The 553,719-nt window shown below is 40.5% G+C and overlaps 3 protein-coding genes and 1 pseudogene across 4 annotated transcripts; 3 read left to right on the forward strand and 1 right to left on the reverse strand.

Annotated features, from left to right (window-relative positions):
- Positions 1-9,234: 9,234 nt before the first annotated feature.
- Positions 9,235-411,326, forward strand: SDK1 (sidekick cell adhesion molecule 1). Its single transcript, XM_086622010.1, has 45 exons — positions 9,235-9,706; positions 126,337-126,496; positions 132,234-132,340; positions 136,160-136,307; positions 201,105-201,238; positions 258,207-258,318; positions 259,276-259,466; positions 268,200-268,283; positions 274,263-274,457; positions 275,661-275,777; positions 276,037-276,204; positions 278,249-278,351; positions 279,494-279,670; positions 288,316-288,452; positions 295,148-295,295; positions 296,146-296,286; positions 299,830-300,011; positions 308,149-308,264; positions 311,307-311,499; positions 314,700-314,798; positions 319,681-319,872; positions 321,695-321,816; positions 330,101-330,210; positions 332,645-332,795; positions 334,706-334,943; positions 340,848-340,963; positions 341,240-341,429; positions 343,330-343,428; positions 351,618-351,812; positions 355,903-356,104; positions 358,121-358,224; positions 359,962-360,032; positions 364,915-365,050; positions 366,995-367,054; positions 369,023-369,124; positions 384,205-384,320; positions 385,741-385,927; positions 386,703-386,840; positions 390,014-390,175; positions 391,364-391,489; positions 398,889-399,053; positions 401,659-401,796; positions 403,774-403,894; positions 404,127-404,256; positions 411,054-411,326. Exons 1-45 carry the CDS (start codon positions 9,235-9,237, stop codon positions 411,324-411,326), a joined length of 6,828 nt encoding a protein of 2,275 aa, XP_086478136.1.
- A 14,736-nt stretch (positions 411,327-426,062) lies between these two features.
- LOC104382771 (cytochrome P450 3A29-like) lies at positions 426,063-434,880 on the forward strand (annotated as a pseudogene).
- Positions 434,881-462,476: 27,596 nt separating this feature from the next.
- LOC104382772 (cytochrome P450 3A9) lies at positions 462,477-474,092 on the reverse strand. Its single transcript, XM_009990797.2, has 13 exons — positions 474,022-474,092; positions 471,316-471,409; positions 470,839-470,891; positions 469,681-469,780; positions 468,949-469,062; positions 468,578-468,666; positions 466,850-466,998; positions 465,743-465,870; positions 464,991-465,075; positions 464,430-464,590; positions 463,763-463,989; positions 462,763-462,925; positions 462,477-462,560 (listed from the first exon to the last, which is right to left on the reverse strand). The coding sequence occupies exons 1-13, from the start codon at positions 474,090-474,092 to the stop codon at positions 462,477-462,479; spliced, it is 1,518 nt and encodes a 505-aa protein (XP_009989099.1).
- Positions 474,093-500,711: 26,619 nt separating this feature from the next.
- Positions 500,712-548,208, forward strand: FOXK1 (forkhead box K1). 2 transcript variants are annotated; one of them, XM_086622006.1, is made up of 9 exons: positions 500,712-501,097; positions 526,627-526,824; positions 536,996-537,152; positions 538,433-538,579; positions 540,318-540,511; positions 541,669-541,835; positions 542,543-542,824; positions 544,716-544,943; positions 547,223-548,208. In XM_086622006.1, exons 1-9 carry the CDS (start codon positions 500,712-500,714, stop codon positions 547,441-547,443), a joined length of 1,980 nt encoding a protein of 659 aa, XP_086478132.1. In that variant the 3' UTR covers positions 547,444-548,208. The 2 variants fall into 2 exon arrangements, with proteins under 2 accessions (XP_086478132.1, XP_086478133.1); XM_086622007.1 differs by having other exon boundaries at positions 544,719-544,943.
- Positions 548,209-553,719: the final 5,511 nt, after the last annotated feature.

Consider the following 553,719-nt stretch of genomic DNA (forward strand, 5'->3'; position numbering starts at 1 on the left):
GTGTATTTACATTCATCCCATATAAGCACAGTGGTTTTTTTTCCGTTGCTGTGAATTATTTACATCAGAAGTGTTGATTCATGAAACATAGGTTTCATTAAACTTGACCTATGCGAAATGCATGCATCCGATGTCGTTCTCTGAACTATTGATTTTTCTGCGCCCATCTGTCTCGCACTCACTCTGTTCTGAGTACTCTCTGAAGAGTAATGCTGGCATCTGTTTTAAGCATAAACATTCCAAATTACTGCATAGATGCATTACAGAGTAGTTAAGAAAAATCAGTGGTTTCTATGTAAATAACCGCAAAGCTTTGCTACTTTCTTGAAAACACAAGTTTCTTTATTAAAGATTGGTTTATTTTATTTTTACTCCAATATTTTTCCTTTACTTCAGCTACTGCAGTCTAAGCTATCATAATATTCTGCTGCTGTTTAAACTTACCACTGGTGTGAATTCCTTTGTTATGAGTGTTTTTTTCAAGGAATACACATTTCATATTGTGTTTACTACTCAAAGTGGGATTTTGAATCTGAATCAAGTAAGAAGACCTTAGAACACATCTAAATACATTTTCACAGCTTTCCTAAAAATGGTGCAAGGGTGTCGTCCAAGCGGATCACTTACGAAATATTTCAGATTAGCCTTTTAAAATAACATTTAATTGCTATGGAAATTAAGATAAAATTTCTATAATTAGGATGCATTTTTCCCTTTTTGAGCAAAGAATAACAATAACCTTGACCTAAAGCTATGAGAATAGTAAAACGTACTGTCCATGTCCACAGCCTGGATTTCCACAAAATGAATTTCTGTTAGTAAAATCATGATAAGAGACTTGGGGAAAAGAAAGCTCTTCAGCGTTAATCTGGACTCTTGTCCTAACTTGAACAGGTTCAAAGATAATAATATAATTACTTTTGATCATCTTAAAAAAACAAAAAACAAAACAAAACAAAAAAACACAAACAACAAAAAAAATGCTTATACAGAAAGTAAGAATCACAGCACTGAGAAACACCAGTCTTGAAAAGCACTGAAGCACTGATTAGATGCCAGCTGAATTATAGACAGTCAGTCAAGGGAAGGGGTGAGTTGACACATACAAGGATGCAGCCAAGGAGAGCAGTGGTGACAAATAAATTATTTTAGCTGCTAAAGATAAGAACCTGCTGGTGGAGATCCTCTGCACCAAATAAGTGGGAAAAATGTTTTGAGACAACTTTAATATTATGCCAAAATAGCAGTACTTGTAAAAACCAATTGGCACACTGGCTTACTCACATTAATCCTCTTACTTCATCTCCCTAAACTGACACGGTCTGATCCATTTTTTTATTTTTGCAAACTGCAGTTATGAGCTCTAAGCCTGATGTCTCAACTTCAGTCATCAATAAATCTGGACAATTCTTGGATACACAAATGTGCAGGCCCAAAAGATTAATAAAGTCAAAATGTCACTAAAAGACGAGTAACACAGAAAACTTTCTGCTGAAGTCCCAATAGTGGCAGATTTGAGTCTAAAACAATTTAAAACACTACTAATCAATATCTTTTCATATCCTATAGAGAAAAATATAATTTATAACTACAGCGGCCAATGCTGCAATCACTGTAAATACCTTCTACATATTCTTTAAAGCTTATTTTCTCATTTTGTGACCCATTTATTTTATATGACAGGCAAATTGTAGACTATGACAGCAGTAATATGGCTGAGATGTTCAGTTATATACCCTTTAGTAAGTGTGATTGCTCAAGCCCTTGTAGTAATTGTTCTCATCCTCCTTCTTGTTATCTGTTTATCACGTTGCAATAAATGGGATTTTTCTTTTCAGGTTATTTCATTAGTATCATGTCGACCAATTCAGAAATTCAGAAAAATGCAGGATTGTAATAATGAACTAACTCATCACTTCTATTACTTTGCATTTCTTGATTAATTACAGTATCTCAAGAACATGTTATTTTTAGAATATGATATCCATGTATACATTTAACACTGTTCTTCACAGTAACAATGTAATCCCATCACAAAACGCTCAACAGATGTCTTTGCGTACTTAAGACAAGGTGTTTATACAGCATCTGAAAATAACCCATGCCCTTGATAAACACATGATCTTCTACAACATTGTTCAGAGACTGCAGGAATGCTGGTTTAAGTCTTCAAAATGCCTTTGTGAGTAAGCACATGGGAAACAATAATCAGTTCACTAACCTTTGAACTAGCATCCTCTCTGGGTGAAACCACGGTCGTGTTATAGCATCTTAGTACGTACCAAGACAACCAGGAAATTGAGAAAAGTGTAATCAACAGAAATCACACCAGATCTTGCATGGTATACCATAATTTCAGGTTTTTTGTTTTGTTTTATTTTTTTAAACATCAAAGTTACTCCTTTGGAAAACGGAAAACACCATGAAACCTAATCTTATTTCAAAGCGCTTAAGATTTTATGTTCTACCTGAAACACATCCTGCAGAAGCAGCACCTTTTAATGTCATGGATGGGTTTTGGTTCAGCTCAGGAGAAATAAAAAGGGTGGAAAGCAGAGAACACCACACTCCCTATAGTAGGATGGTATTCTCCGAAAGTCTTCTACCTAACGTGATCAAGCATAAGTTGATGCATTAATGCATTTCAGTAGTAATATTACCACAGGTTCTGTTGCAGTTTAGTAGATTTCTTTTGTACTTATGGTTTCAGGTTCTGCTTTACTTATTTTTTTTTTTCCTGATCAACTAGAAGGTTGAGAAAATTACCAGGATGGCACTCATAAGTATAAAGGTTAGGTACAATGAAAAGATTTATTCTTTGTCCAAAGTCCTCCCCAGTATTTATGGGCAATTTCAGACATTCCTCAAAGTGCTCGGGTCACCTATGCCTGGGGCATCATCTGAATCATGAAAGGGCAATCCCTGCAACCTATGGCTGGATAGCCAGACTGGCTGGTGTTTGAAGACACAGACTTCTGAAAATAAGATCTCTCTCTGCATTCTAGCCAAACTTGTCTGGAGTAGAATCATTACAGCCCCTGTAGTCTTCCTCTGGGAGGCTCTAAGAATGTTTTCAAACGTCTACATTTCAAAACGGCAGAACCTGTTGTCTTGATCCTTTATGTCACTTCGCTAACTCTCTACTCCATAAAACACAGCAGGGCAACGTGGCGAGGTCATTGTGAATTTCTTCTGATAGCTAAATAGGAAAGCTTATTGTGACCTTGGGATAACACAGAAGATGGGAAAATTCAGAAACTACACAAGCCTCTTCTCCTGACTGTACAGACATTGTCCATATCAGCTCAACTGGTTTTGAATATAAACACAGCTGTGCTTCAGCTCTATCAGGACAGCTCTTAGACTCATAAAAACCATGAAACACACGTTTCGATCTATTTGCTCTGCCCTCAACTTTTACCGCTGTGCCGTAGAACTGTGCCTTGTCCGTTCCTGGACTCCTAAGCACAACCATATTAAGCAGCAAGTGAAGGAATTTAACTCTGAATTTGCTAGCATTTCTGAATTTAATATAAATCTAATTCTAATTTTTTTTATGTAAATTCAAATCACATGGAGAAAACAAAAATCTGTCATTCTGTCTGTTTTGGGGCTTTATAATTGACACCATATTAAGTTCTTTAAGCCCAGTAAAATTTAATGGGAGTTATTCTTGTTCTTGCAACACTGTTCACTGCAGAAGATACTTCCAGAAGTATGGTGAAGTCATTGTTTAATGCCTCCCTTGAGACTTCCAGCTAGGTAACACGATATTTTCCCCCTTCTCTTCCAGTGTTTATTATTGATGTAGAAGCATATTTACAGCATAAAAGCAAAGCAGCTGGCTAGTGACCCTTGGGAATACATCCTTGTTAAGGAAGATTTTAGCCCCCTTCCAATAGTTTGCTGCATTCAGGTTGATTTAGTATGCTGAAAAGCCATCCCATTTGAAAGCAGGTTATTTTCTACTCACATACTCATTGTTTTCTAAAGCTTCGTCCCTCTTGGGAGAAAAGGAAAGGTGATATAAAAATCTTCTGGGACAACCATGAGTAGTCAATACGATTGCTTGCCCTGAGTATTGCACTTTAAGGTTTTGAGTGAAGGAAAATGGAAGCGTAGAACCAAGCAACAAAACCAGCATTTTCAGGGTTCCTATGTGATTGATACCTTCTATAGGAAACCCTTCTATCCAAGCAACTAGAAATATTAATTATTCTACATTACTTTTGATGATCTTACTAGAATATTAACTTTTAGGTTGCAACAGTATATTACAATTTTGCCTTTTACAGCGTTCATATCTCTCAGTTTAATTTTCAAAGTTTTCGGTAAGAGCTTTTACTTTACCAGTTAAATTTTTCAGGTAGAGTAAGTCATCATCCAAGGAAGTGCACTGGTGGAAAATACCACATAATACAAAATTAATCAGTAATTTTTTTTTTTTTTTTTGCTAGAGGAATGAACGCGAGAAAATTACTTGGCTTATAGGACCAAGATACACAAGCAGACCATAGCAGTACACCTGACTGAAAAAACTTCACATTTGGTATAATCTGCACCCCAGCTGGGCACGATCCATCAACGACTGCAAAAAACAGAGACTGCATCAGGAGCTACATTAGATTAAAACAACCTGCTGCATTTCTCAAAGAAGCATATAAAATGATTTGTACATGAGAGTGATCTCTTTGAAGGAGCTTAGCTAAACTCAAGTGCTAGAAAGAGTCAATAAGCTATACCCTAGAAGACAAAGTCTTGTAAAAGGAAACTAAGAAGTAAAGTTGTACAACATTGGCAAGATTTTACTCTGGAAGTAGTTCCATGATTCTGTTTTCTTGGCTAGAAAGCTGCCTTTCATTAAGTGGCCTGTCTTGAGTAGTAGACCCCTCTATTTCTTTCTCTTTTGCCTCAGTGTCTCACCACTAACATAAATAAAATGTCCCACCCTTCTGTACTAATTACACAAAAGTCTGCAGTCCTTAGAAGATCCATCGTGTTTACATCTCATTGCACAACACAACAGTCACTGGATAAAAACCTCTTCTACCTCGTTTTCTCCACCTTTAAATGAAACTAACTACATCGCTGCTTCTTTTCTTTTTCTTACTTTTAAAATTCCTGAAAACCCATACCCTCCTTTTTATTTTTTTTTTTATTTTTTCTTTTTCCTGTCTTTATGAGCATCAGATTTGTTGTTTCTGCTTTTTCAGGTGGGAGAGCTGTTCTCCTACTAGTCTTCCTGCTGTGTGCTTAATGGTTTAGTTCCTCACTTGTTACATGCATGCAAGAGGGTGAAGAAGCAGGTACAGAACAGAGGTAGTAAAATGGTGAAATGCTTTCACTAATCTACATAACAAGACTTCAGATAATTTTTTTTCTGGCTTGAACACTATGGAGTACAGCTATTGCAACCAAGGCAAACAGAAAAAAAAAACAAAGCACCACAAATGTTATCCTCTGTGACATGTCAAAGAAACGTGGTCATTGTTAAAAATAAGGAAATAATGAACTGAAAACATTTCGCCCGAAATGTCAAGTTGGCAACTATAAAAGATACTACTATATTTAAATAGTTTCTAAAAAGCAAGGCCTAAACAATGAAAATAGGTTAGCTTCCTGTTCTTAGTTTGCAGGTCGAACAGATTCGTAATGCTACAAGGAAAACGTATTAGTTCTAAGAGGAAACAAGCTTTCACTAAAATTAAACAAGGTAACAGAAAATAGTATTTCTCTTTTGTAGCATCTTGGTTTTAAAACTTAACAGTTTGAGGAGGACTCTTTCAGCAGACTGTAGACATTACTGACATAACGACCACAAATTGCCTGCCTAAAAACTGATAGGGAAGCACTGAGTACCTTCTTAGAGGTCAAACTAAATTTGAAATCCTAAAGTTTCCATCAGCAGCCCTATGCTCCTTTGTTAACAGTACTTCAAAAAATCAACCACCAAACACACAATTAAATATACTTTCCATTTCCAGTTGAGGTAAGTCAGTCCCACCCAAAATTACTAGTTAAATAAAAAGTTTCCTCATGCTGCAGTACATTAACTAGTGTTAATGGCACAGTGGGAGTTACCAACAGCTTGTTACTTCCTTGAGGTCAGTTCTCAACACAGCTGAAAACAATCCGGGTTCGCTTTGCATTGTTCTCAAAACGGACATATTGAAGGGAAAATCATAAGCACCAGGTCCTGATATCTGTAGATAATTAATCATGTGGTCTACACACACAAAAAAAGGAAAGTGTGACGCGAGAGATACAACAGAATTGCTATTTGTGCTCTGTTGGCCACAAGGAAGAGACGGCTGTTGAGTACAGCTCATATCTTTTAGTTCCCAGGAAAAGGTGACAGAACAGGAGAAGAATTTAAGCACAGCAACTTCTCGAGTGTAGGAGCAAACAGGGAAGAAGGGCGGGCAGAAAATGGATGTCACAAACCCTAATAACCTGTTAGATACTAGGAGCAGCAGGCAGCCGTGTAGGTGAGGGTCTGGCAGACAAGGTTTACCTGTGAGATACAAAGGGTCCAGAGGAACAACCGACCTACTAGTAGTTTGCGTGGATTCGAGGGCTTGGACAGGTGAAGGTGCAACTGAGGAGTACGTGCTACAGGCGCAAGGCGGACATTGCCGCGGAGCGAGTAAAAGCTGTTCACTTGTACTGGGGCGGGGTGGAAACAGTGGAGGCAGTTTACCTTTTTTTATGCTATAAAATAAAAAAGGCACGAGAAAAATAAAAAGTGCTTTCTTGAATAATGTACCTCTGTCAAAACCCCGTAACGCGAGCCGTTAATAACACAAAAAATGACCTTGGATTCGGTGTGGTAAGTTACTACGTTCGCCGGTCCGAAGGGCGAAGCGGAGCAGGCGCCGGCTGACGATCCGCAGCTCCAACATCCGCGGAACTCGTTCGGTAACACCAAGCGGAGCTCGGAAACTTTGCCGCGCCGCCAGCCCCGCCGGCGGAACGCGACAGGACGGGGGGTCGGCTCTCGCACCTCCCGGCGCCGCCACGCGCCGCCCATCGCCCCCGCTACGCTGACAAAAACGATCCCTGCGGGGGCGCACCGGCTGGACCGGCCGCGCACCGGCATTCCCGGGCGTGCCTGGCGTGCCCCCTGCCAGCGGCAGCCACCGCCGCCCGAACAGCAGCAGCGGCGGCGGCGCTTCCCAGGCCTAGGGGGCGCCGCGAGCGCGGGACAACGTCCCGCCGGGCGGGCGCGCGCGCGCGCGCGGCCGTTAGCGCGGGGACGCGGGAAGAACGTCCCGCCGGGCGCGCGGGCGGGCGCGCGGCCGTTCGCGGGGGCGCGGGAGGAGAGAGCGACGCCTCCCCTCGGGCTTGCACGCGCGCGACCGTTGGCGCGGGGACGCGGGACGATGTCCCTCCCGCCTTGCGCGAGCGCGGGTTTTACGCGCCCCCCCCCGCGCTCCGGCCCCGCGCTGCCGCCGCCCAATCAGCGGCCCGGCTGGAGGCGGTGCTACCGGAGGGGCGCGGGGGGGGGAAGCGCGTTGGAGGCGGCTGCGGGCAGGTCCCGCGCTACCGGCGGGGCAGCGCGCGGTTGTGTGCGCGGGGCGCGGGCTCCTCCTCCTCCGGCGGCGGAGAGCCGGCGGGCGAACCTGTACGGAAACGCCCCCCCCCTCCCTCCGCTCCGCTCCCCTCCGCCCGGTCCCGGCAGTGTCACGCACATACCCCCCCCCCCAGTAGCTCCCTCCTCAGCTCCGCGGAGGATGCGCACCCGCACAGACACAGCCCCGTCGAGGTGTAGGTCAGGGGAAGGTGGGGTGAGGCGCGGCGTGTGTTTGGGGCGGGCGGGAGCCGGGAAGGGAGCCGGGAGGTGAGCCAGCAGGCGCGGTGTCGAGGGAGGTGAGAGCGGGGCGGGGACGGCGAGGTAGGCGCCCGGGAGGGATGGCGGGCGGAGTGCGAGCCCGCGGCCAGGGGAGGGTTAAAACCGCGCTTGTGCTGAAGGAGGCGAGAAAAGTTCAGGCTGTCTTTCGGGGGCGGGGGGTGGGAGAGCTGGCAGGATTTTTGTTTGATCAACTTGGTGCTTAGGTGCTTTGTTTTTCACTTGCGTTTGTCCTGGGTGTACTTCTTTTGTAACTACTCCTGTGCTTTCCTTTTAATAAGGAGGAGGGAGGGAATCTTCCACTAAACTTTTCCCTTTACGGAAGGCGGGACTGAAACAATACCCGATGCATTGTTCAAATGTAAAACCTTAAGAGCTCTCTCTTTTTTTTTTTTTTTTTTTTTTTTTTTCCGGTACGGTTTTATTGCCGCCGCTGCTGCTGTTGTGATAGCGCTTTCCCTCTTGTGTTTACAGCTTCTGTAAGGGAGAGACGCTCCGAGGAAGAACCAGGATCCCTGAGCTGCACAAACAAGGAAAGCAGGAGTCCATCTGAGCAAAGCTGGAAGGATTTCACCTTGTTGCTGTTTGTTTCGGGAGATTTTCCCTCCCCCCGCCCCGGACACTATCCAGCTGAGGGTTTGTTTCGTTGCTGCCTCCATAGCCGGGCAGAAGAAACGCGCTTTACGTGTTAGAGGTGGTTTTTGTCGTGGTCTCCCTGCAAGACAGAGATCAGCACCAGTCTTCGAGGAGGAGGGAGATACCATCAACTGAGGTTTTCCTTACCTCCGGCTGAACGTGAGAGTTCCAGTGACACCGCCACTGGCCTGTGGCTGACTGACTGCACAGAGCTGGAATCACAGCCAGAGCTGCTCAGTTTACCTGCTCGAGGACCCTTCAAACCTTTCTATTGACGGTAGAGATTTGTATCCAAAGGAAAATCGGATTAATATAAACTATGCAGAGCTTTGCGGGGATATCTGGAGACTACCCTGTCTGCATGGCTAATCTTGAAATTGTCTGAAATCCTTGGTGCAAGGAATAGCGAGACACTTTCAATTAGTTGTTTTTTTTTTTTTTTTTTTGTTCCTTGACGCTTCCCCCCTCCCCTCTACAAGAATTTAACACTTCCCTTGCAAGGTTTTTACAGGAGAATGGGACGCATGCTGGAAAACTCACCACGCTTCATAAAAATCACAGGGGTAACAGTGTCCATCATCGTTGCGGTATGAAAGGTACTCTGGATTGTCTGCTGGTGGCTAAGATGGATCAGTCTTTCTCCGTTTCTGCTAGCGATGTGCTGAAGGATCCAGATTTACTGAAATACTGACGCCAATAAACTTACTCCCTCTCTGTGGAAGGCATTGGATCTGACAGTGCAGAGAAACATGTGTTTCACATTTCTGACTGGTTGTTTTGGTGCAATCAATACCTCCACAAGAAACACTGACTTCGGTGGCGATTCTCATACCGGGAGGCACGGGGAGTGCTGCTTTCGGGTTGCACACCAAGCGAGCACAAATCAAAGAGTCCGCCGTTCCTGTGAAGTGGGGGCTTCGGTTCCCCAACAACTCCAGGGCAAAGGCAGCGGGCGATGTTCCCAGCCCACCAAAGAGAGCCCGGCCTCGGGGTGCGGAATGAGCAATGACCGGAGCGCTGTCAGGAGTGGCAGGCAGTCGGATCGGATGGGGATCAGTGAGGCAGTAACGGTTGAAAGAAAGGTGGATCGTGAAATTATTGCCCGAAGGAATAGCAGGCGAGGCGGAATGATGATGAAGTTAAACTTCTGTTTCATCTTCTGTCGGGGATGGTGGGCGTTTCTCTTGCTTCAGCTCCACATGTTGCAAGCACTGGCACAAGGTAGGGCTAGAGACATTTTTGTTTATAGAAATGCTGCGTCTGCCTTCCAAGAGGAGGGGAATCTCGCTCGGGTACAGACCGACCCTTTTACTTTATCCTTGTCAGAGGTAAACTGCAGAATTCTCACCGAGCTGGTTTCATGTAGGAATGGTCGTTTCTTACACACAATCGTTTCTTTATGGAATGGGGATTTGCAAACCGTACCTACATGTTTCTTTCTCTTTCTCGTACTGTGCTTCCCCTGTCCCCGCCTCCCACACAGAATCAATAGCCATATCGGGACCGAATCTGCTTTCTCTGTTTACTTAAATACGTCCGTACGTTTCTGTTCTTTTAGGCAGCAAAAGAGTTAACTGCTGGTTGTGTGTATGTGTGTTTAAAAACACTGTGCACTGAGATAAGTTATTAGGAGAAGGGGACTCATAAATCCGCCAACTAGAACTAAATCAGGCATGGAAAAGGCATTCTTTAAACATATGAGTACTATTCTGTGTGAACCTGGGTTGGAGCATTGTTCATTTCTTTTGCATTGCCAAGTAACGTTTACCCGAGACAAAAACTGCGATTGATTCGTACCCGAGCGTTTCCACATCAGAGATCCGTGCAGGCGAACGAGTCGCTTGCGAACGAAGGGTCAGAGTCCACCAATAGACTTTAAATATCAAGTGTCAGTCACTTTGCATGTAGATTCCCTTCTCCAAAAATTGCCAAATGTAGCTTAATTCTTAATAATCCTTTGACAGAGTAAACAATGAGTGGCAGGCAGAAGCATTACAGTTGGCTGCGCCAAATAACATGCTGAACAAACGCAGCTTTCACTTTCTTTGCCGGGCTGAGTTTTATTGCTGTGTGCATTGTCTGGCTGAAGTGGGATGTGTTGGACAATGCAGAACTGTGTCGTGTGGGACGCGGAGTTAGTTATTGGAAGCGGAAGTTAATGCTCCATAAAGGGGAATGGTCTTTGTGTTTTAGTTCTTTGTTTTCAAGTGTTTCATAGGGAACAATGGGGCATTCAGTTTTAATAACTGGATGGGATTCTTTATTGAGGAAGAGGGGTTATAAGCCAAGTCTGCTGTAGTTTGTCCGCTCAGGGTTTATTACTGTGTCCTCGAAAAGTTTGGAGCCGCAGGATACAGAAGAGTTTTAATCCAGTGTTTAATAATGGACTCCACCCTCATAAACCTTTTTCAGGGCTTTGTTTATGCTGTCATTGCGATTCCCAAACTACTTATGCTGAGGCCTGCAAGCCCTAACAGGGTATTGTTATTCCCAAACAAGACCTATCTGAAATAATTCTCTCTGCAAATTAAAATTCACGCCACTTTTTTTTTCTTTTTTGGTAGTTGTTATTGACAGGCGCCAACAGGATGCTTCATTTTGGAAGACAAATGCTGATGATTCTCACTGTTTATATTGAAAATGCAAAAAATCTTCACATAAGGCAGTTTTAAGTGCCAGTGATTCAGGAATCAATTTAGATGCCATGTAAAACAGTTTTCTGTGGTTTAGTAGTTAACCAGCCATTTCACTGGATTAAAAAGTGAGTTGAAACTTGTTTAGCACACAGTGTAGAAAAATTTGTCGATAGCGTATTTCAGATTCTGAAGCATTTGCAGTAGTATCAGTTTTAGGAAACATATACTCAGGGAGTTATGTAGTGTTTACGAACTATCCCAAAGAAAACTCCTAACACCAAGTTAGTTTTACACATCAGTATTAAAGAGGGGGAGAGGAAGCAAACAAGATACCTTATTTCTGAGAAATGTTGGTGCAGATAAAGGTATGGAGTTTAGAACACATTAAGTAATGAAAGAAGAAACAATTATATAATGCAGAAACAAAATATGAGTTTTTTAATGTAATGCAGAAAATGCAAATTCGTTAGTCCTTTAAAAATTCCTTGATACATAAACCAGCATGGAGGTCTTCATGCACAGTGCTTCTATTAGGTTTTCACGAAATTTGTATTCATTTATAACTTTTGGTTCTTTTTGCACTCTGAATTCTAATGGAGTCTAACACGTTCATCATTTTTATGCAAAAATTTACGTTAGAGAGAAGATGACAATTTTTAGAAAAGTCTTTCATGTAAATGGAAATTCTGCTACAGCCACAGAAAGTTTTTAATGGAATGACGTGGTCGTATGCATGAGAACTACGTGACTCCAAGCTTTTTATGTGATTAAAAACCTGAACATTCTAAATATATGGGCCATGGCTATTTTGAATGGATCGTAATCCTATCCTATATGCAGTTAATGTTTCCATAATAACTATTTCAGCATTAAAGACGTAAGAAATATTTCAAGCATGCTGAAATGCACGTTCTCAGTTCAATAGGAAACAGGTGAGATGAAGTTGTTGAGATTAAGTATCTCATACTGTGAGGCGAACGGAAGAAAAGGTTTTCAGCTGCAACAGGTTGGTTGAGTATTCTCTAGACTTGAATGATCATCCAGGTAAAAGCAGATCTAGAGGCGAACTGTGGATAAAACCACTCGTAGATTCATTTTGTACTTAGCTCTTCAGCTTTTCTGTCTTCTGGTAGTTGCGTTACATAATTAGATGCAATAATTTATTTTATTTCTCTTTCCTTTTCAAAGTGAATTCAATTATTACAAAACATACAGTGGTTTATTGTACTGGACAATAAACCCTTCTCTTCGAACCTTAGTATTGTTACTGCAGACCTTCTCGTTGTGGGACTTACTTTCTGGGTGGAGGAAAGGTACAGTTGGCAAAGGTTGTGGTCTGCCCCATGAACGCAGCCCAGAGTGGTACTCCGGTTCTGCAAGGGCTGCAGATCTGCGTGGACCCTGTTCAGACCATGCATGTGTCTCACCTGGTTTACTACAGCTGCCCATCTGTGGATGGGAAGCTGGTCAGGAAAATTAACCTATAGGAGTCTGAAAGCTATTGCATGTTTCTTTGCTTACTCAGCTCTTCATGCCCGCTAGCCTCTTGTTAAATTTGAGTACGAGGTGCTAGTTAGCCTTAAGTCATTGTGTATCATCAGGCAGTGATGCTAATTGATAATCACTGTAATTATCAAATTAGAAGTTGCAGGGCGATGGTAGAAGTGAATCACTTCCACACAGTAGCTAACTACTGTACGTAGAACAACATTATCCTGCAGTGACCTCTAGCTCAGTGGTCTAGCATGCCTGGGCATAGTCCTGCTGAATACATAGAGCTCGTTGCAGGATTGGAATTTATTAGTTATGTATGAGATTAACAAACACTGATGCCTACTGAGGTACAAAATGTTTACTAAAATACTGGAATGTTTGTATGGAAATAGAAAAATTCTGCTGATGTAAATAGGTTGGAAGTTGCTAGAGGCTACTCTACATGCATCTTAATGAATTGAAGTACCTTCCCAATGTCTTTCTTTTGTTGAAGAGTGAAAGAATACTTAGAAAATATACTTCTTAGGATTGATGGCTGTTGTTTAGAATGATTTTGAAATAGCCAAAAGCAGTGGAAAGCTTTAAGCTTCTCCAGCAGGAGATGGATACCTTTAAATATTAAGAAAGATAAGCTTGTCTGATTTTTCTTAGTTCTACAGCAATGGAAGTATAATATTTTTATGCTACTCAATTAGATCTGTAATTCAGAATTCTACATGTACCCAAATGTGCATTTAAGGTGATACTGATATCTGTTACACTTTGACAGAAGCCGTGACGTGGAAGATAGAAGAAAATGTTTTTGGGATCCAACTATTTTAATTCAAATATTTGATCTGGAGTAGCTTATAAATATACTGTATATTGGAAATATATAAATAAACTTAGTATATTTATAAGTTTTCAAGCCAATCTCAAACTGTGTAAGATGGAGAGATGATAAGCAACTTGTGTAGAGTATTTAGTTGTTGGAAGGAGAGAGAGATGGTTAAATGTGACGACAATGCTTATTGGAGAATGAAGAGCATTCTGAAGTGGATGTAGGGTGATGCATTTCTAATTCTGAAAGATTCTGTTGCTGTTCACTGGAAACTCATTAATTCATATTGGATTTACCTCTTGTGTTCCCTTTCTTTAGATGAACATTTAAAGCATGTGCTAGTTTTTAAACAGGTTAATTCTTTGTGTATATAATTATAATAATTAAAAAATTGGTTTGGAGTGGTAGATGCAAGCCTAGACTAAATAGAAACGGGGTGGAGGCAGTTGGCTTTTTCTGTGGCCATATTGTGTGACTTCTAACTCTCTCTACTGTGGTGAATCTAGGTTTGGTTTATATGCTTACGTTTTGGTGAAAAATGACTGATTCTCAAGACTTCTCAAAGCAAGTTAAGAGATACGTGTACATATATATTAACATTTTAAGTGCAGTGTTTCAGATAGTACTATTACACTGTGCCCTAAAGAAACTGTTGGAGGTGAAGGAAGATCGTGTGTCATAGGTGTTTATCAACGTTGTTGTCATGCATTTCCAGAAGATGCTTAGACCAGGAGTGACCTAGGTATGGAGAGGGAGGTTGTGGCAGTTCAGTCTCTGAGTTATGCTGTGTGACTTCCACAGCACTTAAGAAGGTGGGAAGGGAATCTGTGTCCATGGCTCGTAGTCCTTGAAAGATTGTTCTGGAAAGTTCTGTCATCTCTGTGCTTGTATTTTGAATAACAAAGACAAATATTGGCTAATATTTTAAAGATTGTCCGATTGATTAAACAAACCATATAAATTTTAATAAGCAATCTTAAAGTAGATTATTAGGAAGCTGTTAAGTGAAGGGTTTGGGCTTTTATATGTCTCAGAGGGATTTTTTTGTTGTTGTTTTGTTGTTCTTACCAGCACATACATACAAGTACTGAACACAGTCTTGATTCACGTAAAAGATTTTCATGCATTTAGCAACTTTGTATACAGCTTTACCTGAACATCACATTCTGAATGGACTAGTTATTTGGCTCGCTTGGACTTTTTTGCTGTAATGAATCTCTGGGCAGACTAGTGGCAATTGGATTCCTCAAGGAGAAAAATCTTGTTCATGCTGAGTTCATTGCAGAAATAGATTTTCCTTCCTCCCTCTGCATACGTATGTACATAATATGTATTTAAATAGTTTTGAATGAACAAATTGATGATTTGTTGGTCTTTTCAAAATTGCGTTTTCTTGAAGTTATAACAGAAAAACTAAAATAATTTTCATAAGATTTGTGCAGAGATTAGAAAATGACAGAACTGAGGTAGCTTATACATCTTTAAACTGAATTCTTTAAGCATGTACACTATGATTAAGTTTAAATTGATATGTATTATTTTACTGTCTGCGTTAGAACTAAGACTGAATTCTGCTCACTGATCAGTTTTTCAGTGTTTTGTTTTCTTATCAGTGCTTGGCTCCATCTTTCATTTGCTTCAAATCTTTTAAATTCAGCACAAGAAGACTTTTGTGTGCACTAGAGGAAGAACTGTTAGCAGCTATGGTGTGGCATCGGGTTAGACTACTTACAGTTATTACAGCTGGAAAGCAGGTGTTTGGTGAGACTTGGTTTCTATTTCTGACTATCAAGTGAGTTTTTTCTAGTGAATAAAGACTCTTCTCTCCGTGTGCCTCAAAGATGACCCTTCACCACCCATATAGCTCATGCAGAACAAAAATATAACTCCATGAAAGGTCTGTTTCTGAAGAAGTTGGGGTTTCTGGAGTTATTTCTGCCTGTGCTGATGTTGGTCTTATTACAGACTATTTCAGACAATTTCATAATTTTAATTCTCTAGGACTCTTCTGATAAATGGCCTCACATGTAGCCCAGTTAAATTTATTAAATTGGAGACATGTAGTAGTTGGCGTGCTTTCTTATAGGAAGTGAATTGTTTTCTCAGTTTATTGTTATAAATAGATGTTAAATAGATGCGATGATTTTTTATTTTTTTTGCATCTAAGTGAAACCTTCCAATTCCTTTATGGACATGGTCTTTGAAATGTCACAGGCCTGGAACTTCCAATAGATTCTATAGGAATTAGTTCATGTAGCACTTGGGGGGTTACAAGGCTGAGAAGGGAAGAACCTTTTAGTTTAATGTGCACACTAATTTAATTACTTTTAGACATATATGACTGTTTTTGTAAGATCTATTCATTATACAAATTCTTGGCTTCTAGACGTACATGGTATTTCTATACTGTCTTGAGCATTGGTATTTTTGATTTACTAAGTTATTTTTCACTCCGCCTTTGCTATGGAAGATAATAAATCTATTAACTAGAGTATAGACTAGTCTGTTGCTAATCGTACACTTTATCTGTGAAATGCCCCTGAGGTGTAACACAAACAGCACCCTCACTAACATGAAAAATACAGACCTAGGCTTTTTAAGGGAAGTGTTTTTAAAGTTAATTTTCGGCTGTTTAGCTCCTTGAACTAGTTCCAGCCGGGGTTACAGAAGCATCAGGGACAATGCAAAGGAGGCGATGGGAATGCATGGCCAGGGGCATGACCCTGGCAGCCCTCGCTAAGATCAGTTTAAATTGTTAGAGAGATTCCAGACTCAGGCAAAACACCGGGGAAGGTACACTGCCTAACTGCTTACAGACGTGTGGAGGCTGCTGTTCCTGGGTAGAAAATAGAAAGGATAGTGCCTTTCAAGGGGTGCTTTAGAAAGCTTAACTTTAGATTTCTTCTCTGAAAGACCCTTTCAGTGAGTTTCTCCCTCTGTCAGATGGAGTATTCCTAAAGGAAGCCTTCCTAACCTAAGCTTGCAATGTAAGTGCTAAGTGCAGTAATATGAATATTCCTCCTGCTCCCCTTGTATCGAAGTTCTCAAGACTGTAATGGGAACAATAATGTTTTCTTAAAAAAAGAAACTTTTCCCTTAAAGTGCGAATTCCACAGGTATCACTTTTTAACATTTGTAGCTCATATGCAGATTCAGCAGGTAAAAATGGTGGTTTGAGCTCCAACATCTCTGACAAAAGGAAGTCTTTACCGCCACTTTATGCAAAATGTGAAAGTGGATTATATGATTTTATGTCCTACCATCCAGATAATTTTGGAAGTGTCATTCTTGATAAACAATAAAGCATTTGTAGTTTTAAGCAGATGACTTGAATCCTTAATCCCGTTTTTCACATTTCCATGCTCTATTGCTGCAGCCTGAAGAGAAAGTTGATTCTGGTAGATAAATCATTGTCCCTTAGGTGTCTTTAAACCACTTTACGCTCTTTCAAGCCACAAGCCATATATTTTTCTAATAAACTCCTAGGTCTAACAAGTTATCTAAAAAATAGTTTGTTTGATATAGCCTTCTTGGACCAGAAAGTAGAGAATAAAGATACATAGCTCCAGTACATGTTGCCAAAATGGTTCCACATTGATTCCAGGCTGAAATTGAAAAGTTTGTAATTCATTATTACACAGAGTCAGAAGATCTGGTAGACGCTACTTCCATCCTGAGATTCATGTTTATCTAACTTTGTATATTTATTAGCTGAGAACGTTGTGGCTGTGATAAATGTTTTTGGCATTGAGTTCATAGGAAATCTACTCAGTAGCATTGCTACCTTTTAAGGAAAGGTCCTAAAAAATAATGGAACTCTACTGCAAATATTTCAAATGTCTAGACATTCAAAACCAATGTATTTCGTTATACCGGTACTGTTTGCTCACCTAATGCTTGTGTTGAATACAGACTCAGTACAACACAGTCATTGCTGTCTTCCTCGTGGAATGTCCCTGGTTTCTTATTTCTTATCTGTCAAGAACTGCAAAGGACATTCATGACTGAAAACTTCTGAAATAACTTAAACGGTATGTGGTGACTGGGAAAAGAAATATATGGTGCTATGCCATACTGGCAATTCAAAGATAATACATTTATTGTAACACGGAACATATGGCAAGTGACACGCTGCTGTAGTGTTGAAGCGAGTAGGAGGAGGTAAGGGGAATTCTCTGTCAGTATTTCCAAATGTGTGTACGGATTAGTGTAGTTTTAAGTCCTCTTGAATCTGTGCATGTAGAGCTACAACTAACACTTCTTGCAGATTGTTGGGGACTGTTTTCTTGCCTTCCGTATCAAGAGGTTGAATAAACTCTGATTCTAACCTTTGCTAACACAACGTTTGCAAAATAGCACCCTTGCGCTTTCTTCCCTGCTGTCCCCTTCCCTTGCTTAGGAGAAACTCTTTGTCCATGAACAAATATGTCCTTTAAGGTCTTCAAGCATTCTTTTTTTTTTTCTATGATGCGTAAAAGAACTTTTACAGTAGATCAGCTGATAATGCACTGGAAATACTGTTGTCTTATGATGAAGACTGTCTCATTGTTCACAGGTATGCCCATCTGCGTGTCTCACTGTCGTCTTCTATTTGCTTTATCTTTTGTCCCAGGTTGATAGAGCCTCTAGCACCATGTGCTTCTGGTCTCCGATTATTGCTTCTACCTGCTATTGTAACACAAATAATGCCTACTGCTAGTAAAAGACTGAGGTGATAGTTTAAACCCCCTGATTCTACATGCAAAATGTGGATCAGATTCCTTAGTTATCCTCTAACTGGACACAGAATAGCTTTTCCAGCACACTGGTATTATCTGAAGCAGGGCTTCAGTTGTGCTGGGAGACCTTGTTCACAACAGATAATCAGAAAGATTGTTCCACAGGGGATTATCTCAGACATTGTCTTTAAAAAACGTTAGATAAGACTAAGAGGCTAGAGATCAAGAAGAGTAACTCCTGTGTTTCACCTTTTGCTATTTTTTATTGCCATGAAGAAGTTAGACTTGGTTTTGAAGAGAGAGTAACTGAAGTTACTTTTTAAAACCATTTTAGTACACTTCAAACACCAGATTTGAAGGTAAATCCTATCAATCACCCATTTCCCTTTAGAATTTTTTTATGTGGATTATTGTTAAATTTATTTACTGCATCAGCATGTGCGACCATCACTTTTAAATTATAATTTTTAAAAGAAACTAGTATTTGTTCTAGTTATCCTAAACTTTTTTTAAAAAAAATTCTGTGCTAATTCTGTCTTGGAACTAGTATGCAAAATTCTTAACTTTTAAGAACTACTGAGAGGGCTGTTTTTTTTTTTTTTTTCTCTTGAAAAGAATACATATTTTATGTAGTAACTTCTTGAAATGTATAGACTGAGAGATCATGTTTCCTATTCACAGAGCCTAATCATGCTATTGTTCGTTACCCATACAGCAAGGCTAAAATTTTATTTTAAAACATTTTTGTTCATGGAAATGGGAGAATAGGTTAATTGATGCTACCTTAATTCAATTAACAAAATAGGTTGGTGATTCTATTGTTTAATGAAGTCATTAGCAGAAAAATTTCAGGTGACTCTGAGGATAAATCTCCCATTTATCCACAGATTTGAAGTAGCAATGTACAACAGAGCAAGGTAGATTTTATACTTGTGCATTTTGAAAACTTACCTTGAAATCATTTATGTAGTACCTAACATCTTTTTTTCAAGTTCCTCTATACCAGTGTTGATAGCAATCTTCCTCAGATTTAATAATTTCCATTATATAGGATTTATTATTAGCATTTAATGGGTCAAATATTTATGCATATTCTTCTCAATCTTCAGTTGAGAATTCTGAGTTAATGAGAGTCGTGTCAAACTCAAAATTTTAAGTGCTGGTAATTCAACATTACGTTCACTATGTAAATGTATCATAATTAAAATGATGCCTTGTCAGTCCCATTCAGGTTTCTCTTGAGTATAATTTTTAGCTTTTGTATACTGGATGTAGCTATGTCTGCTGCTCCTCAGAACCTGAACAGACGTATGTACGGCATGCCAGTGTCAATAAAAATCTGCAATGTTAACTCTTGCGCCTGTTAAAATTTGAAGAGTGCAAATCTTATTAATTCTGTTACAGAAATCCAGGTGAGACCTGAAATCTAAATTTTTGACATTTTCAAATTGTTGAGCTCCACTATAAGAAAAAATTAGTCAAGCAGTCGGTGATAAAATTTAAGATGGCTCTGCAATTGGACCATCCTAATCTTATGGCAGGAGATGGATACTTCATCTGTAACAACGAAGAATAGGAGCTTGATGCCTGCAAAATAGCTTTCACCAACAACCATTTATGTCACTTTCATCCTAAATGTTCTTTGACTGAATAGAGATACAAATCGATTTATCTTATACATTTGACATTATGCCAAACACCTCTGTTTTAATATTTCCTTTCTATAGGCGATTTCCTCTATAAGTTGGCGGTCAGTGAGAAGAGGCAGGAAAACAACTAAAACACAGACAAATGTCACTGTAAAACTAAAAACTCAGCAGAGGAAGCTGTGGGCAGACAGAGCTGTTAAAATTACCTCAGAAACAGTGGTGGCTTCCCCGAAATGGGCTCAATGAAGGAAGGATATTCTTTGGTTTTACTCTCACTAAGTAGGATTGGGTTTTCATTGCCCTTTAAATTGTTAGTTTCATTGTGATAGTTAATAAATCAAGGGTTAAATCAAGGATTGGTAAGTAGGAGTTATTTTTATATACTTACAAATGGCAAAATACAAAAGCTTTCACCTGTTGGCAAGTACAGTAATAAAGGGAAGTGATTTATCAGTATGAATTGATGGCAGGTGAATTGGGAGACACTATTTTTAATCTTCTAATTTCAGTTTTTGGCTCAGTGACATCAGTGCCCATGTAAACTCTTCAGCTTGGGAAGAACCTCTCCATTAGGGTGTTTTCTGACCTCAGCTAAAGTTACATCCCCAGAAGTTCTCAATCATCACGTGCCAGTGGAGCTGGGTGGCCACAAAAAGCTCCTCGTGATCACGCTGCCAACTTGGCGAACAAAAGAAAAGAGTAACTGTCAGTTTGTGCTTGTGCAGTCTGGTCAAAAAGAGTTACTAGGTTAATAAATCATCAGTGGTATTATTTAATACCTTTCCTGATGGCTTAATAAAAATGAGGTCGAAGTTTTCATATTGTATGTGAAAGCATTAAGTATTTTTGCATTTCCACACTTACGTGCGAACAAATATTCTTACATACCAGAACAATTCTTAGAAGAATTCTTCGTGTTCTAAATATCTTTCTATGGAGCTGCTGGACATTGTAGCTACTGATAAGCCAGGTTTGTGCAAATGTTGGCTATAGTGGAGTTGTTAGCTGTCACTTTATTGGAATTAATGGCATAACTACTGGTGTTTACTTGAAATTCATTGCAGCATGAAGTGATTAGGCATTAGTGCTTTGGTAAATTATGGCATATTGCATGTTTTTTGTAACTAATTAGTGCGTGTTGGTGTTGGGCACGTGCAGTGCATCTAGTTGTCCCTCACACTTGAGTTGAATTTATTTGACATCCGTAGCTGTTTACTGGAGGAGCTCTGGTGGAACTATTGGCATGTGACAAAAACAGTGGATATTATCCAACTTGGGAAAGAAGGAAAGTGTTTACTATGGTTTGTTTTATTACAAGACCAGATATAGTGCTGTTCTAAGGGCATAACTGCCTTAACTGAAAGAGTTCCCAAAACCAGTTCTGGAGTTGCCAGGTACGGATTTCTCATAACTGGATCAAATCTTATATTCCACGTGAAAGGCGAATGTGGATTTCATACATACTTCAGCTCTCGGTCACTTTTCCAGACATCCAACAGTCTAAGCTGCCTTGAAATTCTGGAAAAGTGGCTACACGCTGAATAAACTGTGTGTATGTACGCTTGGTCAGATGCTGCATCAGGGCAAATAACACACGAGACAGCTGTTCAGAGCTCACGTAGGAAGCTGACAGATAGAATGTACTGAACACATGAAGGACCATTCAAAGTGATTGATATATTGGGGATTTTTGAAGCCTTCAGTGTGTTCAAGCCCTCTGAAGTCCTATTAGTGATGCTGGTCAGAAGTTCCTTTTCTGATTTTTGTAGACAAAGCATTACATCTACATAGAAAGATGTTTTAAATTAGCATATTATTATTAGGAATATTAGTACTTTGCATAATTATATTTTCCAAAATCGAATTTTAATGCCTCTGCCCTGTTTTTAATAATTATTTTTTAACAGGTTATTGTAACATACCTGAAAGAATGTTTTGTGTTGTTTGGCATTGATTTGAATAATTGCACCCTTATAGTGTTCAGAATTGTGACCCTCAGGGTGCAGTGTAAGAAGGAAAATGTTGTGCTAGTAATAATTTCCACCCTTAGTTCCTTCTTCTCTACTCAGTTGTGTTCAGCTGCTCCTCTAAATTCTGCTGGCAGAAGCAGTGGGGTGATAAAGCAAAGAAAAAAAACATGGAAGTAAGCTACAGAAATAGAGTGAATAGTGCCCATCCTTAACGAAGGCCATGTAGCAACATTCCAGTTTTTAAAACACTCGTTTTGGAGGCCGCCTCCTTCCTTTTGTGAGGTTTATGTGTTCCCATTTCACAGAAATTTATCAAAACTCCTTTTAGAATGCTTCTGATATTTAAGCCAACACTTTTAACTTTGTGCAGTATTTGGCTTTTAAACAATTCATTCTGCTATGTACAGTCAATACATATTTAATTATGTAGACCTCTCAAACTTTTTTCTGCTACAAAATTATCTGGTTCTTTATTTTCTTTATATCAGAGAAAAACTGGAATATATTTTAAGAATTTTAGCTTCACATTTAGATCATAGTTATTGCTGTTATTCACATAGTATTTATAATCTTTCTTAGTTGTCTAAATCTGTGAAAACAATGATATTGTTTAATAACAATAATTATCAAAAATGTTGATAATAATTATCTAAAATGTTGTGACCTTAATAAACATTAAGATGCTGTTCTTAAGCCAAATGACATACAACAGGGTGGACTCTTTTTTTTGGTTTCAGTTAGAGACATTAATGTCAGTACCTTGTGTTATGTGGGATGCTGTAACTTACTGGAGGGGGCTATACAATTAATTTTCGTGACTTAAATGCATGTATTGCTGAATTTCAGATTTCTAAACATAATTTGTGTTTATGACTGCATCTAAACGTAGTTTCATTTTGTACTTTATATATTGACTGAGAGAAACTGTAAAATTGCATGATCTTAAATGGAGATCTCAAATCTCATAAATCTGCATTGTGAAATTTAATAATGTTGGAAACACTTGTGGTTATTCAGTTACTTAGTCCTGCTATTTCATATTGCTGTGCAGGCAGCAGTTCTGTTGGAAACAGAGTTTGGATCTTTCAGATGAACCATCTTTGAAGAAACAGCTGAAGGCAACAGGTTTCAAGTTCTTTGAAACCTTGTTCTTTGAGTCCTGGGTAAAGGATGGTCTGTCATCGCTCTTGGTCACTTATTAAGTGCACTATTAAATTTGTGGGGTTTCTATTTTTCCTTATGTAGTGCATATCTCCTGTGTTTGAGAACTTGCAGAAGTTATTGGGCTAATTTCAATGAATCCTTTTGGCAGGAGGAAACTAATGACCATCTAAACTAGTATCACAAAAAGGAAGGTGAAATTTGTATGGCTTGGTTGAACATGGTAACTAATGTAATTTTACTAATATAATAATGTGATGTGTAAAAGTAGGTGATTTTAATTTTAGCCTGTATTTGGTAAAGCTTACATGTTTACATTCTCTGACATGGTGATTTTTACTTTAAAATATTTTGAAGGGTTACAAGTTTTAAACTTTGATATTGCTACTATAAAATTCTCAATAGTTTTTCTTTAGGCATTTACAAGCTTCAGTTGTGTTGGGACAGTCTTAAAACTCTTTTGGCAGAGGAATTAATGTATACAGTAGAGTTTATTAATAAGTATTACTGAAGTTACACAGATTAATTTCAATTAAGTTCTTTAATGTCAGTGTGTAGATTGCTATTCTCTTCTTACTGTCACTCTGATACAATTTTTTTGCATATAAGTAAATGTGGGGGATTTTGTGTGTGAAAAAGGATATGTTTCAGCAGATTTCAGGAACTGAAAAATTAGTCTATCCACTCACTCAGATTGGTAATGGGAGTAATAGCCTTTCCAGGTAAAAAGTCAGTTTAAATGTAAGGATTTTATAATGCAAATACTTGTCTTTTGAGATACGTAGTTTTCATAGCAGCTAATAACAAAGCCAAGGGGTCCTATTTTTTGTTTTTGATTTTGTGGTGGTTTTTTTTTTATGTTATTTTTTGGCTTTATATGAGAAGCTTAAGAAAATAAATAGAATCAGGTTGTTGAGAATCATAGAATGGTTTGGGTTGGAAGGGACCTCAAAGATCATCTAGTTTCAACCCCCCTGATGAGAAGATGAAAACCATGAAAGGTTTTTAGTCAAAAATTTTATTTGAAGCAGGAAAAAACAAGACATGAGGCTGTGTCTTCATGTGTATAGTAAGCAAAAAAATTTTAGTACATTCTGGTTAACATTGCTTAGCAAAGTGCACAGAGCGGTTTGATGGTTCCCCAAGTTAGTAAAAGATAGCCATAATCTTCAGTCTTCTACTGGAGCATGTGAGCTGTTTAATAGAATTAGATATTTTTTCCAAGTCTTATGTCTTAAGTGTAGTTTTTTATGAAGGTATTCTAGACAGAAACAGTAATACTGAATTGTGAGTTGTATTTTACTGTGCTTGGCTATTCCAGATGTGTAGATCCTCAATCATAAGAGGGCAGTATTTATTCCAAACTTTATCTTTTCCTTTCACTAGATCCAAAGGAAAGATATGTGTTCTCAGTAACTCAAATATTTAGATTTATCGTGCTTTTAGGTGTTTCACAGTACAAAAAAATGCAAGTAAGTTAAGCAAAAGAATTTCCTCTGATTGCCATGATTTTAAAAATCACTGATAGAATTCAAGATACCTTATTTCCTTGTGTATCTTCCTTCTTTCTGTAGAAACTGCTTCCTATAAAAACCAGCATCCCATATTCCCAGAGCTTTCCCTTACTCCTGCTCCTTTTTCCACCTGCCCTCGGTTGAGTTTTTGTTGTTGTTGGGTTTTTGTTTGTTTTTGTTTTTTCTTTTGTAGCTAGTGCAGGCCCTTTTATTAGCAGAAAGGATGTCCTGTGTGGGAGACAACAGAAATACTACATACATGGCTTTTTCCACACTGAAAGATGAAGGATCTTTCTTGAGTTCTTATCTATAAATTCCTGATACTGTCCTTCTGGGCAGAGCATAGAATACATATCTCACTAACTGTAAGTTGCAGGGGAACTGGGGGCTAGAGCTCTCCTGTAGTCCTGAAGCCTTCGCAGTTATGTCTTCCCCACCCTTCAGCATCTCAGGTTCCAGTTACTCTAACCTGTTCATCAAAATGAACATTGACTTTGGGTTTGCAAGTGAGCCACAAGTTTCGTACATCAAACAAGGATCACTGTTGTGTCACTTAAGCATGGCACATTCCATCACTTTTTTTACTTACCAGATACTGTGTCCCGGATCCGCTCTGATTTGTGTTGTTCGTAAGACTGGAGGTAGGTAGAAGAGTTTTATTGTATTACTGTGATTAGAGTGGCAGAGGAATCCTTCGTCATTTATCTTCTTTAGTGTCTTGATGGCTATTTGACCAGCTTGGATCCTGTTTTTCTTCATGCATCATCCACAGAATTGTTCATTAAGTTCTGAACAATTAACCTATGCAAACTCTTTGAAGGCAGAATAATCTGAGCAAGTGCTGGTGAAGCACTTGCACAATATCAATATTGCATTGATATTGCAAATACCATTCATTCATTTTTGTATTGATTTGACAATATAATCTAGGTGAAGAAAAATTAATTTTAATAAGCATATTTCTGTATTACTGAACAGCTATTTAAGGAAATTAGAGTACTTCCTTAGCTATGAATAGTAGGTTGAAAAAACTGTGCAACAAAAATAGTCTTGTCGCTGTACTGCTAACTTCCTGGAAGCTACTCTATTAATTTTATTACAGATTATTAGTAGTTCATCATAAAGTGTGTATGAAGATCAGATTACTCTCAACTTGACTGAATAAAATTATAAAGACAGAAGAACCAAACCTTTGAAGATTATTTGATCAGAGTTTACTAGACTTTGTAATGTTTACTAGCTCATATGGCAATGCTAACAACATAAAAATCTGCTACTCATAGCTTTGAACTCTTAAAATGAACGCCACAGTAATGGGAAAAATTGGCCTCATCGTCAAAAGGAGTCTATTTTGTTTTTTTTTTTAGTAGTTTTAATAATTAATCTAAAATTATTTTTAGTTAGTTTTCACATTTTGAAAACTTTTGTCAGAGAATTCTATTTTTTGTGAAAATTCTTGTACAGCAAATTACGTTCCTACTAGGCCAAATATATATTTAACTAGCATCCAGTTTGCTCTGACGAGCTATTTTGATATTGACGTGAAATTAGCTAAATTATCAAAGACAATATAACAAAATACATGTGGAATACATTGAAGTACATGTTAGTCCATCAACTTTGCAGAGAACCATGTCTCTGGGAGGTAGACAAATATTATTCTGACTTTATTGCTGCTTTGAGAGTTAATGACCATAATTAAGGTGAGTATAGCTTGCTAATTATCCATTAGTTTTGTTTTTAATAACATTTTAATTTGCATATTGGCCTTCTGCTGAAAACACAGGCTTTTAATTGTTCACCTTCAATTGGCATTACTTTTCAGGTTTTTACATGGTGCTTTGAAAAGTTTTAAAAGTACTAGTTTAAAAAGTTTGGCTAAATGAATTGAGATGCCCCATTAGAAACATGCAAAAGTAGGTTCAAAAATACTAGATTTTAGTTAGAAATTTAGTTATATATTCAGTTCTTGTCCTACATGGTTTTCAACCTGGAATGTTTTGGGCCATTATGACCGTTACCAAATTGACTGACTTGTCTGTCGTACCTTGGGTGAAATGGATTATTGTTTAGGCGCTCGCATTGCCGTGTGAAAGGATGGATTATTGATTGTTGGCATTTTGCACAATATCAGATGTTTCTCTAAGATTTTTCCTACAGGATAGAATTTAATTTCTTTGATCTTGTAGAGTAGAAAAGCATACTTTAAATTGATTTGGAAAAAAAATGCTTTTACAAACAAAAAGATTTTTTTTTCATATTTGCATTACTTAAAATGCATTTTTTTGTCTCATAAATATGCTAATCTTTATAGGCTTCTTCTGGTATGACATATGGTATATAATTTTGTTTCAGTTCTTTGGCATCAGCCTAGTTACTGTTACATAAAAATGCACAATTGGCAGGGAAAATTTGTATGTTCAGTGGCATGACACTTTTAAGACTTTTGAGAAGTATCTGGGGTATTCATCTGTAATATAAGTAGACATCTGTTTGAAGAGGACTTGTAGATTCTGTTAATTGTATGTTTGTTCCTTTTCAGACAGCACTTCTTTTGGGCCCGTTTGGTCTGATGGAAAAACTGCAGATGAATATTTGTGAATAAAAGCGCAATGCTCAGTTAAACATATGTTTATATTTTAAATAGTTTTATATTAAAAAGGATATTTAACTTAGAAGTAATTAAGATTATTTTCTTAGGAGGATGGAGCAATGTCCAGAAAGAAAAAAAAAAACCCCACAAGTTTAAAAGATCAATTGAAATTGCTCCTTAATCTCTCAATCAAGGTTTAGCCCCTTTTAAGCACCATACTGTCTTAGGAAATGAAGCAAAATTAAATGATAAATTCAAAATTTGTAGGTTTTGCCTAGAATAGAGCCAATTAATAAAAAACTTGAACTAAATGAACTAAAAAAACTCCAGGGAGAAAAGTAAATTTTGCTACTGTACTGCTGTTTGCATGGAAGGAGATTATTATCTTTTTTTTTTTTTTTTTTTTTTACATTTAGTATATTCTAACTGTCTGTTGATCTGCCTCTGTTCCCCATTTTACAGGGCTGTGCAGAGATAACTTATTTCTAAATTGAAAAGCTATCTCAGGTAACTTGGAATAATCTAGCAGTAATAGTGCAGAGCTTAATGCAGGTACATTGGTTAAAGTGGGAAGCCCCATGATCTTGTCGCTACCCTCAGGATCACATGTGCAATCTAAAACAGAGGAAAAAAAAAAAATATTAAGGGCAGGCGTAGGAAACCAAAGCTCCTCCCTCTCAAGAATTTCCTGCTCTCTATGCTAGCATCAGGATCCTTCTTATTTGTGCGTTTATGCTTTTGCCCTTTTCTTTTTGACCACTGACCCTTCTCTATTTATAAGTATGTACAAGGGACAGATTCAACTGGGTAATGGAAAATACTTCCAGCCTTGTCCTGTGGCCTCATGTTGTAGGCACTTTTCAGGGAATGGAACACAAGAATTTAAGATTAGAACTCATTGTGCTGAGGGACATGACTGAACCCATGTTTCATATCCTGCAGAGAAAGATGCTGGGTTTTTGGGAAAAACAGTGGGACTAGTTTTCTGTGCTGACAACTGCAGAATCTAGTAGCACATCTGTGCTGGTAAACAAAATGGACCAGACCTGTTCTCTGCACTGAAGACATTTGGCATGATAGAACCATATGTCGCATAGAACATGATACGATAATATATAATCCATTAGAATCTGTTAAATTCTTGTATCTATCCAAACAAGGTGGGTACATCCAATCTGTATGTTGGAAATAGCCCCTAGTAGACACACTAAACCGAAAGCGTGCCCAGGCACAGTTTGAGACACTAATAACTGGTATATCACCAAAACCACGCCAAGGACTGTGTTAACAGCGTGTCGGTATGGATGATGGCAGGACAGCGCCTGTGTGTTTTCAGGCATTTATGTATAAGCAAATGATTTGGCATTTTAGACAGGAATCTGAATACTGGACAAGTAGGATTTCTAACCTACCCTTTGTTAACCTTTAGCTCCAGCTAAGCTTATATCTAATGTTTTCTACTCCTTGTTGATAGTAGCTACTGAGAATCTCAAGTACCCAGCTCGTCTCAGCCAACACTGAAGCTGGATTTGTGAATTGAACTGCCCAAAGCTGATGTCAAAAGTTAGGTGTAGCATATATACCCATTTGTTACATCTGAAATGTTAGAATATGGTAAAAATAGTTGCTTTCATTGTTAAGTATCTTCTGTTCAAATTAGGTGCAATTAAGTAGTGTTACATGGATACTTCTGCCTTTTCTTACAAACGTTTTCTCCGTCTTAGCAACAAGAGAGATACTTGATAAGCCAGGGAAAGACAACTACAGCTGTTTGACTTGACTCTTGGTGTTAAAGGGTTCTTTGCTAGGAATTGGTTATGAAAAACATTTCCAAGAATTAATTCGTTATTCTTGGTTTTGGAAGGTTGGTTTCATTATGATTTTCATTTAGTTAAATTCTATCTCGAAATTGTTGAGCAATGATTCCATACAATTTTATTAAAACTAATGAAACGAATACTCTGTTTATAGGCCAAATTCAGTATGGTACTTCAGCAAAAGCTTAATTTCAAGTACACAAGAAGTGATATTATTGATAAGTCAAGCATGTTTTATCTTACTGAAGTTGGATCATCATTTGTAGAAAAAAACCCTCCTACATTTGAGGTCTTAATGAAAAGTTTCTGTGAATTACTTTTAGTAAATGGAAAATATTCTCTTAGTCTTGCTTGGTTTTGTTTGCTCTAGAATTTTTTTGGGGGATTTTGAGTACTGTGTAGAATCCCTTGTACTTTTGAGCCACTAGTTTAATGTTATTTGTACAAAACTGGCTGGAGTATTGCTGCAGTTTTGTCACGTTTTGGCTCCATAATCAGGGAGTCTTGTCTTTTTTGTTGTAACATCTCTAGTCTTGTTTTATGTTAACACAAAGTGATCTGCACTTAGTAAGATATAAGCTTCAGCTGATGAGAAATAGAAGCTATGTAGAGTACTATGCTGTTTAAGGTGTGGCTGGGGTTTGCCTGTCAACTTGACCTCTCTCCATGTACATGAAGATCAGGTGTGCTGTCAGGGCCTTCAGACGTTAGGTCTTAAATTCCTTGACCAGCCTCACCAGTGCCCTTCATCCCCACCCTCTGCCCCTGGCCCCAGGAGCTCTGTTGAAGCTCAGGGCTGGGTGTTCAGTCCTTGTGTGAGCTCTGTTTCAGGCATGCCTGCCTCCTGGATGGACCCCAGGCCTGTGCGGTGTGTGCTTGGCTCCTAGGTGAGCCCCTCAGGTGTGCTTTGTAAGTTGTGTCTAGTGCTGTCTGGGTCTCTGGTTCTTCGTGCTTCTGGCTGGTCTACCTGGGTATCACCATCTCGTGCCTTGTCTGGGGCTGCCAGTGGACTACATTGCCAGCACCTCCCTCTGCCTGCTGTGTTCACGTGCTGGGGGTCTGCACCCTGGGTGGGGAGGGAACCCCTGTGCTGAGGCCATGTTTGGCTCCTGGCTTACTCTCCCTTTGGGAAAAGCCAGCCCTTGCTGCTGCTTGGTGCTGCTGCACATCCAGTATCCTGTTCCAGGACGAGCCCGGTGCTAAAGAGACTTTCTTAGCGTTGGCAGCCAGTGCTCTTATTCTTGTCCTTTTGCATCAGCGTGTGAACAGCAAACACGGCTCTCTGGCTCAGATGTGGTTTCCTGGCACCAGTACACCTTTCCATCTCCTCCCAGCTGCTTCTGAGCCCCGTGCCTGTCAGCCCATCTCGCCTACCTTGCTGTGTTGATGTTACCCTTCAGTGTAACTTTTCCCCACCGTTGCCATAAGGCTGTGAGCTTTTTATGATAATTTGCTGCTTCACGACTGAATTAAATATGTTTAATTTCGAGTGTGTTTTTAAAAGATAAATTAACTAGAATACAATGATGCAGATGCTGCAATTCACTGACTCAGAAGAAAAAAGCAGGGAGGCTGGAAGGGGATTCAAAGGTTCAACAGTATATTCTGGGCTATGGCAGGATCAATCATAACAACACGATTCCTGACAGATATTTATTTAATCTGTTTTCTAAACACTTCAGTAAGGGAGATTCCAGAGATTCCATTGTCAATCTGTTCACTATTTAACTATCTGAGCTGTAAAGACAGAATTTTCTGGAGTTCAGAGTCTAATTGCTGTTGCTGCTACCAGTACTCCAGATTGCTAAAGTAGACGGTATTTCAGACACCTGCTAAACATAATCCTGTTCTGTTTCACGGTTTTGATGATCCTATGCTTCTTACATGGAAATTGGAAGAGAACTGAACTGAACTATCTTTTGTTAGTGAAGTAAACAAGTATCCAAACTGTGTCCTTGATAGATTACTTGGCCAAGTTTTAGGAAACCACTTTGAAAGTCGTAAGAGTGCTGGGGAAGAGTTAGCAATTAAGACCTTCATTAAAAAAAAGCAAAACAAAACCACCACCACCAGAACCCAACACAAACTCCCAACTTTGTGTAGGCACTTGCGCTTTTGCAGCCTCAGTCAGAGATGGTGGTGAAGTTTTATGCTCCTTTCAGACTTGATTCTTTTCAGCCTGATGTGTTCTCAGTACATTCTTGTGTTTCAGATACCTAATCAGAATCCTTTAGTTCTGAAGTTGTTTGGTAAATATAAGACACGTTCCAGCATCCCCCCCGGTATAGCTTAGGACTGTTCAGCTGGGGAGGATGCACCAGTAATTTATTCCTTAAGGTAAAATTGAGATGTAAAATTTCAGTTTTCTGAGTCTGAAATCTACCTTCGTTCTCCTTGCTTCGTAGTAGTTGCACTAAGCGTTGCCTGAATGCTTCCAGGCCAGCTATAAAGTGAATTTATTGAAGTGTGGAGAACATTGGAGGTTTTAGTGTTTAATGAAATATTACGTGTGGCTCAAGTAAAATTACATTGTTTTGTTACTTTGACTTGTAGGGCTTGTTTTTTTTTTTTTTTCCCAAAGAAATACTAAAGATACTGAATTTGGAAGAAGACTGTTTGGATGTGTTTATCTGCAGGGAGGAGGAACAATTTGTGTTGGAGGAGGAAAAAAGGTATTGGAGTGGCGTTTAAAAAAAAACGAAAGGGAGCAAAAGAGCAGAAGTGCAGTTTTTTAGAATGAGATGGGATTTTATTTTTTCTTGTTAAATAGGAGGCCGTACTTTTGCCAAAGCAAGCCGTTTGGAGTAGGACTGGAGTCTGTGTTTCAGGAGAAGCCAGAAGGTTAGAGGCCCAAGGTAAAAAGTTTGGAATCCTAAATTCTCGAGAACACAAAAGAGCAGGAGGAAAGTGCAGGGAAACTGACAAAGGGAAGATAATGATGTGCTTATATATTAAGTATATGGTGTGTGTATATATATATATATATGGTATCCCATATAGTCCTTATGGTATAAAGTCTTTATGGTATATATCTGTATATATATGGCATCCCACATAGTCTCTATATGGCATCCCACATAGTCTCTATATGGCATCCCACATAGTCTCCATAGGGCATCCCATATAGTCTTTTCAGAGTGACTTCTTTTAAACCGCCAAGTTATTTTGTGCTTCAATTGTCAACTCTTCTGGAGTCAGTGACCTCTATGTCAGAACGCCTGCAGGTCTGGCACCCTGGCAGAGAATTCCGTGCCACTCATGGAGGGGGATCTGCGCCCTCCGAGGGGCGATGGGCGCTACCAACGGCCGAGTCCCGCTACCGGCGTCAGAAAGTTGCCGAAACTGCCGGCGCTGGAGCTTGCCCAGCGGAAGGAAACCCGCCCAATGCCGCCGGTGGTGCCTGGCGGAGTGCCCGCGGGAAGCGGGCGGGAAGCGGGCGCTGCGGCACCGCCGGGATGGCCAGCAGAGGGCGCCAGAGGGCAAGGCGCGCGGGGACCGCGCGCCTTGCCCTCTGGCGCCCTCTGCTGGCCCGCGAGGCGGCGGGGGGCGCGCGCGGCCGCCGTCCCCTCCGACCGCCTCATCCGCCCCGTCCGTAGTTCCCGGGGAAATTCCCTGTTATTGGAAGAAGCTGCTTTGATCTAGGCCGTCCCCTCTGTTAGCGCAGGCGAGGGGAATGTACAGGAGAGGCTTCAAAGGCATCTCAGGACGGTTCGGGTTGGAAGGGACCTCAAGGATCATCCAGTTCCAACCCCGCTGCCGTGGGCAGGGACACCCTTCCCTACACCAGGTTGCCCAAAGCCTCATCCAACCTGGCTGTGAACACGTTGAACCTCCTAAGACAAATGTTTGAAAATTCTTTTTCCAGTCGTGAAATGGATTTTTCTTCTCCCTTCAGTCCAAGAGCGGTATAGACCGAGTCGACAAATAATGCAAGATTATCCTAATCCATTTGATTTTTGTCGTAAAAACATGTTTGATTTGTGAGGAGAGATGTTCAACCTGTTGAAAGAATTGAGCTCAGAATTACAGAAAGCTTTTTTGGGTAACTAATGACTTGTTGGCTATCCAGTTACATTCTGGAGAGAAAAGGATCCCAGAAAATGGTCTTTACACTTCAGGGAAGGCAATATTTCATGCAAGATCCTCTGCTACATTCAGAATACAGCTGAAGTCCTGGTAACTTTAATAGGGTCAGGGTTTTATTGGAACTTGTCTTTTGATTATCCTTCATAGATCTCTGACCGTCTGGAAGAAGCAGTGAAGGATACACAGCGCAGTTTGTTTACCTGCCTACTGGTGTCAGAATGAGCAGAGCTGCTGTTGTACTTGGAAGTTCAGTTCAACGAGTTTAGAAAAGGTTTTGCTATAGAGGGACATCAAAGCTCTAATATTAAGAGAATCAAACAATAAGAAAATATGCGTTTATCCAAAGGGTATCTGTTTTTCTAAATATCCTGCGTTTCTTAAATATTCACCAGTTATCCAATCTGATTACCTACCTCTTGTCTTGTACTAAAAGTTATAATTTTTTTTTTTATGTTAAATGAAATGGTTTACTAGAAATCTCAACTCTTGCCCTCTCCTTCTCCCTGCTATGGCATCCAATCATTATTACCCAGCTGGACTGAGTTGAATATAATGAACTAATTAACTCAAGGTACAGACCCTGCCTACAAGAGGCAGGCCATTTCCTCCTGGCTGTGGAAGATGCAACAGTGTCCTTGGTGCCGCAGCCCAGGCTGGTGAGCAACACCTGGTGACCCCGACGTGATACATCCGTGAGACCCTGAGAAGCCCCGACTCCCTCACCGGAGCCGGGAGCCCGAGCGAGAGTCCTTCGGAGAAGAAGGTAAAGCCGCAAGCCTCAACGTGGTATTCGCGGGAGGGAAGCGTGCTGGAGTTGGAATGAATGGACGGGGTCTCTGCTCACCTTAAAGCCTTCTTGAAAAAACCTTTGAAAACAAAAAATTGTAGAACAAAAAGGGGGAATTATGGCATCCAATCATTATTACCCAGCTGGACTGAGTTGAATATAATGAACTAATTAACTCAAGGTACAGACCCTGCCTACAAGAGGCAGGCCATTTCCTCCTGGCTGCAGAAGATGCAGTGGTGTCCTTGGTGCCGCAGCGCAGGCTGGTGAGCAACACCCCACCTTTTCTTTTTTCCTATGCCCATACAGATTGTGAGAGTTTTTCCTTTCTGGTAACTAGAATCTGAAGCGTTCAACTCTACCTAATTCTAGCAGGTGATAGACTGTAGTGTTGTGACTACTGGGGGATGAAACAATGTGTGTGGTTGGTTTGTTTTGTTAACAAAAGGAATAGGTTAGTCATACAGCTTCTGTGGATAAGATAACTGAGCAATTTAGCCTGCTAGGAGGACTCTGCTCTGCAAGACTTGTCCTGTTTTATATATAATAGACAGTTTAGTTTGCCTTTATCTTGGTAGGGGGAAATTTTCTTGAGGTCCTCAGTTTGGATTTTAAGGAATTTTCTCTTTTTTATGGTATTCTTCTAATTTTATTAGTATTTAATTAAAATAATGTTTCAATGTTTAGTAATTCCAGTTCCCTTCTTTTCAAAACACAGAGCTTTCACTTTGTTGAAATATTCTTTTACTCAAAAGAAAAAAAAAAAATTATGTAACTCTTGGTATATCTGCCTTTAATCAGGTATTTAATCAGGTATATTTAATCAGGCTGCTTCTCTTATGACCTTTGTAGGAATGTAGCTTCTTCCCTTTGGTGAGGAGCCTAAGGAAGTGTTGCCAGATATATAACTAATCCCCAGTCAACACATGTGCAAGTTCACACACACACTTAACTTACAGGGAGTCAATGACTTGCCAGGATAACCAGCCAGCATCAGATAGCTTTGCTTCTTTTGTACAGAAATGTTTTCATCAACACAATGACAACAGGTAGTCTTTATTTCATTTTTATGAAAATATTTAGAATTGTATGTTTCAAACAATAATATATGGGATGTTAAGTGAACTTTTCCCTGAGGAGAAAATTTAAATTTGGAAACCTCAAAAGCCTTCTGTAAAAGATAAGGTTTTTTCCTCAAATTTTTAAAGCAACAACAGCACAGTGCTTATGAAGGCTCTTGTTTTCAATGGGAGTTTTGTTGCTATCTAACCTGAGGGTTTTTTTCCTCTCTACCAAGAATGTTAAAAGAGGGAGAAAGCCTGATTTTGCAGTCAAGTTTTTAATAATGCTACTTTTTGTGTTATACTTCCTTGACATATCAGAGATAGATCTTCTATACTCTGCAGTAAATCAAAATGTCTTTGAAAAATAGTACCTTACCTAAACTGAAACTTTAATTAAACAACATGTAATTGTTTATTAGTTTAATGAGATTGCTGTGTTTTGCTAGTTTAACCTAATTGTTTCTCCAGTATACTTGTGCAGCAAAAGGCCGTTTTAGTCATGTATAGCAAAATTCATTCCAAACAGCTCTCTAACTGTCTTTGAGAAGTCAGGATGTAGTGTATAGCATAGTTTCTTTTTTGACTCTTGACTAGTCCCTCAATAAAAGAAAGTAGAAAAATCTTCTGTACAGGACAGTGATGTGTTAAGGCCACTCTTCCCATAGCTATATACAAAATGGTCAGGTGTATTTTCAGTGTGTCTGTCATTTAGCTCAAGTCAAGTGATTTATTTATTTATAGAGCTAGGACATGTATAAAGTACATCCAGCTGCAAATGTTATTAAAAGGACTGGTGATGTTAGAGCCATACCTATGGAGATTTTGCCTCCTTGGTAGACAAACTGCCCCTGCAGCGTGGGTATAAGCTGATTTTGGTCTGTGTTTCAGCTGGCAACTCAAAAAATTCTGCTCATGATATATAAACTTGGTGATAACCATCACAGTTCGCATGGTTTCTATTTGGGTTGGATTTTTCAAAGTTTAACTTGACTTGTCAGAGGTATCATGACTTTCATTGCTGCTTGTAAGAAGTCCAAAAAGTTATCTTAAGTCTACAGTTTCCGAGCCTCCATATTCTCGTCTTGTTTCTGAAGTAAAAGCGTGAACCGATTTTCTAGCCCTTTTCAGGAAAGCAACTTACGGCAGCAAGACTTTGATGTTTTGGAAATGTTACTGAATTCTTTTACTTTCCTGAATAAAGAGAGGATTACTAATAGATATCTGGTATTCATGATGCAAAGATGATTTATGTGTTGGCATTTTGAATTTTTATTTCATAATCCTGAAACTGACTGTCACACCTATGAAAGTTCTGGATAAGATTTTTATTGGCCTTGCTTATTCCCCTCTAAATATCTTGGCTTTGCTGACAGCGTTGCCTAGAATTCAGCATCTCAGATGCACATCATGATCTGCCTTTTTTATCACATCTTGTTTGAGTGTTATATTGGTATTGGTGTGAGACCACTGCATAATTTGTCATGAAACAACACAATAATTTTTTTTTCTGGAAATTTAAGAAAAAGTGTTATACCAATTAAGAGCCTATAAAATAGTACGCTTTCAAATTTGGAGCAAAGCATTATTTAGTGAAGAATTAAGATTTAGCAATTCAACATCACACACTTTTTTTTGTCTGAAAAGTATATATTTTATATCCAATATACTTTGTTTTCTTCGTTTTGTTATGTAATGGAGTTTTTGTGTGGGGTTGGGGGTTTTCTTCATTTTTTAAACTCATAAGCTTCCCATCTTTTATGTGATGGACATTGAGAGTGAAGCTGACAGTATTAATGAAGTGCAAAAGCTAATTTACTATATTTTGTCTGAATTTAGCCTGGTATCCACTCAAGTGAAGAATTAATCTTGGATATATGATGATATATAATAGTGTTGCACTTGGGAGCAGTGCAGTTACATTTCTCTTATTTAATTATCATGTCAAAGAGAGGAGAGCGGGCTCCCTTTTCATATGGTGTGTAAGGTTATATCTTGAATTTTTCATGCATACAAATCTGAGCATATTGCTGCTGTAGGATTGAGAAATCAGAGGACAGAGCACAGACAGTATTGGAGCAGGAAAATTAAATATTTCAGTACTAAAATTTCCACTTGCTGTTTGAAGACGGAGAGGAGCAGATGAAAGTGTGTTGCAACAGGAAGGATGCAGAGGTGAAAATGAGAAGAAATAGTCTGGAATAGCATAATACGTTGTAATTAAAAGAGTAGGGGAAGATGAGGAAAGAAGTTTGATTCATAATTCTGGGATATTTTTCATACTACATATTAAGTTTATGCTAACAGTAACACAGAAATGGTTATACATATGTTTATATGATATTAGTAGATCTCAATTATCTCATGAAGCTAATGGGTATATTGAAGACATGGTGGTTTGGCAGTGCTGGAATAGAAGCTGAGCCTTTCTCAGCTGTAAGCAGTAATCTCTTTCCTTAGCCCAGTTAGATGAGGAGCTTGGTGTGCCTGTGCTACCTGAACTGTGTGTATCTGGAAAGATTTCTTCCAATGGTGATTGCAGAAGTTCTTGACTCATTGTGGTTGTGTGTGTAAAAGAAAACGGAAATCGTGGGTACCAGAGGGAAATAGTCATAGAAGCAGTATGGCTATATCCCTGGAAGGAAGTTATTTGGAAAAAGAAGCTAATCTCCATTAAGGAGATAGAGATGCTATGTAAGGAAATCGCTCCTTCCGATTTCTTTCTGTTCTGCTCAAGGAAAAGGTATTTGGTATAAATACCTTTCTTACAAATAAAGAAAATTGCCTCACCAACATACTTGACTCATCCTGCCAGAAATAAACAGGCAGGGAGGGTTGCCCAACCTTACGGGCAAAGAGAGCTGCCCAGCCGTGGGGGCAAAGGGCGCAGCAATATACTCTCTTTGGTTTGAAACACCCACTTCCAAGGAAAATAAGTCTGTTGTGACTTAAGTATCTTAGTTCCCTCCGACTGACACTGCGTATGATGCCATAGCTTCTGAATGCAGAAATCGAGAACATGTCGTGTTCAATCCTGATAGAAAAATTTAAAAATCAGTAGGAAAAGACATGTCTAGCACCATTCACTTGAACAAGCCGGAAAGAAAAGAAAAAATCTTGCAATAACCTTTTAACGAGATTATCTACGGTTTTCTGAACTGGTATACAAACGTAATAGCCCATTTATGGGAGTTTTGATTTCTGATACTTAAACAGATTAAGTATTATTTCATTCTAAACTTGATTTACCTGAGAATACATGAGATCTCCTAAAGCACTAATACACAGCTGAAAACCCTTTTCTTAGTTTGATAACCTTTACAGTCGAAAGGTGTCATTTGGTCATCCAGCCTGAGTGAGGGAGCTATTAGTGCCCTGTTTAATGGGAATTGGAACAGTAGAAAACACTGCCTGCAGTACAGGCCTATGTGACAGGGTTAGTTTGAGAGCTGGTTATGTCTCTCTATTTTTTTTTTTTTTCCTAGGATCTAGAAGACACTGCTTGCTATTAAATTTTAAAAAGAAAGACCAAAAAGTAGGCTTAGTTCAGTCTTAAACTTGGTGAAGTGTAAAAGCTGAGAACAGCTAGGCTTTGTGCAACTGATGTTTGAGATCTTCAGAAGACAAGGGAGTTGATTGGGTCAGAGAATCTTAGAATCACAGAATAGTTTGGGTTAGAAGCGACCTTAAAGTTCATCTAGTTCCAGCCTCTCTTCCATGGGCAGGGACACCTTCTCCTAGATCAGATTGCTCAAAGCCTCATCCCACCTGGCCTTGAACACTTCCAGGGATGGGGCATCCACTATGTCCAAATATTCTCTGCTACATAAATAAATATTTTTTCCCATCTCCTCTCTTGAGAAAACCTAAAACCCAAGATGAAATATGAAGATTAAAAAATAATAAAAATAAAGCCATTTTTTTAAAGATGTTTAGGAACATGTAGATAATTTAGTATCCTCTACCCTCTCTTGAATTGGTCTGAACAGTAACTGTAATGTTTGGAAAAACCTAATGGCACCAATAGTTTTAAGTTATTTACCCAAGAATAGAGTTTTCTGATAATCGCTCCATAACATGTTATTATTACCACTTCATAAACTTTTTATTGAATTAATTTTTACGCACCAGAATTGTTATTAAAATATCATCTTTGTATCACTTGTTCCTTGGGAGCATTCGTAGTAGTACTAGTAGTAATCAAGCAAACTGGAACAACTGCATTGAGTCTTTTTCATTTAATTACTCTGTTTCATGAGTCAATTGCAAAACTTACAACTTCTAGAAAATAGTATGCCATACAAAAGGAAAGAAAAACATCAGAGCTTCAAACCAAAATTAAAGTTTCAGTGTTTTGTGTGGCTTCCAAAGGTGTTACTTGATAGCCTACTGATTAGCTGTAAGAAAAGTAAATCGGTTTCCTTAGTGCATGGGTTTTGTGAAATGTTTGTTTTTCAACATGGGAATTATCAGACAAGGCTGGATTCCAGACAGCTGGGCAGATGGTTCTTTCTTTTCAAATTGGGTTGTGCCAACAAAGAGAGACAGCTATACAAATGTTAACCCCTAAGGGATAGAGAAGTCTCTTGTCAGTCTTCCCCCCTGTCTCCCAACTGTCCACTTGAGGGGGAAAAAAAAAAAAAAGCAGCAAAACAGCACTTTAGATCTAATTACTGAAAAATATTCCGTTTTTTAAATGTAAGTTTTTAAACTTTGTCTTTTAAAAAGTACCTACGTTTAGGAATTTAGTGCAGTTGGTTAGCTGGTGTTTAACTTGTGGCTGTGTAGATAATGAAGCATGAAAAAACAAAATTTGCCTCAGGTCAAGTTCGTATCAATTACAGCATCGTGAAGATGCTAATATATATTTAAGAGAAGTGGTTAGTAACGTGCTGCAAAACTGATTTGTGCATGGGCTGTAAGTAGTTTTATCTTCTGATGTTTTAATTAATTTGTTTTATATACCTAACCAAGACTGAAAGTTTGAAGTCTGTTGTCTAAAAATAACTACTTTAGGAAATAGACCTAAAACCTCATGATCTTCGAAAAAGAATTTTAAGAATTTCACAAGTTACCTCTGAGTGTCAGGGTTTAGTTTTCTTTGTAAAGTAGTAATTTAAAAACAAAACTTTAATTCTTTGAAATTCTTTGACCTTTAAAATGAATTTCAGATACTATTCTGTGCCCATTCAAATGAATGTTATCGTTTTTTCTTGTTTTGAAAATAAGAAAGCAATTTTCTCATCTGAGTTTTTAGATGGGCTTGTATTTAGATAATAGAGGCTTGGCTAACAAGTGTAGATGGGAAATTTAATTTTTTCTTGAGGAAGGGGAAGTCTGAGATACTGCAGACATAATAAGCAGTTATTGTTTGTCTTTATTTGTGAAATAGAATAAGAGAAGAAAATTATTTACAAGAAGGTTGATGCAAAGAAATAGATACCACTCATTCCTATTTTATAACATGCGCTCATTTTGGTTGGAAATAAGCCAACTGCAGTGCACACAGCATCTTCTACGGAGTCCGAATTTCTCATCTTATGCAAGTAAAAGTATCCTTTGTACGTAGAATGATTTGCTTTAAAAATAACAATACTTTGTTTTTAAACTTTTTTGTTGTTTTTATTGCCTTTCAATATATGTTGAAAAGCTTAGAAGATTCTCTGAAGAATCTGAATAATTTTTTTTTTAGTTAAATTTGAAAAATTGTGGTTAAATTCCTACCCTACTAAAGTTCCTGTGTATTTTTTTTATTTCAGCAAGACAGATAATCTTTAACTCTCCCCACATATATGTGTACAGCACCTATATATTTATATGGGAAAATGTTAATGAGGTGTGTGGGCAGGGTAGTAGGAAAAAATTAGAAAGATATTGAGAACAGAGAGTGACTGTCTGGGATATTTCAGAGCACTTATAGATGCTGCAGTAGTAACTGATTTTTATGCAACTCTTTGTTTTTGAGATAATGGGATAACTTTACTGCATCACAAGTAGTAACTTCACTTCATACTTGTGGTTCTTCTCTATGCAGAAGTTAATTTTGTCTCTTTAACCACGTATCTAGTAATATTGGTCAATGAATAACAACTTGGAAAACACTAAGAATCTATTTTTTCCCCAGCGAGACTAAACTTCAGAAGTCAAAATAAAATGCGAGAGTGGTTAGAGTTGGATGGTGCAGTTGTGCCTCCTGGTTTTCAGTTCATTTGAGTCGGTGTCAGTCTTACTAAAAGACATCTAGCATAGTAATAAGAAATCCATACATTAGCCTGTTCAATTTTTGTTCTTTATATATCTCCTATAGCAATCACATATTAATTGAGATTTTTGAAAGATAGACTTCACAGGGTGGGTAAGTTATTTTTGTGTTCAGATACTCATGTCATGCCTTTTTAAAAAAATTATTTACCTTTTAAAATGTTTCTAATCTAAATTTAACCCCTGGACTTTTAAAACAGAAAATTGTGTTGATGAAGAAGAAAGTTGATACTTTATTTGCTTTCAGAGTTCAATTAATTGAAAGTGTAAATCTTTGACTTACACTGCTTAAGTCAGCATGGAAATTTTTTTTTGAGCCAAATAGCTAAGGAAAATTGTACCTGTTGTGAAGCTTAAAAAAACAGCTGCAGCCAGCATTTCAAGGTTATTTCACAGTAAAAAGCTAAATTTGAAATGCTAAAAAAAATTAACATGGTGTGGAAACATTGCAAAATAATCTTACATAAATGTTATTTACTGTTAGTATGAGGGTTTATTGTCTAATTAAATAATGATTTGGTTGCAAGCTGAAATTACATTATATATGTATGCAATAAAGTTTTCTTGAAGGACAAATTAAAAAAATCTAGTTATTAAAGCCTTACTTATAGAAAACGTGAGCAGGATAGAAGATAGAGAGGAATTTTCTGGTTTGAACATTATGTTTGTTAGTTTAAATGTCATTCTCACTAGTACCTAGGTTTGATGTTTCATTTAAGTTTTCTATCCTTTTGTTGTGGTGTCTTTTTGGTTTCTGGATTCTGCCAGCCTCACTAACAGGGCACGTAGAGTACCATCTAAGAATTAACAGTATATGAATTATAACGTGGTATTAATTGGAGATGGCAGAGGTAGAATGTGAAATCTAGCCAACTATTTAAATATTAAAACCATTCTATGTTGCTAAAGCTCTTCTGCAGTTCTTGTTTTTACACCTCTTCTTATGCTCTCTTGGCTTTTCTAGCAGAGGAGTTCATCTTGTAGCTTTTGGGTGGTTCGGATGTCCCAGCTGCACAGTGTTTGATATGCGGCCCTGGGATTGTGCAGCCAGCTCTTGGATAATCTGAATTCCTGATTTTTGAATAAAGTGAGTGAGCACAGACTCCTGAGGCTTGGGTTCACTTGGAACCTACCCACATTTCGTCTTTGTGTTTACACATCTTATAATTTTTTTTTTTTTTTCTTACCAGGGCACCTCTTACTCTGAATGGCACCAATCCCCACTAGAATTTTATAACCTTCAGTAAAATCTTTCTAAATTTTCCCTCCTTTGCTAAACACCAATGGTGCACCTGTGCAGTTATACCTGCAACAGCTGTATCCTTAATAACCTTATGCTTATTGCACCTTGATAAATTAGCTTTTTAAAAATTTACGTCTTTCATTTATTTTTTTTTTAAAGCAGAGGGTATTCTGGTCCAAAACAAACTAGATTTACTTAGCATCAGATTGGGTCACAGGATTGGGAGGAACCATGCATTGCTCAGAGACTATGCAAATGCTCTGTAGTCATTCTAGTTCTATCAATTCTTGCTGCAGAAAAGGACACCCAGGGAAGGTAGATCACAGTCTCAGATTCTTTTCTTTAATACAGTAAAAAAAAAAATGCCCCGGAAAATATGACGTGTATCTTATATTGAGGTAAATATAAGTGATTTTTTTTTTTAGACTGTAACCACAGCAGTTACTGTACCTTTTTAATTTGCATATTTTTAGTTTACTTTAGTAGAAAATGAATCCTAAGAGTTCCATCAGCTCATTTCCAATTTCAGTTGGTTATGTTAGTTATAACTGTGTATTTATATTTAATGTAAGACTCATTATAAATACTAATAGGTTTGTTCTGCTAGCAAATATTTCAAGTAAAAATGTTTGCATTTTATAGGAATAGCCATGCATTATCCCATTCAAAATACTGGAGAATCTTGTGAGTATGAATAAAATAGAATTTAGTGTAATATCAAACATTACGGAACATTATTTTCAGATAGCCTTATAGTCTTAAATGACTTCAACAATCAGTGAAGCTTTTGTTACTTTGGACAGTGCTACTTAACTGTTTTTATTTGTTTATGTAAGCAGCCAGCTTGACACTATTTTTGGCCTACCCACTCATTTTTATTGCACAAATTATTTTTGCAAACTGCTTGTCAGCATGTTATGATAACATACTCTGAATTTGGTTTAATTCATGGTAGTAGTAGCCAGCCTTCTCTATTCCTTTCTTGTTTTCAATCAGTTTTTCTCTTTATATCTAGTAGACCTGTTGGCTGTGAAATTGCCTTTTTAAGATCATATTGTGTCATCTCGTTTACTCTTGAGCTTTTCTCTCCTGGCTTTGGTCTATGGTAAAATAAAAAGTCAGATGGAATGACACTAGGTAGTATTCTTAATTTGTGTATGTTTTTTCATTTCAGACTTATACCGTGGTTTTTATGCTCCGATGCTGTAAATACAAGAATAATTTCATTGCTATTGGAGTAGAGTTTAGGCAAATTTTCTAGTGAAATAAGCTGGGACAGGGCGGTGTATAGAAATTTGCGTTGTTACAGCTTTCTGTGCCTGGAAGGATAATTTTGGCACCATTAGCAATTACTAAGCATGTTGTATTTGAAAGAAAGAGCAACCGTCTTCTTTCTAGGTTATCTTTGTAGGCTCTTTGCTCTCTAGACTTTCACTTGTTTTCAAGTGTTCCCTACAGTCGGCCATGGGTTTACTTTATTTTGCTGTATGATTGTTGCCAAGAGTTTGGTTTCTTTGATCTATCCTAAAATATTAAGAAGAAACACTTGTATGTTCTTAAATAGTGAAAGTGGAGAATTGGTCCTGAGTTTTGCTGTTTGGTTACCTGTGAAGCTTTGGTTGGAATTGGGAGGGAGGTGGTAGGGTGGGTTTTTTTTGTGTGTTTTTTTTTTTTTTCTTAAGATCAGGAAAAAGGAGAGTTGAGATTTCTCTTTCAGTGTTGTGAAAATTGCTCCCTGGTGTGGTGAATGACTGTATCTGGATGGGTGACTCTTCAGTAAGCACCTGTTTCTTAACCTTCTGAGACCCCATTCTCAGGGCTTTATCCAAAGAAATAGAATGCTCATCTCAAGTTACTTTGTTTTGATGCAGTTCCCAATCCAATTAGCAACCAATTAGAAATGAGAACACTTTTTCTTTCAGATCCTTAGTTAAAAATAATCAATAGGATATAGGTTAACATTTCAAATCCCATTATTTTGGTACATGCCTATGTCTGCTGTTTTTTATGAAGGTCAAGTATTGTGGCAGCAATTGGTGGTTGATTGTACTGTGAAATAGAATTTAAATCTATTTTTTTCACATCTGAACACAATATGAAATTAAGATTGTTGCTTAGAAAAGCTTTTAGTATACTTCTGAATGAGAGAAAATGTAGTTTACTCAATGTCTGTAACTGGCAAGTGAGTTAGCAGAAAAGCTAAGAAAACCATACCTTCTAGGTAGAAGATTTGACCTTCAGCCAAGCCAGTGTGATATCTTTCAGCTAACTCTGTAACTGGCAATGCACTATTGAAAGATTTTTCCAGTACCTTTATTTTTCTGTAACCAGGTTGTCTAATAGATGTTTTTCCTTTATTTGTACATATAATTTAATATTGTATTTCCTTTTTTTCTACTGCTTTGTTTAGCACTGTTGCAGCTTCTAGAGATGATAAACTAACTTCTTTGCTGGAAATAGACCAGTCTTGATCATGTAAAGGGAGTTCATTTTTTTTAATTTAAAAAATGGAACTGAAAGGTAAAAATACGCCACATTCTCACTGTGTACAAAAAGCAACCCCTAGGGCGAGGGAAAGGAGAGTTCTTGTCCTAGGGTGGTTTTCATTGGTTACATCTGAAAATAGGAGTCTTGAGAAAGAATAGTGTCAATGCAAAGCTCAACTACATTTTAAGAAAAATACTTGTTTTCTTTTGGTGCTAGCATAAGTTCATGGAAGTTGTAATCTGCAATGGGTGCACTGAAAATTCTTTGATCTATCTAATTGACCTGCTGTGGATTGCTTTTAAGATGAGATCCAAAAATTAAACATCAGATATGTTAAACTGCAGATAGACCAAATTTTTCGTGTAAAACCTGGTTCTTAAAAATAGGAATTCAAACTTCAAGAGTTTTGCTACTTGAGAATGTTGACTTTTCCAGCTTTGTCGTAAGTGTGATTTTTCTTTCTCTTCTCTCTCTTCCTGTTTAACTTTCAGTGAGGGATAAGAAAGTATGGAAATCCATAGTTTCCCAATTAATGAGGTTTCACTTTAGTAAGTGAGGTAAACCTTACTATTGTGTGCAAATGTCATCTTGTGCTAAATTGCTAGAGTTTTGACATGACACAGAGAGAAACGCTTTTGGGGAGAAAATCTTCCTACTTCAGCCTGTCTCCTGAAATGTTAATGGTAAAAGCAAGGCTGTTTCTGAGCAACAGTTGACCTCTTAAAAATACATCTGCTTGGAAAAAAAAATCCAATGAAAACGTTGTGTGGAGAAGCTAGGCACACCAGAAAATACCACTGAAGAAAGTGAAAATGTCAGTTCTAATAGCGCTTTGGTTTTCCTGGCTCCTGATCCCCATACTTGCTTCTCAAGTTTTATGTTAAATGCTGGAAGCACTGGTTGAGGAAGTGAATGTTGCTCTGAGGTATCCCTTGGATGAATAGCTTGTGGTAGTGTTCTTTGAGGACACAAATTTCTCTATTATCTATACAGTGTTCTGATTAGTCTCTAAATAATGAATCCGAATGCTGCATGTTGCCCTTCTTCGAGTTTCATCAGACTTTGCTTCTGCTTTAAAAAAATAAATATTGTTATTGAGTGTACAAGCAGTCTAGGGAAGAAGCTAAAATGAAATAAGGCAAATCAGAAGCCTAGGCAAGGTTTGCAATGTGTAAATAGAGCTTCCTCCCTCTTTGTTTCAACAGCCTTTTATTTATTTGAGTGCAGTATTGCAAAATTAGTTTTGAATGAGTAGTTTGTGGCAAAAAGTTGATTTTATTAGTTAATATTGAAAATATCACAAGTTTCAAAATGAAAACACTTGTATTATTCAAGTAACAAAATCAGATGTAACTTAAATCTTAGCAAAAGATACAATGATATTTGCAGAGAGAAAGATTTCCTCTGAAGAGCCCAATCTGGCAATTGGGAATCATGAGATTTTGGCAGCAATGTGTCCTAAAAAAGGGAGATCTTGAGGGCGCTTGATTTGCAGGCATCTATTCACCTAAGCTGAGTGCCTGGTTCTTGCAATCAGAGCAATCCTTAGAACATGTGAAGTAGAAAGGAGAAATTCTCCAAGTAGGGAACAATCTTGCTAGGCAAAGTCGTTTTCCTTTCTGAAGTGTTTGAGTGTACAATCAGAGAGAGAATAGTCCAAGAAATATTTTTTTGATCAACAGAAACACAGGAAAGCTGTCTGAAAATTCTGTACGTCTTTCTCCCACTTTTTGTTCCCTTCTCTAGTTCAACAGAAGACAGGGGTAAATTCTCAATTGCAGAATTTCATTAAATTTGTTTTTGCCAAGTAGAAGCTTAGAACCTCAGTAGAACACGTGGAAACATCATCAGTCAACAAGGAATTCCAGATCTAATGGAATATCCTGACTTTATAAATTGTAATATCTTGCCTGATTTAGGAGTTGTGAATTCTGCTGACCTGTGAATGTAACGAACCTGTGTAGCCAACAGGAATGGTATCCTGAAAATGTCTTGGGATTAGCAGGGGCGATTGTACTTGATTGGAGCCCTCTGATATTATATGAATCTGTGATTATTTGAAGGTGGTACTAAATGAAGGATAAACTTTTTTCTACATTTGAGTAAGCAATTTAGTTTTGTGTTGTTGTAAATTAAATGAAAATTCGTGTCCTGAAGATGCAAGAAAGGGGACCAATAGTTGAGTAAAGTACAATCACAGTAAACAAATTGTTAAAAGTGTTTGTTCTGGAGTGAAGTAGTTAAGGATTCATAGGAGTATGAAGTTGCTGATTACTACCTGCTGGCATTGTACTTTGTATTCTAAGATAATAATGAAATAGGCTTTCTGCCTTAGCGTTCTTTACATTTATGAATATATATAAATGAATAAATTTCATCAACTTCTACAAGGACAGTGAAGAGGCTATGATAGCAGTGATCCAGGGAGCTCAGAGGTTTACATAAACATTAGTTGGCAATATGTGATTAAAAAATGGATCTTAGGGCTAGAGTTGGGGGTGGAAGGAGAGAAGCATGTTTCAAAGATATAAGAGCTTTCTTTAAAATCTACAGTGAGTGTTTTTTCTGAACTTAGCACTCATTTTTCCTCACTCATAGTCCTAACTCAATAACAATGTGATGAAAAAATGTTAAACGTATCATTGAATTATTGCTGCTTATGATTTGCTGACACTCAAAACACCAGCTATCAGCCTTCAAAGGAAAACTCTAGTACTACTTTATAAGAATTTCTAGGTTTATATATTTTCACATATGAATATTTTTCATATTTTAAATTTTTTTTTTTCAATCTTAAGAGATGGAGAATGAAATTCTTTTTAACTCTTGTGCAAAGAGTCATCACTGCTCAGCAAGCATTCTATCTCATAGTATGCTGAAAACAGAAGTAAAAATGCTGGTATTGCAGATGTCAGTAATACATGAACATGCATTTAATTGTTAAGTGGACAAGGGCAAAAGGCAGAAGACACGGTGAGGGTCAGATCGGTTATATTTGTAGCACAAAGAAAATGGAGGTAATGAAATGAGCAGATGTAGGCAAACTAAAAGGTCATGGGATAAACTTAAGTTCAGAATATATTGCCTTTCAGCAAAACATTTCACAGTGTTTACTGGAAGAACATTTTCATTGTTCAGTTTGAAATATGGTAAAGTTAATATCTATTAAATGTATCGTGCTAATTTGTAACTCCTTACTTGTAAAGTGATTCTGTAAGTCAGCCCATTGGTTTGCACTACCTGCTTAAGGACTGATCCTTAGAGGTACATCAGGTCAGCGTGGATTTCAGTTACTTAAAAATGTGGAAGAAGTATGTCTTTTTAAATTTGAAAAAACCTGGGGCCAATATACCTATCGTATTTGGATTTTATAATCTTAACCTTTGAATCATCGATACAACCAACAAAACATGAGACGACAATCTTTGACCTTTCTGTGTTCTGTTAGTCTTATTTTGGGGCTTAAAAATCAACATGCAACTGTATGAAAATTAATTTTATTATATTGGTTTGTCTGATCAACTAAAAGCTGACAGCCAGAGAGCTGTAAAATGCAATTTAGTCCTTTTTAAATAATAAAAATACTACAAACAATGATCTTACATTCCATAGCATAAAATGCCTGCAGTAAATCATTGACTCATTATTTTCTCAGGCAAATGTCTATATAGTTGATGCTTGAATTTTAATTTTAGTAACACTTAAATATTTTTTTCTTACTGTTATTTTAGTAGTACCCTAATCTTTTTCTTATACCTGTGATGTAAAAAAAGGATGTTACAATCTATAATTTAAATTTCTGCTATGTTGTTAAAAAAACAAAGAAAAGACACTGTTCTTTCTTGAAATACTTTCCTAATGAGGTCTAATCAACTCTTGTTTCTCTCCCTAGTGAATTTAAGTTTTGTAGGCTCTTGAAAAAATGGCACTTTAAATATTCAAAGGCACGATCTCAATTGGTTTCTTTTCTTGTAGGATTTTTTCCAATTTTTATAGTATCAAATCTTCCCTTTCAAATCTTTAAAGCAAACCAGAAAAGTCTCCCTAACTCCTCACCACTTGAAGTAATGTCTTGAGCCTGTAATGTGGTGCTTTTTAAGGTGATGTGTCTGCTCTCCTGTTGCCCTTCAGCTGATGGGAAATATTTACACATTATTTCTGACCTTGAGTGTGGGAAATGGTTTTCAAGGGTTAGCAGTTAATACAGGTTGTATAAATAATTCCTTGTGTTTTGGACAAGTGTCTGTAGGCATCAGTGTGCACTCCTGAAAAGTTTACATCATGGTTTTGTATACTGTTTAACCCTTACTGAAAGACAGTGATCTCTTCCACCGAGTGTTTGCTGCACTGGATAATTCTGCCTGTTCAGGCCACGTGGATACGTGAAAGCTGAAGTAGCTCGTTGCGTGTTTCAGTAGTGACACACTCATCTACTCTGCAGTTTTGTTGACTGGGGAATTCAGCTTTTGTTCAGATGCAGCTCTGGACAGAGCTACTGCTCTCCTGTGTTCCAATACTTATTTCAGTTCAATGGCAGAATGTTATAAAAACATCTTGGAAAAATCTTGCCAGTGTTTTGAAACCTTTTTCCAAAATGTGCATGTTACATCAGGGATCGTTCAAGCAATGCTTATTCTGAGAACAAGCTTCTGGTTTAATTTTATAATTCTCCCAACAATTTAAATTTAGATTTCTATTATCTTTACTATTTCAGGGTGTTAGATACTACAGTGATGCTAGTGTATAGTACTAGCAGGATATGTGGGGTAATAAGGGAGGGAGGGAGGGAGACAGTCATCAGGAGGAGGGACTGTTTAGTAGAGTAGTTGCCACTGTTCCTCACCAAAGGAGTTGAGCTGGAAGCCACTGTTGTGGTTTTCATTCTGTTTATAGCAGTGAGCCTGGTACTCATGTCATGGAGAGGGAGTGGACACTACTACAGTGCCCTGACGCATGCCAGAGGACAGTCACCCTGGGTGAAGCTTTTCTGCCACACAGTAGTGAGTGTATTGATTTTATATACTCTTTCTTTTTTTTTCCTTTTTCTTTCCTGTTTCTAGACTACTCTACTTCTAACACAGAAGCCGTTTAATTTTCCAAAGAAAAATCTTTGTAGTTCCTGTTATTTTCATTGTCTTCAAGTCATTTAATGGAATCCAAGTAGCCCGTGCCACGATATTGCCACTGGCCCTTTTCCTTTGTTAGCTAGATTAAAACTAACGTTGTGTTCTTATGTGTTCCACAGTCATATGTTATTTTCCTTTGTAGTTATTCCTAATCCTTTTTGGGATGCATTATTTATGAAAAGAAGTAGCCACACATAATTTAATGTGCTTTAAGACTAGCTTTCTAAAAGTGTGATTTTAATGTTTCTGAGTGTTTGCAAAAGTATCCTTAAAAATATGAAGGGGTTGAGTTTCATCCAAGTTGATCTATGTCTATGACGGAAACTACACTTAGTGTGCTGTTCAAACATTGTGTTTGTTGATCTTTCTAACACCCATCACTTCTACCAGGGAGTCCCATTACATCTTCTCTATAATGCTCTTTGTACAATAGCAAATATTTATACTGAAATGTAGCATGAAGTTGCAATATGCATAAATAAATTAAGAAAAAAAGAGCGTAAATATAAGCTTAAATAGAAACTATTAGGAAGGAAAGCACAAAATTTCATACTTAGTTTTAGGGCCGTTTCCAGTCTTTCAATATAATCTCATTGATTTCTCTCGAATTAGTATCTTCTGCTATAGAACCAGATGTCATCTTCACATCATTATGTATGCAGCTTCTAAATTCTTTTCGGAAACAATGTTAAAAGCAAGATTTAGTTCTTTAGTTTTACTATATGATGTACTAAATCATAGAGATTTTAAATTTAGATGAACACTCTCCCTGGGTTCTTTACCCTTGTTTAGATGTACTGACTGCTCTAGGGCCTCGAAGGAACTTAATTGAGCTCTTGAGCAGGTGCTAATTCTCAGAAAACAAATTGGCAGGTAAGCATAAATTTAATTTACTTTAACTGCAGAGGGTAAAAGTCTTGCTGGTGTAGATATAATGCTGTGCATGATCAGGATTCTTCAGCTTGACCTTCTCTTTCTCTTCCCGGATTTCCTTTTTTTTCCCGGGGAGGATATCCATCCATATGTATGGAAAAGTGCACACACATGCACACGTGTTTATGTGTGTGTGTATTTATGTCTCTTGCATTTGCCCAGTATTTCCCAGCACAGCTACTGCTTGGTGGTCAGAGCTGGGCTGCTGCATACTAGACAGTCCCAGACATGTTAACTCTGCTTATTGGAAAAGCTAAATTTCCTTTTGGACACTGCTAGGCGTTTTATGCAGCTTCAGTATTTGCTATGTAGGAAGTCTAATATTTTAGAAAACTATTTTATGGACTTCTGTCTGTATTTGAGTCATGCATACTGAGCTAGGAAGCTTTGAAATTATTGCATGTGTTTTGTGCAGTGGATGCCTGAATCCCTCTGTCTGGAAGACTGTGTAGCTGAACTGAGGCAGCTGTGCTCTATTTTAAGTGTATGGCCCACATACTTGACAAAGGTTAGTCGAGGTGGAAGATTACGATAAGTCATGGAAGACTTCTGCAGAGGTACAATATAAATTCATTAACTATGAACCAGTATGGCTGTGGAAATGTTGGGTCCGAGCCTTCAACTAGAGAGATTAGTAAGCACATACTGCATCAACACTAAAGCCAAACATGGGGGGAAAAAACCCAACTTTTTATGGCTTGTTTCTTACGCTTCTGCAGTGACTCCTGATTTATTGCTCTTCTCTGAAGCCCATTTTTTTTTTAGTATTAATTTTTAATGGTCCTAATCAACTATAATCTAAAATTTTTGTATGGTACATATTTCAGCAGTCTTGGCAACATCTTGTTTTTCAAGTTCCAAGGATGAAGCACAGGGTGTTCTGTGTTATTGGAACTTTGCCTTTTGTTTTGAGCAGTTGTTTATAATTGTTCTATTAAGTAATTTTTGTTTAAAGGATAGTGTTTGCATTACTGACATTTAATAATTACAGAAGCCACAGTTAGAGCTGCACAGGGTTTTTATAATTAATGCATAGAAATAGACAGTAAAACCGTGATAAAATATGTAAACACCTTTGCAGAGTTTGGCACAGTTTTGGCTTTCTGGATGTTAAAATATTATGTTTCATGTTCCTGCTTTCATAGCAAATTCTAATCATATTCTGTAATTTTTTTTTATTACTTGAATATCAACATTCACTGAAAACGTCAATTCACTCTAGAAAGTAAAAGAGAGAAACTGATTTTGATCAAGGACAGAAACTTGGTGAAAGGTTTCCATACATCGTAATCAATTCTGTATGGTTTCAATAATTTCGGAGAAGTGGGAAGTGGTCTTAAGCTGTGTATGGCTATGGAAAGAAGAAGAATAAGAAATAAATATTAAATGATGAGATGTCTTTAAGAAATCTTCCCTTCTGGTACCCCTTTGTTGTTCGCACAATGCACACATATGGCTATTTCGTTTTAGAGCAATGAGAAGTTATTTTTTTAGTAGCAAGAATAAAAGGCAAAACTATTGATTTTTTCATTTTTTAAAAATGATAAATGTGAAAAAAATTATAAAAATATAATATACATATAATGTAAAGCAGGAATTATCAATAGTGAGATTAGCAACAGCTTTTTCACACTGTCATTCTGGTCAAATGGGAAAACTGTTAGTGTAGGGCAGTGTTTATCAAAAAAAAATTGGTTTTTGATTACAGCAGTGATTAAAAAACGATAGCTTAAACTAGTTTTCCTCGTGATTTTTATGGAATTTCACAGATTTATTTTCCATTTAAAAAATGGTTTGAACATTGTAAAAGCCCTTAAAACTATCAATCTCTGATAAGTTAATATACACAAGAGCAAAATCTTTTTTAATAATTAAATATCAGTTAGCTATAGCTTAAATGAGTTTGACATAACACAGTGGCTGTATCGTTAATACCTTTAAAATTAGAGTGTTTTCAGTACCTTACTCTGCCTATGCTTTTAACTGTCTAAAAGTCAAATCTAATATTTATTTGAGAGGGAGGACAGCCTAAATTAAATATTCACTAGAATTGCCATTTTTATATGAATTTTTGAAGTTTCCTATTACGTTTTTCCTGAAGTAAGGTTGAATGTTGTGTGGAAAGAAATTACCAGGAAGTTGTTACTGAGTTGTGAAAAAGAGATTGTGAAGGTCATACATAAAACTGTGATTGTATTTCCTCAAATGAAACAAGAATATGCTCTGTGAAGGCAGAGTAGTTGGAACTGTATTTTTATAGTATGGGAATAGTTCATGATGATGATTCTGATATCTAAAGGAATCAAATGGATTATTTTTATTCTCGTGCTGTTTCTTTCCCTTGTGGTCTGGTCTTTAAATATAGAAGTTTAAAGGCTCAAAACTTAGATCTACAATGATCTGTTCAGTGGATTAAGCTGGACATTGCAAGAAATGTGAAATAAATTTGACTGATACCCTGGAATCCTAATTTTCCCTTTATCAGCTTAAGAAAAGTGTGCTTCCCCCCTCCACCCCCCAAAAATGCCCAGAGGAGACTAAGAATGCATGTTCTGGCATGTTCTAAAAATACATTTTAGAAAAATGTATTTAAGGTACTAGTTATAATATAGCAGAATTTTGACTTGTAGTATTTGGTTATTATGTTTGCACAAATCATAGTGTAGAATAGCTTTGTGATTGTGTTCTTAGTTTGCTAAATTCTGATGGCCCAACTCAAGCAGAGTTATTACAGGTCGTACAGGTAGAGATGGATCAGGATTCCGTAGCTGAAGATTCCTCTTATATGTAAATAGTACTCACTAAAGATGCTTTTATAAGTAGGTAAGCTGTGATTACAGTTTAGGAATGGCAAATTGAATGGTGAAATCCAAAAATGGGACGGAAAAGTGGCTGTTCATAGGACGTTTGGGGTTTTTTATAGACTCAGAAGGACTATTGCCCAGTTCACAGTATTATTTAAATTTGTACTTAAGACCAGCTCTGGAATTATAGAGGAGCTAAAGGCACATAAACCTTCCAAATTAGTCCCTGCTTCCCTTTTCCTTGCCCTTCAGCACTGTTCCTACTGTAGCATTGTGGCTGCTTTCCAGCTTCACAACCCTACCTGGTTGAGGAAGCAAACTGCTGTACAAGAGCTTCTGCGGTGTGTATCGTACCCCAAATTAGAGCTCTGTGCTGAACATCTTTCCCTGTCGTGTGCCTCAGCGTGTACACAGCTGGACTCGCACCAGGACTTTGTCTGATGATGACTGTCCCAAGGAAATCAACAGGACTTAAACATTTTATGAAAAGCTTTGCTTAACGGATGGACTTAAAGTATATGCTTTAAGGATGCTTGCATCCTTAAAAATCTGTCTAAAAATAACTCCTTGGAATTTTTTAATGTGCTCTTTGCCTATTATCTTTTGCTCTGTTTTTACGTAGTGGGGCAAAGTCCCTTGTCTGTGATGGGGAATTGTATGTGCAATGGTAACATAAGTTAGAGAAATAATAAGGAAAATTGATCTCCTCGGGTATAGGAAGCAAATCCTGTTTGTATTTATATCTTATTCAGTGAGGAGTTGAATTACTTAAATATTGTTTTCATATATTTCTTTTGAATCATTAAAACTAACAATTATATTTAATGAATAAACTGGTGAATGGTTTTTATAAGTTCTCATAAGTAATTTTCATAGAATATTAATGAAACTGATTTGGTCACTGCTTAGTATAATTGAGGTAAATATTCAACTGTTCTTTGCTTGTTGGTCAAAGATGGAGAATTAATGTCTGATTCTGCTTTGCACCTATATGAAATAAGTGAAGAACAATACTAAATCAGATTGTAGGGGTTTTTTTAATGCTTGAACTTGCACGTACATCACATAACTGAAAATAGCTACCTAGTATGCAAGTCAGTGGAAAATTCACTCTGTTATCCCGGCGCAGTTTCAGTGCAAACTTCAGTACATCCTTAATTATGGAGTCACATAATATTTGCCATCAGATCCATTTGTCAACTCCATTTGCTGTCCGAAGTTACAAATGTCAGAAATTTGTACATGTCATCAATTCATTTGTCATAGTTGTTGTATGTTAACATTAAAATCAAGTTAGCTAACGTTGACATCTAAATTGCCATCTTTGGGTTTCAGAGTCAATAACAGATTTCAATTAATTTCATACTGATCTGAGATGTTGTGTCAGGGTGATGCAGGTATGAGGAAGTCAACACTGGTGTATACCTGCTTCTTTTGTTGGTTTTCTTCAGAAATAAATCATGATGAAAGTGTAAAACAAAAGTTTGCCAAATGTAATTTTCACAAGTGAAGGTTTATGTTGATGCTGGAAGGATAAGAAAGAGCTCTTCAAACTATAGCATGAGGTGGATCCTGATGTAAAAAAGAAAAAAAAAGAGAAAAGTGAGGAGGAAGAAAAGAAACAATTTTACCTATAACCTGTTATTGTAAACTTACCAAATTGTTACTCATTAGATAGTGAGCATGTAGTCATTTAGACAGATTACATAAACAAGAAAGCTAACAGCTACAATTACATGTTTCTTAATTTTAAAATGTAGGTTTAAGATTGTTAGCAGGTCATTACTTACATTCATGCCTGAGTACAAGATACTATTTTAACTGCAATTTAGAGTATTGTGAAAAACTATTTTGAATCGTGATGTTTTGAATGTGTTGTATTGCTCAAACAGAGGAAGAGCAAAACAAACTTAGTAACTTGTATCCATAAAATTCATAATGAGCTTTACTAAAACCTAACACAAAATCGTTGTGCGGTTTTTTTATTCTTTGTAACTGAAGTAAGATGTGTGCAACTGGAAAAAATGTACCAAAACGGTGGTAGAACCACCGAGAAGTGGTTTTGCAGCCTGCAAACCAGCTCATTCTTGTCAGTGTTATTACCTGACTGAGATCAATAACTGCAATATCAACAACTGTGAACCCAGCAAATGGTCTGAATTTGACCAATCACACCATTTCTGAGTCCTTTAAATGTTGAGATAATTTTTTTTTTTAATCAGAAGCAAATGTAAAAGCTCTGCTAGAATTTTGAAAGAAAAGGTTTAGGATGGCTAACTTGCTAGTCTTTCTTCCAAGTGTAAAAAATTGAGCTTTCAGCCTGACTATTTAAGAATGTACAGAGAAATCATTAGATTATTGTACTGTATCTTTGTCAGGAATAACGAGATCAGGAGTTTGCAGAACACCATGGTTTCTTTTTATGTTTGTGTTCTGAGTATAATTCTACCAAAGTAGTTATTTATATAAAGCTCTTCAGAATTCCTAAAAAGAAATGTCTTTGGGGGTGAGGTGGAAAGAACAGCCCAAAAGCCCCCAAAATGACTCTGATGCACAAGGAAACATGATATGCATATGGAAACTTGATGTTGTTTTAAATATTTTTATTTATACTTACAAATGTATACGTGCATTAGTGAAGTTACCTACGCTTTATGTTCCTCTGGAAGCCCAGGTGTTCTTTTTCCTGATCACTGAGCTCTTCATAGAGTTTGTAGAGCCCGTACTTGTTCTGTTATCCAGTGCTGGACAATTTCTATGGTAAAGAAAAGTGGGCACCAGTTTTATGTATCACCAGTAGAGTCCAGCTCACGAGGGTGGCTACTAACTAGCTCTGCTGTTTCTTGATCCCATTACGTTCTGGCTGTCGATGTAGCCATGCTGAGTTGGAATGGATGTAGAATCCATGTCGGTGTAATCCCACTTGTACCAAAGCTGATCTCATTATTGCTCCTCATTTATATATGACCTGTTTGTTAGTTGTTTTTGTTGGGTTTTTTAATGGCAAAAAAAAAAAGTTATCTAATAGTGTAGTCTGCAAAACATCTGCTAGCACGAGAGGAGAGCAGTTCAGTGCTCTCATTCCAATTCTTTTTTTCTGCTTCTTAATATGTTTACTTTCCTACCACACAAGAGGTTTCTGCTATTGATCCTGGGATATTATATAGTCAAAAACTGAATGGAGAATTGTCTGGGAGAGTTGTCAATAAGACATGGTGCTCATTTTAAAAATAAATAGAGTAATGAGTGATTTAGTATGAGGCTCTTAAGTGGGAATTAGATTCTATGTATCTGTCTCTGCTAGCAGCACAAATGAGTAGAGCAGACTGCTGAGGGAGGAAAAAACAATTTGAAAATTACAGTAACAATAAGCCAACATGTAACTTGGCTAGTTTTAGTCACACCAGTTCTTTCAAATATATCTACGTGCCACTGCAACTTCTACAAACGACTCTAAAGGGAGGACAATCTGTGGATAATCACAATTCCTGTGTCAAATGTGCCTTCTTGGTGTAGAACTCTGCTGAATACGTACAGCCAGCTCCAGGAGAGAGATTCCTCATACTCCCTGGGCTCTTGGTGTACCATGGTGGATCAATGGCAATTAGACATGCCTTTTTATGGAGCAAGTCAGCTTGGTTCTACTGCCACGATATTGCTCCTGCTGGTTTATAGTAAATCTATTGGTCCCTGTGGAAGCAAGCTAATTTGTTTGCACTTCTTTTGTATTCTGTGTTGCCTTTAGAATGGGCTGCCATTTCAGGAAAAAAAAAAAGTTCAATTCAGTTTTTTAGGTTGAATTTTGTAGAAAAATTTTAAACAGTTGATTTAAAAAAAAAAAACCCTCCAAAACCCTAAAAACCAAACCCAAGAAAGTGCACTGTTTTAGATGTCCAGGAGCCCATCAGGAAGCTTGTGGTTTTCCAAATTGCAGACTTGGAGAAATATTCTGCTCAGTAACGTGGAAAGAAAAAAAACGTATTTTTGTATAAATAACATGAGGAATTCCTATGTAATGAAAAATATATATGTTTTTACGTATTCAGTAGCAACTCTGTAAGGCTCAGACAATTTTATGGGGGAAGAAAAGGAAGGAGAACACAGAAGTAAGAGGTGCTGGTTGGATAAGATAGCCAAGTCCAAATAAATTGAGTGAATAACAAAGAACTATGGATGTTAGGATGGAGTTATCTAGGGAAGACAGTTACCAGCAGTTAAATTTTAGCTATTGTCAGCCAGCAGAGGGAATTGCCATGAATTCACTATGACTCAACTTGAATAAAAGAAGTGATATGTCAGAAAATCCTGTTAAATACTTCCCCTTCCAGTACAGTGAAAGAAATTAAATCCAGGACAGTATGTGTGGGAGGGCAGTACTGCTAATACACGTGTGCATTTCAGTTTTTCACTCTGTAAGAACACTAAAATACTGCATTGTACTTGACAGATCACATGGATTGATTGGAAAAATGTCCCAGGGCGGGTAAATCTTCGGTCAGAATTCAGATTCTTTTCAGCTTGCTAGAAGAGCCAGAAAGTGAAGCAACCACTAAAGACCTTCGAGTTGCACAGCCTTGAATTCTTTTGGAAAAGACAATACGTGGGCATAGATCCCAGGTCATGTGGTGTGCGCTCCCAGTTCTTACAGCTTACACACTGCGTAAGGCACGGAGCTGACACATTTTCCCCTTCCCACTGTCCTGCAATGAGACAGTGGGGAGAATAGGTGCTGTTCCACATGATACACTTTCTATTCTTTTTATTATTGAACTCTGGAATTCCAGCTGCACACAGAGGGTGAAAGATAGAAAAAAAAAAAAGACATTTTTCTCTAATTACTAAGGTATCTAGACATTTTACAAGGTTAGGATGCTGATAGACCGTGATAGGAAGGGTGAAAAAAGAAAAAGTTGCATTGCATGCCTTAATGTGTCTTTGTACTTGTGTTAGAATTAAGTTGGCTTATCTCTAATTAGAAGTTAACATTGCAATAATTTTGTAAGGCAAGCATGTGCGCGCGATGAGCTGATGTCACAGGAAGGAAATGACAAGTGCATGAGAGCAGAAATCAACCTCTAGCTGAAATCTCTTGATTTTCAACAGCACGTGAAGGCTCTAGAAAAACTTTAACCCTAAAGTAGTTCTTAGTTTTCAGATTTTCTACATAGATATTTGTATCTTTGGAAGTCATGAATTGGCTCAAAAGTAATTCAAGATCTTTACGTTTGTAAAAGGTAGAAACTTGGTGATATTAAATGCAGCTGATCTGCTTAAAGTAGAGGATTTGCACTTGACTGAAGTCAAGTGAGCAACAGCTCTGCACTGATTTAGTGAACAAAAGAGATCTTGCATGTTAATAGCAGAAAAAAGTATTAGTAATGTAAAAATGTTGCGTATTTTTATTAAATTTGGCATTTAGAATTATATTCTCCCTGAATATTTTAGTATTTATCTTATCAATTACTTCTGTATTAAGTCTATAATTTTTGAACTCTGAGGGAGTACATTGAATTGACTTTTTGAACTTAACGAATTTTAAACAAACAGAATAATATTTACTTTTTTGTTGGATGAATTGCCAGGACTGGGGTGCTAAAAGGCATCACAGTGCAGGTGGTTTCAGTACCTTTGTGTTCATTCTGTGTTTTTATTTGGAACTTGCTAGTTCCTGTTAAAGAAGTAATCATTTTTTGGATGCAGCTGAAGTTCTTAGTGAACCCCTTCTGTATTTTTTCTGCCCCTTTATTTTAGTGTATTTTAGTTTTATCGTAAGTCTTGACAATCTGATATTTACCTTGTGTTTGCTTAGGCTTCAAATTCTGTTTAAAATTATAAGTATTTCATTTGAGAGTATATTTTATCTTTCACACTACTTACTGTGTGGGATGAGAGTGTGGAAGGCTAGAGTATTTTTACAATTCATGTTATTGCAGTATCTTCATTTCATATGAAGAAGTTCATGCCATTTGTGTGGCTTAAAAGCAATTGCAATGAAAAAGGTGTCTCAGGAAGAGCTTGCCAAGATTAATTTTTCCAAGTACTTTTGTTTATACTCATACTGTTGTTTTATAATCCCTCTTGGAAAGAACAGACTGAACCCATGTGATATAAGTACTGCTTTTCTATGTGCTTTTCCACTCTGTTTTATATTCACTAACGAACTGTTCTAATAAATTGATAAGATCCTAAAGCCCGGAAGTCCTTTTATCCCCCCTTTTCTGTCTCTCTTCTTTTTTCATCTATGATAAATTAGTAAATACATTGTTCTGAGTCATTGAGTAGAATCTGTTTTTACAAAAATGAGGAAAAAATGCAGTTCTGGCTGGCTTTTTTTTTTTTTTTTCAACACAGCTTCATCTCATTTTTACCTGAAACTAGCAGAAGAGTCTCCATGCAGATTGTTTGGCACAGATTTAGGGCTGTGGCTGCCAAGATTACTGAGGAAGTAGATGGGGAGCTACTCTTTTGCCATCACTACACAGTGACCTGCGCCTTAATGTTAGGAGTAGTCTACTGCTGATGTTTCTAAGGACGTGGGTTGACTTTCAGACAAAAATGTTGTTATCCTTTTTAAGGAAGTTGAAAACAATCTGCCTGTGAAAATACCTTAGGAAAACTCTTCGTTTGAGAATCTTGATTGCTGTATGTTATAGCGAAGATTGATTGGTTGATTTGGATTTTTTTCCTCTTTTCCCACTGAATTTCATTATGGCTGCATGATTCTCTTGTTAAAGCATTGCATTAGACCCTAGATGGGAATAAATAGCAAGAACCTGAAACAGTTAATTTCTCTTTAAAATACAGGAAACTTCAAATACTGATTGAAGGCCTCTTATTGCATTGCTCTGGAGCTGTGAAGGGAGAAAAGACAGCCTAAAATTTCAGAACTGGTGTATAAACTTGCCGGTGTGAATAACACCTGCATCCTGGCAGGCAATATTGGGCAGTTAAGGAAGGTCATGAATACAGTGAGAGAGAATTTTGGAGTCTGTTGCCCTCCGTCTGACAGCTGGCTCAATGTCGTCTCTAAAACGTTCTAACTTGTGAATGAGACTACACGGTGGGCAGAAAACTAGAATTATTTGCCATGCCAACCATTCAGTTTGCTGTGCTCCCCTGCAACTGGAGAATCTGACCTGTTATGTTTAACATGCTTTGACATTTAAAAAATAATTTTAAAAACTGACAGTTACAGTTGTCCTTGTGGGAGAAGACTGATGTATTTTTCTTGGACTCTAATAATCTCATGAAAAAATGAAATTACCTCTGAAGATCTGCGCTGTGGTATGGATCAGGTGCTCCCCTTTTCCAAGAATATGAAGTAGCTTTCTGTAGCCTCCTCTGTAAGTTCAGTGCTTGGGGTATGTTAGCTCAGCAATAGACTGAGTAGAAAAACATAATTCTGAGGAAACTGTCAGTGCTGATACAAGATCTTTGATCCTTTCTCTCTCTAACCACTACAAGATGTTCTTATAAAGCATATGCTTCTCCTTTTGCAGAGCCAGGTGTTCTTCATTCCATCGCTACTTTATTTTTCTGCTCATATTCCACAGATAATGCTTCCCACTTCTAAAAAATAAAAAATACTGTAAAACATTAAAATGGGGTTTCTTTGTGTGTCTCTTGATTCTGTTTCATAGTAAGAGTTTTTTTTTCAAAACCTCTTTCATATTGTCATCTCTTCATATCCTTTTTGTTTCTGGAAAACAGGAGGCTTCAGGAGATTGGTATTTGAGGAAAAACATGGCAGTGGAGATGGCTGAAGTTAGATAAAAGGAATTCGTGCACATGGTTTAGCTGTGCCTCACTGTCACTTCGTTTTCCCCCCAAAATGCTTGTTTGAGAGTCTTTATGCTTAAAAGAATTAAAAAAAAAACACCCACAAAAAAATCCCCAGGAAGTAAGGAAGTTGTGTCTAATACCTGCCTGCTTTCCAGGCAGTGTGCAATGCCCCTTTCTTCTCTGATGGAAAAATTTATTCTCCCATCTCGTGTCTTGGTTTGCTTCTGCCACAAATGGTACTGGCAGTTTACAATCTTTGGCTCGTTACTAATTCCAGGCAATGTCCTTTAACACTTCAAATGTAAAGGATGGAGATATCGGACTTAAAACTTTTTTTTCTGTTTTGGTTCAGTTTACGTGGTGCTTCTGATTTCCCTTTTGTTTATGGAAATTGGTTTTACAACTGGTTACTTGTAAGTAGTAGTGAATTGTGGAGTATAAAGTGACTGAGGGAGGTAATAAGGCTAATTTACCCATTTAAGATTTTTATTTTCTTCTTCCTCTCAAAACAGTGTTCTCTTTACCAGTATTTTAAGAGATGCCATACTGAGATCAGGCATTTTAGATTTCCAGTAGGAAAAGAAATATCTGGATAGATAGAAAAGAATGGATTTGTCCTTTACTGTTTTGTTTTGATTTTTGTTTTGTTTTGTTTTTTTCCAAAGGAGAATAACAGGAAATCTCCAATGGCACCAAGAGATTACATGCATGATGCTAATAATGCAAAAATCTGTTCTTTGAGTGTTTTTTCAGTTTAAATTATATTTAGCATATTTCTGTGCATTCTCAGGAACTTATAATGAAAGTTCTCATAATAAAAAAAGGTGGTTCAATTGTCAAGAGATTTCAGCTCCAGTTTTGCAAGCAAATGAAAGGAAGGTTCAATTAAAAACTTTCTGTTTAATAAGTAAGTAATGTGGTATTAGCTTTCTAGTTTGTATTGGATTTAGATGAGAGAAAGAAATTATTATTACTGGCAAAAAAATATTTTTATCCTTGGTAGAACTTGTGTTTATTAAAAAAACCCATAACCTCAATGTTTTTTAATTTTAATACAGAAAGGAAGGCAGCTGTAAGTAGAGAGGTGGACTTCCTCAACTTTATTTAGTAATTTTTTTTACAGTTAATGTAACTATTTTTATTTTACATCAACTACATGTGTTTCAAGATTGTTTAATTTGTTATTGGTAAGACCTATGTCTATGTTTATATTTGAAGTAGTAATTACAATTTTTGTGCCTTGAGGCTATGACAAAGTTTTGGTGTCATTGAACCTGAGATGGTGTATGTCAGTGTACTTAGTGTTAAGAAATTCTTCAAGTATTTTTGCATTTGTTTTTAAGGCAAGATTTCTCACTTATTTAGTAAAAACCCTAGTGGAAGTATGCTATGGATTCTGTGCAAATTTGACGTCTTGGTCTATGGAGCAGTGTGATTTCATTTAGAAATTAATTTAGTTTTGTTTTTTTCTTTTAATGCAGGATTAGCAATATTGTGCTTTGTTGTCCTTCTCAGTTGCTTTCATAGAAGTATTCTTTGCAAATGTTGTAGAGGATGTGAAATTAAGAAAGTTATTAGGAACTCAGTCAAATGATATCTTGTGATATCATAACTTTAATTTGTCAACTAAGACTTTGATTGTGACATCTAAACTATAACTGAATTATGATGATAGCTCACGTGGAGAATGTGTAGCACTGGTATAGTGCACTCTGTATTCAGTTTGGTGTCATAACTTTCTTAAAATATTACAGTACCAGTGCTGTATCATTTCCATTAATACCCAACTGGGATATTTTAGAATTATACTTAAGATCACAGCTTACCAGCAAGGTTGTATTATTTAATGACTTTTTAATGTGGACAAAGGAGTTTGATAAGCTGCTTTCTTTCTGTTGTGGTGTGGGATTGCAGATGATTCTAGCTTTTCAGCACAAATTCACATACTAGCTTTTCATTTTTATCTTTGAATTTTTGAGTCCTGTTTATGACAGTGATATTCAAAGAGTGTCTTGGTGTTTGAAGATGTGGCTTCTATCTATAATCAAATAAAAATTGGCTCCAAAATTTCCATCAGTGAAGAAGCAGAGTAGAACTGACCTATTTATATTTAATCATCATAATCTAAAAGAAAACCTGAATAATATGACTTTAAATTACTCTTATGGTATGTATTGAGTGTTCTGAATACAAACAGGGTATATGAGGGGCGTTCAGAATACAGGATACTTTTAAACAAAACTTTTTGTATCTACAGCGTGCTGATCTGGAATGGGTGAGTCTCATTTCTCAGTGATATCTGTGAACAGCATCATTGTTGTTAGTTACTAAGTACTTTCTGGAGCCTTTGGTCATTTTTGGTAATGTCCTCAAATCATATCTTTCCTGCCATAAAAGTATTCTATGCAGTCAACTTCTGAGGGGAAAACAAACAAACAAAATCACTAGAGGGGAAAAAAAAAAAAGTGAATATATTGTTACTGCCATTAGTTTTCCTCTTTGGGCTTGGATAGAGAAATAGACCTCTGTGTGCTAAAGGAAACTTTTTAGCTTATTAATAAGCTTATGTTGCTTATTCTCAAAATTTAAGGCCTCTTGTTTTGAACACATCAAGAATGGTCATCAGACCTAATCCCTCTCTATCACTTTGCAGAAGTTTTTGAATATGTACTGTGTGTTCTATTAATCCGCTGGAAATGTATGGAAGTGGTAGAAAAGTATGTTTTCTGAAGAAGAAAGTTATCTCCTGCTGAGTTAAAGGGACAAAGTTAAAAATTTTGAAATCATATATTCTTTGTTGGTATTAGTGTACTTAATTCCTCAATAAATTCTCCATTTAAAAAAAAAATCTCTATTCAATCACTCTTTGTTTCTGTTTAAGATGCAGAGCATCTATTTTAGATATGTCACAGGTATAATGTTCCTGAAATTTGCTTATAGACTACTGAACAATAAATTACTGTAATTAATACAAAATTTCTTGGAATGCTCTTCACGGAAGAACATTATGTATGTAATCATGATAGTCAAGACTTACCCAGTTGTTCACGATACAGCAGAACAACACAATTAAACCATCAGGTGTAGGAACTGAGTGGGATACTTCAATCTGCTTCTCCTATCTGAAGCCACCTGCAGCTTTGTGCTTTTTTCCCTGTCACAGAATCCTTTGGTTTTTTTCAATCTAGAGCCAGGAATGCCGTGGTAAATAAGAATTCATTAGCCTTCACACAGGTTATAGCATAATATAAGTTGATAGCAATAGTCCAAATTTCAATGTGAATACATAATTTCATACAGAAAAATAATAGACTGCATATTCCTAGGTTTATTATTAATTGTATTCTACTTTTTCAACAGCAGCAGCCCTAATCTAATAATAGTACCTAATATATAGCAATTTAATATGTAACAAACTAACATTATTAATAAAATATTACGTAATTTAAACGTTCAAAAATGCATATTCTGATACTGTAGTCCTACCTCTGTGGGCAGATGATTATGACTATATCAAATCCAGGAGTTTAGATACAATTCCTTCTGATCTTCAATATCCAATTTTGGATGGAGAAACTCCGTAGTTATCAGGTAGATACAAAAACACAGTAGAGTGCAGAGCTATACTGTTTTGAACCAGATTTATTGTGAAGCAGTGTATCTTTTGAATCTTGTTCTAGGATTAATTGAAAAAGCAGAGGTGTTTATGGGCGTGTAGAAGTCAAAATCGACCTAATCATTCATGATGCAGCAATAAAAATGTACATAGGAAAGTAGATGAGAACAGGCACAGTCCTGAGGTTGGTTGACTTGTGTTACACGTTATTATGGTAGAAGAGAATGAAAATTGAAAAGGGAAAGACAAATGTACATTTTTTTACTCTTGCTAATATAGTGAAACAGCTTTAACCTAGTTTTTGGAGATTATTTTTGTGGTTACGTTAGAAAGATTTATTTTGAAATGAAAGCTTTAGAATCTGTAGAAAATACTTCATCTTTCAAAGTACAATTCTAGGGTCAAGTCACACATTTGCAGCATGAAAATACTTGCTAGCAGGTGTAGTTCTTACACAAGTAACCCTACTTTAATTCTGCTTTGACTTTATCACTGCCATTCATATTTGGAATTGATGTACATTTCTGCCCTGTCAAAAATAGATGAGAATAGTTTTGCAGTTTTTCTGGGAGTAGCTGATCTGTTTTTCTGAAAATAATGCTGATTGTTGTTAATCAACTTGTCAGAATGGAATAGTTTTCTTCTTTATCAAAGAAGAAAATTGGGACACTAAATAACAGTCTGAGCGGAACTAGGACACTCTGTTTGGAGACGTAGCTCCAGACACTGTAGAGGATTTTTTTGACAGATAAGCTGTGTGCTTAAAGAGATAAATGTTAATCTAATACATTGGAAAACAGGCAGATTACAGTGTACTGCGATGCCTTCAAATAACAAGACCAAATTCTGTGCACCAGCTGAGTCTGTTGCGTTAAACTCTACAAACTTGCTGTGAAGACCATGGCAGCAGCTGGTGAACTACATCTCATAGACTCTTGATACATGATCCAAACATTGGTAGAGTAAGCAACAGCTCAACTAAAATTTTAAATACAGAAAATTGAATTATGTTTTTTATCGGATTTTAGGGCATTGAAAGAAGATCAACATAGTGCCTCTGTTATCTTTGTTCTCAGTTAGGCTTCTCTGTCACTTTCTTCTTCTTTTTGAGTTTCCAGAATAAATATTGTCTATCTTTACTCTGTCCAGAATGCTGATGCTGGATATAGTTTTATACACTGATCGTTTGTGCCTATACAGCATGTTATTTCTTCAGTAAAAGGTTCACATTAGTGCAGACACTGAGTACAATACACGTGGCAAACTCAAATTTTTAAAATGGTAGTTTAATACTGTATTGCCTCAGGCATATATGGTAGGACATATCAAAGAATGATGGCAATTCAAAGAAGAGCTATAGGAGCCTCAAGGTGTGAGAGCTGTTCTTGTCGTAATAGGAGATGTTCTTTTATGGTTAAAGCCAAGATAAGGAACAGTGAAAATGAACTCATTAAATCAAGTTGTCGGGTTCTCTGGAATTTTCTTAAATGTTATTAACCGTATATAGTTTTGGAGATTACTTTTATTTAAGAGTTTTGTCATTTCTAATATGTAATAAAATGTGTTTTAACTTCTATATATGTATGCCCCTGACTACAAAAGAAGGTTTCATGTCGAACTAACAGGTGTAGGGGGGAAGAAAGTGACAGTCTCCATGAGCAAGGATACACAACACTACCGTAATGACCATCTTTTAAACTGTTGGAGAAAACCCAACTATTCTGTTTAATATTAGCTCTGTGATAATTGATATGTCTAAGAGAACACATGCAGGTTCTTATGCAGTCATTTGTCCTTATATTTTGGGTCCAGAGTCTGTGTAGAATGCGTTAGTATAATATGGAAGTGTTGTGTTAGTGTATCACTGTACCTGAGTTAGCAAGACCTACTAGAAGTCTGCACTGCCTTAATCTGCCTGTCTAGTTCCAAACTGGGACTGGTTTATGTTTGGCTCACAACACAGGTGGAATACCTGTCCATACAGAGATGTCCTCTGTAGTCATTTTAAAATTCCGTCTTGCTTACAGGATAAAGGTAAAATAAGGATCATTGTTAAAATGCATTGTCTAATAGAATGCTAGATGTACCTCAACAAGATCAGTCCAGACTATAAAAATAAAATGATAAATAAAAGTAATTGGTAAGGTCACTGTTTTTTTCCTGTTCTAAACTGGATCCATTGATCTGGAAAAATAGAGGTCTGTTGGAAGTGATAACCTCTGAACTTTGATCGAGATGTTTTTGTCTAATGCAAGAATGTATCATGACCTTGCAAAGATTCCTGCTAATTGCATAAGAACCAGTTAGAAAAGAGTCATTGAAGCCCCCAAAAGCAGTAATACCCGAGGCAGGAGTTTCTAGACTTTTCCAAAGGCTTTCAGACAAGAAGCAGCTGCGGTAGCAGTTGTCTGCTTGTGTTCCTCGCAAAGAGGATTTTCTGTTCTCTGTCTGAACCTGCTCACACCTTTATGGCTTGACACAAGCGTTAGCAAGGAAGCAATGAAGTAGCAAGCGCTGTTTCAAAACTGCACTGCTGTTGCAAAGGTGATACCAAACTGCTACCAGGAGAGCAGAAAGATTGCTTGGTATGTTTGGCTGTTATGTTGAAAGGGTGATTTTTAGATGCTAATCATCTCTTTTTATATCTCTTGGCCCAGCACCATAAAGGGTGTGGTGAAACAGCTTCACAGGTACTGAACTTTTCTTTTTCATACTGGTACTGCTGCTGTACCTGAGACCTCCTGTATGAAACAGCTGGTAAAATGAGTCTTATCTGCACTGCTGGTGCAGCAAAAGGGAGGCTGGTAGCCTGTGCGCGTCTCCCTTGCCGTGAGCTGATGCCTTCACAGGTTTTGTCATCCCAGGGTACCTGGCTCTGGACTTTCAGTAACTTCACATCGAGTGAGATTGCTTCTGTTTCTTTCTTATAAAACAAACCTAGCAGCTGTTCTGAAAATATGTATTAAAAGGTAAAAAAACCTACACTGGAAACTGAAAAGAAAAATAGACATGTTCTGCCTTTTGGCTTCTACTTGAAGATGTGGTAAGAGTCTGTATGTCTTTCGGGTTTGTTTTTAATTGCAGATTCAATAGAATACAGCTATCTCTTTTTTTCCTCTTTTTTTTTAATTAAAAAGTAGTCATTTTAAGAAAGGAGAACTTTGGTTGATCTAGCATCTTAGAGGAGTACTGTCTCTCATCTTTTCTGGAATAATTTATAAACACATGGAAACACAAGATACAGCAGTTCTTTGTATCAAATACAGGACTGTTGTAGCAGATACAACAGGAGTAGCACTTCTTAAATTTTGACTGTGCAGCATCTTAGAAGCAAACATCGCAGAGAAATTATGATATTCTTGTAATTATATGCCTAAATTTAACACTGAAATAAGGATACAGTTGCCTGAGTAAGTGACTGGATTTTGAAGATGCACACTGAGAATTCACCTTGACTGAAGTGCTGAGTGAAATCACAGACATCACCACTTTTGCATTTCCTCCTCTTACGTACATACTTCACTTCAAGATGATCGCTCTCAGATAATCAAAATATGGAAGTATATGGAGGAGTGGAAGTATATTTTGATATGGTTTCTTGAGCTTGGGTGCAAATGTTTGAAAATCCTGGCTGGATTCTTGTCAACAGTGAAATAACATAAGTACAGGTTGCAAATTCTGGTTTCTTTCTAGTTAATTGAGCATTTTACAAGTATCACTACAACGTTGGAGTACTATTGTACTATATTTTTTTCTGAACTTTGCTGTGTGATTTTAAAAAGTACTAAGTTCAAAAGGTTTGTTAAATGCAAGACTCCTAGTAATTTTTAAAATAATGTAATATATTAGAACTTACCAAGACCTTGGAAAGGTAGATGCTTCTCCAAGTAGCTTTTGATTCTGTTGGTAGCATAAAAATGGTGTTCAGATCGCCTCTTGAAGGACTCTCATTAGCATTTGTGAAATAAAATGGAGATGAATACTGGTGTGCCACTCTTCTACATAATATTTGGTGAGCATTTCTGATTTGTGGATTCATACTTTCCCATTTCTACTTGTAAATGCTTATTTGCAGAGAATATTGAATGGAACCCTTAGACCGGAAAGATTTTCTTGTACCACAGATAAAGATCTCTGTGTAGCCATCACCAGCATTTCATCTGAGTACATAAATCAGAGAAACAGTGTACTGAACAAATTTAAAAGATGAGAGAAACTTCATATGCCATTCTGATTTGATCTTATGATTTATATTATAAAATAAAACATACTGATATTACTTCATGCAACTACCGGTGGAAAAATGGTTTTGACTTAAAAATACTAGTTTCTGTCACAAATTGTATTTATTTTTCCTGCCAGTAGAACTCAGGGTGCCAACAGTGTTCTGGTAAAAGTTAAAACTACTCCTATGGTGACAGCAAGTTACAGACTTCATCATATTGGCTTTTTTAAAGATTTAAAGTTTCAATTTTAACAGTGTATAGAATAGACTTTTTAGGAGTGACAAAGCTCCAGTTCTTTACTTGATGTAATTTTCAGGTGAATGTTTGACTACAATGTGTGGTTTCAAAGATGCAGCTGGATTTTTCTCTAGTATAGTGGAACAGACCAGCATGGTGCGAATGCTCTCGTGGCTCTCTTTGCTTGCTTTATTTCTGCAGCATTACACTTCCCTGTTAAAGGAGTAAAGGGATTTAAGGAGGAGGGGAAGAAAATAAAAGTTCTAGCTTCTTAAAACAATGTATTTTTGGAGCAAATACGTCAGCGTTTTATGTTTTCGCAAGGCATTGTACATTAATTATATTATAGAAAAAATTTTAATGTTAAAGATAGATATTTTTTCTTGAGTGAAAATGCTTGTTGTACTTTATTGCCAAAAAGATTCATGGTAACTGACCTTGTCTGAACGCTGACAAATAGTATCTAAGAAATGATTATTTGGACCTGTGCATCCATCCTAGACTGGAAAAGCTTATCTTAGAATACATTATTTTAAACTTATTTTCAGTTTTGAATGAGAATTAATATACTGAGTATATTTTCATTTCATTGTCAGTATGCTAGATAAAAATAAAATATTATTTCTTGGCCTGACTACTGTTATATAGCCGTTCAGATTTGGTATTCTAATGGCCTGCTGACCCTCCTTGCTGAGAAACGGAGACTGAGAAATGTTCTCGCACTGTTTTTCATTAAGTGGCTGCAGATCTATTTAAATTGATTGAAAGTCATCTCTAATTACAGGTAATCATAAAGCAAATGACCATAAGGAAAAGATAAGATTTGTCTGAATTATCAATCATCCTTTTTTAGTGCATTCTAATTAGATTACCAACCGCTTTTTCAGAAAAAGTACTTTGTAATAGGAATTAATATCTATAAAATTACATGTTTGTTTACCTGTGTTTGTATCTGTACTTCTCTTTTTTTTATATACCTCGACCACTATACTGAGTGCAATACTATTTAAAGGCAATGTAATGTAGACTACTGGGAAATTAAAAAATACTAAATATTTAATATGTTAATCGTACCTTTTAATCTCAGAAGAATTTAGAAGTCTCTCATGTTGTTTTTGAGGCTGATTAGTTACTGAAAGCAGGTAGGAAGTTTGGAATATGTAATTGTGCTCTGCTGTGATGAGGAAAATGACTAGTGTTTTCGTAGTTTCTACAGTGTTTGGCAGCATTCATAGTTTCAGTTATTAAAGCAAAAAAAAAAAAATTATTCTTTTCAGGAATTAACACCTCCCCTTGCCAAAAAAACCCCAACAGCCAAACTGAAACCACAACAAAAAAAGCGCACACGAACAAAAAGACCCTACCAAACTTGTTCAAATATCCATGTTAATGTTTTGCTGCTCTAAGAGATCATGGGTGGTAATTGATTGTACTGTATGGCCTAAAGAACTTCACGGTAAATATTTTATTGAATAAAGCTTTATATTGCAAAGAGACTATTCTGGTTGTAATTATCAAGCTAAAATCAATATCGCTTTCCCAGACTGGTACTTTATATGTAAGGGTTTTCTTAAATACAATAGTATAATCAATAAACAACCGGACATCTTCCATTTTCAGTAATTAACTCTATACAGTAGTTTTTCAAGGGACCTTCTGCTTTCTGTGCTATTAATAAGAGGTCTACTTCTTCCCATCATACTTACTAAATGGAGCCAAAAAGGCTGGAGAAAATTATGTTTGGGTTTTGAACACATTTAGCCTTCTGCTGCTCCTCTTTGATTTCCTTTGGTAGCAAATACATCTGTCATTGCCGAAATGGAATTGTTAGTTTTTCTTTTAAAAAATACAAATATCAAATAAAATTTTGGACCGGAACTGGAGAACTTTCGCCTCCACTTTGAGAGAAAACCTTGTTGATTAATGATCCCACTGAAGATCAATTTTATTAACCTTTGTGGCCGCAGAAAGCACGCACGAAACGTTTGCATATGCGTTTGGTACGCATTAGGTAACATACACTGCTAAGCATTAGTGTAGCTGATCTTCTGCGAGTGACTGTTCAAAGGTTAAGGCATGGCTGCCTTATGATATTGAAGTCAACAATATATTCTCTTTTTAATTTCACTGTGTCAGCAGATCTGACTTTTTCAGGAATTTTGCAAGTGTTGCAGGCAGTGCTTCTAGCGCAGCCTAAGCTCTTTTATAAGGCAGTTGAGGAAAACAATCACATCCAGCTTCTTCAGACTGTACAACAAATCCAGCTTTCTCAGCCTCTTCCCATGCAGTGTTTTCTCCAATTTCCCACTGCCTCGCTGGTCCTGTATTTGCTTAGCTCAACTTTGTTGATGTCATTTGTGTATGCAAGAACGGGAAGCAGGATTTAGTGCTCCAGATGTGCCTCCCAGGTGCTGAGTAGAGAGCAATAATCACATCCCTGGACCTTCTGGCTATGCTCTAACTAGTAGTCTTACATTCTACTAGTTACTTCTCCCTAGAAGGAAAGAAAGGCAGGAAAAAGGACTGCAGCTATATGGAAGGATGAGACATTTTCTACTTTCCACTAGCGTAATCAAGACTAAACTTAACAGGTTTGAACTGTCTGTGTTGTAATAGCCTCGTATTCTTGACGAACAGGCACACAAGGATGTCTCTTCTGCCTTGATAAAGGATCCATCTGTTATCCTTATTGGTGTGATTGTTTAAGAACTAAATAAAAAACTTAATTTTAACTTTTAAGAAAAGGACGCATCAGTGCTGGAGATACTTTGTTTAAAGACAATATTTGTAATAATTATGATATAAGATAACTGAAAGTAATTTCTTGCTTTGAACTTTGTATCAGTGAATGTTGCCATTGTGCTGATTATTTTGTTTTAATCAGAACTTATGTTAGAGTGAACAAGTGTGAACTTACAGTTTTGAAAGATTAAAAATCTATAATACACATATTCAACAAAAAATTTATTTCCTATATAATAAGTTACAGATAATCCATATAATGTCTTTGAACTTGGAAGAAAATTGTTATTTCTCAGAATAAACTCATGTTACTTTTCAGGAATGAAAAATATGGCAAAATAAATAGCTAAAACAGAAAATAAAATTTCTTTAGACAGTAGTATATTAACAACTTCTAAAGACAAAGCCGTTAGAACCCATTAGAATTTAGGGTTTTTTCAACAGTTAGTGAAACTAATTTGAACGAAAACTCAAATTAAGCATATATATCCACAAGTGTTCATGTAGTTTGTAATAACCTACAGGAACAAATGTGAATTTCAGGAATTGCAATAATTATCTTTGTGACAAAAAACCCATCTTTTAGTTAAAGACCAAGCATCTAGTGTGGCAAAACTTTCCTGACAGATGCAGCTGCCCGTGCCCGGTTTCTGAAATCAATACCTAATATACGGTAAAAATCCTTTTACAGATTTTGTGTAAGGCAACGATGTTGCTGTGCTAAGAGAAGATACAGAACTTTATGTTAAGTAGCAGTGCTTTTCTCTTTCAGATGCACTTTTCTAATTTCAAAAGGGTGTTCTGTTACTTGGTGGAAGGGTTGAAATTATACAGTTCATAAAGATACAGTTTCAGACACTGAATGTATATACTGAAATTGTTCCTGAGATTTGAACTCAGAATATGAAACGTAACTACAGTACTTTATAAAGAATATATTTTTTGCTCTGATTAACTGCTAAATTAGTGTGCTGAAATGTTTTAGTATGTTTTGTTACTAATTTTTTACATATATAGTTTCCTGACAATGAAAACGTTTACTAATTTACCTTAATCATTCACTTCATTTCCTCATCAGTCTTTTCTAGTATATTTGTTCAGTCCCATTTAACCACAAACCAAATATATGATACTTCTGAGAGCTGATGAAAAGAATTATTGAGGCATTGTATACTGATAAAAGATATTCTTCCATAATGAGTGCATAAATGAAAAGAAAGAAACCATATGACCTGAACAGTACTTCCAATTTAAGACCTCTGATGAAATTTCTTTAAAAACGGTAAAAGTATCCTAAACTGGACGCCAGCGAAGTGTATTCATAAATGTTTTAACATGTACCAGTGACCATGTTTAAGGTAATAAAGTGCTTAATCATAAACCTCACCAGGCTTGTCAAACTAGCCAGCTTTTGACAAAAAGTGTTCTGTAAATGATTGGCTTTGTAGATTAAGGTACTTTGTTTGATGATTTCTATATACAAGTTAAAGCTAACTTTTGACTATAATTGTGGAAATAAGTTTGGTACAACTATTTTCAAAGTCTTTCCAAAAACACTGTATCTATGAAATTATATGAATGATATTGTTTTAAACAAGCAGAGAAGAATCATTAGCGTGATTTTTCTCCAGTATTAGTGAGAAATCACCAGTTGTGTTTCAAAGGAACTTTTATACAAGTCTACTTGAGAGGATTATGTTTTAAAACGTGCTTTTCTCAGAGCTAAGAGGGTGTTTTTGTTGTTGTTTTTGTTTGGTTGTTTTTTGGTTTATCTATTTGACTTTGTGCTTTGGTCAGTAGACACATGGAGTGTAGTTCAGTGACCTAAGCACTTCTGTCCTTGTTTCTGGAATTTCTGTAGCTAATGGTGATGTGCTATTTTCATTTATTTAATAATACATCCCTAAATTAAGTTTAATCTCTCATGTTTTAATATGCAAAAATATTTCTTTGTGTTCTTGTGCATATGGAGAAGAATTCCTGGCTCCAAGGCATTCAAGCTTCCCAAGAGCCAGATTCTCAACTGCTAGCCCACTTTGGATATAAAATTATAAATAAAAATGCTGTGGATCTTTGTTTTTTTTTTTGAAAGAACTGTGTTATGTTTGTTAGTAACGTAGAGGACATGAGGGTATGAAAGTACAGCTGGTGTTACGTGGATCTGTGTCTGTGTAACACCTGTTTGATGGTGGCCTCTGTGTCCTCACAGTGAGGTAGCTCCAGAATAAGGCCATTTAGACTGTGCAAGGAAATCCTAAAGGAATTCTTAAAAACTGGGTGCTTCCCAGTATTTCCTTTGCTTTTCAGAAAGCACTGATTTAGTCAGCCAACATGATTCCTGTTAAGAAGTGTATTTGAATTATTTTAATGCTGAATAAATCTTAATACAATTTACCTGTATGAAAGTAATTAAAAACTTAATGAAGTTTTAAACATCCTTATGAGTCGTTCCATTACCTGTACAGCCATCTTCGAAGGATGTGCTTAATTCAGTCTGTGTCAGATGGGATTTTAAACTTTCATAATATATGCAGAATAAGTGTAATAGGTTTTGCTTTGGAATATTATAACTGAGAGACATTTTAATTCCTCAAGATAACTCAGCGTATGTAATATTTCTGTCTCAAACTGATGATAGAATCTTCAGTTCATCTCTTTTCCCCCAACCAAGAAATAGATGAGAAGTGCAGAAAATGAGTATTTTACAGTGGATATTCCATTTACATATATTTCTTGCATATCGGAGCATAAAGTTTTGCAATATGTAGGGAGTCAGGATACGTGCAGAAATAAATACTGCAAATGCTTTTTAATGGCCTGATATAAATATGATATACTTGACTCAATAGTGTAGTGTCCACATTTCTTTTGCATGAATGTTAAATTTGTGGTTACTCTGGAGATGAGAGAGAATTTTATTGGTGTTCTTTGGGATACAGAAATAAGTTAGTATTTGTAAGCTACATTTCTAGGAAGAGTAAAATGGGAGGTATAAGAGAAAGTATTCCTAATGTTTTTAAAGTGTTTTTAGCCTTAGAGTGTTACTAAAATCAGAGAAGATTTTACTTAAAACTAAAAAATTTTCTTTTCAGATTTAAGAAAATCTCATAGAATTTGGCTATGACAAGTGGAATTCACAGTAAATACTGATATTTGTATAGTGAAGGCAGATGGAAAGAGGATTTTAACCAGATCTGTTCTTATCTTTGATATTACATATTAATAACTTGGGCCCCACCTTTTGGGTAGTGGGATGGAGTTAACTTTCTTCATAGTAGCCCATATGGTGCTGTGTTTTGAATTTGTGGCTAAAATGGTGTTGATAACCCACCAGTGTTTTCACTGTTGCTGAGCAGTGCTTGCCCAGTGTCAAGGCTTTCTCTTATCTGTAGGCTGGGGATGCAGCCAGGACAGCTGACCTGAATTGGCCATGAAATGTTATGGTCAGCACTAAACACCTCCCATCCCCAACCTAAAAAAGAGCAGTGTGGGGGATTTTGTCTTCCATGGTAATTGTTGCTTAGAGACGTGGGGTGGCATCAGTCTGCTGGTGGGAGGTGGTGAGTGGTTGTCTTTGCATCACTTGTTTGTTCCCTCTCCCCATTTCCTTCACTTATTAATTTGTCTTTATCTTCACCTTTGAGTTTTCTCCCTTTTGCTTCATTCTCTCCCTCATCCTGCTATGGGGGGAGCGAGCAAGTGGCTGTGTGGATGCTTAGCTGCCGTGTGGGGCAACCCACCACGGAGGGTCACTCCGTAACCTACAGTAAGAACAGAAAAACCAAGAAGTACTCTTTGATTTTTATAAACAAAATAAGTCAGCATCAGAGCCATCACATGCAGTATGTTTAGTCCACTCTCTAGTTCACTGGAATTGCCCCTCTGGAGATGCACAGCTCTTACAGCTGGCAGGATCTGGTTTCGTTCAAAATGGAAATGTGTGTCTTAGACTTTTTTTATAGGTTATAAGGTCTTGCTCTTTTCCTAGGAACTGGGATGTAAATATAGTAATTTCAGTTTACAAGAAGGGTGAAAAACTGACCCTAGATATTACTGATGTTAGATGTTATTAGTTTTATTGGTGTTGAAACAAATTGTGTGTAAGGCTTTTTTTCTGAGAAAACGTGTATTTCTGTGATGAGCAAGCTGACTTTGGGTGTTTCGTATTCTACTGTTGATCAGTGCTTTGTGTTGCTTCCCTTTGTTAATAAGTAGGTAAGTATCTCCAAATCGAAAACTTGATGCTGAGTTCATTGATCTTTGGGAAGCCTTTGATTCCTGATAAAGGAATCTTCATAGCTGCAAGATGTTTGGAGGAAAAATTCAAGTGAATTTGAAATGTGTGTCTCATCATACAGCTCAGACTGTATTAAATTCATTAAGAATTTAATTTAATTTTTTAACCAAAATGGTTATTGAGTAAATAAAGATGTTTTTTTTTTTCTAGTTCTGATCAATTAGAAAACCCACAATTAATACCCAATATTGGATGAATGAGAAATTCTAGGTTTAAGTGTTTTGTGCACTATGGTGCATATGGGTTACTCGCTGTTTCTCACTGAGAGTTATTGAATTTCAGACTATTGGTCTTGCATGCTGAATTAATTAGGCTATACATAAGAATGCATCATTAAACTCAAGTGGCTCTCACTTCTTTTGATCATAAGGTAATATAAAATAGGAATATAGGCTTGGCTGAGCCTGTATTTTATATATTGTCGTTATTGCAATTGATCTTGTGTAAGGTTTAGCAGTGATTCACGAGAATATTAGCCATCATATTAAAAAGAACAAAAACATCCTCACCTTTTATGAATATGCATTCTAGAAATACACAATTTGCTTAGCAGACTTATGACATTATTTAATATCTTTATGAGTTATGGGGAAGAAATGTGGTGACATTGGAGACAGTTGTGACTTGCACAGTTCTAGACTGTAGGTGACTAAAGTGAAAGAGAAATTGCTTCATCCTTTAGTCCTACTGTTATTCATCCTGCACGTGTAGCAGTGGTTGGTACAAAGAGTGAATAAGCTGTTCAAGATAAAATAGTGGTGCTGGTAACAGCAGCCAAGCACGCAGACATTTATGGACCTGTGAGCTGTGGTCCTTGCTTGCAAAAAGTGTCCCAGACAGACACGGTCTGAGAGCAGCCTGACCTTTGGTCTGAACTGCTATGGCAGTGGTGTGTTCTCCACACCTTTTGCTTTTTATAGATGTTAAAGTTAACAAATGTGAACTTTAAACGAGCTGGAGTGATCCAACTTGGTGCAAATGAATCATTTAACGATTTCATGGGGCTGCTCTGACCCCCTTAGACTTACAGCCTGTCATCAGACACTCATCAAAATGTATTTATGGAGCTTGATTTCATTGAACTGTCTTGCATTGTTTTTCTGTTTGTGTTTTTTTTCTCTGTTAAATATTTTTTTTTTCTCTGTTAAATATTAAGTTTTGATAGTTTCTTTTGTCTTAGTAAAGTGGCATGTATTAATGTTTGAGCATACTCATTGATAAGCACACAATGACAGACTAAAATGCGCAATTTGAAATTCTGCTTTTTAAACTTGGTATTTTCCTGAAATAAATACCTGACATGTTTACTAGAGCAGTGGCTCTTAGCTGTTCTTGTTGCTTTCAGAAATGACACGCGAGTTGCTGCTTAGCATGTGCTTTTCTCTTGCCTTTTTCTGGATGCTGCGAAGTATTCCCGACACACAGACTGACAAGTGCTGCATACTCTTCAGGGTTTCAGGAGTTGAGTGATATTTTAAGAATGTTGAGGGGTGAGAGTTTGCAGTTGCTTGTGGTTTTTTGTTTGTTTCTGTTCTTTTGTGTGGTGTTTTTTTTTTCCCCTGTAGTATTTCAGTATTTTGTGTGTTGGGGTTTTCTTTTCTTTTGTCTTGATTTACTTTCCTTAGACTCCCCAATGATTTGCCGTGTCCTCTTAGCCAGCGTGCTGCAGGAACGCTCACTGGAGATTGAGCAAAAGGCACCTAAGTTTCAAAAAGAGGTTTAATGAAAGGAAATGGCTGAGATGTGTATGATCCAAGGGTTGAATAATTTTTACTTATCTACATTTTGAAATGCGAATTGATGTGACAAGATGACATTACAGCTGAACTCTTAAAATATTGAGATGGTTTGATTAAAACTTAAAGTAACTGGAAGGTCAAACTACTATCAAATTTGTTATAGCATATACAAACAAACTTACCAATGTTGCTTCAAGTCTTCAAAAACATTGACTATCATATTTTACATTGTTGGAGAAATTTTAAAACAGAACATCATGGAAAAACTCCCGAGTTCCTTTATTTTGTAGCCTGTCTGAGATCATGGCAGAGGATTTTCCTAGGGGAGAACAGTAAATTCCACTCGCATGCTATTTTATGCTTCCTTTCTTTGATTTACTTCATGTATTCCTGTTTTATTTATTTGTGCTTATCTGAGAAGGACTGTGAGCTGACGACTGACTCAGCAGTAATGGGATTGCAATAATCAGAATAATTTAGCAAAATACATTTTTTGTTTTTCAACACCAATGAAACAATTTAATCTGAGGGGAATAAAAGTGCAAGTCATCAACTTGGAGTTCACTCACTAGCAGCCTGTCTTCCCACTTTGTCAAGAATATTTTTTGGTGCTTCTTCAAATAATTTTTTAGAACTCTTCCTTTCTCTGTTGTACTGGTGGTCAGGGCAACAGCTAATTTTTATTCAGTTGACAGTGGCCCAAGCACCTGCCGTAAGTGCAGAGTACTAGAAGCTAAATCAAGCTCTGTCCCCTGGAAGCTAGTAATTCAAGTCCTTGTATTATGCCAGAGATGATGAGAGATGGACTATGTTATCAGAAGGAAATATGGATTTGTATGTTGAACTAATGTAGTGAAAGCCCATAATGTCTCCTCCCCTTTCTCCCAGCCCAGGAAGGATTGCTGTCCTGTCTAAAGCCCGTGACTTCCTTTCCTTCATGACTTAGTTCAGTATTAGAATGCAGAAGGAAGACATCAAGCTGGAAGAGACAAAGAACTTCTGTGCTTTATCTTGCTGTCTTGATTGTTGTTTGCTTGTTTTGGGAATTCTTTAAGTGAGCTGTTGCTGATTTGGTTTTTTCCTTCCTCTCCTTTCTGTACTCATTTCTTGTCGTGGTTAAGATGATCTGAAACCTTAAAAAGATCAGCTGTCCTGTATCAGTTATTCAATGAAGTATTTGTATCCAGTTGTTTCCTAAGCTAGAAATTTTTTTTTTCCTGAGATTTCTCATGTGCTTTCATTTGCCCTTGCTCTTTCATGCTCATTCTCTCATGCTTGCTGTCCCTCTCTTGCAAGTTGAGTTCTTAGTTGAAATATGATGTAATGGGGTAAATGCTATCAATTTTTGGGGAGGAGTAGCTGTGTGACTGTGACTGGTTCATACTGGGCTATGAAAATGTTGTTCTGTGGATTAATGACTGGATTGTAGAGCACAGGAGGAGGACATGCAGGTAGTAGAAACCACTGTGACTTGGAAGGGGGATGGCCTACAGCAAACACAGTGAGAAACCAGCAGCCAGAGAAAGCAGAGGTGCCTGTGTCCTCGTATACGTGTCGTTATTTTAAACTGGCAGTCTCCACCAGATGAAAGGTAGAATCTCAAAGATTTTGTGCTCGGTGCCAGGTTAGTTTCTTCAAACTTCAGGATAATCCAAGGCAGCTTTCTTGCCTGTCACACCTCTGAAGCTCACAGCATCCAGTCTGTCAAAGAACAAGTGCTACACACCCTGAGGCAGCTACAGCTAGGGAACAGTATTTGGAAGGTAAAATAAATATCAGTGATGTCCTTGCTGAACTTGAGAACACTCATTAAGCATCTGCTTTAATTTCTCTTTTACTTTGCTGCATATGAACAAGGATGCAAAATGTCTTGCAGAGCTGGTGTTAATGTATAATATTAAAAAGTGAACAACAAAGTCAACCCTGCATATGGTACGAGTTCTTTTTGCGCAAAACGTTGGTTAGTCTTGATAAGAACCTTTTAAATGAGGAGACTCCACAGCTTTCCTGGTGCTGTAGAGTGTAGCCAGTGAAAATTCTGTGAAATATCACAGAAGACAATGAATATTATCTTGTTTTTCATCTTGGATACAAGGAATATTTTTGAAGAACAACTGAATGCTAGATACATGAAGAGATTTCCTTTCAAAACTGGCTGAACAGTTCCTAGATATTTCAGTCTTCCTAGCAGCTATAGAGTTTGTACTTTGTGGATCATACTTGAGATTGAGTGCTATTCCAGTAATGAGGTCAATCTTGCCATTAAAATTAACTGTGAAGCATGATGTTTACTTTGGGTCTATTCTGAAATGTAGGAGTTCATCTATGATGGAAGTGATGTGTTATAAATAGCAGTTCTGCAATTAATTCTGTATCATCATATACAAGGAGTTTTTTATATTCCTAGTAATACTTACAAGTAGGGTTTTTGTTTAAATCTTTTTTTCTCCACATTGTACTAGACTTGATTTGTCCTGAATCACTAATACAACAGAGCAAAACGCAATACAACAGTCAAAAAACCCCTCAGATCATGTCCTTATTTCAAACTTCAGGCAAGCAGAAAAGAATTGTGTTCCAGGTCCTAAAAGCAATACTCGGAAATGGTTTCACACACTTTGACAAGAAAAACACACAGAAAATTACATTTTAAAGCATCTGTGGTAAGCCCAGGGAGATTGAGAGCCCAGTAGTACTGTGTAACATAACCCTTCTGCTCTACGAACCTGTTGTCGATGCAGTGAGGACATGAGCCAGCCTGTGTCACCTTCCTTCACGGCTGTGGTCCCTGGGCCATTCTCATTTAACAGTATAACCAGAAAGGAGACTGGCCCCTCCAGTTAGCATGATCTGAATGTTTTGTTCATCTCTAAAGCTTGTATGGGCAGTGGAATGAAGGGAGGAAACACTGTTTTAAAGTTCTTGGGGTAAGCTTAGGAAGTTTTATTTAAATTTGATGTAATAGTTTTTTGTTTTTGGTGTTTTTTTTTTTTTTTTTTAATTTAGGATTGATATAAAGAACTGCGACCTCATTAAGTACATTTTTGACCTATATACAAAATAGTCTAAAACTCCCAGGTGTTCTAAGTAAGCAGTTTGCTTTGTCTTTACTTGAAACCCATAGTACAGAGTTTCAAGGTGATCTGTCAGGGATCCTGTAGAGCTGTCTCCTCCCATTTATCAGTTTAAATGGTGCTAGAAAAAGTACTCCTGCTCATAATTCAGATATTGCTTCAATGTTTTAGAAGTGATTCTGGTGTTTCAATGAAAAATTTGCTGCAGGACCCTTCACAATACATCTGAACAGGAAAAGGACCATGGGGGCAGGAGGCTGGAAGTGCTCATATGACTAGTGCTAATATGACTGCAGTGCTGCTTGTGCTGCTCTTGAAGGTTTAAGGTCACCTTTCATCACGACAGAGCTTTAGAATAAATTACAGGCATGTAAGTCGTGTGAACTCACTTTAAGGAAAAGAATTACGTAAAAAAAATGAAAACTTGAAAATTATTTCAGTTAAGGAATAAACATGATAATATATGTGATACAGGGAAAGCTAATAAGCTTCTTAAGGATAATCTCAGTGTCGTTTGTTTTGTTGGCCCCATGTGAAGGGCATGGACTCGTTCTAGCATTCTACATGCTTGGCTGTACTGCACCAGTTCTCTTGTTCCATTTGGAAATTAATGTTTTTGCGGAGAAAGATTCTGGCAGCTGTCCATGCTCAGTTCAACTTCATGCCACACGCAGAATTGATTCAGAATTACTGTGTGTGACCAGGCCATTAACACAGTGCAATTGCCATTGGCTTGATGAGTTTGAGACATGTAGAAAACCATGACACAAGCGTTGCATAAGTGCTCACATGGAAATCCTGCGTGGAAATGTAGGCGAACAACACGTGTGAGCCTCCTCAGGATACATGAGAGTGTAATGGGTGTGGGATAATGAAGAATAAGATCCGTTCAGATTGTGATAGTGGATATGTGATTAGAATTAGTTCGTTAGATTCCCATTATATTACAAAAAGACAATTTTAATTGATCTTATGAAGCACTGTATATTTTCTTTTGTTAATTGTTTATATTAAATGCATAGTGAGGTTAATCGTCTGCTCAGTTAATTTCTTAATATCCTGAGGGATTTTTGCTGTTGTTCTTTAAATGTTTGCTTAAGCAGTAGTGCTAGAAGTAAGAAAGAAAAGGCATTTTATCTTGGACAGAAACAGTGCAGTGATTTGAATTTTGCATGTTTCTTGTTCTTTCTCAGCAGTTGTTACTTTCATTAACACAGTTCTTTATTTTAGATAAATTGCTGCCAAATATCGTGAAATTCCACGGTTAGTGATTAACTTCAGGGTACTAGAGTTAAAGAAACAAACAAAACCCAAACCAGAAAACCCTTAAGTTAATAGTCAAGATTTTCTTTTTTTTTTCTTCCATATCCATTGACCTTTTTGAAGGTTTTTATACTCTGTTCTGCTGCCTGATTACTTAGGGATTCACTGAGCAGTTTCCTTGAAGGCTATTCTTTCTGCTAGCCATTGGCATGAAAATGCATCTGTCTGAGTGAGACCTCTTTGATCTTCAGAGAGCTTTGTAAAGATAGATTAAAAAGAAAGCTATCAGGCATTTTTTTCAAATGAAAATATGACCTATGATTTCAACTCACATAGTGTTTTGAGGGGTTTCGTTTGTTTGTTTTTAGGGAATTGAGATTTGGAGTTGTGATCATAGCTTTTTTTTTTAAAAAAAAAAACAACTAAACACCACAGAAAACAAAACCTGAAAATACATGAATGTGTATGGTGCCCGATGGAAAGAAAAACCAAAAAACCAAACCAGCCCTCTATGGATCATTTTATGTTATTTAAAATCCAGAGGGATGATGAATCTAGTACCCTCTGGACAAAATTAGGTTTAAAAAGACTTACAAAGGGCTTGATTCTAATAACATAATTAAAACAGAATATGTCTCTAAGTAATGTGAGTTTAACTTTATATTGAGGTGCTGATGTTCGGATGAAATTTGTTCTTGCAAGTTAAAAGCAGAGTCTGCTGTGCTTACAGACTGTATTATAATCCAAAAAATTTAAATGAGACATTAATTTGCAGCTGTGTGCCTCCAGTGCCTTTAATTTGAAAAAATGGGTTTACATTTTTTCTTCCTTTAAGACCACATATTTGTATTGAAATTTCAAATAATCTGTGTTCCTGTTTTAGACTCCTGAAATCAGTCACTTCACTTCCAGTAGTTGTGAATATTTGCTTTGGGGGTGGGAGGGGAAGGATTTTTAAAGTAACCTAACCATTTAGATAGTGTTCAGAGGGATAAGCAGCAGAAATGCATGGTGACTTCCAGATATGATTGACTTCATATAGGTATTTTTTGTACAAAAAATCCCCGAATTTTATTAGATCCTGTGCACTTAGGACTTATTTACCCTTTGTTGCAATGTAGCCACTACCAGTCAGATACCAGTCCTGCATTTCATGTGAGTGTTGGTACCTCCAGTCGTGCTGTTCTGAGACACTTGGTCCGTGTAAGCTGAAATCTCTATTTATTTTTTTCAGAATCTATAGATGCCTTATTTATCCCACTTTCTTCATTATTGCTTTTTACTTTAATTACTGATGGGATCATAATATCAGCTGCTACTCTGTCTGGGAAACATCAATGAATCTAACTTCATCTTGAGTTTAAAAGGAGGTACAAGAACTTTGTTTAGAGTTTACCACAAGTGACAGGTTAAGACCATACGCAAAATCCCTTTTGGTACTTACAGACCATACCATTTGATCCAGTTCTTTTCTGAGTCCTAATTCGAGTATCCTCATCTTCCAACAGGATGCCTCAGTCAGCTAGTTGTCGGCTGGTTTGGCTGGTGGCAGAACAGCCGCGTGTTCTAAAGGCTGTTTTTTTGTCAGACCTGCTTTCCTCATCACCTGTATTTATTTACCAGTCGTCTCTGCACAGCGGCAGGTACACTCAATGTGGGTGCAGTGTAACAGGAGCACTGCTAAGAGAGCTGCAGAAGGAGAGAAATATCACTCAGATATTAGGTTTTGTCTTCCTGCTTTTACCCAGTATCTCTGGAGTTTTAAAATCTTCTCCATTTATTTTTCTGACAAAAACCAATGTAATTGAATCAGTGAAATTCATCAGCTCACTAATCAGTCCCTCTAAATCTTTAATAACTGAAACAAAACACTGGTTTTGTTAATAACTTCAGGGGTGCACTGTTGCTCACTTTTTCCAGTTTGAGAAATAGCTACTGAGATGTTGAAAATGAAATAATTTTTATAACAATAGCCATATTTTGCTTTCGTTTCTCTGATTTTGTTATAATACAACTGCAAGTTAGGGAAATCTGATGATTATTACTTACTGAAATGAGGTTTTATTACTTCTAATGTATTACAGGCTTTATGGTCCTCAGTGTTACTAATTAGTTAATGCAACTATTGTGATTTTTTGTGTATAAGTGCTTATTAATTGTTTTATCATGAGAAAAATGAGTGGGGTCCAAGTGCCCTATTAATTCATTTCAGCCTGAAAAATTTTTTTATAATTAGTTCAGCAAGAGGAATGAGTGAAATTAGCTACTAATGAGAAGATAAGTATAGTAATCTTTTCATGATATAAAACTGTGATTGTCAGTAGGTAGTAATAGGAATCGAGAGTATATTTCATGGGACCCTAGTTCTTTGTGTGAAATCATTAACATCATCTGATATCATAAATTGGGTTATTTCACACCTGTATTTCTATCACTGACTGCTAACCCTCCAGCCACAAATACTGATAAGTTTTTGCTAATTAAAGAGTCATTAATGAAGTAAAGAATATGAGCAATCAATTATGGCTTGTTTTAGTAATCTAAACAAAAACTTAATTGCATAAATTTGTCTTGTACTTTCAAGTTTTGACAGTATATTTGTGAAACATGGCAAGAATGTCAACACTTTCTAAGTAGCAGGTGTGACCTGTGCAAGTTTTTCTCATGTTCAGTTGCAAATTGCTTGACTTGTGATATGCAATGATAGATTAATGGCTTGTTAAAATCCACTTTTTTCTGTAAACAAGAACTTGACGTTTTCTGCACTGGTTCATTGTATTTGCATCATTTATATGGTGAGTTCTAGGAGAAATAACTTCTGTCCTTTATCAATTATATGGATGTACAGGTTAAACAGTACTATGTAAACAAAGCTAATAAGCATTTCCTTATCCCTTCTGCTTCAAATTTGAATGTATTGTTCTTATACATAAAACACAAGATGTGCAGTTTTCTTGCTCCTTTTCTGTCTAGGTCTCTCTAGTAAAACAAGGTTTCATGCTGATTGCGTCTTATTTACCTTTCTTTAAATTGCCTCATGTTAAAAAAATAATTAAAATAATAAAAGTTACCACTCCAAGAAATGGAATTACAATCAATTCTCTTTAGCTCTATTAGCTGTGTAGTGGTAACTCAGCTGAAACATTCCTTTCTGTACAAATGATGCTCCATTATTTCTCCTGGATAGGACTGTACTGGTGTTTCTTCGTGGTGTACTTCACTTCCACCGAAGCCACTGTTAACTAGTGAAGTGAACGACTGCTGATAACGCAAAGTAGGAGAAAGATTGTCTGTGGGTAGGATCATCCTCAGGATACAGTGAAGCTTTGTGAATGAGGGAGCAGCTATGAAGTAGCTTTTAAGATGCTACTTGTTGTAGGGTGTTTGGAAGGCAGCTTTTGGTATCAGCTGCAGGAGCTGTTCCAAGGAAAAAGTAGAATAGGGATTTGTAGCTAGAATAGGTTGCACAGTACAGTATTTCTATCCGTGTGCTTTGTGTGCCATCTCGCAATTGGATTCAACCCACCGCTACGCCAAAATAATAATGCCGATCCCCTCAATAGCCTTTCTGCTGAATAAACGTGATATGAGAAGGTTACTGTAAAGGTACTGCTTGATATTAGGTCGGATGAATTTGTAATTGTACTTTTTCAATTTATCTTGGAGATAAAAACGAATAACTTCTCTATCACGTTACAAATAAGCGTGACTGTGATGTGAGAACACTCAGGAATGCTGAGAAGAACTTATAACTTTTGCTCATGCTCAGAACTTTGTGGATATCTAGGTATGCAGTCTCAAATGTATATTAATAATTTTTAATAAGTTCTTTCTCCCATAATTTGGGTGCTTAAAAGGCTTACATTAAAGGTTTAGGTAGATATATACATAAAAATTGTTTTGAAGTCATGACATGCTGGTGTTACTACTAACATCTGGAAGGGATTTAGACAGCATAATAACACTGTACTACAGTTAAATTATTAACCTTACTTTTGTTATTAACTTATTAAGACACAAGGGAGGAAGATGTTCTTATCATTGCACAGTCATTTTTCAGAGCAGGATTTTGCACTAAATAGCTCAGGTGAGAACGAGACAGCTTGTTCCGAGGTGAATGCCCAGAGCTGTCATAGGATGTTGGTAGTGTCCTTGAGAAAATGTCTTAGGCATCAGTCCTTCACTCTAAAAAAAAAAAAATCTCTTTCTAAATTGTACTGTATGTTTTGTATCTGCCAGGTATTGCCACTGTAACCCCTGACAGAATTTGGTTGATTTGGGGGTTATTTTGATCAAAGAATTAGTAGATCTGCTTTCTATTAAAAAAATTGTTACACTTCTACATTGTCGTGAGTTTGAAGAAAAAAATTCTGAAAATGAATATCTAAGTGTTTCACTAAGCATTCCATAGTTAGAGGATTTTGATTATTAAACACTAACTTTTTGTTGAAATGAAAGGTAGATTCTAGAAAAGCAACTTCATTTTTAATAAAGCCATTTCAGTTATTTACCTGGTACGTATAAACTGATAAAGTAGAGGTATTAATCCATGAATATTTAAAATTGGACATTAAACAGTGATCTGTCTTTTAGCCAGAGATGCACAACCGAAGCTTTTGCAAAAGTAAAAAGTCACAGAAGATGTTTTCTTACATGAACATGCTTAGCAGGAACCTTGAAACGTGTTCTTCCATTAAAGCCAATTACATCCATTGCGTATGAAGCAACGAAAGGTTAACATACTTAAAGACCCACTTTCTGGATGTTTTCCTGTAAATGCTGTTATTTTTTTATTTATATTGAAGGAATGATCAAGAATGATATATGATGCATTGCCTTCTTGCTTGGATTTTTGTACTAATATTTGGGTTTATGCTCCAATTAGCTGTGAAATTACCGCGATCGTAGCGTGGGCTTGTCAGTAGCTGCTTCATTCTGTAGCTACTAGGCTGCCTTAGCCAGGCTTAGTGACTGAGATACTAAATGTCTCTTAAAGGGACTGGGAATGATTTAGGTTAATATTCCTCATCATGAAATGGCAATTAGAGGAAAGAATAATGGTTCTGTTTACTTCCTCCCATTCCCCCTTGTCTTTCAGAGGACAGCTGTCTGTCTTGCTGAGGTGTTTATAGGTGTTTGCTACTTTCTTGTGTTATCACGTCTCAGTGTGGGAAAAAAAGCATTACTGGTTTTATAGTCTGTTTGCTTGCTTAATTGGGTCTAAAGAAATTGTTCTAGGTTGTCCTGTTTTCTTTGCCAGCTAGGAATGACCTCTTATAGATCCTATCTTTGAGTCCTAATTTGTTTGCTCCTAAACACCAGCGAAGTTCACAAGTACTTATCCCTAGAGAAAATAAATGTCTCAGTGCCATTAAGGGTCCCTGTTGTATTCGTCAAGCTCCATACCCCAATTACAGGCTGACATCCCTTTATCCCAGAAAAGTAAACCACTCGGAAGAGCTGCTACTCTTAAAAACTCACCCTATAAAAAACCCAACAGTAATAGGAAAGTCTGCTGAAGCAGCTAGACTCGAACTTTTAACTGCCAGCCGTTCAAGAGTTATCATGCTCTTGTTCTCTGCAGATTGAGCCAAAACAAAGCAGTATTTAAAGTGAGGTTGGGCAGTATATCTTCCAATAATCCTATGTTGAAGCTACAAAGCTGGTTGATGAATAAATACAGCAAGGGGAGTGTCGAAGACACCCTGTATGTTTAGTTTACCGGGTACAAATGGAAGGTAAGATAAGGATATGCCTGTGTGACAAATAGGGTCTGACCAGCATCACAGCCTGTAAAGACTTTTTGGGTCCACTTTTAAAGTAGCTAACTTAAACCAGCACTAGCTTAGTCTCAAACAGGTATAGAGCCCAATATTCTGCATGAGAGAGACACCAGAGTATTTCGTCAAGTTCTTTGCCATATTTTCCAAATCACAGCAGCTTTGTACTCCCCTGGATATGCTGTTACTGGTACTTAAGCTCGCAAGTTTAGAGCTGTGGTCACATTCAGCACTGTGGTGCCAGTGTGCCCTGCATTGCCAACATCCTTTGGCATTTCAGTCACAGCTTGTAAATCACCTCTTGCATTGCAAAACTGAGACAGAGTATGGAGAGGTCCCTTCTCCCCAGACGTGTGCTGCTCAGCCGCCGAGTTCTGTGCTTTGCCACCTTCGGCTCGTCTGGCAGAGCAAGCTGCGTGCTTTGTCCCATAACCTTCCTGACATTTCAAGATCCCATCAGTCTTTTAATATGATTAAGTTGCTGATTTATCAAGCAGTGTTTCAGGATTATACCTGCTGAATGTGAGGGAATAAGGTTATCGACTCTAGAAAATGCTCTTTTCCTTTTTCATTTCTGCCTCCCCTGCATATCTTATGTATCCCCAACCTCTCCATTTAATAAAAGTTAAACTATCTTTTGTGTGTGAACCTCGTCTCTCCACCTGTGAATGAGTACTAAAGAATTTGTCTTTGTTCATATATCACAGAAAATATTTTTTTTTTCTTAAATTCCTACTTCATTTCTCAATCCTGTGGAGAGAACTATATTAGGAAAGCAACTCAGAAAAGAATAGAGTTTCCCTTCTGAAAAGCTTTTTGTAGTTAATACCTACTGAGGAGCTGAAATACTTATAAGAATTTTTTCTGAGCATAAACTATAGTAAAAATAAAACATATTTCTACCTTTTAGTTAGATGTTGAATCTTAATACCGACAATTTGTCTAGTACTTAATATCCTCTGACCTTTATGTAAGCCTAGACTATTACTTAAAACTCTTTCTCGAGGGGAAAAAAAAACCCACTTTATTATATTATTATTATTTTTTACATGCAGAAATGGGAGAACAAGGAAAATAAATATGTTTTGTTCAGGGTCAATGGAACTAATTGATGGTAACTACAGAGAAATAGAAAAATTCTGCCTTATCCCTGCTCTATATTGCATTGATGATTAATAGAAATATGAAGTGAAATAAGAAATTTTGTGCATGCCTACCAAATTATGAAGTAGCTATTTGAAGTTCTTTTCAAAATAACAGTAGAAGAGATTAAATTGAAACTTTAGCAAAATGAACTGAAATCAGTGGCCATGATTATATGAGCTCAAAGCAAACTGAATTTAGCAACAGAGTTGTATGTTCTGCTATGGTTCTCATCAATTCCTCCGAGTGACTTTTATGCTCTACATCCTTTCGGTGCTTCCTATGATGTCTATGTCTGCTTAAAGGGAGATGTCAGTGAGGCATTCTCTATTCTGTATCCTTAGTACTTAATTTTCTCTTTCTCTGCCCTGCTGCTGTGAAGACTCCTTAGACTCATCTGTTCATGTAATGGATGCATGGAAGCTCTTCAGGAAGGTGTAAATTTTGAAGAATGTAGCAGTGGAAAGTCTTTTGTTCATTTAAAAATGGTTAATTTAACATTTTTAGATAGAAATACAGAGCATAGGACTTAAGAAATTTGAAAGTGTATATGTAGTATTATGACAATGCTTACTGTAAGCCATTTTATGCCTTCTGCTTTTATTTATGGACGGTGTATCTGTTAATTCTATATGCAAAACAGATGTTCAGCAGTGAGCAGTCGATGTCTAGGATTTTCTTTGAATAGTCTGATGTCAGACTACGGAACTGAGAGAAACATCAGGGCAAGAACTTCAGTTAGTCTATTATCAAACCTTAGGGCTCTGGAATTCTATAGAAGATCAGTGATAAAAGGGGTCGATTATTATTTTTTTTTTAACTTATTAATTGAGAAACTCCGACCACCTCTTTTAATGCAGTATGAATAAAATGGCATAGACATATTAATGCATTAGAAGGCATTTCGTTGACTACCAGAGAGCTTGAACGCTTTCTGGTTTACTTGGATGACTTTTCTTCATTTCACCCAGATATTTTAAGCTTTGTTTGAAGTCAGTGGAATGAAAAATGCCACTGCTCTAATTCAGTAGCAGATTATTTAGTAAAAAAATGAACAACTCTGAAGTTTAACCAGTGTTTCTATTATTCTTCCAGAGAAGTCAGAAAAGATGCATAAGGCTCTTATAATTTTAGGTTATATATTGTAATTAATAAATGGAGATTTACTTGTTCAGGAAATCACTGTCTGACTTGTCAGTGTTGTTCTGCTGGGAGCTCAAAAGTGGTCCCTCAGAACGTGTTTTTGTGAAGAATACACTATTTTCATTACCAAGGAAGAAACCAGCTGAACACAGAATAAGATTTAAACAATAATTTAGACTTTGAGATTAGGACATGGAAGGAATAGTGTTTCCTAGCTCACACATTTCCCCTAAAATTGCCTGGTTTGCGTGTCTTAAAAGTTTAATAGTCATGTTTTATTGCTTATTGTGAATCTAACAAATTTCCAGTATCTGAAAATCTGAGAAATTTTGTATTGCAAACACATTCAGTGTTGAAAGTACCTTCTTTGCTCTTAAACCCACATAGTTCAATAAATGTATGGCAATTGGTAACACACATAAAACATGCTCTATTAGCTAAGCAGAGAAATACTTCTGTATTTTTAAACAGTAATATTACACCCATAAACTTATGAAGTGTAGCTCTAATTTTCTTCACATGTGGTGAGAACATTTATTAATGTCAGAGGATGTAATTTTTTGTTTTGGTTGTTTTGCTTTTTGAAACAATGAAAAAAGTACATGAATGGAAAACAGTTTTATTGCGTAATTTGCTGTTTATAAATTATGGACTAAACGTCCCATTCAAACAATCTTTGAATGTTTTAAAGTATTTCTGTGGTAAATTATTTATTAGTATTCAGGCTATTAAGCAACAGAGAGCTACTTATTCTAAACCATGTATTAGGAAGAAAACCCAGATCCCTCAGTTTCTTTTTGGTTGAGTCACATCAGTTTTGTTATTTTTAATTACGGAATTAGGGAGGGAAAATAAGACTCTAAGTGAGGCCATCAGAAGAAAAAAGAGCAGCAGATTTCAATCTGCTATAATTTGGTATATGTAACCAAAACTGACATTTAAACACCAAAGAAAACATCTATTTTTATTTTTTTTTAAAACCTTACTTGAAGACAGTTTGGTTTAGTACTTGGTTTTAAAAGTGTTTAATTTTCTCTTGATTTTTTTCCTTGTAGTGATACAGTGTGTGTATCACTATCTATGCAGGAGCAGTGATGATAAAAGTTATGTAGCTTGGTAGTCATTGCTATTCTAACGTGAGTTTCTGGAGCGGCAGGAGAGGTTATTTTACAAGTGACTGTACAGTACCAGTTATGATATAGCAGGAACTTGCAATTTCTGTCCTCTTCAAAGAGATGACATTTAATTATGGTAATATCTTTACTGATAGCTTATACACAGTATGATGTGCATTAAAAATATACTGTGTGTGAGAAATTACGTCAAAGTGTTTTTTGAAAATACAAGCAAAGAAAACACTTCCCCACGGGAGAAAATGGTTAGAAATTTCTTTTGACTAGAGGCGTAATACGGCAGTTTTATTTCTTGTATCTTTCCACAAAGGTGGTAAAAGATAATTTGACAAATGCTGTCAAATGTCATAACCTCATCTAATCCCTTCGCTGCACATCCCAATCCCTGGTGCGCTCCCCTCGAGTGGCTGGGCCGTGAGGATGGGGAGCTTCAGACGTGGCGCCTTCGCAGCGGCTTCCCGCTGACAGATGCAGTGACCTTATCTCCGAGACAGCTCTATCCAGGCTGACAGGTTGGCCATCTGGCTCCTATTGATCATCATTGATTTAAAGAAAGTGATCCTCCAAAGCTTGGTGCCGTTAAAGCCCACAGCTAAATAGACGTTTTAGTGGAGACTTTAACCTTTAGGGTGTTTTTTCTCTGGTTTCAATCTGATTTGTAAAACATGATCTGAAAATGTGTCTTGAGGTGGTAAAATGCTGTTGTCTTTCCAAAACATAATCTTAAATATCTGAGGCAACTCGAGTTCCAGAAAGATAAGAACAGAACTGGAGCTCACCGTGGTTGAGATAGCAGATAACTGGTCCTGAAGTGCAACAGGATCTTTTCAACAATTTTCCGAATAAAAGATAAATATTTTATCGAGTTCACCAGCTGTCACTATTTCAATGTAAATATTACATGTATGTAGATACTTCTGTCTACAATCTAACAATATCTCATAGTATTTCGATAGCTGTAACTAACAAGCACAAATTGGCTGTATATTCCTTTATATTTTTCTTATTTATTTTTCAAACCAGAAGTATATCAGTGGTTTTTTTAGTTGTAATATTCTTTGCATTTACAATATATTTGACATTAAAACTTGATAAATTACTTCATCTTTTACATTTGTAGTTTAAATATGTTGCTTAACATTTCATTAAAGAGGTATTGCTTGTAATAAAGTATAAATCCTACACTAGAAATTCTGCAGTATATGTAGTGGAGACAGTCATGGAGGGACCATGTAATGCTGACTATATACATTCTCTCTGCTCTGAAATAGGCCTAAGCAGTAAGTAAGAATCGCTTCCCTGAGAACGAAAAATCTGCCGTCTCCAGGGGCTGCTGCTGTCGTACAGCAATGCTATTCCAGAGGTTTGCCACAGGAACTGAAGGATCTGGTGTCTGGCTGACATAGTTCAAGAACTGAATGGTCCTGGGGGCCAAACTGGGTTTTCATTCCAAAGGATGATTTCTGCAGTTTCACCGGGAGAACAGTTCTAAGGAAACTTGGGGTTTGTGCTCTGTGTACCTCTTTCGAGCATGTGAAGGGCTTTAACATCCAGGGGTGTCAATTCAGCACTTTCCAGAAATTCCAGAGGGAGGATTTTCCGAATCACCTAGGGAAGACAAGACTGTCCTTCCTGTCTTTTGAAAATCTGTGAGAACTGGAGAGGGACTTGAGGTATGTGGTACTGTGACGTGTGGTAGAACTGTTAAGAGAGAGAATTTTTGTCTCAAACATTTTAAGGCAGGATAACTTAGTACCATATTTCCTTTATCTTAATAGTGTTCTATGTGTGGTCTCAATGGAAAGAAAACATATAATGTAAATATATATGCAGCAAATTATATATTTTAAAGGAGTCATTAGTCAACTATGCAGAGGGAACAGTTCAGGTTGGATGAGGAATGGATGGCTCCAGGTTGAATGCAAGCAGAAGTTCAAGGTGAATCTAGATTTGTAGTGTCCACTGGTAAAACTTACAGTTTGTATGATCCTTTGCAGATCGAGTCTGATTCAGAACGGGGGGAGTTTGGGGAGTATCACAATTAAGTATCCCTGGTGCCTTCCTTCAGGAAAAGCCACTCCGGAGCTACTCTGAGCACTTGACTAGGCCACATATGGAGAATTTTAAGTGAAAGTAATTAAGTATTAATTGTACATTGTTAGGTTGTGGATGATTCAGAATGGAGGTGACAATTACAAAGCACTCTCTGTTCTGAAGGTGATGGATCTGAGTAGAACAGTGCTTGCAGACAGCCTTGAGAGATTTGTGTCCTGAGCTTCAGATAAACCCTGAAGTGTTAGACACACCAAATATTAATTCCCTGGGATGGATACCACCCTCTTACAAAGATCTTCCCCCTGCCCCGTATCAATTTCTAGGGCTTAATTTTTCAGTGTCTTCCAGAAAATGACAACTCAGTCCTTTTATTGCTGCTTAATGTGTTCCTTGGGAAACAGAGTTACCTGGGAGAGCTCTGGAATCATTGTTTATCTTAACCAGTATGAAAATGGAGTGGATAGACCTAAAGGACATCATTTTGAGAGCTGTCGCAAGGCTTCTCAGAAGTGTAGGCAAAATATGATCGTGCAAAACCAAAAGTTCTCTGCAAGAGTAAGGTGGGTAAGAGGAGGTAGGTGGTCTCAATGGAGTTTTAGAGTGGATGTGAGGAGCCAAGTGGGATGTTCAGATGCTGTCAAAAGAGAAAAGAAACATGGGAAACAAAGAGTCAGGTTATGAAAACAGTGGGAACAGAATATTGTGCTGCAGATGTTTATTAGTGTTCAGGAAAGTATGAATTGCTGCGCAGCTGATTGCTGCAAGGCGAGAGGTCAGGGTACCACATACTGAAAATACTGTGGTTTCCTCCTGGCAGTCAGTTGCTAAATGTCAGTTACCTATTTTTCCTAGGCCAAAAGTCACCTCTGATCATAATCCTGCTGTACCATATTATAATTTTGCCAAAAAAAAAAGATGCAAGGGTCTTGATGGTGTCAGTGAATTTTCACAATAAAATGTATAGACATCCAAAATTTTTAAAAGGAGATAACTGAAATTCACATACTGTAGTGTCCATAGGGATGGTAGCAAAGGGAATGACATTGTAGCAAATGCAGAGTAAAACTGGGAAGTAAAATATAAAAATAACTGCAAAACAGAATGAATTAGTTTCTGAGATGGCTTGGATGGCTGGAAGAAAAGCATTTATGTAACTTCAGTGTGAAAGGTATTAAGAGGAAAGAAGATTATTTAAAATATGAAAGGCACAGAATTAATGATGATACAAAAGTAGACCAGATACCAGACTCCTCAGAAAATCTTCTAATTGTTTAGACTTTTTTTTTCTTTTTCTCCTTTTTTTCTTACTTTTTTTTTTTTTAAAAATGAAGAAGCAAGACCTGAGGAAAACTTAGCTCTGGGTAAAGAGAAATGAGAGTATGTTAAGATGTCCACTCTCTGAAGAAGGTTATACATGCCTCCTTGTGGAAATTACTGACATTACTCATTTGTCTTAACAGAGTTAATGAGCATGTGGGAAGGCACTCTTATTGTCCTCAGTGTCTGGTAATTGCCTGTACTCAAGGTTCTCTAGTTCTGTGAAGCCTGGAACTAATACCCCCATGCTGTGACACTTTGTTTTGATTATGCTGTATCATCAGATTAACCATTAAATTGGCTATTGAAAAAAGAGTAGCTTTTTTTTTTTTTAAATTCCTTTGCAGAAGAGCATTCTTAGAATAATTGGATAATTTAAACAAATATGAAATTCACATAGATTATTTAATGGCAGCATTAAATAAAAAAATCTGAATACTGAATAAGTATTCAGTTTGCCTAAGAGGAAGTTGATGGAGATTTCTCTAGGCTGGTTTAAAATGGTTGTTATGCAGGTTTTTATTGTACAAATGATACAGAATGAAAAGTTCAGGGAAAGATACATCTTACTAAAATAGGCCATAGAGTCACCAAAAGTAAAGGTAAGAGCTTTACTCTGCTTTGAAGTGAGATACTTACTTGTAATATGCCAGGATAGAGGCATCAAAGTATCTTGAAGATCTTACGAAATCAAAGTTTGGAAAATACAACTCTGGGAAGATGGTATTTTTCAATTACTGTTGATCCAACTTATGTTTACCTTGTAAATTGAATGTTTTCATATTGATTGGAATTACTTCCTGGAGAAGTTTGTATTAGGTATTTAAAGTATCATCAAATTTTGATCAATATGGTAATATTGATCAAAACAAGCTTTTCTTGTTTGAAAATTGATAGTGCAATTTGCTCTTGCTTTTGCTTAAATCTGTAATGACCTCAGAGAAACTGCGGTAATTTGTGTCACTGAATCACCTTGATTCCAAGCAATAACCTGAAATCCCACAGCAGTTTGTGGGATTCTCCAAAATAGCGCTGCACCAGGCGTTTCAAGAGCAATTCCGTTTAATTGCCTGACTCTGGCTGAATTTCAAACAGAAGCTGACTCTGTGGATGTGTTGTGGGCTTGATGTAACAGGTGGATCTTATCATCCTGCTGATCTGATTATTTCTGGAAAGCTACTGCGTAATTGTTTTGAAGTAGAAAATTAACGGTAAAGAGATCCCATTCCTGTCAACCTTCCCACTTTTCAGTTTGGGTTCCCAGGATTTTGCATTTTGCAGCCAACTTTTTCTCCCAGATACAATATTGCTACTTATCTTAAAAATTATTGGCTTTTACTTCTCAGGTTGAATATGCCGTGAAGTACTCTAAAACTTGTAAGAGTGAAAATTATTAGCTAAAAGCTAATGTTTTTGAGATCCCCTCCTTTAAAATGGCTTTTAGTAACTTCAAACGCGCGCTGTTCTAAATGCTGTATTTTGGTTTAGAAAAGGCACTTACTGGGGTTCGCAGTTTATTTTTAGAGATAAATAAGTGTTGATAACGTTTAATGAAGATTACACTGACTCACTAAATGTGCATTTACTTTGATAACAGTTAGTATTTTTGGAAACCTGGAGCATGTCTGCCTTTGTTCAAAAACATGGAGATGACTATGTATTGTGATCACTGGTTTAGGATCACTATCTCACCCTAGTTTAAAATAAGGTCTTTAACTGCACAAGAAGAAATCTCATCAGAGCTTGGTGTTTGTTTTTTCTTTAGTCTTACTAATTTTCAGTTGCTCGTTATCTTATCCAGTTGAGTTTTATGAAATTTTTGAGTCAGGAGTAACATGAAGTCTTCTCAGAACTAGTAAGTTCTTGGCACTGTGTTGTATTGAAGACTATCAGGTTTGTTGGAGAACATAGGCGGACCAGAAATTTAAAGTTTTAGGCATTGATTTTTTTGTTTGTTTGTTTTGTTCTTTTTAATATAAACGTTTATTTATGAAATACAGAGTGCATAACGGTACATTGTTTAAAAAAACCTCACCCATATCCTGTGCTATAAATCTTGTTTTCCTATAATTCCAGTATTGCTAGCTGTGTTCAGTGCATTGTTTCAGATATCCTTGGCATTGTTTCACCTACCATGTTGGATTTCTGGTGATTAATCGATGACATTGTTGCTTACTGCAAATATGTCCTCACTTGCAAATGACGAGTACATACAAACTAAAAATATTTAAATGACACGTAATTGCTAAGTTCTTGACTCAACAATTTAGTTAGCTCTGGGGAGAGGGGATGAAAAAGGAAAAATGTTCATTAGGGCTTAGGGATTCAGCCTGGTGTATTAGAAGGAATTGGATTATTCGGTTTACAGTGTTCTTAACAGATTCAATTTCAGCCAGAGATAATTGAAGTGTCGTCAAAGCTCTGCGCATCAGTAAAACATACAGAAAGACGAACTCCCACGGGTTCGGTAAAACAATATAGAGCTACGTGGAGCAGCTTCTCAGAGATTTGACTGCCATCACGGAGTCTGCTTTGGAAGTATGTTACGGCAAACTTAGACGAAAGCCTTCCTGCTTGGCTTTCAGAGAATGAATGTTTAGGTTGTTTTCTTTCACTGTTGAAGGAGTCTGTTTAACAAATTGTTATTATTGTTAAATCTAATGTCGAAACTTGTGACCTTGTAGCAAAAGTTCATCTATGTTTCTTGGATTTTAAAGCTTTTTTTTTAACACAATGAATGACACCAGGGGTAAAAATGTAGATTAGTTACAGTTTATTGCTAGATCAAAATGTGTGATTGTTAAGAAAGATCTGTTACAGAACCCTTTGGTCCTCCACCTTTGCACAGGGGATTGTCTCGTGTTTGAACTGACTTACTGCCCCAGTCTCTGCTGGAAATCCATGACTGCTCTGGCTTGTGGACTTTGGGGGTTGTTCTTGTCAGCCAGACAGGTTCTAACGTGGTGTCATAACCGATAAACTCCTTTTGTGATGTAGTACAAAATGGGCTTCATCATATTTACTTATGATTATATTCTGGAGAACATTTGCAGAGAACTGTCCAGACTAACTTGTAGCAACAAAAACAAGAATGGAAATTCCACGAGATCAAGGTGGAGTTATGGTACAGTGAAGAGTTGACAGCTCATGAGCATTTATAAGGATTGTACTGATGTCAAGATACTGACGATCAAGGCCTAGCTGATGTGAGTGCAGAAAAAATCGCTTGTTCATTACCTGTTCATGCAGAAACCACAAGAATTTTGCGAGATGCAGGCAGAGGCAGGTGATTTAAGTGAAAGAGAAGTACAAAAATGTTTAAATAAGCTTTGGAAAAGTCGTCTGCTCATTTGGATGCTTGCTTAGCTCATGAAGTTTCTTTCTAGCTAGTTGTCTAATATATATTGCAAATTTGAGGTTAATTGTGGATTTTTCCGCCATATTTTATTGGGTTTTATTAGATTTTGCATTCTATTGAGTTTGTTCAAAGCAAATAGAATACAAGTAGTTCTTGTGAAAGTAACTTCAGGTTTTTCTAGTCCTTTGAACTCACTTCAGAACATAAGTACTGCTTGTGAATTTTTTTTACTTTTTTGTTTGTTTTTATTTTAAAAAACTAACAGATTCCCATTGTATTTATGTATAATGGACATCAGCAGGGTATTAGTAAAGCATTGGGTTTTATTGTTCTTTAGCTCTGAATGTGAGGTCATTTGCAACTAGAAAAATATTTTGCATTTTATAGTGATGCCTACTAAGTTTTTTAACAAAATGCTTTATCTTCCATAAAATCGAAGTACTTAGAGTTTTTTATGCATAAAAAGATATAAGGAGAACCTTTTTGATATCCACACAGAAAATCATCCACTAGGGCCACTTTGTAACCATTTTAAAGAAGGTTTTCATAATGGACCCAATTGTTAATTTAAAGGCTCCTTAAACACTTCATCTAGATCGAGAAGGCCAGGAAGGAGAAGGCATTGTAAGTGTTAAACACAACCCTGGCACAAAAGAAACGTGGCACATAACATCACAGTACATATTACATCTGCGAGTAGAAAAACCTGAAGTGTTGGTTTAAGTTATTTTACCTTTGTCATACTTTTATTTTTTTAATTATTGAAGTAGGCAAGGTTATTATTGCAGGAGCTATACGGACTTAAGTGATGGTAGTTAATTCTGTATGAGCTTGACAAGGCAAAGGCAATAAGAAATGGATTCAGAAGATAAAACTTGGTGCTTTGTGCTGTTTTCAATTCACTGATTTCAAAGCGCTTTACCAGGATTAATATTCTAAGCCTCCACACAATTCCCAGGAGGAAGTTAAGCATTATTCACGTTTTAGAGATGGGTAAATGAAATCCAGGGAGGTTATAACCTGTACAAAGTCACACAGAGGCACTAGGCCTCTGGAGAACGAGGGAACAGACAGAAATTTTTGCATCTTGTTACCTGCTGTTACCATGTGAGTAAAAGATCACCTGGAAGATACAAAAAAACCCCTCTGAGACTCCATAGTTTAAGTCACTTTTAGCCTGTTTAATGGATTTGTAAGTAAGAAGCAGCAGTTATTTCGTGCAGGTCTTTAACTCCTAGTGAGTTATGTCATGTCTGACCTTCAGTAACGTTATTTTCTGTGTGGCAGCATGCTCATATTATTGAATCATATCTACAAAGATAAGCCTGCAAATACTGGAGTATCTGGGTTCGTTGGCGCTCAGGTGAAATGTCATTTCTTCTGGTGCTTTGCTCTGTAACGAGCAGTGAGCAAGGAGATCAAAAAGTCTCTTTGTAACTCGTCCTATTCCACTTGGTGTATCTCAAAATTTTAGTTCAGCTGGGGGACAAAAAGACAAAATGGAGAAACAGGGATGATTTCTGTCATTTTCTTGTAAGATGCAAAATAAGTGACATGGACTGAACCCCAACTGCTAAATACAGCGGCTGGCGTAATCAAACTGTGAGGTTTGGCAAGAGGGTTCTGAGTGGCTGCTGTTGTTTGTGTGCTTGACATAAATGACACATTTTCCTGAACGGATTGTCTTGCTGCATGCTGACCATGGAGTGCAACAACTCTGTTTGCTTCCACATGCCTGCCTTGAATGCAGGCACTTTGAGGTGATGTATTGATGTCATACTGCAGGGTTCATATAGGCACACTGTAACTATATTCTTTGTGCTATGTGTTTGAAAAATTAAAATTCAGTTATGCATGCAAATGCATAATATTATTAATGAACATACTTTTATTATAATTAGTGATGCTCTTCAGACATATTGATTCGTCTGCTAGGGAGATCAAATTACTGTAGCTTTATACTTTTTCCTAGTCTACAGCAAAACCAAATAAACGGGATAGAAGCCTGAGGTATTTTGGACAAAGTAGGATCATGTTTGGAGAAATGAAAATAGCAGAGATGACCTTTGAAAGTACTCATATGAAGGAATTAATGTTTTCTTAATATCTCCTCATTTGTAATTCTTGTTACAGGCTCGTTATTCATCAGAAATGTTTTGACGTTGTGTGATATTGCTTTCAAAGCTGAAATATACAGAAGAAGCTAAAATTAAATAATAATAATAAAAGGGAAAAGAATGCTTTGCTTTAGTGAACCTTTTGCAAATGATACAATACTTCCTTGGTTACCTTCATGTTTCAGGATGGATAGTACGTTATTTTCATCGCTGGAAAGAACAAAAGTACTTGCATTAGAACACTTTCCTTGAATCTCTACAAGGATTCATCTTGTACAGTATCTTTTTATTGATAATTTTGTCTTTAGTTACAATGAAGTGATGACTGAAGATTCAGTTTAGCAAGGTACTTAGTACTTAAGTTAAAGTTACGTACTTTAGTTAAACTAACTAAAGTTAAAACATGAGCTGTCCAACTGACTGACTGTAGAAGAATTACTTATTGTGCTTTTCAAACTATTGCCTAATTGGCAAAAAAAAAAAGGTGTGATGTTGGGTGAGAAGTCAGCTCTTACTCTTATAGAGTTTCGAGGAGTAAAACTGATGCTTAGGTAATTATGGTGCCACCTTGAGTAGGAACACCTTGAAGGCAAGTGTTTTGCCAACGTCAGAGCACATGAGCGTGGTGATTGTCAGGCGGAGGCAGGAAGGTGGTAGGCTCCCCTTGAGAGGTGATGATCCCATTTCAGTGGACAAAATTGCAGGTTTTCAGGTGGCAGAATGTTCTCTTGCTCCATGTCATTCATCTAAAAGATATTCTAATGAGAAAAAAAACATGCTAAGTGAAGTATGCAGAGTCTTGAGCGGTGATTACTGACTCCTGCGTTTTCCTGGCTGGTGATATCCAGGTTTCCAAAACCACGTGTTTGATCAATAGCTGCTGACAGCCATTAAACCGTGATGTGTCAGAAGTAGCAAATGACCTCAGAGGGAGCGCTGACGGTGGATGGCCGCTGTTTCTTGCGTTTGAGATCGCTGTTTCTGAACTGACATCAGACGTGTGCCTGACCCCAGCTCCAGTGCTGTAGCCGAGTGCAGCTGGAGCTTCTCCAAAGTATTTCTACAGGGAGGAATCAAGGCATCAAGCTTAGACTCAGCCGGCGTGTTATCATGTGCCTGTTACTTTTGGGTTCAAACTAATGAAAACGCGTACCCTGCTCACGGTAGCACTACTGTGTTAAGCACCCTGATTGATGAACCGAGGGGAGAAGAAGGGGAAATTTTCAGCTGTCAGGTAAAAATTTGCTGTGACTGGTTCTTGTGTTGATCTTGAACCGTTATTTCATTGTGTTCTTACATTCATTATGGGTATAGCTTTTTGCATATATTTTAGTTGCATGTTTTCATAATGATACATAAGCTACTCTCTGTTCCGTTAATTCTTGGTTTTCAGTTAGTGATTAAAAAATATTTGCCTCTATTCACAACATCAGTGGTTCATGTTTAAAGCTGGCCTTGTACACTAGTGCTTCAGCTGCCCCTTTTCTGATGCTAGCTTGTCAAGCTTAGTCACTACTAACTTGGGTATTGCAGTCAGCCCGATTTCTAGATTGTCTGAATTGGAAGAAAAATGTTGTGTGTCACAAAATATGAAGTTTTCAATGAGCTGACCAGTCCAGCAGTCGGGGTAGGGAGTGAGTGATACCTACACGTTATAACTGAGCAGCAATGTTCCAGAAGCCTTGCTTCAGAACTCGTAATTCCCTTTTTAAAATGTGGGCTCTGATGAAATAGGATTTGTTTCAATCATGATGTGGTAAATTTATCCTTGGGGATATCAAGAAGGAGGAGTTCCATCAACAAGTGCCTGCCTTCCTGTCAAGATCTGATTAGTTGTGAAATTACAAGTAGCAGTTTAGACATGGTTACAGTAAAGGTTACAGGCACTCTCTGGATCTGAAATTTCATTTTAGACAAAAGGTCCCCAAGGGCTGGTTTAATTTATTTAATTACATTGTACAAGACTTGGGTAATAGTTTTAGATCAAAGTATAAAAACCAACTTCCAGGCGAATTTGTAATATAATTCAAAGTGGTAAATTGCTAAACACTTTGACAGTTTCGCTTCATAGGACAGAATGGTCCAAGGATATGGATTGCAATGATATAGTACAAGTGTAAACCCTATATTAAAATCATAAATAATAAACTAGGAGAAGTAACTTACTTAATTGCAATGGCAGCATATCTATTGTGCTACAAAACTGAATTAAATTGTTCTAGGAAGCCTCCAGGCCTTTTATGCATTTCTTACCCCTCTTGGTAGTTTGGATGGGGAAGATGGGCTTTAAATCTAGTATTTTCATAAAATAGTTCTCTTTCCAAGGGTTCTCTGTCTGTAGTGCAGCAAGAATTATTTCAGTAGCTCTAGGTCTTTGCTTATTAGGTGTGTCATGGTGATGGGTGAAACTTCGTTTGCACTTACAGCTTCCTCTCATTGTCATACCTCAAGTGATACTTCTTTTCACTCTTCCCACTTTCAGTTGAAACTTCTGTATCCATTTTCCTAGATATGATGTTTCAGATGTTTTATTGTAGCTGTTGTACCGTCACATGCCCCGCTGTTTTGAGAATCTGCAAGCTGTTTCATTTTTGGGTCTGTGATTAGCAACACGATGGAAACGACTCAAAACCATCACCAAAGCAAAGAATTAATTACTCATTTTTCTAAAGGTACAAAGGGCACACAGCAAGAACTAGAAAGCATAAAAAAAAAGTACAGGTCTAGATCTTTCTCTGACCATAATCTTTCTTTGCCAACTCTTCTGATTTACCCTTAAGCAAACTATTTTCAACTCTCTTCTAGAAGTAGTGAACCACTTGGTTTGAGCATGCCAAGTCTTCAAGGCCAGGTTGGATGGCGCTTTGAGCAACCTGGTGTGGTGGCGGGTGTCCCTGCCCATGGCAGGGGGGTTGGAACTGGACGATCTTGGAGGTCCCTTCCAACCCAAACCATTCCATGATTCATTCTATGCCGTTCTCTGTGTGTTTCCTTTTCTAATCAGTCACCTTCGCCTGTCACTCATAGTGTCATATCTGATTACTAGTACAATTTCAAGGCCAAGGCTCCACTAATGGTAGTAATTTCTAAAACTTGACAGAGGGGATGTGTTACAAGGGTGGAGGCTGGTGATAAATCTGAACTGTTGTATCTGGTGTTTGCAAGTCTGACTTTTATCTGAGTTACTGTTTTACAGCTCTTACATTAAATCTTTTGATCCACGAGTATGTATTACATCCGTCAGAAGTTTTTCCAATTCATCATGCATGGTCTTATAGCTTCTTTTTATGATTTTTTAAAAATAGGCCAGCAATTTCTGTGTGAAGCCTTCCTTTAAAGAAAGGCACTAGGACACTTTGCTGTCAGTATTCCCAAGATCAATATCCCTCTGAAATATAGTGCACTTTCCTCTTTTTCATATTTAAAGGACAGTTCTGTTTGTTTCTGTATTGATGTGCTACTTTTTAATGGTTTCCCATCTTGCTTATTTAATCTATTTGGCAATACAGCAATGTTAGTTTTTGCTCAGTTAAGGTAAAAGTCATGACTCATCTAAGAGCTGTCTTCCTTGTAATATCTTCCACTTCACATTATTCCACCTAAATAAACTATAAGTACATTGGATTTTAATATTCAGATTCATGTTCGTGGATCAAAAGGAAGCAGCATACCCAAAAATTACATCAGATACTGATAGCTTTTTCTAGGAAAAACTTAATGGTTAAAAGTTTAAGAAAGTTAAAACAAAGGAGTAAAAAATTGGGGAATATTGCCAAACTTAATTTTGTCCACGGTAACTGTCAATACAATACTAAAAACTTCCATATAGATATATTAATTATTACAGAAGAAATAACATTAAGTATAAAGCTACAGTAGAACTTCTTTATGCTAAAACACAGACATGTCTTTTCTGTTGAAGGACAGAGTGAAGGACTGAAGTGGTACTACCAGCTCCCCGGCTTCCGAGCTTATCAGTCTTCACATTATCTTTTAGTTCTTTTGGCCATTTAACACTAAAACTGTTTCCAATTAATACGCAAAGTTGTTTTGATGATTCTCTGTGTTCACTGGATCAAATAGTATTTGCTGTGCTTCTTGCACCAACCAAATAGAGCCGCCTTTTGTTTAAATTTTGTGATATTGTGGCAGATGTTAAAATCTCCTGCAGTTTCCAGGTTTGTAAAATTCTTGAAACATTATACTAAATCTAGAATGGGAGAGTCTTCTTGTGAAAGTTGTACACAGACAGAAGAATTTAAACCTGCAGGTGGTTTACCAATTTTCAAATACCTATATTTAAATAATTCTCTTAAAATATTTCATGAGTCTTGCAATGTGCTGTTTAACATCAAAGATTCAGTCAATGGTCTTGGTTATTGTTTGTGCTACAGTCTCTTTGTGTTGTGGAAGAAGCATTAACTGGTTGTTAAATAGTCTGTTCTGTAATATGTACCATTTCCAAATGAATGTGAAAAAAACTACATGACTGGGATTTTTTGGAGAGGTGTGTGTGGTTTTTGTTGTTACTGGTTTTTGTTTTTTTGTCCTTATAAAGTTGGTTGGGTTTTTTGTTTGTTTTTGGTTTGTTTTTTTTTTTTTAAGGGGGGATACCCTCACTGTATTTTTTTTACGTTTGCCACACAAGGCTTTGTGTTTTCTTTTTCTTTCTGTCATTTGAAGTTTAATGTTTTGAAGGACCTTTTCTTACTAGCCTTCTCTATCCTGCTGTTTAACCTTTCTGGCCCTTTTAATAAGCTTCCTTATTCTAGGCAGTTTCCCCTTCTGAGACTTAATTTTCTCGTTAGATTGATAATAGTTGAACTTCTGAAATCTTGTATTAAAGTAGATGTTTTTATGGAAGCAACAAAATCCAAACTGTGAAAAGAGTTCCCCGCTACTATATTAAACCATTAAAATTTAGGAAATACCTTGACATGAATTTAAAAGTTCGATTAAAAATACCAGTGAGAAAGTTTTTTGGAAGTAGCTTTAGCTCAATGTCACTTGTGAAGTATTACAGACTATGTTTAAATGTTACTAGCAGAAAGTTGGTTATTTTAAGGATAAAAGTTTTCATAGTAGCTGGTTTGAAAGAGCTGTTAGAGTTAATAGTTCAGTTAATAAAGTTTATTATTCATAAACAAACATAAACAATAAAGAATTGGATTTGTTTATGAATGACCTAGAGACAGAAAAATAATTTTATTATCATTTGTCTAAGATAGAAGCCTCAATTTTAATTTTCTCTAAGTTCCTCAAAATTAGTAGCTGAGTAATATAAAGGACCCAAATGACTGCTTCATTAAATACCATCTCAGCAATTGACTTTTGTTGACTTAGTGGCTCGCCAGACAGGGTGTGGTGAGGGATGAAGGTATGGCAATGCAGAGGGGACCTGGTGTCATGTGTGGGACTGGACTGATGGGAATCGTGAATGAAGGGGAAAACTTTAGGGTTATTGGGATTTGAAAATAGGGAGATTTCGTAGGCACAAGCATGTCCATTGGTAATGGGACTTCATGAATTCCCTGGCTGACACAACGATGTGCTTGCTTTTCACTACATTACAACATTGTACTCGAGGTACCAGAAGACGTATTTGTCACTGTGTTGTTTTGTTCTTTTTAATTTATAACAGGATTTTTTGCTTGCTCTAATGAATGAACTCCAGCTGTTGGATTCCATATGGGAAATGATGCCAGCATAGCTCTTCTTGACAAGTTGTGCCTGTGCTGTGAAAGCTGAGAATGAATCAGCATGAGGGATCTGGGAATGATAGTCTAATGTAAAACAGATGACTGTCACCTATTATTTGGGTGGCAAGGTGAAATAAGAGGAAGGAATATTTGCTTTTCAAGAAGGGTTAAAGAAATGAACTTTTTCTGTCAGTGGAGTTTGTGGCTCTAATTTGGAAATAATTTACAGTCACTCGGGAAATTCTGTCTTCAAAGGTGTATTTGGAGGTGTGTACTGTGGAGAAAGGAATGGTTATAGCAGCTTCCTGTGGCTATGGTAGCAGTGGGGAAAGGGGAAAATAAGTTAAAAAAAGGGGGAAGAAACCAAACAAAACCCTCCACCAGTCTGCCTTTAGTTGTCACTATAATTAAAGTAGTTACTAATGGATGTCCGTGTGTATCATTTGACAGTCTGTAAGTTTGAAGAAATGAGTAACAAATAAAAAAACCCTCAGTCTTGTTAATCCATATTTTCACGCATGCCTATTTTTCTCTGATTTTAAAGACATACTAGTTTTAACCATTTTTTTAACCAGAAACACCATGAACAGAATGCAATTGAATTAGTAGACCCTATCTGGATTTTGGAATTTCCACGTAAGGTTAAAGCAAAGAGAAGTCGTGTTGCGTATTTTATGTCTTAGGAGAATAAAGACAGAGAATCAAAATTCTTATGAAAATTTACCATGACGCTCCTCACTATTTGGGAGTATTTTCAGTATTTGAGCCGATGTTCGTTCAAGAATTAAAGTTTTGTTTCTTGATCTTGTTTCGTTTCAGACACTCGTGCCTCCTTGGGGACATAGTCTGCTTCTGATCATTCTCGTTCTCTCTTTCCCGTCTCCCCAGTGATCTGGAGCTAACCTGGTGTCACCCAGCACATTTCAAAGCCACCCCCTCATGACACCTTTCTTGTGTTAAACGTACACAGTGTCTCTGCTGATCTCTCTTTGCAGTTTAACTTGGTGGAACTGGTTTTCCTACAGCTTACCCAGTGTTCTCCAAAGCATGGGTATCTTTTAAGCGTCTTCTGGTTTACTACTGATTTCTTTCAAGCAGTGGCAATACTACATGCTGTGGACCTTGTTGATCCATGCTGATTTTTTTTCTTTATGAATTCATGTGTAATTTCAACCCTTGATAATAAATGGATTCATAATGCGTCCATTCAGATATATTTAGATATAGTTATGTATGTAACTTCTCATCGTTGCATCAGTAGAGAGAAGGATGAACTTGTACACTGTTATTACATTTTCCCTCAATAACTTTTTTAGCCAACAATGGTTTCCTTGAAAGAAATGATTAATTTTTATGAAATTTACAGTTTTGTGACTGTAATGTCTAATTTTCAGAGATGCAAAGTCTATTTTCAGCGTTGGGTAATGAACAGAGAGCAAGAGTTAAGAAGAATGAAAGCGTTTAATGTGTATCTTGTTACATAAACCTATATCATTATGATGGTGTAGCTACTCCAATTAATTTTGCCTATGTATATTTACTTTTTATAGGGCATATTTGACTGTGGAAAATTTTTTCTTAATTGCTCGAATTTTGAGCTGAAATATTTTATGCTGATCTATGCTTGAGGGTAATTTATTTTTTTAAACCTTGAACACGAATGACTAGTTCAAGTCTTTTTGCATAGAGAAAAAAAACACTTGCCATAAAAAATGAAAAAATACATCAATTTAGATGAAGTATGACAATTTAAAATAATGTGTGTACAAAGATTTATTTTGAACTGATGAAGCTTATTTTCATTAATGATCCAACACTATTTATTACAGGTGGGGAATATAAATACTTTATAATTCTTATCCCCAATGACACCTTCAAAATAAAAGAGGAAATTGCTCTTTTTATCTGCGTGGTTGCTGTGGGTGTTTTTGTTCAGGCCTGTAAGATGTCTGGTACCTTTTGTATCTCTGAGTTCAGTTTCCAAAGTGCTCAGTAAGCACTGAAATGCGAAGTGGGCATCTGTTCTCAGGTGGGCAGTGCTCAGGAGATGAAGCAGGCGCAGTTATGTGATGTATCCTGTAGCTGCATCGATGATAGTTGGTGTCTGAAGGCACAGTGGCGTTACAAAAAGTGTGTTTGAGTTAAATAGATCAGAACGAAAATATGGAACCACTGATGCAGTATTCTTTCACTGAACAATGAGGAGAAAATATAGTTTTGAATGGTTTCTTGATTCAGATTTTCAAATGACATCAGTATGGGGACCTTAGCAACAAGATTCACAATCAGGCCACGTTGAAATGAGTTTCATTCCCCTGAGGGAGGAAGGGGGAGGAGAAATGTGATCCGTTGAGGTTTGTGTCCTGCAGGATACCCATGAAGATGTAACCGTAATTTGTCACATTTCCAAAAATCATTTGTCAATAGGCTGATGCCACAAACTGAGTCCTCCAAGTAGGTTTTATAAAAGGAAGGAGCTGGTATGTGTCCTCCTGCAGTAGTTACCAGGAAGGCAATTATCTAGAATCTACTCATGTAAAATGTAGTTGCGAATTAAAAGAAGTTGCTAGTGTGCCTCTCTTGTTTTGGAGTTAAAGGTCAGTTTTGCCAATATCGTGACCCACTGAGACCGAGAAATACACCGTGTTTCCAAGTTTTTACTCTTCTCTTCCTTTCTTCTTGTTGGGTACGTTTTATATTTGTTTACTGTCAGAAGATGAGGAACGTATGGTTTTCCAGCAAAGTTTATAATTAAAGAATACATAAATAGCTCAACTTAGTTCACTTCCAGAATTTTGGGGTTTTTTTGTGCTTCACTAGTGTTTTATTGTTTCACTTCTCTTTATATAAAGTTATTTCTTTTATAAATGCAGTTGATAAAATCAAAAGATCAGTTTCAGTTTTAAATCTCTTGAGAGAATTTAGAGTTCTCAAATTCTGTTGTACAATTTAAAATAAATTTTCGTCTTAGAAGTTCACAGTTTTCATCCATTTTGGCTTCCAAATAGTATATAGCTGCCAGAATAGAATTAATTAATAATTCCTTTGAACCTTGATGTGCACTAGAAGCACTCATTAGAGTTAAAAGGCTGGAAGTGGTGCCATAGCTGCCATGAATTTTGTAGTTTCTATATCTAGTATATCAATATTCAATTTTAAGGCTCAAAAAACCTCTGTTACTGATGCAGATGGTCTTGTAACGTGTACCAGACAACGACCTGCAGTGAACGGTTGTAGGAAACCAAGAAATTCACCAAGATCTTTAAAAAGTCAGCATGGAGAGTGACTTTCAGAACTGAAACCTCAGGTCAGAGTTGCACAGTAGTTGGAGTTTTGGGAAATTGGTACAAATACATTTTCCCTGAATAGTGTTTATTGCTGCTTGCTAAGGTTACATCAACACAGCAAATCTAATATCTAATCCTTCACTGTTACACCCTGTTTTAAAGAAAACCAACATTTTCCCCAGGAATGACTCCTTCAAGATGTTCAACTTGCAATGGAAAATACTCTTAATTACCTTGGAACGGAGGCATGTACCATTAGTCACGCAATGTGGGGCATTCTGCTTTTATACTGGTTACTTCTGGCTTTGTCTCCGAATCTTTTCCTCTGTGTAATTTGTATTTGTTTGTTTTTTCCATTTTTGTAATACTGGACATTCTGATGGGAATTCAGGAAAGCTGAAATTACTTATTTTTTCAGAAGAATTCCAGAGCACTCAATGGAAAGTGCATGTTGCTAAAATGAAATAAGCATCATGTTTTGTAAATTTAAGAAATACCGTGTGCATAATATAAGCAAGACAGTTGTTATAATCCATCTTAGCTATTTTTTCTCTGCCAACTATGGAAGCAAAGCAGCAAGGTGAAGGTCCCTCATCCATAGGTTTAATCTTTCTTCAGTCCAAAGCTTTGTAAGTAAAAGCAACCATCTGTACAGGACAGCTGTTGAAATCCCTCTCTTACAAGCATTGCGTTGGTGCCAAAGTGAAGCTTCTTGCCCTGATATCATTGTGTCCTCATTAAAAATAAGCAGCCCAAACCTATTCTTTGTTATCCTTGGAATACATTAAATGATACAGTAATTCCTATTACAACAGTAGTCTTCTGTGGTGGTTCTTACCGTAGAGCCTGAATGCATAGGGTTATAAATAATTTTGTGAATCTTGTTTTTATCAGTTAGGTCAACTAACCATGCATTCATTCAATCTGTGGGCAAATTGTAGAATTACACAATTCAAGTTTTTTTTGGTCTCTGAAATATATTTGTTCCCTCTATAAATTTTAGTCTGGAAAGGAAGAAATCTAAGAAATTGAAATAGAAAAAAATACGTGCACAAGGGCATGTATTTTTATGAAAGAATAGTCTTCCACTAAGTATGGAAAAAACTTTGGCCAGATATTATCAAAGAGAACAAAAATAGCACATGAACAATGTATAACAGCAAAGAATTGTTTTTAATATATTTGGCTAGTATTCATTTCAAAGGCAGAGGAATAAGATTCAGATACAATTAAGAGTTTTTAATGGAATTTTCTTTCAGTTACTTAATGATGCAGTACCAAAGGGAGGCGGGGGGTGGGGAAGCTAGGACTATACATTTGATTTTCTGTCTTACAATGCTTTTCTCATGTCCTTTTCTGTAGTATTCTTCCCTTCTCAAGTATCTGTCTTTGAAATCAATTTCAGATGTCAGGAAAAAAATTAAAGATGTTGGCACTAGTTGTCACAGATCAGACTAGGATGTCTCATTAAACTGAGCAAAGAGAGAGTGCGAATCACCTTCAATTTTAGGATTGGTTGGTCTTTAATGTTCAACTGAATGTGATTGATGCCTTGCAGAGTAATTTGTGGTAATATTTACTGAAACTTCTCTTAAATATTAGAAGGTGTGTTTCTGTGTCTGCCTGATATGAATGATTTTGGTTTCCTGTGTTCTTTCCTTGGCTGCTGGCCTCTAAAAGTGAACTTTCAGAACAAATGTAGAACAAGTCAGGCATGCCCCTGTTGTGTTGATAATATCAACTTGACAAATGTATTCTGAATTTTGCCTGCAGCCATTAAAATGGAAAGCGAAGTCGGAAGTGTTTTATGGGAGGTTTTTTTATACTGCTTGTACCAGCAAGTATTGTACTGATTTTGTCAAAGGAAAACAATTTTTATAAAGCTCTTGCCCTATTGACTCCCAACTAGAACAATATATTTTAGTCCATCATCATGTTATTTTTACTGCTTCATTGTTTTTTTTTGCCATTATTGCTTTTTTTTTCTGTTTACTTCTAAGCTGATATAAACTAAAGGCCAAAAGTCTAAACTAAATATATATTACATTAATGCTAATTTTGGCTGACTGTTTATTAATAGAACTTGTTTCCTACACATAATGAAGAGAAAGAGCAGAGCTTGTTGTTGAACTTTGCATAAACAATTTTCATTATTTGGTTGCATACACCAAGAAACTGGACTCTGCTTTTTTGTCATGTATACAATTTTTATGAATTTTATTTATTTATTTTAGCAATAAATTATGTTTGAGGTACATTGTGAATATGAAGTGGAAGGATAGAAAGAATCAGCTTTCGTCGGATACAATGGGTCAGCAAGAAGCACGTGTAGAGAAGTGTCTTATGCAATTTACCACTTGCTTTAATTTAGAAATTATCATTTTTGTTGTGAGGCTGCTGGATTTGCCTTTGTCCAATAAATGTTTCCTGTAACCACAAACATGTTAACCTGATGTGTTTTCACATTAAAACAGTGTCAAAATAAGTACCTGTTGAGTGTTGCTAAACAGAGAGGAAAAACAACTAATTTGCTTCTTAATGAGCCAGTAATAATGTAATAGCATTTCAGTCTATTTACTTTTAAGTCAGACAGGGTTTCTGGTTGAAGATGTATTTCAGAAGATCTGCTCCGTAAACAAGACTTCAAAAATCTGTGCTAATAAAAGGCATTTTCATAAACTACATCAGTGAAAGCTCCGATTGTGAAAAATATATTAATAGGACTATTTATGTGATAACCCCTAAAAATAATACCTGTAGGGTATTTGGGGTATACCACAGAACATTAAATGATATTTAGGCCAAATGATTCTCTTATTTTTCTTGCACTTCAGTTGCTAATTCCTTTAGGAATAAGAACAGGTACATTACATGCACTTTTTCCTTTTTGAAGCTGCCTAACTTCGCTTATGGGATCACTTCAATTTCTGCTGTGCCAGAGCACGTGTTCTGCCTCGCAATTAGAACTTGCAAAATGAGGTTTGTTTGCAATAATGTATCAGAGTATCACTAAAGGATTACGACTGTGTTCTGGTTCAGTGACCTCCTTCAGAAGAGTTAATCTATAAAAATCCGTGGTTTTCTCTGTTAAGCAAATAGCTACAGACTTGCCTTTCTTTTATAAATCCCCTTTCGATATTTAAGAAACTATTTTCCAGGTATTTCCAGAGGACTCTATTTCTGTAATTTGTTTGTACAAGTTTTTCTGTTGTTAGAATTGAAACGTTTTCTTACGTGCTTCAGATAATTTTTTTTTTTTTTTATTGTAAAGCTTTAGGTTGGAAAAACAGCAGGTATACATTGAGAGTTTTTAGTCCTATATCTAAGTATGTGAGGAATTGCAGAGTGAGAAGAGGGAGAGCAGTAAGTATTATTTGTGAATCTTAAACCTGAAATAGCCCAGGCTGTTTTCCAGCTGGGTTGGCATTAAGTGCCTGGTGAAAGGTGAAGCCAACTTTGTTGATCCAGTCTCACCCACTGCTTTCTTAAAACAAGTTAGCACTCATGTTAGACAAAGAACTGCTCTTTGTTTAAAAATAACTTGAAGTTGCCAGTCCTTTCAGAGAATGTAATTATTTCCTCTGGGGAAAAAAGAATAACATGCCTTATCTACTCAAGGAAAGCGTTTAGATGCCCTTTCCTGTTTTCTTTGTCCTGCAATAATCTGCTTTTTTTAGGAAGAATGCTTCTGCTATCAACGTTTTTCTCTGGTGGAGCCTGGTGAAAATAACCTTGGTCTGTATTGTCCTGTGATGCACTCGGGGTAAATGTGTGTTATGTGTCAACTGTATTCTTCCCTTTCTCCCACGGAGTTTAATAAAGGAAATTATTTTGATTAATAGCTTTTAGATTTAACAAACAGCACTGTTTTGGGTTATGCATCCATCTGGTCCGGTTTCTAAATTGTCAGCTTGATGATGCATGTGAATGTATACAGCAGAAACAGATGACTGGAGGGACTTGTGAAATCCTGCAGTGAATTAAGTCGGCAGATTGTTTCCCCCAGTGAGCAATTTTGTAGAACTTGTAAACCCGCCCAGGGCTTACCTCGTACCGGATACGGCAGTTCTCGTGACTCGAGGTTCAGGCTTATTCCATATTCCTTTCGAATATACATCTTCATTATTGTCAGGTTGTCTAAGTTCAGAGCAAAGAGTCGAGGTTTGCTCTTCGTTCGTGCAACGCTGCTAAGCAGGATTTAGCAAGACTATCTGTATTTATTTGATTAGGCTCCAGCACAACTGCTCAGGTGGATTGCGTGCGAGTAGGATTATGATATCGCATAACAAGGGTGACGTGTAGGAGTGTGGTGGTGGTTTTCTTCTCTGACAACTTGTGTATTATGCACCAGTGAGATGAGACTGAGCTTTATGTTGTATTTCTGCACGTGCTCTGTGTTACATCTCTCAGCCAGTCACTCCTGGACTCTTCCTGCCTTCTGATTCACAGTTTGAAGTTGGACAGAAAGGTTACATGTGCAGAATTCTCACATTTTGCTTGGATAATATATTCTCATCTCTTTAAGGAGACTGAAGCTTTGCAGAAAATTCTACCAATCTTGCAAAACCAAACTTTACCTAAAGCAGATGATCCACTTTCTCTTATGTACCCATACTCCTTTTGACAGTTTAGAAGAATGATTTTTGTGAAGGGAACTCTTTTGTCTGATTGTTTGAGACAAAATACTCAAACTCTGAAGATAATCTCCTGACTTTTCTTGCATTAAGTGGAACTCATGAAAGATATTACACTGTCTTCCAAGATATGCCTTAGCTAGTAGACTAAATTTTTTTTTTTTTTTTTTTTGTTTAAAAATTTTGGCTCAATAGAATTTCATCTTTTTCCAACCAGATTTGAGGGAACATTTTTAAATGGTCTTTTTTCTTTGACTTAGATTCACCACTCTCTTTCAGTTATTCCTTTTCATTAATTATTTCATAAACATGCTAACATGGTCCTGAACAGGGCCACGAAGATGATCCGAGTGCTGGAGCCCCTTTCCTATGAAGACAGGCTGAGAGAGTTGGGGCTGTTCAGCCTGGAGAAGAGAAAGCTCAGGGCAGACCTTCCAGCAGCCTTCCAGTGCCTAAAGGGGCTACAAGAAAGCTGGAGAGGGGCTTTGGGCAAGGGCGTGTAGTGACAGGACAAGGGGCAATGGCTTTAAAGTGAAAGAGAGGAGATGATTTAGATTAGAGACAAGGAAGAAATTCTTCACTCAGAGGGTGGTGAGGCACTGGAACAGGTTGCCCAGAGAAGTTGTGACTGCCCTATCCCTGGAAATGTTCAAGGCCAGGTTGGATGAGGCTTTGAGCAACTTGGTGTAGTGGAGGGTGTCCCTGCCCGTGGCAGGGGGGTTGGAACTGGATGATGTTTGAGGTCCCTTCCAACCCAAACCATTCCATGATTCCATGACTAGTAGATGGCAGTCATTACTTGTTGCTTCTCAGTACTGTTGTTCAGAGCAATAGAGCTGATGAAGTAGAGCCTACTTGGGCTTAATTTAATGTTGTGGTGATAGCACTGAGGTAACTTTTTTGTTTTCTAGTCAGATAAATTGCACTGAAGTATAAGGATGGCATGAATTACTTACTTCCAAAGGATAACACTTATTCAAGTTTTATATCCCTTAACCTTTTGTAACTTTAAAAAGCTCCTTCTGATGAAAATGTTTTATGTAAAATGATTTTTTTTTGTCTGTTCTCTGATTTGGACATAATATATTGGGTAATTATTACCTCTGTCCTGAGAAATCTGTTCATACTAGAAGGAAAACAATTTTCCCTTCTATTTCAGTACATAATTATACATACTGTATATATGCATGCTTCTGATAATGGGTTTTAACCAATATTTTATCGATTTGCTGTTGTTACATACAGAGTAATAGCTTTCAGTTCTTTGGTATTTCCTAATTTCAACATACTTAATGTCTTGTTTACAAATAGCACAAATAAATAATGAATATTAATAACACAGTGAGCTGTATATCCCTTCAAGATGTTCGAGTGCATTAGTACTAGCTCTTAGAGTGATTTTTAACTGCATGGTTTCTTTTATTACAGTTTATAGTGTAGTGAATGCAATCTTTGAAGTTGATTTATGATGAAAATTTTAGTTGTGCATCCTGTAAAATTTCAAGCTCATTAACTGTAGCATATTTGTAAATAGTGAAGTAATTATCAACTATGCTTTATTTTTTTTAATCATGTAGTAGCATGTTTAGAGATACTGTGTGCTGAATACAGGAATTTGGTACTTTAGTAAGAATGTACTTAAAGTTTGGGAGGAGCAATCCATTGCTCCTGCATCCTATAGGATACACAGAGTTATTATGGTATTTCTGTATGCAGAGCAGTGTGTTTATGATAGCTTAAGGCCTTTGCATTAACAGCAAAGAAAAACCCAATCCCACCCCAAAACCCCAAACAAAACAAACGAAAAAAAATCCAAAGGAAAAAAAAAAATATGAAAACCTCTCAAACCTTATAAAATTATGACATTATTTTCAAAACACTATTTAAGTTCTCTTTCTGCCTAAGTGGGGTTTAACCCTGTCTGACTTATAAATAAATCTTTTCTTTTTCCTTTACATATCCTTTTGATGTATGTCATCCATCAATGTTAGCAAGAACAGTAAATGCATTGATCTATTGCTACACTTGGCAAGTTAAATAACACTTTATGTAAGAAGTATTGATTTATAAAATCCAGTACATGTAATTAACACTAGAACTGTCAAAAGCTGAAAACAGTATTAACCTGCTGCTTATTTATAACCCAAAGAAAATTAAATAAAATATCCAGATTAATAAACTAACTCCTTTTTTTGCCTTCAGATATGTCAAGCTGAGTTATGTTTTCAAGAACAGTGATACGTTTCTTCCAACTTCTGACAAGAAGAAATTATGTGTTTCGCCAGTTTTGTTGGAAATATTTCTATAGTCTCTAGATAAATGTATTATCCCTGAGGTGGTGAAAGAATTCCACTCGGATAGTTCTGAAAGGGTGTAGTGTAAAAGAGGCAGAAATAAGTGATGATATTAGGGAAAATTAGGGTAGCCAATTTATGCCAGGTTTTCCAAGAGCCTTTGATCTGACCTTTAATTAGTGCCTCCACTTCTGCATGGAAGAATGCCAAGGTGTATTTCCCTGTTTGCACGTGCAGGGTATTTATTATCCAGTTGTCTACACGAATTACACGATGAGATACGCTGAGAACTCTGCAAGGATCACTTAGCACTTCTGTTACTGACTCAAGCACCAACCAGGTGCCTGTTCCAGAGTTTGCTTAAGATTCTGGGAATAGTTCGGTTGAGTTCTGTTAACTTTGGACTGTGCTTTGATTGTGTTTTTGTCCTAATTCCTCAGCAGATAAGGATGTGAACAATCCTGTCTCTGTTCAGTGTAGCGTATGATCATGTGCTTACCACCCTTGAACTCTGTAGCATCACCAAAATCCTTTGAATTGACTTTGTTGAGGCAGGCCTTATCCAATTTATAAACCTATTTACTTCTTTTCACATTTAAAGGACAAAAAAAGACAATTGCAAGTTACATGTAAACAAAATAACAATAGCAGTAAGGAGTGGGCGTTGTTTTTTTTAACAAGGGTTTCTGCATGAATCATTTCCTCTTCAGTCTCCTTCATCAAAAGAGTTGTGTGTTTATGTCTTTTATGGATATTCATAGCTGCTTCGCTATTTAGAAATAATTCTCTCCTTGAAATAATAAACAAGTGGCCTTACATGGCTTTCAGGTCTGGCAGTGCCTTTGCTGTGCCATTGTTTCCTCCTGCTGGTGTTTCTGTTCTGGTACTTCCAGACCAGCTGTTTACCTTTTTGGTTTAATTTATCTCCTACAAAACAACCAACTGAGAATGCCTCTTATACCAAGGACAAACGTGTGGAAAGGACATTTATATTTCTGTCTTTTCTGTTCTGTTAAGTGTTCTGTAGGGTTTCACCCTGCCCTCATCCCGGTATCTGTTGGAATATTTAGTGGCTATGTAGATTGATGGATAGATATCGGTGTGGTCAGACTGGCCCTGCACTGGTTGGAGATTGTAGATTATGTAGCAGGAGCAGTAGCTTCCTTTGTAGTTAGGATAATGAACGGAATCCGGCTATATTTGGATTCTCTTTCTTTTGCCTTCCACCTGCTGTGTGCTGAGATTTAAAGAGTGACAAGTGATTTCCTTGAGAGCTGCATAAGTCTCTGCAAACATCACTAAATATGAAGAGAATGCCAAAAGCATGGAGGTTGTGCTTGGATACCAAATTCAGCCCAGAGAGGCTGTAGGTTTCTCCGGAGGTTTTGGGTTGGTTTTGATAGTTAATGGGTTCTCTTTCATTTGCCTACTTTGCACGCTGTCGTGCCTTTTTCACTCAGTACGTTTGTAACTTTCTTTAAGATACCCTCATGAATATTTCCAAAAATAATTCTGCAGTGTTTTTTGAGGATGAACTACACTAAATGTAGCTTACGAACATCATCTGTAGCTTCTTGATTTTCAATCTTACAGCAGATAGTTCATGTTTTCATGAAACTATGAATTGTGGTTGCCTTCCGATATACAACAAACCATTTTATTTTTTTTTGCCCTGACTCAACTGAGGTATTACAGAGGTCAGAAAGTGAAACTAAAACGTGAGATGAAGAAATTAAACGGGAAGAGGAAACCTTAGTGGGACTTTAGGTTAATACATCAGTAGCTGCTTGAGGCTCAGGTAAAAAGATACTGGCTCTTTTTTTTTCATTTTTTCTCCTCGGCTGGACTTGCTAAAGAAATCAATATTAAGAAAAAAATTATTCAATTGCATGTGTGAAAATCTTTCTCAGTGTATTTGGGGATAACCAAGAGAGTTTTATGTTGAATTTTAAATGGAGTGATGATACCAACCACCGTCTTTTTTTCCTCTGTCAGAATCCAGATCCTGTGAAAATCCTCTTTTGTGCTTTGGTTGTCCCTCCTTCTTACAGTTCTGTTTTGAGTGTTTCTAATACAACTCAAGAAATCTTTTCTCAAAAGGGAATTCTTCAAGAAGTGATCCTGTAGTGGTTGAAAGGATGGTCTTTAAATAGACTATAGAGTGTTAGGGAGTAGATTTTATGAATGCAAAGAATAGGTTATGTTTAAGGACTTTTAAGCAACCAGTGATAGTAAGATTTTCTTTTTTATCATGAAAAAACTGCTTTAGTTTTTTTCTGTTGTCTTGTCTTAGCATAACATGCAAATATAGTTTTGTGATTCATCTGAAGCTGTTTGGAGGGAAAAGTGGAAGGAGGCTAAGAAACATAACAGGAAATGTTTGTGCCTTAAAACACAGTAGAAGGGTTGGAAATATTTAAATCCAGTTTTCATGTAGCAAGTCATTTCGTGGTATGTGTCTCAGAATTGTGGAAATTTCTAAGAGAATGAATTGTGATGTTTGTTCTTTTAAGCAATACTAAGTATTGATCAAAATTTGGGAAAAACATTTGTTTCCGTTAAGAAATGAGGAGCTTAGAAGCAAAATGGAATCTGCAGTGCCTTTTAGGTAATTCTGAAATACAGAACTGATGCTTCAATTTAAAAAAAAAAAAAAAATAAAAAAAATTAATTAAATCTACTTAACTATCAGTGCGAAACACTCATTCTTGCCACCTGGGACTCCTATTCTATTGAATTGTTGAAAGCTAATCATAACTGTACATTACAGAATGTTTAGTTTTCCTCTTGGGATGGCATGCAACAGGTATGCAATCTGAAGTTCAATATTTCTTCCATCCAAATCAAATATATGATTGGCAATTACCCAATAACTAACTGGCCAATTAGTCATTTGACCTGTTCAATGCAAAAAAGTTACCCATCAAAATCTTGTCTCCTAGTGACTGTGCATTTAAAAGAAATAAATGTCACTTATTCTAGAAATATGTAGGTTTCCTCACAGAACTTGCTGAGTCCTAAAACAATTTAATTCCATCCCCAATTAAGCCTTTAAAAGCACTATCCATCAACCTCAGCTGATACTGTATTTGCATTTAGAGATTATAGTAGAGGTATCCAACACGCAGGTTATCTTTCTTCTCTATGTGAGCACAAATATGGGTAGTGTGGGCTCATTTACTTCTGAAATTGAGGAATAAAGACTGATTTAAATACAGCTGCTTCAGTATTATTCCAATATAAAATCAGATACCATCTTTGATAAAAGTTCAGGAAATCCACTTTAAGGGAATGTTTTATACCATTGTGTTAAAATTCTTAACTACGGCAGTATATTTGAAAAATAACCTGATATTTTAATGAAATATTCACTGTGATGCATCAGTCTTTTCAAATCCAGGCTTAGAATGAGGTTGTAAAATGCAATTTAAATTTAATTGTTGTACTTGATGATTTATGTCACACTTCCAACCAAGAAAATTTGAATCTCAAATATCCAATATTTTGGGTAGAATAGCCTTCCTGCAAATCAATACAGTTAAAGTGACTGAATGCTTTAATGTATGTTTGACATTGTTGACAGTTTGTGAATAGATCATATACTAAATTTCACAGCATCTCACCAGTGCATTTTAGAAGGTTTGAATTCAAAAGAAGATTGATTCAAATACATCTGAGTTCAGTCTGACTTCCTTGTACATTTCCCAAGATTTACTGTGTAATAATTCCAAATTCTTATGCCATATAAGCTATTGAAGTTCATTTCCACAAGAGAATACCACTTGCATCTGGAGCTAGCGCGTGCATGCATGGATGTCAAGATCTAAGATAATAAGATTAAAAGGTCCTTTTGAAAAGGAAAAAGAGAAAAACCTTTTCCATATCGAAGTTGGAATATGGTCCTGACTCCCCAGAAGGCTGTAGTTATCAGCTGTCGGTCAAGTACAGAGCAGCCTGTACTCAACTGTACGTGCTCTGAAGCATCAGCTTGTGGATGTCACGGCTGAACTTGAATCTGTTCTTGACGGGACTCTGCTATCCATAGTTGTACCTACTTTCTTTGGATCACTGAAAAGAGTCTTCTGTCTTTAGTGTAGGTTTCCTGACTTTAGCTTCCTAATTTAACAGTACTTTTGTGTTACACATTCAAACACCTAGATGGATCTTTTAAGATACTTTTTATGGCAGTTGTCATTAACCTACCTGAAGATGGCTCACATCCCTTTTCCTTGCAAACAACGAAAGCAAAAGCATTTCTATATTGCTGCTCTTCTCCTGGGCTGATCATTCGCCTCTCTATGTGATTTATTTATCTAGTCTCATTTTCCAGGAGAATTCCTCAGAGATACACCGTTTTTTATTTTTCTTTGTCGGTTGGTTGTAGCTTTAGACATGCATATGAAGAAGGGGTGATGTGCATCATGCTTTGACTGGAGACTAATAAGCTAAAATCAATATAGGTGTGTTTTTTAATAAAGCAGTTGTGGTTTTGTTTGAGTTTATTGAACAATGTATCTCAGTCAACAATTTATTTTCAATATTGTATGTGTTGGGTGAACTGAGCTATGGAAAGACAGCTGCTCAAGTGACATTTGTTAGTGATTGAGCTATATTTGCTCTAATTTGCTGATTTATGGACAGGTTAATCTACTTTTAGTATTCAATATTGGCTCACCTAAAAATGACTTAAAAGTAGAGATATAGGGCGAAGACAAATAGTAATGGCAATGGGGATCTGTTAACCTGTTCTCCGCACTCACTGCATTATTTTTCCTCTGAGTGTGTCCAGGACCACAGTAACTGATTTTCTCAAGATGTGGGCATGTGATTTTACCTGTAACTGTTGGTATCCAACATTTCTAGAGAAGAAAAATGCTGAGATTTTTAATAGGATAGTTGCAGTGTATTTTACTGAGGAAGGTGATGTGGTGCTTCTTTGGAGTATGGTAACGTTTCTTTTCTCAGTAGGATAGAGGTGTTCAAGATTGGATTGCATCTAATGAAAATAGATGAATTCCTGAGGGGCGGGCTGCAAGACTGCTTTCAAGATCTTTTAGCACCCTGTAGTAACTGAAAGATCTATTTAATCTGGCTTTGGTTTATGTGTTTTACAAATGTAAGCTGCTAGAGGAGTAAGAATCGTTAGCCAAACTTTGTTAATGTGTTTACTAGAGGGTGCGTATGAAGTCTCAGAGATGATGCTGTCCTCAGGTTCTGAACTCATGTTCACTCACTCTGTTCTCATGAGATTAGGTTCCCCTGGTTAACTCATGAGTAGCAACTCTTGGAATTTTTGTTGTCATTCCATTCAGTACAAAGCTGTACAGTCAGACTGCCTTCTCCTCTTACAGATTGGATTTGTAAGTTTGTGCCCGAAAATCATCTTCAGGGAGAAGAGAGTACGAGGGAGCTCTCAGCTTTTCTGTGGTGCATCTCGTCTGCTAGGGCTGGGGGGAAGCCTGAAGTAGATAATGATTGCATACAGCACCATTTTTGTATTTAAATGTCAACATTAATCCAAAAAAAAGTGTATGGACATTGTTGAATTATGTCTTGAAACTATATTTTGAGAAAAAATTCCATCTAAGCTTTGCATGTACCAAAGAAAGAAGTTAGGCTAACCTGGTGGTCTAATGGAACTCTTGTAGTTTAATGATGAGCAAAAGCAAGGCAGATATGTTGTGGAGCAACTTTCCAGATAATTTTGGCGTATTCAATCCTACTTTTTCTTGAGATTTACATAAAAATAAATCTGCACTATCTTTTTAAGGATACTACTCAGGATGCTAGTGAGTTTGGTATGCAGACTTAATTTATAGAAGCTGTATATATGTGCCAACAGATTGGCACCTTATCCTTTCACTCCTCCTTGCAACTCAGATATTTTATTATTATTATTATTTTTATTTTTAAATCAGCATAGCTGAAGAGCCAGAGAGGATGGAAGTATTAACACATTTAGCATTTAGAAGCGAGTGTCTGTGTATAGCACGAATACTTGCTGCTTTTTTTTTTTTTTTGTAGACAGAAAACTATTTTAGCTAAGAGTATTAATTCCAGTATTTTATTATTCCTGTTTCTAGGACTCAGATAGGCTTTTTATTAGCTTTTCGCTCCGTCCTTCAAGAGAATGAAAACTAAGATGCTCTCATGGTTTCTAAACCCTTTATTGGCCAGGGTTAGCCCTATGGTGAGACCTTCCTCTGTTTAATTAATTAAGTGCAAGCATCATTAAATGACCCCTTGTATCTTCCATCCCTTAACCAGTTCTTTCTGATGGCTTTCATTGTTCCTGCTAATTTTCCTGTTCCCATGGAATGCTCTATAACAACCAAACTTGTCCTTGTAGGTCAGGTTTAAAATTCTGCTTTCTGTAACAGCTTAAAGATGTAAAGCTTGGGGTGCAGCACCGTTTTCATCGTGTGTCTGAGGTGTGGGCAGCGCTGTGCTGCAGAAATGCCAAAGTCATCAACGCTTTACTGCTACCTCTCTCCGTGGAATCTTTGCTCAGTATTTTATTTTCATTGCTGCTTTCAGTGAATATTTAGTGAGCTCTGATTACATAATTGAATTTGATAAACTGATGGTATTTGATTGATGAGAAAATCAGGAATAAAAGACCAGAAGATAAAATTACGGCAAGGGTTTAAGTAAATCTTCCAGAGAGCTAGGGTAATTTATCAGGCGTGCTATATTCTTTATAAAAATATTCCCATAGGTCTATTAAATTTTAGTTTCTACCAGAATTGAATTGAATTTTGAGAATCATTTTCAGGTAATACCAGCTTGATTGTGATATTTGAAATGGGAGATAGCTCTGAGTGGGTTGCAGCATCACCGAGTTTGGAATATTTGAGCAGGAAATGTAGGGCTGAGTGGCAGACTTGTGGGCAGCACTCTTTGTCTTTCAAATAAATCATTTGTTCTTGGAAAGACATAAGTTAGAAGGAGTAAGTGGATAATTCAGAGTGAAATAATGAAGGAGGTTATGCTACTTGAGTCTTTAAATCACTGAAAAACAGGATCAACAAATTACTCGACTAGAGGTTTATAGTGCAGAAACCAGTTTCATTCTAATCTCTCTGAATGGCTCAACTTTCTTCCAGAAGGAATGGTTTAACAAGCTCATTTCATGAGCCTTTATATACTAGCAGGTAAATAGCCTTGTTTTCAGGGAACTTGGCACTAATAGTTTCAATTTTCCGATTGGACTCTGTACTGTAGGACTCACAGGGACTCCTGTTCCCCTAAATGCCAGCACATCTCCCTGCCACTGCCTTTTCATCTCCAGGGGAAGCCTGACACCTTTAATCTTGCAAGGGTAGAATGTCTGTCTCGTCACTCCTTTGGGAGACTCTCAAAAATATATGAAAAGCCGCTGAAAAGGTTTAACATTTACTCACTTCTTTAGAAATATCTTTGTAAAAAATTGCTTTTTGCTCTGTGTTTCACACTAACATTTTCTCTTTATAAAGTTTTAAAATATTGGTTGATTTCAGTAGTCAGGGTAAAGTGAGAATTAAGATAAAACTTCTTCATGATATTGAGAAGATATATTTTTCTTGTTACTAAAACAAGAAAAAAAGAGACTTTGCAGAATATAATCTCAGTCATGTAACAGACTGAAGTGCACAAAACATCTTTGGTTTGCCTGCGACTATCTGCCAGTTTGGAACTGTTCCTATTTTCTCAAATGTTGAATTGCCGTAGCTTCCTGTATATCCAGTTTAAAGAAAATATCACTGATCTGCAATAGCCATTGATTATTGAAATGCTACAAATCAGAAAAGGACCTCACCTCAAAATTAATTTTTTAGTTCAGTTTGTTAGGTCAGATTTTGTTTAATAGTTTGTAAGTATTGCTTTAAGAAGGTGTGCTTTTTTCTGCAGAAATAACTGTATCTTTCTGAATTTAAGTTCTAAAAACTAGTGAGACAATTTAGCAATACAAATCATCAAACGTGGATGCAGCTGATGTTCAGCGTTATTGCCAATTGTGGCTAATAATTTGGCGACAGCCAACCTGTAACTCCTTGACCACCCTCAGCTGAAGCGCAGCTGCTGCCCCGAGATGGTGTGATTAGGCTGGTAATGAGCCTGTGCTGCCATGTGGTCTGCTAAGGAATAAAAATTCCCTGATGAGAAGCAAAGTGAAAGATAAGGGCTTAGAGGGGTTGTCATCACCAGGCTGAGCCATGTACCTGCTGCTGTCCCAGTCTGTGCTGGAACACTGTGGCACCTTGAAAGCTCCTGTGACCCCTTCCTTGAGCTCCCTCTTCCCTAATGTGTGTGTTTGCTGTCTCGTGGCTATCAACTGTTAAAGACTGTAGTATGTGACCTGTGGATTCAAAAATTTCAGCCACCCTTAAATAGTAGATGAGTTCGCTTCCCCGTAAGCTGTAAAAGATAGCTTAAACTCTTTAAATAGCAGGTATAAGAATACTTGAGCTTAATCTAAAATAAGTTTTAAAAGAAAGATTAGCAATTTAACTGAATGGTTTGTTACTCAGGGACAACATTTGTGTGTCTTTTTATTGTTTTATTTAGTTAATATCATAGAATCATAGAATGGTTTGGGTTGGAAGGGACCTCCAAGATCATCTAGTTCCAACCCCCCTGCCATGGGCAGGGACACCCTCCACTACACCAGGTTGCTCAAAGCCTCATCCAACCTGGCCTTGAACACTTCCTGGGATGGGGCATCCACAACTTCTCTGGGGGAAGACAGTTTATATATAGTGTGTATATAAAATAGATACACACAAACACTCTGCACTCCTAAAAAGCAAAGTGCAGTAACATCTACCTATTAAATATTATTCCATATTTTGTATTAAATCTCTGACCTTGAATGTAACTTGTGTAGTTTTTATAAATACATAAACATGTTAATTTTGATTATAGAAGGTATTTGTAAACATCTAAGATTAGGTCTGTAGTTCCTACATAATTACAAGTAAAAATTTGACGTGTAAGGAGTGAAAATCTTTATCTTCCAACGGCGAGAAGGTGGGGGTGGGGAGTCTCCAAGCAGTGTAGACTTGTAATAAATCTGTGTTTGAATGGAGCTTTGGCAATTTACCAGTCAAGAATTTTGCTGCTTGGAGAATTTTGAGAATTTGTGGTCCATGGGAGAACAAGAGTTTGAGACTACATGTGACCCTTGAACGTTATTGAAGTACCTAAATTAAAAATGGGTTAGTGGTTTCAGGTAATATAATTTAACACATTTTGGTTGGCAATAACATTGAAAAACACATTAATCTTGTGATTTTGTGAAGTGGTTTTTTTTTTAAACTTTTTTCCTATCAAAATTCTTCATTTATCCTGACACTTGTCCTGCTGTGATAATAATTTCCATCCAAGATTACTCTTCTAGTTTCCATTCAAGAAGTAAAAAAAAAAAGCTTTGAGTGGATTTAATCCTCATGGTGGGGGGGAGGAGGAAGCCAACAGGGCTGTTCACTGCCTGCCACAGCAGACAATGCTGAAATTCTCATGTATAAACAGTAAACATGGACGAAAGCTTCTTATCTGAGTGGGTGCTTCTCGCCTAAATAAGTATCAAGGAGGAAGGTTATCAAGGTCTTGTGAATTCTGCCTCTGAAGATAATGATTAGTTATGAATATAACTACTGGATCACATTGTCTCTTGTTTTACGATGGCCATTTTGAGAAGGAATAAGCTAAATATCAGTGGCTTGTACTATACCTGCTTAAGTAGCTTACAAACCCATTTTCTCTCTGTATTTCAGATGATGTTGCACCATACTTCAAAACTGAACCAGGCTTGCCCCAGATCCACTTGGAAGGAAATCGACTCGTACTTACATGTCTTGCTGAGGGCAGCTGGCCCTTGGAATTTAAGTGGTTACACAATGACAGTGAAATAACCACCTACTCCAGTGAATATAAGTAAGTAAAAGCTATATAATAGCCTTCTCTAAGTGTAATTGAAAAAAAAAAACCCACAAAACGAGCACCCCTCCCCAAAAATCCCCAATAACTCAAAGCTTTGTAGATACTGATATGTTGGCAATGTTTTTTGATCATGAAAGACAACTGGTTTTTTTGTAAACAAATAAGATCTCTACGAGAGAATCTCCTTTGCTGAAAATGATTATTTCACATTTCAAAACAAAGGTCCTAACATAGAATTTTGAAGTACCAAAAATGTTTTTTCCTGGAGAATTAACCTTACATGTATCTGTAATAAATATCAGACATATTCCTTAACTAAATGTTACGTATGATGTGCTACTCATCCTGAACAAAGCTAAGCTCCATGGGATTATTCTTTTCAATAAGATCTAGAAGAATGTGATCTATCTTAAATCGTGTATGAAACTTTTCGTTTTACTTCTGAGAATGCAAATATTAATAACAGTTTAACAAACTTCTATGATGATGCGCTTTGCTCCCAGGACCTCACTGAGTCCCTCCCCATTTTGCAAGACATTCCATCAAGCAAGAGAAAAACCATACTGTGGCTAATCAGAGCTACGTTTTTGCTGATAGGCAGCAGATGGCTGGCCAAATATCAAAGTGTAAACCAGCCAAGTTTTGCCTGCTTTTCTTTAATGGGAGCATTAACTGGATCTCTTCTATGCAACTGGCAATTTCTATAACCGTATAGAAGTTTAATGTTTATGCAACTTATTTGTTGCTTTCAAATTTTGTTGAAATTACCTGGTGAATTCAGAAGTTATAAGGGGTGAGTATGTAACAAACAGAGCACTTGTGTCTTTAGCAAACGAAGCTAAATACAGTGCTTTTGTAATTACATTGCTTAAGGCAGGGAAAAGTTGTGCTCCATCACTATGGACAGAAATTGCAGTATAGACTAGCATAAAAATGCAGATAATTATATAAAGTTCTATATTGTTACACGAGTTAGTCCATAATTACTTTTCTCAAAGGTTTTCAAAACTGTAACCTAACATTATCTATTTTCCATATTATTTACATTTACAGAACAGTATGGAGAGAAAAAAAAAAATCCTTCATTAGTGTTTTAAAACCCTTGTGGGTCATTTAGAACATCAAGTATTTAGCAACTGTGTTTCCAGTCAAACATTTAGTTCTATAGGAACTTTCCTAGAAATCCAAGACTTTTGATTTAGTTGAGACCGCTTTGTCCTGGGTAATTGCATCTAATAATGGTTGTTGTTTACAAGCCTTGAGATATGCTCGTATCTCAAAATGAGTCACACCCACATGATGGAGTGTTGCTCAATTTATAGAAGAGTTTTGTGAATACTTTCTAGAAAATAAAAAAAAATCTCTAATAGCACAATTAATCACAGAAGTTTTGAGCATCACTTGGTGTAAATACCACTTGTTTTGATCAACAACAGCAGAGCCTATTGTACTTTCTTAGTAGAAGGAGCTGACAACAGCTCTTAACCATGTAAGATACTCAGAAAGTAAGACAAAGAAATTGTGTGGAAGGACAAAACAAATGAACATAGAACGAAGAAAAAGCAAAGGTGAGAACTCAAGCTTTGTAGCTGTGCTAGTCACTGAGAGACTTACATTTCATGATACTAGGAGAAACCTGAATAAGAATGTGTGACATTTTGAAACTAAGATTAGAATGCCATGGTATTTCTTAAATAAGTGCACATCCTAATGCGAAATTGTGATTTTACTGTGTATTGCAGGATGCACAGCAGGAAAGTTAGAATCAGTGTGTTGGCACACCTTTCTCAAGCTGTATGTATACGTGTCTGTATACATTATCTTGTTTCTTATCATTGGACTTGATATAATGTAGTGAACATCAGGTCATGATACAAGCTATATTTATGAATTTTGCATTTTTTATATTCTTATTTCTATTTCTAATTAAAACATCTGCTGCAGAGGTGATGAAAAAGATAGGAAACTGCTGGTTTGTAATAATAAAATAACGTTGGTAGAAAACATGAGTTGAGTAGTTGCAGCCCTACTACTACCATTACTATACCACAGTCAGAGATAAGCCAAACAGGTTTTTGATTCTTTAGAAATGCAAAGCTTTAAGCTTCTGAAAAGGATTATATGGTATAGGTGCATTAGGATGAATGAAAGCAAGGGAAAGGTATGCTTAGACATAAAAATTTCAGTTGCAAAATTTAAACTTTGACCCCGTAATAGTTTGCTCTGCAGTTCTCTTGGGTACATACTGTGTTTAAATGCCTGAATCTTTCCTGTGTAAGTGACTTCTGCTGCAATTTGAATCATCAATCAAAGATTTTTTGGTAATTGATATTACTTAGTGTGTCTCAGTTAAAGTAATGTCTATGTTGTAACAGGCTGAAAATATTCAAGGCTTATTTTAACACACCAAGTGAGTAAAGAACTAATTGGAGCCTTTGCATTTTGACATCAGTGACCCTGAATGAACAGCTTTTCTTTGTATAACGAGGCCGATTATGTGCACAGCCTGGCTTTTGTAGTGACTGTGCATACACTAGTTTGTATTAAGAATTTATAAAACAACCTTATAAATTCTCTCTGATCTGAGATACACGTAATGAAAACAAATCAATATTGCTGACTGCAGTAGTGGTTTTGGTTATGTCTATAAGTTAAGAGTCTTAAAAGTTCAGGAAGTGACTTTTTTCTCTCTTTTTTTTTTTTTCTTTTGAATGAAGTTCTGAACCAGATGTGCCTTCAATATTTGCTTTTGTGGCCTGATGATGTTAATTTCTTTGAATTAAAGAAATTAAGGTTATTTCTAAGCAGCAGTAGGCTTTCCTCCCAAACTGCTTCAAAGTATCTGATTATTACATTTGTGTTTTTAACATTGGGCACGTTTTAATTTTATTCTGTATAAAACAGTTACCTCAGTTGATGCCTAGATAATTTAGATAATGATGCTTTTGATAGATAATAAGCTATATAACTATCTAATAAAATACATTTGGTTTTAATTCTGTCTTCACAACTATGGCTATTAAAAGCCTGTAGCCTATAGGTTCACTTTTAACTCTTAGAATATTTAAAATTAAAATGAGAGTGTAGATTTGAAATTAGGAATGAAACGTTGGGAAGCTTTAAGAAACCATTAACTAGCATTTCTCCCTAGGTGTTTGATACCGCTTCATCCTTGAGCTGTAACTCATTGCAATCCTGGTGATGGAGCATGTTGTGCCCTGGAAGACTTCCCTTGAAGCTTTCTTTTATGATTGTCAATTTACATCTTTCTATGGAAACTTCCTAAACAGCCAGTTTCTGGTTGGCTGTACCATTTAAACCAGAAAAACTGTCTGGTCTGACTTTCTAGAATACTTGCACAAATCCCCAGAAACCTTAAGTAGCCTCCTGGCATCTCTACAATGGGAAGATCTCCTGTCTTAAAAGTTAGTGTAGACAAAATTAAAGCAAAATTATGTCTTATCACTGTAAAAAATTAATCTTTGAAATAAATTCATTCAGTGGAAGAAAGTCTTATTTTGCATTTAGAAAGCACTGTTTGTATCTTTTCTTGCCTATCAGAAAATAAGTAGAATCGTGAAAGCATAGCACAAAAAGCAGTATTGGACTGTTAACAGAAAAGTATATTAAAAAAAAAATAATCAGACATATCAGGTGCATAAAGACTGTTTAGAATTGTAAACACAGAATTAGAAATTCCATTAATATCGATTTATCTCTTGCCCAGGTTTTTAATTGTCATGTTAGTCTCAAATAATGGAAACATATATTCTGTCCTCTTTTTTTAACTTTTGTTATTTAATTCCTCTAATTTTACTTGCCTTATCTACACAGTGTTACCCAGTAGGGCCCGCTGAGAAGCCAACTCAGGCTGCCTTGAAATTTCCAAGGAAGACAGGATTTTCATTGTAAACTTTTAAAATATTTTCTTTTCTTCAGGCACCCAACATATTAAGACTGTTTCCTGCCGAAACATTATTAAGTCAGAAAAGAATACCAAAGTAGGACACTTCTGATCTAATTGATTTCTTTTGTCCTAGTGGTAGAAAAACTCACTCTGTGTTACTGTCTCTGTAGAGATGAACAGCAAACAAAGAAGCCTTTAGTTTTGGCTCTGTTTAATAGACAAGCGGAGGAATAAATGTTAGCTGAGTACAATACTAAATCTTTATGGGAGGAAGAAAGGCTTGTTAAGCTATAAACTATTTGGTAAAATGAACTGTAAAAAGGAATTATCAATATTTATCTGTCAGAATCTTTAATTTTTATATTTATTTTTTTAACGATGTTTTGCAACAATCATCTGCCCGACAGAGAAGAAAATTAGTCTGTAAGGAACTAAGGAAGCCTTATGTCCTATTGATTTCTGTCCTATGCCTTGTATTTTCAGCTCTTTTCTCACTCTGTTTCCTGTGGCATACTTATCAGGCAAGAGGCAACATGGCTAATTCAGAGTTGCAGAGTCACTGGCCAGCAAGTATTTGTGTGCTGATTGTTGGGTTCACTACTGCCAAACAGAGCACTGTTTTGAGTCATCTTTATCTTCCCAGTACGAATTTTCATAATCACTGGAGAAAATGTGCTGTTTGCCCCAAAGGAGGTCAGGAGGAGTCAGCTTAGGCACACAGGCAGACAGACAACACAAATGCCTACAGCTCGCCTAGTTGGGAAGCCAGGGTCTCCTGGGAATCACAGTAGATTGCTCAAATTTGCCCATGGTGTTGGGCTCTGTTTTAATTCACTGTATTTTGTTGTCTGACCTATTTGCTGTAGTGTATTTGATTGTAATTATAATGAGGTGATTATAGTCTTCATTTATCACTGAAACTAGATTTCTTTTACCTCCTTTGTTTTTATGCTGTCTGATCCTGTTCAGATATTAAGCTCTGTCTGTGGGTGTGTGTAGTAGATGCGAGTAGGAGAAGAGATGCTTTCTTTTAGTGGAATTAAATTTCGAAGATTAGAATTCAGCAGGTTTATTTTTCCTTATCTTTTCATAAAGACTTTCATTAATCCTACCATAATATCTCCAGAAGGTGACTGGGGGAATATGCACTTTGATTAATGTTTATTTAATGCGGGATTATCTCTATTATTCATGTGTTTTATTCACATTAAAACTATGCCTATCAGCTCATTTTCATGTTGAGTAATCAGATATAGTTGAATAAGGAAGGTGAGAATTAGTGGACTGAGTGACTTTTTCAGCACAGTGAAGGGCAGAACAAATACAATGTACAGTACACTGTGTCTTTTCCAATATTTCTCTGAGTTACAGTGGTCACACAGTGTAGTAACCATCCCTTTTTCGTTGGAAAGCTTTGATGTTTCTTGCAAGTCTTCCTAATTTCTACAATTAGGTTGCAGTCTTCTTGTGCCACATCTGAACAATTTGCCAGGCATCTTTGCTTCATGAGTGAGGGCAGATAAAACTAAGGAAAACTTTTAAGTTTATATTTCAAGAGAATTTGTGGAGAACTAATTAGTGTTTATCAAATATAGATCTTAAGACTGAAAGATGTCTTATGCACTTCAAGTATTTTTTTTCTTCTATATAGTACAGACAATATTGTAGCCAAGACCAGAGATTATGTGAGAATGCAGTTTGTTAGAAAAAATACAGTCAGCATTTGAGACTGTGTAAAACATTAGAGGAGAAATCAGAAATGCCACATAACACTGATCTGCCTTTAGGAAGAAGTGTGCTCTAATTCTGCATTTTGTCTTGTAGGTACATCATCCCAGCTTTGCGGAGGTCTGACGCTGGTTTTTATCAGTGTGTCGTACGGAACAGGATGGGGGCGTTGCTGCAAAGAAGATCTGAAGTTCAAGTGGCATGTATGTTTGAATGGAAGTTACTCTGAGATTCATTAGCTGATTCTTTTTGTGGGTAAAAACACAATATGCCAATAACATTTGCTAGTCTGAAAAGTTATTACATATAGTATTTAATAAATTTTAAAATTGTTGCATCACAAGAAGTTTCACGCTTACTCTAGTCTTCTGGGAAACAGTTCAAAGTGGTGCAACATTAAATCTTTAGAGCAAGCTTTGAGCCATTCAAAGCCATCAAAATGAGATCATTTGGAGATAGCTGTAGCATGAGAAAACTATTATACCTTTCCCTGAATATGCAGGGATTAAGAAAGCCCATATAGCGCAAAAGAAACAATCAATCAAAAAAACTACCAAAAAAAAAAAAAAGCCCAGAGGACAGCAGAGGGTATCTGGAAGAAAACTTAACTCTAATTTTCTTTTTTTTCAGTTAATTTATAGAAAATATACTCCAAATAATTTGCATGGAAATAATAACAAAATTCAGCCTTGTTCTTTTTTCTAAGTAAAAACATTAAAAAATAAAAAAAGATAAACTTGTATACTGTGAGTAAGAAATCTGATACGTGGATGAAATTTCTCTTCCTCAGGGTCAATAACTGGAAATTCAGTAGTAGTAAATGTCACTTGATAAGTAGAATTTGGATAAATTGAATTATTTGTTAGAAGCCCAATTCCAAGGAACTGATTTCAATTAATCACTGTGTCATGAGGGAAATTCCATGTAATTTCCTGTGTTTTATGATAAATACAGTTGCAAACGATACTGTGTAAGTTTTGGTATCGTGTTCACCACTTTACTGTATTACAGTAAATTATGTTACTATATCTGTGATGTCAGTAATAGCAGTAATTTGATGTTTTAATCTCAGTGGTATTGTTCCAGAGATGCTGGGAGCTTACATAAAACTATACTGCTGCTAAAATGGGGATTTCCTTCCCTGCCTTCTGCCAGCCCTTTTGCTCCTGCTGGATACTCTTCCTAGTGATCTTGTGCCACTCTGACATGTGTCAGACCCCTGCGAGCACCTTTGGGAATATTCTTCTTCTCTTCTAGTGAATTACGTCAGGTCACAGAGGATCTGGTGAAAGCTGGTGCGAGAGAGTGTAGCTGAGGGGTGAGGGGACCTCCGACAAGGTTAGAAGGGGAAGATGGAGCAGGAGAAAGTGAGGGTGAGATGCTGCTTGTTCAGCAGCAGTGAGCCATTAGATTAGCCTGGATGCCTCTGGAATTGCATCTCCAGGTGTGGTTTCGGGGGACGAAGGCTTTGGTAGCAGTACCAGAGAAACCTGCCCATTTTCTCTTCCGTCCCACTAATGGTTCCCACTCTTGTATTGCAATGTCGCACGCTATCCCTTTAGGCTCAGCAGGAAAACTTGTTTGTACAGCTGCAGACTAGGAAACTCCTCCAAAATTAAAAAGAACCCCAACAGTTATTTTGTAGGGTTTGTCAAAAGAGTTCTTTTCCCCTCCTGCCCAATTCCCTCCACAGCTGTACAGGCAGCTGTACTGGCGTAGTGGAGGGAGCAATCCTGGAGGAAGTACTTGTGGGAATGGTAGTGAGAAGGAGGCGCAGGAATACTTTACCTTGATACTCCTGAAAAGACAGCTTTATTCCCCTCTGAATGAGGGAAAGATTTGCAGTGAAGTGTTTTGTTTCTCCAGGCTTTTTTGTGTGTGCATTTGGTTGTTCTTGCGAGAGAAAGAAGTGTAATTGTTTACTTTTCTTCAGTTTTGTTTTTTCCCCCATTTATTATGTAGTTCTGCATTGCTGAACAAGGCTAAAATGCTCTCTCTTAAGACTTCTCTGTCTGAATTGAGCTGACTACTTATTTATGTATTTATTTTCACTGATAAAGGCATTGAGACAAAGAAAAGCAGATCTTAGATGACTTGGGAGACCTTTGGTCTTGAACCTATAGTGACATGTATGGCTCCTATAGTGAAACTCATCAGTCAATCTTTCACTCTATTCCTGCAGATGAAATTGTTCTATGAGTTTTAAATATCCTCTTCTCCTCTACCCAGCGTATCTACTGGTACCATGTGATTGTTTTCTGTATTTTAACTTTTTCGATCTAGATTAATTGATTTAAGCTGTGAAGTACCTGTTATTTTACCATATTTTACTTTTTGATTATTCTTGAAAACATATCGGGATACAACATTCCAAGGAGTTACTAAAGTAATCTCATCCAGTCATCAAGAGTTATGGGGAACTGTATGTTAGATGTTTCACTCAGAAGAGTTCACCAGAAATGAACTATTTTTGCCACTGGACAGAGGATGCTTCCCATTACACGTAAACTCAAGATCTCTAGTGAAAAATTGAAAGGCACAATTATAATGTGCACTGAGGAAGATCTGAGGTGTTTTCCGTGTCCTAGATCTCCAAAGTAGCAGGGAACTTGTTAAATAATTTAAAAAAATGTTCTCAACACATGCTCACATATTATTTAACTGAATGGGAACAGATATTTGTGAGAAAACTGCTGAGTAAATCTTAATTACAGAATGGGCTCAAAAACTCTTGGATTGTGAAGACTAAAATAATCATATGACAGTGAAGTTAATTAGATCCACCTACGCGGTTTGAAACTTCTTTTCAAGTAGATGATCTGATTACAGTTGTAAGAAATATGGAGCAACAGAGGAAGTACAATGCTGATTATGACTGAATAAATAACTTGAAAATCACAAAGATGATTAAAGCTTCTTTAGAATACCATGTGTTTTTAATTTTGCTCTTGTTCTGTCTCTTCTCATCTCCTGCTATCCACAGACCTGACAGTAGTCTTCTGTGTTTCAATGTCCTTTGCATTCCTCTTTGCAGCAGAGAACTTGTAAAGAACCCTGTGGTCCTTAAAAAAAAAAAAAAAACAAACAAAAAAAACAACCCCAAAAAATTAATTCAGTTGCAGGAAAAAACAGAAGGGTTTTGTGTGTGTCAGTTTCTTGGCTTACAGTAAATTAAAACGTATAGAAATTCTTTGGAGGTTGAGTAAGTAGGAGCCTACAGCCCTGTTTATTTTAATGGATAGGAATGGGATACAAAAGGCAAAAGAAAAACAAGAAGAAAATGTTCACTGAATTTTTACAAGGACTCCATAGATATGTGAACTTGTCTGAAATAAAACCTTCAGAGACAATTCTGCAACTGTACTTTTCTTTCTTCCATTAAAATTTCTGTTAAAAGCTGCTCTTTAATACTACTGATGCCTTTGTGAATGTCACAGGTCTCGATGCACTATTTAGATGATAGCATCGTGCCAGAAGAACTAATAGCTGCCAACATGACTGTAGCCTTGTTATTTTGGCATCCTTTTGCGTGTAATGGCTTACTGGTATAGGTCTGACTATACATTGGTTTGACTACAAGTGATACAGCTGCTTGTCTACTTGTGCAGCTGTGGATAAAAGGATAAAAATGATAAAATTATATATACCATTTGCATTCCTCTGCATTGTACAGGTATTCATTTTATATTGTGCAAGGATTTATCTAAAAAAAACAACAAAACAAACCAAATCTCCATTAAAATATCCCTTTCAGTTAAAAATAGTCAGTTATTGCAGAAGACCACTGAGGCCATGCAGTAGTGCTGCTGATGCACTTGTGTGCAGTAGCAACGCTTGGCCATGCCTTGTGTTTATCCAAATCTATATTAATCGTCACACTCTCGTGATCTGTAGTGTCATATGGACTAATTATAGCAATGCCAGTGACTATTGTAAAGCAGAGTTATTTCTCTGTCCGCTGAAAAGAAATGGGGAGAGAGACAACAACTTCCAGGACTCTTAGTATAATTTTTTCTTTGCAGACATGGAGAATTTCATGGACACAAACCAGAGAAAAACAGTGACCGAAGGACAAGCTGCAGTCCTAAACTTCCCACACATACTCAGCTATCCAAGACCACAAGTGACATGGTTTAGAGACGGGCACAAGATTATACCAAGCAGCAGAATGTAAGTCAATTTAAAGCTCAAAATACCCCACTCTAAAATATGATGAATTGCATTTGATAACGCAACTTACATTTTAAGTACACTAATTAAGGTTTAAAGAGAATAAAGTAGCCTTGTTCATAGTAAGTTTGAGATAAATGATTATTTTAAGACCATCTCTGAACTTCCTAAGCAGTTTGACAAAATAATTCATGTGATTTTAATGGTCCTGGTGCAGCATAAGGGAGTAGATACGCAGAATGTCTGCACTTCCTTCACGCTATTCATTTTCATGATGTATTTTGGAAAAGTAAATGCTGATCTCTCAGTTACGTTTACTTGAGTGGACTAACTTAATGAATACTGGGATTTTTCCTTTTTAATATATAAGTCTGATTTTTTTTTTTTGCATGGAGTTATGCTTAGTACTATTTTCCTCTTGATAAAGTTCTAAATATTGCTTATTTTTCCCTTACCTTTTTAGCCTACATTGAGAGTTTTATTACTTTTCGACAAATTAGCAGCTCACCCACTAATGGCACAGTACTTGCACTTTGATTAGTTATTATCTCAAGGTGTGCTCATTTATCCTTTCCTGAAACAGTTATGAAGCCATCCTGTGTTTTTTACCGGCACCGTTTTATTTAGAGGCTGAAGGGGTTAGCTGTAACATTAAAAAAATGTAGATAAAATCTTTTTTGCTTGCCTGATTTATTAGGAAACTGTTGAAATGCCAGGAATGTTGGTGGTTATTTTTATCTGTGTATTATATTTTCATGCGTTCAAAGGCATAAATGTGCTAGCAACTGATGGTAATGGGATATTGCTAAGTTCCAGAAGGGATGGTGAGTCTTTAGAGTTTATATTAGAAAGAGAAAACTCTTCTTGGATTTTAATTTTATTAATCCATACTGTATATTTTACTGCTGCTAATGTGCATTGTTTTAAACCTGAAAGCTAGTATTACAGGCTCTTTGAAACTGTTAAAATTAGTATTGCAGGAATGTGAAGCAACTGTGTAATAATTTATGAATAATTTAATAGTAATTTGGTGGGAAACAAGCTGGAAGATGAAACAATGGGTTTCTGGGCAATCTCTTGAAGAGAGCTAAGTGACGAATCCTGAGTTATTAACCATTAAGAATCTACTCCCTCCACTCCTGCCACATTACAAATTTTCTTTTGTCGATGCTGAGAATGCACAAATCAAAAATTTGCAGGTGGTGGAAAAGACTTCTTATCGAGGTGTCAGACAATTTCTTGAGGACTATTACTGGGGAACGGAACAGGGCAACCTAGGCAAGCATGTAGTGTCTGAAAATGAGATTTGTGTGAGTTCTCTTACAGTTTCGGAAAATTGCAATTGTATTCATTAATATAAAATCCTAATATTCATACGCTGTGCTTTACTCTTACTTCTATCCTGTTGGGATTGTTAGGGAAAAATCACTTGTAATTCATAGCACTGTAGTAATGCTTACAAATGAGAAAACTGCAAAACTCTGCTCTTCAGTAGGGGTCAAATATACCTAAAGGCTTCCACATATATTTTATTTCCCTGGTCAGAAATTTTATCTGAAAGGAATTTGAGGACATTTGTCTGGTCTGCGTTTGAAAACTTTTGCAGTAGAAGTACACATGCTGAAAGAGTGAACCTCCTTGGAAGTTTGATATATATGGAATGGTAAGCCTGATAAGTTCAGGAAGTGACAGATTTATGGTACACATACCAGTCATCAGTGCACTCTGTGCAGTAGGTCTGCTGCTCCCTCAAAGAAAAGCCATATAGCATCCACTTGCATATTGCTCTCTGTGAAATTCTGGAAGTAAATATGGCAACCCTAAAAATACAGGAGAGGATGCATAAAACTGTGAGAAATGTAAAAATATCTTATGGGAACTCTGTTTCTTATCTGTGGAGCAGTTCATGCATTTAACATCATGTTTTCCGTACACAAAGAGGTGTATCAATTTAACTGATCAGTTTAGCAGATGATCCAGTTAGACAGATGCCTCAATCTAACTGGATCACCTGCTAAACTGATCAGTTAAATTGATGCAACCACCTTGTATGGATGCTCTTTAAACTGATTAAAAGTACCTTATATTGCTAAATCAATAGAAAGCTTTTTTAATCCTCTTAAACAAGCTTACAATGATTTGGCCAAATCAATCAGCTAGTGTGTCAGCTGTAACAATGATTGCTAATAGTGCCGTGCAGCGTGTGCAGGCTGAGGAAATGAGCAGTGCTAAAAAGGAGGGCAGTAGCAGTGGTTATGGTACCCAGTAATTTCTCATCAGTACCTGTTGAATACAGATGAAGTTGGCATTGCCCAATATTTTATCAGTAGCCACTTTTAAGTAAACAATTCATTTAAATAGTTGGTCAAGTTAACTCTTACTCATGCAAAAGCCTTAGTGTACACATACTTAACACGGCACCGTTTTTATGCCGTAATTATGATCCTGATGCTTATTTACCCAGGGCTACTGGCACCACTAGAATGAATTCCTTTCACTGATATGGAAACAGAGAGTGTGCTGAGTTGTCCTTATGTGAGAAATAGGAAAGATCAAAAGTAAGGAATAGTTTTGAGAAAAAAAATAATTCTTAAGGTCTTTCAAGGAACGTCATTTAATTGGCTCTGCAGTAGGGTTTGCCTAGCAGGTTTAAGGTAGTGAATGCTGATGTCTTTCCCTTTCACTGTTTGCCCATATTTAGGACGTTTATGGGAAGGGGTTCTGCCAGCTATTCGGGATTCCAGTAGTAGTGTTTCTTAGCGAGGGAGCTAAGATAACAGAATTGCTGAATTGTCAAAAAATTCTGGTATCACCATATGTATTATTTTAAAGATACTTTACAATATGTCAGATAAGACACAGTACTCTGGGTGGGGGTCTCACCGGAGCAGATATTCCTGAATTCTGATGACCAGGTGTAACAAACCTGTAGTTTCCTGTTTCTCTTACTGGTCATTAGGCTGAAAAGTGATAATTGTTTAGACTGGGGGTAAAAAAAAAAAAAAAAGTTTCAGTGTATAGGTTAGGTTTCATGTTTTTTTAGTCAGAATGGTAATCCTACTCTGTGAGCGTGCCTGGCTCTGATATTTTCTGGGTGAAAGTTTTCTTTGAGACATAGGCAATTTTTTTCAAACTACATATTCTCTTTAATTTAACTGGTAGTATAACTCATGGTGGAATTTTGCAGCAAATAACTATGTATTAATTCCCATTTTGGTGGTGTTGGTGCCATAGTATTTTGTTAAAGCCCCCAGATAAAACCAAGAATAACATGACAAGTTCCTCCTAAATGAGTGGGCATGTAAAGTCAACAAACCCCTGTATAATGTATGAATGTGAAGCAAATGGCCTGAATATACTCGTGGGGTTGTTGTTATAGTTTCTGACTGAAGGCAACTAACAAATCTGCAGCAGAGCTAGTGCGACATGATGGTGCATGTTTAAAAATTTAAGTCCTAAAATTTTCTTCTCCTCTCCTTAGTACAGTGCGCGTGTGTACTCATTTTGGCTTTTATGTCACCAAAGCTCCAGCTTGGTATTTTGAAGATGCGTTTCCAAATCATCAGAAGGAAGAAGCTGTGTACATGCTAGAAAAGTATAAAGTGGAGAATCAAAGAGAAGACCAAAAGATCAATACCGAGGGAAAATAAGCAAGGAGAGGAATTAGAATTTGGGATGCTTTTTGTTATTATCTTACCTGAAAATTTCCCAAATAGTTTTTTAGAAAAGACTTCGTGTTACACCTAGACGGATTAATGGTTTCCAAATATACCAGTAGAGTAACGTGAATTATAACTGCACTGTTATCCAAGGTCTTGACTGATGGGATCATTTTGCCTGTTTCTTCTCACATCCTGCAGAAAACAATAGCCTCTCTAAAGGTAACTACATCAAAAGAAATTACTACTCTTGAGATGTCAAGTCTTCATCTTGCCGTGCTTGAGTGTACTGCATCAGACTTAAAAGCAGAGCATATTTGACTTTCTTCACACGAGGCACGTACAGTACCTTGGAGAGGCGCAAAGGGTAGTTACACCATCGAGGTCTACAATTGCCTTTCAGTTGTGGTATTGAGGAATTAGTACTCTTAGAGGATTTTTTTTTTTACCTTTTTCTAAGTGAAGGACTTTTTCGACTGAAAAGGTTCACTCTAGCCATTAATTTGTTTATGGCTGGTTTCTTCTTTAAGAAGGAAACTTCTACTATGAAGGTGGGATTACTGTCTTCAGTAACTTCCTTACAGTGAAATGATATTTTTCCCCTAGTAAGCTGCACTTAGATGAATATTAACTCATGTCTTTTTTCAGTGGAATTATGTCTGACACAAAAAAGGAAAGTTCCTTTTTGGCATATAAGGGCACTCCTGGGGTGTCCCTTTCAGCTGGGTGGACAGTTTGGCACTTAGTTAACTGTTAAGGAACCAAAACACTTGACAAATGCACTTCATTCCACTAGACAGGGAAGATGAATTGCCTTGCCTTTAGGTATACATGAGTTTAATATCTATTTTTTGCAGTAAAGGCAATTCATTGTGCATTTGAATGTGTGTGGTCGTTACTAACTCTTACAGAGATGAAACGTGCTGACAGATTGTGAAATGAAAATACGTTAGACACAAGCAACTGTCAAATATGACTTGCTGGGGTTTTGAATACTCATAATGCCTTGCAGATAAGCAAAGCTGGTGTAGATTTACTAGCAATTTGTTGAGGTAAAATTGTAACTATATTAATGACAGTCTAAAAAAAAAAAGTGACTGTAGCTAAATAGGTGCTAAAAGATGAGAAAAAATATCTAGGAATAATACATCAGATTTTTGGCTAATATTAGCATTATATTAGGTTTTGCTTTGATGATGGCAACTCACTTAATGTGCCGTGTATACATTTTTCACTTTAAAACAAATACCACTTCGTGTTATATGAGCAGTTCTAGTGCCAGCAACACGTTTATCTAGAAATACTAGCCTGTCATACGACTTACATTAGTTGCACATAATTACTTTTCACATACGCTGGATAATACTTTAATTAAAATTGTGATGATTAGCATTAGTGAACAATAAATTCAGAGACTGTCAACTCTGCAGTGTATTAGCTGAGCAATACTTTTTGAAAAAAAGTTTGCAGATCTCTCAAGTTTGCTAACATTCCGAAGTGGAGTGACACCTCTGAGCAGCGAGATGCATGACAAAAAAACTATTAGCTGGTTTTGTCTGTCCATACCTTTTACAAGCTCCACATCAATTTTAAAGTCAGTACCTGAAGAAGAAGAATATTTTGTAGAATTAAATTATTTCCTTGAACTGAAATTCATTAGTACCCTGTTATTCTTTTATTTAACCAAACTTCTGCATTGAGTAATTTCAGTTTGAAGGATCTGGCAGCACTAGCAATCATGTTACATAAACTTTTGCTGTTATCCCCAAGGGCCATTCGCATATGAAAGACTGTAGGGAAATCTCCCATCATCTCTTCAAGTACTCAGTTTGAGTAGTCCTGGATGCTGTCAGTCCACTGCTTTGTGTATTATTGTCTACTGTGTTCAGTAGAGGAAAACAGTAACACCTCAGGGTACGCAAATCCCAGGATTATTTTCTAAAGCTGTTTGATTTGTCCAGGTTCAACCTCACTGTTTTTCTCTCTGCTCATAATTTGTTTGCCACAAGTTTTAAACATATGCTTCAACAATTAATTTATTCAGACCTCTCAACTTTTAGGGTGAAATCTCATGTGTTGTTTAGATGAAGGGAGAGGAAGATTGAGTCATATTTGGGGACCATGTGTGTGCTGAATGCAGAGTGTGTAGAAGCAACACAGCCCATCACAGGGTGGAAGAGGGACAGTAGAAAAAAAAATTGCTGCTGAAGAACACGCCTTTTAGCAAGGCTCATTCGGAAGTGGATTCTTCCCAAAAGAAGCACTCCGACTGATGAGATGCGAGACACGTTTTGGGATTTGACCAATATGTTTCATTACAAGTTTGGATCACAAACCACAGAGGGTTTTTTAATATATGTTTTTTTCATAAGTCAGGCGAAGTTGCTGCTGGTACGCTAGCACTGTAAAATCCTTTTTTTTTTTCTAGAAAAAGAGTGGATGCTTGGGAGCTAATATTGTATTTTAATGGGCCTCAACTGCTAAAAATATCTTTCAGCACAATCTTGAACAGCTGTAAATTTCAATAAAACTTTAAAGATCACTGTCTAAGAGGAAAATCTAACTGTTGGATATTGTTTTTCTTAAGATGATTGCATTTAAAGAACAAAATCATTTTATGTGCCACTACATTTATTAATCATAGGTTTGGAATTTGTAAAACAAAGGGAATGGAAGTGTCACTAGAAGGAAACCTTTTTGCTCTAAGTGTGATTTAGTTATTACAGCTTGCAGTAGAAATTGATTTATGAATTTGTTGCTTTCTGGGGACAAATGTACTTTGGGAGAGAAAATATGGACTACAAAAAAAAGTGTTAATAGCATTACTCTTTGAAAGTGAACTATACACTATTTTTTAAAAATTGTATCCAATTCAGAGGTGGGTAAATATGAAGACTCATTGTCATTCTCCTTTGAGGTTCACTTCTTGCATCTGCTGCATTTCTTAATCAGAACTAATTATGGTACTAGGGACAAATCAAGAATATAATCCTTTAACAACTGACGTGCTTTTGTGGAAAAACATTTTTCCGTCCATCTTTGAACTACTCTGTCTGTAAACAGAAATATTTTAATATGCAGCCAAGGTAAGAATATTTAAAAGTGCTGCAGTCATTCTTAAGAGCAAATATGCAAAATAAAACTATTACTTTGTTCTTAAAAGTGGCAATTGTTCACAAATCCCTGGGAACAATTTATCTCCTATGACCCCTCACATATCTCTATTTTTATGGAAATAGATGGAAAATGCTTGTGACTTATCAAATACAGCAGAAGGTAATGTCTTATGTTTACCAATTAACTTTTATTAATCAAAACTGACTGAAGTAAAATATGTCTGTCAGTACTTCTGGTACTAAAAACAATTATTATTTTCTTTCCATGCAGAAATAGACAAATGGTGTCTTTCCTGATGATTCTAGTAGATTTTTTTATCCAGTGTACAAAGATGTTAAGACATATAAATTTGTAATTTTATAATTCAGATTTATGTAGAATAATTCTAAAAGCCTATAGTTTTGGCAGATTTACTTTCATATTGAAAACCGTTGTGTGATTCAGGAAGAAAAAAACCCACAGAACTTCGCACTCTGGGGATGTATTGTGGCTTTTGTGGTTGATTTGCATCAAGTCTACTTTGTTAACAGTGTTCAGCTTGAATTTAAAGAATTTGGTACATGGAAGCAAATGTGAAGCAGACTTTACTGTAATTAATGCTGCAGAGAAAGGAAGAAGCTGGCAGCCTGCCTATGGCTTATCTCTTGATCCTTAGTTGTGAGTGGAATCTTTAGCTGGTTTGTGTTTGGCCTTCATCTAACAGATTCCAAAAGAATTTAAATAAGTTGTAAATGCCCTGTCTGAGGTTTCATGGATCTATCTGATCTGTATGAGAGGGGTGATTTTTGGCTCTGGTAAAACTTCGTGAAGACATCTTGCAATTAGAAGTGAGAAAAAACAGTCACACTGCCAATATTCACATGAAATCTATTTGTCTGCTGCATGTTAGCACTATCTTTTATTTCTTAATATACGCCTGTGGCTATTTTTATGTATTACACAAATCTGTTGTTTTACATGTCAGGACCAATTCTAGACTTAGACAAACAAGGCATCTGTTTGTTGGGGTGACCACAGTCATCGCTTGCTTGCTCAGCTTTATTCTCTTTGCTTTTTCCCCTAAACTCCTGTCACTAGAGTGGAGAAAAAGTAGAATAGATCAGCCTACTCTTCATCATGGCAGCGGTAATGGGAAAGGATAAAAAAGGGAAATGCTGGAGAAAGTCTTTGCCTCTCTTCCCCTTCCACCTGGCTGATTCATGCTGTCAGCACAGAAGTGAAGAAACCCGTAGTTGTGTCAAGACAGGTGCATGTGAGAAGTCTGTGGATACTGGGAGAGAGATGGATTGTGGTGTTCAACCCTGACGGAGGAAGGAAAAGACAGAGAGAACTTGGAAGATGGCATGGCCCGTGGAAATGGTCGCAAATCCTAGGAGAAGAGAAGGGTGGTCTGGGAGTGGCAGTTTTCAGTTTTCCCTCACATGGCAGAGGGAGTGCCAGTGTCCTGAGAGTGTGACCCATGCTCGTGTCACCAGCTTATTGTGAAGCCCCATAGGAAGAAAAGCCAGTCTCCCCAGAAGGTCCAAGAAACTCCCACACCAGTTCCGTGAGCTGCCTCACTCTTCTGCAATTTCTTCTGCCAAAATCTTACTGATCATCTCAATCCAAACTCCCACTAAAACCCTGACCCCTCCCAGACATAAATCCCCTCTGGACCTATCCACCAGCCACCGGAAAACATTGCCAACATTTTGTCTTTGTTTGTAGTGGTTTATTTGTAGGATTGGAACCTCGTGTGTAATTGACAAATAAATCTGTAGCTCAAAAAGCAGGGGAAGAAATATCTAGCAATTTCTAGCTTGTATGTTCCTGGCTACTTGAATTCTCAAAATAGAGGTATAAAGGAGACCTTATTTAGGAAAAGCACTTGAAAGCACTGAAGCTAAGATCTGTACAACAACATTTTATGTATTTTTCTCAAAAAAGTCAAAGGCTATTTACTTTTTACAATAGAGTTTTGCTAGGTTTTGCTGGATGATTTCTCAAGAAAATGCATTTGCTCTTGTCATTCAGCAGCCAACACCATTTGCAAGAATTTTAACAACTCTCTTGCTGTCTGCCAGCTGCCATGTGTTCTTTTCCTACTCCCAGCATAATACCTCTTCACTGGAAGAAGAGTCCAATAGTTTCATAATAATCACTAGTTAAAATCACTGATTATTTTAAAACATCAAATCTCATTTTTGGCAATCCATCATCTGTTTCCATGGGAACTGAAACCAGCCTTAGCAGCAACAAGAAGCCGGCTTTATTGGGATACTTATAAATTTCAATGGCTGTTGTTAGACAGCTGCATTTTCTGTTTACCCAACAGATATTACAGCAACAACCTCATAATACACTTCTAAAATTCTATGTACGTTTCATTTTAATTTATTTATATTTTTATTCATATTTTTCACAACTTAGCAGAAATGTTATGATCAAGAAGAGAGAAAATGTCAATAATCTCAGTATTATGGAGAGTTTATGCAGTCAATATTGGACGTTTCCATCAAGTGTCCTTACTATTCTTCTAAATAGGACTGTGATAAAAAAGAATGGGAATATGTCCTGCCTTGAGATGGCAAAAGATTGGTGGAGGCTCCCACTTTTAAGGGTGTCAGGTACAGTATTATTGTCCCTTGTTAATCTTATCCCAGAGTTTCTGCTCTCCAAAGTCTCATTTCCTCCATACCTTTTGCCCTAGAACAACTATTTCTGCAAGTCTGCAGGTTATCTTCCTGCTCCAGAGCTCAAATTCTTCTAATTCTTTCTATTTCAGAGCTCCATGAAACATCTCTATCTCCAATTCCTGCCTCCCAGCCATTCCTGTTATCCACAGCCAGGTTCTCAGGCTGTTCCTAACTCAGACATATTTCCTTCTCCTCACCTCTCCACCTAGACACCTTGTTACCTTTCCATTAATATTGTCTATCAAATCTCTTGCCTTATGTCCCCCAAGCAATTTCATCTTCTTTTCCTAAACCTTCTACCAAAGTTTCTCTACCCTCTTTGTCATCTTCTCTGTAGGACCCCCTAGCTCTGGGGTCCAGTACTTGCTGCTCAATTCCTGCCCAGACATTGCTGCTGCTCCCTGTCCCCTTCCTCTGCTGCTGCCCCTTCTACTGTCCTCTTGGTGAGCGTGGCCAGATGTGGCCATCCTGCTCCCTGGTGCTCTCTGCGTAACGAAAGCGTTACCTCTTGGTTCTGGAAGAGAGGCAGAAATCTGGATCGAGTCTGCACTGACCGTACACCAGCACAGACAGCTGTCTGAGACGAGGAAAAGGAGGCAAATCGGAGAAAAATGATAGTCATATAAGCACCATCATTTATATAACCCGTTTATAAAATTAGTAAGTAGTAGTAGTAGTGTGGATTTCAATATGCCATTTTGCTGTAGATTTGTGTGGAGTATTTGAGTATCAAAGAGAATAATCAGGCAACTGATTGAATGTAGTATTAATATGCATATCTGCCCAGCTTTTTTTCTTTTCTTTCAACTGTTTTAGAATGAAAACCATTACTTTTATAGCTTGTCATTATTTTGGTTCAGAAGCAAGGCAGCCATTTAAGACATGGTAAAATGACACAGTTCCTTGATTTGTTGGATGATCCCAAAATAAAAGTACTCCAGTGCTAATTCTTGTCCTGGCTGGTCTTTATATCTTTGTATCCCTCATCACAAACTCTTTCTGCCCCAAATCTGGAGCGTGCAGGGGTTAGCGGAACTGCCTTGAAAATTCTCAGTTCTTGTTTCTATACGTACTCTGTGCTTTCACAGGAACTGATCTTACATCATGTGAGTCACTGTTGCAATATTTACCACAAAACCTGCTTTCTAAACTAACTATCTGCTCTCACATCTTTGTGTCAGCTTGTGTATCAATAATTACTCACATTTAGCGTAATTATGAACAAATCAAGCTATATTTTCAGAGAGGCGAATTTGTCTGCATGCAGACGTGTAGTTAGAAACATGCTGCAACAGGGGGGATGATAATTACCTGATTAGTAATGGCTAAGGGTACATAGCAAGACAGTGAGCAGAGAATATTGTGCAGCTGCTTTGCTGGGTCCTAGATCTGGTTTTGACTGGACCCAACTATGGTTTCAACAGTATTATTTGAAGAGTGAATTAATTTACCTTTAAGAAACCTTTTAGCAGAAGTAGTGAAAGTACCTCGAAGAGATCTTGTAAATAGGCCTTTAATGTATGTTGAGGATTTAAAAATTCCAGTACCAGAAATAAGCTAACATGTCACTGATAATTTAATAAAAACAGGGAGTTAGCAAAATCTTCTTGTTTCAGTAAAACAAAGAGAAGTGGCGGTTCAGTATTTTAATGCCTGATAGCTTCTAATCCATCGCTGTCAGTGATAATTTCACTAAATAAAAAACTTTATGGTGCTGAAGGTTCACTAATCAAGATTCATAAAGGTACAATTTCAGTTGTCATCTTCTCATCTCTTTGGGAAGCCACTTGTATTCAGGAAACAATTCCAGAATGGAAAATAATACCAGGCATGAAGTGGAAAAACTAGTGTATAAACTATACCTTGCTTTCATGAAACATAGAGGTAATACTGGGTGAATAAAGAATCTGAATGTCATTCCTGATGTTTTAAATTATTTAAGCAAAATTACTTCATTGGTAGGAAAATCTCTGATCGAGGAACACTTTTTAGAGTTCTTTTTTTCTCGCTGGGAGATAGTAACGAAACATGGGGTCTCCAGACTGCTGTCATCTACTCTGAAGCCTGCTGCACCCAATGGGACATTCACTTAATCTGTTCCAATACATTCTGTTACTGGTAGGTGTGTATTTTAATCATTTCTACAGCAAAATATGCATGTTCATCAAATGCAGTACTTTTTTGTTCTTTTGATAGGTTTGTATTAGAATAGAAATTGTTTCACAACAAAAGCAAAGGTGGCACATTTTATTTGCTGCACTTTGGTTTATGTGTAGCTTGTGTAATATAAAGAGCATATGCATGGTTTAAAATGGTCAAACAGTTTGACAACAGATCTAAGGTACCCAGCTAGATGCCAGATGATTTGCTAATAGTTTAAATTTTTGAATTACCTAATACTTCATTTATGCCTCTGCTATAATGTAATAATAAAACCTTCCTTTGTATAACATCAAAGTACTTTCTAAAGGGTTGCATCTTTTACTCACATGTAGACCTTAATGAAAAAAAAAGTCCATTGGGTCTTTACTCACATGCAAATGTTGAATATCTTCTTTTATTAAACTGCAAAAGGGATTTACTAGAATTATGAGAAGGAATCTGAGCTTGTGCTTTATAAATGCTAATATAAAATCTAGTATTTTAATAAGTTTTTTAAATTTACATTTTTAAGTATGGTGCATTGATTGAGATTTGAAGGTGCACCCTCTCACATCGACATTTACTTTCCGTTCCAACAGTTCCCTACTCCTTTAATATAGTCGCATTTAAGAAGCTCTTTGTACTTTAATGTTTTAACTATTACGGATTATTTTACCCTCTGCTATGCTAGCCGTGGTTTGGAGGGGAAGGTGTGCAGGGCAGAGGTACGCAGAGGCTGGAGTATGTTCAGGTAGGGAAATAACAGTCTTTAGAGCAGTAAAGTATATTGCCTCCCCAAGCCATGTCGTGACTCACGATAGCAGCCAGGTGCTCCTTCGCAGAGTCCTGGGTGAGTGAAGAACCCGGGTCTTCTGAGTCAGTCTTGGTTTTGTGGTATCATTGGCATTTTAACTTAATAGAATGTATTGAGAAGAATCAGTGGCAATACAACTAGAGAGAGTAAAAATGGAAACCTTTCCAGAATAACTCAAAATAGCACAAATCAGAAAAAAAGACTTAGTTGCCTACTAATTTATACCAGAATTGTTCTAAGCCATTTTGGTATGTGAATGGCTCACGTTATTCTTTCCAAAACCCCAGAGTATTTTACATTATTTAACATTCGTTTTTTCTTTCATCCTTCCTTGTTCAGTTGTCATGAGCAGATAAATATATCTTTGTGCTTCGCAGTTTTGCCATATCACAACTGAATCATTCACCATCAGCCAATTATAGAATCATCAGGATTGTCCAGAGTTAACTCTGCCAGACTCTTGAACCGACCATTTGTATGTAATGTTCATTTTTACCTCAGTCAAAATTCTGATCTGTCTCATCATTTTGCATCTTATTCTATGAGAATGCAATTTTTTAATACCAGGGTTTTTGAAAGTTCTAAAGTAGTACCATGTAGTTCTCCTTCATCCTTTGTTGATACAACTTAGCAAAATTGATAAAGCTGTAGTATAAGTTAATTTCATTTTTTAATGATTGTGAAAACTCAGATTCTCAGGGAAATTCTTTTGGTATTCTTGGGAGACATGAGCACTTAATGAGTCCTCGAATCATTTTGCTTACTGTAATACAGGCATGATCTCTGCACAGTGTTTTGATGGAACAGTGCTAAGCCGTGTACTTCTCTTTAAGCATTGGATGAACTTACTGCATTTATTTGCATAAATATTTATAGGATCTGATCTCTGTTTGAAGATTTAAAAAACATATTTCAGTTAAGGATTGTGTAATTGAATAAACAGTTTTGCAAGGTAATCTCATTTCGATGTGGTGGTGGGAAGTCAAAACCAACCAGTTTTCCTTCTATGCTCGTTTAGTGGAAAAAGCTTGTTCTCAATACATATGGTAAATAAAGACAGAACAAGAAAAAATGCATAGAAAAACTTTTTCAAGGATAGTATCCTTTACTGAAATTAGAAGAAGAATGGACTGTTTTAAGTGATCATTTTAGTTTTTCTTCCTCAGAAAGTGCATATAACTTAGCTTTGTAAATATATCTTTGAAAAAAGACATTCACATGAAATTTGCACCCTGTGTTATTTTTTATTAGTAAGTAGTTCAGAACTGGATTTCTAATTACAAATTGGCATCAAGCTTAAGTATGTTGAAACAAGCATTTCTCTCTAAAGCTCATTTTCATTGCGACTGAAATGGCTGATACTTGCATGTTGCGCTTGTTTGTTTTATTATTTTTCCTGGAACTGTGTTTGCTGTCATTTGCAAACAAGAGAGATCAGTCTGTTATTTACTGAGGCTGAGTGAAAACACAGCATATTATCCACTTAGAAGTCACAGTACACAGAGTAAGCAGATCAGGAAAATGTATTTCAATGCCAGCTTCATTAAGTCGATAATCATCTCAATATATTCCCTTACAACTTCAACAATTAGTAGCCATAGTTTTCTTTTCGTGATTATCTTTAATCAATGGTACAAAAAAAAAATCCCCAAGAAAAATTCCATGGTAATTGGAAGCTTCCAGAAAAATGTTCTCATATGTGAAGTGTTGCAGCAATAAGAGTCACAGAACCAAAATTTGCTCGTTAGTTCTGGTTTCTGAACAGTGAAATTCATCGCAGGTGTTACAACAGCGGCTCACCTCTCTGGAAACACACCTTGACTTCTGTCATAAACCATATGTTTCTTCAAAAGATAGTCTTCTTTCCAGATCCCTCAACAGTAGGACATGGCCACATGCTGAGACTAGCAATGACTTTGGTGGCCCAATGAGATTGGTGTCAGAGGTCAGTATTCCGTGACTGTGCTTATCTCCTGTGGCAAGACCATGAAGAATTGCTTCCATTCTTGAAAAACGGCTAGTGTGTTATTAACTTTGCTCACACACTGACTTTTATGCTAGGGTTACGTTTTTAGCTTCTGCCATTTTAATCTAAGCTTCTGAAGGCATTTTTCATGAAACTTCTTCAGTTTTCAACAATAAATAAAAAAAAAAAATCAATAAATTTACGTACAGAATATGGGAGAAAAAATAATGGCATAGCAAAGTCACATGGGAGAAATACCCACTGTGAAGTCCCCCTAAAGTTGGAAGACAGTGAGAAAAACCCGCAGCTGGCTTTCACCTGTGCCAGTCTCCTCCACGGCTCCTACAGATGCACGTGGACACAGCCATTCCCTTGTCTCAGCCTGTGGTCGCAGGGTTGCCAGGGTAGGCCACTTGTTCAAACATCTTCCACTATAGGAAGAAGCTTGTCCTGGGCTCAAGGAATTTAGATAGATGAAATGGCTGGAAAGGAAGGGAACAGGCAGCGCCAACGTGGCACTGCTATCGTTCTAACCTGGATGTTAGTTACCGTGATAAATTGATTTACTGGTACTTAATTTTTTTTTTTTTCCCCTCTTTTTATTACTTTCAGGACCTGTTTTCCATAGTGCTCATGAATCTTGGTTAGAGATCACATTGAGTTCAGAGAAGCATTTCTGCCAGGAGTCTACCAATGTGAATTCTGGACTGCTTGATACATCTTTCACAATTTTCATAGACTTGAGTACAGGCCAGCAATGTGATATATATGTCCAGACTCAGTGTTTAAGGCAAGCAGCCTCTTACCACACAGATTTGTGTCTCATGGGGAAGACTCCTGGCTTTGTAGTTGCGATGTTACACGCTTCCTCTTGTTTTGAGAAATCCAGATATCTAGAATGATAACTTATAAGGACATTTGTTTCAGAAGCAGAATTCAACAATCTAAAACTTCCCATTCACTTTGTTCCTGGCTAAAGATGAGGAAGAACCTTGTATTTCCTTTTATTTGTCGTAGAGGGTCTCATGGTTGAAGACAAAAAAATGTCAAAGGTGTTTACAGTTGTACATACATATTAGGTTGATTTGAATAGAGTAGATGAATTCTTTATACTTCAGTCCTCGTTGTGGATTGAAGCTACATGAACGTCTTCCATTCATTCGACACAGCTATTCAATGTATATTATTATTTTTAGCTGACTTCTCTATTTTAAAGAAATGTTTATGTGAGAGAAAGTGTTACAGTATGTTTTGTAATGTGTCATAAAACTCGCTGAGCATCATCTGGATTGATTCACACCCAGTATGAAATACACCGATAGCGCGTTTCCTTGGCAATTTCTTGTTTTTGTGATCATGTCTTTTAATTCTCTCTCCGTAATATATTAGACGGGGTTTTCTCGCTGTGGTGAGCCAAAAGGCTCATGGACTACAAGAAGCTTCAGAATTTTCCTGTGCTCCCTGCCGCTTTGTGTGTTCTATCACTGGCATATTCACTTAATTATGTGACAGGCAATAACTGCTCTCTGAGGGAGTAAAAACAACAGTTGAATTCGTTTTTAAATTATATCATATTGCTCTGTTCAAAACCTCTTTCAAATAAATGTTGAGGATAGAACTATTGATGTGGTTTTTAAACTTTAAATTTCAGTTAGTTCAGAGCATTTTAAATAGTTCTTCAGCAAGAATAGATCAGTTTTTATAACTTATAACTTTCAATTACAGTCTTCGGAGAGAATAACAGCATTTCAAGGAGCTGTAAAGTACAACAAGGAAGTGTTGCTGTTTCAGTCGTGCAGGCTTTAAGCTCCTGTGGAACCTAACAAGAGTGTTTCATAAGGAAGCACATCCTAGAGGGATCCTTGAGTGTGTCAGTCTAGGTGTGGCTTTGATCTAGTGTTTGAGCTTTCACTTAGGGAACTTGCTGATAAACCGTATGGGGGGATGATGTTGACCTACTTTGCTCTATTTCTACTGCTTAATAAAAATGGACTGAGAATCACAATGTTCTAGTTTTCACTGGTGCCACTGAGTTGCATGAAAAGATGTTTCTTCTGTACAAATTGCAGATTGGTGCCTCTAATGAAGGAGAAATTTCAGACTTAACTAATAGCTGACTTCATTTGCAATGAAGTTATTGGCAATGCAAAAGCTTTAAAATGTAGCAGAAGCAAATTTAAGCTAAATCAGGTATGGCTCTATTGTTAGATGCAAATTACAAATATTTATTTAGAATAGACAGAAGTGTTCTATATTTAGAACAAATACTATGGAATTAGACAGGTAGGTAGAACCCACACAGTAATGTGGATCAAGTAGAAGGCTTACCTGGTAATTTGTCCTAAGTGCATTAAAGAACTCAGCTGATAGGTTCTTATCTGCAAATGTTAGTTTTTAACAAATCTTTCAGAGCCTGGCAAAATTCGAAGGCTTGTATAACTGCCAGTATAATTAAAGTCCTTAGAAAAACCCCAAAAGATTGACTTGAATGGCCATCTCATTAGAGGACATCAGTCCTGGACAAAGTAGCTGAGTGGCTCAGTTGGCACTGTAGTGACAAAAAATGGTAAATTCACCCTACTTTAATTCTTTAGAGTGTCATTTACTGATTTGCTTCTGCCTGAGCTTTGCTTCTATGTACGCAGATCCAGCTAATGAGATAGACTTTGGAAATAATGTGGAAATACTGGAGTAATTTTTCTCTCCTGTTTTTCTGCCCCTCTTGCCTGTTGTTGGCACTTACTTAAACAGCTCGTATTGGGAACAAAGCACGTGTTGCTGTCACTGCATTATTTTTTTGTTGTGCTGGACCAGGGCTGTACCAGGTAAATTACCTCCCCTTAAGACTCCCTTGGTCCAACTCTAAGATGATGGGTGCTGGGGAAGAAAACAGTAACCACATTCATTTTTAGCTGCTTATTATGTAGGTTTTCCTCTGACTAATTAGACAATTTGATTCTTGAAACTGTAGCACATGAATTCATTGCTTCTACCATTGCTTTACTGGTGAAGCAGAAATGAGGAAGCAAATGTTTGAAAATGTCTGAAATGTTTTATGTTAATATCTCTCTGAAACATCTATTTCTTCTTTGCGTTCTCTAGCCTTCTCTATAGCATTGAACACTTGAGTAACTGTTGGATTTTTTTCCTGTTATGATAATGCCATATTCTGTGATCTAAGGATGTTTTTTAATAAAGCCTTTACATCTTTTCTTTTTTCACAGATACAAAGAGAGATCAATGAAACTTTTTTATAAGTTGCTAAATTGGGACATGCAATATTAATTCCAGGATATCTGTGTTACAGATTGACCTGATATTTTTCTATTTTAAATTAAGAAAAAAAAATAGCATAAATAGCAATAAGATGTGTAAAGGATAATATTTTCTCAGGTGAAATCCCATTCAGACTGTCAGGCATGCAAATTTAGTTAAGACAAAGGTGAGAAAATATTGTCTTTTAAGCCAACTTCAATGAAATGGTACAGATTAGAAAGGCAAAGCCATGAACAGTAGAAATAAGAAGAATTTCCTAATAGCAAAATGTTACTTTTTCCTTCCTTCACTCCTTTTGCCTTTCTTTCCCTTTTTTTGTCTCATTTGCAGTGCGTGGATTGTTGAGTTTCATTGTTTAATGCGTAACTCAATATTTTACCTTTTGTAGATGATTTTGAGAAATTCATTAGCATAGATTTGTGTCATGGAATTCAAATTGTGTTACCCTGCTACTCCAGGATCTAAGTTGCTATTCGAAGACTTCTAGTGTGTTGCGCTTTTGTCTGGCCCGTGGTGAGGCTGTGTTTGCACAACCATAGAAATTATAAAATTTTAACCCTTTTGTTTCACAGATCTTACTCCGCTTTTCTGAATGATGAGTTGGGAACTTTAGAAGGTATTTCAGATAGTTCTGTAAAATGGTACCTGAAGTAGGATGACATATATCCCATCTTCCCATATGCCTCAGGAGTTTCCCACATCATTAGTGTTTTCAGCATTGCAACCCTACTAGGTAAAAAGGGACCAGTTCTCCACCTCTGCATGTCTATGGAAGTTGTCCTTGAAATATAGATTGTGGGAGGGAAATTTTGTACATGAGCTTGAATCATCCATGAAAAATTGAAGAAAAAGATATGTAAAATGATAAAGGAGAATCCAATCATTTTACTTTGTTCAAATTTTCAAATGATGGACTTCCATTCAACACTTACTTCTAACATGCTGTCTTACTGCTCCAAAATAATTGCACATATAATTAGCATTCAATTAACATGAGTTACATTTCTCTAACTGCTACTAACTTTGAATCTCCATTTACGGATTGTCCTAACTTGAAAATACTATCTGTCTTCTATGGTGTCTAACTGGCTTTTAGAAAAGATAAATTAAGTTTTCCATTAGAACATGAGAAATATCCTATTGGCTCAGACTAACGGTCCATCAGGCCTTGCCACTTATAAAAAGAGATATTCCTTAGAGAGAGCATGCAGCTGTTTTCCCTTGTTCTCCTCCAGCATGCAGAATTTTTGGATAAGGGATGCTGGAGGGTTTGTTCCTGTCCAGTTCTTTTAGTATCTGGTTACAGACTCACTGTCCCTGAGTTTGTCTAATCCTCTTTTGAACCTGCTGATGTTGTCTGCCTCTCTAAATTTAACAGTTCTTTTGCTGCTACTAAATATTATTAAAATTATAATACAGCTTTATGTAATCATAAATGGGATTTCTTTAGCACAGACTACATAAGGAATGCTACAAACAAAAGGACTGTGTGCACCTTGTATGCTTATGGAGCAGGAGGGTAGCATATGCTCAGCATTATGATTTTTTTTTCTTTAAAAATTCAGGCTTAGTAAAAAAAAAATGAGGAAAATTTGATATAGACTGTGAACTATTTCAATATGACAACAGAGATCTACGAAAATGTCTTTCCTATTTAATATTTGTAGAACCTGTCTAGGAAGGAGACTAAACATAATACCACTGTGGTAACATTCATAGATTATATTGAATTTGATGGAATGCTAAAGATTGAAGCAAACATCTGGAGATATTAGACAAGGTAAATACAGGATGACATTTGGTTGAAAAATGGAGGCTCTTTGAAAAAACGGAAAAAAAAATCTTGGCCAGCAATTTAATGAGGTTACACTTCCTCTGGTAGAGGAAGAATGAGTCCAGGAGTTCTGGAAGGGGAAAAAAAAAAAGTAAAAACTTTTTATATGATCTTTCAGGATATTCATCTGACTCTCTAAACTTGATTCAGAAAGAAAGTAATATATGTTTCTCTTATTTCTTTCATCTTTTCTTCTGTTTCACAAAGGCTAAGTTAGAAAAGCTTGCCTGGATGTTATGCTGACAGCATCTCCTAACAGATACAGTTGTGCATTAGTAGTATGGGAGTGGTTATACTGGTATGCTGGAACAAATTGTCCTTTAATCACTAAAACCCAACCTTTTTTTCAGGGTTAGGATTCACCTGTCCCTATACAGATATTACTGATATGCATCGTGGCTTTTGCTGATAGAGAAATGCCTTTCAATCTCTAACTGAATTTACTGCATTGGCAAAAATCCTAAGCCTTTACTAATACAAGCCAAAGAAATTTCTTGAACTGTCTTACTCCAGTGTAGACCAGCTGAAGCGTTTTCACATCTGCCCTGTCATCGCCGCGTAGAGCTGATTAAGGATTAGTGTGTTAGAAAGAGACTCCACGAGGGAGGGGGATTAGCAATAACTCCTGAATCATCAGAAAAGGCACCGCACAGCCATGTTTAGCATCGAAAATTTTCTTGGGTTAAAACATAGTTCATCAGCTTTTTCCTATGTTGAAGAGGTTCACACTCTAGCAATTTCCTGGGTTGTCTGGACATCAGCCGTAGAAACGTTGACTATTGAAACCCCCTTCCTCAGTCATGGAAGACTAGATGACAACAGAAAACTAAAGAAAATGCCACTTTTCTTGTGAGGAATTTATCAAATACTTGTAATACTTCCATGCCTGATGATTATCTTCTGTGGTAAACAGCAGACGTTATCAGGTAAACATTTCTGGGCAATGTTATATTTAGCCTTTTCTCCAGGAGGAAGCCTTTTGGACCATGTGACTCTACTGAATTACAGTTTCTTTAAAAACAGAGCTTGTAATTGCAATTAAGTATGTGAAATTACAGCAGTCAAAATCCAATTTCATAAAACATTAAACTGAGTCTGCTTTAGAATGTACTTACACAACACTAAGAAAGGGAGTGGAAGGAACTATAAATTTTCCATTTTACTTGCCAGCCAGAATGCTGCAATAACGTACATTTGCAAAATCTCATACCAAAAAATTCCACAAAAATTCCATGTGCTTGCATGACATCTAACTCCAGTGAGTGTCATCGTTTCTTGTTCCTGCGAGGAGTAGGCTTAGGCTAGCAGAAAAAATAGGAAGGGTCGTGATTACCAAGTCCCTGTATGAAAAAGGCTTGAGATCCAGAAGACATTTAGCAAAAAGAATGTATACTGATCAACATCTGGAGACAAATAGGGTCCTGCAGGAGGATGTTAGCTGCAAAGTACAAGCAAAGAGGATAATAAATGCAGATTGTAAATAAACAATAAGATTAGAGAAGACATTTCAGCTGTAAGCTCTTCTTAGGGCTATGAGAAAATAGATTCTGTTTTTTTCCACAACCTGAAGATGTTCTCATAGCCTAACTGCCATCTCTTGTTTGGCTCTCTCTACTAGTGCAAATTAACCCTTCATTCAGTGTTTTTACACTCGATACTGATGCTGAAAATTATACAATACTGTTCTATTTTTAATCTTAGCAACACTCTCAGTAGTTTTCTGAACCATCTTAAGTAGTTAATGTGTTTAGAGATAAATGGATTGGTTTACACTGTTCATTTACAAATGTAGTCAAGATCAGCAAGATGTACAGCAGAACATAATTGCAATCAGTGGCAAACGTATATGTTCTGTAGCTTCTGTTTAGCCCTTAATGCAAGATTTTTTGGACAAATTCGTTTAGAGTGAAATATCCTGAACAAGTCTGTTTCTGCCCTTCTCAAAGTCTTGAATATCTTGTGAGTCCTTTCAATTGATCTAGGTAAAATTATTTTTTAATAAGAAATAAGGATTAATTGTATGATAAAACTCAAGGAAATCACAGATTAAAAAAATTAGATGTAACATTTCCAGTGAATCTTGTAGGTGTCAGTGTTTTTCATATTTATATACTTTTTACTTTCTGATAACACAAACCAATCAATATCCTAGGAGATTTTCTGAATCTGTGAGTAGAACATAAGAACTGTTTGTTAAAAGTTTATAACCTTTTTCCTAGTGAAGGCTCATTAAAGAGGTTTTCCTCTTCTGACTGACATTCCTGGGAATGTGCTTTTTAAACTTTACAAGAGTGCCATGGCTGTGATAAGGAACAAGAATGGGTCATTTGCTGTGGTTACAAAGAGACACTGATGCTCCCTCTGTTGAAGGGCATTGATTTTTTCATTTTCGCTTGCATCATAAATAGACATTGAGAAAAAGTGCCACTCAATGATTGTTTGCATGGCAAAAGAAAGTTGAGATGCTTTTTGTTTAAAAGTGAATCTTGTTGCTGCATTGATTTTATCTGACTGCTGTTTGTTTCTGTGTACAGATCTAATGTATAATCAGAATCACTAAACAGGGAACACAGTAAATCGTATTATGTGTTGTTTTACAGCAGCAGAAAGTATAAGATCTGTTTTTAGAACTGTAGCATAAAATTTGGCTTTAATTTATCCAAATAGCCATTGAAAATGTTAACAGTTAAACAGTCTGGTGACCAGGAAAGGAAAATTCTGAGATATATTGACATTCTTTTTCCCCTTAAATACCAGGTGCGGAAGATGTATGCGCCTTCTCTTCATGTCAAAAATGTCTGTTAAATTACGGAGACTTTTCATCTAATCACTTTAATCATTGTGTTTGCATTATAGTCAGATTCATGCTCAAATTGCCACACAGAATTATACTGCTGAGAAAAACCAGAACTTCCAATAAAATTTTCTAGTAATTTGCCATCTCAACCAATTTTTTGTAGCTTTTTTTTAATCTCTTGGGAAGAATTTTCGCTTATTGAATAGCACATTCTTCCTGTTGCACCAAAAAATGGTGGGTCTGCCTTTGTTGAGATCAAAATTATTCCTGCTCAGCAATCTGGAGAGTATCTAGCCAGTACAAATGTGATAAGTGCACTAAATTAATTGTCATTCAGTTTCTTCTAATACAGAAAGGTCCTTGAAGGAGAGTGTCACAGGAATAAAGGACTGAAAGTAAGCAACCACTTAAGAGAGATGAGAGATGTATTTCTCATCCAGTTAAAACAGATGAAAGCCTATTTGCAAGGATTCATTGGCATTTAAGGAGAAAAGCCCAGAATTAGAATGAAAGATGATGTGCTAGAAAGACTTAAAGAAATGGAAAATATTGAAAAGTGCAGCAAGAAATATTAGGATTAATTTCCAGTGCTAATCATTTTTTTAAAATAGTCTCCACCTTCTTTTCAGGCTTTTAATATAAATCCCTATCACTTCCTTATTAATTCTTATATGTCTCAGTTTTCCTTTATTTGGTTTTCCTTTATCTTCCACGTTTTCTCATCATCTTTCCATGTATCATTTCTTTAGGTCATCCTCCCCTTCCCATTTTTGAACCATGACCCACAAATTGGCCTTCCTTTCAGAAGGTCTTCCTGTGTATTAGATCATACTTGCAGTAATCAGCCCAGAAGAAATGGCAAAGGCCCCTGCTCTGCAGGGAGTTCCCTGGAATATTTTTGTTTTGCTACAGACCTTAACATTTTTTGCTTTCCCGAGCTGCTTTTTTTCCAGCTAAGTCAAAAGAAGAACAAAGTCTCTTTATAAGACTCTGCATCCTTGCGATACCTGAGTAGTGATGTTCCAGCTTTTCTGTCAGTCACCCTATTTCCCCCAAAAGTGCTTTTATCCATGGAGCTGTATCCTTCAAAGTTTGCCCTGAGTTGGTCTGTAGTTGAAAAGCAGGTGCAGGCTTTATGTAGCAGTTATCAACTTGGTCTGCAGAATGTAAGCTTTTTTGTTTAAATATAAAAAAAAAAAAAAGAAAAAGCTGTGTCTGTCTTTCCTGAGACTTCTCTTCACTAGTCACATCATTCAATTTATGACTGATCTTGTTAACTCACCGACAAGCGGAACAAAAGCCTCTCAAAACCGTGTAGTTGAGGCATTGCTCAGGATAGCTTGTGCAGCCGGAGATACAGGGCAAACCGCAAGAGCTGTTTGCTTAACCTCATTTCACATTGCAGACAGATTAACACCGTGACATAATCACGGGCTGCTGGTCTTCCAGTGGCTTCTTTGCATCCGCTGGGATACCCCGTTCTGTGCCCTGATTTGACATCCGTCTATTAACGGTTCATGAACAGTCAGCAGTGCCCAGTGTGCTGCTCTCTGGTTTGCCAACATCCCAGAACCTGCAGCACTTCTGATATGCTGTTCTCTGACTTTGAGAAATCTGTTGGAAACCTTTCATTTTAGTATCTTACCAGCTAATCTGAGTCCAAAACTGCAAACACACTTCCCTTCTAGAGGGAGAACAAGACCAGAACTGTATGAGAAGGACTGTGCTTAGAAATCTAAAACAGAAGCTAAAGGTTGTTGTGAAATTTATTAACTATGCATTTGTTCTTTACTCACTTCAGCTACAAACTAAAACATGTTAGCTTGACTTATAAGCCTTTGGTGACCACCCTGAAGATAGATCAATTTATATGTTTTGCTTGGTAAATAGAGGAGATTAAAAGAATATACACAGTCAACTGTTGTGGCTCGGGTGACTGTTGGAGACTCTCTAAGCTGCAGTAATTTGTCACTTCTGATCATCTGTCCATATAATGAGAGATTCGTGAACCATCCCATCGTAACTGGAATTGCAAACATGGAAGGCTCAGGGTGACAACGCAAATACGGTGACATGTGAAATGACATTTTGGAGATCTGTATAGCTGGAGATGGTTTAAAATAAACAGAATAACCCCACATGATTTTAGAAACATTAATATTGGAGAATTACAACAAATATCAATTACAAACCCAGCACCACATACTGATGAAGGTGTACAGAAATAACGAAGGTATCAATAAAGATGAAAAAAAAATATTGGTAGCTGTATCAACCTTACTGGAAGACTATTCCAAGCTAACAAGCTGTTCCTGGTTTTCTAATGGACATATGTATCAATGCTATTTGATATGTTTGGAAAACAGAATCTGTCCTTAACGCAGAAAAATATATTGTGTTCTGAAACAGGCCAAAGAGTAAATGCATTTACCAGGTGTTACAGGATACACATAAGCCAGAAGTGAAATGAAGGCAACCGTTTTCTGTCATTTTAGAGGTCATTTTGGCACAATCTACTTGGTCTAAATGTTATCTGCTCCTCAAAGGACTTACTATTTGGAGAATTTCTTCCCTCATTGATTTTCTGGTAGTTAATGTGATGAAATGAAAAGAAGCACCTTTGAAGCTTACACTTACCATGATGAGAGGTTTGGTTTTTCCTTTGCAGGTTGTGACATGTTCAGTCACCATTCTGTTGTGCTCAAATGCAGTATGTTTTAATTTACTTTGTAACTGAGATTCACCTTCCTGTGCATTTGACAAAGGGCTTTACGTAGATGAATTTCACATCTTGCAGTCAACCTGTCATCTCCTACAATAAGATGATAAAAATCACAAGAAAATACATATCATTTGAACACTGTGTCTTTAGCTGATCTAAATAAAAGATTGTGGAGATTTAGAAGGATGAGGAGGAATCTGGTAGGGTTGCAGGCAGTTTGAGGAGTGAGCCTGGGTGTGGATTCTAGGGAAAATGATGAGGTGTGTGAATAGGGTACTGTGTTGCTAACTTCTATCAGATAATAATTCTCAAGTTGTAGTAACATCTAACAGGAGAATAACAGATTATGATATGGGGCTGGAGTAACCTTGAATAGGTTTCATGGTGTCTTGAGGACTGTTCACGAGTGAGGTACTTTTTAACATGAGAACAGAAAGCGGGTTCAGCATATAGCTTGCATTAAACGGGACTCCGAAAACAAAATAGAAAACTATATCAATTATTCATTTATGCCATTAGTCCTTACCTTACTCATGCTTAGTATCACCAGGTTACAGTGGCAAATAGTGCGACTTGACAGAAGCTGATGCTTTCTATGTTGTGGCCAGAAATATTTAAATTGCCACTTCTTTTGGAGTGCTTCCATCCAGACACTCTTCAGAAGATAGTACTGATAAGCTTGCAGTAGAACTTGAGTGCTTGTGTTAATGTGAAAAAACATAGAAACTTCCTGACTTTTTGTACTTTTAAAATTGGTTAATTTAACCATAATCACATGTAGTAATTAAAGCAGATTTTTTGTGTGTTAGTTTTTCTTTAATGACACTCATAACCCATGGGAAAGGATGGTATTTTTTTCATCACAAACTCATTGTCATTCAGAACAAGGAAAAAAATATTAAAAATTAGTTTTTGACTGGATGTTTTCAGTTGAGTGGTAGTTAATGAGGCTACCTTTATCAGCTTCCTTTGCATGCTATTACATCTGGTAAGAACATTTTGGTTTTTGCTCTGGTTGCTTCCGTTCCGGTCCAGTTTTAAGGTTAATGCTTCCTAGTTTGAAGCAATTGCAGAGCATTTATGAATTTTATCTGGTGGCTGTTCATTGTAGGCCACTCCTACAAGCAATTTAATGCTTTCAGCTCTGTCCAGAAGTTGACGGAGCTCAGCACTCTCCCATGTAGAAGCCTTTATTAATCAGGTTACTAGAGGAAAAATAGCGTTTATAGAGTTGCTGTAGCTCACTAAAGGGTAACACAGCAGGTCATTAGTAATGATGTCAGATAATGGAAAAGTATGTTCTGCACATGAAACTTTGTGTCAACAAAAAGGTCAGTATATTATAGTAGTTTGTATATTATAGTAGTTACATCTAGTCACCGGTAATATAATCAGCAGGAGCTAAATTGACTGAAGTAATGAATTAATGTTCAGTCAACTAAGGTGTCACAGGAAATCTACCCTCCACTCTTCCTGATCCTCCAAAATTCAGGGCTTGTATATGAAAGGGAGAGTTGGACAGAATAATTATTATATCTTAAAATAGAAATCTTCTTATTTGATGCTGTTATGAATATTTGTTACACTGAAGTTTACATCTGACCTTTCTTTGGAGTAATTTTTCCAGGTAAACATGACTCCTCAGAGGAAGACAGATACTTCAGTGTCCTGCCCAGATTCTTGTTAAACAGAAGAGAGTAAACACTGACTACTTCAAGAAATATAACAGGTTCACTTAGGACTTAGGCTTATGTTCACTTTCAATAGGTTAATGTGGTTTAAGAAGTTACTATGCCTTTTGGTATCAGTGTCCCTGTGCAGCTATCGACTGCCATCCTAGAGCAGAGCTGGCCATGAGAACATTCCCCAAGTGCCTAAGGGCAAAGTCTGCTGTCCTGGTTTAAACCACAGGGAAGGGTTTGAGCTAGTAAGTTTGAATTGACATTGTACAAGTAGAGAGCTGATCTGTGGTTTAATAACCTCTGCCTGGGAGGCAGGGGAGGAGAAGCAGTGTGTCCAGCCTAGCTCTGGAGAGGCCATCACGCTCCCCAGTTCTTACCAACCACACACAATGAATATAGGAGCGTGCTAGAGCATGCGATGTTTCAGACCCTCTTATTGCTGCCTGTAGCTGTTGGGCTGTGTTTTAACTTCAGGTTACTTGCGTACATTCCAGCATTCTCTTATAAACTCAAGTCCCGTCTTGGTATCGTATCAACATCAGCAAGAAAAAATAACAGTAAATTCTTACTTTTGTTAGAAAGTAACTCTGAACAGATTACTCAGCTCACAAGGATGTTCAAGCCAGAGGCCTTTTTAAACAAGTGCAAGCATGGAAAAAAGCATTCTCTGAGCTAGCAGAAAAATTCAATTGATGCTTTGAGATAGGCTTCACAAATTGACTTGCCTGTTAAAAGAATGTTTACATGGATGTAGGATTTGGATTAATCCTGCTACTTGTTGTAAAGATTCAACAAGTGTATCTAACATATATTTACATGAAAAAATTAATTAAAGGATAAAATTTAGAAATTATGACAGTCTAACGTCATTCTCTGCTGCCAGTGGAATCCCTGCTATACTTTGTTAGGGTCGGACCTGCCACATTGATGGTTCAGGGAGCCTGTGTGAACCTACCTGACACCTGGAAGAACATAATCTACACAGCCATCAGTTCTTCAGTACTTTATGTCTCTTGCCGTTTATCTCCAGCTTCTCCAGTTTTATGAGTGTGGACAGTGACTCAAATTATGAGTCAGTTGCCTGAAGGTAGTGTCTGGTGCCATTTTAGACTATCTGCCCTCTCCTACTTGCTTCCAGCTGCAGTTCCAGGAGGACACATGTCTCCATTATCATAGAATCATAGAATGGTTAGGGTTGGAATGGACCTCAAAGATCATCTTGTGTGTACTCTACCATGTGGAGTGTCGTATCCCAAGTAATGTCTAATAGCACTAGATGCTTGGGTTTAGGCAAGTCATTCAAATCTCAGGAGGAAATCAATCTAAAGCAGATTAAGAAATCTAAATCCAAGTGTCTGTATGTATACGTAGAGGTATAAGCTCCTATTACAGCTGGTGAAGATGTATTCTGTTACCAAGCTGGCTCGAACAAGTGAGCAGTTAAGAAGCTGATTAAAGAAGAGGACGAGAACAAACAGTGAGGGTAGTAACTTCTTTATACCAAGCATTTCATTTGCCTCTTCACATGTGCATGTCCTGAGTTACAACCATTTTATACTCTTGCACATCTCAAAAGGAACAGGATGAGGTAGACCTAAGGACTTAAAGTAAATCTAAGTGGGTACAGTTACAACTTCTAATTTGTGCCTAAAGATACTAAACTAGTTTGTGGAAGAGAACGTGTATCTTCTAGTATAGGGCTTACACTGAATTGGATGTTTTAAAACACTCTGTGGCCTCACAGCGTACAAAGAAAGCCTGAACTGACATAACAGCATTAAAAAGATGATGAGTTATTATCACACCAACCATCCATTTCTAATTCAAATCAATAGAAGGTATTATGTGACTAGACTGAGCCTTCATCCAGCTTCTTACCTTTATTGAGAAACGTTAGATGTTTTTACTGTATTTACTAGTATAATTGTAATATACAGAAAGGATTCCTACACCCTTCCCTTCTCCCATGGTTGTTCTTCCATGCATGTCTATGTGTGTGTGTATTAATTTCTGTAGTACAGAGAAGCTGTAGTTGCCCTATCATTTTCAGCTCTTATTCTCTGAATGCAGAAGAACAAATACAATGTTTACAAGTAAGTTGGTTAATTAGTTTAAATGTATGTGTTTCAAATTGACCTTATGAGACAATGTGCAGGTAGCAATTAAAATAAAATCACTACATTGTTTTCCTTCCAGCTTCTACAGACATTTAACAGTTTTATGTTCCTACTTTTCTTTGCCATGGAAACCTTTTGGCATCAATGACACTGTGATCCTGTCATGGGATTTATTACTGTGGAAATGGGAAAACAAACAAAACATAATGCAGAATGAAAAAAACAGGTAAGGAGAATATTTTATAGGCCATAGTGTTATCATTCTGCACCTCAGACCTTAGTCAGATGGTCTCATGTAAAGCTCTGGTACAGAAGGTCAAAACGGAGGACACCACTCAGTATCAGAAATGGGGAGAGCGAAGAGGTTGCAATCTAAGAGGAGTATCAAGATTTTTTCAACAAAGTTGATGAATAAAATACCTCTTGCAGTGCAGACAGTGATTTCATGCGCTCTACAATTAAGAATCACCTTGTCGGACCAGCTTTCCTATAAAAAATTATGTGAGGCAGTTTGAGAGATGTAAGACGTTTTGTGAGAAGGAAAATCTGAATTCAAGTGAAAACTCTCTAGATGGACAGTGAGAGCTGTGAAGAGGGTTACATACCCCTCAACTGAACAAAACACTTCTGTACTCTGTTGTTCATCTGCCTTTGTTGGCGCGGTTTCAGTGTGCACTCTGAAACCTTTAGCGTGACGTAAAGAATGGAGCATCTCTGGGAGAGCTATTGCACTGCCTTAATTGAACTCAGTCCTTCCTGCTGGGATACATGGCCTCCATCTTCTTGTGAAATGATCTCGTGTCTGTCACACTGAAGCTGCGCGAGGCACGGATGCCACGGTGACGGGCAACGCCGATAATCGACCTGCAACGCCCCAAGTGCAGCAGGTTCCGTATTCCTCGCGTCGCCTCCGGCTCCCCGGGGGCTGTGAGCCACTGCACCCGCCTGACATGCACAGTTTGGGAATCAATAACAAGAAGCTGAAATTCAAGTCAGTGATTCTGAGAAATATCTTGATCTTTACCAGAGCTGACAGGGTTTTTTCTCCCCACAGTTCTGAACGAGAGTGGAAATCATAAAACCCGTGATGTCTTCCTATTTATTTCTTGTCTCTTAAATTTTACAGTTAAATTATCTGTTAATAATTCTTTAAAGAAACATATTAACAAATTTATTCCAGGTTGCTGCTTAAGGTCACCGTAACCTAATGCAGATACGTAGAAGAAGCTGTGTTAAATTCCAAATACCTTTAATCTGTAATGTAATTAATTTGATTAAGACTGGTTATCTCTGTTAATTAACATATCTATTAGAAGCACTGACTGAAGTGCTTTTTGTGATCACAACCAGTTCTTCATGAATTTAGAAGTTTTTTCATTGTGTCTGTCGCCGAGTTAACTAGGAAAAGATCAAATCTCCTCAAAGATGTGAGACACTGTCACTGTGGAGGAAGCAATTCTCCCAGAAGAACTGGCAAATGATGAAAAGATGAAGGAATAGGATTTGTTTAGTTTTAGAAGATTAGGAAGGAACATAACGTTTTCTAGCACATAGCAGATTATTAAGTGGATGATGATCAGTTTTTCTATATAGCTGGTGGGAAAAGGAGAACAAAAAAAAAAGCATAATTTAATGTAAGGAAGATTTAGGTTGGGTAGATTTTTCCTTACTGAAAAAAAAATATGGATACTGATACTTCTCTGTGAGAAGAGCTTTTGACATATCCTTTACAGGTAATATTTGCAAGTATTATAAGACAAATTTCTCTTTGGAATAATCTGGGTATTGCTGTTGTGCCCTAAACTGGAGGATTTATCTAGATGGTCTCTTACGGCTGCTCTAGAAATAGCTGGGTCTGTGATTCATGGTTCTGCGATTAAGAAGAACGGGGGACAGAAAATTCAGGAAGACGATTGCTTCCCAAAACTGCTGAGTTTCAGAAGTTATCATTTTTGTTATTTCTAATGAATAAAAGGTCCAACTAGTCAACTTAAAGGAGAATAAGCAGATGCTTTTTGTGTAGGAATTTTCACATACTGTGAGCATAATTAAACAAATGTGCATTGGAAGGATGATGTGTTTTGTTTTGTTATTTTGACTTTAAGTGGACAAGCCGGGAACACTTAGCAAAAAGCAGTGCAGGAAGATACTTTGTAGTATATTGCTTCAGGTATTTAGCGTGTTTAGAAAGTTTCTATTTTTCTTCTACAGTATTATCGAAAGAGTTTATGAGATGATTTACAAGTTTCTCATGGCTTATGTTGACTCCGCTAACTTATCTCCCGTGAGACCTATTCTATACTGCATAGGGTAGTAATTTTTACAATCAATTTACTTAATTAATTTAGTAGATCAATTTATTTTTTTCTGTGATGTATTTCTTCAAGGGCTTTAAATTTCTTTTTTTGTGTGTGTGTCTTTTCTGGCTGCATTTTTTTCCTAAAGCTTTCATGACTTTCACTTTGATATTTATTTACCGAATATACAGACTTATCACTTTAATACGTTATTCCTTTGTGGTTCTAATGGATTAAATTAAAAATACATGTTAAGTGTTGCAAGTTGCATGCCTATTAGTATTGCCCTTCAGGGCCTCAGGAAGTTCTTTGGCTCTTCTTGAGTTGTGGGTCCACGTTCAAATAATCTGAAAGACTTTGGGCAGCAAGTCACTTGATGTGTACGTTTTCTTAAATGTTTTTTCCTCCCAGTTCATTTCAATTCTGAAAATCTGTACTGCTGCACTTAAAAGTTGCATCATCACTGTTTGCTCTACGTAGGCTTTCAGTTATCCACCTGTATGGCAGCCATAGGAGGAGGAAGTCAAAGGAACTCCTTCCATATGATTCATGAAATACTGTACACATTAACTCTGATGCAAACTTCTATATTTTGACATCTCCTTCTGAATGAAAGTGATGCAATGTTTTGTTGAAGATATATGAATAAAGCTGTTTCTTTGTAAACAGTTATCCATTAATATGGATTGAATTAATAAAATAATCCACTAACTTCTTTGCAATTTCTTTATAATGCATTTAAAGTCACATCCATTTTAACTAACTCGTTGTATCATTTCATTCTCAGTTTCTGTCCTTTCCACTGTATGCCAGCTCTCTCTTCCTTTCTATCCCTTCACCTCCTCTCTCTTCTGCTCCTACATGCCTCCTTTTTGTATCTGTTGCAAATTTAATTTTCTCATGATACCCAGGACTTTAAAGAAGTTTTGTTTGCTTGGTTGGGAATAAAAACACATTTCTTATTCTTGCATACCACCTCACCCATTTCCCATCCTTTTTTTCACCAGTTGTGGTCAAGAGTGTTGATCCATATTTTTTAATTGCTGTGTTTAATAATTACTTTCTTGAAGGTACTGAGAAGATTTGTTTTAATTAATAGAATAGATTAACTAAATGCATGACTGGACATATTTTTCTTCATTTAATAGCAGGTGGTTTTCATGACTTTCAAACCCTGCCTGCCCGAAATCATCAGGGCATCATCCAGGAAAAACTTGTTGGTTGGCTAAGCCTGCCTTGTTCTAAACTTGTGTGTGATAGATGATGGCTTCCATATAACATTAGCTTAAAACATTAAAGGCTTAAGGAGCATTTCAATCAACTTCAATATTTCAATTGATATGCCTGAGCAAGCTGCCAAAGTGTATTATTTAGGCAAAACCTTTTTTATCTGGCTACGTGAGAATGAGTGCCATGGATTGAGTAAGACGGATTCCCCTGTTGTGCATGTCTTTAGAAGTTTGAAGATTTACAGTTTGTGTCTTGCAAGTCTGAAGCATTTAAAAAAACAGTTGTTTTGGGGAATTCAGTCATAGATTTTTGTGCAGGAAATTGTAGGTGAGATCAGGCTTTTTTCTGTCTGAAGTGATACTGTCAAAAACCTTCCTGGCCCAGGACAAGAACAAGATGAGCCTCCAGCAGCTCATTGGAAAATGATGCATTATAAATAAAACTTTATTGCTCTGAAAAGCAAACAGCAGTTTGCATAAAATAAAACCTCTTCTATAACAATCTCTCTAAACATATCATGTTTACAGAAAAAGTTCTTGGGAAAGTTTAGGCAAGCATGTGGCTGAAAAACATTTGTTTCTGAAAGCCATCTGTTGTAATAGATATAAAGAAAATGCAGAACAAAAATCTGATTCAGCTGAATTGAACTACTTTTTTGAGGTAACTGTAAGTATTTCTCTGAGTCGGATGGTGCTCGCGGCTCATGTGGTGTTTGTAACCGAATTCCGAATGGAGGAGGGGAGCGAGTGCTACATTTTTTGCTTCCTTGGGCAAATTTTGTTCTACTTTTCTGTCAGAATAATTTTAAACCCACATCAGGTAATTTAGCACAGATTAATCTTTCCCTTCTTTTTAGGAATCTAGTAGACTTGTAAGTCATGAGGAAGAAAAGCTTTTAGAAATGAGAGGAGAAATGCTGGCTTATTACAGAGTGAATCATTTTAATCAGGCGCTGGAAGCGTTCCACCAGCCCTCTCTCCACAGCCCTCTGAGATAAGCTTGGGGAACTTCTTTTGCTGGGAGGACTACATATGGGAATAAAACAATTCTTTTCTACGCTGTTCCTCCCCTCGCTTACTTCTCACCAAAAAAGTTTGGTTATGCAGAGATCACTAGCAGTTATATCAGCATGACCTGGTATCCAGGCAACCCAAAACCTTGTCGGCGGTAACAATACACAATGAATAACTCCAGGATGATGAAAGCAGGAGAGTCTCGTTTGACAAGATAGCACCTGTTTCGCTCTGAACAGCCAGTGTTGAAATAATGATGGCATTAGTCAGGGGAATACAAGAGGTTCAAAAGGGGTTTTGTGACTTTGAAAGCGAATTGCAGCACAGGGAGCCGTCACCAGCTTCCTCTTCAGAGACGGGTTGTTATGTCTCCTATTTATTTGGTAGCCAGTTTTTATGATTGTATTGCTCCTGATCTCTTTCTGCTCTTGGCTACGGCTGGTTGCAGACGTGCACAGGCTTACGTCTCTGAAGTAAACAGGGTCTCTTCTATATGGAACGTATCTCACAATGTAAATTATAATAAGCTATGTGAAAACTGCAGTGTGTAACAAGAAAGTGATTGCAGTGTTGGCCACGATTTTTTAGTTAGTGGCTCTTCCCCAGGTGTGCCACACAGCACTTCAGTGATCTCAGTTAGCTGGTACATTGACTTTTCTCCTGCTGAGCCTTGCCATTTACGTCGAAGGTCAGTAAATCCATAATCTTCTGGACTCAAGAAATGCAAAAGGAATAAGGTGAGTATTTCACAATACAACAGTGGAACATGTGCAGAGGGGACTGAAATGATTCAAAAGACTTAGATCTGGAGAAGCAGTAGGAAACGTGAAAGCAAGGTGCAGCAAAAGAAATGGAAAGATGGGGAAATTATAGAAGCAACTCAGTGGGGAAGCAAAATATGTAACATTGAAATGTTCAGGTGGTGGAATAAAGCAGGAGTGGTACACTACAGTGGGAAATGATCTGAAAATGAATTAATCAGGCAACAGCAGTACCACCTTGATGGAATTTAGTTAGGGAGACTGGATGGCCCATGAAAGAGGTTTGATGGCTCACTGGGTTGGGAACCAGGGATTCAGAGGGCACCTCACTGTAGAGTTTGGACAAGCAGAAATTAGAGCGGTCAAAAATTAGACATTGGCAGCCCAGAAGACTCAGGAAGGTGAGCAGAAGCAGCTGGAATATTCTGGCATCAATACATCAGGAGCTGAAAGGAGTTTGTAAAAAAATTATCTAGTAACCACACATACGCATGGATGTCTGTGGTTCTATCAGTTTTGAAAGTTTGAGGTAAACATAAGAACGGGCAATAAATGTACAAAACAGATGCTTTTTATAAAAATGTGCTGTCATTATTCACCCACTAGTACAGCTTCTTATGATCACATGACAGATCTTTTGTCATGTTCTACTGCTAGAAAAAGCAACAGCCCAAAGTATGATGCATAATGCTTCGGCATTACCAAAGGAAACATAATAATAAACCTCACCTGTATTGCCATGTACTCTTCCATCTCAGGGTACAAAAAGGACAGTGCAGAATGCAGGAAGACTTCTGGGAATTTAGGATCTAATATATGTGTTTGGTGCTTATGTGTTTGGGGACAGGTCTGGACTTTGCGTAGCATTTCCCATTTTCAATTTTAGTGCTAGAGTAGAAGGTTATGATAATCATTGGGTTTGGAGGATTAGAAGTGAGGTTGCATAATAGTGGAGTTCTCTTCAAATTAGCAAAAATGTAGGGTTTTGCAACAATTTTTTTCATATTGCCCTGTCAATGACTGAAGAAATTTTAAAAATCCATTTGCCAAACAGATATAATGATGATTTGTGGTGAAAAACTTCTCCAAACTTTAAAGGGAGCTGAAATTTAAGTGTAGAAAGCTAACGTAGCATTTAATATACTAGAACCTTTAGGAGGAATAAATGGATAGATATGAAATTGTTGCTTTGGAACTTCATGATATAGTAAATGTCATTATTATACTCATTGATATTGGAGATTTCTTAAACTGAGCAAATTGGAAAGATTGGCTTTTCTCCTAGAGGGACTGGATTATGTTTGTCTGCTATTTGGAGCTGAAAAGTGCCGAACAATTTCAGGGATAAGCAAGGAGGGGATTTTGTAGATGAGTTTGCAAGCACTTCTGTCCTTAGTGGACTCAGTGGAGCCACAGGAACACAATTGTTTGCAGTGTTGTGAGCTTCAAGAGTAGCTTGGTATCCAGCCAGCTTTAGGAATCTGCATTAATTTCTTTTCAAATAGAGTTGACAATGTAGAAGTCTTGTGGTAAAAAGAGAATTAATTTAATCTATTTTAAAAATTGAAGTCTTACTAAAGAAGTAGAATATTATTAATAAAGCAGTCTTTAGAATAATCATTGAATTTATGGGATATAACAATAAAAAAATGACACATTGAGATTCTTGACTATTTATTCCTTCCTTGCTTTTTTTTAAAAAAAAAAACAGAAAAGGCAAACTGTTTTTTTTCAGAGGAATCCACTGTTTCCACTGAGTTGGAACTGGGTCAGTCTCCTGACACTACTGATCAAATGGCAGATGACTGAATTTCGTTCATTCAAATGAGTACAGTGTATTCTGAATTTTGGTAATACTGAAGGTGTTCTTGCACATTAATGTGGGGATCTTTGCTTTATTAAAATTATTAAATTATTTTCAATTAGAGACAGATCAGCTGCTGAGTTTCAGGATTTTTTGGCCTGTTTGCCTGCTAGACATGGGATTTTTAGAACAGTTTTAGTTTTCAGGTTTTACACTTAGGAATGGATTCTCAAACTTTATGATGTAATTCCGTTTATAGTGGTATAAAACTTGAATATCTCTTTAAGTTTGGAAGAAGAACATTTTTGTCTTTTTTTTTACAGCGTTTTCAGGGATAATAGTATTTTTTCACTGATAACTTATAAAATCATAACAATCAAACGTGAAACCCAAAGGAGAAAACCTTGAAGTCAATCTTTGTTACTTGTTTTCTGTAGGCCAAAGAACAAACACATTAGCTGACAATTAATGGACTAAAACTATAATTCTCAAACGATCTACATACATAATTCAATGACATTACTTCAAGAGGGCTTGTGAGTGTTTGGCACCTATCAGGCTACTAACGACTCTATAAAAGATGCTAATGCTGGTCTGTGTTCAGAGATTGACACCACTGACAAATTGCTGCGTTTTTCAGTGGCGGAGGCAACGTTCTGTACTTGAAGAGTGGCGTCTTGCAGTGTATGAACAAGCTAACCAGAACTTTCCATGTACAGAAAATGCTGTCAATGTGTAATAAGATCAGCTTTACCTCCTTAGTGTTTCGTATACATTGGTAATATAAAATATGCGAACTAATTTTTCATCCTTCTCACTTTGAATGCTTTGTGAATTCACACTTCAGTAATCTGATCCATCTCAGACATACAATCCAAATGTCGTTACCTGCAAACTGCATATCCTCCCGTTCCTTGGATGTTTTATTTTAAAGATTTGAGATTAGAGAGTTAGCTGGTGCTGCGGGGATCGAGGAAAATGTTTTTTTGAAATTCAAACAGCTTTTCCCAGTGCAGCTGATGAAAGCTTTTTCAGAATCAGTTCTTTCTGCAAACTGCCTTCCTGTTTGCCTCACCTAATTCATAGTGAGAGAGGACTAGAAATGCCTGACCCAGGAGTTTGTCAACTGTACTTTCTTCTCGTTCTCTTTTGCACAAACGTACTGAAGGAAGAAGTTATCGGGTCTTTAACTCTGATCATTGAATTTTGAAACTTGTCTGTTCTTTAGATGTCGCTTCCTGTTGGCTACATTGTAAACCATTGGAGAGAAAATATTTGTGCATTTTTGAGGTCTTCGGACCCAGTTTGAAGTCTGATTTTTTGAAGTTGAGAAATTTTGTGCAGAGGAGCTGGAAGCAGCTTTGGCAGTGCAGAAAGCAGAGAGGTGTTTCAGAAAGATTTGATTTTTGTTGTCAAATGATCACAAATCAAATGCAGACCACAAAGAAAAGCACCTTTTCCTTGGCTTGTGCTCTGAAAGACAAGATTTTGGGGGTGGGAAGAGGAACTGCCATCAGAATTGTAAACTTTGAGGAGGATTTTCTGAATATGATTCTGGGTTCTCAGGAGATAGAACCTAGAGATTAAACTTTATCCTAGAGCTTTACCTGAAAAACTAATATGTAATTTCACGTATGTTTTATGTTACTTTGATGGTTTTTTAGTTGAATAGTGCAGAGCAACCTTACAAATGCAGTCACCATATTTTTCTGTTCTTGTAAATCTTTGTCCCAGTCGGTACAGTACGCTAGATGCCTTCCATGCACATCAGTGATCTTTATGGCAAGGAAAAGGCCACTTTAGTTTTTTGGGTGTGCTCATTAAACTCAAGTGTTCATGCTAATATTTTGATCCAGTTTGAAATCTATATACTGGGCAGGAGTGGTGAACGGTGGCCGCTTGCTTCTGCATTCCCCTTCTGTAAAATTGGGTTGTGCGTAAAGGAAAAACAGGAAAGTATTTACTTAATGTGCTTTTCTCTGCTGCCAAAATACACCTCAATATGTAAACAGGAATTCTTGAGGGTGTACTGTCATATCTACAAATACTTATTTCAACTTTAAAAATCCTTTTCTTCTTATCCTTAAAGCCTTTTCCAAAATGCATTGTAGTCTTCAGTAATATGTTCTGATGAGCTGTCAGTTAAAAGCTGGTTTATGTCTTTTACCTTTCCACCCAGTTCTAAATAAATTGTACTACTTTTAGTGATAGTATGAATTTATTCAGAAGCGATCACTGAAGAGTAAGTAAGACTAAGTAAATCTACTTGTTTTTAGCTTTTCTGAAAACGTTCATCTGACCCTTGTAGTTTAGTTGACTGTTGAGTCTGTCTTCTCTTTTGTTGTCTGTATACATTATTCACACAGTGCATAAATCTCTGCCTATACATTAATATTATTCATAATTAAACTCTAGAGACTTGATGAAACTAAGGATGTCTAAATAGACATGTTTTTTCCCCAGTTAATATTTTCATCCTGATTGACAGTGATAAGATTACTGCAAAGATGCTGATTACAGGCAAAAAGAAACTCAGAGAAAAAGATACTTTGGAAGGTATATACCACAACATCAGCAGGCAAGTCCATTTAAGTTACTCTTTCTTAAGATTCGAAACTACTATAGTAAGCGTTCTGCAGAGATTGACTGGGCTTGTTTAGAAATCTTCTTGAGTGCTAAGCTGTGCTGAGAAGACACACAAAATATAAACTGACCCTAAGAATGGCTGGAATGTAACCTGGATCCACTCCGTTGTTTATGAGAACATGGGACTGGTTAGGGAACAAGACACTGGATGACAAATTATATTTATGACCAGAAAACATATATTTGAACTTAGGAACAGCAACTGTATCCAGGAGCGGTAAAGCCGTTATGACACACTATTTTCCAAATGCTACATTTTTAAAATTCACTTTTGTAAATATTACAGAAGAAAAAGAAATTTGGACCCAGAGTAATGATTAGTAATGCAGTAAGGCCATTTACATTTAAATAGCAAGTTAGATCTCTAGTTACATGTATCAAATTGATATTTTGGATATTTATTGGTATTTATATTTAATAAAAATATGTCAGGACATATAGTGTGTAAAAATACAATTGTATGTCCCAACGTATTTTTGTGTATCAATATCACATATACATAAACATATATTTAAGTTTTTTGTGCAAACATGGTTCAGTCCTCTCATCCAGTGACTGAAAATTAAAATTCCATCCAAAGATCTCCCTGTTCTTTTGCCTATTTTCCATTTTCTTCTCAAGGCCCAAAGTCCAGATGAAAGCAACTGAAATTTCTGAGTACCAAGTTCAACAGGATGCTTCAGATTTAGTTGTGTATAATTGTCTGAAGCTATTTGGGAAAGATTGTGGATATGTTTCCCTATGCCTGAGATTTCTCCTACTTGCTTGTTTTGTCTATGAGGCAGGTAATGCTTTATCTTTGATAAAATTTAATAATTCTTCCAGATCTTGGACCTTCAGCTAGAGCTTTCTGTTTAAGGGCAGAGCCTTTAACAGGCACAGTAACATATCTGTGTGCATCTCATATCGTCGCTACAACATGAATTATATTTGTCTGGGATTAAAGACATTAAAGGCTGATTTTGCTTTATGTCCCACATGTACATTCTTTATTGCAAATTGCTTCATACCATAATCTTCAGAACACGATTCCTCATGACACTGGCAGCAGCAAACTGATCTTAACCATTGCAACATTGCCGTGTGTTTGGTGTAAGTGCAGCTTTTACCTTCAAATGCTCAGTCATTATTAAAGGGACCTGGGGACATGATATCAAAATGGAAATTTGATTAATTAAGGTGTGAGAGGTGAGGCAATTCTTTCTGATCATATATGTCCTTTCCTGCACTTGATTCACACGCTGTCTTAAAAAAGAGCTGTATCTGCTGTAGAAAGAGCGAACATGAAAGCCGGGCGGAATTGGAAATGTGTAGTTTGGCTTCCCTCAGGACATGGGTTTCAGAAGAAGGACGACTCTTCCATGTCAGAGTGAGACCAAGATGACAGTACATTACTGTCTGAATCCCTCTTTAGCAGTGCCTTGTAATTTTATTAACCATTTTTTCCCAGTTGTAAATACCGTCATTGTCAAAGCAGCTGGAAGTGTGAAGAGTACCAGAGGAAATATAATATCTTCTGGAGTCTGAACAGAAAAGCTGTTACTTTAAACTCTGGAGGATACAGGCTTGTATTGTATAACAGGATTACTCTGTATTAACTGAAGTGTAGACACTGCTCAGAAGCAGTACTATACAGAACAAATAAAACATCATAAAAATAAACTGCTTTAAAATTCTTGCAAGAGGAAAAGCTTTCAGATTAAAAAAAAAAAGTAGTGTAGAGAAATAATTTATTGGTCAACTGCATTGTTTTTCTGATTTCTTCACTGAGATTTATGTATCAATGTGCTTTGACAGCAGGTTTGAATAGAAAAATTACATTGCTGGGTAATAGGATGTTGGTTCAAGGTACTAGGCATAATATACTTACAGCAAGATATAGTCTTGTCTCATAAAACTTAGTGTCAAAAAAAGGAATGATCAGTGTTGATTATAGTGATGGTGTACATGTAATTTAAGTTTCATACTTTTGTGTTGTTATCTTGCACATGTAATTTGTTCCTAGACAAACCATTGCTTCATCACAAGTAGCTTTCAGTTGCCTGAAAATTTTCAACAAAATGTTTTCTTCTCGCATGAATGAGTAAGGATTTCACATGCAGGAATCCAGCTGCCTTGAAAATAGATTTCCTAGTGCTGATAACTTTTGTACAATTGATACAGTTATCTCTGAAACAGTGAGTATACTGCTATGCATGCATATTCTGTTCTTTATCTGTTTTGTTATACAGCACAAACCTGGAGCATCCTGAGATTCTCTTCCTGATGCTTAACTACCATAGTAATGACTGCGGTGGTGACTGTCATAGTCATTCTTCTGGCAAAATTACACAATTGATAAGAAATCCCAGTGATACAAAGCTGTTCTTCTAATCATGACTACAATGAGGAGAGATAAAAGGGACTAAACACGGTCCTTAGAGTTTTGTTCACTAATTTAGCCAAAATAACGTAGGAGATGCCTATAAGCAGCCTATAGTAGAATGTAAGTGAAAAATAATGCGCATTTGAAAAAATAATTTGAATACATACGAGGTAATGGGCTTTAAAGTTAGATATTACTGCCAGTGTAAGGGAGGACAGTAACCAGTGCTTTTAAAATACGAGTTCTCTGCTCAGGACTGTGACATGAAGAATCACCAGGAGTGGCAAAATGGTGGGTCAGTGGTTGTGCTGCAGTTCATTACGGCGCACTTTGCGGACAGTGATATTGCACAGGTGCGAGTAAGTGGGGCTTAGGTATCAATGCTTATTGCTAGTGAGCATGAAAAAAAGGCAGAAAAAGAGCTCAACTTAATTTTCAGCTCAATTTTGAATTTTGCTGTTCACAAGCACAACTCAAATATATTTTCCATTCCAAACAGAGCAGATGTCATCAGAGTGTAGTTGGCAGAAATATGTTTGATTTGCATGATTGACAGATACTTTTGCTATAGCTTGTAGCATCTTTTTTTTAGATTAGAGTAGCATTTTATATAAAAATAATGAGTTTATAATTATATAACATAAACAGAATAAGGTTGAAGGGTCCATTGGGTTTCATTACTTCAAAGTGCTGCAATGCTTGCACATTATAGACAAAATTTTACCACTAAAAACAATTCACATGAGACATTAGCAGGCAGGAATACAAAGTAGCTAAATGCTCTTAAACTAAGGTATCTGTTTTGTAGGCTTAACTTCGTTGACACTGAGAAGAATTTGGCATCCCTTTTGAAGAGGTGTTTTTAGTACATGACACTTTAATAGAATACCTCAGTGTAACATTAAATTAACAAAGACAACGCTAAATTCTGAGTGTTTTCTCCCTCCTCCCTTTCTTTTCTCTCCTTCTGCCTGAAGTTATCCTGTATATTGACTTTTGTGAAATGAACATCCAATCTGTCTTGCGATGCGGTTTGACATCCATTGGTGAAATAGATTTTGAATAGAAAAAGTAGGATGTGAAGCCTGCCGGGTTGTCCGTCTTAGGCTGGAGCAGGGAATTGCGTTAGGACTGCAGTTGTTTAGAAAGAACCTGTAATAAATCCCTGCTCTTGTGTGGGCGAGTGCTGTAGTCAAACCTGTCTTCTGTGTTATGGTCTCCAGGATTACAAATGATGCTGAGGGGCAAAAAGTGGGGATAATATCAACTGCTTTTGTAGGTATCACAAGTGGTGTGTAGCTGGTGATTTTGATAGAATCAGTGCAGTGTATTGAGAAGTTTTAATTCAAGCTAACCTCTAGAAGCTGTAATTGCTATGTCTATTCTGGAAGAATATTATGCTGCGCTGGCAATTTTGAAAACACCTGGGTAGTATCTTTCAGATGCATAAACTACGGTCACTTGCTAGTAGTGTTTCTCCATCATAATAAAATACTGTTATGTGCAAGAGATAAGCCATGTGTTGGAATTCACTAAGTCTTTGGTGTCTGTGAACTCAATAATAGCTTTTAGTCTATGCCAGAAGGTGAACAGTCTAACACTTGTGGGAGATAATGTGTAAAAATAAATAAAAGCACAGATTTTTTTTCCATATGAAACTTCATTACTGTAGTAGTTTTTAAAGGGAGCTGCTTTTCAGTGTTGCTGAAGCTGTTTTCCCTACCATGCTAACAAATAGGGTGATGACTTTTTGTCACACATCATCAAAATACCACATTCCAGTGACATAACTCATCAGTGAGAGCTGTTTCAGTAGGTTCCATACAAAAAGAGCTTTTTGAGTAGACAGAGCTGATGTCAAAAGCCATCTCCTATGTAAAGAAAAAATTGTTCTTCCTTAATCATCTGGAATTTTTTCCTTCTTTTAAGTGTTTGCTTTTTTTTTTATTTTATTTTTTTAACATAATTAATCGTGAGGTTTTTTTGCTACTTGGAATTGGAAATTAAGAAGTGGTCATCAGGGCTTCTGATACTCCTCCTCAAGATGTCTCAGCTTTGCACTTTTACTGTATTGCTTATTGAAACATTACCTTTTTGTTTTAAAGAATGTAGTTCTCTAGATGCTGTTTTAGTTTCTGAAATTGAATTTTAATTAGATTGTCATATAACTTTTTGAAGATTATGATATGAAACAACAAGAGGTGATTTTAGCAGAATGCAGGGAACATTAGATCATCCTACTTTAGGTTCCTCAGGGCCTAGACGTAAATGGCAGGGCCAGAAGACATTGGCAACTGCACTCTCATGTCTAAGTATTCTGGGTCTATAGGGTGTGGATATGTGTTCAAGAAGAAAAATCAATGTTTTTTTGAATTAAAATTAAAAATGAGAAGGATACAGTCTTTGAGTCTAAGATGTGCTTGAAATATCTGAAGCTTAAGCTGCTTAATCATTCATTCATTGCAGTGTGCAGAAACATACCTTTGATAAGCAGGTACTTTGAAACTGCAAGGTCTGAATCTTTTGAATATTCCTTCCTGGGTTGGACAAGATTTTTGATTTTTATGGAGCTGCAGTAAGGATGCAGAACATAGCTTCTTGTTTCTCATAAATGATAATATCATTTCATTTCAGATTTGTTTAATACCTTGATTGTGCAAAGTATTAAATGTTCTTGACTTCCTTTAAAGTCAGGAATTGTAGCATCTGCTTCTTATTACCCGACAAGATTTTCAGAATTCTTGTCAAATTCTACCTTAAAGGAATGGTAGTTTATAATCAGCTTTGGATAAATTAATGTTTACTCCGTCTCCTTTTCCGTATCTTCTTCATCACTTATTGTCCATAACAGGTAATGTTCTCTCTTACACCTTGAATTAGGAGACTTAATTTACAAACACAATAATAACTGCCTGTCTACTCTGTGTGTACTGCATACATTTTTATGTTGTATGAATGGAGGAGGTAAGTAGGGTAGTGACTGAGAGTAATTCTCATTCTGAAACATACTAGGAAGCCAAAGGAAGATCTAGGAACCCTGGCAGCAATTTAGGTAAGTTCATATGCTGTGCCTCAGGCAAACACTGATTAATGAAATGGCACAGTACCTAGGCAGCTTCAGAATCTGCTGAGAGGGGCTGTTTATGGCAGATACGTTGCGTATTCGGACATTAACTGTCTGCAGTAAAGAAAGTTCCTTATACTTCTCTGATTCTGAAGCATAAGTATATATGCAAGAAAGCCAAAACAGGTTCATTTCTTTCCATGTGGAGCATGAGGGGTCATAGATGAAGTGATGCTCCCTAACCCTAGTTTCCCAGCCCTCCCCTTTTCTATTATAGTGTATTTATCTATACTTCTAGGATACTGCGAGTCTGACCAATTATCTCTTAGAACCAAGCAGGAATATCTGCTTTTCAGACATGTCCAGAGGACAGATAGGCTTTGGGGGCTTCCTGGCAAGATTGTTGTGGCACAGTTACTTTCGAAACAGCAGTAATAGAAAGAAAATAAATGTTAGAAGAACATGGAAAGCTTGACTTATTGCAATTGATTGCTCGTGTCCCTTGAAAGCAAAAGCTAAAAGGCCTAGCAACTGAGGGAACTGTGATGCAGGATTTATTTTGACTAACTCTGCATCTCTAAGAGGTAGTTCCTAAATTTGTAGCAGTCTGAGCTTTTCCAGAGGCAGGGTGAGCTGATTCAGCAACGAGCTTAAACCTGCGTTTAAACTGAAGAGAATTTATTTTCAGTTATTGGTGAAATGATGAGAATCTGTACACTCCATACTTTTTGAAGTATCTAATTAAAAGGGGAAAAGGCAGATAGCTTGATTTAGTTACAGTAATAACATTCTGGCTGGTCTGTAAGGCCAGCTCTGTGTTTGCCTTTCATCTGCATGCTCTGATCAATATCTGTAAGCCAAAGCGGTTACTTGAGTCTCTGCAGAAATCCCCTCTCATGCCTGATATTTCTGCTTCCAGTCTTGAAATTGAATTCCTCTCAGCACCTCTAATATCTGTATCACAGTGGCTGCATGTGGATATGGGTGGTCTTTTGCCTCTTTCCTTAGAGGTTTAGAACTTTCCTTTTGCAGGCCAACTTCCACGGGATTTCCAACTTGTAGTATTTGCATTTTAAAGTCCTGTTTAAATCCTCATTAATTAGTTCCCCATTTTTGTATATAGCTACAACGTCCATTTTTACTATCAGAAACCAAGTTCGATACGAGGTGCTGTATGTTTGCAATACTAATTTTTAAAAAGTACTGGTCAGAGATTTCAGGAACGTTTGGATGTTTTATAGGCTGATAGAGAAACACCCATGTTTGCATGTAGCTGCAGGCCTGTTTAATGCCATGTAGAAAGTGTGATTGTTCCGTGCTCCTGTAATCCAAATTTGCAGCAATCACTTCAACTGGTAAAAAAAAATCCTCAGAACTTCTGAAAAAGTGTAAAGGTTGAAGCAGAGAGAGCAAAATAAAAAAGTGCGATGAAGACGTTAGGACTTGTCCTGGGAAAATCGATATTTATAAAGAGAATACAAAATGCTCTACTCATGTGCATGTCACGCTTTAGATCCGTTTGTGCAATTGTTGGAATCTTCTGAATTTTGCTTGTGTATCGAGTGGTCAAATGAAGCTGGTCCAATATCGGTAAGGAGAACCGAAATCTGGCTTTAATTGTAGAAGATGCAGTTGGTGTTTGCCCTACTTGACAAGAAATGTATTGCATTTTTCCATTTTTATTTCTGTTTTCGTCGAGGGATTAGATTAATTCATACAATCATATATAGACTGCATACATATACATATTGCTGTCAGCTTCTATGCCTAATAGAAGGTAGCAAAAAAATCCCTAAACATTAATCATGTATTTCCTCACTCTGGTTTTGAGAATAATAATGACTGTGCTAGATGCTAAATTCAGGCTCAGATTTCAGAAACAAAACAATTATTCTTCCATATTAGAAAAAAGAAAATACTTTCTCTCTTCTATTGCTGTTCCAGAAGAACTTTTTATATCACGCTTAGGTGAGCTTTCCCTGTAATACGTCACAGCAAACGGATTAACTCCTTTCCCATGGAAAATTCCCAGTGATGCCCCTTTGTGCATTGGTGATATAGTGATTTCAGGAAGTATGTAGGAATACTTTGACCTTGAGTTTTCTCACTGAACTCAGTACCTTTAATGAGGAGTAACAGTTCTTTTGAGAAAAAGTTTGCGAAGGCGTCATTTTTTCTAGATGAGGCTTCACTGTCATCAAGCAGAGCAACTTCTGCAGTGTTGCACATAGTCAGCTTTGGATGGAGCTGCTAATTCACCTTCAGATTACTAATAATTCCACCATACTGTGGTGTTTGTTAAAGCTAATGCAAACTGCAAAATGCTACTGAGAACTGCAGTATCATATCTAAATTTAAACTTTTCTAATGCAAGCTATTTTTCTTCTGCCTATTTTATGTGTCGACTTAAAAATAATATCTTCCCATTTGCCCCCGTTAACACTGCATTTTCTTAATTCCAAGTTAAACCATCCTGTGGTTTTTATAGTTACAACACTTTGTTTGTGTATTGGTGCTAAAAATAAATTTAAAAGGGGAACAACAGAACAGTGGCATTAACTGCATTAAGCTACGTTACTTTAAAGAATAAATGCATAAGAAAAATACTTATTCAAGCCCTTCCAGAAAATGAACTATTTAAATTTATTTTCCACAGTAAGAATCTTTGAGTACTATCTTTTCAGCAGCTCGATTGCAAACACCAGAAAGTGTGTTGGAATGCTTCCACTTCTGAAAACGAAGAACAGTCTTATCACATGAGATGCTTTCTGTGGAATGCAAATGTTTACCATACATCATTTCAATTTTTCTGGTCTGTGAAGTATTTCATTGAAAATAAAAAACACTCATCCAGATCCTTCTCTTTGAAAACATCTAGCAGGACAAAACAAGCAGTCTGGATTATGGCCATACACCATTGCTATTTAATAAAAGTCAAATTGCAAAGACTGCAGTAAACCAAAAGTTGTCATGGAACCAATTCTAATACCAGCAGTATCTAAACGGTGGAAAGTTGTACAAGTTTTACGACTGCTAGTTGTCTAGTCTATACATGCATATTATTGCCCTTCGTTGCGTGAATTTAGAATTGCTTAATTGATTCATCGTCTCCATAAAGCAAACAGCTAATGAAGGTTTCCTTATCTCACGGAGCCAGTGCTTTTGAAAAAGAAGGATCCCAATTTGATGCTTTGAAGTTCTGAGTGGCAGTGGTATGCTGCATAGTGACAAAGGGGATATTTTCAGTGACTACAGATTTTTTCCTTTAGACTTGGACGCATAAAAGAGGCTGGAATGAAGCAACAAGTTGGAGCTGTTAGTTTCAAAATTGGGGAAGGAGACAAATCAAATCTATGGCTTGGTAAAAAAAATTAGTTTTTCTATATTTTTAATAAAATGGATCTCATATCAGTATACTGCATAATCTAACAATTAGTTCTCCCTTTCTATATCTACTTCCTGGAAAACCTTGATAACAGAGATATTTTTAGAGCACTACATTCCCGAATTAGCAGTTTTTAAGAGTTCTAAAATAACATTTATGCAATTTGGTCAGGTGTAACAAAATGTTTTACAGAAACAAACAGTGAAGATACATAATTGAAAGTGCAATATTCTACAGTTACGTATTGTAGGAAGGATAATGATGCTGTTATTTTGCCAAAAGTATGATTAGAAAAATCTCTTTTCCATTCTCTTTCCTTTTCGTTTACAAATATGTTTACAAGGATGTATGTGCTCATAAATGCACAAATATGTAGTACAATTCTTGTACTTCTTAAGGTAATGCTTAGAGCTGTTAAACTTTTATGAATGGTACACACACTGCACCAAGTAATACATATTTTATGAACAGTACACACATTACAAAGTAATAGGCAAAATATTCCACAATTATCTGCAACCCTTTAAATATCAAGTGGTAGAAAGCCATGTATCAGGCCAACCTCAAATGCTACAAATAGTACTGTTACGAAGTGTTAAATCTTTTGGTGTGTTGCAGAAACCTGTCCACCAAGCAAAATGCCACTTCTTTGACCCCAGATAGTGGAGCTGACCAGGAAATTAAGAGACTTTGCAAACAAGATTCCTCTTCAATGCCATGCTCAACATCCTTTTCTTAACACATTTTTTTATTTTCTTCCCATTCTTGGCCTTACTGCACTTGAAACTTTACTGAACATCATTTGGAAATATTCTACAAACAACTAGACTCGTGCAAATGACCTCTTTATATGTGTTTAGTTACTTTAATTATTTGTGTAATTCTACTGAATAATTCTGTTTGTGGAATTTGCATTAATATTGAGAGCAAGATATTGATGGTCAAGAGACCCCAGGCAACTGCAGAAAATAATCACCAATTCCCTTCACATCTCTCACTCCTTCCCCATATTTTCTAGAGCAGGGAAAGAGAGATTCTGGTTTGCAGACATGAGGTTTGGTGTGTTCTAATCTGCTGGCATCACCCAGGGAATGCAGAAAATTCTCACTGGTTTGAACTGTGAGCAGATGCAGCAAAGAGCAAGCGGCCAACGCTCAGAGCACCCATAGCTGGGTTGCTCGCAGAGACACAAAAGCCATGGAGGCACGGGGAAGCATTATCAAACATGATTTAGCATCAGTTTTAAAAAGTAATGCATGCATTAAGAGGTTTAATTTAGTTCATATTAATTTTCTTTTTAACTCAATATCCTTTCAAGGCCACAAACCATATCCTGAGGATCAGAAGTGCTCTCCAGCTAGCTCGAATGATAGAGCATTCGGTGTTGCTGAGGTAATAAATTGGAAATAAGTAACAATAAAAAACATGAGAACATCATGGTGCTTTTGAAAACAAGCAATATTTCATCTTTATTACATATATAACCATCCCTCTTACTTGATGTCATACCTTAAATAGTTCTTAATCAATTGGCCAGGTGAAGTTTATCTAGGTTATGTAGAGAACCTACTGAACAATTTTGGAACTGTTAGCAGTTATCCTGGGGGATAAATGCAGAATGTGAGCTTGGGACGCAAAACACCAGGAAATGTCATGCCTATTTTTAGGAAGGGGAGAAAGAAATCTGGAAATTAAATGTCAGTCAGCTTACCTCTCATTCCTGGAAAAATACTGTAACGAGCAACCAAAGAAACTAATTCTGATCTGCTAAACAAAAAAGAAAGGTCATTTAACAACCAATGTATATATGTCAGAAGTAGATTGTGTTGAACCCTTCTGCGATTTGGTAACAAGCTCTGTGGATTCAACTGGAGCAGCAGATGTCACGCATCTTAATTTCAGCAAGGCTTTTGATACCACCTCGGAAGTTCTGCTGCAAGCAGTTACTGGGAAAGAGCTGAAAAGCTGGAATATGATACTTTGAGAAGAGTTATCAGTAGTTCACTGCTAAAGTGAAATAATTTGTAAGTGCAAGATTCCCATCCTGGTATGATGAGCCAACAGGCAGTCCTAGAAGCTGTTTCTTCATATTTGCGTTCACAGTGATTAAAAGGTTAATATTTGGACAAAGTAAAATTTTGAGCGAAACCATTAGTGATCTTACAACAGCCCAAACTGTTGACAAAAAAATTAAATAAGCTGTTTTAAAATGTCAGTCTTTTCTAGTATAAAAAACCAGATACATCAAGTTGTAGCGCTCCCCGTTCAGGTAAAGATGCAATGCACAGAATGTCGTAAATCCATTGCCAATATTTACTGTACTGAAGCCTCAATGCATGCTAGAAAAATCTAGTCATTTTTCCCCTCTATCTTTATTCCTGTATACTGAAAACTGTATGCCTGGCCCCTTTTATGCTACGTTGCATACTAAAATCTGTCTTCTTTATATGGTTGCTGGCTGCATGGTTTATAGAAAAGTAGTTTAGTAGAAACTACTATGTTTTATGCTATGTTGACACTCAGTGAATCATGCTTCCTGCTCTTTCTTACTGCAGAAATGTATATTTTGCTTGTTACTACTGAAGAATATTTGCATGTATCTGAAGTTTTTTAGACTTCTTAGAGATCTGCTACAAGTGTAATTGGAGGTAGCTATTTATCAGTAATTCTTATAACTGATAATACAGAACATGGCTGCAACTGACAACTCAAAGGTTTTCTTGGGGTCAAGTTTGCTTCAAAAAGTACTGAAAATGGAAGTGCAGTGGCTGTAAACATACACAGTTTCCAAAGCTTTGCGATTTAAATTTGCAGAAGGCTCACAGAATGTTGTCCTTCTATTTCAACTGCAGATCTTTAGGACAAAAATTATGTATAATTTCTTCTTAATACATGAAAAATACCTGTATTTTAAGGACATTAAGGGCTCTGAGTAAGCATATATTCATTAAATATTCACAGTGTACAATGTTTAATGTGCACAACATTGAATACGCCAAAGAATAATACCATAATTATAGTTCCTGTAATAATTATGTTTTATTGTGGCTTCCTTACTCTTTTTATCCCACAGTTGGTATAAGCTTTTAAGCAGATGCCTTGGTTTTGCCCTTTGCAGCTTCTAGGCAGATCACTGCTGTGTTGATTCTGCCGTCATTGTCAGCTATTCAACAATCTCATTTTTCTTTTACTGTTTTGGCAGACGTGAAATGCAAAATTTTTAACCTTCCACTTTCCTGCTACTTATTTGGCTGTTGGATGCAAAGATTAAAGCTTAAATAGGAGAGCAGGCATATCCTCAACAGTAACACGTTTTCCTTCTCCCTGGAGCTCTCGAAGCAACTGACTATTTAAAGAATGAAACACAGTCAGTGTGAGGATGCAAATAAAAAGACTAGAGTAAAATGTAATTTGAGTGGTGTCTTAGTAACAGTATCTTAGATTTCATAACTCAAACCTCCAAACATAAACTTGTCTTGCAGATATAGAATATATTACAGATTTCTTATTATAGATATAGAATATATATTGATATATTATATAGATATCTCTCTCTATACCTATTCTATAGATATGAATAGAGAGGTGCATTCAATAGATATAGACTGTATATCCTGGGATCAGAAGTTTATGTGGGCCCATCTCCAGACATGAAAAAAAAGTGATGTAAACACGGATTTCAGTTCTGGATCTTTCCGCTCTGAGATTTGGAGCACTGGAATTTGTCATGAAAAGATAGATTATTATCCGTAGGACTCAATGCAATGCTGTGCAAAGTAGTACAGCTACAAAGAAATAAGTGGGATCTGGCACGGTGTGGACATCCTTACAAAGGTTCCTCCTAAAAGACTGAAGCTTATGTAGTATTGTTTGTTCACATCTGCCTCTGGTTTCTTCCTGCAAAATGTTTTTGAATCTGTGGGACAAAATTAGCCCTGCTGAGCAGAGGGTACAAATAGAAGTTCCCACAGTCTTTGTAGGAATCAGATACTGGGTTAGAGGAAAGAGCCCCAAAGAGGTACCCGGCTGCTAGAGAGTCTGCTGCCAGCTGAGCTGAGTTCGCTTGAAATTATCTCCTAATGAGCCACTGGTGCTACCACTGCTCAGCCACACGGTCAGAGGTGGTGGAGGAATCAAGAGCTCAGAGGCTTTGGGCTGAGTTCTGGAAAACAGGAGAGCGGCTTGGAGAGAGGATCAAAGGCAGAGTAGAAAGTCTTCCAGAGCATTTTGTGGCTGGAGGTAGCAAAGGAGGTAGTGGGGCTGTAGCACTGGTTGTTAAAGAAGGTAAGAGTTCTGGCTGATTTTTATTTTTTTTTATGGCGATGGTGGGAAGTTTTAGGGGCATGAGATGCAACTTGTGAGAGTTTCAAAGACTTTGTTAGTTCTGCTACTCAAAATGGCATGTTTGTCTTGCTGCTGTCAGGTGCTGCTTTGCAATGCAGACTATATTTGTGCTTCTGCAGCGTAGTGCAATAGAGCAGCTGCTGTTTTAATGCTGACTGGTTGGCCTCTGCACCGTTTTACCCTGTCAGGTAATTTCAGCTGAACAACAAACACACATAATTGTTCATTTGTTGTTTACTGCAAGTAAATGTTTGCAGAAAATAATGCGAATGTGGAAATGTTAGGCATGTAGAATTACAATTGTGTTTCAGCAAATTTTTTATGTCCTTTTTTTCTTAAAGTACATTCTTGGTTGAAAGCAGTCCCAAGGACCTGTTTTAAATCTACATCAAGTATGAAATATGGTTTAAAGCAATAAAGCATTGAAATTCAGAGCTTGGGGTTTGCTCATCTGTCTTCGCAGGTCGTCTCACGTTATCCCTCATGTATTGCTGCAGGCTCCCATGAGTGGGTTCACTGGCAGTTTGTCTCAGGGTTGGACATGTAACATAGACTGAGCGTTGTGGGCTGCATGTTTACAGAGTCACCACGGTGTGACGGGCTGAAGGTGTCTGTAGCAGAAAACGATGGTGAGGTGGAAGAGTTGGGTACAGGTGGCTCAGCAACTCTAGTAGACCTCCAGCTGCTTCAGATGGGAAAAAGAATTTTTGTTCTTAAGAAAATGCTTTATATTAATGTTGTTCTTGCGATAGATTGTCAATAAAAATTACTTTGATACAACCTTGAGAATGTTGAAAAAAATTCCATTACTGAAATGTTTGATTTCGGTGAGAAGGCTTTTCCCTTCTGTTTCCAGTGCTATTGGAGTGAGGAGTTTCTTTAAACTGACAGTCCCTCCACCGCTTTAGGAGCGAAACCATTGAGACAGTGTTAGTGGTGTTGGTGCTGCTTCTGCTCTTACGAGGTGACTCGCAGTTCTCCTCAAATAATCCTTTTCGGTTGCCATTGTGTAGTGAAGAGTAAAGAAAGAGGGAGGAAAAGGTACACGTTATATTCACGACCTTTTGGGTGAAGTCCTCTAAACTGAGAATGCTGAAACTATCTGCAGAGCAGTATCATTAGGTCTTAAATCTTGATTCTGTGATTATAACAATCCCTACCTTTGTGTAGGCACTACTAGCTCATTTGAGGCACCGGGGAACAGAATTTAAAGTATCTACTTCAAAAACTCAGGCTGTTGAATGAACTGAAGGAGGAACTTCAGTTGACAGAGGAATCAATCAAGAAGCAGCTCTGACACATCTCCCGAGATGCGTTTCTGTGTGGTTTAGTGGGGATGTGTGCCCTCTCTTCTGCTCCTTCTCATACGCAAGTACTCAATTAGAAATGAGCCATGCCGTGACTCTGTGTTTCCCAGTGGTCTCTCTAACTTGGCAGAGAGCGTACTGAGCTAAAGTGTAGACATATATATTGAGTAACTGTGAGCCTGCGTTCCTGCGTAATTGTTGGAGATTTAAAAAAAGTTATAATCCCTGGGTACGTGCTCAGCTTCTGTCCAGAGTTAAATATTAAGCACTTGCACAATGTGCTTTTGTTACCTCTACACAGGGCTACGATGTAAACTTATTTCTGTCCTTTGTGGAAAGATTCTTATCGACAAATGAGAATTTGTCTTATGAAGTACTACAAACCTGCAAGAAGCTGTCTTTTTGTTCTTTATTATTATTAAGTTAGCAAGACTTGTTGCAGATGGTAATTTTCCTGATTGTTTTACATGATTCAGGGAGGGCTGCAGTATAACGAAGTACATGTTTTAGCTATTAGTTTTTGGGTAAAGAATACAAGGAAGAAAACAAGAAGTCTGCCTAACTGTCCCATGTAACTGTCTTGTTCCGTATCTCCTCTTCGTTGGTTCTGTTTTCAAGATTTCATCCTGAAATTTGTGTGTCGTTGTCATTGGCCTCATTGCTCTGCCTCTCAAATGACCCTTTTTTGTCATTCATTTGTACTATATTTTCCTCTTGGGAGATAAGAGGTTAATTTTCACATTTCCTTTAGCAAAGTAGCCTGCAGGGTTTATGTGAGCGTTGTTTCTATTTTCCATCTTCTGAGTTCAGTGAGGACAGGATTAAGAACTTGGAAGTTAAAAAAGTCGACGTCTGTCTAATTAAAGGGATTGGCTGTCGGGGTTGTATTTTTCTTTCTCATTAGCATTCTGTTCATTCTATTTTCTTTCCCTATCTCCCTGTTCCCTACACACTCAGCTTGTAATAAAAGTTGGTTCTGGAATGTAAAGAAGTGTGTTAATGCACCTGGGAAAAACATGCACAAGAAGGAATTGAATTTGTTTCTATCTAACCTAGGTAAGATATAATGGAATGTTTCATTGTTTATCTTCCCAGTAATAATCAAACCATCCTTTCAACACTCATAAGGATTATTTAAGAAGAAAATTAAGTAAATGTATTTATTTGCTTGTTTTCAACAGAAAAACAATCTCCTATTTTAAGTTTATACCCCTGCAGCCAAGTGATAAGGGCATTTTAATGTTTTCCTGCATCTATCTTTCCATTTTAATGTGCTGCAGGATTAGGGGATAGCTGATGCTGCCGTTATGTAAACGTGGGCAAGCAGAGATCCTCGTTACAGGGTGAAGTGGATACAAAGAGTCAGTAACTGAAGGTGATGGAACTGTTGTGTCTACTGTCCATTAACTTAGTAATAGCACCTCTTCTCCAGATGAGGGGAATCGCAGGGAGCAGCATTTTGCTGCGTTGCAGGAGCAAATCCCTAAAACCTCTGCAGCAGAAATGTCTGCAAGTAAGGAGATAAATACGTGAAGACAGATTGCAGCCAAGACTTTGGGGGCATCAGAGGTTTTCTGTTCTGGTCTAACTATTATGTAGAATCACTTGCATCGGCAAGATGTTGAGCATTCTGTTCACAACCCCAGGAATACGAGCCAGGCTGGTAATACGCACACGTGTTTCCCAGTATTTGTGAGTTCTTTTGCCGTGTAACTCATAGCTGAGTGTTTCTTCAGCACTGAAAATAAAAATGCTCTGCAAAGCGTATTGTAGCCATAAAAATCAAAGAAACCAAACTGCATCTCCAGACACTTCAGGGCTTCGTTTGCCTGCTCAATAGGCATAGTGTTTATGGATCATCCAGCAAATGTAAACAAGGCAGTCTCTCAGATGCACACTCTCTATTGCTCTTCATTAGAGGGAATGTGTGGTGTGCACAGCTTCAGTATCAGAAAGAAGAGAGTTGAAGTTCTTCGCCTTCTATGTTACCTCTGGGACTCTAAAATAGAAGTTGCTGTCATTCTACCAGAGGACCGGCAAGATTTACTACGCAAGCTTTGGCCTTCTGACTTCCTTAAGCTTTACAACCAGAAGACCTGAATATATGTCGCTGCTCCACCGCAAGGAAATTTGTGTCATTAGACTCAGAAGTCAAATAAGCAGTAAGTCATAAAAATACACCAGTGTATTGATTTCAAGTAATTTAAAAATAAATTTAGTTGATAGGTTACCTATCTTCCTGGTTTTGGCAACACCACTCAAGTTGAAAGCAAAAAAAAATCTATATGGTCTGTTGCTCCTTTAATCATGCATTATTTATATTGGAAGTGTTCTTTATGGGTTTTGAAGGCCAGGGCTACAACCAGGTTTCAAATACAACACACAAATGGATCCCAAAAGGGAGTTATACTTCTGAATGTCTAAAGACTGTCTTCCAGGTCACTTTATTTTAAAATGCTAATGTTCACGTTGAGCTTTCATAGATTTTAATATATGTGCTATTACTTTGCCTGGGAAAGGGATGATCAAATGGTTGGATTTAGACATAATTGCCTTTATATTCTCAATCTCTTACAGAAACCCTCTCATAACTTCGCTTTCCACCTTTTAGAATTCTGTAGCTTTGCTACACAACAGCTTTGTGTGTGTTTGCCTCATTTATTGGAAAGATGTATTTCTCCTTTTCTTTCTGAGAAATTTTCAACTTGTATGATTTTTGACAAGTAGTGTATAACACAGACCTAACTGAATAGATAAAATGCTATTGATAGAACAATATTTTCCGGTTGTTTACTGGGCTCTGTTTCACACAGTATTGACAGGAAATCAAGTTTGGGTAGAAACCATAGCACAAAATGCTGCTGTGATGTTACACAGTTTTCTTTTTTTTCCAAAGTTTCCAGTGCTTGGCTTCATATGTATGTTCAACATATGGTTCAATGTATCCAACCTGGCTTTGCTTTTATGTCACTGCACGGCCTCTTTAGGATAGAAATAGGGAGCCACTGCTTCCTTTTAAATTTCTGCTGAAGTTCTGCTTATTTGTTTTCAACCAGTGTTAATGTTTTACTGTCACTACCTTGAAGTGCTTTGAAATGTTTGCATTAATGGCATTTAAAAGAGTCTATGATTGACTGAGTTGACATCTTTTTCTGCTGTATTATTTTCAGTAAAAACCAGGATTTTACAGTCTGTGGTAGACTTGTTTGTTACTAAATGCATCTGTACTCAGTGTGAGGGAATTCTGCTGAAATAAGTAGTGAAATAATAGTAATAATGAGTCACTCGAAGACTGATGTTAGGAAAGCAATGTGCACCTGCCCAGTGTGTGTAATTCAGGAGATGTTAAAGTAGTTGAAAATGAGAAAGCAAGAAGATGCTTTCCCTAAAATCATAACAAAATTCCTGGTAGTCAAATTGAAACGCAGGACTGGGAGAGTAAAGAGTATTAAGATTTAGCACTTACATAATCCTCTACAACTTTTGAGTGCTAGAGGTATTAACTATTTAAGCCTTTAGATAAATTTTTCAACATAAAAAGAAATACATACCTGTATTACCCTTTTTTTCTCGTCTCAAAACATACAGACCAAAAGGCTAAAGAACTCACCCAAGGCTACGTATCACTGGAAAAACCTGGATATACTGGGATTCCGGGTGTGTGCTCAATCTGTGCTGTGTAGTAATAGTATATGTCTTCATGGTGTGTGAGCAGACATAACTACACAAAATCCCTACTTTGATGTAGACAGCAAACCTGAGATACTGTATAATGGCCTTGTGCCATGAGTTTGCAGCAGTCGCACAACTGCTGGTCTCAGCAGTCTGCAGTGCTGTACACAGAGAGCGTTAGCTGCTGCATTGATCCAGGCCACTAAATCTTTAATTATCTTTCATAGTAAAACTTGTCTAAATAAATTGCTCTGTTGCTACCCAGTACTGCTGCTCTTTGACAGCAGCAGAGGTTGGTGCTTGGGTCACTCGCTACTTTTTACCATATGCATGCTCTTCCTCTGAAGATTTGGTACTATTAAAAGGAGAAGTAATCTGTCTAAAAACTAATGGACTACTAGACTGTTGGCCCTGGTGCATAACATTCCCTACTACTCCTCAAAACAAGTGTGTGATAAGTTATGGCTGTACAAATTTTCCTGTCCCTTGAAACTTTCCCGTTTGTTTCAACATCCTTGTGTTTTGGGTCACCTAAAGGAGTTGAGTGGGTAGGTTGGCACTACTCTTCTCACCTGTAGGACTAGGGTGATAAGTTTGGATGTAGTGTTTTTAAGACACGTGGGGTTTTTTTGTAAGATACGTTTTTCTGGCTCTAGGAGGAAAAGCCATGCCTTTGGTTCATGTAATAAACAGTCATTGAAGGTTCTGTCCTCTTGAGGTCTTCCACAAGGTGCGTGGCTGTTTCATCTTCACAGAAGCACAGCTGCCGTTAGGTTTTGTGATTATAGCCAGATGATTTCTGTTAGTGCTCTGTGTACTTGGTATAGCTGTTTTAAATACACTCATCTGCAGGGATTTATCTGCTGAAGAAGGACTTGTTTCAACTGAGAAAGCTGAGCAAATGTATTGGAGAGTTGCACTGACCTGTCTGAGATTTGAAGTGTTATTCCATACTGTGTGGATACTTCAGTTGCTGTGATACAGATGGTTTTGGTCCCTGAGACTAGGTATGTTTGCACAGCAACAGCTGTGCCAAATCTTATTATCAGCTACACCTGTGTGAAAATGGAGATGGTTTCGAATGAGACACACGTGGAATCAGGAATAAAATGGCAGAGATGGTGCTGACACAGATTTAGGAACATGAATAAATAGAGATTGGGAGCATCTAAGTAGGCATGGTTGTAGCATCTAAATGTGTCTGTTAAATACGCTATTAAGAGGTTGGAGTTTGTCGTCGTTGCAGAATCAATTATCTCTTCCATGCACCGCCCTGTGACAGGGCCCTACCCCTAATAATTTGTTTTATAGTTAGTGCAGTTCACAGTTGTGCCTTACATTAGTTTTTATTCTGTAGTATATGTCTCAGTGAAATAATGGGATGAAGATTCAACAGGAAGCTCTTTAACACCTGACTGCAAACCACTATACCACATACCATTATGCTGACATGTTTATCAGAAGTCAAGGTATGATCTAATAACAGAAGTTTTCCTTTCACAGTGAAGGAAAGGAGAGGGAAAAAAAAACACAGTATTTAAAAAAAGCATAGCACCTTGAATAATCAATTCAGGAGAAATATAAAGTGGAGCAATATTCATGACTATCTGTATCTGAAAATTGAACCATAAAAACCCAAATGATTACAAATAGTCCTCGTGCTTGCTGTCAGAGAAGTCAGCCAGCTGTGGAGATCAACAACCTACAATACTTTTTAACTGCAGTGTTTTGTTTTCAAATAACCCATTTATATTAGAAAAGATTTTACTCCTTTCCAGTGGTTGCTAGCTATGTCCATAGCAACAGATAGTGATGTCGCAAGCGGAGTTCAATGTGTTGATTATATGATAAAACAGGAGAGAGAAGGAAATAGATACTCTGTTTACAAATATATTGAATGCAGTAAGAGTTTTGTAAGAGGAAGAGATTGGAGAAAATTGACGTATTTTATTCGAAGTCTTTGGTTTCTGTTGTTGACTGAGATGTATATGTTTTCTTGAAAGTCTGAATTTTTCTTCTGGTTTGAGAACTGTTGCTGGAGTAGCACAACCATGCATGCATCAACATGGTTTAGTAGGATAATACCCAGGAGCTGTGATTTAAGCACACATAGGTACTTGGATCAGCTGTACTAAGTCTTGTTTGTTAAAATGTAATAATAAAAAAATAACAAAAACAAAGGAGTAGAGTCGTGTGATAATAATTAAGTTGCATTAAATAAGAACTGAAGCTGCTGAAAATCTGGGAGGGGGGGAAAGAACATTTTAGCATAAGTAGCGCATTTATGAATATTATTCCTTAGTTTGTTACTGTGAACAAATTTGCTTCTGGATTGGAAGTATTGTCTCTCACTGCAAATATCTCTTTCATGATCAATTATGTAGTGATTATCTTGTTTTGTGGGTTTTTTTAATCTCTAGACCAGTCATTGCTTGATATGAGCATGATTTTAAACATATATTTGCGATAATTTGTCGCATCCTTTCTGGGAGCCTCTGTCTCCAAAGACCAAAAAGCTTTTCCGAGAGGACGAACTGCAGAGATTTTTGTAACAAGACTCAATATTTGGCTCTGCTTAAATCTGAGACACTTTTTGTGTAACAGTCCTGTACGTACACGAAGAAACTGGTGACAACTTTTTGGGGTTTTTTTTGAGTATTCTCCTGCATGTCACATTTTCTAGATTACTGTTTGGGGGTGGGGAGTGGACTGTTTTGGGGGTTTTTTGATTCTTCTTGACTAGCCCACGTGTTTAAATTCAATAGCCAAAACTGAGCGGAGGCCGCGCCGGGTGAGGAACATGGTTATTTCTTAAATTTTCCAATGATACTGCTGTTTGTGTACCCTCTTGTGAGATTTTCCTGTTTTGCAGTCACTTATTCCTTCCCAAATACAATGTTTTGAATTTGTTCGTTGAACTGCAAAGCTCAGTCTTGTGGAGAGGCTTGAACAGGTCTTCTGCATTTGGAATTCCAATTCTGTCTTCCAGAGTCTTTGGGACTTTATCTGCGGATTTAGTAGGTGAAATCTATATTCAGTCAACAAACACCGATGGAAATTTTAAATAGTGGCCAGCCAAAGACAGACCTTGTGGGTTTCTACTGGTATAACTTTCCAGGCAGGTAGTGATTCACTGGTGATTTGTCAAATACAGTTTTCCATCCACTTCTGTTCCAGCCTTACACTCACTTTACACAGAACAGATCTTGTTTCATGTGTTCGTGAACAAACGTGGGGGATAATGTCTATAACCTTGCTAACCAAGACCTTGCAAGCTCCAAAATTAGTGCTAGAGAATAGGGAAGCCGAGCTTAAAACATGGAAATTTTGCCGCCTCTCTCATTTCCTCTTGGAAATGTATCTGCTAAGCCTGTCCATAGCTGGTCTTCCTTCATTTCACGGTAGTATTCAACCTCTGCCTGGCAATTACGACTGTCTTGGTTGTTATTCTGTAACCTTGGGATGCTTTCATGACTAGAAATCCCAGCCTCTTCCCAGAAGCACATGGTGTGCCATGGCATAGCTAGAGGAGCCATAGTATAAACTAGCATTGATTGTAAAATCAATGCGTTAATTTGTGTAGTTATACTTAATATTCAGTGGCTGTGTAAGTATAAAATTTTTATTAATAGGTGGCTGATTTGCAGTGATAATATACCTGGAACCTGAATAATATTTTGTAAAACTGGCATCCAGTCACAGCTCTTAGTGCTTTGTTGCTATGGATGTGTTGCACTGTAGCACAGACGTGAATATTTTGCTCTGTGATTGGGTCCTGAAAAACAGGGACTGTTTGTGGAAGACATGTATTTAAATAATTTTAATTAATAATTCCCCATCAGAATTGGAAGACACATGGGTGGTGAGATGCTCGCTCTGTTAAGCCATGCATGTGCTTCTCCAAGTCAGGATTTCACTTGAACAGCTGTGTTTTTAACTGCAATGTATCCGTATGTTTTTCCAAAAGGGGAAATCCACGGGGGAAGTCTTTCAGTAATTATGTTGTTATTACCCCATAATCTCTCCCTTTTCTGTTAACATCACTGTTACTGTGTAGTGTCTGGCTCATGGAGAAAGATCGGTGCTTGCTGTGTAATGCGGACAGAAGTTTTTAGAAAGGGAGCAGAGGTTTTTCTATTAAAAAATATCTTGTAAAGAGGGATTGATATTCGTATTAGCTGGAGATAATATTGGAAAAGAGGCTTTATGAAGGCCTTTGTACTAAAATACTGCACACTAGTTCACGAGCAGATGGCAGCCTTCTAAGAGAAAGCCTAATCAGGTTACTCTGTGATTTTTATTTTAGGTTTTTATAACCCAGTATTATCTGTTGTGTAATCTGGTAGACTAATAACCCAACAAATATATAACTTCTGAGAATTATCCACTTTTAGAGTAGATTTTGACATATTCACATGACAAACATTATTAATGGAGATCCACCTACTTAACAGACTGAAGAGTTTGTTTGCAGAATTTTAATAAATGATGCGATTTTCAGAGCAGGAAAAATTTATTTAACTCCAAAAACTTAGCCTTAAATGCTTTCATAATGGTATCTCCTTTGGAAAATTCACTTTACTTCCAAAGGCCTGATTCATGCTCCACTGATGTTAACAGAACAATTTCCAGACACTTTTGATCAAATTTATAGATTATTTGCACCAGATTTTTTTTTACAGTATTTGGACAATTCGAAAGACTGCAATAAGAAATCTCAGAGTGTATCTAAGTGCTGAATTCTGGCTGCAATAAATGGAAGTGACGAAAACCTCATTAGGTGCTTGTTTACATGGATGCTTGGAAGATTATAAAGTGACTCGTGTCCATCATTGCTCCTTTTCCCGTCGTGTCAGACCATAGCCTTTGGTTAGGCAGCATGTCGTAAACGTCGCTTGTAGCTTCAAAGACCCGACTCACCTTCACTTTCAGATCAACCCGTTCTAGTCTCTGGCTGCTTTTGTGGTAGGGGTATCACTGGAATACTTGTAGGACATCAGAATAACGAATCCACCGCTATAACTGCCTACTACTCGCAGACGTGTACGTTGCTGTTTGTATATTGGCTGCTGTTCCCTATAGGCTTCCGCTGAGCTCCAGAGAAATTTTTAAAATTCTTCTATTAAAATGTATGATTCAAAATGCACCTTTCTCTGTGCTTAAGAAATCCCGAAGGATCAGTCTGCTTAGTTTACTTGCTGGTTGCTCCTGTCTTGAAAAACATTAGATTGAGTTAAGTTCGATATTGCTTCAAAAAAACAATATTTATAGTTTTCATGAATTCTGTGCTGGGTATGAATTGCTGACAGATCCACTCCATCTGCTGCAGTCGTCTTCCTCAAATACGCTGGTAAACTGAGCAGCCGGGAATCAGATTTTCCTTGGGACATTAGTGTGGTGCTGTCATAATTTAAAAGTTCTATCAGACAATGAAAACAAGCAATAAACCCAGGAAAACGTGTAAAGCCAATTTCAGGGCGCTGTGCAGCTGTGGTGCAAAACACGGCTGCAGCCCTGCGAAGGGCCGGGGCATGGATCTTCGGATGGCTTCGAAACGTTGGAATTAATGAGTGCTTACAACCTGACTAATTGATTTTCCTGATGCTCCCACTTGATCTAAATAAAACTCCCAGAGTCCACAGCCTGTGAAGGCTCGGGTCTCGTTCCATACCTGTCTTCAGTTAATGAAATTGAAACATTCAATTTTTCACAGAATTATTAAGATATCAATAACTCATTTTGGGGTTTCTAATTTAACATTAATTTGAAAATGTGATTGATGACCCCAAAGAGTTGTCTTCAGTAGTTTCTTTGTCTTTTAATTCTTTTTTTCTATACAAATTAATATGAAACACTATGTTGAACATGGAATTTATATTGTTTAGCCCTTCTGCATTGATCTTTTGAGGTTCAAATTTGTTTATCTTCATTTAATTGTTTAAATTTACTTCACAAATGTTATTTTACTCACATTCCAATAAATATTTGTAGTATAATTTTTAAAAAAATCTTCATTTTGAACAATTTTCTTCATAAATACATCTTGATTTCCTTTGCTCTTGGTTAGTATATAATGAGTATATTGGTTTAATTGTCAGAATTTCCAGCCAGTGTAATACAGATAGTAGCAGGGTAGATCTCACCAGTATTCAAGAATCACCTTTAAAACTTTGGGTACAGTTGCAACAGGCTTCAAAGCAGTCTGAAATACATTTCAGTATTTTCAAACAACCTTTCTAATGCTGCTTTCTTTAGAACTAAAGTAGAAATGAATGTAAATGTCATTTTCGTTTAATATTCAATTATTAACACTTCATTGAATTTTATCTTTATTTGCTTTATCAAATATCATATTAATTGCATTTTCATGTCCCCACTCTGTAAATCTAGCACAGTTTCTTTGATTAATTTTCTAAGTCAATTAAGCTAGTACAGGTACATTGAATAAAGTAAAAAATCATACTGTGATTATTTTTTTAGTACTTTTTATAATAAAAACTGTCAATAAAGATAATGTAAACAGGATTTTTAGCTGATGTGTGATGACTGATTTCAGAGCTGAAAATATAGCCTTACATATTTTTCAGGAGATGTTTATTGCTTGGTATCTACTGATAGCTTTATAGAAGTTCAGTGTTCTTTTGTATCCACATGAGAAAATTGAAGTGATATGAACGAAATATATACAGCTTTTGAACATTGCTGTGTTCTCACTGTAATTTTCTGTGACCCCTCCTACGTATAAAAATTAGTGTGCTACAGTAGGAATGTGTGATTTTCCTCTATTGCTTTAAATGCTTTTTCAAAAGCAAAATAAATGTGAATTATTCACGTTAACCACACCATGCCAAAACAGGAGGAAGAAATGCAGGAGTGTTCATTATTGATTGATTAGTGTACAAACACTGACTAAGCACTGACTCTGAGGCCTATTGATGCATGAACTTCTTTCATCCAGTATAATAATTTTCTACGTTGTTTCAACCTCATGCTCAAGGATATGACTAATAGCACAGCTGAACTCAATGGGGCTTCTCATCAAGTAATATAAGTGAAGGTAGGAGTAGAAACTCCTATCAAGTCCAAGTCTGAATGCTTTGAGTTGTGCATTCAGATTTCCAAGTTCGTGCCTGTCCCTACTGCAGTAGCACCAGCTCTTTGCTCCACAGGCTTTGTCTGCAACATTAGATGTTCTATCTGATTTTTGAGCTTCCTGCGTCCTTGTCAGCTAAGCCCTTAAATTTTTACATGTTGTCTCTAGATTAAACCTTTATCTTTTATAGTCAAGAAAAGACAATCTAATACACGTAAAATGCAAAGTAACCAACCCTGTTGCAATGCAAACGGGTAATGCTGCCTATATGGAGACGTTTGTTATAGAGTTGTGTTATACGATGATGTTTATTGACTTCTTCAGGCCCACACCAGTGCTGACTACACGGCTGTGCTTTTCTACTTGCTTTACATGAACTGAAAATTCATCCCTCCTTATCTACGCACAGATCATCTGCGTGTATCAATTAGGCTCTAACTCGCCAGTGTTATCTGTGATGTTGCGATAATTAGTGATGCCATAAATACAGAAAGTTTACCTTCTGAGGTTCTGCTGCCTTTGATTTTCCCCCCCCCTCCCCCTCCCACTGAACTAGGTGTTGTTATTCCCTCCGTGTCAGTCTTTAATAAGCTAGCTTTCACTTCCTGAGAAGGTTTTCAATAAAAGTGACTTTGCAGCATCCTGATGTTTGCCAGGACTGTCATCAACGCGTAACGATGCGCTTTGCAGACTATCGGTCTCTGTTGTCGTTTGCTGTTTCTTGTGTAAATTCTTATTGCCATTTAAACCGCTCTAGTTTCATATGTTGTAGTTTTCTGCAAGGCACCATAAACATCTTACATGATCGAAACAGAGAAAAGGCCCAGAAGTGTCAAAGATCTTAAGTATTACTTGTGAATGTGTTTGAAATCAGGCTGGTTTTGATTCCCCACCATTTTGATTTAGATGACTAATGAATATCATACCAGTTTGTCAAGTCTGAAGTGTTGTACTGCTTTTGCCTAGTTGATACTGTTCTTCTGGTTTCAACGTGACCTTTCTCTTTCTGAAATAGAGCCATCACACTGGAGAATCAGCTGGTGATCCTTGCAACATCAGAGACTGATGCAGGAGGCTACTATGTCCAGGCTGTCAATGAAAAGAATGGGGAGAACAAGACAAGCCCGTTTGTTCATCTCAGCATAGCAAGTGAGTATCCAAATTTTGGATAGTATGCTGTTGTACTGAGCTTGCATACAATATTCACAAGGTCTGCCCTAATAAAAAGAGCTTTGCTAACAAAGGATCGGATCTTTAAAGAAGGTCAGCTTTTCCTGCTTGATTTGGAGCACATTGAACTCCTTGTGCAATAAGAGGGACCTAAGAGAGTATATGCCCTCGACAAACCACCCTCAAACCCTTTTTTCTGGTGGTTTATGTTGTGCAAGGCAGGTACATGGTGATAGCCCTTGCTGTTTGTTGTGAAGTTGTGATCATAATTTCTTTTTAATGCAGGGCTTTATGATGTATTGTTTTCCATTGTGCATAAGTAAACAAGTCACTTTCCTGAGCGCAATTTTATTAATGAGTCTATTCCCAGTCTATGGCATTATTTTTACCTGGAGTTATCACAGAGTCCCAGGGAACATGTGTTTCATTGTTATTATTTTACATTGCACAAATTATATTAACACCTACCATTACAGAGGCATTCCATGAGTGGGTTTTACAGCAAAGAGGAAGGAAAAGCAGTAGAGCAACGGGGTCAGAAAGATGACTGCCTGTTAAATATACTGATGTGCATATTCACCAAAAATATGCATGTATAAACTATTGTAAAACACTTAGTAAATGTGTTTGTGTGAAATTAATATTCTAAACATGTAGAATGGTTTGACTCCTTTTCTAAGGGCATTTGGTAAAGGTGTTTTTAATGTAGCATCAAGATAGGGAGTATGTTAGTCTGGTGTGTGAATGTGGAGGTTTCTATTTTTGATTGTAGAGACAAGGAAGAGATGACTGGGTAAATTGTTGATGACACTTGCATCTTTACTGATACGCTACTTAGTGTATTACACTTAGTAGTCACTAAGGCTACTTTTATGGTTTGAGCTTCTAGAAGATGCAAAACTCCCTGCCTCTAGATCAATTGGCATGGTGAGATGCCTGAGATCTCTTGATCTTGGATACCGTTAGATTTGAGACAATCCCTATGGCTTGTTTCCTTATAATAGCAAAACTTGTGAGTCTGGGTTTCGGGTCAGGAAATCTGGCAAATTGCTTTTGGAAATATGCTTATGTTTGTCAGAAGTTCATTGAAAACATCCTGTTCCTGTGAAACACTCTATTTCTAAGAAAATATAATTTTTCTGCTAAAATACTGCATGAGCTTTCAAGGAAAACTCCTCTTGCCCAAACAATGGAAACCGTGTTAGTGGCATTGGGGTCACTGAGGGCAGAAGTTATATGGTGTAACAGCAAAACAGACAAACCTGTGTTTTCTTCCAAATATGTTTATAATCTAAATGAACTTCTCGAGGGTTTTATGTGTCTCTTTCTGAAGTGGAAATAATATTCCAAATCCACTTGTGAATTCTGGCTGTACTGTACCGTGTAGATTGTAAACATTATTATTTCTGACAGTATAAAGAGGTTTGCTAACACTTTAGTAATTTCATTTTTAAAGCAAATTTGTACTGTTTGTATTATGTGACCAGTAATGTAGTTCTCACTTTAATTTCATATCTTAATTAATGCTAGAAATGGTCTGTGATCATGCATGCATAACAAGTGCTATGCAAAGCAGAAGGTAACGCAGGCATATGGAAAAGAGAACACTTCAAAACGCGTTCAGACTTGATACCATGAATGCAAAGTCTATCTGGAATGTGAAAAATAGGAAACATTAAATGGATAAAAGAAAATGAAGAATGAGGCAAGATGGAAAGCCAAAAATGGATTTGCTTATTAAAATGGATATTAGCCAATGAGGTTTTTAAATTGTTGTCATGATATCCAGGATTATTAATACTATATGTGTGTTGAAGAAAGGCACTGGCCGTAAGGCATTACAGTGTCCGTAAAGAAAATGAGGTTAACATGGTTGTTCTGAACTTTGATCTGAAGAAGAAACATATATGATACATTAAATAGAAGTGAATAAACCTTTCTGGTCCAGTAACAGAAAATAATCAGGCAAAAATATAGTTCTGAAACAATATGCAGAGAACGATTGCAGGAAAATGATGTATTTGGAAGAGTAATAAAGAATTCCAGCAAGTGGTTGGAAATAGATTGTCAAAGGTATATCCAGGTATGGAAGATATCACATTGAATTGTCACTCTCTGCATCTTATCAGATGTTAAGAGTGATGATGCTTGTCATTTTCCATTAGGACATGTTTAAAATTTAAAAATAGTTTAGTCAAAATCAAATAAACCACAAGCAGAATATCCTATCTCTATGTGAGTAGATCATATATTAATTATTGAGTCCAACCTTGCTACATGACTCAGCATGCATATTGCTACTTTTATTGAGGGCAAAAGGAAAAAAAAATTTTGATAATTCCCAGGGCAGTCATCCACTGAGAACAGTGTTAGATATGCATAGCTTGTTATTCCTTGAAGGATATCGGTGTCAGACTTGCTCCAGCCTGTAGGAAAAGCACATTTGCAGAATCAGTCTAACAGCTGAGAAAGCTGTAAGCTGTCCTGTTCTGGTCTGAAATACAAGACTGACAGCAGGAGAAAGGGATAGCCCTGAGCTAAGCAGAAGATGAGTTATAGGGCCTTATATTGCAGATTAAAATCAATGCCTTGAATTATGGCTGAAAATAAATGGAGTTTGAGCGACATTTGGAAAATATACTAAAATGTCCTTCAATTAATAACTGTAGTTGATACATGTTGAATAAGAAGGTTTGAGGATATTGAACATGTTACAAAAATACAATCGAAAAGCCTCAGTGATGGTGAATTCTCTAGTAGGGCTCTGAGTATTAAGCGTAAAAACATTTTGTTTTTTCTCAGTCTAACCCGTAGCTCATTAAGTCCGAAGCATCATGAACTCTTACATCCACCCATCAAACCCTGATTGTAAACACAGTGCATGGAAGCTAGAAAACAGCTTCCAAAGAAAGCCTTCTGGCTTGTCAGTGTTGCTTCTGTGGTGCTTGGGTTTGCTTTCGTCTACCTTCTGAGGCTGGTCAGACATTGAAAACCTAGGCATGGGAATGCCTGGGTTTAATGGAGATCAACAGATCTTTAGGACGTCTTGGTGTTCTCAGATACATACCCACGTGTTGCTGTGATGGTTCCTTCCTTAAATATGCTTTGCAGTAAAGATGTATTAGCCAATAGATGTGATCACTCCATGAGAAGATCCAAATTATCGAGCAGTATCTTTCCTTAACCGCGGAGTCCCTAGCTTGGGTGAACACTGATGTTCTGCATGCCTGCGCTCTAAAAACCATGTGTCCAAGTTCGAAAGTCTAGGTCACCAAGACAGTTAAGTTCACAGCATAAGGTCCAGTTCAACTATGCTTGAAAATTATGGTTATTTCTTTTAAGTGGACGCATTTTCACTGGTTTCAGGAGGATGAGATCATCCCTGGGGTGACAGGCTCCAGTGAAATAAAAATGATGTCCAACAGGCAGCATGTTGGGAATAACGTCATATCTGAAATGAGTACGAGATGTCATAAATTAGTCCTAAACTTAAAATGCCTTGAAAACTGTTGAACTGTATACTAAGCTACTGAAAATCTTGCCTTTTTTTTAACCATATGTCCCAGCTTTTGTGTTTAAAAAAAAAAAAAAAGAAAAATTTGGCTAGGAAAGTCTGAAAGTCAAGAGTCTGGCAACAGAAATAGTAACAAAACTCAGTTTGCTTTTTGACTGAAATACATCATTTACTCCCTCCTGAAAATTCACTATTACTGTTTTGGAGCATTTCAATATTAACTCCATTGCTGGAACATCCCAACTTGACCAGAGAGGTGTGAGAGTTAATATATCACTGATTTGTCACAAGCTTCTTAGATATAAATACTATTTTTCAATAAAAACAATTGGGAAATCCTTAATGTGCTTTCCTGTTTCCATCTATTTGACAAGAGATTTGATGATATCATCTTAAACAGATCCTTAAATCTATAGGCTTTTTTTTTTGTGCCCTTTCTCCCGCAGAGAGACATACAGCAGCACAGATGGTCAGATCTCTTCCTAAAGATTCTGGCTTGTCAGGGAGATAAAACAACATGCTTTTGATCTGACAGTGTTGGCAGGACACTTAAAGATCGAAGTGTTCATTAAAGTAAGACCATCGTAAAACTCTTATTTTCTCAAAGGCTGTATTCTGTGTATCGGCTAAATTTCTCTGAAACTTTGCCTCCAAACCTCTTCGGGTTGTAGTATGGCACTTAAAAAAAAAAAAAAAAAAAAAAAAAAATAAAGACTGATACATGATGCTTTCCTGTAGGCTGTGCCAGTCATGCATGAAGATGTTTTTTGGGGGCAAAAGGGGGAGCAGGGATGTTGAGAGTGTCTTAATGAGACCATAAGGATCTCTAGTATCTAAGTCAAGAGATAAAGAAGCATTTTTTTTAGAGGGAAGGGGAAAAAAAAAAAAGCTTCATAGGGAGCTTTTTATTACTGTAAGGAGCTGGCTGAGGTATCCATTGCCACGTACGCAATGCATGTCCTTGTTGCTTTATTTTATGATGATGTGGCAAGACTCTGGTGCCGCTGTAGAAGTTCAAAAAGCTCTGCTGAGACCGTCTGTTATTAACTTCAATGAAGTGCTGTAGACGTGAGCTGCGTTGGCCAAGTCTTAGAAACTTTTACCAGTATGCGCTGCTATTTCAGACCTTAGTCAAAGTGTTTTATGAGAAATTGGAGAAAGTGTCCCCCCAGTAAATTATTTAAATGGCAAGTTTGCAAAAGGTGGGTGTGTGTAAGCCGTTCTGACAGCTTAGATGCTCCTGCTTCAATTGGTTTTGCAGTGCTAATCATCTGGAACTGCAATTCAGGGCCTTGCTTCTGGACCTCCTTGTTAAGCTGTGAAATATTGAGATGCGTGTCGCCTCAATAGATTTATTAGTAAATTAGATAGTCTCAAGACCTATTCATAACACTAGGAGATACAGAGCCTTCTGCAGACTGACGTCTTTTTCTGATGCAGGCTTTGTAAAAATAGAAAACAAGATTGATGAAAATTTCAAAAACCTTGCCAGCCAGCATTTCTGAAGAGTCAAAGATAATAAAGCCAATTATCATTTAACGAAGATAAATTTTTCCCTTGAGCACTGGCAATGCTTAAAAAAAAAATAGTTAAAAAATAAAAAGTTGTTGGGGTCTGAAAATTAAACTCCTGGCTTGATTGCATTGCAATTAATTTAAAATGCAAGAGTGTTGTGTTGTTCTGCCCAGCTTGCACTTGCGACAAGAAGAATTTTATTCCATTATGGCAGATGTTGACATAAGGCTAAATAGACCCTGTTTGTCTCTGGTTGGTGCCTATTTTGTTCTTTAATTTAATGTACCAAAGCATAGATTTTACAGAAGGGAAGAGTCCCATTTCAGACTCGCAGGGTGCTGATTTTACATGGAAAGTTTTTGGTTGTTTGTTTTTCTGTTATAAAGAAAGGTTCTCATGATAGCACGAAATGTTTAGGTCACTTTCAGTGTCTGTAAAAATGAAATATTCTTTACATTGTTAGGAAAGAAAGTGGGGGAAAAAATGCCATGTTACCTGTCAGTGTGTTTGGTAGAATATCATTTTTGACATCCTTCTGTCAAGTTTGTTAAGAAGATGAGGTTTCAGAAGATTCTGAGCAGACATTTTCCTCTCTGGAAGAGAGCATTTCACTAACATAATTTTTCACATTAGCCATCAAGGTTTGTTCAAGTCAGCAGATGTTGAGGATCCTTCATGGATATGTTTGAAGCATACTGCTGCATGAATTTTTCATAGCTACTTCCAGCTTTCAGGTGTAGGCAGGAAAAAAAAAATGAATGGGACGACACCCCCAGGGAAAAGATATTTCTATTCTGAGGTCAAATTCACAAAAGCTGTATAAACTTGTCAAACTGTTTTTAGTTCATGCCAAGGGAATTTACTTCACTTAGCTGGTCTGGATCAGTGCTGTTGAGGTGAAATTAGTGCTTCAATGATGCTTGCTATTTTTTTTGTCTTCTTTCTTTTTTGGTGGGCGAAGGAGAAGGAATATTGGATGAAACGAAATTTCATTTCTGTGCTTTGATTGTATCGTACATGCCTGGGGTTCTGATCAAATACCAAGGAAGTCCAACACAGCCCAGCTCACCCCTCTGTGCACTGGTTCTGAGTCGCTCTTTGAAATAATGACATTTCTTTACTTTTCTGGTTTTTACAGAGGTTTTACTTTCTCTTTGTCAAGCAGAATTTCCAGGAAGGATAACCTAGTGGTTGTCGTGTGTGGTTTCATGAGTAAATGTGTGCCTTTTGCTTTGATGGTCTCTTTACATTCTTTTGTTATCCAAAGTGTTAATTTGAAGGGGACTGTAGAAGTGTTTGGGGTTTAAAACTGAACCTTAGGGATAAATTCTGTGTAAATGTCATCTTTGATATCCTGGAAAAATACTGTGGCTTGATGCTTTTTCTTCGTAGTAGCTCCAATCTGCTCTAATAGTAAAGAGCATAACTTTTTAAATGGGGATCTTTGTTTCTTATTCTTTTGAGAATAGACTGAATACATCTTAACCATGCTTTGGAGAGATATATGTAAGTGTTGTTGAGGTGAAATTAGTGCTTTATATATATATATATAAAACACACACATATCTATATAAAAGTCAAATGCATTTTTGTAACAATTATAGCTGTAACAAAAAGGACTAAATTGAGTTAGCATTAAAGATTTGGTTTTGATATATTGGAACAAATGTTAGTTTAAGCTTTATCCGGAGCTAGAAATCTCAGTGAAGGGTGATATTCTCAATGATTTACCCTATTATCTACTGCACAGGGATACTGTATTGCAGTGTAGAATCCTTTTATATGCATTACAAAGAAATAACAGATGATTTTCAGGATTTATCAGCATTCTTGGACTTCAGATTTCAATGTTAGGTTTGGGTTTTTTTTTTTAAACTTCAGCCAGATCTTTTCCATAATTCTCTTTCTTTTCCTTAAAGAAAACTTTCCTCACTACCTAACTGTAGTGATAGAGAGGGAAATTTGTGGTTAAAATGATAGATTGCTAAACTGCAGGAATAATAAATATGGGCTAAGAAACCTCTGTGGCAGCTTGAGCTTTTCCTTGACTTTACCTGAATATTCTATCAGTGATCTTTCTGATAAATACCAGAAACATTGGTTGGTCTCCAATTTCTTCTTCCACTGGGCTGTTTTTGATAATCTCTTGCCACACACAGTGCACTTTTGCATCTGCTGCAGCCTCTGTCCCAGGCAACTGGTGTCTTCTCTGCTAGTAGTTTTTGCAATGGAAAAATGGTGCACTAAACTTTTCGGAAGATTTCTTTCAATCTTACTATTGAAGAGAAGTTAAACAGCCAAAATGAGCATAAAACATATGTGACGCTTAGTTTTCATCATGTTGCATTACTAAATGTAATACAGCTTTAAATGCAAGGTTTATGGAAAGAACAGTTCCTTCCTTTTCTCTCCAGTTCAACCATACAACCTTGCTGTTACATGGACTTGTTGCTTGCTGGTAAAGCTGGGGAAATGCCCCAAAGTTGAGTGTATGTTCCTTCAGCATATGTAGACACATCATGCACACTGCTGTGAAAAAGGGCAAATGCTAAAGTTTCTAAATCTAACTTGTTATTTTAATATAGCTTCTTGTTACACGTGTCTGTCTATAAGGCTTGGGCTTTGTGTCTGTAAGAGATCTGGAATACACACACACACACAAAATCCTGGGTTGTCTCCTAAACCCTTTATTTATATCTGACACATGCAATTAATCTCTTCCTATCTCTAATCACTTTTGCTATTACATTCATCGGAGTGATTTGTATCCCATCTCTGTCATTGCTCTGTAATTGATATGTGGAGATAAGGGATTCTTAGAGGACACAAACAAGGAAAAGAGAAAATTGAATTTACCTTGCAATCATTTTATAAAATGTGACATACATCAATTATACATGCCATCCAGGAAATGTCATCTTGAACAAACTGTGATGATTTGTTGGAAGACCAATGTAAGGGAAATGCCAGAAAACTTTTCTGGACAGAAAAGTATTGCTAGTTCAACAGACAGACTTTTCAGTCTCACCGATTCACCTACGAGTTTTTAAAATAATACTGCAGAATTTACAAAGTAAGTATCGTTTTTGATCAATGTTTTTCTTCAGTCAGTCTTGTACTATTAGTCTAGTGTTGAATAAGATGAAAGGAAACTGCTGAAATAACCACTGTTTTGATCAGACCTAAAAAGATGATGTTGGTTTCTCAAGATTGAATCATCTTTTATGGGCAAAAATGGTAAAATTGATAGTAAAGTCCGATTCTAACTTAACCACGTTCTACCATGAAAAGACTTCTCTTCAGTTTCTGTTTTCTATTTTATTACAGTGAGAAGTGAAATAATTCTCTCACTCTTGTTTAAGTACTTTGTGCTCACGATTAGTTTTAATTGTTGGCATGAGAGTAGTAGTTCTTGTTCAAGTTTTAGTAGTACTTTGGTATCTGTACTGATACTATTAAAAAAATTAATAAATAAAAGTAGATAGGTATGATAAATAATATGATAACGGTAATAGGAATCATAAAACTTGGAAGATTTATTTATGACAAGCAACATCCAGTGTCGGCCACTTCCTGGGACTTTAGGAGTGGCAAACAATCTTTTCTCTGCAACTGTTTATTTCTTTGCTGTCATGTACGCCCAAGATACACTGTACTTTCTGAACACTTCCAGAGGAGACGGAAGTGTAGTGATTTGTAGGCGTTTGTAAAAGGCTTTTCATTTCACTTTATGGAAGTGTTATAATTCTGAAGCTTTAAAAGGAATGGCTACGGGAGACTCGCGTATCAGCTTACCCTATTTCAGCATTACCTTTGGGTCTCTGAGTCCCGTTCTGCGATGCCGTACTCCTGCAGTATTTTAAGTTGCTGACTTGAAATCTTTTGCTTTGTTTCCTATCTTTACAAAGTTGGGTGCGTTTAAAGTATAATTTGCATTTACTTAAAGTTGCTAAACCTTACTGAAGGTGCTTTTTACCAAGAAGGTAAGAATCTATAACTTATTGAAGGGAGCTTTAGCTTAAACATCCTGTTTTAAGAAGAAATAAATCATATTTATAGAAAAACATCCATGTAATATACGGCTGTGACAGCTTTGTACTGTTCTGAAATGAGGAAGGTTGTCCTGGCTGATCTGTGAGCAAGAGAGTAAAAAGATACAAAGCTCTAGCTTAGAAAAATAATGAGAAGCATCTTATTTCATATAAATAGGATAAACTTTCAGTCTAATATTTTTTTTATTCATAGGAGTAGGACTCACTCTTCAATTCAGAAAATAAGTAATTTAGGAACCATTTGATGCTATTCTTTAAACTGCTATTGTGTTAGGCAAGCTTGAGATGTTTTATAAACAATATAGATAAGGAATAATAAATATACTCAAAACAGATGTTTAATAGAATAACTTTTGCGCTTACTCAGTTACTGAAAAAGCCTAAATATGCCCTAAAGATTGTATTACACATGCTAAAGGTTTGCATGGCAGAACCCCCCCAGCATATTTACAAAAACTAATTTTCTTCTCAAGCTTTCACAAACATATGGTTGCTTGAGGGTTATCTTTTTAAAATTCTTCGTATTAAAGATGTTTTTAATTTCTTCTCAATATACATCACAGAGCAGGAAAATTGAATAAGGATAGAAACCCCTCGCATGTCTGTGTCATTGTTCTGCCAGATAGACGTGACTTGTCTAAGTGATTGGAAAGTGCACACAATAGCCTGTGTATGAACAAAAGGGGAAAACAGTGATTACAACTGCAACATAGGCATTGGACAGTCAGGACTTACAAGATTTAAGGTTGTCTATAAAACTTTAAATATTCTTCTTTGTATAGAACATCATGATAAGGTGTTTAATTTGATTGTTACTGTTGTTTTGTTCAGCAGAAAAGATGAAAGTTACTTATTTGTACACGGTCCAACTAGGTTTGTTTTTTGAAATCAGATCGTCAATTTTTCCTCCAAATTTTAGCAAAAAAAAAGTTTAGCATTGGAAACTTTTAGGTTTTAGTAAGGGCTTGCTATGAATTTTAAAGTAATATAGAATAAATGGACCTCCATTCCCATTGTAATAGGAACAAAGACTCAGACGTGATTGTAACCTGGGTTGCTTCACCCTGATGTAAGTAAAAGCTGCATCGATTTCTTGTCCACTTGCTTGTACCGTGGGAGCTGGAAACTGCCAGTCCAGGATGTTCGTTATCCTTTGGTTTTGTGCTACTCAGTTTCACATATTGTCATGTGCATCTGGTGAGTGGGTAGACATCGGAGTAGTCCAAGTTCTGTCTTTTTTTTTTCCCCTACAGACTGTGCTGTAAGGTAATAGAAATGCTGATTTCTTTCATGTGCAGACTATTGTCTACACTTTTAAGTCCTTTAAAATATTCCATGATCCAAAACTCTGCCTTTTTATGGTGGATAAATCATTTTAGCTATGGAACGTGAGAACAAAGTTACAACTCCTATAATCTGGGAGAACATCATTGTTAAACAGTGCATCTTTAAAGGACTGTAAGCTTTCTGGGATAAAAATGAAAGAGTACAGCAGCCAGGAAAGTGCACACAATGCCGTAATCTCAAGGCCCTGTTTGTGCAAAATTGTTATTACATTTTGTCCAGCTATATTTGCTGTTAAGTATGTTCAGAAGCTGAGAACAAGTAGCTGGGAAAATACTGTAGTGGATAGTCTATTGCATGAAGAAAGACAAGAGAAGTTGTGCAGGGAGGGATTTTTTATTCCCCACTTGTTCCTTAGGCACTAAGGAGGGATAAAAAGAAAAGCTTGCTTATTTACTCCATGTTGGCTGTATTTCAATCTGCTCCACAAAGCCATGTGCTTCTGAAACCTGACTTAGTAAAGACAGTGAGGGCTTAAAAAGCCAACAATGTTGTATCTTCTGCAAATGCTGGGAAAGAAGCTGCACACTCGGTGCTGCCTTCGCCTGTCCTCGTGGATTTATCAGATCACCGTGAGTGATACTGTCATAGCTATTAAAGAAAGTAATCGGTAGTGAGTGATTAAATTGCAGATGGCCTTCTCAAGGTGATTATGAATATTAAATCAAGTCTGTAAACCTAGCTAAAAGGCCCATGAAACTGAAAAGTGAATATGCTCAGGATAATTGCATAAAAAGAGGATCTTGCAGGCATGCTATGCTCATCCAGATACCACCTCCCCAACCCCCTCCATTCATTCAACTGACAGAAAAAAACAAGAAGCAAAATAGTTGAACCTGGACCTATTGCATGAAAGGAGGTGGAACTAAATATCTGTATTTTTAGGCTGTAAATCCCTCTGTGCTGAGAACTTAACTGCATCTCACTCCTCGTTCTGCAGAATGCTATCCCAGGTCCATCGCTGTCATCATTAAGCAGTGACAGATCTGCAAAGTCCATGGCCATGTGATGCCATGTCATTAACAGTGATCTTTTCCTGTTCTTCTCCAATTCTGAGTGATCATGACGAATGTTCCTTTCCTCATCACCCTGGAACAAGGCCAAGAATTACTGTGAGTGACTTAATTTCATTAGGTGAACTTTATCTCACAAAGCAAAGGTTATATGGGAATCTTTTTTTTTTAACTGAAAAACCTGAGGTTCATTTTGTTCCATAATTTAAAATGGAAACTTGAGATGCGAACAAAGATAAGGTAGGGAAAACTGAAAAATATGACTTCATTTTGAGCCCTGCTTACTTACATGTATATTTTAATACAAGCACAGAGAACTTTATCATATGTCTAAATAGATTGTGAACTTACAGCCTGAGGATTGTTTTCCTTGTGCGTATTGTGATTATAGACTCATCACTTTTGGACTAATTTCATGATTTGAAATAGAAGAGGTTTTATGGTTGCTTATAGCTCAACATATTATTATTGTATTGATCTCAGGCTTCACGCTGACCTATCTGATCTGCTCTTAAACTGTTAAACACCATGAGAGACTTATTATGAAGATGTGTGTATATATATGTATTTGCAATTATTGTTTATTACCTTTGGTATGACAGGAGTAACTTTTACAATAATTTGAGGAGCTTTTTCCCCTTCAGACAGTATTCCTCCTTACCTGAACTTCTGGTCGTTGTTACATTAGTGGTTTCGTTGCTATTGGTTCTTCATCCAATTAATATTTTTTCACTTATAGATATGCCCTTGGTAAATTTGATAGAGAATTCTGTTATTCCACTTCAAAAACACTTATTTCTAACCATATTGGCTTAGGAACTGGTCTAGAGCATCCTTGACAAAAACATTTGTACCATGTAAGTGTTTTTAAAAAGCGAAGTTCTAAAAAAATACTCGAACATTTATTATTGGTTCATTGCTAGTCAATACAGCAGGTGTGTTTTTACCCAAGAATTTATGAGGAATTAAAAAAGAAAAAAAAATATTTTTTTCTATCGAAAGAAGCAATGAATTAGAATATGGACCATATGTTTTTCCATCCTCAAGACAATGTGTAATTTTAACTCTTCAAGAAGTGTCTTGTACAAAATATAAGCACAGTAAGCGTGGCAGGCTGCTTAAAATCAAAAGTGTCTTAGTAGAATTTGGATTATTAGCTGCCACTTTGCTTGTTTGGAAAGGGTATCAATTACTTTTTTTTATGATTGATACGGCGTGTTGCAACTTAGAGGGCCTGGAATCCTCTGGAAACTCGTACTGTTGGCCGTGGCAGCCAAACACAGACTTGCGTTCGATGTGATTGGGAGAGGAAGACTGCCTTTGATGAAGCTGTGGCTGACAGATCTGATCTGTGCATTGATGAAGAGGGTGATTTGCACTTCATAGGCTAATGAGGAGAAACGTTATGGAATCTGGCAGGCCCTCTTGGACTTGATGAGTGACTGCTGAATTCCTATCTGGAGTGTAATGGCGGAATTTATTTTGAAAGTAAATAAAACCAAGTCTGGGGGTGGTTACACTTTTTGCTGCGTAGTGGCGCTGATCCTGTGCTATTACTAGAGCTACAGAAAGAGTCAGCTGGATAATTGTGAGGGCTTTTTTTTTAAAGATGGAAGAAAGAAGCAGCGTACCTTTTAAAAATTCACAGATAAATCTTTTTTTACAAGATTGTTACAAATGCTTTCAAAAGGTGCTTGTAACGAAAGAAGGGACAGTCCTCTAATTAGTGTGGCAGTGGTGAGACGCTGTACCGTGTGCTCACAACGGGAGAGATGAAATAACTCTGTTTATCTGGAGTTTATGGCCAGCAGATGCAGTAGATAGTGGTTTTCCTGATTCATTCTTCCACTGCACGTACCAGAGGAGATGTTTTTAATTTTGTCAAAATATTTATGAGTTGTGAAACTTAAAACGTACAAGTTATAATTTACTGTGAATAATGACCAAACTGTGTTTCTGCAAGCCTTTGCAAGCACTGTTTCTTTAAGGCAACTTATTTTTCAGAACTATATTTCACTGCTGTTAAAGAAATGAAGCTATTTTCTGGAAAAGGAGGCTGTGTATTTAAAGTAGAAGTTTATGAAGTCAGCTGACAGGACTTTATTGCAATCTTTTAAAGACTGGATTTTAACGAGTCAATCACCCTGTTTTAGTTTTGTGTGGATCTGGTAGTTTGATTCAGTTTCACTTCATACATCACAAGCAACTTTGATGACTTCTTAGTAACTTAATACAATATTTACACATGCTTCATGACACTGTATACCAGTGGGATGGGAAGTACGAAATCCCTGTGTGTTAATGCTGAAGATATTGCATTTGTCATGAATGCTCATCCTTAACCATGTGGTATTTTAAAAAATTCATCAGAACGAATATGATTTACCTAAGTAATATGCGTGATATAAAGTTTGTCAATTAAATCTTTTAATAAGAATTTTCAGAAGTAAATTTAAACCTTCACAGTACAGCATAAGCTATTAGATTTATAGAAAGTTTAGTAAGTGAGTGCAAACAGCAAACCAACAAACCTGGCTGCGCTGGTGACCCTTCTGACTCCAGAAGAAATGGTCTCTGGAAAGCACCGGCCTGTAATCAAATGGCTCTGCAGTTTAGCTCGTTTAGCATCCTATTATGTTCTTCAGACATAACTATTAACTGTATTCCGCCCCCCCCCCCACCCCCCCTTTTTTTTTTTATTACAGACTGTGTGTGTGCTGTAAAGAAGGACACTTTGTGAAATCTGACAGCGTTTTGAATCTATGACAGAAGCCCCCCCTTTTCCTTTTTTAAGGGACAGTGGTGTGTTTTAAGTGGTCTCACATCCTTAACTGTAGTGGGCTTGCGGTTAGAATGAGGTGAAAGTGAGCTGAATTGAAACAATCAATTCAAGAGGAGGAGAGGTTGGCATCAAAGTCGTCTTGTTCCTACTCTGTCCTCTGCAAATCCAGCCATGTGAAGGAGGGGGCTCGTCTTTAGAGCCACAGTTTGTTCCTTTGATGAGGCCTTAAGAACAAGGCAAGCTATCTCTCCGTTTCATCCTTGATCACCACAGGAACTGTAAAATCCATGTTTCAGAAAGGAATCCTGGGTAGCAGTCTCTGGAAACCTGCAAAGCTCACCAAAACTGCATGATAAGTAGTATAAAAAGTATAAAATTTTTATAAAAAATAAAAGTGCAGATCCTGATTGAGGGAGGGAGTGCACTGAATCACAGAAGCACATATGGCTTTGAATGCATTTCTTCCATCAGGTTGTAGATCAGTTTTATGAGCTTTGCAGAAGACGGGGACAATTATGGTTTTTTATTTATTTTATTTTAAGAATATTATCACATGCAATCCATTCAGAAATTACAGAGTAAGCTTAGGAAGGAATAAGAGTCCTCTGTAAGGCACAGCAGGTTACTATTGTAATTCTTATTTTGCCATTTTCTTCTGATTTTACCATACAGTGAATTTGAAAACAACATAACCAAGTTGTTTATGCAGTTAAGGATTTATAGGAATGTGATTCTCATTCACAAAGAGGGGAGCGTGTGTGTGTGAATTCTTTTTTACAGTATGCCACCGTGATCCTGAAGTAATTCAGAGATTGATTTGTAAAGCATTCTGAATCAATTAAGGCTTTAATCAGCAAGTGACAAACTTCAGATGGCTGGTGGACTAATTTTACCATCCTCCCATCAACATGAACCTAAGCTGGAAAAAGAAAACAATTAAGAGATGTAATTATCTGTCCTGATTACTGAATTAGAAGAGTTTGTGTTTATTCCATTGCTAAGTAAAAAGAAGAAATCTGCTTTGAAAAACAATTTTGAGACAGCTACTAAATTGCCAGGGGTTTGCAGGGGCAATGTGGATGTTTGCTGGGACAGTTTTGGAAGAGGCTTGTAGTCAACAACTGTCATGAGTGCTGTATATCGAGCTTTGGGGGCTGTTGCTGGACCAGCTGGGTAGTGTGCTGTGCACAGACCTAGTTCTGGAGTATTTTTTCCTCACCTGTGCCTTAAAACGAGTTTGGATTTTCAAGGCCGAGACTCATCTGCCAGTAGCTTGTCCAAGCATATATTGGGTGCTTATATCTAGTGATTACAAAAAATCACGCAATTTCGATAAGCCAGGAATTAATGTTTAAAGTTCCCATGCGATGACAGCCTTTCTAGGAAAAGCAGGGAGGAAAAGCATCTCTGCATGTTCAAACTTCACAGTCTGATTACCTTGTGGTGGTGTTTCCTGCTATCAAGTGGAATTACCGTGTATTTATTGGTATTTTGCTTGACTGAAATTGAGAATAGCCTATAGAAATATACCAACTTATTACATAATTCTTTCTCAACCAGACTTTTCTGTTTGGTAGGATTTTTATTTCAGCTTAGCAGAGAGATAAATACAGATTTGGGGACAGACCTTTACTTACCCTTTTATATCGTCCCAAATCTGATCAGAATCCACAAATTGCATCAAACCTCTCCTAAACCCCAGCTTACAACGCTAGTGTAATTTCTGTTTGAATATTTAGCCAGAATGTTAATCCTGATGGATTAAGCTGCCGTGCTGAAGGATTGTTGCTGCGTTCTGTGCAAAGTTCAGAATAAATGCCCAGAATTCGGATGAGTTATAGGTCAATTACAGTAATTGGAAGTAAAAGTAACAAGAAACCTTGGTAGTATCTAGCAGGAGTGATACCTCTATATTTATTAACGAGCAGTAAACAAGCCTGTCACCAATCACTGATTTTGAAAAATGTGCCATATACTTCCTCCTATAAATGGTATCATTTCTACATAGCATATGTGTCTCTTGGTAGTACTGGGTTTATTAAATACTGTTGAACAAAATTTTCAGTCAAATGAGATTAAACTGTCCCCTTACGAAAAGTGAACTTTATTTAAGCAGCAAGAGGTAAGGCTGCTTACTTTACAGAAGGCTGATTTTATAGTGTTGGTGGTACTCAATTAATGGCTTAGGATATTTGAAACTTAAGTTATGTTGTTGTGAAATAAACTAAAAGTGCAAATATAAATTACATCCTATCTGCTAGAAACGCTAGTATAAAGGCCAAACCATCTCTCTATTTACACATTATCACGTAAATTGGAGTTTAACAGTATTGTAATTTATGCATATTTAATAAATATATTTGATTTTCCAAGAAATAAATGGGTTATGTCATTATCATAAAGGTAATTATACTGATGATGTCTGAATACAGTGGCCTGAGGAGTCTTATTTAAAAAAAAAAAAATCGATTTCTGTAGGGATGTATCTGTTGTGTGTTTCTTTGGGTTGTTGACTTGGAATTCTTAGTGATCATAACTATCTTTGCAATATTGCCAAACTTCCTCTTTTTTCATAGCTATAGCTTTCATAGGATTCTGAAAACTATTCATGGAAAGGATCTATTTGAGCAGATTGGCCACAGTGGTGTTTCACACAGACTGGAGTGTGGAGGGAGAAGACATTTGCGTGAGATCAGGAAATGTCTAGAACACATATATTCAAGAAAGAGAGTGTAAATTGCAATAGGCAATCGAACTGGTGGGAGGGTAGGGGTCTTCTCTTCTGCCAGGGCTAATTTCCTCTCCTGTGTTGATGGACGGACGGTGTTTTGGACAAATGTCACATCCAAGACATGATAGAACAAGTTCTTAGAGAAAGAAGCTTAGAAAGGCTGCTTTTGTAGTGATTTGGGAAAAAGGACAGTCTGCAGTCAGTCTGCTCCTCTAGTAACCAAAGGGCAAACAATATTAAATCTGATTTCCCTGGAGACAATGAGTGGATTATTGAGAACGGGGAGTATATACAGAGTTACTGCCTCACTGGTGACACAATATTAGGAGTACAGCTTTCTGCCTACCATGACCATCACAAGGTTTCTTTATTTACTAGCTGGGGTCATGGTGTATGTTAACAGACATCTTGTCTACAGGAAATCCAGATGGTCTCCCTTCTCTCTCCTCTCTCTCATACTAGATGCAAAAGGTCAGAAGAAAAACAGCGATTGAAAAAATTCTTGCTGCCAGCACAAGGTCGCTCTTGACTCTGTCTGCATCAGGACCGCAGACTTAATTTCCCTTTACACTGAACGAAGGTTAGGCTCACTTAAAGGTCATTCTCTGTGCAGTAGGGTTTGGTTTGTTTTGCATTTGTTTTACTTATTGAAACAGCATCTTCCCAAGAAGCAAAGTTGTTTTCCCTGCTATTAACCTCCCCTCTTCTGAAGTTGCTTTTGAAAGGTGTTTCATTACTTGCTAAGCTCTAAGTGATTTTTGTTGATAGTCTCATAATATCCAACTTGCAAAATCTTTGAGCTGGGAATGTTTTTATCTGAGAACTGCAATAGTGCTTCTTGCATAGAGATGGTGACATTTGGAATTGACCCTGCCCTTATTAACTCCAGTTTGACAGAACCCTGAAATTATCCTGTGATTTTTCTGTCAGCCTCCCCCAGATTCTGGAGATAAACTCCACATATATGGGACATGACCAGTGGTCTCATCGTACAGTTTTTCATTGGAAATCAAATGTTTGTTTATCAACGGATGTCCGAAAATTAATTTAGAAGTCTTTCACATCCAGTTGGTTTGAGGTTTTTGGCTTCAGAAATATACAGGTGATGAAGAACTCTTTTTTCTAAAACTGACCAGAACTTCCCACCTCATAACTGGGACAACTTCTTCCATAGAAAAATAGGTGCTGCTAAAGGCTCTCTACTCCTCTTTGCAGCCATTTGCAAGCTTGGTAAGACAGTGAGAAGCCATGGTTTTCTGATGCTACCTTTGGTATCTGGCTGCTCAGTAACTGCTTCACTCTCCATCTGTGCACAGGAAAATGTAGTTCTAAAGAGACCATGTCCAGAGCTAGATATTTCTATGAAGATGTGAGGTCAGAGATCTGGAACTGTCTTTAGAAATAGGCATAGGAAAACTTCTCTGGTGTATTTTCCTTCCTGTTTTCTGACCCCCTAAACTTGTGATTTTTGTTGTTGGTTGTTTGCTTGTTGGATCATACCCAGGTATTTTTCAAGGTAAAATGTATAGGTCCTTGATGTAAAGAAATAAAAGGGATTCTAATGGAAGCTTTTTCATCCAGCAAAATCACCTGGGAAAATCTGAGACCAACAGAATATGTCAGCCTTAGGATAAGGATGAGTTGGTTTATTGGATGATGGGTTCTCCTCTGGGCAGGCATGGAAGGATTTTTGTTAGATATTGGTCGTCTTATGTAACTTGCTAAATGTGTTCATAGCTCCAGATGGCTGGATTTAAAAATAAAATTAATAAATTATCTTTACACACTTTAAAGTCCCCTGTTAATAGCCAGGCATACCCAAAGCATTATATAGAGAAGAATTGATGGGCTGCTATGAAGTAAAGGGAAATAAATTAATTTTAAGGATTCTCCTTGCTCAATAAACCACTGCAGAATCTTTGAGTCCACAAGAATTGTCAAGTATTTTGGATGTTTTGAAAAGGGAGCTTATTTGGGGCCAAATGATATTCTCGGTGTTCTGCTTTCTGATCTAAAAGTAAAGTACCCTGAAAAAGATATTTGGCAGGCACAATGTGGCCTTGTATTAAAATGGTGTCTGATGATGTGAGAGCGCCTTGTAATGAGAAGTTTGGCTTAGTGATCATGTTGTTAGAAGTTAGAACCTGTTCATGTTTGACATTTTTTATGTTGCAATAAATATTGGCTGCTGCTGAGACACCTGAACGCTCTCCTCGTGCCACTCATTATGGAAATATTTAAATGGGATATAACAATGTCTCTGTATGCTCCGAAGGAAACAAAGGGAGACTCCTCTCTCCCACTTCATTCCAAGGATAACACTTCCTCCCTTCGTCCTGAGGGCCAATATCTCTTAATTTAAAAAACAAGAGTCCTATTCAACTCTTTCTTCTCAAACCAAACGCCCATAAATGAGACATTTATCTGCCCAAGATGTTATCATGAAACACTGAATAGAGCTTATAATAATCACAGCACAAGTTTTAAAGGAGTGGTCCTTTGTTCCTGTGTCAGAGTGGAGAGCGACGACTCCTGTGATTTCCAACCAGTTAGTTCCATCCCTTTTAACGCACCTTTTCCTGTTACTGTGCAATTATTCCACTTGTTTTTCTTTGCCTTTGCTAGAGAAAAACTCTGAAGGTGTGTCGTGGACTGCCTGTGTCTTCTTCCAATGGGTCGCAACCAAACGGCTGTTGCGACCACAACGTATTCCACAATCAGAAGGCTCTTCTAAACTCACTGCTATCTTAGTCCAACAGAGCTCCAACTCTCACTCTCTAGGGGGCTCCTGCCACTCCAAACTCCAGGAGGGAAATGCCCCACTCCCTCTTGGGAGTGCCCCACCTTTAAGCCTCCATGGGTCACGTGATCTCCAGCCAATCAACGTGACTCAGCACCTGTCTTGATGAGGCACAGGTGCTTCTCATGTAGCAGCCAGGAAACTTCCCCAACAAAGGTGGAGACAAAAGTGGAGAGAAGCATGAAGACTGTGTGTCGAGAACATGCTTTGTTCCAGCCTCAGAAAGCTATCTGGGTCCATCTCGAGGCTGGAAAAGGACCCGACGTCCTCTGTTTGACCGCTCTGTGCCATTCTGCCTCTGTTCACACCAGTGATTGGCCTTGGTCATCTTGTTTGGTCAATAGATTTTGCACCGTCGTGTTTGTTTGTGGTTAATGTAGCATGTTTCCTCCTCTTCCTCCCCCTCCCCTTGCGCAAAACCAGCGCTGCTATGCTTGAAGTGCTTCTCTTGCTTTTAGAAAGTTACAGCCTGAGATGGAGCAGAGCAGTGATCTGATTAAGGTGATTAAAACTACATACAGGATGCATAATTAACCTTTGCCCTGGCTGTCATGGGGAGCTGATGTATGGAGCTGATACGGTATCTCTCCATGGCAGCAGGCGTATGCTACATGACTTTTTTTTTTTCCTAGAGAACTTTAATCGGTCGAGATAAAGAGTCAGGAGAGAGAGATCAGGGCTGTATTAATCCTCTCAATGGCTTTATAATTTCCCCACTCTTCTGCTGCTGGTAATCAAGAAAAATAATGCTGGCTTAATCCTGGACGCCAAGGTCAATCATCTCTGAGCCTTTTGATAGTAAGGATGTCATTATGAAAAGATTTTTAATGAACGTAATTTCCTTGCGTACTTTGGGGCTGGCGATATGTGTATGATTTCTTGTTCCTGGTGGAAGAATGTTTCTTGGTCGGAGTAATATTGGCCCATTTTGATGACTTTTTAACGGCTGGTTAGGGCAGCAGGATGGCCACGGCAGACAAAGACTATTTTAGAAAATGCTGATGGGGAGAGAGAGAGAGAGAGAGAGTGCCACTGGTGAGCCAGGGCTTGTACAGTAGCAACAGAAAGGCTCTTTTTGGGGATCAGCGGGTGAACAGGAGGGCAGAAGGAATTTAACAAGTAACGGTGAAAATGTATGCCTGCTCTCCTTAGGTCTTGACGTGCCGGACAGACGTACAAACTGGGGAGATGCTACTGGACCCAGAATATGTTCTCTAGTGTGACTTCAATCTGCCACAATTTTAGTTCTTAAAAAAAAAAACCTTCAAAAGTAATTTTTTTGCTGTTTCTGAACTAAGGTGAAAAGGCTTTTTAGCTGCTTTTTGAAAGCTGATATTCTGAACACCTTAAAAGCCGACCCTGTAAATAATGCTGCTTACCATCACATTTACCTTAATTCTGCAATGCTTTCAAGATTAGAGATGAAAGTGAAAGATATGTCAGTCACTGAGACTGAAGTCTGAAAGTGCTAAAAAGGCAGAGCTGACACTTGTACAAAAGTTGATGTTAATAGTGTGCTCATCTCATGAGAAAACATAGCAGCTGTATTTGTGTTTGGAGAAAAAAGTGTTATGGAATTCTTAGTTTTGTCCCTATAGCCAACATTTCAGTTAATCCTAGGAGATTATTCTGTGTTCTTGCTTCTCACATTCATGGTTGATAACATCTTAAAGTTAAGAAATGTGCAGAGGATATTAACACTTTTGCCTTCTGCAAACAAACCCATTCTTCCAGAAGCATCTGTTAGGAATTGCTAACTTTCGACTTTGTTTTTTGTTATGTTGCAATCCACAGCATCCAAACCATGAAGCCTCCTCTTTGAAGTCAATGAGAGTTTAGAAAAACCCCAAACAAACAAACTCAAACAAAAAGAAAAGCGGCTGGATGCTTTTTCATACAGATGCTCGCTGGTCTCCCTCATTGCTAACTTCTTACAGAAAAGTATTAAATGCAACTTAAAAACCCAAACACGTACTAAAGGATAAAATCTGTTAAGATGTTCAACTAATCCATGAAAAGCCAAGAATTCAAAGGAAAAGGCTTTTTACTCCGCAGTTCTGTCATGTTCAGTGCTGTTGCTTGAGTTGTGCCCGTTGGCAGTACCCGGGCAGCCCGGTTAGCTTAGCGGTTGCTGAGATACTTAATCTGGTCTTTAAAGCACAAACTTTCAACATACAGGTGACAAATCACTTCTTTCCCGAAATCTTAGATTTATAATATTGCATGATTTGACTCTTCGTTAGGACGATGAAGAAAATCATTATTCAACACTATTTGGGATTTAACCATTAGGTTTAGAGAAGGTGCTGGCAAGGAACTTAGATTTTCTTACAATAACGTGTATCATTTTATCTCCATGGTGGAAGTTTTTGGGTTGTTTCATAGCAGTCATTTATCCAGGGGCAAGATAAATTATATGCTCTACAACATCTTTGGTTTTTTTGTCTTGGAGAGAAGATGGTGTTTTACAGCGTCACAGCCAAAAAAACCCCACAAACCAACTCTGATGGTTGAGTGATGGTTTTTTAAGTGCTATTTGATGTGACCAAAACAAATGGTAGTTATTCTGCACAATACATTTTGAATGCAATGTTTTGGGAGTAGATAGTATTTTAAATGAACCCAATTATAAAAGTGGCTGAAATATTTATAGTGTCTGACTATGGCTGGAACACAGCCCTTTTGGTTTTTTAAATAATGTACTTCTCATTGTCCATATCATTCTATATGGGAAACTAGATATTGGAAATCATTATTCTTTCTTCCACATATGCATGGGTTTTTTTAAATTCGTTTTGGGAAATGAAATGGTTGTTAGCAATACTGAAGATCTTGTACAGGGCATATAGTTCAAGCCCCAAACAGCATGCTAGCTTTATTTGTTTTTTCTGTTGTGTTTTGGTTTTTTTTTTTTTTGTAGCAGCACCTCAAACTATAAAAAAATGTACAAAGTCCTGAACTCCAAAATAGTTTCCATTGAAATGTAGAAGTTACACTGAGAAGAAATGACAGCTTAATCTGGTGTCACATTTTTGATAAGTGACAAAAAGGGGCTTTATTTTTGTTTGATGCAGGGGGAAAAAAAGTTTCTTTTATCCAAATTTCACTGCTTAGTTATTCTCACTTTCTTTCCCATTGAGAAGCAAATACTACTGAAAATTAGGCTTCTTGTTTGGATACCTGCCTCCTGGAGGAGTTTTGCTTTAGGCCATAAATGCCGGTCGCTTGTTAATTCCCCAGAAGTTCCTCAGAAGTGCCAGGGGCCAAGGCCATCATTGCTAATCTAATTGATTTGTTATGTTATTAAACAAAACAAAAAGATGTTACTGTTTTCCCATGGAGTTCTCCTTGCTTCTGGAAAGCACGAAGACAAGCTGTCTGAACATGGCACTGGGGCAGGCAGGGATTCCTCAATAATTAATAGAGACTCAGGCAACCGGTGAGGTTTCCTCTTCTCATTTTCAGCCTGGAATCTGGGTTATAATGAAGAAATAATGTTCTTGGAAGGGAACACTGTAGTAAGGTAGTCGCTGGCTGCATAATTTTGAGGAAAACACCTATTTCTGAAATAAAATTTTTTGTTTCGTTCTGGCCGTATTAAACTGCATGAGCGATACAGCACTCTGCGCTTGGTCTGATAATTTCTGATGCTAACTGATGAGTAGTTAAGTCTGTCGTCACAGTCTTACTGGAATTTGGATGGCTAAAGAGAGCTATGTTTGTGCTTTACTTCACTTGGGGAGAATGGGTAAACAGGAAAAATGAAGTTTTCCCTGCGGTGTTTTATAAGGGGATGTATTCTTATAACCAGTCAGGTTTCTAAGTGTTTCCAACTCTCTCATTGATTTCCAGTAGTGAATATAGGTCACACATCAACAACCTGGTGATCTGATTGGAATTAATAATCATGGAATCATAGGATGGATGAGGCTGGGAGGCTCCTCTGGAGTCCAGCCCCTGCTAAAGCAGGTCATTTACAGCAGGTTGATCAGGTCCGTATCCAGTTGGGTTTTGAACGTCTCCAAGGATAGAGAGTCCTCAGCCTCTCTGGGCAATCTTTTCCAATAGTAGATCACTCTTTCAGTAAAAAAATGAATAATACTAATTTTCTTACGCTTAAACAGGATTTCTTTTATTTCGGTTTGTGCCTGTTGCCTCTTCTACACTGGATACCGCTGAGAAGATAATATTAGTTTACAGTTGTTTTCTCTGCAGCTTGTGATGAAGACGGGGGTGAAGCTCCCATTCAGAGCAGAGCGAAGCCAACGCTGTGCTTGTTTTCTTATTGTCATCACACACGTCTGCTTTCCTGTAGCCCGGATGTTATTGGCAGCATTCAGCACTGAAAGCAAAAAAAGAACCATAATGAGCTGTGCCCTGCAGAGTAGTTTGTTGGATAATTGCACTAATAGACACTGTGGATTTTACAAAGGCTTTTGCAGATGAAAATATGGGGCACATTAGTGAATAAATCAATGGCAATACATTAATAGACTATGGCTCTGTTCTCCACTCACTCAGTGAAACTACTTGATAATGACTTTTTTGTTCAGGATATCATTTCAAAACAATAACGGTTTCATCACAATTGTAATGACTTTGATAAAACATTGCATAAATGGGAGGTTTGAAGTTTGACTATTGATGGAATTTGGGGATTTCAGCATTTGTGGAGAAGATTCTGTTAATACGGAATATCCTAACAGCAGCACAAAATTTGGATGTTTGCCATGTGAGATCTTCAACAGTTCAAAGTAGATGCTCTAAAGCCTCAGAAGCTACAACAATAATAATGTAAGGGGTTTAATCTTTTTTGCAATTCTGACTTTGTGTACCTGCTATGAAGTAATTTGAGTTCAATTTACCTGTCAGTGTGTAAGTAAAACTGGGGTAGATCTGAAAGATGAAGCAATTACAGTACTAATTTTCTTTAATTTAAACAGCACTTATCATCCAAGGATCCCAAAGCAATTTAGTATTATTAATAATAAGACCTGATTCATATCTAATGCTTTTCATCAGTATTCCTCAAAAGTCTTTACAAAGGTGCATGTCATTAATTCTGATATCAAAATGAGGAAACTGATACACAGAAAGATAAAAGTGATTAGCCTAAGATCACTTAGACTTGGGGACAGAAACAAGGTTAGAAACCACATTTTGTAATTCCCAGTCCACACTCTTCTCACTTAACAAAATTGACTCCTCCATACAACACAAGGATAATTATTTTCTAGAATTTTTAAGAGCTGTGTCAAATAATTTCTATTAAAATAACTCAGTATCTATCATCTTTAGGGGACAGCGGTATAATAAAGTAAAGCAGAAGCACTTAACAGGTCAAAATTGATCCACGTGGTCTGTTGAAGGATGATTATCAGCAGTGATTGTGACTTGATGTGAGTAATATACTTGAAGACCGGATATACTGATCCTTGAAGATCAGTGAAATCTGCACATATATTACCTTGATTTTTTTGTGTTCACATCTTGAAAAACGTGCAGTATTTTGGAAGGAATAGTCCCTTTCTTCCTTTCAGTCATCCCTGGTGTGTGACACAGTGCACTAGGCATTCTTGCAGAAACGGTTAATCAGAACATCAAATTCTTTAAAAATAAATACATAAATGAAGTGAAAAGTCAATGGTGTTCACAGATTTCATTGTAGACAAAATATTTTATTATGAGTGTTGAAGTGACCTGCGAATACCATATCCAACATGCTGTCCACAAGATCAGGAACAACTTATCTTGATGCTAGAGAGGGCGAAGGAAAAAGAGATCTTGCGTTATTTCCCCTTACCGGAAAGCAATGGTGTACGTGCAGATCGTAGTCCCTTAGTTTTCAAGCTGGGGACAGCTATTTTTAATGACATAGAATCATATTCTTTCCTTAGTATTTTGCTGGTAATGAGAATGTGTAGTAGAATATCTGTATTTTCAAGAAGCATTTGAATCAGCTAATTTTTTGCAATGTGATTTCCTCATTTTTTTCTGTTGCTGGACTGCATCGACTGGTACCAACCAATTATGGGAGAATAGATATTTCGAAGTTCATCACAGTGCTATTTACTTGCAAGAGTCAGCTAGCACACAAGCTTTTTGGCAGAATCTAAACACTACATTGGATATTAAAGGGCAGAGAACATAAACCAGAAGAATAAAATGCTGGAAATTACCTAATGAGTAAAGAAAAGCATCCGTGACCCGAGTTTTTATGGGTGCAATTCCCATCAATTTTAATGGGAATTGTTGATATAAAACCTATCTTCCACCCTCCCATTCTCCCTACACACATTACCCAAAGTTAAAATTGCAAAATATGAGTAAATTATTGGGGAAGAACAATTCCTACGTGCTACTGAAGTGTTTGCATTTTGATTTGTGAAGGCTTGCAAGCATTTTTTTAATTGTTTTTGGTAAATGTTGAGCAGGCAATGACTACCATTCGGGCTCCAAATTATGCAGATAAATGGCCCATTTTAATATGTCATGATAATGAAGTTACAATGCATCATGTGACAGCAGTGTTCATATTAAACCTTTTGAGCAAGAGGTTGCTCTGTGTCTTTTGGTTGTTGATCTCAACTGGTCAGATCTCGCTGTGGAAGCTGAGAGCATCCTGTGGAGGTTTCAGCCAAATCTCATAATCCAGCATAATTCCTTTTCTCTCCTGGTTCTCCTCTAGGATCCACTGATCTACACAGAATGATGATTCTCTGCTGTAGCTCTTTGCCAGGCAAAGGGAAGAGATATGCTGCTTGCACTCCTTCTTGCTCCAGTGTTGGTACCGGTGGGGCTAAGTGGTCTGACACAGTGCACACCATGAGGGCTGTGGGTCCCTCGGTCATGTTGGTTCCCTGTCATTGTTGAGAATCCCTCACGTTTAGGGTGATGATAATTTCTTGGTACTAATTATGCTAGTTCAATCTGTGAAACCTCTCATAAACATAACAGTGAGAAGAGTTACCTTAGTGAGATGATGCTCTAGATAAAAATATGCAAACAGCCCTTGTGGTGAGTATGCTTTTTTCATGTGTCTGTAAGAGGTGCTTTAAGAGATGATGCTTCTGAACATGTTGTTCATATACGGGCTATGCACCAGGCACATATGAGAATGGAAAGAATAAAAGTTGGGAAAACATCACTGAAAACTAGACTGAAAACTCCTGAAGGGTTGGGTTGATGTGAGGAGGACAGCAAGGAACTGATTTCTCCTCTTTCTTGTACCAGTTTAACATGATTCTCCTTGTTTGAGTTACTTTTTCATTTGATAGATGTTTTGAACTAGCTGCTGTTTGAGGTTTGGCAATTGCAGGAAAAGGTGACCTTTGAAGCTGTGCGAATATTCCTTCTCTAGTACTATTGATGAGAATCAGCATCGGGATGTGATTCTGTTAGATGCCCATGGATAAGTGTAGGTCACAGTTTCTTTTCTTTTTGTATGAGTCGCTGCCACTCAGCAGATATGCCAAAGCATCCTGGACTACCTGAAATTTCCATGAAAATTCCACCCCGTTCCTAGTAAAGCTAGCTACTGAAGTAATTGTATACAAGTTAGATAAAAGATTAGAGAGAAAGGGGTAGCTGGAGGATAGCTCTTGTTTTCCTACTTCCAAGGTATTTTTGTTCTACAAATGTGTTTAGACCCATAGTATCTATGCAATTTGTTTTCCTCGAGTGAAGTCATCTTTGTTAGATGCTCTGACAGCGGGTGTTCCTTCCCAGGCGTTCCCCTGGTCCCTCGTCTACCCATCACCGATGCAAAGAGTTTGCTCCTAATTGACACGCCAGCTTGTATCCTGGACAGATTTAATTTGGTAGGTTTTTGGTTGGCATTTTGAAACTACTGCAGCTTGTTTGAGTATATGTTGCATCTCTCCCTTCAGAGTGTAACAAACGTGTGGCTATTAAGCCGGGGTGGTTTCTAAAGAGAAAGATGTAGTGTGTGTTTGGGCACTGGGGAGAAACATAATGCTTGGGGATTCTCGAATCAGACAAGCAGCAAATGCTTGCAGGTTGCTGTGACAGGCTCTGCAGATGACAAGAACACCAGTTCCAATGAAACCTTGCCACCATCATTTGTGGAAACCCTGATTACAAATTTCTACACGAAGCCCTTGCTGTGAACATTCATAGATTAAACCAGACAGCTCCTTTTCGAGTTTTACTCATCTTTGCTGTGTTTGCTCCTGGGGCCATCTACAGCACATTTTCTGAGATTTAGAGAAAGAGTGAAAAATTACAGTGCATGTAGTGCCATAGGAACATTCTTCAAGATACTGATTTTTATGAAAAAAGGAGAGAGGATGGATTGAACGCCAGTCTAGTTATAATTGTAACCACAGTATTTTTCAAACTAAAGGCTATTGATTGCGTCCTTGAACCAGCGGTGATTGTTTCATGAAGCTTTATGTTAACCATTAAAACTATTTTAATATTTCTTGGTCTAATTAGATTCTTCTATAGATGGCAATTAAGCAAAAGGGTTGCAGTCAGTTATATTGATGTTAGCACTGCTGCAAGAGTTTGATCTAAAGTTAAATACTGTCAGCAGCACTAATCTAAAATTATGTGCATTATTTATTGTGTGGTTTGTGTATCACTTGTAATCCAGAATTGCCCTAATATTGCTACGAGGTTATATAGGAAACATTTTACCTTCTGTTCTGTACAGTACCAGTACTTTTGTAATATATTTTTAGAGATCTGCTTAATAACAAATTGCAAAATAGTTTAAGGGGTGAAACGAAAAAGGATTCTGCATCTCACTGAGCTTTCATGTGGACTTTTAACTAGCTGCATAATATGTACTCAATAACATTAGTGCTAGACAAGTAATCTTGTGGAAAATACAATTAAAATTATAGCGTGCGGTGCCATTTTCTATTCAGTCTTGGATTGTGCTTCCTGAATCCCAACATATCATCCAGGGTATAGATTCAGTACTTATTCTGAAAAAAATCTGAATGTCTCAGTGTACTTGTGCTGTAGTTCTGTTGGGTTTTCTACAGGTCAGTGAAGTAAGACACTGGTATGATTCATTATGCCTGTGCCATTAGTATTAAAAGGGTTTATTTAGATCAGAAGTTCTGAAAGATGTTCTTTAGGCTGTCATCCAAATATTTAATATAACTTCACAATACTTTCAAGAGTTGAACTAGGGCCTTTTTTGTCTTTCTGATTGCTATTCTAACGTATGTACCAAACTAGTATACGAACACAAAAATCAATCAATTATTTCTTTTGTTAAAGTCAAAATAAAGAAGATAATGCTAGGATATTTGTAGAATTATTAATCTAGAAAAGAAATGTTAGGCATTTATCACTGCTAGCCAAACCCCCAAACTTAACGGGTTGAAAGAGTGACCTGAGTCGGTCGCGAGAGTGAGAAGCAGATTCTCTTTCCTCCCAGGGTACATCAGTTCAAAGTTGTGGCTTCAGCTTGGCACTGAGAGTAAAAATGTGTAAGACTCTCTCCTCTGAGCACCTCAGGGAGAAATCACATATACACACACCAGTATACTGGCAGTCTGAGAGCATCAGGTGACAGACACTGGGCCGTAAACAATGGTGAGAGAAGTGAATGGTTTTCTACTTCCATGAAAGAAAGAAAGAAAAAAGTGGTGGTTTAACTGCCAAAACGGTCTGCACAGCCTGTATCTTAAATGACGAAAGCTAAACATTAGAGAGCCTTTTTTGAGCAAGGACATGTTTTTCGATGTTGACAGTGACCTTTTGAAATTAACTTCCACCTAAAGTGTGCAGAGGCTTAGAAAAGCATTGCATGTTGTATTTGTTGCTCAAAACACATCTCTATTCAGCATAATGAGTTTGGCTGTCTCGCTGTGTGTATTTTGTCCATTGTATTGAGCTGTGCACCTTTTCGTGCTTGATAATCAAAATGCTGATGATTCTTGTATTCTGAGATGTAATTTTTATTTTTTCTTATTTCCTCACACGTACTTGCTAATAGCAGGTAGGAGTTAAGGCTTGTTCTTCTCGGGCTATAGATACCTCTCAGATGTACATCCCAAATTGTGTGTTGTACTACATGACCTGGGAGGTAAAATTTTCTTTGAAAGTGAGGAGAGGAGACTGGTAGAAATTGATGATTTGGACAGTTGAAAAGCTGTCCAAGAACGCTGTTAATTTTCCCTGAAAGTAGCAGGGGAAGAACTGTTTCTTTTTGTGTCGTAGGAAATGCCACGCGCGCTGTGCCTGGCTTTTGGCACTGCGCTGCATCAGCAGATTTCGGTGGAGCGCGCAGTACTTTGTGTTCAGCAAACCAATGTGCAGAATTGCAGGATTAGTTTTTCTTACGTTTTAAAGACAGAACAAAAATAGACTATCATACTTTGTTGTTACTTCACTCCCCAACAAAAGCGTTTTCATAGCCACCCCCTATAAAAAAATTGTTTTTCAAGCACAGTTACAGAGACCCAATTGTTGTCTGCCTACAAAGCGTTGTCTGTTGGCTTTGCTAGTAGTGGGATGTTATGTGCGTGGTACAAAGTCAGCATCATTAAATATAAGGCTATAGGAATGAAAATTTTTGATGCTTTAAGTCTCTCACAGCATTAATGTCTATATTGTGTAACGAAAGTATTTCAGTAAGTTTCTCTCGGTCACCCCAATCGTGTTTCACCTTCGATGCTGTGTTCGCTAGCTGTTTTTGCATCCCTTTCAAAATGGAGGTCCTATGTTTCAGCCCTTTCCAAGGACTTGCTTTCTGCACCTTTCTCCTCTAAACCTTTTATACTGCTCTGGGTTCTCTGAATAACCAAATGCTGAAATAATAAAGTGGAATTTTTTAAACCACTTGGTATTTTAAGTACACAGTTCATCCAAGATATTTAATTTTATTAGTTTTATGTAAAGGTTGGTAGTACAGAGGCTCATTTAACCTGATGTTTTGGTTTTTGGTATTGGTCCTTAACATCAGTTCAAATAACAAAAGCAGTGGTAATCTCTTTTGATGCTTTAGGATATATCTTCCTCAAAATCTTGACCACTTCTGCTTCATTGACACCATCCTTGCTTGATTTCTTATCAGTCTAATCACTCTTTCAGAGAGCTCCTGCCTTATTCCTATTTCAGCTTTCTACTCGGGGTATCTTTTGCCCTTCCTCTTAATCTCTTTGATATTTATCAACTATTTGTCAACCGCTTTTGAAAACTCAGATTTATCTTGCCATAGCAGTTCTTGCAGGTCCTGCCACACCTCTTCCTCTCATTCTTTTCCAGTTCCCCAGAGAATGTAAATATGCTGCTTGTCCCAAAGGATGTCGTTGCCTAGAAATTACTTTGTCATCTTTCTAGATCCTTCATATTTATATTTGTATCTATTATTTACAAATTTGGCTTACTTTTAATAGCCCTGTGATGATGCAGCCTTTCCAGTAAATCTAAAACTCTCGTCGAAGCCCTTAACAACTCATGTTTCAATTACTGCAGTGCCTTTTCTTTTATATTTTTTTTTGATCTAAAAACTTCAGAAAGCTGCTCTTGGCTGTTGCTTTGATGTTTACACTCATGTTTTGTGTCTCATGTTTTTTTCCCCTCTCCCCCACTTCTGAGGTGGTTTATGACCTTTCCCATCTTGGAGGCAGCAAGGAGAGATCAGCTCCTGTCAGCCGTTTGCCAGCACGTGATCTTCTTGGTCTGTTTTCAGAATCTCACCTGTGCTAATTCTTATGCTGCTCCTGACTTATATCAAGAAAAAAAAAACTAAATCCTGTGAATCTGCCTCATTAGTACTACAAAACACCTTCTGGGAGTGTTCTTCTGTGTTGGGATGCCTACAAGAACCTTTGAGTATGATCCAGCCAGTTAATGTGCTGTCAAGTAAAGTTGAATAGTTTCCTTCTCTCTTTCTTTTTTGGCTATATCATCTTTGGGAGGGGGACTTACGTCTCATGCTTGCACTGCAAGATCTTTGGGACAATGATAGTCTGTTTCATTTGTTTGGTCAACTGTTGTTTCGTGAAGTCCTGGTCTGTGTTCTTGACAAGCCTCCATTCCAGTTTGAGTTTATTCTTTCCTTTGAGCTGGAATTTCCATGATTTGAGGAGGCACAACTGAGGAAAATGTCTCACCTATATACAGCTTGCTTTCTTTCAAATACATAAACCATTTAATTGCTCATTTTCTGCAAATCCACCAATATGATTTCCTTGTTATTTTATACTTGTGATTTACACGAAACTTCATTTATCTTCGCATTCTCACGTTCCTAATCTTTTCTTTCCTCCTTTTTAATCTAGGGTCTCCGGAAAGGCTAGGTGTGCTGCTTAATGCTTTGAATTTGTTCATCTATACTTGCATCTGTTTTTTGGTATTGTTTTAGCTTCTAGAGAAGACCTGATTTTTTCCAAAGATTCTCACATTTACTTTCTAAAATATTATCTGGTGGTTTTAACTGACGGACATTATGTAAAAAATATGACTTGAATATATTGTATACAGAAAATAAGAGGAAATATGAGGCTATGACAGACTGCAAACAGAACTTGGCCAATTTAACTGAATTTTGCAGTTCTATAACTCAAGAAATGCTTTGGATCTCAAAACTGAAAGGTTTTGAACAGCTCCAGAACAGCATCTAATTGCTCTAGCTGTTTATAAAAAAGAGAAATTGTAAAACATAGAAGTTCAAAGCTACTATTGCACATGCCCAACAATCTTTTTCAACAATAATTTCATAATGATTTTAGCTTGAGGACTTTGTGCTGTGCATTTGTGGCAGCCAAATTGACACGATGGAGTGTAATAGCTCCAAAGCAGCTATTACAGTCTGTTGGGTAATTAAAAGCTAATTGGAACGTTGAGAAATGATCCGTACAATCGGATTGGCTAATTTCTTCACTTTTGTAGATTTAAGTCACTCAAAATGATGTTATCATTTTTTTAAAGTGGTTTTATATTGTTTAAACCACCATGAAACTCACTTCAGCCTCAATATGATGTTAAGGAAGATGTCAAGCTTTCCTCGGTTTTGTGAATTTATACATGTCTTATTTTCATCTCACAAAATACTTTCCCACTTTTGTTGTCCACTGAGCTCATAATGGTGAGGATATTTTATCTGGAAATTCCTGAGAAGTACGACACAGCTTATTTGCCATTACTAGCACTACATGGGCAGAGCAAAGAGAACAGACTTTCCTTTGGTGTGATGTACCTGCAGGCACAACGCGGGCATTCAGGAGCGTTCCCCATGCTGTTCCAGAGTGTGCCTTGGGCTTGGGCTGGGCTGAGAATTCGAGAGATTAGATTTGACACCCTCACTGCCACTTGTTTTCTCATGTTCAGTCTAGCTGTAGTGCTAAATGGTGAGGATATTGTAGAGTTGTTTCCATAGATATTGAAGTGTTTCTTTTGATGACAGATTTCTTAAATCTGAAGTTATGTGAAAGTATGTAGTAATCTGATCTGACCTTCTGCATATAACAGGTCATTATATTTCGCTGAGGTATCCTATGTTGGAGTGCAACACCACCAGTACTTCAGGTCTTTGAGTGATTAACTTGGGGAATGTGTCTTAGGAACAGAACAAGAGACACCAGAGAAACGTTTGAGGACCCTCCAATGTAGGAAAGTATTAGATTTTACCTTTTATTTAAGTAGATTTAGATATACGTTTCAACTTTATCAGTTCTCAATTAAGGTATCGAAACAGCGAGACTACAGTTTTCATTTACAAAATCAATTTTAAAAGAAGATTGAGGTCTGTTAGAAGTTAACTCTCCAGCTACTCTTTCTGACCAAAAAAGCACATATGTACGATAATAGAACTTGTTTTGCAAACACTTCTGCTTTAGAAGGCTGTCTCAGGGGATGAATGAAAGGTAATCATGGCACCAGTAATGAAATTGATCTTAATGCTATCACAGTTACAGTTACTACCTTACAAATATTCAAGCTTCTTGTCAAATTAGTGAACGTCTCCAAAAGAAAAGAGGGAGTGTGTTGTCACTGAGCAGGTTAAAATGTATTTCTGCATTTTTCAGCCAGCTGATATTTTCTTAACCGCAAAATTATGGTATAATATGAACCCCAAAATGTAGTTTTATAACGTATATTGATTTTATACATATAGTTTACATAACTGTAACAGTGATTCTCAACTCTTTTGGCCATAGGAGAAGAGGTAACTGCTGTTGGCAGGGTCTAATCCCTTTGAGCTCTGTTTTGACTTCATTTTTATTTCCTGTAACCCATGAACCTTTATTGCAAGTCGGGTTATACCTTAAGATAAAACTTATGGTCTCATGTCCTGGCTTAATGATTCTGCTGTCACCTTCCAAAGGTGACCCTTTCTGCAGCAGGGTAGTCTTGTGGGTCTGCACCAGCTTTCCCCTTGGGGACTCTTCTCACCGTGAAGCAGACGCTTGTGACTTTTAGCCTGAAAACTCCAACCGAGATATATATAGATATATATATATATATATATATGTACACAGATATAGCCATACATCAAAATCGTAAGGTAAAGTGAATTACTTTGTCTCCTGAATTTAAATGGGTCAGTACCAAATTATTCTGGCTGAAGATCTGACCCATTATGCCTACATTTAGTAGTGTAGTCCTAAACCAGTATAGAGACAAAGAGCAAATCTTGACTTCTGCACAGGGGTGTGTGTCTGCACATGAGAATGAATATAATTCTGTAGATGCAGGTTTGAAAATCTGTCTTTTAATTGGGAATTGGAAATGTAGTTGCAAGATTTCCTTTCCTGTCCTAGACCTAAAATAACCACTGCTTTAAAACGTTTTGACAGTGCATGGTCTGAGATGTGGTGGGTGAGTTGGTGGTCAGGTCTGCATTAGCTATCTTTGGAGGGTTACAGTCACAAATATTCTAAGTAGTGTCCTAAGGACATGGGTTTCCCTGTGATGAGGAGGGATTTTTTTTTTTTGAGGCTTAAAAGTCCAGTGAACCTGCAATACAAGAATGCCTTTGCACTGTAACTCACTTTCCGAAGGAAGCACCCCAAAGTACTGGCAAATACTGTAATCATATTAAATTGCAACAAATCTTCATTTTATTTTAACCTGAATCTTAGCTTCTTTTCTTGAGATCTTGCTTAGGAGTTGCTTGCTTTTAATTGTTTTGAAATGACAATTAGGTTATATGCTTAACTTAAATCTGCTTCCAATGAGCAATGGCTCCTGCAGCTTTACATCTCCTAACTAAGCAATTCTTGCTGGCCATTGTCAGTTCATTTTGTGGACCTGTCCATCTTAACTCTACCTGATGGAGAGGTCACACCATTTCTTTTTTTTGTTGATTCTAGAGTCCCTTGAGACATGCTCACCCTTGTAATTCAGCAGCAAATGTTCTGCAGCTCCATCAGACTTTCCAGAGAACAAGCCAATTCTGTTTTTATTAGTCTTTATTAAGCTACATATTTTTGCTGATCCATAGGTGGACACTTGAAACAGGCTTCATTGGTGATGCTGCTGGAACTGTACTTGACAGGTATTTTCCAACCTGTCTAGAGTTAGGCTTGGTTTGAGTATCACTTCAGACAGCTATTGTAGCAAAAATTATGCTGCGACACAGGCTACCAGTTAGACAATCCATATTTCAGGATGTAACAATGCTAGGTGTGCACTCAAACTTGTTAAAACTCTCTTTGACTGTAACTACATTTAAAAATGGTTTCAGCCACAGTTACAAGCCCCAGAGGGAACTGGGCTTTGCCGCCTCTCTCCTCCAGGACAGCACGCACTACCTGCTTCCCGCGTTCTTGCTAGCCTACGGAATAAAATGGTGAATTAATCTTCTGTGACTGAGAGAAATTTATGGTACATTAAATTTAGAATGCTGTCCAGAACCCTTTCAGAGAAGCTTCCATCTCTTTCAGACCTCAGGCTTTAGAAAAATGGAACCAAAAGATATATGTTGTACTTCTCACCAGAACTCCTGTTGTTAACTATTCTCATCCTTTAATTTCTCTGAGTCAATAACCTGGTGCAGTCCAGTATTTTGCTCAGAAACCTGCTCTTGAGGAATGCTGCACCTGAGCTGCTGCAACAGTCCCCTTGACCAGCCTGGCCGTGACCTTGCCTGCACACTTGTCTGAGCCTTCTGTTTCAGCAACGGCTCAATCCCTCCATCTGCATTATTTTCCTTTCCCTAACTGGAGACCTTGTCAAAGCTTTTGTATAGACAAGGAAGGACAATCTCCACCATAAGTAACCTGCTTGTCTACTTCTTCAGTCTTACTAATTGCTAAAGTTGTAATTTTAAATCTGACTGGTGGTATCAGAAGGGCAACTGCATGCTGTTAGATGGGTCAGGACCTGCAAATTCCAGCATCTTAATTTGACCTTTGGCAATTGACTCTGTGCAGTTTTATTCCCCATCCTCTTCTTCTTAATTGCAGTTCAAGCTGTGGTGTCTAGCTACTATTACAAGAACTGAATTAGAAAAATGGAAGAAGTTATTCCATGGGTGCTTTGGCTCTAGAAGTATCTATTTAACCCTGTGGTTTTGTTAGAGCCATGCATGAAATCTATGCCTCTGATGTCTCTTCTGTCATATGCACTTATAATGCTGAGAAAGAACACTCTCAAAATGATAATAAAGGGAAAGCTTCAAAATTGTGATAATTTTGACACATCATTACTATGATTGACATGATAAATAAGTCAGGTCATAAGGAATAATGCAGTTCTAAATCCCCAACCACATAAGCTTGCTGAGAGGGAAAAAAGGGTCTATTAAATTTTCTGTATAGAGATTGCAGTCAGTGGTGCATAAACATACATTCTGTAGCAACCTGTTCATTGCTCAAGTTGTTATTGGCAGGCACTGTGGCATTTCTCCAGTCATTAAAAGAAGCTATCACTATTAATCTCCAGTCTCAAGGCAGACAGGTTTAACCTGAAGCTGATCATCAATAATGGTAACGTATATTTGTGCTTTGTTGAACGTGCCCTTTCATCCTTGGATGCCTTTCCTGTAATGTTATGAGAAGGGTTGAGGATTTTAAGCCTTCACTATAAAAGTGACTAAGTTAATAACATGTCTTTTTTTAAAGACTTTTGCCCCCAAACCAGGAGTATTCGTGAAGGGGAGGAGTTTTTATGAAACTTGGGCAGCTTGTTCTATGCATCCCCAGCATTCAGGTATTGCGTACTCTCTCATTTTCTTAGGTCTTGATCAAGTGGAAAAAAAACCCCACCTAAAGCTGCCCAAATGTATACAGATGTACACATGTATGCGTTCAGAGAGACAGCTCAGAGTGACCTCTGAGCAGAGGGATAACTCAGTGGACCAGAAGAATGTCCGGAGAGGGCTGGAGAACATCTAGATCAAAGTCGTGTTAATATTCCTCCATTAGAAGGAACAGTTTTTTGATGTATTGCTGAATCAAGTCTTCAAAGATATGTCATCAAAGAGTAATATGCTAATTACTAACGTATCCCTTTTCTTTTGAGTAGCCCAGGGAACTTGATCTCACCCTACAGATGCATCTGTAGGTAAAAGACCTGTGGAAAGAGCAACCATATGGATGAATTCATCAAGTTGCTTCCTTAGAAAGTGATCCTTGAAAGAACTGAAAGAATTGAAACACTTCGATTCATCTTCTCTTTTGCTTCTCCTTCCTCAAGGAAAATTGTATTTTCCTCTGGGAAATACAGGAATCTATCACCACAGACACATGGGAAACTGTGATTCATAAAGGTTACAGAGAGAAAATTCAATTTATTTTTCATTCTTTCTAAAGAGAAAGTCATATCCCTTCTCGAATATCCCTTAACGTCCTCTCAGAAATGGGATGACATCTGTCGTTTAAGCTCTCTAAGTACTCTTGTCCCAGTTCCAACTTTTGGTTGTGGTAATCAAGTGATTAGGGGGAAACAAACTCATCCTAAGTTATGTCTTCAGAAGCCATTTTATGTGCAAATAAAAAAATTGAATTCCTACCCAGGAGACTTCCCTAATATAAATTATCTTCAAAGCATCTAGTGTCACTAGTACATGTGGTTCACCAGAGATGCGCCACAATCCACGTCCACCAAGTCTGTTATATCCAGTGTGCTCTTCCAGCTGTTGGCAGCGATACACTCGAAAGATAAGCAAAGCACCAGCAGTTTACCCAGCATCTCATTTAACCCTTTTTGTTTGTCATCTATCACTTATCATAATGATGGACATAGGCTGGAAATAAATTTAAAGTTAACAATTTTGAGTCTGATCATTTCCTTTTTAGTGGAGACAACATCGCTTGCCGGTGGCTATCAAGGGTCAGACTTAGGCTTTTGCAGGGATCAGGTAACTAGTCCTTATTTTATGTGTTTGTTTGATGCTGGTGTATTTCCATTCATCATCTGTACTTAGGGGTTCTTTGAGCTTCTAATCCAAGTGGTTATAGATAGGGCTACATCCAAGCAATAAGTTAATGGGGGTCTCAGATCTTAAGAAATACATCAGCCTGCCTTGCTACCATGTGAAAGTCTCAAATCCTGAGCGTGCTGTTTGAGTGGTGGCTGTCAGGCAGCAGTAAGGGTATGCTGGTCTGCAAGAGAGGCAGGAGCTGAGGGTGACAGTAAGGCAGCAGCAAGATCCCTGAAAAGGGACCCAGTCATCATAGAATCACAGAATGGTTTGGGTTGGAAGGGACCTTAAGATCACCTAGTTCCAACCCCCCTGCCATGGGCAGGGACACTTTCCCCTAGATCAGGTTCCTCAAAGCCTCATCCAACCTGGCCTTGAACACTTCCAGGGATGGGGCATCCACAACTTCTCTGGGCAACCTGTTCCAGTGTTTCACTGCCCTCATTGTAAAAAAATGTCTTCCTCTAATCTGATTGAAATCTCCCCTCTTTCAATTTACAGCCATCGCCCCTTGTCCTGTCACTACACACCCTTGCAAAAAGTCTCTCTCCATGTTTCTTATAGGCTCCTTTAGGTACCGGAAGGCTGCTACAGTCCTACACTGTCTGAAGAAGAGATATGTCCAATCATCCAGTCATCACCAGACAAATTCATAGTGACAAGGCAGGTCCAAGCTAAAGCCAGGAGGTCAGGTCAGCAAGGTACAAGGCTGGGAGCACACAGACCTACAGCATAGCTCAGGCAAGGACCAAGGTCCTGAGTTTAAAAGCAGCTCCTCTGTCAATGGATGGAGGCCCTGGATGAGGTTTCTCCCAGCTCTTTCTCACGCAGCTCTCACAAGTTAGCTATTTTCCCAGCAGCCTGATCCAAGGTTATACAGCTGCACCATATCAGAGCTGACCTTGACCACAGGCAGTGACATCCAGGAGGGAGGAAAAGGCTGCAGAGCCTGCTGGTGGACTCCGGGCCCCAATGCTAGCCTTTTGGCATCACTGGCCCGTGTTCCAGCTGTGGGATGATGCTCCTTCAACTGCTCCATGAAAGTAGGTAGCAGGCAGGAGTTGATTTGAGCATTTGGCACCAACTGCGTCTTTGTTCATAGGAAAATTGGGAAGGCAAAGAGATGCTGCTGGTTTGCATCCTGACGGACTCAGTTCAGAGCCTTGAGAGCAGCAGTGCCTCCTGCCCCGGGCTCCCTCGCTGGCTGGGTCTCGGGGCGGGCAGTGGGTCCCAGTGCTCACTAGCAGCAGAACCACGCACCGACTGAATCCGTGTGCTGCAATGTTTCAGACTGTTTTTCATTAGGCTTTTTTATTTTTAAATATGTTGAATATATACATTTGATCTCGTTGAAAAAGTACAAAAGGAAAATGTGGCAGAAAATTACTGTAGAGGTTGAGGAGCAGGAAAACAGATTTTTAAACCCTAGAATGTAACCTGCTGTTTGAATGGCCTTAACATACGCTCTGATCTAGGGTTTAGACTCACTTGTAATGCTTGTAATAGCTACGGCTCAGTTAAATTGGTGTGATGACATGTGCCAGAGTCTGCAGGCAGCTTGAAACAATAACTCTGAGAAATGCAAATTGCCTGGTTTATCCTCACACTGGCATTGCCTGTGATGAAACCTGGGAGAATACACTGTCTTTTTCCCCCTGTCCTGTCTGCCGTTGCCCAGAGATGCTGTGAATAACTGTCCAGCGTTGACTGAAAGTTTGCAGTAGAATTTAATTTAGATTGTCATACCACATTACCAAATCTTTCAACTGAGGACTGACCTGCAAAGGGAGTGTGAGAAGGAGAGAAGGCTTCAGAGCTTGCAATATCCCCATGGATGTTGTATAGTGTCGTCTTCTTCCAGTTGGAGACTGGAAAGAAAAAAAAAACTTTTCCATCCTCTATCTGAGTATAGCCTAAAATGTTAAAAGGGTCGTAGTAAACAGTCAGATTTTTACCTGCTGTAGCCTTGTTTCAGTAATGTTTGTCCTTGCCTCATTTTCACCACACGTAAAGTGGAGATAATGGTTCCTACATCTTCTGTAGAGGTCTCTGGTGTGCTGGTAGAAGCAGTTATTATTTTTCAAGAGCACTTTCTACTTCTTATGCTTTCCAGTGGTAATAAATTGTACTTTTTAATGGTAGGAGTAAAGGTTTTGTGCAGAATTAAATCAGCTTTTTTAAATGTTCCACTTTCCTCTTTGCTGGTTTTACATTTTATGCATTTTTATGCATAGAGAGAAATCAGAAACAACAGAAAAGTTGTTGGCGTTTAAAAACATTTGTTTTAAAGCATTTTCGGTGACTCTATTCTCTTATATGAGATAAGACACAGATTTCCTTGCAAGATGTTATTTTTTCTTGTCTTTTACATTGGCTATGCTATTAATTATTATGAACGATACATGTGATTCACTATAAAATATACAATTTTATGTCCACACTGCCTGTTTTAAGGGAAGGCTCAACCATTTACCACTTTCAAAGACAGCTTTGAATAGTTCAAAATGATCTGCAGAAGGTTCTTAATGCCTATCAGAAATCTGGTCATTTTTATCCTGCCCATGGTTACAAACCTAAAATTTGTGACCCTCCAAAAAATGGGAAATGCAAAGAAACACTTAAAAGCCCACAATTCCAGTGCTTTGGGTATGTGTTTAAGTTGAAGCTTATACATTTTTCCATTTATGTTATTTAAAAAAAAAAACCATGAGCAATAAACAAATAAAATTAAAATACAGAAAAAGAAAAAAACGCCCTAAAAAACAATCAACAACAAAGCTCCACCTTCCATTTGTGCATCATTTCTTGCTGGATTGAGGCTAAATGGTAAGCAATGAATGCATAAACCCAAGACAATTTCCATGCTGTGTGAAATAATTGCTTTATTAAATGTATAAAATCCTCAGTAGATATGTCTGAAGTCTCTGCTTTAGGGTTATACCATGCGAGAGCACGGGGCAGCTGCCTACAGAGCCCCAGATCACTGAAGGTTATCTCACCTGGACACGGTGCTGGTACCAGTAAGTGCTCTGCCCACTCTACACTGGGAAGCACGGTCTCACCAGTTTTCCCTTCCAAGTATTGAGTTCTGGGGTGCAGTAGATGCTTGAGTTTGAAGAGCTTTATTTGTAACTTATGGTGGGCTCTGTTACAAAGCTGCATTAAAGCATTTTGCTGGAAAACCAAGTAATCCTTTTCTTTTTCAAAAGCACTAAGTGAAAATGCATTGATTTTTATTTTCTTTCAGCAACTTCAATAGCTCAAGATTATTACTATTTTTAAGAGTGATAGAGAAATGTCAAAAATGCTTCAGTTGTACTTTTCTTTTTATATATCACCAGGCTTTGTTTTTTTTTCAGTTATTTTTTTCGTTTGGCGTTACAGGCTTTAGAGGCAGTAGGAGGAAGAGATTATGGTTTATTTCAAAAAGCTGCTTGTATTTCTGAGTTTTCTCAGAGACTCTGTGGTTCAGTAGGAAACATGTTTTATTGTGTTAAATTTGGTCTATGCTGTAAAATTCTTTTGGCTCCTGAATAGCCAAATGGTCTGGCACACCTTAATCTCTTCTTAATAATAACTCTTGAAAGAAAGGAGGGGAGGAGAGATCAGTTAGAGGACACTCCATAGGGTGTTTTCAGTAGCCTATAGAGAGGACAGCACTGACTTTTGATGTTATGCATGTGATTTATTCATATCATAGAATCATAGAATGGTTTGGGTTGGAAGGGACCTTAAAGATCATCTAGTTCCAACTCCCCTGCCATGGGCAGGGAAACCCTCCACTACACCAAGTTGTTCAAAGCCTCATCCAACCTGGCCTTGAACACTTCCAGGGATGGGGCATCCACAACTTCTCTGGGCAACCTGTTCCCCTGCCTCACCACTCTGAGTGAAAAATTTCTTCCTTATATCTAATCTAAATCTCCCCTCTTTCAGTTTAAAGCCATTGCCCCGTGTCCTGTCACTACATGCCCTTGTAAAAAGTCCCTCTCCAGCTTTCCTGTAGGCCCCCTTTAGGTACTGTAAAGCTGCTATAAGGTCACCCCAGAAAATTTATTATTTTCTTTCTCTGAAGATAGGTATGGATGCACTGAGTTTGCAGAACTGATATCCCAATCCAAAAAAAACTGAGCAGAACTTACAAAGCAGAATAAGGCAAAACGAGCTCGGTGTTGTAGGCTGATGGCCATCCCCTACTGAAGTAAGGTTGCAGGTGCTACCTACAGCCAGCTCTTCCCGTCCTGGCTTCCAGTTTGGTTTTAGCTGCTTAGTATAGTTTTAATCCCTGTTTAAATGTGTTTAATGTGTGTGTATAAGTGAAGCGATTCCTCTTTCTTCATTCCATGTAAGTAGTTTTGGGAGATGCTATGTGTCTGAGAGAAAGCAAGCGACAGTGGTTTGTTGTCAAGCGAGCCCTGCAACACTTTCTTACTGTTCTAGTTGCTCTGATGTTTGATAGTTCTGCACTAATACAGCCCATTACCATCCAAATAGCAGAATAATATTGTTAAGTGTTATTTTGGGGGCAAATCTGAATAAAATGGGTTGATTAAATCTAAACAATGTCATTGAGTTCTGCCTAACCATACATTGCCAGTTAATTTCCAACTGATAACCCAAGGACGTTTTGGAGAGTGTGACAGCATGTTTCTAAACCTAGGGGTGAATTTATTTCTTTTTAAAGCAAAATGAAATAGATGTCACTCGTGTCTCAACAATATATAAATTCATGTCTTAGACAATGGTGCATTTCCTACTGTACCATTTTCTCATTTTAGCTTTCATTTATTCCCCCTAATTTTCCTTATTAACTGTAATTCTGTTGTGACATCCCAGTGTCATATTATGATGATAGAAATTTCAAATAAGAAGCAGCAGGAAATGCAAAGTCTCGGGTGAGCTGGGAGACAAGAGCACCCTGTGGAAATGAGCTTCTGTTCTTCGCTAGCAGAGCAGTGAGTCCTTGTCACCCGCAGGAGAGGCTGTTTGCCATCCGTGCAGCTGAAAGCAGCGACCCAGCCCTTTTCGGAGAGGGGAAGAAGTCAATGCAAGATCGAAAAGACATCCCACTCTTAAACTCCTCTCTTATCTGGGAACAGCAGATAGGAAATCACAAGCACATTAATGCAAACAGCATTTGTACGGGCCGAGAAAGGTACAACTCACAATTTATTTTTAACAATGCTGACACTACCCATACTGCAGAAATACTAACAAAGAGCCTTGAGTAATAACTTCTCCTTAGATTTCTTTTTACAGTACTTGCAGCATTCTCTGGGCATGCATTTATGTACTGTGTATAAATAGGCAGGCACAAAAACCTATTCCATCTTCCAGAGAAGAGAGACGCTGGTTTATTCTCACTTCAGAAAATTAAATGCTTATCCATCTGTGGAATTATTTTTGAATGAGTAAGTTTGTAGACTTTCTTTAGCTGGGTTATTGTTTGCTCTTTTGGAACGTTCTTTGCTTTCACAGTTGTTTTGTTCTTGCTACAGAGGAAATACAGCAATGTGTATTTTTCTCCCTGCTGAGGTCTGAGGCAGCCTTATATTATAAAATAATCAAAGATTGATAATCACAAAGGCTGCAAAGGGAAAGCCTCACTTTATTTAGAAGAACATCTGTGCTATAAAGAGGAAGAAAAATTCTTTCTTTTGATAGAAAAATATTTACTTGGATTCTAAGCTCTGCTGTGTGAGTGATTTTGCCCACTTTTTTATTTTACAGTACTCTAAATAGATAAATGAAATTTTATTTGCTTCTGAATCTCTGTGACCTGAACAACTCTACTTTTATTAAGGATTGTATCCCTGTATAGAAGAAAAAGGAAAAAGTAGCATGGTATGGTCAGGGGGATGGAGAACTTTAGACCATATGGAGTGGACCTGAGGCCCCTGATAACCTATTTCTCAAAATATTATTTTGACAAGTCATTCCATATGTTTGGTTGAGTTAGCCGTTGGAAGAAGGCTATGGGGTATCTTCTTGTTTTTCAGATCTGCTCTCTTTATGTAAAGACTTGGAAATAGCAGACCTTTGGGAGCAAGGTAGCAATCTGGATCCCAAAACATGTTTCTCATATATGTATAAATAGAATGCAGCAAGAGTTGACCTTGAGCTTAAAATGCTGCTCAGTGAGTGCATCTCGTTTTGAACAGTAGTTCAGCAGCAAGGAACAAAACTGACTATTTAGTTCAATGTTATAAATATCTGTAGAAGCACTCTCCTTTTAAGCCTTCATAAATTGTTCTGTGCCTGTAGAGTCCAGGATCTGAGGATAGGTTTTTAAATTTGGTTGAGGTTGTGTTGTGTTATTTGTTTTTCTTTTAAAATTCAAATGATGTTGATATGTAGCAAATTTTAATCCTTGCTCTTGGAGTGGATTTTCTGGAGAAGGCTTTGATCTACACCTTGCTTATCCAGTCACTGCAAAAAATGTACTTGCATGGTTTTAACTGTCTCTTGTGCACGTTTTTTTCGATAACGAAGGCAGGTTTGGTGGCCTGTACACGTTTAATGGCACCAAATGTCTGTGATGCTGAAGCCCTTCCTTTCATTATGAAGGACAAGTCAACTGTGGAATGCTTTCAATTTTGTCTTTTGTTTATTCTCAGTGAGGACAGGTTTAAATTCTTCTATCTAATCTTTTGGGAAGATCAATGATTTTTAAACAAGCAGCCTGGTGCAGTAGATATCCAGCTCTAAGGAAACCTCTGAAATCCCATATTGATTATTTTCATGTATTTGCCAGGTATCTAATAGCATTCTTCTGAATCTAAGTTGATGCTAGAAAACTCCAACTTATTTAAACTTGGAGCCTAACTAAAATTTAGTACTAATTTTCACTTTATCAGGACTATTTGTCAGGTGAACAGTATAAAATTGCAAGTGTCTTCCTACAGCGTACTGCACCACAACATCAACTTCATTTAAAAATGCTATTTTTTTTCCATGCTACATGGAAATAGATCTTAGAAACTCACATATGATCAATTGTACGTATTTGTTTTACACTTTACAGAACATATTTAATCTTAAATATTTCCTGTGAAAATAGTGCTTCAATTATTGTTGTCATAAAATAAATTCCTGAAGGCGTTTCTTAAACAACTTTCCCCAAAGTCACTGGAGATGCTTTTCTTTATTTCAAGTCTGGTGAAGGATAGCTGAGAATGTCTTTTTTCTTTTTTTTTCTCTTTTCTTTTTCTTTTTTGTGTTACCACACTTCCATTTCTAAGTAGAAAAGTGTTTAAACTTGCTAGTAGAAGCAGCAACTACATTGTCAATTGTGTGATTTTATTTGTGCCAACGTAAGGAATTGAGATGCATTTATAAAAAAAATAATGAAGCTGCGTATGAAGATACATTTGAAAATAGAGGGCAGCATTTTATTGTCTCCCATTTCTCTCTCTTTTCTGCTACTTAACAGTAAACCAGAATCTGCTGGTGAGAACTGCAGCACCTGAAATAGCAGCGGTTCTCTGATTCCTGTAACGCAGCCAAGTCCCCAGCTCAGCTTTCCTTCATTTCTTCTCTCAGCTCTTGTCTCACCACTGAATTTTGCGTTTCTGGACATTACAATTAACTGACAGTTCTAGTTTATTTAAAATCCAATTACTGATGTGTGGTTTATTAACTTAATATACCTTTATTAACAAAGTAAGTGATTAATATCCAGATACATGAAACGCCAGGGCTGTAGGATGGTAAAAGTTCCTCCTTGTCCTCAGGAGAAAGCATCTCTGTCTGCTGCAGAAATCCATGGAACCGCTGTCAGATCCCTCAGACCCATTTCCTCTTCCTAAGTATGCTCCTGTTCAGTGCATCATAAGAGAAGCATGGGGTTTTTTTAAATATAAAGTGCATCGTAAGCATCCACAACCTCTTAGAAATCATTTCCACTGATGACGTATTTAAAAAAAAAAATCTTTTTAAACATGGGCATATTTTGGATTATACCCTTAAAAACCCTGCAGGTTCTGGCTGTTGGCAGCAGAGGTGCTGCTGGCCCGGCTGGCTGCTGCGGGCTGCTGGACCTGTTGCCTCTCACATCGCTTTGAAGATGACTCTGAGGCTAATGGATTCCACTGCTAGACCATGGATATTTTTTTTTTCCCCGCTTTTTAACTGCTGTTGAATAAGATTACACACTCTATCCACTTATATAGCCGATATTAAAGCTATCTGGTGAATTGAAAAGCCACCTGAGTGTTCTTTAGCTAGAATAGCTTGAGGCTATATATTTTTTCATGTTAAAAGCTCTAATGATGTGCTGGATGATAAGTTTCTAGGCAGAAAGAAACCCTGACTGTGCATGGGAGAAGGTCAGGTCAGTGACAGAGTCTAAACTTCCAAATTGCTCTTTTTGCACGAGGAGTTGTGAGAAGGGAATTTCAGAGTGTTGGAGCAGAAATTTGGTCTGCTTTTGAATTTAGCTGCTGAGTCATCACGGGGAGCTGTGTAACTAAGCAGTGGCTTGATTTCCTTAAAACTACAAGGGACAACACTGGAAATTAGTCCCAAAACACAAAGTGGGTTTGTAGACCTCAGGCAGTAGAAAAGAGGAGGACCAAGTCTGTTTTGTGGAGGGCTCGCCCCCAAATAGCAGTCGCTGTGTCACCTGCATTAATGGCCTGGAGAAAAAAAAGGACAAAATCAGGAAAAGAAGGCAGATCTTCCATCGCTGTCCCAGTCTATGGAGCAGAACTGGTGAGATCCAAGCTGGAGAGACTGTCACCATGAATTGTCCCAGCCATGGTGCCTCGTCTTGGGCACTGCAGTATTTCAGTTGTTTACAGAAACACATTTTCTGTTTGTAAATCAACTGCATTTAGACCCCTGTCTCTCATTATGCCCAGGAACAGACCCTAAAAACTCTCTACAAAGGTTTCAGAAGCTTCTCAACCTGTATTTCAGGCTCTATTTTATCTTAGAAAATATATAAAGCTCCTCTTTGCTGTAGTATCTACACAAAAGGGTATAAGTCATCTTGTGGATAGAGTTGAGTTCTCCATTAATCTTTCCCTAGGGCTAAAACTAACAGCTCTTGCTGTCTGTGTGAAAGTCCTTACAAAGGGGAAAAAAAGCTATTACAACCGTGGCAGTTATTTGTTTAAACATTTGGAAACATTTATAGTGTGATGCTAGCTTTTTTTTTTTTACCTTTGCTCCTATTCTTTTGTTTGTATATGTTTGAGTGAATCCTTTCAAACTTGTCAGACCAGAAAACTTTGGCTTGTTGAGCTAAGTAAAATTAAGACTGTGAAGGAGTGTGATTGTTTTCTATAAATACTTTAGGACATAAACATCACAGAGGGAGAAAACAGCTATTTAAGCTAAAGGACAGCTTTGGCAGAAGAACAAATGGGGTACGTTGGCCATGAATACATTTAAGCTGGAAATTAGGAGTGTTTTTAACAGGTTGAACAGCAAAGCTCTAGGAAAATTTCCAGCCAGAAAAGTGACATTAAAAGAACCTCAATATTTTTACCATAGGCCCCAGTATGTTCAGACAGGATTGTGTAACGGGATGTCAGAGAGACAGGGCACTAGGCTGACCCAGAAGGTGCTTTCTCATCCTCTGCTCCAAAGCTCCATGCACATAAAATACCTTCTTGCCAGCATTTTGCATAATTAATGTGTTTTTTCCATTTTCTGCTTTTAAGACTGTTTCTGTAATATTATATATCTACTTAAATTAGGAACGTGAGTGTCTTCACTCTCTTCAAACCGAGCAGCGAGTACCTGAAGTTAAGTGCCTTTTGAACTGCTGGCAGAATTGCAAGCTTGACTGGGTAAATCACACATTTTGTAGGTTAATTTCTTTAGGTAATTTTATTTTTCAAAGTTAAATGCATTAGAAGTACTGTTGTAGCACATTCGGTGTATCACAGGGGCCCGGAAGGAGCGGACAGGAAAGGAAGGAGCGGACAGGAAAGGAAGGAGGGGACAGGAAAGGAAGCAGTGCAGGTTTTCAGGCACTACTTTACGACATGGGCAATTCAGCCAAGGTCAATTAATGCAAGGCTTCCTGAACAGTTGTTGGTTAAATCTTCTGTAATTTCTTTTCTTTGCCATATCCCTCCTCATACAATGGCTATTTAATTTGTGATCTACTTGCTGTATTTTGTTTGGGTTTTGTTCTTCTACCCACCTTTGTTTTGTTTTGTTTACTTTACTTGCAGTGGAAATGAATCGTGTGTTTGATCTGATGTGGGCAAAGCTTAGTCACATTGACAAGAGTACACTGATTCAATAAATATGGCTGATCTGGATCATTCACTTGTTTTGCTTGCATTGTGTTTTGTAAACTTCTTTCATATCTGGTGTTTTATTCATGTGTCGTGATGTCTGGATCAAGACGAGGACCGTATATATAAGAATCCACTTGATGATTGATTCAAACTACTGGGCCATTTTCACTATATGTTTGAACCACAAAACTAAGATTTTATCTTGTTGCTTATTTACTGAGTCTACAGTCTAGTTTCTCAAAGGTTCAAGATCAGAAATTACATTAATATGTACGTGTTTGAGGAGTCATGTTGGAGATGCAAACCTCATGAAGTTCAACAAGGCCAAGTGCAAGGTCCTGCACATGGGTCGGGGCAATCCCAAACACAAATACAGGCTGTGTAGAAAATGGATTGAGAGCAGCCCTGAGGAGAAGGACTTGGAGGTGTTGGTTGATGAGAAGCTCAACGTGAGCCGAAAATGTGCACTGGCAGCCCGGAAAGCCAACTGGATCCTGGGCTGCGTAAAAAAAGCATGGCTAGCAGATTGAGGGAGGGGATTCTGTCCCTCTACTCTGCTCTCATGAGACCCCACCTGCAGTACTGTGTTCAGCTCTGGGTCCCCCAACACAAGAAGGACATGGAGCTGCTGGAGGGGATCCAGAGGAGACCACGAAGATGATCCAAGGGCTGGAGCACCTCTGCTATGGAGACAGGCTGAGAGAGCTGGGGTTGTTCAGCCTGGAGAAGAGAAGGCTCCGGGGTGATCTTATAGCAGCCTTCCAGTGCCTAAAGGGGCCGACAAGAAATCTGGGACTTTTGACAAGGGCATGTAAGTGGCTGGACAAGGGGCAATGGGTTTAAAGTGAAAGAGGGGAGAATTAGATTCGAGATAAGGAAGACATTTTTTACATTGAGGGTGGTGAGGCACTGGCACAGGTTGCCCAGAGAAGTTGTGGCTGCCCCATCCCTGGAAATGTTCAAGGCCAGGTTGGATGAGGCTTTGAGCAAGCTGATCCAGGGGAAGGTGCCCCTGCCCATGGTGGGGGGGTTGAAACTAGATGATCTTTAAGGTTCCTTCCAGCCCAAACCATCTATGATTCTATGATTTTTAAAGTATTCTCACGTCCTGAAAAGTCATAATTCTTCATACACCAACTCTGTACCATTAGATTGCTAATTATTTTATAAATACATATGTTTGACTCTAAAACACCAGATGGAGTATTTGTATGTTATTCATCAAACTAAACAAATGTGACCGAGAATCGTCACAGGGAAGTTTGTTATTTTTCTTTACATCTAGAAATCTGAGCAGAGACCTGTGCAGCGCAGTAGTGCACAGCAGCATCACATATTTCCCTTTTCTTGAAAATGAATACAGTCCTTGCCACAACAAAAGTGAAAAAACGAAATAGTAACTTTTATCATCTTAACACTCTTTCATTGTATAACCTGTTAATCATCACCCTAATAAGCAGGGAACAAACAGACAAGCCATGTTTTAGGATAGAGTTTTATGATTGAGAAATACACTTTTGTTTCATTATTTGCATAATGCTTCTCTCTTGTGCCTGTAGGTGGTTGTCAGCGTTTGCTACTCTGCTGGTCAGGCTCCAGTTCCTGTTGTGCGTTTTGTATTGCAAAGAGGAAAGGAAATTAATCTGTTATTGATCAGGATCCCATTCCCGTTGTGTATTTTGTTCTGGAAAGGGAAAGGGGCATTAATCCATTATGGGTTGATAATCCAAACCATCTGCAGGCTGTACCTGGAAAAAGTTAGACGTATTCCATTAAGTAGTTTATATTTGTAAGGTCTCCCACCCCCACCCCCACCCCCCCAAGCAATCTTGAGATGCTGTGTGATTGTAATTTCTCTTCTTTCCATATATTCTCTGCTATGTTACATAGGCAGAGATTGCACATTCTTGATGCCACAATGTGAAACTATTTATACATAATATTTTTGCTATTTATATCGGACTCTTATCTCCTATTCTGCATTTTTCTAACATAGATATTCATAATTTTCTAACATGAAACCTGTATCCTGCATAGTAATCGCAAAGGCATTTCTGCATACTATGCAAGTCTGAAAGTCTATAGGAAGTTTATGGTGAAGGTTTTCTAATCTTTTTCTCCCAGGATAACTTAACAAATGGTTTCGAAGTTCTGTTAAAGTATTCAATTTCTCCGTTAGGTTGAGGGTAGTATACTGGTGATCTTTTCTATGAAGTGTTTTTCTCCCTTAGACAAATTTCATAGTATGAAGAAGTAAATCCATTTTTGGATACTGATTCCTGTGGGATTCCTTCTTCACTGAAAACAGGACACTGAGAAGTAATTGCAGTAGTAGCTTAGACTAAGAGTAGGAAGGACTAGCAGCCAAGATCACATTCCAGGTTCCACCCCATACTAAATAAACAGGAGTGATCTGGGTGTTGTTTAGACAACCATCCCTCCTCCTGCTCGTAGTCACTTTGTATTAAGTGTCTTGAAAGGGTTCGGACCTATAAGCCAGCCTCAAAACTAAAACTTGTTGTTTTTCTCAAGTTTTAATTCAAGCTTTTACTTCTTTTCAAGAGATAAACACTTTCTCACATCTATTATTAAGTCTAGTTTGCACTGTTGAAGTTGAGCATCCGTTGAAGTAATACTCTTCAGATTCTGCCTGCACTGCAAACAGATATAGATAAACTGCATGCCATGATGTAAAATCTGGGAAAGAACCTAATGTTTATACATTTCTGAAAAGGAAAGCACCTTTTGTGTTTTCAGTCATGTGGCCTAAGAGAGGTGTGATCTCCATTGGGAAAATTAAGCACCCAAGTGGTTTTGATAAAGTCTGGGATCTTTATAAACTGTAAATTGTAATGTTTTCAATTCCCTGTATCTTGCATGGCAATACATGTAGAGAGATAAAAACCACTGTCTTTTCAGAGGTGATAGGGCAGTCTGCATAATTATTGCATTTAAATAACAAATTAAAAATGCTATAGCTCACCAGTATTAAAAAATCAGTTTTATAGACCACTTGGAACAGGTTTCGTTCTTGGTCAGAAGGGAGAAGAGCAGTGAGATCCGAGATGAGCGTTACGCAGTCATACACAGCCACTGGGGATAAAAGCAAATAGACCGTACAAGTGGTGGTGACGCTTTTTTTTCCTCTCTTCCCTCGGTGTATCTCTGCTTTGTGCAAAATTGCCAAATTCTTTCATGCCACAGTCTGGAGAGGAGATTTTGTTTAGAGGGACAGAAAGACCCCAGATCATCTCCATTCTGTTTTCTCTTTTTCTTTTTTTTCCCTTTTTTCCTTTTTTCTTTTTTTTCCCTTTTTTCCTGTTTTCCCTTTTTCCCTTCCTTTTCCCTACCTTTTCCCTTCCTTTTCCCTTCCTTTTCCCTTCCTTTTCCCTTCCTTTTCCCTTCCTTTTCCCTTCCTTTTCCCTTCCTTTTCCCTTCCTTTTCCCTTCCTTTTCCCTTCCTTTTCCCTTCCTTTTCCCTTCCTTTTCCCTTCCTTTTCCCTTCCTTTTCCCTTCCTTTTCCCTTCCTTTTCCCTTCCTTTTCCCTTCCTTTTCCCTTCCTTTTCCCTTCCTTTTCCCTTCCTTTTCCCTTCCTTTTCCCTTCCTTTTCCCTTCCTTTTCCCTTCCTTTTCCCTTCCTTTTCCCTTCCTTTTCCCTTCCTTTTCCCTTCCTTTTCCCTTCCTTTTCCTTCCTTTTCCCTTCCTTTTCCCTTCCTTTTCCCTTCCTTTTCCCTTCCTTTTCCCTTCCTTTTCCCTTCCTTTTCCCTTCCTTTTCCCTTCCTTTTCCCTTCCTTTTCCCTTCCTTTTCCCTTCCTTTTCCCTTCCTTTTCCCTTCCTTTTCCCTTCCTTTTCCCTTCCTTTTCCCTTCCTTTTCCCTTCCTTTTCCCTTCCTTTTCCCTTCCTTTTCCCTTCCTTTTCCCTTCCTTTTCCCTTCCTTTTCCCTTCCTTTTCCCTTCCTTTTCCCTTCCTTTTCCCTTCCTTTTCCCTTCCTTTCCCTTCCTTTTCCCTTCCTTTTCCCTTCCTTTTCCCTTCCTTTTCCCTTCCTTTTCCCTTCCTTTTCCCTTCCTTTCCCTTCCTTTTCCCTTCCTTTTCCCTTCCTTTTCCCTTCCTTTTCCCTTCCTTTTCCCTTCCTTTTCCCTTCCTTTTCCCTTCCTTTTCCCTTCCTTTTCCCTTCCTTTTCCCTTCCTTTTCCCTTCCTTTTCCCTTCCTTTTCCCTTCCTTTTCCCTTCCTTTTCCCTTCCTTTTCCCTTCCTTTTCCCTTCCTTTTCCCTTCCTTTTCCCTTCCTTTTCCCTTCCTTTTCCCTTCCTTTCCCTTCCTTTTCCCTTCCTTTTCCCTTCCTTTTCCCTTCCTTTTCCCTTCCTTTTCCCTTCCTTTTCCCTTCCTTTTCCCTTCCTTTTCCCTTCCTTTTCCCTTCCTTTTCCCTTCCTTTTCCCTTCCTTTTCCCTTCCTTTTCCCTTCCTTTTCCCTTCCTTTTCCCTTCCTTTTCCCTTCCTTTTCCCTTCCTTTTCCCTTCCTTTTCCCTTCCTGTTCCCTTCCTTTTCCCTTCCATTTCCCTTCCTATTCCTGTCCTCTTTTTCCCTTCCTTTTCCCTTCCTCATTTTCCCTTCCTTTTCCCTTCCATTTCCCTTCCTTTTCCCTTCCTTTTCCCTTCCTTTTCCCTTCCTTTTCCCTTCCTTTTCCCTTCCTTTTTTTCCCTTCCTTTTCCCTTCCTTTTCCCTTCCTTTTTTTCCCTTCCTTTTCCCGCTTTTTATTGTCTTTTTTTCTCTTCTATTTTTCTATTTTTTTTCTCTCTCTACTCCCTCTTCCCCCTTTTTTAAAAAAGCCTAATATGGAAAAATAATACTTGTGCCAATCTACCTCAGTATTTTGGGTGGTAAATGGAAGCAGCTGGGGATGGGAACCAGTGAACCAGCTCCAGGATAAGCGCACTCTGCTTGTGAGTCAGAGTCTTTGGGGTTGTGATAGTCAAGCTGCAAAGACTGGTTGGGGCTTGTCCTGAAGGCACTTCAGTTACTGAGCCCCGGTAGATACCAGTAATAATTAAGATAGTGTCTAATAAGAAGGTTTAGAAGCAAAGGGAAGATTGGAAACACTGTGAGTGCTGTGGCTCAAGTAGATACAATGTGAAATAAAGCAGAGCTGCTCTTTTTTGGAGAGAACTCTGTTTGAATTAGGACTCTTGCCTGTGGCAATCCTTCTGTCCAGTTGTTTATTAAGGACTAGAATCAGATTTAGAGCACGTCCCTTAAGTGCTCTTCAGTGCTGTTCAGCCCTGTCTCTGCAGCTTCCTACGAGTTCCCCACGGACTTACTATGTCTAGTAGCGAGGCCTCCCTTGGATAGTTCTGGGATCAGTGTTTTTCCCTAATGTTGCTTTGCTTTCTCAGCAGAGAGGAGGGGTTCAGAAAGCAGATTGAAAGGAAAGATCTCTTCTGTCTTAAAATACAGAATACAGTGGGAAGAGTGGTCCCCTGTTAGCAAATTCATCTCACTCTGTGTTCTTGTATGTATTCGTACTGCTCACCCATTTCAGTGTCTTTAATAAATATTTCCTACTAATGAGTGTGAATCAGAGAAACTGAAGCTCAGTCGTTAAATAAAGGACAAATGGGAAATTGGGCAGTTCTCAAACAATGTGAAACGTCTATAAGGGACCATGGGATGGCAGGGAGGGGAAAGGGCCAGTGATGAATGCAGAGAAGCTGCCTGAGAGAGGGGAGGCAGGGAAGGAAGAGGTGGTGAAAAGCCAGAAGGAAACAGCAGAGACCTAGAAAACTGGGACAAGAAAAAGTCTGATGAAGTAAAAAAGGAACAATGAAGAGGAGAAAAAAAAAAACAATTGTTTTCTACAAAAGATTTTCAAAGACAATATCTGTTTACTAACAATGACATTCTGCATTGCATTTTAGCATAGCACCAGTCAAGTAAAATCATGTCAGTGTACTGCGTTAGGAGGTAGGAGAGGGATGGAGTGGCTTTATTGACAGGTAGGATAAGAAACTTGGAAAGTCTGGGTAGTTTTTCATTATCTGATTGTTTGAATAGCTCTCTACCTTCCACAGCCAGACAGAAGTCTGATTTGCTGTGTCACAGCATCAAAACAAAATCACAGTGTTACTCCCTATCTAGATGAGGAGCCTGGCTACTCTGATATTGCAACCTGTGGATTTCTTAGAAAAGGATGAAGTTCTGAAAGGATGGGGTGGACACGTATTACCCATGTTACAGCCCTATTGAGTGTTTTACTCTGAAGTAAAACTAAGTTCCTCCATTTATATTTTAAGCAGCCACAGAACAAAGCTGCGAACTACCCCCTGCAAAAGGAACTGTGGGAATGTCCCTGTTAAGTTTTAGTTGGCAGGACTGGGGCCAGAGTGAATTATGGCAACTGATTTCTTTCTGCTGCAAAGGGAAACTTAAAACTGTCTTTGAATATGAAATAGGAAAATGCATGCTCTCTGGGTGCTGGTTAGATAATACTTTGAAATGTTGTTCTTTTCTGTGTATGCTTGTTATATCTGCAGCTGACCTTTGTAGCTGCAGATCCTATCCTGGGATCCAGGCCCTAACCATTTTGATGAGCCATCTGTATCACATCTGTATTAGTTCACCTACTCAAAATCTTTATCAACAGCCTCTTTTAATAGATTTGTTTCAGGGATGGTACAAAATGAAAATAAGGACATACTTTGTTTAGGTTCTTGTTACGGTTAGGAAGAAAATCGAAGAAATCTTAGTTTTCCTGATTGCAGGTGGAGTAACATGCTTTTTTTTCCCCCGTGCTTATCTGCTCACTGCACAAAGAGCCATTCGCATGTCGTGAACTAGAGGTTACAACAAAGATGACTTCTCTTCTTCAGCTGGTTTTAGTGGGGTTGAGCCATTCTTCAGGGGAGCGGATAAGTCAAACAAGTGGTTTTCCTCTTCCAAATGGAGATGAGAAATTATTATTGCCAAATTAATAACTTGTTTGTTGATCTTTTAGCATTTACTGTTGTAAACCCTCGTTTTGCACAGAAGTAGTGGCGAACAGTAATGCTGAGGTTATTTCTTCTCATCAGCAACAAGCTACTAATCTGATCATCACCACCTGTTTTCTATTTTTTCAATTACTGTCTGGAAAATTCCTGCCATGAATACCTAGAAGACCACCATGGAAATCGTAGAAAGTAGATTTACTACCTGATAGCATCATATTTCCAAGAATGTTGTTGAGCAGTAGTAAAATCTACTAAAAGCTTGTTTTTTGAGATCCCATGCAAGTTGCATATATATATATATGCTATGTCAGGTCAACAGAGCATATTTATGCTAAGAAATAAATATGTGCTTACGACTTCCTTAAGTACTATTCTTGGATGCTTGAATTTATTCAGATAAGCGAGTGGCATTTGTAATATTTTAAAATTATACTACATGCTTTCATCTTCCATAGTACACTATTTGCTATCACTTATAAAAATGTCAAATGATAAAAATCTTGTCATTCAGAAATTTGTGGACTTTCTGAGCTCCGTTACCAAAAACCTCTGTCTATCCAAAAAGTGAAGTTAAACGTCAAATGACTTTTGGCATGCCAGGTACAAGAAAAGCAAAGAATCTTCTAACCATTTTCTATTCTTTATGGGATTATCTTAAAAGAGAATATCAGGGTTCATATCTTGTATTTGCCAGTTTCCCATTCTGCTTAATGGGCATGGCTTAGCCTCCTTTGCAGAAAACATTTGATGAACTGGCTTGCTTTTACGTCAGTTTAGTTTTATTTTCATTACTTTTCACTATGATTCCTTTATTGGATTCTGTATCTTTAGAAAATTTTATTACTCTGTTATTCAAGCTAAAAAATAGCTAATTTTTCTTTCCCAAATGAGTTGCTTGAAGCAAAGTACCTATGAATACATGGGTATTTTAATTCACTTACTAAATGTATACAGAGAAAATTTACAAGCAGCCTTTTTACCATTTTTTAAGTGTCTGCTGACTGTTGCATAAGCTAAATTATTTACAGTATGATGCCTCACAAAAGAGTAGCAGATTTGGGTTATTTACTTTCCTGATAAGAAAAAGGGATTGAAGTTGCTGTGATATGCTGCTTTGTTAATTTTATATTTGTTCCCCAGTGTGTAAAATCTTTTTAAAGAACTAACATGAGTATTGGCAGAATCTTTTGAATAGTATGGAAGTGGTGAGATTAAACAAAACATGAAAAGATCTTAAAAATGTAAGTCAGCAACTGTTTGATTGAAAAAAAAAAAGTGCTCAACAATAGAAGACCTTTAGGATGCTTAATTTATTTGCTCTCTATTTGAGAACGACCCCTGCACTCCATCTGGGAGTAGCTCTTGTGGGTTATGTGTTTTGGATGATCCCAAGCTGGGTATGTTGAAACAGAGTGTTTGTACAGTATAATGAAAGCCATCGAGAATGGTCCTGCTGAAGATCTCCCCTTAATGAGATTAAAATCCATGGCGAGGTTGAGGAGGGAAATACGCAGCTGTGTCTCTTGACGAGATCCTTTGCCTGGAACGTGTCGGTCCTCGCTGTTGGCAGACGTTCAGAGTCCTCACAAGGTTTCTTTCTGCCCGTGCAGGTGCCAGAGACCCGTCTGACACCGTGGCTCCCGTCATCGTGATCCCTCCGCAGAACACGAGCGTTGTAGCAGGGAGCAGCGACGTCTCGCTGGAGTGCGTGGCCAGTGCAAGGTATTGTAAAAGCAGCCAGGTTATAAGCAACTAATTTTAATGCACTGTCCTTTACTGGGGACGTAGGAAGTTGTTTTCATTTTTTGATTATTTTAATGATGGAAGCAGAATGCGGCGTGTAGCTTGATCTTCAAAGTAACCTTATGAATAATCTTGTTTGTCCAACATTACTGAATTAAACAAATCGATTTTTCGGGCCAAATAAAGGACATAGGCAGTGTTACTTTCCCACCTGTTACTCACATGGTAAGGAGGAGAAGTATAGTGTTGTTCAATCAGCAGACGTTCCCGTAAGGAAAAAGTTATGTTAAGGGTTAATAATATTTCAGCTGTATTGCCTACTGACATGAAATGTGATATTGTTGAACAGTCTGTGCTTCCTAGTAAATAAATTAGGGAGGATCTCCTATGAAATATTGCGTTACAGACGCTCTTATTTTACAGTGATTATTGCTGAACTGTTCATAATGCACCATAATTTCACAGAATTCCTCCTACCTTTCCATCTAGTTGGCCTTGAATAGCATTGAATTCCAGTCAAAGGGAATAGTTGAGGTCCTCAGATGATAACATGACCAACTGATTCCCTTTGCCCTCTGAGGGCAGAGATGTTCTTGATATGGTTAATATTGTTTTGCTAATTGAGTTACAATGAAAACGTTTCCATGCAGCTGATTCCCATGGCAGTACTTACTCCTTTTGCTTAGAGAAATCAAATTATTTGCACTTAAGTTCTATTGCTGTATCAATTAGCTGTACTTGCATAATGTCACTTGAGTAGTCTGTAGTCTCGATGTGCAGAAGTTATAGATGCATTTATTTCGTAATAGTGAATGTCAGGGATAGAGGAAAACTTACAGAAGTTTTATAATTGTATGTATAACTGCAGACAAGACCATTTTGTAATATATATGTTTTATTTTTGTATTTTTATGGGGGTTTTTAAAACCTTGGCAGACCTCTGGAGAGACTGAGCATGACCTGGAAGCGAAATGGAGTAAAAATAACGAGTGGCATTAGCAGTTTTGGGAGACGACTCACTATCACCAACCCAACCTCTGCTGATGTGGGGATGTACTTCTGCGAAGCAAAATTGAGAGACAGCACAGAGGAACCAGCAAGAGCGAAAGCCTTCCTTTCTATAATGGGTAATTCTCAAGGCAATGTGTTTTTTAGTAAAACAGGCTCTAGACTGAGGTATAATAGGAAATAAAATTGATATTTTAATATTTCATTGACCTTACATTTGAACCTTTCTTCAGAGAGCAGAACAAAGGAGGTGAAAGAGGGTTATCTTTCAAATTAATTCGGCTGTTCTTCCCCATGAATATAAATTCATCAAATAGATTTATTTTTTTTTTCAAACACTGATGTGATTCTGAATCCCCTGTGAAACTATACATTTAATCAGAAGTTGGGGAAATACAGTAGTAAAATCCTTATTAGGCAGCTTCCACATCTTGGCTTTTAGATGCTTTAAATCCTGATTAACTCCCAGCTTGCTTACATCTAGTTTTAATATGTCAAGTGCCTGTATTTCTGGAAGAAGCCTTTTCGGAGCACTTGTGTGCGTTGGCTGTTGCGAGTGCCAGTCAGGGGGCCAAGGACGTTCCTGAGCACACAGGCATTGCTGAGGGAACAGAAGGGAGAAGGAAATACCATTAAAATCAGTACTACGTGCTAGACCTTCATTTCCAAGAGAAACTTTGGACTTAATGTTTTTAAAGGGCCATTGGTGCCCTTTCACTGGCCTGGTTCCACCATCACCTCTGTGTTGGAGTTTTGCTGTAGCAAGGAGGCTGTCGCTTGGAAATGGTGGTTACTGTGCATGCCATATCCCGATATGAGAACGTAAATTAGCACGCTGCACACAGTGCAGAGGTTTTCAGGACTTTTGGAATAAAAGAGACGGTTTAGAACAGAGACATTTAGATGTTTTTAAGTCAGAGCTGATTGTGTAAAGTCTGGCTTTTATGTAATGGTCCCAGTAATAACTGTGCCGGTGTCCTGGAGAGGTTATTGCTCTGGCAGGGATACAAGTCTCAGCCTTGATCAGAATTCATGCACATGCATTTCAGAGCAGGGCATTGCAGAGGGAATTCAGCAAGCGATTCTCCACACTCTTTTAGCCTTCCGAAAAATACCATTTTAAAGACTCTGCTGTATGGTCTGTATTGTACTAGAGCAATTGATAGTAGCTGGTGCCAAATGAGAAAAAAAACAGCTCTTCTCTCTACAAAGCTCTGTTCCAGGTTCATTTGTAGCACTGTGTCTTTATTATATTTATTACCTACTGGATGAAGTTTGGTTCCAGTCTTTTTCTTTGTACTCTGTTTCTTAGAATTATTACCTCACAGCTTTCCTTCCCTTTAAGGAGCAGAGACGGATTTAACTTATTTACGGTTTTGGTTTAAACTCTTCCTTATTCATAAGATTTTATTGTAACTAGTTTAACTTTGCTGCTCTGCTGCCAGATCCAGCCTAATGCAATACTTAAAGCAGCCTCTCGCTTAATGTAAAAGATTCTTAAATACAGTTACAATAAAACTGAGAAACAATCATTGAGGAATTATATTAAACTAGCAGTGCTGCCTTTCTTTAGTAGCTTATCTGCTCTCTTATTTTTAAATGTTTTATTTATTTCTTAGCCTGTTTTAGGGAGCTGTCAGGGAATGAAGTTATGAAAAGACCTGTAGATAAGAACAAGCAGATGAAAGAAAGCAGAAACAAATTGGTTACCAATTACTTTTATTTCCTTCTGATGGAACAAGACACTTCAGTTGCAGGTGTTTACTCAATGTGTCAGCAAAGCCTGATAGATTTCTTTATTTATGAGTTTCTTGAGCTGCGGGATGGATCTCTAATTCTAAACAGGAAGCCAAATCAAAGGATTAGCAGTTAATGCATAACTTATATTCAATCTTGCAGTTCTTGGATGGATCTGGCTGTCATTTAATTAGTCAAGGGACAGGTTCTAGAGGAAAGTGCAGATAAGATTGAAACCTAAGGTTTTTTGTGGTGCATCCCTCATAATCTATTGGAGTAGTACTTACAGAGAATCAAGTATGCTTGTCCATTTGCATGTCTAAAATATTTGTAGTGTGTACATGTTGATAGTGACCTGATAATGAGCTGTACTGCTTGGGAGAATAACACAGTGTGGACTTAATAAGAGGTCTTGACTAACAGAAAAAGGAAATTGTGTTAATAGAAGAGGTTTGTTTTCAAAATGGTTGGAATAAATCAAATACAGATCATCGACAGTATGGTAATGAGAGCTTTTGTGGATTAATAGAGAAAAATATTTTACTGTTAACAGATCGAATAGGGCTAACGATAAAAAGATGCATCAAAGATATCCCAAATTCTGAGTTAATCAAAGCTTTTTTACAAATATATCAGTCTTTGCCTTTCCCAGCTAAGGAAAGTCACATAACTGGAGTGTGGGCTGAGATGGTGACAAGAGCTTTATTAGAAGGCAGTGGAACTTGTTACAAAGGTAGATACTCAGTTCGAATTATTATTTGTGGCCTACATTAGTATCTGATTTTTTTTTCAGAAGATTTCTGAGAGTATATCTCAGTTTGTAAATTGAAATCACAATATTTGAAAAATCTGAATCTCTATACGTAATAAAGTAGTACTGCATAAGCAAGAGGAAAATCCTCTAGTCTTGTGCTGCAGTGCAATTTTCTTCTGAATGTGACAAAGAGCTTTCTGACATCTTCATATTGTTCCAGCAAAGATAAACTGAGGTGGTTCCAAACTCTGGTTTTATTAGCTGCAGTTGTTATAAATTTTTAAAGGGTAGCATGTTCCTCAGTTGGCAGAGTAACAGTTTGGGAAAGATTTGTTGCAGATTAGATAAGAGCACATTTGTTTTATCACTAAGAGTTTGAAGATTAAGTAATTTAAGGAATCTTCTCATGAGAAAACCAATTTGAAAACTGAGCTAATCTTAAATTCTTTTGCTTCAGTTCTGCAAGTTCCGTTAGCGACAAATTGCAATAGTAATTTCTTAAGTGATTGTTCTATGGGAAATTATGAATTTTAGGAGCTTAAGAAAATGAGGAAGGAAACTCTTCCAATTTGTGAAATCCATATGCTCTTTCAATCAGATGCAGTCGGAAAGTAAAATCTGAACAAACTGAGAAGGAAAACAGTTAGAATCCCCTGGTATGATGAGGTCTTGAAGCCCTGTTAGCTTGGCCAAAGGAATAAGATGGAATAAAGCAGAATCACAGCAGAGGACTTCCCTTCTTTTTTGGAGCAGTTTTGTGCCCAGAACAACTACATTAATAAACATGTTATTCTCATCTTGGTGTTTCCTAGAGGGAATTTTTACATCATAGCTGGATAGATTTCTTTCTGAAAATAAGGCAATAGGGGAGTATGGTAGGTCTGTCTCTCTCTTAAAGGCTACTCTGGTTCTCATCAGGTATGAATACAGCTTCATGGGATCACGCGATTTGGGAACACGTCGGAAAAATTCTCATGCTAATATGGAGGGCCCACCTGGCTGGGCTCTGAGATGAACTGTAGGGCTATTCCTCCATCACTGTATTTCTTCAGGAGCAAGTGTGGAGATGCAGAAGGGCCACCTTGTGCATTGCTGTTGTCCATGAATTTGCATTGAAGGTATATACAACTGCCAGAACAGAAGTTATTTTCCTCTGTGGCTATTCACCTCCATACCTTGTGCTCAGATCTCTGGAAAGAGCAGCTCTCTTGGCTGTAGCTTAGACAGTTTGAAACGCTACAAATGATGTCTTGAAAGCAAAGGAAAGAATTTTTCCATGATGATTGCGTTAATGTATTGTGCTTAAGAAAAGACCATGATGACTGTGTTTTTGTACTGTGCGTAAGAAAAGGATGAGAGTTTTCAGGAAAACTATAATATAAAATGTCTTTGAACTTGCCTGAAATTCAGTTTGGGCTCAAAGCAGAGAAATATTGACCATTTTTGAATTGATGAGACTCAGAGGTTCTTGAGATGGACACAGACATGTCACCTTGGCCCCAAATGCACACAGGACCTATGCCACAGTGAAGTAATGGGAATTCTGGGGAGTCTGGTGGTGTCTCTGACATTCAGGAGAAGTTCCCCCTTCTTTCAGTTCTGCAAACAGGAGATGTGTTCCCTGTGCCGCTATAAGGTTTTAGAGCACACAGACTGCAGCTTGCAGTAGAAGTAGTAGCAAGAAACTAAGGGTACCTTTTCATCTCCTTCTGGTTTAACCTGATATTCATGCAAAGAAAAATCCTGCTTCAAGGAACCTGTTACACCTGCATGTACAATGTGGCTTCTCAGCACGCACAGACTGATCTGCTGTCTGGAGATATGGACTTTGTACCTACAAAGGGCTCTCAGGTTTCCAGTTCCCCTTTCTTTACAGGCTGTTCACCAAATAAATTAGTTTATGGTAATGCCAGAGAGAGGCTTCCACGTTTAAGGCTCAGTTTTCCTCTTAAATACACAGGCCTGAATTTCTGAGTGATGCAGGAATTTCAGCTTTGGAAGAGCCCCTGGGGCTTTCTGTGTTCTTTCTGACTTTCATGTATGTATCTAGGATTAGGTCACACATCTCCAATGCAGCTTGAAGGGTATGTAATGGGTGCTGACTGCTATCTTTTGAATGTTAAAATCAGTGACCATGTAACTCTGCATGGGGGAAGTTAGAACTGTATCAGATTTTGCAGGCTCCCAGGGGCTTTGCAGGGAGGCTATCTTTTCACTGATGTCTCTAGTGAAAAAAAAAAAAAACAACCCTCAAACCCTCAATAATTATTAAAAGCATGCATTTATATTCAAATATTCTTTTCCCCCTTTGCTTGTTCTTGACCTTTTAGTTAAGATCAAACACCAATACAATATCCCAACAATACAGTATCTGTTTCTTTCAGTGTTATGGGAGATGTGACCCCTCTCATTGCACAGCACGCTGCACTGCCGGCGGGGTGAACTGGGTCTAATGGGTCCTTTCCTATTCTAACTATTGTGACTCCATAATTTCAAAAAAATTTAAATGTTTGACCTGATACCAAGAGACTGCTGTCATTCCTAGAAATCACTGTGTCCGGGGGGCTTGTGTCTGGCACGTTATATAGTTTGGAAGACATTGTAATTTCACCACACATATTAAATTTCAACACATGATTATTGCCTACAACGATAAATGTTCAAATTCATACCGTGTGATTCAAACCAAGCCCTATAAATATGCAGTAGAGTCATATATACAGACAGCCAGAATGCCCCTTCAGAATGCTACCTGACCCCTATAAATATTACTGCATTTTTATGACCTCTTTCTGATAGTTATTCACCAGGTGGAGTATAGCACCCAAATTGAGATACCCTGAATTTTTCACTTGCCATTTATGCTGGGTCTGCAGGCTCTCAGGCACACACCTGATGTGCAGATGATACATCTGATTCAAGTGAGGAACCTAGATTTCAGTTGTCTAGTCACCTCAAACTAGAGCTAGGGCAAGGTGTCCCTGCCCATGGCAGGGTGAGAGGAACTAGATGACCTTTAAGGACCCTTCCAACCCAAACCATTCTATGATTCTGTTTCTTCCACAGCCTGAGTTCTGTTGAAGGTGTAGACCCTTACTGCAAAGGACCTTTCGAGCATCCGTGTTGCTGGCATAAGACACAGGCATGTGGAAAAGCAGCAGAGCTTGTGTGAAAATCACTGTTTCATTTCCCTCAAAGCTCTAAGAGTATTCCTACACCAATACTACTGTGATTTTCTCGTACCTCAAATCACCAAGACTCATTTTCCATGTATATTAGACTTGGGATGCCACAACACTGTTGTCCATCTGGTATTCTAGGTCTTCCAGAATTCCCTTATGGATTAGCCTTGTTTTTCCACCCAGGCTTGTCTCTAACTTCAGGCAGCAGAAGCAGGTAGTTAACAATCAGTAAACTGTAGATTTGCTTCCAAGAGGTTTTCTATGTCTGTGGCTATGAGGCAAGAATAAGATGTGACTCCTCTATGAGCAATTGTTGCCTCAGCCTCTTGACCTCTTTGTGTCAATTGTAGCATTTGGCAGGGCTTCCAGCTGCTGGAATGGCTGTGAGAATTGAGTTCAGCAGGTTTAAGTGTAAGGGAAAAAGGTGGATCTGGGCTTGATGAAGACAGGAAATCATCTGTTGGCACACCTACATCCTGAAAGTCCTCTGGGAATTACCTGTGGCCTTTAGATTGCATCTTTCTGCTGCTCCTGCTCTTTTTCTGTCATGTCTGCTTCTGTTTCTCCCTGCTGCTTTCAAAAAAAGCTGATGTGAATCTTCCTTTTTTAACATCACATCCCGTTTGCTAAGTGACAGTTGTCACTGACTTCAAGTTCCGTGTCAGGTAATTCGTTGCTTGATACCTGCTCACGAAAGCATCTCTTAATGTAATAAGTTTTTTCGAGGGTGGCATAGCAGCCTGTATGGGATTTAAAGGAAGGAGCACAGATTGTAGGATAGGATTTTGGGAGAGGCACTGGGAAAGCAGACTGCATAAATATGCCAAGTATCACTGCAGAAAACTGTGCAACAGCAGCACGTAAGCAGTGGTCATGGAATCACTAGCATCTTTGAGGTCACATTAAGTGTTTTGCAGTTGGACCACAGGCCCGTGCTGAAGATAAATTTGCAAATTTATCACTGGTGTGTGAATATGTTGCTAATCTAGGAGAATGTTTGAGAGCTGGTAGCTGAAGGTTGCGAGTTTAGAAATTGGCCCGTTAAGGTCAGAGTGCCTTATAAAGGCGAGGGTGAAAGATGAGCAGTGAGGAACTCCCTAAAAGCTGGAAAATACACTTGAACCTCGCTGACTGAAGAGACATCCACAGAAGAAGCCCAAAGGTAGAAGAGAATGTCTGGATGTTGTCTTGCTCCTGTACCACTTTGGCCACCTTTCCCCTTTGTCTCCCCTCACAATCAAATTAACTTGACATAGAATGAAAGATCCAAATTTTAGTTTGAGAGATGGATGATGGACATTTCCTTGTGTGTCCACAAACAGATACATAAATAAGGATGGACACTAGGCCAGAATTCTGGAAATTAAGAAGATGAAATTCTGGAATGTGGAGCACAAGTAAACATCAGGCAAGGCTTGGAGGACGGCATGAGAAGCAAGAGCATGCTCAGAGTTAAATGTGGACTTAGATGAATTGCAGAGGACTCAGCAACTTAGTTGATCAAACATGTCAAAGAGTGTGCCATCAGTGAATTTCAATTAAATGTTCAGCTTTCCAATTTGTTGTTTAGATTAACGTATGAGATCATACGCAATAAATCACAACTTATTATGCATGTTTATTAATAGCTTTATATTTAGGCAGTGAGGATCAATAATGTTAACACGTGTATATTATTAGAATGTAATAAATCAGGTAGCTTGTTTCATTGGTTTTGCTGGGTAAATGAGTATTCCAGGCTATTTTACAACCTCACCTCCTCCTTTGCACAGGATTTTGAGGACTAATATTGATTGACTTGATTTGGAATGAATACAGAATTGTAATATCCATTGGTGCTCAAATGAGACCCTAGTTCTGTACACTCAAGCAAGTATTTTATTGTAGTTAGTGGGAAGGAGTGCTGGGAAAAGGGAGTTTTGCGTTCTAGTCCAGTGCTTACTGATGTGTACCTGCTGACGTGTCATGTCATCCCTGTGAACTGCTAGCAACATGTACTATGCTACAGGTGATAGCAAGAGAAATAAGATTTTTCAGGATAAAATGATGTGATTTTGGTTTTATTTATGAAAATAATAATGTCCTATAAATAATACAAACTGCACGTCTTGTTTTCAGACATGGTTGGTGAAGATACTTGAGACAAGGTCAGCTCAGATAACCTTGGATCTTGTTGTAGCTTACTACATTTTTTGGAAACATTTTTTTCCTTAAAATGAAAATTTAACTAAATTGTTCTCACAAGCTACTTCCATTGTCTCTCCTATATTTTCTAAAACTTACCAGTGAGTTTGTCTATGGTACAATAGCACTCTAGTTATAATCAAATAAAATGCTTCTAAAAACAGTACTCAGATGATAATTGCATTGAACAGACTATGACAGTTTTTAGTTACCATGATAATTACTGCAACCTTAATGCCTGTGGGACTTTGACATGATGCTCTTCAATTTTATGCTGCATAGAAGAAAGAGTTACATGACAGCATACTCTACAGTTTCTGGAATCTTGTCTTTCTTTAATTAAACGTCTAATATCTTTTCTTTAGTCCTAATGATAAAGTGTGGATTTTTATGATTATTACTATAACTTCAATTAAAGCATTAAATCTGTTTGCTTTCAAGAAATAAAACAGTTGAGAAGAATTTTTTTTAATTATGCTGCACTTATCCTCTGATGTCGGGTCTCTGGCATGCTATGGCACTTTATTTGACATGCTTCATGTCTTCACGAGGTGGAATTTAGTTTAGATACTGAAGCAAACTATCCTATAAAATGCTACGTTGTAAATATAAACCTTTATAAACCTCTCGGGAGGGCCCTTCTGAGCGAAGAATTAAAATGTTCCATGATTCAGACCTATAAAATGAAAAGTAGCCCCTGCTCTGAGTATTAATTTGCAGTGCAAACCCCTAAATCTTACCTTACATTGACTTGACTCTTTGGAATTCATACTCAGCGTAGCGAAAAACTGTTGGCTTTTTTTTATGATGCTTTTACTACCCAAGAAAGCACCTCTATAGAGACAAACTCAGACAAGTTAGTCTGTTTGTAACACGCTGTACTGAATACAACGTGTTTGAAGAGATGATACGATGAATATCTTTAAATCAACACATATTTTTTGTTTAGCTGTGGCTTTGTTTGTTTACTTTTGTTTCTTTTCACCTTTCTAAAGAACCGCCGTATTTTACGGCTGAGCCCGAGAGCGTGATTTTGGCTGAAGTGGAGAAAGACGTGGACATCCTGTGCCAGGCGATGGGTGAGTGTGCGGACGTGTTCCAACTTGGATGGAAGACTCATGTATATTCTGTGCTGAAGAAAGCATCTTACATCAACTTTTCATCTTTTTAATGTTGCTAGCTGCCACAGATTCCTATACGAGGTAGAGGGTCGGCCTTTGCCCTTGGAAAATTGGGCAGTCCTTGTGGTTTGGTTTAGTTTAGACATGAGTAATGCCAGCACGTTCATGTTTGTCTGTTGGGCAGGGCAACTCCTGCTTCTTTCCCCCTGGCAGCCTGCCTGTGCGTCGTACTTGTTGCTGTATAACAGACGTTAGTGTCTTGAGCCAGAAAATTAGCTGAGATGAAAGTGTGGTTTTGGAACTCGTCGTTTGCAACGCAAACAGTCAATATCGTCAACAATTCAAATGTCCTTTTTTTCAAAACCTACAGAACTTTTACACTGAATAGAAATGCCAGTAACTCTGACATTTAAGGGTAGTTGAGAATTCTGCAGGAGGACTATTACAGGCGGGTTTTAATTGACAGGCGTTTTAATAACCTAGAAGGCTTCAAATGTTTAGAATTCCACCTAACCCAAATGGATTTTAAGATTTATTTCCAGACAAATAGGAGCACCTCCTATTTTAGCACTCTAGAAAGATAGGAGGCATGGTAGTCTTGTGATTAGAGCAGGTTTCTGTATGTCACCAATTACTATATGACTTTGGCAAGAGACTGAACTTTTTGTTGTCTCACTTTCCATGATGCCGAGTTTAACAAGCAATACACATAAAAATGCCATGAGATCCTTCGGTAAAAAGTACATAACCTTGATTAAAACAACACCCAAACCTAACTAACAGCTTGTTTGCACGGGTTCTTTCTCCAGATCAGAGCCAATAAAGATATTCGTTATTACATGATTATAGTATTTTTACTATGATTTAAGCATTTTTTTATCCTCTATGTAGAAAGGAGTCCACACTGCTTCTCCAGAGGGAAGCTTTGCAAATAGGTTAGTGCAATGAGCAACCATGTGTTCAAATCTGGTTGATTTAGAATTTTAGAAGCCTTTGATGAGGCCTCTTACCAAAAGGCTCTTATAGAAATGAAGCTATCAGGTTCTAAGAGACGAGGTCTTGTTGTTAATTAATAGCTTTTTAAACGAAGCACAGCAGGACCTGTGTCAATGGAGTTCCCCAGGAAATCTCTGCTGGAACTTGTGCTGTTCAACATATTCATAAATGCCCTGGAAAAGAGGGTGAATAGTAATATGGTAATATTTGCTGATTATATAAAATTGTTCAAGATAGTCAACATTAAAACAGACCACAGAGTCACAGAAGGTTCTGATGATTTGAACTGACTGGAAAATAAACTGGCAGATGAAATTATTGACAGAGATGAAATTTCCCGTTAATATGCAGAAAAGGTATGTCTTCTGAAAACATGGGTTCAGTGCTGAGCCGTGGTTGAAACTGTCAGGTACTGGGAGGAAAGGAATAGAGAAAACATAAGAGAATGCCGCTGTATGAATCCATGGGGCAGCACCTCCATCTCAAACACTTCACACAATTTTGGTCACTCTGTTGGAGAGAGGGATGTAGAAAAACTAGAAAACATAGAGAGAAGTAGAGATTGTATAATCTGAGGTCTACCATGGGTTTTGAATAATGAAAAATTAAATTGACTAGAACATTTTGTGAAAGAGATGACCGAGCAGTGGGTGCTATATGGGAGGGTGAGTAGAAGATGATTCTGCGTTGCTTAGTGCAAGAAGTAGAGGAGGCACCCAGCTAAATTTTCAGGTGGATGTACAGCAAAGATAGTTCTTTTTCAGAAAACGTAAACTGTGGAGGTCATTGATCTGGGCAGCAGTTAAGATCAGAAATAAAAGCTATTTAGAAAACCAAACAAAATTTATGGAAGAAAAAATCCAGTAAGGACTATTAAACACAGCTGTGTGTATGCAACCTCTTGCTCAGGAAATAGCTAAAGCACAGATTACTGGAGCTGAGAAGGTGGAAATAGTGTTTTGTCCTTGGGCTGTTCTTGCATTTTGTGCCTGAGCATCCAAGAAAAGACAATTTCAAAGGAAGGAAATGTGACTAAATAGACATTTATTCTGGCTATGTGCCACCAACTTTAAGTTTCAGCATGTGGTATTACAAACATATCTGTATTTTTTTAATTGCAAAAGATTTTTCAAACAGCGGAATTAAAACTAAATGTTTTATCACTAGAGAAATTGAGTTAAAACAACATTCTGAGATTTTTTTTTAAAAAATGTTTCAATACTATTCAACTATTTGACTAATCTCTGGGATGTCTCATGGTCGCTGAAAATACCTATCTGCTGTCTCAAAGGTTTTTCATGTATTACAAAAAGAACGCAGCCCAAAACCTGGAGGAATCAGGGAGAGAAGAGGTTGACTTCTAACTCTTCCTTATACTCTACCTCTTCCTTTGAGCAGTTTAGCTCCCAAGGGGATTAGCAGGGCATGCATAACCATTCTCAGTAGATGAGGTCTTATTGGAAATATGGGAACTCTAACTCGGGAAAATAATTTATTTCTGCTGAACTTTTCTAGTGCACATCTGATTTGCTGATGAATGTGGTGCATGAGCATGGAAATTTGTCTTCACATGGATTATTTTGCTTAGTATCTATAACAGACTTGTAAGGGGCAGGTACTAGTATTGAACATAGAGGAGTTTTGATGTATTATTACACAAATCTGGCAATTGCCAGCAGTTAAAAAGAGGGTAAATGAAGGTTGCTGTCTCTGCTCCGAGCTAGGAGCTGGAATAAAGCACATGGGGGAACTGCAAAGCTGCTCTGTACCGTTGCAACAGATACGAAGACAAATTGTATTTCCCCCAGCCCCATCAAGTTCTGTGCACAAAGCCCATTTGCCAAGTCTGGGTGCACTTTGAATGTGAGAGAGACAGATTAATTTCGCAGTATAAGCAGAGATTAACTGTAAATAAAATTGCACTTGCACAGACTGGCTTTATACTTCCCTGTAATGGAGTCTCAGTGTATCCGACGGCGCAGGAACCATGCTCTGCTGTATATCTTTCAGCAGTTGCTGATGCTGCCTGCATTTTCAATGGGTTTCCTTTAAATGCTTTTTCTTATTTGCTTATAGAAAGTTTAGAGCTGCAGGCAGTGATGGTGGTGTCTAGGGAGTGCAGTTAATTGGACTTTAGTTCTACCTGTTTAGACAAGTAGATGAAAGATGCTTTTGGGATTCCCCAGTAGCCCACTGGGATCTAGAGAAGGCTATACAAAATAAATAACAAAAATGACACAGTGAGTATTTTGCGTCTTTTATCCAGGTTCTTCAGTAAGTTAAATTTGGCAAAGAGTCAAGCATCTGTTTCACAGATGGGGAAACTGAGCCTCAGACTGCATAAATTATTTGCCCAAGGTTACAGAGAAAGTGGCAAAGCCAGAACCAGTCTGTTTCCTGCATTCCCTTCTCCTCTAGAACATTAGATTAATTGGCCTGTGAAAAATGAATAGTGCTGCATACACACTGAGAAATAAGCTTATTTTATTTATTGTTACTAGTCTTTTAGGCCACTGTGTAATCTCTCAAAACAGGAAGGTAGGACTGATACTGCTTGGAAAGGTATAGTCCAAAAGGTCTTTAAAGTGTCATCTTCTGTACAAAATTTTTTCACCAGAAGTGTTTAGAGATGAAAAGAAGGAAAATTCCTTTGGGGGTGCGAGGAGAGGAAAGGCTGTGGGGTAGGAGAGGGGCAGAAGAAAGGAAGCTGGTTTTAACTTTTTTTATAGCCAAAGAGGTAGCAAAATGATAAAAGCAAATGTGTACAGGCTGGAAGACAAATCTCTCTGGGAAGATCGCTAAAGCCCAAATGAATGCTGCTGACAGGCATCAGAGTGCTTAGATAAGATCCTATTATTCAGACTCATAACTTTGAGTAGAGGAAGATATCTGTAACCAAAATGTGGAAAAATAGAGACGGTAATATTCAGTTTGTCAGCTGAGTTGGTGATAGGAAGGTGTATCTCACAGTGATTATAGGATTAGAAGGTTTGCTAATACCGTTAGTAGAATGGGATTTATGGAATGACACCAATGTTAAAGGTTTGAGTGTACTGAATGCAGGATTTCATTATTTCCTAGGTGTCTATCAAGTCTAATGTGTGGGAAAATGGAGTTGCTATTATTTAAACTTGAAATCATTTCCAGGCTTCTCAGCATCAGGAGAACTATTCCATTTTGCATCATCTGTTTCTTCATTACTCAGTGATAATTTGTATTTGCCCAGGAGGATTTTCAAGAGATGAATAACACTCTCACCGAGAATTCTGAACATTGAAATTTACGCTAATTCTGTATATGGGCTGTTGTATGAAATTTAAATTATACCTATTGCAAGCTACTACACTACCTCTCTCCTCTATCAGACAATGTGCTCTACATCGTGGATTTCTTCCTGAAATGATTACCTTCTAGATTATGAGTACATTTTATTTTATCAGCAGAACAAAAGCATCAGAGGTGATTGTAGTAAATGATACGTGTTTATAAAAGTAACAGCAGCAATCGAATGTTGTTTTTTCAATCGTTCCATACATTGTTTGTAAATTCTTTCCAGGAGTTAATATATCTTTTGTCTGTATAAAGAGAATAAGTATGCTGAGAGAAGATATGAATGGAAGTATAATGCGATAGTATTTAACTTTGAGATTTTTTAAATGATAATATAGATAATATAGATCTTCCCGTAGCAATTTCGCTCTGAGAACCTGAAGTCATTGCCAACATTGCAGTGAAATTCATTGTCTGCAAATGCTCCATTCATCAGTGACATCCCATCCTTACTGCTTCTGTGATACCCTGCTTTTCTCTATTTAGGCAGATTTCACACACCCGTGAATTTAAGTCCATAGTTCCTTACCTTAGTACAAGGGAATGTGAAGCTCTGAGGTTTTAAGTGATATGCATGTAAAAATAGCTACCGATTATGAAAATGCCATGTTTGGGGCTGAGAGAACTTAAATCGGCTCGATGCCCTTGTCATCCTGTGATTATCCAGTCACATAATGAAATATCTGCTTTGCTTCGGGTCCCTACATAGGGCCCTCAGCATTTGAGCAGTTCGGGGTTTCTGGGATGTAAAGATAAAACATCATCTGATGTGAGGAGTGAGATGGGAACACCTGTGTGTGACTGGTGAGGCCTCTGACATCTCTCGAAGGAAAGAGAATCCTACTCTGTTTACAGCCACTTCATCCCAACTGACTGGGACATGACTAGCAAAACCGTGTGAAATACCTGTGTCGGGGTTTGTAGAACATGCACATGAAAATAACCAGGAATAAACAGGGCTGTAAGTTATGTCTAGGGTGGGACTTTTGTTTCTCCTAGTGTCTGCATTTTTCAAATAACAAGTGAAGCTCAAGAATGAATAAAAATAATAATTTAAATCTATCCCATTGTTGCCAACATGTCATTTGTACATCAACTCAAACTGCCAAGTTAGGACTCGAATACAGCCATGTGAGCACTTCATTTTTTGCGTGTAATTTGCCATTTCCTTTTTATTTTGACTTCTTAGATACAGTAGCGCAGACGAATCTTATTTGGGATGGAACAGTCTTACAGATTTGCTGTATTGCCACACTGCTGCTGTTTAAGTAGCATGATTCTGGCTTTCAACATGAAATTGCTGTAAATCTTATTTTGTAGCAGCATGAAATATGATTGGGTGAAGAAAGTAATTTGATAACATGTTTTCTCAACATTCCCCCTTTCATTGTTTGCTGGTTTTATTCCCACATGTTCTGCAGTGTATTATTACCATTGATAATGTAAGATGCAGCCTCCATTTATCAAAAGCAGCTTGTAAAAATATAAATAATTGGTGTAGAAGGATGGGAAACCAGGGATATGACCATAACAGTGCTGGGTATTTTGACTACCTAAAACATGTTTCACAAAGACAAATAATGAAATTTTTTTTTTTTTTTTCTTATATAGGTGTTCCCATTCCCACCCTGGTCTGGTATAAGGACTCTGTTCCCCTCAGCAAGCTGGAAAACCCCCGCTACAAAGTGCTGCTGAGTGGTGGGCTGCGGATCCAGGCGCTGCGTCCTCAGGACGCTGGAATCTTCCAGTGTTTTGCTAGTAATAAAGCCGGGGAGACACAGACGTACAGCTACCTGGATGTGACGAGTGAGTAAGGAGTTGTGATAAGAGATAGATGAGTTGTCCTGTTGTTCCTGCAGGTGACCCTACATCCATCAGATTTCTCCACCGCTCTGTGCTTGCTTAGTTTGACTCGTAGAACCTTGATTTTCGTCAAGTGTAGCTGCCCCAGCTGTAAGGTACCCCAAAATGCCCTCTGTGACCTGAACACAATCTGCTGAAGCCTGTAGAAAAACTTTCCATGACATTAGGGGTTTGAGGTGAACTCTTCTATTTCACACTACAAAAGGAGAACTTAGTGAAAAGAAAGGTTAATTGTGAAATACTTTTCTCTTTCCTTTATACTTAAATAATTTAGTTCTGCTCTAATGTAATTCTGCTCTGAATTTGAGCTACTACTTCTTGTGTATGGTATCATTTTATCTGGCTTTTGTCTACAACTACATTTAACAGGAGAAAGAAAGTAATACAAATTAAATGTCCTTTTTTTAGCCAAATAGTCTGATTAAATGGTTTTGTTAATGAAGTACACCCTTCTCTATGGAAGAATTACAAATCCTAGTAGTCTCTTTTAAAAGCGATTATTAACAGGCATTTCTGTAATACGATAACTCCTCTTCAGGAAGCTGATTTTTAGCCCAAGAGCAGTTTATACATACTGACCAGAATTCCTACTGGCCTCAGAAAATAGATCAGCCCCAGTTCCATATATATCTAGAAAACTGCAGGGGGGAAAAAAATGCAATAAAATGCAACTGGGGAAAAATAAGAGAGAAAGAAACTTGGAAAATGTCTTGGATGAGACTCAGGTTCTAAATTCTTTTGGCTGACATTTAGGTTTCAAAGTTAATGCCTTTCTCAAGTCGCTTTTCATCTTAAAGAACTCTGTTATGAAGATGAAAGAAAATAGTTTTGTTTATCTGGATTTCTCAACTTCCCCCCAAACACTCATTTTGAGCTTTATCTTCCTTTTTCTGTAAGCCGTCTTACTTGTACATTTACAAGCACTGATAGATTTTTATTTTCCATGGAGATAATAAACTGAATTAGACAATTCCTAGGAGATGCATAATGAAAGGTTACTGTCACTGCTGAAAGGTTTTCATGTATTATTGTCATGTCCTTCTCCATGATCAGCTCTATAAAAGTGGATGTAAAGGAGTCCATCATAATAGGTAAAAGATCTTTCTGATAGCTGATACATTGAGTTTTTTAAATTTTTGATTCTAGACATTAAACCAGCATTTATACAGCCTCCAGAGGATACCACTGTTACGGAGGGAATGACCGCAGTGCTAACCTGTGAAGTTTCAGGGGCTCCAAAACCTGCTATCTCATGGAAGAAAGGTAGCCATTTCTTAACTTGTTGTGGAAAAACTGTAATCCATGTTTTCTTGCCCATTCCTATCACTGAGATTCTGCAGATCCACTTAGTGCCTATTTCTTCATTTCTCCGGTTGTGCGAGCAGAGGGTTTGTCGTGGGGCTGTTGTGAGCCAGCGGCCCAGATAGGCTGTAATAGTCTTTGGGAAGAACTGGAATTGCAGCGCTTAATCCGTGCAGTCTACGTGACACTAATCATGCTGGTTTTCCCTTCTGTGTTTCAGGAAACCAGATCTTAGCCAGTGGCTCGGTTCAGATTCCTCGCTTCATTCTTCTTGAATCTGGAGGGCTCCAGATAACACCCGTTTTCCTTCAGGATGCCGGCAATTATACGTGCTGTGCAGTCAACTCTGAAGGAGCTCTGAATGCTTTTGTGATGCTGACAGTGTGGAGTAAGGATAATGCTTTGTTTAAAGTCTAACTTTAATCAAGTATTAATCAGTTTTTGTTGTGCGCTCAGGAAATTTTCATAAGTAATTATGCTTTTCTAGTTAATAGAGATACTTGTATGATTTATTAGGAATAATGTATCTATTTTAGGAAACCTATCACAAATACCCTTTTTGTTTGTAAAATTATGCATATAAACTTTTATATTTTGTGAAAGGAAGTGTATTTAAATAGAGCTTCAATCACAATTACAATTATGCTCAGGTTTTGCCTTGGTGAATCTGGCATTGCAAATTAGACCTTTTAACTTGCAGATGTGGCTATTTGCAGTTGGTTCCTGCCTCCCGGAGCGTGCAGGCAGTATAGACCAGCCCATGCCGTTACTAAGGCTGTAGCCACAGTTACAATGGATATGATTTTCCTCATACCTTTGTATTTCTTTGTGGCCTTGGGCACTGTTGGAAGCCAAACCAAAGTACAGCAGATTTCAGCTAGTGTCTCTTGCTACAGATTGGCACGGCACGGGGCAACCCAGGAAGTGATTTTGTCCTTCACCATCTGCCCTTGATCTCTATTTTTTCATTTTTTCTGTTGGAGAAGAGAGTCCGATCCAACAGGTTCACCTGTGTTACTGCTAAGTGAGTTAAATTTAAGTGTAACGTGTGTTTTGCTTCTAAAGGTAGGAAATAATGATCCATGAGCTGGAATTAAAAATAATTAAAACCGACGAAGGTGATGATGATAAATACAGAAGTGTTGTGACTCTCCTTTCCTGTACTTGAAGTACTGATCATCATACTGATGTGTGGTGCATATTTGACATTTGTTAATCCCAAAACTGTGCAAGTTAAATGAGCGACGTTTTTCCTTTTGAATTTGGGAAAACCTGAAAACAGCACTGGCAGTAAATGTAATGTACTTGTGTCTTATGGCCATCATGTTTATATCTTATTGACGTATAGAGTGAGTATATGTATCAGGATGTTACAAACTGAATGATATGCAGGCGTATGGATCAAGTAAAGGAGATTCTTCCTATTAATTCTCAAAGGCATAGTTCTTATATGTATTAAGATAGTTCCTGTTCATTGTGCTGCATTGGAGGGGGAAAAGAAAAGTGAATATAACCTAATACTTGTGTAGCCACAGCACCATTGTAAAGCTAGAAGGCATACAGAAGTACATCAGGAATAATGCTAAAAATTCCACGCTATTAGAGTTAGCTTTTGATTTTGCTGATGATTCCTTCTTGTGCATGTATGAGAGATCTCCATAGACGCTGATTATCTCTGTAGGGATTTGGGACTGATTAACATTATCCACATATCTTCTATACTCATCCTAGTTGTCTACCTGCTTCAGCTGATGCTATCTGCTGCTGCTACTGTGTGTTAAGCATAATAGAGATCTTTCACACCAGATCTGGTTGCTGTAGTTACAGCAATTATTGTGTTCCGAGTCTCCAGGAGGTGCTTGAATAAAGATGTTCTGAAACATTTGAGTAAACAGCATATCTGTCTTCTATGCAAAATTCAGACTACCAGAAGCTCCTCCTCCTTTAACCTCTTTCCTGTGGGGTGCCATTTAAGTTTTCCTGTTTCTAGATATTCTTCTAGTGTATTCTTTGCATAGATTTCCTTTGGTTTTGTTTTCCCTGCTCCAGTGTGACTTCTTTCCTGACTCAATGCATGTTTGGATTTGTTCATAACGCATTACAAACATACTTGCTGCCTTATGGCTTCAGGGAGTCGCTGGATGCTTACCACAAGGCAAGTCAGAGTTAGTTCAGCTTTAGCACTCTTCCTACGCAGATCTCTGCCACCTCAGACTCATGCCCTCAGCTACTTTTGCTTCTCTGCACCCCACAGCGTACCACCTCTTCTTGACACAATGACATTGGAGGGAGGGGGACCCTTCGCAGCGAAGACTTGGAGAGGAATGGCCTGCTTGCTTTGATTGACGAGCGTTCAGTTGCCTGCTCTCTGAGTGAATACCCAAGTCAAAATGCTGTGATTTCACCTGAACTATGGCTTGTATTCCTTTCAGATCGCACTTTCATTGTTCACCCTCCTGAGGATAGCACTGTGATCAAAGGAACCACAGCTGCTCTGCGATGTGAAGCGACTCATGATCCTAGAATTTCAATCAGGTTGGTGGTGTCAGTTCTCGTTTGTGGGGTTTATCCAAGCTTAATTTTATAAGCTATACTAATAACACTAGGTGAAAAGTTTCAGGACCCCAGATTTTAACACCAGACCCCTGATTACTGCATTATAAGGTTGTACACTGTATCATTAATCATATAAATCCCATCTTCCATTTCAGCCTTATGTATTATTTACAATGAGCTATGTTCCACTTCATGACTTCAATATAGCCTTCCATGATTTTACTGTCAAGGTTAATACACTATCAATAAAACCAACTTGTCAGAAGCTGATTCTTAATGAGAGTAAAAGCCAAAGAGAAGGAATAGGATTTCAGAATTGTTTACATTGGGGTGCATGAAAGCAACACAAGAGATGCCCCTGTTCTTGGAAATAACTCAATAACTAGGGGCTATCTTCTGCTTTAACTGTGTAAAGGAAAGTAGAATTTGTCCAAACTATTAAAATTGGCACTAAGGCATTCAGAGGAAGCTCACCATTTAGAAATAAATTTACCATGAAAATTCATGTAGTCTGAAAGCAACACAAATGAAGCAAAATGCAAGGAACAGCTTGGAGGGTGCTAGAAGGGTGAACTGCAGAAAAAACTTCGTCAAGAGAAATACGAAATACAGGTGTAAAAATTTCATGTAGAGGTACTTAATTGTAAGACCATGGGCTTATACACATCTCTAACGTGTTGGTATGTGTGTGTTTTAATGGACAAGCTCTAGTAAACCTTGTCACAGCAGTTTAAGATGTTACTGATTGTGGCAATCTAAGGTTGATACAGTCTTAGCAGAGGTGGGCCAGCCCTCAGCTGTTAACTTCAGAGTATGAAGTTCTAATTTAAAAGGCTGATGAAGGTGGACTTTAGGATTTGGATGTCAGTACTTCACCTTTGCCGTCTAAAAAATATAGTATTGTTTATAAAAAATGTGGTAACTTGGATGAATTACATTTCTTATTCTGATCACTGAGCTAAAACTAAAATTTGTAAAAGACACTGGTCCTGAAAGTAACTTGTAGGTGCCTGTAATTTTTAATGTGTGATTACAGAAGCTGATATCTTATTGCACAGTTCAAATAAATCTGCTTTGAAGTCCTTGTGAGTAGTTATTAACTGAAGCATTGCAATACTCAGGTATGTTTGGAAGAAGGATAGCGTCATAATAAATCCATCCAGCAGTTCCAGGATCACAGTAGAGAAGGACGGAACCCTCCTCATCAGCCAGACGTGGTCAGGTGACATCGGAGACTACACCTGTGAGGTCATTTCTTTTGGAGGAAATGACTCCAGAATGGCTCGACTAGAAGTGATGTGAGTATTCCATCTTAAATATACATTGTGCTTGGTTTCAGGTACCCTTGGGCATTTTTCTGGCATTTCATTGTAGGAGATCTGGGGAGTCTGAAAGTTTGATTTTTGGTGTGGGATTTTTTTAGTAGAAATTAAGCCTGGCTCATTCCTAATTAAATTGCCTTGAAACGTGTCCTCCCTTTTGCAGCCATGCTGCTTCAACTTCCAAGTAACTGCATCTCTCTAAATCACCATGTGTACATGTCAGTCTGGTTGGGTGATTGAGCTCAAGGGATAATGACTAAGAGATTGTAGTCTGCCTGGAGCCAGTAACAAGTGGGCTGCTGCAGGGGAGGCTAATTGGACATGTGCTAATCAGCATTGTTATCAGTGATCTGACAGCAGTGTTGGAATGCATGCTCATCAAGTTTGTAGATGGCAAAAAATGGGTATGGGGCAGTTTGAGGTACATTCAAGAGCAGGACCACCATTCAGAGGGATCTAGACAAGCTGAGAAATGGGCCAACAGGAACCTTATGAAATTCAACATGGGCAAATGCAATGTCTGCATCTGGAGAGGAATAACTTTTTGCAGTAATACAGTCTGGGCACTGGCTGGCTGGTCGCAGTTCTGCTGGAAAAAAAACTGGGGGTCTTGGTAGACAGCAGCCGAACATGAGCCAGCTGTGTGCCCTGGCAACAAGAAAGGCTGACAGTATCCTGGGCAGTGTTAACACCAGCCCAGTAGATTGATGGACATGATTACCCTCTTTTATTTGACACTTAGTAATCTACATCTGAAATACTGTCTCCAGTTTTCAAGACCAGACTGGTTAAACTGGTCTGAACTCATGGATGACCCTTCTTTGAGCAGGAGGTTGGACCAGAGACCTCCTGAGGTCCCTTCCAACCTGAATCTTTCTGTCATCTCATGCTTCAGGGCTTTCCCATAAAGCCCAGGTGCTGCGCTGTGATGCCAAGGTTTTAAGAAAATGTTTTCCTCCTTTTAGTATTTTTTCTCTGTTAAACATATGTCAGAATAGCTGGTCCCTGGACAGGCATTGCTTACTCTTGCATTCTCTTTATACATAGTTTATCAGGGGAAAAATATTTTTATGTATGCCTTTCTTTATTCCTAAGGATCTTTAAAAATAAAAACAAGAAAACGTTTAAACTGCAGTTCATTTCTGGAAAAGGTTTATAAAAGTGTCATTACAGGGTTCCTTGTTTTCTATTTCTGTCATTCCACTGGGGTGAAGTGCACTTCCATTTTATTTTTATTACTAAAAGCAACAACTGTGGGTTTGGTACATGTGTGGAGCAGATCAAATGAATAAGAAGGTAATGTTTTATGTAGACTCTTTATTTATTTATTTATTTGAGTAGTGCCACATGCTTTAATTTAACTAAAATTGCATCTGTTTCTGCTGGCCATGCCTGATCTCTCTGAGAAGATGGCAACTTCTGCTGTTGGCAGTGTAATGAGTTCACCTCTGAGATTTGCTATGCAGAGGGCTGTTTGATACAGCATTGTTCTGACAGTGCCAAGGCTAGATCAGATGCCCATTTTCAGAGAGTGGTCATACATTCTTCCTCTAATTAAGCACTCCTCAGCTCTCCTCCCGGAGTGCATTTTACTGCTGGTTTGAATCCAAGAGCAGAAGACAATTCAAAATATATTGCTACTATATAACCATACTTGCTTTTCTCTGAGGCGGTTTTTGAATAGAGGGCAGCAAATTATAAAGTAAAGACTGAAAAGAATGTTAAAACCTGGACTTTGAAGCAAAGCTATAAATATCTGCTAAACACTTCGGCAGTCTCACCATTTCTTAATCCTAAATGGCAAAAGATGCCCCATGCAACCCAGTACAGCACAGCAGCTGTGTTTACTTGCAGTTCCCCGTTGACCAGTAAGGAATGGTTTTATACTCCATAAAGCCTGGGCTAGAAGTTATCTGGGAGAGGCGCATCTCATGTGCATTGCTGAGGCTGCCTTTCTTGCATCCCAGCTTGTTCCAGTTGTGTTGGCTGGCTCTCCATGCACTGGGACTGGCTCTTAATCCTATGTCTCTGCTTCCTCCAGTGTTCTGTTGCTGATCGCCTAAAACCTGTTTTTCCTGAAGGAATTAAAGAAATATATGAGACCCACTTTTTTAGAGGACTTCAGTAACTGATAAGTCACTCAATCATACCTTAAATTGTGACATTTTATTTCAAAGTAGTGCTGCAGGTAGTGCAATAATGCCAAAATACATTGCATTCCTTTGCAGCTTTCATCATTATCGTTTGGCTCAGCAGCACAAATCTGTGAGAAATAGAGATACATGATACAACAGAAGTGAAATGAAGAAGAAAATGTGTGGAAAGGAAATGTCTGGAGCAAAGCTTAAATTAAATTCTAGCTCGTGTAGGAATGACAGATCTATAACATTCCCTGTTCTCCCAGATAATTCTCTTGTGCAGGACATTAACAAACAGGGCATGTACATTCCCATCGATGAGCACTTACACTTCAGTGCCTTGAGTAGCTCTAATGTCAGACAAATGTTCAAAGGAGACCTCTCAACCAATTACAGACTGGAGCAGTCTACCAACGGATAATATCGTAGCCTACCTAGCTTGATCTGACAACTCCAATTGTCTCACCACCTTTTTTCCCCCAGGATCCAGCATGTCCCTCCTCTACCTTCTAGGCATGTCAGGAGAAATTTCCAAAGGCACAAATAAGTTTGTTACTGATTTCGGTTCAAACTGATTCAATTCAAAGCCGTTGACCTTCAGGGTGACCTTCAGTTATTGAATCTCGGAGTGGTCTGGTTTTCCAACCTGTGAAAAGAAGGAAAGAAAACTTTTTCTTCCATTGTCTTCCCTTGTCGGAAGACAGGCTTGGGGGAAAAGGTGCTGTTTCTTGCTAGAAGAACGTACACTGATAGCACAGCGTGGTAAACGGTGGTGGTGCAAGCAGGATGGATCATTTTTCTCAACGTGTCTGTGAAGAAATAAAATATTTGAAAAGGAAAGCCAGAAAACTAATGAAGAACTTGCTAAAGTGCAGCCAAAGGTTACCTTGCTCATCAATTTTGCACTGATGGTACTTGGGCACAGAAACTAATTGCTAGTCAAGATATTCCATTCATTTGTCTTCCCTCTAGATGTGTTTATTCTTCATGTGCATCACTTGATTTGATTTGCACGAGGTAGAACACTTGCAAGTGATGCTTCTCTTCTGCAAGAGATAGATTTTAATTTTTTACTTACCTTTTTTTTTTTTCTCCTAGCAGAGCTTTTTGACTGCAAATATAGAAATTTTTGCAGGTCTTTTGATGATGAGCATGTGCTTCTCTTGTATTCCTTCAAGTCATAGGATTTGATCCTGAAAATAATTATCTGTTATGAAACATCCCAGCTTCGTTTAGCTTACTTTTATAGTCCTGTAAATACCGTACTGAAATACGTATAGAGGAAAAAACAGTTGTTCCTAAAGCCACATAAGCTGAGTTATCACAGTGTATCACTCACCTGAGGGGAAACTGCGCCGATTCCAGCACAAAGTGTCCTGAGGGTTCTCAGTGTATATAAAATATGCAGAATTGCCACTATCTATGCCTGATGATACCTGCTGCTCAATATCAGCCTGTCTGCAGTCCATACTAAAGAATCTCTTTGTTGTATGAATGTGACTGGAAAGTATGGTAATGCAGCATTGTTGGAAAATCAAAGCCCTGTACAAGCCTCTGTTATGTCACAACATATAGTAAAATCTTTTAGGCTCTTTCTCGATGCAAAAATATGGAGAGGACAATGTAATACAAAAATAGGCAATTCATTCCTGGCAGCAAGTTCATCTTCTTTCAGTTCTCTTTCACCAGAGAAAGAACTATTATTATTCTGTCTTCTTCAAAAGCAGGAGAGGGGAGCTAACCACTTATAATAAAACCCAGTGGGTTGCCAAGAATGCACAGTATTGCCTTTGTCAATCATTTAGACATGAATTTTGATACCCTTTTTACTAGAGTATTTGTAATTGCTACTTTTTCCAATTTCTTCCCAATAACAAATCAAAATGATGTCTCATTACAAACTTATCTTCATATGGATCCCAGATCTCTTGGTTCCACTAGCCCATCTCTTTTCCTTTCTGCAGGGAGTGAAAACAGGAAGGATGTCAAACTTGAAAATATATTATTCCTTCCTCCCTAGAAAGAAAGCTTCTATTTATTTTTCCAAGCTCTCTATTGAGATGTCATCTGAGAAGTAAGGTTCACTGCTGAGTCTAAATGCACTTGATACTCAAAAGAGAAATACCACCTAGAAATACACTCAGAAATACAATTGTGTCTCTTCATCATTGAAGATATATGAGAAATATAGGTGTTTTTAGGAACAAGAAAGCATAAAATTCAAAAGCTTTTCTCAAGTTGTCTGTAGATTTGAGCTTGTGATGACACTAAAATGAAATGGGAAATAAATCTACATGCTCTAGGACGTGGCAAGCCTTTAATTTCAAAAAATCCACCTCGTTGTAGGCCTATGAGAGAGAGAAAGCCTCAAAACTAATGAATACCTTGCAAGAATCCTTCCTGTGTTTAGAAATTGGAGAGGATTCTTTTCCAAGAGAAACTGGAAAGTCCTGAACAACAGATGACACGTTTCTTAATTTAAAACATTATAAACTTTTATGAGCAAAGCCATCAGGGCTGAGTGGCTGTTCAGGCTTCCTGCCTCAACTTCTTACCATGTTATCGGGTCCAGCAGATGAACCACCTGCTCCTGAGTAAAACTTGTGTGGTGGACCTGATTTAGGAAATCATTTATGAAATAGGAGCGGGGCTTTTTATAAACTGACAAGAAAACTTGTTTAATCTCCCTTGCCTTTTTAGTAATCCCCTCTTCAGTCACAGTCTCTCTAATTACCTGCTGTTGGACCATTTTTCTCAGAAATCTCTCCAAACCATGTCTGGTTTATTTCCCTCAGCAAATAGTCTGCTTTTAGCTAATTTTATAAAACACTCTGTGTTTGCTGAGTGAATTTTTCAGCTGCCCTCTGGCAGTGATGAGCTGACTCAGAACATTAGGGTTTCTGTTTTGAACATGTATCATCTGCAACTGGCTAATATTTCTTTCCTGGATTGTCACAATGACTTCATGTTCTTTTCTTGCAAATCCGCTATTTTAATTGCTTTGTCAGAGTCCCCTCAGGTCACCTTGGTGGCTATGCCATTAACCCTGGGCTTATCTATCAAATACAGATTTAAAAGTGTCCGTATACATATTTTGCCATCATACAAAGTAAGTTATGGAAAACTTGCCTCCATGCAACTCTTCAGCATTAGAGGAGTGAGAGCTTAAGATATTCTATATTGAAAAACCTTCATGTGTTTCCTGTTTGGGGCTTCAGTGAATAAAACCAAGAAAGATAATGCTGGAATTAAACTTCCAGTGTCCAGTCAAGGGCTGTTCTGTGCCCTGGGTATTATTGTACTAAATTTTATCCACTTTCTTAGTGTATCAGAAGTTGAGCAGTTCTGCTCTGAGGTCCTTCTCATCCTGAGGAAGCGTTGAAATTGTCATTCCCTGCAATGATTTCTTGGACGTTAGCAGCAAGGAAAAGTAATTCTCTTAAAGGAAAAAAAGAAGCAATGATCTCTTTTGGGAACGTGAATATTCATGATGGTGGTACAGGTCTCATTTATCTTCCCTTCCACACAGTATCTGGTAGCAAATGAGAAGGAGACAAAGTGTAAGTGCTTGCTAAAGTAAGAATTACTATTTATTAATCTCTGCTTCTGTATACTGCAAAGAGAGAAGTACACTTCTGTGCTGAAATGTCTTTGTAGTTTTAAATATTTATTTCTGTCCAGGTATGTTTCTTAGGCACTTGTTATGTCTGCCTTGAGGGATTTAAATCTGTAAGCACCATCTGTTGCTGTTGGGTATGGACGTATATGGCTAAAGAATATGATATCAGTGGAGATAGGTGCACTGTGTGGCTGCTGCACCTCGTGCTACTCGATCTCTGTCCAAACAGAAAGCGCCCGTTTCCTTAGTGTTGCTGACTGAGTGACCATTTGGTGTCAATCTAAGAGAATAATCAACTAAACCCAAATCCTAAGCAAAAAAAAAAAAAAAAACAAACCTGTTTAAACTCAGTTTGTGCTTTAAAAAACAGGAAAAAGGGAATTTCTGCCCTCCTCCAAAAAATCTTTTGAGACTTGCACCCTAAGGAAAAGAGACTGAGCTGTAAAGTCATGTAGCCTCTGTCCTAGAATGAGCTGTTAATTCAACCCTTTTTAAACATGTGGGGAAACAAGATCAACTAGTAAATGCACATCCCGGAAATACCCTTAATATATTCCAGGCGTGTTTATTTAGTTCCCAGAAAAGGAGTTACATGGGGATAAGTTTGCTGTGAGCTCCCGCTCAGCTGTCCCTCCTACACTGCTCCCTGGATGAGCATCGTCTTCTGGAAGAAGCTGAAGCCACAGCCCATCTCTGAGCTCTTCCCCACAGGGGCTGGTGATAAATGAAGTGGGGACTGGGACTTCCGTGAGCCATGTCACAACAAGACGTTTCGCTCCCTTTCCTTCAGTAATTTCCTTTGCCAGCTTAATCACAAAAACACTTTTCCAACCAGCTTGCTTGGGACGTAATGATAAATTGTAGTGGAGGTTTAATGTTTATTATAATTTAATGTTTCATTCAAAATTAAGTAGCACACTCCTGTAGTCCCTCGGTAAATGGCCATGTCTTAAACCCCCACTCCACACTTTTCAAAGCACAGACTTATTCTGTCATTTAGTCTTGCAGGCTGACTGCCCTCCTGCTTTTTTTTTTTTTTTTGAGGTCCTCTTCTTCCCTAAACTTGTTTATCCAAAGTTTTGCAGTGCTCTGTTCAAAATCTGCTTCTGTCAGGCCCATGCATACTCACTCCTGTGCCTGCTGCTGCTTCTTAGCCTAAAACGGGCCATGTCTCAGCTGTCCGTGCGTCGGAAGTCTGGAGCTTGGTTGGTGCATGCCTAGACCTAAGTGAGAACATAGTCAGCCTACGCTCCTCATAACCAAGGTGTCTTGAGTGATTTAATGAAGTTAAGATCTGAATCACGCCCTGAGGTGTCATTGCATGTTTACTACAGAAAGAGCCTGGGGTGACCTTGCTGCTAATTAGGTTAGGTGTTAAAAGTCAAATGAGATGAGAGGAGACTCTGCGTCTCAGGGTTTAGCCTAAGGAAGCGTCAACCCTCCTAGCCTACAGAGAGGTGGGTAGATGAGTGTCTTCCACTTGTGTTGTCTCATTATCAAGCCACTCCTTGGCTCTTCCATCAACCTTTTTTTTTTTTTTGACGTTAACAGCATGTAGCCATCATGAACATGTGAACAAAAGCGTGTGCAATTTTAACAGAAAAATAGTGAAGCTATTGTCTGGCTCTCCATATGCTCCTCAATCTTCCAGTAGAAACCCAAATCCAGGACGTATTTATTGTTCTGGCTTAAAGCCAGAGTCTGCATTTACTTTCATGAGTGGCTAAGGAGTCGTGGTTTTTAAATAACTGTATCTTCAGTATCATGATAGATTACAACCAGAAATTACTACGTTTTTAAATTAAGCATGTGAAGTACCCTTGTGGCTTTCTGCTCTGGCCACAGTAGATTAGCAGTGGTGCTTGCTGAGGAAGGGTCCTCCATCTTCCTGGGGAGGACCAGTAGATTGAATGGGTGAAAACTGGTCCTCCTTGCTTTTCCTTCTTTGTCTCAGGTCCTTGACCTCCTTAGGAACCAGGATGATAAGGAGCAGAAATTGGGCTCAACTATAGTGGTTGAAGGGCCTTTATCACTTAATGCAGATCAGCATTTAAGAGATTTAACAGAATTTAGTTTTCTCACTGCACCATGCAGCTTCAGACTTTCAGCCAATGAGTACAAATGAAATGTTTTTCCACAAATTGCCTTAATGTGGAGAAATTACATGTTTTAATTGAGCTGCTGTTTTATTTTTGTTTTTTAATGTTTCATTTTGTATTTCCATGCGGTTTCTGCAGGCATTTTCACTACATTTTCTAGTTGGGTGCTTCCAAAAAAAATCCCTATTATAGGAAGGAAAGATTCTGCCCATGACAGGATAAGCCTGAATCCGCGAGTAAATCAAGCTGTTCTGTAGCCTAAGAATACATATGGTAATTTTGATTAGTAGCTCTATATGGATAGTGTCAATGTCTTCTGCTTCCTTGAGTATGAAAAATTCCATGTTAAATCATATCTCCCATGTGTTTTACTGTTGATATGTATTACTGCTGTCACATTGCTGGGACATCGTCGTAAGAAGGGGAAAAAGTGAGAGGGGAAATCTATTGACCAACTTGTCTCAATCAAAAACAGTTTGAAAATTGGCTTTTTTCCACATTTAGCAACGTTTCCATCAACAGTTCTAAGCATCAGCCTTGGGACTTTCAGCTTTTTTTTTTTTTTTTTCCAAATAGAATAAAATTGTGAAGAATTCAGAGATGTCTTTCATTTATTTAATTGTACAGTAGCTGCTGGTAGTTTTATATCTATCATCATATGAGTCTGGTGTTGGATGCCTTTAACTGCCTGTAAGACTGTAGCTGAATGAAATGTAGATTGATTTTTCTGTGCTGTTTTTCCTCTCTTTCTCTTTTCCTTAACAGCGAGCTGCCTCATTCCCCTCAGAATCTTCTGGCCACTCTGAATTCCTCATACAGCCGCAGCGTGATGCTCTCCTGGGTGCGTCCCTTTGATGGAAACAGCCCTGTTCTCTACTACATGGTCGAGCTCTCCGAGAACAGTGAGTAAAGTCAAATATGTTTCAATCTCATGTTCTTCTTAATTATTCAGCCTTCTTTCAGACTCACCTTTTACCAGAGCTACTAACAAAATGTTACTGTTGTTTGCTGAATGAGAGACAGTGTGCATGAAGGGGAAGCCCTGCCTTTTACGCTCAACTATTTGCACGCTCAAAGAATTAAACAACTAAAAGAGGCCCGAGATGGTGGAATTGTTACACAGGAAAGCCTCTGTTCCCCCTCCAGCATTGCCAGCCAGACTTGAGGCACAACAGCTCCTTCCTCGGTACTTCTATTCGACGTGTAAAATAGCAATTGTCACATTGTATTTCTTGCCGTTATTGTCTTTTGCTCTGGGTTCATGGATATCTTGATGCATTCAGAGCCCCAATTTCACCTGAAAAATGTAGGCAGGATGATAATATAAGGAACTGATGGTCTGTCAGAGGAAGACACTTGAATGTCAATAGGAGCTACTATCTTATCTGTGTATGGGTTCACGTATTTTCTTCGCTTTCCCTAGGTAATCATTTTACATCGTTTTTTCAGGTAGGTAGTGGAGGATGCTTAACTGTAAGATATCCAAACATCCAGCTTCATGGGTTACAAACCTGGTCATTGTGAATTACCACTTCTCAGTTTTATCAGGCTGTGTATCTGGTCCTTTGTGGCTAGCAGTTTGCAAGGTTATTCAGGGGCACTGCTAATGCCTCTTTAGGAGTTGATGGAAAGATGAGGTTGTATGGAAATCGGTCACCTTGGCAATACTTTCTAATCTCCATCACCCTAGGAGTTGGGAATCCAAGCCTAACAATTGATTCTTGATGAAAAAATTAAGAGCATCACTTTTTCTGACATGTGGAAATTAGCCACTGCATAACTGAATGTGAAACAGTCCTGACTTCTGATTGTCTAGAGAGTAGCATTTTGTTTTGCCATGCAGAGAGCTTGAGATGAAACTTGAGCTTCAGGTCACATACAACCCTTTCGCTTTGCAGGCTGGAATGCATAACTTTTCAGATGTGGAGGTCCCAGAACTGATGATCTTGACATCTGTTAAGCAAAGTGCAGTTTTCTAATCCTAGCAGAATTCCCAAGTCATGCCCAGGACTGCTGTCCTTAAAACAGTTCTTTTTCAGCAAAGACTTCTGATCTTTTTGGAACAAATGACTCAGAAAATTCAGTGTTCTGCCCTCACACCCCCTCTCTACCTTTTTATCACCACCTTCTTTTTTATTGTCACTCTTCTCTCCTTCCCCTCCTATTGACAATAGGCCAGTAAGTGCCTTTTTGCTTTTCCTTACCTGTTCTTTCACCCAAGGACGTTACCCTTGTGTTTCATGTTTCCCAGTGGCTTTGACAATGACTAGCTAATAAAATCCCAGTCTGGGAACATCATGCAAAGGTGCTAGAGCTGTATTTTCATAGAGACAGCACAGAGCTGGCAGAACATATGCACCTGGGTCCTGGGCTGGGCTGTGCTCGTTGGGAAGAGTCACTAAGAGAGGAGGCAGCTCACTCAGTGCCAGGAGAAGTTTGAAAGGTCTTCAAGTACCTTTCTAGCACAGATGCTCTGTGACTGTTCTAGCATAGGAATGGGGTAAATGTGCCATCATTTTGAAAATGCTATGATTCATTCACTGAAATTTGTAGAAGGCTCAGCAAAAATCAGCAATAGTTCTCTGGAAATCATGCAGACAGTCCCTCAGAACTCCCCAGGATCCTGTGAACCCTTGCTCACTCTGTGAGAGATCCAATAATTTTAGCTGATGGCATTGCAATCTACCACTGAGAGAGTCTCATTATCACAAATCATAGGTATATGTACTTCAGCAAGGTTGCAGCTGCAAAAACCACAGACCAAGTTTGTTGTGAATTGAGCATCTTAACTCCCAGAAATATTCTAGATCTTGCTGTCCTTTCAGTTTCATCTTTATTTACTTTGCTTTTGCATACAATGTATGTTACTTGTAGAATTAGAACAGAGAGGAATCTAAGGCCTTGAATATTGCTGTGTTCTCTCATTTCATATATTATTGTTCAGCTTTACAGATGCCAACAGACTAGTGGAAGACTGTCAACAGTGACTTGGGTTTGGAAGGCTGACTTTAATGTTTGCACATTGTCATTGTCTTGTTTTGTTTTTCATTTTCTTGAAGCGTTTGTTTTTTAGAGTTATTTTGATCTCAGTGGTGTGTGGTTAATATTCAGTTTCTACAGACCTCCTACTCCTTCGGAATACACCATCTTTCCTTGGTTTCCCCCCTGCCTCTGTCCCAGGTGATGTTTGTGAGCAAAGCTGACATTTGATCTTGTGTAGGTATAGCTTTATCTGATATGACTGTGCAGAGTCTCTCTTTGCTTTTCAAAGAAAATTTCCTTTCAGGTTTCCTGTCGGTCCTACTTGTGCCCCAGAAAGAGCAAGAAGTTGGCGTATGCCCTCCACGAGCTCCTCGTGTCTGTAGTTCTCTCGCTGCCAGCAGCCGTGCAATATGCTCAACATCCTAATCCCTCTTTGCTTTTCTGCATGTAAAGCTTAGGGAGGGACATCAGAATTATGATTTATTTTCCAGTTAACAAAGCTGCACGGGAGACTTTGTTCTTAGTTGGTGGAGTTTCAAGACATGGGTTTTGATTTGCAGTTACAGGTGCCAAACGTAGCCTAGTTTTGTTCATTTTTTTAGCTGTTTTGCTTAGAATAATCTTCTAATAGCTTTAGGATCCATTGTACGTTTTGAAGCACGTACCATAAATGAATACATAATAACAGTATCTGCTTCAGAGAAATAGCTGAAGAGGGTTCAGAATAATGAGTGTAAATTTCAGGGGACTAATTACTAGCTGCATTAGAGAGAGGCGTGTCACTCCACCTGGCATAGATTAGAACTCTTTTTCATTAATATCAATTCAGTAAAGAGATATAAAAACCTTATTTTAATTAGAGGAAAAAACAGTGGCAGATCGTGCACATAAATTGCTGGAAATACGAATGACTCTAGTCACCAAGTCACCTAATTTTTAAAATTAATGTATTTGCCACAATGCAATAATTCTCAAATTACAAGTATTCACAGTAGACCGTGTCTGTGGGTGACTTGAGACATATGGCCTTAAACATTTGGGGGCAAATTTATAATCTAATTTGAAAAACACAGTTCCAGGGAAACACAGTCATTAAGTATTCCTGCCCACACAGAGCCAGCAATGTGAACCTTCATTTGAAATAGGATTTTCAAATAAATAGTACCATGCATTGCTGTCATTTGCACTAATATAATTTTTGGATGTTTCATGACCTGTTTAGCCCCTGTTGCGATATGCCTAGATATTCCAGTGAAGGATCTTCATGGAGTTAGAAGGGAATAGGCTTATTTTATTCCAAAGAGGTTTAGATTTCAGGGATTAATCAGAAATTATTCTGAACAGTCTTTTATCTGAAGAAATGAATTAAATACTTAAAGAATTCTGCTGAGTACAATTAAGATAAAAGCCCATTTTTGTTTTATTGTATTCTGGGATATCTGTGCTGTGTGATGTAATGATATAACTGAGATTCATCATGTTGTGCCAATAAGGAGATAATAAAAGCTCCTGTGAAAAGCATTTATACATGCTTAACTTAAAGCCTGTGCATCGTCATCCTGAATTTGGTAGGAATATTAAAATGATAAAAATTGAATACATTAATAAATCTTTGCAAAAATCAAAGTAAAACTATGTTGTTCATTACGACTGCAGCACAGATCTATATGTGTTAGTGTTAAAAGATACTTTTTCTCAGGTCATTGGTAGACCTTATTGAAGTCCTATCAAAGGATGAGCCATTTCATTTTTATTTGAACTTTTTGCAATATCATATTGTCATGAAGATTTGAAAGATGAATTCAGTAAACTTTAGCAGTACAGCAAATCCCAATACTACCATCTATGCAAAACCCCCTGGACAAGGAAGGAGATGGAAATGTACTCCAAACCTGCAAAAATCAGCTTTCTGCAATAGAGCTGATTTTGTAATATCAAATTAGAAATTATTTTCGAGGAATTTGCAATTAATGCATGAGTTGTAAGGTAGGTAGTGAAATATAGAAGCAACGCCTCTTGGTGAGTAACCAGTGTTATAAAATGTATCACAAGTGCATCCAAAAATTCTTGACAGAACAAAAGTCATTTCCAAAACCCCACATATCCCATTGTAAACTGAAGAATAGCCTGTGACATTCTTTGTTTCCAATAAATTCACTTGGAGAGGCGATGAGAGTTAATTCAAAATAACCAATATCCTTAAGACGATAGACAACTAAACATGGAAGTTTGTCAGCCAGCAGCAATTACAGTGGAAGAGCAAGCGAAGCCCAGGGTACATTCTGGGCAGCTTAAGTTAAATGAAGGATTAGCACAGTCTGTTCAATCTAACAGAGGCTTATTTAATAGTTTGACCTGGCAAGTCTTTTGTCACCGTGGAGCTTCTCCAGGCTTCCTGGGACAGGCGAGTGACAGTCATCCCTGGAGGAGAAGAGAGTCGGTGTTGAAAATTTTATGGCATGTTTCCGATGTCAGAATTGCTATTCTCTACGGTAAAACAAGCTTCTGTACGATGCTGGGGTTTGTTGTGTGTTTAAGGAGGGAGAACAGCCTTTCGAAATGTTTCGTTTATTGATTGTCAAAAAAAAGACTTGACATTTAAATTTTAAAGATACTCTGCACACTCACTGTATCCACTGCTCCTTGAGCGAGCAAATCCTCCCCAAACCACTTTCCTTCACGAATCGGAGTGCCCAGGAGATGAATAGGCTTCGTTTATATTAGTTTTCAGTTTAATCTCTCTTCATGCCAGATCTTTTATCTTCCACCAGGAGAGGAAAAAGAATAAATAAAGTATTCTACAGATGCAGCGTATAAACAGAGCAAAGCCCCAAGGTGCTGAAGAGATTAATAGGCCCTGTTGTTGACTCAAACTGCTCACTGCATTGAGCTGCTTGGGTTAAGCACTCTCAGGTGGTGTTTACACTGGCAGTAAACAAATGAAATGCTCTAGGAAATGGACCACTACCCAAGTAGCTCATACAAGAGTATTTCACTCTCTTATTGGTGTCTGCTCTTCTTCCATTTTCCTCAGGAAGCTGCTTCAGGCGATGTACTAAGTCAGCCATACCCTAACGTTGGCTTACCTTGATTTGTTATTGTGCATTCTGGCTGTAACAAGGTGAACAGTTGCTTATGAAGTCTCAAGAGAAGCTTGATAAAATTCGGAAGGAACTGGGGTGCAAAAATTCCCAACCAATGCTTTTCTAGATAGCATAGGTGTCCTTCCTCTAAGGTCTTTCTGAAAGCAGTTCAACATTCAGCTGAGATGAATTGCCATCAAGATCTTGGAGCTGAAGGGACTGTTGGTAAATCATCAACAACTGGAGAGGCTGAAACTTGACTGCTCTGCAAATGTCCCTCTCCTGCATTCCCAGTATTCTGCTGTGTCAGTTTTCCTGCTAAAAAAGTCTTTGTTCTCAGAAAGCTGTTTCTGGAATAAATATATTTTGAGGAATTCGAAGATGCAGTGTTTGTTTATAGCCCAACTGGCATCGCATCCTAGAGGACTTAAACTTTCTAAGGAATCTGCCAGAAAAGCACTAAATCAGTGGTTTACGTCTTGGTGTGAAGTTTAGCAGCCTTCCCCATTTGGGACATCTCATCTTCATTTGCAGGCAGACATCTAGGTGACCTGCCAGGAACTGCAATGCACTTCTGATGAGCAACGTGCACAGATACGTTGCCAAAATCTACAGCTAGCTCCTCGGTAATTTCCAGAAGTGTTGGTAATTTTGAGCAGGGAGCATGAAAACAGCTGGTATTATTTAAAAACTGAACAAATCTTTAAATTGGCTGATTCCATTGCTGTGCTGTTGCAACACAGACCAAATGTCACCTCTCCCTGACTATTTCAGTCATGACTTCAGGGAGAATATGTGACACCAGCCTACGAAGAAAAGAAGTCAGGGTATTTAATTTTCAAGATGTTTCATTTCTGACCTCTTTGAAAACTTGAAAATGTAATTTGGGCATCAGAGGAGCTCAGTATGTCGAGTATGTGAACTGACAATGAGGGTTTTATAGTGCTGCCAGGGCTGTTTTATACCAGGGAGTCTTCCTAGGAATTGATTAAACCAAACGCCATATACTATCCCTAGCAAAAAAAATTGCGGGCGTGTAGAATTCGCAGCAGAAGCTTTCTCAGGTCTTACAGCAAAGGGCTGATTTGGCAGAGAGAGTCACGCTGCTACACCTGCTTGCAGGCTGGGTAGGAAGATATTCCAAACTAACTGTGAATTTCATTACAGTCCTTCCACCAGAGCCACTCATGGGTGTGGTGGTGTAATGGCCTGCCAAACAGATGGGTTGTGAAATACACAGCCCATCTGTCTTTATCATGCTTGTTTCCTCTTTTATTAAAATGTTAATGAATATAGTTTTTATTTATTATGCCATGACATGTGCAGCATCACTTTCCAGTAGACAAATGTGCAATCTGCATAACCGTGTGGGCTGACAGGAAGGTTTCTTCTGCTGAAAAGAAACTTCTTCCCAAAGTTCCTGGGAGGAAAACAAGCACAAAGAGCTCTGAGCAGTCAGAGGCGTTTTCTCACTTCTGCAGGGCTTTTAACAAGCGCTTCCATCTTTTTTCACATGCAAATTATTCCAACAGATTCTCCCTGGAAGGTTCACCTATCAAATCTTGACCCAAAGATGACCAGTGTCACTGTGAGCGGACTGACTCCAGCCCGAACCTACCAGTTTCGGGTGTGTGCGGTTAACCAGGTGGGAAAGGGCCAGTACAGCTCTGAGACCAGCAGGTACAGTAAAAATAAGTATCTGTGTACTAAAGGTACAGTAACCTAGAATTGTTGGGAGGAAAAAGCTGCTGATTGTTTGTGAATGAATAAAATAAAGTTGCCTTTTGCACGCTAATTGGGGAACGGAGCAGTTAGTGTTACCCAGGCCTCTGGAGAGTGCTCTGCAGCTGTTGGTAATTGGTGATAACGGCAATTAGGTGACGCAGGGTATCAGCACACTCGGATTTCCAGAGTATCGGTTGAGCTGAATCTTGGAAATATTTTTTTGCTCTTGTGCTAAGCCACAGCAGTTAGCCTGGGAAGGAGTATGGCGTTCACCCAATCATTGCAATGTCACTTCTGGAATTCACCCAGATGCGACATAGAAGGATGGCTTCATCAAATTTAGTTTCAAATGCATCCCCCCCTCTTCTCTGAACCAAAGCTTGCTGTGAGCTTGAATTGCAGAACAGCTGAACTCTAAATGGCTTTCTCAAAATGTAGGAGTTTGATATGAAAAATATTGAAAGAGCTGAAAGAAACAATTTGGAAGGAGTCACAGACACTGGACCTGAGCTCTAACTCATTCAGGCTTGTAATCTTTTTAAAGAGTTGTAGCAGCCTGGGTGATTCAGAGAGAATAAGGTTACCTCAGCTGTCTGTCTTGCTGCTTGCTTAACTGATTTCCTATTATGTTGATTTGTTGTAACTATTTCATGCATGTCTTCAGCAGTTTGATCAGCGTTATATTTCTTTCTGGTCATCAGACTTTGATAAAAGGAACTGGTTGACATGGAGTGGATACATGAAATAGAAATGTTATCTATCATTTATTTCAACACCCACCTCCATCACATTCTTTTGTACTTAGGTTGATGCTACCCGAGGAGCCCCCCAGTGCCCCACCCAAAAACATAGTGGCCAGTGGGCGCACCAATCAGTCTATCATGGTCCAATGGCAACCTCCTCCCGAGAGCGAACATAATGGAGTTCTTCATGGGTACATCCTAAGGTAAGGAGTTTCCTAGCCTGGAATGTCTGGAGATATATTTGTGTTTGCACAAGGGAATTCAGAACGGTGTGACTCAAGAGTGTATTAAAGATTATTTCTAATTCCATTAAATATATTAGTTATTATTTAGAAATGCTGTGGCTGCGCTGGTTCAATACAGGTAAGAAAACACCTCTGTTCAAATGGCCATAAGGGTGCAGGCACTTAAATTCCAGCCTGTCTGTACTGGAGAGACAGTGAGCTGGGTCTCTGTTAGCTGCTCCCAATGGGCTGCCTAAGCGGACTCGCTCCTGTGAGGGCTCTCAACATCCACGTAACTTCTGTCCGGTTTCAAAGTGAAGTGGAGCACTAAAAGTGTTCACATGGGAGGTCGGTACAGTGTAGCCTGTGCACTGCAGATGTATATTCATTTATTACAATCTCAGCTTCCTGCTACAAAGGTTAATTAAACTTGTCGAAGGCACAACAGGGCTCTTGCACTGTGGAAGAGAAAGAATAGAATCAATAAACTTCAGTTTTGTGCCAAACGAAATGGGGAGGGGGAATGATAGGTCAGATGCTTCATGGCAGACCTTGATTTGGTTTTGCAAATCAGTCAGTTGAGTAAGATTCTTTCAGACCCATCTGTATTTATTAATGAGAAACGGATTCAGGCAGGTAACTGGGAATCCTGGATACATCCAGGCTTTCTGCTTACACAGGATTTATAGTGTTGGAAAAGGTGTTGCCACGCTGACAGACTTTGCAAAACATTTCCCTTTTGTAATTTTTTGGGACTCTGTTTTTCACTCCTACCCCATTCAACTACAGCTTTCTTGCCCATTTGGCATCCTACATAACCTGCAGCGCTAACAGCCAGATAGGGCCGCACCTTTAGTAAGGGAGGCATTATCTAAATTAGAGTTTTTGTGGGAAACTCCCAAGCATTGCACCACCACTGACATATTTCCAAGTGATGGTTACAGCCTATTGTAGGCAGGCTGCTGACATTTTTAATACAGTGTCCTTCAGACCTGCTAAAATATAACTAAATGCTACAGTTTAAATGCCAACATCCTGTTCATGCTGTGCTCCTACTTTTGCTGGCATGGATGGAAAAGCTTTTGTGCTGTTGAGAGTGTTGGTGCGATCTCAAAATAGTGCTGGAAAGTTTTTTCTCTCTGCAGGCAGGGTTGAAGTCTGTTAATCTCCCTGTCACCTGCACAGAGCCTATTACAGTGGTGAGCCACTTGTGCAAGTGCCTGCAGTTTTAAGAGCTGGACTCAGTTTGAAAGCTGTGCCAGTCATCAGTGACAGGTGGGAAAAGGTACTTTAACTTCTGTCTGTAGCTAGAATCTTGTCAGGAAACTTGGGTGCCTGTTTGCACAGGGTACAAGTGTTGTTTGCACAGTTCTTTCCTTCAAACTGGTCTACTTGATGATAGGATTAATTTCCTCAGCTATTCCTAATGAGTCTTACCCATTTCATAGCATTAAATCCTTTGAGAAAGCAATCCCATGGCCTCCTACTTCTGGCAAGCTGTTCTGTTTTCTCCATATAGCATTTTCAATAATGTTTAACTTAAGCATTTTCTACAACAGCTATCAACATAATTGATCCCCTGTCCTCTCTTTCCATTTTAATAGAGAGCGATCATATTCATTATGCTCAATCTGTGAACATTTTTGATGTCTGCATGCTTTATCTTGACTACAGAGCAGAGAAATAATGTATTTGACAGAAATATAAGTTTATCATATAAAAGCACAACTGTCCCAGGTAATAAACCAGGCTGTTCTTCCAAGTTAAATTGTGCGGTCACAGCAATGAGCACTGACGAAAAGTCTTCCTGCACTGATTTCTATAGAATTAGGATATAACAAAATGAAAACCACCGTGCATCCCAGAGACCCAATGCTCAGGACATGCAAGATACTAAATTGATGGAACACCTGATCTTTAAAAGTGAAGGTGCGCTGCACAAGTCATATGGAGTATACATCAAAGTCCATGGTGAGAAAAATCATGAAGACATGACATTTCTGAACTGGCCTCCTTCCTCTGCCCTTTTTCTCGCTGGCAGTGTTGCATTTAGAGGAGTGCCACGCTATCAGCATTATGGATTAAATCACAGGAGCACTCTACACCTTGTCTGCCAGGTGTGAGACAAAACATTGCCGTGCAAAGAATTGACTTTGCCAAGAAGAATATAACCTTCGCAGGAGACAAAAGAAAGGAGAAGGTAGATATTGCATAAAGTAGAAAGAGATCGAGGCATTCAATAAACTCAGCTGAGGGCTGATATTTCTTTATTTCCATTCGTATTTCATAAATGGAATCATACCAGTGTAGCATTACAAATATTAAGTATGCCAAAATATGGTCAGACAAGCAGCTCCTCAGCAGAAAATAGAGGGGTTGTCAGTGAGTAAGAAGTGATGTCTTTATAAAAAGACTCTGGAACAAAATCTATGGCTGAAATACACAAAGTTGTCTAGTTGCAGAAATTGCACCAATTTAACTTAGATGAATTTAAAATTAGACTGTAAGGTGTCAATGAAATTGTTCTGTGTCAATAAGCTTTTGGTGATTACTGTGAAGCAAAAGATGAATAAGAGTGCATAAAAGCTGTGTGGTGAATAAAAATACAAATGTTTCCATATTTATCTTTTTCATGGAATAGTAATGCCTTGTGCCCCTTACTTGATCTGCTTTTCTGATTTTTTTTTTTTGTGAATTAGCATATTGTAAGCATCCATTGTACCATTTTCTTAAAGGAAGGAAAACAAACAGTATTAGTCACATTCACAGATTTGCAAGGTTGGTTTGTTTTCTGTAATTTTGTTCTCTATAGTTTCTTGGCCTAAAGAGACACATCAAAGGGGCTCTGTTTTCATTTTTACATGGGAAAATATATTCAGTGTTTCAGCTTCCCATGTCTCAGCAGAAAGATTTTCGGGATGTTTACCACTCATCCATATTTGGTACAGCCCTTCTCCTGGAATTTCAATGTTTAACCAATCCTGAAGTCTCAAATGTATTCCATCCTTATTTTAATCATGCTGGGAAATATATCCTGATGGAAGCCAGAGATGGCAATGCCTGAGACTCTAGAAGGCTGGAGCCCTCTGAGCTCTTTCTTTTCATATTTCAGAGGAGAAGAAAAAAAAAAAAAAATTCTCAAGCTGATTTACAGCAGCACCCTGATAAAAATCACATCTGGGCTATTTTTTTCTACTAAATCACAGCTTTTGCTAGACAAGCCACATTTAAAAAGCTGTAATTTTTCTGCAACCATAAAATAGGATAAACCACCCCTTTTGTTTAGCCCCGAGTATGTAATCTCAGTGAGATCAGATTACAAATACTATGGCAGTCGAACGCGATATGGTCTTATCAGGAGTTAGTTGGTTCTTTCTGATTATTTTTCATTATTATTGGTATAATTCTGCTGTAAAAGTTTGAATATTGCCTCTTCACAAAGGAGACTATTTTTCTACTCAGGATATTTGCTGTAATTGATACCATCTCATTAACTAGCAAATTTTTCTTCCCATATGGTAGGTATCGCCTGGCCGGCCTCCCTGGAGAATACCAGTATAAGAACATCACCAGTGCAGAAATTAACTACTGCTTAGTGAAAGACCTGATTATTTGGACCCAGTATGAAATCCAGGTGGCATCTTACAATGGAGCTGGGCTGGGAGCGTTCAGCAGACCTGTGACAGAGTACACTTTACAGGGAGGTGAGCAAATTGGACCAATATATCCTTTACAGTTACGGTTTATAGCGCGGTTTCCTAAGGAGGAGATGCACCTTCTGATAGTTCCACCTAACGACTTGTAAAATCAGTGATGAGTTCAGCCAAATTTGATAGCTTGGGGTAGGAAAGAAGTAGGAAACAGAATTTTCAAATGCCTAAGTAGAGACAAGATGAGACTGTGCTACTGTCACTGGTGTAGAAAAAGCTGTGAGTGAATTCAAAAATTATCTATTTTTGTTGACCCTCATGATCACTTGTTACCACACTTGCAGGTCGGTCAGCAGCAGCATAAGTAATAAATTGAAATGCTGAAGAGAGCTGGTGTCCCGTGGAATGAATTTATAGGACATGTGAGAGGCAGGGGCTGAGGTTACTCTGCCAGGAAAGTCAGAGAGAGTACGGCAGGGAATTGGGGTTGTCATGGTCAAGATATGCAATACGCCATGTATGCAACATAGGAGACAAGAGCTGAGTAAACTAACTGCCTTAGTTCTAATGATCCCAGAATACCTTGTTGTAGAAATATGGAATAAATTGTAAGGGAACAGTAGGGAGAGAAATACAGCCTGTGGAGAAAAGAGTGTTTTGCAGCATTTCAGGAATGGTGCAGGCGTTTGCAAAGAGGAAGATAAAATGATCTTTAAAGCCCTGATTTTTATGCTACAGCTCCTCCGCACCTTTCTGGTAAGTGCTTTAGGAAGAATATAAATTACATCAACAAAAGGATATGTAATTACTTTTTACAACCAGTGTAAGGCATGTTTACACCTCTAGATTGTTATAAAAAATCCATAGGATAATTAAGTACCAAGCCCTTAAAGCTTTCATATATTCCCATAATTGCAGGGTTGTGCTGGATTCTGAGCACTGGACAGTATATGGTCTCTACTTTATTGGTCATAAAATAGTTAAACTATTTTAAAAACTTGCAGTTTTACAGTATCTCAGTTAATTTACAATCAGTGAAGAATATGTAGTTGTTTGTTAATTGTTACTAGAAGTACATTATAACATATTTAGATATAGTTTTGGGAGTAGGGAGATCTTAAGAAAAGATTATTCATATGCAACGCGAATTAACCACAACAATTAAAGAAGGAAGCTCTCCATATTTTGTCTTAGGGCATGTAAAGTCTCACGGTTTAGATGAGTCTAGACACACTCAACCTCTTTCTAGAAGTATTTATAGCAGACCTTGAAATGCTTTTTTTCAAGTCTTCTCCTTGCAGCCAGGATTAATGTTTTGTATCCCACTAAAGACCAGATATCTGCTGAGAATTGGTTTGCACACAGAATTTTAATCTCGTTTGTGAATATGCTTGTAATTCATTACTTTGTTTATTTGCACATTTTAAGCTATTATAGCACCTTAACCTTCCATCAAGTAAGACTCAGGTTTGGACTTCACACTCTTTTTCTTAAACCCTGCAATTGACTCTAATTTCCCTTGATATTACGTGCTGTTATTATCATCCTTTATTGATTGGCTGTCTGTTGTCATTTATAAGGATATAAATCCTCTGTTATAAATTAAGTATAGTCAGTCCTGCATTCATATTAATCAGCAAGTGTTTAGGCTGCAGGACAACTTGCAGTGGCCTGTTTGTCTTTATGTAGGTCCTAAATGCTTAACGGAGGGTAGACGTAGAAAAAACTTGGATATTTCCGATTTATTTTAGATCAGTATTTAATGATAGCAGTAAATAACTACTTCATGGGTGCTGCCATCTCCTAACGAATGCCTTGCTGGGTTTCTGTGCAAATCACCAAAGGCATACGGTCTGTTCTAAAAAGAGTTTGAAGCCTTTTTACATGTAGAGTTGAAAAGGAAGGCTGGTTGGTATCAGTATAATTTGAAACGGGATTGTTATCAAGTCACCATACGTAGCGTACTACTGTCTGAAGCTCCTCCTTTGCCTTTCTTGTAGTTGAGAAACAAGAGGGAAAAGCCAGTGGCGGTTTCTTGCTCTGGAATGTCCTTCCTAAACCAAACCAGCGGGAGTAAGAAAAAGCCATATGTAAAACTGCCTTGTAAATCATATTCTGATTTTAATATGAGCAGAGATAAATGTCAAAGAGACACACTCCCATCCATCCCCCTCTCCTACTGCCACCACCACTGCCTCTGTTCTGACATGCATTAAATGATGTGAGCTATGCTGGCAAGAACCTGTCTGTCTGGAGATGAAAAATACCTGAAATACCTTATATTAATCAAGTGTGCTATGCAGTCAGAGCCTGGCAGGAAATGAACACTGGGAGCAGATCAACCCATTGGCAGGAGCAGATCAGCACATTGGCATCTTTGTCATATGGAATATTGACTGGCCATATAAGCTGAGGATTTATACCTGAACCTAGTCTATTAATCCCTTATTAGTCCTCTGGCATTGCTTTAGCCACTGATAACTAATCAGCTACACAAAGCTCTTTAAAAATCACCAACTTCTAGAACGTAGCCAAACTCTCAAGGTGCTGAAAGATCTAAACTTGTAGAAAAACTGGCATATAATGTCAGTTAGATAAAATGTCAGAAAGACTTACTGGCAAAGCACGGAACATCCTAGCGCTAGGGTCAGACAGTTTGACTGTCTCTAAATCTTGAAAGTCTTTTCAGAGTGATATTCAGCCTAATCCTTTGATGCTCTGTATATATAGGTCTTTCTTCATCAGAGTTTCTCCAGCTGTTTCTTACTTTGATGTTACTTTTCACAGGGATTTGTGCCAGCCTTCTGCACAGGGCAATTTTAACTTATTTGAACAGTGTCCTGCAGGACTTCTCATTGCCGTGTGAAAACCTGAAGTTTCCCAATACCTTTTCATATACGAGTAGCTTTGTGAGATGTATAAACATCCTCCTGGATGGTGATAATTTTATCTCTGCTCTGTAGTATTGGACGTGTTTACCTTTTCCTGCAGGTTGGTTTAAGAAAGCAGAAACTTCCATCCTTTATTTTAGGTCAGTCTCTTTTATCTCAGTAGCATGAATACTTCTGAACTTCTGTCTCTGTGGAAGGCTCCCACCGCTCCTTAGATTTAGGCAAGACAAGATTAGTAGGAGATATAGCTTTCATTAGGCAACTTGTATTGACATTAACCAACTTTTGTGTCTACTTCAGGTGCTATGTCTTTCTTTTGATGCCTATCCCCAAAGCCCGTCTTAAGTTCTGAAGTTCATTGGTCTGAACATGCAGTTCGATACTGTTTTATTTTCCCTTCTGTGCTGTGCATGGACACCTTGAAAGGCCAGGACAATCTGAGCAAAAGGCCCCTCCTGAATAAAAGAGTGGGAGAGTCACCAGACTAGAGAGTCTTGATAGTGTGGAGAGAAGGATAAAAGCAAATTGAGTCTGGTCAGCCAGGTCCAAAGTGGTTTCTTCCTCAGGCAGTAGGAGATGAATCAGAGAAGTTTATAAGTACTGAGACAGAAGAGCTGAAGAAAATCCTGTTAACTGAAAACTTCCTACTTTATGTAGGAAATGATCTTGAAAAAGGAATCTCTGAATAAGGAGTGTCCTCTACGAGGAGGACGTTCGGTTTCATCTCAGTGAAATTTCCCTTAGTTTTCCCTGAGGCTTTCTTGGAAAAAGCATCTTAAAGATCCTCATTCACTTCCTTTGAGGAAGGTAGGTACCAACACCTGGGTAGGTAGGTGTTGGTAGATACCAACACGCCTTTGGTAGTTACCAACAACCTTGAAGCATCCATGGCCATGTTGGGCACAGCTGCTCCTGTGCAAAAGCAGGTTGTAGTTGTTGTGGTTGGATTTTGTATTTCAGTTTTATCTCTGTGAGGTGTCATTTGTCATCTACTGCTTTTTTTTTTTTTTTAATGATTTCACAAAGATTGGGAAATTATCCATTGCCTCTGTGATGCCCTTGCCCCCCAGGTCTTAATAAAGACATAAGATCTTGTCCTTGTGAGAGGCATGCAAGGAAGGAAGAAAGCATTTCCCACCTGCAAGAAGCAAAACTCATCAGTTAGTGCCACATCTCACACTTCTGAGTTTCAAATATTGGCACGTGTAGAATTGCAGAGACCATTTTTTTGTAGGTATCTGCTGCACTTCATAGCACAGCAAAGGATGTCCGTCGGGAGCAGGGGGGAATAGGCTTCACAGGAAGAATCTTGTGCTTCCATGACAGACTTAGCACCTCCAGCCAGTGCAGTAAAGGAACAACCAAATCTTCACATACAGGAGAAACCTGTGCTTTCCAGAGCCTGCCCTACTGAGACGGGGAAGCTGCCACCTCAAAGGTTAGGAGCTCCAGAGAAGTAGGAGACTTGAGACTCTTGAAGATCTATTTTTAAGACCAGTAGTCTGGCTGTCAGAGTCTCTGCAGGGTTTACATGCTGTTTGCACATAGCTAGAATAATAGAGACAGAATAATTACATGTGCACATGCTTAACCTTAATGCCTTCTCTTCTCTCAATTATCTCGTCAGCCAAACCCTTTTAATGGCTTTTATCTAGAGTGCTTCCATGACCTTTCCTACTTAGAATGCTGTGCATTAACTTGCAGTCCCAGGGGCTGAGCTCTTAACAGATTTCCAACCACGTGAACTTTGGGAAGAAAGTAACAGTTGGGTTTGTCTGACCAATTTGATCTGCAATTCCAAAATGATTCCTACATGGGTCTCTGCTGTGAGACGTTTTAGGAATACTTGCAAACATGATGAAGAACAGGTTTAAAAACTCGGGAATTACACTCGAAACACCTATTTGACAGTGGTAGCTTCTGTATTGCCAGACAATGAGAAACTTGTAGGAAAAGGAGAGATATCTACCGCTAAATTCGACAATCCTTTATGTGGACAGTTGCAATTTCAGTAAGTTACTGACCATGATTTTGAAAAAGTATTTGAGTTATGAAGTGACCAAAAGGTCAATTCTGATTTAGCTTCTGTCAAACTTTTTTTTTTTTAAATGCAAAACTATTCAGATACCTAAGGAAGTCTTTAATATCAGGACATAAAAGGAGAACTTTATGCTGGTGCTTTGAAGTAAATTTGAGATTATAATGCCAATATTTTACTGATTAAAAATATAAAAATGTATTATATTATGTCTTTTGCAGTGTAATTAAGGTTATGCCTATCAGGTGGAGCACGTTCTTTCCATCTTTTAAATGCATTTGCTGAGATGCAGATGTTGATTTTTTGATAAAGATGTCCAAAGAGAAGTTGTAGTATAAATCATGATTTCAAACATTCTGAAGGTTTTGTTTTCTGTTTGTAATTTTTACCATTTTTCTTATTGTTGCAGGCACTTTTTGTGCTATGATGGTTTATTCTTGTTTCAAGAAATTATCTCCTAATGAAAGAAAAATATTTCCCTTTTCAAAAGAAATAACTACTGCATTTGGTTATCCACATTTCTAAAACTGTAGTAAATATATCCTAAAGTGCTTGCCTGAGCTTTTTTTGAGGACTGTAAGGACTGCAAATGAAATCTTGGAGCACGCTGATGCGGGTTTTTTCCTCTCTTAAAAAATTTGCAGTATTTTGAATTTTATCTAAAAGACTCATCAGACCCTTAGAATAAAATCCTTGTGTTATTGAGATCACTGGGAATTTGCTATTCGTTGTACAGCATTCATAGGATCCTCCGCTAAAGCAAATAATACCCACAGAAATGAAGCAGCAATGTGCATGCTAATCCGTGTTTCAGGAAAATTACAAAGGCAATGGGAGTGTCCTGCTGGGACTGGTGGTACCATTAACTCGTAGGTCACCTCTATGTGTTTTTTATGCTCTGGGAAAAACAGACTCTTCCTGCCGCTGCTAAAGTTTTGCATTTCTTCAAGCGTGGCTGTCAGTGGGCAGCACGGGGGTTATGTATGGATTTTCTGTACCAGACCCGTGTTACAAAATCAGCCTAGCACGTACGAATGGAGTCGTAACGTAGCAGTTCAACAGCAGGAAGAGGCATGAGTGGAGAGGATGATCCTCAGCTGATTTAATCTTCGTGACGGAAGGAGATTAATCTATCAATAACATCCAGGTGACTTTCTGATAACAAACTAACTCGAAGGCATCTAATAAAATTTTCTTCTGCAATAACAAATCTCTGGCAGTTACAATATACGAATATGCAAATATGCAGGAAAGTAAGAATTCTGATTTTTTTAAAAGTATTATTCATGTTAATCGTTAATTGTACAAAGTATTGCACACAAAAGCAAATTGAAATACATCTTGTGGCTCTCATAATAAACAGTTTCATCAAAGAACATTAATAAGAACAAATACATTTAATAGGGGACTGTAGCCAAAGCAGTTATGACTATAGAGTGACTTTAATATATATGACTGAATATCAGGATGATTTGGTGAATCTCTTAACTACAAAAACTTTATGATGTCTACAGATCATTAAGATAATATTATAGCCTTCCAAAAGCATACAGGGAATTATAAGACATGGCAGGAAGTAGGACCCAGACTCTAATGAAAATTTAGAGTAGTATCAGATAAATTCTGGGTTTAGAACTTAATAATTATGCATAGTTCATAAATTGTGACATCAGGTTTTAAATTAGGGCAAGAAAATTCTAATTAATATGCAGTTTCTGAGATTAAAAAAAATGTGCAGAGCTAAATTTTCAAGCCATGGTAGACATCAGGGAGTTTTAGTGTGACACAGGGCAGGAAAGTGGATGTTCCTGTCATTTCACACCTGATGTCTTTGAGGATTTTTCCATTTTTCTGTGTTGATGTTTCTAGGTTGTGGATGTCTTTGATAGTGTATGCTGTCCTCGCTCTGTTGGCTGCAGTCTCACTATAGCTTGTTGTACTAGTTAAGAATAATGCCCCTTTGTGTCAAAAGCTTCCACAGCTTTTGGTGGAAAAAGGGGCATTTTACATTTTTGAACTTAATGTCTTGATTTGTTCTCCATACAAAGACTCATCTTCCAAAAGTACTTTGAAGCCTTAAAAGTTGTGACCTGTCTTTGAAAAGTATGGAGCAAACCAGCATTTCTCAGTGGGAATTGTGGATACTTTTTAGAAACTTAGGTCATTGGGCTTTGGTAAAAATTTTCTCTTGGAAGCAGAAGGAACAAAGCTTTCCAGGCTTCAAAACCACTTGTGGATAGTTCCTCTTTTGTGGAATACAAACGCACATGGCAGTCAATAGTAATATTTTTGAAGCTTTATTAAACTTATTTTATGGGATTCAAGGGTATTAGTCCATTTTTTAGATGCTCAAACATCAGCTTTATTTTTAAACTTAATAATTTCAGAAAAATAGACCTATCTATTAGTATCTTTTCCTCTGAGAACTATTGAAATGACTTCCTAAAGCAATAACTCAAAGAAATTGCCTGCAAGGTATTTAAAGAGACATTATATTAAATGGCAAAATATTTAGTTGGGTTTTTTTTGTTCTTTGAAGGCAGTATGCCTTTATGTTCCATGCTTTCTTTTGTATTGAGAAAACATCTGTCTAATTAAATACTTGGCATAAAATGTTTATGCAACTTTTAGTAGATTAGAGCATATATTGACTCAGAATATGTATAATCAATTCAGTATACATGAATGAATATCATATCAAGATAAAATGAGAACATCTCCAATTCCCAAGATAAATCTTTATTACATGTGATATGACTGGTCTTAATTCCTTAAGCAGCAGTAAATAATAAACAGATGCTGTCGACAGATTATAATTCACAATTAGAACTTTAATTGCGCGGACTTCATCTTTGGTTGTCTGATCTGGGGGAGTTGTGCAGCATTAAAAGATTCAAGAAATTTCTTTCTGAAACTGTTCGTTCTCTGTGCAGTCATGGATAATTGAAAGAGATGTGTTCACCTATCATTACCTAGCTTCTGTCTCAAGACTTTATGAGAAGCTCATCTGTGGAATAATAAGCTGCAGAAATCATTTCATCCCCTCCCCTTGAAAGAATCTCCAATGCAGAGTGAGAAATTAACCCGATTACCCTTTGTTCCGAATCATTGCTGGTTATGGTTTCACAAGAAGTGCATCCTTCTCTCAAGGCTGTAATTACTGTGTGACTCGTGAGTGGCAGTGAACAGCTTTTCTCTCTTGTCCCCTCATCCCTCCTCCACTCTGTTGTATTTTCTTTCCTTCTCTGCTGACCGGGAGCAGTACCTACAGCTCCACCGCAGAACGTGCAAGTCGAAGCCGTGAACTCCACAACCATCCAGTTCCTCTGGAACCCTCCACCCCAGCAATTCATCAATGGTATTAACCAAGGATACAAGGTAAATAGAAACAAGAATTCTGTAACTTCAAATACAAAAAGACTGTTTGCCTGAACAGTCCTGGTATAGAACGATTAGAAATTGAATCTGATAACCTGCAAATCTCCAAAGCGACTGTATATTTTTAGGGGTATCTTACACAAAATGAAGTGAGAACTGAGCAGTTGTTGCTCCTAGCATAGCATTTGCTAATTTATGTAAGTTCTGGAAAGGGAATATTTCATAGGCTAGGAATGCTAATACCTTTGTCATTTACCTGGAGAGTTTCTAAAGCCAAAAACCAGTTCAATGTCAAGCATTTTGGAAAGTCAGCATGAGAGATATGTTGTTGTGCCAGTGTAAATCAACCTTGAGATTTCTATTTACTCTAATGCAAAATTCCCATCCATTTCATTAGGAACCAAGACATCACACTAAATATTTGTCTTAACTTTCCCACTGTGATGATTTGGGAGATAGAAGAATGTAAAATTTATTAATCGTGCTTGATGACACGGAGTTAGCATGATAAGTCCCTGTTGATGGGGCAGCAGGCAACATCTATTACAGTACGCAGAGTAGAGAGTGCTTAACCGAGCACTTGTTGGTACTTTGACCAGTGGAGTGTATGCTGAGAAGGTAGCTGGAGTGGTTTATTTCTGTCTCTCAGGAAGGACTGCTTAATAGAAACTCCTTCAGCGGTTCAGCAGTAGGGGCATAATAAACGAAGGGTTTAAAAGCATTCGTGGAAAGAACAAAGAGAGATCTTGTAAGAATCACGGAGCAGGTAAAGGGCAGACAGATGTCTTATGAGCAGGGAGGAGGAAGGTGGATTTCAGTGTTGGGTGAGCTGAGAAGGATGTGCAGTTCAGAAGAGAAGCTGTGATTTGGGGGATTGTAGGTGGATTTTAGAAGTTTAGGAAGACTTGATCCTTCTCTAAAAATTCCTCAAAGTGATGGAGAAACCGAGATGGAGGTACGCATGGGAGTTTTAGTATTTTTCCCATCTATATATTTCTCATAAAAAACAGCAATAGTTTCAGAATCCCGCTGCAGAAGTGCTATGTACAAGGAGACGGGTATGTCTGTTTTTCCCAGAGATAGAATCAGCTCTCCAGCCTAGGTGACTGGCAGGGCTACAGGAGTACATCCCAAAACCTCAATGGAGAAGTAGTACTTGGCTTCTGCTCGGACTCTGGAGAATAAAAGCACATTTTGGGCTCAGTGGACTGCAGAGCTCTGTAATTTTCTGGTGCAAGTCCAAGTTTGGTGAGCTCAGTCAGATTTGCAAAAGTTGTATTTCAGATCTTTATTCTTTGTTTTATTCAAACAGACTTTCAGTCAAAAGATCCTTAGTCTCATCGCATAGTTACTTCTCATTTATGTTTCAGTTTCTTTAGCAATGCCATAAAATAACTAAAATCGTGATTTGTGTCTGTCAGTGGTCAGTTAAAACTTTTGAAATGATCAAAATTTCTCTTTGCTTGGATTTCTTTGATTGCAGTGGATTGCAACAGCTTTACCATCCCTGTTTCTCGTAGGAATTGTGAATTGCAGTACAAAGGCTGTGTGAGAACATCTCTGACAGTTACTTCTATTGCATATTTTTTTTGTATGATTTATAAATTACTTGTAGTCAAAGCTAGGCCTTTGCTTTTCTTAAGGATTAAACCCATTTTTTTCTTTAACTGACAGACTTGTTCACCTTTATTTTCTGTACATGTTTCCTGAAGGCAGAGCAATGAAATGTACTCAAAAAAGAGAAGTTCAGTCCTCCAAAGTTATAAATGCCAATTGTAATCCACAAAGGTGATTTAGAAAAGAAAATAAAACTTGCTATTCCATCAATCATTTTCCATTTTTATCTTTTCTTTGAAATTTATTTGCATTTCAAGACGTTGCAAGATGCACCTTTTCAAACGTGAAATATTCCTAACAAAATTACTCCTTATAGTCCTCTAACTGTGCTTTCTGATTATCAGAAACTAGAGACATTGGCTAAATGTGTCAAATATGGCTTATTAATTTCAGGCATCTATTCATGTTTATGAGCCTGAAATCAATACAAGTAGCACAATTTACACAGATACTGAGTAAGGCCTAGAATTTTAACTTGCTTATATAAGCCACAGGATAAAGATTTTTGGACAAAATAAAAATTTCATAAGCACTTTAAAGCTTTAGACCCCTAAGCCGTTAAGGCGGTTTCAAAAATTGTTTTAAAATTTCAGAGTCATTTGCCAAAAATGAATTTTTTAAGGCCTCATTTAGATACCTACACATAAGATACTCCACTCTAAAAAATATTGATCACCCAGAAGATCCATTGAGATGAATGAAACCAGGAGAACTGAGCACATCTGACGAGTGTGCTGCTTTAAATGCATGAAAATGTCTTCAGGAGTCTGACTTTCAGGACCCAGGTGTTGAAAACTGTAGTAATCATCTTTACAACCATTTTCTATTCTTTGTGTAGTTCCAGAACCACTTGAATCATTCACAGTTGGGATATCTCCAAACCACCGGACGCTGTAATGCTCTTAGCATGGTAGGGTGGGCTGGTCAGTGGGATGCGCGGGGGACTCCGGAGAAGGAGGATGTGTGTGTCCCCCTCTCTCCCCCTTATCCCACTTACCTCCCCAGCCAGTGGGATCTTTAAAGGAACTCCAAAAGAAGACAAAGTGTTGATCTCAGCGTAGCACTGAAAGTGCTTTTCTTCCTTCAGCTTCCTTTCAGCAGCAGAGACTGAGCAGAGAGAGACGAAAGACTCACGTCATACAAATAATCCTTCGCAATAATTTTGGCATTGTTCAGTAGCAGACATTGAGAATTTCAGTACCTCCACGGTATCGATATATCCCCCATCACTACTGAGTATTATACACATCCCTCCAGTTGTAGTAACAGTGTTATATCCATCTGTTCAGCGTCAGAGCTGACAGTAGTTTAACAGCGTTGCTTGGTTTTTACAATCAGATTAAGATGGTTTTGGCAGCCAAACGTACTTTGATTCCAAATTGACACAACTTCTAATGAGAGCTCATCCATGTTTAAATTTTCTAGCTTCTAGCATGGCCAGTGGATGCTCCAGAGAGTGTGACTATGGTCACCATTGCTCCAGATTTTCATGGTGTTCATAGTGGCTGCATCACCAACCTGAAGAAATACACTACTTACTATACATCGGTTCTGTGTTTCACCACCCCTGGCGATGGACCGCGAAGCACACCCCAGCTCCTGCGCACCCTTGAAGACAGTGAGTAGTCAGCACTGGGAGAGAATCTCAGTGCTCAGGTTTGGTTTGGGTGGGTGCTCAATTTTGGACCTCAGGTTCACAACCAGTTTGCAATCTCTTGTGAAGTTGCTTTGCATCAGAGAGTGACCTCAGCCAGTTGTCTGTGTGTGTTCTTTTAGCAAATGAATGACCTTTGATATTTTTTTTCATTATGGACTAAACCTGGACAAGGTTTTTTACATTGGTCAGAAGCTGAAGGCTTCATAGTCTGGTTCAGCCAACACGCAACACGTTGTTTATGTCCGTGAACCTTTATGCTCTTAAATCTATGTTCAGGCATCTGAATAAATATGAATTGATCTTCTTAGGAACTGAGCACTGGAACTTCCTGTGGTGGTCAATGATTAATTTGTTATTGTTTCCGTCTGTTATTCAATATATTGAAAATGTCTGTATCTATATTATATTGCAAGTGTTTGTATCAAAGAACCAGGATTATAACACTGCGGTGACTTTTATTCTGCAAAACTGTAGTGAGGATGAAATAAAATGAGCTGGATAGTTTAGCATATAAATTATTTCCTGCATCAGAAAATGTTTTGGCCTCTGTGGCCCCTTGGAAGTGTTTGCTCAAGACGTATTTGGGAATAACAAGTCTAGTGTGTGTCTGATGCAGATAACAACTAAATCGCAGTGGCCCTTGTAACTAACTGTGTGTCCACGGTGATCTTGGCTCTGGCCAGTGCTTCAGCATCTTTCTGTCATGGAGCATCATAAACACTGTTGCATGATTGCAGATCCAATTTAGAATAAAAAAAGGTCTAATACATCCATTAAGGTATTGTTTTTAGAAATACTACTCTGCCTTAATACGTATCTTTTAGGTTGGTCAGTGTTCCCGTAAAGAAAAATCTGGTTGTCATTAACATTCACAGAAGTGAGGCTCAAAGTGCTAATCCAATTTTTCATGAGATACTCTTGAAAGAACATGAAGAAAATTAAATACTTTCCCGTGGATTTTTCTTTTGTGGTTAGTCTCCTTAATATGCTAGACCTGTTCCCCAAAAGCAGCTTGTAGACTCAAACTTTTGCTTGTCAGAAGATCAGAGAGACAGCAATTTAACTACCAGAAATCTATGTGAAGCATTAATATGAGCTCATACATGTTTATTTGGGGTTAAAGCAAAAAGGGCATGGAGGAAAGAGAAAGAGGCGTTGGGTTCTTGTGTGTAGTATTAACTTTTTTGCCTGTTTTCCTAAGGAAATGAAATCTTGACAACGATGATTTGTAAATGTATTCGACTGTCTGTCTTAGGTCCATCTCCCTTTCTCTCTCCAATGACATTTGAACCCTGTGGCTAATTTCAATAAGTACGGAAGAGTAAGAAACCAAAGATACAAGACTCCAAAAATTTACACAAAAATTAATCAGCTGGGAAGAGGAAAGAGAACGTTAATGTTTCTGCTGAAGGGAAGGCTGCAGAAATGAGCCTTAAAGATGTTGTGTGAAGTGGGAGAAAAGGCACAGTCAAGGCATTGGGAGTGTCTCAGGGAAACATCGGGATCACATGCCATCTTAAACACAAGAAAATTCCATCATGAAGCATAAAACGAGAGAAAGCCAGACTTGTATTTTGTAAAACATTTAAAACATTTATTGCTGTATGCAACTGTGCGCTACAAGGAGCTTCAGCAGTAGAGATGAGCAGGATATTTTTTGTTTGTTTTTGATCCTTCAGAATTGCTTTCCTTGGTTTTCATGGCGACTGAGAAGTTAAGTGCAGAATGGCATAACACATCTTTGTGGAGAACTCGTTGAATCTCAGTTGCTTCAGGATTTATGTGGTGGGAAAAAAGATTTGAAAGGACTGTCATTCGTGTTCTCAGGTGATAATTTTCTGTCTGTATAGCAAAGTTAGGCAATCCTTTAGAAAAAAGTGGTGCAAACGGATCTGTTTACTGATGAACTATAGGTCAAATAAAATCTGACATCCAGTCAGAAGCAATGTGTCCTGGCTTGGAGTAACCTGCACCTGTTTTTCATTATGACATTAAAATTGGACTGCAACTGCAGGCGAGTGTGTAGTTTGCATGTCTGCAGATACATGGTCCTGAATAGTGCATAATTGCTGTGCTCTTGTAGGGTATTCCTGAGATCGCTACCAGATCAGCAGTTCTTTCTGTAATGCTTTGACTACTAGATATCACAGAATGGATTTGGAAATTTTCCTCACTAGGACTGCAGAATTGCAAATTGGTAGCCAGCCTACTGGAAAGCTTTTTTTTTTTTTTTATCATAGCCGGAGGGGAATGAGAAACTGGCCTAAAGTGAAGAGGAAACAAAATATGAAATTGCAGACGAGAAATTGCCAACTGATGTCAGCGGAGCTGGAGGATACTCGGGCAGGGATCCAATGACAGAAGCACAGTGAATATAAAGTGAACAAAAACTCCTTTTTCCAGTACATCGATTGAAGGCAGAACAGCAGTTGGATCAAAAAATCAGTCAGGATGTCTTCCTTGAAGATCAAAATTGAGGGAGGATGGCATATTCTTGACAGTCATTCCATTTTATGCTCTTTCATTGCGCACTAGGGAGCTGAAATTTTTAAGAGCTCTTGAGCTACATCATAAAAATCCTTTAAAAGTTTCACACACTTGTATTCATTTTACGGAAGACAGTTGCTATTATGTTGGACGTTTTTGGAGTTGTTCTGAGAGATTCTATCCAAGCAGTGACTCGGTGACTCTGTCCTTGCTTTGACCTTGCATAGGCAAAAGGCTCTTTCCAGGTGAGGGGGGCTGCTGGTGGTGTTGCAGATAAGCCCCACGCAGCAGCACAGGTAAACGCCGCACACCCTCGTCCAGGGAAAACAGCAAACACAATCGCTTCCAGGATTGCCAGCTTGATTGTCCTAATGAGGTTAGATCAAGAAGAGAGGCAGAGAACAAGTTGCATGCGAGTCTCCTGCTGCTGCTCTCTTTAGTTCTCCCTGCAGTTAGGATGATGACTGGATAAAATAATTTATGTGATAATAGCCGGAGTGCTTCTTAACACCTTGTGGTCTCCCCTCTCCCCTGCAGCTCTCACTGATGTTTCCAGCAGGCTTCCCTTGGCCCCGGCTCCGTGTTTTATTTCTTCAGCCCTAACCTTGCCACATGAATCAGATCAAAAGTACGTGGGGTTCTCGTGTTAACAGATTTCCTTTTCTGATTGCCAGAGCCAGGAGCGGTGGGACACCTGAGTTTCACTGAGATTCTGGACACATCTCTCAAGGTCAGCTGGCAAGAACCTGCAGAGAAAAATGGCATCATTACAGGCAAGTATCAGCTACTATCTCTTTTTTTTTTTTTTAACTTTGAGTGTGTATATCATTGCAGTGAAAAAATGTTTGTGTAATAGAGCATTTAGGGAGAACTGGCTACTGCGAGCGCTGATTTCCTGGTCCCTCTTTTGGGTAATTGCAATGTCAGCTAGGGCACGTTATAGAAAGTACGGGTCCAATTACTGGCAGCTCATGATTGTGGTCACTGAAAAGGCAGTCTGTATTAGAAATCAGCTCCCTGTGGAGTTTCTGGTCTTGTTAAATCTTCCGTGACCTCCACCTGTGTTACTAGATTTCTGAAACTTTGTGAGACAGTGTTTGGCCTTTGCTCCAAAGGTGGGGGGTTCCTACATGGAGTTTACAGCTGCAAAATCTGAATTGGCGTTGCTGAGATTTGCAATCAAGCCCAAGCCTGAAATCAGCGCTATCCTTCATCTGCGATCGAGTGGTCTGGCTGCGGACTTGGTGACAGAATTTGCATGTCATTACTTAATTTTGTATAAACCATCACAAGGGTTCAGAACTCTCTTTTCTCTCTTTGATGAGCTTGCCATCTGACAAGCTATTTATCTATTTACTGTATGCCAGTGTAGATACAACATCAGCAACTTCATTATTTTTCATAAAGGAAGCTATATATAATTGAGAAAACTTCTGGTTTTTATCAGCAGAGGCAATATTGTTTTCAGATGGGAAACTATTGCAGCTGCACAGGATGGACATTCCATTTAACAAAGGCTTTCAAGGTTTTGAAGTGCAACAAAGCTCCCAAATTTTAAATTACTGGACCTGAAAATCATAGTTGGGAAGGGAGAAGATCATTTCGAATGGAGCAAAGTATTTTGGTTTGGGAGCATTGACACTGAAATGTTTAATTTTTATTTTAAAAAATTATATTATAATTTGTAAACATGAGATATATTTTATCAATTTAAAAAAAATAATCAAACTTTCTGGCCCCTCAACATTGAAATGGTGTATCAGTCTAATTTCCTGAAACATTTTAACTTTGACAAGTCTAATTATTTTGATACGACTTGCACTTGTCAGTGTTGTCTCTATATATCAGTAATGTGCACCATTGTACATGTGTCTTCCATGCTGTTTATAGTGTGTTTGGCATCCTTATGCAGATCATCTTGTGCCTTTATACCGTAATAATCTTCCTGAAATATGCATTGATTTATGTGGTTTGAGAGCAGAAACTAATGACTTCTGAAAGCAGAGCAGTATTGATTCAGTGAAGATGGCCAAAGCCTTCAAGCCTGAGTGCTTAGATTTGGGTACCTAAATCCAAGTCTAGCCATCGAAGTAAGATGATGTAATAGTCATCCTTGTTAAGCACGAGTTAGAAGCACTATGCTTAGTGTTGCAGAATTGCTTTGCTAGAAACAAGCTGCTGCCTCCCAGACGAGTTGAAACTCAGTGGAGCACGATGATGGACCGTGTTATATTCGGGGCAAGTTGTTTCAGAAAGAATTAACTCAAGAAGCTCTATTGTTCATGAAGAAACACCAGTGTAAAAACACCCAGCAAAGTTTATAAGGAAAAAGAAACGTCCTTAGTGATGCAAATTGCGTTTGGGATAGAAGAAAAGAGGAAAATTGTTCATGCCCTGAGTACCTCAAAGGTTTATAGAGGGCTACTTGCTTATCTGAGTGCTTAAGGAGGCAATTATTCATCATTTCTGCTCATTGATATCTTTACTGGACCTTCTTGTTCCATTCACCAGAGCTGGAAGGAGGAAAGCGCGGAGGGTGGTGCCCGGCAGCCAGCCTGCTCGGGGAAATTGCCCATTACTCTTGCTGTAAATCTCAGTATCTTCCTCGTTCTCGCAGTAAACGTTGATTTATGAGGACCTGGATGGAGACGGACAGTTTGTGATTGGGTGTACTGCTCTCTTGTAGAGAATTTACTCCAGATCAACAGAAAATTATTTCTGAAACTCCTCTGGTCATTAGTTTCCGTTAGGCAGCATTTTGTGGAGAGGGTGTAGTGCCAAAGCATACGGGAAGGCTCTGTGGCACCTTTCCTGTTCTCACACTGAAGCCAGAGGAAACACTGAGCCCGGGCCGGCCGGGCTCCCCCGTGCACAGTTCTGGCAGCGAGCGCCTCTGTAAAACAGAGAGCGCGCTTTTACCAACCACATGTCCTGAAGTTCTGCCCATCTGTCAGTCATTGTGGCTTAAGTGCTCCCTGGGGGAACGGTGGATGTTGTTCCTTTCCTTCAGCTTTTTTTCATCTATTTTTGTTAGGCTTGATTACATTTGGCTTTGTGTCTGCTCAGTATGTATGTATTTTCTGTTTGTATTTTTTTATACGACTAGAATTTATCTATACTTTCAGGCAGTAAATGCTGCCTCTTTGCCTTTTCTTCAATTTGCATGTGAACTCAGAATATTTTTCCCGGTGAACGTTTTTTCAGTAAATAAATACATAGAGACTATGTGCCTAATGGGTGGGAAAGCTGGGTCTCATCTCTATCATCGCAAGGGAGAAAACACAAAATGTTCAACGAATAATCACCAACATTTGATGTACATCCAAAGCTTATCTAGACGGGAGAGAAGATATCTCCATCAGTTAAGATTGCCTAGTGTGTGGTGGATAGAACTTTCTGTTGTTTGTAAGCAACACATGGATGGGGAGACCATTAAATTTCCCCTGCTTATCCTCTGGTTATTTATTGCTTTGAGCAATTTGTTTTATTCTGAGGTGATACTCCTAGAATTCCCTCTGCCAGGCCCTGTAGAGGGTTCAGAGCAGGCATAGCAGGGTCGCCCGCAGCTCCCGGGCAGACAGATGAGCCGTGGCACAGCCCTTGCCCAGCCTCTGCTCCATCCATGGCTGCACAGGACATTCTGCTGGCTGCGGACGTGGCTGCTGGTTTTGTGTCCTCTGGGGGGAAGCAGGGAGAGGCACAATTGCACCTTTCTCAGAGTCGTTCTTATTCTTCCACATTGCCCTGTCTGGAGCAAACAGAGCATCCACAGCTTTGGGAAGAGAGGGGTGTTTGGGGTGCTTGTGATGGTCGCTCTGTGAGCAACTCCTTCGTGCCTCTTCACTGAGCATCAAATGGAGCAGACAGTCGTCCCTCGTCTCTCTGTTTGCCCTCTGTTAATAAAGGCACTCGAGTCCTTAAGCTTTGTCAAACCTTCACACAGGTTATAATCTTTCCTCTGCCACATAAACTCTGATCACTGTGAAATGATTCTCAAGCCTTTTCAGAGGACATCAAAACACCACAGTGTCTCTGAGATACTGGTAAATTAATGACTTAATTCCCATTCAGACACTTAGTTAAAACTGGCTCCAGATGAATGTTCAGGAGTTTTTCCCCTTCCCCTGAGTAGTGCATAGTCAGAGAAGCAGTTCCAGCTACGCCTCAATTGTTGAAGTACCACCTCTCTTTTATCACCGATCCCTCACCTGAAACATAATTAGTGACTATGTCAGTACTCCGAGCCCATTTCCATGCAAAAATAGGTTAACAGGAATCCCTGTCAGTGACAGCAGCTAGCACCAGAGGAAGAACATCTCGCACCTCTCAAACTCTCACAGAAATATTTGTCTCACCACGCTTTTAGTTCATGAGATGATGTTTCCCTGTTGATCAATACCACAAGGTATTTTGTTACGTCAATTTGTATATTTTAATCAGCTTATTATGTTTGTTTAAAAAAAAAAAAAAGAAAAGGGGGAGGGGGGAAGCCCTCAAGCCCCCCAACTGGTCTGAATTCCTCATCTTAGATGACAGGAACAGGAGCCCAGTAGGCAGTTTCTCTAGCCAGCTTGCCTTGTGCAAGGTTCACTCGGTGGGGTTCCTTTCTGTTAGTCTTTTTCACTCACTTCCTTTTCACAGGCATTCAATGTGTATTATTTTTTTTCCCCCTGAGTCAAATCACAAAGAAAGCTGCAATCAAGCAAACTTTTCAGACACGCTTTCTGGAGGCTGGCACAGTAAGGTTCAAATGGGTTCAAACGAGAATAAAGTGGGACTGGGCAGGAGGAGGACGAGCAGATTTGGAGGTAAAATTGAGCAAATCAGACAGTAGAAAGTTTCAAAAGTTCTTGGAAGGCAAATGGTTATAAAAGTGATAAAAAGGAAAGCCTGGTTATGATAGAAGAATAATGCAGAGGTCAGGGTGAGTGCACTTTTGGACAATACGTTGGCTACACTATGGTTTTGAAAGAAAGGATAATGATTCACCCTGCTAAAGGATTTGTGTGAGGAACAAGCAGTGGGGAGTAGAGGTTTTTCAGTTCCTAGAAGATTCCCACAATGTTCCTGCCTGATTGTTATTATTGGATTTGTGAGTGTTTCTAGGTATACAGCAGTGAGGGTTACTTCAGCCTGGAAAGGGAGTAGGCCTACTAAGCCCATATAGATTTCTAATTAGATATTCTAGCTGGTGAGAAGATGTTCTGTTTTCCAGTGTGTCTTCCTATTCTTTTTGTAGAGTTCACAAAATGAAAGTCCACCCTTCTGTGAGATTATCCCCAGGTTTCCCAGCCACTCCATAGCAAGCACCGTGTAGTCAGAGAAAAAGAGACGGACTGTTGAGATCCTGTGTCCTCCCCCATCTGTAATCTGATGGGCAGATGATACCCCATGGGGTACCTACAGCAATTGCTTATTGGAAATAAGAATATTAGAAAAACACTTGGGTATTTTAGCCAGTGTTTGCTTCAACTTTTTTTTTTTTAACTTACAAAAAGTAACCGTAACGGATTAGAGTAAGAAACAAGTCATACCATCATTGACCACAGCAAATCTTGCAGAAGTAGGAATTTACCAGTTATTGTATAACTGTGCTTTAGAAGAAAAACCCTGCCACTGCTACAGCCCCCTGACTTCTGAGTAACTGTTTTTCAGGGTACCAGATCTCCTGGGAGGTGTATGGCAGGAATGAATCTCGTCTTGCCCGCACGCTACCCAACACGACGCTGGAGTACAAGATCACGGGGCTGTCATCTCTCACCACCTACACAATCGAGGTGGCAGCTGTGACCGCAAAAGGGAGTGGATGGATCACGTCCTCCACCATCTCTTCTGGTGTGCCCCCAGGTCGGTAAAACTCCATGAAACAAGTGAAAACGGGCTGATTCTTCACATTTCTATGTTCCAAAGATCACAAATTACTTTGGTCCAGCAACAGTAAAAATTATTTTCGTTATAAAGCATTGGAATTATTTACCATGTAATTTAAATTTAATTTTTAGAGCAGTTTAAAACGTCAACATGAACACACTTGCAATTTGAAATTATCAGAAAGTTGAGGCTGTTTAACAGAAATATGAAAAAAGTTGTAGGGACAGCAAAAGGAATGGACAAAGTAATAAAGTGGATACGATACAGAATCTCTTGACATTTACAAAGTAACATGAGAATGAAGCCTGAATGAACTCAAAAAGTGTTGCTTTGGGGGAAAAATAGATTTTTGGGTGATGCTAAAAGAGAAAGATTTTTCCTTCTATCAGTAGTATAGCTTATGTCACCTATGAGAGGACACTTGTATAATCAAACTAAAATCTTATTTACAGGGTGTGGAAGTTGTGGCCTGAGAAAGATCTGGGAGGAGGTAGTCCTGTACTGCATCATCTGAGTTACCATTTGGGCACCTGTAAATGTAGCCTTTTTGCATTTTGTCTTTAAAATTCTACACTGTCCCTCATCCAGTGTAGCAAGCAAACTAAAAAGCCGATTCATACCTCAAACAAGCAGTTTCAGTTAATTTGTAGGTTATAGAAGTAGAATTTTCCAAAGTGGAGCAGTTAGAGTACATCACGGATGGTAATTCAGTTTTTTCCTTTTCCGGTATTTTTGAACTTTTCTGTATGTCTTGAAGTATACTTGCCTTTCTTTCCCCTAATCATAGGTAATTGTGACAAGCTGTAGACTGGATCAATGCCATGCTCCCTGTTGTTAGCCAGATAACAGCATTATCCTACTTGGTCAGGGTTAGTTTATCGATCATAGTTCCCACAAATGTGAAGTAAGAACCAAGAAATATTGTGTATTGGTGCATACATGAAATATATGCCAGAAAGCTGCCCATTTTTTGCCTGTTGCATTTGCACATGGTACAACATTATGAACTGTTACTGATTGTAACACTAATTTCCATTCCTTGCAAATGCAGGTAGTATTCGGCGTTTATTCTAAACAATCCATATTTAATCTCTTTCCTGGGCTTGCTTTTGTTGATAATTCAGATAATATTAAAAATCTAAATGCTGCTGTAAGCTTGACTGATGTGAGGTAAAGATCTGATTGGGGCCGCAGATTTTTCCCTGTAGAAGGTCACCCTCTCTGTTTCCAATAGAAATTTTTAAAAATTCGTCTGCTTTATTCAGGCATCAGAAATGCCCTCTAAACCCCACCTATTGCAGGGTCAATATAAGAATCACAACATCTTCCCCATACGCTGTACAAAAATTTGAGTGTTTCCTGTTGTTAATATGTTGAAGTTGTATGTACTTTAAGAAGTAAGTAAAAATTATTGTCGTTTAATTCTGGGAAGCAGAAGTATGGTGGAATTAGCTGACTTGACAAGTGACTGGCAGATCTGGAGCTGGGAAGTACCTTCTTCCCCGAGCCACTACGCTTTGTTGGTTATGCAACTTCTCTAAAACAGTAGCTGCAATTCTGTAGATGGGCACTTTCTTTTCTCGTTTGATCTGTAAAAGTGTGGTGCACACTCAAAGTAGTAGAAATGGTAATGCTGTGTGTAATACTCTGCCAAAAAGAATAAAAACCCCACAGCTACTCCCTCTATTATAATTGTTACCAAGGTATTTTATATGCTGAAACAATGGACATCAACCTGTGTTACTGGACCCCAGATAAAGAGCTTTTCCACCTCTCATTTACATTTCTGTTTCTTCAGAACTTCCAGGTGCTCCATCCAACCTGGTGATTTCCAACATCAGCCCTCGCTCTGCCACTCTTCAGTTCCGTCCAGGTTATGATGGTAAGACCTCCATCTCCAAGTGGATAGTCGAAGGCCAGGTATGTCCCTGACAAAAAGCTCTTAATGAAGTTTCTGAAGGGTTAAAAAGAGTCTAAATAGTGAATTGCTGTTTGGATTACAGTTTTTGTTTAACTTTGGATCAAAGCTCTTCAGTAAATGGCCTGGTGGGAGCTGTTCAGGGGGTCCTGGAAAGGTTGGAATGCAAGGGGAGCCCGAGAGGCTTAGCTGAGAAATGTCTGTGTGGTAGCAGTGAGAAAAGGGTCGTATGAATGCTGTTATTTCTGTTCACAAGAACAAAAGAAAAATGTGATTTATAATATCTATGTGAGAATATTTATTCTTTAAATAATTCACATGGATTTTTGTAAAGCAGCTTTGCTTATGTTCAGAAGAACACCAGATGCATCAAAAGCATACAGCAGAGCTTAAGTCTATCCATTTATTTTAAAAAAGGATTTGAAACCTGTGTTTAGATTGTTAGGTGTATTTTCTTACCAGATGCCAACCTGGAATTATTATCTCATAGAGTCAGAAGTATAGGAAGAATTGCACTGAACAGTAAAGATACCATTATTCTTGAAACTGAGTGTATTCTTCTATCTTGTAATGGAATATACTGAGGTTTTCCATCCAGGCCTCTAAGTATGAATAGGGCAAATTCTCTTCTTCATCAGCTTTAAACCATATCCCTCTTTCTGCTGTCATTATGCCTTGGAGGAGTTACATTACATATTCCTCATTTGTTCTCCTGACAGATGAGCTTTGCTTCTTCCTTTCCACCCACAGATCTTTATAAATAATATAATCTTTTTTTAAGACCAAATGTTGGACTTCTTAAATCACCATCACCACTTAGACATGTTGATACAATCACTTCACTCAGTAATGAGATTGTTGTGAACAAGTTGGTACATTTTGTACCGTTTACATACACGTTGTTGCATATTACAGAATTAAACACTGAAATCCTATGGTATGGGGGCTTGGCACATCCTGAGAAGCATTTTTGTGCTGGAGCACCACATTGATGTTGCTAGGAATTTGTTAATTCTGTGAGTTGCAGAGCACCACTGAAGTGAAATAAATTTGAATGCTTTAAAACGGCAACGATAATTAGCATGAATTTCGTCCGTGTCCCTGAAGAGCCCTGGGTACAAATAGTGGTTGAAGGATTCTTGGTGTGCAGGGAGGGAAGAAAGGATCTTTCTTGTTCACAAACTCTCATCAACCTCTCATGTGTTGCTAGAAACGTCCAAGGGGTTAGTGGTTCTGATACATCCTGGATCCAGGAATATTTGCTCCGTTTAGGGAAGGAGTGTAGCCAAAGTCTTTGCAGAGTTTTTTCACCACAGCTACCCTGCCTAGTTTCTTCTGCATCATACCTCACTGTGTAGCTTTGCAACAAGAAATGTTGTTCCAAGTGGATTTAATTAAAAAAAAAAAAAAAAAAATCTTGCTTACATGATTAACAAAAGTCTTTTCAGGTATGCAGAGAAATTGGTGACTCCTTAAGGATATAGCAAATCCTGTTTCCAGGATGACAGCTGCATATAATCCTTTGTTCACAGCCCCTTTCTGCCAGCACTCCACTCGAACTCTCTTTCTCTCTTAAAGCACAATTTCACAGCACCTTTAGCCAATCTAAACCAGAGCTCTCATCCTGCTCCCGTTCCCTCTCTTCATCCCCATCACTCTAACCAAGACTTTCTTACTCCTGCCTTCTGCATGCACTGGTTCTGGTGTGATCATACCTGGAGCTGCTACAAAACTTGATCCAGCCAAGAACAGATGAGTTTCAGACAGATCAACTCCGCGCCCAGGCTGTGTGTGTGATCAGAAGAGCACCAATGCACGGGGAGAGGATGAGAACATGGTAGTGGGAGCAGAGATGAGGGCAGGAATGCCTCCATTCTGATTTGGATCTAGGCTGCCAGGGACCTGCCCTCTGCACTTCACGGATTTTTCTGCCTACGTTTGAAAGACACTTAAGCTTTCACAAATAGCAGCCAGTGACACCCCAGTGTTCACTTAAGCCTTTCATATAGTTTGTTCTAAGCAGTGATATGTCTGTGCTGGGATGGGCACTACTGCTGCAACATCTGTATTTTAGCATAGACAACCATAATTGTGCCTTAGGACTACGTTAGATTGAAGGGCAGTGGTTAAACCCAACCTACAAAAGTATTTTCTAAACAGAAATGTAGGGAAGATTTTTTTTCCTTCTGGATCTTTTATTCACTGGCCTGTGTAAAGCTTTTAATAGCACTGTGTTTCATGCCTTAGCATTAAATTAAAAGCCATTTAAGGTGTGGTTTTGCATATTACGATTTTAAAACAGGTGGTACTACAGAGTGATAGGATCACATTTAACTATAAAACACTAATCTGTATGTTCTAGTGAACTTTGCAATTAATCAGTTGAATTAGAGAATAAAGGTTCTGTCTGAGCAGGTACAGGGACTATACCTCCATCCATTCACAATTTTTTTGACTGTTAGCCTTCCTGAAAGCATGCAACAAGGTGCAGAGTAGCTGAAAACAGCTAATATGTTGGGGTTTACTAAGACCCTGTACAGCATGATGTCTCCTAGAAGGAGAAGTAGGTCAGTGTCCCCACACAGGTCCATTCCCTCTGTGCTGTGTTTCTGCTATCGGTGGGTTCGTGACAAAGCACGACCAACAAATACAGGGTTCTGTCGTGCACGTCATCGGTGTCCCCTCTGCCTGTACAGCTGGGTGACAGCTTTGTGTTGGACATCTCTTACATATTGTGTCTTCCCTTCCATCTCTACTGGGAATATACCCTTTACTCTGAACGTCTGAGTCCTTACAGACAAACTTCAGCTATTTTATATTCACGCACACAAGCAGCCTGCCACCAACGTGTTCTTCTTCTTTGTTCCTTTCTGGGGCACAAAGCTTCCTTGATAAGGGCAGGTCTGGAAAATGTTCCAAGTATTCCATTTTGGCTAAGTGCCGTTTTTGAAGTCCGATGCTTCATGAACAATTTGGATGAAAAACACAGCTGGAAATTGCAGTTGACGTGAACTTTTGTACAACTGGCCTTGTACAAACTTCTTGTACAAACTTGTACAACTTCTGCTTTTTGCACTGGGATGTATATTCACAGGAGCCACTGTGGAACTAATTCTCAGTTATGTCAATGAATATGAGAGGACAATCAGGTCTTTAAGATTTTAGAGTTGATAGATACTGAAATATCAAACGTTAAAAATCCCATTTCTGTGTTTCTAGTGAAGCTACATTCTGTACTTCTGAAGGGATTTCTTAAAAATCACTAGGCTGTTTCTTTTCTGTCTTTCCATCTAGACTCAGAGGGCTGGAAGAAACTAGATTTCCAAAAAGAGAACTATTAAAAAAGTATCAGTGCCATTTAAAAAATATTTCTAACATTGTTTTTCCATTACATACAGTACAATCTAAAGAGAAGAGAATCTAACGTAATATAAAGGTTCTGCTTGGCACATTTTCAGAAGGATCAGCAGTGTCTTGTGACATTGATACTGACAGGTAGCACGTTCATCCCCAAAGAATTTCAGTAAATCCTTCCAATCATCCTGTACTTCCAGATGCAGTTGGAGTATATATTATAGACATTTTTTCTGGCAATTTGCAACCAAGAATGGCACTGAATCCCTACTGTTGTTCACGTGGTTTTGTGTTTGCACCCTCTATGTGCCACAATCCGGTTTCAGCCTAATTTTCTCCAGCTGCATTTTTCTTGGAGTTTTGTCAGGAGAAGCACGTAAATGACAACATCATGACTGTGCCTTGGTAGGTGCTTGGTCCATAGCATCAAGCTTTCCAGAGGCTGATTAGAAAAGCTGGACAAATTCTGCCAAGGTATGGGGGGGAGGTTTCTGGGGGTGTGTTTTCCTGGTGATTAATGGTGGTGTGCAGAAAGCAGAAGACCTGTGGAACAGCTGATGCCACTTATGAAGAGGTGTTGCAACTCATGGAGACATGAGTATATGGGCTAATAGAGAGAGTTTTTGCTTAAAGCCTTTCTGCTGGTTTTAGAGAGGTTTTGTATGAATATCATGGTGAGCAGTAGAACAGTTTAAAAGCAGTAAAACCTTTAAAGTATCATCGCTGTATTCACTTGTAAAGCTGCGAGTTGGGAAAGACGTTGTAACTTTAACCACAAATTTATCTGATTTTGTGGGTTAAATCAGTGACCCAGATAGGATTCATCCGTTGTACGAGGTGATTCTTTTGGTGTCATTTTTACTTCAGAGCTGGTAAATAAAGTGTCTGAAACTGTGACAATTTTATGCCTTTGCCAATCTTTAAATCAAAAATGGCTGAATCGATTTAAGGATTTTTGTAAGAAAAAAAATTGCACCCGGGCTGACATCCTCTGAACCGAATTTCTCCCAAAGCGATTTCAAATGTGTGAGTTATGGACCTCTATAATGAAAACTCTGACATATATTGAACTATCGTAGGACACAGGGTACCTCTGTAATGTACAGAAACATTGTGTTTTCCTTTCGTGCAGTAGTACTTCATAACTGTTCACAATTTTGGAAGCATTACTGTCTTATACGAAATATCTCAGCAAATTATATTTTCAATCCAAGTTTTAATTATTTTTTGTTTCTTGGAAGTCAAAATTCTACAATTTTTCTCATATAGTGCATTCCATGAGAAAATGTTAAGGCACTTTATAAAATATGTAACACTTTCTGGGTTTAGAAATGGAGAAACTAATGCAGAGAGAAGTAAAGGGTTCTGACATCACTTCCAATATTGTTTTATACTGTCTCATTTCTGTAATAATAAATGAATATGCCCTTTTATTGAATGTAATGCCTTGGGAACAGCTGAGAGATGGGAATGAATATGTGCTCTTGTGATGGCTGCCGGTTATCAAGAACTATGTGAAGTGTCTCGGTGGACACAGGTGTTTTTATTGTGGCAGTCCTGGAGCCTCCTGGGGATAGTGGCCCTACTGAACAGGGAATTGTTAAAATGCAGAGTGTGTTTCTTAAGGAGTTTTTATGCCCACGGTAACAGAAAAGCAGTTGGTGTTCTCATCTGCCTCCTGAAACAATGCACACATGAATATGTGCTTCTGTCAACAAACATAGTCCTTTTCTGAAGTTTGCATACACTGCTATCTGAAAAGCTACAAGGAAGAAACCTCCAAATTAACTTTATTTTATGCAGAGCAGCTCATAGTGGACTCTCTTGCCCCTCAAAGGACTCTTTTATCCTTACTACTGCCCGTAGTTCTTTCTGCCCCGTGGGAATCCCTTTGTACTCAGATACTTGAAACTGATACGTTTCCTCTGACCCGACATCAGAGTATTTCAGCAAAAATCATTTCCTTTTCCTTCAAGAGCCTGAAACTTGGCATCTACTAGATCTTGCCAAAGTAAAAAATACGGAAACCCATCACTGAAGGTTCTCTTCCAAGACTCGTTTCTGAGACTATTGCTAAATAAGTGAAACTTGTTTTGAGTAGCAGTGTCCTAGCATTGCTTGGCCACATGAGTCAGAGGCCGTGCAGAAGTCTCCGGGCTGTTGACCAAGTTACCCTGCAGCCGTTCGCCCTTCAGTCCTCTTACTTTGGAAAAACTCCCCACAAACGCAGCACTCTTAAATTACTGATTTCAGTACAAAATCTAACCCTTTGAGTTTTTTTCCCAAATGCTGCCACCAGATCCTAGGAATATTACAAGGTATTATTCTAACTAAAGCAAGTCCCTGATCTATTTTTCTTTAAACCTTTGTTGAATCACAGAACTATGCCTGTGGTTGACTTTTTTTGCTACTTTTCTGTCACTACCTTTCAGCAGAAAATGAGTCTAAAAGCAGTTAATGGAGACTGTCTGTGCTACCGCTTTGGCCAGGGTCCCCCACTCCCAGTACAGGTAATGGCCACCTGTTCACCAGCTGGCTCCTGAGCCTGGGAACAACCAACGTGCCCGGCCTGGTGGGTGTCTACCATTTCCTCGTAGGCTGCACCCATTGTTCCTACCAGGGAGAGCATTCACAACCAGAAAGGTGTCCCCTGGGACAGCTTTCGAGGGGCTTGCCATAGTCCTGGGCACATAGAAGCTTTCACTGTTTCTCAATCAGTAAAAGATCCTTAATGTTTCCACCTTTGCAGCCAGCTGGTAAGTGTCTAGCTGCAAAACAGGCAGGGGGGTTTGGACACGTCTCAAGCTTGAGTCAATGTCAATTGTTCGCAGCCCTGTGGGCCTCTGGGTCTGAACCATGTGGTCCTTAATGTGTATTAATGACCTGCCTGCTGCTGCACAAGGATTGAAACCTGTGGTCTTTTTTTTAATTTTTATTTTTATGCTATGCAAGAAATACTTTAAAAAGCTCTTACTGTTCTTAGAACACAAAAAGATGACTAACTCACTACTGGAGATTATTTACAGCCTCCAAAGCACTGTGGATTGTTGCTATACAATTACTGCAGCACTTTGAGGTGATGCTGCTAAGAGCAAGGAGTTTTGCAAAAATAAGCATTTACTATAGACTTTCTACAGTACTCATGAAAAACTCTTTGAATAAAAAGCCTTCTCTGTTTCCTTGACTTAAAACAAACAAATCTCTTCCTTTCTTTGTTCATGTAGGTTTTTTAAAAAAATTCTCTTTATCATGTCTTTGTTCTCTGGGTTCAGTTTAGGGCTGTTTTGTTTTACCATGCAGACCTGTCTCAAATTGCTTCGTTTAAGCTTCTACATGGACGGACTTTACTAAAATTTATGGAGCTCAGTTGAGACTGGGAATTTTAAAAGGCCCATAATCTTCACTGACGTCTGTTTGATAGGTTGTCTGGTATGTGTCACTGTCTTTGATAACCATCAAGACCTGTGCAACTACATCCCTCCATGAAAGCTGTCCTCTGCTAGGAAGATCACAGAAGCTTCTTTTCACAGCGCGATGCAGAACTTATTTCTTTGGCCTAATTTTCCTTGTGTCATTTCTTCGTGCACAAACATAAATATGCAGCACATCAACTCCTGGGTGAGCGAAGAACTAAAACATCTATAAATAAATCAGACTGCTTCTCCTGAAGGGGGAAAAAAAAAAGAGTGAATGAAACCTAATTTTCTATTTGAAGTACTTGGGATATGCTTGATACTTTGGGCTATGTTGCCTATCAAGTGCTTTGACAGCGTCTATGGCTGTAACTAGTGTACAGAACTCGTAAGGGATCTGTTTAAAAAAGATTAAAGGAAATAGTTCTTTACACAGCAGGTCGTGAGCTTCTGGAATTTGTTGCCACAGCAGTTTGTGGCAGCAGATAGTGCCAGTAGGTTAAAAAAGGATTAGGCGTCTTCACAGGTACTAAGTCTGTAAATAGATACTCGAAGGAGTAGCTGCCTCTATGTACCCTCTAATATCCCTCAGCCCATGACTGTGGATACCAGGGTCAGGTGCTACCCTTTGTGGTAGGGTTGAAACACCAGAGTAAATGTACATGGTGCTAGGGGATGATATCAGGGAGTCTTGTTTAAGATCCCCTCTGTTTCAGCACTTGTGAATCTTGAAAGGGACTCCCACCACCTCTCTTCTGTCTCCTTCTGCACACTCCTACTGTGGCTTTTACCCACGTGGCTCTGCCTACTGATGCTACCGTCTTCCAGGGTCCCAGGTCAGCCTCTGGCCTTTCTATCATGCCTTGTTGACTTCCTTTTAAGTCCTGATTCATCTTCATTTTATCTCCAGAGAGCTATTTGGAAAGTAATGCTTTCAATTCTCATCACCGTTTTGTCCCTTTTAACACTGCCGTAGCTGAGGGACTATGTTGACCAATTGTTGTGATTAATTAATACAGAGGATTGCACGTGGAAAAGCCTGGTCTAAGTGCAGACCAGCAGATGAGGTTAAAACACTTCTGTTCTTTGACTTTGTTCTTATTTCTCTGTCTTCGTTTCTGTGGCATTTTGCCTCCGCTGAGGCTTACTTAGTATGCATTGGTTCCTGCAAGTTATTATCAAGGCTATTTTTCATTTTGTTATATTACTGCTTGATACTTTTGTATTGTGGCAGCGAGATTGAACAGAGTATTAGTGCTCTTACAGTGGTTTTTTTGGAATAGGTCTTGTCAGAGCATCCCAGTAAAGTCCTAACAGGTCTCAGGAAACTTGAGTAACTTGGCTGTGTCGTCACTTCACAAGTAACTACTGCCTTGTCATATAAAAATGAATATTAACTGGATAATATGTGTTTAAAAGTACTTGTCCTTTCACTGTTGTGATGACACGCATTGCAAAAGAGGTTATTTGTATAATTCTTTGCCTACTTTGTATTCCTTCTTACGTTTCCTGTGTACAGGTTGGTGTACTAGGTGATGAAGAAGAGTGGGTGAGTCTTCGTGAGGTGGAGAATGAACCTGATGCTCAGATGCTGGAGGTACCAAACCTTACTCCTTACACTCATTACAGGTAAGAACAGCAGGTAATTAGCTGCAGCATGAAAAAAATAAGTAAATTGCAGCACGAAACAGCTTTCCTAATCAGAAGCAGCTGGCTGTGTTTTATAATCTGAACAAAAGAGAAAAGGTTCACCGTTTTCATAGTTTATACTTAAAATTACTCATGTGATATTGTTAATTGTAATTTACATACAATACAAATAACATTAAAAAGGAAATCCAAGTGCACAGTGAAATCCTTTTATGAGTAACTGCTATCCCGTGACTTCCCACATGTAGAGGGTGCACCAGTGTAACATCAGTCAGTGACAAATCAATTGTAGTTAAACTGGAGCAAACTTGTAATTACATATTTACATCAGTTCAAACATCGTTTTATTGATTTACCTTAATTTGGTAACATCAGTTAGATGCAACCTTTGTTTATAAGAATTTACCAAGTTAAGCTGAATAGATATATGTAATGCTTAAACTGATGGAAGTGAATCTACATTATGGGAGCTCCCCAGTTAAATGAGATTGATTTTTAAATCAATTCAGTTCAAGTGATGCGTTGCTTTAGTATAGACAAGATTTGAGAATTTGAGGTACTCGATCCTGATGAAAAATGCTTTCACGAGATAGCTCGCTAATGTAAAGGCTGGTTGCAAGGAGATATAGTGGCAAGTGTTTAAATCAGTTTGCTAGGAATTTGTCCATTTGGGGCTGGCTGAAGGGCCTGTTAGCTAGCCCAGGTGGTGTTGTAAGCTAGTAGTAAGTGCAACTGAGTAAGGTTCATGTAATTTACAAGTAATTCAGTGCTAGTACACTAATTTTCTTCCCTTAGTCAGAAGCCTAGGAAGATACTGAATTTCTCACAAACTCTTTACTGTGTTGTACACCTCATCCTCAAGAGCTGAACGTTTTACTAAAAGCTCTTTGAAAATTTTTGAACTTGAGCAGAGATTCCTGGTGCAGAAGCTTAGGAAGAGTATCTTCAGATTGAGGAGATTTTTTTTCTCCTTATAAAAGTGGATCCTCAAAGCTGAAAAAGCAGAGGTGAACAGTGAAGTGCAGGTCATACCAGAGTTCAGCTTTCAGTGTCCATGCAAAGTAAGACAGACATGCACACCTGACAGGTGTATGGAGAAATGTCTTTGAGATAAAAAATAATGAGGAGTTATATGAGCAATTTGGGGTGGTGGGTTTCCATGTTTTTTTTATTGTTAAACTTTTGGGGTTATTTTACTGCTACATCTCATTTCTCTCTTGTATCCATTGAATTCTGGAGTGATCCCTGTTACACTGGGATCTTTCACACTTCCAAGTCTCCTCTGACTTTTTTTCATTGTAAAGCAGCTCCTTGCATTTTGCCTAGTCTTTTTTCTCTCATACATGCACAGATAGGAGCTTTTTTTGGGTTTTGTTTCAATGTAGAGCAATTTTGTATCATGTTTTGAAACCTAGAAAGTTTTCAATTCCTAGAAAGGAATTTGTTGTACTCTGGTCAGCTTTAGTCATTGCCCACTGAGGAAATACATCATGAGAGCTAATTACCAGACCGCATCTTGATCGACCAGCTTCTTTTCTTTATTTTGTGCCAATGTCTGAGAGTGAAATCAAGGACAGCATTTGTTTAATGTGTTTCCTTTAACGCGTTTTCTAGGGAGATCACAGCAAGATAAAAAAACATTGCTATGTTGTCTAGCTCACCCTCTTCCCAAGCTCAGTCATTAGGTCCAAAAATTAAGTGTTTAGTATGAACAGGTCTTGTGTTTATGTGCAAGCGCTGGATACCTCTAATTGCTTGTGACAGGTGAGAGTATCTGAAATGTACAGCACGTCTTAATTATTTTGTGCTTCCTGAAAAAAGATTTTGCTAAATCTTTCATGACCCAATAGAGATTTCTATTGTAGAAGAGATGGTTTCAAGCAGACAGCGTATTTTTTTAAAGACGCATATCCATATTAAATAACCCAATCTTTCTTGTGCAGGAAGGCTGAAAATGCAGCACAGGGATAAATCAGCTTCTTTCAACCAGTAATTGAGGGGAAATGTTATCTCTAGTATATTTTTTATATTGACAGGGAATGCGAATATCTGAAGTTTGATATTTTAATACCTTTCTGAATGTATTGTACAAGCATCGCAAGAGAAAATCACTTACTGCTTGCATAAGCTCATCAAGCCTTGGTATAATTAACATAAATTTCTTACAAAAATACCTAAGTTTCTAATAGACCCTAAGCTAATCTCATTTTCATTTTTTTGATACCTGAGAGGATCTGAAAGCAGTTACCATCAAGCATTCAGCAGTGAATGCAAAGGGGACCTGCACGCGACGACCTTTGTGGAACGTTTAGAAAGACCTAAATTGTATTTTTCCATCTCTCTCCTGCTCTGGAAAGAGAGGTGCCATTCGCTGAGCTGTTACAGCACGCGCTTCGTCTTTCCTCCGCTCCAGGTTCCGGATGCGGCAGGTGAACGTGGTGGGCCCCAGCCCGCTCAGCCAACCCTCCCGCGTCATCCAGACGCTGCAGGCTCCGCCAGATGTTGCCCCTGGGAGCGTCACCGTGCGCACGGCCAGCGAGACCAGCCTGTGGCTGCGATGGGTGGTGAGCCGGAGAGGGGGAGCGGGGGGCTGGAGGGGAGCTGGGTGCTGCTGCTTGGGATGCTGCTGCTTCTCCAGGGGGTCCGGGCGGCAGTCCAGAGCGCCTTTTCCTTGAGTTCAACATAAGGAGTAACAGCAAAATTGTTTCCTTTCTCAGAATAGTCGGAAATCTGAGACTTAAGTGCCTTATTAATCACTTGAATTGCCTACTGCCACTATTTCTGCCACTTTATCAGGGGAATATATGCCTGTGTGTGAAACCTTGGCTTTTGAGACTCTGTAGTACCACAGTCTGGGTCAGTGTGGGGGACAGGAATATAATACTTGAGCCAATTTGCAGTTTCCCAGAGCTCAGTTGTTTGCTTTGTACAAAACAGGCCCCAGAAGGTGCACACCGGCCATCGGCAGTCGTCCTGCGGGTACTGAACAGCTGTGGTTCCAAGGCAGCAAAGTTTGCACATTACAGTCCTATAGGAAGATGATGTTTATGTGAAAGAGCGTGGAGTTATGTGATAAAACACAGAAAGAAATTATTAACTGCGAAGATGCAGTGATTGATGACATTGTTGTGCCCCTTTGACTGTCTTGGTTACCTGCAGAGCTGCCACATTGGGATTTACTTGGCAATTAACCTGCTTCAGAATGGTTTTTCTTCTCCCCTGTTAGGCAGAATTTTCCAGTGGAGTTACTGTGGTGTGAAGTTGATGAAGCACAGGTTTCCTTTTGCCCAAATGTTAGCTTTTCCATGCATAAACTTATTATGGCTGGAAGTCAAAATCAAGCTAGAAACAAGACGGGGTTTCTCCTATCAGAAAGGAATAATTCCAGTTTCTCAATGGGACACTGCGCTTAATTCTGAACCTTGAAAGACCAAAACGTCAAACTTGAACAAGTCACCTCAGCATCCGTAGAAAAGCCGTTGCAGATCACTGATAGGACCCACACAACCCACTCATGGCTTTACTGTGTGAATAACATGCCCAAATTTTTAAACCTTTGACTCTGTATCCAGACCTACATCTCTTCCATCAAAATTAACTCAATATTGTTTTAAGATACTTTAAAACACTCATGAGATTGTGTTTCCTTGCTCTGCTACCTGGTAGCCTGTTTTTCATGACTCAAACTGTGCAGGGTTCAGGAGGAGCAACAGCCACAGCTAAAAATGACCTGACATAGCTTTTTCATGCTTAGTACCAGTATTTGAAAGTGTTTAATCTCTTTTTTTCAAGACCTGCAGGTGAATCTGTGTCCCCTTGGGAGCTAGGAATTCCTTCTTTCCTACAGAATAAGGGTCACATTTCTAGCCCTGCTTGCCTGTGGGATACAGTCTTCTAAGCTGTGAAATGTTAATGTGTATTAAACTTTCCCAGTGATTCAGAACTGAATCTCAGCCATCCGTGGCATCATATAGTTAGTTTTACGGAGGAAAAACTCTAAACTTCATGAAGTAGGCTAATTATTTCATATTTTAATCTCTGAAATTGCTTGAGGAGTTAGAATACTAGAATAAATCTCTTCTGATAAACGAGTAGGCAGAGAGTCAGTAAAAAAAGTAAAAAATGTACGATAAATGAATTTGTCACATGCTTCAGCAATTTATCATTCATTTCCATAATTAATCACAAAGCTCTGAAATGTATTCGTGTCATCTCTGTTGATACACCCACAGCAAATGGCATAGCTCTGTGAGCATATCTATTTGGTTCAAAATTAAGGTAAAAATTAAAAGAAAATGTCAAGCAACACAGAAATTTAGAGATGGTGAAACATAAATAAAGCAGAAAGTCAACCTCTTGATCTTTTTTGCCTCCCTGTGGCCTTATATGAGTTCAGACAACCTTGGCATATAGACTGGAAAGCCCTGGCAGTGTGTTCTGTATAGGAATATTGTGCTTTTGTGTCGTTTGCCAGCCCCTCCCCGACACGCAGTATAATGGCAATCCGGAGTCCGTGGGGTACAGGATAAAGTTCTGGCGTGTGGATCTGCAATCTCCCACCCTGATGAAGGTTATTAATGACCGATTGGAAAGAGAGTACACGGTTGAAGACCTGGAAGAGTGGACAGAATATGAACTGCAGATCCAGGCTTTCAATGCCATCGGGGCAGGACCGTGGAGCGATGTAGTGAGAGGTCGGACACGGGAGTCCGGTAAGTGAAAGCACCATGTGTGCTGTGAAGGACACATCTGAATACTTCAGTGTTTTCTGCCTGTATGTTCAGGTGGTTTTTTTTGTTTCATTTGTTTTGTTTTTTTCTTGTTGATCCATTAAATCTAAAATGAAGGAAAAAACCACAATATCTTGATGCACTGGAGGCGAAAAACATATGGACATTTGAGGGAGTTAGTTATTTATTTTATTCCTAGCCTGCTTTCGTGCATAAACCTGAAGGTTATTTATTTAAAGCAAACAAAACAACCTTTCCCTGTTCCTGCCCCTGTTTGGCAGCAGTGTGGACAACACACCAAGCAGTTTGCATACAGCCTTCTCTGGCTGAGCAGGTCTCTCGTGCTGCTTCTCCCTCCCTCGTACCCCATCGCCCCTCATTCTCCTCCTTTCCCTCTGCTTTTAGGCTGGGGCAGATTTTCTCACAATCGTGGTTGTCTGAAATTTAATTTCAAGCACCAAATATTTCTAAAAGGGAAAAAGTTATTTTGCAGAGGTGATTACTCATACAGAAATAAAATAATTATCTGAGCTTTTGATGACATGTTTTCAAAACTGCCTTCTAAAATTGTGTGTACAAGGCTATATAGGCATAACCTGCATATAGACATAACCTGCATAGATACCTAGAGCACAGGTACTGTATTGTTTAGCTGAATTGTCCATACTAGCATGGAGACTTCAAATGTCAGAAGCAAACTCTCAATATATCAGAAGCAAGTAACAGTAAATCTCAATCTCAAGTAACAGTAAATTATTGTTAGCTTAGTAAAGATAGATCTGGAAAAGCTGCTCTCTAGCCGTTAACTTCCACAAAACCGATTTCCAAACCCACTCCACATGCACCTGATAAATTAAAATTTATATTGCAAGCGAATAACAAAATGGATGACATATAGTTTAAAAGTTTAATAACAAAGGCTTTTGGAGACCTCTGTTCATGCAAAGTTCAACACTGACTTTTCTTATTATTTTTTGCCATTTTTCTTCATTAAAAATGTATTGGAATTTAATCCCATGCACACCTACACTTATAGGCACACGTATGCATGTCTCTGCGCTCGGTACCACGCAGCGTTACTTGGTGGGATGCACGAATGTGCTGTACATGGCAGCATGGCAGGGTTTGATCTGCTGGTTCTGATAACTATCCTTTGAACTAGCCAGGGAGTAGGCTAAACAAAGTCATCCCTCTCTGTTAAAGTGTTGCTTTTTGGGAAGTAGTAATTGGAAAGCTATTGCCAGAGGTATTTTAAACAAGGCATACTTGTGCTGGAGTTAGAGATAGCATGACCCAGACGACACAGTTGTGAAGTGTTCTGTATCATAATAAAAAGATACTGCATTCTCCACTTTCTCCTTTCCCCTGCTCTTCAAACACTTCTTTTGAAACGCAGTAAATACTAAGATTAAGTGATTTCATAAAACCTTAGGATTATAGTGCTCTTGCTTAGCATCTAAAGATCAGAGGTTACATGTGTATTCGGTGTTTTCTCTTGCAGTATTAAAAGAAGGTTGACTTGAAACTGATTGTAGGAGGCACGCAGAAACCGGGATCAAAATAACACAAAGCTGTGATCTAGGCCATAAGGATTCATTTGGGTTTTTTCATGTGTTTTCTTTGATACTAACATCTGATTTCTTGAATAGAGCAAGTCAGGGCTCAGACTTCTGGCTGTATCTTCTTAAGTTTAGAATATACAAGAAGTGCTGGCATAGTGACAAGCTGCATGAGAGAACTTCAGGGAATCTGCAATTAACCTGTATGCACAGTCAAACAGGGCTAAAATGCAAGTAGCTAAAGCCAGAGAGAGAGGTCAAAGCGTCTTTAGAAATGTCTTTTGAACTGAAAAAAATTTCTGTTTATCACTTATGTTTTCAAAGTACTTTAAAAGCAGGTGTCCTAAATATTTCTGTTTCCATTTTGTAGATGCAGAGTCTTAGGGAAGTTGGTTTTGCCTGATGCTGCAAATTGTAACCATCCCTCACAGCTGGCCAGATGTGGCATGGCCAAGATCACACAGTGGTGCACTGGCAGAACTCACGGTTCTGTGTTTTACACCATCCAAGGAGGCGAGCAAGTTAAAGCCTGGGCACTGAATCAGCTTGTGGTATCTAGTGGCAGTGCGGCCACCGGAGTCCAAAATCTTTATTAAAAATAAATCTGGACTGGAACACTTCTGTTTATTCTAGGATACGTGATCGTATCACTAATAGCTGAGCACACATGCTAACAATAAAGGAACATGTTGTTACAGGTACTCTCCGGTTTCTGAAGCTCTTGAATATAAAACATCTTGAAACCAAAGAAACTACGAGAGAATAAATAATGCTGTGGGTTTTGGTAACCCAGGCTTAGAACTGTTGAGAAACCGTAAATGAAAATGTGGGATAGGGTTGCAAGCCGCTGAAGATGGAGAGGGATGAATTAGGGTTTTTCAAGAGGACAGGTTTTATCAATCCAAAAGGGTTTTATAATGTTAGAAATTAAATAACTCATTAAATTTTACAGTGTAAAATAACTACAGAGTAACAAGCTCAGTTTCCACTCAATAAATTGAAAGTGATGGTAGGTACAATATAGTGAAAGCAAGAAAACACGGAGGCTTCTAATATATTAGAACAACCTTGACAGGGCTGCTGCCTTTCAAATATAAACCCTCTTATTTTCAAACAATTCATCTCAGATACACCTAACCCAGTGCCTTAATATTCCTGGGCTCCTAATATTCAGCTACATGAACGTGTCTACTTACAAAATCAGCTGCTGCACAAGCATGATCACAGATCTATGGCAAGGATCAATCTCTTGATGTTTCAGAGGCTGACCTTCATGAAGCAGTCGCTGTGGAGTGATAAAGCATCGCTTGATAATTCAGATGTGGTCCAATGTCACTGCGGGGATTTGTCAGTTTGTACAAGCTGAGCGTTTGGCCGGCGGTGTCTAATTTTATAGGCAAAATGGTTGTGTGCTGCAGCTATGCTGCTTTTGCCATGAACCTTGCTCTACGTTTGCGCTTCTTAATTGATGGCAGATGTACAATATGCCAGCTTAATTTTTACTTTCAAAAACCAGTGATGGATGTTCAGCTAAAATGAGCTGCGAAAGTGGAGAGAACCACTGCATCCCACTGTCTAGCTTTCTTAGAAAGCCCGAATGCAGGCTAGCTTATTAAAAGCTGCTTTTGGCCCAGTTAGAGACATAAAACAGCATCATTTGCTTTATATCAAATGTGGCTATGTCAGATACAGAAAAAGGATGCATGATCTTAGAGGCCAATGCAGATAACCTTAAAAACTTGAGTTCTTATTGAAGTTCCAGTGCAAAGTGCCAGTAACTCTATAATTTCCTACGTTTGATCTTCTAAAGTGCATCGTGCAGCTGGCAGTTTGCTGGATTAGCTCATCATTTAGTTTCAGTATTTCCGGTTCGTTTCATTAAAGCTCTGAGATTTTTTTTGGACACTGTTGCTTGGCTTCTGTACTGTTCTCGCGGGTTACTAATGAGAACTCAGCTTTGGAGCTTGTAGCAAAGTCTTCAGTGCCATAGTTAAGGACACCAGCACTACAGAAGGGAGCTTGCAGAGGAAAGAGGGATCCTTGTGCCTCACTCAAGCCGCTAATTAGTCTTAGCAAACTCTAATTTCTTTGAATCAGGATATCCTGAGAGAGAAGAGGGGTCAGAGAAATGAAGGTTACACTTCAATTCCTTCTTAAAGGGTCAATCAGAGGCTGTTACTTGATAAAAGACTGGCAACAGTAAGATCCATAATACCACTTGTGGGTCCTGAATTCACACATCCATATTAGAATAAAATTCTCGACACTGAGACAAGAACTGGAGAATTAAAGCGCACTCAATGAGCACAAGTCTTTTTGCCATTTAGACATTAGGCTCAGATTCCTTGCCAGTGAGAGGGGACATTTGGCTGCTCTGGCTGTCACTGGGAATTAAGACGAGTCCGGGCTCATAAATCTTCGGATAGACCATCTCTCCTTTGTTAGCTGCCACGTCCCCCTGCCAGCAGTGGGATCACACACACACCTCAAAGTAATCGTGCACGCAGGGCCAGCCCGGGCACAGCCCCCACCTTTTGTGGATTCGGGAAATCTCGTGGCTGCTGATCAAAGAGGAAGGTAAATATTTGTAAAATAAAGAATTTTTTTCTCTCTTGAAAGGCTTCAAACCAGATAAAATGAAAATAAATGCGGCTGGAAAGGGCTTCTTTCCTCTATGCGTCCTGGTTTCCTGCGACCCACCTCCACCCTTTCTCTCTCCAGAAGTGATTCATGTGGGAGTAGCTCTTTGTGAAGATGTACAGATAAAGTTATGGCAGCTATCCAAAGACATTCATGGCTCCTGGCAATCTATTTTCCTTTAACATAATTATATCCTTGTGGGGGATAAATCTAGGAGAAGATTTGGAAAAAAAAAAAAGGCACTTCAGCATTGAAGGGGAAAAAAAATTGGATTTTAGTCTGCTGCAGTGTTGTGAGATGGTGCTCTGTTTCTCATGTCCCAAATAATTGGCAACAGGGAAATTGTTTCAGAAATTACTATCGCTGTGGTTAACCTTGAGTGCACAAGGGTAGGGGGTGGTGCTTTTTTTTTTCAATTTATATTAATTCTGGTGTCATACTCATTATCTCATTCATGTTGCTAGGAGCTTCAGGAGCTCGCCTTCAAAACAGCAGATCTGTTCTTTCATTCGGACAGCCGGGAGAGCATTACTTTTGGCAGAGATTTGTGCTCCTTTTTGTGATATATTCAGGACCTAATCAAGCCTTACTGTCCTTAAGTGCTTGTGTAACATAACTTGGTGAAATGTTCTCCTGAGGTCTGACAGGTGTATCATGCTTTAGAAAAGATTGTACCCTTCAGCTGTTGAAAATGCCACAGGAAAAAAAAAAAAAAAATGCAAAAGGGCATCATCAAATGTGAGCTCTTAAAAATAGCCTCCAATTCTGCTTGCGTAACATGGCGCGCTATTAAGCTTGCCTACAAAAGCTTGCAGTTGTGTGGTTGTTCTGCAGCGGTTAGAGTTTTAATGGCATGAGAAAATGCAAGTTTGCTCTTCTCTCGAGTCAGAGAAAATTACAGTGTTCCTGTGCCATCAGTTCTAATGATGTTTCCAGTTTCATAAGAGCCAATTTTGCAACATAAATGAAATAGGCATCTCTTTCATTTGCACCATATCAGTCCCTGAAAATACACCTTGTGTTAATGTATCTGTCTATAATTGATGTATTGCAAATGTTGAGCACTATCACATAATCAAAAGGCTTAGAGGTTAAAGAACTCCTTACGAAACTGGGAGTGCAATCCAGTGGTTGAAATTATTGCTAACTCTAGACTAGATGCTATAATTTCCTTTCAGATAATATAGGAAGCCAGGGTGGCGTAAAACTTCCTGCTAGAACAGATCGTACCATAAGATAAACTCCCGTTCATAAAGATTTCTAGCTTTTGGCGTAGGGAAATAAAATGTATGGGAAAGAAAGGCTAGGAGATAGACTTCTGTAGAAGTTCAGCAATTTAAACTCAATTCTAATTACTGTAAATATATAGAACTTGAAATTTATTCCTATCTGTCTATATTCACCGTCTGTCTGTAGACACTGATTAGTATTAAATGTTTAGCTCTTTACAAACATTGCGAGTTCTGAGATGAACTGGCAAGAAGTTGTGAAGTCGGCTGAAATACAAAGATGATGTAGAATGAGTGCAAAAGAAGAAGGGATTGTCTAGAACCTATTCTAGTCCTTTTGGATTTGAATACTCATCGATTGGGGTCCTGGAACAATCCCAAGAAGATAGAGAGATGGAGAAAAATTACCTGGTATGTCTTACCTGTTTCTGCTTTTTGGTTATGCTGTGTGATTCCAGTTCCCTCTGCTCCTCCTGAAAATGTCTCTGCTGAAGCCGTGAGTTCAACCCAGATCCTTCTGACATGGACCGCAGTCCCTGAGTCCGAGCAGAACGGTCTCATCCTGGGTTACAAGGTATGCAATGGGAGTTTCATACTTATTTAATTTTTAATGTGTTACCTGGATATGTTTTTGCATTTGTTATTTATTATTCACCTGCTGGATGTTTATATTATTCCTAAATCAGCTGGGGAAGATACAAGAAGTGTGCTGGTTTTGAAAGGGTTGATTAGTGAATATAATCTCATTTTATATTTTGTGAAAAGGAGGCATCTAAAACGCTTACTCCTCTTTTCAGTCCTCATGTAACAATCTTTTTCTTTCTGTATTTCATATACATTTATTCTGCAGATACTTTTCAAAGCAAAAGATTTAGACGCCGAACCAAAGAGCCAAATAGTAAGAGGAAACCACACTCAGTCTTTCCTCTTGTCTGGCTTGCGGAAATACGTGCTCTATGAGATCCAGGTATTGGCATTCACTCGTATCGGAGATGGAGTCCCCAGTTTTCCTGCAGTTATAGAAAGAACCAAGGATGATGGTAAGTTTACAGATTACCAAAATAAGTATCTTACTTCATCTAACCTTTTAGTGATACAAGTGTAGACAACAGCCCAGACTAAGGCTATTTGGTTTTGTGGGGTTGGTGGCTTTTTGGGGGTTTTTTGCAACTTTGAATCTAAAAGACTGGATCCTTACCTAGTATAACTCAGAGTATTCCATTGGTAATGGGCTAAGGATTTGGCAAAACCACGGAAAACCAGAGTCCTGTGTTTCCTCTTTCTCTGCAGCTGATGGAGAGGAAAAGACTTCTAAAATTGTACTCTTCAGAGTAGACAATTCCAATTGAAGACAATTTTTAGAGTCCAATTATAAATTCCAACTGAAGTTAAATCTTGCTTTTAAAAAAAAAAAAAGAAAATTGCTATTGAAAACAATAAACAAATCTGGGTCTGATTGGACTGAATGAGAGATACAGTATTCGCAACTTCAGTAATCCATTCTCAGTTTTTTCCCACAAAAACAAGGCATTGGCCCTCAAAGATGATCATACCAGCGTCCTACCAGTTGGAAGACCCAAGCAAGCCCCTGGTCCCACTGCTGTCTGAACACATCGGTGTGGTGGGAGCATTCCTGCTGATGGGGTTTTACATAAATTTAGTTCAACTCTTAAAATACTTTCAGCTTTGCAGATGCTAGTTACTTTTAGTTTTATTACCTTTTCAGTATTAACTGAAGGTTAATATCAGTGTGAGAGGCTTCTGTTTATTACTCCCCTTCCAAAACCAAGACTCTCTATTTTCATCAAAATGTTTTCAACAGTAATGGAATAAACATTGGTTTCTACAAGCAACTTCATTAAGGTGATTTCGTTGGGCTGAAAACACACTCAGATTTCTGGCTTAACAAGTCATTTTCTGCGACGTGCAAGGAAGGAGTAAGAGCATATGGGGATGGGAATAGGGACAGCAGCTCCCTGGCATATTTTTAGCCATTTTCCCAGCACACTGCCTGTGCGGGGACACGGCTTTTCTTTGAAAGGAAACAAAGAGAAATTACTGTTAGCAGAACTCTGCAGGGAGAGAAAAAGCACTCACTGAAATGTACATATTGGACTATAATGAGAAATATTTAAACTATTTGTTTTAGATAACCCCATTATAGCCATTCTCTCCTTAAGTGCGTGTTGGCAAATGATACAAATTGTTCTTCCATCTCCATACCCCTGACATAAATATGTTGTGTCTCCTCTGGACTCAACTTAATTAAAACTATCATCAGGGGTAATGCAGGTAGAATTTGTGCTGAAGGGGAAATTTTGCAGATGCTAATGTACGAATTAGCTTCTCCTCACCTCGTGAACCTGGGATGGTCAGTGCAGCCACCAGCCGTCTGTATTAATGTGCATCTCACCTGCCTCAGATTCTCCTGCTCAGACTTAAGTGTTTAAAATGCACATGTAAAATCAGAAGGCACTTCCAAGCTGGTGCTAATGACACGGAGAGGAGGTGTTATTCAATTCCAACAGGTATGAAGCAGATGAAGTTGACACAGCTGTCGGTAGGGGCAGTGGCAGTTACGCAGCAGTGCTGCGGTGGGCTCGCAGGGACTTCCCACTACTCTGCTGGGAGAGAACTCTCGCAGAGGTCGGAGTTCCTTTGTCAGAGCGTCCCACTAAGTGTGTTTCACAGGTGGAGCAGAACACTGTAGGAAGCACTGGTTCTGTGTCGTGTTTGGTGTCTGTGGGTGCTGGAGGCATTTGGCCATGGACAGGATTCCTCAGAATAAATTTATATTCTGTAGGTATGTAGGCACTCCTAACCATCTACTTACTATTGGTGAGAGATGGCTTGGGCTGCCTTCTACGAAAGGTGAGCAGAGAACTTGTTATTCCTCTGACTTGCAATGCTTGCTAGCACGATCTCTGTTTTTCTTTCCAGCTCCCGGGCCGCCCGTGAGGCTGGTGTTCCCTGAGGTGAGGCTGACATCCGTACGGATTGTTTGGCAGCCACCGGAGGAACCCAATGGAATTATTCTGGGTAAGAGGGAGCAGCAAACCCAAGGCTGGGAGGAGAGGGGTGGAGACCAGAGTGAGCTCCGGCTGTTGGGTTTTCCTTCCCCTTGTACATCAGATTAGAAACCACGCGTAAGCAAATCCATGGCTAAAGAAAACAAAATATATCAACGTCAGCTGAAAGACATGGTACCCTGCAGTGAGGAGGAAAGGTCTGCCCAACTCCATGGTGTGTGTTTTCCTGAGCCAGAATTACATGTCGTTCACAGCACTGTACTTGAATTCTCATTTCACTTCTCATCTGCATTTGGGTTTGTAACCTCTTTGGCTGGCTGTTGGGCAGTGTGCCTGGAGAGCTGGATTTTCCCCTCCTTCCTCCCACTCACCTTTGCCGGCCGTGGCCATCGTTTCAGTTTCACATGTGCTTCCATTTTATTGTTTCCTTTGGATAATACTGTCACAAGGAGTGAACTCATATTTGGCTTTTCATCAAGGGAAATAGAGGCAGCAAGGCATGACAGGAATTTGTGAAAAACCTTCTTAACCTTCCCCTTCCCGTAACTCTTGGGTTGCCTTTGCAATACGTACACCAGCTGCTACTTGTACTTAAAACATGAAGACTTTTACAATGTAAGAATCCATTCTTGCCTCTAAAATTAAAAGAGCTAATAGTTACCCCGCAATTCTGTGTTCTCTGCTGATGTTAAACACATTTCGCAGTAGTACTAGCTGGTGAGTAAAGATTTGTCTCTCAATTCTGAAAACAGAAACAAAAGCTTTTGTTTTTTTCCTAGTTCTCAGTCTGCCAGGCCTTTCTGCTTCTGCTTTTGCTGCCATGGTTCAGGCTTGCATATGTAGCCTTTTAGCAATATTTCCTAAAGCCTTCATGGTTGAGTGGAGGGTGTCTACTTCAAATGCTGCTGTGTTGGTGGCATCCCTTTAAACAAAGGAGCGGTCTTGCATTGCCTTTAAATCTTGAGTCAAGAACTCAAAGTGTTTGCTCAGGTGTGTGGTTTCCCAAAGCGATCCTGATGCCTAAAGATGCAGGGAAATCATCGAACGGGATCCAAAGGCAGCCGCTGCGGGGATTTTCTGAGCACGAGAAAGAGCCTGTGTGAAGCTTGGCAGCAGTTAGCTGCCAGAGACAGATCCACGCAGGGTTTCTCTGCAGCTCAAGGAAGCTTGACTTCCAGGTTGTCTTGTTGGTTTGATTTGTTGCTTTTTTCTAAGGAACTGTGTGTCCTAGAACTTGCTCTCAGTAGAGGTTGGGATTTGAATCACAGGATGTGGTTAAGGAGGAAAAAAATCATTTGATAGAACTGATGAGAAAGTACAAAAGAGATTTTGCTCTCCCCACTGTGTTCCAGTGTCTCATGTTGCTGCACTTCGTCAGCTTTATTTGCTGAAGTTGCAAGCTCGGGGGAGTAGAAGCTCCCTTTTATTTTGTCTTTGCAGAGGGCTTTGTGCAATTCATCCCCTTCTCAGTTGGCTCTTGCTCATTGCCGCTGCGTTGATGATAAAATCGTACAAATGCAGGGTTGGAAGGAAAGGAGAAGGGTATCCTGTAAAGAATGCTTGGCATGGTTAGCATGTAGAGTTTTGCCTCCGATGTCTTGCGTAGTCCATTCCCAGAAACACGTCCCAGGATACTTGATCCTGTTGTGACTTTGCTTTTTTGCAACACTGATGTTGTAACTAAGTAGATCTCTGACCCACTATTAATTCCTACCCTTTTTCTGCAGTACAATTCCAGATCAGTCAGTCCCTCTTTTATATGTACATTAAGCTTTTTCTTTGTAAGTGTGATAATTTGCAGGTGCCTTTATTGAATTTCATTTTACCGATTCCGGACCGTCTCTCCTCATTATCGAGATCACTTTAAATTACAGTCTTGTCCTCTAAAGGGCTCGCAGCCACTCACAATTTGGTTTTGTTTTTGGAGTTTGCAAGTAGCCTGGCAATTCCATCAGCCCTGTCATTAATGAAAATATTGAGCAGAGCCAGACTCACGACTTACTCTCATGAGACCTTAATATGTTCTCCCGGTTTGTTAGCAAACTGCTGATAACAACATTTTGACTTTTTTTTTTTAAAAAAAAAAGTGTTCAAGTCAAAGCGTTTAGTATTTTTCTTAGATTCTGTTTCTCTTGTTTGCTTTAGACAGGGCTCTGTGCAACCATATTAAAGCCTTACTTAAAGTCCCTGTGGATCACACCTACTCTTCCCACCTGGCCAATTACACTGTCAAAATGGAAAATAGATTATTTGATATTTACTGTTTGCTCCAGACAAATATATATTGTCTGTTCCTCGGACCTTTATTTTCCTCATGGATGCTTATACGCTGACTCATATTTTTTCCCAGGATCTTTCTGAGTATTGAGCTTTAGCTTGATTTGTCCATAATTCCTCAGGTCGATTCACCATTTTAAAAGATAGAGTACTCTGTTTGCCCTTCTGTAATATTCTGGGATGTCATCTGTCCTCCACAAGTTCTTGAAGATAATCACTAATTATTCAGAGATGGCTCCAGCTCGTTACGTAAGCGCTGTGGGGCAAATTGCATCAGACCCTTCTGACTTGATTATATCTAGCTTAACTACATATTCGTTAACTTGTTCTCTATTCCAGCCTGCATCCCTACTTACATTGTTGTCAGTTTTAATTTGCGTTAAGTATCTAGTCAGCATCAACTTGTGTGTGTGTGTCAAAATGGAGCAATGGCAGTATCAGCCTTCCATTCTTTTTTGTCTCACTGGTCTTCTGCTAATTTTTTTTTTCCCACTAGTTGACCTGTCCTCCTTCTGTCTGTCAGGTTTCTAATGTATTTACAAAGTCTCAGTGTCTTTGATGCCCTTCAAGTTACAACTCACTTTACACTTTAGCCATTCTGATTTTGTCCCTACGTGCTTGGGCCGTCTATTTATACACTCCCTTAGACGTGTGTCCTGTTTCAACTTTTGTCCAATTCAGTTTTGATTTTCAGGTCATTAGTGAGCTCTGAATCCAAACATATTGGCCTCTTAACATCTTTTGTCTGCATTGCCATAGTTGTACTTTTTTTTTTTTTTTGTCTCTTTTAAAACTGTCAGCTAACCTGAATTCTTTTTTCCCTTAGAATTCCTTCTCAGGGGGACGTTACCTACCAGTTGCCCCAGTCTGCCTCTTTGAAGTCCATTGTCTTTATTCAACAGTTCTCACTCTTTTTTTTTTTTTTTTTGATAGTAGAAACATTGAGGCTTGTGGAGGAAGTAGTTAGCTGACAATGCCAGGGAGAAAAAGTAAAAATTACTCATGCTGGGTACTTCTGCTGTCTTTCCTAAGAAGTGAGGAGTGTTTCAAAACCAGATAAAAAACAATGTGTAGCATTCTAAGTAAAGGTTACAAGTTTATTTTTTTTCTGGTGCACCTTTTAAATGTCATTACTGTAATGAACTTTCAAAACACCACTGTAACCACCACAGTCAAGCGCAGTGAAGTAGAATTGTTGGAAAAAAATAAGTTAACATAATTTTGCACTGTGCCCTTCTATTCACTAGTGGGGCTGGAAAAAAAAAAATACTCGCTTTGCAAGAGCAACTTATATTCAGAGCCTTTGAACTAATGTTCCTGCTCTGCTAGCTCTGTCCTCTGAGTATACAAGCACCTTTGCAGCTAACATTTTTGTAATCTACATCAAAACATGTTCTAGCATTTCAGAGAGAGATTAGAAGGATGAAATACTGGCAGGCACCAAGAGGGAAAACCACTTGTTTGTTTGTTTAAATATTTTACTGTGGAAGACTGCTAGATATTTCCATTTCTCCTTTTGGGAATGTTACACTAACCATCTGAGGCTTCAGTCTGTCTTCTTTTCTACACTCAGTTCAGCTAGCACCCAACATAGTTCCTCCAAATACTATTAAAGAAAAATGATGCATCAATGTTCATATGTGCACGTCTAGAGAACAAGAGCTCCACCAGCATCCTCCCAGGCCCTGGTTAGTATTCCTCATGGTATCCGTACACTTAGCGTTTACCTGAAGCTTATTGCAAAAGAGTGTAAGAACTCCGCTGAGAATTAGAACCGAAATTGGATGTAATCCATGTTTGCAAATTCATATTTTGATCCTAGACCGCATTTGCACACCCGCTGGCCCTTAAACCGATAAGCAGTAAAATCAACAAACTGGATTGCAGCTCCACTCGGCAGACCGTAACCTCCCAGTGGCGTCTGGCTTTCCCCAAGTTCTGTGACAAATTAATGAATGTTTATATCTCTGCTGCACCACGGCCTGCCTGAACGGGTGCTGTCAGTTCTGAAGGGCTTTGTATGGTGATGAGCTTGAAAGCTTTTTTCGTATTCATGGTGTGCTGTCATCTTCCTGCCTGCTTGCTTTGGGAAATCCACTGGTTGTGTTACGATGACCTAACATTTAACAGGCGGTTCAACCTGTTGCCATTTATTGAGTTTGGAAAGTGTAGCTCTTGGAACTGCTTGTAGTTGTGCAAAAAAGACTTAAAAAGATGTTAATGCAAAAATAAGCCTCGTTTCAATGAATAAACTCCTGAAGAGTTGATCTTTCAGGGCGTTTTTGACCTGGTGAATGGCAGAAGTCCCAATAACAGAAGAGATTTGAGATCCCGTGCTATATGGGGAGAGGAAGAAAAATTGAGGAAAACAGTATGAATTCTTCCTGTTGATCATCCAGATACTTCATATTCTGTAGGATATTCCTTCCGCAAAAAAAAAGTTTGCTCTGATGGCTTTTTAAAGGTTTTGCTTTCATTCATAACCTTTGATTTTTATTTGTTTTTCAATCTAAGGTAGCTGCGACAACTTATTGTTGTAATCTAGTAAGGGCAGGAAGCTTCCTTATTCCTCCACTGCAGCAATCGCAGTTATTGCCTCGTATAGCCCTCGAGCATACATTAATTTCTCTTTGAACACTTTCCATTTACCTCTATTGATTTGCCTCGTTTGATCTCACTTAACATTTCCTGTCTTCTCCCATCCCTTGTTGCTGAAATTCATCAGCTTAATAATTTTATCTTTTTGATCTCGCGTTAGCCCTAATTATTATCCAAGCTGTGGTTTAAATACGGCATCTTCTGTGTCACTCGGAAAAAGGAAAAGTGATGCTTTTTATGCCAGCGGGTATCCTGGCTGTCCCGAACTGTCCAATAGGAGAAGGTGATGCAGGGGATCAAAATTAAGATACCGGGTATCTCTCGGGTGGTTTGTAGGTAGCGATAAGAGCGAGGTGAGTTCAGGTCCGGAGATTGGATACGTACCTTGGAATCAGACCAAGGGAAGTGTTGAGTTTCTGAGGAAGTACATAAAGGTGACGGCTCTGGTTGCGTAAACTCAGGAAAATAGATATTTGCGCAGAGTGTCAGCCAACATGGCAGACATAGGAGAGGACAGTGAGAGCTGATACTGTTTTTTCACAGGGATGCACTGGAAGGGAGTTTGCAGAGCCTGTCAGAGAGACAGGCTGTGACAAGTGATTTCTTCTTTCTCATGGCTAAATGAGTTTTTACACTAGCCAAGGAACAGCTCTTGTGTAAGTTATTATAATGGCCTAGATATGTATGTGTTCCTTTGCCGACTCTGAGCATGCTTGTAATTGGCTTTCCAGCATGAGTACCACCGTTCAGCAGTAAATAGTTATCTTTCTATTCCCTACTTACATTTTAACTACACTTTATATTTTACAAAGGTTTAGAAAAGAGAGGAAATTGCTTGACAAGGATGTGTCCCAGATATCATACTTATCTTTTAATAACTAGATAAATCAACTTTTCTATTCTTTTAATATTCTCTTTTTCCCTCCAGGTCTTATTCTTTGTGTCTTATGTCCCTTTATCAAACTTCTTTAGCCATCTTACTTGCTTCTTCCTTCATCTTTCCTGCTGCTCTAAAAATTTCCCCAGTGCTTTTCTTTGACTTTTTCCCCCTTATTGAGATCCTGCGCCCGGGTTTTCGCTCCCACGTTCTTCACATCTGTATAAACAAAAAGATCGTAGTGTATCTGTTCCTTCTCCTCATTGCTAGCTGTCTTTCTGTAGACTTTAAAAAAGATCAAAATACTCTAGTACTAAAGATACAGAAATACTTTGGTGGAATATATTGGACCAGTAATGGGATAGCTGGTGCCGTGGATGAAAGGAGGTAGTTTGCAGGTGAAAAAATGAAATGTTCAAAGTGTAAGACCGTGGTTTTGCTGGGATCTAAGCATGCTGAGGAGCTCTGAAAAATCAGGCTGCGTTTTATCTCGTAGTCTCATGCCATCCATCCAGCTGTGAAAATGCTGCTGTAGGAACATGCTTGGCAGACCAGCTGCCCTGGTGGGGGTACCCCAGGCAGCACGAGGGCAGCCCCTCGGGCACTGGCAGCCTCGCGCTGCTGATGCCCGTTTTCAAACGCAGGTGCCTGGAGCGCGTTAAGGCGCTGCAGTGAGTCACCCCTGTACCCAAACCTGTTGTTACTGCATCCTGCGGGAGCTCGGGCTGAAGCCGGAGGTGCTCGGAAAAGCCAAGTCGCTCTTTGAGGTGTCGGTGTGATCAAATTTGTTCCGTGTAAGGTGGCCGTGGCTGTTGCCCCACATCTCCCAGCAGCTGCCAAAGAACAAAGGACATGGAAATGCTGGTGCATCGTCAGCAGCACCAGGAGAGTCAGCACACCAAAATTAATACCATCTGTATCCCAATTAAGTTCCACTGTTTGTGACAGCGTGCACCACGCGCAAGTATGGCGTTCATTCAAGAGAGTGCAGGAGCTCTGTACCTTTTCTGTGAGTGGGCATGTGGCAGTTGTTGCATATTCACAGAGGGAAATAAATGTCGTTGATTTAGTCTGATACCCACAGGTAAGATAAAAAACTCGGTTCTCATGCACTGACCTTCACAAATGAAGCACACCAAGTTTGGCTCCCCTCGTTCTTCTTACAGCCAAAATGTGGTGGGAGTTCAAACTCTAGCTGGGATATTAATTCCAAGAGAAAGAGATGGTCTCAGGTGCTGCAGATCCCTTTGTCATTCAGAAGATGAGCAGAGGGTTGGCAGGATCGTGTCACGACTGTTTTGTTTTCAGCTGGTTTCATCTGAATTTGTTGGCTGCCCTCTGCCCTGTGTAGCTCCATGAAGCGTTTAATCGTACAACTGTATTCAGCTTGGGCAGTAAAGCCCCACACCACTTCTGGTATTAATTGATTTTGGAAGTCAGCAGCTGGACTGAAAGTTACCGTCGAGCTCCAGAAGTGAGAGGCTGATTCAATTGCTGGCTTTACAGAATGGATTTGAACATTTGGCAGATCCTCTTTGGGGGACAGTTGTTGCTAGTGGTGCGTGAGAACTCTGGAAGCCCTCCTTTGCACAGTTGGATCATTAATAATGCAGGCTAAACTGTGAACTCCTAATTGTCAGGCAGGTTGGAAATGGGGGTTATCACTTACAGGCATCAACAAAATTGATTATTAAGTGCTGCATGGTTGAAGCAGGACCTCACAGCCTGCAGGCTTCTTCCTTGGGCTGTGGGCAAGGGCAGCAATGTTGAATGACAGGAGAAGGATGCTTTTATTGGCAGTTCTGGCACTCGCTGTATGGTTACAGGGGAGCGGGAGAGCTGAGAAAAAGGCAAGTGCAAAAAGCAGGAGCAAGCAGTTACTTGAGCGGTGTGAACGCTGCACGGTTTGGGCAGTTGAGCTGCTCTGCAGCTGAAGAACCTTTAGTTTTAGCCAATGCTGAAATTGTGAGGGGGCAGAACAGTGTGTGAGCATGTGTGTGTGCACGTGCACGTGTGTGCTTGGGTGGAAAGCTGAGACAGAGAGCGTTGTTCTGAACTGGATCAACCAGGTGACATTAATCACATGGACTCTGTTTGTTCCTTTTGCCTTTCCAAAAAGGTACCAGTATGCTTGGGAAAGATTAAACTCATTTTGTATCTTATTGGTATAAAGGATGGAAAGTGAAATCAGTTTCAGGGCAGATGATACTCAGTAGACCCTTGTATGTGCCACTGCATGTGATTTCCCTCGGAAGGTACAGCACCCGACTGGGGGAGGGCTGCCAGAGCTTTATAACACTAAAGGAAGTAAACTATTTTGTTCTGGTCTCACATAAACAAATAATTATGATAAACCAATAGTTTTGGTGCTCTTTTGTCTCTGCTAGAAAAAAAAAAAAAAACAACTGACCCTTTATTTCTCTCTCCTGCTGATGCTGTGGTTTCAGGGTATCAGATTGCCTACCGCCTGGCCAGCAGCAGCCCAAACAAGTTCACGACGGTGGAGGTTGGCTCAACAGTCCGGCAGTTTACTGCTACAGATCTCACCCCTGAGTCAGCATACATCTTTCGGACGTCTGCCAAGACCAGGCAGGGCTGGGGGGAGCCTCTGGAAGCCACAGTGATCACAACAGAAAAAAGAGGTAATGCTTGCAGCCACAGGTTGAGGTATTTTCTGTTGCACAGCTTGGAGCCTGTGCCGCACTTAGGGGAATTTTAATAACAGGCTACAGCCTGTACACTTCCTCCTTCTCACCCCATAAACCTGCCCCAAACCATAGCAACGTCATGATTTGAGAAAGCTGGTGAGCAAGACAGACTTTTATGAGACACAGCTCTTCTAACCTGCCGGGCTGTTGGAGATTGATTTTTCCATCAGCTGCTATATTGGCCATACACAGCCTCCTTCTGCAGTCAGATCTTTTTTTTTTTTTCAGTTCTCCCTTTTTCTTGAAAGATTGCAATCTTAAGAAAGTAAGTGATGGATGAATTATATTGATTAGCAAACGCGAAATGAGAGGCAGTGATGTTGCAGGATTTCTCCACAGCTCCTCCATTGTGCTTCAGCCCTGACCTAATGTGTTAGTAATTACTCTGGCCTTTCACTGCCGCGCGCTCGAGCAGAGCGTTTGCATCTGGATCGCCCAGAATTTTTCTGCTTCTTACATCAGCCATAGAATGGCTATTCGCATTCTAAATCTCCAGTCAAATTCTGTTCTGTACAGAACCTCCTTGAAGAAGGCAGGAGTTACGTGTGTAAAAACGAAACCAGATGCTTAGATATCAAATTTATCAAAATGTGAAAGACGTAGAAGGTATTATAGAATCTACTCTGCATCATTGTATGTTTCTAATGCTTTGGTTCAAGTAACTACTCGATTCTCCAGTCTTAGAACACATCTCTAGAGCTGCAAGTTAGAGAAAAATTTTATTTTCTACTTGGACATGAAGATTTCTTTTTTTTTTTTTTAATTCAGAGCTAAAAGATAATATATTGTTAGAGAATAGCAGTGCAGATTTTCCTCTGGTCTTGTACCATATGCCATGTTCCACTGCAATGCATGTGTCTGGTCTCTTGAGCTGGCAAAGTCAAAACTAGCCAGGGTAACTTCACCAGCATCCCTCCCTTGGCCATCACTGGATTTTGTGCCATGTAACGCTCTGACCCACGTCTGGATGTTGTTCTTTAAGAAAACTTCTCCCTCAAAAATTAGAACCATGCAACTTCTGTGCTTTACAAAAACCACAGTTCAGAGAGAAGCACACTTCAGCAGGTAACTAGGGCAGACCTCCATAGACATCTTTCAACTATCGTTAACACTTTTGCATGTACTTGTGTGCCCGGTCTTGGCTCTTGCCCAAGTCTTGCACTATAATATAACCAATTATATTTATTTTCACTCTTCACATGTGCCTGCTAAGCAGTCTCTTGTTTAGGTCCTTTTTGCACCTTCCAAATCATTCAGTGTAAAAGCAAGGATTTCCCATGCTATTTGACCACAGTATCTTCCTTATTATTTTCCTGTAATACTTCTAAGAAGAGAGAACATTTACCTGATGTTCAACCACCAGCAGCGAGGACCAGTGGGGTGCATCTCAACTGCTTTTGGCCTGTCTGATTGGTGTTAAAATTCCCACTGGCATAGCCCTCCAGGTCATGCAGCCTTCCCCGTGCATAACCGTGCAGTCCTCAGAGAAAGAACCTCTAGAGCTGTATTAGGAAACTTAAAGTACCTCTGCTAAAGATACTGTCCATCAACGGGGTTTATCAGCTCAAGGTTTCTTCCACCCCTGTCTGATTGCTGTCAAAGTGGAACTTTAAAGTGCAACATGTGGAACTTTCAAAAAAAAAAAAAAAAAACCATGCTAAATAAAGTGAATACTTGAAGCTTGGAGCTTCTCCTTTTCAATAAAACGTGCTCGGGTTTCCCGAATCATGCACAAGCTGTTGCTGGATATGCAATAGCTCAAGGCAGAACTCCCAGCTCCTCTGCGGGAGCACTGATCCCTCGTTGCTATCAATATTTTAGGGTTATCTTGAATAGGCAAATCATAGCATAATATGAACCCTTTCTCTTTTAGATGGATGGCTTTACTGTGTCGCTATGCATGGTATGGAACCGAGTCCCAAGGCACTGAGAGTTAAATGAAGTGATCCCATATGCAACGTGTACAAAGAAAAATTTGTAATCTCACATGAGCAAGATTGAGATGATAAACAATTTATCCAGTGCAGCTATTCTGCTAAGAAGTAAATGAACAAATAAACTAACCTGAAACTTGTTTACATGACAATAAATATTCTAAAGTGAAGGGATATTTAATTTCCATTAATAAAAATGCAATTAATATCTTTATAGTCCTTGATACTAAGGTAGGCAGGCACAAAAATTCCCTTGAAAATTAGAAAAATGGGTCACTCTTATCCTTTTAAATTCCTTGGATAATCCCAATCTAAATCTTTACATTTTACAATGATACCTGTGATTTGCAAATCCCAAGCGGTACTGTAGGTGTACTCTCTAGAGGTTCTTCTGTAGTGTTTTGAATCTGTATAGTGGCATGATGCTTTTCAGAATACACATCAGTGCTCAGGGCAGAACTGAGTCAGAAGGTGTAAATGTAGCAAGAAATTAAAAGGAGTCCATCGAGTCGTATGGCCTGGCCTTGCATTCCTGCACCAACAGCTCACCTTAGCATTCGCTTGTGGCTAAACTTCCATAAATAAACTCTTTATACTAATGGTTTTGTACAAACAGTCAGGAAGTATATCTTGCAATACAGGAGATTTTAAGATCTCCCATTAGCAGCAGAAGGAAACTCAATCATGGGAGCCCAAGTGCAAGATCTGACCTGCCCAAAACTGCAAGCTGGTTAAAGCTTATCAGCAGAGAGTGTTAAATCCCTGCACAACACCCGCTTCCTCTGATAGAATAACCCCGAATACCTGTCCCAGCCTGTCAGTGTGAGACATTGACCTTTTGCGTTGTACTCTGGCTCGCAGGCTGCTGGCACCGAGGGCTTCCTTCAGCTAATAGCTTACAAATCTTTGGGCACCGATGTCAGCCAGAGCATGCTGCAGAGGAATGCCAAAACAGATAGGAAATGGTTTTAGGGAATAGCAGGGAAATTAAGTGCCCGCCATGCAGAGCCGTGAGGAATCGGGCAGGCGGAGGTGTGTTTATGGAAACAAGCGCTGATGAAGTCGAATTGAATTGCTTCTCAAAAGCAAGTCACTGCGGTGTCTCCAATCAATTTCTGCTTTATTACATGCCACACATTTTAATCAGAATCAATAATCTTCATGATAAACAATTAAACAATTATTCCTCACTCTATAGAGTTTCTCTATTGAAATCGATGGAGTGCGGAGACGCAGTGACGGGAAAGGAGATCTATATTGAAATAGTTGGGGACTGGCATGCTTACACCTGCATACCGTTCCCTGCCTCATCTAAAAGGTGCACGGTTAATTACTCTGGAGAGATCTCCCTCAGCATTGGCACTGCCTTGTTTGGCTTTGCAGGTTCAAGCTTAGAGGGTATGGAGGGAAGGACTGGGGAGGTCTGGAAGGGAACAGCAGCAGGTACTCAAGCCCCAGCTCTGCGCCATCTCCAAGCTGGGGTCTGGAAGCAGCAGCGGAAGCTGGTGATGGTTCCCAGTTCCTTGCCAGAGAGAGCTGGTGCAGGAACTCAGGATTGGCTGTGAGTTGTGTGCTTGGACTCTGCTACACACCAGCCTGTTCCAGCTTCATCCTTTCCTCCTCTTCCTGCCTCGAATGGGGAGCAGCTGGTGGAAGAGGATGCTACGCAGCACAGAGAGAACATAGTCCCATGGTGCCAAGTAGTATGCACAGGTTAAAAAGTGAACTAGTTTACAGGAAAATTCTGTCCAAAGAGCAATTGAAGCTGGAAACACAGCTGAGTTTCATTAGAGACTTCCTTGGTTGCTTGGCTGCTGGTCCTAATGATTCTTCCTTAACCTGCCAGCCTAAGAACCCCCCAAGTTTGAGGTCTGTTGCTAGGAAAGTATTCCTTTTATACAAGGAGATAAGAATCTGTTTTACTGCTTTTCTTTGAAGTAGAAGGTTAAGGAACGGGATGGGTTGTATACTTCATGGGACAAATCTGAAAATTCAGTCTCCTGTGGCATTACCACTATGGAAATCTGATCGCGTTTTGTGATAGCCTGAATTTCCTCTCAAAGCAGTACCAAATTATGATTTAATTGCAGAACGACCAGCACCTCCCAGACAGCTGATGACCCCTCAGAGTGATGTATCTTCACGGAGTCTGCTGTTGAAATGGGTCCCTGGAAGTGATGGATCTTCACCAATACGATACTTCACAGTGCAAGTGCGAGAACTGCCAAATGGAGAGTGGCAAACCTACTCCTCTTCCATCAGCCATGAGGCAACATCCTGCATTATTGAAAGGTACCGTACGATCCCAGGCTAGCAAAGACATTCCCACGCTTTCCCCTTCCAACAGTTAGGAAGCCAAAGCAAGCATTGCTCAGCTTCACGGTCTTTTGGGAGGCAAGAGGTTAAGTGAGGTCACTGCTCCCATTTTAGAGGTGGTGTTATGAACAGCAGTTGAGAGTTTTGCTGAAGGTCATGCAATAAATCTAATTAACGTTAGATTGCAATGCACCTTTTTGAAGCCCTTCCTGAAAGCTCAGCACGGTAGATAACGCCACTCAGGCTAAACCATATGTAGCTACACAGCGTTCTGTAAAATACAATTAGTTAAAAATCCTTTCAGTAGTGACTGATGTTAAAAATCCACTCTCAATGCTGCGTTGCAATTATCTCTATATAAGCCTTTCCAGATGAAATGAGAACCGTTTTTATCTGTATTTTCCACACTGAAGTTTATAGATAGCATCAGAATGTTTAAACTTTGTTATTCAGGCTTCATTATATCCTCAGCGATGCTGTTGTAATTAAAGTCCTTGTAACATCTGCAAAAGCAATTGAATGTCTATGAGAAGGTACTTGTTTTGCTGTCCATTTCCTCTATTGACCAGGTAGTACAAATCAGATTATTTTTAAAAGGCCGTGACCTTTTGGAGACTCAAGTATTCAAAGCATTCAGATACAGATTGTTCAGGTCTGTTGTAAAAACATCAGCGGCTATGGTCTATGGCAGCTCACTGGTCATGTACCAGAGGATGCAGATACATTGCTCTCCTTTTGTCTAACTGTGCAGAAAAAAGAAAACTTGACACTTATAGGTACAAACATGAACTTGATTGACTCACCTTGGAGGTGTTATACCCACCCTGGATCATACCCAGTGTCTTTCCAGTCAAAACCTGTAAAAATCAAGGAAACCAACTATGTCATTTAGACTTGACATTGGCATTACTGAAAACAAAAGATCAAGAAAGATGATTCAAATTATTCAAGTCACTGTCAGTAAGTAATGATGTCCTAAAAGGGTGGAACTACCGAAAAAGATCTTTTCTACCCCTTGCTAAAAGCATTTTCCTGTGCAAGTCCGGAAGAATAGTACATACGTGATGAGAGAGCGTTGCCCATCAGAATGCATTATCCCTTGATGTTAATCATTCCTTACAAGGAACTTTACTTGGGTTTGTAGTCAGTGTTACATCTGCCAGCTGATGGCTAGACACTACCAATTAATTAGCTAAATCCCTTGTAACTTACCACTCTGCATTTCTAGCCTCTGCGTGTGTCTCAAAATGCAGCCTCCCCCACACCTTCTCCCTGCCAAGCCAAGCCAGAGGAATCTTCACTAAAGTTATGTCAGCTGGAAATCACTCTTTGCATATCTTAAAGCACTGCATAGATAAAAGAGCTGCAGGGAACCTGTTGTTACTGTCTTTATTAAATAATCCAGGTAATAGCATTAATTTGAAATTCAGTAGGAATAAAATGCGCTGATCAAATGGTATGGTCTGGAGGATTAGTTGGAAGGCTGGTGCTCTGAATTCCAGAGCCTGCCGCTCGCTGCCTGACCCTGGACACGTTACCTGCCTCCTCTCTGCCTGTCATCCCCATCTGTGCACTGAGGATGAGCTGACCCACAGGTCTGTTTTGAGGCTATCTCAGGCAAAGCACCTTGAAAACCAGGTTTTGCGTAGCCAGGCAAAACTCGGATAGCAGCACATCTTGTCCTTTCCACCGAGCCCCAGTTGTAGGCTGCTTCATGCGCTTGCAACTTCATAGCTGTTTTCTGGAGCCCAATTCAGTGGAACTCAGACCCCTGGATATCTGCGAAGATGCTGACTGCAGCAAGGGTGCAAACACCCCCATGTCCTGACGAAGCTGGAGGAGGCTGCAAAGAAAAGGTGACGTGGAGAAGAGACAGACTACTCAATGGCTTTGGTTGCCAACGGGCAGGTTCTCTGTAGAGGCTTGTTCTGAGGCAAGTTGTGATGATGTGGAGAGATTTCATCCCTCAGCCTAATTTTTTACCTTCCACAGCTTGAACCCTTTCACCTCTTACAAACTGCGAGTGAAAGCAACCAACGACATCGGAGACAGCGACTTCAGTGCGGAGACCGAGGCGGTGACAACTCTGCAGGATGGTAAGCCAGGAGGAGAGGCAAACTGGGGGCATCGCCATGGGGTGCTCCCCAGTGCTTCTGGGTCTGCTGGACCCGCTGCAATGTGTTCTCCACTGGGACTGCAGAGGGAAAATTCAACAGCCAATGCAGTTTTGTTCATAGGAGATTGATACAGGTAGTAATGAGATGTGGCTGAATTAATAACAGACAGCCTTAAGTGTCCTGCTGTGCCCTCTTATAATGAATCATACTTCCAGGAGTCTCAAAATGGAATTAAACTCCGTTTGATTGGCTTCCAAACTCTGCACTAACCATTATCGTTGCAGAAATTGAATAATTTACAAAAGATCATTAAAAATGAATGTAGAACCATGCATACGTTTGAAGAAGTTTCTTCAATTGTTTTCACTCACAATCCACATCAGTCTGCAGTATGGCAAAATTGCTGAGGTCTAAGTAAGAAAGAGTATGAAGCTCCTGGAGACATGAGCATTTAATCCGGCAGATCAAGCCTAATAAACTGTGAATGACATTGACAAGGCTTTTATTTTTAGCCTTAGAGATCAGCTTCTAATTCCTTGATTGTATAAAGTCAATGCCTGAATGCAGAAGTAGCTCTGATGTCTGAATGGAGAAAGGAACTCTGCAAAGTGTAAAAAAGCATCAGTATTTACCCTTAGCCTGGGAAACGAGGTAGTACTGGAGTACATATGTATATACACAAATGGATATATATACACAGTGCTAGCAACTAGCCAGTATTTAATACAGGGCAAGGAATGACTGGTTAAATATGATACTGAGATACCAAAATTGGGAACAGTTTTACAAAGGAATGTTTAAAGAATATGATCTCGAAATCAGAAAAACAAGTTAAACAAGAATCCACGTAATACTCGAGTAATGTGCCTAACAGCCTTTTAAAGACATCCTGACTCGCTGCCTTCCTGAACAGTGGCAGCCGTATCAGTGCAGGCTGTAACTGGTGCTAATGAGGCAGCACTGACTCACTGTTTCGGAATTTAAAATTTTATTTTCAATTCTCTTTGAATTTAGCTACAGTGAATCCGGAGTTGTGCTTGGCCTCCTCACAATGCAACGGGGAAAGGGTGTGAAACCTTCTCACCTCCTTAACAAACAACGTTTATTCTGCTGAGCAAACCTGGTGCTGCCACTAGAGCATTGCACTGCGGAGGGCTGTCAGCTCCTGATAAACCTTCGCTTCTTCGTATTTGAGCTGCTAAATGTGTGTGTTTATGTTATAAACCGTGGGCACAGGAATGGGTTAACCGTGGTAAATCAAGCTATCCTAACTAAAATAATGTGTGAATACGTGACACAGGCTCCCGAAAACAAGGTGAGCTTTCCCCAGCTGTAGCAAAAATATCACAGAAAAATTAGGAGCGGTTCGCCCACGCTTTCGTGCACACACGCAGCTGGTTTAACTTCCTTTCAAATGTGTATCCAGTTTGTGAGCGGCTGGCACGCTGCAGCTTCCTCCAGATCTACGCCCTCAGCTTTTCTCTTATTCCTGCTCAAGTTGCCAAGGCCACAGGTAGAGCAAGGGATGTAGGAGAAGTGGCTGGCTTCTGCCTGGGTTGCAATATTCAGATCCACCACATTGTTTTGGAGACCCACCATGTAGTAACTGGGATAGAAGGTTTTCTTCAGCAGTGAAGAAAGAGAGTTTGATGAATAAGCTGCCTGTTTTCCACCCTATTGCTGTAACTGCTTTGGTTACCCTTTTTTCTTGTTTAGTTCCAGGTGAACCCCCCAGATCTGTGTTAGTAACGCCCCACACAACTTCATCTGTCCTTGTGCAGTGGCAGGTAGGTAAAATGCAAAATGTTCATGTTTCTCAAGCAATTTTTTGGTTGCTTTGACTTGTTGGCCTTAATGGTACATTGCACGGCACGTTTTCCTGAGCTGGAAGTATTGTGTTAAAATTGAAGGACTGCAGCTACTTCCTTATTTTCCTGATCTAGGCATCTATTTTGGTGATGGATGGAAGTTTCTGGCAGTTGCTTTTACTTTGTGCCCCATGAGGGAAAGCTTGGGAGATAACGGAGTTTCCGTAGCGATGCCCAAGATCGTTACTCGTACAGATTCTCTCATCCTTTTATTGATACCAATAGAGGTGCATCTTTACATGGAAAATGTTCAACAGGGTAGGGCATTGGTAAAGATCAGCTACTCAAAAGCTCGCTTTCGTTCGCGTCGCGTACTGCCTCCTTCAGCTGCCGAAATAATCAGAAGCGTATGCTGTGCCTGAGATCCTGCTCATCCTTTGAGGAGCTCCACAAGCCCTTTTGGCTCTTTGAGGGTTAGAAATTGAGATTTCTTCAGAGAAAAGCAAGCAAGATTCAGCTCTCCATAATATCTCGGAGTTGGATGTGAAAGTATTTGTGCCAAGTCTGTGTTTTATATAGGCATCTCCTCTGCCTTCCTTTATCTTTCAATACTGGCCTCCTGGGAGATGCTGGAACGTTTTGTGACCCAGTGCCTGAGGCTTCTTTTTGCGGAGTGAGCATTAATAGAGGGAACCCAGTGGGGTACTGCACGTTCTCCGTAACCTATCCTGGAAAGCCTCTGCCCACCCTGCTCCCGAGACAATGTCCCACACACATAATAAGTATAACTTTGGACAGATTGCATTATAGTGAAAAATGTAGATATGCATTTACAGTACAGATGGGGCTCTTTGTGTTTTTGGAAAAAAATATATGTATGAGGGTCTGTTTATTGCTATGCAGCAGCACTTTAAAAATATGCCTGGCTGTACTGCTGGGTTGCTGGCCCAAGTTCACGCAGCATAATACTAAGCAACATCGTTGCTTACAGTGTGTTGAACAAACAGAAGGCACGTTGAACAGTTTTACCAAAGGAATTATGGAGAGATGTAAATCTACCGCTCCACCTACAAATAAAGCCCACAGTGGAGGAAAAAAGGTAAACAAAGAGAGGACAAAGAGGATGTGAGGCGTGATGTACCGCAGAAATAAACATTCCCCCAATTGACTGATTATTGGTGTGTAGTTAATGTGAAATAGGTGGTTGTTTAGGTAATTGGATGCTTTTTATTTCATGAAAATGAAATGGGGTTGTTGTGCCAGAGCCATCTCAAGGGAGTTGTGGGCGATTATATGTCATTACTACATGTATATTAATAGGCCGTGGTAATTCAGCCGTACTATATTTTTCAAATAAACAAAAATCTTCAAGTCCCACAATAGCCTCCAATTAAGAAGAAGTTTCACAGCAGTGTCTGAGAAATAATGTAAACTGAAAACAGCAGTCAAGCTAAATGGGAGAGTAGATTTCCAAGCAAAGCTAAATTTTTAACTTTGAGCTGTGTTAATAATTCACAAAACAAACTCTAGATGCGCTGTCTGTGCTTTCAGCTGCTTGGTCCAATCAGTCCATTATTTTTAAATTCAAAGTGGGAAGAAAATAAGTAATCTCCATTGAGGTCTATTGTATCAATAATGCAAGATTATTTCAAATGTTCGAGAGGATATTACAGTTAACATCAGGATCATGTACTGTTCTGCTTCTACCTTAGAGATAACAATTATTCAAACTTACCTTTTTGTCTTTTTTTTTATTTATTTTTAAACAGCGCAAAAATGTTTCTCTTACTCCCATACAATATTACAGGCTGCCACTCATAATCATTTTACCTATTTCAGTGGATCCCTCAGGCCTTCCTACAAAATCCTAAATAATCCGTTAGATCAAAAGCAGAGTTTTGTCCATGAAAGACAGGTAGGAAGGGGAAGACCTGACCTTTAGCAGAGTACCCTTTTCAGGAAAGAATCATCATTTCCATGGCAAGGAGAAAGACAATTTTCAAGCCATTTGTTTTCTGAGCTTTCCTGTCCTAAATTTAAAGGAAGGAAAAAATGAAGAATCACATGAAAGCATAAGAAAACAATGCTTGCTATCAACAAATCTGTGTCGTACCGCAATGAGGAATTAAGCTTTGTTAGGCAGTTATATGGCAGAGCAGGGAGTAACAGCCTCTTTCTCACCTTCAGCAATGTTTTCCTTTTAAGATTCTGTAGGATATTCCATCTCAACTTTTTTTTAAACAATAATTAAAAAAAAAATAGTTAAAATAGGAAAAGACATTGAATCTTTCCAAGAGCACCTTCCTTCTAGGTAACAATGAACTGAAATACAAATCCAGGTAATGTTCACAGTATTTTTTTCATTGTGAGTTTATTTCCATGATGGATAGTCTTTGTTTTCTTGTAGCCTCTCTCCTCCTTTGTGGTGATGCACTCAAGATGCATCTTGGTGGGACAGTGCCTCCCTTCACCCTGTCTCTGGAGAAGGCAATTCTCATGCTTTGCCGTGTGCCTCCTCCCTGCCAGGACAGAAGGAGCCGAGGACACTGCCACGCTATGGAGCCTTTCTCTGCTCGGGCACCATCAGAGCTAAAGCAACTTCAGTAGAATATAGAAAACAAAAGAGGAAAGTCAGAAGATTGGAAGAGAGGAAAAAAAAAAAGATGATAGAGATACTACTAATTGCTAGTAAACCATATCTCATCTTTTCCACCTTGCAGAGAACGTTTCAGCTGGTCCAGGGTGATGATGTCACCAAGCAGCCCTGGAGAAGGCTGTCACGTTGTTTGGTCTGTTGGCCCGGTCCCTCGAACAAGGGGATCAGTCTGAGACTAGGAAAGGCTGTTGTACTGAGATTGATTTATGGCCTTGTAAAATGGAGTCTGAGAGGGAGTATGATTGCCCTTTTTAAAACACATCTCTGGAGTAAACACTCCATAGGGAGAAGAACAATTTAACCCAAAAGGCAATGTTAGCACAGGAGCAAATGGTTATAAACTAGCTATGAATTATTTAGATTAGAAATTGAATGAAGGTTTCTGACCACCCAGGCAGTGAGGTTTGGAACAGCTTTCCAGTAGGAATACAGGCAAGCAGAACTACTAGCTAGTTTTCTGATGGAGCTTGCTCTGTTTGTGAAAAGAACTTTGAGAAGTTGTCTTCTGCAGTCTTGAGGGCCTAGTCCTGATGATTCTGGGGGTCCCTCACAATCTTGTGTTACTAGAGCATTCTGAAATGTAAATGCTAAATAGTAGTGAAAGGTGGTCAGAGCTTCTCCAAAGGATGGAGCACAATAATAAGCATGAAACAATGATGAATGAGGTTCTTCACCCATGCAGACCAAGTACAGCAAGATCTTGGGACTAGTTGGATTGCTTTCAGCAGGCCCGGGGCAGGACAACTGCAAAAGAAGATGACTTCTTGCAGGAGCAGTTTCTGCTCCTTTTCCTGGCAGCTGCGTAGCTTCCTTATACTCTGGTTCACATAATTTTCTTTCTGCAATCTTTCTACTAAATTCCCCCCAGCCCTCACACAAAGCAAAGTTCTTTGCACTGAGACAGGACAGCCCTCTCACTCCCCTTGCCATCATAATGAGGTAATGGAAAATTCTTGTCATTTCTGGAACCAGAATATTAGGTTATTGCCAAATACCTTCCTCCTTTCCTGTAAAAATGTTCTTACTTTCTTCGTTAAAATTACATGTGGTATTACCTTCTATTGTGACAGCGTTTCACACCAGTGGTTAATTTTTCCACAATGGACAGAAGGTTTTCCGTAGTAAAGTTCTCAAGACTGCTAAGGATCTTTCTGGATTAAAGGCGAGATCATCATTAAAATCCTTTTCATTTATACTTTCAGCCCCTTAAATTTCAGGACAAGAATCTTGAGAAGATAAATGGCTCAGGGCATCTTTTCTTCTCTGCAGTTCTTAGCCTGTATTAGAATCATGAAAGTAAATTTTTTTTTCCCCAAACATAAAGAATCCCTTTGCTTGCCTCTCTTTAAGCAAACCATTCAGGCAAAAATCTCTTATTCAGTGTACTGGCTGTATATCTGTATCTGAAGGAAGATGTGAGGGGCTGCTGAAGAATCCTTACCGAGGCACCATGTCTTTGAGCATCTTCCAGTATCTTGCAGAAGAAAAAAAAAAAGCTCATATTTGAGCCACCGCAATGGCCATAGGTACCGTTGTGCTCCAAGCTGTTAGGGAGGAGACCTGGGTTTGCCTGTGGTTCCAGACCTGTGCATCGCACCAGAGTCCATCATACTGTGATTCCTCTCTAAATGTCTCTCTGAGGCTGTTAGAACTATTTTCATCTTCCTAATTAAAGCCAGAATACACCAATGCTTTGCTATTTTTCTCATCAGTCTTTCAGGAAAATAATGCCAAATGAGAAATGCTTTATGAACATTCCCCAAGGAGAATATCTGCTAAAGAAATTCGGTCTTTGACAAAATAATTTATTTCTTTTCATCTCGGAAGTGAAATACCAGTTTGCTATTCCACTGTTAGCGGCCAGCAACGTGCATTTTCAGGGACATGTTTGTTTATATTCTTCATCATACACAAGTTTTTCTGGACCAAGAAGGAAAGGAGCTTAGCTCTTAGTGTAGCACATCAGATGTCAGTTTTTAGGAGCCTTTTCTAATTGCCACGGCTGAGTGGAATCATCAAAGTTGCCTTTAACTTGTGTTTTTCAAATTACACCACCTTTGACCCTGTGTGTTATCGATGGCTGTTTTCACACGGCGTGAGCACCGCGTCCCTTCCCGCAGGAGCGGTGTCAGCGATGCCCGTTGAACGGATGTTTGTTGCAATGTGCATCTTAACAAGCCTGTTCTTCATGTGAATGTTTTCCAGCCACCCAAAGTTGAGAGTCTGAACGGTTTGCTGTTGGGATACCGGATCTACTACCGGGAGCTGGATTACGACACTGGATCGGGAACAGAATCCAAAACCATCCAGAACCCTTCAGCTTTAAGAGCAGAGCTCACACGTAAGCCTGTGTTTTGGACCCTGTAATATCTCAGAATGGTAATCCATCGTTATACCAGACACTGTACGCCCTCTTTTCCAGTGGAAATAACACACAATTGTGTCTAAGAGTGCTGGGGATAATTGGGCTTTTACACAATCAGGGTGAAGATGCTGAAAAATGCTAATGACTCTGATCAGCATCGCTTGTAATGGGACGTGCTAATCTATGCCAGCATGCTTGAATTGATGTTCTGTCCCCCATGTATCCTCTGGTTTCCTGCTTTCTGCTACCTCCATTCCATGATTGCCCTGGTATACTTTGTTCTGCCATCAGACAAAGAAGAGAGGGACTTCATTTTCCTCAGCTGGGAATCTTTTTCTGTCTTGCTATTTTTTAATCGTTTTTATAATTGACATTTTGTTTTTCTTTTTGCAGTATAAGAAAACAGCTGAGGAGACATTTTAAATACAATTTTTCTAAGTGCTTGTCCCTATTTTGGAAGAAAATAGCAAAAATGAGCCAGAATTTTAAGGTGCATGCTTGCCATGTTAGTCACTGGGGGTTTTGGCTCACATGGAAGGAAGGTGGAAAGGGAGAGGAATAACAGAAAAATGAAAAGGATTTTTTAGACAAAGGTTAGAAAGGAAATCAGAGAGAAGAATAGACAGAATAAGATGATGGGAGGCAAAGATGTGAGCACTTGGTAGCCTGACAGATATGGTCCAGCAATGAGACATGCTCAGGAGGGACCACCTTTTGTCCTGTTTGATGTCAGTGGAATATTCAGAATAATACTCACTCTAAGAGCAGCAGAATAGAGTTGAGCGAGACTATTTTAATCTCTTGCATCATCTTCCATGTTTCCCTGAACCCATAAAAGTGGTTTCTGCAAAAGCAAGAGTGATTTTTGTGAGGGTGTGGAAAAAGTGGGTGATTTAAATATAGCGTAAGCACCTAACTCTGACCTCACTTATGTGGTCAGTGCTGAATGAGACTTCTGAGACTGTACAGAGTTCTCTAACCAGGACAGAGTAAGATGAACATATATGTTATATAGCTTATGCATACCTGCACCTATAGGAACTTTACATCTTTACATTTACAGAGATGTGAAGCTCCTATAGGTGCAGGTATGCATAACTGTTGTTTTCTGGAGAAAAGGTGAATGAGTGACTATGTTTGTTATTATGAAATAATGACTTTGGACGCTCTCTAGTCTCACAAGCCAGGGAGCCTCTATAACCTACTGGTTTCCTCTCTTCCCTCTTCTTGACTGGCCCTGCAGCGATGTTCCTAATAGCTGTAGAGTAGAAAAAAACATGCTGTACCTCTCCAGGGAGTCAAGAGAGAGACAAAGGGGTGGAGACAAGTGTATTTTAAGAGAAATGTCCCTCTTTCTCCTCATAATATGACAAGTCTCACTTCTGTTCTTCGCTGACCTGCGGTTTTGCACAGGTTGGCATATTATTACAATTCACTCACAGCAGGAATATTGAATTCTATAAATGAAACTGTGGGAAATCTAAAGAAACAGGTCCTGTCCTATTGTAAGCGTTCGCTCTTTGTGGCCCGTGTTCCAGGTCTTTACCCTGCAGCTCTTCAGGTTTTGAATTTTACGTGTTGAGAAATAAGGATGTAATACAGTGCTGAGAGTTGCCCCCCCTAGAAATTGTTTCAGTTTTACACATTTCTTCTATTTAATCTAGGAGTCAGAATAATTCTGTGTGGTACGTTTGTGCGATCCTCTGTTTGAGGAGGAAATGAAACAGCCCCGTGTGAGTGAGACGCTTTTGATGCGTTACGAGAGAGTGATGTGATTTTATTGCCCTTCAAGGTATAGTCCTAAAGCTCAAACTGTGTGTGTGTGTGCTGCATCGTTTGCCTCTGTCTCTGCTGTACATCATTTGCAATAACTATTTCCTTGCACTGTAACAAGCTTTCTGCTTTGCTTACTCTGAATAGCCCAAAGCAGCTTCAAGACAGTGAACAGCAGCTCTGCATTAACGACGTATGAATTAACACGTAAGTGCACATTGCCTTTAGATGAGACTCTTTGTAATGGTTCAAAATACACTATAGGCAAACTCCTATGGTTCTCTGCGGCGGATCGAGCAGAAATCAACACAGATTAATGATTCTGCTTCCTCGAGTTTCTTTTTCTTTAAGCCTTTGCTTTCCCTACATCGAGAGACATCGACGATGCAAGTAGGTAGTTGTTGTAAAAATGTGGCTGCTGGGAAGGTAAAACATTATTGACTGTAACAACCCAGTATTGCTGATGCTAAATGAATTTTGATTTGCTCACTACATATTTTGCAGTCCATCTGAGTTTAACTGTATCACATCATTAGTCCTATGATTCAAGCATTGCGATGCTCAGGCATTCCATGGAGTAGAAGGCCAGTTTAGAGAGGGCCCAATGAATTTATGTGCATCTCCAGAGGTGTTTTCAATTGGAAATGAATAAAATAGCATTCGACAGAGTTAAAAGGCAAGTTGCTTTGTGGTAATGATGGTTCACTAGATAGGTTTTGCCCAAGGCTTTTGAGTCACAGATTGTGACGGGCTAAAAAAAAAAAATATGAAGCCCTATCCCCACTGAAACTTGCATGCATGAACTCTCATGTGTTCTATTTTCTTCCACATCCAGTTAACACTAAAATCTCCCTTGCAGGTTTTCGTGGCAGCAATTGAAGTTTCCCTGTACGAGCTGCCCACTACTGTATTTTTTATATCTTACTATTTTTATTTGTTTGTTTACGAACTTAACATCGTTATTGCTGATTTGCTTGCTACATGGTTTGCAATCTCTCTGAGTTTAGCAAAATCGCATCAAAAAGTTAGTGATGTATTGGATATTGTTTACAGTATGCCTGAGACTGGGTAATCATGCTGGGCTCTGAGTCAGATGTAGGAGCACATCACTTGTAAACACTTCCGTGAAACTGCAATTAGATGCACCTGTATGATTAGAACTTATTAAACCTTACTAAACTGACAGCATACGGTCAGCCACAGAGTTAAGGGTCCTATGTGATTCACAGATAGCAGAGAAAATTATTGGCACAGGGAGAAATTTGGACCCCTGGCCATGTGTGTCTTAATCAATTAAATGCTCATTTAAATAGGGCCATTTATATTATTGATCGCTGTCTTACCCTAATTTCCCTGTTAAATATTTTAGGTGATAAATATTTCTGTTAGGACTGATTCTTTCATCCTGAAAATGCAAAATCTGAAATGAAACTGCTCAGGCGCTGCCTCCCTTAATGACGTTGGCATGATTCTACTCCACCCTCATTTGCATCTACTAAGTACCCTTGTACAATTGAGTTTTCTAGGGTTTTTTTTACACTACTGTCACTCTTCCACCTCATCTGTCAGAGTAGTTTCTATATGTCAGCAAAGAAATTGGTTGCCAGGTGGCCAAATGGAACTGAGACTTCAAAGTCTCCTTTCTCTTTGTGATTGATGTTCAGGCTGTGGTCACGTTGAAGTCCCCTGTAGTACTTCGGGTGGGACATCTTCTGCACCCTGCTTCAGCAGTGACATTCTTGAGTAGTGCAGTTGCTAAATGACTCCTCAGAAAGTCCTTAAGATTAGGCGAAGACTTGAAGCCACGTCCTTTCCTACCAGTAGAGATCAAAAGGAGCCCATATGTTGAACGTCCCAAGTCCTGCCCTTTTCTGTCATTAAGAATGACTGGAGATGTTCCTCTAGCTAGTTACCCATCAGGAATGATTCCTCTTACTGAAGCAACACCATGAGGAAACTGGAAAATCCTGCCATTTCATTGCAAAGATCTTTCATAATTATACAAATCCTGCTGTGATGTGTGAATTAAGGAAGGATGGAAGTAGACATTGCACTATTGTACTGTTCTAATGCTGTGTTTCACAAGAGAGAAGTCTGGTGATAAAGAGGTGATGGAGTCTAAAAGATGTCTGTAATATAGTGTAAATAATTATATATAATACTTTGCTTTTTCAGAGTTGAAGAAATACAAGAGATATGAAGTGCTAATGACAGCATATAATGTGATTGGCGAGAGCCCTACCAGCACACCAGTGGAAGTCTTTGTGGGTGAAGCAGGTAGGTAAAAGGAAAATTAGTTAATTTTAAAGTACTGGCATGTTTTAGTATTCTCCTGCTAATATTTAATATTTGTCCAGGAAAGGAATGATTTGAAAAATTTCCTGGTCCTGATCAGTAAGTCTTTTTGGAGTGTCCTCTCCTGGAATAGGTTGGCACTGGCAGTTTCTTGCCGTTTGAAAACCAGTTAGTCTACACGGATAAGGGAGAAAGGGCATTTGAAAGAAAGAAGAGAAAATATTTTTGGAGTTGCAGGAGGATGACTGTTCATATCAGATTAGCTTGAGGGAAGAATTGACTCAAGTTAAAGAAGTGAAAAGTGGAGCACAGGAAAGCCACAAGGGAAAAGAAACAAAACTACAAAACAAGGGAGACTTGGAAAGCTGGTTCTTTTATTTTATAGCTCTCTGTGTAGACATTGCCTGTGCACCACACCTTGCTGTATTTTTATGCTCTTGAAGTCAAGACGACGCTGCATCCAGTTTAATGCTAGCTTTGGAGGCACGGATTATGATTGCTCTCAGGAACATGCAGCTACATCCAGCCTCTGCAGAAGCTGAGGGTCAGTGGCACTGTTCATGCCGTCGCTTATGATGGATCTAGTGCATGAATCCAGGCTGTATTTATGAAATGTAACTTGCTGATCATTGTTAAATCCCTTCATTGGAAGGCTGGAGGTGGAAATCAGGATGAGACAGTTAACTAGACACTTCTTGAGTGCTTTGTGAACCAGGTGATTTTGCAGAGCCCGGATAACCCGCAGCTGAGTCTGTTCTTCTCAGTAACTCTGGCTGAGAAGCGCAAGACTGGAATAGCTGATGTCTTCCTCACAGCCACGACGGCGGTGCCGTGTTTATGGTGGCCCAGCTGGAGAGAGGCTGGAGCCGAAATCGCTGTTAGTTATGGCATCAATTTCTGCAGCGGCGCCTCTTGAAGCTTAGAACAAGAATAGGCGACACGCACGCTCCCGTTGTTCAGCCTGCCACTGTGAACAAATCTGATTACACTTTTGTTCTTCTGTCTCGAGGCTAAGATGTAGAAGCTATCAAACCCAGCACTAATTCATTTCATTATTATTAGTTAAATATTCTGTTGCTCAAAACTAAACAAAGTGATATTTTTTTAACTCTACTGCACATTTTTTTTAAACTCTACTTAACCTTTTCATTTCAAACATGGTGTAACATTTACTATCTTTCTCTGAAAGCATCATAAATTAATCAGAGCAGCATGGTTCTGGAGAGACAGCTGGCAATATTTACATTTTTTCTAGTTTGCTGCTGCTCCAACTTACTTCTGCAACTGCAGCAAAGAAAGCCCCAAGTGGAGCCAACTGTATCTGGCTTCAAAACACATTTTTGTTTCAGAGCTAAATATCTCACTGCTGCAAACAGAGCCAGCACTGACATCTGAACGCTTGTACACGGCACAGAAAACCAGCTGGGGAAAAGGAGAAAATGCTGTTATATCACATCTTTTAATCCCACAGCCCAGGTCTTCGTCCTCGTAACTCAGACAGGGCACAGGGCAATGGAAGGAGCCAGACTTCAGGGGGAAACAGATATCCAGGAGACCTTTCACAGGCAGGCAAGGCTGGTATATCGTGACTCAGATGGTTTTTTAGAGATACTGGATTTACCTCTGGTTAGGGACAATCCAGGTTCATGCGGTAGAAATGATAAATGTAGGATCTTCCTGCCGATTTTCACTCTTGTTGTGTGAAGTTATTACGCTTTCTTATATAACTGCCTCTTTCACCTCCAGAACGGGCTGTGATTTATCCTGTGAGTAAAGTGATTGCAGCTGGTATTGCAATTTAAGTTTTAAATTGATTTGTGACACCTTTGAGTTAAAGTGCGCTCTGAAAAGACAAGTTTTTGTTGTTATTGTTTGCTTGATGTTCTTACCCATGGTAAAAGCAGTTAAGAAGCAAGCTGGAAAAAATGGGTCTGCTTAGCTTCGACAATGGGGCTTCCATGTTAAGAATAGAGAAAGCCTTCCCAATAAACAACAAATGCTGGCAACACAGGCGTAGTGCTGAACACAAAATGACTGAAGGGGACCAGTCCCCGCTCTGAAGGCCCCAGATAACTTACACCTCTGTACTGTTAAACGGTGCTTTGTTTTGCTGTAAGCGTTGCAGTAATTCTGGTAGGTGCAAGGACATTCCTCTCTCAGGTGTAAAAAGGAATATACAGCACGTGCCTTGTGGAAAACGTGCTGGGTTTGGGCCAGTTCAGTGAAAACACCCGATTCTGTGCAGTCCTAGTGGGTGTTTCATGCGGTGTGCAGCACCTGAAAGTAATACTGAGGGTTGATGTGCTCCTCAGCCTCTATGTCTGGTGTAGCTGGATGAGCGGTGCAAAAAGAGCGTCTGTAAATCCTTCCTTCCCTCTTGCACTCTCCCATGTCAGATTTGAAGATTTTCCTGTGATCATATCTGGATTTTTACAATAAAAGATCAAGTAGGCAATGGAGCTCCCTGACAAACTTGAAAAAAAAAAAATGCCTTTAAGACCAACCTTCTGACAGCTTTGCCAATCAAACAAGTAAAAAACACCCGAATGGGAAGTTTCCCTCGAGCCCTGGTGTGCCGTTGAGCTGTACCCCAGCCGGCAGCCCGAGCACTCAGGTCTTGCTTGGCTCTGATGGGCAGGAGAAAATTTTGGTAGACCAACCTGCTGATAGGCAACAGGCCAGGCATGAGTAACAGACCTCTGTATCCTGGCTTGCCTGGTGACTAAGGGAGGTGGATGTGAGTGGTTTGCAGTTTTTTGGGGGGATGTTTTCGCTACAGGTGGAGCTAAACCTTCTTCTTCTTACGGTAGCCCGTACGATCGAAGCCCTGGCAGAGGCTTCGTTTTGAGTTCTGCCTGGATGTTTGTGAGGCTCACTGATATGAAGAGCAATTCCTTCCCTGTGCCGGGAGAAGCGGGGCTGGGAGTCCTTGCACTCAGTGCAGCCGGGAGGGATGTGCTGCCTGTTCAGTCTGAACCGAGCCGGTGTCCTTCCCCCACCTGCCTCAAGCGTCTGGATCCCTCTCCTCCACGGACCAGAAGATCCTCATAACATCACCTTTTTAGAGCTGGCTGCAGCTCTGCCCTCCTCATTAGAGAGCCATGTGCATCTCCCGACAAATGACAGAAAAATTGAAAGCCACCACTTGCAGAAATTAGGAAGGGAGTCGCAGCCCCTTCAGCAAGCCCCCTTCTCGCCTTGTTAATTCATTTAACAGTTCAGCTGTCAGGGATGCCGGCTTTGATTGGGAAGGCAGCGAGCGTTCGGCGAGAGGCTGGGTACTGATATTCATCCCAGCCCTAAATGCAGCTGCTACCAGAGGTGCTGTTCTGCTCGACTGAAATTAAGGCTCTGTTAGAGCAGCCACTATATCAAGAGCATTATTCTACCAGGTCGCTGTCACTGTCTGATTGTGCAGTGGGCTCTGGAGTTCAGGAGACTCCACTACCTGCATTTTAATTAAACAGAAATCACAGGTTTGGGGCAGGCTTGCTACACCTAATTTGGGAAGGTGAATAAAATGGAAGGCGGCAGTACAAATCCTGCGCTAACGAGCCTGCAGCCTCCAGTGCTTCTCCCATATACTGCAAAAGCTGTTCTGGATGAAAAATAATGGAATTCATAATTTCTTCCAGCAGCTGCTGCTGGAGGAGAGCGTGTGTGTGCGGAGACGGGGCAGCAGAAGCACACCGAGAGACACTAGCCTTTAAACAGGTGGTAAACCCATTTGTGTGAAGAGAGGAGTGACGTGTGTCATTATAACTAATGGTGACATTGGTGACCTTCACAAGCCACGAGAACTGATGAGGCTGGTTTGTTGTTGTTGTTCTTTTTCATAATGATCTCTGAGAGCTGGTTCTGCAACGGGAAAGGCAAGGAGTAAAAAGAGCTGGGAGATAGAGATCCTCTTCTTAGAAGTCCTCAGTGGAAATGTCTCCTTGGTTGTACCATCATCTTTCAGAAATGGTTTCCTGGCCATCTCACTTTATTCCAAGTGAAACTGTAGCTTGGAACAGAGCAGGAGTGGGACAGAGAGATGATTGCTCCTATCCCCTCTTCTTACCGTTTTCAAAAACCTAAATCTACCTCTCAGTGCAAAGCCAGCAGACACCAAAGCCAATTTCCCACTGTTACCTGCAATTATTTTCATCCGCCCTTCTGCATGCAGCTCCACAGGTGTTCCTGGAGTTCACAAACTTTATTCTGTCCGTCCATAGCTGACGCATGGAGGGAAGCTCTGCTCTGCCAGTAATGCCAGGGGAAGTGCTCAGAGCTGCCTGGCCACCTCCAGCGTTTTACAGGCAAGAAATAGAAACCATCTGGAAAGCTCCAAGACCAAAGAGAGTGATTTAGGTTTGGAAAAGAGAAGACGAAATAGAGAGAAGAAGCCTCGTAAGGAAGTAAAGACTTGATTCCAGGAACCTGGCTCACCTTTATAAGCTGCTTCTAGCAAAAATCTCTTGTCCCTTCTTACCTGATTACCTGTGCTCAGGCAATGTTCCTTTGTCTCTCGTGCTAATGCCAGAGAAGGCTGTCAGAACAAGGCTGCTTTGTCCTTGAGTGTTTTCACCTCTTTCTGCAGACTTCACTCTTCCCACGTGTTCACACAAAATGCCCTATGTGATGTCACCTCCCCATCGTAGGTCACTTTCTGGAGAAGGGGGTCCCTCAGCACTACCTTGGGCCCCTCCTTTCTCTTGGAGCACGGAAGCTTTATCTCCTTCCCTGCCCCCAATGTAGCTGAGAAGATGCTGTGCAGAGAAGTCCCCTGTGCCTCCTTGTTAACAGCCTACAAGAGGAATGACAACATTTCAACACATTAGAGCTGGCAGCTTCAATCAGTCTGCTGTGGCCCCTGTGGCTGTTTTCTTCTATCTGTTTGGGACACGTGGGCCGTGTCTCTCGGTGGCTGGCTGTGTGTATGCAGATAGGGAGCACGTCGCTGCTGGCACAGCTAGAAGAACTGGGTGGGCATTTCCGTCCCAGACACCACTGGAGGAGGGAAGAGAAGGTTTATCGTGGCCATTTCACATTGCAGTAGTCTAAAACCTGTCAGCCTAGGGACAGTATCTTGCCTTGATAAACAAAAGGGGATGGAAGGAAGCTATTGGAAAGTAGTACAATAAATTATTGGTTTCACTTGCTCAAACTTTAAACAAAGGGATTGACCTTCCTTGGTGTTTTAAAAGCACCAAGCCTTTGAAATGCCAAGGTATTTGCCTTTTAATAGTTGATGCTTCTGAACATCACTAAAAGACTACTTTTGGGGGATGGCAGGGTGTCTGAAACATTGATTTTTTTTCTTTCTGCCCACCCCCTTTAAATTTAAAGAACCTGCAGAGCTGTTCCAATATCATTCTCAATTGTGAATAAGCCCTACGCAGCCATCCTGGGAACACCCTGCTCCAGGCGTGACACTGAGTTTTTGTCCCATCCCCAGCGTCTTTCTCCCTAAAGAAGGAGAAGTTCTCCTCTGAGCTCTGAGTTAAGGACCCAAGCCATGTTCTCCAACAATGCACTAAAAGAGAGAGTAAAATCAGAGCAGAGCAAGAAAAGGAAACTGTAGGAAGATGGAGAGGAAAATTAAACTGGTGAGACATTTCCTGTTTGGACTGGGAGGGAAACCTCTTTTCAGTTTCTCTTACATTACTGGAAACCAGTACACCTATATCCCAACAGTGTTCCACTTCTGAGAGTAGGATAGCCAATGGGTACATCCCATTGGTATTTCTTGGTGGATTTCAAACTCCTCCAAGCTCACTCTATACATGGTTTCCACTTGGGGCTTGTCTGCAGCAGGTCCAATTTGGATTTGTCGTTCCCATCAATGCAGCTCCAGTGGTGGTAATAGCAGTATAGTTGGCACTTGGCTGTATTATCTAATCCTGCAGGGCTGTGACAGGATAGTAAAAAATAAACTAAAGTGTGCCTGCATTAGAGCATTAGTCATTCCTTGTGTGTTACTGGTATTGCTGCGCTGCTGGGGAATTATGGATATGAATTTCTATATAAACCTTGGCTCCCTTTCCCATTCAAACTGGCTATTTTTTTTAAGGGTAGTTTTATGTTCTTAATCTGTTTACAGATGAGCACAAAGGTTTCATAATTAAACTTCCAAATTTGGTAGCTTAGCTCAGTAGCTGCTCTTATAATGGCAAGACAGAAAGTAACCGTGCCAGTGTGAGTCTGTGGAAGAAGTGTCCTTAATGTCAACATGTCAAAAAGACATCCCTGCAGCTCTCTGGAGACTGAAATCTAATGTCAAGGCAGAAGGAAGCAAAGTCTAAGTGAGAGTCGTACTGCTGTCAAAGCAAGTTATTCTACCATATAGGAAAAGGAATTTTAAGAGAATGTACTGGAAAGCAGTGTCCAGATTGAGACATAGATTTGATGGGTTTATTTGACATCTTTAATTCTCCATTGACAGTCCAGAAGCTCCCTAAAATGATTTGCAATGTTTTCATGCTGCAAGTAAAAGCTGAATGCGCGCCTCATTAACAGCTCATTAAGTTGTTAATATTGGTCATAAGCAGCCTTTGGTACAGCACAATGCTTTATACAGCGTGGCAGCTCCTGCTTAGCTCTGGTTTAATTGCCTCTTTTTATCACGTCTCAATGTAGGAAAGATGTTTCTGTCCAAGCAAAAATATCATCGGGATTTGATCAACTGAGCTTGCTTATCTCTGCCACTGCTATTGCTGGTGTGGGTGGTGTTGGGCTGCAATTGCCATGCAAGGTTTTGCTCGGATGATGAAGTTCCATCTCACAAACCCAACAATTCGATGTCGATTTTCAGTGCTGACTGTAGCCCACAACAGACAGACTATCCGTACTCAAATTCATCATCAGGACTCCTGTCTTTGTTCCGTAGTTGGTGCAGGCAGCAGTGGGAGTGGTAGGACAAATTAGCTGTTCTGCTGCAGTGTTATATGGGCTGTGAAGAAGCGAGTGCAGGGACATCCCTGCACAGTACACAGAGGGCAGAGGGATGAGAAGCCTGATCGTGTATGCAAAACCTTACTGAACTAACAGCAGAGCTACTCCATTAATAGCAAAGGAATTAACCTTCCTTTCAAAAACATAAGCAATCAGTAGGAAAGTAAAACAGACCATAAATTGCACTGGTAAAGAAGTGGGGAAGCCCCTGGCTGGTAACTCGTATTCAAGCAGACCCAGGCTGGAGTTCGAGTCTTTTTGACTAAAAGGTTGTATTTGCAGCCAAATTTCTATTTCCTCTAATTGTGCAGTCCTGCTTGGCTTGTTTTCGGTCGTCCTGGGATATGTGAGCAAAATGTTGTATTTTCATATGAGTCTCAATTCCTGTGGCTTTGCCTCCTCTGCACGGCTTTGCTGTGAAGCCAGCTGTAGAGAAACGCAGTTGGTTTTCTTTTCTGACATCTGTTTGCTGTATCCATCGTCAATCATGGAACTGGAGGCGTTTCAGGTTGCCTGTTGTAGACTGAAAACAAAAAAAAAGTTGGCTTTTTTTTTTTTTTTTTTTTTTTGTATGAAAGCATGAATTAGCAATATTCTAAAACATTTTGGCCACAGCAATCCGGACACTGAGATGATATGAGGGTATAAGATCACAGTGATGAACTGCAAAATAAAGAAAGAGAAAACTCTCACTCCAAGTTGAGAAAATGTCAATCTACTCTCTCCCTCCCCAGGAGCATAAGATCACAGTCCTCCATGGGCTCCCTGGGGTTCCCCGACATTGCGATCTGTAAATCCTAAATTAATCCCTCATGGGGGTCAGCTCCCCAAACTTGCCTTAAAGCCACAGCGAAAGGTTATCTCAGCAGCAGATCTCACCTGCTCGGTTTGACTTTTTTCACCACAGCTTTTAACATTTGGTATATGGCAAACCCCGTGGGGATTCACCCTAATTATTTGATACGCTTTCTTGACTTTAGTGGAGCATAAGGAGTCGTCGGTGCTTATGAGGCTTTAGAAGGTGCCGCCGTTACTGTTAGTGAACAGTAAGTGGGTGCTTTTGTCAGCTGCCGTGAACTTGTGGTATTATGATATTAGAATGTGGGATTAACAAATCATAATGAGTGCAACATGACTAGAAATGGAGGAGGAGGAGTCTTGGGAACTGAAGAGCCTGGGGGAATAGTCTGAAGTAGGTAATTTTACCTCTGTCTAACGGATAGACTTCTTTAAGAGAGTGGAGAGCAACACTTTCCCAGCCAATGCTTCTCCCACTCCTCTTGGTACATGTGAGGGAGGATCAGGCCGGAGTATCACACACTCAGCAGTTCTTCACCATCCCTTGCACCCTTGAACAACCTTCAGTGCCTCCTGGGGGGTGAATCCTGCGCCCGTCAGAGCTGACGCTGCTCTCGGTCACACAGCTCTCACACCGGCTTAGCTCCAGTAGCTGTAGGGAGCTAACCCTGATTTGCATGGATGTAAGCGAGAGGGGATTTTAGCTCGTGGGGTTATGCCTGTGTGTTTCTTTGCGCATACCTAACGCTTGTCAGACTCTTGCTGTTCCTGCTCATGGGTCCATCTCTGCTGACTGATGGGCTGCCTGCCTGTGTGTGATCCTATCCTTGTTGACACAAAAGAAATAGAGGAAAACGCTCATTTTATTATTTTCCCCCTTCCTGTTTTAACCACCTGTGTGCCCTTTCCAGAAGCAGTCTGACAGTTCTGTAAGGGCTTTACTTTTGGGCCAGGCACGCTTGGTCTCTTGATGGATAATCTCAGCATGCAATGTGATAGCCTATTTTAGGTTTGTATTAGTGAAGTAGAACTGTGGGCTTCAGCAAAAAGAAAAGTGTGTGGTTTTTGTTTGCAGGCTCTAAGTATTTCACAGTATTGCTCCGTGAGATTCGCCTCAGTCGTAGGCATCGGAATGCAATCGCAGTAACTTTTTCTGCATCATGTCCGTCCCATGAAAATCCTGGATTGCACGTGGCTCACTGGGAAATCTGAACCCCATTTTAAAAGATTAGTAATCACAGCAACAGATTTTACCACCGCTGGAAGAGATGGTGAGGGACAGGATGAGAATTACTTCTGCTTGAGTCACTTGCCAGTTTATGAAGGTTTTTCATGAATAAGTCATATCCGTGGAGGTTTCTTCAGAACATGATTGCCTCCTCAGTTCAAAAAAATGGCCTTGGCAGATAACCTCCTAGAGTCTGAGTCCGTGGAAAAGATACTCCATTTCTAGTCCTTGTTTCATTTCAATATTTTCCTGACATGTGCGGTGAATGTCACCTCTCCCTCTTTCCTCCTTCCACCCCCACTTCCCTCTCATATCTCTGCAGATGGCTGAAGACATGCCTAGTCAATGTTGGGAAGCTTCCCAGTGCTAAGCAAAGAAGCTGGGGATGTTACATCTGGGTATCGTTTGCAGCTGCTTTTATTTATGCTTTTTCATGACTTTAGTACCCTTAAAAATTTGATGTGGCAAAACATAGCTACTGTACTAAGTACAGGGAGGGAGACAAGTGTTTGCCTACCTGGATAATATGGCGCAGAGTAAAGCAATTGTGGGCGTGCTAGGTTCCCAAAGTCCCCATCCTGACAGCTGTTCTCTCTCTTCTCTCCAACCCTTCTTCTCCACCAAGGTAGATTTGTCTGTTTTTCTTTCTATTTTTGCATCAATGAGATTGTGCTCCCTCTTCATCAGTGTTCATTAGGGTGAGAGGGATGTTGTTCAAGTTCTTCTTGTATTGACTTCCGTTGGTCTCTTGTATGGTAGGAAGTGTTTCAATTTCTCTTACACCGATCTATGCAACCACGTAAACGCACACATATATCACTTATCTCAACCTGAAAAAAAGGTTATTCCTACTAAAATCTGACTTTTCCAGCTGCTTTAACCTCTTCCCCACCCATTAGGAGGTTGGGCGTCTCAGAGATGAGGGAGACCAGATTGCACCGTTCCTGAGACTCATTTCAAGTCGCAAACACAAACCTGAGAAAGTTAATAACTGGCAGAACACTGGGGTTTTGTGCCAAATCGTCGTGCCTGAGGGTAGGAGCACTCAGGTCCCTTGTTAGCAAATGGAGTTGCGTTGGAGGGGTTAAGACCCCCATCCTTTGTACGTGGGTCTGCCTGTCTAACTGCATCTGAAATACGTTGGAGTAACCCCAGAAAGCGCAGTCCTTGGCAAGAGCGCGTACTTCCAACACAAAGCGTAGCCTAGTTTCAAGCAGCCAGAAATTGGTGGGAAACATCTTTTACGTTCTAAATATAGCTTGTGCCGCTTTGTCACAGCAGAAAGCAGCTTCGCAGTAGCTGTTTTTGAAGCACAATTAACTAATTGTTATTGAACTAATCAGCATCGCTCACGCAGCATTCCTGATGGCACAGAGGTACTGCCGCACAGGGGAAGCGTTCCTCGCTCCCTCCTCTCTTTCGCAGAGGCTGTAAGAAAATGGCCAATAAACACTGAATATTTTCCTCTCGTGCTGCTTTCCTTGGTGGCAGGAGCGGCTGCAAACATCTGCAGACCCACCTTTTTGTTCTTTCTTGGGAGGGACCATCCTCGCGTTCCTTCTCTAAGCCCATGCTGCAAGAAAAGCCCTTGCGTTTTGCTTTGCCCCTTCTCTGGATCAGTCTGGCTGTTTTATCTCGTAACCTTCTGTTTGTTGTGTTGTGTTTGGCTTTTATAATCCACTTAACTGTTGCTTATCTACGCCATAACTTGAGGGCAGCGCAACAGGAGAAGTTCTCCATGCCACTGCAGGGACAGAACTTCAATACGGCGAGGATGGTTTAGGCTAGACAATAAAAAAGGAAAAAAAAAAACGTGAGAGTTATTTTAAGAGTTATTAAAACAGGGATATGCTGGCAGAATTTGCGTGGGGATGGCAGGAGAATCTGGAAAGAGGTCAGTGATCAAGATTACACAAACATCTGAACCAGCTGAGCTGATCCCAGTGTGACGCAAGAGGATGGCTTGTCTGAGCCCTCTCCAAATCCTTTCCAGCTCTGTTTTCCATGACTTTGTGTGCCAGGAACCAGTGTGTAAACTTCGGAGGTGCTGCGTGTCCGTGCTTGGATTGTCAGCACATACTACATTGAGTATTGCTGGATCTTCTCTCTTGTTACTCACTAGGTAGATAAGATTACAGCTGGTATGTCAGAACTTGTTGCAACCGCCCCTCCATTGTAATGTGTAGACGTACAGATTAGAGGCTTTTTAGGCCTGGAGCTGTCTCTTTGTTCTGTGTTTATGCAACACATTGTGCAATGAGATTCTGGCCTCTAGGTGCTAACACCAAAATGCAAATATATTGATTACTAGGGAATAAAAGCAGGCATGTTCACAAAAGCATGCTTTGATGAACTGGGGGAAAAGGCTGGCTAGATAGAAAAGGATCAGAGGCCTTTACAAAACACAAATTTGCCTGGGATTGTTTGAAACTGTGGGATCAAGCTGACGCACAGAAAATCTTCGGTCTCTTTCACTGCATTTTTCTCCTCATTTTTTTTGCTTGCATGTTTATTGAAATAGCATGAGCATCCGGGAATCTTGTCCCAGACTTGTCTGTGAATTCTCTGACATAATACTGGCATTACAGAAACAATTAGAAAATCAGTAGAGGAGAAATCCTTTGCTACCCAGCAATTGGAGCAGATGTAACAGCAGTAAGGAATGCTTCATGAAAACAGTTCAGTTTACCCGATGAATCACAAGGATTTGTAGCCTACCTGTGCTACAGAGCATCGTGACGACTGTCACTAAGAAAATAGTAGCTTCATATTGATGAAAAGCTCTCGGTGCCACACAGCCCAGAGAGCAAATATCCCAGGCAAGCAGCAAGAAAAACTAAGGTGAACCTTCTGCAATGCACGGAGCTCCAGTGCGGGCAGGCCACTGGGGATTTTAAGCACCTTCTCTTTAAAGGTTATAAGCATTTGCAAGCTCAAATTGACTGCAGCGTGAGCAGGGGCTGCTCAGTACAGCTGGAAAATGAGGGCAGTGATATGTTTAAATGTGGATTTAGATGTGTAACTTTATTCATGGACTCGTTTTGATTCTCCTGCTGCTTTTCCAGATAGATTTGTTGTCTTTACACAGTCCTGCCATCGTCATCCTGGTCCATAGTTGTTATTATTTAATAATTATTGTACAACCTGCTTAGCCTTTCTCCTTACTTTTTAGCTGAGAGAGAGAGTTTCAAGGAGACGATCTCAAAGGTGAATTGAAATCAGATAAAAGAAATGTTCACAAATATCTTCATGAGATTGCAAGGCAGGATACGTGCACAGAATTAGGCTGCATGAATACATACAATTTTTTTTCGGGGAAAATGAAATGTAATGGCTTTCCACCTGCCAAAAGCTGACTTTGGACCCTCAGGGGTCTGTGTGGCTCCTGTTATAGTTGATAGTGTTACTAACACCTAAAGCAGTGTGAGGTATGCAGCTTTAACCTTGCTTTTTTATGTATTCGTGACTTCAACAGCCATGAAAAAAATTCAGAGCTCAGTAATCTTGAACTGCATTCCTAGAAGGTAAAAGGCTTTTGAATTCACCTTTAAAATGTGCTTGTTTTTATTGGCGCATGCTGTCCACACATTCAGTGAATGGTTTGGAGTTTCAAACAGGTAAAGTCTTTAGGGATGTGTTTCTTTCTTTTTAAAGTAATTCATTTCACCCTTAATGTAACGTGCTGTCTGCACAGAGCCACATCAAGCGTCAGCAGCGCTTTTGTGCTGTCCTATACTGTCAACAAGAAATCTGTGCTTAGAAGAAGAGGGACACATCAGCCTTTGAAAGTTGAACAGAGGGACAGACTCACAGGGCACAAAACCAAACAATTTGCATCTCGTCGAGGCTCTGGGGTAGTGAAGAGAAATGTCTTTTTCCACATCATCTTTTTTTTATTATTTATTTTTTTATTCCTCCCATCAAATTTTCTGCCACCGTGCCAGCAAAAGTGCAGCTCCAGCAGTGAGCGTGTCAGTGGAGAACGATCACTGGCAGTTTTTAACCATTGTGTTTCTTAGACGTGGCTCCAATAAGGGTTTGAGGAAAAGTGGTGTCTTTCTGGCAGCAGGCTGCACACGCCGGCTCTTCTAATGGTCGCATCTCGGAAGTGGTAATTGTTCCAGGCTGGCACATGGGATCCAAAGAAAAATGCTATTGTAGACGCTGCTTCAGACCTGGGTATTGAGAGCACTTCGAAGCTGTCAGCTCAGGACAGACAGCAGTGTCACTACCTAGAAAGAAAATACATTGCTAAAGTGATCCATTTTCGTCTGTGATTGTACATATTCCTGTTTCCCTGAGCATGTCATCGTCTGCAAATCTCCCAGATGTATTTTCAAGTTTGCACTATGTGATCAGTTTGGCCTCACACTCTGATGTGTGCTGTGAAAGTCTCAAAATCTTGAGATTTTCAGTCCTTAATGGAACAGCACTGTGTTGCAGTGAGCGCAGCCAGCCAGCCGGCTTGCTGCTCCCTTCGCTCCTCCGGCGAAGTGGAGAAGCCAGGGCAGCGATTAGATGAGTGCACCCCTGTGAACAAGCTGTGTTTTACTGATGGTCGTTGTCACCTCGTGCATTCACTACATCTCGCTGAAAAGGAAACAAAAAAAATATAATAAACAGTTTTAACTGAGCGCTGGGATAAAGGCTATTTTCAATTTTGCCTTTCACGTTTTAATTGTACAGCAATAATTTTGCAATAGAGTTGCCGATGGCAAACATGCAAAAGACATTAACTTTATTTATGTTTTGGATTATTAATGTGGCTGTTAAAATTCCTCCAGTTAGTTTTGATTGAATTGTTTTTTTGTGCGATTCTGTCGTTTAATGGAGCGGTAAATAAGAATTTCTGATAATGAGCCCAAGCATCTGTCACAACAACCTGGCGCTGGTTATTAACATTTCCATTAACGGCAGGGTGGGCAGTGATAATATGGAAACCACACAGTTAGAACAAAATAAATAGTTGGTGTCAGGCTGAGTGGGTGTTAATTACTATTTTATTTTATAACTCATGGGGGAGGAAGTGTTGGTAGAAAAGTGTGACTTATGAAGGTCATTCTCTCTAAAGAAAGAAGTCTCCAGGGGAACAGATAACCCGGGCTAACTCGAGTAGTGAATGTTTTATCACTTCTATTTATGGCCTGTGAAGGGGCAGAGAGAAGAGAGGCAGCTTTCTCAGGTGGTCTGGCTAAAGGCTACGGCATCGCCAACACAGAGAAAAGAGAAGTGTACCCTTTGCCCTGCCTTTCTCTTCCTACTTCTGGAGTCTGACCAGGACACGCTTCGGCACCTTTTCTGTAAACAGAACATGTGCTGTTTTGTTAAGACCTGCCGGAGCTAGAGACAGCAGGTCGGGCAAGCAGACTGTCCTTGCTAGCCGCTGGGGAAGAAACCCACCTGCACCGAGTTGGATCCCGACAAAGGGCAGGATGGCGTGACCCAGGTGCACTCAAAGACTAGTTTTTGAGCACAGCACAATGCAAAGCAGAAATGCCATCAGGAGCCAGCGTGTGTGTGTGAAGGTATAATCCAAGCAGAGCTAACAAGCAGCAAACTAAAAGTAATTTTGTCGTATGTAAGAAGTTAGTTGAATTTTTTAGTGTCTGACTGGTTTGGGAGGTAATTTTAGACAGCATTTTGGCCCTAAGTCTTGGAGGATTGCAAACAGGCTGGTATAAAGACTTGCTCCTGAGTGGGAGGCCGGGCTGGTAGTGACAAGGAGGCCAGTTACTTTCAGGAGTGGTCGATCAGGAGCACAGTGTCACTGCCAAAGGCAGCGAGCCCCAAACGTTACCAGAGAAGGAAGACAGAATTCTTCTTTCCTGTCCAAAGCTGCTGACATGATCAAGTTGAGTTAGTGTCTAACCTAGTTTGTGTGGGACAGAACATAACCATGTCCAGAGGCTCAGCTGCTTCTCAGTCCACGTGTGCTGAGACTTCCTGCTGAGATATAGATACTTCCAGGGCTGACTCTGGTAGCTGACTGGTGGCGTAAACAGAGTCTGTCCTGGGTCCTTCCACAAATGGAAAATTGCAACCTGGATATGAACTACTTCTGCTTGTCACTATTAATTCTTCTGTCCTCCTTTCTCTCTAGCACCAGCCCTGGCTCCACAGAACATCCAAGTAAACTCCCTTTCTGCAAGCCAGCTGGAGCTCACCTGGGACCCGCCTCCTGCCGACAGCCAGAATGGGAACATCCAAGGCTACAAGGCAATCCTCCTCTTTCTACTGGTTTCATTTATCTCACTTGGCATTGATATTACTTGTGAGATAGCTCTACAAACTACAGTTGCCCTCCTTGCATAAGAAAAATTAAATCAGCATTCAGACTGCAGTACAGAAATGGCACTAAGTCCGAAAATCTAAAGAAAGAGAAGGAGACTGGGGGGAAGAAGAGGAAAAATGTGTTGCTATTTGTGGAGAAGGAGAGCGTGGGGAAACAGGGTATGCAGATAAGGAGGCAGCTCCCCTCACACGGGCGACATATCTGCTCTGAAAAGCAGCAGACACGAGAGCTAGGGGCAAGAAATGCATTGAAGAAAATTAACTGAGCTTTCTATCTCAAATGTTACAAGTCATTAGGAAAAGCAGAACTTTCTCCGAGCTAGAAGCCTGAGCCAGGTCAGATTTCAGAAGAATTGTTTCATTTCCTTAACTTTACTAAAATTAAATCGTAGTATTAATTGCATTTGGTTCACAGGAGATGGGCACGTTGCAGAGCATGTTGTTTAGCTTCTCCAGCATGAGAATGGACCCTCGGAGAGTGGAAATGGGCAAGTCTACAAACACTGGAGCTTGGCTTGGATTCAGTGTCTGGCTCTGCCTCTCTCCATGAATTTAAGTCCATAAGTGAAGAAAAGCCAAGCCAATGCGAATAATCTGGCATCCCTTCTTGGCACTAACAAGCATCCTTATATATCAATTCATGTTCTTTTCCTTTTGTACGTATATAGATGGCTCTAACAGCTTGGCTTGTAGAGCCAAGGTGGAGTCTTGCCTTGGCTCGTTCTCTCAACTTTCTGGCTTGCTTTGGCCTGTTGTAATGCTCTCGTTGCCAGGCCTGTAAAATAAGTAGGACTGGCACCACTTTTCCTCTTGGAAACAACTTCTCCAAAGCCCAATTTTATGGCAACAGGATAAAAATTATGTAAGGGAAGAATGGAGGAAAATACCTCAAGGAAATTCAGGGAAAGTATTTGCTACCCTCTTCAGGAAGGCATTTGCTTGGCTGTCCTGTGAATGCAAACGTTGAAACCCTTGTGTGCATGTGGAGGTGAATCGTGGAGCATTGTCTCAGGATGCCAGTGCTGACAGGCAGCTAGTGTTTCAGGGAGAATTTAAGAACTGACCTCTCATCACTGATCTCTGGCAGCTCGTATCTGTTGTCATTAGGCCATATTCTTCAGCCTGCGCTCTAATTTTGAGTGATGTACTCAGCTACACGGTCGCTGGACTCAGGGGAATTTGCCAAAGGAAGAGAAAATATTTGGCACGTGTTGAAAAGTGTTGGTATCCCATTTGATGGAGGAGTCCAGAGCAAGACCGTGCCATCTTCCTGATCTTTTATAGCCGCAATGCCCAGATGTTTTCTAGGTGTAGGATATACTAAAATATCTCACTCTCTCAACAGATTTATTACTGGGAGAGCGACGTCCAAAATGACACGGAGAAAGTGAAGGTCCTTTTCCTCCCAGAGACAACAGTCCGGCTTAAAAACCTGACCAGTCACACGCGGTACATGGTCTGCATCTCCGCTTTCAACGCAGCTGGGGACGGCCCCAGGAGCAGCCCCTCGCAGGGCAGGACGCACCAGGCGGGTACGGGATCGTTGTCTTGTCTCAAAGCACAGACTTGGTGATGACCAACCAGCACGTCACTGGACAGTGGCTAGGGGAAATGGGTGGGTGCACGGGGCACTGGTGTTTCGATTTAGCTTTCGAATGGGTTGTTACATGGTAATGGTCTCAGAGGGGGAAAAAAGGGATCAAATAAGTGGTCTGTGTGGGAAAGGGAGAGATACAGCAGAAGAGAATGGAGTGGCAGAAGGACCGATCCCTTCGCAAGGTGGTCCAGAAGGAAACTGTCTGTGGGTCTGTTTCTTGCCTCCGCTATCACACCTGAAAATTTAAAGGAACTTGTCTCCAGTGCCTGCAAATTCCCCAGACGGTCCTATGAGGGAGTTACTGTGCTTTTTATAATTCCTTCTAAACAGACTGAGCTGTCTTTGTGCTGGACATGACCGTGGTGGGAGCACTCCAGCACAGGGGGAAGGCAATGCCCTTGTTGGTGGCTATGAAGAGGAGGTGTGCACTCGGGCTGTGTGCTCACATAGTGCCCTTCTGAGGGTCTTTTCCTTCTGTGTCCAATCTCCTTCCTTGCTTTTGAGGTTCAGCTTTGCAGCTGAGTGGCTGTTTTTCTTAGGACAGGCTAGATTTCCGATAGATACAGGACATCTGGATCCAATTGACAAATCTCATTCTCAGCTTGTTTCCTTTACATTTAGGCTGGGCAAATAAACCGATGTTTTATAATATGTTTGTATATCAGATTGACTACTCCTACTGCAATTCAATCTGTTTGTAATCTTTTCAGCACCCAGTGCTCCCAGCTTCTTGGTGTTCTCTGAAATCACTTGCACTACACTCAATGTGTCTTGGGGTGAACCGACAGCAGCAAATGGAATCCTGCAGGGTTACCGAGTAGTCTATGAGCCTTTGGCTCCCGTCCAGGGTAAGAAAGACCTCTAATCATACATATTCATGGGGAAATGACAGAAAAGCACTGTAGTATCTTTTATCTCTGCCCAATTTCCTACTTGCTCTCCGCTGTTTTCCAAGAGAAGCCAGGTGGCAGAGGGTAAGTAAAACAATTCCGCTTTTGCCAAAACTGTTCAGCAAACTGTAATATTGTGGAATATAGCTTTTGTCTGTCCTCTCTCATTTTCTTGCACAAACTATATTCTGTGTGATTTGAAAAGTCATTTTACGGCCATCGTTACCCGGTATGGGTGAAGAGGAAACTCAGCCTGAGAGTGCCTGATTGTCTCCCCGCGTTGCGCTTTGAAATTGCTGAGTAGGCTCCATCCCAGAATAGTCGTCAGACACGTTTGTGTTGCTTATCACATTATGTGTCACTTCTGTTATCGCAAAGATTGCCCAGGCATCAAACGTGCTAGTCATCACTGGTGCCACTGCTGCTTTTGACAGGGGAGAATAACTGTGATGGAGATTTAGTTGTGTCTGTTTACACGGAGTTTTCAAGGAGCATTTTTAACCCAGTGCTAGATTTAAGCTAGACCACAACAATGTGGTGGCCACAAATGTTTCATTAATTTGCCAGAACAGCAACAGAGAAGGATTTGGCAATTTATCTGAAAACAAATGTAAATCCATTTCAAAGGTGAATTAGAAAAGATTACAAAGTTTGTGGATTGTCTTATTAATATTTTTATATTCCTGGCAGATCGCCAATAGTTCAATAGGATGTCCAACTTTGGCAGTGTGACAGCAGGAAGAGTAATTTCAGCCATTGCCAATCCATTTTAAACTCTTTTCCACAGAAATAAGGATATCAATCACTTGTATTTGCTTCTTCTGTACGGAATAAAGATCTATATTGTCTGAACATCCGTGTCTCATGCATTGAGAAAGTTATATTCAGGAAATAAAACACAAGAATAGAAGCACTTTCAGCCTTTACAGGTGGCAGGTCTGAGCACAAAGACCTAATGCAGAAAGCACTTCTAATTCTGACCAAGAAATGTTTGCAGGGTATGAAGGAGGTTTGGGTTGTGTGGGCATTTCCTGCCTTTTATTCATTCCTGCACAAGGTTTAAGAATACATTTTTTCCCCTGAAAATATGGAAATGTCAAATCATGTTTTCTCTGCATGCGTTTGACTTCACATCCTCAGAATCTTTGTTTTCTTCTCTTCCCCACCTCTGCCTGTGTTATCTGTGGCTCCAGTTTATCTCTCCTTCCCCTGTAGAAGATCTCTGATGTGAGCAAGGAGGTTATGGAGGGCTTTTCCTCTGATTCTAAATTTTTGCCTAAATTTATTTGCCAGTTTCTACCCATATGCTCTTGTGCCAACATTTCTTTTTTTCAGCAAACATACTTATTTTCCCACTGTGGTAAGTAATCCCTCCCTCAATGCCATCATTTTCCTCTGATAGAAAAGCCGTTCTCCTTTATTTAGAGAGCCAGGTAAAGCCAAACTCATTTGAAGATGGAGCATGTACTGGTGCTGAATGCAGGCAGCAAGGCTTGTGGGGCTGGCAGCTGCCAGACCCCACCATCCTGGAGGGTCCTTCCAGCCCCAGGTCTCGTGTTCATAGATTTCATAGATTTCATAGATTTCTAGGTTGGAAAAGTTCCTCCATGCCAGAACTACAATGCAACAATATGATGGACCAGACCCCCTCGATCTTTTTTCCTGCATCTTTTGACTTCTTGCCCGTTTGTGATTTCCAACTGAGCACCTTCGCCATTGTGACATCTCCTGCCTTCCCACTCACAAGCCATCACTTAAAACCTGTGTATTTTGCAAAACTTTCCAACAGCGATCTGTTCTTTAGCGAAGTCTTCTCCCTGTTTGACCTTTTATTGTTTAAGCTTTACAGTGTTATGTTTTACACAATCATAGACAACAAAATTGCCCTGGAGCCTTTTTTAACAGTTTCTTTTTTTCCAGAACATAACTTCAAAATGACAAACGCTTCCTGATTTGTCTTAGAGAAATGAAATAGTACACCTAGGGAAAGAGGGAGTGCTTTTACTGCTTCCTCGTTAACCAAGGAAAGATTCCCCTAGTTATAAATTGTATCTGGGAGAAAATTTTGAGCAGAAATCACTTGGACATTATTCTTTATGTAACTGATAACTGAAAGAAGCATCTTGATTTGCATAAAATAAGCATCTGGATTGAAAACCATTTCCTTCTGCCTTTTACTGGAAAGATAAACTAGCAAACTCCTCTAGTGGGAAAAACATTTTCCCACTTCCTATCTTCTTGGTTTGGAATGTGTTGTGTACATCTATAGAACCAGAAAAATGCCAAAAGAACTCTCTAAATTTGAACTTTGTTCTCTAAAGTGTTTTATGGATCAAATACTTTCCATTGACTTACTTTTACAAAATTCCAATGAAAAGTGGATTTTTTTTTGGTTGGTTTGTTTTCAGAGTACTCATTGCCGCTCTGCCCTTTCTGCAGCGTTGAGAACCTAAATGTAAAACTATCTATGAACCTTGGTGAAGGAAACAGCACTGATTTTAATTCATCTGTGTGAGAAAAATTCTTAGAGAGTGAGAAGAGTGAAACACAAGTCATTACTTCAGCCTTGTCCAAGCTAATAGGGCTTTGATTGCATCTCACATTGCAGTGGCATTTATACCCACAAGTTACCTGTGAGATGTACATCCTTCATTCCACATTCAGTTGGTAATGGTGGAAACATAGGACAAGATGAAAGGAAAGAACCTGGCCCTTATTTCCTCCTCCAGGCAATGTTGCAGGTCACTTGACAAACAAACAGTGGAGAAATGCTTGCTTAGGAAGCGATCTGCGACATGCAGTCCTCTTCGTTTACCTCCTCCTTTCTTCCCAGAATAATTAGTGAGGTTGTGTGTAGTCTCTTGGTAATTTCCCAGTTGTGTTGTAAGGTTTTTTTCTTGTCAGTACCCACTTATCAAGCTTAAACTCTAATTATACTTATCAGTGCTGAAAATTGGCTATTATCACTACTTAAACGCCTGCTAATTCTAAGAAATACTTTCGTAGCAACCTGTTAGATAATTTTACTTACCATCTAGATGTAATAAGCTCCACTTGATTTCTTTTTTTTGCATTGCAACATTCTTTTTTATTTTTTTTTTTTTAAATTTTATTCTGCGTGGCTGTTGCAGGAGTGAGTAAGGTGGTGACTGTGGACATTAAAGGGAACTGGCAACGCTGGTTGAAGGTCCGAGATCTCACCAAGGGCATGACCTATTTATTCAGAGTGCAAGCCCGAACCATTGCCTATGGACCTGAACTGCAAGCCAACGTCACAGCTGGGCCAGCAGAAGGTAAGTGGAGCCATAAAACCATGTCACAAGCCAGATCAGTTATACAAACATGGTCCAACAGCAGGGAATAGTGCACTCAGGCCTTAACATGAATTTCCAAGCCAAGGAGAAGTTGAGTCACAGGAGCTCAGGACATGATTCAGTGGGTTTTGCAACTGCCTATGAAAAACATGTTTCCTTTTTTCCTGAAATCTAGAAGTTTGTTGTAATAAACAAACCAGTGTGAATAAATCATAACAGAAATGGGCTAGCTAGGGATTTCAAAGCCGCAGCCTGACAGCGTGGTGCATAATTCTGACTGTACTGCTCTGCGGTGGAGTCAGAATTGGGATAACTCTGCCGAAACCAGCAGAGGTTTCTGAATGTAAAACCAGAAAGAACTTACAATTACTCTCTCCTGATGCTTTGGCTTATGCAGAGGTCTGCAAATTTCCCAATATGTCAAGAGGAGCAACAGCCTGAACATCAGCATTCCCCGCTTGGTTCAATGTCCGTACTAAAAGAGTTGGGTTTTGTATTCGATCGATGATTGTGATAAACAGATAATGTAACAAGGTAAATGCCCTCCGATGATACCAGCCAGTAAATCACAGAGCATCATTGCAATGGTCACAGTTCTGATTTTTGCTTCTTTTCCAGCTCAGGGAATTATTTGCTCCCTCCATCAGAGCCACATGTGCCACATGTGGCAGTTCCACCCTTCTGGGTGCTGGCGAGCTTTCATTTTATCACAGTGCCCTCCATAGCCATCGTCTGGGACAGCAGCGCTGTGGATCCACTGGCCCACCACAGACAGTCTAACGCAGGAATCCTAATGGGGCTGTGGCATCTTCCCAAGTGAAAGGGCAGGCGGCTGTCCCCACGAACCTCTCCTTGAAACTCAGAGGCTGGTTTCACCTCTGAAGTCAGAAACAGAGGTGGCAGCATGCAAGCACTGCAGATAAGCTAATGGTCAAAGTGAGAGTGTCTTTTTCTTTCTTAACACAGGTACCCATAAAACCCAGCCATTGGTACGTAACTGCTGGTACTGGAGCTGGTGAAAAATCGGTAGCCCGTCGAGCTGGTTTATGTTGCATATATGTTGACTAATGTTTCTAGATATTTTTTCCCCTATATCAGTAGAAGAAATAAATACTGCAGTCTGTGTGTTATACCACCACCACTTGCTATTCTCGTTTCATCCTTCAGGGTCTCCTGGCTCTCCTCAGGAAATTCTGGTGACAAAATCTGCCTCTGGGCTGACACTACAATGGACTGAGGGAGATTCAGGAGAAAAACCCACAACTGGGTACATTATAGAGGCACGACCCTCAGGTAAGCCATGGGAAACACAAAGAGCTTGGTGTCATGAGTTCGCTTCCTTCAGTCCATGCTGAAACCCAGCCTGCGGTGGAGAGTTTGTTTGTCATCCCAGTAATGTAATGGGATTTTTTGAGAGAACGTTGTCACCAGCCGGTATTAAACCATTGCTGATTTATTATGCGATTTAGAAGATTTTTCTCCTGTTTAGGAGTAGTCACAGAAAATTACACTGAGTGCTGTGATTTTCACTCTACTACTACACTGGTAAATCACCCAACTGATGAGCTAATATAGTTAATAATTAAAACTCACTTAAACGATTACAGTATCTTTCATGTGCAAGGACCAGTTAAGTACTTTCAAACTGTGTTTTGAGGTCCACAGATAGAAATCTCTCCTCTTCTGCAGCAGACTACACCAGCTAATTACTGTTTTACTGTTAATAACAGGGCCAGAACTTTAGCACCACGTACACATTGCTTTCTCCGTTTGTTCTGCAGGGAGGGCACTGGGGAGGGAAAGGAATCCCCTCATCGCAATTTTTCTTGGTGCTTTCTCAGAGCTCCTGCGCTTCTGGGATTTGCATCTTACTGTAGCTGCTCTCTGCTTTTTCCAGCGTAATTCCCCAGTTGGACAAGGTCACTTTATGTGGAGGCATATGGTCAAGCCTGTTCGCAGCCTCTCCCAGCTTGGTAGCTCTTGCAAATTCAATAAGTGCACATTTTCTGGTAACCAAGTCATTAAGACAAACCAGTGAATTCTGCCAGACCTCTGTGTGTTCTCACTTGATAATTTCCCTCCACTGTGACAGTGAATGTTGATAACTGTTCGCCGAGTACAGTTTTCCAGCTGGTGATGCATCTACCGGATACTTGTTTCATGCCGGCCGTGTTTGAATGTCATGATGTCAAAAGCTTTGCTGAAGTCAGGATAGATGATGTCTGCTCTTTCTCCTCTATTGACAAGGTCTGCTGCCCTGTCACAGAAGGAAATTAGACATGATTTATACTTGACATATCCATGTTGGCTGCATGTTCCTTCCTTTTTTGCTTCTAGATGCTTGCATATTGCTTAGTTATATATTGATTAAATGAATGTTTATCTGTTTGCTTATATAAAGGATCCAAACTGTTTCTTGTATGTGTCTGGAATGTAAGCTTGCATTTAAAACAAATGGTTTTAATTATGTTTAACCAGACCAGCAACAAAATTATTGCCTGTGCTTCTGTGGTCCTCACTGAAGATGCAGATTTCCATACTTGCTTGTGCTAGAATTTTCTCCGTAACAACGCTCTGCTGTAATCCTAAAATGTCTTCCTTATTTCTGTCATTTAATTTGACAATTATTTTCCAAACAAAGTCAAGGAAAATGTGTACCTTCTCAAAGCACTGGAGTTTCCCAGAGCGGTCAAGACTTTTTTAATTGGAGGCATGACACCACTGTGCTTCTGTTTCTTTTACGTCAGCTTATTGATTTCTGCTCTTATTTCTTCATAAGTAGAAAATACTCGGTCTTATTTGAACAGCATTGTTTAGATAGCAAGTTAAACCAAACCTGTTCATTGACGTTCACTTAGCAGCTTACATTTCCCTGAACAGTTTTTTTTTTTGAGTAAGAGTATTGTAGAGGGAAACTTGCAGCCCATGCACACATTGTCTGCAAGCTGGAAATTCAACTCGTGCGAGTGGTGACATTGCAAACTCATCCCATGTCCCTGGGCTTGTCTCACCGTTGGATGTGAATGAATGTTTTACAGTTCATGGCTAAGGATGTAGGATTTGTGGCTCACTCTTTTTGAGTAGGAAGAAAATAGTCCCTCCAAGGCAGGTCTGAGCTGCATTAACCCTGGGTCACTCCTGCTGGCGCCACTCCACTGATCCTGGAAACACACAGAAGAGGTCTTATTCTCCTGCTCTTGCAACCTGACTGTTGAGGCATTTAATTCCTCTTCAGATTATTTTAATCCTATTCATGCTGCTCTGGCAAATGAACTAGGCATTTGTATGCTGGATTCTCATCCTTCGTTCTGGTTGCAGCCATAGGAAGCGTGAAATGTGATCCAGGAGAGGAGACAGACTAATTGGAACGTTTGCTTATTTCACCCAAGCGCCGGCTTCCTTTCTGTGCTGCTTTTCTTCCTCATCTCTGCACGGAGGAGTTTAAAATCTGAATTATGAGCTTAACAAAAGCAGGGAACTAATTCCTCCTGTCAGGGCTGGTCATTCAGAGCAGCTTCTGTTTTAATATAATTCTAAGAATTTGCTCTGCACGTTGATTTATGTGGGTAGTAGAGCATGGATTGGAGCAACCTTTGTTTTTTAGTTGTTGTTGTCCAAGAGAAGAGCAGTTGACTTGTGCCCTTCACATAAAATCAAGGAAGGAAAAGATATTCATCCTTCTGAGATCAAAAAGGGGCATCGAACAGACAGATGAAAAGCTTTAGCTTGTTGCCAATATTTAAATGCAATACCACTACCTTAGTGTTTCACATCTCAAGTGTCATCTATTATAGGCCTCATTACCCCAAACGTTAAATGCTGTATCATCTCATTTTCCTTGCTGTAGCTCCCTGCCAAGACTCTTCCATCAGAGAAGGAGGGTGGCTTTCTGTCAGAAATGGCAAACCCTACCCCCTTTTGTCACTTCCCTTTGAATTTTTCCGTGCCCTGCTGTGTCTCCCAGGGCTCCAGCTGCCCTGCTGGGTTTAGCAATGGTGGCAGCAGGCAGCTGAGATTGTTCATTTGATCTCCCCGTTTCTCTCCCAGATTTCTGGAAGGTGACCAGGCTGACTACCTCCTCTGCATTTTGAATTTACACAGACACAGGGAATGGAGCAGGCAAACCGGTATTTTTTCTGGAGTGATCTGTGCTAGAGCAAAACGTTACAGAAACAGAAGAGTTTTTCTTTTCTTTCAACTTCTCTGTCCCCGGAGAAATGGGTTCCAGTTTAGCTCCTTGTGCATTACAAGAAATGCAGTTAAGCAGCCTCTGTCACTGCCATCATAAGCACTCCCTAGACATCAACTAGGCTGGCTAAGGAATGGGTATTAGATAGCATCCTCAGTTCGTACGTGCAGAGGAAAAGACAGAAATGGCACAACGATTATAAGGTTACCAGTGCTGCCGGAGGGAGTGGAGAAGCTGTTTTCCCCCCTCTTTTCCCAACGCCATGCCATGTCCAAGGCCCCTCTCTCTGGTCTGTGCTTCAACGCTGGGCATGTGGCCTGTAAGGTACCAAGTCATCTCCCACAGACTTTCTTTCCCAACTATCCCCTGTATCCAAAGGAGGTGTTTGTGTGTAACGCCCTGGGGATCCGCGCTGCCGGGAGGGCACATGGATACGTAACTGCCAGGCGTGACACCTTCGTGCCCCTGTTTTCCCGCTGCAGTCATCTTGAGCTGCAGGGCAGCCGTGTAGGCGTTCGGTCAATCTGCTTCATGCCTTGTGTCGCCTCAGGAAAAGCCTCCAACCCAGGAGAAGCCAATAGAGATTTCCTCTTCTGCTTCCTCTCCCCATCATGCATTTTGGATGTTGTTTGTTTGCTTTTCCCAAGCAGGGGATGACTTAAGCCCGGTGGGAGAGAACTGCATCTTCGCATGCTTCCAATAATAATATTTCTAGCACTCTGGCTGGCATGAACAGGCCAGTTAAACTCAGATCAGCCACAAATCATGAGCTTTGGACATAGACAAGTCAGGAAAGTGTTTTCCTTTGTTGCCCCGGATGATCTGTTTCATGAAGGCAGCAGACATTTTGGGGAAGAACTGGTCTACTTGGACTGGGGATTGTCCTTCCCAGAAATGCTGGTTTTCACTTCCCACACCTCGAGGCCAGATCTCACTTCAGTTTCCTTTCTGATGTCTCAAGTAATGTTTTTATGTTTTCTTCCTTTTCTATTTATCTTTAAATAAATGAGGGAGCGCAGTGTCAAACATGGACACGAACCAGCAGAAGTCAGCAAATGCAAAGTGAAGGGTGCAGCTGCGTTGCCGGCGTCTGCCATGGGGCCTTCGGTTCGCTTCTGCTCGCGAGCGACGTGCCGAGGCTGACGGTTTGTCAGCCTTCACTTCCCATTCTTGTCCTTTCTCTGGTTTGCATGATAATCCAGCCCTTTGCCTCTGACAAATACATCCACATTTTAATTTTGTCCTCTAGAGGAGGAGCACTCCCCACGTTCAGCCGGTCCTTAACTCTCAGCTGCTTCTCCCCTCACAAACCTCCTAATGTGTGATGAGGAGAAAGCTTTTCTTGGTGGTTTCTATAAGTTAATATCCAGTTGATATCCCAACCACGGCATGTGCATCTTTCCTCCCTAAACTGAGTGAAAAATACTGTGTACAGTGTACGAACGATTTTCTACCGAACTTAAAGGCCAATCTTTGCTATCATGAGTGACCTTCTAATGAATTCTCTTTCAGCTGAACTTCTAACGTTTAGAGCAAACCTAGTTTTGAGGGATGGGGAAGAGGTGCAGTGAAGGAATTCATAAATGTGTGTTCAATATTTAATCCCAAAGTTCACCGCTGAAATAAAACGCTTTTTGAGTTTGGATATATCTGATTGCAATCTCTGTCTACAAAGAGGGGCCTGAATATTCCAGGTGGAGAGAAGATAAATTAATTAAAATTAAAATTAAAAAAACTGAAATTAAAAACCTTGTTGGCCAGGGCTTGGGAAGGCACAGACTATACTGTGCATAGCATTTGCTTGGAGTCAGCAGAGGGGCAGACATAAGGATGTCCTCCTTTCCAGGCTGGCACCCTGCAGATTTCTGACCACTGTAGCTGCATCAGCACCTCTCTGGGATCCCAAGAATCACACACTGGGTTGCATCTTGGCCAAGCCCTGTTTCCTACCCCAGAAAAATAGTTTGGACAGAGATTCTTTCAATGAATCAAAGGGGGATGGGCCAGAGAAGATATGACCACCAGCCAGAGCATCTCCGAGTCCCTATGAGACAGGAATCCCTCCAAAGAAACATCCACCAGCAACCTTTGCTGCCCCACACCATCGCCACCATAGCCTAGGGGACAGAGTTATGGAAACACAATGTTGACTTCTCAAGGGTTTAATTTTCTCAACTTATTGCAAGCTTTACAGAATGGTTCAATTTTTCCTTCTTGTTCCGTCAGATGTTCTGCACTGTGCACCTTGATAGGTTTGAGAAAATTAGTGAGAAAGTGCGTGTGTGAACAGTTGTGCTTGCTGCAATGAGTGTTGAACATCCATTTTTATTGCTGCCTTTTCTTCTCCCATTTAAGTGGCTTTCAACACAAGCAAATCGCTTTTCAGACAATTCACAATGGGCTCAAATTCTCTTATTGCTGTTTACAAATGTGTTTATGAAAGCTCAGGCAATTCTAGCAATTATGGCAATATTTTATAGTCTGAGATGCATCTTCCTAGTATTGGTGGTTGCAACAATCTAACTTTGAAAATGCATCTCTCCCTCCACCCTCTTCAGAGAAACTAAACCCCAAGCTCCTTTTTTTATTACATTGTAAGTTTATGTGGTAGAAATAATCTCGCCTTCTATTGCCCTGTAAAAGGGAAGTCAATATTTTATCTCTTGTTTTATAGCCATTGTAATATCCAACTAATACATAACAATGGTACATTATGATAACTTCATTATACTCTGATCATGCTGGTGAATAATGTATTGGTCTGAATTTTAAGCATGACAGAAAAATTACCTATTTTTATTGTTCTTCGGTATTTCTCAAATGTAGCTGGAACAATACATTTCAGCCTGCTTTTTGCATCCGCTGGGACTGCCAATCCTCATGATCAGAAAAGATGTAGTTTGGGGGTTGTTAGTCATTGTGTGTGTTGCTAGACGTGCAGCACAGTACAAATTACTGAACCAATATTTACTGATGCCAAAGTTAAAACATTCACACGGCAATGCACCTGCAGTGTTAATCAATCCATCTTTGCTGCTATTCCCTGTTGCACAGAAGTAGGCTAAGGGCCAAATTTTGTTCTGTTACACCAGCACCGTGCTGGAATCACTGCGGTGACTTCAGTTGCTTTACAGTCAGGTAAATGCAAAGCAAATGAGGACAGATTCCGGCCTCACTTTGCCGCAGCAGAACGAGGCGCTGAGGGTAGTACTGCTGGCTCCTGCTTTATTGTTACCTTGATAACACCTCAAGCTGCAGAAGTCATGCTGATGCTCAAATCTCGCCGTGCAGAGGGCTTTCTTTCAAAGCAGGGAGCTCCTGCGCTGGAGTCATGTCTATGCACAGGTTATCATCATATTCCCATTGCTGTGGGACACGCAGAGAAAAATAGACATTGCTCGAGCAGCTTTGATAGCTAAAAGTTGAAGCCCAGTGGGATACTTATGAGGTCAGATCCGTAAGAGCTGCGCTGGCTTAGGCTGGCTGAGAGTTTGGCTCCGTGCGTAGACGGTTAACTCCATTTTGCTGGGCACCAATTGGTACTGAAAAGCAGTCCATTTAATGTTTAATCCGCGCACTCAAAATTATTGACTGACATTTTTAATTATAGTTGGTTTTGTTCTTACTGGTAACAGCATCCATCTTCTTGAAAGTTCTTTCCATTGTAGGCTAGTGAATATAAGATTATGGGTTAGATCAGGGACCAAACCGGTGCCTGGTCAGGATGCACATCAGGATCAATGTCAGTACAGCTGCTGAGAACCGAGATTACCCTCCTGAAATGCTCTCATCAGAATGGCGTTGTGTGTCTAGCAACTTTGAGAGGTTTATAATAGAAACAAGAACTCATTCCTGTTTAAAAATGCATGCCACGCAAGCGCAGTGCCTGCTGTCTCGCTCTGTGGGCTGTGTCACGCTGCGGGCCAGCGCATGCGAAGGACACATCGCTATTGATATTGTGATCAAGCAGCACTCCAGTGACACCAGTCCACCAGGCACCAGTTCGTGCAAGGCCACTGTACTTCCTGCCAAGACCCAAATCTTAGTTTGCAAAGCCTGGCCTGCACACTTGGATGGTGAAGTCAGCTTTGCGATGGAAAAAACAGACAAAACACATGCGATTAGAACTCATTAACGTAGCAGGTTGTTTTGGGGTTACTTGCTCTGTCAGATGATGGACATGCCGATGCGGTGACCTTCTGATTAGGAGGGACCCAGATGGCTGGCAGCTGTTCCAGCCACCTCAGGTCACCGTGGGTGCTGCTGCACCTTTTAGAGGAGACCTCTTCCATCTGGGCTGTTGTAAGACCCCCATTGTGAATAAATGACCCTGTTACAGATGGGGTCTTGCAGGGCATTCTGACATTCGTGCGTGTCACTGAGCAGCCTTCAGGTAAGCACCTCCACTGTCTGTGGTTGCAACACACAATTAATGACAATATTTTCAGAGGGAAGCGCCAAGTCACACAGTTCATGCCATTTCTCTCCTTGCTGCTTTCCTAGATGAAGGACTGTGGGACATGTTTGTGAAGGACATCCCTCGCAGTGCTACCTCCTACACTGTCAGCCTGGACAAACTCAAACAGGGTGTGACCTATGAATTTCGAGTGGTGGCTGTCAATGAATTTGGCTATGGAGAACCAAGTGTTCCCTCTGTGGCAGTATCAGGTAATCATGGATTTGTTTTTAATATCCTTTCCAATGGAATTTCTTGAGGTTGGGAGGGAGGAAGAGGGGATAAAAACCCAACCCAGATTCTCTAGTTGCAACAAATAGTCAAAGGCAGCTTGGTTTACTTGTAGGATAAAACCAGAACAATATAATGGTGAATGAAGGCTTGTTATTACAGTATGCTTTACTCTCAAGAGGAAAAATGTGTGTGTAGCATTTTTAAGTTTGACAAAGAACCTTCTCAGGAATTTCATGAGTGTTTATACAAAAGATCTCTTGCCCTAAGACTAATTTACACAGTCTACAGTTCGTTTGCCTTTTCTCCTCTCCTAGTCTGTTGTTTTGTTTATTCTTCTTCCTTCTTTTTATTCCCAGGGTTCTCAGATAAACATTTTCTGTGCTATTTTGTATTTTGCTCTCAACAATATAAAAGTGTACTTTCACAAAATTGTTCCTGATATCCTCAGCGCTGGCTGTTCCAATACGGTGTGATGCTTCCAGTCCTCCTTCATCCAAACAGCTCATTGGTGATGCTCTGGGGCTCCTCCCACCCTCTTTGCTCTTATTTTTGCTCCCAGTAAACAGGGCAATGGCCTAAACATGCTTCTAAAATCCCTTTGAGCAACCCAGCACTCTGGTTTTCTGAAGGAACTTCAATACCTGGAAAAGCAAATTTTGCTTACCTTGCCACCTCTGGGCAGCTCGAGTTCAATGGCCTGTTGTGAAGTAGGAGAGCTTGCCCTCATGAAAGCTTTGCTCAGGTCTCCTCTTACCCTTGCAGAGACAGCTGTACTCCAAGTTGCTCATGAGCAATAAGTTTCATCCTTGCTGTGTCAGCAAAGACCGACAAGAGGAATAAAAGAACCTGATAAAGCGGCTTTGTGATTCAAAATTCTGGAGAGTCCTGAGAACCTGGCAAAGCTCCAGTATCTGGAGTGGCTTTTATCTCTTTGCTCCTCCAGTGAAAAGCATAAACACCATTCAACAGTTACCCAGCAGGCAAGAGTAGTAAATGCTGCTATCGCCATCGCGGCTGCGTTTGTCCTTACACAATTAACCACTTAGCCTGTGAGAGCTGTCTATGGATTTCAGTGTGAGTGCTACCCTTGCTTTTCTCCTTCAGGACAAGGGCATAGACAACCCACTTCAAACACCGAGTCAGTGTTTTTCCTATCTGTGGTTTCACAGAGGCTTTAACACAATGTAAAGGGTCAGTAATCATGTCAGTCTTTCCTTTCCTGGAAGACATTATTCCTCTGAAGCTGGGCATGCAGCTCCTTGTGAGGCTTTTTATAAATAAACCACTTGTTTGTAAGTTCTCCACTTGAACAGAACTATTTAATTCACCTCCTTTTGATGCTTCACTGTTCATCTCAAATTGCTGCATGAAAGTAAGAGGTTTCCATTGAGATTCACAGTCGTAAAAGTATAAAGCATTTTAGGCTGGCCACTTCAGCTAGCACAGGGAGGTATAAATTGCACTGAATCTGCTCAGCCCAGCATGGCTTGTACAGTTTGCCTTTAGGACTTTATTGGCCTGGCCTGGCCTCCTAGCAAAGAGAGATCGTGGCTGCTTTTCAGTGCTGCAGAATACTCGGTGATCTGGAACAAATTTGAGCTCATATCAGGCTTACAACAGACTTGTCTTTAGATCCAGGGCTCGGGACAGTTGGGGAAAGAGAGTGCCAGGGTTCAGGGATAGTGAGGGGCTTGGTTGAAGTTGCTCTCCTGGCATCGCCCCTTCCTACCAGGTGTTCTTCTACTTTAGGGACTACAGGGAAATTATATACAACTGCTGGCTTGTGCTCCAGTGGCAGCATTTTTTCACAAAGCTGAGGGATGCTGACAAAGAGAATATCACCGCTAGAAAATAACAATACTTATTACTTTAAACCAAGACTGGCAAGATGACTCTAGAAAGGGGAAGTTAGTATCATTTTGCGTCTCCAATTGAGGTCAAATGGGGTGAAATTACTTGAGACCGCACAAAATCCAGGGAGCTGAATTGATACCAGTGTGCTGCACATCAGGCTTGGCTAAGCTGATGGGGAGATGATATAGAGTAGCAGCCAATGTTGGAAGTTAGAGTTAATAGAGGTACTGAAAGACACTGAACCAAGTGTGCTTTATTCCCTGGCACTAGCTGTATTTTTCAAAGAGCCACTGAGCAGCATTATGGTGCGGCAAGCCTCTTAAAAAGTGGAATAGTCATGGGTCACAACAGATATAGTAGTGGTTCCTTTGACCCAGGGGGTACTAAGCATACTGCAGCAGTCAAGAAATGTAGGTGTGCGGAGCTGTGGGAAGAAACCTCCCTCCCTTCGCTTGGTGATAACATCTTCTTAGCTCAGGGATTCTGGAGCGCTGCTCAGGGTGTGTGAAATGCAGAGATGTTGGAGCTGTGATATGCTCCTGTTCTATTTGCCATCTTAGAAGTGTCAGCAGGCCCTTTGAAAGTCTGACTGCAGAGTAGGCTGTGTTACCTCCTTTGAACACCTCTCTCTCCTGAACACTATTATAAATGCGTCATTCACTGTGGGGAAGAAGAGAAAAAATTGAAGGAGCATAAAGAGGAGTTATTTGGCTTTTTTTGCTCTTTCAGCACAAACAGAAGCCCCTTTCTATGAGGAGTGGTGGTTTCTGCTGGTGATGGCTCTCTCAAGTCTGATCCTCATCCTCCTGGTGGTGTTTGCATTGATCCTGCATGGCCAGAGCAAGAAGTACAAGAACTGCAGTACAGGTGAGACATTGGCTCTGTGCTGTGCACACACTCTCAAGAGCTGTGGGAACCAGAAATGTCTTCCTTTATAACCCCTGATTTCATCAGCGTGGACTCTCTTTATCAATACTTTGTTTGGCAGAAGACTCAGGTCTTTTTAGTGTCTGGTGCGATGGAAATGGCTTTTGCCCATAGCCATACTGGGCAAAGAGTGCCTGATCTTATCAGGTTTTGGATGCTAACCAGCTGTGGGCTTGGATAGGACTGCATCTGGAAGTCCCAGGGACTGTAGCAACAGCCAAGGAGTCTGGGTCAAATGCTTGGCAGAAGACCACAAAAAAAGGAATAAGCTGAGACTTCGTTTAGCTTCGTATTAGCTTCCCCTGATAGATGGTGAGAAGGAGAAAGATTCTGCTTTTCTATGGCTGTTCCCAATGCAAATATTCCAGGTCTGTATGTGTGAGGACTTTATCACAATTCCTCTATATTAAATAGAGTGCCCTGCATCTCATATTCATTCCCTAAGCCAAGATGCAGTTGCTTGGCTGGGGGCCATACAGCTAGGAGCTATCTTGATTGTCTGGACCTGTTAGACTTTAAGGCATAATGAGCATCAAGCTTTGAATTTTCCTTTAGTCATGATTTTTATCAGTCTGCTTTCTGAAAGGAAACAGGAGCTACCTGCTCTATAACTGGGAATGTTAAAATAGTCCCCTTTCAAAACACCCAGTTCTTGAGCTCTGAATATTGTTTTTACTTTTTCTTCTCCTTGCATGATAAAGTCCTGGAAGGGTTGTTCACATGTGTATATCTCTGATACCTTCATTCACCTCCAGCAAGAAATTGCTCTGATGCCAGGAGGTGCCAAAAAAGGCACATTAGTGAGTAGGATCAGGTGGATGGATCTTTGTGCTACCCGTTCTTAGGGATTAATGTAATGAGGGAGTCTTCCAGGCAGTATTTAGTAATTCAGCCCCAAAGTGAAGATCTTTTCTTTCTTTATAATTCACTTCTAACAAGTGTTAGAAAATCAGATTTCAGTCCCATGAGATATAAGATGTATGAATACTGTGGCATTTTACCAAGTTAATACTGTTACATATTTGTATGCATAGCTCATAGGACATCTCTCATCTTCCTAGTTTTGCACTGTGTTTGGGGGACAGGCACGAAAAGACAGGCCTGACCTGTACTGTCAGATATCAGTGTTCACACTGAGTTTTAATGTGGCACTGAAATTGAAGCTGAGGATAAAGTACCTGTCTGCTGCACAGTGGCAATATGCAACCGGCCCTTCTCCCTGGGACACGAGCTGAGCTCGCACCTTTGGGATTACAAAGAATGAGCATGGGAGAGAATAAGCTCTTGCTGTAGTTGATCACAAGAAATAATATACTTTGCTGTATTTTCCCTCTTCTTCCAGTCCCCTGTCCTTTTCCTTGCCTCACGTTGTCCAGTGATGTCTTACATCTATATCTCATCCTCATTACAGCTCTGACATCTTTTTCCCATTTGCTATCTGCTTAGCCTTTCTGTTGCTTTCTTTCTTGCCTTTTTTTTTTCCTCCTTTTCCTCCCTTTGCTGGTTTTACTTTCTCTTGCTTTGCTTCAGTCAGCATGAATGGGATTCACAGCACCTGATTTAGGACATCTTCAGTGGGCACCTGAATTAGTCACCTGGTTTCTATGTATAGTAAAAAGACAAGAATAAGCACTTTCAGAGCACAGTTCATCTGTGCTATTTTAGATACTTACCTCCAAATGAAATGCATCCATCTATGACTTCTTTCCCCTCTTCTTGCTCCTTCTGCCTGTTCACACTCCTGATAAGCTCCTCTCCTTTGCTCTGATTGTTCTCGTTTGCCAATAAGAAAGGCAAAGAGATTTTCAAATAATTAATGGTGTTATAAAACACAAAGAAGGAAAAGTTAGCTCGTACAGTTGTATTTGGGGGAAAAGTGCCTTTGTTTCAGCTGAGTCTTTCGTTGCCTGGCTCCAGGTAAAACCATCTCCAATGTGGAAGAGTCGGTCACCCTGGATAATGGAGGCTTCACTGCACTGGAGCTCAACAGCAGACACCTGAACATCAAAAGCACCTTCTCAAAGAAGAATGGAACCAGGTAAGAAGCTGGGAACACTATGCTGTCGGAAATGGCTTTTTATCTAGCTTTAAGCAACTATCAAATAGGCAAAGGGGAGGGACTGTTGTCTGGACGACTTAGGGAGGAATTTAATGCCCAAGTCACTGCCCCTGGCTGTGATTCTGGCTTCTAAGCAAGATTTAATTGTGTCTTTAATTGTGTTATTTCAAAGAAGTGACAGCATGCCGTACACTCATCCTCTGTTTCCTAGGTCTCCTCCTCGCCCAAGCCCAGGAGGGCTGCACTACTCTGATGAGGATATCTGCAACAAATACAACGGAGCCGTGCTCACCGAGAGCTTGGGCCTGAATGAGAAGCCCTTAGAAGTGTCGGAGTCGGAGGTGAGGGTCTCCCTTTGCCTTGCCAAGTGTTGCTCAGTCACTGCAGACATCCGTTTCCCTGAGGAACCCTGGCAAGTTTCGAAGTTCCAGTCCCGCACCCGCATTGTACTGTGGTGGTGTTGTTTTCTGTTTTGGGAGACTTTAAAATGTCCATTTCACCAGGCTGTTCGTGTCACATCTTACAGTTAAGATGTCAAAGGAAGAAATGACAAGCAGGACCTAGCCAGGGCTGATTCCAGACCTGGCCTTGGCAGATGTTCACAGTTTTCCAGTGTTACACAGAAGGGCAAGTGCAATCAGTCACCCTGTGTGTGCTCACCTCTCTGGAAGGGGCTGTACATCCCCTTCTGCCTGGGGTCTGCAAACTTGGAGCACTTTTGGGAAAATGTATATGTGCTGCAAAATAACCAGCTGGCTGTGGCTACTGTCTGGATGAGGTTGCAGGTGGGAGACACTTTGGATTGTTGCACTGACTGAGGTATGGGATGTGGTTTGAAGTTTTCACAGTGCCTTTTTTAGACAGCTGCAGCAAATACCCAGGTTCAGAAGAGTGGTCTTGCGTGGTGATAACCGCCACCTCTGTTACAGAGGGAGTAAGTGGGGCACGAGTAACCTGCCAGGGAGCACATGGCAGTGGCGGTGAGAGCCCAGCATTCAGGTTTCTGAACACTCCAGCCCACAGCCCTAGTCTAACTCAAGAGGAGCCTTCTGCTCGGGTTGCCTTTAGACTCTGTTCTCCAAGGAAGGTGGGTGTATGCTGGCGTTATCCATCTGGCAGTGCTCCATCTTGTGTCTTGTCTCCCCTTTAAGAAGTAAGAACGTGCTTGTGGTCTGTAAAAGCCAAGCAGTGGCCAGGGGTGAATAGACAGACTTCAAGGGATATCCAGAAAGGTAAATCTGTCTCTAAAATCGTACGTTGTCAGCCGAGATCCTGACGAATCTGAACTGACAGCGCAAGAAGCGAGCAGTGGGCCAAAGCTCTCCAAACCTGACCCTTCCAGCAAGAATAAATCAAGAGCAGCAAGTAGTGAAAGATGATGACAGTTTTCATCTGTAGCTTTTCTGCACCTGCAGCTACAGCTGCTTCTCCTGGCTACCTAGCTCTCACCTCCTGTTAATTACCACGGACAGCCTGCTGCTTTGTGCTGCCCTGTGGCCGACCCGCCGTGCAGGCAGCTTTCCTTGGTGCAGCTCAAGCTGCTGCCTATGCAACGCACGAGCATTACCCTCCAGATTAAACCCATAGCGCTTTGGTCATGTCGCTGTAACAACCCAGCATTAAACCTGTCATTAAAACAGTTTGCTGGGCATGATCATGAATTTAGCGCCGGCACCTTTTGACATTAATTTCAATGCCCCACGTGGCATTTCCTGGTAACACACAAAAGGCTACTTGCAGGGTGTCATTACTGCCTTCCATATTCACTGTTTGTACAAAATAGAAGAAAGTGATTTTTGGTGGGTTTTTTTTTTCCTCAGACTACTATTAATATTATTTATTTACTGTGTATTGCAGTCGAGCCTGAAGGTCTCAATTGAGATTCTAGTGTTTTTGTGAATCTGTGTGTGCATGTGAGTATGTGAACAAAATATGCCTCCTCTTTTTCCTTGGGGCTTAGATATGCAGCCCTTCTGTATAATGTCTTTGATGCTTGTTTTTTTCTGTGGTGGGGAGTGCTTTTAGGCATGAAATGTTAATATGCTCCCAGTAGAGGTAGCAATAGGAGATGCTGCCTTTTGATCAGCCTGAAAATGCTGTTTACGTTGGCTGGTACAGACAGGAGGTGAGGGTGTGTTAGGGCAGAGGTGGGTATAGATGTTTGACCACTCTCTTTTCAAGTATTACTGTACCTATTAGCTTTTCCTGTTTTTCTTTGCTGTGCTTTTTGTTTCTGTTCTCAAAGGAGGTCTTAACAGACGAGCTCTGTTTTCCAGGAAATTTAGAATTTTAATCTCTCTTAGCAGGCGGAAATGTTTCCCGTTATATGAAGAGTTAAAGATACCTTTTTGTATAAGAGCTCTACACAGGTTTAGTCCTCTTCAGCAAAGAGGGTCCTGATGCTCTTTTCCTCTAATACATCTTTGCATGGATCTCACATTCCACTTAATACGATGCACATAAGGACGGGCAGGGCCAAAAACTGTGCTTTTGCTTTCAACTCGCATGTCATCTTGTCGCTGCTTAGTCTTACCCCTGTTGCCTGAGGTGTCAAGATTTTATTTGGAAAAGAAGGAAGCTGGCTGGCTTCAAGTCTCGTGGGGTTTACTGAACATGAAGAAGTCTGCGAGAAACTCTCGGGCTGACTGACTGCACTTACAACACGGCTGCCTGGGAGCCTTCCTCCGAGCTCCCTCCTGATGAGGAGAGCAAGAGAGAAACAAAGAAAATCTAGCAGACCACGCAGGACTCTTAATATTCGTAAATCAAGTGGTTAACTTACTCTATGTCATGAAAGCCAAGCACCAGTACTGTTAATGAGGTTAAAGTAGTTTAATTGGCAGGTATGGAGCAAGAGAGTGCTAAGAGCGTAATTTCTCAATGATTAATAATAATAGGCTTTTAGATAATGAGTCAAATGGACGAGGCTCTGGGCAGATAATCTGAAGAAATTTGGTGTTCATCATGATTCTATGATTCCATGTATAGAAATTTGATGATAGATCTGCGATGTCATCCAGCCAGGGAAGAGCAGTTTTACAGGAGGGGAGGGGAAAGTGCTATGTGTGTGTTTGTTCTCACATGCCCTTGTGGTCTCCCAAAAACTGTTTTCAGGAGAGAATATTCTCAGAGATTGTGCAGGTTATCAGTCAGTGCTGAATGCTGGTGATGCTCTGGTCTTCCCCACTGCTCTCTGCGGTCTGACTGACTTCTGCTTTCTCAGCTCTGTAGGAAGATATTATAAATTTCCACTTAACACTTAATAGGGAATATGATTTATCTTGTTTCCACTAATGTTCTCCAGTGATTTCGACAAGTTGGGCACCATGTGGAAACCAGCCACAGGTGACACATTAAATAAGCAAGGGTTCCTGTGTCCAGAGAAATCCTTTTGCATGCCAGGTTACCTTGTCTCTTTCTCAGCGTATTCATTTCATGTCAACCAAAAGAAAGTGCTGCCATCTACATTTTTAGAAATAATCTCATAAGGTTGTTTCTTATGCAGTCACTTAAAGAAAAAAAGATAATTAGAACTATTTTCAAATTTCCCATTGACTAAGCTAGCCAACTCTGTCACTGACTTGCCTCTGAACAGCACTTGTGCGTTTTGTGCTATCAATAAAATACTTCAATAGCCTCTCATTTTCTGTATTTGTTGTTTCACAGGCATCCATGCACCTTTGGTTGACAGTCTGTAATGTCACCGCACACCCAGTCACACCCCAGCCTATGGTGGTTTCCACGGTAACAAAGCCACAGTCGCAAGGAAGGGAGAAAACTGAAAACAAAGCAGAAAGCCCTGCAGCATTTCTATTTACTCAGTAGTTTAAAAACCACTAAAAAGTAATCCTCTAGTATAAGCTGTCTGTATTGTGATGCAAAACAGGTTTCTCTTGCTACTCCTTGATTTTCATCAGGGCAGAGAGAGATGCAGACAGCAATTTAGAGAATTTCTTGCTGGTAAAGGTGGTTATTTGTACCTTGTTCGGAGCAGAACTTGGAAGATACTTTAGAAACATGGATGGAATAGTGAGCTCCTGCTTCTTCTGAAGGAAACACAAAGAAAACAATTCGTATCGACACTGACAAGTAGGTTGTCCTTTCCAGCTCCAGCATCAGTGCTGATGATGGTGAAAGGCTGAAGTAGTGCAGCTATATACGTTTCATGAAAGTTGCTTCTGAAAAGCACTGGCCTTATTTACACCAAATTAGTGTTCTCTTTCAGTTGATATAATGAACTAATTAGTGGACAGATAATTAGCAGGTGGTGTTGTTTTAAATTCCCTCTCTGTTCATGGCAAATCCAAGTGAGGCTGTATTTCAAATGGCAGCAGCCCATCTAAAAGCGTTCCCAGTATTTCTCCTATTTATTTTGTTAACTTCTGGCAGTATTGGAGGAATTTGGCTTAGGTACAGAAATTTTATTAGTTTTGTGGGTGAGTATTTTTCTGCTAGCAATGGACAGAAACCAAGTGGCTGCATCAGTATTACTATACCTATCAAGTCATGTGTTGGTCTTCTGGATACAGCTTCTTCGCAGCATTTCTTAAAGCTTCCAGCCTTTTAGTTGTCGTTCTGTTTCTATATGTTTGTGAGGACGTCAGAAAGACCAGTAAGGAGCCACTAGAAGCTTGTGGGGGTTTTTTTCTCCTTATGCTTATGATACCTCAACTCAGCTGTGATCCATTTTCAGCAGGGGCTTGTTTCTTTGGGGAGTGACTGAGCGTGTCTGAGTCAGTAAGAGTGACAGTGAATTGGGGAAGGAGTCAGAAAACATGGCAAGGGCAGTGGTAGAGTTGTGCCTTTGATGGAGGGAGGACATCCATGATAGCTAGAAGGAGATCACACCTTCAGGTGCTGCTTCTGATGAGTGATCCATAACCACCTGCCTCTGCTCAGGATGTAGAGACTTTTCTTCTGGATGCCCACATCATCCCTTAGCTTCCCAGACACTTTTTACCATAACAGTAGACCATGGAGCTACAGCAGAATGTTTGAAGATGTAGGCTGATGCAAAGAGCAACACCTTCATTCTTGATAAGAACAAAGGAAACCTGGGTTTGGGGATCTTTTGATCTGCAGGTCAAGTTGGTTACTTCTGCAGCTGAGAACCAGCCTGCCTGAGCTCTTGCTGCCTGTTGCCATGCCCTGCCCATCTGCAGTCATCAGAGGCACTCTTCTTGGAGCCCCTTACAAAATTAGACAGGGCAGTGCTGGCAGGATGTTCCCTGCACCGGAGCCAAGACTCTGGAGCTGCTCTCTGCACCCACTGGCTGCGAAGTGGTCCAAGTCTGGGGATATTCCAGGTGTGCCGCAAAACACGCCTGTTCAGAGGGGTCTTTGGAGGCAGTCGGGTGTTGGCTTCCCGAGGCTGGCAGCTGGTGCAAAGGAACGTTTTTCTAGGAGATAGACTTGCTGAGTTTCTTCTGGAATAATTATTAAATGCTAGTAGGGTTTTGTTGTAACATTAATTACGTAATATTAATTACCTAAAGCTTGGCATTCTTAAAATAATCAAACAATACGTAATTCTGAAAGAGCCAAACGATGGTTAACAGTGGAAGGGAAATTTTGCAAAGCTGTAAAGAGCTGCTTTGCTCAGACTCTTGGAAAACTCTGGGAAAAACATTCTCAGCCCTGTCCATCACCCTCTGCACTGGAAAATGGGCACAAAATAGTATCGAAGCAGCTATCTAAGCAAAGAAGTGGGATGATGGATGCGGTGCCCTTTCAAATGATGATTCGCAAGGCATTTGAGGGTTGTTCTTCAGAGGCCGTTAAAAAGGAGCTTTCGAGGAGGAAAGCCTGGTTGTGTGGCAGGCAGGATCAAGAGGGATGTGTGTTTGCTGTGTAGTGTCGTAGATCAGAACGGTACCAACCTTTTGAAACTAATTGCAGCAACTAACAGTTACCAGCTGTACTCACCCGTCTCTCTCTCGTATGTCTTAGGCAGCTACTGCTTTGATATTTAATTGCCTTTAGAATCAGCTATGCAGATTATCAGAAGGGGGGAAAAAAATGAATAAAAGCTTTTGCGTGCTCAAGCCAGAGGTTTTGAGAGAAGGCATGAGATATGGAAACGTCTGGGTAAATGTTTGTGTGCTGTATGTGATGTGGCTCTTATTGGTGGGAACATTAATGGGAACAGAAGGAAAATGTGCGCTTAGATACCGTGGCCAAGGCTTTGCTGTGGTCTCTGTACTCGGAGGAGATGTTCAAGCCCTCTGTGATTCCTCCAGCTGTATCACAACAGCAGCACTTCAGAGGAGGGACAGATGCACAAAGCTTATCTGGTTACATCTCAATAGAGCTCCAGCTCGATACTGGTATGAGCTTTGAAGCTGTCCAGCCACCGTGCATAAATGTTTAAAGGGGTAAGATCCACTCTGAACACAGGGCTCTGCCTGAGCCATCCCAAGAAAGCAGCCCCTCCTGCCTGGCAGTTCTTCTTTCCCAGATTTTTCATTCCTTTTCTTCTGTTGCCACTGTTTGTTTGCCTTCCTGTACCACCAATAATCAGTTGGAACATACAGATAGAGTTGTTTGCCTTAAAAAAAAAAAAGATGTTTTTGCTTAATTCCCTTTCAGCGATATAACTAATTTTCAATATTTAACAGGGCTTGCAAGCCAAATCCAGAGCACTTGCAGGTGGCTTGGTCTAACCACCACGAGCAGCAGCACATCTGGCTAACTTCAGTGCGTTTGCAGGGAAGACGTTCTTCTCTCCTTGCATCAGAAGGGAGATTCTCGATTTTAACTGCAACCTTTTTGATCATGCCATTGAAAGCTGTTTGTTTCCCTGTGACATCTCTGTGCTTCCCCACATCCTGTGTCAGAACAGGAGCTCCGAGCTCCCGCTGCGGCCTTCTGCAGTGAATTAGAAGGGATTCCTCTGCATCCCTTATCGCCAGCATTCTTCGGGGAACTCTCCCTGAAGCAGCAAAGCCTGGCTGAACTGGAGCACGGTGCCCTTCTGCAGTCCAGCACGTATTGCACTCGGACTAAAATTACCTAAAATTACAGCTTTTGCCAGCTGGTCATATTAAACTTGTCTCTAATTTCTTTCAGAGTAGAACAGGCTAAATCATAGACACTAATGGCTGATTTTTTTAATTTTTTTTTTTTCCTGATGCTCCAGGCCACTGACTCGGATTATGAAGACGAGTTGCCAAAGCACTCCTTTGTGAACCATTACATGAGCGACCCCACGTACTACAACTCGTGGAAGCGGCAGCAGAAAGGGGTGAAGCACCCAGCATCCTACAGATACGAGGAGTGTGCCGCCAGCGAGGCAGAACCCTATTTCCAGACTGTCATCACGACACAGAGCTCAGGAGGGGTGTACACCCCAACGGGACAGCCCGCGCCCGGCTCCCGGACTCCAGTGACAGGGTTCTCCTCCTTCGTCTGAGACGGGGCTGGAGGATACAGCCGAACCGCCGGCGGCACTCGGAGGGACCCGTCGCAGTGACTGTGTGTGTGTGACCCGTGCGGTGACCTGTGGGTAACTTCTCTATCAGGGTAGAAACAGATGGGAACACCAATGAGGCTGGGTTGGATTTTTTTTTTTTTTTTCTGAAGACAATCAACTCTCAAAATACGGAGCTGAACTAGCTGAACCTTTGTTTAAAAAAAGAAAAGAAAAAAAAAAAGGAATTCTGAAAAGTGATGATTTTAACCACTTGTGAATAGTAGGGGTTTTTTAACCGCTTTTTGTAACACTGCTTCAGGAAGCAGCTCCCGTGCCCTTCTCTTCCCTCCTTCTTTCTCTCCCCTCCTCTTGTCCCCCCATTCCCAAACAAGGAGGTGAATTCCCTAGATGCAATGAGTGACTTTGTGATGTGATTTGAAGAGAAAACATAAAACCTCCCAGGGGTCCTTTTTCTTCTTTTTTCTCTACTGGCTTTTTATTTTCTTCTTTTTAATTTTTCCCTGTCATCAAGGTCAAGTAGGAAAATACAGAAAAAGGACAAATTTTTATGTGAAAAGCAGACACCTCCTCTCTCCTCTTCTCATTGCTGCTCCCCACAATTAGGAGCACTGGCTGATCAACTTAGGCTCAGATGTGTCACTGTCTCTGCTCTGAGCTCACTACTGGTGTGTTTATACTGAATTACGAACCTGCTTTTATTTCTTATTCAAATGGGACGTGCTGCATTCTTTAAATATTCCAACTCCAGGGCCTTTAGAAGATGAGATGGCTCAAAAGAGCACTGTAGGCAGCAGTGGGTGAAGCAAGCGAGAAGAATTCAGAGGCAAGGTCAGTTTATTTTTGGTGTGGCTCTAATCCTCCCTCGTGGACTGCGTGTGCCATTTGAATCGGTCATTTTTTAAAAGTCAAAGGACACAACCTAGTAAGCCAGAGGAATCTTTCATTTAAGATTGCAGTGACAAGCTAGAGAGTCCACTAATTGATGAGGTTTTTGATCATCAAAGTTAACCTGCCCTGTTGATAGAGGTTGAGCATCCTTTCTCGCCCAGGCTCTGCAGTGCTGCTCACTGGTCTGTAAAAAAGTACATGGTAGCTGGGTTCCTTTGATTTTATTTTTTTAGTACAAAGACACGTCACACAGACTGGGTGAGTTTTGGTGTCCACAGGTGCCTTTTATTGATTCTTCAGCCTCATATCCGGGAGAAACAACAAAGTGTCTCCAAATAAAGCTAACCATGTTTTTCAAGCATTAGGGTCATGAATTACCTTGTGCATGTTTACAGGCTGCTTTGTGCACTGGAAGCTACAGCCTTTGGAAAGAAGGGAGAGTTTTTTTAGTTTATTTTCCATCCTTTTGTATAGCTCCCTTTTTGTTTCCTTCTTTTCCTTTCTGTCCTTTTCCTGAGTCTGTCATGTTTAGCAGCAAGTTATTTACTCGCGAGGAAGTTGTCAGGGATTTAAAGAATCCAAGCCCAGCCCTTGGACCTAGCAACAGTCCTGGATCACCAGACTTTGTACAGCAAGAGTTCGAAAGGTGAATTTGGAAGTAGGCAAGCCCTTTACCACTCTGGTATCTGGCGTTTCTTCCCAGGTGGATGTAGGTCAGCCAGGAAAATTGGTCTCCTGCTGCTTCCTAATGTCGCGTCAGGGCACGTGTGGGTGCTGTTATAATTGCAAATTGTCCCTGTCCCATCTGGCGAGATGCAGGACAGCTGTGGCACTGGATGGTGGTGTCTTCAAGGCAGGTTGTTGAAACCAACCTGGCGTTGATTACGGTGGCTGCCTGTTCCTGCCCATAGGGGCTGGTTAGAAGTAGCCTGGTGGCACCTCACCTGAAGAGGTGAGGTCCAAGGGCAAGTTCAGCCTCACTGTCACCTTTTAGTGCCTCTTGGACAGGGCAAACAATCTCAGAATTGCTTTTACTCTTTGGCACTGCCTCTGAGCACTGCTGCTCTTGGTATATACAGATTCTGGATAGCTTTGGCACTGGATTGCTGTTCCTCTCCAAAGGCTCCAGAAAGAAAAAGTTCAAAACCAAAAACTCCAGTGGGTGTGTTTAAGGGCTTTTGAGTTTGGGATAATGATCCACAACTCATTAGACGGCAAGGGATATGCAAAGACACGGGCTTGAGCCAAAACCCTGTGAGTCATCCCCCTCTCTGCACCTGGATAGGATGTGTGTGGGATGGAGAAGTGGCTCCAAAGAGGATGACTTGGAGCTTACTGTGAAGAGGAACGCAAAGCAAACAAAAACCCACTGCCTTCTGTGCACTTTGACTGTTCTCTTAAGCCATATGGACTTTGCTTTAATGACTGAACTGACAAAAAATTTGTTTGCAGTCTGAGTTTTTTGTTTCGTAGACAAAATCATCTACGTGACTTTCTGATTTGTTTTCTCTTTCCTTTGTTATTTCCTGCATCAGATTACATATCTTTAAACACCTTGTTTTATGTACATGCGACATAGCAATGCAATTGCTGTTGGAATTTTAATGGCGTTTATCCAACAGGTATGAGAGGTAGTGCCACAGGAGGAGCCTTTCAAGGACCACTAAGGACTTAGGGATATAGATTAGTAGAAAGCAGATTGAACACCGAAGAGTTTCCTTCAAATGAAAGCAGTGTGAGTAGCTCTGTATCTCCTGAAAATTGCCAGATCTGAGTTGGTGTAAGGTGCAGTTACTCCGTGGGGTCGATCTGATACCACATTGAGCAAAAAAGCGAGGAAACCATAGAGAATAAAGGAAATGGACTCTGTGGCCACTGCTCCACTGAAGGACAACATGGGGAGCAGCACAATCTATACAAAGCAAGGAGAAGAGACTATTCCTTTTTTCTCAGAGTCACCTGAAATTTCAAAGCCTGAGCTTGCTGAGGACCTGCTGAGTTGACTTTATGGCCCTTTTCTTCCGACTACTGCTGAAGTAAAAGGTTAGGTGTGATTCCTTTAGGACCTGTTGATCCGAACAAAGATATTGCTGTTCTATTGCAGTCCACACTGTTGTCACTCATGGTTTTGGTTTGTTTAGGAGTTAGCTTTTCTTACATGTGGGTTTATGTTACGTAGGCAATTGCAGTGTGTGGAAGTGCACTGCCCTGCTCACCCCTAAAATGAGCACAGGATGAGCGTTCTGCTGCCCAGGATCCTGTATAGCTATATGCATGATGCCTGTGCCTTCTTGTTAGCATGCTGTACTTGTAAATTATGATTAATGGGTAGGTTTTATTTACCTCAGATATCAGGTAAATCGTTCTATCTGGAAGGAAACACTCCATCAGTTAGCAAGAAAGCTCTCTTTCATAGCTGTAATCTTTGGGAATCACAGCCTTGAAATACGACTTTTAAACATTAGTTGTCATGTTACAATAACTTCACTCATCAAATCCACTTGTTTTTCCATCTTCCTGTTTAGAACAGTCTTGAAAAATGAAGACTTATATTTAAAACACCTTCCTAGGATATTTTGTTTGTATTTATTTATTTACTTTCCCATGTTTCTCAGGTCTCTTGGTGGCTGTTACTAAAAAGTAAAAACAACTTCATGAAACGACCAAGGGAGACATTTCAGGAAATGGTTTAATAGGAGTTCATTTTTCATGCAATAGCCATGGAAATATCCAATTTCCTGCAGGAAAAAAAGCGCCCAAGTCTCACCGGTCTCCCAGGGCTGAGATGACACCAGCCACCGCCATCAGCGATGCTCTCAGCACTCCCAATGGCACTGAACCTCAGGTTGTCCCTGTCATAAATCACATGTAGAGTGCACGTGAGTGAAGGAGGTGCACTGTTCCAGCCTACTCTACGTGAAGCATTTTATCCCCAAAAGTCCATGTCACACATAGCCCACACCCTTGAGTGGAATATTTTCCATTCCCATCTTTTGATGTTCCGATGTTGGTGCACATCCAGCGCAATTTGGTGCAAAGGGACAGGAGAGGGCACTGTTTTACTTTCATCAGTGGCAGTTTCTTTTCCTCCGCCCTGGGAGTCACCTGTGTGAAACCCCTGGTGGGAAGGGCAGGGAGAGCAAGAGCCCACGGACCAAAGGGTTTGATCAGCATTTACTAAAGGAATCACACTGCGGCCAGTGACCCCGCTTCTGGAGGCAGTTGGCGTTACTGAAGAGAAGAAAAAAAAAAAAAAACACATTCAGAAAAAGAAACTAATCCATTACCCAAAAGGATTATATTTTCCCCTCTTCATTTTGGATGTTAAAGCCAGTGGTGCTTTGCGGATGGGCCAAGATCTCATTTTTCCTGCTTATACCCAAGTCTCTGCCAGAAGCTGCTGTAGCAATTGTTTAGATTAAATATCCAAGTCTCTCTTGACATGGGGATACATTTATTATCCTTGTCATTACTTCCTTCAAGAAATTCATTGGGTCATCCAAAGATTATCCATTCTGCCCTCCAAAAAGTGAGCAGAGATAGCTGTTTATACATAGAGAGCACTGGTGTCTTTTCCCACTTGCTGTTTTCTGATGAAGCAGGGCAACTTGTTTCAGAAAAATCCTTTTATAAAAGGAATTTATTAGGAAACATCAAAAAAACCCAAAACAAAACACACACAAAAAAAAACCCACATGGAAGATAACCTTTGGCAGGGTCATTAGAAATCTTGAAGTTCTAGAAATCTGAGATTGTAAGACTGAATATGATCCCCAACCCTCCTATCTTTAGCGATCTCCTTTATCAATAGCAGCCAAAAGGATGGATGCAATGAGGGGTTATATTTGAAGAGGAAAAGCCATCACAGAACAGTTGCTAGATGGACATAAGAAGGACATGGACCAGTTGGAGAGGGTCCAGAGGAGGGCCACGAAGATGATAAGAGGACTGGAGCACCTTTCCTATGAGGACAGGCTGAAAGAGTTGGGGCTGTTCAGCCTGGAGAAGAGGAGGCTCCGGGGTGACCTTATAGCGGTCTTCCAGTACCTCAAGGGGGCCTACAGGAAAGATGGGGAGAGGCTGTTCAGGAGGGCCAGTTATGATAGGACAAGGGGTAATGGTTTTAAAATAGAGGGAGGTAGGTTCAGGTTGGATATTAGGAAAAAATTTTTTACTATGAGAGTTGTAGAACACTGGAACAGGTTGCCCAGAGAGGTGGTGGATGCTCCATCCCTGGAGACGTTCAAGGCCAGGTTGGACAAGGCCCTGAGCAACCTGATCTAGTTGGAGATATCCCTGTTCCTTGCAGGGGGGTTGGACTAGATGACCTTTGAAGGTCTCTTCCAGCCCTAACCATTCTATGATTCTATGATTCTATGACAGGTTGTGCTGCAAACAGCTTCGTTCAACCTGGAGTTCCTGCTAGTTCAATCACGTTTCTTAGGTTGTTTTTATAGGTTTTTGCCAGCACGTGTGGAGTCCATACATCATCATGGCATTACTAGAGGTCACGTGGAGAGAGGTGTAGAACCATAGGATCATTTAGGTTGGAAAAGACCCTTAAGATCATCAGGTCCAACCATAAGCTGTCAAACCGTACGTTCCTGTGGTGTTTACACAAAGGCACATGCATGACCATGTGGTTGAAACCTCCTTATGAAAAGCCACCTTTGAATTAGGAGCACATTTGCCCCAAGACTGACCATGTTGGGCTGGGCCTTAAATGGCTCCACCTGACAAGTCAGGTCTTCAGTTCTTTGTATTTCTGTGTTCTGTTTCTTCTCCACCACATCTCCACCCCAGCCCTCCAGACAGATAATGTTGGCTTGCACTTTGTGAGGGTGTAAAGTTTTCCATCTCTGGTAGTAGAGAGCCACAACCGATAAGCACACACATGACACATGGGACAGGTGAGATGTTTGAACAAGGGGTGAACTACCATTGCAACTTGAGATTCAGGCTCTGACTCAGAATTTTATCTTCTACCCATTTCAAATGGCCCTGGAGCCTCAAGACTTGGCAAGAATTCATTATTTTGATGCTCTTTGATCACTGTGCACTTTCTTGAGGCTTGAATCACTGAATATAGAGACTGGAATGGGGTTACAGAGCTTTATATCGAAGTCTTTTCCCATTTATGTCTGTTTCTGTAGACCTGAGAATGAAACCTTTCTGCTAACGTGACGTGGTGGTGTTCTGCAGGTGGGACACCTGGGAAGTGCCATCAGCGCTCCCCCCTTGATGTCGTTAAGCTCCTGGGCAGTGCTGGGATCTGTAACAGTGCAGTGGGAACTCTCGGGTAGCAGAAACATGCAAAGGATGTGGTGTTACGGTGAGTTGGTAGCTGATCACTTTGGCACTCTTGGAATAGAGTCCGTCCTCTGGTTTGGCACCTGCCATCAGTTTAGGGGTAGGACCACCTCACACAGCTGTGTTGGAGTTCCCCTTCGGTGTACTACGGTTATCAGATCGTTGCTTTTACTTCAGTGTCTCCTTGGGGATTTGCCCTGGATTTTTGTTCCACACCTCTTGTTAGCCTCACCTTCACCACTCCACTATTTTATATGAGAAAGTTACTTCTTCTTTTGCAATCTTGCTTCTAATTAAAAGAACCCGTTTTGAAACGTTGTGTGTCCTTGGTACATTTATTTGTTGGGAGGTGGGGAATGTTTTGCAGCCTCTTCCGTTAATTTTGTCTTGCAGAAGTTTCCGGGTGCCTTGCCAGCATGCTCACGGGTTAACAGCTCAAGATGGTGAAAACGTAACGCAGGCTGAAATTCCTCGCTGTTAGTTCTGGACTGTAAAATCTTATAATCTCCCACTGCTTTTCAGCTAAAATGACATTCTCAAATAGTTTCCACCCGAAATTTGATCAGCCCTTAAATATTTTGTTATTTTACGGTGATAAACTTCCTCCAGATACTTAATAGAGGAGAGTCAAAACCCATTCAGAAATGGAAACCCTTGGGGCCACCGTTGTGTACGTCTTCATCCCCTCACAAATGACCTGTGTCCTCCCTTGCGACGTTGTAGCAGCTGTTAATCGGTTCCTACAAACGTGCTGATGTTGGGGAGGCTGGATCAGATCCCAGTAGGTGGGAACCAGGACAGCTCGGTTATTCCAGGGTGGTTGTTGGTGCTTTTCACCTGCTGAGTATCTGACCTAGAGAAGTAAACTAACACAGGCAGGTTGGCTACAGCTCTGGTGGGAGACATGAGGATGAGAAATCAATGTTTTCCAAGTGGGAGGTTGGGGGAAAGTCAAACTGCTAAGGAAAGAAGTCATATTCTCCTGCTTCTGAAAGGGATGTTATAAATAATGCAGCGTTGTATAAATACAGGCAGCCCTCTGCGGCTGGTAGCTTGTAATAACCCAGAGGTATCAGCGTGTACCCGTTTTGAAGATGAAAATCCTCAAACCATTGAATTTTGTGAATGAGACGTTATTCTGCAAAATTTCCATACGATGCAGAAGTGCTTTTTTGAGGTCATTCGGCTCCAAAGTGTAGCATCCTCCCTCTTCCAGCCCTTGCCCTACTCAGGACGTGTTTCCTTCGCACGTGTTTTTGTGGATAGGATTGGAGCACGGACCTAAGCACAGGAACGAGTGGGAAATCTGCCATGGTATTTGTGGCCTAAACAATACCAGAGAAAACGGATTGGCTTCCCGCCCTGCCCGGAGCGGCGCAAGCAATGGCTTGACTGAATCGAGTAATCTGGGCTTTCATTACTGACCCTTTTCCTGCTATTTCTCTCATTTGTTTCTTCTTCCCTCTGCGTTTTTGCTCCAGGGTTATTTATTTTTCTCCTTGCTCCTTTTCTTTTCTTTTCTTTTTTTTTTTTTAAGCCTGCCTCTTGGTTTTCTTTTTCTCTCTCTTCCTCTGGCCTTGCCAATTATTTTCATTTCAAACCTGCATTTCCCACAAAATCAAAGGAACTTTGTCTGAACATATGTTTTCGTCAGGTTTTCATTCGCTTTCACTGTGCCCCAAGAACAAGAGTCCTTTTGCTTTGCTCTCTTGTTTCCTTGGAAATGCAGGGCACGTCCCTCTAAGCCAAGGTGACGTGGTCGTTGGCTTCCCAGGCTGGTAGAGACCTTCGTTAGGTAGGCAATTGGCATGTTCTTCACGGTTTGTTAATGAGTTAGGTTAATCCTAAATCAGATGACGTGTGAAGTTGTCCTGCGAAGGTTTTTAAGGCAAATTTCTCAGCAAGTGCTGAAACCGATGAAGTCTCGTTTGCACAACCAGAGAATCTGCACCCATGTATGGCGAAATGAGCAAACTGCAAATTATCGGCACGTGACAGTGACGGTAACGTGTCAGAGGAGGGAGCGACCAACGCCCACGATGTCATTCAAAGGTACTTCCCTGTGTTGTGCAACTTGGAGGGGCTTTAGTTCATGCCAGTCTGGTTTGGATATGCACCCGAGCAAAGCAACGGTGCGCCCGGCGGTGAAGCCACGGGCTTGTTGTTCTTCACCCTGATCCTTGATAATCTGAGCTCATCCCGACGCTTGTACTCTGTGCACGGAACAGACAGTGCAGATAAGGCTGAAAGGCAAGTCTGAAAAAAAACTCATGTGTTGCACAGCCTGAGGCTTCATGCCAAGAGTGATAAAACGCTTTACAAACACAGGTGACCTCACCACAGCCGTGTCAAATTGGGAAGGATTAATATCCCTCCTTTGGTGGGAGGAAACTGAGTCACAGGCCAGCTTTGCCCGTGGGACCGAGCTGCAGTGTGTGTGACGGGTATCGGTGTGCCTGAGCGGCCTCGATTGCGAAAGTCCTCAGTGCAGGGCAAAGAGAACACATCTTTCTCACAAAACAGCAGGATGAGTTATTTCTGGGTTTCTATAAATTGTCTGTTTTCCAACACTATCGTTCACACCCTACCAGGGGAACATGACTGACCTAATTAGAGTTTAATTCCAAAAGTACAAGGCTCAACTTGTAAATATAAACTTTTTCTTTCTAATTTTGGGTTATGTTTTATTTATGTACGAGTGCATCTGATTGGTGTAAACACCCCAGAGGTGGGGGGCAGGGGAGGAACAATTAAAGTCATCAGAGAATCTGAACTATGGAAAATTTGGGATGAAGCAGGACAAATTTCCTTAATGTGACTTAATCTGCTGGGAGACTGTATCCTCTGGGATTAAACCTCACGTAACCTGATGGAAATTAGGAAATGTTTTACCTCCCACAGTGGAAAGGACTGGCAGAGGAAGGATTCAGCATTTCAACCCTCCATCCAGCAAAAGCCATCCACGGTGATCGATGAAGATGCTTCCATTGATCCATAGCTGTCTCCATGCCGTGGAAGAAATTAAAGAGGTGAGAAAAAGGTGCCTGTTCTTCACGAAGCCCATTATATGAAGCAAGCAGGGGTTAATCCAACCAGCCGAATGCCTGGCTTTAGTTGCTATAGATAAATCCTCCAAGTGAGGTTGTGAGAAGCCTCCAGCCATACCTGCTGGGTTTCTCGGCAGGGACTGTGCCTGGATGTGTTTGGGATGGCTCACATCCAGCACCCACTGGTGGGGACTCTGCGGCCAGCACTGATTGAATCATGAGCCAAACAGCTTTATCCCTGCCCTTAGTCCATGAGCGGATACACCCTGGATAAAACAGCCACAGCCCGGGCACCAGAGACGGGAGCGATGGGCCAAGCTCTGCCCTGGGGCAGTGATGCCACTCTGAGCACTGGGTCCGGCCCAGCAGAGATCCAGGTTCTCCAACACTTTACACCCACAGGGCTGTTTTTAACACGTGTCCTCTTGAGATAGGGTGGGTTTGGAGGTAAGGGAATTATGGTAGAAAGGGGCTGTACATCATGTGTTTAGAACTGATGTCTTCAGGCCCGTATCATGATTTTTTGGGTTTTTTTTCTGGCTTGACTTCCAATTTGGAAGTGGCTCAGCAGAAATTGAGGTCATTGCAAATGTGGCAAAGCCACTTCATTTCTGGAAAGCACTGGCTGCTTCGACAAGTGAACCCCAGCTACCAGCTGGGAGGCCTGAAAAGACAGAGTTCTCTGGTACAATGTGAAACAGGCAAAGGAGAGGCTGTCCTTGGAGGAGCTGGCGTCTGAGGTTTTACGCTGTAACGCTGGCTGTGGCTTATAATTTTCCATCCTTGCTTGGAAATTATAGAGAAGTGAAAGGGAGATGGGTTTCAGCTGTCGACACTTCAGGAGCATTCAGCGGGGTTGCTGGATGAAAGGAGCAACGTGGTGGTTTTGCTCTGCCGAGGTCTCGGCAATACCCAGGCGTGACGTGCTGCCTGGGTTGGGGCTCGGTGAGAAGGAAGGCAGAAGCTGGTGCCAGTGCTCGGTCATTCCCGGCTGCTGGAGCTCTTCGAGGAAGTCATACATCTGGTGTTTTCCCATTTAGTCCTTTCAAGAGGCTCATTTGAGAGCAAGGTTTGTAAGGAAGAGCCAGAAATAAACAGCTCATGATCCCATTTGTGGGATGAGAGGAGCATGGGAAGAGCATTGTTAAAGATGGGACAATCGGTGAATAAAAGCCTGGTTTCTAACAAGGCTGACATTTTGCTATGTCCGTTAGAAGACTGTTGTGTGTTGCAATGTGATTTTTTCCATAGGAAAGCCTTTAGGTCTCCAACGCAGCCACTAGAGAAAACCTGAGATGCAGCAGAGCATGTGTCTGCTGGGGGTGGTCTTCTGCCTGATGGTCTGTGTCCACGCAGAACTTCTCTCCCCTTGGTGTCTTTCAATCCCACCAACCAGACGGTGGTAAAATCACCTCTCCTCTGGGGAGGACTCTGTTGTTTAGTGGTTTTTGTACCTCTGCCTCTCAGGGAGATTTTGCAAACAGCGGGGGTTTTCGTTTGTCAGCCCTGCCCCTCTCAAGTTCTGCGTGAGGTTTAATATCATCTTCTACTCCACATCAATTCAGTTGTCATTTCCCTGGTTGCTCTAAGATGTATTGTCCCATTTTACAGCTATGACACTACTGGTGACTACAGCCAGACATCACAGCTCATATCACCTTCTGTTTGTATTAACCACGGTGACTGTCAGCTTTTGAATCCCCACACATCTGCTTCTCTTGGCCACCTGTCCCCTCTTGGTGTAAAGGAGAGGAGTGCAGGGTGGTGGCCACAGCGGGAGGGCACTGTGCTCCAGGATGACACTAACACAAACACAGGGAAAGTATCTGATGCATGAAAGCCAAGCACCCTGCCACTGCTGCGATAAGGAGCAGTAGATACCGTGCGAGTTAATATTGAACCAAGATTGTTGCTGGGATAGTGTGGCAGGAGCAAACACACCAGGAGCCACCACAGCGTGATGGACCACGTGGTGGCCAGCGGCTGAGCGTGAGAGGCATGTGAGGCCATGGCTTCGGTGGTGTCCAGGACCTCTACGGGAGACCCTGCCATGGGGTGAAGCAGGGGTCACACTGAGTCACTCCTCTTCTCCCCAGGGTATAAGAATATACGGTCTTTTTATAGCACTGTGCACAGCGCCAGGGCTCCCGCAAGCCTCGTTAGAATCCTTGGGTTTTCTTATTGATGGGGAAAGCAAGGGCACTGTGTTGGTGTCAGTAAGAAGGGCGATGTCAGAGGGGCTGAGGCCACATCTGCTCATCATCCGGAGGAGGAGGTTCCTTTTGGACCACTCTGGGTCCTCCACAGGTACAGATCATTAACCATGGAAACATCACTAGGGCTGTAAACCAGCTCTGTTCTCTAATATATAACCGTGCCCATAGCCCAGTGCGTGGGAGAGGTTGCTGGCCCTTGATGTGACTCTTACCAATGGGGTTTAACAATGCTCATGGAGACATTTCCTGTTAAATTCTCCTGAAATGGGAGAGGGGAGAAAAAAGGTGATAATTTTGTGAAATAGGTGAAATTAGAAGAAATACTGGTGTCAACTCGCAGTCTGCTGCTGCTGCTGTTATTTTTCACTTGTTTTAGCATATCTGCTACATGAGCATGGTGGGAAGCACTCATCGCTCCTCCTTTCAGTACCACGAGATGTTTTTCCTGGGTCACCAGCCTTGGACAGACGAGAGCTGTGTATCCCAAACTTGGGCAACTTTCTTCCTTTCCCTTAGACGAAGTGCTGGGATGCTGCGGCAGCCTCACCTGCAGCACTGTTGTGTGGTTTGCTTGTCCACAATGCTAAAACCTTTTAAATGTTGCCAGGAAAAATGATCTAGAGAACCTTCCTCTCTGCTTTATCCCTCCTGGGTGCTATTTCAGTAATGTTGACATTAAAAAAATAGCCTCAGTAAGTACACACTACCATCACATTTGGTCCAAAGGGCTGCATAAGCATAAAAGCATCTCTTTAATACATTCAATTTGTATAAAATTATGCAATGAGGAGTGTTCAGCATCACCCCACCTGCAGCTTTGACCTATGCTGGCAATTTTGGTTGGGGGGCGGAATTTTTATCAACTGTGATTTTCTCAGATCTGTGGAGCCAGGGAGACAACGGCGCTCCAACAGATGTGCAAAACCAAAACCAAACAAAAGTCAGGTAAATAAGGAGTTTGCAGAAGTTTGGTAGCCATGTGTGCATCCAGTGGACATGGCTTCTGGTGGGGATGCCGTGGAGCCTGGCTGCATGAGCCCTGTGCGGTGACATCACCTCTGGATCAGCAGATTGCTCCCACTCAAACCTATTTTGGCCAAACAAGCGATTTCCTTGCATGTGAAGTTCCTGCACTGTTTATTTACTTTTTTGGAGGGGGAGCTCACATCCTTGTTCTCCTCTGAAGACTGGCTTTGCCTCAGATTCTCTCCAAGAGAGGAGAAAATACTGAACCACAAACCCACTTCCCGCTGAGAAATCACAACGACAGTGAGCAGAGGTTATCAGAAAATCAAAGGGTTTGTGTGAGGGAAGAAATGCAGCTAATCCCAGCTGGGGAGTTGCTGTCCCAGCACCTGGTTTCTCCTCCTGCTTCTCGTCGCAATTCTTGCTGTCCTTCTGGAACGGGACCCTGCAAGGGGGAGAACAGGTGTTTGGATGCAGCGGTAAAGGATAACTCCCAGTGTGTGGTTGCTTCCAGGTGTCTTATAACGGAGAGATCCCATAAAATAGAGAATAAGGTTCCTGTGGCAGCACGCTGCCGGAGCTCAGCTCTTCAGAGCAGCCTGGGGGAGCAGGCATCAGGCACGTGCCTCCAGAACATGGTTAATTGATTACTGTCAACCGCTGATGATGTGATTCATCGAGCACAGCGCTGCCACGCGAAGCTGGCGACGTCTGAGACATCCTACCAAAAACGGCAGCGCTGCCACTTGGCTCTCCCACGTGGGTGGGGACATGGCCCCTGGACCCACCAGCAACTCAGCACCTGCTGCATGTGTTTTATGAGGGAAAATAAATGTTTGGGAAGAGGCAAAACCCACTGGTGGCCTGTGGGCACGGCCACATGCGATCTGCCTGTGCTGACTAGCAGATAATTATAGAAGCACTTGGGTTTCTTCAAGGCTGAGTGTGCCAAAGGCAGAAGAGCGATGCCTGGTGTAGGGGAGCGTGATGTGCACAGGGGATCCTTGACTGAGTCTCGCGTCCCCTCGGCCGCGCGGGTCTACTGGTGGGCTCAGGGGACGTGGGGAAGGGGACTGCACCGGACTGCACAAAGGAGGAGACTCGTGGCCCTTCCTGGTGTGATGGGGCCAAAGGACACCATGCCCTGACCCACCAGCACAGGCAGTCCACATACTTGCAGCTCAGCTGGCCAGAGGCTCCACTGCACAGCCTGCCCGTACGCATAATGCATTTTCCCGGTTTCTCCGGTAAAAAGCAGCTGGTTCCATCTGTGTGAATGGAGGAGACACTGAGCTGCCTAAAGCCAAACAACAGAAATCATCTTGTGCAGCCTCACACCTGAGATCAAACGGAGAGGTGGGGCAGGAGTGAAATGGAAGCCCATCCCAAAAAGCCACAGCTGGGGAGTGTTAGTGTTGGCTGACCTCCTTGTGATCATGGTGCTCCCAGTGCCAGGGATTGCTTGGTCCTCAACTGCTTTCTGCATGGATGCCCATGCCCTGGTGGTTTCCTCGGGATGAGCTATGGGCCAGCAAGTCAGCAAAGCCACCAAGCTGTGCAGTGGGATGTCAAGAGAAACTCCCACCAGCTCAAGTGATGCACAGGTTGTGCTCCCCACCAAGGCTGAGGTACAGAGGGCTGTCTGAGGATAACAGATCCCTTCCAGTCCTGGGTAAGTGTTTCCCAGCAGGTCTGTCTCCTCCAGCCCTATCCCTCCTGGACCCTAAATAGAAGGTGCAGTAGGACAAGATAAATGGGGATGGGAGGAGAAGGCACAAGGGAAGATACGTGGTGATCCACGCAGCCAGAAACCCCCCGGGAGCCGGGGCAGGGGGACAGTAGCAGTTTGTGGGCCTTCCCAATTATGCCCCTCAATAAAAGCAGTGAAGCTTGGAAAAGCAAGACTGGACAGGGTAGGGGGGCAAACCTGGTCCCGCATCACTGCTGCTGTAGGAATTGTAGGAGCAGCTGGGGACTCCCCCTCAGCCCCACCTCACAGCACCTTCACAGTTTTGGGGCGAGAGATAGGTGGAAGGGGTTAAGGAATTCCATGTCCTTTACTATCTTTTCCTCTTGTAAAAAATTCCTTTTCAGCACTTTTAAATCTCAAGAGGTGTGGGGCTGGGCATCTTGTTGACATTCCAACCAAGGGAGAAACCTGCCCAAGGATCAAAGTTTAAGCGATTGACCGAGCAAACAAGACAACTCCTCCTTTGCTGTCATGTGAGTATGGCTGTGGCCAGGGGAAAAAAAAAAAATCATAAACCAAGGCTGTGGCTTTGCAGGAGATGGTGTTCTCAGGGCAGACTGGGAGACACAATGATCTGCCAAACTTTTCTTGTGTCACTTGGCTGCTCCTCATTGTTTTCCTTAGTTTCCTGGTCCTGTAAGTAGAGGCTGGACCCCCAGGGTGACCAGGGAGGAGCAGAACCCTGTGCCTGCAACTGGGGAGGAGCTGGGGCCATCATTCTTGGTATGAAGTACCCAAGTTCATGAATCCATGTTAAAATCTCATCTTTAGTCTTCCTGTGCTACCTTCAAGGCAGAGGCAAGGGCTGATAAAGGGGGAAGTTGAGAGCTCCCCCGTGCCCTCCCCGTGCCAGCTGGAAGGGAAGGAGGAAGCTGGGCTGGGCCAGGAGGGAAATAAGACATTAACTTCTTGATTTTTTTACTTTTCTCATCAGATCCAAAGAAGAAGTAACTTCCATGTTTTTAACCACAGCAAGCTCTGGCTGGCTGCAATGGGGACAGGGTGCTCCTGGCTGGGCTGGGCTCTGCGAGCTGGGAGCAGGGCAGCAGGTGATGTCTACGTTTACCCAAGTGATGTGCCTGTTGCAGCAGAAGCCTCCGTTTAAATAGTTATGTTGGCAAAATTGCCCTTTTGCTTACGTGGCTCAGGGGAGCTGTAGTGAGCTATACCGGCAAACGCTTAATTTCGCTGTTATAATCGATGTCCCTGCTCAGCTGCTGTGGCTCTACCACCTGAGCATCACTTTGCAAAGACAAACACAAGGGCAGGTCTCAGCTTGAGAACTTCACCCCTCTGAGTCCTCTCTTCAGTCACCTGAGACACAGTTGTCTGATCCGAGGAACTAAATGAGGCCCCTGAATACAGACCCGAGGTGCCCAGCTACACCTGTTTGCTCAGCCTGGTCTGCAGCTCCTTTCAGCCCTTGGCTTGTATCAAAATACACGCTAAATTAGCTTGTATCCCAAGAGATCCTGCATGTATCGCAGGAAGAGAGTCTCCTCAGCAGGACTGCTGCTGCTGCTCCATAATTTCAGCTTTCTCTGGGAGACAGGAGTCAGCTGTTTAAGTTGTTGACTGTGCTCAGGATGAAGAACCATTTCTTTTCACTACATAAGTGCATCCCACATGCTCTTTGTTTGGCACCTGTGGGATATGACTCTTCCAGGCCTTCAAGAAGCTGGGCATTCCCAGGCCACAGTCTCTGCCATTTTTGGGAACTTTCCTGGAGTACTGGCACATGAGTACCAGCAGCTGCCTTAGGTTCTTACTCGTAGCTGACGTTGGTTGTCCCATCCTTTGGGCACCTCCTTCCTCTGCCCCATTCAGTCAGATGGAAATGATGCTTTCAGGTAGGAAGCTCTTTGGACACATAGAGAACACAAAAATTACTTTTAGGGTCTGGTTGACCTGAATGAGATGTGCTGTGCTTTTCAATTTAAGCTATTAGTTTCTACCTGGATTTCTACCTGCTTGCCGGCAGCCAAAGTTCTGTTGGAAACAAAGAAAAAAAAAAAAAAAATCGGAGAGAGATCCAAGACAGCAGTCTGAGACAGCTGATTTCTGAGAACTGCATGTTTCTTTGTGCTTTGTGTCATCCCCATGAAGAGGCTGAATTAGCCCCAGCAATGCCCCATCCAGCCGCTTGCTGTTGGGCCATCCTGAAACTAAGCCAGACAAGTAGATTTCTAAAGAAAACTCAAATATTATCAAGTTACCAAACCTTAGCAAATAACTAGGGAGAAGCTGGTCCCAGGTAATCGACTGCAAATGCAGTACAAAAAGTATTATCTTCAATGAAAGAGGTGTTTTAGCTTGTGTTTGCTGGGCTTGAAGCATGCATGTGCTCTCTTGCTAATGCTTTAGTTGATGCATGGTGACTGTTAGGTGTCCCATAAGTTTCATCCGTACATGTAACATCAGTTAAAGTCTTAATGGAAACAAAGCAAAATGCAAAAAGCCATCATTGCTCCAGTTCAGTAACTGCAGTGGAGGATCTCCTGAGGACAAGGCAGTAACAGCTCTAACTTGTTGAGCTGAAGATGAAAGGACACTGTGGGATCTAGTTCTGCCTGCTAGCTCTGCTCGCGCTGAAGCTGCGTACCCTGTCCTCCCTCATCTTCATTACATTTTTAGCTCAGGTTGGCTAGTGGAAGTTGAAAATGCTGCTGCTTTTTTCTCTCTACTCCCTTTTTTCCCTCTGGTGCAAATGTCCCCTGAGTGTCTACGTGACAAGAGCTACCATGCACCTCACAACCTCTGCCACTTACAATGGATCTGTGGGATGTACCGTGCTGCCAGCTGGGACCTGCTTTTATCGGTCTTCTCTGGCAAACTGTTCGTTTCTCCTTTCTTCTTTCACAGGGAGTCCTGAATTTTGCTCAGATGTGCTTTGAAAATTATGGTAAAATCTGGAGGTGAGTTTCTGCAGAACAAGACTGCCTGTTTGGGGTGCTCCATGGCTCCAAAATAGAATGGGAGAAGGTATGTTGCCACCATATCTCAGCACTGTAATTCCAGCAGTGACAGTTTGGGAAAATCCAGGGTCACCACTGGGACAGTCTCCAGCTGTCTCTCCAAGGCTTCCCTCCTGCTGCGATTTCAGTAGGCGCAGGGCTGGGGTGATGGTGGCCAGGTTGGGGGGGGAATTTATTTGCATAAGCTTTGGAAAAAACCTTTTTATTGCTTTTTGTGAACGTTAAAAATGAAACAGCGTTAGTGGTCTCGGGGCTGAGGAAGCAGCACAGAGAGCCCGGGGAGCTCCCCTCGTCCTCCAACACCCCCCAAACCAGCACGGCCGACCCTTTATCTCTCAGCACCAGGTGCCCAAGTGACAGAGGGCGCCGCTCATTCCTCGACCACGCAGCCTGCCCAGAACACTCCGCTGCGCTGTGCCAAACTGAGCCCCCTGCCTTTGAAGCGGCTCTTCTGCCCGTCTGGAGCAGAAAGCAAGCCGCGGGCTGCCGCCGCGTTTTTCATCTTGCTCCCTGCTTCTCCCCGAGCCGGGCCACGAGCCGCCTTTCAACCTGCCTCCCCGCGGGTTTTGGGCAGGGGGGCTCTTCTCATACTTCTCTTGGGAATCTCTCAAACCGAAGCAAAATCTTTGCACAAAAAAAAAAAAAAATCCTAGAAGGCTTCATGAGGCTTTTTTTTGAAAGATTAAACGTTCTGAAGCCCCTTGAAGACGGCAGCTTCCCTTGGCTGTGGCCCAAGGCTCCCTGCCCTTTAGCTCGTGCCGTGGCTTTTAAGTTTTTCTGTCTCTGTTGACTGGAAAACGGCGGAGACAGACAAGTTTTTCCCCTCTCATTGCCTCGCAGGCCCCGCAGAGAAATCTCTCTGCCCCACAGGAAGGCTATTCAGTGTGGATTTATTGACTCCGGCTACCAGTTGCGGAAGCAGAGCTCCGACAGCCCAAGCGCAGGCGATCGATGTCGTGGCAAAAACTGCCTTTTATCTAAGCCCACGCTGCTTTGGCAACTCTGTAATACAACAGACGATGGCTAGAAATGCTCATGCTGTCTGTGTTTGGCGCTTTCTTTCCCTTTCTCCTGTTTTACTACATAATAAAACAGTTTCAGCCCCGTCCCTTTGGCTGTTTTGTCAGAGGGGACTCAGCTGGCCCAAACCCTCTGGGCTGGAGCCGTCCGTGTCCATGGCTCTGACCGCAGACAGAACAGGCTGCTTTTGCTCCAACTGACTGCAAGCGATGGACTGACTGTGGATTTCTCTTGGCTTAGGATTTTTGACGGCAGGCACCCTGTGCTGGCTGTTTCGGACTCCATCCTCCTCAAAAACATCCTGGTGAGAGAGTGCTACACCGTTTTTACCAAGCGCTGGGTAGGTATCTAGTCCTGTGCTTCCCTCTCCAGTACAGAGTGTACAGAGCAAGAATTTCTTCTTGGTTTACTGTCGTCCTTCTCTGAGCCCTTCAGCAAGTAGTTGTTCTCTGTTGTGCCCCAGTTTATTGATGGTACCAACAACAAAACTAGGGATGTGTAGAGGCCACTCTGGCTGGGACACTGGGACATGAGCCTCAATGCACCCCAGAACTGATACCATTTATGATTCTTACACTTTTGTTTCCATTTCTGTTTTTTGCTGGTTGAGGTAGAGCTCGTATGACTTCAGGAGCCAAGTCAACGCTTCGTGGTAGGGTGGTTTTTTTTGGCATTGCTGTCATGTGGAAAGGGGTTGGAAAACTTCACTCATCTCCATGTATAACTGGGTCCCTTTTGCTGTAAAATTCTCCCTGTGCAGAGCTTTGGTCTGAACGGGATCCTGGAGTCGTCCCTCAACATGGCTGAAGATGAGAAGTGGAAAAGGATTCACACTGCGATGTCTGCAGCCTTCACCAGTGGGAAGCTGAAGGAGGTAAAGCAGATGCCACTGATACCTTGCATCAACAGCTGGAGCAGGACTGGGCCATTTCATTGTATTCAGTGTGGGGAAGGGGCCATTTTGGAGAGCCTTTTCCATGCTGCAGCATAGATCCCTTGTCAACTGTGTCGGCAAACTCTGTAGTGCTCATGGGCATGGTATGTTCCTCAGTGGTGGGCTTGCTGTGTTCTGCTCTTCTCCAACGGCATAGCTGTGCTCAGTTCCCCATCTCATTTTACTGGGGATGCACCAAGATTTCCCCTCCCCTGGTGTCTGACGTCTGAAGCAGGATCACTGGTGGGGTGTTGGGGTGGGGGTTGAAGTCTCATGTCTGTAGCCATCCTGAATGCCCTCCCCAGGCTACTCCCACGTACAATGCCATCACCCAGATGGAGTATCTCAATACGGTGGTGAACGGATCCCTCCAGCTCTTCCGCCCCAGGGGCTGGATTGAGAGGGTCTGCAAGAAGATGGTGGAGCTCAACAGGGTGACTCTTCCAAAGGGCATGGCAGTCATGATCCTAGCCTATGTGCTGCATCGTGACCTGGCATGCTGGCCAGAGCCGGAGGAGTTCAGGCCTGAGAGGTGAGGGCCAGGCAGGGGGAATATCAACACACTCAACTTCAGCCCTGGGAGCGGAAATGGCAGCAAAAGTGGGGAATGCATGATTATAACATTTAAATTAGGCATTTATCATTGTCTGACATCTAGTCCCAGCATTACCGTGAGGGGAGTTTTATGATCTACATCCATAAACTGTGCATGGAATTTAATTAACTGCATTGAAGGCAGCGACAGTGAGAGCAGCTCCCAGCAGCTGTAACACTGAGGGGTTTATGGCCAGATATTAAAACAAGAGCCATCGGGTGACTGGCACGGTGCCGTGCAAATCAGCAGTGGAAGGGCAAAGACGAGTAGGAAATAGAACTTAATTCTTCAACTCAAGTAATGAAACTATCCTTGCTTAGGAGTCTCTTCTGTCAGACCCTGAGAAATGAGGCAATAGCTCGAGGCAGACCTGGGAGATCCTGGGCCCGCTAGTCACCAGGTGGCCACAAAGACACTGAGGGCTGGCCCAGAGCGAGCAGAACGACATCTGTGCCCTTGCACCAGGAGCTGAAATGCCCCTGGAAGCTAACCTTGGTGTGCGAATGTCCTTTGGGACAAAATGCGGCAGTGGTATCAGGCAGAAGTTAAGGAGGGACATGTGTGCTGCCAAAATCACTTATGGACCCCTATGGTCACCTTGTGTTGAATGCAGAAGGAGCCACTCAAATGGGAGTACTCTGGCAATGGGCATGTTACACCGGTTACTCCAGTAGCTCCATCCTTACCTCGGTTGACAAACCAGGCATGGGTAGCTGGACAGGAGCTCTTCAGGGATCACTTACCTTGCTGGGAGTTCATCAGAGGGTTGTGCTGGTGTCTCAGTAGCGAGATACTTCACTGCTGACTTAGCATGGCTGAGGTTTGTACCTGGACCTCATGCATTGTGAATGAAAAGCTTTCTGACATGAAAACCAACTGATCACTAAGGAGTATTACTGAAAATGCTCAGTGGCAAATTTCTCTGTGAAGCTGATTGTTCTGCCCTGTTTTTCATGACGAGGAGAGGAACGGCTGGCATGTCTCAAAAGCAGCCCTGCCTTTAGTCACGCAGGGGGAGAGCGTCTGTGTTCGCTCAGTCCTTTGATCTAAAGGGAAGACGTGAAGCTGTAGACCTGTGTGGTTTAGGGTTTGAAATCTGGGTTCAGTTTTTGAGCTGAGAGGGAGTTCTGAGAAAAGAGTAGTTATGAAATCCATTAGCATGTTTCAGGTATTCCCTGTTCACCTGAAGCACCTGGAGGTGCACAGCCAACTCCAAGCAGAAGGCTAAAAGCAGAGGCATAAGGTATCTGTTGAGACAGAAATAAGGGACTTAGCTGGGTTCTTCTAATACCTACAGAAGTACAAAAAGCTTTGGCCTTCCCAGACCCCCATCACTTCAGATCTGAAAGCTGACACATCCTGGAAGAGTAGCCCTTTCCAACTTGTTGTTGTTGTTGTAATCAGGTTCAGTAAAGAGAGTGAAGAGTCTGTTGACCCCTACACCTTCCTGCTGTTGGGGGCTGGCCCCAGGAACTGCAGAGGAATGAGATTTGCTCTCCTCATTGTGAAAGTGGCTGTGGTCATCCTCTTGCAAAACTTCTCATTCAGAACCTGCAAAGACACTCCGGTGAGGATATGGGATGACGCGTTTCATTACCTGCCCTTTAGTCCCACGAAGACTGGACCCCCATGGTCCTGCACACCCTCTTTTCCTTACATCTCAGGACAAACTGAGACTTGTTTCTCATTAAATCCCTCTCTTCCTCCAGGAGGTCTGAGACAGCTAGCTTCAGGACTGCTGAACCTTGCCTGCAGACTTGGGTTCTAGTATTTCACACAGAGATCAGGGCGGAAGATTTCACTGTGGATTAGAGAGGCATATGGGAATAGTTGTATTCAAATCTCAGTAAATTTAAATGGTTCACCACAAGTTACTAATATGTTTTTTTTAAGCCTCTACAGAAGCAATTTTAATGTTGGTGGAATATGTCAGGCTGGCATCCCTGAAGTCCTCTGCATCTCTTCGGGTGCATCTAAGTTGTGGGGTGCTCACTCCTCCATGGTGCACTGTCAGTCTGCCTTGACCTGGCTTAAGGAGACCCTTCTCCAGAGAGCAGAAAGGGAACATCCCTCCCGCCCCAGCCCCCCCAGCCCACTCCGAGGCTATACTTGCAACACAAACATGGCTATTTGCTGCGAGAGACCCCAAAATTCACCTCTCATGGGCCACCAGGCAGTCTCTAAAGGGTAACAATTTTCAAGCAAGTGCAATCTGAGCTCTAATTTGAATTGGCAGCCCCCTTCCTCTTTGAGGCTACGCAGGATCCCACCAGGTTTGGGGTTTGCTTGGGATTCCGGTGAACACGGCGCGTGGTGCTGATGGGTCAGGCCCTGCAATACTGGGCTGTTTGACACAAAGTAAACGCCATGGCTGTTGGAAATTACATGTCAAGCACGCCCTCCTGAAAACATGGCACCTCCCTGTGACTCAGAGGCAGGTAGCACTTTGTTTGGTGTTAGCTTCCAACCCCGACCCGGCTTTCTGCATCGACTGCTGCGAAAGGCATTGCCATTAATACATTTCGTTCACGGGGCGAGCTTGGGAAATCAAAGCAGAGGGGACAGCAAGTGTATTCAAAGGGCATTTGTTGTAAGAAACAGAAAAAATCTTATTAAATTATTACTTGGCACGGATACTCAGCTGGAATCTCTGCAGATTTCAGATTGCAACTCAACTAGTAACCTGGAGGTGAAAGACTGTAATAGTCCATTAACAATGCAGTGACCTATCCACCCTCCCCCAAGTCTAATGACATTTTTCTAGTCCTCTGCAATCCATAAAATTGATTCTTTTTATAACTGCCTTTAATTAAAAGGAGACAAGTTAAATATGTATTGTATTCTTGGTGCCCATAGGTTTATGGGGCTCTTTCGGCCCTTTTTTCTACAGAAGATGTCATGTACATCAGATCAGAGTGGGAGGGAAAAATTCATGCCGTAACATCCCTTTGGAATATGCAGCCTCCCCTCACTCCTCCACTGATGGCACATTGGGGTCCGAGCCACATGGTTTAAATTTCCTGAAAAAAAAGATTACTGGGATATGGGGATTTTAATGTAGCTTGTCGGGCTGGGGGTGTATTCCCCTTGTCCTGATGGGGAGAGGGAGAGCTGGGATGCAAGCAGCATCGAATTGATGGAGGAGACTTGTTAGAACATTCTTCCCTCCCCTGCAAGACGACTCCCTCCAACACCAGTTTTAAATGTTCTTTTTATTGAGATTTCCAGCCTGCCCCAAGGGAGCCGGTCGCTTTTCTAGGTGAGGATGCTTTTTCTTCAGCACTCAGTCTGAGCAGCAATCTTAGTTTTGTTCTTCCTGGAAATCTTATTGCTCCTCCAGCTCCCATCACGACCCACCTCCCCTTAGCACTGACACACTTCAGCATTAAACAAAACGGCCCCGCATGCCCCTCCTTACCTGCGGCTCCCACATGGATTTTAGCTGTTTTTCCCTCCACATGCAGCCTGTTGATCAGTGCAGCTCTTCCTCCCATGCCATGCAAGAGCCAGAATTCACTACCCAGTTTATTGAGGAGCACAGGGCTACTCAACCCCAGCTGCTTTGCATGAGCAGCAGTGATAGTCCTGCTGAAAGTACATCTCTAAGTTGGGAAATGCATTGAAAGCAAGGGGTGGCTGAGACGTATGTGGGCTATAGGGGTCCTGTCAGTGTCACAGCTGCCCTTTTTCCCAGCTTACATGGCTGTTTTGTTTTTTTTTTCCCTCCTGCTCAAGATCCCTCTGGTTCTGAACATGGAAATTTTAACGCAACCGAAGTAGCCTATCGTCCTGAAGATGATTTCCCAGAGCCCATGGTAATCTGGAGAAGTGAAGGAAGCAGGAATGGATCAGAAACTCTTTGTTTGATGGCGCCTCTAACTCTAGAGAGGAGACCTGGATTGGTGTGTGTGCGGTGTAGAAACGTCACTGGTGCAAACCCCCGTTTCACACGGGAGTTTGGCCCAGCATAACGACATGAGCATTATCCTAATGAAAACCAGCCCCAGACCCCGCTGTCCCGGATCACAATAGGCATTTTGCAAGACCATTTGCACTCAAGTTATCAGGGCTTTTTTTTTTCCCCTCTCCCTCTGAAGAGCCACTTTTCTAAGCAATTTGATTCCAGACACTGTCAGTCTCTTCTGGCAGTGTAATTTAAATCAAGATAAGGAGAACAAATTGCAGATAGTTAAGTAATGCTCCCATCGCTCCTGCTCCTACTGCCTGCTGGGTGACTCTCAGGTCTTCTGGTTTTATTCTCCTGGGAATGCAGAGTTGTCCAGGGCTATGTCCTCAGCTGTGTTCTGTGACCCTGAGAAGTGTTAAAGTGGTCACATCCTTGCAGGAATGAACGCCTGTGGCAAATTTCCTGATGCTGATTTATTTAGATTTTCTTCTGATTTTAGATGGCTTTTGCGTGATTCGCATTGCAGAGGAGTTAACTGGAGGAGCCCAGAGACGAGCAGTTACCCCTAATGACCAGAGGTTTGCAGAGTGGGAGAGAAGTGCCCCACATGGGTTTCCTGACTGTTTGCTTATTTTACTGCAGGCATGCAGCAGTCTCCCAGAGAAGGGATTGTCAACACTTGTACCATCTACACCACTGTCACGACACCTTTTAGTCTCTGATTTATATCAGGCCACTGTAAGACCAACTTAACTGATAATAATGATGCGGAGTGCAGCACCAAAAGCCTTCAGATATCCTGGAGAGCCCTAGCCTGGAAGAAAAGTGTTGCCTTTGGCTATTGAGAGCTGGAAAGTCCTGCTGGATATTGTCATTTTTTAGGCTCTAGAAGACCTATATGCTCACATTTCATGTTATTCCTTCAGAAAATGTTACTGGAGAGCTAACTGCAATAAAAAGCTCACTTGCCCCTTCTGTAACCAATTGATGCCAGTCTCTGCTTCTACTCTGTCTTCCATCCACAAGTGAATCCATCTGCAGGTCTCATAAGCCATTGGCCAGACAATGATGTGGTCCCATCACCTCTCACAGCTGGGCTTCCTCGCTTCTTTGGTGGGATCCTCAAAAATCAGTGCCAGAAAGTGGAGACAGAAGTTCTCTTTGCCATTTCATTCCTCCACTGTCAACTTGTAGCACCACAAATTACGAAAGGTGTGGTCTCCCTACTCTCTGCCAAGTGTTTGTCTTTCTGTGAAAGTAGAGGGGTTTGATTCCAGCATCTGTTCCATGCTGCAGAGCAGCTGACCTTGTGCAAGGTTCAAAGTGCTCTCCATACTCTCTCCTAAACACCTAATGAACCTGCTTTGCTGTACCCTTCCACAGGACGATGCCTTCTCCTTCCAAGCTGTCAGATTTCGGCACTAGGAGAAATACTTGCATGTGCGTATACATCCAACCCAGTCACTACCATACGTAATGCTGTTTGGATTCCTGGGAGATGGAGAGTCATTGTATCCTGAATTAATCCCTATGTGTGTCATCAGTAGTAAGAGCTGCTTCTGGAGATGCGGAGTGTAAGGTGCAACAGTCCAAAATAAGTGGCTGAGCAGAATCATTGATGGTGTGAAGTGGTTCCTGTTGCAAAACTGGGCTTCTCTGCATAGCACTTTTTATATTTCTTGTATATTTTTTTCTATATAGATAAATACATTATACATACATTATTATATATTCTTTTTATACTTACTTTCTACATTTTTTAGGAATTGAGTAGAAAACCCCAAAAGAGACATAACCTTTCTGCAGCGGATTAAATTCCCCAGTGAAAGACACCCTTGACTGGAAGTGCAGAGGAAGAGTAAGGCTGCTTCTCTAGAGACCCACCGATGAGCTGGGTGAGAGGGCTAGAAGATTCCCAGCAGCTCGGACAGCCACAGTTTCCCCTTCTGCCTTCGTAACCCGCAGCAGTGCAGCTCCTTTCTGCCACCAATGCACAAAAGTGACAATTTGTCTCCGCTTTCAGCCGTTGCTGTCCCCCTTTTTAAAGCCGTGGCACTGCGTTTGACCGCGACGGCACATCTCAGGGGAGAACGACAAAGTGTAGAAGCAGTCAGAGCCCCGGAGAACAGACAGCAGAGAAGTGCCTGCGCTGTCATAACGGTTCACAGAAAGGGGCATGGAAAATCCTCAGGTCTCTGCCTTGAGAGGTGACCGAGAAGATGAGGGTGATGAAGTCACACACAGTCTCACAGGTCAGGGGTGAATTAATAACCTTGCTGGAGCGAAGGCTGTAGCTTGCCCGGTGGCAGCGAGGGAAGAGTTTTGCCTCCTTGCTCCACGCCTGTGTTGGAATTAATCACTCACATACAAATGCCAACACTACGGAAAACATCCTTCAGGATAACCTGTCTCACGAAGCTGCTTAACATTTTAGTAATATACAGTTCACTTGCAGGTGTCAAAGGATTTCAGCCTCTCTCATTCCTGTTCCAAGGTGTCTCCATCCGCTGGCACCCTGCGCCGATGAAGCAGGCAAGCAAGCTGCTGGGACCGGCACTGCCGACAGACCCATGGGGAGACCCACCAGTGAACGTTCAGCCCGGCTTCATCTCCTGGCACCTCGTGGGATTCTGGCAAGGGACAAAACACGTCAAGGTGTGCCAAAACTCATCTGCATCTTGCTGAATTCGGTCATGCCTAAGAGCAGAAAGTGGGCACCTTCGCCAGCCTCTGCCAGTTCCCACTGCTCTTAGAGGGAGAGAGGGAGGTTTGCCATCAGATTTTGGCTACATGGAATGGGTTTGGGGTGAGACATAGGAGTGGGGAATTGCTCAGATGCTGTGAGTTTTCCAGCAGGCACAGTATATGGGACATCACATCTTGGCTTTATTCCAGACTGAGCAGCTATTCAGGAGTTGTTCTAAGTCAACCCTTTCTGGTCCGATTTCCAGAGGTAATGATCTTGCACCGCTCCTCCATATCCAGAGGGAAATGGAACTGTGCTCTTCAACAGCTGCGTGCCTCAGTTTACCTGCACGTAAAATTAGTTTTTAAATTCTTTACAGCTAGGCAGCAGTGAACTTTGGCGTGCGTCCACCTTGTGCCATCCTTTGCTTCAGACCGCAGCAAGGTCACAGAGCCAGCAAATGGGTTTCCTTTTGGATGGCACTAAAGCAGAAGTGCTTCAGGAGCTCATCGAACATGCTCCAGCTGCTGACAGCTTGAAGCAAGCCCTCTTCTCCCCCTGAAAAACATAGAGGATGAATATAGAGCCCTCAGCACCGACTCCTTTGCTCTGCTTTTCCCCCCCCTCTAGCACGGCACAGCTTGCTAATGCAAACACAGCTTCAGCTTAGCAACGGCTCCTTCTGTAAGGACAGTCCACCATCAAGTTGCTTCATTCAAATCTGGCCCCGTTCACTCGTGCTTCAATTATTTAGGCTTGTTTCAAGTGAGAGCACCCATGTGCACTTAACATGGCGCTCGCTCACTGAAGTGATATCACTGCTGGGCTTAACATGTGCTCAAGGGCTCCGCTGGCTCTTGGTCCTCTCTCCTGGCTGTGCGAGCTGGCGAGCAGGAGGTCCCCGGGCTGGTCCCAGGTAGAGTGGTCATGCCTGCCACAATTTGCAAGACACGTGGAGCTTTCCTGACCCTGACCCAGGCTTGCACAGAGGTTGCCCATATTATTGCTGCTGGTGCTGTACTGGACCCGCTGCTGAAGAGAGACGGGCCTCCAGACACCTTTATTGAATGCTCAATTTGGATAAAATCGATGGAATAATCAGCCCACAAAGTCTGCCCAAAGGTCAGGAAGCAGCGATTTTTTCCTGCAGCAGCTTTGGTTCTGAGCTCTTGTTTTGGCGTGAGGATTGCAAGGAAAAGCACTTCAGCAGGTAGGTTATAAAAGTGTTATGACTGCTGATATTAAGCTGACAGGCTAATGTAACAAGTGCATAACAAGGTCTCCTAAAATAGAGAGGTAAATTCTTTGCAGCGCTCATTTCTTGGACAATTCAAAAACAAGCTGGTGATGGACACGGCACAGGCTGGGCTGGCATCTGCAAGGCGAAACACAGAAGAGCCTCCAAGAGGAGGAGGGTGCCAGGAGAAGGGGGTGCCGGACCACGAGACAGGAGCAGGTGGGGAGAACACCTTTTTCTCACCCCATTCCACTCCATGGCCCCAGATTTCCTCCCCCCAGCCTGTCCCTATCTGTCTGCTTGTCTGTCTTGCACAGAGGCACCTTTGTGGCCCCCAGTCCTGCGTGTGCCACCAGCAGCACAGTGATCCGCAGTGGCAAAGGACACAACGACTGGAGGACCTGTCTTTACCCCTCTCATCCCTCAGGCACATGAATGTTATCAGCCGGACACACGACTCACCATGGACTGAACTTGCAGAAACACTTTGATCTTTCATTTTAAAGCCCAACGACTCAATCCCCCACGGAGCTAAGGTAAAGGGCTGCGGTGCTGCTCCGGTGGATTCGAGGTTTCCAGTCAAACAGCAGTCATTTAACCACTCTTTTAAAGTTCATATCATTTGAATGTCATATGTCAAACTGATGCTCCTTCCACTGAAGGCAAATAGCTGTTTATTCCCCTCGCAGCTGGCCGGCCGTCTGACATTCATTATTAAAGCCTTGCAGCTGCCAAGGATTCGAGCTACCTGTAGGAGTGCGTGTATCAAAGCCTTCCACCTTTTAAGGGTTATTCTCTGTAATACCAGCTCAGAGGTTTTACTTCAGCCTCGTTTTACAGCTGCTGTAGGTCTGCAGTTGTTTTCCTATATCTGGGCAAGGTCAGGCATTGTTTTTTGCCCATTCCTTCTAAAATTTTGTCGTTAGCTCATTTTTCGTGGCTTCTCCTGGGTTCGGACTCACTCTCACTGTGCATCAGCCCCCGAGGTTCATGATGCAAATGTTCCTCTGCTCGATCTTATGGCTCTGGGCAGTGGCCAGCCCAAAGGACCACAATGCTGGTGGCCCAGCCATGGCATCTCGGTACAGCTCCATCCCTCCTTGGACCCAGCACTGCTAATTCTGTTTCTAGGGAGTGAGTGAAATACCTGATGTTTTGCAGCTTATTGAGCATTAAAATGTTCAGTTGGCTGCAGAGGAGTTTACAGGGGAAAAAAAAAAAAGAGAACGGAGATGATCGCATTAGTTTGTATATACACATTGCCCTGAACGTCACAGAGCAATTTACACCTGTACAAGAGTCTGTACAAGTTATATTGAATCAGACCTGGAGCGTTTTACAGCCACTTTGCACGAGCATAAATGATAACATAAGGTGCAAAGGAAACAGCCGGCCGGACAATTACGGAGCGTCTTCACACGCCTTATTAATCCTCATTATAGCCCTCTGTGCTGAGACTCGGCATCTTCGCTTCCCTGGCAAGGGCTGGTGAGGCTGTGGAGCCCGTTTAGCCACCTGCCAGACTTACCGGGTCTGACTGCTGGTATCAACGTGTCCTCAGTCCTGGAGAGCTGGATGCTCCTTTCCAGTGCAAGAGGCATCTTGCGCAATCACAGTGATGGAGCTCACAGCTGCCTCCTGTCCTACCAGGCTTCTGAGCAACTTGTGATGTTACACTCAACTATATGTATGGATTTCTGTCCTTTTTTTTTTGAAGCTTACCTCCATAGGTATCTCAGGAAGCGGGGGTGACGTTCATCTGAAACACCAAAAGTCCAGTTCCTTGCCTGTGCTGATGTCCCCATGAAACAGGTCTGTGTTTGCCCGCAGGGTCATGAGCCTCAGGACGCGAGGAAATGGGCTAAAAGAGGACTGTTCAGCCGCTGGTGAAGCAAGAGGCTGGAAGCACCTCCGGCACGTGTCTGAGCCATGCTTGTACGCTCAGGTTAACGACCCGATATACAGCCGCCGGCATCGCTCTGTGCCTACAGTAACATTTCACGAGCGCTATCAGTGTTTGCTGCAGCTCTCGCCGTTATGTCTGGTACTGAAACTCCTTAAAAGAGAGAGCTACCCAGTGTTTCTCAGCACTCCCAGAGCTCTTGCCCCTTTTCCCACTCGGAGTCTCCTACTTAAAAGCTGGTAGGTCTGAACTTTTCCCACTGAAGATGACAAGAAAGACCCGGCGAGCGTTGAGCTACGCTATTCAGGAGACAGCCTGAATAGTTAGACCAATTGTACGCGGTTGGGAGATTGGCTGTCTAATGTTCTTTCTGGGAATCTTATTAATGTTATCTTATTATTTCATAATAGATATAACCCATGTGCCAGTGCTGGCAGGCTGTAATTGGGCCTTGCCAGGGAATTACTCATATTTTTCATTCTTGAAGGAATGAAGAGCGTTTTCAGTTATGCTAACGACCTCATTTGTGTGGATTCCATTCACTTGATATGTCTTGCTCGTGAAGTATTACAGCTCGAGCAATGATTTCTCACTCAAAGTAAACGTCGGGGTGTCTCGAAGCAGATGCTCTCCTCTCCAGATGCTGAACGGATGCCTCCACCACGTCTGCCTCTCCTTTGGCGGTTGCAGACTCGCCAAAAGGTGTTGGGGCTTTTTTTGCAGAATACATTTTGCTTATGGTGATGCACGTCTTTCCCTCTTGGTGTCTTGGGGTGCTGAGGGAGACGTGGAGCTCTTTGAAATGGGGGGAAAAAAAATATCTGTTACCTATTGCTGCTTTGTAAATCCTTTCTGCCTATTTAGTAACCCTTCTTTGGACCTTGAGCCTTTTGGGGTGGCTTGTAAAACACTACAAGAGGTAGAGTGTCTGCCCAAGTTCCTAGCTGAGAGGTTTTTTAGCTCTCCACAGGGTGTAAATGATAGTTTCAGCCACGGAGAACCTTCCTCCCCATACTTACAATTACGCTCCTTTGTGTGCATATCAAAGCACAAGCAACATATCCTCGTCAATAAAAGCCCTTTCTAATTCTTTTTTTATCCTCCCCAAGGGAGCCTTTCGAGCCCCGTGGAACCTCAAGCAGCCCTTTAATTCCTCCCACTTTGGTCCCCGATGCTGCTTGGGGCCTGTTGTTGCAGCAGCCACGCCGGCTGTGAAAAATGCTGCTCCTTAATCGAGCAGAGCGGTGGCTGCTGAACGACACAAAGCATTACCTGCCCACGGGGACCCGGCGCGCTGGCTGCTTCTGCAGCGTTATCAAAAATGTTTCCGTGCATTTGTTTGTAAAATGTCTTTATCCAGCCAGGAGAAACGTCCCTTGAAGTCAGCTAAGCAAGTAAATAAATAATAGTCAAAGACAATACAGCGAAAGAAAGTTTCTAGAGGGAAATAAATGATGGATTGAAAGAGATCTGAGGTTGTCGCGTTGTACAACTCAGCGCACGATGTGACAGGAGAGAGTCCTCACTGCCTTGCTTCCTGGTCTTCCATTTCAAACGATATTCTAAAAATGCTGATTTAAAAGGGATGGAGAAACAAACTAAAATAGCCTGATGTACACCGTGAACATTTTTTAGACCTTCTGAATTTTTTTTCTAATACATCTGCTGGTAGCCATGTCAAAATAAAGCTCTTCGACCAGGGTACAGGAGGGATGCTGGAGCTACTAGAAGTTTTTCAGTGTGTTGATGCACAAAGCTGAGCAAAGAGAGGAGTGATTTCACTTTTCTCATATAATAATAGCAAACAACAGGAATCCTGACCTGGAATTTGTCTTTGCTTTCCAAGAGCATCCTTGAGTGGTCTGTGGAGACCAGAGGAAAATGTTGATTAATGCCACTGTTAATGAAAATAAACGCGAGATAAAGTTCCAAGCACCATGATTGCTTCTTAAAACATCCAGGGAGAACAACAGATGTAATAAAGCAGAAATCCGCTTTGGCTGCCAAGGGATAAGGTTTTCTAGATCAGACCCAAGCCTGGGAGGGAGAACGTACAACCCGCAGCCGGGCAGCCCGTGGCCTTGGAGCACTCGTGCTGGAAAAGCCATCTCAGAAATGCCATAGAGCTTCCCAGCCCCTGCAAAGGGTCTAATATTATCTACTGACCTGCATGGAGCCCGGACACATGTGTATATTTACTGGCTTTTTTCATCTGCGTATTTATCTCATTGATTTGACCAAAGGAATTACAGGATTGAAAGAAAATTAATAGTTTCGTGCCCAGCCAGCTTCTTATTTTGATTCATTTCATTCTTGTCTCTTTGAGTGAACTAAATAATTAATCGTGTTACCGAAAATAATTAGGGCTAATATCACACAGATTACACTAGTCAGTTCTAACAATAACGTTGGTAAGAACATCTAAATAACTTGATATTTAATTATAGTCTGGCTTGTTTAGTGATGTACAGATTTGGGGCTTTCTCTCACTCCAAATTTTGGCCAGCTACATTGATTAAATAAGAACTTTTTATAGCTAGTGTTCAAATTATCAAATACTTGCCTAAAGCAATCCCATTGATCAAGTGTATCATTTGTAATACAAATGTTTTTATTAGGAGGCTTTGTTCAAGATAAATGAAGGATCAAATTAACTGGAGATTGGATTGAGTAGAAAATGCTGCAGCTGGGTAATTTCAAGTACTGAGGCTGAACATTTCTTTCAAATGACGAAAAGTCATCAGCTAAGTCTTAATATAAAACATACACCCGCAGAGGCATCTCTGTATTGATTCCTCTCATTGCTATGGCACAATTTGTGTACAAAACACGTTCGGGTTTTGTAGGACAGGCTACAAACCCATCACCTCACTGCAACTAAAGCAGTCTGAGATTTTATTCTGGCCGAAATTAGATGTGCTGTCAAAATGCCAACATGCACCAAAACCTTCCTCCCGCTCCTTTGTTTTTCAGCCACGTTCTGCTGCCTCTGTTACCACACCATAGAACTCCTTGTGCAGCTCTGCTCTTAACCCAAACGTTTCCTTTGCATCCAGAGTGGGGCAATCATTTTCCTCTTTTTAGGAAGGAAAATCACCAGAAGAGAGCCAGAGTGAATATTTAGCTGTTTAACTATTCCAGCATTTGTGGTGGCACAGCAGGGTCTGGACGTGACTGAGAGTTTATCCATGACCAGCCAGTGGAAAACGACCGTGTGAATGAAATGCAGTTACTTTTTACATATATATATATATGCATTTTAATACAGTTGGAATTAGGAAAGCTATTTGGGATTACATTATTTGGCTGTCATGTAGAGCTGCAGATATTAAGAAGTTGCTTTCTGAAATAACTCTCGCTTCTCTACATCCTGCTCCCAGAGCAACATGTAAAGTGTTTGCTGATACAGGAATTACAGATGTTGGAGGAGCTGCTATAAAACCTCCCAAGATTTACATCTTCTCCACGAGGTTTCTCCACAGGCTGACTTCACAGGGAGAGGTTTTACAGGCATTCAGGATCCTTTTGAATTTATCTCCAGAGGCATTTGCAATAATAGGAGGAAATCCCTTGAAGCCCATTAGATAAAACGCACAGAGTTAGGAAGGGAGCATGGAGGTCAGTTAGTCCCCATGGACAAACTATTTTTGGCTTATTCAGGAACACAAGGCCAAGTTTCCAACTCGTGCTGAGCACTGGCTTTGTGAAGATCTCCAGATGCTTGCAGCCTCACCCCAGCTCCAGCTCAGTCTGGCTTACAATGTGAAAATAAATGTAAATCTCCTGAAACTGCCGGGTTTCTTCTTAATTTGGGGTACAGAGGAAAGTTCAGCTCTTATACCCAGACCTAACCACTCCTAACGCCCAACCCACCACTCCGCTGATGTGCCAGGCTGGTGCTCAAGCAGTGAAATACGCAGCACAGCTTTTAGGGAGAATTATTGCTTTATTCATTACTTCAGTGAAAGAAGTAATGAGCCCAGGTGGAATTACAAGTGATAATGAAACACAGAGGCTTGCTTTTCTTAGATATCTGTTGTGGCCACTTCAACTATGTGTAGATGCATGTATGTCTGCATACTTATATGTAGGCAAGTACCATAGGTATGTAAATACGTATATATGACAGATTCACAAAGGATTACATCTATATATGTTTTCAGGTTACATCTGTATTTTGGAGCTGCAGGCTCTGGGTTGTAAGGGCTTGCATTTTGCTTTTATGCTGCTGCCAATAATAGCTTATTGCCCTCATCATAAGCTTTAAAACCTGTGACCATTACATTTTGCCAAAGGAGGCTTAAACTTCACTTTGGGAAACTACGGTGTATTGGTGCGAGGTGTACTTTTTCCAGAAGAGCTACAGCTATTGTAATAAAAACAAGCAAACAATCAAATTTATGAGTTATATTTAAAGAGATGGGGAGTGAGAGCAAATTAACCCCTTTACACTGCAGCACAAGGACGTTGCTGCTGCCTGCCCAGGGAAGTGAGGAATGAAAGCAACGGCACATATTGATAATGGGTAACTTGGTATGAGTCAAGCAATTTAATTTCTACAGGGAACCCGGCGATTGAAAGCAGCACTAATGCTGATTAATCCCCCTCCCTCTTTTCTGTCTCCGAATTTCTCGCTGCTCTTTCTTCCTTTCAGCTGATTTCCACTGTACCTGTATGTCAAGACACCTCGTGCTACGTGTACTGAATACATGCAAATTCCTGAAGATTACACTGTTGCCTTTCTTATTACAATTTATACCACCGTGTTTATCTCTGCTAATTCTAAAACTACTCATATAGTTCATTTAATTTCTGTTTTATTAGTATACCACAAGAAAACCTAGATTTTTCATCAGACTTTTGGGGTTGTGGTGTTTTTTTCAGGCGAGATTTAGCAGCATTGCATCCCTGTTCTGTTCCCAGGGCCATTCTCAGCCGACAGGATCTGATGGGATATACACTTTCTCCAGCCTCTTTTCTCAGTCTGATCCCAGGTACAAGGACAGATAAACTCAAAGGGGAGGTAAGTTCATGCTCCACATAACTGTACTGATTTCAAAAAAGCTTGATTTCACCAGGAATTTTGGTTTTGGTTTGGTTTAGTAGATAATTTGATTTCAGGACGAGAAAAGCACAATCTAGGTTTAAAAAAAATCACTCATGTTTGACTGCCCAAACAATATAACAGCTCTCTGACTCTTTTCTGTGTTGGGAAATCTCAGTTAAGTTCAACATCCCACCTCTGTCTCCAGCATCTCCTGGAAAAGCTGTGGAAGTGAGTCACGGGTTGCTTCATCCACCAAGACCTTTATTGGCTGCTGCTGTTGCAAAAAGAGGTTTCCCCATCTGGTTCAGCAGCTGGGCTGCTGCGTGTTGTTGAAACTGGCTGTGAAAGCAGAGGATGTCTGGGAGACGGGCTGATACAACACGGTTTCAGGCAGGAATGCATCTGAGGATGGAGTTTGGCAGGGGAAGCTGGAAAAGGAAAAGTGTGCAGAAGCTGCAGGAACAAAATCCTGAATTTTCTCATGTTGTTTTCAAAAGGAAGGTGAGATTTCTGGGGGAAGTGGCAGGATTTTCCGTACATGGTTTTCTTTCCTGAGTGTCAGACAAGCCTGCCCAGTGGGCATAGTGGTGAGGTTTAATGGATCGGTTTTGAGAAAAAGTGTTCCCAGTTGCCAAGGAGGCCAGGCTGAATACACTGGTTAAGATAAGGCACTACTGGTCCAATCATACGTGTTTACATGAATAGATAATAACAAGAAGGAGAAGAAGAAGATGAAGAAGAAGAAGATGAAGAAGAAGAAGATGAAGAAGAAGATGAAGAAAACTAACAGAGATTCTCCTTAGGATGGAACAATCAAAAAAAGAATTACCATTTGAGGCAAAACAGCTCTGACTTCTGCCTGAGGTTATGGACGTGAACTCTATCCGGTCAAAGAAACACAGTGAAACCATGGTCAATTGGTGTCAGAGATGGGTGGGAGGGGGAGAGCCTTTAGTTGGCCAAAAGATTGTGAACTCTTGCACAGAGGAGCAGCGTCTTGGAGGACTGAGGATCAGCTGGGTTGCGTCGGAGGTCAACAGCCTTCAGACTTGGTCCTTGCTGTCACGAGAAGAATAATCTCAGCACTGCTGAGGCTGATTTTTACATCTGACTTCGGCTGGAGCAGTCTTAAGGATTTCATTATCAGCATCCACTCCGTCTGCTTTAGTGAAAATGAGTGCAAAGATTAAACATGACAAGGAAGTTGTTTCCAAGAGGCTGATATTTTGAGACAGGTTCAGAAATATAAGTACCCTCCGTTCCCTGGAGAGAAAGGCAGGCTGGCTGTGCCTCTTGGCTCTGGTCATCTCCATGCTGCCCAGTACCGCAGAGCAACACGGAAAACGGTATCACAACCACCGTGGCTTTGGGGATTTATTTCTCTGTTTTTCCTACAGGCCCCTTCAATTCAAACTCCAAAAGAAAACAAGTTCATCAAATGTCATCTCAAGAATATCCACCTGCATCCAGGCGTCGTTGAGCGTGAGAAATGACTTGTCGGGCAATACCACCGCTAGTGTTCTCCTGTTCCGATCCATCTCCTGTCAGCATTCACACCCTGTTGACAAACTGAATTTCACCTTGATTTCATCTTTCCAGATAACACAGATTAACTGGAAGCTGTGTCATTTTTTTTTGGTTGTTTTGAAAGCATGCAGAAGGAGCAATCTGAGAGAGGAGATAGAGATGTTGGCTGAGAAAAGCCTGCCCTCCTGGTCAGCGGTTCAGACTGGTATTGCTGGAAACAGAGACACCAGAGGTACCAGTGACTTCTGTAAGGCTTCGAGCACAGCACATGTAGATGCTTGTGTTATTATGTTGTTTTAATACTGGTTTCATGTCTCCCAACCAGCACCTCCTCCAGGGTTACAGTCTCCATCTTCTCACATTCAGCCTCAGGCGGTTGGCTGAGATACTTCTTGAAGTGACCCTGGGAGTTCCCTGAGCATCTAATGTGGCTTGTGTGCAAGGCAAGGACAGAGCTGGTGGCTTCGTACCCCAGAACAAACCCATTTGTATTACGCCATGCTCAGTATGTATTGCTGTATGCACATTCACCAGTGAGGAGAGATCATTCCCTCTCACTCTATCCAGAGAAAGAGACGTAGGGAACGGAGGTTGTGATGAGATAAATGGTTATTGTGAAGCATAGGCATTTTTAATTAGCTCCTGCAGACTGCACCACACTGCTAATGAGCTCTTGCCAAGTTTCCTGTGATTCTGCTTTACTTTTTGTAACTCTGTAACAGTAACAATATAATCATTTTCTATAATAACCATGATAAAACCCAGATAATCCTTCTGTAACTCCTGCATAAGCTTCATGTAATTAAATCAGTTGGTGAAACATTCTTGATCTAAGGGATGGATGAATGCAGCGCAGCTCTGTTAGCCGATGAAGAGGACGATGGAGGAGCATGTTCCCTATATCCTCCTACCCTCAAAGTAGTATAAATCCAGTGCAAGACTGGAATAGGGTTTAAAAGGTGAACAGTTGTGTTTGGATCTCAAATTAGCCCATCATTGCCAAAGCAAAGGACAGAATATGACCAGACTGGTAAACCTGGCCCTGAAGGAAGAGACTGGTTTGTGCTAGGTGGGTTGGTGACTCGGCAGCAAAGAGTAGTTCCCAGATGGGTGAGGAGGTGTGAGAAGGGATGAGGGGAAGAGACATCAGAGGCGTCCCACTTTCATCTCTCCTTTAAAAGAAGGGGGAGTGTTTCTCAACAGTGCTGAGAAATGCAATTTAGATAAATAGCTGGGGCTCCTATGAAGAGTTTGTCCAGCCTGTTATCTTTCACCGATCTGCTCTGATTGATGTACCCCAGGTGGTGTCATACCTGCTTACTCTTTTCTTCCCTTTTCTTTTAGTTAGGAGACACATTTTTTTCTATAATTACTTGTCCTATAAAAATTTCTCATGCAAAAGCATATACACATGGCAAAGGAACAGTCTCTCTGCACGTGAGTTGGGTGAACAATTGCAATCTGTTGCCTTCCCTCCAGGAGCCAGGTGATGATGAAGGCTTTTGTGATGCTGTCTTTTGAAAAGAACCCAGCTTCTTCTTTCCTGACTCACATTTAATCTCGTAGAGTTTATTGTCAACTGCAAGAAGCATACCCTTGGGCAGGGAAAGACAGCAGCCACCCACAGTGGTGCCGCAGAACGGTTCCTGCCAGGATCTCAGATCTGGCTGGAGAGTGAAGCCATCCCGGACAATCCTGCCACACATCCCCATCCCACAATTTGACAGTCAGCAGAGACAGGGAGATCAACAGAGGTGAGTGAGCTTTCAAAATCCCCATCATACATTTCTTGGGTAGCAATTAGTGCTGCAGCACAGCCCCGGTAACGCGGCAAACCTCAGCTCAAGGCCGTGCGGTGGAGGAAGGTGAACTTGTAAAACCATTCTGCTTTGGCTCACCAAGAACCCACGTGCCCGCAGGCACCAAGTAGGTGATTCAGGGTTACTTGTGGTGATGTGGAGGACAAGGGGTGCTGGCTGCTGGCTCCTGCCTGGGCTCTCCTGGGGCCAGCGACCTTCTGCTGGGTTTCAGACAAGCGTTTTGTACCTACACATTAGGAGCTGACGGGTGTTGGGATGTTTTGTCGCTCTGTTTTCTCCTACACCCTACATGAGTCTTTAAGCAACGCTTAAAATCCTCTGCTTTGTGTCTCTGTCCTCCATCACCTATAATGGCTTCATTCATCAGCTTGCCCTTTGTTTTGGCTGTATTTTAGTGTGTACTGTGTTTTTTTTGGACTGGGTGCCCTGCATCTGATGCGCTGTGATCTCCATGACCTGCCAGCACAGGGACCACCAGCACAATCCAGTCTTTCACCTCTTCTTCCAGCTCTTCTTCTCCACCAGGTGCTTCCACATCCAGACTTTCCCATTCACCCTCCACTGTACTGGTACTCACATTTCTATCACACATCTCATTATCTACAGGGAAAAGACAAAAAAAAAAAAAAATCCTCCACAGACATAAGCATGACCATGACCCCCTCCTCTTATTTCCAGGGTAAATACCAGAGTATTAATGTTAGTGAGCATTTGTGCCCATCAACACATCGTGTGTCAGCTCAGGTATGTCTGTCCATCTCCCCATGCCGGTACTTTCCCCTCTCCTGCTGACCACCACCTTCCCAGCCAGTTTGGTGCAGCAGCGAAGGCTCCATGCAGCCAAACTGCTCTCCAGGCTGGTTTAACCTATTTCCCCTCTCCCTTCTGCATCCCCTCAGCTCCCAGCTGCTTTCCTTCTACTCTGTGCCTTGGCCTGGACTTTGGTCCAGGAAAAAATCTGGTTTTGTTTAAAATAATTAAACCCCAAAGAATTAAATACATTTCTTTGGCTTTCTGTTGAATTATTTGACTTCGTTTTCTTTTCTAGTGCTGACACACTTCTATTTTCTTCTTTCATTTTTTTTTCTCTCCATCTGGGCTAACTCAGTAGAGGCTGTTCCTTGCTCCACTGTGATCTCTTCGCCTCTCAGCATCTTTCTTTTAATAACTAACCATAAGAAGAGCTTCAGCAACTTTGGGGAGGATGTTCACAATCGTTCTTTTAAGAGAAGGAGTAAGGAAAGGACATACAGCTAGAAGACAGTGAAATGTGTTATGAAATTGATATGATGCCCTGAGAAAAAAGTCCATTTCATTAAGGGACAGGAAAGTCCTAACGTCAACAGTAAACTCTGACAGCGTTCGAACGTGTTCTGGTTGGTAGAGCATCCAGACTTTACTGTTTGCAAATCGGGCTCTTAACTGAACCAGGTGCTGAACAAGTGCTTTCCACAGGTCACTGAGTCCAACTTTATTCTAAATAGCACCAGCCCCGGGCCAAATTCACTCCCGAAATAAATGGACTCATCTCTCACTTACAAAGCCACATGCCCTGGCATGGTGCATCCTCTGCGGTAGCCTGCGGCATCAGGAAACGCACAGCAGGCTGATTTCTTCTTCAGCTCTCCCGCGGGCGGCGCAGCTACGCGCTGGCCCTCGCACGGGTTACTACCTTTCTGCTCCAGTTATTGCTGCAGTTTGTGAAAGCCTGCAGTGAAAATGTTGTGCTCGCGTTAAGGGGAGGTGAGAGGACAGCAGAAGCCCAGCGTGAAAATACTCAGAGTGTTGGATGGTCTCCTTCCCTTTTTTTTGACCATCTTGGATTTTCCTACATCTCTCACACCCCGTGTCGTAGAAGCTGCTATCAAAACACTGTTATGCTGCAGTCTTTCCTATCTGCTATATATTAGATGGACCCAGTTTTGATCTTCCATGCACTGATTCTACTCTGCTGATCACTGAAGCTGACCTCTTCCCACACAACCAGCAAGAGAAGCCTGGCTATGGACAATCACAGAATTCAATCATCCCAGTCACTTGAAAGCTGAAGTATTACTTTAAAATATTTTTCCTCTTGCTAGTAAAAGAAAAAAGGAAAAAATGACTTCAAAATTAACTAGATATGTACTCCTTACCCTAACAAAGGGCTTGCTGGGGTTGCTTATTTTCTTGGTGCCCATTCTGAAGTATCACATCCAGGCTGCTGACAGCTGGGGAAAAAAGGGTAGAAAAAGATAACAAAAACTTACTGTTCAAGGCCTGAAATGGGATTTTATAATCTTCTGCTTCCTACCCATGCACCAAGATTGAAGATGCTCAAACCTCAACTAGACAGACCCTAAATTGTCAGGCAGAGATTTACTCCTGCTGAGGATGGACGAGGATCTCCTGCATACCTGGCATGGGCAGAGTTTGAGCCTTGTGCGGAGCACAAACCCACCCAGGCACTGACAAGTCTTAACGGCCCTGACCAGCCTCACCTGGGGTCTCCACCCCCACCCATGGTACCAGAGGCCATTTAAGCTCAGCCTGGCCCCACCACTCCTCTCCCTGAGCTTAGTTGGAGGAGTGCAGATCTCCAGTGTAAGCACAGGCAGGCACCTGCCTGACCATGGACCTCCATCTGAAGAAGATGGCCTTTCCACCTAAGGCCAGCATGGTAAGCCCTTGCTTTGCTTAGAGATTGAAACTGATGGTTTTGTGACTTGTGCTCTGTAAGCGTGAGCTTGCTGCAAGGGTCACAGAGGGGGAATGGGTGCTCATGGTGGTGCCTGGGGAAGGATGGGGTCTGCCCCAGTCCTCTGTGTCCCCATCCCAGCTACAGCCCTATGCCTGAGCACTGCAGCTGCTGGCCTGAGGTTTAGATGAGCTTCTCTCAATGTGCTGTACATGCTTTGCACAGAGCTGTGACTGCATCAGAAACTCAATTCTTTAAGGATCTGATGTTTTTGGACCTGAACAAGTGCAGGACTGTGCTGACCCCAGGCAGGGGCATGGGAAGCAGTGTAATTCCCTTCTTGCACGCAGTGGTTCATCCTTTCCTATTTACTTCTGAACGTTTTTCATTACAATGTTCTTATGATGCTTTAGGGCTGGAAACACTGAGAATATAAATCAGAGCTTGTCATTCACAGGCATTGCATTCTTTTACATTAATATACACTTTCTGTTAAAATATCACACAGTTGTGAATCTGGGCTACTATCAAAAGCTCATTATCATTTCCCTTTTTGTTTACACACATGAAATACTGTGTTTAATGATGGATTGGCTTCTGACTGAAGAGATCAGGCTGTTTAGAAAGTCGCAGCCTCCACGGCCTCTGTGCTCTGACTTAGTGTTTGTTGGTTGCCTCTGCTCCCCTGAGTTTTACCTCTTCTCCAGCTGGTGAAGGTAGTGAGGGAGCACAGATGCCTCTTCTTTATTGCTTTTTCATGGCTAATGTGAGAGCAGAGTCCAGTATCCCCCTAGACTAAAAATCTGGGGGGGGAAAAATAGTAACAAACAAGATAAAAGGTATGTGTAATTCTGGAAGGATTCAAGGATTTCTCTGGGGAAGCTGAGAATGAGGAGTTCTCCCTTGCTCTCTCTTTGCCTGTCACTGTGAGTGTTGGTCAGCTGTAAAATGCTTCTTGAGAAACGAAGGCATAGAGAGGGGCAGGTCTTGTTATCCTGGGCTGTCTGGTGGGAATCAGAAGGGAGGTATGTAACCAACTGATATTTTTCAGCTGTGAGCTTCCAGCTGCACAACATTTCCAATTATCCAAGCACATACATATGGATGCGCAGCCCCCCGCAGCGCTGGCATGCTCTGTGCTCCCACAGCCCAGCCGAGAGCGAGCCCATCACAGCTCTGCTGCTGTCCCGCTCCCGCAGATGGGCACAGGCAGCTCGTGAAGCCTGATTTAACGGAGAGAAAAACTTTGTCCTTGAGATCCCTGCACACTGTTGGGCTGCCTGATGTTCAGCAGCTTTTTGAAGTGTGGTCCAAAGCCTCATCTGAGAGCAAAGATACTTATTTCCCACGGAGCTTTTTCTCCCCCTGATGCCGTAGCTCAGGACAGTGGGCAATTAACTGAATCTCCAGCGCCAGGTTTGGGCATCCTGTAGGACCGTGCATGGGTTTCCTGTGGGGCATGAGCCAGGATGCTTGTGTTTCTCACTGTGGTAAAAGCTGTTACACCACAGCTTCAGTGAGACAGATCCCAGAGGGCCGACGCAGGCTGCCTGTGATCCGAGAACATGGAGTGGGGGGAGTCACCCATCATGCTAATTATAGAATGGTTTGGGTTGGAAGGGACCTCCAAGATCATCTAGTTCCAACCCCCCTGCCATGGGCAGGGACACCCTCCACTACACCAGGTTGCTCAAAGCCCCATCCAACCTGGCCTTGAACACTTCCAGGGATGGGGCACCCACAACTTCTCTGGGCAACCTGTGCCAGTGCTTCACTGCCCTCATTGTAAAAAATTTCTTCCTTATATCTAGTCTAAATCTCCCCCTTTTCAGTTTAAAGCCATTGTCTCTTATCCTATCACTACATGCCCTCTTAAAAAGTCCCTCTCCAGCTTTCTTGTAGGCCCCTTTAGGTACTGGAAGACTGCTATAAGATCGACCCTCGTTGGCAATAGGAAGGTGGGGGTTGTGCGTGTAAAGATTTAAAGAATGATCTTTTCCCAAATTTTCAGGAATAGCTGCAGCATCTGGGCTTTATAAACTTTATGGTAAGGTCTACTGATCAGATATGAAAAATAGATTAGATATTTTTCTCTATAAGGCTCCATTTGTACTCATCAGAGTGCTACAAGTAATAATACCAGGAAACAGATTTGCAGGCAGAAGTACGATTTTTAAGTTAACGATGTTCATTTAATTTCAGCTCTTGTCTCCTAGATGTGCCTCCTCCTAATGCTCTAAATAGCTCCTCTGCCTCTTTGATGTTTACACCCTTCAAATGCATAAAGACAGTTCTCTACAATTCCTCATTTTGCCAAGCAATACATACTTAGTGCTTTTCATCTCTCTCCATAAATCAATCCCTTTCCTCCAACAGGAACTAGAATAGGATTTTTTTTTTTATTAGATTTGTACTGAGAATTTCTTTTCAGAAACAGATAAATGATACAAGGTTTTTTCATGACAAAGCATCCTATCATACATTATTAGCAAACACTTCCACAGTAGAACAGGAATAAAATAGAAAGTGGGCTATAAAAAAGAACATATAGCAGGATGGCATCTTATCTCACAGCATGGTACTAAAAGTGGAGCAGTTCCTTCACATTTCTTTGCAGATCTTCAAGGAAAGATCCAGGAGGCCTAAGAAACGCTTAGCATCTTTTACTTAAGGATTTCGTTAAATTCTATGTGATCTTTGACATCCAGTTAATGAATTTTCTCCTTATTCAAAAAGCCCACCCACTGCTTGTGATGTGTTTGAAGCTACTGATCCTTTCCAGCTGGCTCCGCTGCTGTTCCCAGCCTCGCTGTCCCTCTCCTCTGTCTCAGCACAGAGTTGGCTATATACACCCTCTTCCACAAAACCATAGCCAAGAGACCACCTGAGTGATAAAATCCTTCAAATCTCACTTATCTCAAAACCAGAGCTTTTTACTACTGATTTTCAGTGGAAGCCATCAAAAGTGAACTACTTGGGGTTCTCACCTGGCAGGCCAGGTTAACGAGTACATAATGTGCTTTTAAGACTGTTGCTCCTGGTGGACCCTTCCCAGGGATCACACCCTCTGACTCAGATGCTTGGCTGTGCTTCAGAAGCTGCGGTGAGATAAGGCTCGCCTGGGAAAAATAGTCACCCTCAGATTTCCCATATTTCTGAAAGCAATTTTGGTTGAAGTCCAGCAAACCTTGCAAAAACGGTTTTAAAATGAAATTACAAATGAAAGATGAATACTCAAATGGACAACAATTTCAGCAGCTATTTGTCGGGAAAAGCTTAGGACTTTGGAGATGAGTCTGCCTGGGCAATTACTGCCCTGGGATGGTGGAGGAGGCATGTGCGGGTTGTGCTCAGACACGTGTTCAGCCGGGTGCTGTTGGTGTGATGTTTTTTCCTCTGTTGCTCTTCAAGCTATCAATAGGAGGAGTGAGGAATGGAGAGACTGACGGATGGGTGTATATTCCTCACTTGTGGCTTCAAGGGTGAACTAGAAAATGGGAGTATTCTCCTGGGGTCTAACAGCCCAGTGGGGTTGGAGAGTCTACCTAGGAGCAAACAGAGGTGGGCAGAGGCAACAAGGTTTAAACCCAAACCATTTCAGTGCTTGTTAAGTAAATGTGGCAAAAAATAAGCTGTGCAGCTGCAGTGTGTATTCAGGGAGGGAGCCTGGAGGTACCTTCTATTATCTTGCAAAGGAGCAGGTGCTGCAAAGGAAACCAATATCTGAAACTTTTAGCAAAATGCCAAAGATCTTTTCTAGAGCAGCTGCCAGCGAGCAGAGAGAAGGCAGAAAACCCAACACAAAGCTGACATGGCTTTGTAATAAACAAACTAAACCAGTGCCAGAAGTTGTTGTGCACTGGGGTTTGTGACAGTGCATTTTAATTTCTTATTGTTCTTGCTGTCCTTAGCACTGGGTCAGCACGGCAGTGGGTCCAGCCACCTCCCTGTGATGGCTTCTTGCTGGACACTGTTGGCACTGTTGCAGATTTCCGTCTTTTGAAGCACTATGTGAACTTCATTGCTTCCACCTTGGTGCCTGCTGGTTCCCTAGGAAGATTTGTGCTCTGGCATTTTGATGTTTGCCTTTTGCTAGTTTTGAAGCAGCTTTTGAAAATGTTTGACGTGGTGTGACTTCCAGGGCCAGAGCTTTGTCACCCATCATCACTTGAGATCAAGACCTTTGTTAAAAAAAATGGTAGCAAAAGACCTCTTGCAGTGGACAGTAAGGAGTACAGTGGACTTCTATTGGGGATGATTTTACCTAAATCTGACTGCTGAGACCTGAAGCTGTGAAAACCATTTATGAGTATCTCTGTAGCATTCACCCATGTGATGCTTTGAGGTCTACAGCAGGTGCTGGAGCAGTGATGGCTGAGGACGGCATTGGCTCTGAGCTCCAAGCTCTGCCTGGATGTGTTGAGAGCCAGCTCTTGGGGGTTAGTGACATAGGTTAGGGTGGGATTTCCAATAGCCCAGATCTGAGGACTGAAAGTATTCGGATGCTTTACCGGGAGGTGAGATTTTGAAGTGTTAGCTCTTTACAGTTCTCAGTGTGGCTGACAGTGCAAATCTGCTTTCTATCTTAGAAAAATAGTATTCTTCTTGTTTTATGTCAACTTAAAAATATCTTAAACATCAATAACTAAATATGGTCCTCTCAGTCAGCCAAAACTTGAAAAGTAGACATTTTAAACTCAAAAGTCAATGTTTCAAAAATTTGTAGTACTTTTTGACCCTTTTTAATTGTTTTTCCTGATAATGTGCTTGAATATCACTGCCTCTCCATGGGGATGCTGAGAACTGCTTGGTTTTGCCAGTGTTCAAGGCCAGGTTGGATGAGGCTTTGGGCAAGCTGGTGTAGTGGAGGGTGTCCCTGTCCATGGCAGGGGGATTGGAACTACATGAGCTTTAAGGTCCCTTCCAATTCAAACCCTTCTATGATTATACCTTCAGAAAACAGCTTTTTGTAACAGCTCATGCTGGTGTTGCACAGAGGTTTAACACTAGGAAGAAAATAACAGCTGGGAAGTGGTGGTAAGAAGGTTTCTTAAATTCAGGTTGTGAGTTAGTGAAGAGCCCAAACTGCCCAATTCCATTTAAATCACAAAAAAAAAACCACAACCTAGGATGGCAGTGGTTTTGGTATTTAAATGTCACCAATGAAGAGCAGTTGTATACCTTGGTGGTGCAGAGCAGGTAAATGCACCACTCCATGGTCTAGATACTAAGATCCTCACCCCAGATGCTCCCCAGGTGGATATCAGACCTGGCATCGGAGAGTCTCTCCAAAGACAAGATAAACTTCTGCCCTTTGTGTGTGTATACACACACATATGTGTGTACATACATCTACACATGCTTGTGAAGGCTGTAATAGCACAAGCTGTCTGTGTTTGCTGCACATTCTGTTTCTTAGGGCAACATTTAGATTGTGAACTCCCTGAAGAAAAGACTATCATGCTGAGTGTTTCCAACACGCCTAACCCTCCTGGGCTTTCATTTCCTGACTGGCTTTTAATGTAATGTAAAGAACAGAAATAATATCTTCCATTAAAACTTTATTAGGTAGCTCTTCCACTTAAGAGAGCTGTTTCACTTACTCCCAGCCAAATGAATCCCAGTCATGGAAAGCTAAACATGAAAATTCAGGAGGGGGAAGCAGAAAGCCACCTGCAGTCTTGAAAAGATGAGGGAAAAACAAGAGTGGTGGGGGTCAGTGACCTGTCTGAGGAGATGTATGGAGTTCTGGGCCAAAGCTATATGTGACAGGACATGAGTACAACCACCAGCACAGAGAACACTCTTCATTTCTTGGCAAGGGGAATCTGCAAATGCACGTTCCCCACTTGTACGTCCTGCTGATTTCTACTAGAGTCTGTTATAATTATTGGGAGCATCAGACATCTGCTTGCTTCCATGGTTGTTGCTATGGCTACTGGTGGGCTGATTGATGTGTGGTTACCACTGGAGAGCAGCCTGAGTGGCAGCAGCTGACCTTCTTAGGAGCATCTGTATTGCTCCTCACCTTCCCTCTGGCTTTTGCTGTGACCTTTGGATACAGATCGATCCCAGATTAGTGTTTGATAACAATAAATACCCTAAAATTAGGATACGAGTAGACAAGTTCTGAAAAGGTTAGACAAGCTAGGGGCAAGTTAGTGCAAGACCCTGCTCACCATGCTGGTGGTTGGTCTATGTGGTCTGCTTTACAAAAGGGTTTTCCAGTCCTATTACCTATGATTCCAGAGCAAAACCAGCAGGACAGGCCTAGGATGGAAGAGCTGTGGCATAGTACCTGTGCTGGGCTGCACAAAGCCCTGATATAGTCCAGGGGGTGGACTATAACTTATTTTTCTGGGCACTCCATGGAGTGTTGATGGAACTAGAATTTTGCCAATCAAAGATGGGTAAATGCCTCTGACTGTACTGGACTGGCTTCAGTTCATAAGTGGCAGACAAGGTTTTTCATTTTCCCTTGAACAGTTATAACTTCCTTCTCACTCAATTTGCAAACTTCTGACTGCACAAATATATCAGAGCATGCTTACGCATCATATATATGACACAGAAGCTGTAAGCAACGTAACAAAATAAATTTGTATCTAGGCTTTGTACCCAGCCATGTAGGAAAGCCCAGAGAGCATCACCAGTGGTCAGCTATGAACTGGTTAAATAAAACTTTGATCCATATCATCGAAGGTATTTTGTGCGTCTTTGCAAGATCTTCAAGTGTTCAGTAACAAAAAAAAAAAGCTCTGAGGGGAAAATTAACTGTGTCATGGGTGATATAAAGCTGCATCAGTACCTATAAAGTGCCCGAGCAATACAAGAGAATTGAAGTAATGAACAGAAATGCTCAGTTAGAGCTTTTTCCATATTTTATGTTAATCATTAGGGTAGAGCTGAAATTAGCTTTAATTGATATTAAGGGTTGAAAAAATGAATCCTCTGGAGAACGAGTCTCTTTAACCTTTAATGATGCAGTAAATAAAATATCCTGTCAACATTTGTGCAACAGTAAGGGTTTTCAAAATTCCCTATCTGTATGGTGAGCGATTCAATATGCCTAATTCTCTCCATTACAGCAGATAAAGGTGATGTCAGTGCATAATTTCAGCTACAGGTTTTCCATGTTTCCAAGCTATCTGTCATACTCTGATGATTCCCCACACTGGCTTGTTACATCTAATAGGGAGATGGAGAGAGTGAGGAGGGACTGGGAGAACTAAACAAATTCTGCGTGCTGGCTTTTTCATTTGTGCACCTTCTGACTCTGTTGGCTTCTGATGCCAGAGTATCAATAGAGGGTAAGGTAAAAGGAGCAACGCTGCCTATTCTTCCTTTCAGGTGAAATATGCCTGGAAATGTTTCATTTTTCACTTTAAAGGCAAGGCAGCATTGCAAAAGACTTCAATACTGTAGGGACATTTAGTTTGGTAATAGTCAGGCCATTCTTCTATCTGTCAGGGCTCAGCCTGGTATTGAAGCACCTAATAACTGACTTGGTGAAGCACATGAAATATTCCTCTGCTGTAAGCAGGAAACCTGTTTTTCATAAAATCCATTTGATCATCACAATCAACTGGAAGTATTACATCATTTAGGCAAGTTACTGTAACATCGATGGTTAGTCTGCTGTAGTTAACGGAGAAACAGAAAACAAATCTCCTCACTTAAAACCGACTTTGTCTTCCTTCAGCACTGATACAATAACAGTTCTGATATCGTGGGGTATATATCTCCTCTGGAAAGTTCCCAGCAAGGCTTTCTGTATTAAAGGGAATATATTTCTGCATACTTAGGAGCCTTCCTGAGCGATGCCAGTGTTTTACCAGGGTGTGAGTCTGTCACTCTTGCACAGTAATTTGACAACAACTTCTCTGAGAATGGCTGTAAAATCTTTGAGAAAAGCATATTTTTAAAAAATATTGATGTGACATAGATGTTTCTTCATTCTTTTACTTTTCCTTCTTAGGGTTTGGGAGGATTTAGGGGAGAAAGTGAAACAGAAGTGTCTCCAAAATTTGTTTCTACCTTGTACTGTGTTTGGAAGCTCTTTCCTCTGACAAAGACCCAGCTCTCCTGGGACAAGACAATGTCCCAGACCTGCTGAGGATGTGCTGAAACAGTTAAAGGAATCGGCAAGGTCTAGATAAATATGTTTTATCAGTGAAAACATTCAAAAGATGAGTTAAACAGTAATATGTCTGGTTTTAAAAGGAAACAGCCAAACCAGTGAAAACAAATGTCATGAATGCACAACGACCAGGACCAGTAGACTCCTTGGCCAAGTCACATCCATTTCTGAGGGATGGCCAGCGAAGCAGTGGAAAGTGCTAGGAATGACGGAGGCAGCCCTTATAAGCCAAGTAATTTTATGGAGTTGAGACACAGAGGATCTAATTTTCTTCTAGAAGACTCATTACCATGATTTTGTTACAGATTATTTATGGGCTGTTATGATAGTCCTGGCAGGTCATAATTGGCTGAAGCCAGAGAATTAGTCACATTTTTCACATTCAGAAGAATGATCTGTACAGTTACACTAATGACTTCATTCCCGGAGATGCCATGCGCTGGGCAGGGACGGTGTGTCTTGGGGTACGGTGAGGTTAACCCTTTATGGTTCTGAGCACCATGCGAAGGCACTTGATTTTGTTCATGAGTAAGACTTTTCTTCACATTGAAGCAGCTGTTTGGCCTGTAAGTGACTTGCTACTTCCACGATGATTTCACCTTTCTTTCCCCTTCCTTGAATTGAGAGTTAGTTTTACCTGGTGCTATCTTTCTACGGGGAAAATGCGTTTTTTACCTAGTCTGTTTGTGCAGGGGCATTGCACTCTCCCCGTCAGAGTTGATGGCTGCAGCACTGCTACAGTAAGACAAACTCAACAATTCCACTGAAGGTTTTTAACCCCTGTTAAGAGATGAGCAGCAGTTTACACTGAGGAAGGGCCTTATTGGCAGCACTTCAAACTATGCCTTTCTGTGTACATAGCAAAACCTAAACGATTTTTCACAGATGATGAATCAGAAGGGAGCACTATAATTGTTTTATCTGCCTTTTGGGACAGCACAAGCTGCTAACTCTTGAATTAGAGCCTGGTGAATGTTGCTGTATCTTCCTGAAAAAGGGATAGCTTTGATTTGGGGATTTCCAGTGATCAGGAGTCCACCACACTGTTGGCTGAACACTCCCAAACCCCTTAATTGCCATCGTTGTTAAGGAACGGACATGAATTCTTGAATAAATTTGTACTATGTTGGATTGTGTCATTTGGGTCATGTTACAGTTTTATCTTCTTGACTGAAGAGAAAAATTCATGGCCATGGGTGAAAGTTACAGACCATGATTTGGATAGTATTGCCTTAGAGTGAAGGATGCCAGGAGAAAGTTAAGGGGTAACTTAATCTGGTTTGCAGCTCTTCTAAAAACCTTTCCCACTTTACTAGCATGTTTCTTGGTTTCTAGGTGTCAGGACCAGCCCAATACACTGGGATTAACTGTCGTGTGAAATTCCATTTCACTTTCCCTGTTTATAGGTTCAGGTTCCCTGTTTATATGGTCAGGGATGGCATAAGTCCTTTGGTCAAAGCATCGTGCTGGTGGCAGGACCAGCCCATGGGGCACAAGCTCTGGAGCAGTTCAAGAGGAAAAGCAGCTTGCAGCAGGATAACATCCTACCACGGGCAATGCATAAACCCCATCTCTGTCTGTGGGACAAGGCAAGGGTTGGTTACAATCTGTGTCCAGACGATTTCTCCAGGAGCAGTGGTTGTGACCACCTCCTGTGAGCTGCTCCTGCTGCTCTCTGCAATCCATTCTTTGTTGCTCCAGTGCAGAAGAGGGTTGGCCAATGCTGAACCAAAGGCAACCTCTTAATCAAGCTAAGAGGTGGGAGTTACTGTGTTTGTAAAATACTGTACAAATGGGAGGGCTTGATCTCAGTAAATGAAGGATCAGATTCATTAAATTAAGTGGAAAGCAATGTACACGGATAATTTCCAGGGTTGAGGCTGAATACAGTTTTTAAATAGGAAGTGATCAGCCGCTATACACAACACAGAGCAGCTCTCAAACATTTTTAATGACAGTATTTGTACACACTTTAGTTTAATTAACACATGGCACAAGAGAGGTTTGGTAACCAGGATATAGTCTCACACCAGTCGGCTCAATTATAACACATGAAATTTCAAGCATCGATACACCAAGAAGAAAGTCACCCGTCCCTTCCCAGCAAGGTCTGGCAATTTGAATTTCTATCACACCTTGTTTCTCTTGGATGTGACAGTAATTCCTCCTCTCCAGATGGAGAAGTCCCCTTAGAAGTGGATGATCAGCTTCTCATTTGGATTTATTTCTTGTTTTCTGCAATCAGAATTAAGGGAACTGTATGTTGTCACTGCCCAGTGATCCACATTACGTTTTTGACAGCTATGTTTATTAGTAAATATGTAGTAATTGCTTCCAGAATCAACTAGAGCTGCTCTTCTGTGTCTGTACGTGTGGGAGAGATTTCCCATGATGTGTGATCCCCCTGTTGGCACAGTGCTCGTTAGATGCTGGAGAGTTGTTGAAGCCACGGCTGGGTATTACACCTCTGCGGGGGAACCGACTTCAGCAGTTAGTCCGGGGGACAAACTTCAGAATAATCGGCTTCTCTGGTCTTAAGAGTCCCTGTGAACTCAGCTTGAGAGGGATCTGCAACAATAAGAGGAAAAACACACTTAGTGATAGACAAATTTAATAAGTAGATATTAGAGGAAAGAAACCTGGCCACGGTTTGGACATAACTTGATCCATAGTGCCTGAAAGGGCAAAGCATCTGGTGTTAGCACCCCCAGTGAGAAACCAGGCACATGGCTCTTCGTCTGAGAGTTTTAAAACATAATGGGCTCCTCACCAGAGTTTCTTTGCAGGTCTGGAAGGTGAAACGCTGCAATAGGATGGTGATGGCAACTTTCAGAGTGAGGAGAGCAAACCGCATCCCAATGCAGTTCCTGGGACCAGCTCCGAAGGGCAGGTACGTATATGGGTCTATGGCCTCTTTGTTTTCCTTACTGAACCTGGATAATGACACAGATGGGGAAAAGAAGTGAAGGCAGCAGAAAAACCCCAAAAGCTACAAATCTATTACTTATCCAGAGATCTCTTGCTGGTACCCTACAAACACTTGTGTCTTTTTGCTAAGGTATCTTGGCGTACCCCAGCCATTGAGTGCTGTGTCAGAGCACTTGTCCAGGACAAGGTGGGATCCCGCTTCAATGTTTGAGTTTAATGCTGTCCAACCAGAGTAGCAGAGGTTAGGAGCAATGTGAAAATCTAGATGCTCTCCCAAAATGCCTGGTATTTCCTTTCTGTTACATTTAGTGAGAGAGAAACCAGGAATTGTCTTGGTTAGGAGCAGCCTATGGCTTCAGTCTTGCTGGAGAATGGGAGGTAGATATCTATTATAAAAATAACCAATTAGGGAAAAGCTATCACTTTCTTGAAAACAAGGAGGGAAGGCAACTCTGGAAGGATCAACTCTGGTATGTTTTGTAGCAAAGCCTGGGGGAAGGGAATGGGTTCAGCAATGAAGATTATACAGAAAGATGGCCAGCAGGTGCAAAAACCACTCACCATCTACCCGCTCTCTGTCAACAAGCCCAAAAACTGTGTGCGAGGCATTTTGAGGTATCAATGTTGTTCTCCCAATAAGATCACATCTGAAACCCTGTTTTAAGTTTAAAGCTCATTTTCTTCTTAAAATGACATTCCCATGAGCCTGCAATTTCTCATTGGTATTGATTGTAAAAAGATACGAAGAACACCATTAGGAAGCTAATCAGAGATTAATACTTAATTACTATGTGAGGAAACAGTAGCATGATATTTCTTCCCTTTCATCATGTTTTTTGTACCTTTCTGGTCTGAATTCTTCCGGATTTGGCCAGTACTCAGGGTTGCGGTGCAGGGTATGAGGTGGGATAATAACAATGACTCCTTTGGGAATGGTCACTCCGTTTATTTCTACGTCTCTCTTGCAGGTTCTCTCAAGTCGCCCTCCAATGGGGTAGAGTCGAAGGGTTTCACTCACTACCATGTCAAGGTACTCCAATTGCATCATCGCTTCGTAGGTGAGAGGAGCCTGTAGGATGACAGGAGGAAGATGACCAGGTATGTTGGCGTGAGGATTGAGTTTTCCTAAAATGACCGCTGATACCAGAGTGTCCCCAAACCCTTCTGCTCCAACCGTGCCTCAGGCTCATTGAAGAATAAAATGCAAAGTAGAAATTGCACAATTGGTTTCACTTTCCATCCCGGAGTGATGGAAATGTCTGAAAATCTGTCTCCACCTGTGCATGGATGCAGAGTATGCCAAATGGATTTGTGCAGTGGGGTGGCCCATAAGGCTTCAGCTGCCAAAATAAAATCACTACAGGGCTGAGTTGCCTCAGAGTGTGTCTTGGAGCTGTTGGAAGATCCCAGGAGGAGGGTGTTTAGGAGCTAAGGATTTCTCCTTGTCTTGATTGAACAAGGAGGACAGCAGGGTCAGAGGGTCTTCGCCCTTGCTCACGGTCCCCTTACCTTGTTGGGTAAAACAGTGTCAATTTCCTCCAGCAGCTTCTGCTGCACATCGGGATGCATGGCCAGTTCATACGCCAGGTAACACAGACTGTTGCTGGTGGGCTCGTACCCAGCGAAAATAAAGATGAACGCTTGCGACAGGACCTCGCTGTCGGTTAAGTCTGTGAGGAAAGAGGGCATGGGGGGATGAGCAAAACCGGTGTTGGCTGAGGGTGTCAGCAAGGAATGGGTAGCAAGAGGTGGGGTTGAGGCAGGTTTGTCATGGTCGTTTTCTAATAACACATTTATAGCTACTCTGCTTTCTGTGCAGAAAAAGTCATTTGATAGAGGAGAGAGATGATTTCCTGGGTATCAATGACTGACACAGCAGTCCTACTGCCTGGCAAAGGACCTGGGGGATTCCCCCTAGCCCCGGTGCTGGCAACGAGGGACAGACTTCTGTCCGGAGCTGGTCAGTGGAGATGGTGGCGACCCATTGAGCCTTTCTCTGGGAAGTAGCTCCTCATATTCTCCTCACTCCCATAGCCCCTGTTCCCATGATGAGTGTTTGGATGTCGTTACTTTTGTGAGAGTGATTTGTTCCGTTGCTCCTGTCACTGGTTGAGTTCTGGGATTCGATCATCAGCTGCAGAAAATCTACTCTGCCCTAAGAAGAAAAGCAGGAGAGTTTCTTTGGTGACAAGTCCCTCAGGGAGGGCTCAAATAAGCAAATTTCATAGCCTAAGCACAATTTTTAAACTAAAAGCATCCCCGAAATTCTGATGACTTCCTTGTTGCAAAACAAAGCACTTGACATTTTATTTTGGAAATCTGTCTGTCCTTTTCGTGAAGCCATTGACTGGGAGAGCAGTGTCTCAAATGAATTTCAGGAAAGAGATTCAAACTCTAAGAGGCAGAATTTTGCCAGGAAGCATCTTCCATTTTTGAAAAGTGAGAGGGGAAGGTGCAACCTTGAAAGGTGGTACTGCCGCTCTTGTGCTGCCTTACTCTGCTCTCTCTTATCCTCTACCTAATCTTTTTCGGAGAGTCTGACTTATTGCAAGTTGTGCAAACTCAAGCCCAACGCAATTCTGCTGAGCCTTTATCTAGATTTAGCTTCAGATCTTGGATGTACAAAGTCCACTTGTTTCCCTGCCAGGACGAGTCAGGTAAGACTTTTCAGGCAGTATTAAAATCAAGTGTTTACACTTAAGTAGATCCAGGGTTTTCTTGAGTCATTGTACTTTGGCATCACCCTTGATATCATCACCCTAGTTATATTTCACTTCAGTGTATTTTCTGACACAACTGCTGGCGAATTCATGCTTGTTTACCTTGTGAGTGTTCTTTTCACGATCCTGCTTTATTTTGGAGATGGATCTCATAAAGAAATCTACAGCATCACTGGGGAAGAAACTGACGTTCATCTTGACCAAAAGAGGAATAATGAATGGGAATACAACTGAAAAACAAATTAAGAATAAAATTGCACATTGTAAACAAATTTCACCTCTTAAAGCTAGCTATGGATGTTTGTTACTGAAAAATTATTTCCTTGATTTCTTTGCCTGGGCTTTGCCTGTTTTCCTCTTACTCTTTCCCTTAGCACAGTTTGTCTTGATGTAACCTTCTCCCAAGTTCCTGTTAACTGGGCACAACTGAGCTGGATATAATCTTTAGTTTGAGATGACCAAAGCATATGCCACCTTCTTTTTCCAAGGAGCTGCTTTCTAAAAACAGGTTACTCCTGTGCATTTTGCAGCACTACAGCAAAAATGTGACTCAGATGAGAAATATTGCAAACTCTGAATTCTTTTTTCAGGCTGAGCTATTCACTGCCATGCTATGCTCATACAGACATTTTTCAAGTTACCTTCAGAGCATTTCCTTCATCACAGAGACTGGATCTTGAGCTTGTGTATAGATTCATAAAATCTACAGCACCAGAACCTCTTCTAGGCACAGATCACAACTTTCCCCATGTTTTAGCAAGGTATCAAATCTTGATTTAAGGTTGCAAGTGATTTAAGGTCCATCACCGCTAAGCTGTTGCACTGCTAGGAAATTGCATCTAATTACCGTCCCTGCTCAATGCTGCCTTCCAGAAAACACGTTTTTGGATAGCGCTGCTCTCCTCAAGCATCACAGCTGAAGTTGCCTTTCAATCCTAGAATCATTTTCTGTCACTTATTTGGATATTGCTTGGTATATTTCTTTCATTATGAATGCCAAAGGTGAAGGAATTTTTTACCCATCTCTTTTCCAGAGTTTTAACAACAAGTTTGGACCCATTAGGACCTCCATCCTAGCTAGTGAAGTTATCTAAGCAATAGTTGATTGGCTAAGGTATAGGATGCACCAGTCTCTGATATGCTTGCTAAAGTCACACTTCAATGATATTCTGACACCTGAAATGGCTTGTCAACAAAAAAGTCATTTACATGACAAGATGAAGAGTGGGTCAAAAAAGTCAAACTTGACCAGCTTCTGCATCTCTCTGACAAAGGGGTCTTTGGGGTTGTTCATAGCGTCAATGTTCACACCGAATGAAGTGCTGGTGACGACGTCCATGCTGTAGCTTCCAAAGATCCTGAGAAAAGATGGAAAAGACAAACTGTGGTTAAATATTTAGACCAAGTGAATCTATTTTTTCCTAATGCCTGTGTGACATTCAAATATAAATTCTGATAAGAGCTCATGCCCTGGTTTTGAAAAGGAAGTTGGATATATGGTAACTCTAAAGCACTTACAGTGAAAGGGATAGATTGTGAGAGCACTTTGGTTTTAAGCCTGCAAGGGTTTTGAAATCGGACAGCTTTTCTGAGGATTTCAAAACAGCAGTGTGGTGGGTTGACCCTGGCTAGGTGCTCAGTGCCCCCCAAAACTTCTCTGTCACTCCCTTCCTCAGCTGGACAGGGGAGAGAAAATATAATGAAAGGCTGTGGGTCGAGATGAGGATGGAGAGAGATCACTCAGCAATTACTGTCACGGGCAAAACAGACTTGACTTGGGGAAGTTAGCTGATTACCAAATGAAATCAGAGTAGCATAATGAGAAACAAAAACTAAATCCCCTCACTTCTCCCTTCTTCCCGGGCTTAACTTTGCTTCTGATTTCTCTACCTCTTCCCCTCAGAGGTGCAGGGGGATGGGGAATGGGGGTTGTGGTCAGTTCACATGTTTCTGCTGCTCCTTCCTCCTCTGGAGGAGGATTCCTCATGCTCTTCCCCTGCTCCAGCCTGGGGTCCCTCCCATGGGACACAGTCCTCCACAAACTTCTCCAACGTGAGTCCTTCCCACGGGCTGCAGCTCTTCACGAGCTGCTCCACCATGGGTCCTTGTAGCCCCCACCCACCACAACCTTCCCACGCAAACCCAACAGAAGTGCGTAGCTACACGAACGGGTTAGTGCAAGTACAGCACATGGCTCTTGAGCACATTAGCTTCTTGGGGAGGGGTGATAACACATCTCACTTTGAACATGGCATGGAAATGGTCTTGTTCAACCCAGCACAATGCTATAATATTACAAACTGCCCAAATCCTCTCTTTATAGGGTTTTTGGTAGGGGACAGCTTTGCTGATGCGTGACTACTGCTGTGCAGCTGCTGCTTCTGCATCTATGCTTGGAAAATGGGGGTGAAATACACAGATTTTGTTCCAGAGCCCATCTGGAGGGCACAGATGAGGATGACATACCCAGAGCCACACTACAGCCTCCCTCCCCACTCCCCCCAGCAATGGGGCAAGTGATGGGTGAGCATCCCCCAGTGCTGTGTGTGGGGCAGAGGCCAGCAGCCCCAGGGTCCTGCAATATAAGAAGGTGTTGCACAGAGATTCTGAGTATATGCAGGGAAGACTAGGTTTTCCTGGTGGATTTGGGATTATCTGGGATCTGTGGATTCACAAAGCTGTGCTGGAGCATTTTTCTCCCCATCTGATCCCCTTTAGAAGGCTTCTGTCTTGGTCTTTGCCTCAAGGACATTTCACTAACATCCTAGCTTAACTTTTCCATTTCAAATTTCCAGCCAGACTTTCAGGTAGCCCTGTTGCTCGTTTCTGAAGGTCTGCTTCACTCAGCAAGTAATCTGCATTGCCCGTAAAGAATGAACCACAGCACTTTGCTAACAAGGTTTGCTGCTTAGCCTGCTGCTCTTAGCAGCTACTTACTCCTTCACAGACAGAGCGTTGTTCTTTTCCACTTGCTTTTGAACATTTTTTACCAAAACTTCCCCATAGTGCTTTATTATAGGGAACATCTGTAACACAAACCAGAGATGGACACTTAAGTATAGTACATTCTACTCCTTTAAGACAGGCTTACGAAGACTACAGGGAGTTTCATGAATATTTACAAATACCATCTTTCTGCTAAATTTTTATTTGAATCCTTTTTTTGCTTTAAATTAGGCATAAATTAAACAGGCCAGCTTAGTTGCCAGGCTCTGACTAAAGAAATCAGACCCCTGTGACAATCTCAGCCTGGAAACACTGTCTGCTGACTTTCTAATTTAGTTTGTACCTGCTCCTCTGTGTTTTACCTCCTTTAGTTTCCCACTGGTGAAGGTTGGAGAGAGCACAGTACGAAGCCTTTTCCACTGATCATCTTCAGCTAATGAGACAGCATCGTGCAGCACCCCTACTAGATCTACATGCTGGAGGGGGAAAAAGGCAAGGTGTTAACCCCAGAAAAGACAGCAGCTTCCTTGCTAGGATGGGAATGTAGCCTGTAAGCCCCTGCCCAGGATATTTCAGGGGTATTATTACTGGCAGCAGGTTAAGGCCTTACAGCCTCTCTCAAGACACATCTACATAAATGATCCCCTTTCCTGCAGTAAACCAGCTGTGAGATGCCATTTCCATATCCAGAACAAGTAACCCAATGAGCCCAATGCCCATGTGTACATGCACGCCCACCCCTCACCGTGGCACCCAGGCTCTGTGTCCCAGCTGGAAGCTGCAGGGTGGTATATGTGCTGGCTGGACAGATTCCTGCTCACTCAGACTCAAATTTCTTTCTCTCTTTCTCTATATATGCGTATATAGGTGTAAGAGCGGAATTTGTCTGATGTGCAGGCAGATATCTTCCTCTGCCAGCCCGGCTCTGCAGTCCCCAGGCTGTAAGGCAGGAGAACAGTGACATACAGTGGCCATTTACAGTAGTCCCTATAGTGCAGTCACTCATCCCCGATGGAAAACCCTGGTACATGCTCATCTCCTCCTGTTCTTTTTTTTCTGGACTCTGTGGTACATCACGATGCTTCTGCACTTACCCTGCGGTTGGTGAAGGTGGAGTAACAGTCTTTAACCAGCACAGATTTAATGATCTGGGGGTCCAGGACAACCACCGCAGGTTGCCTGCCATCATAAATCCTGGGAGGGGGGGAGAAGAGGAGACAAACAACCACAGGTAGTTGAGGTGCAAGACTTGGCTGATGCTCATGAAACAAAATGTATTAAACGCTCCTCTGTCACTGGCCTTGCTGTTCTGCAGATGCCCAAGTATTAGAAATATAGAAATTAGAGATGGAAAAGGACTCCTAGGCCTTCTCCCTTCTGGTTTTGTAAATGAGAAATGGGGCTAAACACCTTCCAGATTCATGGGGAAACGAGCAGGGTTCAGTCCCTCAAAGGACCAGATACTAAATGAAGCAAGTGTCTTCACTTTCTCCCCTGACTCCCTGTGGTTTTCCAGGCACTTAAACACATTACAGTATTAGGAGGAAACTTGTTCGACCCCTTTCAGGCTCTTGAATTGGGTGTCTGGAGACTTGGGCTGACAGCACTGAAATATCCTTGGAGATGAAACTCGATCCTTGTTTTTGTCTTTTTAAGCTGCCAGTTCTGAATGCTTTCCTGAAACAGAAGTAGACTAAGCGGATTTACACACTTTCCCCATTTATGCAAAGATACCTTTTCCAGACTCCGTTTTTTAAAGTTGCCATAGGGACCACTGAATGCATTATGGAGGATATGCACGTTTGTAGCCCAAGTTACAACAGCAGAGATAAAAGCCAGTGGCACAAGGAAGTTGTAGACTTTGAATCTGCTTCTTCACTCGCTGTTGGGAGTTCACTCACATTCCTCTGCTGTTGATAAACCAGAGGAACTCGACCTCCCAGTTCCAGATTCTCCTCTAAGTAAATAGTTTTGCTGCTGAGTTTGTTAGGAGCAGGTGAGGGCCTTTTGTTATCAACTTTAAAACAGCTTTTAAGCATAGGTCAAAGCAATTTCCATATGGCATGACAGTGGCACAGCGCTGCAATCATCAGGCTTTAACATAAGCCACCGCAGCGCCCTGTTGTTGCTGTAACTGTGCTGGGACCATCAGGGGTGCAGGTAGAGAAAAGGGACCTTTCCTAATTAATTGTTTCTCCCCTTTGTATGAATTCTAGTTTTACCTTCAGAAGAGATCAGTGGTTCATACTCACCCCCAGACTTTCCCATATTTCTGGAAACATTCACTGTCAAATTCCAAGAAACCCTGTGGAAAATAAAATTATCTCAGAGAAGACGCAGCACAGGGGATGATGTTGGAAACGATGGGTTGGGAGGAATAACCCTAAACTGATGTTCAGAGCTACCTCCTGAGTCCTCCTCCTCTCCAAAAACATCATGAAGGACAGCATAAACATCTATCATGCTTGTGAACGAGCTGTTTGCCAGGACCCTGGCAAAGGGCAGCTGTAAATCAGCCGTCCATGAGAGCTCATCTGAAGATGCTGTAAAGGTAGAGCCCCGTGCTCTGTGTTGCTGAGCCCTTACCCCGCACTGGCTTTTGCACAACCCGTGCGTTGGAGCAGAGCTTGGCATTTGGAGATAACTTATCGTCGCCTTGTATCTGTTTAGCTACAGCTGTACGAGCAAAGGTGGGTATTTCTGGAGCCAGGAAGGCTTCCATCACTTACTTTGCGATATTCCAGGCACGTCCCAAAGAAAGGCAGAGGTCTCGGCCCGGGAATACCCAGCTTCTTGAATAAGCCAAACGGCCAGGTCCCATATCTGTGGGACAGAAAAGAGAATCGAGTGCTACATCACCGTGACACTGGGGCTGCAAGTGTTCCTAAGCCCAGAGACTGCAGCGATGTCCCTTTGGCTCTAAGTAGTAGAGGAGGTCAGTCCGGGAGCTTGAGAAAAGTGTCCCAAATGAAAATTTCCCTTTAAAAAGTACTTAATAAACCCAGCAAGGCTGGCTGCTGCCACACAGAGCTTCAGGGACACCACAGTGACCTAAAACCAGGCGTCTCCTAAAGGCATAGGTTCTCTGTTGGATACAGGACCTTGAAGCCTTCAGCAGAAGTCAAAAGAGGAGCTCGTTGTTGACCAAACGAGAAGCAGAAAAGGGAGCTGGAAGAAGGAACACCAAGCTTACATGTTTTTGTTGAAGAGGAATCAAAGCAGCGCCAGAAGTTATGTCCCAAACAGAGCTTTTGTCAAGCTGCACTTTAATTTCATTTATTGTTCTGCCTCCCCTCAGCCCAGCGTCAGCTCAGTGGTGCATCAGGAAGCCTCGTCTTGATGGTTTTCTCTTTAGATTTTATTGACAGCTTTGCAGATTTCTTTCCTCTGAAGCACCCTTTTTGGCAGCAGTAAAGTTATTACTTCTACCTCGGGGCCTTCTGTTTCTCAACAAGGGCCTGGACTGCAGCCCTTTGAAGATTGTCTTTGGCCATGTTGAAAGAGCTCCCTCAGAATATTTGGGTTTAGTTAATAGCTGCAGCTTCCCAAGTGAGCGGTTCATTGCAGAAGGGATGTAAAACTGCAGAGATTTGGCAGAGGGATGTTATCAGAGATGCTCTTTGGGCCGCACAGCAGCAACCTCTCAAGAGACTTAGAGGGGTTTCCCTTGAAATTGGTAATACTTTCCTAAATCCGGGGGACCTCAAATGAGATCGGTCCTGCCAGAGCGCAAAAGTGGACCTCATCTTATGGACCAAACAGAGCGGGCAAAAAGCAGGGAACGGGGTGTTTGCAGGTGCAGAAAGAATTTCACACAGCTCAGTTTGTCAATATTTAACCTTTTCTGTTGAAGGTTAATTCAGTACTAGGTATAAAGTGTTTGTGGGTTCTCATTCACAACGTTTAAGGGCAGCTGGGGCTGCAGGGGGGCCAGGAAATGCCAGGTTGGGCTGGTTACAAAGCCCAGCAATGCTATAGGAACATAGGCTAGGCTTAAACTGTTTGAAACGTGGCCAGGAAGACAGAGTCTAACGCTTTTATGGCTAAAATGTGCCATGGTTTTCTGCAGGCTGAGAAGGACCATTCAGTGTAAAGGCAGAGAATAATCGTTACTACTTCTCACCATGGACGTGAACCAGAAATGCCTGATGCTCCTTCATGTGTGAACGGGAACGGCGTTGGCCCAGATGGACAAGAAGCATCTGAACAACCTCCCTGTGCTACTGGGCAGTGAAATTCCTCTTTTTAGCTCAGATATCAGAGCACAGGGATGTGGGCTTCTTCTCTTTTGCCACAACAAAATTGCAAGCGGCTGCTGAAGGTGGGAGTGTGGTAACCAGCCATCTCAGATTGCCACGGAGTTATTGAAATATGAGGGTTCGAGTCAATAAGGGGGGGGGGGATTGAAGAGTCTACCCCAAACAGGCTTTTGAGCACTCCAAATCACAGGAAAGGGTTTGAAAAACAGGGCTGAAAGTTTCAGAGCTTAACTGAACCGCTGCGGCTGGAGCAATGCCAGGGCAGACAAATGGATTGTGCTCCTGTGCAGCGCATTAATCATTAAGGTTTATGGCTAGCAACATGCTGTCTCTGCCTAAGGGCTTGTCAACACTACAAAGTTTGTCAGTCCAGCCTGGTTGGCAGGGGCTGCCAGCGGAGATGCGGTGTGTCCCAGCAGAAGGGGGTTTTCAGCCAGCCCTGCTATGCCACGGCGCCCAACGGCGGCAGCAAAGCGGACAAAAGCATTTTCTCCCTAGCACAGCTTCTCCAAAGCAGCGGGGTACGCTTCTGCCTGATGGAGTTTGTCTGAAAAGCCAGGAGCAGGGAGCTGACCTTGATCTGGACCTTGTTTCTTCCTCCAGCAAGAGCAGGCGGTGGGAGCGGTCATGGGGTGCTGTCACTGCAGGTGTGCAACAAATCCAGCTTCTCCAAAGCATCCCCCCTGGTCCAGGTGCCCACACATGGAGTGTCCTACCTGGGCACTACGGAAGGAGCCAGGAGGAGTTAAAACTCATCCTACGAATGCTCTTTTTCTGGTGCCTTTCTGCTGCTCTCCACCTTTGCAGGTGATGCAGTAGGGTCATCTACAGCCTAATCCCCTCCATAGGACAACCTCAGCCAGGGAGGCACAGCCTTCCTTAGCCTGTATTCCCATTGAAAACAGCTTAACAGATCACAATCCTCACTGAAGCCAGTACCTTGCTGGTAACGAATGCCTGGCACCTTTGTTACTCGATTATTGCCTTGATGCTTAGCAGCAAGACCGTAACAGCGCACGGGAATACTCCAAACCTCTGAGCAAGATCACGTGTTAGAGGCTGGAAATCTGGAAATCACACCTACCTGTTTGCTCTTTGGCAGACTAGTGGCATGAAAATGAAGCAAGAATAGGAAAGTGGCACAAGCAAAGAACCAATAAAGAATGTTTTACTCACACTACCAGGAGGGCCACGAAAATAAGCAAAAGGGCCCAGGTCTCCAAAGAGAAGAAGGGAAGAAGGTTCATTTTGGTTCTTCTCTGGTCAGCTTTGAGTTCTGTCCCAATTGTGTTTGTCCCAGATCTGTGGGAAATAGGAGCATTTTGCAATATGTAATCTTCTGTGTGCAGTCATATGACTTAGGGGCTGTCCTTCTGTCACGAAGGAGGAGGAGCAGAAGGCAGAGGTAGCAAAGTATGCTAATCTGAAAAATGTGATTCATGTGATAGATAAATGCCTGGCTGAACTGTTTCAGGTTCAAATTATTTTATATATATACATTGCCAGGCATTCTGGCGAGTTTCTCTGTTATAATAGTAAGTAATAAGTGACTTCTAATTGAGTAATGCTGCTGGACTCCTCCACCAAAATAAATAAAACCAAGTTACGATGAAAGGTAAATCCCAAAGCAGGTGTCAGAGTTGGTTTGCAAAAGGGAACGAGAAGTGAAAAGGTTATTCCTGTGCTGTATGACAAGATCTTTTCTGGCAGCTGAATTAACTTTGACAGAATTTAAGATTTTGTTTAAAATATCTTTCTTTCTGTATGTGTCGTGAAGAGCAAGCACTGCCTGTGATGGGTCAGAAGCAGCTTCTAACAAAGGCAGGAATTTGCTCCCTATAAAGGCTTTAGAAGCCCACCCTGGCTGCTGGCTTGTGGCCAGGCGTTTTGTAAGAGAAATACTGTCGTTCCACAACTGTAAGCAGCACCACCATTTCCAAAACACCAGCTTATGGCTCACGAATAAAAACAGCACCCGCCCTTCTGCAGCAGTTGGCAAAAAGACACAAGCAAAGGGAAAACACAAATTTTGTGATGGTTCTCCTGGAAGGACGGTACAGAAAAGGAATAGCATCCTAGAGGTACAGACGTGCTAAGAGAAAATTATCATGGTGGAGAAAAAGTTGGGCTACTTGGATTGTGTTTGTCAGTGGCCATAACGTTAGGGCAGAAGGCTCTATGGTTTGCACGGATAGAATCATAGAATTACGGAGTGGTTTGGGTTGGGAGGGACCTTAAATATCATCTAGTTCCAACCCCCCTGCCATGGGCAGGGACACCTTCCCCAAGATCGCATTGCTCAATGCCCCACCCAACCTGGCCTTGAACACTTCCAGGGATGGGGCACCCACAACTTCTCTGGGCAATCTGTGCCAGTGCCTCACCACCCTCACTGTAAAAAATTTCTTCCTTATATCTAATCTAAATCTACTCTCTCTCACTTTAAAGCCATTGCCCCTTGTCCTATCACTACATGCCCTTGTCAAAAGCCCCTCTCCAGCTTTCTTGTAGGCCCCTTTAGGTTCTGGAAGGCTGTTAGAAGGTCTCCCCAGAGCCTTGTCTTCTCCAGGCTGAAGAGCCCCAACTCTCTCAGCCTGTCTCCACAGCAGAGGTGCTCCAGCCCTCGGATCATTTTTGTGGCCTCCTCTGGACCTGCTCCAACAGGTCCATGGGCTTCTGATGTTGGGGACCCCAGAGCTGAAGGCAGCACTGCAGGTGGGGTCTCACAAGAGCAGAGTAGAGGGGCAGAATCCCCTCCCTCGATCTACTGCCCATGCTGCTTTGGATGCAGCCCAGGATACGGTTGGCTTTCTACACTACAGCACCTTTAGGGCTTCATTCAGAACTAAAGTGAGCAGTTCCCTTCCCGCTGGCACAGCTGCTGTTTACTGGCTGCACTGGGTACTAATAACCGGGTGTTATAAATATTTAGCATCTCAGTGCCTCGTGTCTCCAAGGATGTTGCTGCAACTGATGTTGGGTTGACTGATAAGTGGGTTTCAGCCCACATGGAAATACGAGACATGTTCTGAGAGCCATCATCTGACTTACCTCAGCAGCATTCATATCTCATTTCACCTTTGCCTGACCTTTGCTACGACCTTCAGAGATGATTAAGTAGCAGATTTTTCTGTAATAAACACGGTCTACTTTAGTTTGACATGAACAGGCAAGTTCATGATGTAGTTATGCAAGCCTTTGTCGAGTCCTGCCTTGCTTCATTCAGGGATGTTGAAAGAGCTTGCAATTAAATAGGTGCTTTCCCATTCAGGAACTTGTCACAGCAGTGATTGTTTTTCCAGGGTTCCTTTTTGCACATTTTGACATAGTCTTGAAATTTGAATTTACTGGACATCAAATGTTCCTGACTCACCGTGTTGGGAAACAGGTTCATACAGTAGATTCAGGAAATAGAATTGCTGTAGGGGTCTCCATCGTCGGTAAAAATAAACTTCAATCCTTGCCCTGTTTGGGTCATTTTTAAGGGTAAGGATAGTCTCTGGAAATACTTGTAAAAAGACCAAATAGGGGCAAAAGCTTGTTGCTGGTTTTTTGCATTGGGGTCTTATGATCTCTGCCAAATGGACTGTGCCTATTGACTTCAAACAAACAAACAAATAAAAACTCAACATCCCCTTGAAAAAACTGATAGATAAAACACACAAAAAATCTCACATGATTAATCCCTGCCAGAGGAAAGTCAATGACCCAGGTCATTGACCATCACGGGTTTCGGTGAACGCAGCATCCCAGGTGTCTGCTGGCAGAGATCCACTGCTCAGGGGCTTGAGAAGGTGGAAGCCCAGATGGAGGTAAAGTTATTATACCCTTCTAGTGAACATCTAGTCTCATTCATGGACGACAGTGTCACACACGACGTGCAGTGGACGGTGTATACACAACGCTTACCCTCATCATTTAGGCTGCTACCGTATGGTAACTCCCGTGTTGCCACCATGCTCCCAGGACAGCCACAGTCTGAGGGTGAGAGGTTTAAAAAGTCAGAGTTTGCAGCAAATTCAGAAGAGAACTGAGCTGCTTTTCCATTTCTAATGGCCCTAAGTAGCTCAGATTAACGGATTAATGGCTTTCAGGAAAGCAAAATAACACCGCGTTGTCATTTGCAGCGTAATGAAAGGAGTGCTCCTAATCCAAGTTGTGAACGAGGTGTGATGAGCAGGAGGGATTTCTTGTCTAATAATGACTGAGGGCTGGGCAGTACAATGGAAGAACATGTATTTCCTCCACAAGCTGTGAAACCAAATGATGTAGGGTAAGAAAAACACTGTGGAACAGCATTTATGACTGGGGCACAGGTGTGGAGAAGAAAGAGCAGTTGAGAAGAGAAAGAGCTATTGGGAAAAAAAAAAAAAAAGGCACAATGGGTAACATTTTGTGCTCATGATGAAAACAACTGCACGGGCATGAGGAGGGCCAGGCTGGATAAGCCTGAATCTTTAGGTCTAACTCATTTTTGAATATGATCATGAAAGAGATTCTCCTGAGATACTTGGGGGGATTTGTTTTAGATTCCCAGGTTGTGGTAGCAACTCTGCAGTGCTGCTTGGGATATAAATACTACTGGGGAATCATATCGTTATGGAGTACCTTAAACTCTCTGGATATAGATAGTAAAAATTGCTACTAATCTTGCAGAGCTCAAATAATTTCTGTATGGGAGATGGCAGATTTCTGCACTGGAGAAACACCAAACTGGCAAGCAATGGATCAGTGTTGATAAGTAATTTAAGATATTCCAGAAGGACAGTTAGGAGCAAAACTACTTTGGCCTGAAGGAAGTGCATTCCTTTAGTTTAACGTAAATAGAAGTAGGAACAAAATAATCTTATAATTAAGGCTCTTTTTTCAAGAGGACAAATTAATTAAACAAACCAGTGGAAGATCTCAGGACCTTTAGTGTAGATGTGCCTAACTTCCTTTTCAAGTCAACAGTGCTAATAGTATCAGCTGGTTGTACGCCAGGAGACTTGTAGGAATAGACTTTACACCCTATTGGCTGAACAACTACTTTAAAAAGGATGTTCAGAAAAAAAACAACCAGATAGGAGGTGGAGAAAAAAAAACTCTATGACTTCATTGCTCAAGGTATACTTTTATAGCTTCTGGTCATAAGATCTTCTGGGATGGGAGCTCATTTCCACACCCAATTTGGAGCAGCCCAGTGCATGAACATAACCACTCACTGGGGTCCAATTAGGAGGATGTCCAGCATATTGACGGCACTTCTCGCCCCCTTGGAGACCTGTGCCCAAAAACCTTTGTTTGTTTAGTCTGGCTAGATGATGGCTGGGCTGGAAGGTGGTTGCTATGAGATAAATGCCAGGTAGAAAAGCTATTTAATCCAATTATGATGTTGGCGCAGGGACAAATGGGTATAACCCAGCCATGAATAAATGCGAGGCTGGAAATGACCACGGTCCTGGCCTGGAAAGCTCAGGAGTCTTCCCGTCATGGGGCTAAAAGAAAGAAAAAAAGCTCAGACAATGTGAAGTGGGGCTAGATAAGACAGCTGCTGGTGGGAGAAGGGAGTAGTACATTACATTTCTTACCAATGCTGTTCGGCCAGGGCAACGTGAGGAGTTCACTTTCTGCATAGGCAGAAGATGTGAGGAGGCAACTATTTATTTTCCCTGATACACAGTGGTTTAGTTACCCACAGGAAAATACTTCACAATGAAGTCTACATCTTGTTGTCAGTAGTTAAAATATTGATACACTGCTGCTGGATAAAAAAAAAAATCGATGTATTTGGAGGGGTCTCTAATGATACTTTATGTAGTTCTGTGTATAGATGACTGAAGCGTTCCTGCACATAGGTCTCCTCGGGATTTAAAAAGCTCACAAAAAACCTCAACAAAAAAGTAATTAATTCCCCTGGATGTTTTGTTCCATATACTGAGCTTTGGAACTACACAGAAACTAGGACATTTTTCTGAGGTTTTTTCAGTTAAAGTAATATCCCTGATACATACCAATCTTCCTTCATAATCTTTACAATATATCATTATATTCCTTTTCATTCTAAGAAATGACATTCCTAAAGAGCTAATTAACTCTGAGCACTGCATTCTTTTGCCCAATCCAATACAAATGTCTGTTTGAGGTTCTCTCACTTTGACCTTATAAAATGAGTTAAGAAAAAATAAAGTACCCTGCTAGCTCTGCACATGACTTCTTACCTGCAATGCAATGAAAGACAAGGTTACATCCCACAAGTGAGCTGCAACAGCAACCCTGGACAAATATACACTAGAAGAGATGTATTTCCAATACAAGGAGCAAGATCATGTTCGTTCTTGAATATTTTAGGGAGGATTCCTTGATGGGGCAACTGCGTGTGAGTGCTGCTTTGTTACAACATAAATTTGGTAAAGTTGTTCCAAGAAGTGTCTACACACGTCATCCCCCGAGCAGACTTCTGCGTTAGTATGTCACAGCCCAGTGAAGTCAGCGCACTTGACTCATTCAGAGTGCTGGATCTTTTACAGGGTGACAAATCAAATTGTCCATCCGGAGTATAAGGATTTTGTTATGCAAAGCACTGCGCCTAGGGCAGGAATAACGTCATGTCTCCAGTCGTATTCTCTGCCACCGCTGCAGCTTTCCACAGGGTGACCTGCTCTGACTGTATCTCAGAAGGTTCAGCTCCACTGTGGTTGTAGTTATGCTAGTTGGTAAGGATCATGAGACTCAAGTATTTGTAATAAAGAAACCAGAAGCCTTTCTCAGTGTGCATTTAGATCCCAGATCACTTGCCTTTCCATCACCTGAGCAGGGAGGATTTGCTTTCTCCGTCGTTCTTTAGTGGACTGGGATAGATGAGGCAGCCTCTTGCCATGAAGACGTGCAAAAGCGGTCGATGTCAGGGCTGTCATGCACATTGGTTTCATGGAAAGGGTTCTACACGATAACAAAGATGATTGTTTTTTAATGCATTTCACCTAAATAGGAGTGTTTCCAAATGGCTGGTCCCTCATCCCCCCTCCCTCTGGTCAGCTGCTCGATCTCCTTCTGGCTACCTGTAAAGTTAGACAAGGATTATCTCAAGGTTATTTTCGCGTCACATCAGTGCGTTCTGATACATCCTTTTTCTCTTCTGTTTTCTAAACAACATTTCTTCAGGGTTGAAAGTTTCGGCTTTAAGTCAGAGCGTCTTTTTGTTAAATGCAAATGGGATTATTTTGAGAACCAGCCCCTAAAATTATCTACATGAGCCAAATACAGGGGCATTTAGGTAGATTCAGCTATACAGGCTTATTTGAATCACTCTGTGAGAAGTCCTTTTTAGTACACATTCATGGTAAGATAGTTATGCTGAGGGAAAAAAAAGTAAAAAAAAGTTGTGTCATCACTGTTGCAGATCGGAAATGAGTCTGAGAGATCGAATGAACTTTAAGTACCTGGTAGCCTGTACCCTGGATCAAAGAGCCCCTGGCATTGACTTATCTGAACTCAGAAGCTTGTCTGAATAAGTCCTTTGGGATGTCACAAGAGTTTATTTCAGGTTTGCGTGTAAAAACGTCTCTCTCCATGCACTTTCCCTGGTTGAACATTTAACCAGTCACTAGTCTATGTCACGCTATTTCAAATCCCTGAGCCTTGAAATCCCTAATTGAGGTGTGGGAGAGGTCAGGTCCTACCAGAAAAATTTCCACTGCTCCCAAGAAACTAGGTATCTAGTTTCTCCAAACCAGAGGACTTTTGTTTGAGCCTCCTGTGCTTTTATGCAATTTCGTGCCCCTCTCACTTTTGACTCATCAATACCAGCTCCCCTTTCCTGGAAGGAGGCACTTTGGCTGCAAGAAGAAACCCTTGGCTTGGCCAATGAGGGCATCTCCAGCCCTAAAGCCCCAAATCTTTCAGTCACTTTGAGGAGCGGAGAGCTTGTCTCCGCAGCAAGGATGCTTGCGCTGCCCTCAGCTTTGTAGGCTGTTCTTGCTGCTCTTTTAATTTAGAGAAAAGTGTATTTTAGAAAATAGCTCGGTGTGCTCTCACCGGAGAGCTCCAGCTGCAGTTCCAAGCTGGCTGGTACCGACGCCTCGGAGGTGAATTCAGGTGCAAATCTGACAAGACACATATAAATGGCAAGGACAGAAATAGTAGCTTTAAAACACAATTATTCCCTTTGCTTGACGCTCCTGCCCAGCAGCGCGGTGGGCTCTCAAGGAAAAAGCAGCGGTAGGGAAAGCGATTTCAAAACCTTTTTCCGAAGTTTCATGACCTCGTCCTGTAATCCTTATACGCTGGAGAAGTCCTTACATCTGTGATCTGAGTTACTGGTGCTGAGTGTCCGAGTGAAGAGTGAGAATCAGACCCTAATTAAGAGATATTGGTCATCACAAACAGTTCAGCCAGTGGCTTTCATCCACCTCTGTGCTGATTTATGCATTTCAAGAAGAATTGCAGAAATAACGTGAAGTTCAGCAGCTGCCGGAGCTGGTGCTGAACCTCCTGCCGTTTCAGCCCTTCAGCAGGATGGTTCCTGGGGGCCACAGTATCATTAATTTTCCGTGTTAACTGAGGGAAGGGCCCTTTGGAGCCCTCACCGTACACTTTCTCTCACTCCAGCACCAGCAGCAATTCCCACTCTTCCCAATAACCTTCAGCTTCCCTGAGCCTATATGTATGACAAAGACAGACCTTTAAAATGTTGGACAGAGACCCAAATTGAAGGGCACTGTGATAAATTCTGGCAGCGGTTTGACATGATGGGAAATTCATTCCTCCCACATAAATTATTTTCTGCACTTTTCAGGCTTTAGCCTTTTACTGTGCATTTTCAGCAATAAACAGTGAAATATGACATTATTTACTTGTGAAGCACTAATAATGGGTACACGCCATAAAACCTGATGATGCTCTGGAGAGCTTGCAGTCACCAGCATAAACACGGGGAAGACAGAACGTGCCGGAGACCCCGCACAGGGACGGACACACGTGCCCTGGCTGCTTCCCTGCTTTATACCTCCCTGAAGCATCACTTACTGCAGAGGCAGCCCAATTTATTCCCTGCTGACTTAGCTCCCCAAACACAGGGGATGCCCTCTCCTTTAGGGTTCATCTCCCCTGATTTTACAAACATCCCTGAGCTGCTCTATTGCTACCTGACCCCCAGCTCAGGGTAAAGCCTTGCTAAACCCGCTGCGGTGCTCGGGCACAGTTAACGGCACGGCTGGCTGCAGGGGCAAAGTGTCGGAAGGGATTTTCAGCATGTGTGCGTGGATAATGCCATAACGAAGTCCAGATACTTTAACTTTCCTGCATGATTTTTATTTTTTTTTTCTTGTGGCCTTTCATGTTGACGTGGCCTGACTTTATATCACTGGGCTTTGGGTTAGCTGAGCCTGGCTTCGCGTGCTCAGACATAGCTATGCTCACACACCGCGTCCTCGTGCCAGCACTGTGTGCTTGGCACTCTGTTCTTGGGAGCTGGCTGGATCTGCAGCAGCAGCCTCCTCCTGGAGAAGACGTTCATAGGATGTACTTGTGACATCCCAATGGTACTGTTTCTTTTGTTACACCAAGCCAGGGAAGTTTCAGGTGAAATTAAAAGTGAAGCCTGGGATGCTCCTGGGTGCTCACAAGGCTCTGAACCCAGAGGGATTCCTGCAAAAACCCCGGTAAAGGCTTGGGTTAACTGTGCTGGGTAGTCAGGTCACTCTTTGTCATCCCTTTGGGCTCTGGCAGGGTGAGGAGCGTGGTTTGCTTATCGAACTCTCCAAATGCCTGGGAGACGAGAGCTGGCGGCGCCATCAGCCTGTCTGCGAGCGGGAAGGAGGAACCTGGCCTCCTCCAAAGAAAATACAAAGCAGCTTTGGCCATATCTATTATCATTATTGGAGCTGTCAGCTGAGATTCAATACAGAGCTTTAGATAGATGCATCGAGGCCGGCTTCCACGCTGACTTACCACGGCAGCGAAGGAGCCAGCTCCTGTCTCATTTGTGCTCGTTTAATCCCATCGATTTCATCGGAGCTAAGGGTGAGGAGGAAGGCAGCGATGGGCTCTGCAGACCACAGCTCAGGGCACCGGCTTGGCGCAACCCCCTCTTCCTCCCTGCACCATCCCCAGGAGACGACGGGGGATTTTGGGGGCCTCACTGTCTCGTGCAAACCCCAGGACCAACGCACAGAGATGAGCTTTTCCAGAATAAAAGATTTGGCCCTAAATCAGATCACTGGGAAGCTGGACTGTAACCCTCTCATTTTCTGATTTCTATTATTCTCCCCCTGCGGTACGTACTCACAGCTTAACTGTTTTGCTCCATTTTAAGGTTGTACTGAGAAAGAGAGACCGTTAGCTATTTTAGCAGAAGTTAAGCCAATATTTCTCTGTTTTCCAGCTCATTCCACAAAGCTGTGCAGCAGTTGGCCTCAAAGAAGCAGGGCCACGTCCATTCTCCTGTCGGTTATAAAAATATTGTGTCAGGAGTTAGATCCCTGTGGGGTGCTGATTTACCTCGAGTATCTATACACTTCTGTAGAAAATGAGAATATTCAGGAGAGGTAGTCAGTCTGTTCTAGGGCTACAGCTAGAGTTTGCTGTCCAGATTAATTAAAAGGCTGCAGAGGCTGTGAATGTGATTACCTCTTCTTATCTTGTTCCAAAGTCCATGCTATATCTACAGTGTTTCAAAGTTATATATGTTTTTCACAAAATCAATAGCGGTGGAGTTCTCATTATCACCAACCTGCAAATAAAGTTGTATGAGAAGCAGAGAGGGCAAAACATTGGTGTGGAAACAGGCCTCGCCTTTACATTTGCAAGTGGATTTTCCTCGTAAGAAAGGCTATAAAAAATCTCAAAAATCACTAACGCAAAACAAAACAAAGCAAAACAAAAACGTAACCCACCCCGTCACATCCGGTAGATGAGGCTTTAAAAAGCGGTTGTCTGAGTAATCAGGATCAGGTACTTGAGGTGAAACAAGGGTTGGATTTTGGCTCAGCCACCAAATTCCAGCCTGCAAATTCTTCTGGATCTTTTTCCCCATGGACAAGGACAGTTTACTAGTAGGTCCCCACAGAGGACCTGGTAGGACCTTGAGAGATAAGTCTGTTCTTTGGCCCCAAGAGCTGAACACAGACACCTCAAATCTTCCCTTCTCAAAAGGCTTGTAGGTCTCAAGTAATTGCTGCTGTTTGAATCGCTCTCGTTAATTGAGAGTGTAGCATTTGAGATGAGGAGAGACTTCACACCTGTGAAAGATGCTTCCTCCCATCCATCTCATGGGAAACTCTCCATCTTTCCGCTTGTGCCCTCCATTGCTGCCACCACTGGCCGGACCTTCGGATGGAGGAAGGCAGCTTTATTTTACCCAAGGACTGTGTTGATGCAGGGCATCTGCTGGTGGCTCATCACCGGTCTGGTGGGCTGGGCCGGGACCCTCCAGCTGCAGAGGGGTTCAGGTGTTGCCTCTGCCATCGTGTCTCTTCCAAAAGCCACCATCACGGCTTTGCGTGCTCCAGGGCCATCACACGCTGCCAACTGCAAGGTCAGCAAAGTTGCCAGCGACCTTTTAGCCTGCTACAGTAAACACACAGTCACGAAGGTTTTATAACACGGCTTAGAACAGGATCTGCCCTTCGTTATCCAAACGAGGTTGAATTTGTGCCAGCACATAGCTATGAGTCACGGCAGGTTTCGATCGGGATTTCTGATTCCTGAACAAGGACTGATGAGGCTCCCTGGTAGCTCCCATTAATCTTCTTCCCTGCGAGCTCTGCATGGCTGCAGTTGAAGGGGTTTAGTGTTTGCTCCCACTCATTTGCACAAAAGGTGACAGTTCAGTGGGTCTGACAACCAGGACACAGCTGGGAAGGACCTCGTCTGGGTGTCAGGCCAGGGATTTCATGGCGATCCTTCATCACCTCTCGGCAGCGCCTTGGAGAAACACAGCTGCAGGGAGAGGTCTTGGTCCATGCTCTGGAGACGTGGTGGCTCGGGACAGCTTCTCCAGGGACGAAGGGAGCCGCTTCTTGCCAGTGGGGCCAGGGCACCCCATCCCCAGAGAATTCCTTAGCACGACAGTGCTGCAAATGACCGCCCGCTGCACCGACACCGCCCTCCGTAAGCAGCAAAGCCACTCGTGCTCTGCAGCTTGGGAGGCTTCCTGCTCAACGTTGTGAGGTTTAGGTCTCTCCTCAGTATTTTGGGAAGTGTTCAGACCGATTAATGTTGGCCTCCCAGCTCCTTGCACAGTGTCTTCTCTTCTGTTTTTGTTGCAGACTAGCTGCATGCCTGGGTATAAACTGCCTTGAACACATTCAGGACGAGAAAAATTTATCTCCCTTCTCCCCTCGCCTCCTCCCCGGACCACGCTCTGCCAAGGAGAGGAGAAACCAGCAGCCCTGGGTTCACAGTCCCAGGAAGTCGAGGGAATTGGTTTTCTATTGAACCTTTCATTCTCCAGATATCAAAACACTTTGTGAAGTCGGGGCCTGTAGGGAAGCAGAGCTGCTATTTATGTGATCAATAAAAAGTTTTACACGGAGCCTTGGATGCTCACAAAAGATGGGAAAGAATGTAGCTGAAACAGCTCTTCACATGAAAACAAGATGTTTATTGGTATTGAAACACCCTGCTAGGCTGAAATCAGATGCCAAGCGATGCAAGCTCAAGCCAGGATGGTTCTCGTTGGGGAGGGAAGAGGAGCAGGCTGGCTTTTTGCATAGGACTGGCTAAAATTTCCCTGTCATTATGTGTAATAATAGAAGGATAAACGCACAGCATGGTGAGATGATTGAGGTTGGAGCCAAGGGGGACAGAGCCAATAACGTTTTATATATTTTCCTGCCATGTGATTTCTTCACACCTTGAACTACTTTTCCTTGATTTTCTGCTTTATTTTTTTTATTTTTCTTTGTTGAGGCAACAGCCAATAAAAGAAACTAATGGGTTAGAAACCACGTAAGCAATCTCCCGCTGAGCTTTATTCCCCACAGGCTCGTTGCATCAAAGGGAAGGCAGCAAAATAGGGCGCCCAAACGCTACATAACAGTGAAAATGAGTTGGCTGCTGCCTGCTCTGCCCCAGGTTCGGGGCAGGTCACGTTGACTGCAGGGGCTTTTGGACTGGTGGGGATTGGGGATCGTGGCAGCCACCCAGGCTGGAGTGAAGAGGACATTTACACTAGACAGGATAGCTCGTCCTACATTCCTGCATTCCTCCTTCCCCATCTCTTTGAGTGCAAATACATCTCCCACGCGCTGGCACTCGTTCCTGCCCTGCTTCCTCCCGTGCCACCTCCCCGCTTCGAGCAGAGGTTTCTTGCTCGCTGCAATTCCTCTCTCGCTGCGTTTCAATCCTGTTTTCTGGCTGGGAGGTGCAGAGAGGGTATTTATCCCGGACATCTCCTGCCTGCCCTTTCAGCAGGAAGGGTAATTTCATCCCTCTTGCGATGTCTTCCTTTCCTCGCTCCACCTTACTTACCTCACCAATGTCCAATTAGCAAATCTGGGCCTCCAGTATGCAGTAGATATTACTTCCACCTCATTTCAAGTTCACTGTTCAGCCAGTTTTTGTTGTGCTCTTTCCAACACTTGTTAATTTTGCTCCATAATAACGGGATCAGTGTCTCACAATTAGTGCCAACCATGGTACTATGTCCTGGGATATGAGACACAGTGGGAAAACATTGACTGTCCCCAACACCTCCTGGGACACATCGGCCCTGAAGTTTCAAAGCAGTCTGGAGGAGGCTGTGCTGGTTTTGCTTGGGATAGAGTTAATTTTCCTCACAGTAGCCAGTATGGAGCTATGTTTTGGATTTGTGCTGAAAACAGTGTTGATAACACAGGGCTGTTTTCCTTACTGCTGAGCAGTGCTCACACAGAGCCAAGGCCTTTTCTGCTTCTCACCCCACTCCACCAGCGAGGAGGCTGGGGGTGCACAAGAAGTTGGGAAGGGACACAGCTGGGACAGCTGACCCCAGCTGACCAAGGGGATATTCCACACCACATGACGTCACGCTCAGCATACAAAGCTGGGGGAAGAAGAAGGAAGAAGATGTTCAGCATGATGGCATTTGTCTTCCCAAGTAACCTTTACAGGTGATGGAACCTTGCTTTCCTGGAGATGGCTGAACACCTGCCTGCCCATGGGAAGTGATGAAGGAATTCCCTGTTTTGCTTTGCTTGCAGGCGCATCTTTTTCTTTACCTATTAAACTCTCATTGTCTCAACCCATGAGTTTTCTTACTTTTACTCTTCTGATTCTCTCCCCATCCTACTGCAGGGGAGTGAGCGAGCGGCTGCGTGGGGCTTGGTTGCTGACCGTGGTTAAACCATGGCAGGGGCAAACACTGGTTATTGCACACGGATGTAGCCCACAGACAGTGCAGCGCTAAACCTCACGCTCTCAGTACAAAGCCTTGCAGTTAGTGCAGAGCAACGGCAGCAACACAGTACGCAACTTTATCAGGGGCTCTGAAAGTTGGAATATGGACTTTATGCAGGATAAGCTCAAGGCATTTTGTAAAGGCTCATCCTTACCCTAAATCCTGCTCTCCGCTGGTACATTTGCTCAGCAGGGTGGGTAATGCAGCTTAGGGTGTCCTGCACCCATCGCCCCAGGCACCACATCTCACCTGTGCTTCTCTCCGGAGATCTCCTCTCCCACTCTGTGCAAGCCACCGTCGTGGAGCTGCTCTTAATTTCCCACATCACCTAGCCACAAGCAGTGCTGCTGGTAACAGGCTCTGAAAAGATACAAGGAAAGAGCATTAGGAGATAATAAGTCTTATTTACAGCTTGGAGAATCTGCATTTTAGAGCAAGACACCATACTTAAAAGTCAGGAGAGACAAAGGGGCACCTTGCAAAAGTGAGTGTTGCCTGGGCAACATCAGCATCTGCATCCTCACATCTCCCCAGGCCGGTGCTTAGCAAATATCCTCACCGTGGTGCTTCGGTGCACGCTCACACTTACACCTCACTCCCCCTCACTCGCGTCCACATCTGCTTCTGCAAGGTGAACGTACAGGCATCGGCACAAGAAGTCTATGTATGCCGCTGGCAAGAAATGAATCTTCCTTGAGTCTTTTCGGCTCATCTCACCTGCTGTGCTCTGCAAAGTCAAGGTCTGCGCTTGCACACGGTGCGGGCTTCACCCCACACACGTGCCTTCAGATGGAGCCTGGCGCAGTTGTGCCCTCTCTGTTTGGAGCTGAACCATAGCTCCTGTGTATCTGGCTGTGCCTTATCTCAACATTACATTCATGGAGTAGTTAGGCTTTAGGACAGATGCTTCTTCCGCCCCCCACACACACCTCCCCCTTTTTTTAGCAACGTAAAACACACTCATCTTCCAGAGCTGGGAGTTCTCTTGACAGCAGAACAGTGTGATGGATGTGCCAGGGCATCATTTCATCAGAATATCAAGCCATGAGGTTGGCTACTGCCATTCATTCTTGTCATTTGAATCCTCTGGATGTGGGAGATCACATTAAAATCCTGTAAGAGAAAAGTGCTGCATATCTCCTTGTCGGAGAGGACCGCGCTGGTTCATCCATCCAGCTCCAGGACAGCACAGGCGGAGGGGAGCTCTTCATCGGACCGTTCATTGGAGGTGAAACAAAAAAGTCTGCATGTATCTAATCCCAGTCCAGCTTCATTTTCCAAACAAAGAGAAGGACAACTGTCATGGCATTTATTGTTTACAGTTTTCCCCACCCCAATCATTAAAAAAGTTGGGGTTTTCTTTTCATTTTGGCAATGACAAAAGGAATGTGTCTTTCTTATGCCTTTTACTCTTCTCTTTCTTTTTTTTTTTTTAGCATCTTGAGCAGCGGGCTGGTGGCCAGATTTCTGAAGGTATTTAAGCATCAACAGATGCAGCTGGATACCTGGAGGGATTTTTCAAAAGCATCTTGCTGTAATTGTTTATGAGATTCTTCACTTCCCATCATGATCTCTTTGGTAGCATCCCTATTCCTGCCAGCATTGCAGCTCCTATCGCAGAACTGACTTGGATTTTGCTTCTTTTCTTACTTTTAGTCTCAGAACTCCAGGAAATTGTACAAAAGGCGAACAAAATGGACAAAACTTGCTGCAAAGAACTACATTTGGGTAGGTTCAGTGTCGTTATAAATACCGATGGGACGCTGAGAAGGCGCACACTTCTGTTTACAGCAGCAGAACCCCAGCATGAGCAGAGGCTTTTCATAAATGTGATCTTGCACTGAGAAATGTACGGAAAATCACCTGCCTGCTCCCATTGAAATGCAAAATATTCCTATGTTGCAACGCCATGCAACACAAACATCCAATCTGCCAGTGGATTTTGAGCATTAGCGCGTTTTCTCGGAAGCAGCATTTAATTCTCAGAGAGTTTCCTTGTCACTTTTGCCCATTGTAAATTCCGGGGGTCATGTTTGCGTTGTTATTAACAACCAGGCAAAACTCTGAGTGAAGTTTGCAGAAAGGAGCGATCTGAGGTTGGCCTCTTCTGCCGGGACAAGCTGCAGGAGCCATCGCAGCCCAGGGCTGGTATTAAGGAGCAAAGGGGTCTGCAATTTCCATCCTGCACTGCCATCTATAGCGCACCAAACAGCACTGCAAAAATCAAATCAAAAGCCAAAAAAAAAAAAACAAACCACACACCACCCAACAGAGGCTGTGAGAAACCTTAGTGCAATGAATTAAATCGGCGATTTAGGGACCATGGCCCACGTTGTGTTGGACTAGATGGGAGTGGAGGAGCTTGGGCTGTGCGTCCCACTTGCTCTCCTGTCTGGCTGTGCCTTATTTTTTGAGTCTGCAACACAATTTTATCCCTTCCAAACCAATACAGAAATGGCTAGCTTTCTCCAGGGGACAGCTCAAGATATATACTAAATCAGAGGCGTGAAACCAAAACCCATTTTGACTCTGATGAGCAAAGGGAATTTCTCTTTATTTTTGATTTTTAAACCAGATGTTGCTTTCATGCTCTGAAACCTCTGAAACAGCTGAATGGATTTTCTTCAAACCCCTCACACGCACAAAAATTCACCTTTGGGCTGCAAACAAGCTTAAGAAATTGCACTGTGATGGAGATTTTTTTTTCCCCTCTTCCTTTTTTTGATTTGGAAAGTTAAAAGGATCCTGAAATAGAAGCTGAGAATTGGATTAAACATCTCTCTGTTAACTCTTAGCACTGCTCCAAGTCTGCAATTACAATTTCTTAAGGTGCATGGCTCCCATCCTTCTTACACTTCCAGCTGCCACATTTTTTATTAAAATAACTGCGAAAATAACACCGAGGACCAGCACATCTCCGGTGTAGTCTGAAGAGCGAGTTTTGCTGAGAAAACTAAGAGAAAGCCCAGGTTTGGCCCGATTTCACATGCCTCTAAAATTGCCCCATGAAATTAGGAAAGGACATGGAGGTCGCAGGAGCTGAGGAGCCCTAAATCAGGAGAATCTTCCTGTGCTCCACAGAGCCCAGCAGCATCCTTCAGCAGGAGGGGCAGAGGAACGATGTGGCAGTGTCGAGTGCTTTGGCCTGGACCATTTGGTTTTGAAATATGTATCATGAGACCTGCACCCTTGTCCTATCACCACACCGCCAGCTTTCTTGTAGCCCCTTTAGGTACTGGAAGGCTGCTGGAAGGTGTCCCTGGAGCCTTCTCTTCTCCAGGCTGAACAGCCCCAACTCTCTCAGCCTGTCTCCATAGCAGAGGTGCTCCAGCCCTTGCATCATCTCCGTGGCCTCCTCTGGACTCGCTCCAACAGCTCCATGTACATCTTATGTTGGGGACCCCAGAGCTAAATGCAGTACTTGAGGTGAGGTCTCACAAGAGCAGAGCAGAGGGGCAGCAAATCAGCAGTAAACCTCCCCTGTTTACACCTACAGTAATTCCTCCCCTTGTTCTTGCAAGCCCAGTTCAATTTTCTTTTTATTCTTGTGCATGTATCTGCAAATAGCCGATTACTCGTGTTAGACCTTGCCAATAAATTGTATGCTTTTTATTTGTTTCCCTTCCTTCCAGAGTCGGTTTGCATTAAGCACCACTGCAGTGGTTGAGGCAACACCTTTGTGGCCACATAAAACAAGTTATTATTGAACATGGCCCCTCTTTCTCACCAAAGGAGCCCTTGGAAGATACAAGCTGCTGGAATACGGGTATTTTCCTAACTGCAAATACTTCATTTTACTTTTATCAGTATTGAAAAGCCCCAGATAGGTGCATTTCTCATCCAACTGATTAATCTGAGGGTAGAGGCCACCACACCAACAATTACACAGAAACGTACTCTTGTGCGCGTAGAAGCGGTGTATCACAACCTCTTTCCAAAAGAAAATCAAAAGCAAAGTGTTGCTTGCACAGAGGCACAACGAATACCCTCTCTTTTTCATCCGAGACTCCAGCGCAGGCTCGCTACGCCCACTTAGGCTCCTTTCAGCTCCCGACATGCCTCCGGGTTGCCTAGCAATCCTAACAATATTTTATGAGGTCTTATTCCAGAGGCATGTTTTGCTAATGCTGAATTTTAGCTAGAAGCTCCAGGAGAAGCACGGAGGAAGCCTGAGACAGCATCACTCCCATTTATTACAGCCAGGGTACAGGGGAAAAAAAACAAGATACCCAATTATGGTGACGGGCATTTAGCAACAAGGTCTTGCATCGTAGCCCGTGAGCCAGCGTGCTGCCAGGGGCAGTCTCCGTGCCATCAGCCGCCTGCAGCAACACAACCACGTATCCATGAACGTGGGGAGGCTCCAAACAGGCACCTCCAACAGGAACCAGCTGCCGCCAGCCAGGTTTCTGAGCAAACATCTAATGGAAAGAAATGATGAGGGAAAGCAACTTCTGGCTGAAACACGACAGAAAGGATTCAGTACAACCAGCTGTTGCCATCCTAACCTTGGGTGCCTCCAGGGAAGCCTGTTTCCATCGCCCGAGGTTGCACCCCAGGGTGACTGATGCTGGGAATTAAACGGGCTGAAGGGACCGTGGGCTGACTGCAGGGTCCCCTCTGGGTGGCTGGTGGGCATCTCGGCACACTGGCACGGTGCAGATGGTGAGCGAGGATGGGATGGGGAGCGGAGTGGCGGGTGGGTGGAAGGTGGCCGGTGGGAGATGACATCCCACAAATTACTTTCCGCTCCAAGCCATATGGAAAATAAAGGTACCAAAACACATCAATCTCTTTCAAATCACATTCCCTTGGTTTCTCCCTCTCTAGCCCCAAACAAACACATAACCCAGGCAATAAACGAGACCTTGGGGATAATGTCAATGTTTCTGAAGGCTACAGAGCTCCTATTTTTATCTTTCAGTTCAGTTAATACAAGCTTTGTCTAAGACCCAAACTTTCTGAGTTACTTTTAATGGTTGGGGTTTTTAAATCCTACCTTTAAAAAGAAAAACAGCACCCTTAATTTTGTCAAAGATTTCTCCATAATAGTAATCTCTTGCTAACATAAACTGAATTCAATTCAACCTTTAAACTCTCACATGATTATTATTTTGTTGATGAAGAATGACCTTTAGTTAAATTCAGCAACTGTTTCATTTCTGTAAAACATGTATTTATAAAAAAAAATCAATAGACATGTTTTCATGCTTTCCAATTTCTCTTTCCCTATTTTGGAGGATTTTTTTTTGTTATTTCAATTTCTAGGGTGCCCACATTTTTTCTCTAAGCAGGTAAACACATCCCTTACTGCCCATAAAGCAAGAGCATTAGCATGAGGGAACTGGTAAGTGAAAATTACTCTAAACAAAAGTGAGACCCATTTCATTGACTTTTTCACTGGCCAAGCTGAAGGACAAATAAATTGGATTTTTAAAATACTTTCACTTTTAATACTATATGGTATTATTAGTAATGTAAGTAAGTAAAACTGTTTATAGCAGATGTTATTTCTAAAGTCGACAGTGTGCCCTTAAAGTGATGCATGATGATTGTAAATCCAGGGTTTTCCAGCACTCACAGCAAATGCCCTTTTCACACTAATGTATCTAATTAATGCAGCCAACTGGAAATGGGAGCGCGGAATGGGAAAAGGAAAGAGTTTCACACTTAATTCAGGATTTTACTGGGAACCAGCATTAGTGCTGGAAATATAATCAAAGGTTAGGTTTGCTCAGTGCTTTAGAGGTGTCTGCAAAACAGCAGGCCATTTGCAGGAGAATTCTCTCCCCAGCATCTGCTTCCTGCTGAGATGCTCCAGTGATCCTAAAGGATGCTCAGGACCCACTGAAAGTAAATATGGTTTACAAGTGCCTTTGGTAGTCCCTACTTGAAGGATAACCTGTAGACAACCAAACCCAAGAACAGGTCACAGAAACCTCAAATTTCCTCTACTAGGATGCTACGCAGCAGCTGAAGTCCAGGACTGTTCCCACACGGGTCCCTGGGCACCTCGGTTGGACCTGTGTTGGGGAACCGTACTGTTCACCTCTGCCCTCGGTCCTCTGCCCCTTATTTGAGAAAAAACAAAATCTCATGAAGATGAGCCACCACGTCCTTCCTGCAGGTTTATCCCAGCCAGGAGGGTGTCCAGTGTGTACGTGCATCCCTGGGACTCTCTGAGCCAGAAGCCCTGAGCAGGGTGAGAAAGGCTGAATCCAGGCCTTTTCCTTTTCTCTTTCCCTTTTTGCTGGCATGGCTTGGCCCAGTGGGTTTTTTTTCCCATTCGGAAGGAAAGCTTTTGGTATCATAGAATCACAGAACAGTTCGAGTTGAAAGAAACTTTAAAGATCACCTAGTTCCAACCTGCCTGCCATGGACAGGGACACCTTCCCTAAGATCACATTGCTCAAAGCCCCATCCAACCTGGCCTTGAACACTTCCAGGGACGGGGCAGCCACAACTTCTCTGGGCAACCTGTGCCAGTGCCTCAGCACCCTCACTGTAAAAAATTTCTTCCTTATGTCTAACCTAAATGTACTCTCTCTCACTTTAAAGCCATTACCCCTTGTCCTATCACTACACACCCTTTTCAAAAACCCCTCTCCAGCTTTCTTGTAGCTCCTTTAGGTACTGGAAGGCTGCTAGAAGGTCTCCCCAGAGCCTTTTTTTCTCTGGGCTGAACAACCCCAACTCTCTCAGCCTGTCTTCATAGCAGATGGTCTGCAGCCCTTGGAACATCTTCGTGCCCTCCTCTGGACCTGTTCCAACAGCTCCATGTCCTTCTTATGTTGGAGACCCCAGAGCTAAATGCAGTACTGCAGGTGAGTCTCACAAGAGCAGAGCAGAAGGGCAGAATCCCCTCCCTTGACCCGCTAGCCACGCTGCTTTGGATGCAGCTTGATCCAGCAGGTTGATAGGTGATAGCTGGTTAAAAGAGAAAAGGAGCTGGTTCATTTCTGGAGGCGGAATTTGTTGAAGAAGCACTTGAATGCAGCCATCCCCAATGCCTGGGATAATGCAAGGTCCAGGCTGCTGGGTCAGATGTTCACGATATAGAGGTGATATAGCAAGGAGGCAGGTTTACACACTCAACCTGCCGTGGGTCATGGATTCCAGATTGCCTGACCTTCCCTGTGTGGTTTCTGCCTGTGAAAATACAGGAAGGAAGTCGGGATTAGGCGTGACCATTGTGGTATTGGCAGCACGTTATGCTGGCTTTATATCATGATATATCACTATAGGTCTAAATCATGATATAAGGTTTGGGACGGTCAACATGCAAGTCCTGTGTTTCTTGTTTAAATGTTTCGTAATAATACAGGGCAAATTCTGTAACTTTACTGGCTCCTCTATCTTCTCAGGCAGGTTGTAAAGCCTGATGTATTTAACATCAGCTGCTTCCACCCTCCAGACAACGCACGGAGCTTGTTTTCAGCAGCGACAGGCAGTGTGTGCCACAGTTGCTCATAAAAGTCCAAAACCATATTCCTTTTGGGCTGAAATGCTTCGTGTTTGATATCAGATTTTATACTTATTGGTTCAGCTGGCTTTAGCTGTTGAAAAGCTCGTGTGTTGGTTTTTTTTTTTTCTCTGTTTGCATTGATGGAGAGTGAGAAAATGAGATCACTGAAAAACAACTAAAGCAAATAATTCAGACCTGGCTTGTGTTGTGTATTTCACTGAGGTCTAAGTTTCAAGTCACAATGAAAGTAAGTTAGCTAAGTGAGTTTAAACCTCGAAGTGCTCATGCCAGGGTACATTTTATGAATTATTTTAACTGCAACCCATGAAATGGCAATGCTTTTGTAAAATTATCTCAACGACAAATGGTCTTGTTCAAGGCTTTCCAAAATGGGCTATCATACATCAGACAGGCTCTGGCATGGATTTGAGAAAAGCGACAGCATTTCTGCATGGGGAATGAGCAGATCATATAATATCTTAGGGAACGGCAAAGTCTGGGCATCAGATGTTCCTAGGTCTTTATTATATTTCAGAGAACTTGCTGTGAAAATATATTCTTGATATGTGTGATTTGAAAAAAAAAATCCCTGTGAAATCTAAATAAACTGTGACAGAAACATTTCCAGCATACTGGAGTTTACAGTAAACAGGATCACAGCTGATTTAAAAATGAAAAAATTCATTACTATAGAAAGAACAATCTTTACAGGCTGTGCTGCTCTGGGCAGGGAGCTAACAGATGCAGCATCTCATTTAGCCCCATCTCGTCGGGCACCGAGGCTGCTGCTCAGCACCAAGCACAAAGCACACAGCACCTTGCAGGAGGTAGCCCTGACCGAGCAGGATGCTCACTTTGTGCTAGGTCCCACTGTCTGCACGCCTTTTTCTGTCTCCAATATTCCTCCTTTCGGCACAGCAGCCTATTGGCGTTAGGAAGAAAATGGTGGGTTTGCATCCTTTGTGGGCTTTCGAGTCCGTGAGTGCTCCTACCACATTTCTGACTCACTGTTGTTTTCTTCGACCTTTTGCCGATTAAAAGCTGTGCAGGAAAAGAAAGAATTCCTCTATCAATGTATCACCTCCTCCACAGGCAAACCCTTTCTTATCAGGCCATCTGGATTAAAACCTGGCTCAGAGCCGCTGTGAAAGATTTGTAAAGCTGTTCTGATTGAGGAGGGGTATTTATGGGTGTCCCAGATGAGATTAGGGCTCCGCTGGGCTCCCCACACCCTCAGCAGCTGATGACATCTTCAATGCCGCTGCGAGCATTGCAGGGGCTCTCCTGGTCAGAGATCCGTGTCATGGACGCAGCCGCTGCAGGCAGGCAGATTTCTATGGGGTACCCCAGATCAGGGCCGAGGGTCGTCACTAGACAGATGTAAGGATCAGGGATAAAAGCACAAATCGTGCAACAGAGTTGAGAAAACAGGTAGAAATCCCACGAGAGATTGGGTTAGACACCATGCAAGTGCGTGTGTAAGACAGATACTATCATGCACCTGAATATGTTTCAAAACAATGAATTTTATTTAACTTCTTGCAGCCGCTTGGTTAAGAAGAAAATCCTATCAGACGCATATAAGTGCAAATCCCTTTTTGCTCCTGTGTCACAGCACTGTGATTTCCCTGAGACATAAAGCAGAATTAAAACCCACCCAGCTGGAGAAAGAAGTGAGGCTGCTCCCAAGCACTGGTGCATTGGGGAAAGTAGCTGCACAGATACAAGGCACATTGCTCATCACTTACATAGCTTCAAATAAGCCTGGACAAAAACCACAACAACATTTAAAACCTACTTGATAGCTGGAGGAAGGGAAAAGGGTTATGGAGAGCTGGGCAGGAATTTGAGGGAGCGCTGCTCTCCTTTTGTATTTTATCTAAGTATTTATGTGATGCAGGTCCTGAAGACTGCTCACTTGCCAATGATGCTCACTTTACATCAGTTTACATACCCTATCACCCTTAACCCCACCAGATTTGCACCACGCTCAGGAGAAATGCTAGACTGGGCTAGCACGGACACAGTAGTCTCTCTTTCTTAGAGTAATTGCTTTCCTTCACTACTCTTCTCCTCCTTCCCCAGGTCAGGGCTGTGCGCATCAGGCTCACTTCCATTGTGAGCATCACCGTGTTGTCTCGCTGCCGGGTAAATACATCGAGCTGCTCACGCCCAGCGTGCAGCTCACATCGGTCCTTTCTGTCGAAGCTGCTTTCCAATTATGCTTTGGTCCAGGATTAGAACAGATTTCCTGCAGTGTTGAAGCCGGGCAGCTTCTTTGCTGAATTGGGGCTTGATAAATATGTTCAGTCTCATGCATCGGAATAGCAAGCAACGGCCGTATGAAGCGCTATAGAAAAGCAGCATTTCACTTACAGAAACTAAGTGTTTTTAAGCAGATGTCAGTCAGCAGGTAAATGCAGAAATGTACCCTTTTATCACTGTTTTTGCCAGATTTGTGTTTGCCCAATGTGGTGGTATCTGGGTGGCCATAACAACCCATTACATTCACTTGCCCACAACTGATAGCACAAAACAGATTCCTGCCGTATATCGCTGTGTTGAGAGAGTCAGCGATGCCACACTGCCAGACAAATATTTGACAAAGGGCAGTCGGGTTTTGCACCGCTCTCTGAGTAACGCCAACTCTATCCCAGCTACTTTCTTCTCTCGCTGGCCCCTTCCCAGCTGCTTTGTTTGAACATTTAATTTCTCCTCCCAGTTCACGTTCCTCTAGTGCACAGACGTGGCGGAGCAGGGCAGCATCTCGAAACGGCTCAAGGTGTCTCTACAAAGTGCCAGGAGGGATTATTTCTGTATATGCACATGCAGTCATGCTTGCACAGGGTCTCAGCATCGCACCATGCTGGTGCCTGAGCACTGTCCTGGCTGGAGCAAGCCCATAGCTGGCCAAGGATGGCCAAGGTGCCATTCCAGCACCCAAGCGTTGCACTACATGTCACAAGGACTGTGCCATCTCCCCTCCCCAGCCCCATCTCCCGCCAGGGCTGCCCCCTACCTCGGCTCCCCACAGCTCGCGGTACCAGGCTGGCAGCTCCTGGACATCTGAATATTTTGGCAGGCAACTTGTAGAGTCAGGAGGTTTGGCCACACCTGCAGACATATCCGTCTAAAACCCTGCTGAGGAAAATGAACCACTTTAAAGTCAATCCAGCCATACGGGATGAGATTAACTTAATTCAAACAATTTTGAGTGCATTTACATGAGGCATTTACGCTGGGGCAGCCGGCTTGACTTTAAACAGGATTAGTTGACTGGAGGAGCACAAAGCGTTTCCTTCTCTGAAGGACTCTCGGTCTGACGCTGTTGCGGGTGGATTAGAGCCGAGCAGAGTGTTGGAGGCTGCCGAGCAGAGCCCTCTGTTCCTCACAGCGCCAGGAGCTTAGGGAACGGATGCCGCAGGCAGACAGGCTGGTGAGACACGATGCTGAGCACAACCCTTTGAGCAGCTCAGAGGAATCCTGTTTCTGCACACCGCTTGATCGCATTTTGCATGAGGCTGGGATTTATCTTGGCAGTGGTGCTGGCTTAAGCAGCAAATTCCACTCAAGAAATGTCTAGGCAGAAAGAAAAAGACTTGTTAGAAAAAGAATCTTCACCGATTGGTGCGACGAGAGTGTCTTGGTGACTGCAGAGTGACCGTGACATGAGTGGATGTGCCCATTGGCATCCCCAGCTTCGCAGTCCTGGAGCAGAGAGGCTGCACCGGGTCTGCTCCGAGTGCTCGGGAAGCCTCTGAGCAGCGCGAGGATCTTTGCAGCCAGCCTCACGTGCCAGCCCTGGGGTTATTCCCTGACTGGAGCTGCAGAAATCCATAGCCTGTATCCAATGTGGGAGAAGTAATGGGACCCAGCCCTGGCAGCGACACGCCTCTTGGCCCCACATCAGACGGGGCCACAGGGCTTCCTGCAACTCCTCTATTTAGAACCACCGCCCTGCTCCTGCCCATGCCGGGCAGTTGGCTCCTGCCTTGCCAGCCGGCCTGCCCACAACACGTTTTCCCATGCAGCCGTGGAAACATTTACCAACAACGTCTGGTAACAGCCTCACCCTAATTCTGAGCCTTTTGGGGCCCTTCTGGTCAAATGACAGATTTTGGGGTTTAGAAAAAGCCTTAGACATGGACTAAAATCTCTTCGGAGCTGCCCTCTTTTTTTTTTTGACAGGTCAGACACTGCTGTGATACGAAGTCTCCCCTCAACTGCTCCCACACACCTGCCTACCAGCTTGGGTGCCTTTTTAAGCACACTTAACCGCACTCTTATCCCAGTGTGAACAGGCAAAAGGCATGAGCCAGCTCTCACATCAGGCAGCGTGTGACTCCGGCTCTCACCTACCAGATGGCCACATTTTACGTTCTGGCCATGAGCGTTTGCTGACGCTGAGCGATTTGGGGCTGGAGAGGAGCTCAGGCAGACGAGTGTGGGCAGAGCAGCTCCCCACCGGGGCCCAGGTTATCCTGCTGCTGCGTGCTGTAACCTCGCTTACTTGTTCCTTGCCGTTCCAGTGCACTATTTCAGCTGTAATTTAATTCCAGGCCTCCGAAGCGGCCACGTCTTGTGTCCACCTCCCTCTTTCCCATGCCCCCTCCAGGGATGCCTTTCCTCTTTCTCCTGCCCTGGGGACTGCAACCTTCTGCTGGGCCCAGCTTGGCTGAGCCTCGCTGCGTAGGAAGCGATATCGGTGTTTTGTTAGATGGTATTTTTCTTTCTTCCTCTCGGTTGGTATTGAACTGTGGTGGCAAAGAGCACTCTTACTGAAGATGATGTCTCAGGTGAGATGTCTAACTCAGGTCTCGACTGCTCAGCAGTCATTAAACATCTCAGGGAAGATGTTCCAGGAACTTGGATGTTAACCTCGTGGTCCTGGACCGATTCCAGCTCGTTTAATTACAGTCTTCAGAGCTGAAATTTGCTCTGCACTTTTGACCGGTTATGGGATTTTTTTTTTTTCCCCCATCTCCTCTAAGCTGTTGAGCAGCCTCACTACGAGCTGCCGCATTCCCCACACGAGCCGAAGCAATAAGCAATTTCAACTGCTCCCTTTCCCAAGATTTTCAAATTCATTATATTTTCTGGTTACTTAACAATTAGGGATTTCACAAAGTATCACCTATACTGAAAAGTTTTACCTGTTTAATCTGGATAATCTAGCCAGCAGAGAGTATACAGGAACCACAAACACGCCATCGTTGCAAAGTACATGACCATTATCATTCATATAAGTAACTAATAATATAAATAACTCTCGTGAAAAAAATATAATTTGAAGTAAGAAATAACGTCATGCAAGCTAAGCAACCTACGCACACTTCCTTATAATGAAAAACTACATGAGTACGTATACATGAGTACAGATTTATAAAAACTATATTAGTATAAAAGTGTTAATATGCTTAATAGGTGTTTTTAATTCACACCTTCGTGCATCTGAGATGAATTCCCCCCCGGCACGCCTTTGCAAGCAGCCCAGGGTTATTACAATCACGTTGCGATTAGCTCCCTGCCTAACGCTGCGGGGGGTGGGTGGTGTCGTGACATGAAGAGGCCCAAAGCCGCCGTCTCATCCGGCGTTATTCGGTTCGGAAGCCCGGGACGGCTCCGCCGGAACACGGGCGATGCCCCGAGAAAGGGCGGGTTCGGGGTGGGGGCACCTCTGCAGCGCAGCGGGGGCAGTTTCTGAGGCGACAGAGAGCGGTTTTCCTGCCGGTCCAGGGCCGAGGTGGCGGGGTCCCCTCAGACGGGGTCTCTCCGTCAGCACCGCCCGGGGAACGGGGCCGCCGCCCCGCGCCCTCACAGCCCGCCCGCCCGCGCCTGCAGGCGGCGCCGCGCCCCCGCTGCCAGCGCCCGCCCCGCGCCATAAACCGCGGCGGAGCGGCCGGGCCTGGCGGTGCCGCCGGGGAGGAGAGGCGGGCGGTGGCGGCAGCGGGCTCGGCTGCCGCCCCGCCCCGCTTCCCCGCTCCCCGCCCCGCCGGCTCCGCCCCGGAGGCCGGCACGCTGGCTCGCTCCCTGCCTGGGAACATGGCCGAAGTCGGGGAGGACAGCAGCGGGGCGCGGGCTCTGCTGGCGCTGCGCTCGGCGCCCTGCAGCCCCGCCGCGGCGCCCCCTCCCGGGCCGCCGCCCCCGGCCGCGCCGCCCGCCGCTGCCTCCGCCGGCCCGGTGCTGGCGCGGCTGCAGGGCCGCGAGTTCGAGTTCCTCATGCGGCAGCCGGCCGTCACCATAGGCCGCAACTCCTCGCAGGGCTCGGTGGACGTCAACATGGGGCACTCCAGCTTCATCTCCCGGCGGCACCTGCAGCTCACCTTCCAGGAGCCGCACTTCTACCTGCGCTGCCTCGGCAAGAACGGTGTCTTCGTGGACGGCGCCTTCCAGCGCCGCGGCGGCCCGGCCCTGCTGCTCCCGCCGCAGTGAGTGCCGCCGACGCGGGCCGGGCCGGGGGCGCGGGGGCGGCGGCACCGCAGGGAGGCGGCGGGGGCCCGCGGAGCTGCGCCCGCTCCGGAGGGAGAGCCCGTGGGGAGGCACCTGGGGAGGGCCTGAGGGGCCGGAGAGGGACACCGCCGTGGGTCTGGGTGGAGCGGGGCTCCCTCCGAGGAAGGGGACGGTGAGGGGTCCCTTGGCCTCATGGAGGAGACAGTGCCTCTGCCTCATGAAGGGAATGTGGGACTGCCGGGAGAAGAGGCTGAGGTGATGGTGAGGGGCCACCGCTGATGAAGGGGACGGTGAGGGATCGCCCTCTGCCCGCACAGGGCCTGAGGGGACAGTGAGGGGCTGCCTCTGAAGAAAGTGGCCTTCAGGCTTTCCCCAGACCACGGAGACCCTGAGGGGATGGTGAGGAGCCCCTCACTTGGCAGTTGGTCACGGCGGGTGAGGGACCCTCACCTGACGGAGGGCCCGAGGTGGTGGTGGGGGATGTCTGCCGGAAGACCAGCCAGTGGATCCACCTCAACATCAGGGAGGGATGTCCTCACGTTCCTGGCCTTGCTGCCGTCTGTGGCTGAGAAAGGGGGTGATGTTCACCAGGGCTGGGGCTGCTCCCTCTGAGGGAACCACATCCACGGAAAAAGCGAAAGCCTCTAGCCACAGGATGCTTCTCCAGCGGGCTGTCCCCCGTGGTCATCATCCTCCATGCCTGCCTGCCAACAGGCTCGCGTTCCACTAGGTGGCTCTTAAAGGGTAAATGAGAGAAGAAGAGGTCTTGTCAGTGGGCTAAAGCTTGTAACACCCAGGGCTTGTCTTCCCTGGAAAAGGTCTAGTGGAAAAAGTTGGAAAACCACTTCGCCAGAGTGCTTGTTTTAGGGTTGGCGAGTTAGGTGTTGTTCCCAGTGTCTCTCTGGGGCGACAGGAAAAAAAGAGGGAGCAGGCCAGGGGTGATGTTGCTCGCCAGGACCCCTGGCAACGAGGTGCCCAAGGTGTCTTTGCTTCCTTGAGGAAAACGAGGCCTGCAGAAGTGTTTCCTGTGCTAGCAGGGAGATGGTTGTCTGTGCAGTGTCTTAGATAAACTCTCTTGTAGAAAGAAGAATGAGGTTGACGTTAATCTATTTCTTCCTCTGAAAACATTGTTTATGGTTGCTGAGCACTGTCCAACGACTGCAGTGTTTCACCCCAGGGGCAGCAGCGTGGAAGTGGTAGGTGATGTAATTCCTGTGTACATCCCTTTAGGTTGTACCAGGCAGACTGTGCCTAATGCCATCTCTGAGTGAAAACATACTGTAAAGGCAGGAGACTGGGTTTTTACGATGTTCCATTTGGCTTTTTCTTGTTTGTATAAAACATCTGTTTTCATCTGACAGTTTTTGGCTCTGGTACCATTTACCTCCAGCACCAGGGTCCTGGAGTTATCCCGCTTTCGCCAGCCTGTTGCTCAGGGGAGGGTTTTTTAATTACTCATTTCCTCTGCAGGCTGCTTCGTTTTGTACTTAGTAATTTAGTTATAACTCCCTAGCTGCTTTCTCTCTGAGGCGTTTTGGTTTGTAACGTAACGTGTCTCATTTTCTAAAAGAGATATCCTTCAGTGTCTATTTAATTAATCGTGCTTTGTAAAACAAGACCACCCGAAGCCCAGGGCATTTCTGTTGTCGCTCCCTCTGGCTCTGGGTTTATCTGTGCGAGCTCCCTCCTCCCTGTCATTCTGTTTCTTCGCTTGGTTAATCATAAGCGTTGTGCTCAAAAACTCTCTCAAGCAGCGACTTGGTTGCTTATTTCTCTTCCCTTTCCGTTTGCTCCTGACTCCTGGAGTGGGAATGGCAATTTTCCCCCTTCATCTCTGTAAAGGGAGGAGTTGTACAGTTATGAACTCTGCACAATAAGGCATCCTCTTTGCTTGGCTGCTGTTTGAGCTACATAAATAAACTTGATGCTCCTCCCTTTCTGACTTCTAGAGTAGGGAAATGTTTTGCATCAATCTAAAGGAATTTGCCCCCTTGCTTTGAACAGGTAAACAACTCCTTGCCTTCCACTGGCCAGTCAAGGGTTTGTAACCCAGAACAGGGGAAAAAAAAAAAAAAAAATCTTGCTGAAACTGGGTATACACAGTCTTGACTGAGGCTTTAAGCTGTTCTCCTGTCCGCTTTCCTCTCCACTCTTGAAAAATCAGACAGTCCCCTCCCAGTCATTCCACACACATGCACACATACATACACTCACACCTCCCCTACCCCTCTCCAGTAAACAAAACAACGTGCCAGTTGGTGCCATTTCTTTTCTGTAGAGAGACCCGTATGCTTACTGCTTGCCAACTAATATTGTCAAAAATAGGACAAAGTTGGAGATACGTCTTAGTACACAGGCTTTACAGTACAAACTGTAATTTTTAATGAATGTTATTTTATGTTAACACTACTGTTCTGTTTCATAGAGCCACACCTTCTACGTATACCAGCAGAATGTACAGTTTATGTTAAATTTCAGGAATTAGTGGCTATTTCATTCAGTTATTTAGATGGGAGGTCCTAGTGATGTGGAGAACTCTTGCTGGTAATCTTCTTAAGAACCAGCTGTTTGAATAGTTGTTCCCTTTCTTAATTTTTTCCCTCCACCTGTAAAGGATAGCAGAAATAGGCGAAGTCCTGTTTCTTCTGGAGCAGTGCAGTCACTGCTGCTGTTATATTACAAGCAAAGTAGATGCTTGTGTATCATGAGATCATGAATGGAAGCAGAAGGTTCCAGGAAAAAATGTGTCTTTCAGATGTAATTCACGCTGTCTATTAAAAAAACAAATCCTGGACTCATAGATTATATTTCTGAGGTTTCTTCTCACTTCACTTTTTGGGGATAAAACTTCACTGTTACAAGCCCTCTTCTCAGTTTAGAAGTAGTTACTCCAAAAATCTACAGAAGATTTTGTCAGGAGGGATAGGGAAGGGAAGAAAAGGTAGAGTTTGAGAGACATTCCTTGAAGGCTGGATGTACCTCCTAACACAATAGACCTGTTCAAAATCAAGGGCCTTTGAAAAGTCATTGACTTTGTGTGTATGTGTAATCTGCTGTAACCATAATTTCACTGCCGGGTGGGAGCCTCATATTTCACAGCTGTGTTGTTACAGAAGATTATATTTCATAGATGTGACAACATAACTACGAAGTATAATTAAACAATAATGACCAACAAGGAGGGCATTTCCTAGAGGTTAATGACAGTTAGAAACAAAACGAGTGGAAGTGAAGGGCCTGCAGTACAGCCGAAGGCCCCTTAATCTATTTAATTAACTTGAGTGCCACACTACAGCAGGTGTTACAAATATAAATCAAGATGAAATTACGGAAGTACTTACATCAAAAATAAGTGCTTGAAATAAAATTAAGGGTTGCTAGAAACTCTTTTTTATTTGTGCTGGAAATCTGTGGATAAATATCGGGATATTTTTTCTGTAAAAAAGAGAAAAAGTCAAGGCTATGAGTAGGATATGCACTAGACTTTTAAAGCTATTGATACAAGCAAAAATGTAAGATACAGCAGGAACCAGTAGCTGGAGTACTTTTCCTGCTGAAGATGGTGATTTTTTTCAAATTTACCATGTAATCAGGTTAATGCTGAATTATTAAAATTTTCTTTGTTATCTTCAAGATGGGCTCGATTTTTAAAAGAAGTGACAGGAACAAGTTAGAGACTTCCAGTAACTAAAATAAGTGTTTATTTTTATCCCACCCCTCCTGGAACCAAAGGAACTGAAACAGTCGAAAGTTAAGCTTGCTAACTTGAATTTTAAGCAGCTGTGGGTAATAATGGATAATAGCACTCAAACTTTCTGAATTGCGAGCTCAATAGATTGGAAAATGGTGCTTGTCTGTGAATATTTCATGGGATATTTGCTTATTGCTTCTGTGACCGTTTTGTATCTTTGCAGTAGTGCTATTAATGGAGCCTGAAGTTTGTGTTTTCCAGTGTAAATGTATACTTTCAGTACAAGATTTCTGAGCGTAAAAATAAGTTTTTAAACCTGTAGTTCTTTTAGCATTTAGGAAATGGAAGAAATCGGTGAAGGAGTTTTTAGTTTGAGTGTAAAATGTAAGGGAAGTGAATGTATGGATATATGAAATTAAATTAAAATGTGGAGTTAAAAAATTATAAATAATCATTTGTATATAAGCCCTGTTATAAATTGAAAACTTACTGTGCACATGAAGTTTTATTAAGAGCCTGCTGATTTTTTTATAATGAGATTTTCCTAGGTACTTAATAAACTTGACAAAAAATAAACGGTCCAGTGCTCTGAGCACATATCAAGGTGCCGATCCCACAAAATTTTATGCATGCATTAATCTTTCTGTGTGGTGATTACACAAGTTCACTTTGGAATTTGAGTAGTGGGGCTGTCTCTGCAATTGGGTTTAGGAACCAAGCAGAAAACTGAGAGCTAGATCCAACAATCTTTTCATTTCCCTTTCTAATGGAGGTTGTACAGTCCGTTAGCCAGTAACTCCAGGTACTAATTAGAGTTTAAAAGATTTACATAATCTATAAAAACAGAGTTATACGCAATGTCTCGCAGTGTTTTGATGACCTCACTAACCACTCGGCCTCCATTCTTGTGGTTAGGACGATGCCATCACGGCGTGTGTGAGTGCGGGTGCCCTTCCATCTCGGGGGGAACTGCAAGCTCTGTGTGCACCACTAAGGAAACGCTTTGACCACATAACCACGACTACAGAACTAGTTGTTTCTGAAACGCTGCGTGTGGATGTTGACTGTGATAACTTCTCGTGTAGTTTTACTTCTTAAATATTGCATCATCTGCATTTGCAATGATTTTTTTTCGTTCTTTGTTTGAAATGCATAGCTTGCTTTGCTTTGCTACGACTTGTGGATGGCGGTTTTACTCTGGCTAGAAACTCTTTAAAGATTTGCTTAGTGCTTCGTCTCACATTTTTCATGCTCTTGTTTGATTTCAGAGACTATCTTTGAAAACAGGTTTTTTGTTGCACAGTGAGATGGTGATAAAGGATTACTTGATCTTAATTATGGAATTTATGTTAAGTAATTTTTGGCTAAGCAGCTCAATTTATCATGAGTTGTATTAAAACGTTTAAGGGAAAGTTTCTCTTGTATGAAACTACTGCTCGATTTGTTGAGTCAAAAATAGCTGTGCTCTAAGTCAGGTTGTGAATATAAACTAATACTATGCAAAGCTCAGTGTATATTCTTTTATGTATTCTTTTAAATCAAGCTTGGTTCAGTTTAGCTGATGTGTAGATTATGAAAAGATTAATCTAACCAGAACATGTCACACTTGTCTTGTACATTCTTGTGCAGAGTCTCAGCTGTAAACGCTTAACTGTAGATTCAAGTTGTGCTGGTGCAACTTCTTTGTGTTAACAAACTCTCAATCATGACATGCATGCTTAGCTGACTCTGGGGTTCTTCCAGTTGGTACTGTTGTGTTTTTCTGTAAATCTAGAGGATGAATGAGCATGAAAGTCTTTGCTTTTACAAAAAAACAGGAATAAAAATGATGAAATCTGTGGTAATTCATATCTTAGTTGTTTTGGTGCCAGCTGTGTGAGCATCCTCACTGCAGAGTATCTGTTTTGACTTCTGGTAACAAATCAAAATAATGCTTTTCTGCTTCCCCATCCTTAAATGGAACACACGGTGTTGCACCCAATAACTGAATGCATAAATGACAACCAGATTAACGTGATTGTTTTCTTTGTAAGCAAGCTCCTAGTAACTGCTCCGATAGCCATTTGGCATCAGAGCTCTTCTGCGGGATGCCAAATTCTCTTGCTCGGTGTTGCAGTTTCCTGGAGGAGTAGATGTGGCAACAGGATGTTGGTAAAGAACAGGAAACTACTTGAATTTGCTACTTATGCCATGCAAGTAAAGCCTTATTACTGGCCCATGTGTAGTAATTAGTCTGCTATTGACCAAAGTTTTTGCAGCAATCCCAGAGTGCGTGTTCAGCTGCGCTTTGCGGGGGGGTTGCACTCAGTACTGTGGGATAACGAAGGGGACACAGGCCAGTTAGGTGCTTGTTAAGCCACTGTTTGAGATTTGACAGTTTCCTCCAGCTGGCTATCTAACTGGGGATGGTTCTCTGCTAGCACTTAGCTCTGTATCAATTCTTCTGACATGTGCTAATTTACTTTGAGCTCCTTTGAGCTCTAATGAGTGTCTGAGCAGGCAGTGTCTGGGTGTTCTGCAGTCAGAGCCAAGGGGCACCGCAACCAGAAATGCTTAACACACCAAGTTTCGCCTTACTGCTTGTTAGATGTGGGTGAGCCAGCTTTCCCTTCCCCATCCAAGTGGAAACGTGGTTTAAAAAAGAAAAATCATATGCTGTTGAGCTGGCCATGTTAATGAAAAAGGAGAGGAATTATCTTGTTTGCTTCTAGTACAGATTCTTTCCTCTCCTTTTTCACAGTAGCCTCTCTCACATGTAGCCATACCTAACACTGGCTTTATTTTACGTGTCTCTGGTTCAGTCCCCATGCATCTAGGAAGCTGCAGACTCAGCGCTAGAATATCCACTTCAGGATTACTACTTTAAAGAAAGAAAAGTATGAGAGCTACATGTGCTGTAGAGCATAGTCCATAGTGTATTGGGTGGTTAAAGTCTTTGCTGTCTTACAGTTGCATGTGTCTAGGACAGGCAGCAAATGCCTACGAAGTCCACTGAGCCTTGTGCAGTGCTTTCCAACTGGTGAACTTCAAGTAGCTTTTAAATGTCGGTTTATGCATCTGAAGTGGTTGGTGGGCCCTGACATAACAAACTGCAAGATTGATACCAGGAAACACAGGGAGCCAGAGGTCTAGGTGTTGTTTTGTGGTGATTTTTTTTTTTGACAAATCTGTAAGACAAAAAAAGTCGAAGCAGTCTTTTGTCTCCTGAATGTGGGCTATGAAGAGACATCTTAATGTACTTCCAGACTTGGTTAATCGACTAATTGTGAGTACAAATTATTGTGTGGTCTTAATGCATTCACTTCAGTCAATAATTCAGTATTAATCACTGAATAGTTTTTTCAAGTATGTATAAGTGTCCCTATTCCAGTTGACTGCAGACTCTTTATGAAAGCAGGTTGACAAGATGCTTATAGAGCAGATGAATCTCTCACTTAGGTAAATGTGAGTGAAAATTTCTATACAATCGTACGTTCCTTGTTTTCATAATACAGATTTTACTAATACCTGTGCACCCTTGTCCACAAATGTGTTTTGCCAGTAATTCACATCTTCAGTTTCTTCAGAACAGCTCGGTAAAATGCATGTCTGCATTCCTTCTGCATGGTACTTAATTTTATTAAATACATATTTTATTGGACAGTAAAACATTTAAGGATCTTAATGGCCTAATTAATACTCTGTATCCACTTCTGTCTTGTGTATTTTGCTCCTCATTATCCTACTGTTCCTTTTTTCATGTCCGCATGCATTTTTTATCATAAAAATTTCAAGCAGCCTTGAGAGAGCACTCTATTAGAAGCGTGTTCTTTGAATATTCAGCATCTCTAAGTAAGGTTTGATTGATAGTCCCTTTCCTCCCTACCCAATCTATTTTTAGTGATTTAAAAGTGAGTTTCATTTCTTGGGCTGTCGTTTGTTGTGTGTGTGCAATTTACTTTGGTGATTTTCCTCCCTCCTTGAAATGTCCTCAAACAATATGAAAATTACATATCTGATACATCTTGACAGTTTGGGAAAAATAAGGTGGAAATTAATTGGGAGCTCTGCCTTAGCTGAGGGAGCAAAGATGGACAGTCTTTGTCTGGTTCTGTTAATGTACACTGTGTGAGTAGGATAGGAGAGTAAGTGGAAGAGGACTTTTAAGCATGTTGATACTACTTATCCTGTGTCAAGAATCTTTTAGCATAAGAGACTTTTTTCATGTTCAAGTATAATCCACTCCATCTTTTGGAACAGAATGAGGAGACAAAAAACCTTGCAGAGGTGGTCTAAGCACCTTCTCTTCTCTCTGTAATATAACGTTATAGCCATACCCCTTTCTTCTACTTCGTGCCACGTTAAAGAGAATCTTGGGAAGTCTTCCCACGCAAACTTTTAATCTTCTGTCTCCCTTAAGGCCACATACGGAAGCCACCAACATTTTGACTAAGCAGGACTGGACTCCCTGCAGAGCCAGTTTGTGCACTTGCTAAAGGAATTGTTCTTGAGCAACTTAAGGCCTTTCCTCTCTTGAGGGCATGAGAACTATGGACTCTTAAACACTCAAAATCCTGATTGTGTGGGAGGAGAAAAGGACTAGACACAGAAAGCAAATTTTGTTTTCCCCTGATGGGTAGACCAAAATGGTTTTGCTTTTTATACTCAGTCTGAGGTGTAGCCCAAACTAGTAAGGGTAGACTCTTGGTGTGGGAGATGTGCCAACTGCTATTTATTTATTGATCGTTTTCTTTTGTTTGTTTCATGGCTTTTGTAACGTGGTGTTCCTTGGATTGGCCGCCTGCCCACCGTGCGTAAAGGGATGTTGACTGTCAACAAGCCTGGCAATTGGGTGGCTTTGCCTCCCGTCTTGTCCATTCAGCTGTATAATTACTCTCTCTCTTCTACCATGGCTCCCTCAGATGCTGTCTAACGAGACAAGCCGTAATGAAACTGTTTTAGCACTGGGAAGACCTGCAAAGGAAGTCAAAGGCTGGCACATGCTTTGCTGCTGATGTCTTTGACTTTATGGGATATTAAGACAGGCACTGAAGCTTTCTTCAGACATAAGAATTTTTAGGAGAGAATTCTTAATTTGTAGTGATTCAATAAAAGTTGCTAGCATGTTTTTTTTATTTTGTGTAAACAAGGCATATGCAAACCAGCTGTTAGAAGTAGGCTCAATCAAGTAGTTTAGACTTGCATGTGACCTGTTTCCAATTGAGTGTCCCAGATCAGCACTTCACTGCAAGCAGAGCCACAGGATGAACTTGGGAAACGTTCTGATGGACAGTAATTCTGAATCTGAGGTCTCTTGATGACAAGTGGGTGCATCCTCTTGTCCAAGTGGATCACAGTTTCTTCTTAATTTCACTCTGCTTTGTGCTCCACCAAATAGCATTGCAAGTAAAAGAGTTTTTATTAAAAAAACCTGTAGCAGTGAAGGGCTAGAATCCTGTTCCCCAAAAAGCTGATATTGCAACCTATGAAGTGTGTATGAAGCTTCCAGGTAAGATACATCTCTTAAAGTAAAACATTTCCCTAGTTCTGTGTATTATACTGAAGCAAAGGAAGGGAAGCATTAGAATATGCCAGTAATATGATGAGTTAACTCTCCAAAATTTCGTGATTTAAAAATAATGAAACCACTGTGGCAGCAACTTACATATGTGCTGTCACTTTTTGCAAGAATCATTGTCACTGTAGTTGATAACTCCTTTCAAGGAAGAAACCCCTCAGCACAGTCATAAGTCATAAGGATTTAAAATACCTTAATCTTGGGACTGTTTTACATTGTTTGCCATCTTAGCTGTGTCCTGCTAGGTGACCTTTCACAAGCTGGTCCAGTACATCTTCTCCCAAATCACAGGAAATTTTTTTTTTTTCCCTCTTCTTTAGTAGGAAAGACGGTTGTGCCTAGAATTCTCTTCTAACCTTTGTTTTCAGTGTCAGTTTTCTGGAGGCTGCAGGTGGATGTCACTTTGCAGACATTTGTGTGAGGTGTTCTGTGTTGCCCCAGATGTTTATTTGGCTGTGAGTCCGGAAGATGTCAGCTTTTAAAACATTCAAATTACCCTCAAAGCTGCTTTTAAAACAGTAATCCTGGCTTCCTCTACAGGGTATTGAATGGATTGTGAAATGTCTTCAGAGGGAGTGGAACGGACTTGAGTGAACATTTTGCAAAGTCTGACTCCATATGGATCGTTTTTTATAATGTACATAAATAGTACATTAGCGCTTTCAAATCACTTTCTAAATGAACTGAACCAGCCTCAAAGGAAAATACATCATAGTCATGCTCTGCATGTTAGAGCCCTCTTAGAGAGCCTGACTGAATTCAGGGGTTAGTAACATCCCACCTGCAAGCTTTTTCTGGCATATGTATGTGGGAATTGGTATCTTTTCCTGAGCTTTACTGGGGTTATTTTGTTTTGCACAGCCTTTGTTAATGTGTTTGTAGGTAGTTCCCTAGCTTTGGAAGGATAAGTCTTCTAGATGACTTGAGACCTTTCAAGGAATTGGGCTGACTCCTTGAAAGTAAACCCTACAGTGATGAATGGCCCATTAGAAGAAAGTTGATGGCATTGCAAATGAGACTTACATGAGAATTAAACTGCTCTAGTGTATCCAACAAAGATGCTGAAACAAGTGACTCTCTCTGATGGTTATTAGGAGATTTTATGAACTGATCTTTTCCAGTGGTTAGTTTCTCCTTCTCCAAGGTTTAAAAATTTCCCAAGGATCTGGATACTTGTAGTAATAAAGGAAAAGTCTTGAAAATAGGGGTAGAATCGAATTTGCATGTTGCCTGTGGCAGCAGTGGCCAGATTTCTGTGGAGAAAGGGGCAGGATCTGTGGCAAGCTGGAAATTCCCTGACAGTTGAGCAAAGTTTTAAAATGCTTGGTGTTGAGTTAGGTGTGGGGATGAATAACCAGTGCTACTTGTAGAGGCCAACTGTGACACTGCAGTTGGTTCCGTGCTGTCACTACATATTTAATTCTCAGTGTACTGCTTAATTTCTTATTGAAAACAGAACTCTTGGTAGAAGCTGTTATAGGGAAGTTCCCCAGAGTGTGGGTGCAGGTGGGGCTTTTTTTGGCACTGAGGTAGGTGTTAATTGTGGTTTATGATTGAGGGAGAAACACACTTAGTAGAGTGTTCTGCCAAGACAAGCAAAGAAGGAAAATAGTTAATACTGACCTTTTTCGTTTTAACCAAAATGAGTGTGAGCAGCAGAGGCTTGGAACACCTCAGAAGGGCTCTCTAATTTCGCAGAAGTAGGGAAGGAGTGAGAGATGCTGGTGGTGGCCATGCTCTGCTGAGTCACTCGTGGTCTCTGCTGTGGTGGAATGGAAGCCAGACTTAGGCTTTTATCTTACGGTTTGTCTTGGAGGGGAGGAAAAAACTCAGCATGTCCTGAATAGGGACTAGGCAGCCTTTTCTGGCACAGAAACACTGTGGGCAAATGTCTGTTACAGAGCTAGTATTTGCCATTTCTGTGACATCTCTAGGAAACAAACTGAATGGCAGACTGACTACTACTCACTGCCCGGTGCTGCCAGAGTAGCCGTGGTCCAGGGGTCCAGAAGCAGCGAGGGGCTGCGTGTCGTCCTTGGGGCTGAGAGCTGTGGCTTGGCAGTACTCCCCGAGGACTGGGGAGAGTGGGGTGTGAGAAGTCCTACAGGAAGGTGAGATGCATCACTCATAAGTTCTGCTCAGAGGTATTCTCCTGATCCAAGACCATAGGCAGTGTCTGCCATTTCCGTCTTACAGTGGAGAGTTTGCCACTGCCTCATGAGAGACAGGTGTAGGACAAGGGTGGTGACAGCAGAATACAGACATAAGTATCGTCCTGCTTAGTTTCATACAAGTTTCCTTTCATTGTGTGCTTGAATTAACTTAGTGGGACAGTGAGTTAGCATGGGGCTGGATGGAATAACCTTGTTTGTCACTGTGGTGTGTATTGTATTTTTTTTTTAATAGCATAAAACCTTGGCTGCTGTCAGGCACACACTTGAAGAATATTTATCTCCACAGAGTGCTTTTTTTTTTCTTTTAAGCTTCTGTTCTACTCCATAGTTCTGCCAATTTGATCTGTACTTTAGCTTTGTTTAATGGGTATTATCTGGTAGGGTTGGGATTTGACTTTGATTTGGCTTTTTGCTTCTGAAACATCACATTGAGATCTAAAATGGAGCTGCTTTAAAACTGAACACTAGGATATGGTATGTATATTTTTTTGCCAATGTTGTCAGAGTGGCAACCATATGAAATGAATTTCTGTGTCGTCCGAATATGCCGCAAACCTCACTAAGTGCCACCATGCTGATGAAGAGTCCTCCAGGGCTTTGTGGAAACGCTGGCTTAGGACACATCCTCGCTCTGTCAAAGCAAGAATGACAAGTATGATGTTGATTCTTCTAAGATGGACAATGGCTTAACAGGACTGAAATCCCCACTTTCATGCAGTTCGTTTTAGAGGTCCGTAGAGGCCACTAATGACTCGAAGGTGTTCAGATTTGAACTAGATTTATAAGAGCTACTTACTCTGCTGCCCATTCTAAACAGCTGTCCAGCCCCAGGATGAACATGGTTAAAATCCTGTGAGAGGACCCGTAGGTCCTAAATACGTATTTACCACGTAAGCAAGGTGGGCCGTTGCTTGTGGAGAGCCACGATTGATCCTGCCCCTGTGTTCGTTTTTGGGGTGCTAGCATGTGCAGTAAGCAGGAGGAGAGGAGTTAATTTTAACTTGATTAGCAACACAGAAGGGAATCGAGATGACTGCATTGTAAATGGCAGTGGGATGAGATCAATGAGGGTAGTTTATTTCTATGCATCTAAGTGGGCGTTCTAAGCAATTTAATTTTTCTTTTTTGTTGTTTGTTTTAGAGAACCGAGAATGTTGATGCATTCAGTCCTTGAAATCCTTCTGTGGTCACAATTCTGGATACTTTAATGTTGCATGGTGGTCGTTTTAAATGAACGCTAGGTGCTTGTATTCTGTTCCTTAGCAGTTCCTTGTTTCTCTGCTCTCTGTTACCTGGTTCAGCAGCAAGTGGCGAGTGATTCTTGGTACTGGGCTCTCAGTTTTTCTCCTACTCACCTTTGTTTATATTCTGGAGCATGTTCAAAACTGTTTTATGGTTAAACATTACTCAAACAGCCAGGTTAAGAGATATTGACATAAAGGAGGCTGGGAGGAGGGAGTGGCTGGCTGGTCATCTCTGTCTACTTCCAGCTGATAGTGATGTTATGGAAGTTGTACACGTGTCTGTGCATTGGCTGTGGTGTCAGGCTGCTGTTCTAAAGCACGGTGGCAAGGGACTGATACCTGTCAGCACAGTCTTTTTTTCCTTTGTGTGGTACAGTAAAAACTCAAGCAAGGGAATGTACGTAGGTGATACACCCCTTCCTCTTGAGCTTGGGGTTCTGAAAACATCCCGTGGCTCTTGAGCAGGGGACCACTGTTTCTCTGTTGGTGGGAGAGGCTTGCACGCCTCTGAGAGGGATCAGGCTTTGAAACATGCCAATAGGGTTATGACCTACAGGAGTTTTGAGCAGGGATCCTTTTTAAAAAAGGCACATACCCCTTAGAAGACTATGGTGTTATATGGAAGTCAAGGAGGTTCAAAATGGAAAATTGGAAGGTGAAGACTCCTTAGGAAAATATATTCAAATGGAAAATACAGAAATACCAGGATTAGAAAGAGGGTAACTTCATAAAAAAACCCCACACACCTCTTTTTCTGAAGCTAAACCAATTTGTTTCCTAGTCCCTCTTGGTCACATACAAACCAGAGTGTTAAATAGATATTTAGCTTTTGAAGAAGTCTGTATGTAGCGTGTTGGGGTTGGTTTGTTTATTGTAAAGACACAGATATATTTTCAGGCTTTAGAAAAAAAAATGAAAATTAAATACTGACAATATGCTAAAAAAATTAAGACTGCTCAGCCTAACATGGAAAGGATTTTTGTAGTTACAAGACTTGATGACAAAAGTGAGATACACACACCACACACCCCAAATGTTGCACATAATTTACATTTTTCTCTGGAGATTGAATATTTATGGCTGGTGAAGAAATGGTTAAGATAGGATCTAGATCTCTACAGGTTAGAATACCTGATTAGAGCAGCAGTGGCACACAGACTGTTGTGTTATATAGAGGGTGTCTTAACTATCGTTATTTTTATGTATGCAACCACACAGACAACAAAATAACATAACAGGCTTGCTGTGTGTTACAGATGATATCAGGCATCTGCAGTGCTGATAGCGAAAGCTTCTGGTGCTGGCAGCCAACCTCATTTAAATAAAAGCATCTTCTGCACTTCGTGCCAGCCCACTTCTTCAGTGGCAAACTTTCACAGCAAGTTTTTGCTGTCATGCTACTCATTCTGACACTAAAACAGCTCCCTATTCCCAAATTTCAAAACAAACAGCGGCTTTATGCTTTATTTTAGACTTCAGGGACAGCTTACTAAATGTTCTCCACAGGTAGCTAGCTGTTGACATCCCTGGGAATACGACTGGGAAGTTTTCCATTGTCGTTACACTGAGAGGCATGATGAATGAGATAAACTTGAATTGACTGGCAGAGTGGTGTTGGGTTAAGATGTGGCTTACCATATGACACACAGAAAAAGGTTCACTGTATCTTAACAGTTTGCTCAGAAACATGAAGTTGTTCGTAGTAAGGACTACACAGGGGAACAGAGCAGCGTCTGTAACGGTGTGGTAGAAACAGGGCCAGAATTCACCATCAGGAGACTGTAAAAAAAAAAAAGTTACACAAAGAAAAACCTCAACCAATATTGGTTAAAAGACAGATGTTACTGATGCTGCAGACTAATTTATATTGATGTAAAATTGCATCTCATTTTGGTGAATGTGGGTAAGACTTTCTAGGCTCAGATGTTCAGCATATTGGCAGACTTGTTAGATCTTGCAACGTTTCAGACTGGCTGTGCTCCACGTAATGTGCCCTACGTGCTACTGAACTGCAGCCTGCTTGGTTTTAAAGGAATAAGAGTGCTTGGGAGGGGAAGAGGAATTTGTCTTCTGATAGCCAGCCCTGTGCCCAGCACTCCTGGTTTGGAGTGAATGGCATATTTTGAAGCTGACTCCAGTGTTTTGAAATGTGAAACTAAGTGAGGTACAATTACAGCACCACCTTTTTGTTTCTCTGTGCCCAGTGGATGGGCACCAAGTGACTATCATGTTGTCTTGGCATATGTGTTTAACAAGGTAGTCTTTGTGGTGGGCTTTAACAGAGTTCGACCCAAGTACCAAAAATCTGCCTTAGGTGGTATTTGTTGTAAAAACCAGTTAATTATATTCTTTTGATTATACCAAGGCTTGATTTCTGAGATCATCTTTTGTTTTTATAACCCATCTGGAAATAATTGTCAGGATTTTGCTGGATTAATTTTAGTGTAAATGTTTATAGTTGGAGTTTTCTGGTTTTTAAATAGAGATGTGAATTCATCCGTAGTCAGGTGTGGATTGACCGATGTTCCACTGAGTTTGTAAATAAGAAGTGATAGTGATGATATTTCAAGAATATCTTTCAGCTTTTTTTGCAAGTATTAAAGTGAATGTAGAGACACTACTAGCTGGCTTACGGTGGTTTCTGCTGGAAAAGTTGCAGGAAGGTTGTTTTTGAAACTGCACATTCCTGGCCCTTTGCATTCTTATAGCTTTCTGTAGGAGATAGGAACAACTTCTGGTAGGGTTTTTTGGGAATTGGACTGAGCAGGATTACTGTAAGACCCATCCTGCAAAGCTGGGGATAGTGGAATCTGGAAAAGACCTGTCTACAATGTGAATTTCCCAAATTTTCAAATCAGAACGTTACGAAACAGATGTACAGGATGTGAAAATAAAAATACAACTCTTGATTCTTCACTACTAATTCTCCAGTGTGAAGCAGCATCGAATGTTCTCACCTGAATGAAAAATTAACTGCCACTGTTTGTGTCAGTGGTGTTGCTCGATTTATCAGTTCGCCCTGTGACAGCAATTAAAAGGCTTGCTAGATAAGAAACTGTAGGGAGGATGTGCAGAATGAAACGATTGCTGAAGTTTAACAGCATGGTTATCATATTGCAAACCCTCCTGAAGGTTTTGCTTTCAACATCTAGTTGTTGGAGCCTTAAAAAAAGCGTTCCCTTCTCCTGTGCAGTTTTAAAGAAGATATATATGAACCAGACCAGCATTTTCAGCATTTTGATGTTCTTTGGGTTGGGCTTCAGGTATCTTTTTTCCTTTTTAGCCTTCCTGACCAGCCTAGGGGTGTTTACATCTTCCTCTTCTGCCACCTGCTTGGCTCAGTTCCACTCACGCTGCCTGTTCCAGGGATGGGCAGTGGCCAAGACCTTGTTGTTCATCGCACAGCGAGGTGGGATGTCTGCAGAGACTGGAGGGACCGAAGAAACAAAAATAACTTTTGTGTATGTCTGTGTGTGCATGGTGCTGGCAGGGAGAGGAATCCCAGAGTTTGCCGACACTTTCCTGTGAACATTACTGTCTTCAAAGGAGTTTGCAAAAATACCTATTTGAAAATCTGCCAGTGTGTGGAAGTGTTTCTCAGTGTGTTTGTACCTTGATGAAATGGCATGAAGGGAAGCCCTGTGCAACTGAGCTCAATAAAAACATTCATTACAGCTAATTTACTTGATGCTTTTAAGAAGCATAGCTATTCATAAGTTGTGGTTTTGCCTGATGCTGCTGGTAGTATTTGTTTTAAATAGATACACTTGCCTGCACATGTTCTTTGCCCGTCTGAAATCTTGTCTTGTTGCGTTGGAAACCTCGTTTTAAACATAGTAATATGCAGAGTTAGGCAAATCCCAGTGTAACCTGTGGTGCCTTCTCATTAAGGTGGAAAAAATCCTTTACTGTGTGTATGGTTCCAGCTAAGCAGTAGCAAGAAGCATAAGGAAAAGGTCCTGTCTGTGACAAAGAAATGGCAATTTTAATTTTTTTCTGAAGCATTGTCCTTGTTCAGCCATCTTATTGTGCTTGCTTTTCTCAAGGACAATGAGTGAATCAACTCTGGAAGCATGAAGGTACTAAAAAGCACTTACTTTGCAGCATGCAGAGCCAGCGCACCCCATCTGAGACGACCACAAACCCACTCTTGCTCCTTCAGACATGACCTGCTGGTTGCTATGGGAGAATTGCCATGGGTACAGGGCCACGGGAAGCACTTGTTGGAATGCAGAAAACATTTTCAGTCTTTGTTTGGTCCTCTTGCATGCAGCTGAGTGACTTTGAATTTGAAATAAACAGAATGCAAAAAATTGTGACTTTTCTGTTTCAGGAACTTTAGAAAATTTCCAGCCTTAGAGCATCAGCATGGTGGCTGATGTGATTTACCTCGTAAAGACCAGAGCTTTTCTCAAAATGAATGAATTAGATTTCATTTTCTGAAAGGAGAAGGCAATGTTTGGATCATGTGATGCCGAAATCTGAGAGTCTGTGGTTACATGCTCTGTTTTTTATAATCTGTTGTAAATCTGGAAGGTTTCTGCTGTTACCTCCTCCTTTCCTTCCTTCCCTTGATATTTGTCCCCTCCATCACCTCTGCGTTGGTGTTGGTGCTTGTGTTGCCATGTGGAAGGCAAGATAAGGGATCTGATCTGCCTGACAACTTACTCCAACAAAAAAAGAACTGAATTATTATTTCAGCTACCTGGTTTGGCTTGCTGTGCAGCTGTTTGGGTGGTACTATAGGCGATGATTAGAGGGAAGGAATGGTGTTGGAGGTAAAGGAAATGCCTCTTACAGCAGAGAAACAGATTGTGTCACAAATCTGCATGAGATTGAGTGGAATAATTGACTGTTTTTAAGGCAGAAGAAACCAGTGGGCCATCCTCATGAACTGCAGAATTTTACCCAGTTGTCCAGGTGCTCATCCCAGCAAGTCCAGGTGACCATGGATTTCCAGTTAACTCATGCATTCAGGAGAAGGACAGAAAATCCTTCCAGTAATCTGGAATTGTAGGATAGTAGATATTAATTCTGCTGGATCAGGTATGAGGGGTTCCAGTGTGATTTAGTAAAATCAGGTTTACATTGGCTGTAGTACAGGAACGATACCTAAGAAGTGGTTAATGCCGGGGACCCTGGTACACTGAAGTTGAGCTACTTGTGCATCTGATGTAACAGGACAATGGAAATAATTGCTGATACTTTTTCTGGAAAAAGTTCCCAACAGAAGAAAACTAAAGTTCATGAAGTCGAAGACCACTCGCTCTTGAATTCAACTGATTATTTCAGACCTGTGCTCACTCACATATGCACACAGATGATTTTAGTTCAGTCCCAGCTGATACATGTACTTCTTTGTAGATCTGTAGCATTAGGCATGGCAGTATATATGAAATTGTGTTACCCAGCAAGCAAAGCAAGTGATTTGTGAGCTCCGGGTAACTGTGAGGTTAGCAACCAGTCCTCCTGGTCCAAACTCATGATGTGACTTACAGAATAATGACTGAACATCTCAATGGGTTGTTCTGTCTTTTCAGCACTGATGGAGATCACTGTACTCCTTTATTTGCAGGTAGCCTCAGTACTTTCTAGATCTAGTTTTCCTTCAGTTATGTTAAAAATGCTAACTGTGACTTTTATGGCTTTTCCTCTAATGAAACAATAGTGGATGACACCAGGGGTGTTTTTGTAGGGAGCTCTGTGGTTTACTTCCTTGTCCTGCTGCTGTCTGGCAATGTACTTGTCTCACTTGTCTTCAGATTGAGTTGATTCATTCCAGGAAGAACAAATATGGATTCTGGGCTTCACCATTTACTTGCAGACCCTTGGCTTATTGCTTCTTGAATGCAACAAATGATTTTACCAACCATCACGTTACAGATATTTCTCTGATGTGTGCTGGATAAAGGACTTTATGGGTAGGCCTTTAGTAAGATTTCTGTGTTAAATCTGGTCAGGTCAGTAGAGCAATTGAAAGAGAAGTAGCAAATGCTGAAAACTCATTACTTTAAGACTGTGGTAACCTCCAAAATGAAGCCAGTGCTCTTAAAAACCTGATGGTTATGCTGCCTGTGTCCCTAGCCTGAAGAGATGTGTAAAGAAAAGAATTACAATGACTCTTAAACTGTCATGGTGATAGGTGCATGCTTTTTTTTCTAATGTGTGTTTAGACCCAAAAGAATAAAATGTATTTGTCTTTGTTTGTCCAGAATTCTTTCTGTAGCCTCAGTGCAATTAACTTTTTCGTTTGTAATGCAGACATCACTAGACAAGTGGATGATATAACTGGTTTCTTGCTGGTATTGCTTACAAAGTGTTATTTAGGGAAAAAACGCTAGGGTAGAGAGTGGAACAGGAAATGTTGGATGGTTTATTATAATTATTTTATTATAAAGGAGGGATTAATAGCACCTAATATCCTGTGACAGCTCAGACAACTTTCAGAACTTGTTGTATGGTTTTTAAGACATTCATTCAAACTAATATTCATTTTAATTCACTTGTGATTGAAAGGTGGTTTTTGTTACTCATGTTTTTGCCCACCTTACTGCTTCAGACAGCTGTAGTTCCTGCAAAATAATAATTTTGAGCATAATGCTTCTGACGATTATCCCCGTCAGGGAGTAAGGGTCTCGTTTTTGTGAAGGCTGGGAAAATGGATTTGGTTATTTTGGTTACTGAAATGTGGGGAAGCCCTTGTAAATATTTAGCAGTTGAAGTGTTTTGTTGGTTGGTTGGGGTTTTTTTTGATGTGTTTTTTTTCTGAGTAATGCTGTAGAAAAGCTGAAGTTTTGAAGAACATTGCTCTCCCTGGACAGAGTGCAGCATCACAAAGCAACAACTCTTGGTCAACAAATGTTCCCAGGCTCAGCTGTTTTGCAGGGGTCACAGCAATTATCAGAGCCTTGTTTTTGCAGAAATGTGGATCCGAGGTAGGTGTTCTCGTCTCAGTTTGCGTATGTCTCCATGGGCAGACCTTCAGGGCTTAGGTACATGTTTAGTTAAGTGAAGCAAACCCTTATCTTCTTCTAACCAAATTTAGTTTGATATTGGGTGTGCTGGGGCCTAAACTTTCCCAGTGAGTCTTTTATGTTGTCTAAGGCATTTCCTTTCAGACTGCTTCAGTGTATTATGGGAATAGGGAGTGGATTTATGACTTAATGGGAACTTGATTTTCATAGATGCAGGCATGTGGATCTTCCCTTAGCTGATTACAGAAGGAAGAAAATGAGTTACAGGAGGTGACTGGAACACTTCTCTGTAGTGGCTGCTACCTATTGTGCTTTAACATTGATCATGGCCTGAAATTTTGATACCTACCCTACACATGACTGAAAGGGTGAGAAGTACCTGCCTTTTCCTCCAGTACAATCATCTCAAGTACCTTGAAATAACTGGTAATGGTAATAGCTTGACAAAGGTGACTGATGGCAAATTCTCACCAGAGCGGAGAAACCCAACGTGTTTTTAGAAGTGTGTGCATAGGAATAATACTGTATTCTTCTGTGTGAATTACATGTAATTGACACAAAAAAGAATTTGGTTTCAGAGACATTACAGGAGACAGACTAACAGCTGTTGTGCAGGACTTGCTTGGGATTTTTCTCTTTTACGAGGGTTTTTGTGGGCATCTTTGGTCAAACTTTAGCTAGTAATGACATAGTTCTGTTTCATCATGACATGCTGCTGTAATTAGAGCTCTGGCTGTCCATGTTTGCTGAATCCAAGGAATTTACTGATTGTAGAGATAACTCTCTTCTCAAGAGTTGGGCTACTGTCTCCCCACATCATGTGGCAGAGAAAGATTTAGATACTGAGTCAGTGGTGTAGTAACAGTATCTGCAAGATTTTTTTTTTTTTTAAAAAAAGTGGCAGTTGCAGCACGAGGAGACAGTCATGCTTAACTGAATTTTTTGAATGAAACCTCAGGACTGTATTACTGCTCTGATGCAAATTGTGAAAAGTGTTATTTTAAAAAGCATTTCATAAAACATTTGTTGCTCAACCAGCATCTTGGTGCTGTTTGTAAAACAGATTTTACTAGTGCATTTATACCTGCAACATTCAGGAATAACAGGATTTCATAAATTATGGCAAGATAAAGTAGACAAAGATGGTACTAACTTGTTGATGACAATTCATGTGTAACAGTCTTCCAACTTTTCTGGTTATTCCCTTTTACATAATAAGCTGGAATGATGTTATAGATGACATAACCTATGATATTATGTTATGGTTTTGTATATATATTACATAATATATAAATATCATTCCAGGTTTTATATATATATTTGTGTGTGTGTATACATTTTTATATATATGTTTCACCTTGGCTTTTTCATGATTTGTCTTCTCCATTTTGTCACTGTGCTTTTCCACGGCATAAATGTAAGAACACAAATCCAGCACAGTCTCCTGTCTCCTTTTGAAGTTTTTAAGTAGCCTTTTCTTGCTCTTATGCAGCAGATCTTAGCAGAAGTCATTTGGTGTTGAGCAGCACTCGGGGTGCTCTAACAAAGGAGTCGGTGACTGTAGTAGCTTCTGTTGAACCTGGTACTATGTTTTGGCAAATGTGTCCCCGTTTCCTTTGTGTCTGTGAGTAAAAGGTGCTTTGAGGAGGGGGAGAACATGTCTGCTTCTTACAGAGTTATGCAGGGTATGGTGTGGTTTTGCTGGGTCTTTTTACCTAACCGTTCTTCCTGAAGTCTGCTTTGGGGGTGGCTGTTTATGTAAAGTCTACTGTTTCCTAGCAGCTTATTTTCAGCCCTTACATAGATGAAATGCTTGTGGTCACTGTCACTGGTTCACCACATGAAGGGTGCCTAATAGTGTGGGTGCTGTGTTGTCAGTGTGAGGAGCTCATCCAGGAAACTTTTGGAAAATCTGTCTTATTTAAAACAAACGAAAAATTCTAGCAACATCTTTTATGTCACTGTAACCATGTGTGGCACGTGCACTCCTGCTCCCCTTGGTCTCCAATGTATATATAGCATGCATTCAGCGAGTGCTATGGAGTCTGTGAACTGAAGCATGCCGCAGGGAGCCAGCAATCCATTTGCTTTGACTTTCTCCCGCCTGTAATCTAATAAGGCAAGAATTATTTCTAATGCAGTTTATGGAGCATGGGGTGGTGTAGTGTTTGTGTTTTTGAGTTTTAGCACAAACTGAAAAACAAAACTTTCTATTCTCACTGTCTTGCAAGGCATTCTAGAGAAATGGGAATCCTTTCCCACGAGGAACTGATGTATACGGCATATTATAACTCTGAGTGTAATATGTATGGTTTATATGGCATGGGATTGTAGGATGTACCTGTCTGTAGCAGGCTGAGTAAAACTCAACAGTTCTGGAACTGAAGCAGGTTGCTTCCTGCCTGTACCAAGACAAGAGATTTTTGTGGACTGTTTATTTACCCCTCTAATCAGCTGGAAATTTCAGAGGTGCTTAAAAGAGTTGCCTCCTGGGCACCCTTGCAAATACCAGTTAACTTCATTCTGCTTTTTATGTTGAGTCTAATCTGTGCTTTCAGATTGATCTTTTTCTCATGATGGAAATGTTAAGCAGTAGTAGTAATTGCTATGCATCTTTGATAAGAATCATGCAACATGGATCAAACAGTATAACTCAGTTTAAATAAATTGAAATATACAGTAATCTTAAGGAATGCACGCTCAGTGCTGCTTGGGCTGTCTGTCTTGTCCTGCTTATCTTCTGTAGAAGTGTAATTCTCATCGGCTTAAATCCTGCGCTAATGTGCCTCACTCCTAAATAGGACTACCTGATATAATTTGAGTTTATCCTCTTTTGGTCAGAAAGAGGTTAATTAAGGGAACAGTTAGAGAAGATCATTAAAACTGCTTTCAGGTTCAGTGTAAGGAAAAGTGAGCTTCCTGTAACAAGATGATTCAGAAATCATGCTTTTGTGATTTCTCATTGACACGGTTCCCCAGTATTAGAGCGTGTGTGCTGATTCGAAGCGATGTCTTGGGTTGTGCTGTTGTCACTGTTTGCATTACTGTGGTGGTTGTGATAGGGACTGGAATCATAATGTTAATCCTAGGCACCTTCTCACCCCTGAGGGAGGGGAGGAGTTTGTCAGGAATTTGCACTGTATTTTGCATTGCATTTCCATTTCTTGGGTCTCAGGTTTTTGCAGCAGTTAAAAGCACATAAACTCTTCAGAGAAATTATCCTCACCTTGGCTTTGCTGGCAGTGTCAATACTGGAAGCCAGCACAGACCAGGCTGCAGAAGCTTCCTGAAGCTGTGAGCACCCTTGCATATATCCACTCTGATTTTTCTGGGACTGGTTCCTTATAAAACGACCATCTATGTCCTAGCTAGCATAATGTGTGAAAACTAGCTGTGTGTCCTGGGTCCTGCTTCAGTGGATTGGGAAGCCTGTCTTGCTAAAAATGAAATCACAGCAGCCCACAAACTGTTTGCTTGTGTAGTCAGCCCAGCCTCTCTGATTTCTTCCCTTGTTCCAGCCCAAGATTGCGGTAAGTCACATGGCTGAATCGGATCGCTTTGGGGAGGCTCTCAAGGAAAAAGCAATGTTGGACGGGCCTTTCCAGCGCATGGTTACTGGGTTAGTTCAGACTTCATGTTTCAGGTTGACTCATGATTCTGGAAAAGTAACAGTTGGCCTTTTCTTCAGATTGCCTGTACTAGCAGACTGATGGGACTGCCTCATAGTGTTTCGGGTGCAGATATCACCTTCTTATCTAACATTGTTACAGCATCAGTTAACTGTCTCATCAACAATACTATACTTACACCATCACCTGGAAGCAGTCACATGTAGGAGATGGGGATCTTGCATTACTGAATCCTTCTGAAAAGGAAGACTTAAGAGCTCCTTACTGGTATCAAGCTGCAGTGAGGATCTTCTGCAAAACTGCCTCAGGGCTCTGCATTCAGACCTGTTGAGATCAGCAGCAGGTTGGGGTTGCACTGAACACTGTTAAACAAGGACTGATTTGTCCCTGACTCAGATGTTGGAAAATGCTGGGCACCTGACCTTACAGCAGAGAGTTCCATTGCTCTGTGAAAGAAAGCTCAGATTTTCCCCAGTAAGGGCTTGAGAAATGAGGCAGCTTTGCCCGTACTGGTATTGAGCCTTAGTCCCTGTGATGCTCATGGCAAATTTATGTATTCTCTGCTTTTTTTCCGTAAGCAAATCCATGTAACAGCATGAAAGCTTAAAATCCATAGTGGTGGTTCAACAGTCTTGTTTCAGGTTCGTCTCCGTAAGCTGTGTGCCTGCTGCTGGCAGCATTGCAAGGCATGGACACTGCTGGTTTGAATCGTGCGTTTGTGTTGAGTCTGCAGGGAACCATGTTCAGGAGGGTTAGATAAACACGATTAGGTTACGCTGCCAGTGATGATGTTCTTATTTAATGCATTAATGGGTGCAGGTGGCAGGACCCCTGAAGTGAATTAAATGCAATGCAAACTCCTGCTGTATGTAGCAGAGCCATTGTGAGTCCAAATGGTGAAGGCTGAGCCAGCTCATTTGAGAGGTGAGGTGGGAGACAGGAATGAGCTTCCCATGCCTGAATGATAATTTTGCACTGCTACCAGGTTTCTGAACATTACAGTACAGCAGAACTAGCTTGTGTGGAAGAACCAAGAGCAAGAGAGCGTGCTCGTAGGGCTGGGTTAGGATGTTTCTCTGCATTTCTATCAATAGCAACGTTAAGATAAGGTGGTCACAAATATGGATTTACTTGCTTGCCACTTTGTGCTGTTACCCAGCAGGATTCAATAACGCACTGCTTAAAAGAATTACGTTCAGCCTCCACCAGCACTTACAGTGCTGGAACAACATTGCCTGAGTCCCTTCACTTCCTTCTATAGGCAAGGTGCTGGAAGACCACACAATTACTGTGCTGTGGCCTTTCCCACGGTGAAACCTGGTTTTTATTTCCTGCTTCTTTAACCTTGGTATCAGTGAAATGATCCCGGGAAAGCTTGTATTGATTGCACATTACTGTCTAATTAAAGCGCAATAAGAAGAATTGCAGAATGCTTGTTCTTACAGCCCTGTGCCTATTGTAAACGCTATAAATTAGAAAGCTTTCTGTTCAAATACAGAAAATGTTTATTTCCTTGTAAATTTCCCAGCATCTCCTGAAGGCTACACTTCTAAATGTGTGATTTTTATTTTTTTTTAATCGAAATGAGACCCTATAGGCTTGCAGGGGCCCTGTTCTGACCCTATTAGCTATAACCCATGCTGTCTAAAGGGAAGCACTTCTAAATGAATGTATTCTAATCTGATACCTGGTAGATGATCCTTTAGGATCATGTGCAGAGATATAAATGGGTATTAGTTATACAAATGTAGAGGCCAATCTTTAAATAGTGCTGTCTGGTCTTACCTGGAGGCTGTTTGTTGCTCCGTCTGCAATTTATGACTCTTTTGTTCTCTGTTGCTAGTGGTTTGATACTTTCTAGTGACTTGTACCTTCCTGAGTTATGTGCAAGGAGCTAATAAAAGATAAATCCTAGTCCTTGATAGAGCAGGAACTCAAGAATATGTCATTGTAGTGCTGCATCTTGTTTAGTCATTGATTGAATATAAGGCCTTGGGGAAATCACTTAGCTTACCCAAACCTTCAGCTTGCATCTAATCACGAGATGATACATGGTACACTGTGATACGCATACAGAGACTTGTGAATGATCAGTAATTCTGCCCAGACAGAAAGATGCTATAGAGAATGGTGGACTTCCATGCTATGAATGAACTAACGTTTCACCAATTGCATACAAAACATGTAAATATGTTTAGTGTCGTGTGAAACTGACTTTTCTGTTTCTTTCCCTTACAGATGTACTTTCCGATTCCCTAGCACGGTTATAAAGATCCAGTTCACATCTTTATACCATAAAGAGGAAGCAAAAGAGGAAGCCTCATCACCCCCCCTTCGGCCACTTTATCCTCAAATATCGCCTCTGAAGATCCACATCCCGGAGCCGGATCTCCGGAGTGTGGTCAGTCCCCTCCCGTCCCCCACAGGCACTATCAGGTAAGATGTTAACAATAAAAAGTGTGCTCTCTGGAAGAGGTGTTCTCTGACACTAGTCTGTCAGCCCCATGTTGTTTATCTGGTATATCTGGTACATGAAATATCCTATTAAAAAAAGAAACAAACCAACTTGTTAAACATCTGCTGTTCAAAATTAGGGAAGACTGTTAAACAGTGTTACGGTGGCTAGAAGTAGGGCACAAGGGTTTTGTTTAAGAGCTCAAAGGGTTGGGGGAAACAACTTGAGTCTCAGTTTCACGCTATAGAGTTACTAGTCTATCTTTGGCAGTGGAATTAGAAATATTTATCAAGAGCTACCTATATGCATGGAGAAGAGAAAGCAGGCAAATATTTTCTATGTTAGGACTGCCTGTTTTATTTTTATCTCAATAATATTCTGTTGTTGCTGGGTGGTGCCAGTGTTAGCTGAAGTTAGGGACGACGGTGGCCCTTGGCACGTGGTTTCCTGGGAATAGAAGGAAATGGGGGTAGGGTACTGACTGTGTATTGAGGGGCTATAGCAATCTGAATGTACATCTGTGCAAATATCCTGTTTTGTAAATTATGTGATTCGTGAATGTGCAATAGAAATAACCTGAACATCAAGTTACTGTATGGAATATTTTCTTTCCTTCTTTCTCCACAGAGTTGATGTTAGAGTTGCAGTAATCTCTTTTAACGTTAAAGCTTTTAACTGAAACATAATAAACTTTATAAAGTAAAGTAGACTCATGGTATAGGATGATGTATTAGAGTTGCAAAAAGTGCAGGCCTCAAAATAACAAGTCTGTACCTGATAATACTAAAACCTTTGGTTTGTTTTCTGGTCTGTACATTTGTAAAAAATGTTTATCTTCTGACAGTCAGCGCCAGTTCAGTGAGCAGCATTCAGATTTACGTGGCAGAGAATGACTTCAGTGTCACAACGAAGCCAGTTGGGTTTTGCATAGATCTGGAGGCGCTTGCTTGTTTGGGTTTTTCCCTGGTCTTGCGGAGCTGCACAGATGTGCAGTGCAGATATTCTAGAAAGAGGGGGCTGGAGGTAGCTGTGGTTTTAGTCTTCTGTTCAGGCACTGCTTTTAGTTTATATTTAACCTTCTCTTTTTAGATGAAGCTTGTTGCTGGGAGGGGAGGGGGATGGTTTCTTTGCCAACATATGGTAGTTAGTTTCCATTCAGTCATCTTGCGCAAAGCAGCGCAGTGTGGTTTGTGTTACTAACAGAGGCTGTATCTTTTGACTCTTGTCATATGCCTGCAACTGATATTTGACTCCCCGAGAATGTTTCTTTTGCATAAGGAGAAAGTGGAAATAGTAGTGTTGAATTGTGCTTGGGCCCTTAATGGAGTATTTACTAAGGATGATTAATGATTACATCCATTTGTCTTCAGCAGAAGCTAATCCAGCCAAGTCTTCAGAAAACCTCAAAAGACATCTGAGGTTTCGCTTGCCAAGCCCCTTTCATTTCCGAGTTCCTCTTACAGAGGAGGGGCTGACACGTTTGTAAACATCCCCGCTCAGCCTCTTCAGCCTTCCCTTCTCCCCCAGCGGGGTCTTGCAGCTCTCGTACCCTGTGGGCCACGCTTTGGGAAGCGATTTGGGTTTTTTCTGCTCAAGAAAGGGAATGCTCTTTGGGGAGCATGTAATGATGCATTCTGACCATCTGGCTTTTGGGGCAGTTCTCTGCTGTCTTGGCCTCACGGGGGTGGGTGAGGCTGGCACAGTGTCCTCTCCACTGTCTCAGGGGCTGGTGGGGGCTCAGCGTGGGACCCACACCCCTCTCCCATTGCTTCTCAGGGAAGTGGTTGCATGGGCTGGACTCTCCTCCTCCCTCTCCCCCTTCCAGTATTTACTTTCCTAATTTGGTGCGTTTGCCTCGCTCCTCCCTGATTGGCCCATGGAAAATTATTGCAGTTTGGAAATCCTGGGCAGGGTGAAATTTCCTTTTTGGAAAGTGGCTCCTGGCCCCCTTTTCCTGCCTCCGCCCCAGTGCAGGGCAGGGGCTGTACCTGCTCTCCCACTGCCAGATCCAGCCCTGCCCTCCTGACCCGCAGCCCTGTTCTGCCTCCCTGTTTACATTGCAGCTTGCTTCCCTGCAGGTTCCCCCCTGCAAGCTTCTGTTTTTTTTCCAAGCCTATTTATTTTCCCTCTGCAAAGTGCACCGCCTAGAGAGGGAATGAGCTTTAGTTAAACAAAACCAAACTGCCACCCTCAGCAGCTTTGAAAGCGAGATTCCTGCTTACTCCTAGGGAGAAATGTGTCCACTGTTTTCTTAGCAAGGTGTTTTATCTCCAGGAGGGGCTGTTTGTAGATGTGTTTTGAATGCTGTTGTACAGCTTTAAGGGAAAATGTTGGTTGACAGCGTGCTGTGAGGCTTACACACAGGCACGGCTTATTTCTTCCTGCCTTGAGTTCAAAATTCCTTTTAAAAAAAAGTCAGACTTGCATGTTCCAAAAAGGAAAAGGCCACTGTGGTGGTAAGAAATTGGTAGAAGCAGCCAGTTTTACACAACATAAGAAAGGGCAAAGCATCACCAAATCTCTTCTCACTAGCTTCAAAGCATTGAAAAGCTGTGTGAAAACCATGTGTAGCTTGATGAAATTCAGCTCTGCCAGTTGGGAGATAACTCCTGAAATTGTGAATCAGTTGTAAGGGGATGGTCTTTCGGTCAGTGGCTTTAAGGTTCTGCAGCTTGCATCTGGAAGATCTTCTTTGGCTGACACTGGTGCCCTGAAGTTCCTCACCTATGCTACAAACACTTAGCTTTGCCTGGTTTTGCCTTAGGTCTGTGATACCTGTATGAATGTGACTCCATGTATGTGCTTCAGTGTAGTCCCCAGAGTAGCTTGTGCTTGGATTGTGAACAGATGCACAGAGACAAGGTGTGATATAGGAGCCTATTCCTGGTCTCAAAGTCATGCTGAGTTGGAGTTTAGATTTACAGTGTTTGGTTTCCTTTTATTATCTTCCAGTTGGTGTTAATGACCCTGTAGTAGTAACTTAACTCAGTTTTCCAAATAGAATCTCTCTCCAGCACTGACCCTCAGGCTTGGGTTTTTTAGTATTTATGAAAATGAAATTCTTTCTCTGTACATACTTCCCTATTCTAAACAGCAATTATGTTCTCATGGATAGATTTTTTTTAAAAAAAAAGCTACACTAAATAAATACTAAATGCTGTACTATGGAGATCAGTATTGTTATTAATATTTTACAGCTGCTACTTCTGGCTTATCTCTGCACCAGAATGACTGTGGGCTTGAACGCTTTGTCGTGTACTTGTTTGGTTTTTTACTGAAAGGGCATGGACAGTTAGCTCACATACAGTCTTTATCAGTAAAAAAAAAAAAATTTCTTTGACATGTAGGAGGAAGAGCTCTTAGAGCCCTGTGAGAACTGCTGCGTGAAAAGCGTCTGATGAGATTCTGTGCTAATAGCTAAACTGTACTTATTTGTGTGTGGACCCAAATTTGTATTTTAATTGTTAGTACTTAACGTGCCTGCCCATGTTCAGCCATTGCTAGGGGGGGGTCAATATGTGGTTTACAATGAAACTAATGGTAGGAATAGTGAAAGTTAGCTGATATCCTTCTGCATCTTTTCTTTTATAAGCTTGATTAGTAAACCAGAAGATGTGAGCTGAATTGCCATGGTTTCATAAGCTATATTTTTTAAACCTGATTTCCTATTTTCCTTATTTTAGTTCAGTAACATGCTGCATGCTCTAATAATGGATTACTCGGATGCCTGCACTCCAGGTACTGCAGTTATCTTGGCTTAGCCACCAACTTGTTTTGTGGCCTTTAACAGGTCATTTAAATTCATTGTCTGATTTTTATGCGTGTATAGTGTAATTACTACTTTCCAAGAGTGTGCAGTAGATAAATTATGCATTAAGATTTTAGTCTGTAAAGCATGACAGAAGAGTGTGTGAGCCGTTTTACAGCAGACGTGCGAACGCTGGCTGTGCTTTGGTTCAGGCTTGGCTTGGAAAAAGGGAGTGCTTTTTAATGGGCTCCAGAACAGCCGTGCGGTGCTGTTTCAGAACACTTGGGTGTTAATCTGAACTTGTGTGTTTCCTCCAGAGGTGTGTAGTGAGGAGCTGAATGAACCCTGACTTCAGTGGAACAGGCTGCATAAATATTGCCTGCTCCATTTCATTCACACTTTCCTTCTTCCTATAGCACTATTAGCCATTTAACTGAAAAGCTGGTACAGAGCTCCAAGGCAGTTTTTTTTGCAGGCTCTTTTGCATTGTCTTGGTTATCCATTACTTCCTGCATTCGGGCAGAATATACAGCTCGGATAACTCCCACAATTGGACAGACTGGTGATTATTTTTAATAACCCTTGTCTCCAAACCACAAGCCAACTGGAGTGATGCATATGCATCACATAAGAAAAGCTACAATCTATACCGGGCTTGGGAGTTCCTACGCATGTTTATTTCAGATAATGGACCATGTGCTGGAGGAGATGTGCCAAGCCATGTGCTGGAGGAAGGGTTGCAGATGTCACCAACTGCACAAGCACTTCCTCTTCCCCTGATCAGTGTAAAATGTTCACTGAATCCACAGTCAGAGTGAGCTCACTTCCTTTTGAAGAGGGGAACCGCTGGAGCAAGTAGTAAGAATTTCAACTTTTGTGGATAGTTAACTTTCTCTCACTGTGGCTTGTTCGACAGCTTTGTTTTTCTTCAGTGTTAAGTAGGCAGGGTAGCTTTCAGATTTCTCCTTTCACATCAAAATCCTGCTTGGTTTGGCAGCCTCACCACTTCTGATTGTTTCTGAAACTTGTCTGAAACATGCAACATGCAAGGACTTGCCTTTGAGTTACGTTTTTGGGGCTAGGCCGGGGAAGGAGAGAGCAACAGAGGATTCTCACCCATTGTTGCTGATTGGTGTATGGTGGAAGTGCTGGTTTCGCAAGCCGAAGTGCTGTACTTTGACCTGATTCTCGCTCACTGCATGTAAAAAGTGTCCCTGTATCTTTTGGTCCCCCTTTTTGCAGCCTCTTGAAATGAAATACAGGGGTAGTCTGAGGCTTGTGGGCATTTCTAACCATAGTTCTTGTGTGCAGAGCAGCACACTTCCGATTTGCATTTGAGGAGTAGACTGGGGAAGATTTTGTTAAGAAACGGGGATTCTCCCTTTGTACTCAATAGGGGCTTAAAAAAATTGCCTGCTCAGATAGGAGTCTGTATGTTGGCAGTGTTGCCAAGATTGTAGCTCTTAGCACTGCCATGGCTTTTATACCTGCTTCACAAATGTGCACTTCAGCATTTTTCAGAGGCACTGCCCATGTTCATACCATACCCTAAACCACAAAGTTGGAGAGATGAGTGTTTTCCTCTTCATTAGCAATGCAGATTCCAAGTCAGGTGAACAATTTTATGTGGGATCCCAGGTAATCTTTCCTCTTTGTCATAGAAAGGATAGGTGCACCACTTGTTGCTTCATTTTTACTTTTTTTTTCCCCCTAGTCTGTAAAATGTGGCTAGTATTGAGAGAGTCTGGAGATGTTTACGTAAGAATCACTGTATGTGCTCAGGCAACAGATCCCTCTAGCCTAGTATTCTGCCCAGACAGGTATCTTTGGGGTAATATAAGAACACAGAGAATACAGAGTAGTGCTAACTTACATGCAGTCTGCCTCCACCGTTTTCTTGGATCAGAGGCTGCCTCAGACCAGGGACTTCCTGACCTTCTGTCTAATAAAGCCCTTGATGGATTCCATCTTCCTCCTTTTCCTAAGAACTTGTATGATGGCCTTTTCTATTCACATAAACTTTTAGCATCAGCCTTGTCTTACAGCATGTCGTTCCACAGCGTCACTACAAACATAGAAGCACTTTCTCTTGTTTTGGGCATGCTGCTTAGGTTCGTTTTGTGTTCACTAGATCCTCTATTGGAAGAGGCCAGGAGCTGAACACCTCTTCTTGGCTGTGTTTTCTATAGGCTCTGTCACCTCAGCTTCTGTCTTAAACTGTTTCCTGTACAGAATCTGTTCCCTATCTCTGATCATCCCAGTTATCTGTGTTAGTATCTTCTCTAAATCTGCTGTATTCTTTTTTTGAAATGAGAAGAGACAGAACAGCACACAGCGTCCTGGATGTGGACGCATCATGCGCACAGCAGTACATCCCATTTTCGCACTCTGATTGTTTAACTAAAGCACACTAATTTTGGACATTGCAGCAGCAAGGCAGTAAGTTGTACATCTTCTCCAGTAGCTCATGTTTAAAGACTTAATTGTTGCTAGAAAGTGCTGGGAACTTAAGAGTCTGGGTTCTTGTTGGCAGGGGTTGAAAGTGAATCATGATGCTACAAGACCTGTTAAATTCTCAATAGCCAGAAGTAAGCTCTGTGTTCAAAAGGCATTCTGCCCGTTACAGGGATGAATATATTGCAGATGCTGTGTGCAGCCCTATCTTTCTGGCTTTCCAGCTGAAGAAGGGTTAAGTATTAAATGGAAAACATGCTGCGAAGAACAAATGTGATTCAGCACGTGGTTGTGGTTGTAGTCTGAGTCTCAGCGTGGTATTTGGGAAACTGCAGCTCAATGGCTACCTGCAGTCAGTGTTTCAAGTTGAGATGCTGAATCCTCAGATGATATCAAAGATCTTGGGTTGTTAACCATGGTGCTATGGGATTAAGACTATGGGTAACTGGAACTGATGTTTTTGTGTGCCTTGTGTGTCTTTTAATGGTATAAAACACTTGCCTTCTCTCCAAAATGCTCTCTTCCATAACAGACAAGCTTAACCCAAATTCGTTTGGAATGCTTGTATGCTAAGATTACCTGTGTGGACAGTAAGCATGGACCACAGCAGTAAGTTGGGAAGTCTGAGAGCTGGGTGAAATTGCAGACCTAGCTGTGCTTTTCTCAGTAAAAGGTTATAGTATCAAAATGGATCAAGTTATTGCCAAGTATGGATGCAATACTTATATCTAACAAATTGTAATCACTGTCCCCACGCTGAGTTTTTGTTTTATAGCACAAACAGGTGTTTGTAGGGAGAAGTCTCTTTGTTCCATAATATTTTTAAAGGGAATACGAGCGTATGCAAGCATCCTCAGCCAGTTTCTGGCTCTGGGTGGCTAGGAGAATTCCAGGAACTCCAGGAAACTGATGTCACTGCATTGTGTTTGCTTGTTTTCTTTTGACTGCACTAACGTTTAATTTTAACTTAACCCTCAAAGGGCTATTTTTAGTAAAACTGATTCTTCACTCCTTCTGTCCCATGTTGGTGGAGAACAGATTGTCGTCTTGTTTTTTCCAGTAGTCAGCTCTTTCTTCCTTCCTTCTGAAGAGTGCTCTGATGATTGACTGAGAGCTTGAACACTTAGCAGCATGTGTTACCCTGTCTCTTTGCATGGAGTAGCTAAAAGTTAGTGGTCTTTGTTGTGAACCCGTGTCTCTTGATTTGATCATTGATCTAGGCTGAAAGGAAGCAGGTCAACCAGGACAAAAATCCTCCATTCTGGTAGAAGAATAGTATCTCTTCTAAATCTTTGGCTACTGCTGTGACTGTCCCAAGACACAGGGCTGCTTCTTTAGGGGACTATCATGTTCTTCAGTGAGTGTCTATTGGGAGAGGTTGGCTTTTCTAAGAGTTAAAACCACTTTAGGTTGGAGGGGATTTGTCAGCACTCAAGAGAATCACAGCCCTGCAGGGTAAGGGTTTCTCCTTTAAAAAAAAGGCAAAAGATCATACGTCAAACTCTTTACCAGCCTCAGAAGCTAAAATTCGAACAGCAAAAACTGGACTACTTGCTCTGCTGATCTTGAAGAAATTAATCAATTCTTGTATCTGAACTGTATGGGACAATCTTTGAAGCTATACTAGGTTTATTTATTTTTTTAAAAAAGCAAAGAATGCAGCTCTCTGCAGAGCATGGATTTACTGGAGAACTTTTCCATATCTTTGACCTGAGTTTTGGCTGCTGTCTCTGGTTTGCTGTTCATGTATTTCTACAAAGAACAAAATCTGAAAACTCTTGTTTCATCCTGTTCCATTCCTAGTCCATGTGTTACACTAATTGCTCGAGTGCCAAACACAAAGATAAAAAGAATTGCTGCGTTTTTGGTTTGTCATTGTTTCATGTATGAAAATGGCTTTCATTTGTAATTATCTGCACATTATAAGAAGCGTGTATGTGGAGAAGCTATTGAAAAATGACAGTGGAATAATTAAATTCATACCAGCTCCCCATGTGAATACTAAGACATCAAGAGTGTCTCCTGTGGTTTAGCATTATCCACTTCCAAAGCAGTCTGAAAGAGTGGAATAGGGAACTTTGATTCGTTTTCCTGCACAAACAGGTCTCTGCTTCTTGAAAGACTAGGTAGGTAAGAAATGCCTTTATCTCTGGCAAAGGGAGGTTTATATGTATGGACTCATCAATATTATATAACTTGCACCTCCTGAAAGCTTCACCTCCTGCTGCGCTTCTGAACACCATCACCCGTTATTGCCAAGGACTATCAGTGGGTCCTGAAAGGGTTAACAGGTGCTGTGCAACACTTTGCATGGCCGGTATGTGGGAGATAGGTGAGCTTGGATTTCCTATTGCAAGGGATTGTGGTGGCTGAAGGTTTCTGTTGCCTTTTTCCCTCTCCCCTGGCCCCCCCACCCTGTAATTCCCTTTTAGAAGAAACCAGTCTCGGTTGTGCTGAGCTCAGCACTGCAGCCATTTGCAAAGACACCACAAGGAGAAGCTGCACCTCTCAGTTTACAGGCTGGACTGCGGTAGGAAACAGTCATTCCTTACTGTCAGACTGCTAATGCACCGAAGGTATTGCCCATTGAGCACACAAGGGTTGTCTCAGTGTCTCCTTTCCACCCACATGTGTACATGCATGTGGGGGGAAGCTATTTAGACAGTCACCTTTTGAGAAAAGGACCATGTTCTGTGTTCTTTCATGCAGCATCGAGCACAGTGCTGCGATGAGGCCCGGTTACTGTGTTTGTTGCTGTCGGGGTTAGCACTGCTGTTGGGTGTTTGACTGGTAAGAGGATTGTTTATGCCAGTTTTACTGAATTCTGGTTCCCAGCTGTGGGCTTCAATTTGCATCTTTTCATACAATTTGAACTGCTTGTCTTGCTATGCAAATTTTCTGCATTGTTTTGCTTTCTTGTTCACTGTGTCTCTGCTCCCGTGTAGAAGACATGTAATCCTGGGATATCACTATGTGTCATGCTGCTCTGGCTTTGCACCCCTCAATGCCGGACAGCACAGCACAGAATAAAGGGAACTTCAGCTTCCCAGACTCATCCCTCTCCTGTCCTTCCAACACTGCAAATCAAGGATGTGTGATCCCTAGACAAGCCTTTCTGATTAGTTCTCATCTTGTAGCACTCACTTCTATGTGCTTGAGTGGTGCTGCAAATTATAGCGACCTTTTGTTTGTTTGCAGCGTTTTATCAGCTTTAGCATGGCTTTCCTGCTCAGTCGTTGTTCCTGTAATGCCATCTCGTGGCAGCCCTGGGACTCTGAGTATCCCTTTTGCCCATGGTAGCCAAAGCTGATGAGCGAGCTACCTTCTGTGTTGTGTGCTACTGATTGTAGCTGCCTTTGTTAGCTGCGTTTGTGTGCTGGTGAGTCAAGGAGATGCCCGTCTCCGTGTGGCACTGACCAGGGTATGATCTTCTGAAGCTGGTGTGGTGTTAGCGGCCCTCACGGCAGATGCCTGCACTGGGTACTTTGACTACGATACTGCAAAAGAACATAACCCATAGCTGTTAGAAGGATTGATCAAACATTACCTGTGTTACAAGGAGAGCGGTGTGTTGCTCATTCACAAGTTACAACAGCTATTTATTTAGTGAAGTGTTCATCCCTAATACAGGGTTTGGCATTAAGTCCTGTGTGGTTTTAAGTGCATCTCTAAGCACAGACGAGCTCTTAATGCTTAGAGACTATTGTCTTGTGATTGTGGAAAGGGGGGTGGGGTCAGGATTTTGTAGACGTTCCAATTTTATCTCTGACAGTTTTTTTTTCCTCAATCTGTCTGGGCTTTGGATAAGCCACAGGGGGGGAAAAAAAAAAGCCCAGTACATATCTGCTTCTCGGTTACCTGGGAGCTTTACTGTACTTTAAAGAGTAAGAACTATGTGTCTTGTTAATAAATGAAGTAACAAATAACTATTTTTCTTTTTGCCTCTCCAGTGTTCCCAACTCCTGCCCGGCCAGTCCCCGTGGTGCCGGATCCTCAGGATATCGTTTTGTTCACAACATTACCTCCGATCTGCAGCTGGCCGCAGAGTATGCCGCAAAAGCAGCTTCAGAACAGCAGGCAGATGCATCTGGCGGGGACAGCCCAAAGGTTCAGAGAAACATTACTTACCCAGCAGTGCTCACTGGGAGGCTTATTAAGACCTGGCAGTTTATTACCAGTGCTGGATATAGTTAAAAGGGGTCCAAGAATACCATGGCCATAAGAGCACTGTGTACAGTATTCTCCGCAGTTTCAAGACCATGCCATCAAACCAGCAACATCTTGGTGGCAGATAGGGAATCTGCTTGCTTAGCCGCCCAAAATGTATCCAAGTGATTTGCTAAAAGGGTTAAGCAAGAAGAACTTTTTTGCTTGTTTGATAAATCAGGAACCCATAAAGTGGTGCATTAAAATTCAGTGTCTTGTTTTCACCTTTTAATCAAAGGTATTTTGCAAAACACAGTTGGGGAAAACGGGAAGCAGGGGAAGAAACTAGATCCTTGCCGTGAGAAACTTGTAGTCTGACTTTAAAACAAACATGAAGGTCTGTCAAGCAAGCGTTAAATGAGGAGAATAGCAAGTGGGATTTAGATTAAAAAATAATTTAGCTATAATGATAAAATTTAATTTTAGTGAGCTGATCTTCAGATCAAAGTTAAAGGTCTGGATCCAAAACCACTTGATTTGGGATTGGGTGGAGGAGCACAATACTAGGTGGCTTTTTTTGTAGATTGAATTCTCCCTTGAGACAAGAAGGGCTGTTCTTGATGGAGTAATACGAAGAGCTGGGAATATGAGATCTGGCAAACAAATTAAAGTTCCTAGAATGAAACAAATCCTGCTGGAGAAGGGAAGGGACAGGGTCAAGTTTCATATTGGGCTTGTTGCTGGGAGGAAAGCTGATAGCATACTTGCATGAAACCTTTCTAACAAAGTTTATTTGTAGCTGGGCAGATTTGAAGGCTTCAGTTTCATGAACAAGGAAAGCAGTGAACGTACCCTACACCCTCTAACTCTTTGCTTCCAGTTGCTTGTCTTGATCCTATTCCATGTGCTGGTTTAAGCACACGTAGTATATTCAGCGGGGCATGGAATCAGATTAAAGTTAGCTTTTTTGTGTGTGTTTGTGGAGAGAAAGAGCTGCTTTAATCTGGCTCAGTCCTACAGTCCTGTTTGTACACAAATGCTTGTGCTAAATTGGGAGATGGCAGTATAAAACAGCAGTGAAAGGGAAGAGGGTGATGCTGCTCTTAGTTGCCCCTGGTGCTCTCTTAGCATCTGTGAAAACTGAAGTCCAATATGATTTTTTTAGTTGGGGTTGTTGCTACACTCTAGTGTAGGAATTCTTTGTTAGTGACTAAATTTGTTTGGTGTTTTTTTTTTCCTAGGATGAGTCCAAGCCACCCTATTCTTATGCTCAGCTAATTGTGCAGGCTATATCGTCGGCACAGGACAGGCAATTAACACTAAGTGGGATCTATGCCCACATTACCAAGCATTATCCATATTACAGGACTGCTGACAAAGGCTGGCAGGTGAGTTCTTGATGCTGACAAGCTTTTAAACTACTTTTGACAGGGCTTATCTGCTTTGAAATACATTTGTTAAAGATTTGGGGCACTGGGAATAGAGCTGCTTTGACTGTTCCCAGAGTGAATTTGTTTAACATAAGCTACCTAGTTTGTTTGTGGGTGATTAGGTTTTTTGAAATACTTTCTAGGTTTCTGAAACACTTCTAATGCTGTAGTCATGTGTCTTTCACTTCGGTTTTGTTCTTCCACATCCTTGCTATCAGTCACGTTTCTGCCCGGATACAGCCTGAATCTTGCTTAATCCTTCACCTTGTCTTTGTTTGGCGTGATCTGTCCAAGCAGCAGATGTGCAACCTAAAACTAAGCTCCCTGTTTTTAATCATAATAATACTTTAAATCATCACAGATGTTTTGTTTTCCCAGAATATCAACTACATTGCTTAAGTCACAGTTTGCAAGTTTTTAATCTCAGAGTGGGAACCTGGGGAACTTCGAGTCTATGCCTTCCTTGTGATATTAAAGGGAATCTGACCAGCTTCACAGGAGAGCTTGGATGTAGTTAACACATGCTAAATCAAGCTTAAATGTTCGCTTGAGGGCTGCTTTCAAAGTTCCAGAAACCTCAGCTCCACCTGCTTTCAGATTTTTCTTGGCATCGCACCTCTGAAATGGGTGTTGTCATTTGAATATAATACACCAATGCAACTGGAAAGACTCTTGCAGCTGCTGATTTCATTGTGTTCAACTGGCAGGAGCAGTACTGCTTGGTGCACTTTGAGTACAGTTGGAATAAATACGTTTCTGCCGCTCTGGCTTTTCCCTGCAGTTGTAATTAATTGTGGAATTCACTTCCTGCCTTAACCTGCTTGGCAGAGTTGCGCTTTGTGAACCAGTTGCTGCATCCTGCTTCAAAGAGAGCTGTCTTTCAGTGGAGAGTGAAGTTGCCTTTTCCCCTCCCCTACCCATGACATTGCAAGGCTTTACTTTTTAAGAGCTTGTCTAAAGCTGCTACAAAAGCTCTTGTTTTGTTTTGAAAGAGCAAGAGGAATAAGCTTGTGCACACCTGGGCTTACTGAGCCTTTCCCCTAGCTCAAAAGGCAGTGCTAAACCCAGTCAGAGTTGGGCTTTTGTGATGAAAAAGATAATTAGCCTTGTCAACATCTAGAGAGCTATACAGTGCTAGACTAGTGCCACATAAATAATGGATTCTTCTCAGAGGCAGCTGTCTGAGGGCATGTTGGCTGGCTTGCATTATGATTACCATGAGATGCAGTGTCCTTTAGGGCATGTTTGGGCACCCCGGTGATCGTTTGGCAGGTAAGCAGTTAGCACAGGCTCAGGCAATTTTTTCCACTTGCCCGGAATAAAGCTTGTCTGTCTTGAGAGAGTTCTGATGTGGTTTACAGTGATTTCCCCCTGCTTCAGCAAAAGCTCTGCTTTCATTGCTTTCCACATAAAAGTTACTTCACTGCCTGGCTCCAGGTGTACTTAAGTGGTGGTGTAGTACCAAGCAAACCCATCTTTCAGTATGGTTAGTAGAAGCTCTGACAGGTTTCCTCAGGTTTTCTCTTGCAGTTCTCCTGTGACTTTGGAGCTGTGTGAGTTGTGACTTGTTTCTGTCTTCAGCACCGATTCTGGTGGTGTGGATTTTATTTTTCCAAGCTGTGTGGGGAAACCCATTCATCTTTGTTACATGCTTCCTCATGGCAAAATAATCATCTCATTCCTCTGCTTCCTGCAGAATTCCATTCGGCACAACCTCTCCTTGAACCGTTACTTTATTAAAGTCCCACGCTCCCAGGAGGAGCCTGGAAAGGGCTCCTTTTGGCGAATTGACCCTGCCTCTGAAGCCAAACTAGTAGAGCAAGCATTTAGAAAACGAAGGCAAAGAGGAGTGTCCTGCTTCCGAACACCTTTTGGGCCTCTCTCCTCCAGGTAACTTCAACTTCCTCTGATCTCTGTGCCAAACATTACAAAGAAAACAAACAAAAACTTCTCCTGAAGTACAGCATGAGCAAACTTTACTTCTGTTTATAGTTCGAGAGGTAATATGGTTAAATAGTCCTGAGGCATAATCTGAAAATTGTTCTGATTTAAGTGTTTTCCAAAAAAATAAAATCCAGAACCAAACTACAAAAATGTGTCAAATAACATACCTGTTTTGGCACCATTTCAAAGAAATTCAAAGCAGTTATCACTGGAGTAAGTGTTTTCAGATGTCAGTCTCTCACTTCAGGAAAGCTGTGTTTAGATGTGGATTAGATCATAGTGCTGATAACTTTTGTGGTATTTAAAACACTCTCCTATAGGGAAGATCAGGTTGGTCGTGGTTGTCAGCAGTGAAGCAGTGTGGGGGTGTTCTGTGTAACTGCAAAAGAGGAGCTGTGTGCAATGACAGCTTTCTCTGAGCCCCGTAGCTGTGAGGATGAGACTTGCAATTCAACACTAGCTGGAGCAGTTTCATGTAACATTCCTCCCACACTTCATTTTTTTTTTTTTCTGTTTGTTAAAATGGGGGGAAACAGGAGACACTTTTAGCTGATCAGCTTCTCTATCTTGTTTGTTAAAGAAGTGTTTAATTCCTCATGTGTTTGGCCACATGAGACCAGAGGTGGGAACCAAGTGGTTGGGGAGGGGGGGCAATGGGGAAAAGAGGGAGCAGCTGCTCTGTAAGCCTGTGTGGGGCCAGACACCTGCATCTACATTGGATCTTTCTTCCTCTTCCTCTCCCAGTCGCTCTTAAACACTAACAAAGATCCTTTGGGAATGGCCTGAAATGATAAAACTGATCAGAACATGATGCACCTCTAGCTTCTCTGTCAGCAGTGGGTCTTAAAATGAAATGTTAAGTATGTTCTGAAGAGTCCAGTTTCCTTCAGCAAGGAATAGTATGACAGTATTTGGTGCTAGAACATTTGTGAGGTTACTGTGTACCTTTCAACTCTTCCCAGCAAGACTATAGTGGGTAGTGTGAAAGAAAGGCCATACTTCTCCTAGGTAGTCCTGTACTGGAGATAACTCTTGGTCTCTCTGCTGCTGTCTTGTGGTCGAAATGCATCTACGCTTGCCAACACTCTGTTCTGGTGTTTCAGGAGTGCTCCTGCCTCCCCTACTCACCCTGGCCTGCTGTCCCCTCACTCTAGCGGCCTACAGACTCCAGAGTGCCTGTCACGGGAGGGCTCACCCATTCCACACGATCACGACTTTGGGTCAAAGTTAGCCTCAGTTCCAGAGTATCGGTATTCACAGAGTGCCCCTGGTGAGTAGCTCTGGTTTCACAGAGGGGGACGGTTCATTTGTACCAAGTGCCAGGCTGAGGATACTGCAGGAATGCTTCGGCCAGTGTGTTACAGGAGCATCTAGGTCTTTCTGCTTCATTGTTAGAGACTGATGATGCATATGCAACTTCAGACCATTTTTCTTACTGTTCTTCGGGTGAGGGAGGAGGAGATAAAGGAATGTGTAGAAATACATGAGCTGACCTTGAACTAGGGAGCCCTAAAGAACTCGCAGCAGAGTAGCTGTGACAGCGCGTAGCTCACTTGCACTAATTTACCAGCCTTCTGGAGAAGATCAGCTTGGCCATGCAGAGTTCTGTGGTGCTGTGGCCAGTGCCTTGGTAATTTGTTAAGCCCTAGTAAGTATCTGCTTGTTAATTGTGCTGTAATGGGCCTGATGTATAAGGTGCTCCTGGTGAAGTTGGAAGGCAAAGCTCATTAAGTAAAGCTTCGTTCTTTTTGCGCTTATTGTAGTTTCTGTTCAGGAATGTGCTCGGATGGCAAGTAAGGTTTTTGTAAGTTAGGAAAGAGAAGATCGAAGGTGATATTTTTGAAGCCTTATGTGTTGTTCCCTACCCCTACTCGTGCCGATGCTGAAGGACTGAGTATTGCAGATTAGAAGTGTATAGGTGAAATAAGTGGAGGCCTTTTTGCCTCTCCTATTAACGTGTGCTTCTCTTCTGTTTAGGATCTCCAGTCAGTGCCCAGCCAGTGATTATGGCTGTTCCTCCTCGACCATCTACCCTGGTGGCAAAACCAGTCGCGTACATGCCAGCATCAATAGTGACTTCCCAACAGCCGTCATGTCATGCAATTCACGTAGTTCAACAAGCTCCCACTGTTACAATGGTCCGAGTTGTGACCTCCTCTGCAAACTCTGCAAACGGATACATCCTCACGAATCAGGGCACAGCAGGAGGTGCTCATGAAGCTGCAGGAGCAGTGTTGGACTTAGCTGGTGACCACCGAGGTAGCTTTTCACCTCCCATGCTGTTCTGCTAATAAGTCTTCAGTAGGCTTGCAGGGGTTGGGTAGTAAAATGTTGTTTCACGCACTCGGTGCTTAGCCCTTAAAAAAAGATGTTTCTCCAGGTAAAACTTAAAGTAAGAGCTCATCTGTTTGATGTCTTCACCAGTGAGCAGGACAACCGTGCTCCCTTGTCTCCTGTGGGGAACAAATCTAACAGACTTTGGAGGCTGAAGGAACATGCAGTGACTTAAAGATTTTATGTTATCCCCAATATTGGCCAGCTGGATGTGCTACAGAAGTGTGTGCTTTCTGTAGCTAGAAGAGATGGCCTGGGAAAGGCTGAAAATATCTGCTTCAGGATGGCCTTGTAAATAAACGGTTGAGCCCTTGTTTTCCACAGGGCTGGATTCCTAGAGGAAAGCATGTGCTTCTTAAAGTGCAGGCAGTGCTCCATTAAAGCAATCTCAAAAACCAGTTACAACAAAGGCCTCTCTTTCCCTAAGCTGGAAATTCCAGCCTTGGAGGATTTAGTGAGTTAAATGTTCTCTTGCTGTGATCTAGACACCACCTCGTCTGCTCGCCATTTTGGAAGGGTGTAGTGCTACAAGATAGATGTGTGTTGTACCAGCAGCAAGACTAGTTACTCTTATTGCTTTTATGTGGGCAGTGGGGCAATGATTCTCCTCTAAGGGAAAGGAAAAAATGACGAAGACCTTCCCGTACAGCAATAGCAGAACCACTAGTGTTTTTAGTTCAGCACTGGTTGTCCTGCTTGAGTTTCACTCATGTTCTCTAGAAATTCCCGTCTGGATCCCATACATGTTCTTGAAGCGCTAACATTTGCAGCTGCCTATGTATGACCTGCTCCCTTCTTTCAGTCACTAGTTCTTGCTGTCACTCATTCTTTCCCTACTTGTCCCTCTCTTACTCCCACTCATATCCTTTTCTAGTCTCTACCTTCCCGTTGTTTTTCCTGGTTGCTCTGTTTTCTTTCCTGATCTCCCAGCTTTCCTTACCTTTTCTCCCCTTGCTTCCCATCAGCCTGCCTGCAGGTCTCAGCTCAGTGCTTATGTCCCATCTAACTCCACTCTTGACTTCTAATGTTAAAATGGGAGAAGTCTTCTCTTCCTACAGGACTGATGAGTTTGTGCTTCCTGCCTGCCTTCTCTGCTTTGAGACCCCCAGAGCCCCTGGAAGACAAGAGCAGCTCTCCTCTCCTGCATGCCCAGGAAGAGGCTGTCCTGTTTCTGTTACATACCTGCTGAATTGACTCCTTACTCATCCTGGGAAGTGAAATAGGTCGTGGAGTGCTCTCAGTCACCTCGAGAAACTCAACCTTCTTTTTTTTTTTTCCTCCTCTTGATTTCTTCCTATACTTCCATAGCTGGCAAAAGCTTGCAATTGTGGGAAGACATCCTTGTAAATCGACCTACATGCAGGCCTCACAGCAAGCTGTTGCACTTTTGGCTCCAGGCATTGTTTAACATCTTAATGCCTTGTCCTGCTGTGTGGTATTGAGAGTCAGGCCAATTTGCCTGTAGTTACAAAGTGAGCAATGAGATTTGCAGTGACTGCTGTCCCCGTTACAGCTGTAATGTGCCAATAAGGGAGATGATGCCTTTTTAGGACAAAGGGTCAAGTTTATAATCTTGATTTTTCTTTTTTGACTGAGTGGTTTTATGCTGTAAGAAAAATGTTCTTAATATTGATAGAGTGTGTGTGCTACAGAGAATATTTTAATGTTTTCAAACATTCATCCCTGACCTTCTGTGATGCTGAGGTATTTTCACATCTGTAAGCCTGGGGTATGTATCACTGCTAAAACGTTAATGAGAATAAAGCCTGCTCCGAAGCCTGGGTAGTAAATAGTTGTTATCTGTTCTACTCTTAAGCAGGCATGGATGAAAAGCCAACGATCGCCTTTGCCACGATACCTACAGCCAGCCGCGTCATTCAGACAGTCGCCAGTCAAATGGCACAGGGTGTTCCAGGACAGACGGTCACGATCCTTCAGCAGGCAGCTCCGGTGACCATTGGACAGCATCAGCTCCCTGTGCGGGCAGTCACTCAGAACGGGAAACATGCCGTCCCCACCAACAGCATCACTGGCAGCGCTTATGGTAGGCTCTGTTCCCATTGCTTTCTGGTTTTTGATCGCTCCCTGAGCTTAGCCGTTACATTGTAAAGCTGTAAGGGTTTTCTCTTTGTTGTTATACATCAAGTTATTCCATGTGTTCGATTCCAAAGGCATTCAAATTCTTTAAATTCTGTGGCTGTATGTCAGTGGTAGACATCCTCTGTCCACCTCTGCTCCTTTTCCCTAGTGGACAATTTTTGCTATCTGCCATTGCTTCTGAAAAGTCTGGTGTCTTTCCTTTGTCCTTGGCTCTGCATCTATTACTACTTACGCTGTCTACCTTTTGGGGGTTACTTGTTGAAAGTGTTAGTGATTCTTGTGTTGAGCCCTTTTTTTCATTTGTTTTCCTCTGACAAACAGCCTTTGCTTTCAGCGTGCCAAATAATAAAATTTCCATGGTGCTCTTAAGATCTTGTGAAATATGACTCCATAGAGTATTAAGAAAATAACATACTTTCCCATCTTAAGGTCTTAGAGCCTGAGAGAAATAAGATCTATTTCATCAGGTGAATGAATGTAGGATTCTTTTATATACTGGATGTGTTCTAGTCATTTGTCAAGCCTGATTTTTAAGATGCCATACTAGCCATGTCTTGGCAGCCTCCTCTTACGGCTTGCTCAGCACCTCGGTTTTGTCTGGTTAAGGATGGTGACTGGGGGTGGTAATATCAAGGTGTCTTACTCCCTTTTTCAACGAGATGCCAAGCACCTCTGCTGTCCCAGGCTGGTGCTTACAGGGAGTTTTGAAACAAAGGGCACTGATGATGGGATTTTGACGGCTTTCATGAAGTGAAGCAGGAATGTTTCTACAAAGTTTTCTGCTGTGTCTATTCACAGCATCACCTGACTTGCACCTGAATTGCAAGAATCTTACTGGAGCAATGAAAAATGATAGCAATAAGGTTTTTGTGCAATTAAGATATTAAGTAGGCCAGATAGGTAAGAGTTGCTACTACCAAGCCATAGTGTTTGTCTAATGTAGAATCAATTTTCATTTAAGATTTTTTTATTCTAATGTCACTAAAATTTTTCTAGCTTTCTCATCAAAGTGGAAAGTATTCCAGTTGCATCTGAAGTGGGTTTTTTTTTTGTGAGTGATAGTAAATTTTCTCCTTGACAAAACAGAGCCTGAGTCTCCTAACTCTTGTCTGTACAAAGTTAACTTCTTTTCAACTACATAGTTTAGATTCTCTAAGTCACCAAACTGTAACTGGTGGCTGCCCTCATCCTTACTCTATTTTTTCGTTCATCCTGTTGATACTCTGGGCCTCCTTCCCATGCCTTGGTAGAAGTTCTGGGCTTTGAGGGCCTTTGTTCTGCTTACTTTGTTTATTTATCCTAGGGCTCCTTTTTGATGCACTTAGCAGTGAACACACTGCTAATGTTCTGTCATTCCATCCTTTACAACTCAGTCTGGAGGGCAGAGGATGTGCTGTCTCCTGAGTCCCCTTTGGCTGCCTCTCCAATTGATGCAGAGTCCAAAAACTGCATGTGTTTTGTTTTCCAAGCGGTGTTGTGTGCCAAAGCCAGTGTGTAAGCACATTCTCTGTCTGGAACTAGGAATTGTAGACATTTTTGCAGAGGGTTGCTACTTAAATCGTCTTTTTTTCACACCACTTTTATTAATGGGAGGGTGAGGTCTTTTGTCAGTACTGGAATACAAGATTGAGAGCCAGAAATTCCTACGTCTGATCCCAGTTCCGATGGGATTGCATTTGGTTGCCTGGGGCAAGCTCTTTCCTGCTCCTTTTACAAGTGAGATGTCAGTGCGCTCAATATTTGGTTTCTCATCTAGTTTCCTAACAGACTGACTGTTCTTACTGTGCAAGTAGGACTAAAGAGAGCCCTCTAAATTGAAGGCACAGCACACACAGCTGAAGATGTTGCAGCTTGCAAGAAGTTCTGATTGTAGGTGGCCAGAGAGCTACCTCTCAAAGAGGAGGAGTGCTGTAATTTTAACAGGGGATTAATCCTCCCTGTCTGGACATGAATGCTTAGCTGACAATGCTTCATTTGACAATGGGTAGGAAGAAGGAGGTTCTTCTGTGAAAGGAGTTAATACCAGTTTGGTAAACTTGCACAAGGCTGAGATTGTGGAGGGAGAGACAAGGCTAACAAGCCTTTCCAAATGGACTTGAAAACACTGCTTGAATATGTGCCAGCTATCACGGTTGAGTGTGGTGTTTTGTTTTCTTACTTTCTGGAATAGCAAACACTTGTGCTACTTCATCACATTAATTCTCTTTCTCTTGTCCTTCTCAGCTCTTACAAATCCATTGCAGCTTCTTGCAGCCCAGGCCAGCTCGTCCACTCCTGTTGTAGTCAGCCGGGTATGTGAGACAGGGACCGAAGAAACAGCAGCAGCCTCTTCCGGTGAACCTGAAGTCAAAAGACCTCGGATAGAAGAGTCCAGTGGAGCAGTCCCAGCCCAAACTGGAGTCATCACATCTACAATGCCACAAGGACAGGCAACCAGTGAATGAAGAACCGGTGGGAGGAGCTGGAGTGATGCGGGGTGGGCATGGGATGGCGGCAGCCCCTAAAGCAGTTTTCAAAGAAAACAAACCACAACTGTAACAGCTCAAAACATAGTGAATAAAGAGCTCTTTTTAAAGTCAGATTTTTTTAAATGGGAGGTCAACAGCTGTTAAAATCACAAGGTGCCAAAAAGAATGGAAAACCCCTCCCAAGAACCCATACCTGGAACTCTGTTCTGTCTTTACCTATGGGATATTTCTTCCTTTTTTTTTTAAGATTCAAAAAAAATACAGACAACTGATTGTATGACTGCTGGGATATTTTTTTAACTGTCTTGTCCCCTTTTGGCTCCAAGGGGATGGGATTTAAAGTTCAGCATCTAAAGGAATGTAACACAAATACAGTCTACTCCCTGGAAAGAAACTCATTTTCTATGCCTTAATACTGTGCTTCTCAGAGCTTTGAACCATAGGACCATTTTAAAAAGCCACCTAAGGCAATCAAATGCTGAAAGATGGGTGCAGTATCTCACAACAGCAGCATTAAAGAAACATGGTACCAAGCTTAAAGAAAAAGGCAAATTATTTTGTTGTTTAAAACAGAAAAATTCTGAATATGAACGAATGTTTATTTATGTGGGGATTCAGGAGGAAGAGTTACAGGGCTCAACCACCTGGATCTCCAGATGCAATTTCTCTCTATTCCCTCTGAGGAAGAGTAAGATGATAGAGGAACTGTATCAATTTGGTTCCTGTAAAGATATTAAAAACAAAGGGATTTGTACCTTCCATGATTTCTTACAATTATTCATCACTTGCTCTGGACAACAGCCAAAGTATGTTAATGACTGAGGATCACGTGGGGAAGGGTGTCTCCAAAAGGTTCTGGGTATATTTGATTGATCACATCCTGTGCTGGAACACAAGGTTTTGTTCAAAACAGCACTGTAGGCAAAGACATTGCTGCTGTCTCTGTGAACATATTGGTTCAGAAAATATTGGTTGATCTTCTGCACTTCACCTCCGGTTGGTAGTGTGGTCCTCAAGGAGATGGACAATGGTCAGGAGACCAGGGCTGGGTAGGAGTCTGTCACTGACCCTCTGCTGTGGTTCACAGAGCTGGGGTGAGAGGCAGCAGAGTTCACGGTGTTTAACACAAGTTCTGTAAGTGTGTAGAGACCAAGGCAAACAGGCCTTTTATTTTCCGTGTGGCAAAAGTCACTGGAGGTCTTAAACAGGTTTTCAAAAAGGAATTTGGAGGTTTCCTTTCACTGCCTGGCTCCCTCTCCCATCTCTCCTCCCTTGAGGACCATTTGTGTTGACCAGTAGGAGGTTGCTTTTACTATAACTATTGCAAGCTCTTCATGTAGGACAAGTGTCTTACTAGCAAAGCAGATTTGAGTTACTTCAGGCATGTGGAACAGTGGGTGAGTGTGATGCCTTGTGACTGGCAAAGAGATCAACCTCTGTGTAGCCTCCAGCAAACCCCTTTGGTTTTACCCAATTGTGATCCCCTTGGCTAACATGTCTTCTGGCAGCACAGCAGAGATCTTTTAATTTAGAAAATGTTACAGCTTTGGTGATGGTGAAAGACTTAAGAGGGATAGGATATGCTTTCGGTAGGCTATCCTGGGATCTGTACTGATTTATTGTCAGGTTGCTGTCTTGTACGGTCTGACAGTGCTATCGCAGAGCAGAGAGGCAAGCCCACTGCATAAACATGTTACAAAAAGATTTCCCCACTGTGCAGTAGTTGATACTGTCCGTATGTCCGTGAGGATTAGGGGGTGAGGCACAACTGTTCGATGTCGTCTGGAATTTGGGGAGAGGAAAGAAATCTGCAAGGTAACAGCTGGCATCACTTGTTCCCTTCTAGGTTTCCTCTCTCTTTGCCAAATCCTATTCAATAGCCAAGTCCAACCGCTTGAATAAAACCCAGCCGTGTTTTATTGTCAAGCCAATTGTTTTGTGAGAAGTATTTCTGAAAGAAGTCCTTGGTCTCGTGATTTGTGGTTGCTTTCTGCAGTTAGAGGCACACAGAGTATTCAGGACAGTTCATTTATCTACAGCTAGACTTTCATAATTTAGATGTGTGCCTTTAGTGACAAGTTATTAGATTGGATTTTAGTACTTTGAAAGGGTTTCGTGAAGGAGGATTGTTACAGACCACAAAGTAATTGAAGCAGGCCAGCCTCCAGCTGTCACTTTTCCTGCTAGGAAGGCTAGTTGCAGCATAGTGGAAAAGCACATGGTTTAACTCTGTTTTCTGTAGCCTTCTCAAAGCCAGAATTCAATAAAACGGACTTCAAGGAGGAACACACAGGTGAGAGTGCAGCATAGTCTGTCTGTGATTAATCATTACTGCTGGTGATGGCTGGTTTAGATACACGCCTCTGAAACAGCCCTGAGGGTAGGGAGCTTTCCTGAAGCAGAGTCTTTGGATTTCCAGTACCTTGGGTGAGTCAGCGCAAGATGAGCAACCAACAGAATGCTGTTCAGGACGTGAAGCTGCCAAAGTTTTGTGGATTTTTCTTTACTGCTGCTTTTCTCTTGGAAAGCCTAAATAATTAGGCACTAAACTTCTGTAAACTGATCCAGCACCGTGGAATTGCATCAGCTGAATCACGGTGTCTTCACACACCAGCTGCTGCTTTATAGATACCTCTTGAAAGTCCATCACCAGGTTGCACGTATAGATCTGTCTCCTCAGTATTTAGAACAGGATAACACTTTCTCACTCTTTCTTTTGTGGCTCGCAATGCCTGCTGGTTAAAATGTGAGTTGAGGATAAGCAAATATCTTTGATCTCTTCACCCGTTCTGTCTGAGGTGCCTGGAACTTGTCAGTTCATCCTGTCAGGGGATTTCTGCTTTATCAGTCTGCTGCATCCCCCTGCTACTGTAGGAAGCAGCCATGCCACTTGAAATTTTTTTTTTTTAGGTTTGCCTATAAATTGCCTATATCGTTGCCTGATATTAGGTGAAATAACACTTCTTACTAAATCCTGGTGAGATCTGTGGAAAAATGTGGTCTTCATCTGGAACACTTGAGATAGAGACATCTTGTTTCAGGCCTCCAGATTAATTCTTTCAACACACTGCTCAGTCTGGTAGACAGCACTGCTCTTTTTACGTATCGGTCCTGACTCCCCAGGCTTTCAGTTTGGAGCACTGCAGAGGAATGGAAATTAATGTGATAGTAGAATTAAGCCTTCAACTAGAAAGAAAATATTACCTTAATGGTTATATGCAGTACTCAAATTATTTTTAAATTGCCTAACTGGTTTTTTTATTGTCTAAAAAGTTTCATCTCACATCCTCAATTAATTATATTAACGGAGGGAGGTTTGAGGGGGAGAGGAGTAGGAGGCTTCACTGCATCTTCTGCTGTCTGTACAATGAAGGACAAGGCACGTTGAGTATTTAACCTGCTGTGACTTAGATCTGGGAAAACTTTTAAAACTGAGTTCTTAAAGTGTGAATTCACTTTTCAACATTCCCTATTGATTTTTTTTTTTTTTTTTTTCCAATCTTAGGCAATGACAAAGACTCATTTTACTTTGATTGCATTCAGGTTATAGCAACTCTTGTTGCCTCACTTTGCAAAAGCTGAATGCCACTTTTGGTTTTATTCTTCTGGAATTCTTTAGTTACTGTTCTGTCTTGACCTTGGCACTTGAAGCTTTTTACAGTGAGATCAATTTAATCTGATTTAGTGATAACACAACAGAGTGCTGAGCCCAGAATTGAAGCTTATGATTAGCTCATATTTTTTCCAACTCCTTTCCATATTTCTCCCCCCCCCACATACCATTAACACTGTCCCCTGTAGCATATCCAGTCCTTTTTACCCACTGATGGGAGCAGCACCTTGCATTAAGCTCTGCCCAAGGACTCAGGATGAAAATACCTGTGGAATACATGGGGCTTCAGAACAGGTTGAGAAAGGTCAATTTGGTCACTTTGTTTAATTTTTGTGCTGTATTTTAGACGTGTTACTGTTGGGCACAGCTTGTTCAGGAGTGTGTTTTCAGAGGAATTAAAGGGGAATTGAATAGTTAATAGCTGAAGCCTTTACAGTGCTTCTGCAATCAATGTCACGGTCTGGCTTCAGGTTTTGGGGGGAGTAAACTTGGTTTTGTATGTTTTAGACATCTGTCTTATGTACTGACTGTCATTCAGAGCTAACTTCCACATTTTTTTCTGCTTCTTCGGTAGGGAAACGTTGGCAGTAAGATAAAACTTGACAGACAGAAGGCTAGGGACCTTTTTCTAAGCAAGCGAGAGTGTCTAACCTGAGCTTTCACACACTGTGGTGTGAAACACTTTTCACTGACCTCTGGGTATGTTAAATTGACGTTAGAGCTTTTCATCTGTGTTAGCAAGAGCATTTCCTAGTGAGATACTTGGTATTGCTCTGACGAGTGCTAGCATGTAAGTGAATGTCAAAATGTTGGGTGAAAGGAAAGACGTTTCCCTGCTATACTAAGTTTGGGGATCTTGGATGACAAGGATTTAATCTAGCAATAGTTCTGTACCTTTCCATAGAAGATCAAAAGCTGTTTCTTCAAGCTCGTTGCATCTAAGAATTAAATTCCAGCCGGTTGGTTGGTCCACCTTTGTTTCTGAGGTTTAAACAATGACATAGTTTATCACGATGATAAACACAGATCACCTAAAACTGCAGTATTAGAGAAGATCAAACCTCTATTTGTTGTCTGTGCTTTTGGCCAGCTGTAGCTGTTAGAAATGTAGAATAAATTGAATTGGAAGAAACCTTTGGAGGTCTCTGCTATAACCTCCTGCTGAGAGCAAATGTAGCTAGATCACATTGCTGTGACCTTGTCCAGCTGAGGTTTGAATGTCTCCAGAGATAGGGGTTCCATGACTGTGGTCCCTGGTCCACTCTGACCAGCCATGAGGTGTAAACTTCTTCTCAGCTAAGTAGTATTTCTCTCACAGCTGCATGTGTTCATTGCCTCTTGTCCTCTCTCATCACGTCTCTGAGAGGAGCCTAGCTCTGCCTTCTCTGCATCTTCCAAGTACATAGTTGAAGACATGAGTAAGATTTTTCCCCTTGGCTTCCTTTTCTTAAGGCTGGACCAACCTGCTTGTCTTAGTCTCTTCTTGTACATCACATCTCAAGCCCCCAGGATATCAGGTGGAATTGCTGCAGAAGGTCCCTGTCTGTCTTGTGCTGGGAGGCCAAATTTGAACACAACATACTCCAGATACGATCTGACAAATGCTGGATGGAGTGGAAGAATTAGTTTCCTTGGCCTGCTGGCTGCCCTTCTGCAAGTACAGCCCAGTACCTCTTCGGTCTCTTTTGTTGCAAGACGTGCTGCTGGCTCACCTTCAGCTTCTCTGAGCGTAGTGTAAGAAACTGGAGTAGCAAAGTGAATTAGAAATACTCTGGATTGTATTTGTATGTATGCAACCATCTTGTCCTCTTCCAAGGAAGTGTGACAAATTGGGTCTTGTAGCTTTTTGAACAGGAGGCAGTGCTGAAGGATCCTGGTTGCTTTTAGAACTATCTTTGCTTTACCTTATCAAACAATAGTTTCAATCCAATGTGGAATTTACCTTGAGTTTCTACCTTGGTGCAAAAATCTTTCAGGTTTTTCAGTCCCGCTGCTAATAAGTTGGACTTGTGCAGTAGGAATGAACCTTCAAAGGAACATGTGTAGCTTCCTGATTTTGCCCTTGCTGCACACTGTGCTTTTGAGTTTGCAAATGCCGTCCTGCAGCAAATGATCAGTCTGGTCTCTCAGGCAGCTCCTGTTTCTGCTCCCCATTGCAGTTTTTCCCCTCTATTTGTAGCTGTTTCTGTCAACTCCAGAGTCCTTTAATCCAACTCCTAATTTGATGCCCTTGCTTGAAGGTCTGCATCTGGTGAGAATCTGTGTGTTAGGTTGCAGTTATGCAACAGATTGTTCAGTCTTGTAACTTTTTTCCTTCTGGGTGGAAAATTATGCCAAAGCTGCTACTACTAGAGCATACACTACTGTCGTAAAGTGTAGCTTACAATGGAGCCAGCAGTGCTGCAGAAAACAGTTACACTACAAGGTCATCTGGATGTGATGGGAGTGGGAAGTGATGCTTTTTTGCATTTTGATCTGGACCTGACCAAAACGCAGCTGTGACTTTGTGCTGGAGCGCTTCTCTCTGCAGCTGCCTAGTGCCTGTTTGGCTGTGACTAGTTAGGTGAGCATCTCTGTCTGCTGCTTGGGTTATTCTGCAGGACGGCACCTGTGTTTGTGCACACGGCTGTGGATATATG

This window comes from Tauraco erythrolophus, chromosome 17 (genome assembly GCF_009769465.1).
Source record: "Tauraco erythrolophus isolate bTauEry1 chromosome 17, bTauEry1.pri, whole genome shotgun sequence".
Classification (NCBI taxonomy): domain Eukaryota; kingdom Metazoa; phylum Chordata; class Aves; order Musophagiformes; family Musophagidae; genus Tauraco; species Tauraco erythrolophus.

What these genes read in the sequence shown, in the direction of transcription:
- LOC104382772 (XM_009990797.2), bottom strand. Translation starts at nt 474,092, where the DNA reads ATGAACCTTCTTCCCTTCTTCTCTTTGGAGACCTGGGCCCTTTTGCTT. An exon ending in TTCGTGGCCCTCCTGGTAGT is followed by an intron (nt 471,410 to 474,021) that starts GTGAGTAAAACA and finishes TCTGTCCCACAG; the next exon opens with ATATGGGACCTGGCCGTTTG. An exon ending in CCAGTGGGAAACTAAAGGAG is followed by an intron (nt 468,667 to 468,948) that starts GTAAAACACAGA and finishes TTTGTGTTACAG; the next exon opens with ATGTTCCCTATAATAAAGCA.
- FOXK1 (XM_086622006.1), top strand. Translation starts at nt 500,712, where the DNA reads ATGGCCGAAGTCGGGGAGGACAGCAGCGGGGCGCGGGCTCTGCTGGCG. An exon ending in CTGGCGGGGACAGCCCAAAG is followed by an intron (nt 537,153 to 538,432) that starts GTTCAGAGAAAC and finishes TTTTTTTCCTAG; the next exon opens with GATGAGTCCAAGCCACCCTA. An exon ending in CTGCTGACAAAGGCTGGCAG is followed by an intron (nt 538,580 to 540,317) that starts GTGAGTTCTTGA and finishes TGCTTCCTGCAG; the next exon opens with AATTCCATTCGGCACAACCT.
- SDK1 (XM_086622010.1), top strand. Translation starts at nt 9,235, where the DNA reads ATGTGTTTCACATTTCTGACTGGTTGTTTTGGTGCAATCAATACCTCC. An exon ending in GAAAAATGGCATCATTACAG is followed by an intron (nt 314,799 to 319,680) that starts GCAAGTATCAGC and finishes ACTGTTTTTCAG; the next exon opens with GGTACCAGATCTCCTGGGAG. An exon ending in AGTCTTTGTGGGTGAAGCAG is followed by an intron (nt 369,125 to 384,204) that starts GTAGGTAAAAGG and finishes CTTTCTCTCTAG; the next exon opens with CACCAGCCCTGGCTCCACAG.